Source organism: Amblyraja radiata, chromosome 28, assembly GCF_010909765.2.
Source record: "Amblyraja radiata isolate CabotCenter1 chromosome 28, sAmbRad1.1.pri, whole genome shotgun sequence".
In the NCBI taxonomy this organism is placed as follows: Eukaryota; Metazoa; Chordata; class Chondrichthyes; order Rajiformes; family Rajidae; genus Amblyraja; species Amblyraja radiata.
This window is the reverse complement of record NC_045983.1, coordinates 20,074,078-20,580,733: the sequence shown is the minus strand read 5'-3', so window position 1 is coordinate 20,580,733 and position 506,656 is coordinate 20,074,078. Positions and strand designations below refer to the sequence as shown.

General features: G+C 43.7%; 4 protein-coding genes and 1 long non-coding RNA gene across 15 annotated transcripts; 3 read left to right on the top strand and 2 right to left on the bottom strand.

Moving 5' to 3' along the window:
- Nucleotides 1–9,587: 9,587 nt before the first annotated feature.
- LOC116988958 (general transcription factor II-I repeat domain-containing protein 1) lies at nucleotides 9,588–133,655 on the top strand. The gene is given in 31 exon segments (XM_033046018.1): nucleotides 9,588–10,032; nucleotides 38,178–38,318; nucleotides 38,931–39,072; nucleotides 42,379–42,525; nucleotides 44,395–44,578; nucleotides 46,532–46,845; nucleotides 52,035–52,133; nucleotides 69,648–69,731; nucleotides 70,385–70,568; nucleotides 73,332–73,357; nucleotides 74,841–74,949; nucleotides 76,039–76,067; nucleotides 76,949–77,029; nucleotides 79,538–79,627; nucleotides 80,655–80,708; nucleotides 82,562–82,627; nucleotides 86,290–86,473; nucleotides 89,729–89,787; nucleotides 93,679–93,750; nucleotides 94,174–94,263; nucleotides 95,744–95,836; nucleotides 97,473–97,556; nucleotides 101,355–101,509; nucleotides 101,511–101,539; nucleotides 106,287–106,315; nucleotides 110,380–110,427; nucleotides 116,611–116,688; nucleotides 119,455–119,647; nucleotides 122,343–122,380; nucleotides 125,268–125,383; nucleotides 133,420–133,655. Coding segments are annotated over 30 exon segments (3,081 nt in total). The 5' UTR covers nucleotides 9,588–10,032; nucleotides 38,178–38,183; the 3' UTR covers nucleotides 133,489–133,655.
- A 69,259-nt stretch (nucleotides 133,656–202,914) lies between these two features.
- gtf2i (general transcription factor IIi) lies at nucleotides 202,915–329,913 on the top strand. 10 transcript variants are annotated; one of them, XM_033046007.1, is made up of 36 exons: nucleotides 202,915–203,020; nucleotides 205,312–205,372; nucleotides 229,059–229,162; nucleotides 232,378–232,516; nucleotides 236,025–236,162; nucleotides 238,303–238,486; nucleotides 241,631–241,659; nucleotides 245,278–245,326; nucleotides 249,399–249,442; nucleotides 253,056–253,127; nucleotides 263,134–263,199; nucleotides 265,239–265,301; nucleotides 265,658–265,711; nucleotides 266,844–266,942; nucleotides 267,640–267,705; nucleotides 269,967–270,150; nucleotides 272,602–272,660; nucleotides 289,723–289,794; nucleotides 290,582–290,765; nucleotides 292,988–293,046; nucleotides 294,714–294,785; nucleotides 294,884–295,067; nucleotides 295,234–295,292; nucleotides 302,379–302,453; nucleotides 303,753–303,830; nucleotides 304,837–304,959; nucleotides 309,298–309,363; nucleotides 312,602–312,785; nucleotides 319,782–319,831; nucleotides 321,821–321,889; nucleotides 326,428–326,499; nucleotides 327,062–327,145; nucleotides 327,265–327,448; nucleotides 327,890–327,918; nucleotides 328,066–328,197; nucleotides 329,433–329,913. In XM_033046007.1, exons 3-36 carry the CDS (start codon nucleotides 229,064–229,066, stop codon nucleotides 329,492–329,494), a joined length of 3,183 nt encoding a protein of 1,060 aa, XP_032901898.1. In that variant the 5' UTR covers nucleotides 202,915–203,020; nucleotides 205,312–205,372; nucleotides 229,059–229,063; the 3' UTR covers nucleotides 329,495–329,913. The 10 variants fall into 10 exon arrangements, with proteins under 10 accessions (XP_032901898.1, XP_032901897.1, XP_032901901.1 ...); XM_033046006.1 differs by having other exon boundaries at nucleotides 321,818–321,889; XM_033046005.1 differs by lacking the exon at nucleotides 202,915–203,020 and adding an exon at nucleotides 203,506–203,620 and having other exon boundaries at nucleotides 321,818–321,889; nucleotides 326,422–326,499.
- On the top strand, nucleotides 272,667–278,082 carry LOC116988957. The gene is made up of 2 exons (XR_004416094.1): nucleotides 272,667–274,299; nucleotides 275,219–278,082. It is a non-coding gene; the product is annotated as an uncharacterized LOC116988957 (long non-coding RNA).
- Nucleotides 329,914–331,521: 1,608 nt separating the features above from the next.
- On the bottom strand, nucleotides 331,522–343,462 carry LOC116988956 (DNA-directed RNA polymerase II subunit RPB11-a). 2 transcript variants are annotated; one of them, XM_033046017.1, is made up of 4 exons: nucleotides 343,330–343,462; nucleotides 334,899–334,988; nucleotides 333,529–333,703; nucleotides 331,522–331,648 (listed from the first exon to the last, which is right to left on the bottom strand). In XM_033046017.1, exons 1-4 carry the CDS (start codon nucleotides 343,380–343,382, stop codon nucleotides 331,613–331,615), a joined length of 354 nt encoding a protein of 117 aa, XP_032901908.1. In that variant the 5' UTR covers nucleotides 343,383–343,462; the 3' UTR covers nucleotides 331,522–331,612. The 2 variants fall into 2 exon arrangements, with proteins under 2 accessions (XP_032901908.1, XP_032901907.1); XM_033046016.1 differs by lacking the exon at nucleotides 331,522–331,648 and having other exon boundaries at nucleotides 332,783–333,703.
- A 14,186-nt stretch (nucleotides 343,463–357,648) lies between these two features.
- Nucleotides 357,649–482,146, bottom strand: LOC116988952 (ras GTPase-activating protein 4-like). The gene is made up of 21 exons (XM_033046004.1): nucleotides 481,679–482,146; nucleotides 467,588–467,644; nucleotides 456,598–456,711; nucleotides 456,427–456,488; nucleotides 442,437–442,566; nucleotides 403,132–403,213; nucleotides 396,732–396,866; nucleotides 396,285–396,376; nucleotides 381,313–381,427; nucleotides 377,535–377,688; nucleotides 376,182–376,246; nucleotides 375,659–375,771; nucleotides 373,881–374,073; nucleotides 371,428–371,565; nucleotides 369,884–370,028; nucleotides 365,702–365,871; nucleotides 365,049–365,186; nucleotides 362,897–363,032; nucleotides 360,486–360,606; nucleotides 359,193–359,254; nucleotides 357,649–357,945 (listed from the first exon to the last, which is right to left on the bottom strand). The coding sequence occupies exons 1-21, from the start codon at nucleotides 481,741–481,743 to the stop codon at nucleotides 357,818–357,820; spliced, it is 2,415 nt and encodes an 804-aa protein (XP_032901895.1). The 5' UTR covers nucleotides 481,744–482,146; the 3' UTR covers nucleotides 357,649–357,817.
- Between the last annotated feature and the right edge of the window lie 24,510 nt (nucleotides 482,147–506,656).

The window sequence follows — 506,656 nt, the reverse complement described above, 5'->3', positions numbered from 1 at the left end:
TGTGTGTGTGTGTGTGTGAGTATATATATGTATGTATATATGTGTGTGTATATGTGTGTCTGTATATATGTGTGTGTGTTTATGTATACACATATACATGTTCACTTATACATATTCATTCTTAAGCAGATTTGTGGTGGTCTTCCTGTAGTCATATTATGCTGAAGGTTTCATCATTAATGAAGGAATTATGACTTTGCTCCAGTTCGGGATGGTGTGGGGTGTGACTTGCGCAAGGGAACCAGAAGTGATATTGTTGTCATCGTTATTTAATCTGGTGGTGGGTGGAGCGTGAGGGCAGTGGTGATTCAGGTTTGCTGCACTGTTCAATATATTCATACTGTCATGTGAGGTTCATTCCAGGATCATTGCTTCATCTCCAACTTTTGCACAGACGATTGGCATGCTTGGTATAAAAACCTCACCCAGAGAATCGAGTTCTACTGGTTCAATCCAGAATCAACAAGCGATTGTAAGCAAAATATGACAGCACCACCTTCACAACCTGAAGATTCATATCTTTACTTTCATTAACAGGTTCCAAAACAAAACTGACAAGAAATATACTGGTGGTGAGAAGATACTACAGCAGTTGTAAATGGTGAGACCCTCCTTGTAGCTCAGAGGGCCCGTCTCCTCCACCCACCTCATCTTCCTACGGACATGCTGGTTGTAGGTCGATTGGCTGCCTTAAATGCCCACAAGTTGGAGGGATTGTTTAGTTTAGGTTAGTCCAGTTTATTGGTACATGTACCAAGGTACAGTGAAAAGCCTTTGTTCCGTGCTAACCAGTCGGTGGAAAGACAATACATGATTACAATCGAGCCATTCACAGTGTACAGATACATGGTAAAGAGAATGACGTGAACAAGGTTTAGTGCAAGATAAAGTCAGTAAAGTCCGATCAAAGATAGTCCAAGGGTCTCCTAATGTCTCCAGTGCCAGCTAATGTAGCTAGTAGCTGGCACTGAGGCCTGGAAACCTGCTAAAACGTGCACCGATATGCATCTGCCTGTTTGAGCTTTTGATTACTAGTGGCCACTGCATCTTCCCCAGCACTGGGAGTGGTGACAGAAATAGATTTGACCACAATAATACGAAGAGAAGATACTGGAAACACTCGGCAGGTCAGGCTGCATCTGTGGGAAGAGAAGCAGAGTTGGTGTCAGGTCCAATACACCTTCTCAGAATAGATTCTACAGGTTCTCGAACCAACTGGACAATTTCAGAAAATGCTTAAATGGTCAGATCTCTGGCAGAAAATCATTGACCAGAAACACTCACCCCCACTACATTCTCCCCACAAATACTCCTGCTGGACATTTCCAGCATTTGGGAGAAATTCACACTTCCCCACTTTACCCCACCTGTTAGAGTCATAGAGTCATAGAGTGATACAATGTGGAAGCAGGCCCTTCAGCCCAACTTACCCACACCGGCCAACATGCCCCAGCTACACTAGTCCCACCTGCCTTTTGGTCCATATCCCTCCAAATTTGTCCTATCCATGTACTTGTTAATCAACCTCTCCTCACCGGATCCACCTGTTGCTTGCCAGCTTTTGCCTCATGCTAAACCCCCCCCCCCTCATTATACTGCCTCTCACCACTCTAATCTTACAGTCGAGATGAAGGATCTAGACCCAAAATCCCAAATGTCCATTGCACTCCACAGAAAGTGTGATGAAGTCATGGATCTGTATAACACGGAAACATGTGTAGGAAAGAACTGCAGTTGACCTGGGGAGGGGGTGGAATACAACATATAATCCTCCAACATTTTCGCCACCTCCAACGGGATCCCACTACTGGCCACTTCTTCCCATCTCCACCCCTTTCAGCTTTCAGAGACCGTTCCCTCCGAAACTCCCTGGTTAACTCATCCCTTCCCACCCAAACCACCCCCTCACCAGGTACTTTCCCCCTGCGACTGCTGGAGATGCAACACCTGTCCCTTTACCTCCCCCCTCGACTCCATCCAAGGACCCAAACAGTCTTTCCAGGTGAAGCAGAGGGTTCACTTGCACCTCCACCAACCTCATCTACTGTATCCGCTGTTCCAGGTGTCAACTTCTCTACATCGGCGAAACCATGTGCAGTCTCGGCGATCGCTGAACACCTCCGCTCAGCCCCCCTACCTGATCTCCCGGTGGCTCAGCACTTTAACTCCCCCTCCCATTCCCAATCTGACCTTTGTCCTGGGCCTCCTCCATTGTCAGAGTGAAGCCCAGTGAAAATTGGAGGAACAGCACCTCATATTTCACTTGGGTAGTTTACACCCCAGCAGTATGAACATTGACTTCTCTAACTTCAGGTAGCTCTTGCTTTCAATATACTGAGTCTGATGTAACCCGAAACGTCACCTATTCTTTTTCTCCAGAGGTGCTGCCTGACTTGCTCCAGCATTTTGTGTCTATCTTTGATATACTGGGCTAGTCCCATTTGCCTGAATTTGACCCATAACCCTCTCAACCTTTCCTATCCATTTACTGTCTATCAAAATGTATTTTAAACTCATAACTATATCTCTTTGATTAGCTGCCTGACCCTGCTAGTTCGTCTAGCAGTTTGTTTGGGTTTTTTTAAAATTTTTAAAATTAATTATTATTTATTTATTTATTAGAAGTACAATAAGTTACAGTAATACACACCACATATATCTTATTACATTTGTTGTACCCCTTCATTTTTTGAGCTTTAAGAAAGATAGAAATAAAGGAAGTAAGGAAAGTGAGAGAGAGTCGTGACAGTGCAGGAAAGTGTTGGGAAAAGAGAGCCCATTAGAAAGAGAGTTAGAGAAGAAAGTTAAGAAATAGACCCTAGAAAAGAGAGAAAGAAAGAGAAACAATCGCTCTATTATAAAAATAACTACGCAACAAGGGATATACCAACCATGTTTTTCATCCCCCGTTACCAGATCCTTGCACCATTTATTTTTTAAATTACTGCTGCACCTTATACTGCTGCACCTTATACTTATACTTCCAGGGCACCTGTGGCTACAGATGTAGCTTACCACCACCGAGTGTGACTGAGGAGTGAATGAATAATGCGATGTAAAGCGCCTTGAGTATTAGAAAGGCGCTATATAAATCCCATCCATTATTATTCCATTATAGTAAGCCCATAAATGCAGACCACGTCTTTTGGAAGTAGCAGTTTGTTTTCTGTGTGAGAAATCCACCCTCATTTGCGTATAGTTTACATGTAATGTGGCAATGGCTGCACACTGTCCTGTATGTCTAAAATTTGATTCCACTGAAGACAATGCAACACAACTCTAACATAGCGTACACAACATAACAGCTGCCATCATGCACAGTGGTTACCGAGGGTGAATTTATGCCCATTTTCTGATCTTGTTCCAGGCATTCAGGATATGCACTGTTTTATTTTTTGCTTGCATACAGCAGCCCACTCCAGTGACCTGAATCCAGGTACATTAGCAGGTTCGCTGACTGCTTCGGAGCCAGAATAGGGAACACTTGATTTTATTGTGAACTTTTAACAACCTCACGATCTCCTCGTGGTCAAATGAAAACTTTCGGAAACTCGACAGTGTTGTAAAGCAGATGATGAACTACCTTGGTTCAGTCAGAGCCTCGTAAAAATAATCCAGACAAACAGGCAACAAAAGTACTAATCCAGCATTTCTCAATTGTATGTGCTCAGAACTTGGATTGCTCCTAAACAGAAGTGCTAAACCTGTATTGTGTAGATAACCTGCATGGATTCATGTTGGTGCAGGCTGTACATACCATTCCATCGCAGAACAATGTGTGTTGATGTAAAGGCACATTGCTGCATTGATCTTGTTGACACTGACGAGTGGTTCATATCAGGTAGAGGTCAGCCCGGTTGATGGCAGGCCTCCAGCTCATGAAGGGCGTGCTCCACAAAGCCACAGCCTGGCAGGAGGTGTGCGTGCTGCTGCTCTGTGGTGACGATGGCTGCATGAGAGGCTCCTTAGATATTTCAGTGATGCCTGTCTGCCAAGCACACAAGCATTCCCCTCCCTTCACACCCACCTCAGGGGGCACACAGCTGCCAGGACAGAACTCTGATGTTAACTCTCCCCTTTGTTTTGCACCTTGAAGTGGCCTGGAGAGAATGATTATCCCAATCCATCAGTGAGAATTGTTTTGGTTTCTCTAATTCCACAGATCCCCAGTTTAATATTTATGGAGAGTTTATTATTGTCATGTGTACCAAGGTACAGTGAAAAGTTTTTTTGTTGCATGCTATCCAGTTAACGAAAAGACTGTACATATTACAATCAAACCATCCACAGTGTACAGATAGCATGCAACAACAGCTCAGTACACCTGACAATAAACTAAACTAAACAGAAAAAAACAGATACAGGATAAAGGGTGTACTGTATTATTTAGTGTGAGATAAAGTCTGATAAAGTTCAATTAAAGATAGTTCAAAGGTCTCCAATGAGTTAGGTGGGTCTGGACCACACTCTAGATAATGAGTGATCGGTTCAGTTGCCTGATAAAAAGTTGTGAAGAAACTGTCCCTGTATGCATTTTGGATATATGCATTTCAAATGGAAGTTGCTAAGGAATAATATGTAGGTGAACAGTTAATAAGGTTGCAAAGGTCATACGTTTTCTTTGGCATTAAGAGGTCCGAAATTTACAGTAATCAGTGTACAGTATTTTGTTCAAATCATTTCAGCTTAACCACTTCAATAAAATGCCAAAAGAAGCCTTTTGAAAGATGGGGCAATAGATAGCGTGATCATCTTTGTCTGAGAAACTTTTATCCTTCTTTTATTGAATGTGTATAAAAACAGACCGTCTTCCAACAAGGAGGCAAAACTGTTGCCGATGTGGGCAATGTAATCAGTATCTGGGAGCTTCAATGTGGGCAGTTGTTGACCATCTTTTTTAACTCAGTCTCTGTAATGCCTTTCCGCTTTGACAGAATCCGTAATGTCATGTTAAGCTTTATTGGAAATTCAGATGAAAAATAATGTGCTGCAATTCAAGAAATAAATATGCTCTAAAGGCTAAATAATTAACCATTAAGTGGCATGCAGAGTCCAAACTATTTAAAGAGTCAGGTTGTGGTGTCCCTTGCCCTATGTTAAACACACACATAAAGACTTTCTTCCCAGTTATCAAGCTACAGTTCGTTCTAGTTACATGGGAGAAATCACTCCAACTAATTGACATGTTTCAATGGAATGGGCAGATGTCTTTGTTGATTTCATCTTTATACCTTTCGCATTTGACGATGTAAATTCTGTCAAATTCCCCACATAGTCAATCTCTTATTTGGAAAGTAGACTGCAAGGGTGTAGAAGGTGCGCGGTGCTTGGAGTCTTCATTATCCTCATTACTGGAGGTCAAGGCAATGACCACCTGTGCACATCCCACTCACTCCACGCTGCAGCTCCTGATGTCTGCCACATTTCACTCTGGTTCGGCTGATCACCCAAATCTACACTCAACAGGAGGAGACCACACTTGCTTTTCCTTCAGCCCACAGAAAGGTGGTACTATTGTACACACTAGGGACAATTTACAGCAGCCAATTAACCTAACAACCTGCACGTCTTTAGAATGTGTGTGGAAACCGAAACGCCTGGAGAAAACCCACGCCATCACAGGGAGAACATGCAAACTCCATGTATACAGACATCTGCCGCTGTAAGACAGCTACTAAATCGCTGTGCCACCGTGCCGTTGTGAAATGCAGAGCAGGAAGTTTGGCCCATTAGGCCAGGCTGTTCATGTCCGCCACGACAGAGAAACAGTAGAACAGCGGCAGAGTTGCTACCTTACAGCGCCAGAGACCAGGGTTCAATCCAGACTACAGGTGCTGTCTGTATAGAGTTTGTACGTTCTCCCCGTGGGATTTCTCCAGGTGCATGGGATTTCTCCAGGTGCTCCGGTTTCCTCCCACACTCCAGAGACAGACAGGTTTGTAGGTTAATTGGCTTTGGTAAAATTGTCAATTGACTCGAGTGTATGCAGGATAGTGTATGTGTATGGGGGTTGCTGGTGGGCGTGGTCTCAGTGGGCCCAAGGGACTATTTTAGCGATGTATCTCTGAACTAAACTAAAAATCAAATCAGCTGAAGTTGTAGAATTCAGGCTGCAATGTGCCCAGAGAGAAGATGAAGTGTTGTTCTTTAAGCCTGCATTTGGGCCACACTGTAACAGTGTAGTAGGCCTCAGACCAGTAGGTCAAAGTCGGAGTGGGATGGAGGATTAAAGTGGCAGACAACAGGAAACTTGGGGTCGGTCCTAGGGAATAAATCTGAGGCTCTGCAAATCACAGCATGGGCTTCTGTGCCACAAATGGTCACGTTCAAACCACAGTCATTTCCAATATCAAAGCATCATGCCAAGCCTTGAATCTTCGTCACTCCCTCCTTTGTGTCACACAAATGAAATCAAGTGACACACTGCCTTTCTGTCACAATATCTTGCCATCGTGTTCAGCAAAGACATTGTGGGCCAAAGAGCCTTTTCCTGTGCTGCATTGTACTACACTCTATGTTCTAATAGAAGCCCTCTGGAGTGAATTGTACAGAGTTCTAAGTTCTTCCTGTGAGTGCATGGGTTTCCTCTGGATATTCTGCTTTCTTTCCACATCACACAGATATGTTGATTGGTAAGTTAATTAATTGGCCATTGTAAATTGTGCTTGGTTTGTAGTGAATGGTAAAATCTGAGGGGGAGCTATTGGAATGTACGATTAGGGCATTAGGGTGCTTGCTGGTTGGCACAGACTCGGCGAGCAGAATGGATTGTTTCTATGCTCTGACTTTGTAAAAATATTGGAATCAATGAACCAAAACAGGACTGCAGGTATCATGCACTCTGCCCATTTAGTCTTGTTGCATGTAAATTATTTTCCCAAATGAAAGTCGTGAGAATGCTTCAAAATTACATAATTGTTAAGTGTTTTACATGAGGTTTCACTTGTGGCTATGTTTGTTTGTTACATTTATTTTATACTGCTGAGTGTGTAGGAAGTATGGAAATAAGATTAGGCTGATTATTTAATATCCATGACTTTTAGTTGGCTGAGATAATACCTGGTTTCTTAGTCAGGAATTTGGTCCAATCTTTATTGTCTGATCACTCTACTAAGCTATTTGTTGTAATGTAAAACTGATTTAAGCAGTGATTGACACGTTACCATAAAAAAAAAAAGCTATCAGAACCATTTATGAGACAGTTTGCAGTCATGGTTCTTTGAATCACAAAATAATGACATTGAAGTGGGAGGCCATTCAGTCCATTGAATACCCGAATCGTCACCTATTCCATTTCTTCAGAGATGCTGCCTGACCCTCTGAGATACTCCAGCATTTTGTGTCTAACTTCAGTGTAAACCAGCATCTGCAGTTCCTTCCTACAGGACACAGCAGTTGTTTATCCAAGCTGATCTAAATTCATAAGTGATAGGAGCAGAATTGGGCTATTCGGCCCATCAAGTCTACTCTGCCATCCAATTATGGCTGATCTATCTCTCCCTCCTAACCCCATTCTTCTGCCTTCTTCCCTTAACCTCTGATACCCATACTAATCTCCACCACTAAGAAAGACAAGGACATTACCAAGGACACCACCGCCAGCGGACTTCCCTCCAAGAGGTATAGCACGTTGGTGAGACCCCATTTAGATTATTGTGTTCAGTTCTGGGCACCATGTTATAGGAAAGATATTGTCAAGCTTGAAAGGGTTCAGAAAAGATGTATGATGATGTTGCCAAGACCAGACACTGAGCTATAAGGAGAGGTTGACAGTGTGAGCTATAGGGAGAGGTTGAGTAGGCTGGGTCTCTATTCCTTGGAGACCAGGAGGATGAGGGGTGATCTTATAGGTGTACAAAAAAATGAGAAGAATAGATCGGATGGGTGCACTGTCTTTTGCCCAGAGTAGGGGAATCGAGGACCAGAGGACATAGGTTCAAGGTGAAAGGGAAAAGATTTAATAGGAATCGGAGGGGTAACTTTTTCATGCAAAGGGTGGTGGGTGTATGGAATGAGCTGCCAGATGAGGTAGTTGAGGCTGGGACTATCGCAACATTTAAGAAACAGTTAGACAAGTTAATGAATAGGACAACTTTGGAGGGATATGAACCAAGCGCAGGCAGGTGGGACTAGTGTAGCTGGGACATGTTGGCCGGTGTGGGCAAGTTGGGCCGAAGGGCTTGCTTCCACACTGTATCACTCTATGACTCTCAAATTCAACATTCAGACTTTGAACTATATCACCATTCCTCCAACAGTGTTACTTGTGTCCACATTCTGGAAATCCCTCTCTGCAGCTGGTGGGAGATCCCTCGCCAAAGGGATCAGCAGCGGTTCAAGAAGGCGGCTTACCACCACCTTCTCAAGGGCAATTAAGGATAGGCAATAAACACTGGCCTTGCCAGAGACGCCCACATACCAGAAATGAATAAATAAATTCTTTACTCAGAGGGAAGAGAATCTTTGGAATTTTCTACTGCAGGGGATGGGGGTGGTTGGGTTTTGTCCAGCAAAGTCGTTCAAAATTTAGATTAATAGATTTTACTGTGTTAAAGGATCAACGGCTAGCAGGGTCGGATTGTAAATTGATGTCATTGAATTGTACACCGAAGGAACACCAATGGTTTTATTGAATGGTGGAACAGATTAGAGAAAAGGTATGTTTGAATCTACTCTTTGTCTTGTCGCAAGCATTCTTGTAAATGTGTGTGTGAAAAAAAAACCCTGTGGGATTAAATGAAAAAGTCTCCCAAAACGCATCGTGGTCTTAATCAGTGGCCCGGTGCAGCATTCAGAGAGTTAACAGAATGGCTACCGGCTGAAGAAAAGAGGTGAGTTCAATTTACTTGTCAGTTGTCCGCTGAACTGTGCCGCCTCTGCGCTGCAAAAGTTAACTCCGGGATTTGTTTGCAAGGCGCATTATTTATTATTTGCGACCGACCGCTCAGTCCACTGACGATTCGGGACTTCCGCTGAATGTGCACATTGTGTGTTAGCGCAGGTTTGTTTCCTTCCCTCCTCATTCGGTCTCATCGGGATGGCGAACTGCGGACTCAGGGTCGGCCATTTGATGAGAGCGCGTCGCTTGCTATCGGCCCCGTGGGAATGATCACATGGTCTCTCCCTCGCCGTAATCTACACCCTGAAAAGAAGGGCAGAGAGAGAGAGAAAAAAAACCTGCAGCGCATTTACATTCTGCAGATTAAACAACGTGGTTATTTGATACACGCTTTTGGCAGAACAAAACAAAACAGTTCTTTATTAGAATAAGAAACTAATCGCCAAAAATATATATATTTAAAGCCCTTGATTAAGAACTAGTGTGCTCTCCCTCCTTGTGTGTATATATATATATATATATATTTCAATACGTTAATAACAATGTTATCTTTGTAGGGTTTTAATGGAAGAAAAATGATGCGCGCGTTTTCACGCGCTCTTTCTTGTCAATTCCACTTCTTCCGCGCCCCCGATTTCTCTCTCTTCTTGTCAATTTCACCTCTTTCCCCCCGCCCCCTGTTTCCCTCTCCTTGTCAATTTCACCTTCCCCCGCCCCCTGTTTCTCTCCCCTTGTCAATTTCAAGGTGCCGTAATTTGGCGAAAAGAATGGGACATGTGTGTGCCTTAATCCGTATGTAAATTACAGCCAATGAAGGAGTGTGTAGGATTGGAGCTGGGATTAGCAGGGGCGAATGAGTTTCTGCTTTACTGGGATTAGAGAACAAAGGCTAGTCTGAGCAGAGCCAGCAACAAAAAAAAAATCTGCCAAACCGTGCCTAGCCTGCAATCAGGACAAAAAGATACCCCTTCAGAAAAAAAAGACCTCGGATTGTACTTCTCCAAAAAAAAATCAAACAAGGCAACAACAAAAAATCCGGATTGGTCTAAAGGAGAAATCTAGGACGTTGGGAAGTTATTTTTATTTTTTATTTTTTTTCAAATAGAAGGAACTCCTGTGTGTTTGTATGTGTTTTTTTTTCCTTTTGGGAAAGAAGAGATCAGCGCTGTGGTGGGTCGTCTAAATTTAAAGGTGTAAGTAGCAATAACAGTAACAAACCAGAACAAGTTGTCACAATGTTTCATATTTTAAAGATACATATTGTATCCTGCGGTGACACGTGACTGGCTGGGGTACAACACGTTACCTGGAGTCATTCAGTCAGAATTTTCAGTCGACTTTTAAGGGGGGCATTTTATGGACGCCGCTGGTTTAATTAATCTGACATGTTATGCACGGCACCCCTTCCCCCACTGGCGGTTCCTGGTACTTCAAACTCCGATGTGTGTGTGTGCAGCGGTCTGCTGTGTGCCTCAGAGAGAGTGAGGGAGGGATAAAGTGGCCGCAGGCCGGGACGCAGCGTTGTATCTGGTCACTCACCGGTCTCCGTCAGCTTTCAAACGCAATCGCGGTCGGTTTCCTCAGTTTGTGAGCAATTCCGAGTGATAAACAAAATAATCGCTCCCACCCCCACCGCCTCCAAGAAGTACTTCGGTGTTTATCCCCCTTTTCCTCTTAACATCTCCTCTGCAGAAGTGACCGATTATTCGAATTTATTGATTACCTTATCGCCTAAAATGTGCTTTTATTGGTATTTTTTCCACGCTTTTAATTTTATTTACAACGATCCTCTCCTTTTGACTGGCCTTAATCTCGTGTTGAATTGTATTTTAGATTTGTCGTCGCTACAATTTAAAACAAAATCTAAAGGGGTTTCTTAAGGTCATGAGATCTTCCGCGTCTTATTTGGTTAAATTGAATGTCATTTGTGTCGAATAAAGTAACAGTTTTTGCAGTTTTCACTTGGGCGACTGATGCTACCAGCCTTCAGGGAAGGGAGGTGCGAGTGCATCTGGTGTCAGTGTGGGCCCTGCCCAGGAGGGGGGAGGGGAGGGTGCTTCCAGGTATAGAATATTTGAGGAACAACCCGTATTCTCAATGGTCCTTCAAGTGGTGCTAATGTTGGGATAAGAATGTGTATTGTCAATATTTTGACTTGGTTCCCCAAAGAGAAGAGCTGGGATCACTGGCCTGCCGTTTGATCACCTGTGATGCAGTCATTTAGAACAACCCCACTGTATACAAAAATCTTTCCACGTTCAGGTGGGACTCAGAGATGTGGGAATAGAGTGAAACTTGCTGCCTTTCTCCATTTCGGCTCATCCCAAAATGCTTTGCCCGTGAAGCCTGTCAATTGTTGTGATGTGGGAAGTGCAGCGTTAGAATTACAGAGCAAGCTCCCACAAAACAGTAACCCGATCAGATAATCTGTGTTTAATGATGTCGGTCGAGTGATCAATCAGGGAACTGTGGAGTGCTCCCTACTTAGACCTTGCAGTATGACGTTATCTTCTCACCGAAAGGTGCCACCTTGGGACAGGTGGTGCTGTGGTGAGGAATGAGCGCTGATATCTGTGCTCGGGTCCTTGGAGCCCAGGCCTTCTGACAGAGGAGTACCACAGAGGAGTACATGCAACTGATACCCAATGTGTAAAATGATGCAGCGTTATTGCTACATCTTGTCAAAGCTTGCAGTGCAGATTGCTGCACGTGTTTCAGAGCGAGTTGTGAGTTCATGTTCCTATCTGGGGACTTGGGCAACAAATATCTGCGCCAAGGGAGTGCAACACGATGGGAGGTTAAACATGTAAAGAGAGCTGTGGTTTGCACTCTCGTGTAGGAGTAAAAGCTATTTTGAAAATGTTGTTCGTAGAAACAAAATGCAGATGCGGTTTTCCAAATACGTCCCACAGTGCTGGTGTAACTCAACCAGTCAGGCAACATCTCTGGAGAACATGGACAAATTATATTTCTGGTTAGGGCACAAACTGAAAAGTTGCCTATATATGTTCCCCAGAGATGCTTCCCCAGAGTTACTCCAACAATTTGTGTCCATATTTGAAAAAGTTGTTCTTCTCTTGCTCTGGTTAGTTTGATGCCTCAATCAATATCACCTAAATAAATAAATATATATATATGTTTTGTTTATCTTCATTTCCAGGATGCGGGCATCACCGACTACTACACCAGCACTTATTGCCCATTCATAATTGCTCTTGAGAAGGTGATGGTGAGCTGCCTTATTGAACTGCTGCAGTCTGTGTACTGATCATACTCCACAGTGTTGTTGGGTAAGGAGTTTCAGAATCTTCACCCAGTCTGGCCATTATCTTGTTGCTGTTGTTTAAACTTGTCCAAGAATAAACTGCACTGTTTTCTACATGATAAAAGTAGCTGCACTTCTTATGTAGTCTTATTGATTGTGTAGTGTGCTTTGGGACTCCTGAGTTGTGAAAGGTATTATTTGAATGTATGTGTGCATTTCCTTCAGTTATTTGTAATGAGAAAGTGGTTGAGGAAGTCAGGAATCTATTTGGCATCATGCCCTTGCATTCCTTGATGCTGTGTATGAAGTAAATTAGACATACAATTACAGTGCCTTTTTAAAAAAAAGTCACAGACTGCATTACTACAGCACGGCAATCTTCTTTTAGCCCTTCATTTCCTTATGAAGCATATTTTGGCATTATTGTCTTTGAGGAAGAGACAAAAGTCATCATGCTTATTAAACCAACAACTTTTATTTGTATGTCACTTTCAATAAGCAAAATGGCCTGAAAAGCTTCACTGGGGCAAAATTTGACTAACTTGCATATTAAGACAGGTCGCCAAAAGCTTGGTTAAAGTAACATTTTTAGAATGTACTAAAAAAAGAAAATAGAGACAGAGAGGTTTAAGGAAGGAACACGTCTAATGACCTACACCTGAAAGTAGATACATTTGTGGAGGCTGAAGGTAGGAGATTCATAGATGTCTCACAAGGTTATAGAGCTGGAGAGGGGGAATGAAACCATGGATGTGGACATTTATTAAATATGATCCAAGGGAGCGTGTATGCACAAAGATGATGAATGAACAGGAATTGGTTGGAGAAAAAGCAGTAGAGGCTTGGATGTTCTCAACGGGATGAACATTGAAGGCCAGTCTGCAATGCACTGGAACAGTCTAGTTTAAAGGTGCAACAGAAATGTGAGTTTCATCTGTGTATGATCCATGCCGTGGGGAACTGAAGCAATGTGATAGCAGAAGTAGCCAGCCTCAGTCATGGTGGATGTTAGACGGCAGTTCTTCATTAGGTCATCAAGGCCACAGACTGCTTTGTCCAGTTTCCAATAGTTGCCAGGAAGATAATTATAGAAAATATGGTGAATATAGAAAATAGATAAGTACATGATCTGACAACAAATGGCTTTGGGGCATCTAATGTTTTGTTGAAACAAAGAGATTATCATAAGTGATAGGTGCGGAATTAGGCCATTCGACCCATTAAGTCTACTCTGCCATGGCTGATAACAATGTTGATATGGAAGAGTACCCAGAGTAGCCAGTCCTCTGGCTAAGATTAGATGTATGATGGAAGCAATAAGGTCCTGCCTAGCAGGACAGCAGTGGAGAGATCGTGGAGAGGAACGGTGGCGACTGAAGACCACAGATAGGATGTGATGGGGAGATGTTACTTTGTCACATTCACTCGGGATATGATTTGTTATTGATAACAGTCCTTTTGAAACTGGGACATGAATAGAAAGCTGATTGGGGGGAAGATGGTTGGAGTTGATGGGCATGTTATAGAACTTTAGAGAGGAAATTAGGATTGGAAATTAAATGGAGGTTTGAGGAAGGAGGTAATTATTAAAGATGTAGACAAGCAGCTGAGAGACCTGTCAATGTCATTTAAGATGGAAACTTGCAAGGGATGTTGAGTGGTCAATAATTTAGTGGGAGCAGCTGCTAGTTGGGACAAGGAAAGGACCTAGATGAAGGTGTGATTAGGGCTAAGGGGAATCTCGGGAAGTTTGGTCCAAATGGTTTGTGAAATGAGGAAACTGTTGGAGGCAGCTGATAGGATGGTTATTTGTGAAGAAGACCTTGACCCTCTAGCACCCATTGGTGGTGAAGATACAGTGGAGGTTTGATGAGAATGATTGCAGTACAAAGGAGAGGATTACATTCCAGCATGTGGTACAATGCTCTTCATTTCATCATCATTAATATTTCGGTGCAATTGCTGCATAAATTGTCATTGTGCAGCTAGATCCTTTAGTTTGCTTTTTGCTGAAATAAAAATTCACCATTCAGAATGTTTTGCTTCTCATCATTTTACGGTGGTCTTCACTGCCCACAGTCCCCATCAACACACAACATTCTCTGTCAGAATTCATTCAGCTGAGTTAGTTGCTACCAAGCATTAGATGAAGAGCCCATTAAACCAGAATGATATCTTGCAATTCTGGGAACTGGAATACTGGGATCAGTATTTGTAGGAAGGAACTGCAGTTGCTGGTTTACACTGAAGATGGACACAAAATGCTGGAGTAACTCAGCGGGACAGGCAGCATCTCTGAGTCTGAGGTCTCGACCCGAAATGCCACCCATTCCTTCCATCCAGAGATGTTGCCTCTCCTGCTGTGTGACTTCAGCATTTTGTGTCTATCTTGCATGGGATCAATGTGGTTCCCCACTTAACTGACTGAATGTGTCTGGAGCCTTGAAGCAGGGGATCTTGGCCCGAGGAGGATTCTGAGCTAGATTATCCTGTCAGTTGATTTGGACTTTGCTGCAGGATCGCTCCAGTGTTCTTGATGTCCCCTTTGTCTCAGAAACAGACAGGAAGGAATGGGGATGTTGCTGCCTGGTAAACCATGAGATTTGTCCCAGGTTTTGATCTTCAAACGCTGTTTTTTCAAATGGCCAAAGGCTGTGCTGGCACATTGAAGGCAATGGTGAATTTCATCACTAATAACTGTCTTCACTGAGGAGTGGCGCTAGTCTTGAGTCATGTTTATTTCCATATGCACGAGTATGGTCCAGTACAGGTCCAATGAAAATCTTGCCTGCGGATCTATTACCGGCACTTAGACTTAAGGGCCTGTCCCACTGTACGAGGTAATTCAAGAGTTCTCCCGTGTTTCCCCTGATTTGAACTCGGATAATTACGGTAATAGCCGCTCGTAGGTACATTTTTCAACGTTGAAATAACTTCACGATCTTACTGCGTTTCCCCGAGTACCTGCTGTTAGCATTACGAGCCACTAAGAGACGTCCCGAGCTCCGACATACCCACTACATACATTCTACGTACTTACCACGAGTTTGATTTTTTTAAACTCGGGAGAGCTCTTGGGTAAACTCGTAGAGTGGGACGGGCCCTTTGGGCAACACACAAAAGCTAAATTATACATAAATTACTTACATTCTACCAGACAGAGAAAATAAGAAGACATTAGTGCAAAAATCCTCACTTAGTAAACAAGTCCAAGATAGCCCAGCGGTGGTACGTGGTGTTCCATTGTCCAGGTACAATTACTGTTGCGCAGGTCAGTTTGAGAACCTGATTGTTGTAGGGAAGTAGCTGTCCCTGAACCTGGTGGAGTGTGACTCAAGGTGTCTATACCACCTCTCCGATGGTTGCAATGAATAGAGGGCATGACCTGGATAGTGGGAATCCTTGGTGATAGATGCTGCCATCTTCAGGCAACCAACACCTTATGTTGATGGTGGGGAAGGCTGTGCCCAAGATGCACTGGGCTGGCTCCTGTGATATCATGGGTGGACCACTTTTTCCAAGGACTTATTGTGGATCTTTAATTTTAGAAGTTAGAGTTGGTTGGTAGATCTCGTGAGGCCTATTTTCTCTTGTGTACTTGAGTCATAGAGTTGACGATGGCCTGGAGCTCAGTCTGATTCTTTGCAGAAGCGAGCTTCACCTACATATCCCAGCTCGCTGACTGAAGTTGGAGTGATCTTGGTGAGGAATGTAGTTTGAACAGTCTGCTGTTAGTCCTGTGGGAGTGGACCTAAGCCACAGGATGTTTATTGGAGGTGAGATGGACTGTTGCAGGATGGATGATGGAGCAAGTTTTTGGAGTGGTGACAGCCCTTGCTTGAAACCAGTCTGCTCTGGGATTGGTTTGAGGTGGGCTTGGTTGGGATGAAGCCTTGCACGCTGCAATGTATAAATCTGATCAATTTCTGTGGACACCCAAATTTGAGAAGAATGCTCCACAGTCCCTCTCGAAGGATGGAATCAAAGGCATGTGTGAGGCTACAAGAGCCCGCGTGCAATGATTTGTGCTGCTTCCTGGTATATACCCTATGAGGGCATTTGGAATTAAGCTACCAGTCTCTCTTTCACATGATCTTTGGCAGCATGTCCTAACCTTAATACAATTGAATTTTTTTTTCCTGACCTCTGATAAGCTTGCTGGCCGTGATTCCAGATACGATAGCATTAAATTGCTGGGGAGATGTGGGGAAGGTTGTTTAATGGCCCACAAGAACTCCTCACTGCAGAAGGCTGTGGAGGCCAAGTCAATGGATATTTGTACTGCAAAGATTGATAGGTTCTTAATTAGTACGGGTGTCAGGGGTAATGGGGAGAAGGCAGGAGAATAGGGTTGAGAGGGAAAAATAGATCAGCCATGATTGAACGGTGGAGTAAACCTCATGGGCTGAATGGCCCAATTCTGCTCCTATTACTTATGAACTTGGCTGGTAGAACAGCTGGTCTTTTCCAGTCTGATGTTTCTACACACTTGGAGAACATCATGATAGTTTCCTGGTAAACTTGTGACTTCACTATATTTACAGGTGGCGGGTTTCCCTGTGGTTGGCAGACACTTTGTTTATTTATATTTGTTTATGAATCAACAACCAGTTTGCCTTTTGCTGTTCCGGGAGGTGTAACGATGAAATAAAATGTGTGCAGATAAAAAAAAAAAAAGATCAGACTCTGAGAGATGAAACGCCACAGTTACATTGTTCAAATACCACAAGATTAGTTTCCTAGGAGATGGATCCCAGTCGCCATGGACACAAGGGTCTTGGAATTAGGATTGTGAATTTTCTATCCTAGTCACACAGATGGAGCAGGACCTGAAGTGCTGAGTTCAAAGGATCCAGTCGGCAGCCTTCACTGCATCTCAGGCCCACTGTGCACCCCATGGCACAGCAGTGAGAAGAGCAGCAACTCCTGGCTGGAGTTGCAGTCCCTTCCCCCCCCCCCCCCCCTCCACGATATCTCTCCTGTATGCCTTTTCAACACAAAGAACATGCACAGTGGAAACAGCAGCAGCTCCTCCTTGGGCCTGCCTCTGTTTATTGATTTCTTGTGCAAGCAACCTCCAAGGGCCTTTGTTGCAAACGATCTTCTGTGCTTCTTTCATCCCAACGTGGGTCCTTTTGAAAGCTTTTTTAAATTTTTAAAGCACTTTGTTCCTTTTCTTGAGGTACCGGGACTATAGGAATAGTCAGCGTTTGCCACTAAATGAAGATCGACACAAGATGCTGGAGTAACTCAGCGGGACAGGCAGCATCTCTGGAGAGAAGGAATGGATGACGTTTCTAGTCGAGACCCTCCTTCAGACTAAAGAATGGTCTCGACCCGAAAAGTCACCTATTCCTTCTCGCCAGAGATGCTGCTTGTCCCGCTGAGTTACTCCAGCATTTTGTATCGATCTTTGGCGTAAACCAGCATCTGCAGTTGCTTCCTGCAGCATTTGCCGCTCATATCTAAATGCCTCCACCCTGCTGGAGGGCTCGGATTGCCGGGTTAGACTTGCCTGTGATTCTCCTTAACGTTGAAAAGCCAGCGGATGCTCACACTTGGTCTTGCTGAATTAGTAACATTTGAGAGCAATAATGAAGGAGGTTTGGGATCCGTGAAGCTGTGGATCCAGTGCAAGGTTGAAACATTCCAGGCAGTGGTATAGAACCCAGGAGAAAAGTGGTTTGGGAATGGAAAGTATTACTCTGATTAATGCCATGATTAATGATAATCTGATTTTCATCTCAAATCCTAATTCTATAACATAAAGGATCTTTAGATGGATGTCATGTAATGCTGCTGGTTAGAATGGGTTGCGTAAGTTCAAAGGCACTCCTCCAGTTTACTTTGCAATTGTTTTTGTTATTTAACTTACCAGTAGCTCCTGTTTGTTAGGCACGTGCTTGTTTTACCTTGCTCTGCAGATGTAGTTAGGATAATTTCCCTCGCTTCTCTACATTCCTTCCACCAGATCAATTGGCATTCACTCATGTCCTGGTGTGACCTTAGCCCAAAACTCTTTGCTTTCTTTTTGTGTCTGATTGCTCAGATTTTTTTATAGTTTATAGTTTAGAGGTACAGCGCAGAAACAGGCCCGCACACTTAACGCGTACAGCGCAGAAACAGGCCCGCACACTTAACGCTATCCTACACACACTAGGGACAATTTACATTTACACCAAGCCAAATAACCTACAGACCTGTACGTCTTTGGAGTGAGGGACGAAACTGAAGATCTCGGAGAAAACCCACGCGGTCATGGGGAGAGCGTACAAGCTCCATACAGGCAGCACTCGTAGTCGGGATGTAACCGGGATCTCTGGCGCTGCAAGCGCTGTAAAGCAGCAACTCTACCGCTGCGCCATCGTGCTGCCCAGTCATTTCACATTTCGCCACTTTCCTTTGTGGAGCAGAAAGTTATGTTTCTTTCATATCTTAAAGCAGTTAGTTAAATATTGCTAAATATAAGTTTACAATGGATGTGCATGGTGGAATGTGACCCTTGCCATCAACAACTAGGGTTTTGTTTTATCTAGACACAGGTGGTGAGGGGTGGTTATAGACATATTTCAGGAGTTTTATGGGATTCCAAGCAAGAGTTTTTAATGTAATGGATTCAAGTGTTAGCGTGGCTATTATCTGAACATGATATTCCGAGCTACCTAGAAAGAAAAATATGTTTCCCAATTATATAACCAGACAGGGGCTGCAAAGTATGAGATAATAATGGGCATATGTTCTAAATTAAATGCATTATGTGTTACCAAGGCATAATATTCCTATTAGACAATACAGAAGGGTGTAGCTGGATAATATTGTCCCTTGATACTTTATAACAGTTTCTATCAATCAACGTTATAAAAGTGCAAATGATAGCTACATTTTCACTTCGAGTCTTTTAGTGCCTAGCTGGTATTGATCATTCATTTAACATAAATGCAACCATTAGCAATTTAATAATATGGGTTGCTGTAATATGAACAGACTGCCAAGTGCCCATTTTGAATATCTGGTTCCATTTTAACTCATGAAGCTGTTTGTCTCGCAAAGTGTCTTCTGTTGAATCGTTGCAGCTGTGAGACCTGTAATCCATTCCAGCATATTTCTCCGGGTTGCATTGTATTTTTGATTAAATTAAATTGTCTTTCTTCAAAATGAATGAAGGGGTTAAAAGACGGTCTCCCAGGCAGTGTTGCAGTCCCTGTTACTTCTGCTATGGGAATTGATTCTTTTGATTGATCCAACACGCTGCCTGAGGGTGCTTTATTTGAAGGAATATGTTATGCCAATATTGAAAGTGATACAAGAAGACGAATATAATGACTTCACTCTTATACAAAAGGGCTATTGTGTGCCTTCAAAAATAGTTCTATGAACCATAATTGATGTGTTTCTATGTATTGTTTCATGCAATGCTAAATGTGTGCCAAACTCTACGATTGATGTCTTGTGCTGTAAATACATTCCACGCTTCACTACAAAGTAGAAAGGGAGTTGGTCCATTGAGTCAATGCTGGTTCAGAGAGCAGTTCCATTTCCAGAACTGATTTTCCCTCAAACCCATTCTCCCCACATTCTTACTATCCATGAACTCGAGGGGCAATTTAGTGGTCAGTTAGCCCACCAATGCACACGTCTTTGGAATGTGGGAGGAAACGCGAGGACCTTGTGGAGACCCTCGCAGTCATAGAGATGTGCAAGCCCCCCACAAGCAGCATCGAGTTCAGGATCAAATCCAGGTCTCGGGAGCTGTCTGGCAACAGCTAGATGCAGGAAAAAATTTCCCAATGTTGGGCGAGTCCAGAACCAGGGGCCACACAGTCTTAGATTAAAGGGGAGGTCCTTTAAGACTGAGGTGAGAAAAAACTTTTTCACCCAGAGAGTTGTGAATTTATGGAATTCCCTGCCGCAGAGGGCAGTGGAGGCCAATTCACTGGATGGATTTAAGAGAGAGCTACTGTAGATAGAGCTTTAGGGGCTAGTGGAGTCAAGGGATATGGGGAGAAGGCAGGCACGGATTATTGATAGGGGAAGATCAGCCATGATCACAATGAATGGCGGTGCTGGCTCGAAGGACCGAATGGCCTCCTCCTGCACCTATTTTCTATGTTTCTATGTTAGCTCTACCTGCTGTGCCAATGTACCTCCCTCCATAGATTTATTTATTTTAGAAAATCTAATCAGGGTTTGATAAATGCCCCTCATAATTCTAGAAGGCAGTTTACTGGGAAGGCAGAACTTCAAGACTTGCGTCCTGATAATAATAATATAATAATAATTTGTTTATAGGGACAGTGCATATTAATGAACAGTTGCATGTAAATATGCGAGATTGTAGCGAATCAGTAGCTAATTTCCGTCTCTAGTCCCAGGCAAAGGTAGGTGAAGTGTCTTGCCCAAGGACACAACGACAATACACACTCCAAGCAGGATTCAAACCGGCCACCTTCAGGTTGCCAGCCGAACACTTAGCCCATTGTGCTATCTGATGGCATGAACGTTGAATTCTCCCAGTTTTGCTAGCCCTTGCTGTCTCCTCCACTTCCTTAACCCTCGAGCTGTCTCCTCCCATCCCCCGCCCTCGGGCTCCTCCTCCTCCCTTTTTCCTTCCTTCTCCCACCCACACCCCATCAGTCTGAAGAAGGGTTTCGGCCCGAAACGTCGCCTATTTCCTTCGCTCCATAGGTGCTGCTGCACCCGCTGAGTTTCTCCAGCATTTTTGTGTAACTTCAAGACTTGCAGGAGAAATGATACACAGAGAAAGCAATTTTCAAGCATGATACCGAATAGTGGCTCTCTAAATTATTAGACATTTTAATAATGTTTCAATCCCGAAGGCCTTGTTATTTAAAAAAGTTGTCTTATGGACTTTTATGGATGTTGGAAGACTGTTTTTTGAATTGGAGGCCTGTGTTGAGTGCTGTGCCTCGGGGATTATTGATGCTGGGCCCATTGTAGTCCGTCATTTGTTTAAACAATTTGAATGAGAATGTACAAAGCATGGTTCCTGAATTCACCGATGATAATAAAACAAGTGATGATGTATTTGCGAAAACGTTGTCAAGCAGCAGGATCTCGATCATTGAACGATCATAGATTTATAGGGAGAGATTGGGCAGGCTGGGTCTTTATTCCTTGAAGCATAGGAGATTGAGGGATGAGTTTATAGAGGTGGCTAAGGGTGAATGCACAGATTTTTTTTCCCCTACCAGGGTCAAGAACTAAAGGTTCTCATTAGGGGTGAGAGGGGTAAAATTTAATAGGTGCCTGAGGGGCAACATTTTCACACAGAGGATGGTATGTATATGGAACAAGCTGCCAGAGGAAATAGTTGAAGTGGGTAGATTTGGATGGGTGCATAGCTGGAAAAGCAAGAGAGGGATATTAGTCAAATGTGGGAAATTGGGGCTAGAAAGGCATCTTGGTCAGCATGGATGAGTTGGGCTGAAGGGCCTGATTCCATGGGGCTGTGTGATTCCATTACTCCATTTTAGCTTGCTTTTCCTACTCCCTTCTTGCCAATGATGCTTTGCCAGAGATTTCCATCTTTCCTGACCCTGGAAGGGACTTGTCTTCATCTGGGATGCAGCCATATATTTTTTTCAAAGTTGGACTACAATTCCCCATCGCTCACACCCATAGCTTCAAGGATTAGTGTATGGTTACCGATGACTATACCTTGCTGGTTCCATGTTAAATGAAGCGTTGGGGTGAGGAGATGTTCACTTTTCCTTCAGTGGGAGTCAATGAGACACCAGTCTTGCCTTTTTTTTGTCAAATATATTTTGTATGTGAAGAAAACTGAAAGGTAGCTGGTGTTATTTTTGTGTTGATGCAGAAGCAGAACTTAGAAATTGGTGACTTGAAAGATTGTCAAACGGCAAGTAAATCTGTACTATGCACCTGCAATCAGCTGAATTGGTGTGTGAGCCAGGGAATAGAGTGGTGCAGTGGGTAGAGCTGCTGCCTCGCAGCGTCAGAGACACTGGTTCGATCCTGACCTTGGGTGCTGTCTGTGTGGGGTTTGCATGTCCTCCCTGTGACTGTGTGGGTTTCCGGCGGGTGCACAGGAGTCCCAGTAAATGAGATTTGTTGCAATGTGAGAAATCGGTGGTGTGGATTTGGTTGAACTCTGGTTTGTGTGGAGTGTGAGCAAACTGTGTTTGTGTGTAGTTCTAGATGTAGAATGAAATAATAGAAAAGGATTCGGGTTAGCAAAGCAAAACTTACAGCAATGAATGTGATTGAATTGAAAGGGAACCTGAGAAGTGCTGTAATGAAATCTAATGAAATTAAAACTAATTCTTAACTCTACCTGCCGATTGTGTAAGCTTTGAAGCAAATAGATAAAAAAATATTCGATAGGGATTCCTGTTTAAAAGTATTTGTTTATAAAGGAGGAATTGGGTGAATTAAGTGGTTTAGAATGGGCGAAGAAATATAGAATAAATAATAATGATATCTGGAGTACCAGTTTTATTCTTGTCCATTCGAAAGCGAATTGGATAAGCCTGAATAATGTGGATTGATGTTTGTTTTTCTTTTGATGATCGTCAAGGGGTAACTTGAGAAAGATTTATTTTGGTGGATGCATTTCAGGAGGGAGAGTGCAGGATTATAGTTGCCGGTTGTGTTGGATGGAACTGGACTCCAACCAATTGAGCCTTGTCTTTTGTCCATGATGCTGGCTGCCCTGATCAACTTTCCAATTATCTATTTATATCTAGATATGATAATACATTGAATATTGTAGAATGAGATGTGGGGAAATATCTCTCCATTTCCCAGGCCTCTGTATCTCCCCTCAGTGTATCTAACGTTGAGATTGGTTTACATTTCCCACTTTACCAGTCTATGCTTTCTCTGACTGTTTTTAGCTGGCATGGACTAGTTGGCCACAAGGAACTAGACTGGCATCAAATTGGTCTTGCATTCAAGCTAAAATGCAAGTTGAACTAGATATGAATGATTGGATGTACACACAATTCATTGTTTGCCATCCTGACAGTTGCCTGTACCTCTGAGTTGTTATCTAATAATTTTGTCGATCACTGTTAATTGGCCTCTAACACGTTTAGATATGATGTCGGGCAAAATCAAATGATGAAATTTGGAAACCCCTCAAGTATGCTGGCTGCAGTGTCTGATTGGATCTGACTTTGGTGGCTTTATTTTTGGCATATCTGTACCCTGTGACATATTGAGGCAGTCATTCAAAAACAGCAGCATACATGAGTCTGGGTCTGAAGAAGGACCTCAACCCGAAACGTTCCAGAGATGCTGCCTGTCCCGCTGAGTTACTCCAGCTTGTTGTAAAAAAAACAAGACCCTAACCCTAACCCTAACCCTAACCCTCACTATCATATGTGAGTCAGTGGTCTTAATTCTGATGCACAACCGTTCTCTCATCCCTTGTTTTATGCACCTTTTGATAACAACATTTTTTGACCAAGTATTATGGAACAGAACTTGGGCTGGCTGATACTTTTATGTTGACTGCTTAAACCACAATCTGGATCGCCATGTGCAGAGCATCATCGACATGAGATGTACAAATTGTATGATGGAGAAAAATGGTGTCAAATGGCCCAGAGATTGTGAAGTGGATGGGCTGTAAATGGCCGGAAGAGGGATAGTGAGTTGCCGTGCGGGTAGGAAGAGCGTCCATCCCCCAGAGGCAGTTATTCCCACAGAGAGTGGTGAATCTCTGGAACTCTCTGCCACAGAAGGTAGTTGAAGCCAGTTCATTGGCTATATTTAAGAAGGAGTTAGATGTGGCCCTTGTGGCTAAAGGTATCAGGGGGTATGGAGAGAAGGCAGGTACAGGATACTGAGTTGGATGATCAGCCATGATCATATTGAATGGTGGTGCAGGCTCGAAGGGCCGAATAGCCTACTCCTGCACCTATTTTCTATGTTTCTGTTTCTATGTTATTATTTTAGGTTCTGGTGTTAACCCTGGGACCTGAATTAAATTTGTACCCATTGTTCTGAGTAAGTTTCCCAGTGGGCCAGTTCCATTCACCTTTCATTCCACCCTCATCTGCTTTCACCTGTCAACCATGAGTCTCTGCTTCTACTGTCCTTTCTCCCACTTCACTCCACTTCTCTATTTTTTCTTATGTTTCCACCCCCCTCTCCCCCCCCTCCCCCCCTCTTCCCCCCCCCCCCCCCCCCCCTCCCCCCCCTCCCCCCTCTCCCCCCTCTCTCTCTGTAGTTGAAAGATGAATTTCTATTGAAGATGCTTTGAGCTGTCTGAAGAAGGGTTTCGGCCCGAAATGTTGCATATTTCCTTCACTCCATAGATGCTGCTGCACCCGCTGAGTTTCTCTAGCATTTTTGTGTACCTTTGGAAATCCTTGGATCTTCTCTGCACCGCCTCAAATGAGAAAGCTTGCTGAAGCTGTCCTAGTGGCTTCTTCACTGATGGAAGCCATTTTGGCTCAGTGACCTTGACAAACTCAGCCAGGATTGCTATAGCTTTGTGGTTCTGGGTCAGAGCTGGTGCCAACCAGTGCCATCTGCAATTTAAGGAAAGGCTCTGTGTGTGTGTGTGTGGCCAACAGTTACCAATTTGAGCACAATTTCTGCAGCACTTGGTGTTACTGGAGGGGTTTTGTTCAAACTGCAAAAACCACAACAGATTGGATCTTGTTTCACAGCGATACCATTCAGTTATAAATTTCTGTCTGTTGTGAAACACTCTACTACTTTTAGCTGAGGGGAGGAAATTAAGATATTTAGTTCTGTTTTGTGGTTATTTGGCCAGTGAATTCGGTAAAACTGCAAAACCTCTACAAAAAGAATTCCCTACGTTGAAATTCAATCTCTTCATGGGAATGCCGAAAACCTTCATCCTAGTCTTTGCATCAATTAGAGTACAGAGGTCAGGTCACCATCTGTGGGGAAATAAAGGAGCTATCATTTCAGTGTTTTGACCTCTCACCTTTTTAAATTTGTGTTTCAGTGTAGTCTTGAGCCCCATTTATCTGGGAGAGCAGGAATCCAGCGATAATATTGGGCATGGGAATTGCATTTTATCTAGTCCATTCAGAGTTTTAAGACCAGTGACAATCATTTGCAGCTTGTTCTTGCATTGCTGGTTTTTGTTTTGTTTACATTCCACGCTACGACTAATAGTCAAGAACCTTGTGTCACGGTGTCAGGACAACAGCCTAACCCTCAACGCCAGCAAGACAAAAGAGTTGTTGACCCAAAGAAGTTGGGGTGAATACAATCCTGTACGTTTTTTTTGTTTAGTTTAGAGATACAGCGTGGAAACAGGCCCTTCAGCCGCACCGTGTATGTACTGACCAGTGATCCCCGCACACTGACACTATCCTACACACACTGGGGACAATTTACACTTGTACCAAGCCAATTAACCTACAAACCTGTACGTCTTTGGAGTGTGGGAGGAAACTGAAGATCTCGGAGAAAACCCACGCAGGTCACGGGGAGAACGTACAAACTCCGTACAGACAGCACCCGTGGTCGGGATCGAACCCGGGTCTCCGGCGCTGCAAGCGCTGTAAGGCAGCAACTTCACCGCTTAGCAGCAGAGCTGCTATTGAGATAGTTGACAGCTTCCTGGGCATCTGTGTCACCATAACCCCAACTTGCAGAGAGTGGTGAACACAGCCCAGTCCATCACAGGCTCGTTGCTTCCTTCCTTCCTTCCTTCCTTCCTTCCTTCCATCCAGGCCATTTTCTGGTGTGTTGCAACAGGAAGGCTGGAAGTATCATCAAGGATGCTAAACCACATTGGCTATTCACTGGCCATTCACTCTTCCTTCTGGGAGAAAATACAAGAGCTTAAAAGGTCCAACATCCAGACTTAAAGGACCTGTTCCACTTGGGCGACATTTTCGGCGACATCCTACAAAGAGGTTGACGCGAGGTGATGCATGTAATGCCGTGCGGTGTCTCCTTGCCGCCGCTGGATTTTGGAATGTTCAAAATCTTTCCGCGACACCTGCGTGGCTTATGTCGTGCGCCCTGTCGCACGTTGACGTGGGCTGTCCTGTAGGTGACGCATGGTGATGCAAAGTCATGACCTCGGCTGATTCATTTTGCGACAGCCTACGTCATCATACGTCAACCTGTTGTCCTCAGATGTCGTAGACAGTGACGCAGCCTGTCGTATATTACCGTATCGTGTGGACCGCGGGCGGACGCATGTTTACTTCGGCTGTCGCTGTTTGGCGTCTGTGCGGTTGCAGGATGTCGTAGGCGCTGTCGTATGCTGCCGGTGTTGAGGTCCTGGAAATTGTGACGTTGGCTGACGCCGATTGTCGCAGCTTGACGTCAACTGTGTCGTGGCCTGTTGTAGATTGTCGTACAACTTGACGGTTTTTCGGCGACTGCGGGCGTCAATGACCCCATACAGTGGGCGCTGAAAAAAATCGCAATGTGGGACCGGCCCTTAAGAACTTTTTTCCCCACTGCTATTCAACTCCTGAACCAGTCACCTCCTTCACACTCCATTCCCAAAGGTATTCTTCCTTTGAACTCTACCTCATTCCATTATTTTGTTATTATAATTTAATATTCATACACATTTCTTCACCGTTACACTGCCATCTTGAACAATTCTGCTGTTTTGCACCAATTGTTATATTTATTGCTGTATTTATCATTCCTGTATCTATGCTGTTAATTCTATGAGCTTCATGCGAACAAGGAATTTCAGTGTACCCTGGTGTCTAAGATGACAAATTAATCGTAATATGGAAAAAGCAGGTACAGGAAGAGAGTGGTCCCAGGAGAGAATAGTTTCTGATGATAATGCAACATTTAAGATGCAAAGAAGGATGGTAAAGGATGTCGTTTGGAGGAAAGCAAGTCGACTTCCACCTCAAGTCCAGGGGAAGAGTTGTAAGGAGCAACATGGTACTCAGGGAGGCCGAAGGGCCTGTTTCCACGCTGTATCACTCTGACTTCATGACTGTGTTGGAATAACCCGGCAGGTCGCGCAACATCCCCAGAGATTGCTGCCTGATGTGAAGAATTACTCCAGCACTTTGTGTCTTTTTGTATATTAACCAGCATCTGCAGTTCCTTGTTTGCTCGTTTTAATTTTATCCATCTTCCCTCTGCCAAGATAGCTGTTTTGTGTTGACTTTGCTGCGATATATCGGGTTTGCACAACAGAGTGGTTGTGATTCCGAGCTGCCTCTCTTTTTGGCCCCGCCGATCCTCCATATGGTGGTGGCCCGGAAAGAGTGCCTCACATGTCCTGAAAATTCATCCAGCCCGGATCAGCTGGACTGGGAGGGAACTATAAACAGCAACATTACCCGCACTGTCTTCTGATGCCGTGACTTTGCAAGGTTAAATATTCACCTAACATGGAATCTGACAACTGTATGCTCCCACCTGGTTTGTTGCATTTTATTATTTTCTAGGTTCAATCAAAAGTTAAAAAAAAATTCCTGCATTCCTGGGTCGGTCAAAGCAATGTGTCTAGCTGGAGAGGTAAATCTGGCTGATTCCCAGTCTGACAAACTAAATCTATTCCAGCCAGACCCAGTCAGCTGAAGTTGGTTTATTTTTAGTCTAGATTAGCATGTTCCTAGACTCCGTCACAAGGGACTTGAAGGGAATGGGGTCATGTCATTCAAATAATATTCCTCTCAGTAAGACCTGTGACCTTCCTAATACGTGGTGCCCAGAATTGGCCTGAATACGCCAACTGAGGTGCAATACATTGAACAAGGTTTGACATAAATTCCAGAATTTGCTCTGTAAGTCTAATAAATAGGACAGGAGAGGTAACATTTCAAAGAAGCAGAGAGTTTTAGGGAGAGTATTCCTGAAGTTTGGGATCATGTTAGAATGATTTGCCTAAAGAATGGATCGACTGGGCTTAATAAATTCATTGTAATTTAGAAGGATGAGAAGGGATCCTTTAGAAATTTATAAAGTTCTTAAGAGATTTGACAGGCTAGATGCGGGAAAAATGTTCCCGATGTTGGGGGAGTCCAGAACAAGGAGGTTACAGTTTAAGAATAAGAGGTAGGCCATTTAGGACTGAGATGAGGAAAAACGTTTTCACCCAGAGAGTTGTGAATTTGTGGAATTCTCTGCCACAGAAGGCAGTGGAGGCCAATTCACTCGATGTTTTCAAGAGAGAGTTAGATTTAGCTCTTAGGGTTAATGGAATCAACAGATATGGGGAGAAAGCAGGAACGTGGTACTGATTTTAGATGAACAGCCATGATCATATTGAATGGCAGTGCTGGCTTGAAGGACCGAATGGCCTACTCCTGCACCTATTTTCTATATTTGGATGAATAAAGGATTTAAATGCATTGTTGTGTTATTGCGTGTTTATGGATTTTAGACTTTTGTTAAATTGACGTTTTAAGTATTGTGTCACCAAAAAACACCGGCCTGGTTCCTATACAGAGCTTGTGATTAATTGGTTTCCTGTTGCCCCCAATCCTGTGGCCAGGAAGTGGTGATACTTAAGAGAGAACAGTCTTCACATTAAAGCTAACAAAAATGTGCTGACTGGAATGCAAACTGGCAGTTATTTAACCAGGAGTTTAACGTACACCTTTGGGGTTTGATTGACCTCGTGTTCACGGCAACTTGTGTTCCTTGCACTCTCTGATTCCGTTGGTCTTTAGTAAAATAAGGAGATTGAATGTTTGCAGGAATAACTTTAGACATTTTGAAACGAGGGAGAACTTGTTGTCTTCGACAGTCCCAGTCGATATTGGGGAAAGTTTAAAATTCCCTTCCATAACAACTTTCTTTCTCTTGCACCTGCCTGCAATCTCCTGGCATATTTGCACTTCTAATTCTCATAGACTATTTGGGAGCCTGTAGTACATTCCCAACAAGATGATCGTCACTTTTTTTCACAGCCGCACCCATGTCATTTCGCTGGACAAACCATCAGTAATATTATCTCTGACTACTGCTGTAACATAATGCAGCAGCTCTTACCATTTTACTCCCACCTCTATTGCGCCTGTACCCTGGCACAGATGCTGCCAGCTCTGTCCCTCTCTCTCACATTTCCGTACTGGCTATAATGTCCTGGTCGCACATTCCTATCCACACCCTGAGTTTACCTGTCTTGCCTGTCTCGCTCCCTGCCATGCTCCTGCTTCAGTCTGTCCACTGAACTTTCTTTCATCACCTTCCAGCTTCTAACCTGCCTTAGATCCTATTTCCCCCCCCCCCATGGCTGCCAACCTGATAAGCTTTCATCTTCTTGCCACTTTCATTTCACTGCACATCTCGTATGTGTATGTGACGAATAAACTTGACTTGACTTGACTACTTGAACTACATAGACTGTTGCAATATTATTGTTTGTATTTTTGCGTGTACTAATGTGCATATATGTGTGTGTGTGTGTGTATATATATGTATATGTGTATATATGTATGTATATGTGTATATATATATATATGTGTATATGTATATATATGTGTATATATACATATATATATATATATATATACACATATACATATACATATATATATATATATACACACACACACACACACACACACACATATATATGCACATTAATACATTTATATATATGTGTGTGTGTGTATATAATATATATGTGTGTGTGTGTGTACACACCCTGAACTTTTTTTCTCTCTTGTTTATTATATTGTTTACAGTGTACTATGTTTACATATTCTGTTGCGCTGCTGCAAGCAAGAATTTCATTGTTCTATCTGGGACATATGACAAAACACATTCTCACTCTCTTTGTAATTTAACCAAAAATAATTTTAATCAACTATTTACAAAAATTATATAAAAATTATATATTAAGAGTCAATTCAATATACAATACAAACAAACCCACCACCATAATACAAAGTAAAACAAATATTCTTAAATTCTAAATATTAAATAACTATTTCCCCATCTTTATTGAGGATAAAGGAAGAATTTATTTGGGAGCAGCTCAGTTCTTTTAACGGCCTAATGTCATCTCCTAAAACCTGCTGGAATGCACACAGTTGATAGATGTCCAACAAGTGAAATTTCAGTTTATTTAAACATTCTAGTCAATGTCCAATGTGTTCCAAGATCTATTTGTCTGCAACTCAGTTAATCCAATCCTGAAAGATTCAAGGTAGAAACCGGTGACTTTCAGAATAGTTTAGCATTGAAATCGCAGATTGGTACATCAATCACATCTTATATTATCCAATTAATCAAGACTTTGTTCGTAAGTGTAGCAGTCTGTAAATCATGTGTTTGAGTTTTATGTGATATTCCTTTCAAGTATCGTACTGACAGAAAGATACACTGTAGTGCCTCAGTGAAACAGTGGGAAAGAAATGCCATTCAGACGTGCTAAGCACATATCCAACTGTGATCCTGAGACCTAGAGGAATGTGTGATTAGTCAGAGACTATCTGCTACAAAAATCAGCAATGGCTGTTTTGAACTTTTTCATCTTTGCAGAAATCCGGATCCAACCAATCTAAATGCAAGTTGATGACTGGATTATTTGACATTTTTAGATTGCACTGTTCAGACTGCAATGTGCATTGTTAAGGTTGTCAACTGGCTTTGATTTATCTGTTTCACAGTTGGAGCAGATTTCTCGGTGAATGCAGCCAAATCACCAAACACTGGAGATTGCCAAACCTTCTTTTAACCTTGGTTGAAATGAGGGGAGAGATTTTTCTACACAGAAGGGAGCCCTTCTATTAAACTCCTCTTTACCATGGAGATTTTGAAGCACATGACAAGATGCCTAAGTTGCAAACTGCTTGTCCGAAAAAGGGACCACATCACCCCGATCCTGGCCTCTCTCCACTGGCTCCCTGTGCGGTTCCGAATATATTTCAAGATCCTCCTTTATGTCTACAAAGCCCAAAATGGGCTTGCCCCCACCTACATTAAAATGTCTGCTTACCCACCACACCACCTCCAGGTCCCTCAGATCGGCCAACTTGGGGTTGCTGAACATCCCGCTGTCTAGGCATAAGCTCAGGGGCGACTGCGCCTTTGCGGTTGCAGCTCCTAGACTGTGGAACGGAATCCCTCTTCCCATCAGAACTGCCCCCTCCATCGACTCCTTTAAGTCAAGACTAAAAACTCATCTCTAATCCCAAGCCTTTCTTGACGTCCTGTGAGTGAGGGCTTATATGTATGTAGTGATGTTTGTATTTAATCTACGAACCACTGTTGTTCGTCTATACTATTCTTATACCAATATAAAGCACTTTGGTCAACGAGAGTTGGTTTTTAAATGTGCTATATAAATAAAAGTGACTTGAATTGTCATATTTATGTTAACATCTCCATCGTTAAAAGGGATCATGTGAAATTCAGACAGTAATGTGCTCAATTCCTCAAAGATGTTCAAGATCTTAACTGGAAGTAGAAACAAACTTCATAACCTATCAGGTATGAATTGGGTTCTTGATAGCTACTGATGCATCCTTCATATAACTTAAACAATAACCAATACTTTATGTGGCAGACTGCCATAAATTATTCTTATTTTCTTCACTCATCCTCCTCAAAGGGTTGATTCATGGGTCCTCAACACAACCAGGTTTGGGGCCTAATCCTACTTTGCCTGCCACCAATAATTCTAGTAATGGGACTCAACAATTAGTCGAAGGTTCAGATTCAAGGACAGTTTCTTCCCAGGCAACTGAGCCATCTTGCCACAACTAGAAAGCAGTCCTGAGCTACTATCTGCCTCATTGGAGACCGTCAGACTATCTTTGATCGGCCTTTACTACCTTTATCTTGTACTAAATGTTATTCCTTATCATGTATCTGTTCACTGTGGGTGGCTCGATTGTAATCATGTATTGTCTTTCAACTGACTGGTTAGCACGCAACAAAAGCTTTTCATTGTACCACAGTACACATGACAATGAACTAAACCCAAACTCGGGTTAACTGATTTGCAGTGTACATGATTATAATTTGGGGGTTAAGATTGCCTGGCACCTTCAACTGCAATAGCAATGCTGATAATAACTTGCTGTTATTGAGAAGGGGAGAGAGTCGAGCAGAATGGTTGTATTTGTTGGTCCTGGAGAAAGAGAGGTATCTTTAGGAGCTGTTTGGAAGATATGATAACTTTATGTGTAGGAAGGAACTGCAGATAATGGTTTAAACTGAAGATAGACACAAAAAGCTGGAGTAACTCAGCGGGACAGGCAGCTTCTCCGGAGAGAAGGAATGGGTGACGTTTCGGTTCGAGACCCTTCTTTTGATAAGTTTATCTTGATTCTGCATTGAACATTTTTGCAAGTTAGGAAGAACCGTTACTTTCCCTATTTGCATGGATTCAACCATGTTTTGCATGATTTTAAATTCCTTCCATGTACACCACTTCATTGTCGAGATTATCACTGAACACACGTTGCGTACATTGTCATGTGTGGTGCAGGAACAATGAAGATCTTGCTCGCAGCAGCATCACAGACGCACAAACACAGATCATCAATTTATACACAAATTACTCAAAACAGTGAAAAGAAAAAAAAAAGACATTATTTCAAAAACACCATTAGAAAGCAAGCCCACGATAGTGCAAGAATAGGTCCGTCGTGTTCCATTGCTGAGGTAGGATTAGCCTTATGCAGGAATGGCACATAATGCTGGAGTAACTCTTCAGGCCCTGATTCAGGCGCCTTGGCCCTAAAAGTCAGCTATCCATATTCTCCAGCGATGCTGCCTGACCGGCTGAGTTACTCCAGCACTTTCCATGGTAAATCAGCATCTGTAGTTCCGTGTTTAGGCTTGCACAGGTCAGATCAAGAACATGATGGTTGTTGGAAAGTGGGTGTTCCTAAAGCTGTAGTACGGAAAGTATTTTGGCAACACTTCTTGCACTTTCAAACCTACAGAGGCATGCCCATGTTCTTACAGCGCATTGCGTTCACTACCTGGTGTGTGCCATATAAACCATCAAACGCACTGAAGGTTGCCTTTGGAGGTGACCAATGCTTTGGTCAGTGTCTTGGTCACCTGAGTAACAAGAACTCACTCTGACAATGTCTCACTTCTAACTACTTTCAAAAGGTAACTCACAGAGTGTAGTTTTGTAGGTAGGCTGGAGGTGACTTGGGGGGGTGGGGGGGCTCCACTGAGAACGAAGGGGGGGACCATAACTTTGTCGGCATCAAAACGTGGCAACACTTGTGTGCTACCTCGATAAGGGCGTCTGCGTGATTTTACTAGGTTGCCTGCAAAACAAAGCATTTCACTGTACCTAGAGTGTGATCTTCCTTGTTGTATTATGTGGGTATAAAATATATTCTTGGTAAGAAAGGAAGTTAAAGATTACTCTGAAAAACCAGAATAACTGAGTTGTGGTTACCATCTGATCAACAAATGGGGAAGCAAGCTTCACGGCTTTGTTGTCCTGCCCCTACTTCTGTAGTTTGTCCTGTTGTATTTATGCTCTTCTGTAGCCTGGGCTGTAGCAGCAACATCACTAGTGGGAGGCTTTCATAAGTAGTTTTAGTTCTATATGAGGGCATTGGAATTTGGAATTGAAAACTTAAATAAGAAACGTAGGAAAAAATAGGTGCAGGAGTAGGCCATTCGGCCCTTCGAGCCATTCAGTATGATCATGGCTGATTATCTAAAATCAGTACCCCATTCCTGCTTTTTCCTCATATCCCTTGATTATTTTAGCCTTAAGAGCTAAATCTAACTCTCTCTTGAAAACCTGCAGTGAATTGGCCTCCACTGCCTTCTGTGGCAGAAGTGACTTTGAAAAGATCGCCAATTCTTAGCTGAATTATCAACTGATTTCATTTTGCTCATCTAGGCTACGCATCTTCCAGTATAACGCCATGGGACATCAACATAAATAACTCTTGCAATTCTGCTTACCAGAAACCTTCAGAAGTTTCAGGAGTTTGAATTCAGGAGTGAAAACTGCAGCACCACCATTGTGAAAAGTGCACAATTACAGCGTGACAAGTTTACATGGGCTGTTTCATTGTTTATATTTATAATGGAGGGGGGGGGGAGCTGAAAGGAAGTACAGAGGAACAGTTTAACTCCCTCTGCCCACTACACGTATCAAAAAAAATTTTTTTAAAGCAACGCCACAATTCTTTTTCTGCACCAATTCTTTCTACATTCAACACATACTGACACTGAGGTCAACATGCCAATGCCATTTGCTCCTCGTTGACTTCAGAGTATGGATAATCGTAGCATTGCGGCCTTAAAGGAGCAGACGGGTTATATGCAGTTCAAACTTAATGATCATTAGAGTGTGTAATGTTCCTGCCTTTATGTGAAGCTATATGTCGTCAAACTTGCCACGAGTGAGACTAGGGAGCCAGACTTTTGGAAAAGTAAGCATTACTTTAATTTGCTCACCATTATTACTGCAATGAATGATTTTGTTCAAGAAAAGAACTTAAGAATTTGACTTAATGACATTTGGACCCAACCATTAACTTGGCAATCTTTATTTTGGTCCCTGCAGCTTAAGGAAACAAGGGACAGAGGGAAAATGTTCCAGTTCAAACTACTTTTATTCACTCCAGTCTATGTTGTGTTAAATCTGTGGTAATGTTCCAACATAACTACATTGTTTAAAAGACAATTTATGTCTCACTATTTTGTGTTTGAGGGGGGGAGGGGGGCGGAATAGGGTTTGTGGTGAGAGAACATTTATTTGGTTTTGTGTCTGATTTGCAAATTTAAGTGATGTTTCCTTGGGGGTGGTTTTCATACCTGAAAAAATTCACCACCCTCCCTCAGTTAATGGTTAAGTTCCCTACCTTTGCCTAATTCCAAACCCTTTCCCCAAAACACTTTCCAAGAGCAAGTTTGGATTGAGCTGGGATTCCTCTGAATTCCACTGCAATTATTCACTCGGGCCACCATGGCAGCATCTCTCACATATGTGGACTCCATCACCACCAGGTTAAAGACAATAGACATGTGGACACATCAGGTCCCCAACCAAATCGCACACCATTCTGACTTGGAAACGTATGACAGGCCTTTCTTTGTCACTGGGTCTAAATCCTGAAAACCCTAAAGAAAACACACAGAATGAGAATGCAATGTTGCACTGATATACTTTCCCTTTAATCACAACTCAGTGGGCAGGTATCTCAGCTGATCAATTTGAGGGGGCTGGTCAAAAAAAAAAAGCTAGAATCCCAAGGTGGTTTGGGTTTTGCAAACATCCAAAAAAGAGGCAGCAAGTATTTGGAAGCCTAGCCACCCTGGCTTTGAAGGGGTTAACTTAGTGCCATGGGCCTTCTCTCTTGACATTCTTGTCTAGGGAAAGAGCAAGGGGCCCCATATATTAAGAAGTGCTGGGAAATTGATACTTGTAATGTATTAAACCATGTACAGTTGTGACATCCGCACTTGTGCCTTTCTTTGGTATAATGCTTATTCTGTGGGGAGAGGTTGGACAGACTTTAATTGTTTCCCCTGGAACGTCGGTGGTTGCAGGGCAACCTGATAGAATTACCAGAGGCATAGATGGGGTAGACATTCAGAACTTTTTTTTCCCAGGGTGGAAAAAAAAAAATACTAGAGGGAATAGCTTTTGAGATGAGAGGGGTAAAGTTTAAAGGGGATGTGCGGAGACATGTTTTGACACCGAGGGTGGTGAGTGCCACGAGGTGGTTGAAGCAGATATATTTGTGGCATATAAAGGACTTTTGGATAGGCATATGGATGTGCAGGGAATGGATTATACGTTATGTGCAGGCAGAAAAGTAATGTTCATGGCATCATGTTTGGCACAGATATTGTGGATCGCATGCCTCTTCTATGTTTTTATGTATACCTTCCATGAAGAGATGGGAACTCCCATAGTGATGCCTTCCAGTAAACAGTGTGCAAAGTAATTGCTTCCCATTATGATTTCCTATTATCATCCCTGGGTTATTCTCAGGATATTAAAGGCAAGCAAAGCTGCACGAGGGATTGTCAAGAATGTACCGAATTGGCTGATTGCTAAACTTAAAGAAAATGCAGATCAAGGCTTGTGGCACACTGCCACTAGTTATGGTTAGTGTCAAGCATCACACATACTGCATCACCATAGCATGCGACCAATGGGTCCCCTGTGTTTATGCCGGCTCTTTGATAGATTAGTGAAGTAATCCCATTTCCCGCTCCTTCCCTTCGATTATTTATCCTGCTTCTTTCTGAACATTATTATTGAATTGCCTTCCATCGTTTCACGTGCTGCATTCCATACTGCAAATAGCATCGGCAGTGACTAGGCATTCATTCTCATATTTCTGATTTCTTGGACTACAGTTGCCCAATCTTAAAATATCCAATGACGTATGATTTGGGTGCACTAAACATTGATGTTGTTGATTCTACAAACACTGGTTTCAAAAGCTTCTACTAATCTTCCTAGTTAATACATTCTTTGCATTTTCGGTTGGCTTATTCCTTAAGATCCTTATAATGCGCTCTTGTTTTTCTGTATTTCGTTTTTTCCCCCCTATAAAGTCTGATGCTGGAAGGCTATAAGTGCTCTGTCACAGGGCCATTTGTTTATGTTCTATGTGCTTGAGGCGAATAGTAAATGAGTGGACATTTTCATCCTTGTTTTCGAGTCTCATTTTGGTTTGCGTTACAACCTCCTCCATTGAAACATTCTACCAACGCATCTCCTTTTCCACTCTCCAGATTATCCCAGAAAAGCGCAGTCTCCCCATCCCCAAAGGAGACTGAACCTTCAGGTTCCAGGACTAACTGCCCTATTCCTGTTACTTTACGATGCCCTTTTAAAACAAATCTATATTTGGTCACCTCCAAATATTGCTCCGTGGGAGATTCATTTGACGACATCCTTCCTGCTTGGCACTTGGGATTGTTGTTACATTAAATGCACTGTGTAAAATGAACCTGTTGCTTTGACTGTAGATCAAGGGTTCCCAACCTGGGGGAAATTTACCCACGGGGGTGGGGGGGGGGGGGTAAATTTGTTGATTCTGGATTTGTACATATTTTTTCTCATTGACTGACTCTTTGTTTCTGGTATACCGGTATCTGTACGTCATTAGTCGTTCACAAATAAGTGAAATAACATTGTTATGCGCTATTAAAGTTGCCTGGGGTAAACGGGACGAAAAAGGTTGGGAACCTCTGCTGTAGATAGTGTGATAATCAATCGTGGTTGACTTTATAATTGAGAGTGGAATTCCAGGTCCACCTATTGAAATTAATACTGGTGGAGTAGTGACTTTCAGGCATTGAGAGAGTTATGATGCAAGGAGACTTTAATATCTCGCCTTCAGTTTCAAACCACACGTGACCGGATTCAAGAACAATTTTTTCCTCACTGTTATCAGACTTTTGAATGGACCTCATGTACTGGGATGAATTTCCTGATCTTCCAATCTACCCCGCTACTTCCTTTGTACTTTTTAAATAATCTACATTGTTGCGGTTTTATACTTGCACTTTCTCTGTAGCTTTAACTCTATAGTCTGCTCTCTGTTTTTTTGTTTGCACTGCCTGTTGTACTCATTGATTGTTCAGTCCTGTATCTAGATGCACGTGTCAGCTGTATGACTCTATTTAAAAACAAACAAAAAAAACAATACCATTACCTTCCCATGGACTGTCCTGGACCTTTGTGGCCTGAATCAGAATCACTGCTGATCCAGTGTCTCAGCCAGAACACATCTCTGAATCTTGAGAAATGGAACTCCTGCTCGCTCCTCAGCGCCTTCAATGAAAAAGCGAATGAATGGGGGATGATGGGACCATGTTCACCTGTGATTCTTGCCTGGATCATTAACAAATGTGGAACATTTCTTTTGGAAAACCTGATCAGGGACTGTTCGAATTGTGCTCGACAGCAAGTCAATTCCTTGGGAAAGGGAGGTTCAAGTTGGCAGGAATTTGATGATTGTGTTTAAATAAGTATTTGTATGTCTTGGCTGCAGTTAAATGACTTAACTTTTCAATCTGCACCCAATTAATTAATCACTGTGATCCACATATACATGTATTAAACACTGTGTACAACAGACCAATGATAAACAGGAAAAGCCCCGAGTTTCTGTCAGATATACCATTTGTTGATCTTTGCTTCCACAGGTAAGCATGGCACAGAGTGGGAGCCTGGAAGAAGGAGCCAGGAGTAATAATTGTCATGAACAGTTGCTGATGTGTGGAGTTCAGAGCCTTTCGGACAAGAAGGATATTATTACCAGCTTGGTCTCTGCGTTGGATTCAATGGTCAGTGCAATCTGTTCTGCTGTGGCAGCCATGCTCGATTAACACGGGCGTCAATTCACGCCTCGTCCTCGTAAATCCCTTTAACACCACTTTCCCCATTCATCTTATGGAAATGATGATTGCTCCCCTCTCTCCCACACCCTTCGGGGAAACACGCACATGTGCACACACATGTCAAAGAGACATGCACTGTGGAAACCAAACTTCTCGTGATGAGTGTTATTTTCACGGTAATTTTTATTGTGATAGTGAAATGCAGCTAGTTTACAGGGTAGGATGATTCATTGTTTGAGCCTGTTCTATCATTCACTAAAGTGTGGCATAGATATCTCATCTCTGTATCTTAATTCCATCTATTGGCACTGGTTCCAAAGCCATTCAAGCCCTTCCCTAACAATAACCTATACATTGCAAGTTTGAAATATGATCCCCGCACTCTATGTTTTTTGAGGAGAGAGTTGCAAGGGTTGGGTACCAGGAGTTCCCTCGTGTGAATTATCTCGCTCATTGGACAACACCAGTGAATTGCCTTTCACTGTCTGGGGTTAATGTTGTGGTTCTGTCCAGCCCTGCCCCGCGACTAATATCTTTGTGATTCTTTGCTGTCTACAGTGCACTGCTCTCTCAAAGTTAAACGCTGAAGTTGCCTGCATTGCCGTTCATGACGAAAGCACATTCGTCTTGGGGACCGAGAAGGGGAAAGTGTTCCTGAATGCGAGGAGAGAATTACAGAAAGAATTTGTCAAATATTGCGGTAAGTTGCGCAACTCTGCTGTTAATGCAAACGAAAACTGATGTTTGAGCTGCCAGCACTGGAGCACAAAAGCTGAGTTATGCATGTTCTTCCAGCATGTCTTACTCTAGGTCAGAACATAATCGTGGCTGACCTGTCAGTGTGGAGCTGAGGCAGTCTGTATTGTTAGCAAGGGAGAGGAGAAGGGGGGTTTCGACCCAAAATGTCACCCATTCCTTCTCTCCAGAGATGCTGCCTGTCCCGCTGAGTTACTCCAGCATTTTGTGTCTATCTTGCATTGTTTGAAATGTATAGTTCGAGTACTGTTTTTTAAATTTGCACAAAGGCCCATTGCGCCCCCCCCCGGCACAAATTTGGACATAAAGATGGTTACGTAGGAATCCATCTTTGGTTGAAGTACTAACTGGGACAGTTTCTTCCCAGCTGTCATCAGGCAACTGAACAGTCCTCTCATCAGCAAGAATGTGATCCTGACCTCCCATCTACCTCATTAGAGACTTTTATGTCTATGTCTTAGAGAACTATCCTTAATCAAACTTTATCTTGCTCTAAATGTTGTACATTTTATCCTTTATCTGTGGACAGCTTGATTGTAATCGTGTATAATCTTTTCTTTGACTGGATAGCATTTAAAAACAAAGGCTTTTCACTGTGCCTCTGTCCATGTGACAATGACCACGTGATTACGCTGGCACCCTTTCCCTTCGTCATTGCCCTCGATTATGCCACGAGGCACAAGGAACATGAGGGCCTCGGCTTCACAATCACCCCAAGGCGTTCGAGAAGAATTGGGCCTGTCAACTTGTCAGGCCTCGACTTCGCTGATGACATCATCCCGCTGTCAGACCAGATTAGAGAGGCACAGGAGCTGCTCGGCAGGGTTGAGACGGAGTGCGACAAAGTGGGCCCCCACCTCAATGCCAAGAAGACGGATTACATGGCGTTCAACGTTGGTGACCATGCGCCTCACAAGACCAGTGGCGGTGCATCTCTCAAAGTGGAGGACTTCAAGTACTTGGGAGCGAGGATGCAGACGCCTCGGATGTCTAAGGGTCTCAAACTGAGATTCTTCCATGCAACTGTAGAGACCATATTATTGTACGGGTGTGAGGCATGGACTCTCACTCGAGCACTGTCCAGGTCCCTCGATGATACCTACACCCGAATGCTCAGAAAAGTTCAAAATGTCAGTTGGAGGGACCACATCGCCAACGCCCTGCTCTATGGGGAGATTCCACCTCTGACTGAGAAAATCAGGCGGAGAAGGATGAGGCTCGCTGGTCACTGCCACCGCCACCCAGAAATGGCAGCAAACAAGGTGGTGCTGTGGGAACCCACCCATGGAAGACGTGATCCGGGACGGCCAATCAAGACTATGCTGAAGACGTTGATCGAAGACGCACATGCAGAGACAAATAGAGGAGCTTGGAGGACAGAGATGTGTGGTGCGTCCGTCACCGTGCCTGTCGGAAACCAGCAACACTGCGTCGCTAATGTTTTCAATGATTTAATAATAAAAATAATACTATTATGCTTTGCCATTGACTTTGTGGCAAGTTGACAATTTGTTCAGCAATGGCAAAGAGGACTTTCCAGGCAAATTTGCTACTGTTTAAAGAAGAGCTGAGGTGATTGTGTTATTCTAACCAACATTTGTCCCTTATCAAAATCATCACAAGCAGATGAGCTGGTCTTGCAGTATCTCTTCTACTCGTGGGATTTTGAACTGTATACATTCGCAGCCCCCTGTGTCCATGTAACAAATGCGACTGCATTTCAAAAACACTTCAAGATCTCTGCTGAGTTTTGGATGTCCTGGAGTGGCCTTTCTGGACACAGTCTTTGTAAAGAACACGTACAAACCTCTAAATTAACTGCGCTCTGTCAAAGGCTGAAGGAGATGACTTAATGTGTCATTAAATCAATGTGAAGGGATTTGAATAACCCCTCGTTTTGTTAATGGCCCCAGGCGTACGCAATATCTCTAAATTGTTGCAGAGGTCTTTGATGGGATGAACCAAGTACTGATCAGCAAAAAAAGCTCAATAGATGCCCAGTGCCACTGGTGGTCCCTCAGGGTGAAAGGACAAAGTAGAGTCTATCCATGTACCCTTCCGAGTGTCTTCTAAATATTGTACCTGCCACAACTACCTCCTCTGGCAACTTGATCCATATACCCACCACCCTCTGGAAAACGCTGTCCCTCTGGTTCTAATTAAATTATTCCCCCCCCCCCCCCCCCCCCCCCCCCCCCCCCCACCCCCCTAAATCTACACCTTCTGGTTCTTGATTCCCCTAGCCTGGGTAAAAGATTGTGTGCATTCACACTATCAATTCCCCTCATTATTTTTATACACCTCTATAAGATCACCTCTTAACCTCCAGCGCTCCAAGAAATAAAGTCTTAGCTTGCCTAATCTCTCCTTATAGCTCAGGGCCTCGAGTCCCGGCAACACGCGGCTACTTTCAGTTTTTTATTCCTTATTCCAATAATGCCGGAGGGGGAAATTGCTGAGGCACTTGTAGTGCAAGATGATCGTCTGTAATTCATCACAGGCCTATTTTTGTGCTTGAGAGTAATGGCAGCAGAGGCCTGGATAGAGGTCCATTTCCTCTTGCAATGGTGTAGAGAGCAAGCATGTGTATGCATTGTGTTTAGCTAGCTGCGTTTGCTCAGTTTGCTCAGATAGTCAATACGACCGGCCGTTAGTCGCCAATCTTGAAGTACTGTTGTAAAACTTCTGGCCCTTAATTTGTCAAACACTTCATCTTTACACAGCTCAGTACTACTATAACCTCAAGTAACCCTTGATTTTCCTCTCTCCATCCTAGTTCTCCCACTGGTTTATTTTCCTCCTGATTAAATTTTACTTTGTATGCCTTGTTGTCTCCTTCACTTAGCTCACTATGATCTATTCCACATCTTCCTTGATCTCCGTCCCCTTTGATCTCCCATTTTCACCTCACCCTTCCATATCTGTATGCCTCCCTCTCCCCTGACTCTCAGTCTGAAGAAGGGTCTTGACCGAAACATCATCCATTCCTTCTATCCAGAGATGCTGCCTGTCTCTGAGATCCCCCAGCATTTTGTGTCTATCTTTAATATTTTAGCTTCCAGCTCTGTTGGGAGTGTTGGAAATGTGTGCTGGAAGTGTGTTTTTTAAGTACTTAAATTTTGTGGACAGGCCAACGAGTTCATGGTAATTAATAAGTAAGCGGGAGAAGCTGAATGAATACTCTGCGTTGTGACTTGGGGGCTGTCAGTATTCCTTGGCTGTGAACTAAATCTCCATCTTTATTCTACAGCAAGCTGGAACGCACAACTGCGGGGAATGGAGATGTTAAAAATGGTGGCGGAGAATGGGCGGAATGTACAGAGGGACACGCTGGATCCCATTAGTGACGTTTACGTGCTGCGTAAAATGGTGGAAGAAGTGTTTGCCGTGTTGTACAGTGAGTGTTTACTGCAGAAGAAGCTCTGGACTTTGGTGGAGAGGTTCACTGGCGGTTTTGATGCTGCGTTCCACTGGTGCTGACTCTCACTGTTGGGGGAGTAAAACCCACGGCTGCTGGTCCTGTCGGGCACCAAAACAGCAGCATCTCTGCCACTGTCTTGACATCTATTAGCGTACAATGGCAGACGTGCTGCTCCTTTGTTAGGGGGTAGGGGATCTAGCTGCACATGTGCTGCCTGTTCTGCTGGGGCTTCTATGGGAGCCATCTATTCTACTAAGGGCACAGCAATACAAGTACTGGCCATTCTGCTGGGCCATTGATTTTCTGACCAATTCTGCTGGTGCCATCTATTCTAGGAGTACATTTGCACAGTTACTGCCATTCAGTTGTGGTATGTCCGACTGAGTCCAGATTCTGTCAGGACACACAATAGTGCAGTGGTAGAGTTGTTGCCTTACAGTGCCAGAGACCCGGGTTCGATCCTGACGATGGGCGCTGTCTGTACGGAGTTTGTACATTCTCCCTGTGATTTTTCTCCAAGATCTTCGGTTTCCTCCCACATTCCAAAGACATTCAGGTTTGTAGGTTGATTGGTTTGGTATAAATGTAAATTGTCCCTAGTTATGTGTAGTGTTAAAGATTAGATTATTAGATTATACCTTTAATAATCCTTTTCAGGAAATTACAGTGCCACGACAGCTTCAAGACAGACATAACACCACACATTTCCTCAAATGGCTTCCATACTTAACAAGTTAAAATACAAGTTAAAATACAAGTTAAAATACAATTAATTTAAAAAAAAAAAAAAAAAAAAAAAAGTGCAGTTATTTATGCGCAGAGATCACTGGTCAGTGCGGACTCGATGGGCCGAAGGGCCTGTTTCTGCACTGTAGCTCTAAATTAAACTAAGACACATCTCTACAGCCACATGCTGATTTTTGCCAGGACCCAGCTGCACTGAAGCTCCATAGCTCTACTGGATAGTAAATTCCACAACAAAACATAGAACATTGGTGCAGGAGTAGGCCATTTGGCCATTCAAGATGATCATGGCTAATCATCCAAAATTAGTACCCCTTTCCTGCTTTCTCCTCTTATCCCTTGATTCCGTTGGCCCTGAGAGCTATATCTTACTCTCTCTTATCCCAATGGGAATCTGCTCATCTCTCTATGCTGGGGATGTGTTTTCTTTTGAATTTACAAAATCTAGTTGAATGTAAGTTATCAATGGTGTGCGATGAGGGGAATTTGCAGGCGGAGAGTTTGGATATTTTATGTCATTGATTCACTTAAAAAGCAGAAACTATTGCTTTATAATTTTAGTTTAGTTTGGAGATGCAGCGTGGAAACAGGCCCTTCGGCCCACTCGGTCTGTGCCGACCAGCGTTCCCCGCTTATCCTATCCTACACACACAAGGGACAATTTACAATTTTATCAAACCAATTTACCTACAAACCTGTACGTCTTTGGAGTGTGGGAGGAAACCAGAGCACCCAGAGAAAACCCACGCAGGTCATGGGGAGAACGTACAAACTCCATACAGACAATTACCCTTAGTCAGACCGAATCCGGGTTCCTGGTGCTGTAAGGCAGCAACTCAGCCACTGCACCAATGTGACCCTGCAGGAGGGAATTCTGTGCAACACTCATACCTTGTCTATGGCTTTAAGTAGACAGTCACAGACACAAACTAAAATGGCTCATTGATCAATGTTGAGTCCAAATTTCCGACAACAATCATATTACCGCAAGATCGTTGGAGTTCTATCTGCATGAAGTAATGTGAGAATATTTTTTGAAATTTGCAGATATATTGTTTGGGGTTTAAATATGTCTAACGATCACACATCACTTGGTTTCAGGCGAGGCTCTGGAAAAGTCCACAGTTGTTCCTGTGCCTTATGAGAAGATCCTGAAGGAGCCACCTTCTATAGTTGTGCATGGTTTGCCCGATGGCGTTTGCTTCAAGCGACCTTCAGATTACGAAGCTCACACGCTGAAAAGGATCTTGGAGCGAAGTAACAGAATCCAATTTACTGTGAAAAGGTATTCACATACAAGAGGGAATTGGGGATGGTGGCAGTTGGAGGGCTGACATATTAACCAGTCCAGCATCCAGACAGGCAACATCAAATCATTGTTTTGATGAAATGAAAGAAAGAAACTTGTACCTGTGTTGTAAAGGACTTCCCAGCTACTGATGCACTTTTGAACTCTGGTCATAGTCGTACAGCGTGGAAACAGGCCCTTCGACCCAACTCTGACCAACATGTCCCATCTACACTAGTCCCACCTGCCTGCATTCATCCCATATCCCTCCAAACCTATCCTATCCATGTACCTGTCTAAATGCTGCTTAAACATTGCAATAGTACCTGCCTCAACTATCTTCTCCAGCAGCTTGTTCCATACATAGAAACATAGAAATTAGGTGCAGGAGTAGGCCATTCGGCCCTTCGAGCCTGCACCGCCATTCAATATGATCATGGCTGATCATCCAACTCAGTATCCCGTACCTGCCTTCTCTCCATACCCTCTGATCCCCTTAGCCACAAGGGCCACATCTAACTCCCTCTTAAATATAGCCAATGAACTGGCCTCGACTACCCTCTGTGGCAGAGAGTTCCAGAGATTCACCACTCTATGTGTGAAGAAAGTTCTTCTCATCTCGGTTTTAAAGGATTTCCCCCTTATCCTTAAGCTGTGACCCCTTGTCCTGGACTTTCCCAACATCGGGAGCAATCTTCCTGCATCTAGCCTGTCCAACCCCTTAAGAATTTTATAAGTTTCTATAAGATCCCCTCTCAATCTCCTAAATTCTAGAGAGTATAAACCAAGTCTATCCAGTCTTTCTCCAGATTTGGAGACCAAAACTGTACGCAATACTCCAGGTGTGGTCTCACCAAGACCCTGTACAACTGCAGTAGAACCTCCCTGCTCCTATACTCAAATCCTTTTGCTATGAAAGCTAACATACCATTCGCTTTCTTCACTGCCTGCTGCACCTGCATGCCTACTTTCAATGACTGGTGTACCATGACACCCAGGTCTCGCTGCATCTCCCCTTTTCCTAGTCGGCCACCATTTAAATCATACACCTATCACCCTTTGTGTAACCCTTATGTTACCCCTCAAGTTCCCATTAAATTGTTCCCCCCTCACTTTAAACCCATGCCCTCTTGTTCCAGATTCTGGGCAAAAGACTCCCAGTGCGTTTACCCGATCTATTCCTCTCGTGTACTGTTATACTCTGCAAAGTACAGCATTAGTCCATGCACAATAGACTCCCTTGAACAACAATCCGATTATGACCAGATCATGCCCATTTTGAGTACTGGCTGTTAGATTGATATTGGCCAATGTTAGTGGAATAGTGCTGGGCCGTTTTTTGTTGCTTGAGAAGGTAAATGAAAACTTGATTTAATGATTGAATGTACCTCCAACTGTACAATACTTCCTCCTCTGGATTATTGTGTATTTAAAAGGAACATGACTGGCATTTTTGTGGAGTTCGGTCTACCGTCCCTCGAACTGTGAGGCTACTGCACCTGATATTCCCAGCCAGCCTCCCATCCGAGCACTGACCCAGCCTGGGCCTGCTTAGCTGGGTATGATGGGAGGCTGCTACAATGCTGTCCCATTTTGTTTAAATCTCTGGAGTGGGTCTTGAACTCTCAACTCTGCAAGGGAAAGAGACCAATCTTAAATCATGCCGTAGATGTTCAATCGTAATTGTTTGCGTTTGACATTGTTGTTCATGGGAGTTTATTGAGGAAATTGAGAACTGGAACATTGCAATATGTAGAAATAATGAAGTTATCTTTCAATACCCACAGCTTTCCCATAATACCCACTGCAAGTACTTATTTGTCACATGTCGAAATCTCAGTGGGGATGTTTGTAAAATACATTTTTTACAATGTAAAGCAGATCAAACCAGAACTTGCGATCAATAATGTTCCCATTTATTTATTTTGCTCCCCGGTCGCGCGCTTCCAGATCATTGGATGAGGACATCCAAGAGCTGAGGCCCTGTGTTGAGCAGAATCAGGAAATCCAGCCTGGAAAAAGCGTCTGTGAATTTAATCAGGAGAGTCCAATGGCTAATCTTTCCAATCAAGACACCGGCAGTGTGCGGACCCCTCCACAATTCCTTTATGAACTCCCGGGATCCAGGATCCCATTGGATTTAAACCAGGAGCATCTGACTGCAAGGCCCACTACGAACTTTAACCACGAGGTTTCGCCCACTGGAACCTTAATGATGGACATGAAGAAGTTGCCTCCTGCACGGGACTGCGCAGATGATACTGGTAAAGGCGTTTTCTATTTATGGGTGGGGGGGGAGTAAGCATGTAGCATTTTGCCACAAGCAAAGGCAGTAAGCATCTGGTGGTTTCCAGTTGACAGGTTCGGGCTAGAAGATAAGAAAGCGCAGATTGTTTCAAAGTAGGCCTGTAACATTCTGTGGAGACAAAGAACTGCAGATGCTGGAATCTTGCATAGGACACAAAGTACTGGAGTGACTCAGCGGGTCAGGCAGCATCTCTGGAGGACATTGGATAGGTGACGTTTCGGGTCGGCACCCTTCTTCAGACTGATTGTAGTGGGGGAGAGAAAGCTGGAATAGAGGTGGGCTCGGGCTAAAGCCTGGCAAGGTGATAGTTGGGGTCTCGACCCAAAACGTCACCCATTCTTTCTCTCCAGAGATGCTGCCTCTCCCACTGAATTACTCCAGCATTTTGTGTCTACCTTCAATTTAAACCAGCATCTGCAGTTCTTTCTACACAGTGATAGTTGGATACAGGTGAGAGTATTTTTGATCAGCAGAAGCATGAACAAAGGCTGGAAATGTATAAAGATGAGAGTGTGACAAAAGAGGACTGAACGAAACAAAAAGGAGACAAAGTGGTGTTGATGAGAGAAGTGCTTTGAACGGGCAGTGAAATGTAAAGGCAGAGGTTGAAATATGGGTGGAATGGAATAGGGGGATTGGTGGGAGTGGCAGGAGGGATAGTGGGAGAATGGATGCACACTGGACTCTGGGAAAGGGAGGGGGGGAGAATGGGGTGGGATGTTACCCCAAAATTAGATTTCTCCCCATTCTTTTTCTTCTTTCCACCCATTTAAATTTGCCTTCCTGCATTCCAGTCAATAGCTCGTGTGAATGGGGCTGAGTCTTCAGATTTGCGTCATGCATTGGGGTGATCGGGTGCAGCAAGTGGGCCACAGGCTCCTGAATACAGTTCAGTGAGGGCTTCATCAGCGAGTAGAAGTGTGGCAAACTGTACATTACCCTTCACGTTTCCTTTAAAATTCCCCTCCAGCAGCGAAAATAGACCAAGTTTATCGTGCAGAGAAGGAGCTCAGTAAGTCGTGAAAGAAGCACTTTCAAGAGAGAGCTAGATAGGGCTCTTAAAGATAGCGGAGTCGGGGGATATGGGGAGAAGGCAGGAACGGGGTACTGATTGGGGATAATCAACCATGATCACATTGAATGGCGGTGCCGGCTCGAAGGGCCGAATGTTCTACTCCTGCGTCTATTGTCTATAATGGCATCTTATTGAAATTGCATCCTTTATTTCCTTGGGGATATTCCAAAGTGGTTTATGCTCTTGAAAGTGCACTGGGCTACCATTATGTAGATGAACATGGCTGAATTTGTGTCATTTTATTTGTGCTAACTATTGGTTGATGAATGGATGCTGGCCAGGATACCGCATCTTCTTTGCAAGCTACTGTGGTTTCCTTAATATCCCTGTGACCAAGCACATCATTAGACAACATGGCATAACCACAGTGCTGCAGTGAAAGTTGGGGCAGGAATCTGCCCCAGGCTTCTTCTGCTCTGCTGCTGCAATTTGTGGAAGTGCCGCAGATGCCTCTTTTAAGCATTTGGATGAACTTTCTGTTAATCTGGCGAAATTTGCGGGAAGGGCAGGGAAAGCCGATGGAAAATTCCACGATTTGTAACTGATCCAATTGCATTAGCAGCCGAGCCAAACTGACTGAAGCTTTGGTCAGACCGCTTGTCATGTTGCTTGTTGCAAAACATCTGTATGACAAGGCAATGCTGCTGCCAGAGACCACTTTAAGATGCAAAACAGCCTCTGTGACCATTTAAACGGACAGAGTATTGTTAGCAGCAAAGTCCTCACTCACCAGTTTGGCAGGTTCTTCAACTCTTCCTTTCAAAAAAACACATATGTGTACTTAATGTTCTTTATTGTGGAGCGTGCGACATGTATAATCCCTATGAATCAAGATAATGGTGTGTTTACAGTAACAGACAGTCAATAGAAGTCTGAGTTTTAATCTATATCTCTTCAACGGCAACGTTGAACCAGTTCATTATCATGAGAGATGCTTGTTGTCTTGAAAGGAATCTTCAGACACTTTAATAACCTGCCACTAAAGACGCAGGGCACTCCTTGCAATTAGAGGGAAAAAAAACACAGTTGAAACTCCTGCTGGACATTTTAAATCCGTGCCCCAAGGCTTTTCAAAGGATGAGGCCTGTTGGATATTTCCAGGAATAATTTTCAAATCTCTCTGACCTCCAATAATTGTCATTTTCACATGCAACTCGCTTCAATTTTCATGTTTTGGTAAATGAAACCAGTTGGTCTGGCCGCTGAAGATTCTCGTGCTGGAGGAAGGACTGGCAGCTGTTGGCTTAATCGGGAACCGTTTTGCTCACCCATGCACGAGGTGTTCTTTGTCTCTTAGCCACGGTAAAGTGGGTTGGGGGGGGGGGGGAGTGGAAAATGGAGAGGAGAGGGTTGGAGCTGAACTTATTGAGTCCGTTTCATTGAAATGAGTGAGTCTGTTTTAATTTTACTCAGTGAGATAAAAAACAGCCTGGCCTTGAAATTTCACTGAACCTTGTCCCTCACCCCGCCCCGAATAAAACAGCTATGCAATTGAGAATTCGAGTAAACCAATGTCGTGCTTATTTATGGCTGTCTTCGCGCCCATTGGGAAATTCAATTCCTATTTTTTTTCAGCAATTTTTCTCTTTGTCCAAGTACCTTCGTTCCCAGTTGAACAATATCTCTCAAATCAATGTCAACAGCAGTACCACATGCAACATTTCTGGCGGTGAGTTTTTAAACCAAAGTGGTTTAAAAGCACATGTAATTAATTCCAAGGGCAACCAGCTTTTACAAATTCCATGTTGCTGGTTATATACAGGGCCAAAGGTGTTTGCCTGTACTGAGTTGTGTGACCTACTACAGCTGCCCAGATCTACCTGGATTGCTCCAGTCATGGAGGTTAGAGGGGAATAGATACGGTAAATGCACAGTCTTTGTGCATTTTGTACCGTCTTTGTACCATAAGAGGGGGGAGGGGAGGGGGAGGGGGGGGGGGGGCAAAGCCCGGCAAGTGTATATGAGGTTTAATTGGCAGATGGGTGGAGTAAGCGACAAAGGCACGAGGTGAAAAGCAAACACACCCTATTGTATTGTAAGCTATTTGAGCAGAATATGAGGTACTGTTCCTCCAGTTTGCATGTGGCCTCACTCTAGCAATGGAAGATGCTAAGGACAGAAAGGTCAGTATGGGAGGAGAAGCCTGTGGTTGGTGACATAAAAGAGGCCACATCAGGAGCATCAAATGTAGTAGACAAGATTTGAAGAGGTCTCACCTGGAAGGGCAGCTGAGGTCCCAGGATGGAAGTTTGAAAAGAGGTATAGGGACATGAGTTGCATCTTCTGCAGTTGCAGGGGAAAGTGGGTTGAGTGGGGAAGGGATGAGTGAATGGAGTTGCATTTTGTGCGGTCTCCACAGAAAGGGGTGGAGAAGGGTGGAGAAGATGTGACTGCTTCAAGCCTCGTCTACTGCATTCTGTGTTCCCAATGTGGCCTTGTTTACAAGTCGAGTCAAGGGAGCGACCATTTTGAAGTACACTTGCGCTCTGTCAGCAAAGGCCTGCTGGAGCTTCTGAATGCTACACATTGTAACTCACCTTCCCCTTACCTTACCGACCAGCACTGATGTTGGTTTGATAATCTTCCAGTGGATTTGAAAGATTTTGCAGAGACCCATTATTGGCGTTATTTCCCCCTTGCCTTGAGTGTTATCTGTGAGTAGTCTCCCAAGTATATCTGAGGGCAAGGATCAATGCAGCTTGGCCGACGGTGTGAGATCTTGATCTTCAAATGTCCTCTTCCACAGGTGGCCAAAAGCTGTGCACTGAGATGTAACTCGTGCGATATGAAGTTTAGAAGGATGAGGGGGGGGGACCTCATTGAAACTTGCTGGATAGTGAAAGGCCTGGATAGAGTGGATGGGGAGAGGATGTTTCCACTCGTGGGAGAGTCTAGGACTAGAGGCCATTGCCTCTGAATTAAAAGACGTTCTCTTAGAAAGCAGATGAAGAGGAATTTCTTTCGGAGCGTGGTGAATCTGAGGAATTCATTGCCACAGGCTTTGGAGGGTTTTAAGGCAGAGATAGGTAGATTCTTGATTAGTACAGGTATCAGGGGTCATGGGGAGAAGGCGGGAGAGTGGGATTGAGAGGGAGAGATAGATGAGCCATAATTGAATGGCGGAATAGACTTGATGGATTGAATGGCCTAATTCTGCTCCAATCACGTATGGATTGGGCTCCATGTTGCCTAGGAAATCTTTATTGTCCGGCATTGTAAGAACATCCTCTTGGTGAATGTGTCGCTGTTGACGTGGAGCTTGGTCTTCCACCATGTGCAACGGCAACACTGTAACTTTTATTCCAGCTACAATTGCAATGGCGTTCTCCAGTCCTCTCTGTCTTGTTGTTCCTGATCAAATAATCGTTGTTTGGTTAGGGATTAGTCCCTGAATGGTGATTTTTTTTTTTTTTTTTGAGGGAGTGGGGTTCAAGGGTTTAGTTTACTTACAATAATGCAAGTAATTAAGTCGTAAATGAAGGAGAGGAGAATCTGATTTCCCACCAAAATAATGCAAGCGACCAATTTTATTTTGTGGCACATGGCATTGTATCTCAAACAGTGCTTTCCGAACCTCGTAAGGATGATGGAGCCAGTTATAAATTAATTTATAAAGCTCCAGGTTGGAGAGTCATTTCAAGCTCTGGGTTCAAACTGAGCGGAAAGATTCAAGAGTATCTATTACGCATTGATGATCAATGCGATGTTCAAATTTAGCGGACACTGACATTTCACTATATTATTGACCCAGCATCACGGTATTATTTCTGCCGATTTATTCATCGGGCTAAATTAAGACAGTCCCTCCCTTTTCCTCTTCCCCACGCCTGCGTGTTGGGTGTAAATGCTCTGTTGCAGCTGATGTTGAGCCTGCTGAGCCAGCCAGGGCCGGTTAATCAACGTCAGGACTGGCCAGTTAATGGAGGGAATTAAACCCTTCATGAGGTTAGTTGTCCACCACAACCTGCCGGTGAAGTGGGACAATCAGCGAGATGGCCGCTCCCTACTCTCAGGACAGTGTACTCTGACTGTCTCCATCTCCATGCTAATTGTGTTCTCCTCATTTCCAGGTAAAAACACAACAGGGTTTATTGGTGAAGTCAGCAACATCTCTCAACATTCACACGTTTCAAAGCGGCTTCTTTTTTCTATAGTACACGATAAAGCAGGTAACACGTTTTGCATGTTCTCTCGGGAGCATAGACGGGAAGAGGCTATGGCACAGAGCTCAGATCAGCAAGGGTCTGTGTAGGACCTCTATACTCCTTTCCATGAAGGATTGTCTAGAAGGTCTACCCCATCTTCTGATAATGATGCCTTGGGTTCAATGACCTCTCAAAGACAAACTACCCTGATCATAACTGTAAATACCTTAGTCTCACACAGGTTGAAGCACAAGCATCTTTATTGTCTAGTTCATCATCACATACGTTCAGTCTACTGCAGCTACTGGCTGGCAGCAGGCGAGTTCTTACACTATAAACATATAATTAGGCAGAGTTATAATTACTAAGCATTCTGATTGGCTAACATGCAATAGCCAATCTACATCTCTTCTTCTATAAATGAAAAAGCAACCAAGGCATTTCAAACTATAAACCGGGTAAATAATAATAAGGTTCAACATAATCGCCATATCTAATAGGTGGCTTGCTAACCCGCCCGGTCCTCGTACGGTATGGGGCTGCCTCATCAACCTTGTCCTCCGAAAAGTTGGGGCTGTGTTGGGTAAATCCGCGGGTCTGTGGGGAGAGGCCGCAGGGGAACCTGGGGTGGACCGTCGCGGGGATCCCGAGGTGCCGGTTACAACAGGGGACGCAGGGACAGACCGACGCGGGGAGTGGGCGGACCCGGTAGTGGTAGGTGCTGGAGCGGCTGCAACAGGCGTTGGTTTAAACTTGAGCGGCGGGGCATCAGGGCCCTGGGATGCCGGACACCGTTCCTTCACAGTAAGGAGTTGTTGACGGTTGCATCTATAGAGGACACCATCGACTTCGACCAGGTAGGAGCGTGGTTCTTTGGAGGGGCCGTGAATGTGTCCCAGTTTAGTATGTCCTTTATCTGTTTGCAGTCGTACCACTTGGCCTTGTATAAGTGGCTTAAGTGGTTTGCTGGTCTTATCATAACAGCATTTCTGCGAGTCTCGATTGAACTGTACATGCTTCTGTATTACAGCAGGAGGGCAGACTTTTGGTTGTAGCTGTTGCTGGGTGACAGGCAGTGGAGGGACGTGTCTGGCGGGACATCAGCCGCTGGGCTGGAGAGCCGAGAATATTGTCTCTTGCAATGTTCCGCAGGTTCAGCAGGTCCAGGTAGACGTTAGATTTAGCTAGATAGAAACGCTCCATGAGTTGTTTTGCGCTCGGAACAGCACGCTCGGCAAGTCCATTGGACTGTGGGTATTCCGGGATGCTGGTGACGTGTTGGAAGTTCCACCGTTTTACAAAGTCTTTAAACTTTTGGCTGGTGAATTGAGTTCCGTTGTCAGTCTGGAAGCGAACAGGTACCCCATGCACAGAAAGATGTATCTTCAGCTTTTGGATCACGCTTTCTGAAGTGATTGTTGGCAGAAAGTCAATTTCAAACCAGTTAGAGTACGAGTACACTAACACAAGGTAGTGTTTCCCGTGCCATTCCTTGATATCGGCAGCCACGGATGACCATGGTAGAGAGGGAGCTGGCTGGGATAGGAGGGGCTGCTTCTGCTGATGGGGTGATTGACTGTTGCCGATCGCGCATGATTTTGTTTTCTCACCTATATACTTGGTCATCCCGGGCCACTAGATCATTTCCTTGGCTCGTTTTAGGGTGGCTTCCGCGCCAGGGGTGGCCTCCGTGGATTTCCTCATAGTACTCGTTTCGCAAGATTGGGAGAATGACCGCCTTGTGACACTTGACAATTATTCTGTCCTGTAACACCAGTTAGTCACGGACCAGGAAGTAGGGTCGTATTGCCAACGGGGTGCATGACTGCTTGTTTGGCCACCCGCCTCTTATGACGGAGGTCAGCAGCTGCGAGGTTTTGTCTGCAGCTGTGTGCTTGGCAAGGTGGCGCACGCGATCAATGGGCACGACCGAGACCTTTAGGACAGAGAATGCGTCCTGTTCAAACGTGTGTCGTTCGCTGGTGGTGCGCGGGGCTTTGGATAGCGTGTCTGCGATGTGCATGTCTTTACCTTTTTTGTAAACAATGCGGAAGTCAAACCGTTGTAACTGCATCATCATTAGCTGCAGTTGAGCTGGGACAGCACGGATAGGCTTGCTCAAGATGGCGACTAGTGGCTGATGGTCGGTTTCGACCGTGAAGGTTTTGCCAAAGATAAAGTCTTTAAATTTTGAACAGGCAAAAACCACAGCGAGCAATTCCTTCTCTATCTGAGCATACCGTTGTTCAGTTTCAGTCGGGGTGCGTGATGCATAAGAAATTGGCATCACATCACTGTCGAAGGATGTTTGTAGGCATGCTGCGCCTAGCCCATACTGGGATGCATCGCAGGTGATGGTGACCGGCAGATTGAGATTGAAGTATGCCAGCGTAGGCGCGCTAGCTAGCTGTAGTTTTAAAGTCTCGAAAGCTCTTTGGTGTTGCGGGTACCAAGACCATGCATTGTCCTTGTGGGTCAGTTGTCGTAGGGGAGCAGAAAGTTCACTGAGGTTGGGAATAAACTTGCCCAAATAGTTGACCATGCTGAGAAATCGTTGTAAGCTGGTGACGTCGGTTGGGACCGGCAACTCGTTGATGGCTGCAGTCTTTAGTGGATCAGGTTTTAATCCGTTGCTGGTGAACACATGACCGACGTATGTAACTTTGGAGAACTCTGAACTTGCATTTCAGAGGGTTGAGTTTCAGGTTAATCTCTCTGGCACGGTTCAATATTTTTTTTCAGGTTGGCATCATGCTCGGTCACATCGCGTCTGTATACTAGGATGTCGTCAACAATGATGGCACATGGATATTCTTCGCATAGTTGTTCCATTTACGTGCTGAAAGACTTCGCTAGCAGAGTTGATACCAAAGGGCATTCTTAAAAACCTGTAGCATCCAAATGGTGTGGCAAAAGTTGTTAGGGCAGACGATGCTTGGTCCAACGGGATTTGCCAGAAAGAGCTTTTAGCATCGAGGTCTGAGAATACTGTTGCGTTATCAATTTGTGCCGCTACATACTCAGTGGTTCTCATCGGATAGTGTTGCCGTTTGATAGCTGTGTTTAAATCTTTGGGGTTGATGCAGGTGCGTAATTCTTTATCTTTTCTTGTGTTGACGACCATAGTGGAGACCCAGTCCGAGGGTTCACTGACCTCTGCAATGACTCCGATGGAGATCATACAATTGAGTTTGGTGTGTATTCTCTCCCACATGCCATGGGGGATGCGGTGAGGTGCACGAACTATTCGGGTGACAGTATGATCTACAGTGATCTTGTATATCATAGGCAATTTTCCAAGTTTGTCGTCAAATAAGTTTTTATAGTTGGATAACATCTGTTGTGTTGGTTCCTCTGTCAAACAGAGTTTGTGGACAGCATGCCCGAAGTAAACCAGACCCAGATCGTGCATGCATTAATACCAAGCAAGGTTTCTGAGTTCGGTTGGACAATGTAGAAGATTAGGGTTTTTGCCTGCTCATTGACAGTGCACTTTAAATCAGCTTCACCCAATGGGTGGAGAACTTCCACCCCGTAAGCATGTAGGGTGTAGGAGTCTTTTTCAAGTGGTTCTTATCTTGTTGAACTCTTTGAGTGACATTACGTTCACTCTGGCGCCAGTGTCGACTTTGGCTTTCAAAGCCTTGTTATTGATTATAATGGTCACCGCAGGATCCATCAGTTTGCCTGGGGAGTGCAGGTTTAGGGAGAGTACCGTAGAGTCAGTGTATGTGTTATCAGAATTGTTCCCGTGGGAAGCATCGTCTTGTTCTTGGGAATCAGAATCAGACAGCTCTTGTTGAATCAGGTGCAGATTTGTCTTTGAAACAGTGCTCCCACGCGACTGACAACAATTAGCAAAGTGGTTGAGTTTCTTGCACTTATGACAGACTTTCCCATGGGCAAACCTGAATTGGCACCCCCAGAGTGGAAATAGTTGCAGTTTGGGCACCTTGTGGCAAGCATATTTGGACCTTTGCATGACGCATTTAAAAAATTTCTGCGGAGAGTAGTTAGCTAGATTTACATTATGTTGCTGTTGAGGACAGGTGGCGTCAAAATCAGCTAGTGGGGCTACAGTTTCTGCCATTCGACGTGCATAAATGGCTTGCTCTAAAGTCAGTTCAGCGTTCTGCAGCAATTCAGCTCTTAGCTTGTGGTCGCTCATTCCTCCCACAATTTTATCCCGCACGAGCTCATTTGTCAACTCACTGAAGCGGCACCGTGAGCTGATGTGTCTTGGGTCGCTGATAAATCGTTCCACAGGCTCGTCAGCCTGTTGCTGTTGGGCAAAAAATCTTGTTCTCTCAAGTATTCGATGGCAGGTCACACAGTTCTCTAAGCTTTCACAGCAGAACCACTGGGTTGTCGATAGACTCAGCTGGCACCACTACCAAACCGTTCGCGTCGAGGTGTGCTGGTGCGAATTCAAAAGAGTCAGCGCGGATCATAGCTTCCGGACCCGCTAGATTCAACAGCGATGCCTTTAGGTCATCGGGGTCCTTTCGGTGAACAAGGCGGATATAATGAGCGTAGTCTCGCTCAAACATTCGCCAGCGCTCGGCTATATCAGAATCAAACACGAGCGGGCTTGGCTTTCGACAAGAGTTAGCCATGTCGTCAAAGTCACTCACAAATAAAGACTGGTAAACAAAATAAATCGCGGTAAACAGAGCGGCTTAGACCCAATTTTCTGACACCATGTAAATACCTTAGTCTCACACAGGTTGAAGCACAAGCATCTTTATTGTCTAGTTCATCATCACATATGCAGTACATCACATGTTCCGTCTATTGCAGCTACTGCCAGGCAGCAGGCGAGTTCTTACACTATAGATCATATAATTAGGCCGAGTTATAATTACTAAGCATTCTGACTTGCAATAGCCAATCTACAATAACAAACATTTTATGCAATTTGAAATACTCTGGATACAGTGCTCTAAAACTAATGCTTTAAAGGTGAAACCTCATTCTGTTTACACCATTGTATCCCCATCTCCTGACCATTATTACAGGTCCTACCCAAGTCTTTCTCAGTCAATAAAACATTCTGCAAGCTCCTGTATCCCAGTGGAACCACCATTTAGCAGCTACTATATATAGAATGGTGGAGTAACTCAGTGGGAGAAGCAAAAACTCTGGAGAGAAGGAATGTGTATCATTTCAGGTTGAGACCCAAAACGTCATCCATTCCTTCTCTCCAGAGATGCTGTCTGTCCCGCTGAGTTACTCCAGCATTTTATGTCTATCTTCAGTTTAAAACTGCATCTGCAGTTCCTTCCTGCATATTTAGCAGCTACTATTGGGCTTCCAGAATGGCGCTGTGCTACATTGACATGCGGTTCCCAGAGCTGAAAGTCGCTGCTTTCTGGAGATTGCTGAAATGGAATCCAGTGCAACTAATTGCAGCTGCCTTCAGATTGCTGATACAAGAGTCCTGTTCCTGAGGCCCATCTCAGCGATGGGGAATTTCCTCCCATCTACCCACTAGAGGAATTCTCAAAAGGCCACTTCAGTTCTGCTCTTCCTTTTTCCTATAGACTCTCGTCCTACGTAAAACTGAAGGGCACGCCTTCTGTGATCTTTAGCTTTCTGCGCTTGAAAATGCTATACCGGTGTTTCTGGAAGTTGCAAAGAGACAGAGTATCGTGCCAGTTAACTCACCATCAACAACAACTTTAATTGATGTATCTTTTAATATCCACAATATCTGGAAGTGTTTCAAGGGAGTTTTATCGAACAGAGATGGACATTGAGCACCAAAAGGAGTAAAAAAACACAGAATCAAAAGCTAAGCTGAAACCGTAGGATTAAAGATGGAATGAGAAGTGGAAAGTTGGAGATTTGAGGAGGTTTCCAGAATTTGATGGGCTTGATGGTTGAGGTTATGACAAGTGGTGGAGGAGTTAAATTTGAGGGTGATTTAAATGCTGGAATTTGAAAAACACTGTTACAATTTTAGAATTGAGGCATTTGTTAATTGGCGCTGGATGTAGATCAGTGAGGTGGCGGGAGAAAGGAAGAGTTCAAGTTGGGACATGAGTTTGAAAGCATTGCCAATGCCAAGCTCTTCCTTCACCTTGTATAACTTCAACACTCCTCTGGGCGTACTCACACATCTACCCTGTGCAACTGAAGTTGTCTGCTCAACTCTCGTGGTTTCTTGCCAATTTATTAATTTGCTTACAATGCCTACTGGCGGTGCCAAGTTGGGGAAGTTCAGCTCAGTTTTAATATTCACCTTAACTCACCTTAAATATTTTCCTGTTGATGTAAATTTAGATTGAGGTTGTTGTGTAACTATGTGGTGATTATACAGATCCGTTTCAAAACCATTGTTTCTTTACTGAGAGTAATTATGTGTGAAATCCTTGCAGTGAAAAGTGACATATAAGCATTGCTTATTAAAACTATTCATATAATTATACATTTGTTACTGATGTTAGTTAAAAAGCTTCTAAACCTTTCATCAGGTTGCTGATGTAAATCCAAGATAGGTAGACAGTATTAGTGACCTATTTATAATGGATATTAATGGAGTCTGAAGAATGGTCTCGATGTCACCCATTCCTTCTCTCCAGAGATGCTGCCTATCCCGCTGAGTTACTCCAGCATGTTGTGTCTATCTTTTTAATTGATTTTGGGTTATAGTGGACGGAGCATCCCTACGATAATCAGACGCCACTGTCTTTTTAGGCTGTTAGTTACATTGTGGATCTGTACCGCCAGGTTGGGCCAGCAACGCCACCCCAGCCCACTCTGCCACCCTAGCTGCTTCCAGACCGGGCTGCAGTTGCCACCCCCAGGCCCACATCAGCAATCTGGGTCAGTCAAGTCGCCTGGATTCCAGGCCCTGTTCCAGACCACGAGTCTTGATCCGTAAAGTCACCTATCCACGTTCTCCAGAGAAGCTGCTTGACCTGCTGAGTTACTCCAGTACTTTGTGTCCTTCTATGTACTAACCAGCATCTGCAGCTCTTTGTTTCTACTGCTTGTGCAATGATCCTCTAATACCTGGCATTCCCTTACTCTGTTATAGTGAACAATTGGCAATAAAGGACACCATTCCCCCACTATGGTCCGTCATAACAAGGGTTTATTGTATTCACCTCCCGGTGGCTCAGCACTTCAACTTCCCCTCCCACTCCGAATCCGACCTCTCTGTCCTGGGTCTCCTCCATGACCAGAGTGAGCAACACAGGAAATTGGAGGAACAGCATCTTATATTCCGCTTGGGGAGTCTGCATCCTGGGGGCATGAACATTGAATTCTCCAATTTTGTTAGCCCTTGCTGTCTCCTCCCCTTCCTTAGCCCTCGGGCTGTCTCCTCCCATCCCCCAGCCCTCGGGATCCTCCTCCTCCTTTTTCCTTCCTTCTCCCCGCCACCCCCTTTCAGTCTGAAGAAGGGTTTCAGCCCGAAGTGTTGCCTATTTCCTTCGCTCCATAGATGCTTCTGCACCCGCTGAGTTTCTCCAGCTTTTTTGTGTACCTTCGATTTTCCAGCATCTGCAGTTCCTTCTTGAACAATTTATTGTATTCATATTATGCGCAAGGTTCTACAAAGTCAGAGGCATAAAACTGTAGAAACAGGCTCTTCAGCCCATCGCATGGGCTGACCACCATGCCTGATCCCATTTGCCTACATTAATTCCATATCACTCGATGCCTTGCTCATTAAAGTTCCTGCCCAGATGCCTCTTAAACATAGTTCCTGCCTCCACCGCCTCCTCTGGCAGCTCATTTCAGATACCAACTACTCTGTGTGAACAATTTAGTCCTGAGAATCTTATTGAAACCTACTTCTTTTTGCCTTAAACCTTCCAGTTTTCGACACGACCGTCAATGTAAATTCATCCAATTCAGAATAAAATCCAACTCAATCCTTGGGGCATGAGTTTCCCGTGCACAAAGCCATGCTGACTATCTCAAAATCAATCCTTGCCATCGACAAATGTCATTTTCTAGGCTTATGTTTAGATCTGTTATTGTCACATGTATCAATGTGCAGTGAAAACCTTTGTTTTGCATGTGATCCAAACAGACCATACATAGCTACAATGAGATCAAACTCAAGTAGAATAGATATGGCAAAGGGGGAATATACAGAGTGCAAAATATAGTTCTCAGCAATGTAGCGCATTATAATACATCAATTTCTCAGACAAAGTCCAGTGTCCTCAATGAGGTAGAGATGAATCGAACAGTTCCTCAGCTTATGGAAGAACTGTTCAGAAGCCTGGTAATGGAGGGGTAGAAACTGTTCCTGCGTCTCGTGGTGTGTGCTTTCAAGCTTCGTAATCTTCTATTAGAAAGGCACAGGGAGAAGGAGGAATGACTGGGGAGGTACAAGTCTTTGCTTATGTCGGCTGCTTTTCTGAGGCAGCATGAAGTGTAGATTGAGTCAATGGTAGGAAGTCTGGTCTGCATGATGGACTGGGCAATTATCTACAACTCTTTGCAATTTCTTGTGGTCTTGGGCAGACCTGTTCTTAAACCAAGCTGTGATGCAACCCGACAGCATGGTTTCTGTGGTGCATCTGTAAATATGCTCTTCTAAGCTTCCCCCCCCCCCAGTCTAGTTCAGTCAAAAAAGCACTGAGTCAAGCACTAGAACAACTAATCTTTACTAGACTAAGTGGGACCCGTTGGGTCCCATGTTCACACAGGAGGGCTGGTCGCCCAACGCAATATTCCACCTTTCCACCAATTCCAATATTGGTGGGTGGGGGGGGCACTTTCTGGCGCGCTAGTATGGGTGTTGTGGGCCAAAGGGACTGGTTTCCAGAGGGACATTGGGCCGAATGGATTCTTGGGCTGGCAGCTCAGTCACTCGGGCCTGGTGGGCTGGCAGCTCAGTCACTCAGGGCTGGTGGGCTGGCAGCTCAGTCACTCAGGGCTGGTAGCTCAGTTACTCAGGGCTGATGGGCTGGCAGATCAGTCACTCAGGGCTGGTGGACTGGCACTTCACTTGCGGCTATTCCTTGAAATTCCATTTCAAGCAGAGTGCAGGCCACCACATTCAATTTTACAGCATTTCAAGCGGAGTGCAGGCCACCACATTCAATTTCACAGCATTTCAAGCCGAGTGCAGGCCACCAAATTGCCAAACAACTCATTGCATTGTCATTAAGGGCTAACAAATCATTTATTGCAGGTACGTTGCAGACTCGCAGTTCAGTTGATTCACAGCTTAGAATCACAGTTGTGGACTCTCCCTCATGATCTTCCAGAGTGACTGACTCACGTCCAGGCATCCAGGGTTTTATAGTCCTGCCCCTTCCACCCTTCACATGTCAACTATTCCTTCTCTCCAGAGATGCTGCCTGACCCGCTGAGTTACTCCACAATTTGTGTCTAACTTAAACCTCACTTAGGGCAACAAAGACAGCTTACAACTGGCAGGAATCCTCGCGAGAATCCTCATGTTTGTTTGTTTGAAATAGTTCAATACAGGTGGAGGTACAATTCTCACAAGGATGGCTGGTCTTATCCCGTTTGTAGCTCAGAAGATGGCAAAATGAAGCAGGAGCATCCAGAGCAATATGAACCTCTTCTAATTTCACTGTGGATGCAGTAGAAATGTTGGGGGAAATTAATTGGCACAGCAGCGCTTTGTTAAACCTACACACACAGATGTTGCACATGAGCCAAGTTGTCTATGTCCAGGCAGATTTGAGACTTTTATTGTGTGTTTATGAATACTTGCATCTTTTATTGGTTTGGAATTGAGCTGTGTGTGCAGTTTGTAATGGGACCCTTTTTTTGCCCTTCCTCCTTTGAGCCCATCCACATTGAATTTTGGATCCTGAGCGGTGATGACTTTGGCCGATTGCCCTTTCACCCTCCTCAAAGTCAAGAGCAGAGAACTCCACGATTGCAAGAGTTATTACGTCCGTCAATGTCTCATTTCAATGTACCTTTTAAGAAGGAAAATCTCTCCAGTTGCATCAAAACCTAGTCTGATAAAGCTTGATGCCACGCCATGATCAAAGTGTCTATAATCTTGGCCAAAGAGAGAAGGAGTTGGTGAGGGGAAGGGATGAGGAGGCATTTTAATGAAGAGGTCTCGGGGTCTGAAGGCACGACGGTGAACATGGAACGCATGTGTAAGCCCTGTGGTTAGGAAAAATCATTACATCATGGCACAGTATTTCATATTTACATGTTAAAATAACCCTAGATAGTTAATTTAATGAGAATATTTAATTGCATGCTGTGCTATGGAACTGTCTTCAAATGAGATTCTCAAGTGAAAGGAAGAATCTACGATGTTCCAGGCAACTGGATCAGATTGGAGTCTTGGCCGTGTAATCTTGCACCAGTGCTCTTGCCTTTACCAATGCCGCAGGAGATAATGGGGGGATGATGGTGGCACAGTGGCAGAGCAGTAGAGTTGCTGCCCTGCAGTGCCGGAGACCCGGGTCCGATCTTCACTACGGGTGCTGTCTGTACAGAGATTGTACATTCTCCCTGTGATCTGCGTGGGTTTTCTCCAGGGTCTGTGGTTTCCTCCCACACTCCAAACTCGCACAAGTTGCAGGTTAATTGGCCCGGTATAACTAAATTGTCCCTAGTGTGTGTAGGATAATGTAAGTGTACGAGATGATTGGTGGTCGGCTCGAGCTCAGTGGGCCGAAGGGCCTGGTTGAACTCTATCTCCAAGCTAAACTAAACTAAATTGTGGCATTTTTGATAGAATTTGTTCCCTTACTTGCAAGATTAATTTGCTTCCTTATCTGCTTTCCCACACACTGGGTTAACACAAGTCTGCTTTAATCTTGTAAATAAAGTGCAATCATCTGCTCTTTAAACTGAAGTTCTATATTTCCATGCTCATTATGAGGGGACCTTGTGGTGGATGGCAGCTGACTCCCAAATGCACATTCAAATCTGTTCCTCTCAGTGCAGGCTTTACAAGCCAAGGGTTTCTGTAAGGAGTTTTGCAGCACTTTCTGGGACAGGCTGCAAGGGTATGAGCCTCCGTTTAATTAAACAACCTAGCATCTGGGAGAAATTAAGATTGAAAGTACAGTAATGAATACAATACAATACAATACAATTCAATTTATTGTCATTTGGACCCCTTGAGGTCCAAACGAAATGTCGTTTTCCCACACATTGGGGGGGGGGGGACACATGAGATTGCAGATGCTGAATACGTGAATTGAAAACAAACTGCTGGAGGAACTCAGTGGGTCAGGTAGCATTTGTGAAGGGAAATAGACAATCAGCATTTTGGGTCGGGCACCTTCCTCAGTCCAGAGAGAGGAACTGGACCTGAAGCATCGACTGACCATTTCCCTGCACAGATGCTGCCCTACCGAGACTATGATAGTTAGACACAAGATGCTGGAGTAACTCAGTGGGACAGGCAGCATCTCTGGAGAGAAGGAATGGGTGAAGTGAGGTTAGTTACTGTACTTGGAAACAGCTTGGATCCAAACTTATCTTTCCAATCATCGTGGGTTCAGTTGTAGTAAACAAGAGCGGTGAGGAGTAGAAGAGGAAAGAGCTTGGCCTGTCCCAGTAACAAATCACCAAAAGGAACCTTATAATGCCGTGCGCAGCAAATCTTTTGCTTTTGTACGAATTTTTTTTCAGTGTTTGCAATGTTCATGTTTCCTGGATGAGATGTCACTACAGCAAAATTGCTCTTCACACCATGCATGCTCTTTATTTGCTGACCTGCTCATCAAGTTGTGAGATCCCACAGTTTTGAGAAGTGTGGTTTCTACAAATGCGAGCACAGAAGTGGAAGCCATTCAAAAGACAGCGGGCATTATGTCAAAAGCCATTTTGCTGATGCTGTCTGTCCTGCTGAGTTACTCCAGCATTTTGTGTCTATCTTCGATTTAAACCAGCATCTGCAGTTCCTTCATACACTTTTTGATCAGAGGTGGAAGTGGACTGAAGATTAGAATCTACAATACCCCAGTGTTGAACTGGCCCCAGAGAGGAAGGGGAAAAACAACAATACTGGAGATTAGATGGTGGGAGGGCAATGCCCTCTCCAGAGGTGGGAACAATACCAAGAGCTGAAGAGACGTTCAGCGTAGTGGTTCATTAACTGAATTAATAATTCGGTGGCAGACCCTACACTGATGGGCAAAAACTGTTTGACTCTCTGTGGAGCATCAAACATTTTATGAATTAGCCAACCTAAATGCATTGACATTAATGCAAAATAGCAGGTGCAAAAGAAAGATATCTATCAGAAGACCAAACTATTGGTAATGACAGCAAGATTGATGGAGGTTGTACGTTTAATCCATTGCACTTGTAAATGTTAAATTGTTTAATGAGATGTATCTTTTGATTGATACAACTCTTTAGGTTTAAGTTTATTATTATTTTTGTGCGCATATTTGTGGAGATCAAGCTTTCAATGAGTGTTATACTGCAGATGCACTACTGAATAAAAAACACATAGACAGACACAAAAAGCTGGAGTAACTCAGCGGGTCAGACAGCAACCCTGGAGAAAAGGAAATGGTGACGTTTTGGGTCGAGACTCTTCAGTATTGACCCGAAACGTCACCTATTCCTTTTCTCTAGAGATACTCCCTGACCTGCTGAGTTACTCCAGCCTTTTGTATCTGTCTTCGATTTAAACCAGCAGCTGCAGTTCCTCCCTACACAATAAAAAAAACACATAATGTGTACAGAAGCTTTTCACTGCACTGTGACATCTTATCTTTCTAGCAGAAAAGTTATAATCTCTCCAATAAAAACGATAGGGCAAAATATTTACTGTGTAAATGATTACAAGGTTCAATTGAATTATTTCTACTGAAGACATGGGAAGGAAACGGGTTCTTTACCCTTCTCCCATGCAGCCTCCTTGTAGGGCGAATCCAGTCAGATACCACCAGCATAATGGTATCCATGATTTCCTGGAAATGATGCAGAGAGATCATTCCTCCATCAGCACATTGTGTTGCTGGAGAAGACTCTCCCTCTTTCTCTCTACATGGCCTTGGGTTTGAAGAAGAAACGTAGATGATAAGGACTTGTTAATTTCAAATGGCATGGAGGAGTCATCAACATTCATAAGTTCATCAGTTCTAGGAGCAGAATTAGGCCATTCGGCCCATCTATCTTTCCCTCTCATTCTTTTAAACTCCAGTGAGTACGGTCCCAGTGCTGTCAGAACCAGGGGTCACAGTCTTAGAATAAAGGGGACGTCATTTAAGACTGAGAGGAGAAAAAAAGTTTTCACCAAGAAAGTTGTGAATTTATGGAATTCCCTGCCACAGAAGGCAGTGGAGGCCAAATCACTGGATGGATTTAAGAGAGAGTTAGATAGAGCTCTAGGGGCCAGTGGAGTCAAGGGATATGGGGAGAAGGCAGACATGGGTTATTGATAGGGAACGATCAGCCATGATCACAATGAATGGCGGTGCTGGCTCGAAGGGCCGAATGGCCTCCTCCTGCACCTATTTTCTATGTTTCTAAAAGCTCACCATAGGCTAACCCAATCATTCTTGTAAACCTCCCCTGGGCCCTCTCCAACATGCGATCAAGTTGCAGGATGGCACCTTTATGTTTAATATTGATAAGAACATTTTCATTTAGCTGGCCTTCAGAGACTGTGACTGTTGATGCCTTTGACCTACCATGCTGTAAAATGATATTCTCCTTCACTGAGACAGCACAATTTACTTTGGTGGTATTATTACCTTGCAATTAAACTTCACAACACAGCACATTAGACTATCCTTTTTCTTCTTGTGGTCTTTGCCAGCTATAAAACTTATTTTTTGGTAAATCTCAGTGGAAAGAAAAAGATGCTGGGGCAAGTTCATGAACAAGGAAAGAGGACCATGGGAAGCGCAGGAAAAGTTGACCAATGCTCTTTGAGCTCCACTAAATTGATTGATTCTCGTACTTTGCTTTGGGATCAATTTCCATACCTGTGGGATATTTGGTCAGTGCCGCACTCTGCCACTGAGCATTTGGCCATCTCGATACTACCTACTGTAGGGACCAGACACTAACAGAGTATTCTGAACCACGCTGTCAGAGCACGTAAGGTCCAAAATTAGACTCCCTTCATTCTGTCGGGAGGTGAAATTTCAAGCAGTAATGAGAAACCTTGCAGAAGTTGAAGAAGCATCCACAGGGCAGAGGGTTCTGCAAGAGTTTTATTATTGCGCTACACAGCAATGTTGGTTATCTATGATGTAGCTTCCCGGGCAATTACCTGGTTCATTCTTTCTGCATACGTGACGTGATATCCTGCTATGCAAGTGAGTTGATCATGAGCATTTTACAGCTTTGTCACTTGTGTGGAAGCAAATTTTGAACCTAGGTTAGACTAATCAGCTGTCTAGTGTTGCACACTGCAATATTGTAGCCCTTATTCACAAGCTCACAAGTTATAGGGGTAGAATTAGGCCATTTGGCCCATCGAGTCTACTCTGCCTATTTGGTAATAGGGAGTGGGCCACACCAAACAATGCACACATTTTTGCTATTTTTACTATTTACAGCAGTAATAAGTCTCCAGGATATAAGCATAATGTCTCTTGGAGCTGGGTCTATTGAAACAGAAATGATGACTGCGAGCTATACCAGGAGACAGTGCACAACATATGGGTCTGAATTATTCTTCACTGTATCAACCAAAGAGCTAGCTTGTTTTAAATTAGTTTAAAGCTTGCTCAGCAGCCAATTAGCGAGGGTGTGGGAGTGAAAAAGTCCAGGATGATGCAATCTGCTTTCCTTCACAGATTATATAAGATTGAATGTTAAATAAATCTCAGTCCATCGCAGTTCTGGAGCCCAAGTTTCAACCTGCTCCAGCTAAACATTCCCATTTAGAGCAATCAAATGGTGAAAGTATTCACACAGGGATTTAGCGGAGTGGGTTTTATACCAGAGGCCAATCCTGTTTGGGGAAGATGGACACAAGGTGCTGGAGTAACTCGACGGGTCAGGCAGCATCTGGGGAGAAAATGGATGGATGGTGTTTCGACTGAAGAAGTGTCCCGACCTGAATCGTCACCTATCCATTTTCTCCTGTAATGCTGCCTGCCTGTTGAATTAGTCCAGCATTTTGTGTCTGTCTTTGGAGAATACATTTATCTGCTACCTGAATACATTTGTCAGTTCCTCCACTTGATGAGTGCTTCTTTTTGAAGGGTTGATAACCATTGCTCACAGGATTTAAAAAAAACAAAAGTCCTGGAGGAACTCAACAGGTCAGACAGCATCAGTGTAGAAATATAGACAGTGGACGTTTAGGATCAAGCCCCTCACTCAGATTCTGCAGATAGATGCTACCTGACCCACTGAGTTCCTCCAGCATTTTGTTTTTTTTGCCTAAGATTCCAGCATCTGCAGTCTCTTGTTGCTTCAATGTATTGCTCACAGGATTTTCGAAATAACAGCGGAACTCCTCAAGAGGGACTTCCACCGGATTTTCCAGACCAGGGAGATCCAAATACAAAATGTGCATAAGAAATATGGATCAATTTCAAATGAAACTTGGCACTTTACTGTTATGATGATGGTTTATGCAGAATGAGCAGAGGACAGTGAGTAATGGTGAAATGGAACCGACACACCATTAAACCCCACCGAGGGACTCGATACTCGTTCTAGACTGATACTCCAGTGGGACCACTGCATCAGTGGGCGTTGAACCAATTTTCTTTTCTGCTCTCTCTCAGGCCACAGCTAAAGATTCAACACCACTCTTTTGAAACGCAGATGTGTTCTCCTAATTCCCTGGCCAACAGTAAAACAGATTAATTGGTTACATTATGATACGATAGAACTTTATTTATCCTTGGAGGGAAATTGATTTGCCAACAGTCATAAAAACACAAAATACATGGGGGTGGGGGTTCAGTCTCAGTCTACCCCACGACAGAAGAGGGAGGAGTTGTAAAAGTTGATAGCCACAGGGAAGAAGGATCTCCTGTGGCGTTTTGTCCAGCATCTTGGTGGAACCAGTCTGTTGCTGAAGGTGCTCCTCAGGTTGACCAGTGTGAGCTGTATTGCCCAGGGTGCTCTGCAGTTTGAAGAGCATCCTCCCCTCCCCGACACCTCCCATGAATCCAACTCTGCCCCCAGGGTGGAGCCAACCTTCCTGATGAGTTTGTTATTATCAAGTTATGGAACCTTGCAGTGTATAACCCACCGTACTGTGGTTCTTATATTACATAATCATTCACCAAAATTAAATGACTTAATTTTAAAGCTCAGTGCCCTTGGGATGAGAGGGGTGATATGCGGAATTATATTCAGCTTATGTAGACTATTGGCCTTGGAATAAAAAACTGTGTCTAGCAGTTTTGGACAACAAAAACACAGGATGTTCATCGATTGCAGCTCAGTGTTCAACACCATCTTCCGCTCTACACTTATCAAACTCAGGGAACTGGGTCCCTACTTGTTCCTATGAATACAATAAGTTGCTGTCAATGTACATTTATGTCTTGCTGTCATAAGAGATAAGAGTAGAATTAGGCCATTCAGCCCATCAAGTCCACTCCACTCCACATGGCTGATCTATCTCTCCCTCCAAACCCCATTCTGCTGCCTTCTCCCCATATCCTCTGACACATGTACTAATCAAAAATCTATCTCTCACTGCCTTAATAATATCCACAGCCTTCTGTGGCAAAGAATTCCACAGATTCACCACCCTCTGACCAAAGAAACTTCTCATCATCACCTTCCTAAAAAAACATCTGTTAATTCTGAGGCTATGACCTCTAGTCCTAGATTCTCCCACTAGTGGAAACATCCTATCCACATGCACTCTATCCAAGTCTTTCACTATTCTGTACGTTTCAATGAGGTCCCCCTTCATTCTTCTAAACTCCAGTGAGTACAGGCCCAGTGCCGACAAAAGCTCATCATAGGTTAACCTGTGTAAATCAATGCAATTCACTGGCTTGTTGTCCAGTGACATTATACCAAAGAGAACCTTAAAAGATTTGCTTGGAGAACTGCTGTAATGTCCGTCAGCATTAAGCAACGGGATGCAAGATCGCTGCAGCTAATCTGTGGGTTTTTACTTCCCTACTTCAACCTTATGACCAGGAGTAATTGACCAGTGGACAACTGGCTGAATCCACTGTAGCGTAGGGAATAGAAAACCTTTTGGGACGGCCATTCCATTGAAGCATTTGTTTCTTCAATTCCAATAGGAGCCTGTTCACTTGCGGTGGACATTATATAATGGCCTTCAGTTTGAATGTATTGGCGGTAAAATGAGCTGCGTCGAGTCTAAGCTCCCTGGAACATCGGGAGACATGGGTGGCCCACAGGTGGAGTTGAGAGACACGAGACAAATTAATTCTGCCAAGCACCACAAGTGAAATGGGTTGGGATTCAGAAAGTATCCCACCTTCCACTACAATCGTGCATCACTGCTGCAAGGTGACAATGATGCAGCGACCAGCTACATGGAGGTTGGACTCATTATTGAGGGAAAGGGATGCCCAGGTGTACGTGAAACATTTCCCAAAGGCCTTCCAAAGTGGGAAAGTATCTTAGAATATCTCTGATCCTATTTTGCAGCAAAATGGAACTTGTACATAAAAGAAACAGAAGACATCAATATTCTGAGGGAGTGTGTGCAGATCCTCTTCAACAGCAGATACGGTGAGTCACTGCATCCAGCTACTGTCGTGGTTAGTCTGAACTTTTAGGGCTTGCAACCCAAGCAAACTGAAAGCATTGGCACAGAAATTGGTGCCATTTTCGTTGGAAGTTGGGCATCCTGTGTTCAAGATGGCTTCTTAAAGGGCCTGAGACCTCCAGTCACTTTGGGCCCTTCTGTCCATGTGATATTACTGCAGTTTGAAACAGTTTTTCCATGTCAGCTCCAATAACACTTGTACTGCAGCTGGACTGATCCTAAGTTAGTTTATCTTTTGGATAAGCCATGCGCTGCATGTTAAAAACTGAACCGGATAGATGAAGTTGAATAATGATGTGGTCTGAAAATGAAAAGCGAGAGGATTTATGCAAAGTGACCACTAAACAATCAACGGAGAAATTCAGAAGAGATTTTTTTATCAAGGGAGTGGTGAGAATGTGGAACATGTGTCCACACAAAGTGGATATGTAGAAGAGGATAAGCATATAGGGGAGAAGGGTTATTTTCTGAGAATTAAATAAGGAAGGATGGGACATCATGAATGGTGAATAAACTTGATTCTTTGCTGTCGTTTAACGTAAAGCTGCTATGTGCCCCACAGATAACTGGGAATGTTAATGTGTTTTAAACTACTGTTGTCTGTGTTCTTTTGTAGCTGAGGCCTTAGGCTTGGATCATATGGTTCCTGTTCCATACAGGAAGATTGCATGCGACCCAGATGCAGTGGAAATAATTGGGATTCCAGAAGGAATTCCCTTCAAACGACCTTGTACCTATGGAGTTCCCAAATTGAAACGGATCCTGGAATCAAGACATAAAGTTTGCTTTGTTATTAAGAGGTAAGGTGTTGTAGGAGTCAACATCTCTTTGGGATTTGAATTTCTTCTGTGGATGGGCCTTCACAACTCTATTCCCAATTCATTTACAATTCTTGCTATAAATTTGGTTTTCAATAATAGGTTCATTTGTTTGTTTAATAACAAAATTTAAAATGAACTTATTATTTAAAAGCAAATGTATAGAAAGAATTGTAAATGAATTGGGAATAGAGTTGTGAAGGCCTATCCACCGATGGAGGTTGTTTTAGTTTGATATCAAACCATTGATGTCAACAGCATGATAATAGATAATGGCCATCCTTCCTGGATTATTCCATACAACGAGTGCCTGCAGGCTGTTCAGTTGCAGATGGCATTGGAGCCAGGTTTAAGCCAATGTCACATGTTGTCTGGAGATCACAATGCTGCCAATTCTATGCTGTAAGTGCCCTTGAGATGCCACACCAGCAGATCCTGATGCATTGCTTAATTTTAATTGTCACACTGCTGAAATACAAAGTTCTGCTTTTTGTACCCAAGTAGGTACAGCTAAAGATGGGGATTCAGTCGTATGAAATTCTGGGTCCTTTTATCCTTTTTCATGTGCAACTTCTTGTGCTGGTAACAAACTAATCTGAGTTCACACAGTTCCCATCAAATGTGTCAATTTGGCTCATTGGACTCTGAATAGACAAAGGTTTGTTATGGATGTGGATGTTTGAAATGTTAACCTCTGTTCATTTTCATGCAGTAGGCGATGCTTCTCACAGAATACAAATCATGCTAAAGACATTTGAAGTACTATCATATTTTTTTTGTCACTTTTATCATTTAGGCTGTGGTAGTTAGACCATTATCATCATTTCCCCCTGATGTGCTTCCACATCATAGAACATAGAGCAGTGCCAGCCGTACACAATGTCTGTGCCGAACATGATGCCAAGATAAACTAATCTTCGCTGCCTGCAGGCGATCCACATCCTTTCATTCCCAATTTATCTCTGTGCCTATTTAAAAGCCTCTTAAAAGTCACCACCATCCCAGAGAGTGTGCCCAGACACCCACCACTCTCTGTGTATAACAAAAACATATCCCACCTGCTTTGAATTTCTCTCTTTGACCTGAATGCGATGCCCTGTAAGAGGTCAACACTAGGATAATTCACAGCGATTCAATACAATGGACCAAGAATGGTTCAGAACTTTTTTGTTAATCTACTTGCGTTACTATGTGTTAATGAGACAAATATCAAACCATAGCTAGATCAGAGAACAGCAGCAGAAGGGAGTTATTGTAATATTTGAGCATGATTTTCCAAACATGGATTTTAGGAAGGAATGAGAGAGCAACATAGTAGCAGATGACTACTCTAAGTGACTTTAGATTTCACTGTTGCATATCCAATAAAGAAACAGGGCACATTGGAGGATATTGCACAGTTACTTTCTTGGGGCCCTCACAGCCCCCATGTCACTGTGATCTCAGTCATGGAGGTCATTGTCAGAAGATCTTCATGAGGGTGAACTTGAAAAGTGCCTGATATTGATGGAGTACCTGGTGACTCCTTATAACCTGCATGGGCCAACTGAAGATTGTGCAGACATCTTCAACCTTAAATTATTGCGGTCCGATGTCCCCACCTGCATGAAAAGGACGTCCATAATACCAGAGCCCAAGAAGAGCAAGGTGACAAGTCTCAATCCACTTCCATTGCGATTAAATGCTATGGGAGGTTGGTTATGATGCATATCAACTCCTGCACTAATAACGTCCTGGGCCCACAACAATTCACCTACTGCCACAAAGATCAACAACGGATATAACCTTTCTGCCACTCCACTCTGCACAGGACTACTTGGACAACAAAAATACTGGCTGTTCATCGATTACAGCTCAGTGTTCAACACTATCTTTCCCTCCACTCTTATACTCGGGGAACTGGGTCTCTGATCATTCCTATGCAATTGGGTCCTCGACTTGCTCATTGGCACGAATTGGCAACAACCCATCTGACTCGATTACCATCAGCACAGGAGCACCTCAACTCTGTGTGTTCGGTCCCCTGCTCTACCCTCTTTCCAACCTCAACTGAGTAGCCAGACACAACTCCAATGCCATCTTTAAATCTGTAGTAACCCCACAGTTGTTGAACAAATAACATGGTAGCGCAGTGGGTGGAGTTGGTGCCTTACAGCGCCAGAGACCCGGGTTTGATCCTGACTAACGGTGCTGTCTGTAGGGAGTTTGTACGTTCTCCCTGTGACCGTGTGGGTTTTCTATGGGAGCTCCGGTTTCCTCCCACACTCCAAAGACGTACAGGTTTGTAAGTTGATTACCTTTGGTAAATGATCCCTACTGTGTAGGATAGTGCTAGTGTACAGGATGATCGCTGGTCGGCACAGACTCGATGGGCTGAAGGGCCGGAAGGACGCTTTATCTCTAAACTAAACTAAACTAAAAAAAACAGTTAACGGTGAGTGAGAGTACGAAAGGAGTTTGATAATCTGATTGAATATTGCCAGAAAGAAAATCTTGTTCTCAACATTAGCAAGCTGATTGATGACCGCAGGAGGGGAAAGCTGAGGATCCATGAAGCTGACACCAAAGCCTCGGACAGTGGCCAGTTCTCCCTCGCCCTCTCCTTTCCACCTTGTGTTTTGTGGCTGATGAGTTATCAGCAGACATCAGTACTGTTTTATTCACTGCAGCTGAAGATTTGTGTGGTTGAAATGCTTGCATCTTTCACACAAACTCACTTTGTCTTTTGTTTCCATTTACGTGCAGGATGTTTGATGAACGAGTTCTGACAGGTAAGCTGGAGAGTTATAATGAATTATAATGAACAACATTGTCACCTACAACTAAAAGCCGGCAGAACCTGGTGGGGACTGAGGAGTCCGTTCAGATCCCGAAACGTGGTGTTTAAATCCACTCGGTCAGTGAGTCCCCGTAGCAATGCATTAATCCCTCTCTCAGCAGTCACTATAGCTCGCTAAATTTGATGAGACTACCATGTTAGAGTTAATGTTGCCAGTTAAGTTTCTGCTAAATAATTGCAGGTGTGTTCTTGAAGTTAAGCAGTCAAGTGACCTTTTGGTTAAGCTAAATGGCAATACAGTTCTTTTGAAGGTCAGACGTCTCCAAAACCCAAACACGTTCTTGACTTGTGGCCTACTGCAGAACCGACCCTTGTACATCCTATGTGGCTGAACAGCCAAGGTGCTTGCATGCTTGAGTCTGTAGCAGTGTGGTTCTGTCTAGAGGAACTGCAACAAACAACAAGATATAATAAAAATGCAATTTGTACTTGAATTTCACTCTCATTTCATGTACAGGCGGATTTCGGAAGGAAAATGTGGCAGCAAGCTACCTGGAACATTGTAGTTTTAATAGCATGCAAATGCATAAATCTTTCAAAAATAGCAATAAAGGTTAACAAGGCCAGAAAAGAAGCTAATAAGGCTAGAATGAAAAGTTGACAATCTCTGTTTATCTTATTAGTTTATAAACAGTGTCTGTTTACCTTATTAGAACAAAGATTAGGGGGTATTGCAGAAGCAAGAGGGTACAATCTCCACGAAGGAGACTTCATTCGTCTTCTTTATAAAATTTAAAGTTGTGTTAAAATAAAGAAGGGGTCTTTAATTTGTAGAAGAATCCCAAACAAGTGACTTTAAATACAGAAACTAATAGATAAAAAATTGAATTCCATTAAATCTCCGCCCTCCTGTTTCTGACAATGCACAGGTTCATGCGATTATAAGACAAGCAGAACTCTCTTGTATGACTTATTTTTTTAGAAAGGATTATAACAAGCAGATCCAAACAGCCCACACGTGTAAATGTTGATTCTTCAGATGAAGATCAAAGATTTGGACTCTATTGTGGGCTTGCGTAATAATTCCCTGCACAGTGATTGAGGTAGCGGTCGCAGGTAGACACTGAGGACAAAAAGCTGTGTTTCATCCGTGGGCTTTCACTACAGTTTGCAAAGTAACCGAAATACCCCTCAGCATTTTACCAGATTTATAACGAGAGAGGCATTCTGATGGGGAATATGTGGCTAAGTAAAACATTTGCAGCTCTCCGGTCCATTGGGAAGGAGGTGGGATTATGTGTCAGAGAGAGTGAGAGAGAAATAAATGTACCTTTTTAATGTTCATTTTGCTTGCTTCCAGTTATCACCCTGCACTCCTGTTTACATTTTTTGATTCTCTTGAGCAATTGTCAGCCTCAATTTCAAGCACCTCTTAGGAAGGAAGCCAATGTGAATAACCCTTATTTTTGTCGTAGGGACAAAATACATACGGGAAGGTTCCAAGCAGGATGGCCACTCCCCTTTGGATGAAGATTCCCAAAGATCCATGGCATTAGACATGAACTCCAATAACCACATCTGCCGGTAGGAAATAGCTTCATCAGCCATTAATGTCAGCAACAATTAAAAGGAAAGGTTTGCATTTATATGTTATATAGCTGTCACCAGTGCTACATTTCAAAGCAAGCATAGAAAGCATTGAAGATAGACACAAAAAGCTGGAGTAACTCCACGGGACAGGCAGCATATTTGGAGAGAAGGAAAGGGTGATGCTTCAAGTCAAGACCCTTCTTCAGAATTCAGTCCGAAACGTCACCCATTCCTTATCTCCAGAGATGCTGCCTGTCCCGCTGAGTTACTCCAGTGTTTTGTGTCTATCTTCGGTTTAAACCAGCATCTGCAGTTCCTTCCTACACATAGAAAGCATTGAGCTTGTCTTAGAGTGATGCATTGCTGTCACCAGAGCGAAATGCAAAGCTATCTTTTAAAATCTGTTCCAACCTTCATCAGGATCTTATAAATCATTTAAATTATTGCGATGAACCTCCCATTCCTTAAAATTCACCAAACTTCTGGGTTATAAACTAATCTTATGATATCTCTCCTTCAAGATCAAGTTGGGTTCCCTGTATTTGAAATCTTTACAAGGTTCTTTATAAAATTGTGCAAGCAGTCCAATCTGGGCAATTACAATAACTGAACAGGAAACTGAAATCATCAGCCTTTGTGCAGGCAGATCCATTCCATATCTTGGGCTTCGAGGACAGCTTGTTCTCTTCTGGAGCCAGGTCCATTGCAAAAGGAAAGGTCAGAGTTTCCAGTCGATGTCTTCCACCTAATTATAATTAACACATGAATAAACCATTAGAAGTAACTTGCAGTGCAGCAAGCCAATAACAAAGCAAAAGTATTACTAACATTTCAAAGATAGTGCTCAATTTATGCATGGTCCTAATCAGATTACTCTCTGGGTTAGTGCCCTGGCCTAGTTCAGATACTGTAAATGGCAGAAGCACATGAGGAAATGTAAAATACTTTGCAAGAATTATTACAAAAATGGTGGGGAAAAAATACCATTAGGTCCGTGAAGAGGAAATAAGAAGTAGACTTAAATCTTTGTTCTACTTGACACTTTAAAATACTACATTTTGAAATGTGCTCTTCTCTTATCAGGTCTATGATGATGAAAGAAAGCGAAACAGGTGAGGCACTGATTGATTTCTGAATTACTTTGAGTTACTTTGAAGGGGGGTGGGAGGGGAGTCAGTCTCAGTCTACCCCACGACAGAAGGGGGAGGAGTTGTAAAGTTTGATAGCCACAGGGAAGAAGGATCTCCTGTGGCATTCTGTCCTGCACCTTGTAATGCTAGGCTTACATCCAACAAAATTCTCCCAGTTTCCCCACAGATAATTCCCTTGCTCAACGTTACCTGGGGGTGTCCTTGTGTAAGCAGTTGAAGAGAACACTCACCAAACCCTATTTCATTAAATCTATTTAAACAGAAGATTGTGCAAACACTTTTTTTAAAATTGTTTTAAGCTCTCTTAATAAATAATGCTTCTAGTGATTTCAGCCACTGTTACAGTTGGTATGTATTTCTGCAAATGGCTAACTTGTAACTTCAGGTGCATTATCCTCTTTGTTAACAGTGAACAGAGAGAATCGGATACAGTAACGTCACTGACATTTTTTATGATAGGCTAGTTGGGCCGAAGGGCCTGTTTCTGTGACTCAGAGAAATGACATTCCAGATTATATTTAAAGGGTCCACAATGATAATCCATTGCGACTCCGGGTAAATAGCAGACATTTAAGAAGTAGGCTATTAAATCCTCAAACTCCTTCTTCTCCCCCTCTTGGTTTATTGTCTCCCTCCCAGGCAGCTGGGGTCAAACAATGAGAGGGACGTCTAACCCTGTGATACCTCACGGTAGAGGATAGTGTTGTGTACTGCCCAATGGTCTGGCTCTTTAACATGAAGCCTGTTCCCAGTCTGTGAGACCAAGCCACAGAGACTGTGTAGAGTGCCAATTCATCTCAAAAGACTTCTCCCTCTGTCCATTTCTCTCTCTACGTTTGCAGGCACTTCCCTTGATCTGTCGATTTCGAAAAAGGTGAAAACTGAGCCAGAGGATCCAGAAATTATTCAAATTACTGTTCAAGGTAAAAAAAAAATGTTGGGTTCATTGGATATGAATTAATGTGTAGTTTGCAGATGGTGAATTAACAAAACTGATTTTTGTACTTGCACCAGAATAATTTTTGAGATCATTATGTAAAACGACGGAGCACATTCTAACTTCAACAGTGCTCTCATTAAACATAGTAGTTTCTGTACCTAGCGCCTTTAACGATTGCCATCAGCACCTTGTCTAGTCTTGTTTCTTGTCCTCCCTTCTCTCTCCCCTACTCTCAAATCCATTGACTAGTGAGAGACCCACAAAAGTCCAAAGGTGCTCCGAAATGGACAAGCCAAACGCACCCCCCAAATGTGGAAAAGTGGAAAGTTAAGGATCAGCTAATTACAGTTGCATTTAGAATGTCATGCCCAGATGTTGTACACGATGTCAAGGTGATGGAAAGTGTCTGAAAATGTTGGCATCATTTCTCTTGAGTGATGTGGTGGATGAATTAATGGCAGACGTGTTAACGGCGGGTTAGAAAAGCACGTGAGAAAAAGGGAAAGGACAATTTACTGAGGCCAATTAATCACAAACCCACATGATCACAGGGAGAACGTGCAAACTCCACACTGACAACACCCGAGGTCACGATTGAACCCGGTTCTCTGGTGCTGCGAGGCAGCGGCTCTACCATCTGCATCATAACGCCGCTCAATGTCGGAAACATGGCAACCGATTTACACACAGCAAGATCCCACAAACTGAAGAGATAATGGCCAGATAATCTATTCTTCTGGTGCTGATTGGAGGTTAACTTTTGACCAAGACATGAAGGATAATTCTGTTGCTTTTCTTCAAAGTTGTCCCACGAGTTCCATCTTGGTGGTGCTCCATCATCGGCAGTGTTAGCCTAGGTTTTTATGCTAGGGTGACTGGACTGGAATTTCAGTGCGTGACCTGTGATACACTAAAGGGCCTGTCCCACCAGCGTGCGATTGTATGCGTCTAGCGCGACCAAACGTGGTGGCTTGAGGCATACGGCCTCGCGGGGCTGGTCCCACTTCCAACCGCGGAGCCGTCTGGAGTTGTGCGGGGCTGGTCCCGACATCATACTCGCCAACCAGCTGGGCAAGAGGCGGGCCGACTGAATTTGGACGTCGAACGGCGTTGGGCAGTTACGTCATCATGTAACGGCACGCCGGGCGGTGACGTCATCGTGCAATGCCACGCGCTAGGCATACGGCGTCAAGACGCTGCTTACGACGTCAAGACGCTGCATACGGCCTCAAAGCGGCTGCGGGCCGACAGGCCGTTGTCGCGCGGAAGTTTTGAACAGTGTCAGTTTTTCAGAGCCCCGCGCGATGTCGGGACCCACCCCGCACAGCTCCATACGCCTCCGGCGATCGAAGTGGGACCGGCCCCACGAGGCCGTACGGCTCAAGCGACCACGTTAGTTCGCGCTAGACGCATGCAGTCGCACGCTGGTGGGACGGCCCTTAACCGAGCCATGACTGTCACCAGAGGTCCAAGTGCAAAGAGGGAAAGCTCTCCTGTGAAAGATTGTTGGTTCTGAAAAAAAGTGGGAGATCAAGCAGCCCTGTCTATTTCCAGCAGTCAACCGAGATTCCAGTTTAAGTTGAACAAGATTTATCTTCTTTCAGGAAAGTTTTGGGTGCATGGAGCAGTCAATCAGAATTGATTGTAGAAAAGACTTTCGACTAGTTGTTTGAAACCATTCTGCAAACTCGCCTTCATCACCCTTGGAAAGCACCTTAAAGTACCATGATTGATTAGCTCAGGAAACCGTCTATGACTACCTCCGCGCACAGAAGCTACTGGAACTAGGGAGGCCACTGGAAGTGACAGAGCATAGACATAAGGGCTGCTGGCACTAAAGACAAATCTCCATGTGTATCCAGAAACACAAGAGGTAGTGCCTTGTGATAGTGGGGAAATAACAGCATTGGGCACTCTTTTAAAAAGGAGGTGAGGAGGGACCTCTTTAGTCAGAGGGTAGTTAATCTGTGGAACTCATTGCCACTGAGGATTGTGGAGGCCAAGTCAGTGGATATTTTTAAGGCAGTGATAGACAAGTTCTTGATTAGAATGGGTGTCAAGAGTTGTAGGAGAAGGCAGGAAAATGAGACTAGGTGACAGAGATCAGCCATGATTAAATGGTGGAGTAGACTCGATGGGCTGAATGGCCTAATTCTACTCCAAAATAACCTGTGAATGTGGATTGGGTCCAACTTTGCTGAAATGTTGAACTTCTTTGCCTGTCGGCTGAGAAAGCGTTAGAAGGTGGCCGAGTGTTTGCCAGTGTCCCCTGGATCAGGGCTAGTGGAACAGCCACTGAGTGGATGTGAAACTTAGTTTGTGCCCAGGACCGTTTACTGTACTGTATGAAGTACCAGGAGCGAACATTGCTCGGGTTGGTCGTTTCTGTTCTTGTGTCTTACCAAAGGTGAAAGATTGTTCAAACATTTAGCTCACTCTTCGGGAAGGGTATTTATTATTCACTAAGTAACCCATTTTCTCCTTCTGACAGATCCAAATACATCTTTGGATGATCTCAGTGAGAACCTATCTGATAGATCAAGCTGCGATGAGCCTGACCTCCTGGCGGAATCACCCTCTGGTACCCAGCCTTTTTAAAATAAATATGCAGCAGAATTCTTCATAATTTATGATCTGCAACCCCAATCCAATTCTGTTCCTTCCTGGTTACTGGTGACCAGCCTTGGCACCTATGGGCTTGACACCACAGTGAGGTCTCCAGGCTGTGGAAACCCACACATGCTTCTTCTTCTTCTTGCGTATGGCGTGCACAGCCTAAAGTTGTTGGACAACTTGTTCTATTTGATCTTATTTGATCGTCGAAACAGGGCGGACCACGTGAAGGTTGCAATCTCCCACCCCCCACACACGCTGACTGAGGGAGATAACACACCAGCTTCCATCATATGAAGCAGGAGGTGATGGGGAGACCATAGTGTCCACACAGGGAGCGGATGCTGCCGTTCCCAGCAGTGGTCCACGCTCACCGTGTATACAGGCCGCACCCACGAGCGCTATCCCCCTCTGCCCACCCCAACCCCGCCCCCCCAGGCAGCTTCCGCACACTGAGACGAGTGGTGTTTCAATGCTACGGGAGCCTCGGCAGAGGATTGGGTTTGCACCACTCTCCTGGCTCAGCCATGTATAACAGTGGGGAAGACTGGTGTTCACACCAGTTTCCCAGCACAGACTGCACAGCCCATGCAGTTGTCTCTTTAAAAGTAGAGATGGGGAAACCTATGACCCATGTGCTCTGTATGTAGCCAGAACAGCAAAGAGCACTACAGTGAATGAGCACTCTGCGAGGTGCTGCAAAGTGGGGTAGAAATATATTTGGCCACTGGCTTGTTTTATCGCTGGACATATCAGGCAGTTGTGCTTTTTCGGAGAAACAGGAAGCCAAAGAGGAAGTCTGAGTGAGTAGATATCAGTTCCCCACACACATCACCCCACTGCTACCACATTCCATGTGTGAGTCCTGTGCACTTGTACATGACATAGATCATGTCAGTGTGAATGGTTACTGCTTTGCTATAGAATGGTCTTAATATATGCAGCAAACTACTACAAACTAAGTAAAATAGTGTATTCAATTCCCTCCTCCCTAGATGCCATGCAAGACAATGTTTCTAACCACAACGAACAACATATGGTGGTGGAAGGTCAGTGGTTTATCATCAATGATACAAAAATAATTGCACAAGAATAGTAACCATGTGTTTCTATTTGGAAAGTTCGGCACAGAGCGTATAATAAAATATAGACACAAAATGCTGGAGTAACTCAGCGGAACAGGCAGCATCTCCGGAGAGAAGGAATGGGTGACATTTCGGGTCGAGACCCTTCTTCAGACTCGACAGAAAGCATCACCCATTCCTTCTATCCAGAGATGCTGCCTGTTCATCTGAGTTACTACAGCATTTTGTGTCTATCTTTGGTGTAAACTAGCATCTGCAGTTCCATCCTAAGCATAATAAAAGCATTGGATGACTAACCTATTGAAAGACTTTGGGACAAGAGAGTATTGGAAGGTTTTGGGGAATCGAATATACCAAGTGATGTCAGTAATGAAGTGAAAGTGTTGTGGGTCAACTTTTCTGTGGGGGATTATTCCACTGACCCCGATTGTGGGAAGGGATCAGCTGATAGATGCGAGGAAGGATTGTTGATAGGGATTAGGGGATGGAATCTATCAAAAGTATTAAATGAGCAACATCAGAAAGAAGATCTAATAGGTGTGGAGGAAGGATGTTCAAAGTGGAGGTCTGGGCCCAGTGATGTTGTTTGAGATAAATAAACAATTTGGATGTAAGTGTAGATGGGTTGGTTATTGAGTTTACAGATGACACCAAAATTGGTAGAGTTGCCGACATGTGAGAAAAAGCTATCAAATAATATAAATCAGTTACATATACAGGCGGAGAAATAGCAGATGAAGTTTAATCTGAGCAACAATGAGGTGTTGCACTTTGAGAAGTGAAATGTAAGGGGAAAATTTACTATTGATGTCAAGACTCTTAACAGCATTGATGTACAGAAGGATCTTGGGGTCCATGTACATAGTTCCCTGAAAGTGGCAACATGTAGATAGAGTGGATTTGCTGGGGTGGACACAAAATGCAGGAGTAACTCAGCGGTTCAGGCAGCATCTCTGGAGAAAAGGAATAGGTGATGTTTTGGGACGAAAAATGGGGGGAAACTGGCATTGAGGACAAAAAGCAGGGAATGGAGGGATATGGAGCATGTGCACGCAGAAAGGATTAGTTTAACTTGGTATCATGTTTGGCACGTGTATTGTGGGCAGGGTACCGTTCCTGTGGTGTACTCTTCCATGTTCTTGAAAGAAAAAGATATTTGGTTTTTTTAAATATTGTGTCTTTCATGATCTCAAAACGACCAAAGTGTTTAAAGCTAATGCATTCTAAGTCATGAGCTTGAAATATATTTATAGCAAGATCCACAAACACTAATGAGGCACTGTTCATTGTTTATCACTTGGGCAGCTTACAGCCCAGTGGTATGGAATATGGATTTCTCTAACTGCAGATAGCCCCGGCATTCCCTCTCTCTCTCTCTGACCCTTCCCCACCTAAGTCGCACCAGCTTCTCATTCTCACCCAACAAACAGCTAACAATGGCCTGTTTCCTTTATCATTGTTACTTGTTTGCATATCTTTCATTCATTGTTCCTTGTCCCTCTACATAATCGCCTATATCTCTCGTTTCCCTTATCCCTAACCAGTCTGAAGAAGGGTCTCGACCCGAAACGTCACCCATTCCTTCTCTCCAGAGATGCTGCCTTTCACGCTGAGTTACTCCAGATTTTTGTGTCTATCTACTGATTATTGATGTTGTTTGAGTTGAAATATCTGTTTGGTTAATTGGAAGCTCTTTTCATTTTCAAAATAATTCATTGGGATCCTTGATATTGACCGAGGGGTAATACAGTAGGGATCTTTCTATATTGTCCTATCAATCATAACATGATTCAATTTCTGGTACGGTTTCCTCCTAGACGATTGGAATCAAAACGTTGTACGACTGAGAAAACAGGTGGAGAACCTCTTCAACAGAAAATACGGTGAGTTAATAATTGTTAATTGGCTAGAATATATTCGTCACACAGACAGACCTGTTTTGGAAGTTTGAGACCCCACTATCACACATCGCATGGCAACAACCATCTCGCCCCAACCTGTCTCATTGTGCTTCTGTTCGACTGAAATCTGAAATCAAGTTGACTGGTAATATCAATACCACAGGAATGAAATATGAGGACATAATTGTAACCTTCTATTAAGTCACTGGGCGTAAAGATACTGATGTTGCAATGAAACATTTTGATGTCACGAGCTGGTGGATCTGTAAAGAAGCATTCTGAATGTTCCTCGAAGATAATTTCATCACTGTAATGAAATGCAGTAATGAGATGGTGCTCGTTTGACACTAAATCGAGTTGTGATTGGAATTCATGTGGCGGGAGGGGAGGACACCAGAGAGAGAGAGAGACGTTTGTTCCGTGTTCTGCAACTTCCCACAATGTCTTCAACCTCCTTTATTTATCCAAGGTCTGTGAACGTGTCATCAACCTACAGATCTATTTTCTGCTCTGTTCTACAGTACGTATGAAACCTGTAATCTGGTTTCTAACCCTGCAACCAGGAGCGGAAATCACTATCAAAACATAGGAGGGACACAATTTAGGGGGAGGGCACAATTTCTTGGTGGCCACGCGAGAGGCTTTGGAGGCTTTGGCCGTGGGCCATGTGGACGGTAACATTGGGAGCTGACCTGGTTGGTGATCAACTCCGAACCCCAGCAACAGCAGCTTCATTCGCCCCGAATGTGGGGCTTGAATCGGCCCATTTGAGGCACCTTTCATCGCCCGGCGTGGCTTAAAATTGGCCGGTGGGGTCTTCAACATTGGGAGCATCCATTGCCTTGATGCAGCAGTTTGATTTTAAGCCGCGCCAGGCGATGAAAGACCATGTGAACGGGCTGATTCAGCCCTTAGAAAGCGTCTGATACCCACTTGAATCTTTCAAAAGCTACAATATGATAAATAACACTTAAACAAATAAAACTGAAGCAAATAAAGGCAAACAGAAGAACCAACCTTGGAGTGGGGAGAGAGAGATGGGGAAAAAATACTAAATAATGTGAGTGGCCATGAATGAGGGACTTACCTGCAAGCCAGCCAGGAAACCTGTTCGACTGGAGCCCTCAATGGCCTGACCCATTTAAATCCGATACCCGTTTAAATCTTTCCCATCCACCAATACATCCAATTAGTTCAAATGGTAATTGTACCCACATCAGACGGCTTTCAGTAATTCTCCATGAATACCTTCAATAATACTTGAAGGTCAAAATACAATTGGTGACACATTGTGTTAATACGATGTTAATAGAGACATTTAACAAGCGTTTAACAGTGACACCCCACTGTCTCGTGGAAAGCAGAGTTTTAATAGATTTTCTTCACCGAATTTCAAAATCCGGATTACAAATGATGGGGGGATTGTCCCCCACCTCTCAAAAAATGGGAGGGACGCATATCCTCTGTCCCCCCCGGAATTTCCGCCCATGTCTGCAACAACACTAAAATGATCTTTACCAGACTCACAAATGACTATATCCTAGACTGAGGTTTATTATCTCTCCCTGCTTGAGTTGTTGGCAGCCTTTGAATCAATAATCATGTCAACCTCCATGTTGTTTCTGTTCTTACTTATCAAATGTTAGCCAGAGAACTGCAGTAAAACGCTGAAATTCCACTATCCAACCACTGATAAATCTCTCAAAATTTACTGGAGCTCGTGTTCCTGCACTTTAGTTTAATTTTAGTTTAGAAACAGTGTGGAAACGGGCCCTTACCCCCACTGAGTCCACGCCGAACAGTGATCCCTGCATATTAACACTACCCTACACACACTAACTACAATATTGGCATTTACACCAAGCCAATTAACCTACAAATCTGTATGTCTTTGGAGTGTGGGAGAAACCGAACATCTCGGAGAAAAATCCAAGCAGGTCATGGGGAGGACATAAAAACTACGTACAGACAAGCACCTGTAGTCAGGATCAAACCCGGGTCTCTGGCGCTGTAAGGTGGAAGGTCTACCACTACGCCATCGTAGCTCTACTGATACGCCATGTCTTTGAAACTCATCAACGCCTCTGTTCTTCCAATCCCTTTTCGTTCACCAGGGCCCACTGGAAAACATATTATAGTAATGTGTAACTGAATAAAAATGAATTAAAAATGTGTCACGGTATTAATGAGAATTACATACAACAGTCCAGATAATTGGCCAGTCTGCACCACCAAAGTCCCAAGCCTGCTGGATTAGGAGAGTTTTACTGTACTTGCTATGGGTTCTCTTGCCATTCCTCCCTCTGGTGTCTCCAGTGGTTCCATCCTTTGGGGGGGCCTTAAATTCCGAGCATCGACCCATAAATACACGGAGAGTTCTCAGCCCTGCATCCCACAACTGTCCTGTTGTTTGACTGGCTCTTCAGCCAACATCCAGTGTAGGGTAGGGCTGAAACCTCCTACAACTATAGGGCAGACTGAAGTTGTTTCTGGTTCCCAGCACAAGACACATGGTCATATTTCTCATCCCAGGATTTGGTCCACAAGTCTACTTCATTATACAATGCACCCCTTTCGACCACCATCGCCTTTATACGACTATGTCACAAATCACTGGTTGGTGGAACCATGTCATGAAATCTCGAAACAATTATATCAGTCCATCTTGGTTGCCTCCAAGCATCCCACATCCCTGTATAAACTTGTGCTCTATCAAATATCTACTACCCTGAATTGACTGTGCCAAGTCTTTCACTCCTTGTGCTCATTTTCAAATCCCTCCATGGTTTCCTGTCACTTGCCGTGGCCCTGTGTCGAATGGGGTCATTTATTTTGTTTGATGATGGCTTTTAGAGAATTGTGAAACATTTTCTTTCCATTAGAGGTACAACACCATTCTAAGTTGTTTCTTGCTGGCTGCAGGAGGGTGGGATGTAGCAGGGTGATTATTGGGGAGTGTTAAATAATGAGAAGCCTTCTACTTTCCAACCTAAATTCAATGTTCATACCACTGGGTTATAAGCTACCCAAGCGGAATGAGGTCATAAGGAATAAGAGTAGAATTAGGCATTGGGCCCACCAAGTCACCTCCGTCATTCAAACATGGCTGATCTATCTCTCCCTCCTATCTCTCCCCATTCTCCTGCCTTCTCCCCATAACCATTGACACCTGCACTAACCAAGAATCTATCTATCTCTGCCTTAAAAATATCCACTGACGGCCTCCACAGCCTTCTGTGGCAAAGAATTCCACAGATTCACCACCCTCTGACTAAAGAAATTTCTCCTCATCTCCTTCCTAAAAGAACGTCCTTTAATTCTGAAGCTATGACCTTTAGTCCTAGACTCACCCACTAGAGGAAACATCCCTCCACATCCACTCTATCCAAGCCTTTTACTATTCTGTATTTTTCAATGAGGTCCCCCCCTCATTCTTCTAAACTCAGATGGAATACTCCTAATATGGAACACGCAGCCAATAACAGATAGATAAAGACCTTTGAGTGTATTCAACATGTTCCTGATAAAGAAACCCTCATGAACAACATAAACCCTGTGAGCCCCACCCGCGACACACGCTAGTGTTTCCTCAGATCTCTCAGCATTTATTGTTACCTTTCTCCTCAAACTGTTATCTGTTTCAGGTGAAGCAATGGGATTCTCCGACCCAGTCAAAGTTCCCTATTTGAAATTCCGCTCCCATCCCCAAGACCTGTTTGTGGACGGGATGCCAGACGGTATCCCACTCCGAACCCCCAATTGGTTTGGACTTTCAAAACTCCAGAAGATTTTGGAAGCGAGTGAGAACATTCAGTTTATCATTAAAAGGTAAGGAATCTTCGACTTAACTAATGTTAAAGGCCTACAACAACAATTCCAGCCCCAATCCACGTCATCTAACCAATTCACTCACTCCAGGGAGTGCCTGAGTGATGCACAAAAATACTAGAGGGAAGCAATTAAAATGCGAGAAGCAAACATTGATACATGTTATAAGGTCATAAGGAATAGAATTCAGCCTATCAAGTCTACTCCGCCATTCAATCATGGCTGATCTATCTCTCCCTCCTAACCCTATTCTCCTGCCTTCTCTCCATCTCATACACCTGTACTAATCAAGAATCTATCTATCTCTGCCTTAAAAATATCCACTGACTATGCCACTGCAGCCTTCTGTGACAAAGAATTCCACAGATTCACCACCCTCTGACTAAATACATTTCTCCTCATCTCCTTCCTATAAGAACTTCCTTTAATGCTAAGGCTATGGCCTCTGGTTCTAGATTCTCCCACTGTCCAGGAGAGATGTGGAGGATAATCAATGTTTCAAGACATTTTCCTTCAATGGAACGAGACAATGACTTGTACGAGCCCATTGTGATGTGCAGGTCGAGGCAAAGATGGAGGGGGTTCATAAAGAAATCCAAACATTGGCTGTGCATGTGATAGGAGATGGGATGAGTAAAACTGGAAAATCAAAGCACACAGAATGCAGGGAGGATGCGAGCAGTGGGAATGGGAGATAGAGAGGAAGCTGGAGACTTTGGCAAGGCCGGAATCTCCATCAGGCCACGAGTCCGGTGGAAAGGGAAGGCATGAGCAGAACCAGGTCAGATCCCATCGGACACCACAAGCTGACAGGCAACCCCCAGTGATTGCCCCAGCCAGCATCCTCCCCTTCCCTGGTTGCCCAGTTGTGCTCACCCTACAAGTCAGCACTCCCACGAGAGAGAGAATGGGAGTGTGGTGAAAGTGTTGAATTAAATATTGAAACCTGGCTGCGGCAATGTGTTGTCGAGGAAAGCGCCTGGTGGGTCTATGGCCAAAAGTGTTTATCTGCGGATATTCATACTACAAAGGACCAGCAATGTGGCAAAGTTCAAACAAGTCCACTTTGAGCTCACCAGTCTGTGTCTTTAACTCCACCTAATGCATACAATTCATGGTTACACTCGCCAACGTGAAGGTGTCAACAATTAGGGGTAGGCCATTTGGAACGGAGATGAGGAAATACTTTTTCACCCAGAGAGTTGTGAATCTGTGGAATTCTCTGCCTCAGAAGGCAGTGGAGGCCAATTCTCTGGATGCTTTCAAGAGAGAATAAGATGGAGCTCTTAAGGATAGCGGAGTCAGGGGATATGGCGAGAAGGCAGGAACGGGGAACTGATTGTGGATGATTAGCCGTGATCATATTGAATGGCGGTACTGGCTCGATGGGCCGAATGGCCTACTCCTGCACCTATTGTCTATCATTTGCTTACAATATGCTTGATAATTTCAGACTTGGTGTTATTTGTAACTTTAGCACATATTTGAGATCACTCTCAACCCTGGTGCCCCACAAGAATGTATTCTTAGCCCCTTACTGTACTCCTTATACATTCACGACAGCGACCAAATTCGGTTCTAACTCCATTTACAAGTTTGCAGATGACTCCATCTCGAATGATGATGGAAAGTGGTACAGGAAGGAGATAGAGAGCTTAGTAACATGGTGTCAAGATGATAATCTCTGTCTCAGTGTCAGCAAGATGAAAGACCCAGTTATCGACTTCAGGAATCAAAGTACATGCTCCAAGCAGTACTAATGGTGATAACATGGTGATGGTCAAAATCTTCAAGTTCCTAGGCATAAATAAGACCAACAACTTGTACTGAACCGAACACACTGGAGCTACGGCCAAGAAAACACACCACTGCTTCTATTTCCAGAAAAGACTTAAGCCCCTGTCCCACTTAGACCTAAACAGCAACCTCTGGTGACCTTTCCCGCCACCCAAGGTTTCCATAAGGTCACCAGAGGTTTTGGGTCACTCTCCCTAATGGTCGAAAGTGGTTTCCGCGTGGTCGAGGCTTCATCTAGGTTTCTGCTATTTTTTCATCATGATTAAAACCGACCTAAAATAGGTGGGCGTTTTAAAAATCTATATTTTTTTAGTCGCCGGTCTAGTCGAAGCCGGTTTTCTTCATAGTCGAGGAAGGTTTTCAACATATGCGTGGGAGGTGGTAGGAGGTTGCAGGTCAACTCGACCTTGATTTTTTTTTGGGTGGCGGGCAAGGTCACCAGAGGTTGCTGTTTAGGTCTCCTAAATGGGACAGGGGTTTAAGGACGTTCATCATGTCTCCAAAATCTCTTAGCATGGTCTACAGATGAACTGTAGAAAGCATCCTGTTCAGATACATCACATCTTGGTTTGGAACCAGGTCGGCCCGCCCAAGACCATAAGAAATTGCAGAGTTGTCAATGTAGCCCAATACGTCCCACAAATCAGCCTTGGCACCATCGATTCCACCTCATGAAAGCAGCCAACATAATCAAGGACCTTTTATAATGTGGTCATTCCCTTTTCTCTAGATTCAGGAATACCTTCTTCCCCACTGTTATGAGTCTACCGAATGATCGTTCCATAAACTAATGTGTAGTTGCGATCTTCCACCCTACTTCATTATGGACCTTGCACTTTTTTCTAATTAACTGTAATACTCTAAGCTATAATACTCTAACACTATATTCTGCACTCTGGTATTTCTGTCTTTGCATTACCTGTTGGCCATGTGTATGGTTTGATTGCACTCATGTACAGTATGATTTGACTAGATACCAAGTAAACACAGCTCTTCACTGTACCCCAGTACACATGATAACATGAATATTGATTTCTCTAACTTCAAGTAAACCCGGCATTCCTTCTGCTCTACCCCAATCCCACTCAAGACGCACCAGCTTCTCATTTTCACCCAACAAACAGCTAACGATGGCCTGTTTCCTTTATCATCAGTACTTTTTTGCATATCGTTCATTCATTGTTCTTTATCTCTCTATATCATCTTCTATTTATCTCGTTTCCCTTTCCTGGTGACTTTCAGTCTGAAGAAGGGTCTCGACCCGAAACGTTACCCATTCCTTCTCTCCAGAGATGCTGCCTGTCCCGCTGAGTTACTCCAGCATTTTGTGTCTATCTTCATAATAATAAGCCAATACCTATACTGTTTGGGTTTATTTTGCATTAAAAAAAGGCAGAACATTGGCTTTATTTGATCAAAGTTAAATTCCTGATTAACACTTTAATCTTACACTCTCAGGCCAGAACTCCTACTGGAAGACATGCAAGAAACGTGCAAGGAAAGAACCAATGCAGGAGGTAAGGACGTTATAATGTAGAGCCTATCGCACAGCACATGTTCCTACAAAGAGTGCTGAGTGGATATCCTAATAATCTGACCTATAAAAATTTGAGGAACCACACTAGCTGGAAATCTGGAAGCAGAAAATGCCGGAAGTACTCAGGAGATCAGGCATTTGGAGAGAAAAATAGTTAACAGTTTGGGTTTAGTTTCGTTTTTTAGTTTAGAGATACAGTGTGGAAACAGGCCCTACGGCCCACCGAGTCTGCACCGACCAATGATCACTGCACATTGACACAAGCCTACACACACTAGGGACAATTTACACTTAAACCAAGTATACAAACCCAGGCCAATTAACCTACAAACCTGTAGGTCTTTGAAGTGTGGGAGGAAACCGAAGATCTTGGAGAAAAGTCACGCGGAGAACGTACAAGCTGTGCGGATAGCACCCGTAGACGGGATCAAATCCGGGTCTCAAGCGCTGTAAGGCAGCAACTCTACCACTGCGCCATCGTGCCACCCAACAGGGTTTTAGAAATGAGGGAAAGAGAGGGAGAGCATGCGTTTGACTAGGTAGTATTGAAGGTTAAGGTAGAGCAAAGGGAATATCTCTCTTAGGCTGAGACCAGGTGACAAATAGCAGTTAAGATCAGACCAAGCCTTTCTGTGTACACAAAATTGCTGGGGAAACTCAGCGGGTGCAGCAGCATCTATGGAGCGAAGGAAATAGGCGACGTTTCGGGCCGAAACCCTTCTTCAGACTCCTTTCTGTGTGCTGTTTAATGAGCAGTACTTTGCACAAAGGAGGTGTTGGTTGACATTGAATGATAAATGTGCAGGAATAGAGATAGGGTCATCAAGAGATACAGCACAGAAATAGTCCTGTCGCCCTTCCAAGTGCACACTGGCCATCAAGTACCTGTACCCACTTTCACACATTCAACAGCAATTTGTCCTCCTCGTATTCCCAGCAATCCCCCCACCCCCCTCCACGATTCTACCACTCGCCTTCACACAAGGGACACTTTTATAGTGATAAATTAGCCTACAAACCCGTATGTTTTTGATATGTGGGAGGAAACCGGAGCAACCGGGAGAAATCAATGCAGCCACAGGGAGAACATGCAAACTCCACCCAGACAGCACCAAAGGACAGAATTGATGCTCAGTCTCGGGGAATATGAGGCAGCAGCTCCACTCTCTGCGGCACTGTGCCAACCTACAGCTGTGTGGGACAGTAGATGGAGTGTGAGGTTTCCAATATGGATTTTTGCAACAATAAAAGAGAGATGAAATGGAGCAGACTCAAACTTCAGCTCTGTGGAGTTATTCCTGTGATTGGCAGATTACACTGGCAAATGTACATTGGGAGATCTATGTCTCTCTGTGCACGTCTTGCTCTGTCTCTCTATCTCTCTGTCTGTCTCGGTCTGTCTCTCTCTCTCTATCTCTGTGCCTCTCTCTGTCTGTCTCTATGTCTGTCTGTCTCTCTCTCAGTGTCTCTCTCAGTGTCTCTCTCTCTCTCTGTATCTCTCTATGTCTCTCTCTCTGACTCTTTCTGTCTGTCAGTCTCCCTCTCTCTCTGTCTATCTCTCTGTCTGTCTCTCTTTCTCTATCTCTCTCTGTCTGTTCTGCTTGGACACACAGAGGATATCACTCAGTCACTCTTAGAAGATGTAATTAATTGTTTTGCTTCCAGCTAAATAGAACAATGAGTCTTACAAAATCTGACCCCCCGGTTAAAACAATGTAACAGTGGGGACAAGGTAAATGCAGTGGAACGATCTTGATGCATTGCTTTAGAATATTGTAGAGCAAAAGTACAGGAGCAGGCAAGTTCCTTCCTTCCTATTCTGTGGTTCTGCAATAACAAGTCAATTCCTAAAATACAAAGACTGAGAATTCACAACTGGGAAAAGGTTATTTGATAAATAAAGAGGACTTCCTTATATTGTGGCATGTGACAGAGCGAGGTTTATCAAAGGTCAAATTTGCATGCACTAATCACTTTGTTGTATTGTTTCTACAAACGCTCTGGGATGGCCAGATTGACCGGTGAGGAAACTTAGCTGACTAAATTATGAAGAGCATAGATAGGGTAGACAATAGTAAACGTCTCCCCGTAACAAAAATGTCTGTAACCTGAGTGCAGAGGTTTAAGGTAAGGTGCAAGAGGTTTAGAGGGGATATAAAGGAGAAATGTTTTGCCCAGAAGCTGTTTGGAATGTGCTGCCTGAGAGGGGGGTGGAGAGGGAGACTGTCACAACATTGTGTCTAGAAGAGCACTTCAATCAACAAGGCTTAGATACCTACAGAGCAGGAGCAGGTAAATGGGAATAGTATAGATGGATACGATGGTCGGCATGGGCAAGATGGGCCAAAGGGCCTGTTGCTGTGTTGTATGACTACTATTCTATTATTTGTAAGGTTACCAAAGATTCATTTATGAAATACAAGTTCACAAGTTATAGTAGAATTAGGCCATTCCGCCCATCGAGTCTACTCCGCCATTCAATCATGGCTGATCTCTGCCCCCTAATCACACTTTCCTGCCTTCTCCCCATAACCCTTGACACCCATTCTAGTCAGGATTACTTGCATGCCCAACATATTTGAATCCTTGTGTATGAAGCTGTTGCTGTTCTTGTAGCCACCACTCAGTGGTGCTGTGGCCTCAGACAAAACCAACAAGCCTGATTTGAAGGGCACGTCATCAGAGGAATGGAAATTGTTTACCATAGGAGCTAACATGGAGGCTAGCCAGGGGCGCTGCCATATGGTCAGCTATATGATGGAGGGAACAGGAAGTGGGTTTCATGAACAAGATGATGTCAGGGATTAGAGAGAAACTGGAAAAGGCTGGAAATTCAGGAAAAGGATGGAAAGCAGCAAAGGAAGGTCAGATAGTCAAAAAATGCTGGAGTAATTCAGCAGGACAGGCAGCATCTCTGGAGAGAAGGAATGGGTGACGTCTTGGGTCAAGACCCTTCTTCAGAATGAGGAAGGTCAAAGGGTGGTTGCATCTTCATGACCAAGAACTCATTAACTTGCGGCTGAAGCTGTGAACGCAGGAGACGGTGCGGGGGGTTTAGGGGAATTGGAGAAGAGAAGCCGGGGGTTAATCTTTCATGTTATGTGGATGCATGAATAATGAGCAGGTTTGCTCCAGCAGCTCGTCATACAGTCTCGTGACTCTATGCCATTTCTAGTGGTAGACGGTCAAATCACCAAGCCCTGTAGCAGAGGCGAGGGCCATGGCAGGGGAGGAGAGCAGGGTGAAAGGTAGTTGGAGGGGCTAAGAAAGGGTCACTTGCCCAATGCCCAAAGAAACGGGCAGTTCACCGAGTAAAAATCAAGTAAATGAATATGGTCAGCATTACTGAGTGGTTAATACAAGTCGTCAATAAGGATGAGCAATTTGCGCACCCAGCCACTGATTTCTGAATCATTACATTTTACTGTTTTGTATCATTACATTTACTGCCCTATACAGGATGTCCCGGGGGAATTAATAAGTAAAATGGAATGGTTGAGCTTTTCATTGCCATGCTGGGTTGCAGTGACTAGTCAGGTGCAGTCTTTTTCCAAACTGTGAAGCGGCCTTCATTTTCCGTCAGACTGTGTGAGGGATTGGGGTGATTCGAGTTTCACTGTGTACCTTAATTGGTACAAGTGGACAATAAACAGACCTTTGAACCTTTACTGCATCAAGAATCGAGCTATCAGTTTGAGTGGTGCAAGGTAGATCAAGGTAGGTTCCCAATCAATCTGCCTTGGAGATGTGAGGCAGGCAGAGACACTTGTTTACCTTGCACTGCTGTCATGCAAAACGAACAAGTCGGACAATGGAAGCAAACACGGAGAAGGATTTCCCATCGATTTTATCACCTTTGTGCTTATTCCAGCATCAACCCAGGAACCCCGTGCGGACCCTGTGAAAGATGAAGCAACGCAACTGAAGAGGCAGATGCAAGCAGGTTAGTGCAATACAAGTTTATAACTAGTTAGGCACAGTGGCGCAGCGGTAGAGTTGCTGCCTTACAGCGCTTTCAGCGCCGGAGACCTGGGTTTGATCCCGACTACAGGTGCTGTCTGTACGGAGTTTGTTTGTTCTCCCCGTGACCTGCGTGGGTTTTCTCCGAGATTTTTGGTTTCCTCCCACACTCCGAAGATGTACAGGTCCGTAGGTAAATTGGCTTGGTAAATGTAAAAATCGTCCCTAGTGTGTGTAGGATAGTGTTAATATGCGGGGATCGCTGGTTGGCGCGGATCCGAAGGGCGACGAAGGGCCTGTTTCTGCGCTGTATCTCTAAACCTAAAACTAAAACCAGATAAAAGAAGTTTATCCTCTTGTCCGTTCATCATATTTAACTTCTCCTCCTCCTCCTCCTCCTCCTCAGGCAGTCCCTTGGGATCGAGGATGGCCTGCTTCCACTCCAGCTCGGAGATGCCTGATGAGGCCAATGTGGGACTTGCAGACTCTGCCACAGGTGAGGCAGGGAGTGCCTGACAGTGCCGTGGAGCGGGTATTTTGGAGACATCATGAGCTTTTTCTGTTGATTACACTGAGCTCCCAGTGTCTCATTGCCATCCCGTATACGGCTGCCTCTCCATTTTGAGAGACCCCGGGCCCGAGATTCCAATAAGTTGGTGAATATGCTGCACTCTTTCAAGGGAATTCTGAGAACGTCCTTGAATATGTTTTCTCTGCCTCCATAGAAATTTCTTGGCCTGACAGAGCTCAGAATAGAGTCTCTGTTTCAGGATCACATGCCCGAGCCCCGTCTTTATATATAAACCGTCTGAGCCTTTTGACTGGATTCCAAACTTAAATTCACTCCCAACCATTTGTTACTCCTCTCACAAGCTTTCGGAAAATGTAGATCTAGGTTAGATGAAAACTGAGGTTAGATTTCATCCTGTAATCACCCCGACTGTCCATGACTGTTAAATAATCCATGATAGTGCAGCTGGTAACCAATACTGTAAAACCATCACTAAATGGTGGCCATTTTTTCTGGGTGAAGCCACATTGAAAAATCTCTTGCTGCTCTTCCCGGAGTAGTTCAAATGAACACAGTAGCCCTGTCCCTGCAGGAAACCCCTTGCACACAGCTGTAGGGAAGAGCAGGATTTCACCAGCAATCAGTTAACAGGCTGTCGGGCTCCCTGCAGCATTCAGTGGGTGAAACCACTTCCTGAGCAGCAAACAGACCAAACCACTCCATGGCAGGGAGCACCGACAACTCATAGACAACAGTGAAAGATTTGTACATAGGGCCACGAGAAAAGACTTGGTTTTCAACAGACTGAGTGTTATATAGGAAGCCGCCTAATTAAGTTATATAATTGTGATGTGCGTATCATGCTCCAGTCTATGGAGAGGCTTTAAGAATGTTTGGCAAGTCTCCTTGGTGACAAACAGGCTGTCTTTGCCTGAATTTCACAAACCTCACTGAGAACCATTGTAGGTGCTGTGTTTTGCCATTTTAACTCTGTAGGATCAGCATCTGTGACCTGGCTCCCAGCAGTCATACTGCTGACACCTCACGAGATCCGGCAGGCAGATGACGTTGGCGTTATCAAGCCTTTTAAGGCGGAGAATATATAGCGCAGGAGTAGAAATGCAGCTCACTGGTCAAAGCCTGCCTTTGTGCTTGGTCGAGTCTCCTCCCATTCCTCTCGTCTGACCCAGTTTCCATTCGTCACAACCCTCCTCCCCCCCCCCTCCTCCCCCACATACGTCATTTGACTTCTCCTTGAAATCAGAGAGTCAAGAGTGTTTTATTGTCATGTGTCCCAGACAGAACAATGAAATTCTTACTTGCAGCAGCACAAGACAATATGCAAGCATGGTACTCTGTAAACACACACACACACACACACACACGCAGGCGGGTGCTGGAGTGGGAGGATTACCAATTCTTCAGCTGCACCTTCATTCTAATGTCACTTTGTTTCTTGTATTAGAAATACCAGACAAAGCAACAGTGAAGCACGTGACAAACTCAGATGGAAATAAATCAAACAATTCCCTTAATATCATTGAAGTGACGATCCCAGGTAAGAAAAAAGAATTCACCTTGTGCCTTGGTGAGCTGCTGGGTGCTTATTGCTGATGGTTAGCGGTGTAACATAATCACAGGGAATCAACACAGCTGCAGTACTGCCGCAGAGAATATAAAGCACTATCCATTATCAAGGGGCGTGGACTTTAAGTGGAAGACGGTCTCATTTCCAGGATACTGGTGGATTGCCTTCACTCCAGCACTTATTCTGGGAGCAGAAAGCAGCAACAGCACTCTCTGACCTAGAAATACATTTGTGCTATTCCAACAAAAATACACTGTGTGTTCCAACTCGAATTAACCCAGAGAAGCATGATTTCGGCAAATTTCTACGTGTATAAGATCCTGTCAGCGAAAAAATAATTTTGAGGGGATTTTTTATTTCTCTTGACCTTACCTCTGGAGAAGACTCGTCCAAGCAATGACGGTTCTGAAGCAATAATTCATTCAATCTGCCCGATTCCCCTTTGCAGCCCCTTTGTATTTTGATCACGGCTCACATTCTCACATAGTTTTACTGTATCAGCACATTTGGGACTCGGCCACCAATCCACACAGTATCCCACTAGTCACAGACAGCCAACCTGAGGGGGACCTAGTTCATTCTACATTTTATTTTCTATCTGTGAGCCAACTCTCAATTCATGTTATAACGAATGAAAGCAAAACGTGCCGTAAAATGCACAGCAGATCCGGGCAGTGTCCGCAGAAAGAGAAACAGAGTAATCGTCTCATCAATCAGAACTTGGAAAGAGAAATATTCAGTTAGAAGTAAATTACAAGGAGAATGAGAGTGAGAGATGTACAAAATGTATTGAAAGCCTTCTTAGATCAGTGGAACACATTGTGCTGAAACTGATACAGCGAAACCAAATAACAGTGTGTTATGAATCCAGTGACTGAATTTTAGACTTTAGAGATACAGCTCAGAAACAGGCTCTTTGCCAACCAGCGATCACCTCGTGCACTAACACTATCTTACACACAAGGGCCAACTTATAATTTTACCGAAGCCAATTAGCCTACTTAGGAATGTCTTAGGAATGTGGGAGGAAACCGGAGCATCTGGAGAAATCCCATGCGGTTATAGAGAGAATGTACAAACTCCGCGCAGACAGCAGCTGAAGTCAGGATCAAATCTGGATCTCTGACACTGTAAGGCCACCTCTACAACTGTGCCACCTTGAAAATCCCTTTAAAATGAGAAGAGCTCATTCTAGTCTGATGTTTGAAGATAAGGTTGCCTACAATGGCAACAAATTATTAAAGGGCCCCTAGGGTCACTATCCTGTGCATTCAGACCAACTGCAAATGCTCACACCAACACCCATGGAGTGAGCAACACCCATGGAGTCTGAAGAAGGGTTTCGGCCCGAAACGTCGCCTATTTCCTTCGCTCCATAGATGCTGCTGCACCCGCTGAGTTTCCCCAGCAATTTTGTGTACCTTCGATATTCCAGCATCTGCAGTTCCTTTTTGAACACAACACCCATGGAATGTTCCCTGTGAAGATCTTGGGATCTTGCCATGTGATATCTGTAAAGGCAAACAAAAATGGTTGCCATCTCTCATGGCCACAATAATGTGAAATCTGAAGCCCAGCTCAATTTTTGTGATTTTGTTATTTGCAGAAAATTATGATGCAAAGCTGACCAGGGTAGACATTGCCAACAATCTACGTGAACAAGTACAGGACCTGTTCAACCGGAAATATGGTAATTTCAATTGCTCTACTGTGCAGCATTTAGAATGTAATCAGAGCAAGGATGAAAGAATGGGTCGACTGGGTTTGCATTCACTGGAGTTTAGAAGGATGAGAGGATATCATGTAGAAAGATATCAAATTCTTAAATGATTGGACAGGCTAGACGCAGGAAAATGTTTCCCCATGTTGGGGGAGTCCAGAACCAGAGGTCACAATTTAAGAATAAGGGGTGGGCCAGTTAGGACTGAGATGAGGAAAAACATTTTCACCCAGAGAGTTGTGAATCTGTGGAATTCTCTGCCACTGAAGGTAGTGGAGGCCAATTCACTGGATGTTTTCAAGAGAGAGTTAGATATAGCTCTTAGGGCTGATGGAATCAAGGGATATGGGAAGAAAGCAGGAATGGGGTACTGATTTTGGATGATCAGCCATGATCATATTGAATGGCTCAAAGGGCCGAATGGCCTACTCCCGCACCTATTTTCTATGTTGCCATTGTGTATTGGTGCAAACCTGTGTGAGTCGGCTGCCTGCCACCATGTTCCATGGGAAACTTGTCTCTTTCTCCGCTGAAAATGAATAGCAAAGACTGGAAATCTGTAGAGTCAGTTCAGACCCATCTGGGGAAAGCACCAGGGCTTTTGTATTGTGTTGGGCAGGTGGTTGGGTGCATGGGGAATTTAATTTTCTGTTTTACCTAAGAAGTCTTTGACGTCAAGCAAACCAGCCCATGGCCATTGCAACAGCTTTAGGCTTCTCTAGACAAGAAAACTATAATATACCCCAATTGGACTGGAATATGTCTCCCACTTAAGAACGTAAACACGGGGAGGGTTAGCTGGAGAACATGAGAGGAAACCCAGGGCAGTACAGCAAGGATAGCTATCTGTCCACTGCCCCTTATGGCAAGTGGCAACATCAATCCTCCATCACTGGTTTACAAGGCAGCTCGATCTGTGTGGTCAGAAGCCATGTACTGTATCCCAGTTTTACTTGCTATTCTGTTCATGAACGGCTTTATATTGTTTGAGATGCGTAAGTTGTGGGATTTGGTGAGGGTCTTGGTCACCATAATCACTTCATTGATAGATCATTCTTGAATGAGACGATCAGTTGGGACCACAGTTCCAAAACTTCAACCCTTCGCCTGTTCAGGGTGTAACAGAATAGGGCAGAGGTGTGGGCAATGTCAGGTGGGAAGTATCAATTTGGACAACTGCTGCACCTATTGTCTATTGTGAACCAGTAGCTCTATCAGCTGTACCACTGTGCCGCCCGAACAGTGTTCAATGGTCATGTAATGCCTGTTTACTGTGAGGAATTCTTGCACTGTTTCCTATACTATCAGCCTAGGTATGAGCAGTAACTACAGACCCAGGAACCCAGGCCAGCACCGCACAGTGTCGCAATTGCTAAACACTGACTTGATTTACGTAATTGCATTTTTATCTGAATTAGAGGGTCAAGAGTTCAAGTTCACTCAGGGATCTGAGCACATAATCTTGGCTGCAGTATATAGTAGCCTTGTACAATGAGATTCTATTTTTAAAATAAAGGCATAAAAGATGTCATAGGACTGAGTGATGAATCAACATCTAATTCTCATGTTGAGTGGAATTATTTGTCTTGTGGTCAATTGAACATTAAGTGCCTGCACATCGAGATTAACTTATTGCCTTTATTGCAGTTATTTCCGATTTCACTAATTCCAAAGCAGACTCTTGTCAGGGATCTATAATCAGACCAGGTCTGTTATCCACAAAGCTTAGCACCTGTTTTATGCAGTTACCAGAGTGTACTCTGATCAAATGTTTCCCTTTCCAAAAGTTGTCCTTTATGATAATTCCGGTATTTATATCCCTTTAACATCTGCCAACCCCTACTGTGCAGTGTCTACCATTCAGTGGTGGCCAGTGCTCTGTTTTTTGCTGTGGCCTGTTGGGGAGATGGCGCCCGCATAGCGGACAAAAACAGACTGGACAAGCTAATCAGGAAGGCCGGCTCAGTGGTCGGGGCTGAGCAACGAACGGTCCAGCAGGTGGCAGAGGCCAGAACTCTGAACAAACTGGGTTCAATAATGACCAACCCCACTCACCCACTCCATGCCCTGAAGGTGATCAAGAGCAGCATCTTCAGTCAGAGGCTGATTGCACCAATGTGCAAAACTGAGAGACATAGGAAGTCCTGTTTACCAGCTGCTATAAGGTTATATAATGCGCATAAATAACTGCACTTTTTTTTAATTAATTGTATTTTAACTTGTATTTTAACTTGTATTTTAACTTGTTAAGTATGGAAGCCATTTGAGGAAATGTGTGGTGTTATGTCTGTCTTGAAGCTGTCGTGGCACTGTAATTTCCTGTAAAGGATTATTAAAGGTATAATCAATCAATAGTCCGTTCAGTGAAAACACCGACGAGAATACTTTAAATATTTTTTCTTTCACCTAGGTGACCTTGCTTCTCTGTCCTGTTCTGGGAAGCTCTCCCAGCACAATCACAGAGAAACATGTGCTCAAACAAAGGAGTTAGCATATATATATATATGATTAATACAGTGGGAGGTAACTCACAAAGGGGGATAATTCAAGACCAATTCTAGACAGTATCACATGGGATAATCTTTCCACCCATGACAATCATACACAGCATAATACATCTTAGCCAATCACAATAGCATCAAACATCACATGTTTTACAAGAATGATGATGTCACAGTAAGAAAAGTGAAATTTAACTCCAAACAGAATACTTAAACCTTAGTCCTAGAGTATCCCCAATTCTACATATTCTCATTTGGAGAATCAATTTCGTACTTGAAAGTTGACACAGTGAAGTACAAATATTGGGCCAATATCTCAGAGACAGATGATTACCATGGCATCTTCTGCACGAGCACCATTGCAATCATTTCCTAGCCTAACAATATTTCCAGCAGTATTTAGATCACATTTCTTTGATTTAAATCTTTTCTACCAATTCTAAGTTCTGTGTCTGTGCACAGATTATTTTGAGGATACATCAGTCATAGAGTTTTCGAGAGATACAACATGGAAACACACCCTTTGGTCCGCAGAGTCTGCACTGGCTATCAATCAATGACCTATTTATTTTAATCCTATATTGGCTCCAGTTTTATTCTCCCCACATTCACATCAACTTCCCCAACTCGCCTACCTCTCTCCAACACATAGGGGAAATCTAGAGTGCCCAATTAACCAGCAGCCTCCCACGTCTTTGGGGTGTGGGAGGAAACCAGAGCAGCCGGAAGAAACCCACCCAGTTATCGGGAGGACGTTCAAACTTCACACAAAACAGGACACAAGGTCGAAACCGAACCCAGGTCTCTGGAGCAGTGAGGGAGCAGCTTCACAAACTGTCGTGCTTTGTTTTGTAGTGAATGAGAATTATCATAAGGTCATGTTATAGGAGCAGAATTAGGCCATTCGGCCCATTAAGACTACTCCGCTCATGGCTGATCTATCTCTCTCTCCTAACCCCATTCTCCTGCCTTCTCCCGATAACCCTCCCCCCCCGACACCCTTACTAATCAAGAATCAATCTATATCTGCCTTGAAAATATCCATTGACGTGGCCTCCACAGCCTTCTGTGGCAAAGAACTCTACAGATTCACCACCCTCTGACGAAATGATCTGTGGAGAATTGCTTTGCTGCTACTCCTGACTTTGGTTACTCTCCATTTGGGAAAATTATGCTCTTGTAGTTTCTGACAATCCTGTTGACTCATGCGCTCGATGAAGCAGAAACACAAACTGGAGTTAAGGTTGCACTTATCGTTTTTACACAGGTGAAGCTTTGGGTATAAAGTACCCTGTTCAAGTTCCATATAAGAGAATCAAAAGCAACCCAGGCTCAGTTATAATCGAGGGGCTTCCACCTGGCATTCCGTTCCGAAAACCCTGTACGTTTGGATCCCAGAACTTGGAGAGAATCTTGGCCGTAGGCTGACAAAATCAAGTTCACTATAACCAGGTAATACCAACTGCTACCTATGACATTGTGAGTAACCAAGCCGTAGCAACATAAAGCTATAAGTAATCACATGATGGCAACTGGGAACTGTAAGTAGATATATTACCGCGTGATATTAATGAACCAGTTGATAAAATGGGAGTTGTAATTAGGTAATGCGTCTGCTGGTTAATAATGAAATAGCCATAATGAAAAGAACAAAGAAGTGTAGATAGACACAAAAAGCTGGAATTACTCAGTGGGACAAGCAGCATCTCTGGAGAGAAGGAATGGGTGAAAGAAGATAAGTGTAATAGGTTGGTGGAAGTGAGAAGCTCCAAACACTACTTACTGGCAGCATGGGAGCAGTAAGTAAACAGGTTTTAAAAAAAACCCACTGATTAATCCGTTTATGGATCCAGCAGATCTAATTAACCAGATAACAGCAATTGAAGGTTGTGAGTAATTAGTGAACAGGATTGGTGTCTGTGAATAATCAAGTGTCTATATCAGATCAGGTTTGAGTGCATGTGTATATGTTCCATATGTTGCCAGATGGCTGGGAGAATGGTAAGGATAGCAGCCATGTTGTGGTGAAAACAAAAGCCTGATTCATGGAAGGGCAAGGCTGGGTGTTGAGTACGTGTGTGGAACGTCACCCATTCCTTCTCTCCAGAGATGCTGCCTGTTCCGCTGAGTTACTCCAGCTTTTTGTGTCCATCTTCAGTTAAAACAGATTCTCTGGTGTTTTGAGCGATGGAGCTTGTGTGCGTTACGCAGGCAACCAGACGGTATTACTGTGTTTAAACAAGTAATAAAACATGCTTCTTGTTGTCAAGGGGGGGGAGTGGGAGGAGATAAAATTGTTTGTTGTCATGCAAACTTGTCATTGGCCCGCCAGGGAATTTGTGTCTCCCCCCCCACCCCCCATGTTTTATAAGCGATTTACTATGGCTGCCAATGCCCCAAGCCGTCTGTCCCCGCGGCCAGTGTGGGGGGGGGGGGTGAATCACTCGGTGTGGGTGTCAGGGGGGTGAATCATCCTGTGTGTGGATCGGGGTCTGGGGGTCAGGGGGGTGAATCACCCTGGTGTGGGGGTTTGAGGTCCGATGGTGGTGCATCGCAGTCGGGGACTCTGGGTGGGCGGAGGGACCAGCCTGTCCCACACCTCAGTTCCACCCGGCCCCGTGTGTGTGTGCGCGGGGGCTGCCAACGCACAGCCTGTAACAGTGCGGCCACACGGGGGAGACGAAGCGGAGGGCGGCCGTGGCCGTGGGAGAGTGGGGGCTGTCCCGAGGGATGCGCTTCTTTGGCCGCTTACAACTTTCTGCTCAGGTTCAGAGTGCCCTGTCATCTATGGATTGTGTGGGGAAATGACCCTCACCCTCCCGTCTCCATCAGCCAATGATGTGATGGACAAGGGGGTCTGGACCAATCGCTGACAAGTCCCGGCAACGTCATGTCCGTTATTTGACTTTTCGGCAGAGCGGCCTTTCGTTGAGTTGGCTTGTAGGTGACGCAGCCTTTCGGTGAGTTGCCGTTTCAGCATAGCGGCCTATCGGCAAGTTTGCTTTTAGGCGTCCAACCCTTTCGGTTAGTTGGCATTTCGGCTTTGTTTCCGTTCAGTTATTTGGCTTCCACTTCTTTTCTTCGGCTTCTAGTTCTTCGAGGCCACATCAGGGTACCGTTGAGTATTCTTGGTGCAAGGTGTTCAGCAAAGGTGCTGGGCGGTAGGGAGTCATCACTGCTACAGAGAGAATATCCTTGAGATGTCCTCTCCCCACCGAAAAATGCACATGGTGATAATTGGAGTTCTAGGTGGTGGCCATACACCAGAATCACCGTTGGCACCCACCATTGCATCAGTCCGGGACATCACAAAGGATGCAATTGAATTTTCGGGTATTGATAAGCTAAAGATAAGAGGAAAATAGGATTGACTAGAAGGATCGTTTACATAAGAGGGAATCTTCTGAAGGCAAATAGGTATGGAATGTGAAGAAAGATGGGACAAATGAAGGTGAAATTAAACCTGCTCGTAGAGATGGGGGCTGTGACTGGAATGCTAAACTTGCATTGGTCTTTGGTGTGGAAAAGGATGGTATCAGAATCTCAGCAGAAAGGAAGGTGGTAATGATGCTGGATGAGGTGAACGTCATCGAGGAACTACCACGAGCTTAAAGTAACGTGGCACAGCTGGTACAGCAGCTTCCTCACAGCGCCAGAGAACCGGGTTCATTCCTGATCTTGGGTGCTGTCTTTGTGGAGTTTGCACTTTCTCCCTGTGACCTTGTGGGTTTTTTCCCACATCCCAAAGACGTGGGCATTTGTAGTTTAATTGGTCTCTGTAAATTGCCCCTGGTGTGCAGGGAGTGGATGAGAAAGTGGGAAAACAGAACTAGTGTGAAAGGGTGATCGATGGTGGGTGTGGACTTAATGGGTCAAAAGGCCTGTTTCCATGCTGTATCTCTGTAAACTAAACTAAACAAGTCACAGTGCTAAAATGACATGTTCGTGGATGCTGGGAGAAGCATTGGTAGAGATCGGAGAAAGGTTTGTGTAATCTTCCAGTCATAGTACATAGGAGTTGCCAAAGATCTGGAAAATGTAACATTCTGTTCAAATAAGAGTTAATGGGTATGCCAGGCAACTGTAGACCATGCAGTTTAATCTCAGTGGCGTTGAAGCTTGAAAAACCATAACCCCAGGAGAAAAGAGATGAATGGGCACCTGGTGAAGTTTGGGTTAATAAAGGAGGGCCTGCACAGATTTTTCAAGACAAATCATGTCTGACCATTCTGATTGAATATTTTTCACGAGGCCGCAGTGAAAGATGACAAAGGGAGGCAGCAGATGTTCTATATCTACATTTTCAGAAGACTAATGTGAGAAAGAAAAACTAGACCCATAGCCAGTAAACAACATGGATAGGAAATTGGCCTTGAGACAAAAACAGTCATGGGAAATGGTTGCTTTTTTATACTGGAGTATGGTTGACTTGGTGACCCCACTGCTTTTGACACATTTTGGTGGCTTGGATATGGGTATACTGGGTAGAAATTTGAAATTTGCATAGCACGCAAAACTTGGTGTGATTTAAAAAAGAATGAGAGGACAATAATACAGAATTCAAGAGAACCCAGATGGGGGAACAAAGCAGACCAATGGCAGATTAAATTTGATGCAATGAAGCATGAAGATTTTTTTAGTTTGGCGGTATAGCATGGAAACAGGCCATTCAGCCCACCGAGTCCAGGCTGATCTTTGATCACACATTCACACTGGTTGTATATTATCTGACCTTCTCATCCACATCCAACACAGTTGAGCCAATTATACAGAGGCCAATTAACCTACAAATCCACTGGTCTTTGGGATTTGGGTGGAAACCCACACAGTCACAGGTTGAACATGCAATCTCCACACAAGCAGTACCCAAGGTCAAAGACAAATCCGGGTCTCTGCCGTTGTGAGGCAGCAGCTCTACCAGCTGCACCACCACTGTGTTACTCCAAAGTGATACATGGGCAGAGAACATGGAAATACTACATAGATAAATCGTACAGTGCCGAAGGGTGTGCAAGAACAGAAGTGGCTGAGCCAATACATATTTAAACGTGGCAGGGCCTATTGAGGGAGCCGTTAGTAAAGCAAGCAAGGTCAAGGAATACTTGAAGAATAAGCATAGAGAGCAGGAACAAGAAGATGTTGGTGAGCTTTACTAAATACTGGTTAGTTCATAACAGTAGTATTATGTTTAGATTTGACCCCCATACCTGGGGAATGCTATGAAGATCCTGGAGAGGGTGCAGATAAAGATTGAATCGAATAGTTCCAGGGATGGGGATTGTAGGCTGGCGTGACAGGGGTTGTCGTTTGGAACAAAAATAATTCAACTGAGATTTGACAGGGGATCATATCAGGCTTAAAGTATGAGGGAAGATGTTCCCATTAGTGAGCAGCTCAAGTACCGTACAGATTCAGATTGATGGGCAAAAGATACAGCAAGGTTATGAGGGAAAGCAGATCTCTGAATGGTGATGACAGCAAAGTCAATCAGAGGTGTCACACGAGAACTGGAAGTGGACGTGAAAAAAAAGAGCTACAGGAAAAATGATGGGTCCTCATTAGATAATTCGATGAATCTAGTCCCCCGTACCATGAAGGTTCTATATTTCATTCTTTATAAGATCATGTGATAGGAGTTGGATTAGGCCATTCGGCCCATCAGGTCTACTCTGCCATTCAATCATGGCTGATCTATCTCTCCCTCCTAACCCCATTCTCCTGCCTTTGCCACATAACCCCTGGCATCTGTACTAATCAAGAATTTATCTATGTCTGCCTTAAATATATCCACTGACTTTGCTTCCACAGCCTTCTGTGGCAAAGAATTCCACATTCACCACCCTCTGATTAAAGAAATTCCTCCTCATCTCCCTCCTAAAAGAACGTCCTTTAATTCTGAGGCTCTGAATGACCTCTAGTACTCGACTCTCCCACTAGTGGAAACATCCTCTCCACATCCTTTTGCTGGTACCTGGGTTCAAACCCAATGTTAATAATAACGTCTTATCCACTGTTGTGTATCCCCACCGACATATGAATTGTAAGTAATGCCAAAGCAAGTGTACAGAGATATTACATGTGCTATATTCATAATTGGTTTGTTTTCTGAGTTTTGCTCCTTTAAATTGATTTGAATGATATTTTATTCTGAAGCATAGTTCTGTGGGTTTCTTGAACTTGTGCTTTTGTCATTTTACAGGCCTTTCCAAGGACTCATCCCCAAACCTGGTAAGGATATCGTCAATGCTCCAAAATCATTATTTACGCACTCTCTTCCTTCCGTTTAAAATCTGGAGGGTGGTGGTGAATTAATCCCATCCCCCGCACCAATCTCTTGGGTCTTGTGATGGAAGGACTTCCTTGGTGTTCAGGGATAGGAACACGCCAGGATTTAACATGGTGCCTACTTGCCCTCTTTCTTCGATACAGACTCTTTCCAGCTGCAAGCAGGGAAACATTGGGGGAATACTGCAGTTTCAGAATTCCCAAAGACCCAGAATGTATTCCTGGCACTTGAAGCTTCCCCTTTTGCAACCCAAATAACATTCACCATGTATCTTTCTCAAACAGAAAGGAAGAGGGAGCAGGCAGCCCATCTGCTCTTTCGATTATCTTACGGTATAACCCTAGATGTGGACTGACCCTGCACTCTCCATTCTTTGAGCGAGAAAAATTTTCAACTGTGCCTAAGTCATAAGTGATAGGAGTAGTATTAGACCAATCGGCCCATCATGTCTACTCCACCATTCAATTTTGGCTGATCTATCTCTCCCTCCTAACCCCATTCTCCTGCCTTCTCCCCATAACCTCTGACATCCATACTAGTGAAGAATCTATGTGTCTCTTCCTTAAAAATATCCACTGACTTGGCCTCCACAGCCTTCTGTGGCAAAGAATTCCATAGATTCATCACCCTCTATCTAAAGAAAAATTTCCTAATCTCCTTCCTAAAATAATGTCCTTTAATTCTGACTTTAGTCCTAGACTTTCCCACTAGTGGGAACATCCTCTCCACATCCACTCTATCCAAGCCTTTCACTATTCTGTATGTTTGAACGAGGTCCCCACATGTGCAAAAAGGACAAACGTTGGAGAAAACCAACATTGGCCAAGAGAGGTGAAGGTGGGGCAAAGCCTGGTGGGTGATAGGTGGATACAGGTGAGGGGAGGCGATTAGCAGGTGGGTGGAGTAAGTGACAAAGGCTAGGAGTGGAAAGGAGAATAATGGGTGCAAGGTGAGGAGAGCAGAGGGTGGATGAAATGTAAAGCAGGAGGGAGGGAGGGATGTGGTTGGAAGGGGACAGAGAGGAGGGGAAATAGGGTGCATAAAGGAGAAATGTGGGACTCTGGAATGGGAGATATGCGTCTGAGGAGGGGGAAAAGAGCAGTGACTAGGGTGGTGGGAGAAATGTGTGTGTTGGGTTGGAGGGGGCAAGGGAAGGAGAATTGCGATGGGGGTAGAACATGAAATTAGGGAATTAAGTAAAATAATTCCTGCCTCAACATGTGCGACATCTCTGGCCATTGGGATTTGGCCTGGCATGCAATGGTACTGCACCTTTCTGCCCCAAAGTGGTGAGACGCCTCAGATCTCTTTCCCACTGAGGAGAACTATTCAATGTAGAATGTGGTTAAGGAAACAAATAAGTTGCAGGATCTATCCTCGCAGAAGCGCACAACAAACTAAATGTGTGCATACACATATACGCAGGCACGCGCACGCATAGCTGACATATACAGCTGTAATTCAAACAGTGGTTTGTTTACTGAAAGCTGCTGCTGCATTTATGCACTGGTCACAAAACGTCCATTCATGTGACCAGGCTTTATGGTGCAAGCTAGTATTTTGGCTCGTGCCTTAAAGCAACTATTGTTAGCAACTTGTAAGCACAAGGAACTGCCAATGCTTGTTTACAATTTAAAAAAACCCCACTATGTGCTAGAGTCAGGCAGCATCTCTGAAAGACATGGATAGGCAATGCTTCGGGGCTGGATCCTTCTTGAGACTAATTGTAGAAAGGAGTGGGGGAAGCTGAGAAAAGAGATGTTCGGAGCCGGCAGTGTGGACATCCCTGGCATGGAAGTGGGCCTGGAACCCAGCTCAGTAGACAAGCCTGGCCTGCTGGAGTCAGTGGCCCCAGACTGCAAGCGGCTGGTGACCAGGTAAGCATCTTCAAAGTCAATGGTCCCAGCCTATCTCAGCTTTCTCAGGTTATCTCGATAGTTACTGTCACATCTATTAGAGGTACAACACCATTCTAAAGGGCCTGTCCCACTTTCACAACCTAATTCACGACCTCTGCCGAGTTTGCCCTTGACTCATACTCGCAGCATGGTCATCACGAGGTCGTAGGTAGGTCGTAGCAGGCCGTGATGCTAGTCGTAGGTACTCCTGGCATCAAGTAGGTCGGGGCGTTTTCCTAGCATGATGAAAAATGCCCACGAGTAAAAAAGGTTGTGAATTAGGTCGTGAAAGTGGGACTGGCCCTTTAACAATCTTATATGTTTCAATAAGATCCCCTCTTATCCTTCTAAACTCCAGAGTATACAAGCCCAGCCGCTCCACTCTCTCAGCATATGACAGTCCCGCGATCCCAGGAATTAACCTAGCAAGAATGTCCTTCCTCAAATTAGGGGACCAAAACTGCACACTCAGTCATAGAACAAAACACGCACGATTTCTATGCCGAAAATTATGTCAGGGTATATTAATCCTTTATACCTGCACATGCATGACATCCCTCCATTCCCTACATATCAATGTGCCTATTTAAACCCTCTTAAATGCCACTATTGCATCTGCCTCCACCATCATCCCTGGCAGTGTGTTCCAGTCACCTACCTAAAAATCTCACCCCACACATTTCCTTTAAACTTTCCCCCTTCTGACTTTAACTTTGTATTTCTTATTTCCACCCTCTCTATCCTATCTATGCCACTCATGATTGTATATACTTCTATTCGGTCTCCCCTCGATCTCCAGTGTTCCAGAGAAAAAAATCAAAATTTCTCCTTGTAGCTAATACTCTGTAATCCAGGCAGCATCCTGGTCAATCTTGGCTGCACCCTCTCCAAAGCCTCCACATTTGTCCGATAATGGAATGACCAGAACTGCACACAGCTCCAAGTGTGGCCTGACCAACGTTTTATAAAGCTGCAACATGATATCCTGACTCTTAAATTCAATGTCCTGACCAATGAAGGCAAGCACACCATAGACCTTCTTTTCCAGTCTATCCACTTCTACTGCTACTTTCAGGGAGCTATGGACTTAGACCCCAAGATCCTACAGTATATCATTGTTTTGTCACTCAGGTAATCAAATCCCAAAGACTACTCCAGTTCTTGAACCTTTTGGTACCAGGAATGAGTTCTCAACTCTGAAGTGTACTGTTGTATGTAATTATGTTTCACCCTAGTCCAGTCCGTTCTCTGGAGTGGGGTTTGTCCACATGATATTATTTCCACTTTGACCCATGTTTTACCTCAGCCCATATCACTCTCTTGTCCCAGATATAGTGATTACATTCTGAGGCAACTGACATCGAAGACTGTGTAGAACATGTAGAAGTGTTGCTTCTACATCAACCAGACTGGGAGATTTCTTGTGTCACTGAAAGCTCGTAACTTAAATTATTCAAATTGCTTGCCTTAGTTGAGTGTTCTTACAGGGAGCATTGCTCCTGAAGGTAGAAGGTCGTACCTACGATACGATATGGTAGAACTTCATTTATCCCAGGAGAGAAATTGATCTGCCAATAGTCATAAAAACACAAAATATATGAAACAGCACAAAATACAGTACCTCAGGGAAGGTGAATTAAAAAAATCAACTCAACTTTATCAGGTGATAATAACTTGGATAGACCAATGGACCATCCAAACAGCGCCACTTTAAAAATGATTGACAATTTCCAGGAAGGTAATATTCAGATGAGACAGATGCTCTTAATGTATATTTACATGAAAGTTTAATAAATGGATAGGCTCCTGATAACCAAAATAATGTAGCGCATAATAAAGATCACTTTTTTTAAAGAAAAGCAGTGCTGGAGGAACTCAGCAGGTCAGGCAACATCTGTGGAGGAAATGAACAGGACAATGATCAGTCTGAAGAAGGGTCCTGGCCTGAAACGTCATCTGTCCATTTCCTCCACAGATGTCGCCTGAACTCTTCATTCGGCACGTGGCGTTTTGCTCAATATTCCAACATCTGCAGTTCCTTGTGTCTCCAAAGTTCATTGTTTTATTTTTTTATAGCTGATTTTCTCTCTGTTCTCTCTTCATCCCAGCACCCAGGCGAATAACATCACTGGAAAAAGCATATGCTGCTTTACAGGGTAAGCTTTCTAGTCCATACACTGTGCCCTCAACAATTGCTAGTGGATTTGTACAAGTTACATTTAAATTAATAAACTTTATTTCGGACTCAAGGTCCAGACAAGGGACAACATTACATAAAAATACATTGCATATTAAAAACATCATAAAATACATATAAAATCTTAGAATATCACATAAAAGCATCATAAATTATATATTTAAAAAAAAACACAATGCATGAATTAAAATCCAGAATAAAAAAGAATGATCAATGTCCTGCAACAAGACAGCGATACCAGTGTCTCCACAACTGTAATTCGTAGCGTGTAGTGCTAAACCTTATGTTTGACATGGCCACAATAATTACATTTTTAGAGTCATTTATCCTGCAAATGAATTTATACATGTGATTTCTTAGGATAGCTTCTAAAGTACTGACTCCTGCAGCCACAAACATATTACTAGCACTACACCATCTAGGTTGCCTTAGCAGTGTTCTCATGGCATCGTTATATGCCACCTTTAGTCTCTGTAAACTTGTCTTTCCGTAGTTAGACCACAGGTGCGCAGTGTAGAGTGGTGTGCAGTATGCTCTAAATAGCGACATCTTCACCACATCTGTACACGCACCAAACTTACGCAAGAGAATGTTGGTCTGAACATGCAGCATACGTCGTTGCCTATAAATATCCTCATCATCTGTCATTTGTTCTGTAATAAAATGCCCAAAATATTATACCTTATTACAGACACCAGATTATTGTCAGACAATTTAAAATCAGGACATTTTAGACATTTATCATCTTTGGTTCCACAGATCATAACAGTACTCTTACAAGCATTATATTAAATATCATGTTCCACACCATACACAGAACATATAGTAAGGAGCTGCTGAAGACCAGTGCTAGATGGACTAAAGACCACAAGATCATCTGCATACATAATATGGTTCACTAAAATATTACCAATCATGCACCCAGTATTACAGGCTTTCAATTGTTTGGACAGATCATCAATATAAAGATTAAAAAGGACTGGGGACAAAATTCCCCCTTGTCTAACACCATTGCTAACCCCAAATGGGGCTGAGACCCTATTGCCCCATTTTATTTGCATAGTCTGGTGGGCATACCAGTTGGCCAGAATTCTAACAATGTATTCAGGCACCCCTCTTTGACTCATTTTACCAACTCATAAACAGCTCTCTGTGATTAACACGGTCAAAGGCTTTGGAAGCATCAATAAAGCACATAAGGATTGAGGAGTTTTTGCCTCCACATTTGTTTACAATCTCCTTTAGGGCAAATATGCACGTCAGTGCCATGTTTAGCTTTAAAACCAAGCTGGTTATCTGTGGAGTTAACAAACTTATTTACTCTCTCACGCAGAACTCTTTCTAAGACTTTTGACAATATGCTGGCTAAAGCTATGGGCCTGTAATTATTTAGGCTGCCTACTTTACCAGCTTTGTCCTTAATGACCGGCACTAACAGAACAGACAAGATTGAGTCTGGTAACAAGCCATGAATCATAAAGCCAGTAAAACAAATAGCAAGGAGAGGAACTATCCTCATACTCCCATACTTAAGAGGTTCAGCAGAGATATGATCCAAGCCACTTGCTTTGTTATTAGACAGCTTGTTCATGGCATGATACACCTCATGTGACATCATCACCATTGAGTCATTAGTCTCAATATTGTCCACCCTATACAAATCACTGGACACAGTTGAATAAAGTACTATAATGTTGTCGCCATAACCAGGGCTGCCAACATTGGGTGAGAGTTGGGAGTGAGAAATTGCGAGAGACCAAGCCCGAGGGAGTCTAGCGACTGGGGGGGGGGAGGAGAGGAGAGTGTCCCCCTCCCATTGGTACGGAACATTTTCATTTTTCAGCTTGAAATTGTGCAATATGGAGCATACTGTAACGAGTCTTTTAACTTACACTTGAATGCAATATATATGCTTTAAATTGGATTGGAGCATTTTTGAAAGGGGGAGGCAGTGCGAACACTGATCACTGGCCTTGGGGGTACCCTGTGAGGGAGTGGAGCAACCGAGTGGGGAGAGGGTGTGGAAGAAGGGTGTCCCCCCCTCCCTCCCAGGGTAGGAACTTTTTGAAATTTGATGTTTTAAAATCATGTTTTAGTGCACTGTAGAAGTATGATTTCAATGTTTTTTGTATGAAGTATTTTTAAGAGGTAACTTTTTAAGGGGTAATTTTATCCACACAAAGGGTGATGGGTGTATGGAACAAGCTGCCAGAGGAGGTAGTTGAGGCAGGGACCATCCCAACATTTAAGAAAAAGTTAGACTGATACATGGATAGGACAGGTTTGGAGGTATGGACCAAAAGCAGGTGGCGTAGCTGGGACATGTTGGCGGGTGTGGGCAAGTTGCTCCGAAGGGCCTGTTTTCACACTGTATCACTCTATGACTACATTATACCTCCACCATGCATGAATGCTTCAAAATCAAGTGATCGAGTTTTATTGCCATATACTCAAGCATAGAAACATAGAAAATAGGTGCAGGAATAGGCCATTCGGCCCTTCGAGCCAGCACTGCCATTCAATATGATCATGGCTATTCATCTAAAATCAGTACCTCTTTCCTGTTTTTTCCCCATATCCCTTGATATCGTTAGCCCCAAGAACGAAATGTAACTCTCTCTTGAAAACATCCAGTGAATTGGCCTGCACTGCCTTCTGTGGCAGAGAATTCCACAGATTCACAACTCTCTGCGTGAGGAAAGTTTGTTCTCATCTCAGTCCTAACTGGCCCCCCCTTTATTCTTAAACTGTGGCCCATGGTTCTGAACGCCCCCAACATCGGGAACATTTTTCCTGCAGTTACAGTAAGTGAAAATCTAGCAGGCAAGCAGGATGCTTTCACCAACCACCCCCATTTGAAGTCCACTATCTTCCACCGTATCTACCCAGTGCTTGGTACTTACTTCCAGCAGCCACTGGTTGTCTCTCTCCCCTGTCCTCCTCTCTCCCCTGTCTCACCCCTCTCACTCTCTCCACTTCCCTCTCTCTTCTCTCCCCCTCTCTCTCTCCCCTCTCTCTCCCCCCCTCTCTCTCCCCTCTTTCTCCCCCCCTCTCTCTCCCTCTCTCTCTCTTCCCCCTCTCTCCCTCCCACCTCACTCTCTCCCTCTCTCGTCCCCTCTCTCCTCTCTCTCCCCCCTCTCCCCTCTTTCCCCTAACTCTCTCCCCTCTCTTTCCCCTCTCTCTCTCACCCCCTCTCTCTCCCCCCCTCTCCCCTCTCTCGCTTCCCTCTCTCGCTTCCCTCTCTCTCTTCCCCCTCTCTCTTCCCCCTCTCTCCCTACCACCTCACTCTCACCCTCTCCCCTCTCTCTCCCCTCTCTCCCTCTCTCTCCCTTCTCTTTCCCCTAACTCTCTCTCCCCTCTCTTTCCCCTAACTCTCCCCCCACCTCTCTCTCTCCCCCTCTCTTTCTTCTCTCTCCCCCTCTTCTCTCTCTCTCTCTTTCTCCGTCCCTCTCTATCTCTCCCTCCCTCTCTATCTCTCCCTCCCTCTCTACACACTCTCCCCTCTCTCTCTGTCTTTCCTCTCACCTCTCTCTCTTCCCCCCCTCTCTCTCTCTCATCTCTCTCTCTCTCCCCCATTTCTTCCTCCCACCTCACTCTCCCCCTGGCTCTCGCTCCCCTCTCTCTTTCTCCTCTGTCTCTATCTCCTCTTTCTCTTTGCCCCCCATCTCTCTCTCTTTCCCCCTCTCTCCCTCTCTTTTACCACCCCTCTCTCTTCCCCCTCTCTCTCCCATTCTCTCCTACCCTCTCCTCCCTCTCCACCCCCTCTCTCTTCCCCCCCTCTCCCACCTCTCTCTCCCCCCTCTCTCTCCCCCCTCTCCCTCTTCTCTCTCTCCATTCACGCCCCCCCTCTCTCTCCCCCCCACTGTCTCCCTGTCTCCTTCCCCTCTCTCTCCACCTCCCTTTGAGAGTCTGTCCCTTCGGCACAGAGACTCTCGCGGCAGCGCACAACGCTTCCGACAGCTCCGCGGCCCGGGACACTCGCACTGTCCGGAGCTGCTCCATGGCCAGAGCTGCAGCGAGCGACTCGCAGCGCCGCAAAAACTCGCAAGTCCCGGCTCCCCGCATCTGTTCCCGCCGCTGGTTCTGCTCCCATCCCTCCCGCAGCCCCGGCTCTCCAACACCCGCGGACCATGCAGTTTATCCGAGTTTGGAAATTTTCGTTGAACACAACATTTCTCACCACTGAGCGTGAGAAATTTCTGATGAGCGTGAGGGCGTGAGAGTTTGCTTGAGGGCGTGAGTCTCACTCTCAAAGCGTGAGAGTTGGCAGCCCTGCCATAACTCCGCGATATTAGCTGTTCCGGAGATTCCAACTACAGTGCATGGTAGAGATGTTTTGCAACTGTTAAGAGCTCTCACTTCTTTCCAAAAATCAGTAGCATTGTTCCTTAGCAGCTTCTTAGCCATGGAATCAGCCCTCATAGCTTACTCATTTTTACAGATGAAGCGAACAGCATACTTATATCTTGTATTAGTGAGCTTCTTGTACTCAAACACAGGCCCCTGTCTGGGTCTACCTGCCATAGCCCATGATTTAATGGCTTCACTCGCTTCAGTATGATACTCAGCTACATACTTATTCCAGCCAGGCCTGATGTTATGTGTCTTATTTTTATGCTTGCAGTAGGGCCTACTGCCTACATATAAAGTACTTACTATATCAATATACGTGGAGCAGATATCTCTCCTGTACTTCATATCCTTACAATTAACATTACTACACATTATTGCATCTTTAGGTAGATAAATATTGCTTAAGGATTTATCTGTATGGGCATAATAGGCTAAGATGTCTTCCTTTGTGAGGGTTGACCAGTCAAGTTTTTTCTGTATTAAAGCTGTTTCTATCTATGGATACCACAGGTAGGTGTTCAACATTTATTGTCATAGCAACAGGTATATGATCAGTCATTGCTGCCCCGTACAGAATGCTCATACACCCCAATGAGGCATATGCATCAGCTGTACTAATACAGTGGTCCAGCCATGATGTGGTGTGCCAGGCCTCACTAATATAAGTATAACTATCTGTAGGTAAAAGCACTTTGCTTGACAATATTAAATTATAATCTGGACAGAACTGAGCCATATGATTGGCAAATAATGAGTTCCTATCTGATATATCTGCATTCATATCCCCAATGACATATACACTACAATAATTATTGCTTTGAATAAAGGAATAGATGATGAAACCAAGCCTATTTAAATATTCACCCTCATTCTGATGGCATTCATAGGGTGTATACACATTCAGAATAACAAATTAGTTGTTATTTTCCTACTAAAGGGGTCAGGGGTTATGGGGAGAAAACAGGAGAATGGGGTTAGGAGGGAGAGATAAATCAGCCATGATTGAATGGTGGATTAGAATTTATGGGCCGAATGGTCTAATTCTGCTCCTGTCACTTATGAACTTATAATCGTGTCTATTTAGAGTGTATGTATCTCTCATCAGAGGTGTCTTAATTGTTCCACGCTGCCGTGAGCCAGCTGTCCACAATTCATCTGACAAAGAGTCATTCAAGTGTGCAGAAAAGAGCTGCAGGTGCCGGTTTATGGAAACGGGCCCTTTGGCCCAACTCATCCATGCCGACCATGATGCCCATTTGCCTGCATGTGACCCATATTCCTCTCACCATATCCAGATCTGTATCATGTATAGTTGAACATCCCTCAAAAGTTACAACATGCTCCTTGAGAACTGAACAGGTATTTGTACTTTAAAGAAATGGTTTACACGTGTGAACGGACCTTGTATAAAAAAAAAACCCCTGCTTAGTTAGAATTCTGACTGAATCTTCCAGATATTATAGTGTTTTACTTTGACTATTGGCCAGGCCCTGTCATTGTTTTCCTGTGGATTTACTGCTATGTAAACTCTGTCACGGGCTGGAGTGAAAATGTAACCGGTAACTGTTGGTGTACAATAACAAAAACCGTTAGTGGTGTGTTAATCCCACAAAGGGTTAACTGTTATACAAATAAACCGAGTCATCGGTGGTGACAAGTGTTGGGGGTTGTGACTGGTTAGAAATACTATTCTGCCCTGGCTTTTTTTCCCAGTTCACTCGATTTCTTTGCTTCTGATGTATCTTTTACTTGATTATCATTATATTTTTTGTCAATTTTGACAATTTAGAGGACGAAGAGGCAAACCGACTTGGAGAGAAAGTAATCCTCAGGGAGCAGGTCAAGGAATTATTCAATGAAAAATACGGTACATTTAAATTATTTCAATATTGAGCCGATCTTTGTTCACAGTCATTTTTGTTTGCAGATTTTTGTTACATTATTTATAATTTTATGATCTTCAAAAGTGATTCATTTTGTTTTACAATTCTACACTCTTGTAATATGGTTAATCTTGCCATCTTCGTGATCTCCTTCCTCCACATGCTGTGAATCAGGAACTTCAACGGCAATGTAGCTATGTAGAAACAAGGAACTGCAGATGCTCGTTAAATCACAAGGACAAAAAGTGCTGAAGTAACTCAGCAGGTCAGGTAGCATAGGTGACGTTTTGAGCCGAGACCCGAAACATCGCCCATCCATGTTCTCCAGAGATGCTGCCTGACCTACTGAGTTACTCCGGCAAATTGTCACATCCAAAAGCACTTTTGTTACCTTGCTCAATTCCAATCAACATTAAGTAAGAAAGGATATTAATATTTTCTTCCACAGTTAAGCGGGTAGAGCTGCTGCCTCACAACGCCAGAGACTCGTGTTTGATCCTGACCTTGGGTGCTGTCTGTCTGGAGTTTGCATGTTCTCCCTGTGATTGTATGCGTTTCCTCCAGGTGTTCCAGTTTCCTCCCATATCCCAATGATGGAGTGTTTGTATCTTAATTGGCCTCTGTAAATTGCCCCTGGTGTGTAGGGAGTGGATGTGAAAGTGGGATGACATAGAACTAGTGTGAAGGGGTGATCGATGGTCGGCGTGGACCTGGTAGTCCAAAGGGCCTGTTTCCATGCTTTATCTGCAAACCAAAAAGTAATGTCATAAGGAATAGGAGTAGAATTAGGCCATATCGGCCCATCGAGCCTACTCCACCATTCAGTCATGGCTGATCTCTTCCTCTTAACCCCATTTTCCTGCCTTCTCCCCATAACCTCTGACAGCCGTACTAATCATGAATCTATTAGAAATCAAGAATGCCTTAGAAATATCCACTGATTGATGTAACGTTTGTGAATCTATTGGATTATCATAAAAACCCAACTTGATTCATTAAGGTCATTATGGAAGGAATCTTGCTCCACTCATCTGACCTGGTCTGTATGTAACTCCACATTACATACCTTAGTACTATGTGGTTAACCCTTAACTAACTTCCTAAATAGTCTAGCAAACATTAAACTACCTCCAAAGCTCACGACCAGTATAATGTGACAAGGCTTGCTGCTGCAGTTTAACCAGCTCAAACCCTGCAGTTACTCGAAGGAACTAACTGCTACGATTATCTTACTCTTTGGGGATGATCTGAGAGGAATCCTGACCCCAGATTAGGTCAATCCCAGTAATCGGCCTCCCTGACAAGTTAGCTTATTTAGTTGGGACATCTGAAGAAGGGTCCTGACCCGAAATATTACCTATCCATCTCTACCACAGATGTGACACACACACAGAATCAATCCCCCTACTCCTTACCTTCCACCCCATCAGCCGTCGCATACAACACATAATCCTCCGAGATTTCCGCCACCTCCAACGGGATCCCACCACTAGACACATTTTCCCATCTCCACTCCTTTCCGCCTTCCGCAGAGACCGTTCCCTCCGCAACTCCCTGGTTGATAATGCTTTCATTAAGAACCTTCAATCATTTCAGTGCAATGAAGACATAAATGCCAGCTAATGTTGATCAATAGCAGCACAATGGCACAGTTAGTAGATTTCCTGCTTCACAGTGCCAGGGAACAGGTTTGATCCTGACCATGGGTGCTGTCTGTGTGGAGCTTGCATGTTCTCCTTGTGACCACATTGGTTTCCTCCGGGTGCTCCGGTTTCTCCCACATCCCCAAAACGTGTGGCTTTGAGGTTTAATGGGTCTCTTCACGTGCAGGGAGTGGATGCAAAAGTGGGATAACATAGAATTAGTGTGAACAGATGGTCGGTGTGGACTCAGTGTCATAGAGTTGCAGAGAGATACAGTGTGGAAACAGGTCCTTCGACCCAACTTGCCCAACATGTCCCACTACACTGGTCCCACCTGCCTGCATTTGAGCCATTTCCCTCCAAACCTGTCGTATCCATATACCTCTCTAACTGTTTCTTAAATGTTGGGATAGTCCCAGCCTCAACTACCTCCTCTGGCAGCTTGTTCCATACACCCACCACCCTTTGTGTGAAAAAGTTATCCCTCAGATTCCTGTTAAATCTTTTCCCCTTCACCTTAAACCTATATCCAGAGGATATACCTATGTCCTCGATTCACCTACTCTGGGCAAGAGACAATGCATCTACCCAATCTATTCCTATCATGATTTTATATACTATAAGATCACCCCTTTTTCTCCTGCGCTCCAGGGAATATAGTCCCAGAGTACTTAACCTCTCCCTATTGCTCAGACCCTCCAGCCCTGGCACGATCCTTATAAATGTTCTCTGAACCCTTTCCAGCTTGGCAACATCTTTCCTATAACATGGTGCCCAGAAATGAACACAATTCTCTAAATGCAGTCTCACCAAAGTCTTATACAACTGCAACATGACTTGCCAACTTGCCAACTTCTATACTTAGTGGGCCGAAGGACCTGTTTCCATGCTGTATCTTTCAATCAATTTAATCATCAAATTAGCCATGAGGGTTGATTGGATTTCAAGCTTTCATCAGTGCATGTCAACTTAAACCCAACTCCTCCCGTTTGAACTGTTAAGAGTACCATGCATTCATAGTGGTTATATCAAAACCTAGATAATAATCAGTGGTGGTGCTCACTTTGTGCTCTTTGAAGTTCATACCTGTGATGTTTTACCTTCCAGGAGAAGCTCTGGGACTGAATCGACCAGTCTTGGTGCCATACAAATTGATCCGAGATAATCCAGAGGCTGTTGAAGTGACTGGACTACCAGATGACATCCTCTTCAGGAACCCAACCACCTACGATCTTAACCGGCTAGAAAAGATTCTGAAAGTCAAAGATCGAATTAGGATGATTATTAAAAGTCAGTTACAGTAAGTGTAAACATCTATTACTATCAATCCAATTCATTAGATAGATGCAAAGTGCTGGAGTAACTCAGCGGGACAGGCAGCATCTCTGGAGAGAAGAAAACGATGACGTTTCGGGCCGAGACCCTTCTTCAGACTCGACCCAAAATGTCACCCATTCCTTCTCACCAAACATGCTGCCTGTCGCGCTGAGTTATTCCAGCATTTTGTGTCTATCTTTGGTGTAAACCAGCATCTGCAGTTCCTTCCTACACAATCCAATTCATTAGTTCTACCTGTGTTGAAATGGAATTGAATTGAGTCACTAATGTGGAGTTTGCCAGTTTAGCATTCACTATCAATGAATAGAGAGAAATCACCCGCTTATAGAATTCAGCAGGTCAAACTGTGGATCTGTGGATGCCAAGGTAATAGTTTTGGGTGAAGCCCCTGATACAGAGTCTCATACTGAAGTGTCAACTATTTCTTTGCCTCCACAAATATTATTTGAATATTATTAGTTCACCCCCCATCAGTCTGAAGAAGGGTTTCGGCCAGAAACGTTGCCTATTTTCTTCGCTCCATAGATGCTGCTGCACCTGCTGAGCTTCTCCAGCATTTTTGTGTACCTTCGATTTTCCCGCATCTGCAGTTCCTTCTTAAACAATATTATTTGACCTGCTAGTGTTCTTCCAGGAGTTTATTGTTGGCCTGTACTTGCTCAGGTTAGAAAATCATTGGCAGGAGAAATAGTTCTCGTACTATTCTGCAAAAAATAGTTTGCACCTTTTTGATTTTCAGTTTGCTAGTGGGAGCTCTGTTAAAAGAGGCATTGATTTTGTGAAGTGAAGTGAGGCAGAGAGATTCTAAATGGAAAACATAGTTGTATTTAAATAGGAGCCAGGTCCACATTTTCTTGTGAGATCTTGTAATAATGCAAATGCATCTCCTAAACATGCAATTTCATCACCATTTTACGTTGGGAGGGTGAAGGTAAAGGAGCAATGGGTTTTGTTGAAGAAACAGGCATACAGGGAATAATCATGCCATTTTTCTTGAATTAAGACATTGAACTAAAGTTATGTTCACATATCCAATGCATCAATACAATCGTTACAGATAAATATTTTAAAAATGTGTCTTGCTCATTACTAAATAATCAAAGGTATTTTATTGGTCACATTCACATACACCTAGGTGTAGTGAAGTGAAATGCTTCTTGCCATTTTGCAGCACATAAAGGCGGATGCTTTAGCTTGGCTGCCATTTTCCCCTGATCTCCCCTCTCTCACTCAGCACTTTCATGAAGGTGGAAGCCTATTGTCAAGTAGAAGCTAAAAAGTCACAAAACAACAGCTTCTGTTTAGATTTTAACATTATCAACATTAAAGGGTAACGAAACAGGGAACCGAGACTAGAGGTAGAAGAACAGCTGAACAAATGTGTGGTCCGAGAGGCAGGTTTAAAGGAACATCTGAAAGAAGGAGAGAGGCAGATGGTTGGGGAGGAAATGCCAGAGTTCAGGCACTGGATGGCTGGAAGCCAGTGGCGAGGTGAAGATGGCAGTGGGCCAGTTCCGCTCGAGGGACCTGCAGCAGCTCTTCCATTCCTTCAGGCCCACATGGAAACAGCAATACGGTTAAACTATCAAATTCTCTGAGAATTGTCTGCTTCTACAAGCCAGCAGTGAAAGGAAGTGCATGTTTGAAGTTAAAACATGCTGCAGGCGGATTTGGAGCTCCATTTAATAACATAACCTGATTTCCATTGGAGGTGACATTCTTCATAGATTGCTGCCTTATGAGGTCAAACTTTTTTTTTTCCCCCCAACAGAGTGCCTGTTTCATCTGTTCAAATTATAATACAGAATTTAGGCTATTACTGAAAATCATGAAAGTAACTAGACAGTAATTCACATGGTGCTCAAAGAAAAATTACTCTGCAATATTGGGCCGAGTCATGGTGGCTGTTGTAAGGCGTTTCTGCACACATGAGTCCCATACTCAGAGCTGTGGTGAGCCCAGGACCTGCTGTGTGACAGACGCCACGAATGTACTCACTCCACCCTACTGATGGAGGCTGGCAGTGAAATCCACCCTTATTGCCATTCTTAAGTCCTAGGAGCAGAATTAGGCCACTCGGCCCATCATGTTTACTCTGCCATTCCATCATGGCTGATTTATCTTTCCCTCTCAACCCCATTCTCCTGCATTCTCCCCATAACCCCTGGCACACATTCTTCAGTAGCTCCTAAAAAGGTCATCCACCTTCCCAATCCTATGCCAGGTCAGGCTTTGTGTATGATTGATAAATTTCAATGGGATTTTGTCAACCTAGAATTCGTTCATTTAAAAAAAAAATATATCGCCATATAAAGGTGTTATGTTGTTGTTTTGCTAATTTGAAATTTATTTTAAAAGCTTTATTATTGAAAGCCAATAAAGAATGCTTTAACTAAGGTTGAGTGCTTGTGATGCTGCTGAGGCCTCATTCTATCCCATTGCCCAACTCTCTGGTGCAGAGGGTCCACAAGGTGACCCTTCTCCTCGAGCCCAGGTATGTGTGGGCCAGAACTGAAGCAGTCAGACTGGTTCAGGATGATTCAGCCCAGTGAGGATTAGAGTGGAGAATGTTCTAGATTCGATAGATATGGCTGTCAAGTGTGAAGGCCGGGCTTTACTCAATGGTAACTAACACGTTTTTTTTTAATCCTTTGCAGGCCTTTTGCAGAAATTTGTAATGAAGCATCTAAATCAGGTGAGGTATCATATGTTTCTGTCGCTCCACATAAGAGAGTACTGTGCAAGAACATCTCAATAATGTATCAGTGGGTCAGCCAGCATCCTTGGAGAACATGGAGTGGTGACGTTTCTGTCTGAAGAATGGTTCCGACCCAAAACTCACCTATCCCTATTCTCCAGGTATGTTGCCTGGCCCGCTGAGTTACTCCAGCACCTTGGTAAACCATCATCTGCAGTTCCTTGTTTCGACTCAACAATCTACCCATCAGCTGCTTCCCTTCCAGTTAGATTGAACCAAACGGACAGTGGGTGCAGCTGCAGTGTCGGTGAGAGGGGAAGATGGATTGAGAAACTGAGCGGCTGCTCCTGATCATTGTTTGATGATTCCCGGAGATGCCTTGGGTCTGTGTAGCAAGCATATGGAGTGAGCAAGTCGTATCAGTGGCCGCTGTGTGTCTTGCAAAGCTCGACCATTGTGTGGGTGAATAAAACCAAGCTGAGAGTTCTCAGGATAACAGATCCTCATTTTAGTTTAGTTTAGAGGTACAGCACGAAACAGGCCCTTCGGCCCACCGAGTCTGCGCCGATCAGCAATTCCCCATACATTAGCACTATTCTACGCACCAGGAACAAATTACAATTTTTACCAAAGCCGATTAACAAACAAACCTGTAGGAAACTGGAGCACCCAGAAAAAACCCACGCAATCACAGAAAAAACTTAACAAACTCTGTAGAGACAGCACCAGTGGTCAGGATCGAACGCGGGTCTCTGGCGTTATAAGGCAACAACTCTACTACTGCACCAACATGCTGCCGATTTGAATCGAGAGGGCAGGAGGCAAGATCAGGAAATATCACCGGGGGACTCCACTTCCTGACTGGTGTTTTAGCTGAATCTCAGGGTAAAGAAAGACCCGTTTCCACTCTAGTTATGAAGTTGCTGACCCAGCATGGGACCTGCAGATGCAGGTGGGGTTGGAACTGTGCATGGAGTCTTGGAGGGGACGTGCTCTCTTCACAGTTTAAGCTGGGCTTCTGCTCGCCCCCAGCAATGAGTTAGATGCCCCTCCTCCATCCTGGGTCAGGGACTTGTCAATGTTTGAAGGAAAGCTGCACTTTTTTGGAGACAGCATTGAGAATGTCCTTGTATTGTTGCCTGTGTTAAACTGATAATCTCTTGCAGTGGGGGCTCAGGGTCGTGCCTTTTGCAGGATCTGGTGACAGCCGCGTGAACAATATGACCTGCCCATTGAAGGGAACTATAATTAGAGCCCCTAAGCTGGGGCTTTAGCCTTCCTTATCTTAGACTTGGAGTATGTTCTCGAGAGAGAGCCCAGAGTCAAGAGTGTTTTGTTGTCTTATGTCCTGAAGCTGAACAATTAAATTCTTACTTGAAGCAGCACAACAGGTATGCAAACATAGAACTCAGTAGGTACCATGTAAGTTAGTTTAGTTTAGAGATACTGCGTGGAAACAGGCCCTTCGGCCCACCGAGTCCTGCACCGACCATCGATCCCTGTACATTAACACCACTCTACACACACTAGGGACAATTTACATTTATACCAAGCCAATTAACCTACAAACCTGGATGTCTTTGGAGTGTGGGAGGAAAACCCACAGGGAGAACGTACAAACTCCGTACAGACAACACCCGTAGTCGGGATCAAACCTGGGTCACTGGTGCTGTAAGCACTGTGAGGAAGCAACTCTACTGCTGCATGACCGTGCCGCCCAAAACAACAAAACAGTTCATTAAACAACAACAAAAAGTTCATTATAAAAAAAACATCCTTGGTTGTACCACGCCAGTCCTGCCAGGAGCCTGCTGTAGCTAATACTTATGTAAAGCACACAGCAGGGCAGACACCACAAATCTAGTAAACCACAAACTTTGTCCTGGAGTTGACTTTTTAATAGCTTTCCTTGGGTGGATGTTCAGAGAGTGCCCTGGCACAGTGAAGCCAGTAGTACATGTTGTCATCAATGTCTGCCTCAGCTGAGAGATGGCTGCACAGATGCAGGAGATGATTCACATTTTCAGGTCTATATCAGAGAGTATTGTTGTCCAGCATAGAAGTTGGCTTGGATAAAATGCTGAGTTGATGTTGTTAGTGAGTTACTCCAGCATTTTGTGTCCATCTTCGGTTTAAACTGCAGTTCCTTCCTACACATTCCAATTCATTAGTTCTGCCTGTGTTGAAATGGAATTGAATTGAGTCACTAATGTGGAATTTGCTGCAGTAACTCTGCGCCACAGGCAGCATCTCTGGAGAGAAGGAATGGGTGACGTTTCGGGTCTGAAGAAGGGTCTCAACCCCAAACATCACCCATCCCTTCTCTTCAGAGATGCTACCTGTCCAGCTGAGTTACTCCAACTTTTTGGGTCCATCTTCGATTTAAACCAACATCTGCAGTTTCGTTCTACACAGAATTTGGCTCGCTAGTCAGTTAAGAAGGAATTACACCAGTATGGGATGAGAGAGTACCAATCCTCTGATCAATACCATCAGGTTTCCTTTCTTAATGAGGGTTGGTTTGCCTGTCAGTCGGCACAATAGTCTGTTTCTAGATTTATTTTAACTGGACGTAAATTCTTCATGGTTTAAATATCCAATCAGGTGGCAATGACTAGTCCAGTAACAAATACACCCGATGTTTATGTATGAGAGGAACCTCTCCTCAAGACTACAAAACACCCGTCAACCTCCCTAGAGTTCTACTCATGAAAGGAGCCATCCTCTCGGGAGTGAGGAGGGGGCACAAAAAGCCATAACGTTCAATAGGATGGGTACAAGAGCCAGAACGTTGAATAGGAAAGGTTTGGGGTTGGCTGGAGTTTAACTGTAAACTACCTTCTGACCACTGGTAACACTGTGTACTTTGTCTTATCTTTTCAAGCATCCAAATCAGAAATAATGCACAAACGAAAGAGAAGAAGAGTATCGGAAGGCAACGTCGTACCATCATCTTCTAACATGGAAGCAGGTGTATCGCCAAACCCCGTCTCCCTTGTGGTAATGATTTATTTTAGATTTTACATGGTGTTGATTCTGGTGTTTTTCATTCCCCGTCAGTGAGTGGCATGGCAGGACCGTGGTTACGTGTTCTTATCCATCGCACGGTTGATGAATCTGAACAGAGGCTGTATTCCTGCCATGACGGTGTTGAATGACGTGCAGAAGCATGTTTCCCATGGCCGCTAAATGTAGATCTGTGCCGGCACCTGTTACTAGACCAATAGATCTAGGCCAATAGATTCCCTTTCCCCTGACTCTCAGTTTGAAGAAGGGTCTCAACCCGAAATGTCACCTATTCCTTTTCTCCAGAGATGCTGCCTGACCCACTGAATTACCCCAACTCTTTGTGCCTGACCTCCGCTGGATTTCCCGGTGAGTACCAGGGTGCTAGTCAGGCTTTACCACCCCTTATCAGATGGGAGAGTGAGTCCCTTAGTGTTGAACTTCCATCCAGTCTCTGGGAGGGGAAACCAGGGAATGCTGGTGATAGGATGGAGCTTGGCTCTAAAATTACCATAGATTGGCCAGAGATCATATGAATGACAACATCCAGCAACTGATAATCCTGAACCAACTGAGGGAGAGACAAAACACAATACATTTTTCCTCCAAAATAAGCAATAAACAGCAGAAATTAAGGGGAGAATTTCTATGTTAAAAATTCATAGAAATTGAATTTAATTTCTATGAATTTTTAACATAGAAATTCTATGATAACATTGTGACATTCCGAAAGATTTCTCGAAAAGTGGCTAGAAATCGTGGGGTAGTCTAGAAGAATTCTAGATTTTCTCACCACTGGATGACTCTTTGTTGAGTACAATGCTTGATCCATTCATTGTTGTGGCATATTCTCCTTTAATGCCAAAAACAGCTATCAGCTTCACTTAGCTTCAATTACTACTTCAAGGCACCATCTGCTATTTGTTCCACACCACAAGGAACTGGATGTTTTTCAAATTATACAATGTACAATTGATGGTTTTCCTGTGGATGTCACTAGTTGTACATTGTATAGTTTGAACATTTGAAATGTTTCCTAGAGATATCACCTCTCTCATCCGCAGTGACATCGCCTCCACTGAGTTTCCCGGTCATAGATTCTGGGTGACCATTGATATAGTTCCAAGGAACCCCTGTAAATGATACTTATGAAGAATTCTTATAACTAGATCCAGATTCAAATTAGATTATTGCCATGTACACAATGACAATAATCAGAGTGCAATGAAGCTCACATATGGATACATATACTTGTGATAAATACAATACAATGAGTGTAAAACAGAAGATTGGTGCAAGATTGTAGTGTCATCTGAATAGTGCAAAAGAATACCAATGTACAATAACGACATAACCAAATGAGGTAGAGCTATGAGTAAGAATACATAGCAGCACTTCTGGGAATGAGGTATGAATGTGGTGATAGGTTCAGGACTCGGATAGCAGTAGGGAAGGAACTGTTCTTAAGTCTGGACCTCCGAGCTTTCAAGCCCCTCTATTTAGTTCAGTTTAGTTTAAATTAGTTTGTTGTCACATGGTACAATGAAAAGCCTTTTTGGTACGCGCTATCCAGCCAGCAGAAGACTGCTCATGATTCACAAGAAGCCACCCACAGTGTACAGGTCGAGACCCTCTGTGGAGTTTGCAGGTTTGCCCTATGACGATGTGGGTTTCCTCCCTCATCTGAAGGATTTGTAGGTTGGTAGGTTAATCAACCACTTTAAATGACCCCCAGTGGATGGGACAGTGATAGGATCGGGGAGAAATGGATGAGAACGTGTGGAGAACAAAAAGTAGTCTTGGTGGAAATGGGGGGTTGATGTTCATTGCAAACTCAGTAAGTCAATTTCTGTGCTGAATTTCTTTTTAAAATCGGTAATATCGCAGGTGGAGAATCTTTCATCAGAACTAACCAGTACTTCAACAAACTGGAAAGGCTAGTGATCTGAAATTGTTGAATTCAATGCACTGAGGATTGCAACACCCTCCCCACCCAAAAAAACCCAGTTATCTATTCCTTTCTCTAGAGATGCTGCCTGACCTGCTGAGTTACTCCAGCTTTTTTGTGTCTGCCTTTAGTTTTAACCACCATCTGCAGTTCCTCCCAACACACGTAGTCAGTATGTGCCTTAAATCTAACGGGCTTTCTTGGTACGGCAAGAGACAAGAGGGGAATGGGAGCAGCATGTTGTGATGTGCCAATGTCAACACATCAGCGAGGTCTGCACCAGTTGTTTACAGTCCAAGGTGATTTACATTTTCAAGTGCAATCATTGACACATTATTTGACTGTCATGACTATGTTTGGACAAGCTGGTAATTAATGACCTGGGGCACTTCACAATGCCATGCATAATTTTGAGTCATAGAATCCCTGGTGATGTCCCTCAACATCACCCCCTCCCCGGGCACTTTCCGTTGCAACCGCAAGAAATTCAACACCTGTCCCTTTGCCTCCCCCCTCAACTCCATTCAAGGACCCAAGCAGTCGTTCCAGGTGCGACAAAGGTTCACCTGTATCTCCTCCAACCTCATCTACTGCATCCACTGCTCTAGATGCCAGCTGATTTATATCGGTGAGACTAAGCGGAGGTTGGGCGATCGTTTCGCCGAACACCTCCGTTCAGTCCGCAAGAACCTACCTGAACTCCCGGTGGCTCAGCACTTCAACTCCCCCTCCCATTCCCAATCCGACCTCTCTGTCCTGGGTCTCCTCCATTGCCAGAGTGAGCAACACCGGAAATTGGAGGAACAGCACCTCGTATTCCGCCTGGGTAGGCTGCGGCCGGCGGGCATGAACATTGAATTCTCCCAATTTTGCTAGCCCTTGCTGTCTCCTCCCCTTCCTTAACCCTCGAGCTGTCTCCTCCCACCCTCCCGCCCTCGGGCTCCTCCTCCTCCCCTTTTTCATTCCTTCTCCCCCCCCACCCCCTATCAGTCTGAAGAAGGGTTTCGGCCCGAAACGTCACCTATTTCCTTCGCTCCATAGATGCTGCTGCACCCGCTGAGTTTCTCCAGCATTTTTGTGTACCTTCCCTGAAACTTATCCCAGCTGCCGCCATTCTCACTCTCCCCACTGGTCCATTCACACATCTACTTGTTCTCAGTCAGATAATATATTTAACATGTTCCCATATCATGTTCCTGGCTGTGGGTTTTAATTTGTCTCCAATGTGCACTCCTCATACCCAATCTCTGTGATCTATCCCAGCTTGTCTCCTTTGCACTTGGTCAGGTATCCCAAGCACATGTGAAGATCAAGCTTTCCCCTATTCTGATTCTACCAGTGTTTATTATGGGGCAGAGAATTCCACAAACTCACAAGTGTGTGTGAAAAGGTGTTTCCTCGTCTCTGTTCTCAATGGCTTACCCCTTATTCTTAAACTGTGGCCCCTGGTTCTGGACTCCCCCAACATCAGGAACATGTTTCCTACCTCTAGCGTGTTCAAACCCTTAATAATCTTATATGTTTCAATAAGATACCCTCTCATCCTTCTAAACTCCAGAGTACACAAGCCCAGCCGCTCCATTCTCTCAGCATATGACAGTCCCGCCATCCCGGTAATTAACCTTGTAAACTTACGCTGCACTCCCTCAATAGCAAGAATGTCCTTCCTCAAATTAGGGGACCAAAATTGCACACAATACTCGAGGTGTGGCTTCTCTACGGCCCAATACAACTGCAGAAGGACCTCTTTGCTCCTATACTCAACTCCTCTTGTTATGAAGGCCAACATGCCATTCGCTTTCTTCACTGCCTGCTGTACCTGCATGCATACTTTTATTGACTGATGAACAAGGACCCCCAGATCCCGTTGTACTTGGGACGACAGATGGCACAATGGGCTAAGTGTTCGGCTGGCAACCGGAAGGTAGCCGGTTCGAATCCCGCTTGGAGTGCATACTGTCGTTGTGTCCTTGGGCAAGACACTTCACCCACCTTTGCCTGTGTGTGAATGTGTGTAAATGTGTGTGAGTGATTGGTGGTGGTCGGAGGGGCCGTAGGCGCAGATTGGCAGCCACGCTTCCGTCAGCTGTGGCTACAGAAGTAGCTTACCACCACCGAGTGTGACTGAGGAGTGAATGAATAATGCGATGTAAAGCGCCTTGAGTATTAGAAAGGCGCTATATAAATCCCATCCATTATTATTATTATTATTATTACTTCCCCTTTTCCTAACTTGACACCATTTAGGTAATAATCTGCCTTTCTGTTTTCGCTACCAAAGTGGATAACTTCACATTTATCCACATTATACTGTATCTGCCCACTCACCCAACCTGTCCAAGTCACTCTGCATTCTTATAGCATCCTCCTCAGAGTTCGCACTGCCACCCAGCTTTGGGTCATCTGCAAATTTGTATTCATATTCGAGAAGAGGTTGGTGCATTCTCATCGTGTTCCCAGTCCTCACTGTCCCCAAAAGAATAGAAGAAATTGACAACGTAAAGCTCCAAATGACACAAGCAGTGTATTCACAAGTTCACACATTATAGGAGTAGAATTAGGCCATTCAGCCCACTCCATCATTCAATCATGGCTGATCTCTGCCTTCCTAATTCCATTTTCCTGTCTTCTCTCCGATGTTGTGTGTGGAAACCAAATGCAAATTAGGTGACTTCTTTACTTTGACAATAAACCATAAAAAATAAACTATGAAAAATACAATAACAAAGAACAGTGCATGGCTTTTTACATTTGCTGTAACTGCCTCCTGGATCAGGCTGACCAAATAACGAACTATTTCCTTGATAAATCAATAGTCCTTTATTGTCACGTGTATCGAGGTACAGTGAAATTTGATTTACCGTACAGTCATACCAAAAAAGCAACAAGATACAAAACTACATAAAGATTAAACATAAACCTAACTCCAGTGTAATATCCTAGCAAAAATTCAAGGTGCCGACTTTTAATGCAGTGTGATTGCTGGAACGCTTTCAGATCTCCACCAACTCCCACATCTTCCAGCTGGAACTCACCACCTTCCCAGCCATGGGTATACAGAGTCAGAGGCTCAGGGGCTAGTTATCAACCGCAGGAAGCAGGGTGGAATACATGCCCCAGTCTGCATCAATGATGCTGACTAGTTCATGAGGTGGCAGGTCTGTAGAGGGATCGAGTAGGCCAAACCATGTTTCTCTTAGAATTGAGTCTCTGAGGTGACCTTTATTGGGTCATGCAAAACACTGAGGAGATTACAGGATAGAGAGGAGGAGAGGGATGGTTGAGGAGTCAAGATGAAGAGTTCCACCTCCAGTTTAAATTCCATTTGGAATATTTTGGAGGACTAAGAAACCAAGAACCAAGCACATTTTCAGAGTACGTATCAATAAACAATGCTCATTATTTTTAAGATTGTTCAAGGTGTGGACTCTTGTACATCAGCGAGATCAAGCGCAGATTGAGCGATCGTTTCGGGGAACACCTTCGCTCATCACGCCTGAACCTGCCTGATCTCCCGGTTGCTGGACTCTTTAATTCTCCGTCCCATTCCTCCACAGACCTTTCTGTCCTAGGTCTCCTCCATTGTCAGAGTGAGACTAAACACAAATTGGAGGAACAGGATCTCATATTTCGCTTGGGCAGCTTGCAGCCCAGTGGTATGAATTTTGATTTCTCTCACTTCAGGTAGCCCCGGCATTCCCTCCCTCTCTCTCTCTCTCTATTCTTCCCCCATCCAAGTCGCACATGCTTCTCATTTTCACCCAACAAACAGCTACCAATGGCCTTTTTATCATCGTTACTTTTTTGCATATCTTTCATTCATTGTTCTTTATCTCTCCACATCACCATCTATATCTCTCGTTTCCCTTATCCTTAACGAGTCTGAAGAAGGGTCTCGACCCGAAACGTCACCCATTCCTTCTCTCTAGAGATGTTGCTTGTCCCGCTGAGTTACTCCAGCTTTTTGTGTTTATTCTCACTATTTTTAAGCTTTATTTGCATTATTGACAGATATCACATTCCCTAATGAACTTAAATTAACCAAGTTACTCACCACTCTTGATATATTATACATTTTTTGTCATTATAATCAACTCTTATGGTGCTACTTCCCACTGTGAACTATCCAACACTTGTTCTATGATGCAGCTTATTTCATCTTTAATTCTTCTGTACATGAGCGTTCATCCCCCTGTTTAATTCCCCTGTTTAATTCCTCTCAATCAAACCTTGGTTTTTATATTACCTTCATATCTGGTTGGTTTTATCTACTTTAAGCTAGTCTACATTATTATTATTTATCTTTAACTATAATATACTTGCCTACAATAAAGACTAGACAAAATGTAAATACTGAAGACAATGAGCGGCACGGTGGCGCAGAGTTGCTGCCTTTCAGCGCTTGCAGCGCCAGAGACCTGGGTTCAATCCCAACTACGGCTGCTGTCTGTACGGAGTCCGTGACTGTGTGGATTTTCTCAGAGATCTTAAGTTTCCTCCCACACTCCAAAGACATACAGGTTTGTAGGTTAATTGGCTTGGTATAAGTGTAAATTGTCCCCAGTATGCATTGGGTAATATTAATGGGCGGGGATCGCTGATCAGTGCGGACTCGGTGGGCCCAAAGTCCTGTTTCTGCCCCGTATCTCTAAACTAAGCAGAAATTATTGGAATTTAAATACCCTGTATAAATGGATAAGACTTGCTTCATGGACATCGCATGAAAAAAATATTGGATGCAAAATAATACCAGTCTACAATCTAGCACTGATCACATTTCCGAGTTTTCTGTACAACTACCTTGTCAGTAAAACCTGTTTACTTATATAAACATAAAACCCAATTTCCACAACTACAGATGTAGCCTGCCAATTAATCAGGTAATTACTTACAAGTGCCACAGGTTGTCAGCTTGTTCACTATTGATTAAAACAAGTGCCGGCAAGTCTTTTAAGGCATCAAAGTAGACCTGAGTTGGGAGAGAGATGTTTAAAGTTTGAGGAGGAGGAAGATTTTTTCTGCAAAATCACCATTTCTTTGGTGTGACTATCTCTGGTTGTGCAGGTCCAGGCGCAGGTTCAGAGCGACCACAGATTTGAACTCGGGTGTATCCTGTATGATGCAACTCTTAATGCAGATCTCAGTTTATTTGTTTAAGAAAGAACTGCAGATGCTGGAAAAATCGGTAGACAAAAAATGCTGGAGAAACTCAGCGGGTGAGGCAGCATCTATAGAGAGAAGGAATAGGCGATGTTTCGGGTCGAGACCCTTCTTCAGACTGATGTCGGGGGGGGGGGGGGGGGAAGGAAAGGAAGAGACGGAGACAGTAGGCTTTGTGGGAGAGCTAGGAAGGGGAGCTGAAGTGCTGAGCAACCAGGAGATCAGGTTAGTTAATATGAACTGAGCGGAGGTGTTGGGCGAAGTGATCGCCGAGTCTGCACTTGGTCTCGCCAATGTAGAGAAGCTGGCACCTGCAACAGCGGATGCAGTAGATGAGGTTGGAGGAGATGAAGGTGAACCTCTGCCTCACATGGAAAGACTGATTGGGTCCTTCGATGGAGTCGAGGGGGGCGGTAAAGCGACCAGTGTAGCATTTCCTGCGGTTGCAGGGGGGAGTACCCAGTGAGGGGGAGGTTTAGGTAGGAAGGGACGAATTGACCAGGGAATTGCAGAGGGAACAGTCTCTGCGGAAAGCGGAAAAGAGAGGAGATGGGTAGATGTGGCCAGTGGTGGGATCCCGTTGGAGATGGCGAAAATGTCGGAGGATTATATGTTGTATGCGATGGCTGATGGGGTGGAAGGTGAGGGAGGACAAGGGGGACTCTGTCCTTGTTACGAGTCGGGGGATGGGGTGTAAGAGCGGAGCTGCTGGATATAGACTCAGGTGAGAGCCTCATCTATAATAGAAATGGGGATCCTCTGTTCCCTAAAGAATGAGGACATCCCCGATGCCTTATTTGTTGTTCAGCATTAAATAAATTAATTCCTGCAACTGGGAGGATTTGCATTTGGGATGGTTCTGAGGACAGTAACCTGCCCATTATGTGCACTAACATTTTCATGTCTTTCTCTCTCTCCACAGCAGTGGCCGATGTACCTGGTAGACTACGGCGCAGTCAACATGCAGATTCAACGGCCTGTAAATTTTTAAGCAGCACTGTTCTCAAAACCAAGCATGACTTTGAAAATAAAAACATGTAATTATGTACCATAATTGTACAGTATGAACTGTAATATTTCCTTCTAGAATGCATCCTGATTTTTACACTGTCTCCATGTGATCAAGGGCTTTAAATAAATGTGTTGCCTTGCAATCAAGCAAAGTGCCAATTGTGTTTGTGATAGAGTCGAGCTCACAGAGGTTTGGTTAGCAGTGAAATTTTGCTGATAAAGCAGCTGCTTCACACTCCAGCTCACTAGTTTCAATTCTAACCTCAGGTGCTGTCCTTATGGAGTCTGCACATAGAAACATAGAAAATAGGTGCAGGAGTAGGCCATTCGGCCCTTCGAGCTAGCACTGTCATTCAATGTGATCATGGCTGATCATCCAACTCAGTATTCCGTACCTGCCTTCTCTCCATACCCCCTGATCCATTTACACATCTAACTCCCTCTTAAATATAGCCAATGAACTCTCTGTGAGAAAAAAGTTTTTCTCATCTCGCTCCTAAAGGATTTCCCCTCTATCCTTAAGCTGTGACCCCTTGTTCTGGACTTCCCCAACATCGGAAACAATCTTCCTGCATCTAGCCTGTCCAACCCCTTAAGAATTTTGTAAGTTTCTATAAGATCCCCCCTCAATCTAAATTCTAGCGAGTACAAGCTGAGTCTATCCAGTCTTTCTTCATATGAAAGTCCTGACATCCCAGGAATCAGTCTGGTAAACCTTATCTGCACTCCCTCTATGGCAGTAATGTCCTTCCTCAGATTTGGAGACCAAAACTGTACGCAATACTGTAAATCGTCCCTGTTGTGTAGGTGAGGGAGGATATGAATCAGGAGTGTAGACAATAGACAAATAATTTTTGTGGTCTCCTGTCCGTTGGCAAAATTCAGCAGAAAATTTGTTGTTATGCCCAAGAGGCGGAATGTTGCAGGGTTTTTCCTGGGCCCCACTTCATCCATTTGCAACAGAAGAAACAAACGCCCTGTGCAAGCACAGGATCCTGGAGAGATGATAGGGATGGAGGTAGGAACATGAATGTTGTCATGTTATAGGCAAGGAGTATCCATGAGCGAGTTATGAACATGAAACGGAATCAAACTCCAGCAGTAGAATGAAGACTCAGGAGCCGGCAAAAGCTGTAATCTTGAGCAAAAATTTAACTGATGGAGGACCAGAGACCCGGGTTCAATTCCGACTACAGGCGCTGTCTGTACGGAGTTTGTACTTTCTCCCTGTGACCACGTGGGTTTTCTCCGAGATCGGTTTCCTCCCACACTCCAAAGATGTACAGGTTTGAAGGTTAATTGGCTTTGGTTTGTGTACTTGGTATAAGTGTAAATTGTCCCTAGTGTGCGTAGGCTTGTGTTGATGTGCAGGGATTGCTGGTCGGTGTGGACTCGGTGGGATGAAGGGCCTGTTTCAGCGCTGTATCTCTAAACTAAACTCAGTGGATTAGGCATCTGTGGAAGGAAATTATGAAATGAATGGACATAGGGCATTCTGGGTCTGAAGATCTACTGTATCCAGTGTTCTGGATGTGGTCTCCTGTCCATCAGCAAGACCAAGCGAGTCACTTAAATTCACATCCCACTCCCACTAGCCTCTCTGCCTGTGGCCTGCTGCATTAATAGAACAAAGCCCAATGCAAGCTTTAGCAATGGTTTCATTTTCCTGTAGGACTCGATGTTAAATTTTCCAATCCTTGTACAACTTGCTCTGGCCATTTTGCTTGCCACTATTTGGAGTCATAGTCATACAACGTGGACTCTGGCCCTTCGGCCCAACTCATTCATATCGACCAAGATGCTCTATCTAACCTAGTCCATTTGGCCTATGTCCTTCTAAACCTTTTCTATCCATGTATCTGTCTTTTAAATGCTCATATAGTTCCTGCTTCAACTAGCAGCTCGTTCCATACACCCATCGGCCTCACCAGAGTGTAAAAGTTGCCCCTTGGGTCCCATTAAAATTTGCTCCTCTCACCTTAACCTACATCCTCTGGTTTTTGACTCCTCGACCCTGGGTAAAAGTCTCTGCGTTCACCCTATCGATTATCCTCCTCAATGGGATCGCCCCTCAGCTTCCTGCACTCCAAGGAATAAAATCCAAACCTGCCAAACCTCACATTACAAGTCAAAGAAGCTTAATCTGATGTTAACTGTCCTATTATGTCACCCTAACAAAGAAAATCAGCTTGTTCCGCCCATACGACACGATAGAACTTTATTTATGCCAGCAGGGAATTTGGTCTGTCGACAGTCGTAAAACACAACATGATACATGGAACATGAAATTAAAGTGGCGAGTGGAAATTCCAGGATTAGGGTTGTGCAAAGATGAATAATAATAATAATAATAATAATAATAATATCTTTTATTGTCATTGCACGTCAGTGCAACGAGATTTAGTGTGCAGCTCCACTGATGTACAAGAAAGGTAAATAAATACAATACATAAATAAGCAAGCTGAATTGATTGACGTGACCATCTGAGGGAGACTGTCCAAAGGGGGTGGGTGGGGGGGCACTCATTAGGGCCGTTTGGGGTGAGGCAGGGGGGGAAGGGGAGTCAGTCTACCCCACGACAGAGGTGGAGGAGGGGGTGAAGGGGAGTTAGTCTACCCCATGACAGGGGGGGGGGGGGGGGGGGGGGGTCGGTATACCCCACGACCGAAGGGATGGAGCTGTGCAGTTTAATAGCCACAGGGGAAAAGGATCTCCTGTGGCGTTCTGTGCTGCATCTTGGTGGAACCAGTCTCCACCTCCCCCATCTTCTCTGCCCCCCCCCAAGGTTAACTTGTTTCCCTCTTTCAGTTCTGTTGAAGAGTCCCAGGCCTGAAACATTCCTCGTTTCTCTTTGCATTCATGCACTCTGACCTTCTGAGTGTAACCAGCATTTCCTGTCTTTCTTTACAAAAGCCTTGCTTTTAAAGTCATTCCACCACCCTCTCCAGCAGTGGGTTTTGCATTAGGTATTATCTCAGTTTAGCAGGGACTCAAAACTCTCCTCGGCAAGGCTACAAGACAAAATATAAATAGCTCTACCTATTTACTTGTACAGGAAAGATAAACATATAGATTTACCCGTGAGAAAAGAGAATTCTCCAACGCTATTTTGCATGATAACAGCTCAATCTGTAATGGTTTGTTGACAGTCTGCAGATGCTGTCTGCTGGCTGGTTTTGCAGGCATTTTAATTCCAGGGTTTCAGCTGCACAGCAGTTGCAGTGAAGTTGAGATAAGGGATCCTTTCACACAAAATGGATTCCTTAACTTGTTCCCAATCCTAATCTCCAACATGGAGGGTGCGCTGCAGGAGTGTATCAAGGTCGACACTATCCAGAGCCACAGAGAGATCAGAAAATAAGGGGAGATGAGTTGCGGCAATCCGATTAGTGCTGTAGGAAGGAGGGATTTAAGAAAGCAGACATAATAAATGGGAGCAGAAGCAGGACATAGAACCCTCTGCCATTCGTCAAGCTGATCTCCAGTTACCTCTCCAATGTACAGACTCTTGGATTGCGAAAACCTCTTTGACTCCGCCGTGAAAAAGCCTCATGACTGAACTTCACCACACTCTGCGGGAGAGGATTCCGAAGGCTGACAGTCCTCGGAGTAAATTAATTCCTCCTGACCCCTCATGATATTATGGGCCCTGGTTCTAAACTGTCCATTGCAAATTCTAGAAGCTTGAAGCAAAAACTGAAAATGCTAGAATAAGCCAGGCAGCAACTGTGGAAATGGTTAATGTTTTCGGTCAGCATCCCTGGACCGGTGAAGGGAATCGGACCTGGAACGGTGACTGATCCTCTTTTCACAGCTGCTGTCTGACCCTTTGAGTTTATCCAGCATTTCCTGTCTTAAGGAAGTGTTAAACCACAGCCCAGGGCCACATTTTTAAATGTAACCTTCCCTGCTTTTCCCCATCTCTGGTTGGAAACAATTTCCCATCTGGTGCTTTTGGACAATGTCCCGCTCCTTACTAAATGTACTTCCTCGGTCTCTCTATTTCTCTATTCGGCCCATTTGGTAGCAGATTGACTTCAGAAACGTAGAGTTTAGGTTCAGATATTCTTGGTCTTCTTGTATAAAGAGAAGGCTGCACCATCAGCCTGTTCCTCAGGACAGACTTTAAACAGGGGCACAGTCTGTATCTGCACTGCCCATAAGAATAATTTTAGTTTTTGGTTTTAGGGATACAGTGCGGAAACAGGCCCTTTGGCCCACCGTCTCCACGCCAACGAGCGATCCCCACACACACACACTATCCTACACGGACTAGGGGCAATTTTACATTCAAATTACGACAATTAACCTACAAACCTGTGCGTCTTTGGAGTGTGGAAGGAAACCGAAGATCTCGGAGAAAACCCGCGCGGGTTACGGGGAGAACGTAGAAACTCCGTACAGACAGGACCCGTAGTCAAGATCGAACCCGGGTCTCTGGTGCTGTCAGGCAGCAACTCTAATGCTGCGCCACCGTGCCGCCCTTGAAGCAGAGCTAAGATCTGGTTATCCTTGCCGTATTCCACCAAAGGCAGATTAACTGGTCCTCTTAACTATTATTCAAAACATCATTCACTGGTTGTAATTTACTCTGGCATATACTGAAATTGTTTATCTAGATCTCAGATTAATAGTTTTATTTAAAATTAGGTAAAAAATGGGTTTGAGCAAACTATTTTCAAAATGCATAAGCTGAAACATTAACAAGTACATAAACTCAAAAATGTTTAAATTAATAAGGGAACAAAAGTTCCAGTGAATGTGTGATCATTATTCTGACAGTGTTCTTCTCCGCACACACACACACACACACACACACACACTCCTACACACACACACACACACACACACACACACACACACACACACACACACACTCCTACACACACACACACACACACACACACACACTCCTACACACACACACACACACATACTCCTACACACACACACACACACATACTCCTACACACACACACACACACATACTCCTACACACACACACACACACACACACACACACTCCTTCCTTTTAAAAACACATTTATTTTATGTCCTTTCTGAGTCGAGCTTTTATCATTTATCTTCTTCCATTCTTTATAAAAAACATTAACTGGATAGACATAACTTTGGGGAGTGAAGGCCAACAACTGTTCCGGGATGGAGGTTGTGGGCTCACTTGATCTGCAGTCTCTGCCTCCGGTGAACACCCAGAGCTCAGTTCAAATACTTTAGGTTCACATTTAGACTTTCAAAAAGAGCCCAAGGACATCAGGATAAATATATTAATGAAACAACTCGGACTCAAAAGGAAATTTTACAACTAAATTTAATCACGTACATGTGAAATACCTAATTGTTATCTATCTATCTATACATTAATAAAACTAATATCTTGTTTGTTTGCCTGGATTGTATTTGTACAAAAACCATACACGATAGCAGTACAATTTTAGCATCATCTTACTTACCATTGTCCTGTGAAGTAAATGCAACAGGTTTCATTCAAATTGATGATATATTTTGTTATTAATGTTTAAAACTTAAATTAACTTAAAACAGCGCCCCCACCCATGCATGAGCAATCAGGGGAAGGTTCCCGTCTTTACTGGCATCACAAAGGGCACCCAACTGCCTGCGCAGTTGGGGCCTTTGGAAGTTCATGGCCTAGGGTGAGAGGCTGGGTGTGATGGGTCCATTAGCTCAGCGTCAATGCCTCAGCGAGCCTGATGCCAGAGGCCAGCGCCGCCCTGCTCCATCCCAGCCCTGCTGCCCACCCGCCAGCCAGCCAGCCAGCCGCTCTCCCGGGCTTTGCTGTCCAGATGGTCCGCAGCCCACCCGCCGACTCCACTACTTCCCCCTCCCCCGCCTCAATCCCTTCCCTCCCCCAGTTCCAGGTCACCCCCACCCCCCCCGACAGCCCCCGCCTCAAGTACAACTTCATCGCCGCCTTGCTAGAGAATACGGGGCCTTGCATCGAGATCCTGGGGAGGTGAGGAGGGAGAGTGGGGAGGAAGGGGCATAGAGAGAGAGGAGGGGTGTAGAGAGGGGAGAGGGGTTATGGAGGGAGGGAGTGGCTGAGGGTAGGGGAAAGGAGAGGAAGGGAAAGGTGAGGGAGGGAGTGGAGGAGGGGCGAAGGACATATGATAAAAGAGGGAGGGTGAAGAGGAGGGGGAGGGTTCGCTGAGGGTTGAGGGGGAATGGAGGAGGATAGGGGTAGGAAGAGGGATTGCAAAGTGCAGTTGGGGAGGTTTGCCGTGACTCACGTCACAATGGGAACCCATCAGCCGCGCCTGCTAGGTTGGGGGCTATGGGTGAGTGGTGGAATATTGCATTGGGGAGCAGACCCAACGGGTCTGCACTTAGTCTAGTTATATTTTAAAATTGCATAAATATTTTATTGGCAGCAGAAATTTCAAATGCCGAGACACAAAACAAAGAACAAAAATATTTTTGAGATCAGTTCATTGTAAGTTAAGTGATACTCGGTTTGTTTGGAAATTTTGATTTTATGAATGGCTTTTGGGCATAGCTGGTGAGGCCTGTATTTAATGCCAGGTCTAACCACCTTGGGAAGATAGTTGTGAGCTGTCTACTTGAACAGCTGCCAACATGAGATATGTAGAATGGAACTGCTGATGCTGGTTTAATCTGAAAATAGACCGAAGATCACTAATTAGATCATCCTCACAGGCGGGAGATAGGAAGGTCCAGGATTGTGTCCCAGCGATGATGAAAGAACAGCATTATGTGTCCAAGTTGGTGAGTTGACCTGACCTCCGTAGTTTTTTCAAAATCCTTAATAATTTCTTAAGATAATTTTATCGTTTCATTCTTCTTGTCGTTCTTAAAAATCAGCAAGGCAAGTCCAGTGAACAATGGTAAAAGGAGTGAAATATTTAACAAATACAATCACAATAACACTTTATTAGCCAAGTATGTTTTGCAACATATGAGGAAATTCATTTGCCAAGTCAGTCATACAAATAAAAAGCAACGGAACACACAAAATACATTTTAACATAAACATCCACCACAGTGACTCCTCCACATTCCTCACTGTGATGGAAGGCGAAAAAAAAGGTCAAATCTCTTCCCTACCATGCTCTCCCACGGTCGGGGGCCTCGAGGCCTTCATTGACGGGACGATCTTGACTCCCGTAGCCGGCAGCGTTTGCACCCTCCACATCGGGGCGATCAGCTCCTGCATCAGAGGGATGTCAGCTCCCCCACGCCGGCAATCGGACCACGGGTCAGGGCTTGTCGAGCCTCTGCGCCGTTGGAGCTCCCGACTTGCCTCTCCCAAGACTGCGAGCTCCCTATGTAGTCCATAGGCCGCGGTTGCAGCGATCCCAGGCAAGGGAGTGACTCCGATGTTAGGTCCACGCCCTGCAGCGGGGCTCAAGTCAGTCCGAGGAGGCCTCCAGCTCCATCGATGGTAGGCCGCAGAGTGACCGGAGATGCGATCGGAAAATAATCGCATCTCTGGCAAAGTAAGAAACTAAACAATAGTTTCCCACGACCGGCTCCCCCTCCCCACAACCCCCTCCCCCTCCCCCTTCCCCCCACATAAAACAAACCAGACAACATTTACACAGACTTTTAACGCACACTAACAATTAAAAAACAGACAGGCTATTGGCGGGGCTGCCAATCGTTCGGCGCTCCTGGTGGTATTGGGAGGAATAATAGACAAATGACCAAAAGACTGACTTCAAAGAACAACTTAAAGGGAGAAAATAAGCAAGAGAGGTTTTGGAGCGGAAATCTACAATTGGTAAGGCAGTCGTTATAATTGGGACCATCTGTACATTGGATACTGGGTTAAAACTGTACAATTTATTCCAGTTTATTCCACTTGACATAAAAGGATGCTATTACAATGACTAAATGTAATCATGCCCTGGTAGATTGAACTGAAGGAGTTAAGGTATCTCAGGGAGCGATAGAATTGGAAAACTGGAACAGAGGCTTTCTGGCTGTTTTTTGACTGCCAGAGGTTATGGTGATGTCATTTAAGAGGCTTTCGGTTAGGTACATGGAAATGTAGGGGGCAGAGGGATATGGATCATGTGCAGGCAGAAGATGTCAGTTTGACTTGGCATCATGTTCAGTGGGATGAAGGGCCTCTTCATGTGCTGTGTTATCTTTGCCCCATTCAACATTGAATGACACAATGACATTAGTGCTCCCATTATAGGTTAATTAAGGATAAATGTATTAATGCCCCCATTGAAGGTTAATGAAGGACAAAGGTTTAGTTTAGAGATACAGCGCTGAAACAGGTGATTATTTTCTTGGACCAATTATGTCAGGCAGCAGCAGTCAGTGTAAACACAGTGCAGCTGCCTTCCAAAATGATCCTAGCCTTTGTTAACTCAACGCACCTGTTGCTGGATCTTGTTTGTAACATCAATAGGTGACTGAGCACTCTGTACTATTAGTATTGGATGCAATAGAAATAGGTTGAAGGTTGGTGCTTGGTTATGAACTATTAATGGTATGGTACTTTATTTGTCACATGTACCGAGGTGCAGTGAAATTCATTTTTGTATCCAGTTCAGTACATATCAGTATACATAATTTGCAGATGACACAAAGCTGGGTGGCAGTGTGAACTGTGAGGAGGATGCTATGAGGATGCAGTGTGACTTGGACAGGTTGGGTGAGTAGGCAGATGCATGGCAGATGCAATTTAATGTGGATAAATGTGAGGTTATCCATTTTGGTGGCAAAAACGGGAAGCAGATTATTATCTACAAGGTGTCAAGTTGGGAAAAGGGAAGTACAACAGGATCTTGGTGTCCTTGTTCATCAGTCACTGAAAGTAAGCATGCAGGTGCAGCAGGCAGTGAAGAAAGCGAATGGCATGTTAGCCTTCATAACAAGAGGAGTTGAGTATAGGAGCAAAGACGTCCTTCTGCAGTTGAACAGGCGAGATCACACCTGGAGTATTTTGCGCAGTTTTCTAATCCAAATTTGAGGAAGGACATTCTTGCTTTTGAGGGAGTGCAGCGTATGTTTACAAGGTTAAATACCCGGGATGGCGGGACTGTCATATGTTGATAGAATGGAGCGGCTGGGCTTATATACTCTGGGATTTAGAAGGATGAGGGGATCTTATGGAAACATTATAAGATTATTAAGGGTTTGGACATGTTAGAGACAGGAAACATGTTCCCGATGTTGCGGAAGTCTAGAACATGGGGCCACAGTTTAAGAATAAGGGGTAAGCCATTTAGAACGGAGAGGATGAAACACTTTATCACACAGAGTTGTGGGTCTGTGGAATTCTCTGCCTCAGAGGGCTTTCAAGAGAGAGTTAGATAGGGCTCTTAAGGATAGCGGAGTCAGGGGATATGGGGAGAAGACAGGAATGGGGTACTGATTGTGGATGATCAGCCATGATCATATTGAATGGTGGTGCTGGCTTGAAGGACCAAATGGCCTACTCCTGCACCTATTGTCTATAAGCACTGAGGTACATGTAAGATAAGCATCTCAGATACAGTACAAGTGTATAGCAGTCGTACACTGAGACAGTGTACAGATTCGCCAGTTTGGCACCATTTTCAAGTCCCAGTTGTTGTAAGTGCAGGGACCTTGACCTGACCATGAAGGTCCATTGTCCTTGTGGCGTTGCAGGGTTGACCTGGCCAAGCGTAGCTGTGGTGTCCCCCGCCGCGACTCCCCTGCTGTCGGTCGCGTGCGGCCCATGTGCTTGGTCTTTCGGGGCGGTGCCCGAATCAGCCGAGCCCCAGGCTGCTGCAGGGCCCACTCCACTGTGGAGGCACCGCGCTCCCTCCCGCAGACACTCTCATTACCGGCCGTCCACTGTCCCTAAAATACCTCTATTGTCCCCTACACATGAATGTGCTGTTATATCTTTTACACTTTATGCATCTAATACTCATCATTCATGGAATACTTGTGAAAGAAAATCATGTCCTGTTGATAATGTAAATCCTGTAACCAAATGGGACAATCGGCAGCACGGATGGAGAGACAGTATATTATGTATTTGCATATTTCCTGACACCACCAAGCCTTGTTTCCATATCCAAGGCATGTCGGGAGTGAGGGAACACTGTTGGCTGTTGGAACATTGTGTGCAGGTCCAACAACACTCAAGAGCTCAAGGACATGTTGATCGATGTGGGCACGTTGGGCTGTATGACTATGATTGTATGACCCTATGACTCTACAGCATCCAGGGCAAAGCAGGGCAATGGAATTTGTCCCATTAGAATTTGTCATAAAGCTCAACCATGTTAAAAGAAGTCCGAGCCATCTGATGTAAACACTCACAAACTGTCTCTGAGGTGTAGGCAAAGTCTGGTGAATAATACCTATCCGAAAGATACTAAAAATACCTCACAAATTATACTGCAATTATTGCTGCTGGTCATATTATGTTACACATCGAACACTAATGACAAGAAATTTTCCAAGCTGGGCTTCTATTCTTCATGGTAATCTTCATTTCAGTGACTAGTAAAAAGATGCCCTTGCTAAAAAGCTGCAAGATCCAATTGTGTTTTGTGCTGGGAACCATGAGCTGGTGTCCTTGTGCATGTATTGCTGTCCTGGCTCTTGCTATATGCAGCAATGCCAGCAAATCAAAATGACAAACAACCCCATTGTTTTAAACAGGGCTTTCACTCAACAACACTAGTGAAACACTCCCTGCGCAAGACAAGGACAGTCTTTCTGCACATCCTTGTGAGCAAACCCTCCAGGTTCACTAAGGGATGTAAGAAGAACATCTGCACAGCCTCAAAACCAATTAAATATTTTTGGGGTGAAACATAGAAAATAGGAGTAGGCCATTCAGCCCTCCATCTCAATATATATTCCTGCTCTCTCTTCATACCCCTTAATGCCTTTGGAGTCTAAAAGTCTAATTTCTTATTGGTCACCACAACTATTGTGATGGAGAGTTTTATCAGTTCATCATGCTCTGAAAGAAGAACTATCTCTTCATCTCAGTCCTAAGTGTCTTATTATGTATCCTGAGATTGTGAGCCCCTGCGCTAGATCTCCCAGCCAGGGAAAACATCCACTCCACTTGCAGTCTGTCTACTTTTCCATCAGGATTTGCATGTTACAAGCATGATCCCCACTCATTCGTCTAAACTCTAGTTGAAGATGGTCTAGGCAATCCAATCTCCCTTCATACAATGATGCTGCCATCCCAGGAACGAGTCTGGTGAACATTTGCTCCGCTCCCTCTACGGCAAGGATAACGCATCTTTCAATATAATATTCCTTTACATCAATGTTTTGGATATACCATAGATATTACCATGTCCGCGCCCCCCCCCCCCCCCACCCAAAGGGATGTGTTTTTATTCCAGGGTCACAGGCGGGCAGCGATATTCCCTGCAGATTGTTTGTGAAGTTCCCCCGCGAACCGCAGATTTGAAGATGGAGCTTTAGTTTCTGGGAAATCTGTTCTACAAATTGTGAATGTTCAATGTGCTTTTATTGTTAAATATGCAAAGTGCAAACGCAGAGTGATTTTTGTTTCTTACAAGTGGTCAAGTAGAGTATTGTCATACCTAACCACATCCCCGATTAGCAAATTGTACAGAAATAATCTACTGATCCCGCATGCAAGAGGTTGTTGTGGGAAAGATCAAAGTAATTTGCAGGGAGAGAATGTGGACTGACATTGGAAAATCTATTCAAACAGGTTGCATATGTATCGCACCACATGAGAGAAAGAGGGGTTCCAAACTTAGGTAAATGTTAGTTTGACATAATGTGTGTGGCCTATAACAAGAATGTCAAAATTATACCTCAAGTTGCCTTGCTTCCTATTGAACTGCCCACAATAATCACCTCCAACCCCGATGCATGCATGCTTCAGGTATAGTCCCACAAGGCCTTAATAAGTGTTGCAAGATTAGAGTCACGACTGTAATGATGGAAACATAGCAGACACTATGAACTCAGCAAATGCCCATAAAGCAATCTGTTTTTTGTTAAGTTGCTTAAGAGACCAAAATCGGTTAAGATACCGGGGATAACTCCCCTGCTCTTTAAAATTGTGCCATGGAATCCTCGCGAGAACTGACAGGGCTTCATTTTAACATCTCGTGGAAAGACAACACTACCAGCAGTGCAACATTCCCTGAATACTGCACTGGGTGTCAACTCGGCATTTTTGTCGTACAAGAACCCACAGTCTTCTTCCCCTGAGGCAGAGCCACACCTAGCACATAGCATTCTGCAGGTCACATCACTGGGAGTAATGAACCTTCTGAGAGCAACTGCAAAAACAGAAGGAGTTGATGTAGTCAGTTGAACAGAGTGAGCAGCCTGTGCTAACCTGATAAGAGAGCAGCACTAACTAGAATGAAGAGATAGTACTAGTTAAGTGGAAGAATGAGCAATAAATGGTCTGGCAAACTAGTGCTGGTTGGCAAACTTGTCAGAGAGTCCGGCATTAACCAGGTGAAGTCATCAACATGAAGAGGGAACACTATGATGAACCAGAATCAATTAGAATGAGAAGCTAACACTAAGCAGAGATGGCAACATTAATTGGATTAAGGTAACACCTAAGGTGGAGGAGCAAGCACATATTAAATTAAGCCATTCTTCTGCCTGCAATGAATACTCTTACACTGAACTGTCCACAGAAATCACCTAAGGAATCACCTACAATTCCACTGCTTCCAGTAGCTTCAAGACTGTTCTCTGTAGTTAATCAGCACAACAATGCCTCAAGCTGATTCCATTCTAATCACATTAACATTATCCCAGGATTGCTGGCTTTCACTGAATTCCCTCCCTTTGTCTCTTCAATGATAGCACTGCATCAGCCAGTGAGGTGGAGACAGGACAGCATTCATCTGGGCTCACAGCATTCAGTCAACACCAAAGATTATAGAGCAGAGCAAGATAGACCACTCCTCCAAAATCCAATGGACTGACGTGTAGTACGTCACGGAACGTCACGGCCGCCATTTGTTGATGCCAAACGTGACATCTTTGGTAGCAGGGACGGACTCCACAGTTATACAATCTGCTCTTACATCAGGTCGTAGGGAAAAGCAAAGATACTAGAGGCTCCTCTAGTATCTTTGGGGGAAGAGGACGTTTCCTCCACTCCTGAGTTGATCCAGGACTGATTCTTGGTCCCCCCGATACCAGATGAAGGCGGCCGGTGGGAGAGCCTCAAGCGTCTGCCCACGTTCGACGCTCCCAAGGCAGCGGGCAATGCTCCTCTAGTATCTTTGGTGTAATCCGTTCCAAAGATTGATCGGCTCTATCATCTTTGGTGTAATCAGTGTTGTAGGGAACAGTGTTTTATACAGCATCTATCACTTCACATATTTAGTTAATATTATTGAAATTTTATTAATATTATTGTAAATTGCAGCTCAATAAAATGGCGTCATGTCATACCCATGTCATACTACGCTTTTTTCGCAGAGTGGCGCATCTTGCCCTGCTCTATAATCTTTGGTCAACACTGCAACAAACAAAGTCAGTCTTAGAAGTCTGAAGAAGGGTCTCAAGCTGAAACGTCACCCATTCCTTCTCTCCAGAGATGCTGCCTGTCCTGCTGAGTTACTCCAGCGTTTTGTGTCTATCCTTAGTTTAAACCAGCATCAGCAGTTCCTTCATACACATACAATCTAATCTGCAAGGCAATTTGTTTGGAGAATACTGCACAGCATGGAGATGTCGCTGGTAGAGCAGCCCCTGCCACTCGGGTTCAATCCTGACCTTGATTGCTGTCTGTGTAGTTTGCATATTCTCCTTGTCACCGTGTGGGTTTCCTCAAAGATCCCAAAGACGAGTGGGTTAGTAGGTTTACTGACCACAATAAAACCCTATCTACTGCACAAATGAATGGTAAATTAAGGGAAAGTAATATCAAAATTACATAGAAAAATACAGCACAGGAACAGGCTCTTCACAATGTCTGCACTGAACATGATATCAAGCTAAACGAATCATCTGCCAACACATGATCCATATCCCTCCATTCCCTGCATACCCACATGCGTATCTAAAAGCCTCTTAACCGCCTCTGCTGTATCTGCCTCCACCACTAACCCTGGCAAAGAATTCCAGGCACCCAGTTGGAGAAGGGTCCCAACCCGAAACGTCATTCATCCATTTAGAACTTTGTATCTATATCTGGAGTGACTTAATATCAGTTAACACTGCAACATTTGAAGATTAGAGACCATACTTACAAATTCACATTGAGAAGTTAGGAGGTGAAGTCAATGCCATCACATTGACGCTCTTTCTCTCCCCACAGATGCCGCCTGACCTGCTGAGCATTTCCAATATTTTTTACGTGTCCTCCAGACATCTTTTATTTCACTCTTCATCCCAAGCCCAACCTTTTTGCCTCAGGATATGCTCCCATTCATAAGTACTACAATGTTAGCCATGGGAATGGCCAGAGTCACTGAATTTGAAATGTTCACAAACAGATGCAGGAAGTTAAAGTATAAGTATCCTTTATTGTCATTCAGACCTTTCGGTCTGAACGAATTTACGTGCCTTGCAGTCATAACATAGAATAAAATAACAAAAACACACAATAAACACAGATTTAACATCCACCACAGTGAGTCCACTAGGCACCTCCTCACTGTGATGGAAGGCAAAAGTCTTAAAATCCTTGTCTCTTCCCTCCTTGCTCTCCTTCTGCGCTGAGGCGATCCAGGCTTCCAATGTTGTGACCCCACCGGGTGATGGTAAGTAAGTCAGTCCCGCGGCTGAATCCAAGCTCCGCGAACGGGCCGGTTCAAACTCCGCGGCCCGGGGCGGTCGAAGCTGCCGAAGCTGCCGCCCTCCAGTCCAGCGGACGAAGCTGTTGTTGTGGGAGCTCCGGAAAAACAGGTCACCAACCTGTGACCTGCGAGCTCTCGACGATGTCGTCCACTGGGCCCGCGGCCAAACCTCCGAGGCTCCGAAGTCGGGTCGCCGCCGCCTGAACGCCGCCACAGCCCCAAAGTCGGGCCGCCGAAGAAGAGGCGAAGACAACTAGCCTGCAAAGGTGGACAGATTGGTTCAAAAGGGGGACAAGAAGTTGGCAGATGGAGCATGATGAGTGATGATGAGTTTAGCCACTTTGAGAGAGGAATGGTAAGGTCAAGTATTATTTGGATGGAGTACCATGAACAGTTGTGCAGCAAAGGAATCAGTGGGTACTAATGAATGAAAAGAAAAAGTAAATGTGTCAACACATCCGGTAACTAGGAATGCAACATTGGGCTTTATTGCAAAAAGAATGAAGTTTTTTTACATTTTGTGAACTTTTGATGCAACTTTTACAGGAGTGTTGAGACATTACTCTGTATTACGTTAGTTAGGATCGAACCTGTGTCTCTGACGATGTAATGCATCAGCTCTACCTCAAAGCCACTGTGCTGCCCTCTTGCCCTAGAATTTATATTTTGGCACAGAACATAAAGGAGTCCTTTCTTTCCATACAGTGATATATTTGGCATCTGAGACAATTATTCTGACCCTGAGTCTGTCCCTGCACAACTGATCTTGTCCCTTCCAAGGTCTTTTGTTGTCTCTGTCATTATGCACTTTTCCCCATATGCAAGTCATTTTGTTTTCTGTTCCTTTTCATGTTGCTGTCCACAATATCTGTAACCGCCATGGCCCTTGCTGTATATTTGCTCTTATTTTGCCTTTTGTCTCATACATCACCATATCTACTTCCATCCAGCATTTAAGCCTGGTTTGGAGAGATCTACAACTATGCATGTCTGTACTTTTCTGGAGTTAACTTTCTTTCATATACTGACTATTCCTGAAGGCTACTCTCCCTGATTCTACAAATAATCTGATCTTTGAGGAATGCGATTTTCAAAGATGTAACACTATTTTAATCCACTGAAAATTTCAGCTAAGTTTACAAAGTAGCAAAGGATTCCCCTTACTCCTTCCTGTTCATGTATAAGGAATAATAATGGTTGACTATTTGATTTCTGGGCAGGTTGCTATCCCCTTGCAATATATTTAATACATTCTGCAGAGTCTTTTTGTTGGGCTTTATGGTATGGTACAGGTCCTGCCTCCAATTGCCTGTGAGATAAAATCAAATCCCTCATTTAGTTTTCTTTGTTTTTTTCTGCTGGTCACAACAATGAAAAGTGTAAACTCTTCCCATCAATATTTAGGCTGTAAATCCAAAGACTTGGTCATCTTTATTCCACCATGCATGAGTCCGTTTGAGTCATGCAACCTTGCTGTCAACAGTTCAATACCTGTACATGTTATGTTGAGAGGGTCTTTTAAATATTGGGGGGATGAAAACTAATATCAATTCCTGTTACAGACTTCATTTCCTGGCCTTCACCTAGGTATAGTCAGGAGCTCGAACAATCTGTACGTCTCCTTGATGATGTACGATGTCAAGATAAGCTTCCCAACAGGTATTTTCACCATTATTGGTTCCAATCTATTATGTTTACACCCATCGGTATCCCTTCCTCAGCTGATCTGCTGCTGAAACCTTTATCCATTGTTGGGCTTGAGTAGCAACTTCCCCTCTGGAGCAGAAGAATCTGTGTTCAAGTCATTGAAACAAAACAGTGTAGTAAGGGATCATTGCATTCATGACCACCCTTCTTATTCTACTCTCTATTTAAAAAAAGAGCTCATGTAAAAAGGTGGCATGCACTCAGTGCTCGCTGACATTTAAGATCAGATTAAAATGGGTTATTCTACTCTTACAAAGAGGATTACATGTCACTAATTTGAATAAAAGCAGGGAAGTTCTCCCTGGTGTCTGGACCAATACTTATCTCCTAGTCTCAAACAAAAGGCTTCCTTTTCATTACCACATCAGTAACAACGATTGAAAAATATTTAATTGTCTGTAAAAGCATTATTGGATGTCCTAAGAGGTAAGTGAATGGCTGCCTTTGCTCCTTCACTCCCTCTGCCTCTTGTATTCTTGATCGTTTAAAACTGTTCCTTGTATCCTAATGTCTTCATTATTGTACGAGATAAAATAGGCCGAAGTCAGCATGGTTTTGTGAAGGGAATAACTTGCTTGACAAATCCATTGGAGTTCTTTGCGGAGGTAAATAGCAGGATACACAAGGGAGAGTCAGTGGATGTTGTTTACCTGGATTTTCAGAAGCCATTTAATATGGTGCCACACGTGAGGCTGCTAAAGAAGATGAGACCTTGTGGTATTAGATGGAAGATACTGGCATGGATAAAAGGTTGACTGAATGGCAGAAGGCAAAGAGTGGGAATAAAGGGCACTTTTTCTGGTTGGCTGCCAGTGACTAGTGGTGTTCTGCAGGGGTCGGTGCTGGGGCCGCAGTTTTTCACATTGTATATCAATGATTTAGATGAGGGAATTGAAGGCTTTTTGGCCAGGTTTGCTGATGATATGAAGATAGGCGGAGGGGCATGTAATGTAGAGAAAGCAGGGACTCTGCAGAAGGACTTGGACAGGTTAGGAGAAGGGACAAATAAATGGCAGGTGGAATACAGCATAGGAAAGTATGCAGTCACCCATTTTTGGTAGAAGGAATAAAGCCATAGACTATTTTCTAAATCGGGAGAGGATTCAGAAATCATAGGCGCAAAGAGACTTGGGTGCAGGATCCCCAAAAGGTTAATTTGCAAGGTGAATCGGTGGTAAGGAAGGCAAATGCAATGTTAGCATTTATTTCGAGAGAACTAGTATATAAAAACAGGGATATAATGCGGAGGCTTTATATGGCACTGTTCAGCCCACATTTGGAGTATTGTGAGCAGTTTTGGTCCACATATCTGAGGAAGGATGTGCTGGCATTGGAGATGGTCCAGAGGAGGTTTCGAGAATGATTGGGTTGACATATGATGAGCATTTGGCGGCACTGGGCCTGTACTCGCTGGAGTTTAGAAGGGGGAGGTGGGAGCTCATTGAAACCTACAGAATAGTGATAGGCCTGGTTAGAATGGATGCGGAGAGGATATTTTCACTAGTGCGAAATACTAGAACCAGAGGGCACAGCCTCAGAATAAAAGGCTTTCAAACCTTTTAGAAAGGAGATGAGGAGGGGGGTGAATTTGTGGAATTCATTGCCACAGATGCCAGTGGAGGCCAAATCATTTGGGTATTTTTAAGGTGGATATTGGCAGAATCCTGATTAGTAAGGGTGTCAAGGGTTATGGGGAGAAGGCAGGAGAATGGGGTTGAGACGGAAAGATAGATCAGCCATGATTGAATGGCAGAGTAGACTCAATGGGCCGAATGGCCAAATTCTGCTCCTATGACTTGTGTTTACCTTCAAATTGGCCCACTACCTTTCCTAACCTTATTTCCACATCCCTTTGCCACCTATCACTATAAATCTTATTTCACTCTGTCAACTTCTGAGATCTCCCTATTCCTTTAATTCTGGCCTCTTAATTATTCCTGATTTTGATTTCTCCATAACTGACAGCTGTGCCTTTATCTGCCAAATTCTGAATTCCTCAAATAGTCCTCTCCCCCTCGTGATGTTCCTCAAAGTCTATTTCTGTCCAAGTTTCTTCATAGATATCTTCATTACTGAAAAATCTAGTTTATTGTTCTATGGATTTGTTTTGTATGTTTGAAGTCACAGGGATATACAAGCTTTTGCACTGACGTGTTTGTCTAATAAATTTAGTCATATTATTACAGTTTAATATTTGTTTTTTAAGCATTATTTATTGATGTCTATATTTTACTAAACATTACTTGAAGCAATGGAATTATGAAACATAAATACATTTATTTTCATTATGAAATAAAAATTCATAGAGGAAACCAGTAATTGGTAACTTATTACAAATGCAAACCATTTTGCACAAAGCCAAATTTGCACAAAGCCAACTTACACCATTGTCCATAGCTGTAGTAGGTATTTAATTTTTTTTTAAACTGTTTCACTAGTGATAACTAATCAAACAATACATCTGTAATCTACTTCAATTCAGTACAAAATCAATAATGGAAAACATGAGCAGTTTCCGCTAAAGAAAATATCAGCTAATAACTGGGAAAATCATTAACCTCCCCCTAACTTTCATACATTCACACCGGCTTTCCAAATTTGAAAAATAAATTCCAACAACCTCCAACCTTTGTGAAACTAGAAAACCTGGAGAAGGCATAACCTAGTTCTTTGTTGCTATAATGTCAAATTTTGCCATGGAATTTTAAAGTTCTTTCACTTTTTCCTAAACCTCTTGTAAAGCTTATGTCCGATTCGGGTTTATTTATAAGGTTCTTTTCCAATAGTTGTCTACTGTGAACGGACTGCTATTAACTCATTGTCCTTCTGCACAAAACCTTTTTTTACATTCTCATAGGCAAGCACAACTTCTAACGACCTCTGACCTGCCTAAACATAGGATTGTACCCAGTTCTAGATACTCTTTCTCCAGTGGGAATTTTCTGTAACAATACCTTAATGAAGGTTCTCTTTGAACAATGAGTAACATAGCACAACGGGCTTCCTCTGCCGGTAACTGTTTACTCTTTACCAGACTATCTGCTTATTATTTCTCAAACAGTTCTTAATCATGGCAAGACCTAGTTAAGTCCTTTCATCAAAACCATATCTTAATTTCCTCCTTCACATAAATCCTACACCAACATGTTTTTTCCACACAAAATATAAGTTACACACACTAGTAAATGCCACGCTCCTTTAAATCAGTTTTTTAGCTTTCACCAAATCTCCCATGTGGAAATTAATTTTGCATGCAGCTCACCTGACGACCATCACTGTTTTTGTGATTAGCTTTGGTTAAAGAGTTACATGTACCATTTGTTGCTCACACTACTGGAGTTGAAACATGGATGTTGTTACAACCAGGAGTTGGTTTCTTGACCTAATGGACTAACATAGTTATTTTTCTGCCTAAGGCACTCAATCTCCACAACATTAGATTATTGCTCCTTTGTGGTCACTCCCACGAGGTGTTCTTTAGTTTAGTTTAGTTTATTGTCACAGGTTCCAAAGTACAGTAAAATGCTTTTGTTGCATGCTAACCAGTCAGTGAAATATACAATAGACCATATAACCATATAACAATTACAGCACGGAAACAGGCCATCTCGGCCCTACAAGTCCGTGCCGAACAACTTTTTTCCCTTAGTCCCACCTGCCTGCACTCATACCATAACCCTCCATTCCCTTCTCATCCATATGCCTATCCAATTTATTTTTAAATGATACCAACGAACCTGCCGCCACCACTTCCACTGGAAGCTCATTCCACACCGCTACCACTCTCTGAGTAAAGAAGTTCCCCCTCATGTTGCCCCTAAACTTCTGTCCCTTAATTCTGAAGTCATGTCCTCTTGTTTGAATCTTCCCTATTCTCAAAGGGAAAAGCTTGATCACATCAACTCTGTCTATCCCTATCATCATTTTAAAGACCTCTATCAAGTCTCCCCTTAACCTTCTGCGCTCCAGAGAATAAAGACCTAACTTATTCAACCTATCTCTGTAACTTAGTTGTTGAAACCCAGGCAACATTCTAGTAAATCTCCTCTGTACTCTCTCTATTTTGTTGACATCTTTCCTATAATTGGGCGACGATTACAATTGAGTCATTCACAGTGTTCGGATACATAAGGGAATAATGTTTAGTGCACGATAAAACCAGTAAAGTCCGATCAAACATAGTCCGAGGGTCACCGATGAGGTAGATAGTAGTTCAGGGCTGCTCTCTAGTTGTAGTGGGATGGTTCAGTTGCCTGATAGCCTCTTTGCTTCAAGACCAAATTTTTGTATGCAACTAATCTATGTTGGACTCGATTAAGTTATGACATATTCAGAGGTAGGAATTCATCACCGGTCACCCACACTAAGCAGGCATAAGGGTACCACCTCCATGCTGTACATCCCTCTTGATGATCCATTCCATTGCCATCAATAAAACAGAATATTGAGAAGGAATCAACAGGCAACAAATTCTACAGTGACTGCACTAAAGATACATTTTAAACCTCCCCATCCCCACTGGCATAACCAATAGTCATGCCAATAAGGGTCCCTGGGTTACGGAAGACCTGACTTGCAAGGATCAGATTTTATGCACATTTTCCCAGACTCCGCTCTTTAATACAGTATTGGAATCTCTTCACCAGCAAACAATGTAGATATCACCCTTAGAACAGTGCCACCTCTAAACTCTTCTTAAGATAAGGTCAAACATTATGAAGCCCAAGTCATCTCTCTTTAGCATACACTTTCTGTTATTAAACTGCCGATAGTTTTGCTCGCTGATAGCTCCCCATCATTCCAAGACTGCATTCAGGCAATCACATGTTGCGGTTCACTTGTTGGCCACAACTCTTATCACCTACACTGATTTCTCCAGTCTTCTCCTTGCGCAGCAGTCCCAAGGGCTGTGGAGGCTAAAGATTTCACATGCTTACTTCTGACTCGCAGAAAATTCAATTTACAGACTGATCTCTGGAACAAAACTCTTCAGTAATCCAGGGACCCGCTGCTATAGTCTGGGTAGAAAATAGGCAACCCCAGGTTAGCCTGGGTAAAAAATATAATCTGCACCGATACGTTGATTCTTGTATCTCTTTTGAATCATGAAGGAAAGAATAAGATCTTCTATAGACATGTCCAGAAAGAACCAAATGAACCAGAGGAAGTGCAGTACTTCAAGAAGGTAAATCATAGCACCTGCTCAAGGGCAGTGGATAGGTGATAAATGCTACACATCCAGTTCTGAAAAATGATTTTGCTTTGCTATAGACTACCCTGCCTGTCGGCAGAGCCATTAGACCCCTCATTCAGAATTATTTCCAAACAAAATCCTTTCCTTACCAAAATCATCCATATCTGAAAGGATTCAGAGAAGGAGCAACTTAAGTTTTTTTTAAAAATATTTCTGGCTGCAAAACATGTCTACAATCTGTTTACAAAAAGGGCGGAGGCTGAGCTAAACCCAAATCCTTTAAGGATATACATGAATAAAATATGTTGCCTTCTGTGGTTGCAAGTGTTATTTTCTATGCTGTTGTCTGCTGGGGTAAAAGCATTAGTGCAAAAAACACCAAGAAGCTGGACAAACTGGTAAAACGAGCTAGCTCAGTGCTGGAGGGGAGAGTGGACTCTGGGATGGATGTGCTTGAGAGGTGTATGAGGCGCAAGGTGCAGGTCATCCTGAAAAACCCCAGGCATCCCCTCCATGTAATTCTGGAGAGTCTAAAGAGCACTCAGAGCAACAACCGGCTCCTCTCCCTGCCCTGTAGAACGGAGCGGTTCAGGAGATCCTTCACTCCTGCAGCCATTAGATTTTATAATTCGGACCGCTAGGCTGTAGGGGGATGCATCTTTGCATTTTTTTAAATTTTAATTGTTAATTATTGGTCTTTTTAAGTATTTATTGCTCTCAGGTAGTGTCCACATTGTATTTTAGGGGGTTTTTTCTGCGTTCGTTTTGAATGTGTGGGTTTGTTGGTTGGGAGCTTCTGGACATCTGAATTTCCCTGAGGGGATCAATTATTTATTATTATTTATTATTCTGTTACGTTCTTGTATTGTTCATCTTTTATTTACTGCTTGTTGATCAGTTATTTTCAACAATGGCGTATCTTCAGTTTAGTTCAGTTTATTGTCATGTGTACCAAGGTACAGTGAAAAGATTGTAGCTACGTGCTAACCAGTCAGCAGAAAAACAATACGTGATTACAATCGAGCCATTTACAGTGTATAGATACATGATAAGGGAATAACATTTAGTGCAAGGTAAATCCAGTAGTCCGAACAAAGATAGTCCGAGGGTCACCAATGAGGTAGATAGTAGTTCAGGACTGCTCTCTATTCTTCCCTTTAGTTCTAAAGTTTCTCACGTTTCAGCCATTGCTCCTAGGCAATGTGTCAGTTTCCATGAATGCTGGTCAAAACTCCCACTATAGTGTTATCAGGGATTGCTGGCCTGCAGGATTGTGCAGACGGAATGGATGGATTGGGGGGGGGTGGGGGCGGGGAGGGAGGGTGGAGATTGTGGTCCCCGATGATCATGCAATAAAATGCATAACTTGAGATGGATGCATATGCATACATTCATAAGCATTAAGAATGCTTGCAATTATCTTTTCCAAGACGGCACAACCTAAGTTCCTGCACACACCCCAACTTTTCAAATATTGAAACATGGATGAACTACAATTTCCACCGAGTAAGCATCAAGAAGACTTAAGCTCTCATTTACAAAATAGTGCATGTATGTATGCTTGAAGAATGCTGTCAAGCCCTGCTCTTTCAGTTGATAGAATATCCGGGTATACGTCAGGACCGTTGATCCAAGAATGATTTTGTTTAAACAAAAGTATAGAAGGTAGTCTTCCATCCGTTCCAGTTAAACATAAATTTGAACATAAACATAAGTCTGAAGAAGGGTTTCGGCCCGAAACGTTGTCTATTTCCTTCGCTCCATAGATGCTGCTGCACCCGCTGAGTTTCTCAAGCATTTTTGTGTGTCTCCAAACTTTCCTGGTCCGAGAACACTAATGCAATCATCAAAAAAGCACATCAGCGCCTCTACTTCCTGAGAAGATTACGGAGAGTCGGATTGTCAAGGAAGACTCTCTCTAACTTCTACAGGTGCACAGTCGAGAGCAGGCTGACCGGTTGCATCGTGGCTTGGTTCGGCAATTTGAGCGCCCTGGAAAGGAAAAGACTACAAAAAGTAGTAAACACTGCCCAGTCCATCATCGGCTCTGACCTTCCTTCCATCGAGGGGATCTATCGCAGTCGCTGCCTCAAAAAGGCTGGCAGTATCATGAAAGACCCACACCATCCTGGCCACACACTCATCTCCCTGCTACCTTCAGGTAGAAGGTACAGGAGCCTGAAGACTGCAACAACCAGGTTCAGGAATAGTTACTTCCCCTCAGCCATCAGGCTATTAAACCTGGCTCGGACAAAACTCTGATTATTACCAACCACTTTCTGTTATTTGCACTATCAGTTTATTTATTCATGTGTGTATATATTTATATCATGGTATATGGACACATTTATCTGTTTTGTAGTAAATGCCTACTATTTTCTGTGTGCTTAAGCAAAGCAAGAATTTCATTGTCCTATACAGGGACACATGACAATAAACTAACTTGAACTTGAACTTGAACTTAAATTGAACTGTCATTTATGACATTCATAACAATGCCACATATGAGACTGATAATTGCTATCCATGCCAATAGAAGCCTTTATCAACAAAGTCTACACTGGAAATGTCTTGAGTGCTGCAGGCAAGCTAAACTATTTACTGCCCATTGTGTTTGTTTATGCAGTCTTGCAATATCTACTCATCTGAATAACAAATGTAAGCACCTCTCCTCTGGCAAGTCCGAAGAATATTGACTTTAATAATTGTGATTGTGAACTCAGTGCCAGTTTTGTGCCAGCAGCTAGCTACCCTATAGGAAATCAAAAATCCTGCAGTTGCTGGAAAACTGAAATAAAAAGAGAAAACACTGGAAATTCTCGGCAGGTCAGGAAGCAAACATGAAAAGAGAAATATCAAAAAAACAATGCTGAAGGAACTCAGCAGATTAGGCAGCACGTGTGGATGGGGAAAAAACAGATGATGTGTCAGGTCAGACTGATGGAAATGAAGGGGAAAAGCTGGTAAAGAGGGTTAAACAATAGACAATAGGTACAGGAATAGGCCATTCGGCCCTTCGAGCCAGCAAGGTGAGGGGACAAGTGGAGCAAGAACCGGCAAGTGATATGTGTATTCAAGTGAGCAGGGATAATTGGCGGGTGGGAGGAGTTGGTAACACAGGCTGGAGGTGAAGTGGAATGGAGAGGGTAAAGAAAGGCACACAAGCAAAGGGGGAATAGGATTGATGAGAAGAAAGGGAGTACCTGAAATTGAACAATTCAATGTTGATGCCATTAGGTTATAAGCTACTCATTCATACTGCTGGAATATTGAATATTGACCTCTGACTTCAAGTAACCCTTGCTTTCCCTCCCTCTCCACCCCTCCCCCTTCCCAGTTCTCCGACCAATCTGACTGTCCCTGATTACATTTTATCTCTGTTTGCTTTGTTATTACCTTCTCCTAGGTAACAATGATCTATTCTACATTTTCCTTGATCTCCACCCCCTTTGGTCTCGTTCTCACACCTTATACTTCCTTATCTTTGAGGTTGAGAAGGAGTTTCTTCCCAGAGGCCTTTAGGACTGTAAACTCCTATCTCACCAGGGACTAACTTTTACTGTACCACGCTACTGCTTTTTAAAAAATTGCTGGGTTTTTTTCCTTTTTCCTTCTGCCCACAATATTTAATATGTAAAAGAATATGTGATTCTGTTCCATTCTGTTTGTAGTTTGTTTGGTTGTTTGTTTGTTTGTCTTTTTGCACAAAGTTCGCGAGCATTGCCACTTTTCATTTCACTGCACATCTCGTATGTGTATGTGACGAATAAACTTGACTTGACTTGATCTCTGTATTTTCCCCTCTCCCTCCCCCGACTCTCAGTCTGAAGAAGGGTCTCGACCCGAAACATCACGCATTCCTTCTCTCCAGAGATGCTGCCTGTCCCGCTGAGTTACTCCAGCATTTAGTGTCTATCTTCGGTTTAAACCAGCATCTGCAGTTGCTTCCTTCACATCTCTCTGCAACTCCTTGGTTTGCTTATCCTTCCCCAGGCGCTTTCCCCTGTCCCTATACTTCGCCTCAATTCAGGTACCTCAACAGGATTTCCAGACATGTGCTATCTAAAAGCTCCTTAAACAGCACTATTGACCTGCTTCCACCGCCACCTCTGGCAGAGCATTCCAGGCACTCTCCCACACTGTGTTAAAAACAGTGGAGGAGCGGCGCCCATGTCGGGGCTGCCGCGCCCGAGGGAGGAGCGGCGCCCATGTCGGGGCGGCCTGGCGCGAGGCTGAGACGGTAATGGTACTCACGTGAGGGCGATCCGGCTCGGGGCTGGAACGGTGCTCCGGTGGCTGGGATGGCGTTCTGGCGGCGGTGACCTGAGTCCGGGGTTCGGCCGCGGGCCAGCGGCTGCGTCAGCAGGACTGGTGGGCGGCAGCTTCGACCACCCCGGGCCGCGGTGTTTGAGCCGCGGGACAGTTGTAACATCGCCCGGGGGGTATCGCCTCAGCGCAGAGGGAGAAGAGGAGGGAAGAGACTGGAGACCTAAGACTTTTGCCTCCATCACAGTGAGGAGATGTTGGGTGGACTCACTGTGGTGGATGTTAATATGTGTTTATTATTGTTTTTTATTGTATTGTATTGTATGTATGACTGCTTCAATTTCGTTCAGACTTCGGTCTGAATGACAATAAAGGCTATCTAATCTAAACAACCTTCCCTGCATAACTCCTTTAAATGTTCTCCCTCTGACAAAGCTATGCTGCCTTATCTTCGACATTTCCACTCTGGAGAAAAGGCTCTGACTGCCTCGCCATTTTATATTAACTCGGATTAATTCAGATTTTCTCTCCACAGGCACTGCCTGATCTAATGAGGCATTTACAATATTTTCCTTTTGGTTTCTGTTCTCTATAATAGGAGAGCGGTGACTTATATTTTACAGCTTTAACGTGTCCCTTTGTTTCTGTACTCGCTCTGCCATTGTTAATCTATCTCCCAGACGGTGTAGCCAACAGTGCATCTCCATGGCAACCCTGGCCTCACTCTATCAGAGAGATTCCCTTTGTCCTATCCAACCCTCCCCCACCCCATGAAACTTAAAAATAACTTGTTTTTTTTTTCTCTTTTCCAGTTCAGATGGAAGGTCATTGAAATGAAACATTAGCTCTGTTTCTATTTTCGCAGATGCTTTCTGACCCTGCTGAGTCTTCGCTGCTTTTTTTTTCCTGTTTTTACTGTTCCTAATGAGAAACCCTGGCTCACAGCTCAAACATAATGGATGTGTTTAAGATAGTTAGCTCGGTACAAGATAAATATAATTTCACCTATGATTACTTAATCGGGATCAAAATACTTGTCACCTAGGTGAGCTGGGGAGGAGGGAGTAGAAATGAGTGAATGGAAATGTAGTGGGACATGAAACAACGTCACATCTGAGCAATGGCTGGAGGAGTTATGTTTTTGCAATCGGTGGGTGTAAGAAGATCATTCTTGTTTTGCATTCCTGGCCGTCCTCCCCAGAGATTTCCAATGTAATACATCAGTAACGTTGATGGCCTGACTAAACACTTAATGGGAGCCATCCCTGCGACTAGTGAAATCTCTGGGAAAAGTCTGCTCTGCGGAGATTGAGACCCTTTCTTACGGGGAGTGAGAAAGGAGAAATTGTTTCCATTAGCGGGAAGGTCAGTAATGAAAAAAAACAAAGATCTAAGATAACTGGAAAGAGAAACAAGAAAGACAAATGAGGGGATTATTACGGTGAGCTGTGACCTGGAATGCATGGCCTGTTGGAAGTAGTTTGTTGTAGCTTTGTAAAGGAAGTTGGATATGTATGTAATAAGGTAACTATGGGAAGAGCAAGGAAAGGGTCTCATTTCATAGCTCTTTTAAAGTGCCTAATCGCATACATTGGGTCAAATCGCCTCCTTTCAACATTCTATGAACATATTTTTGAAGCTTGCTGTGGTTGCCTGTGCAGCATCCTCCCATAATTTAATTTTTTCTCTCAGCGATATATGGTGTACTGCATCTGTCTGTAGCTTGACCACCGATGACTAGCAATTACTTGACCCAAGACCTTCACTGTCAGCAGAAACAAAAATATCAGCACCATAATCCCATTGTTACACGGAACTATTTTATTTATTTTCGTGCCATTGTTTCTCTGTGGAGCTTGCTGCTTCCTTTCTTTCCTGGAGGCATCAATTTCATTTTGGCAGCATTTTCAGAACCACCAGCCACTCCCTCCCTTCAAGCATTAGCTAATGTCATTGTGCTTATTCACCTTCAGAAGGGCACCTGGTTCATGTTTTAGACACCTACAACATGGAAACAGGCCCTTCAGCCCATTGAGTCCGTGTCACCATTTCAGCATCAATCCCTACCTATCCTATTTTATTCTCCCCGCATTCTTATCAACTCTCTCTAAATTCTACCTCATCTGCACACTAGGGGCAATTTACAGTGACCAATTAACATACCACCCTGCACATCTTTGTGATGTGGAAGGAAGCCAATCTAGGGGAAAGTCCCACAATTACAGGGAGAATGAGCAAACTCCATACCTAAGGTCAGGATTGAAGCTGTGTCTCTGAAGTTAGGCAGTAACTCTACCAGCTGCACCACTGTGCCACCACCCAGAAATGCATAATGTTAATCCCTTGCCACACAGGTTTTTTCAACATGTGTTAACATGAATGGGGATCTGGGAGTAGGAATTGTGCTGATTTTTGCTCACCCTAATTAATTACTACTAAGGCCCAGTGTAGCATAAGCACCACCGTCAGGGCTGAAATTAGACAACTCATTGAGGATAGACACAAAATGCCCGAGTAACTCAGCGGGACAATCAGCATCTCTGGAGAGAAGGAATGGGTGATGTTTCTGGTCGAGACCCTTCTTCAGACCCGAAATGTCAGCCATTCCTTCTCTCCAGAGATGCTGCCTGTCCCGCTGAGTTACTCCAGCATTTAGTGTCTATCTTTGGTTCAAACCAGCATCTGCAGTTCCTTCCTACACATTTAGAAAACTCATCAGTGCACTAAGGTATCATTGCATGCACTGCTGGCGTCAAATTAAATCCCCCAAAGTGTTGCAAAATTAGCCTCAAGTGTGTAACTGCGACAGCGGTGCTATCACTCAAAGAGCTACGTTAAATCACGACCTGCCTATGGCTCAGTGGGTGCACAACCAATTCATCACAGTTGCTGGCACTTTGCGGAGTGGCAATCAGAGAAAGGCACACTCCACATGGCTGCCAGTCAATCGTAACTCATGGTTACCATGTAGAAGCAAAGGGTTGGCAAAGGCATGGAGAGAGGAGCAAGGCTGTCTGGGAGTGACGCTGGAGTACTGGTAATTTAATACATGGCTGGTGGGGTAACTCCTAAGCAATTACATCATATGTGAAGGTCACTTCTACAGCACTATAAATACCGCCCTTTGAAGCTCACACTCATATTCTTATGAACACGCACATACAGATCAGCACACCTGAACATTCCTCCCACCACTACAAACATGCCTACGCAAGTCAAACCCCTCCCACAATCCTCCCAATAGACAGTTACTCCCCAAACGCCCCACAGACAGATTATGTTTACAAATGTATAAGAAGAAATGAGTTAATTCGCTTCAGAAATTGCCAGGAGAATGTTAATGTGTTTTTGTGATGGGTACATTTTGTTTAACCAGTCTATTGCAGTTCTTTTAAGTAGTAACAAGTGTTGTGGATAAAGGGAAACAGGTAGACATAATATACTTAGAATACTGCAAAACATTTGATAAGGTGCCATGTCAAAGTATATTGCAGAAAGTGAAATGTGTGGTGTGGGATGTAACATATTGGCATGGAAAGACATTCAACTGTCAAACTAGTCACTCACGTGACTCCGAAATAGTAAGACTGGTGGGCGGCAGCTTCGACCACCCCGGGCCGCGGTGTTTGAGCCGCGGGACAGTTGTAACATCGCCCGGGGGGTATCGCCTCAGCGCAGAGGGAGAAGAGGAGGGAAGAGACTGGAGACCTAAGACTTTTGCCTCCATCACAGTGAGGAGATGTTGGGTGGACTCACTGTGGTGGATGTTAATATGTGTTTATTGTTGTTTTTTATTGTATTGTATTGTATGTATGACTGCTTCAATTTCGTTCAGACTTCGGTCTGAATGACAATAAAGGCTATCTAATCTAATCTAATTAAAGGAGAATTTACCAGTTTGAATTTTGATCTTTATTTTATGAGTTACGTCGAGGGAATACGTGCCCTCCACGCCCACCCTCTATTATAAAGGTCAACTGGTATCCTAGTTCATCTTATCTTACTATGTTTATTTCACTTACTATTACTGTGATTTCACACCGCTGCTTTGAAGTATGTCGCGCGTGCGTGCTGGCAAGGTCTTCACGTATTCCTCATAAAATAAAGTAACTCCTCATAAAATAAAGATCAAACTTCAAACTGGTAAGTTCTCGTTTAATCTTACTATTATCACTGTCCAACCCATATCAGTCAGCATAGGTGAGGTCAATGATGTGAACAAGCGTATTTCTGTTCCTCATTCACTCACCCTAACCATCAGAATTTATTCTTAAAGATCAATCATCATCAGGTGTAGCATTGATTAAAAAAGAAAATATGAAGATCTGACTTCCAGTGGATAGAATGAGGATGACCTTTTCCCCTCCATTTTGTTGGGGCTCGCAGTAGCTGAGGTGGAGTCAGCAGGTCCCACCTCCTGTGATGAATCCTGCAAACTCTACCTCAGAGTGGGGTTATGGATACTTGATGGAACAGCTGAAAATGTGGGTCTCATTTAATGATGTGCTCAACCCACCATTTTTACTGGGCTTCTATGTGCTCCTTATCAATGCACTTGAGTGTTTCAATGCCATTCCAAATTGTCTTCTTTATTTTAGATGGTCCTGGGCCAGGGATTCCCAAGGTTCAGTGAGAATTGTGGTTTCATCTCACACTTCAAACCTTGCCCTTGATGAGATTATTTGGCTCAGACAGTGCAATACCAGGGGGAGAATTACAAAAGCCAGAAAGTATTGTCATCTCATTTTGTTTCTGTTTCTTTTATTGATTTTAAATTGTAAATGTAGCCGAGAGGAGTCACACATGCATCCTATCTTTCAAATCTTATTTAACTGCTTATCATTTGTTGGTAAAGAAAAATAACCCTCATTGGAACAAAATTCGAGATTATTTTTGTGATTGCTTCAAACAATTTTTAATCACAATTTTTAGAAACACTTCTCCATATTTAGAAGCAATATATTAATCCACTTCCTATTTTTCATTAATAAACGTTTTTATTTCTGGATTTCCCAGGACTCATTTCTTCCTCTGCCGTTGCTGTGTTATCTCCTGCTGCTGCGTTTTGTTTGTGCCCTAGCTTTGTCCTTCGAGCCAAACCTTCCCGATCCGTAGGCCTCAAACAGTTCAGCAACACAGATCTGTGCAAATCACTGCTGTCTGTTGTTAGATAAAGGCAGCTGCTGTTACTCCCACTACCACAGAAGATCATACTGCACAAACCTTACTTTTGATTTTAGTATTTAACCAGATTTCAAAAGGTTGACATTTAAATGGAATCTGTCTTTCCTGTGATAAGATGAGTATTAAAAACAAATTTCTTTGTATAAAAATAAAGGAATACAAGCATGCAATAAGCCATGAATATATTACAGCAAAGATCAGCATTTTGTAGATAACCTAAGAATGAAAAGCAGTTTCTCTATAGCCTTACTGTGCACAGTGGTGCAGCTGGCAAAGCTGCTGCCTCTCAGCTGCAGCAAACTGGGTTCAAATTTGTTCCCCGGTGCTATTTGTGTGGGGTTTGCACGTTCTCCCTGAGACTGTATGTGTTTATTCTGGGTGCTCTGGTTTCCAGTTATATTCCAAAGAAAGGCAGATTGGTAGGTTAATTGGCCACTGTAAATTATCCCGAGCAAGGGGTGGAAACTGGAGGGAGTTGATAGGAATGTGGAAAAATAAAATGGGATTAGTGTAGGATTAATGTAAATAGGCATTTGATGAGTGGTGCAGACTTTCTGAGTTGAAGGGCCTGATCCCATACTCCCCACCTCCATGACATTAAATTCAGTGCATTCCATTCTTCTTTAGTTTATATTTCCTAATGCAGTTGCACACCTAATTAAAAAAGCTAGACATTTGACATTAGATTTAAAATAAATTCAAAAAATTGACAGCAGATCTACCTTAACTTGGTACTGTTGGACAATCATTGATGCAGATTTCTGCCATAACACCTGATTTTTCGCCCAGCTTTACAATATGGTAACGGTGAGAATAGGCAATAGTACCGCAATAGGTGTAATGTGGCTAGACTTTCAACAGGCCTTCAGTAAGATGTTCCATATTTGATTCAAGAACATGGTCAGAGAATATGGATTGCTAAACTTACATTGACTCTCAGTTAGACAACGTTTGAGTACCACACATAGTTCTGGTTGTCATATTATAAGGAGGCACTGGAGGGAATGCAGGGAATAGTTGCAAGGTATTGTGAGATATTTGCAAGGTACCAGTAATGTGAGGATGTATATATCTGCAGAGGATGGGTCTTTTTTTGTCTCTAGAGAAAAGATTTTTGAGTGATTTAATAGAAATCTTTAAAGTCATGCATAGTTTTGCTGACGTGGTTTTAATAGACGGTGGAGTGAATAAACTTTCCCAAGTTACTCTATTAATGGCCTTCACTTTTCTTCATAAATACATTATTTATATTTACCTTGCCTAACACAGCCCCTTGTTTATGTTCAAAGCATACCCCCTTAGAACCACTCCCTTTCTTGCCATATTAATGTTGTTTATCCTGTGAACCGAAATCCCAGCTTTGCACAAAACTAAGGACAGCAGAGTTATACAGTCGGTGAAGCTCCTGTCTTACATGTCAAGAGACCAAGTTTCCAACATGACCTCTGGTGCTGTCTGCGTGGAGTTTGCACAATCCCCTTCTGATCGCATGGATTTCCCCCAGCTGCTCAGATTTCCTCCCATATCTCAAAGCCGTGTAGATAGGTGGGCTGCTGTAAATTACCTCTAGTGTGTAGGAGAGTGGCAGAATCTGGGGAGATTTGACGAAACAGCGGGGAAAATAAAAATGGGATTAATGTAGGATTAGACTAAATGGATAATTGATACTTGCCACAGACTATGTTTCCATGTTAAAATTTATGATTTGACAAATGGATTCAAGTTTTTAATTTGTTAAAGCTACACCAATTTGCTGTTGGCTCAGATAATATTCCAGGCCTTATTACCTTCACAAACTCATAGATTCATAACGTCATGAAATAGGCCCTTCAGCCCAACTTGCACACGTAAACCAATATGCCCCATCTACACTATTCCCACCTGCCTGTGTTTAGCCCATATCCTTCTCAACTTATCCTTTCCATGTACCTGTCAAAATCTTTTTTTTAAGTTGTGATAGTACCTGCCTCAACTATGTCCCCTGGCAGCTCGTTCCATACACCCACCACTCTTTGTTTAAAAGAGATGCCCCTCAGGTTTCCATTCAATTTTACACCCCTCACTTAAACATATCTCCTCTGGTTCTTGTTTCCCCTACTCTGGATAAAAGACTGTGCATTTACACTATCTAATCCCATCACCTCTATTCGATCACCCCACATCCTCCTCAGATCCAAGGAATAAAGTCCTAGCCGGGTCTACCTCTCCCTTTATCTCAGGCACTCGAGTGCTGGCAATATCCTTGTAAATCTCTGTGCCCTTTCCAGCTTAACAACATATTTCCTATAACAGGATGACCAAAACTGAACATGTCGCCGCGGGCTCAGTGGACGACATCGTCGGGAGCTCGCAGGTCCCAGGTTGGTGACCTGTTTATCCGGAGCTCCCGCAACAACAACTTCGTCCGCTGGACTGGAGGGTGGCAGCTTCGGCAGCATTGACCGCCCCGGGCCGTGGAGTTTGAACCGGCCCATTCGCAGAGCTCGGATTCAGCCGCGGGACTTACTTACCATCACCCGGCGGGGTCACAACATCGAAAGCCTGGATCGCCTCAAATCAAAGGGGGAACAAGGAGGGAAGAGACAAGGACTTTAAGACTTTTGCCTTCCATCACAGTGAGGAGGGCCTGGTGGACTCACTGTGGTGGGTGTTAAATCTGTGTTTATTGTGTGTTTTGTTATTTTATTCTATGTTATGACTGCAAGGCACGAAATTTCGTTCAGACTGAAAAGTCTGAATGACAATAAAGAATACTTGATACTTTACTTGATACTTGATGCTTTAGCATCCACTGTTTCTTAAGTAAGGTCTCCAAGGTTCACTATACGAAGAGTTGATTACACCTATTTCTCAATTACTTGCAGATGGAGCATGCATGTGCCTTTACGATTGCAAGCCTTGTCATAAGGTGTGGTGCCACCACCTAACTCCACCAGCTCTGTAATTGAGACAGAGCCACCTCATGTGTGTTGCTCCTCAGTGAGATTCTGGTTTGAGAATTGCCCCCTCAGCTTCCTGGGTCTCCAATACGATCCCATTCCCCTTTCTAACAGCTTGATCTGCTCTGAATACACTCTGCTCATTCATCCAAGAATTCCAAGGAGAATACCTACTGATACATTCACATCTGGAAGCAATGGAACAATTTGTACAGCAGCCTTGAAGTCAACAAAAATATAATTTCACCACCTGTCACAATACTCATTGAAGTACATTGCAACATAAAACATCTATAAACAGCATCCAACACTTGAAGAATAATAGCCAGAAGAAATTAATCATTAACTGGCCATAATTCCAGATGATCTTTTTAGAACATTTTGCTGATGGACACTGTTTGATTTTAGTTAGTTTGTGTACACTTGCATTTTAGCTGCAACTCCAGACACAAGCTCACCACTTCAATGTCAATTTACCCTGCTTTTTATTTTCTTTACACCTGCCAGACTCTCCTATTGGCTTGAGGCCTCTTTTTGTTTCATAATTCTCAAATATTATGTCCTTTCAAATCCCTTCCTAGTTACTCCATGTCTTTCCCATTTCCTTACTCTTATCTCAAGCTAGATTTCATCTTAGGTAAATCTACAACATTTATCAGTACCTTTCCTGTCACCCGTCACAAGACCCCTAGAGGTACTTGTTGAAGCCTACTTATAAGCAGCAACCCTAAATAGCCCATAACTCTCTCTATCATCTTACCCACCAATCAGGCACTCACAGTGACAAGTTCCAGTCTCGAACCTATGCACATTGCGAAATCAACATTGATCGCCTCTGCATCTCTTTCCAAAGTACCTGCTTTCCGAAGAAAAAGATCCTTGACATCCAGAATCTTATTGAAAATTGAGTTAAAAAAACAGGTAGGTTATGTTAAACTTTTATTAAACTGGCAGGGGAATTAAGTCAATTTCTGGTCACCATAGTTTAGGAAGGATGTGGAGAAGCTATGTAAAAAAACATGTGGTAAAAAATACTAGACTGAATCCAGGGATAAGGTATTTCACTTGATTATATTGGAGAAATTGGGTTGTTCTTCTTGGAAGAAAGAAGGTTAAAAGTAAATTTAATAGAGGTATGTAAAATTGGAATCCCTTTCTAATATATTTCTGTAATGCTCCTTCCTCTAACATGCTCCTTAAAATCTCTGTTGTTGATGATATCTTCTCCATCTTTCCTTTTACTTCAGTTGATTATGTTCCTGTGCAACCCCTTCGAGCATTTTTGCGATGCTAAACATGCTGTCTGAATGGATGTTGTGGTTGTTTTTGAACATGTCTTTAGCATCTCAAGATTAAAAGCTAGAATAATGGTCAAGATTTACAGCTGCTTTTAGTTGGTGAAACATGCTCCAGAATGGTAGCACCGGCTGCCAGAATGACATTAAGGATGTTCTTGTCCTGTTTTCTTCCACTAGCCCTACATGGCAGGCACAAGGGACTGCAGACGCTCTAACGAGCAAAAAACAAATTGCTCGAGGACATCAGTGGGTCAGGCAGCATCTGTGGAGGGATATACGATAGGCAATGATGTTTTATGCAGAACCCTTCTTCAGTCATTCAAGGGATACAAGTGCATAACCTCATCAATATCTTGTCTAATAGCTTTCACTCCATAAATATAGGCATATGATGCAGGTGCCATTTTGAAACTCCAAGCGCATTCAAATAATATTTCCAATTCTTACTCAGTGAATCATTTATCAAATTGCAGAGAAGAAAAAATCTGCTTGAGTAGTATCACATCTGAGTGGATGAGTGGATGAAGCTTTATTTGCCCAATTCGGGCAAAGTCGTGCACGATAAAATCGTCATTGGATTTCTGGAAAAGGATACAACAGGAAAGGTACAGGGAATGGTTTTACCCTCAGATGAGTATATCAAGTAATATTAAAAGCAGAAAGGAGATATGAGAACAAGTACTAACAAAGGATTTTGGAAACATGGAGATTCCTCACAAAAATCTAAATTCTGAAGATACTGGGGGTTTCAGAGCAGAGGACGTAGATTTTACTCAAAGCACCAAGAGATTTTTCTGCCATGGATAAGTTAAGTTCAAGTACATATAGCCATGAGCAAACTAAATTCTGCATTCCTATGTTATGATAACTAGTCTAAGAGAAGATCTTCTGTGATTCTACCATGATTAAATCTGGAATTAATAAACTCACTGCAGCTTGATAACTTTACATGCTGTGAATCAACAGATTCCCCTTTGGGTACGTCAGGGAACTCCATTGTAAATTGTGATTGGAGTTGTGATGCTTTCAATAATGAATTGATTTCATGGGTCCACTGAAGATTATTTACATATAGCCATCAATAAAACTGCCATCAACCAGTGCAATCATTCAAAATTTTAAAATGTGCTTTTCAAAATGATTTTTGAAAATATTTTTTCTCTGCACTTAATTTGGTAAATTTAATTAGAATGGTTGGAATAGTAAAACAATAAACATTCTGCGTCCTCTTGTCAATCAAATATGTGTTGTAATCCAGTTTTAATTACTTTTATTATTTATTCATTAATCGATGTGAAAGAATGGGTTGACTGGGCCTATATTCATTGGAATTTAGAAGGATAAGAGGATATCTTTATAGAAACATATAAAATTCTTAAGGGATTGGACAGGCTAGATGCAGGAAAATTGTTCCCGATGTTGGGGGAGTCCAGAACCAGAGATCATAGTTTAAGAATAAGGGGTGAATCTGTGGAATTCTCTGCACAGAAGGCAGTGGAGGCCAATTCACTGGATGTTTTCAAGAGAGAGTCGGATTTAGCTCTTAGGGGTAACGGAATCAAGGGATATGGGGAAAAACCAGAACGGGTACTGATTTTGGATGATCAGCCATGATCATATTGAATGGCAGTGCTGGCTCGAAGGGCCGAATAGCCTACTCCTGCACTTATTTACTATGTTTCTATGTTTCTTATTTGCCACCCTGATAAGATCAATATTTGTTAGCCATTGCTAATTGCCCCCTGGACCTTGACGTGGCTTGCTAACACATGTCAGAGCAATTAAATTTCAACTCCATTGGTGGTTTTGGAGTCATATAGAGGCCAGATTGGGGATGGAAGGTTTTAGAATTAAAATGTATTTTTAAAGTATGAACACAAAGTATCTAGTTAGTTTGGGGCCAAGTAGTCAGACCCAAATATACTTTTTAATAAACTGCAATCAATCTATTATAAATTATATTTGTTGAAATAATTACATTTATATGTGCTACCACATTTTTCAAACATCTAGAAGATGTATCTTTCACACTATTATAAATTATACTTGTTGAAATAATTACATTTATATCTGCTACCACATTTTTCAAACTTCATTTAAGGTTGCAAAGGTGCAAACTGACAGACTGTACACAGTGTAAACGCATAATGGTAATTAATATTCGCCCTTGGGGCTTAGACAGATTTATTAGTCTGGCTTGGTTCCAGCGCAATTCAAAATAGGGCAAATGATCAGGAAATGTGAAGTTGCATTGAATCCAACTGTCACAAAGTTTGGTTACCTTTTCTCAATGTATACATTTCATGACACGGAAGGAGACATTTCAGCCCATTACAACTCTGAATAAGGGTCTCGATCCGAAACGTCATCCATTCCTTCTCTCCAGAAATGCTGCCTGTCCTGCTGACTTACTCCAGTTTTTTGTGTCTATCTTTGGTTTAAACCAGCATCTGCAGTTCCTTGCTACACAACTCTATTGATCCTATTTCCCAAGTTATTTCTCTCTCCCACGCCCTCCTACACTAGGTGAAAGAGTTAATCGCTATTAATTAGAGTAACCTTGAATGATGGGATACTTGACCAGTTTCTGTATTCTTGCTTATGTAGCTTTGAAACTGCTATTAGAGGAAAAATACTAGTGGCTCATATGGGTGTTGTTGTTGTTGTTCGTCCTTCGTAGTCGAAGAAGACCATGACTTCAGTGTTTTTGTTTGTGGGTCCGGAGGTGACTGGTAAGACCGACCCGTGTCCGGAAGGCTCGCCCGCATATGGGACACAGTTGGGCGGGTGCTGCAGTAGAAGTTGAAGAGGCTCGAACCTTGCGCGCGGCGCGTTTCCTCTGAGCTTCTGCAGTGCGCTTCTTCTCAGCTACACGCGCTCCTGTGGTGATCTTGCTTCGCCCAGTTGGGCGGTACGGGTCCTGAAGTCATGACTTGCGCGTTGACTTGGATTAAAGTGAGGGAGAGTTGCGCAATTCATCAGCCTCACTCTCTCGTCCCGGCCTATCTGGATCCAGTGACAAGACATAGTCAAGACGGCTGGCGATAGGTCAGGATGTAGTGGATGGCCACCAGTGTTCTACGTGAACATTGTGCCCTAATTGTGCTCCACGATGCTTTGCTGGGTCCACTTTGCTTCCCGTTGGACCGCCAAATGGTGGCCTCCTCTGCGTATTCCACCTGATCAAGTCTTCACCTTTCCTGAATAAGGTAATAACCACAAGGCAGTGGAGGTTTGCATTTGGTGTTTTCTTTCACCCTTCAGGGTGCTATATGGAGGATGCCTGTGCGTGACTTTGTTTAACGTGGGGAGACTGGTGCACAGGCAGCCACCCCACGGTCTTTGACAGATCCAGGTCAGGATCCAGTGGCATGGAATCCAAGACGACCGGAGACCTTTTTCTGCTGCAGCCTTCATCCGCCTTCCCAGCCGTTGTGATGCTTGACTAAGATCAGCCATCGTCCTCCGCCTGTTCCACCGTTGAGGTCTTAGTTGGATTGCTCTTTGTCAGAGACCTCCCCCTCGACCTTACCGCCATGGGTGGCCCTACCAGGAGCATAGCTCCAGACGGCTTCGCTCTAATGATCTCAGGTTCTCCACCACGACAAGGTAACAATCCACGGAGAATCATATGGGTGTAACTGAGAACTGAAACTTGCAATCCTTGGATAAATTACAAACCATAACATGCCTGGGATTAGCTCCACAGAAAGGACAGTTGACCGAACTGACGTACAGAGATCGCTGCTCCACAGAAGATAAGAGAAGAGTCACTGGAACAGATGTCAGCAGTTGCTTCCTGGAAGTGCTTTTATTTATTTATTTATCTATTTATTTATTTATTTATTTATTTACTTATTTTTTCCCCAAAACATTTATTCAATTATTAAAAAATAATATTTACACTACAATAAAACAAGCCAGAACCCACCACCATAATACAATACAAACATATATTCAAAACAAACTATTATACAATTATGATACAATCCTTATTGAGGATACATTCTGCACCCTGCGGAGCCCAGCGGTCCTGGAACTCCCTCAGGGTGCCCGTGGACAGGGCGTATTCCCTTTCTAACCGCACCCGGGCACGGACGTATATCCCCGGTAAAGGGGCAGGCAGCCAGCTCGGGTAAAGCCCTCCACTGTCTGGTGCCGTGACTCGCGGATGGCCAGCTTGGTCAGGCCCAGGAGCAACCCAACCAGGACATCTTCAGCCCTACTCTATCCCCTACGCACAGGGTGTCCAAAGATGAGGATGGTGGGTGAAAAATGCAGCCAGAAGGCAAGGAGCAGCCCCTTTAGGTATTCAAACAGTGGCTGCAGCCTCACGCACTCCATGTACACGTGGTACACAGACTCTTCCGTGGAAGTGCTTCTTGGCAGTTGTTTCTTGGGAAAAATTACTAAGGCAATTACTTGACTTAAACAGTATATAAGAAATTGTAAAACTCTGTATCTTTGTGTGGTAGCTCGGTGAGTAGCAAGTGCCTTGGAATACTTGCTGCACTGGTCCCCGCCACCCGTGTCATGACGAATTAAGTAAAGCTTGGTTTGGTTTACCTTAACCCATTGTGTTGTTGTCTGTTTTGAGTAGCCGACTTTATCACAGGGATGATTTTTAGTCTACCCAGAAACATATCTTTGGGATGTGGGAGGAAACTAGTGCACCCGGAGTAAAGCGACGGGGGTGGGGGCATGCGAAGTATATAGAGACGTTGTCGAGTATGAAAAGAAATTCATTCTGAAAAAACCCGAATCTTATCTCATTTTGTCTGTTCCAAGTGCTGACCTCCAAATAAAGATTGTCGCTCACAACGTACTGTACTCAATAACTTTGAAACTTAATGTCAACTCTCCTCTCCCAAAAACAAACTTTTGAAGATAAATGCAGAGCAGCAAGTTTTTCACAGCTTTGAAAATTCGTGTTCACCCCATTCTTAAAATACCCCTGTGGTTGTTCCGAGTTAAGATATTAAATGTAGCATTTAAATTTAAAGTTAGATTTTTTTCTTCTTTTACAATCTGTTGTAATTGTAAGAAGACATCATTTAATTATTTAATGTGAAGCAGGCAGATTTCTCTATCCACTTACAATGTCTGGTATGAAAATACATCCCACATTTAAAAAAATGTCATTACGCTTCTGACCTTCTAACCAGCTTGGAAGGGATAATGGTATTAAACGCCGAGCTGTAGTCTATAAACAACTGCCTGATGTAGGTGTTTTTATTGTCCAAGTGGTCCTGTGGGGAGTGGAGAGTCAGTGAAATTGCAACTACCGTTGTCAGCGCGATTCAGCACGGAGATAGAAAAATGGGCAAGGGAGAGGCAGTGGGTGTAGTGTACTTGGACTTTGAGAAAGCCTTTGATAAGGTCCCACATAGGAGATTAGTGGGCAAAATTAGAGCACATGGTTGGGGGGTAGGGTATTGGCATGGTTGGTAGACAGAAAACAAAGAGTAGGGATGAATGGATCCCTTTCAGAATGGCAGGCAGTGACTAGTGGGGTACCGCAAAGATCGGTGTTAGGACTGCAGCTATTTACAATATACATTAATGATTTAGATTACGGGATTAAAAGTGACATTTGCAAATTTGCAGATGACACAAAGCTGGGTGAATTGTGAGGAGGATGCTATGAGAATGCAGGGTGACTTGGACAGGTTGGGTGAGTGGGCAGATGCATGGCAGAAGCAATTTAATACAATACAATACAATACAATACCATTTTATTTGTCATTTGAACCTCATAGAGGTTCAAATGAAATGTTGTTCCTGCAGTCATACACACAAGAAAAAGACCCAAGACACAACACAATTTACGCAGACATCCATCACAGCGCATCTCTTCCTCGCTGTGATGGAAGGCAAAAACAAATCTCTCCCCTGCAATGTGGATAAATGTGAGGTTATCCACTTTGGTGGCAAAAACAGGAAGGCAGATTATTATCTGAATGGTGTCAAGTTGGGAAAAGGGGAAGTACAATGAGATTTGGGGGTCCTTGTTCATCAGTCACTGAGAGTAAGCATGCAGGTGCAGCAGGCAGTGAAGAAAGTGAATGGCATTGTTGGCCTTCATAACAAGAGTTGAGTGTATGAGCAAAGAGGTCCTTCTGCAGTTATACAGGACCCTAGTGAGACCACACGTGGAGTATTGTGTGCAAGTTTGGTCTCCAAATTTAAGGAAGGACATTCTCGCTATTGAGGGAGTGCAGTGTAGGTTCATGAGATTAATTCCTGGGATGACAGGACTGTCATATGTTGATAGAATGGAGCGGCTGGGCTTGTATACTCTGGAATTTAGAAGGATGAGAGGGCATCATATTGAAAAATATAAGATCATTAAGGGTTTGGACACGCTAGAGCAGGGGTTGGCAACTTACCGTCCCCGGGCCGAATGCGGCCCGTAACCCAAAATCATCCAGCCCGCAGACAGATTTATTTTGCTGTAATCATCCGGCACGCCGAGAGCGGCCAAGCACCGAGCTCGAGATGTACCGCATCCTGCGCAAAGCCGCTGGCACAGCCGTGCACCTTCTGTGAATAAAGAACTGCAGATGCTGGAAAAATCAAAGGCAGACAAAAATGCTGGAGAAACTCAGTGGATGAGACATGCAAGGATTGCATGAGGCTGCCTCACCCGCTGAGTTTCTCCAGTATTTTTGTCTAGCTTCTGTGAACACGTGATTTGCTGCCTGCCATCCGGGGCGGGTTGGGGATCCACGTTTACACGTGATAGATGTGTCCCACCATCCACTCACAGACACGCGTCCTGGCCCCTATGCAGAACTAGGTTACCGGCCCCTGCGCTAGAGGCAGGAAACATATTCCCGATGTTGGGGGAGTCCAGAACCAGGGGCCACAGTATAAGAATAAGGGGTAAGCCATTTAGAACGGGGATGAGGAAAAACCTTTTCACACGGAGGGTTGTGAATCTATGGAATTCTCTGCCTCAGAAGGCAGTGGAGGCCAATTCTCTGGATGCTTTCAAGAGAGAGTTAGATAGACCTCTTAAAGATAGCGGAGTCAGGAGATATGGCGAGAAGGCAGGAAAGGGGTACTGATTGTGGATGATCAGCCATGATCATATTGGATAGGGCAAATGGCCTACTCCTGCACCTTTTGTCTATTGTCTATTAAGACAACGATCCCTATGACAACCATTGGAACTATCAACTCTGCATCTACAGAGTAGGTATGTTGCAAAGCCTACCTGAAGCGTCGTTGAAGATCTGCTGCTGAGGGTGTGCGCGATTTTGGCGCCGTTTAGAGGGGGCGGGTTTAAAACGCGATTTTCTCTAAGCTGTTCCAATCGAAAATGTTCAGCCTAGTTAATTATTAACGAAAAATCGCTGGAAGACCCCGTCGCAAAAGCTATTATTAGGTTTAAAGGCCTTGAATAATAGTTATAGTAGTTTAAAAATCAATCTCTAAACCCGCGACCGTCAGCAACCGCAGGGTCTCATAAAGCAAATAGCAGAAGTTAGGTTGTATATTTTTACATTAAAAAGGGCTTCTAAAGATCCCTTTATACTAAGTTTAATATTGCGAGTAGCTCAATTTGGGCCCATTATTTCGCGCAGTATTTTTCTCGGCATTTGGGGCACAAATCTACCGCAATGTGAACGTTCTAAACCAGCGCGTTCCACAGGGACCCACTGGAAAGCTGATTTAAATGGGCATTTATTTACAGCAATTAAACACGAAATTCCTTCCATTTGGCCTATAAATTAATATAAATGAGATTTAAAATTCATGTTTTATTGTGAATTATTTGTGAATATTATTTGGACATTTAGGCTATTTAAAAATGTTAATCATTTATTAAGAAATGGATAGATGTTTAGATCTAGTAATTGAAGTCTGAAATTAGCTACAATTAGGTAACTAACTAATTATATGCTTTAATTTCAGGTCATCCAAGTAAGATTATTTTATATTTGTTTCAGAATGCTTCAATCTATGATAACTGAAAATTTCATTCAGTTCTCTTAATTTTTAAGAAAGTTATGGGCTTTTGACTGTTCACGATCACAGCTTTTTTGTTATGTCCATAGAAAATCAATAGGGAACAAGATGCTCATTTCCCAGTATGAAAATGGCCATAACTTTTTAAATACTTGAGATATGAAAGTGAATTAGGTGTCAAATTAAACTTATTTTTATGCTTTATCTGATGGGATAAATTACAGACTTGATTTTTAAAATCTCAAAATTTTGTAACATTGCTATACAGAGCCCCAAAATAATGTCATAATTTTACGTGTGATAACCTCTTATTCTACTAAATAACTACTCGGTATAATGTCTCATCTTACAACAAACTCACCATTCCAGGAATCCCCCAGCTGCACCTCTGCAGCATTGTAAGTATTTTATTCCTTAGGTAGGCAGAGCAGATCTGTCTACAGTATTTCTCATCTGATCTCATCAGGAGGCTATAAAATTGAAACAAGATACCTCCATTTCTTTCACTCAAATACTCTTCCGATAAAGGTCAACGTACGTTTTGCCTTCTCAGTAGCTTGCTGAACCTGGATATTGATTTTCAGGATAGGCAGGTGGTTCGGAAAGTCCAGAGATGAAAAGACAGGGGTTGTAAGACAAAAGAATTGAAGAATTACAAATTGTGAAGCAAGGGGAAGGAATGTAGGTTGAAAGGGAGGGGGGGGGGGGGGGGGAGAATAGGTGAGAGTCCAGATGGGGAAGAGGAGAGAATGGGAGTAAAAGAAAGGGGGAGGATGAAGGGGAGTTAGTAGTGACTTCCTAAAATTGGAGAATTCAATGTTCATACTGTTAGTTTGTACGCTACCCAAGGGAGTATGACGGGCTGTTCCTCCAGTTTGCAAGTGACCTCGCTCTGGCAATGGAGCAGGTCCAGGACAGAAAGGTCAGAATGGGAAAGGAAATTTAAATGGTTAGCAACAGGGAGATCCAGTAGGTCTTGGCAGACCGAGTGTTCGGAGAAACAGTCGCTGTGTCTATGCTTGGCTCGCTGATGTATAGTAGGCAACTATGGGACAGTGGTTGCTGTAGATGAGTTTAGAAGAGGTGCATGTGAACATCACCTGGAAAGACTGATAACATCAACATAGATTGAATGAATGCATGAATCTTTTCCCTAGGTTTGGACAATCAAAGGGCATAGATTTAAATTTCGTAAGAGGAGTAGTTTTCTCACGCAGCGGGTTGTGTATATATTGAATGTGGAGCCAGAGGAAATAGTTGCGGCATGCCCAATACTAACATTTTAAAGATATTGGACAGATACATGGGTAGGAAAGCTTAAGTCAAACTATCTTCAATTGTCATGTTAGAAACATAGAAACATAGAAATTAGGTGCAGGAGTAGGCCATTCGGCCCTTCAAGCCTGCACCGCCATTCAATATGATCATGGCTGATCATCCAACTGGTCATGGTCATGTTGATGGTCATGGATGCGTTGACGGGGCTGTTCTGTGCTGAATGACTATAAATCTAAACTATTCAAACTATCAAAAATTGGTTACATTCTTCGCTATTGGTGGATCATGTAATTGGTCCGTTGGATATCCACAGAGAGTAAACTTCCTTTCCTTGCAGCTAATCATAATGCTGTTGAGATCTGATAATCAGGAGACACTGTAATTTGAACCAGAGACACTCTGTTCTGGTCTGTCTGTCGCATTAGGTCAACGGATCATCAACCAAACAAATGTCAATGTCTGATCTCAATCAATAAATGGTGCATGTACATGTATAGTGAGATGCATAGTTTCCATCTTCCTGACGTGAGGACTTGGACATCGGACTGACGGCAGTGGCGAACTGCGGAGGGCTCAAAGGCCCCGACCACCACGGTGAACAAAGGAGGAAGATGACAGAACTTTATTGCCTCACATCACAGTGAGGAATGTTGATTCCACTGTGGTGGATGTTTATGTTACATTTTATTTTATGTGGCTGTGTGTATCATTGCTTTTCACTTAGTATGGCTGTATGGTAATTCAAATTTCACTGTACCTTAATTGGTTAACTGACTATAAACTTGAACTTGAAAGAACCAGACACGAAGAGTGAAAGTAAATCTAATCAACAAACGTTGATCCAGTACCAAGGATAAAGGAAAACCTGGTCTAAATTTTTGTTTTGTTCATGTTTCCTGAGCTATTTTTGTCATGCTAAAATCTGTACTTTTTCTCAGCTGCCAGTTGTACTTGGAACCAAACTGATTATAACAAAGAATTGAAATGCTGGTTAGTTGAAACAAAGATGATTTTATACAATGCCAGCAATTCAAGACTATTGGGGAGAATGCCTCCGAGTGTTCATTTGTAAACAGAAAATTAATTAAAGTAGATTTATTTATGTGATACCTCAGCACAGTAACTAGACTGTGATACCCAATACCACTCTCCCAACCTTCCACTATACTTCTGAGACAGACTAAACATATGATTGTTGATTAGTACAGATGTCATGGGGAGAAGGCAGGAGAATGGGGTTAGGGGGGAAGCGATAGATCAGCCATAGCAGAGTAGACTTGATGGGCCGAATGGCCTAATTCTGCTCCTATCACTTATGACCTTATATGTAGCACCCAAGTAAAGTTGCATGTCTGTCATCCTGTCTGCATTTTTCAAGCTGCACGAATGTTATATATCGGAAAATGCTTCGAATGGGAAAAGCGCCTTTAAACCCAGAGAGCTAGTAAGTTGTGCCTTTAGCATTTTGTATATCTGAGGAACATAGAGAAATCTATTGTCCTCACCGTGAATACAGAATATTGTTCAGTTGTATCTGGTCTGGAGTTCAGAAAAAAGACAACTTTGTGTTCATGTTTTGTACAAGGCTATTTCAATCCCACCAGTCATTCCCCACCATCACAAACACTGTCTGAATCTCACCAAATCTATCTGTCTATCTTTCTGTGCATTTAAATATTCAGCTTCCAATTAATCCCTTTTTATTGAACAAAGACTGTGAGATAGCAAGTTCCAGATTACTACCTTCCCTTTTGGAAGGGAAACACATAACACTGTTTCTCTTTCCACAAATGCTGCACGATTTGCTGAGCATTTCCTACATTTTCCAGTTTTATTTCAGATTTCTAACGTCTACGGTTTTTTGATCTTCCAAATTGTAATCCTTCTCTGAGCAAAGAATTTTCTCCCGGTGTTTTTTATTGAATTTAATAATGATTATCTTTTAGATATACACTCTGTGAAAGTGAAGGAATCTTCCTTTTGCCTAGCTTTCAAATTTGGGCGCACAAATGTCCATTGCTCTTTCATGTAGGCATCAGGGGACATGTTCACGTTGTCTTTACAGCAATTATAAATTCAAGGTTGAGGAAACACTGAAATATCCTATTTATTAAATTATTAACAAGAAAATAAAATATAAATAAAATGCAGTGTATGTGAAATATAGGCAGCAATCACAACTATATATGTTTTCAGTTATTTTATGCATTAATATACAGCATTTGGATTTCTCTAAATCTCACATGGCCCGGGGAGCCGTTGGTGAGAGGAGGAGTTGCCTGGAGCTGTAAGTATAAAAACAGCGCGGGGCTTGCGTTTACAGAGGCCCGGGGAGCCGTTGGTCAGAGGAGGAGTTGCCTGGAGCTGTAAGTATAAAAACAGCGCGGGGCTTGCGTTTACAGAGGCCCGGGGAGCCGTTGGTGAGAGGAGTTGCCTGGAGCTGTAAGTATAAAAACAACGCGGGGCTTGCGTTTACAGAGGCCCGGGGAGCCGTTGGTGAGAGGAGGAGTTGCCTGGAGCTGTAAGTGTACCCAAATCTGTAACGTTCCATCTCACTTCCAGAGAAGGATTCTGGTGGAAGCCTCTGATTGGTGGAAGAGGATCAGAGGAAGCAGCTGATTGGCTTGTATCCCGGGTAAGGCTTTATTGTATTCGGATAAAGGGGAGAATGAAGGCCAGGGCAGTTTACTGTTCTGGATGTCAGATGTGGGAGGTCATGGAGTCTGAGTGCTCTCCAGACGTCCACATCTGCGCCAGGTGCGTCGAGATGGGGCTCCTAAGGGACCGCGTTAGGAACCTGGAGCAGCAACTCGATGACCTCTGTCTGCTCAGGGAGAGCGAGGAGGTCATAGAAAGGAGTTACAGGGAGGTGGTTACTCCAAGACCACGGGAGACAGAAAACTGGGTCACAGTTAGGAAGGGCAATGGGCAGAGGCAGGGACTGGTGAGTACCCCGGTGGCTGTAGACCTTGAAAATAAGTACTCGTGTTTGAGTAAGGGTGGGGGAGACAGCCTACCTGGGGGCAGCGACAGCGGCCGGGCCTCTGGCACAGAGACCGGTCCTGTTGCTCAGAAGGGTAAGGAAAAGAAGAGGAGGGCAATTGTAATAGGGGACTCTATAGTCAGGGGGTCGGATAGGCGATTCTGTGGACGCAGACAGGAGTCCCGGATGGTAGTTTGCCTCCCTGGTGCCAGGGTCAGGGATGTGTCTGAACGTGTCCAAGAAATCCTGAAATGGGAGGGAGAGGAGCCTGAGGTTGTGGTGCATATAGGTACCAACGACATAGGTAAAAAAAGAGAAGAGGTCCTGAAAGAAGAATTTAGGGAGTTAGGTAGAGAGTTAAGGAGAAGGACTGGAAAGGTAACAATCTCAGGATTACTGCCTGTGCCACGCGACAGTGAGAGTAGGAATGGAGCGAGGTGGAGGATAAATGCGTGGATGAGAGACTGGTGCAGTGGGTATGGATTCAAGTTTCTGGATCATTGGGACCTCTTTTGGGGAAGGTGCGACCTGTACAGAAAGGACGGGTTGCACTTGAACTCAAGGGGGACCAATATCCTGGCGGGGAGATTTGCAAAGGCTACTGGGGAGACTTTAAACTAGTATGGTTGGGGGGAGGGACTCAAATTGGGAAAGCTAGCAGTCAGTGTGTGAAGCAGGGGGCAGAGAATGGTAGCACTCTGACCCAAAATGTAGGGGAGAGAGAAGAAAAAGAAAATAATCAGAGAATAAGAGAGGGTGGGTTTCTTAAATGTGTATATTTTAATGCTAGGAGCATTGTAAGAAAAGTGGATGAACTTAGAGCCTGGATTGACACCTGGAAGTATGATGTTGTGGCGATCAGTGAAACATGGTTGCAGGAGGGCTGTGATTGGAAACTAAATATTCCAGGATTTCATTGCTTCAGGTGTGATAGAATTGGAGGGGCAAGAGGTGGAGGTGTTGCATTGCTTATCAGGGAAGATATTACAGCAGTGCTTTGGCAGGATAGATTAGAGGGCTCGTCTAGGGAGGCTATTTGGGTGGAACTGAGAAATGGGAAAGGGGTAGCAACACTTATAGGGGTGTATTATAGACCGCCAAATGGGGAGCGAGAATTGGAAGAGCAAATATGTAAGGAGATTGCAGATATTAGTAGTAAGCACAAGATAGTGATTGTGGGAGATTTCAATTTTCCACACATAGACTGGGAAACACATTCTGTAAATGGGCTGGATTGGTTGGAGTTTGTAAAATGTGTGCAGGATAGTTTTTTGCAACAATACATAGAAGTACCTACTAGAGAAGGGGCGGTACTGGACCTCCTGTTAGGAAATGAGATGGGTCAGGTGGCAGAGGTATGCGTTGGGGAACAGTTCGGGACCAGTGATCACAATACCATTAGTTTCAATATAATTATGGAGAGGGACAAAACTGGACCTAGGGTTGAGATTTTTGATTGGAGAAAGGCTAACTTTGAGGAGATGCGAAAGGATTTAAAAGGAGTAAATTGGGACAGTTTGTTTTATGGGAAAGATGTGGAAGAGAAATGGAGGACATTTAAAGGTGAAATTTTAAGAGTACAGAATCTTTATGTCCCTGTTCGGTTGAAAGGAAATCGTAAAAATTGTAAAGAGCCATGGTTTTCAAGGGAAATTGGACACTTGGTTCGGAAAAAGAGGGAGATCTACAATAGTTATAGGCAGCATGGAGTAAATGAGGTGCTTGAGGAGTATAAAGAATGTAAAAAGAATCTTAAGAAAGAAATTAGAAAAGCTAAAAGAAGATATGAGGTTGCTTTGGCAAGTAAGGTAAAAGTAAATCCGAAGGGTTTCTACCGCTATATTAATAGCAAAAGGATAACGAGGGATAAAATTGGTCCATTAGAGAGTCAGAGTGGCCAACTATCTGCAGAGCCAAAAGAGATGGGGGAGATATTGAACAGTTTATTTTCTTCGGTATTCAACAAGGAGAAGGATATTGAATTATGTGAGGTAAGGGAAACAAGTAGAGTAGCTATGGAAACTATGAGGATCAAAGAAGAGGAAGTACTGACACTTTTGAGAAATATAAAAGTGGATAAGTCTCCAGGTCCGGACAGGATATTCCCTAGGACATTGAGGGAAGTTAGTGTAGAAATAGCAGGGGCTATGGCAGAAATATTTCAAATGTCATTAGAAACGGGAATAGTGCCGGAGGATTGGCGTACTGCGCATGTTGTTCCATTGTTTAAAAAGGGGTCTAAGAGTAAACCTAGCAATTATAGACCTGTTAGTTTGACGTCAGTGGTGGGCAAATTAATGGAAAGAATACTTAGAGATAATATATATAAGCATCTGGATAAACAGGGTCTGATTAGGAACAGTCAACATGGATTTGTGCCTGGAAGGTCATGTTTAACTAATCTTCTTGAATTTTTTGAAGATGTTACTCGGGAAATTGATGAGGGTAAAGCAGTGGATGTTGTGTATATGGACTTCAGTAAGGCCTTTGACAATGTTCCTCATGGAAGGTTGGTTAAGAAGGTTCAATGGTTGGGTATTAATGGTGGAGTAGCAAGATGGATTCAACAGTGGCTGAATGGGAGATGCCAGAGAGTAATGGTGGATGGTTGTTTGTCAGGTTGGAGGCCAGTGACGAGTGGGGTGCCACAGGGATCTGTGTTGGGTCCACTGTTGTTTGTCATGTACATCAATGATCTGGACGATGGCGTGGTAAATTGGATTAGTAAGTATGCAGATGATACTAAGATAGGTGGGGTTGCGGGTAATGAAGTAGAGTTTCAAAGTCTACAGAGAGATTTATGCCAGTTGGAAGAGTGGGCTGAAAGATGGCAGATGGAGTTTAATGCTGATAAGTGTGAGGTGCTACATCTTGGCAGGACAAATCAAAATAGGACGTACATGGTAAATGGTAGGGAATTGAAGAATGTAGGTGAACAGAGGGATCTGGGAATAACTGTGCACAGTTCCCTGAAAGTGGAATCTCATGTAGATAGGGTGGTAAAGAAAGCTTTTGGTGTGCTGGCCTTTATAAATCAGAGCATTGAGTATAGAAGTTGGGATGTAATGTTAAAATTGTACAAGGCATTGGTGAGGCCAATTCTGGAGTATGGTGTACAATTTTGGTCGCCTAATTATAGGAAGGATGTCAACAAAATAGAGAGAGTACAGAGGAGATTTACTAGAATGTTGCCTGGGTTTCAGCAACTAAGTTACAGAGAAAGGTTGAACAAGTTATTGTTCAAGAGAGCAGGCTATTTTAGACTGGGTATTGAGTAATGAGGAAGGGTTAGTTAGCAGTCTTGTTGTACGTGCCCCCTTGGGCAAGAGTGACCATAATATGGTTGAGTTCTTCATTAGGATGGAGAGTGACATTGTTAATTCAGAAACAATGGTTCTGAACTTAAAGAAAGGTAACTTTGAGGGTATGAGACGTGAATTGGCCAAGATTGACTGGCAATTAATTCTAAAAGGGTTGATGGTGGATATGCAATGGAAGACATTTAAAGACTGCATGGATGAACTACAAAAATTGTTCATCCCAGTTTGGCAAAAGAATAAATCAGGGAAGGTAGTGCATCCGTGGATAACAAGGGAAATCAGGGATAGTATCAAAGCGAAGGATGATGCGTACAAATTAGCCAGAAAAAGCAGCATACCGGAGGACTGGGAGAAATTCAGAGACCAGCAGAGGAGGACAAAGGGCTTAATTAGGAAAGGAAAAATAGATTATGAAAGAAAACTGGCAGGGAACATAAAAACTGACTGCAAAAGTTTTTATAGATATGTGAAAAGAAAGAGATTAGTTAAAACAAATGTAGGTCCCTTGCAGTCAGAAACAGGTGAGTTGATCATGGGGAACAAGGATATGGCGGACCAATTGAATAACTACTTTGGTTCCGTCTTCACTAAGGAAGACATAAATAATCTGCCGGAAATAGCAGGGGACCGCGGGTCAAAGGAGTTGGAGGAATTGAGTGAAATCCAGGTTAGCCGGGAAGTGGTGTTGGGTAAATTAAATGGATTAAAGGCCGATAAATCCCCAGGGCCAGATAGGCTGCATCCCAGAGTACTTAAGGAAGTAGCTCCAGAAATAGTGGATGCATTAGTAATAATCTTTCAAAACTCTTTAGATTCTGGAGTAGTTCCTGAGGATTAGCGGGTAGCAAACGTAACCCCACTTTTTAAGAAGGGAGGGAGAGAGAAAACGGGTAATTACAGACCAGTTAGTCTAACATCGGTAGTGGGGAAACTGCTAGAGTCAGTTATTAAAGATGGGATAGCAGCACATTTGGAAAGTGGTGAAATCATTGGACAAAGTCAGCATGGATTTACAAAAGGTAAATCATGTCTGACGAATCTTATAGAATTCTTCGAGGATGTAACTAGTAGCGTGGATAGGGGAGAACCAGTGGATGTGGTGTATCTGGACTTCCAGAAGGCTTTCGACAAGGTCCCACATAAGAGATTAGTTTACAAACTTAAAGCACACGGCATTGGGGGTTCAGTATTGATGTGGATAGAGAACTGGCTGGCAAACAGGAAGCAAAGAGTAGGAGTAAACGGGTCCTTTTCACAATGGCAGGCAGTGACTAGTGGGGTACCGCAAGGCTCAGTGCTGGGACCCCAGCTATTTACAATATATATTAATGATCTGGATGAGGGAATTGAAGGCAATATCTCCAAGTTTGCGGATGACACTAAGCTGGGGGGCAGTGTTAGCTGTGAGGAGGATGCTAGGAGACTGCAAGGTGACTTGGATAGGCTGGGTGAGTGGGCAAATGTTTGGCAGATGCAGTATAATGTGGATAAATGTGAGGTTATCCATTTTGGTGGCAAAAACAGGAAAGCAGACTATTATCTAAATGGTGGCCGACTAGGAAAAGGGGAGATGCAGCGAGACCTGGGTGTCATGGTACACCAGTCATTGAAAGTGGGCATGCAGGTGCAGCAGGCAGTGAAGAAAGCGAATGGTATGTTAGCTTTCATAGCAAAAGGATTTGAGTATAGGAGCAGGGAGGTTCTACTGCAGTTGTACAGGGTCTTGGTGAGACCACACCTGGAGTATTGCGTACAGTTTTGGTCTCCAAATCTGAGGAAGGACATTATTGCCATAGAGGGAGTGCAGAGAAGGTTCACCAGACTGATTCCTGGGATGTCAGGACTGTCTTATGAAGAAAGACTGGATAGACTTGGTTTATACTCTCTAGAATTTAGGAGATTGATAGGGGATCTTATAGAAACTTACAAAATTCTTAAGGGGTTGGACAGGCTAGATGCAGGAACATTGCTCCCGATGTTGGGGAAGTCCAGGACAAGGGGTCACAGCTTAAGGATAAGGGGGAAATCCTTTAAAACCGAGATGAGGAGAACTTATTTCACACAGAGAGTGGTGAATCTCTGGAACTCCCTGCCACAGAGGGTAGTCGAGGCCAGTTCATTGGCTATATTTAAGAGGGAGTTAGATGTGGCCCTTGTGGCTAAGGGGATCAGAGGGTATGGAGAGAAGGCAGGTACGGGATACTGAGTTGGATGATCAGCCATGATCATATTGAATGGCGGTGCAGGCTCGAAGGGCCGAATGGCCTACTCCTGCACCTAATTTCTATGTTTCTATGTTTCTAAGTTAGGGCTTTATTCTTTGGAGCGCAGAAGGTTAAGGGGGGACTTGATAGAGGTTTTTTAAATGATGAGAGGGATAGACAGAGTTGACGTGGAAAAGCTTTTCCCACTGAGAGTAGGGAAGATTCAAACAAGGGGACATGACTTGAGAATTAAGGGACTGAAGTTTAGGGGTAACATGAGGGGGAACTTCTTTACTCAGAGAGTGGTAGCTGTGTGGAATGAGCTTCCAGTGAAGGTGGTGGAGGCAGGTTCGTTTTTATCATTTAAAAATAAATTGGATAGTTATATGGATGGGAAAGGAATGAAAGGAGGGTTATGGTCTGAGCGCAGGTATATGGGACTAGGGGAGATTATGTGTTCGGCACGGACTAGAAGGGTCGAGATGGCCTGTTTCCGTGCTGTAATTGTTATATGGTTATATGGTTATATCTTGGTTGGCATGGGTGACTTGGGCTAACAGATTTATTCCTATGCTATATAACTCTATGACATTATGATTGAATTTTTAGGATTACTTTTACTTATGAACAGCTTGTGAATTTGTATTATAGCTAAAAAAGCAAGTGGATAAAACTGAACCTAGAATGCTTTAGGATGTCACGTGTCAGTTTAGTTGAATAAATTCAGAACTTTAACTAAAAGTGGTGTCTGTATCATTTTTGCCTATTGTCCTATTTTCCAATCATATTTTGAAATAGAAAAATATACAGTTGTGATTGCTGCCTATATTTCACATAGTCATATTTTGAAATAGGAGAGCCATGGCAGCTTTAATGTAGGAAGTGAGATAGTGTTCAAAGTGATTTGTTATATCCTAAAAAGTAAATACATTTGAGTTCCTCCAGCACTTTGTTGTTTGCTCCTACACAGAGTCTGAAGAAGGGTCTCGACCCGAAACGTCGCATATTCCTTCGCTCCATAGATGCTGCCTCACCCACTGAATTTCTCCAGCATTTCTGTCTACCTTACATTTGTACCCAGATATTTTAAGGAAATCATTTGTTTCTAATATGTGCAGCTTCACATAACATGTTAAAAACAATTAGCTAAACCTTAACTCTCAATATGCTGAGATCATGTCAGAGGTAAAAGGGTGAAGAAAATCCAAAGCAACAATCCCAAGAACTGATCCCACTTTAAACATACCAATTTCTACCAGTCAAGACAGGGACAATAATGGGTCAAATCAAAGATAGAATATTGGAAATGCCCATCAGCTCAAGTAGTATTTGTGATGAAAGAAAAACTGCACCTCTCAATCACAAAATGCCTAATGTCCTAATCCCATACCAATCTTTCTATTCTTGACCTCCTCCACTGCCAGAGTGAGCCTACTCACAAAGTGGGAAATACTGCACCTCACATTTTGTTTGGGCAACAACCCAATATTATGAACATTAAATTCTTAGATTTCAAGTAATACCCCCCATCCCCTCTCTTTACCTTGCCCCCTCCCATCCCAGTGTGCATGAATATGCTCCACCATCACCCACTGGTTCCTTTCCCCTCTTTCTTCCATTCATATCCTTCGCCTCGCTACTCCGTTATCCCATTTCCCTTTTATCTCCTCCTCTTTCCTCTCACCTATATCACGTCTTCTTTCCTTATTTGATAGCCTTTCACCTCTAGCCTTTGTCACTCTCCACCTTTCTACCAATTACCAACCCTGCCCCCCTTCTCAACAGTATCCACCTATCACTTACCAGGCTTTTGTCCTATGCCCACCTCTCTTTTCCAGGTTTCTCTTCCCTATTCCACCAGATTGAAGAAGGATCCCAATCCAAAACGTTACCTCTCTATTTCCCTCCAGATACTGCCTGATCCATTGAGTTCCTCCAGCACCTTGTTGTTTGCTCCTACACAAAGTATATGGACAGCAGGGGACTGCGAAACTCAGGAGGTAGGTAGCAAACAGAGTGTATGAGATGCATTTTTAAAGAAATTTAAGCAAAATGCACTGATATACTACTGTCATATTAGTAAATAAATGTAAGCTTGGTTGACATTAAAAAGGATGAAAATGATTTTTAAAATCAATTTAGTCTATACATAATAAAAAGGGTAATGGTTCGTTTACGACAGAATACTTATTCCATACACATATTGAGTCTTCATGCACCTGCTATAGGCTGCTTTGTTCAGTCGGTGTCATTGTTATATTCTTGCTAGCAGGCATGTCACGTGACTCTCCTGTCCAACTCAATCACAATAAGGACCAAAAAAAAAATGCCGATGCTGAAATTCCAAACCAAACCGGAGAATGCTGAAAGCACTTAGTGGGATTTGTGGAGAGAGAAACAGAATCAATGTTTGAGGTCAATGATCCTTCGGCAGAACTGGAAAAGTGAGAACACAAACCTGGTCTAAGTTGCAGTGAGGGGGATGGTTGGAGAGAACAGAAGGAATGTCTGTGATAGGGTGCAAACCAAGGTTGTCAAGGCAACCATTACGCTGAATACTGGTAGTGAGAAATAGAAGAGAAGAAACAAAGCAACAAATTGTAAAGGAATTGTCCAGCAACGTTTGTGGAGGGCGTCAAAAGTACAGACATGAGGCAGGCGAAAGGGGTTGAAAGGGAAAGATCTATCAGCCACGATCGAATGCCAGAGTAGATTCGATGGGCAGAATGGCCTAATTCTGTTCTTATGCCTTACGGTCTCATTTAGTTTAGTTTAGAGATACAGCGCGGAGACAGGCTCACCGAGTCCGCACCGACCAGCGATCCCCGCACACCAACACTATCCAACGGGACCATTTACATATATACAAAGCAAATTAACCTACAAACCGGTACGTCTTTGGAGTGTGGGAGGAATCCGAAGATCTCATAGAAAACCCACGCGTTCACAGGGAGAATGTACAGGTTGTTAGTAAAATGCAGGTTTTAATTGGTTGTCTGGGAGGGATTTCCTCATAAGACAAGCTTATGAGGAAATTTTGTTCGGTCATTCCGTTCGCGATTTTGTTTTGAAAAGGTTGCTGGTCTATTGAATCGCTGGATGAAAGTCGGACCCAACTTCAACACCTTCAAAATCACGGATCGCAAGTTCAGGGCAAAACAAAAGGTATGTACCGTAGGACATTTATTTAACATCTTATGTAGTTTTTGGTGTAATTTCATTTTAATCCGAAATATGTTATTTAGGCCCCGATATCGGCCGTGTCTTGCCTGCCGGCTGTGAGTGTAAGCAAAATCATGGTGGCAGCCACAATCCGATCTCTGTATCATAATCCACAAACATCCACTCTCAAGATAACCAAATTCATTATGTTTTGCACAATCATGTCATAAGAACATCTAAATTATCTATATTTTGTGTAATTGTCTATCCAGGATCAATATTTTCATACTAAATATCTGACTAAAAACTTCCACCGTACATAGTTTTTAGATATTTAGTATGAAAATATTGATCCTCAGAATGTGTACATCCCCGTTAGAGTGAAAGGAAAAGCAGGCAAACGTAAGGAAGCTTGGCTGATGAGAGAAACTGAGACGTTCGTCAAAAACAAGAAGGATGCATGGGACAGGTATAGGCAGCTGGGATCAAGTGCATCCCTGGAGGAGTTTCAGGACTAAGGAGTAAACGAAAAAAGGAAATCAGAAGGGCAAAAAGGGGCCAGGAGATTGTTCTGGCGGGTAGCATTAAGGACAATCCCAAAAGATTTCATAAGTACATGAGGGGGAATAGGGTAACTAGAGAGAGAGTGGGACCTCTCAGGAATCAAAGCGGTCACCTCTGTGTGGAGCCACAGGAGATGGGCAGGATCCTAAATGAGTATTTCTCCTCTGTATTTACCGAGGAGAAAGACAGTAGGACGGAGGAAATTGGAGCAGTCACTGGAAGTGTCTTGAAAGCAGTTATGGTTATCGTCGAAGAAGTACTGAAATTACTGTTGTGTTTGAAGGTAGACAAATCTCCAGGGCCTGATCAGAAATATCCAAGGACTTTGCGGGAAACTAGAAAGGAAATTGCGGGAGCCCTGGTTGAAATTTACGAGTCGTTCTTAATTACAAGAGAGGTGCCAGAAGACCTCTTCTGGCACCTGATCAGCCACGATCACAACATAATCATGAGCAGACCTGATCATATTGAATAGCGGTGCAGGCTCGAAGGGCCTACTCCTGCACCTATTTTCTATGTTTCTAAGACTGGAGGGTGGCAAATGTTGTGCCTCCTTTCAAGAAGGGCTGCAGGGAAAATGCTGGGAACTGTAGGCCGGTGAGCTTAACATCTGTAGTTGGTAAGTTACTGGAGAGTATTCTGAGGGATAGGTTATACTGGCATTTGAATAGGCAAGGGATGATTAGGAATAGTCAGCATGGTTTTGTGCGTGGGTGGTGGTGTCTCGCAAATCTGATTGATTTTTTTGAAAACATGAGCACAAAGATTGATTAGATATAATTTAATTGCCACACAACCAAGGTCGGTGGAATTTGGGTTGCCAGCAGCGGTACAGTAATAAAGAACACAACCACAATAAAAATTTTACACAAACATCCACCACAGCATTCATCACTGTGGTGGAAGGCACAGAGCTTGGCCAGTCCTCCTCCATTTTCCCCCGTGGTCGGGACCACCACCCTCCACAGCCGTTGCTGCGGGCGTCCAGATGGTAAGGGACAAGGTCAAAGTCAAGGTGAGTCCAGGATCGGCTCTTCCCAACCAGAGACCGCGGCTTCAGGCTGGTGTAGGCCGCAGGCCGGCGGTGAAAGTTTTAAAGTACCTGCCGTGCCGCAGCAGGCAGGGCCGGCGGTCGAAGCTCCCCTCCAGGGGAGATGGTAAGTCCATGCCGCACCCGCGGTAGAAGACGGCCGCGGGCCGGCGGTGGAAGCTTCTTCTTCCCCCCGGGTCCTCCACGAGGGATCCCGGGCTGTAGACGCCGCACCAGCTGGAGTTCTGCAGACTGCGGCTTCAGGCTGCCGGCTGCCGGGCCAGCGTAACGGAGCGCTCCCCTCCAGCGAGGTCTCACCCGCTCCGCGCCGAGAGTCCACGCTGCGCCCGCCGCTGAAGCTCCGTGCACGTCTCTGGGAAAGTCCGCGCCGATCCTTGCTGTTAGGCCACGGGGGAGGCGACCTGAAAAAATCGCCTCTCCATGGAAGAGGCGGCCGAAACGGTTTCCCCCTCACCCCCCCACACCACCCCCCACACAAAACACACAAAGAAACATTAAAAACAGACTTTTAAACATACTAAAAAAATTTAAAAAGTTGAAAAAAAACGGACACGCTGCCGACAGGCTGCTGCCAGTGCAGCGCCCCCTACCCCCTAGGGCAGAGCTGTAGATGTTGTGTACATGGACTTCAGTAAGGCGTTCAACAAGCTTCCGCATGGTAGGCTGCTCTAGAAGGTTAGATTGCATGAGATCCAAGAAGAAATAGCTGAATGGATAGCAAATTGGCTCCATGGAAGGAAGCAGAGGGTGATGGTGGAAGGCTGCTTCTCGGACTGGAGGCCTGCTATTAGTGGTGTGCCTTGGGGTTCGGCGCTGGGGCCATTACTGTTTGTCATCTACATCAATGATTAGCAAGTTTGCTGATGATACAAAAGTTAGTGGTTTTGAAGATAGTGAAGATGGTTGTGAACGATTGCAGCTGGATCTGGATCGATTGGCCAGGTGGGTGGAGGAATGGTTGATGAAATGTAATACAGAAAAGTGTGAGGTGTTGCATTTTGGGACATCGAACAAGGGAAGAACCTACATAGTGAATGGTAGGGTCTACAGACCGGGATCCCTCGTGGGGGACCTGGGGGGGAAGAAGAAGCCATCACTGCCGGCCCGCGGCCAACTTCTACCGCGAGTCCGGCATGGACTTACCATCACCCCTGGAGGGGAGCTTCGACCGCCGGCCCTGCGGTCTGCGGTGCTTCTGGCTGCGGCGCGGCGGGAACCTTAAATCTTCGGCCGCCGGCCTGCGGCCTACACCAACCTGAAGCCGCGGTCTCCGGTGGGGAAGAGCCGATCCTGGACTTACCTTGCCTTTGACTTTGTCCCTTACCATCTGGACGCCCGCAGCAACGGCTGCGGAGGGTGGAGGTCCCGACCACGGGGGAAAATGGAGGAGGTCTGGCCAAGTTCTGTGCCTTCCACCACAGTGATGAATGCTGTGGTGGATGTTTGTGTTACATTTTTATTGTGGTTGTGTGTTCTTTATTATTGTACCGCTGCTGACAACCCAAAATTCCACCGACCCTGGTTGTGTGGCAATAAATTCTATCAATCAAAATCAATCTTAGTAGTGTTTTAGAGCAGTGGGATCTAGGAGTACAGGTTCCTTGAAAGTCGAGTCGCAGGTAGATAAGGTGGTCAAAAAGGCTTTTGGCCCTTTGACCTTCATCGGTCAGAGTATTGAGTATAGCAGTTGGGAGATCATGTTGCAGTTGTATAAGACGTTGGTGAGACTAGATTTGGAATATTGTGTTCAGTTCTGGGCACCATGTTATAGGAAAGATATTGTAAAGCTTAAAAGGGTTCAGAAAAGATTTACGAGGATGTTGCAAGGACTGGAGGGTGTGAGCTATAGGGAGAGGTTGAGTTGGCTGGGTCTCTATTCAATGGAGTGCAGGAAGATGAGGGGAGACCTTATAGAGGTATACAAAATCATGAGAGAAATAGATCAGGTAGATGCACAGAGTCTTTTGCCCAGAGTAGGGGAATCGAGGACCAGAGGACATAGGTTCTAGGTGAGGGGAAAAAGATTTAATAGGAATCTGAGGGGATACATTTTTCACACAAAGGGTGGAAGGTGTATGGAACAAGCTGCCGGACGAGGTAGTTGAGGCTGGGACAATCCCAACATTTAAGAAACAGTTAGACAGGTACATGGATAGGAAAGGTTTGGAGGGATATGGATCAAACTAGTGGTGGGACTAGTGTAGCTGGGACATTTTGGTCGGTGTGGGAGTTGGGCGGAAGGGGCTGTTTCCACACTGTATCACTCTATGACTCTATAGATGTTGCTGGTATGTCAGTTTCAATTCGCTACTTTTCTGCTCTCTCCTTATCAGCCAGCAATGGTTATCTTGACAACTTTGGTCTACATCCTATCAGATATTCCCCATGTTCTCTTTACCTCTCTCCCGTAATGCAATTTGAAACACTTATTTTCTCACTTTTCCAGTTCTGCAGGATCATTGACTGTGAAACGTTGGTTCTGTTTCTCACTCCATGGATTAGGAATGTCACAAAATTTTGAGATTTAAAAAATCAAGCCTGTGATTTATCCCATCAGATAAAGCATAAAAAGAACTTTAATTTGATACCTACACTTTCATATCTTCAGCATAAAAAAAGTTATGGTCATTTTCATACTCGGAAATTAGCATCTTGTCCCCTATTGCTTTCCCATTACTTAATACAAAAGCTGTGATCGAGGACAGTCAATTGACATAAAAGCCCAAAACTTTCTTAAAAAATAAGAGAACTGAATGAACTGTTCAGTTATTGGAGATTGAAGCATTCTGAAACAAATATGATACATCTTACTTGGATGACCTGAAATTAAAGCATATAATTAGTTAGTCACCTAATTGTAGATAATTACACAATTGACTATTGTGACGGAAATAGTAATAAACACCCAGACTGCCTTGAAAATTCAAAAATGTGATATTCTCAAGATTAGAACTTTAATATTATTGTAACGTTAAAATAAATAGTAAATACCCAACAAAAAAATCATATTCATCAGGGTCATCAAATCAATTAAATTCATCTATCCCATTCTTAAGAAAAGGCTAAAAATATTTTTTTAAATAGCCAAAGTATCCAAATAACAAACTGATCCCATTCACACAAGAATTCACAATATAGCATTTTAAAAACTCACTTTGTCATGAATTTCTATGCCAATGGAAGGAATTGAATGTTTAATTCCCATAAATTTTACTCTATTGGTTTATAACACTGCTGCGGGCTGAAAGATCTAATAGTCAAATCTAATAGTCAAATCTAAAATGGAGTCGTTCTTCAACAAAAGCATGGACTAGTAGAACAAAAGAATGGCTCGGCGCCAAGTCTGAATGACTTTATAAATTATATGAAACACAATATGGAGGACAGGTTGTCTTTTCAATAAAGACATTAAGATGGCAGCCTGCAGTAATAACATGTGCTTCTTCAAGGCCATAAAGAAGCCAAGATTAAAAGAAATAGCTGACGCTCCTGAGATAATAATAACTTGTCATTGGATGAGCTCGATTGGACCCAGCTTTCCTATATTGTGAAAGGCTACAGAATCTTTCAGTCATGCCATATTCAGACTTGGTAGGAGTGTTTTACTGATAAGAAAAATGTATAATTGTGCTAACTCGCCTTTGTTCTGTAAGTGGGAGCCTGAGAAGCACTGAGCAATGTTTGTGCTCATTGTAGATCGCCACTCCCATCTGACGAATCAATTAAAGATTGCCATGGGCTACCTTCAACGTTTGTTGCTATCTGCTTTTTAAGAAACGAACTTTAACACAGACATTTATTCAAAATCCACAAACATCCACTCTCAAGATCATCAAAATCAATATTTTTTGCACAATCATGTCATAAGAACATCTAAATTATCTTTATTTTGTGTTATTGTCTATCCATGATCAATATTTTCATACTAAACCTGACTAAAAACTAAAAACTATGTACTGTGGAACTTTTCAATTAGATATGTAGTATGAAAATATTGATCATGGATAGATAACACAAAATATAGATGTTCTTATGACATGATTGTGCAAAAAAATAATGAATTTGATTATCTTGAAAGTGGATTGTGATAGATCGGAATGTGGCCGTTGCCATGATTTAAGCCCCGCGATATCGGCAGGCAAGACACGGCGATATCGAGGCCTAAATAACATAGTTCAACCATAAACAATTTCAGCTGGGCTCAGTCTAGATTTCACTGCAGGCGTAACTCGCATTTGAAATAAAGCTATGGGGAGTAATTTAATCCAACCAATTCCGGTCTCCAATTTAGCTTATTTAGTTTTCAGGGTCTGATTTTCCCTTTCTACAAGTCCAGCAGCCTGTAGTCAATAAGCACAGTGTAATTCCTGCTGGATGCCCAGCTGTTCATAAAACCCTTTATTAACTTGCCCAATAAAATGTGGACCATTGTCTGAACTAAGTCGAATAGGGATGCCAAATCTAGGGACAATTTATTTCATTAACACCTTGACAATATTAGCCACTTTGTTATCAAGGATTGGATAAGCTTCGATCTACCTGCTGAATACATCGACTATGACAAATACATATCTGTATCCCTGGCACCTTTCTAACTTGATGTAAACCATTTGCAAAGTCTCAAAAGGAACCATGGACAATGGTATCTTTCTATCTCCACAACCTACTCCTTTTCCATAATTGTATTTCTGGCAAAACAGGAAACTACCACTTACTTTTTGAGCTAATGTTTGTAACCTTGGATGCCACCAAGTAGCCAAACGCATGTCTCCAACTGCTCTTGCACCGCAATGAGTTGCATAGTGCATGCACTCTACAACCCACACTACCAGCGGATCTGTCATGCAAGTTTGCCTTGCTGGAGTGGTCCATAATCCTGTCATACAATCTAGTGTACACCAAAGTTGCTTCCATCATTCTTTATCCTTTTCAGTAGCCTCCTCCTGCAACTGAACAATCTCTTGGATGGTTGGCATCGGCGTCTCCGAGGGGACCTGTTACTTAAACATTTAGTCTGCCACATCATCTTTGGTACCACCATCTTACATTTCCGGGATACTTCCTTTGCTGCCTGATCAGCACTACGATTACCAATGTCTGTTGGGGTTTGTCCTCTTGTGTGTGCATTGCATTTCACGACTGAAATTTGTCTGGGTAGCATCAGGGCCTTTAATAAATCCATCACCAATTGTTTGTTTGATATTTGAGTCCTCGCCGAGGTAAGAATTCCTCTATTTCTCCATAATAGTCCGAAATCATGTACTACTCCAAATGCATATCTAGAATCTGTATATATGTTTACCCATAAAATTTTCCCCATAATGCAAGCCCTAATTAAAGCAAATAATTTAGCCTGTTGTGCTGAATAAGGTGACTCAAAGGCAGCTGCTTGTACATTTTCTCCATCTTGAATGATAATTGCATACCCAGACAATTTCTCACCCCAGGGTCCAATGGATGCACTCCCATCTACATACAATGTCATGTCAGGGTCCTCTATAGGTGTCTCTTAAGTCCTCCCTCACAGATGTCTCCTGCTCGATTATAAACAAATAGTCATGTCCTGCCTCTGGCTGCTCCTCTGGGGGTGAAACAAGAAAAGATGCCGGATTGATTGTTGTACAATGCTTAAACTGAAGCTTTGGGTTATTTAATAAGTAATTTACATATTTGTTCTGACGAGCCATTGTTAGGTGCTGAGTCTGGCGTTGCCCCAACATGGCTGCCACTGAATGCGTACTATATACTACTATCTCCTGCTGTAGTCAAATTTGCAGCAGGCTGTAAACTGTTATAAATGGCGGTCAGAATTTGGGTGCCTAATGGGTGTCCCCATTCTACTAGGTCGAGTTTGGATGAATAATAGGCTGTTCTTATGGAGAGGTAATATGTGGAGCAACCTCTGCAGTTTGTTTTCATGAATTCACAGGTACTTCAGCATATACTGCAGTGCCCTCCTTTCCTTCCACTAGTACCAACATTCTTATTTCCACTTTGTTCCCTCACATCAATAGCAGTTACTTTGTTTCCCTTCTTAGTTTATCTGTAGCTTCCCCTTGGCTCTTGCTCCATTCTCTCCTTCTCTGTCTTCGTGAAGGGCATTCCCTGCTCCAATGACCTAGCTGGTTACAATTGAAGCAAGCCCCTGATGCTATTATTTTTTCCACTTTAAAATATTTATTCGGGTAAATATGGGGCTGTCTATCATCCTTCCTTGATTCCTTGACTCGGGATTATCTTTCATTAATGTCTTTCTCGTACAATTTTCAGTGTTTATCCTAATGGTATGCCTAATTTCTTTATCTTGATAAATTATTTTGATGGGTCCAGGGATAGGGGTCAGGTTATATTGTCCATTAATTTTGGACTGGCTCGCTAATCAGGACTGCGAAAATGGAATGGTCTGAGACAAAGGTGTCTGTGTTCTTGGCCACTGATCTCCTGGCCAGCTTACTCTCTCTGATCTCTGAAGTCTCCAAGATCTCGAGAATTCCTGTAATCTCTAGGATCTTGAGAATTCCTGTAGCCTCTAGGATCTCGAGAATCCCTTTGATCCTGAGAGTCTGTTCTCTGGCCCCCTCCTTCACTTCGTCCCCGAGTTGGGCATGCTCTACTCCAATGTCCTGTTCCACCATAAGTATAACACTGATCTGATCCCAATATTCTATTACTTCTTCTCCAATTTGGTCTCGGGGAAATTGGCTCTAAGGCATGCATACCATCATAAAAGTGATCTGTATATTCTGGAACCCTAATTTCTTTTATTTCATACTTCACTAATGTTTTAGCATTCCACGGTCCTGTCAGATTTTGGCGCCTACTTCTTAATTACATATTCTGTTTTTGTTTTTACTGCAGGCTGACTTTCCTGCTTTTTAATATCCTACCAGTGATACCTCACTGCCTGAGCCATTTGACTAGAACTGTTTTCCGTCCAGTCCATGTTGTTTGTTTTAATTTCTCCGGCCAGATTAGTTGGAAGGCAGTTCAATAATATTGTGTAGTTATTATGGAGAATTTGCCCCATTCTGAAAATTCAGATCTCCTGACTGATCCATGTATAACTCCGAGAATCTTTCTAAAAATTCATCTGGTCCCTCTCCTTTCTTTGATCTCACATACAGAATCCTAGCAATATCTATCGGCTTCTGAAGAATATTTGCAAGGGCAGGAATATACTTGCTGCCAGGAATATTAAAAAAAGGGATTGCAACATTGCAGGACTGAGTGTCCCGGGATTGCAAAATTGTAGCTGATAGGGTTCCAATCCCATTGTGAAGTCAAAGCTGCAGAGGGAAGATTCTTTCTCAAATTTGGATTTTTTTAAATAACAAAAATGGGAAATAACTTGTGAAATATAACATTAATCTGAACGAAACTTGACACAAACCACCACAGGACATTTGTGAGTAAGGTGGTGCAAACATTTTAGCACCATGTACCATTTTTGGATAATTCCGGGATCACATACATACGCACGCATAGATAGATAGAAACAAGATGAGAATTTTAGTAATATACTAGATCAAGTGGTACCCGTTGCATCCCTGTCACATGGGAGGCCTGGTCCCCCAAGGCAAACTGTTCCCCCAACGCATTATTCCACTACTCACCCATAGTCCCCAACTGCGCAGGGGTTGCTCATTTCGCATTCACCCTCCCTCATTTTGAACTTTAAAAAAAAATCAGTATATTGTGAATTTAAAATATTTTTTAAAATGCAGCCTCCATCATTGCTGCCAGGAATATTAAAAAAAAAAAAGGGATTGCAGGACTGAGTGTTCCGGGATTGCAACACTGTCGCTGGTAGGGTTACAATCCCATTGTGAAATCATAGCTGCAGAGGGAAGATTTTATCTCAAATTTTGTTTTTTTTAATTATAAAATGTGAAACATGTAAAATATAACATCAATCTGAATGAAACTTGTTAAAAACACACCACGGGACAATTGTGCGTAAGGTGGTGCAAACATTTTGGAGCTATCGTGTACCGTTTTGGCGTAATTTCAGGAACTCACTCACACGCAGACATCCAAACAAGATGAAAATTTTAGTAATATATTAGACCCAGTGGGACCCGTTGGGCCCCTGTCACACGGGAGGCCTGGTGCCCCAACGCAACCCGTTCCCCCAATGCAATATTTGACCAGTCACCCATAGCCCCCATGAGAGGCCTGGTCCCCCAACGCAACCCATTTCCCAACGCAATATTCCACCACTCACCCGTTCCCCCAACGCAATATTTGACCAGTCACCCATAGCCCCCACGGGAGGCCTGGTCCCCCAACGCAACCCGTTCTCCAACGCAATATTCCACCACTCACCCGTTCCCCCAATGCAATATTCAACCACTCACCCATAGCTCCCACGGGAGGCCTGGTCCCCCAATGCAATATTCGACCACTCACCCATAGCCCCCACAGGAGGCCTGGTTCCCCAATGCACTATTCCACCATTCACCCGTTCACTCATATTCCAGCACTCACCCATAGCCCTCAACTGCGCAGGGCCGTATCCCCCAGCACTGCCTCCCCTCCTTTTGCTTCGAGGACTTTAAAAAATAATGCAATTGCCCCTCCCCTTCCTGTTCAGCTAAAAACTTGCTGGAAGGACTGAGTGTTCCACGATCGCAACTTTGTTGTAAGGTGGGTCAGCAAGGATTTGGATCCCAATAGCTACTAAATGTTTCTTAAACTTGAATTTGTAAATTTTTAAATGTCAATAACTTGTGAACTATAACATCAATCTGAACAAAACTTGACACAAACGACCACAGGACAACGGTGAGTAAGGTGGCGCAAAAAAAATTACCGCTGTCGTGTACCGTTTTGGTGTAGTTCCGGGAACACAATTACAGACAGACAAACACGCACACATACATAGAAACAAACAAGATTAGTTTAGTAATATATACTAGACCAAATGAGACCCATTGGGTCCTGGTCACACGGAAGGCCTGGTACCCCAATGCAATATTCCACCACTAACTCATAGCCCCCACGGGAGGCATGGTCCCCAACTCAACCCATTCCCCAAAGTAAGATTCCACCACTCCCCTGCCTCCCCCAGCACAGGACTTAAAAAAAATTCCAATTGCACTTCCCCTGCCTGCCGCAGCACTTCCAATTGCAATACCAATTCACCGTCCCCCTCCTGTTCAAGCGCTTGCAGCCAGGAGCTGGAGTAACATTGTTGCAAATGTCGGGTGGAGGACTGTGAGATCCCATTGTGACGTTATAGCTCCTGTCCAGGTGAAAACTTGGTGGAAGCACAGAGTGTTCCTGGATTGCAACTTTGTACGGAAGTTTGTTGCAAGCTGGGCCAGCAAGGATTTAGCAGTAAAAATCTTTAAAAACTTGAAAATCATGAATAACTTGTGAAATATAACATCAAATCTGAAGGAAACTTGACAGGAACGACCACGGGACAAAGGCGCTACCATGTACTGTGGCGCTACACGGTGTATTCATGTAGATAGTGTAAAGGAGTGATAGCTGACACACTGTAACCTTTATTAGGAGTTTATTATAGCACATGGCACACACGTCCCAGCACTGACTGCATCCAGCCTTCAGGCGTACCGGGACCTAGTGGGAGGCACAAAGGGAGGATACCACAGTTATACTAATATGATGGGGCGTGGTTAGTGGTGATGAGGTAGCTACATTATAGGTTGCATGCATAAACCATCTACATCCTTCCCCTTACAAATTAAACAAGTTACGGCAATGGCAGGTTGGTTATACAGTACCTGCAAAGCTAAGCGAACTCTCCGTATCGAGCCGGAGGCTTTACAATCCGACCCGAGCAAGTGCGCACAGCACCCTCACCCTCCCCACCCGAAAGAATAGGAGGGACAGGAACAGAAACAGGAGGGAGAGAGAAGGTGGGTGGAGACCCAAGCTTGGAAGGGGAACCGAGAGGCACAGGTGAAACAGAAGGGGTAGAATGAGCAGAAGTCGCAGAGAGAAGACCTGACAGGGGACGACAGGGCCGGAGGAGCGAACCCTGGAAGAGCAGGGGGAGGAGACCGAGGCAAACGGACCGACCGGGGCATGCAGGGAGCAGAGGGTAAGTTAGTTGAGGAAGGCTCGACACGCGATGGAGGGGTATACGGAATCGCAGGAGGTGGTTTGGGCTCGTTGACCGCCAACAGGTGCTGGCCGCTGCGCCGGTATATAGTCTACTCAAATCCCACTTCTGACACCATGTAAAGGTTACATAGCTGACACACTGTAACCTTTACTAGGAGTTTATTATAGCACATGGCACACACGTCCCAGCACTGACTGCATCCAGCCTTCAGGCGTACCGGGACCTAGTGAGAGGAACAAAGGGAGGATACCACAGTTATACTAATATGATGGGGCGTGGTTAGTGGTGATGAGGTAGCTACATTATAGGTTGCATGCATAAACCATCTACAGATAGAAACAAGACAAGTGTTTTAATAGACAGAGATGGATAGATAGATATGATTACATTGGCTTGCCTGAGGCAGCATGTAGAGGTTTGAGTCATTACAAATTTCCTCAGCGCTCTCAGAACGTAGAGGTAACGGAGGTGCTATTTTGATCATAGTGTCAATATTGTTTGGACCAGGGCAAATTATTGGTGATGTTTACACCCAGGAACACTTGGACATCTTCATCTTAGCATTGGTGATAAAGTCAGGAGCTTTGTGTAATCTTGCTTAACTTCCCTATCCAACATGTTTACAATACGTTCACATATGTACATTATCAGAGCAGACTATTTCTATGCAACAAATATACTGTGAAATTCTGGAGCTCTTGGGATTTTAATAGTTCTGGACCAGCAGATTTATGTATGTAATCCCTATTAATACCAGCACACTTTGATTTAACAATTTTTATATTATGTGGGTAATAAACACTCTTGGCGAACCTGGTGAATTTAAAGGGAGTGAAAAATATTACGTTCTCCAGACTTCCACTTGCCAAAAGTTACCATGTTGCTGACCCTGTTGTTGCATTCTGCCAGTAAACAACATTAAAGAAGGATCTCGACCCGAAACGTCGCCTATTCCTTCTCTCCATAGATGCTGCCTCACCCGATGAGTTCCTCCTGCATTTTTGTCAACCTTAAAATAAGGTTGATAGCGATGACAGGAGAAAGTGAAATCATTATATTACGAACTTTCACCTAGTTTGAAGATACCTTAACAAAGGCAGTATCATTATTATCGAAAGTAATGTTGTAATGCAGATAAACTTGTATATTTAAATAGCTGCTCAGTAATAATACTCCTTCACTCTCCATTTAGCAATAAGAGCTGCCATTTTTAATCCTGAGCACCATGCTGCACAAACTGAGCAAAGACCTTTCTTATCTCCCCCCCCCTCCTCCCAATCAAGCACTCTGTATTATTAACTGCCCACAATGTTAACCGTGTGACATTCTGGGGATTGTAGTTTGAGGGAGCTCGTTGGATGAAGGCGCTAAACGGGCCAAAACCCCCCATAGGACGACATTGCCCGGCATGCACTGGTGGCAGCACGCATGCGTTCCAACTTCGCACAGGCTGAAGGGAACAATAGGAACAAGGCTCCGTCAGCTGAGCGGTAGTTCGACTGGTGTGCGGGATTTTGGCTTTTTATGTGGGTGATTATTTTAAAGCACGAATATTATCTCGAGTTGAGGTAACTGAGAGCCGTGCAATGACATTGTGACTGATAATTGGATCCGCGTCCCCCCCCCCTCCCCTCTTATTATTTCTTCCCTTTCTAGAATTTTCCATCGGCGGCTGATGGGAAATTTTCGGTGTGTGCATGCGCGCGCGTAGCCACTTTTTCTGCGACTGGTTCTCTGCGTTTTCTTCACAAACCCGTCAGCTCGAGTCAAGTACCAAGCATCACTCCGCCTGTTATTTTTTCCTCTCCGCTGCATGTGTGTACGGTACAACATTGTTTGGGGTTAAGGCGAAGCGTTCGGGGACGACGGCCTGTTTGTATTTACCTGCCGGCGCGGCTGATTGAGCGAGTGTACGCGCGGCACCGCACTGTGGCTGTGCCGCTCGCGGCGGGTTGTACTGCAGCGGGCGGAGGGATACACCGCCACCCACCTCCCCGCTCTGCCGCCGCCGCCGCCGCATCCTCGCCACGGAAAATAACTTGCAGCCAGGGCTCCCCTGGTTAAAATTGCGCTTGGTTGAAAATTTAGGTGGATTTCATGCAGTCTTACAACATTTTCTTTCCAGTGTAGGTTTGATACCGATGTACATCGCGACCGTTTGGCGGCAGGATACACGAACCAATAGGCTTTTTTTTCGCAATAACTATTAACAACGTAACTTTAATATTTTTTTAAAATCGCGTTTGCAATATTCAATGCTGAGTTGTTTGTGACCTTTATGGCTTCGCGCGAGGTTGGTAAAACCTGCAATGCAGCGACCGTAAGGTGGCGGTTTTCGTGTAAACCTAACTTGTCGAGTTGTCCTGCGATTGACGGGCCAATGGATAATCCAGTGGCTCGGTCGGAGCACCGGTGCAGCCATTCAGCTCATGGGAGGCGGGACGTCAATTAGTAAGTTAGGCTGAGGGAAAAACAGTCTTACAGAAGGGAGTGTAAAGTCGCTGGCTGATAAAAAAAAATGGAAGAATCGTGGTAATGTGCATGACATTTTACCTCTCTCTTCGCATGAAGTTTCAATGATTATAACTATCAATTGTGCTATAAACACTTGATACTTTTTGTAGAGTTCTTGAACATATTCCATTAATTTTGAATTTTATCAAAAATTCCATTTTTGAATCGCTTGATGATATTTATAAACTAACAAATATTTCAAGAATCTGGTTACAATTTAAATCTATTGGTAAATTTAAAAGATTTTGTGATGCACATGATTAAGGTGAAGTCACAAGGGACTGCAGATGCTGTAATCTGGAGCAAAACTGCTAGAGGAACTAAATGGGTCGAGCAGCATCTGTGTAGACAAAATAATAATTAATGTTTTGTCCTGAAATTATGATTATATGATAACTGAATTTATTTAAACTCGAAACCTGTCAATTCTTCTGTCGACATTAAGTTTTGGAACGTCCACCAAGAATGCCATTTGAATTGCAGACTTAGCAATAAAAATATTCCTCAGTATCACCATATTCCATATGACTGTTCCATATGAGCTTTTGTATTGAAGAATTTTACATAAATGGGAATGCACCTTTTTGACAACAATGGCAAATTCGCCTGCTATAGATATCAAATAATCTCAAATGTGATGAATGCAGGATTGTAATTATTTTCTCCATAGAAATCTTTATTTAGGAACTTTGAGAATGGGGAAAGAAGTGACATATTTAATGAAGCAAAGGAACATCAAGAAACCAAAAAACATGAATGAATATTAGACATAAGTTGTGCTTGACCAATCTCAACAAATCTTTTGAGGGTCTTAAGAGAAAATGGACGAGTGTTTTTTATTTGTCCCTAAAATAAAATGTTATTGAGGGATAAGTGATTTATAGCAAAATTCCTGCAGAAATGTTCATTACCAAATTGGCAATCAAGAATGCTTGGCTCATGATTTGAAGATGAATTCAAATTCCATTATGGTTAGTGTCAAGAATGGTGACGATTGCCACTATTTCTTAAGGAATATTCTTATCCATTCTGGCCTGGATGTGACCTCAGACTGCCTTTGTGTTTGAAATGGCCCACAGTGTCAATTCAAAGCGAATAGACATAAATAAATCTGGGCATTGCCTAAGACACCTTTACCTTGTAAGTGAATTAAAGAAAAATACAATTTAAAGGTAAAAGTTGCGCTCTTGATCATTTCCATATATGATTAGCATTTTTTTTAACAACACAAGTCTGTTAGCTTGGTGTTTCCATTGTTTTGTGAACCTTGTAGGTCACGGTTATGCCTGTTTGACATTCATAGATCGGAAAAGGAGAGGAACTCTTATTACTGAGGACTCAAAAGATTAGGAGGAAGAAAAATAGTAAGTTTTAACGTAACTTTGGATGTGAGTATGTAAATAGCATTGCTTGTGATTTTTTTTTTTAGTTACTATTGTTTGAAAGTGCCCAAACAAACACCTGTGGAATATATTGGCCATTGTGGGGTATGTGTTTTTCTTTCACTTTGCAGAGGTATGTCTGGATGGATGTTGATAAAAAGCATTATCTTTGACTTTGATGAATGGTCCCAGTTGCTAATGTGATATTTTATACAGTATATTCTGTGTAAAAATGCATTGCATTTTTGGATATGGAGACTTAATCTGCCCTTTTTCTTTAGTTATCATATGGGAGCTAGTTTGAATGTTGAACAGCTATAAATTACTTTGCATTAATACATGTGCAGATTAGATTTCTGTAGGTGTAAAATCCAAATTATCTATAGATAATTGTGCCGTATCCCATGCTTTTATAACCTTGATTATGTATAAGGTGATTGATGAATTGGGGGACAATCTTTGTGTTATGCTCGTATGTTTTAAAATGTGAACGAGAGAATCTCTGATGGGTTAGTTTAGAATTTAGTTGACAAGCAAAAAAGGTCATCTGGGGGGACGGGAGGGGGGAAAGAAAATCTTGCGGGTGAGAAAAAAAACATGCTTGACGTAACCCCGCAGCAATGAGGTGCTATTGTCTCTTAAGAACCCAGGCTCCCAACAGCAGGCCAATGGAAATTACCAAGCAATTAATTATTTTGATACGTGCAATGATATTCTATTAAACCATGTTTATTCACCTTAAGTATATATAGATTGCGCAAATAAAATAAGCCTACAGCTATTAAAAACACCTTTATTCCTGTATTGAAATCTTGTGGGGAAAACTTATTTTATTATTGTAAGTCTGAAACACTAGCCGCCGGAAGTGGCGGCGCTGGGAACGGCTGCGGCTCGCCTGCAGTCCGTTTGTTTTTACTTTTTTGTGTTGTTTCTTTTCGTTTTGTCTAGTTGTGTTTTTGGTTTTTAGGTTGTGTTTATGGGGGGGGGGTTGAAACGGGGTTCGCTGTCTCCCTTGGGAGGAATGCGACTTTTTCGTCGTATCCCCCCTCTCTGCCTCCGTCTGCGCTGAGGCCTAATGGCGGAGCTGGCGACCTCGGGACTCCGGAGGCAGCCTGTCAGGACTCGCCCTGGGTTCGCTCCCGTGAGGGCGGCCCAGCTCGGGGCTGGAACTGCGCTCCTGTGAGGACGGCCTGGCGAGGGGCCGAGACTCTCCCGTGAGGGGCTGTGGCACTCCCGTCGGAGTGGTCCAGCCCGAGGGTGGAACGGCACTCCTGTCGGAGTGGCCCAGCCCGAGGGTGGAACGGCACTCCCGTCGGAGTGGCCCAGCCCGAGGGTGGAACGGCACTCCCGTCGGAATGGCCCAGCCCGAGGGTGGAACAGCACTCCCGTCGGAGTGGCCCAGCCCGAGGGAGGAACGGCACTCCCGTCGGAGTGGCCCAGCCCGAGGGTGGAACGGCATTCCCGTCGGAGTGACCCAGCTGAGGGAGGAACGGCACTCCCGTGAGGGCGATCCGGCTCGGGGCTGGAACGGTGCTCCGGTGGCTGGGACGGCGTTCTGGCGGCGGTGACCTGAGTCCTGGGTTCAGCCGCGGGCCAGTGGCTGCGTACGCTGGACTGGAGGGCGGCAGCTTCGACCACCCCGGGCCGCGGTGTTTGAGCCGGCCCGTTGCGGGGTTCGGTGAGCCGCGGGACTGTTTGTACCATCGCCCGGTGGGGAATCGCCTCAGCGCAGAGGGAGAAGAGGAGGGAAGAGACTGCAGCCCTAAGATTTTTGCCTCCACCACAGTGAGGTGCTTGGAGGACTCACTGTGGTGGTGTTAATTTGTGTTTATTGTTGTTATTATTGTATGATTGTATGTATGACTGCAGGCACGAAATATCGTTCAGACCGTAAGGTCTGAATGACAATAAAGGCATTCAATTCAATTCAATACTCACTGTTTTCCCATTGATGCATTTGTCTTTATTAAACCATCTTTCTGCAGAACAACCTATATTTTGTAAATATGATAAATATGTAGTGAATAGAATGGTTTCCCGTGCTTGTTTAATTTATTTCTCTAAACGTTAGCTTGCAAACCCAATCAGCTTCTTACACACATCCTTAGTTTGAAAGATGTTTTGTTCAGAGCAATATTTAAAGTTTAAATCCGTTCAATAAACCTTTAGTTCTACCAATTTTGCCTTTCTGTTAATATTGTAATGAGCATTCATTGATAATTAGATAAGTTACAGTATTTGAATAGCATATTAAGAAATTGATATTGACTGATAGTCATAATGCATTATTGTACTTGCATGTATCTTAAAGGCTGTCAATTTTATATTGGGCACTTAAGTTATTCCATTTTGATACGCTCACATTGCTGTCAGGAACATGAAGAACTGAAATCCTTCCGGTCAAGGTACTTCCAGAATAGTGTACAGTCTTAGAATTTAGTAACAATGATAATGAAGAACGGATTATAGATTGCCAAGCCCGGGTGGTGTATGACTAGGAGGGAATACTTTAGTTTATTACTGTTGTGTATTGAGGTACAGTGAAAAACTTTTGTTTGCTTGTTATCCATTCAAAGAAAAGACTATGGATGATTACAATTAAACCATCCACAGTGTACAGATAATGGGTGTAACATTTAATGCACAGTAAAGTCTGATTAAAGATAGTTCAAAGGTGTCCAATAAGGTAGATGTGAGGTCAGGACCATACTCCAGCTGATGAGAGGACTGTTCAGTTGCCTGATAACAGCTGGGAAGAAACTCGCTGAATCTGGAGGTATGCGTTTTCAGACCTCTGGACCTCTCGTTTGGTGGGAGAGGGGAGAAGAGAGAGTGACTGGGTTATTACTGGTTCTTGATTATGCTGCTGGCCTTGCGGCAGCTTGATATGTGAATGGAGTTGATGGAAGGGAGGTTGCTTTGTGTGATGGTCTAGGCTGCATCCACAACTGCAATTTCTTGTGATCTCAGATGGAGCTGTTCCCAAACCATGCCGTGATCATCCCGGTAAAATGCTTTCTGCGGCACATCTGTGGAAGTTGGTGAGGATTGTTGGGAACTTCCTAAGCCTTCTAAGAAAGTGAAGGCGTTGGTGTGCTTTCTAGGCCATGGCTTGGCTATAGGGGTGGTGATGTTGCAATATGCCTGGTGTTCTTGTCTTATGGTGGTAGATATCATGGATTAGGTCGGCAACCTATGGCCCTCCGGGCCGAATGCAGCCCGTAACCCGAATTGATCCGGCCCACAGGCGTATTTTTTTCTCCATAATTATCCAGCCCACAGACTTCCGTCATCTCCGGTACCTCCCGAGGCTGTGGCGCCTTGGCATGGTGACGCAAGGAGGCCTGCGCTGGCGGTCACAATGGCAGAGCCGATGAGCGCAGCTGAGTGCCGAGCTCTGGCTGTAGCGCTTCCAGCGCAAAGCCGCCGGCACGGCCGCGCACCTTCTGTGTCTGGGCTTCACTGTCGGGGTTGTTAATAGGCCGGGATGAGTGAGTGTGAGTATTTGAGCCCTCACCTTCAGGATGGAGCCATGGCAATGGTCCGTAGGTACGCCATGTTCGTGAGCGCCCGTAACTAGGCCAGTGCATCCTCGAAGGGGCAGGATCTATGTGAACACGTGAATTGATGCCTGCCATCCGGGGCGAGATGGGGGCGGGATCCATGTGTACACGTGATAGATGTGGCCCGTCATCCGCTCACAGGCATGCATCATGGCCCCTATGCAGAACAAGATTGCCGACCCCTGGATTAGGGGATTAAGTTGTAGTAACCCGAGTAAATAACTGCTATGAATTTGTAGATGAAAAACACTGTAGCTGTGCTGTGTCAGTGATGGTAGGGCTACAAATCAAGTAGGTTGCTTTATTGAGGTTGGTACCGAGCTGCTCAAATTTTGTTGGAGCTATGTTTATCCAAGCAAGTGCGAAGTATTCTATTATGTTTCTGGTTTTACCTTTTTAGAAGGTAGTAAGGTTTAGGGGTGTCAAAGGATGGGTCACTGCCTACACAATAACCAGAATTTAATCTTCTCTGAAGCTACTGTAGCTTGCGGCAGATCCAAATACATTTCTCCTCCAGTGGGAACATGTCATGATATTGATTATAATAGAAATGAATGGTAATGCCATTGAATGTCAAAGGCAGATTGTTTGTGTCTTTGAGGTGATGATCATTGCTTTGGTTAAGCTACATTGTTACAACCTTGCATCTTTTTTTTCTCTTGGGTGGAATAAAGCTAAACTAAGCAAGATGAACAGCAAAGAAAGAAAACGTTAATAAATAAGTTAAGCGACCCCATAAGCAGTGAATTGGATCAAATTTCTTCACTCTTGTCACAAATAGTCATGGCAGTGGATAATTGATCAACTTAATTTGTTAAGGAGTTGTGAATGGAATTGAATGTTGTGCAAATATCCTCTAAGATTCTGCTCTTGACCTTTATAATGGAAGGTCAAGATGGGCCAAGGAAACTCCCCTGAGGGACTGTGCAGTGCTGACCTGGACTAGAGATTATTGACTTCCAACAAATACAATAATTTTTCTTTGTACAATAATCCAATGCACAATTTTCTCATTGATGCTATTCAACTTCAATTTTACCAAGGTTCCTTGCTCTCAATGAAGCCAACTCTTCTTGATTTTTTTTGAAATTCAACAGACAGATTGAGAGTGCAGGGATTTAAGAATAATAGGATTGCACTGTAGAAAATTGTAGAAGTTAGCCCTTCTTGGGTTGGCAAGCTGTGTATAGAGGGTCACTGCAGGGATTGGAGCTTAGGCCTCAACTGTCATCGATTTGAGTGGGGGCACCAAATGTAATGTTTCCATGGATGTCATGACATGAAACGGTGGAAATATGTCTAGTGAAGAGGATTGTTAAAAAGTTTCAAGCAGAAAGACAAATAATAAGTGTACAATAATGTAGGGGACCCCCATGTTACAGGGTTTGATTGCATTCCGAGAAAATGGCCCATAGCGACTTTATAATATGAAGCATAGCCCTCTGTGCACGCAAGTTTTAAAAAAAAAGAACTTTTTTTTTTTTTTTAACTTTGTCCCACAAATTTTGTGAGTGAATTTCATTCCACTCACAAATTTTTGTGGAGTGATTTATGCATTCTGGAAGGGCATATTGCTGTTTCCAGGATGGCTATAATGTTAGGTAGATGCAACAATATATGGAAAAATGTGAGATTATAGACTTTAGTTGAAAAACTGAAACACTGAGCTTTTAAATGAAATATTCATGTTCAAACAAACTTTCTTTTTTATAGTGTTATGTGGAGAGAGAGCATGTATCTAAGATTCAACCCTGATCATCAAGCACTCTTTTAGCCATTCTTAATCCAACCCTAAATCATTTTTATTCTCCCCATCCCCATCAACGCCTCCTACATTCTACTGCTTACCTACACACTGGTAGCAATTTACAGCAGCTGATTAACTTAGCATTTTTCTGGGATGTGGGAGGAAACGTCATCAGGGAAAACCCATATAGCTACAGCTGAGGATGTGCAAATTTAACATGGCACCAGAAGTCAGGATTGAATCTATGTCACTGGAGCTTTGAGGCAGTAACTCTACCAGCTGCACCACAGTGTGGCCCACTGATTTGGAAATGCTTATTCAGAAGTTACTGAAATTAGACACAAAAAGCTGGAGCAGCATCTCTGGAGAGAAGGAATGGGTGATGTTTTGGGTCGAGACTCTTCAGACTGGTTGGGGTCAGCTACTGAAGTTAAATGTGTAGGTGAACTAAGGCAGTAAGGAAGCCAAATGGCATATTGGCCTTTATAGAAACATAGAAACATATAAAATAGGTGCAGGAGTAGGCCATTCGGCCCTTCGAGCCTGCACCGCCATTCAATATGATCATGGCTGATCATCCAACTCGGTATCCTGTACCTACCTTCTCTCCATACCCCCTGATCTCTTTAGCCACAAGGGCCACATCTAACTCCCTCTTAAATATAGCCAATGAACTGGCCTCAACTACCTTCTGTGGCAGAGAATTCCAGAGATTCACCACTCTCTGTGAAAAATGTTTTTCTCATCTCGGTCCTAAAAGATTTCCCCCTTATCCTTAAACTGTGACCCCTTGTTCTGGACTTCCCCAACATCGGGAACAATCTTCCTGCATCTAGCCTGTCCAACCCCTTAAGAATTTTGTACGTTTCTATAAGATCCCCCCTCAATGTTCTAAATTCTAGCGAGCACAAACCGAGTCTTTCCAGTCATTCTTCATATGAAAGTCCTGACATCCCAGGAATCAGTCCGGGGAACCTTCTCTGTACTCCCTCTGTTTCTATGTTTCTATACACACATGAATAAATAAGCTGATAAAGTACAAATAACAGATAATGGGTTATTAATGTTCAGAGTTTTGTCCGAGCCAAGTTTAATAACCTGATGGCTGTGGGGAAGTAGCTATTCCTGAACCTGGTCGTTGCAGTCTTCAGGCTCCTGTACCTTCTACCTGAAGGTAGCGGGGAGATGAGTGTGTGCCCAGGATGATGTGGGTCCTTGATGATGCTGCCAGCCTTTTTGAGGAAGCGACTGCGATAGATCCCCTCAATGGAAGGGAGGTCAGAGTCGATAATGGACTGGGCAGTGTTTACTACTTTTTGTAGTCTTTTCCTCTCCAGGGCGCGCAAGTTGCTGAACCAAGCCACGATGCAACCGGTCAGCATGCTCTCTACTGTGCACCTGTAGAAGTTAGAGAGAGTCCTCCTTGACAAACCGACTCTCCGTAATCTTCTCAGGAAATAGAGGCACTGATATTTCTTAATATTAGCATCAGTGTTCTCGGACCAGGAAAGATCTTCAGAGATGTGCATGCCCAGGAATTTGAAGCTCTTGACCCTTTCAACCATCGATCCATTGATATAAACGGGACTGTGGGTCCCCATCCTACTCCTTCCAAAGTCCACGATCAGTTCCTTGGTTTTGCTGGTGTTGAGGGCCAGGTTATTGTGCTGGCACCATATGGACAGTCGCTCGATCTCTCTTCTATACTCTGACTCATCCCCATCAGATATACGTCCCACAACAGTGGTGTCGTCAGCGAACTTGATGAAAGGAGTTCGCACTATGACCGGCTAAGCAGTCATGAGTATAGAGTGAGTACAGCAGGGGACTGAGCATGTAGCCTTCAGGTGCTCCTGTGCTGATTGTTTTCGAGGCTGACACATTTCCACTAATACGAACAGACTGTGGTCTGTGAATGAGGAAGTCGAGGATCCAATTGCAGAGGGATGCGCAGAGACCCAGTTCTATGTTCTACTACAATTATATAATGATGTAGATGTTCTACTACAATAGTAGATGTTCTACTACAATTATATAAGAAATTAATCAGACATACAGAGTGCTGTGTATACTTTTGGTCTCTTTGCCAATAAAATAATGTATTATTATAAAGACAGTTCAGTGAAGATTCACCAGATTAGTTCTGGAGATGGTGGGTCAGATATATGAAGCGAGATTAAGTGGTACTGGCAATTTCAGATTGAACAAATTTTGTAAAGGGCAGTGAATGCTTGGAATTCTGTGTCCTGGAGGGAAGGTCACGACACTGTCACTCATTGTATTCAAAGCTGGTTGAAAGACTGAAGTTAGATGAATCGAGGGGTAAGGCAGATGAAAGCTACGGTGATACAGGTTTCAGTCCTCGAGATTTGTCATATCCAGTGCTCAAAACTGTTTCTTAATATTGTGGAATTAATTGAGTTGCCCTATGGAAGTGACCATGTGTGATGGTGGAAAGAAAACCAAGATGGTACTTCTGACTGAATGCTTCAGCCTTGCGCTCTGGGATATGTTGTAAAGAAATGCAGATGTTCTTCAGTCCTGCCTTCAGTTGTTTACTGATTGTCACTGTTCACCATGGATGTGGAAAACTTGCAGAGGTCAATCAGAACTGTTAATAATGGGAATACCGTTTTGTTAAATATATCCTACTTTGCTTTCTACTGCTATTTCTAGCAATGTTACAAAATTTTGAGATTTTAAAAATCAAGTCTGTAATTTATCCCATCAGATAAAGCATAAAAATAAGTTTAATTTGACATCTAATTCACTTTCATATCTCAAGTATTTAAAAAGTTATGGCCATTTTCATACTCGGAAATGAGCATCTTGTTCCCTATTGATTTTCTATGGACATAACAAAAAAGTTGTGATCGTGAACAGTCAAAAGCCCATAACTTTCTTAAAAATTAAGAGAACTGAATGAAATTTTCAGTTATCATAGATTGAAGCATTCTGAAACAAATATAAAATAATCTTACTTGGATGACCTGAAATTAAAGCATATAATTAGTTAGTTACCTAATTGTAGCTAATTTCAGACTTCAATTACTAGATCTAAACATCTATCCATTTCTTAATAAATGATTAACATTTTTAAATAGCCTAAATGTCCAAATAATATTCACAAATAATTCACAATAAAACATGATTTTAAAATCTCATTTACATTAATTTATAGGCCAAATGGAAGGAATTCAGTGTTCAATTGCTGTAAATAAATGCCCAGTTAAATCAGCTTTCCAGTGGGTCCCTGTGGAACGCGCTGGTTTAGAACGTTCACATTGTGGTAGATTTGTGCCTCAAATGCCGAGAAAAATACTGCGCGATATAATGGGCCCAAATTGAGCTACTCGCAATATTAAATTTTGTATAAAAGGATCTTTAGAAGCCCTTTTTAATGTAAAAATATACAACCTACCTTCTGCTATTTTCTTTATGAGACCCTGCGGTTGCTGACGGTCGCGGGTTTAAAGATTGATTTTTAAACTACTATAACTATTATTCAAGGCCTTTAAACCTAATAATAGCTTTTGCGACGGGGTCTATCAGCGATTTTTCGTTAATAATTAACTGGGCTGAACATTTTCGATTGGAACAGCTTAGAGAAAATCGCGTTTTAAACCCGCCCCCTCTAAACGGCGCCAAAATCGCGCACAACCTCAGCGGCAGATATTCAGCGACGCTTCAGGTAGGCTTTGCAACATACCTACTATTTCTCATTCAAAAAAATGTTGGCTTTGGCATAGATCAATATTTAAATTGAACTAAGCCATTAAAAAAAACTGCTTTTAATTTTGGTCCCGTGTTTTGCGAGACTGTAAATGAATGCTTAATGGACTCAGCTTAATGAACCAGATTTGGTCTTGCAATGTCATATGTAACTTTACTTTTATAGTCGGCTCACTATACAATAAGCAAAGTACCAATAGCTTTCTTCATTACTTGTTGAACCTATACATTAGTGTTTTGTGCATGATTCAGCAGGACATCCAGATCCTTCTGCTATCCCTTGTCATACAGCTATTACGCTGTTTTTTAATTTTTTCAGCCAGAATTAACAGTTTTGAACTTACCCACATTGGACTCCCATTTTCCATATTTTTTTCCCATTCAATCTTATTTGGATCCTACTGTAGGCTCTTGTGCCCTCTGTGCAACTTGCATCTCTACCTTTATTTAAGTCATCAAATTTAGCATCCATATATTTTTGGTGCATTCATTTAATTCTGAATTTTTTTTAAAGTTCAGACCTTACCACTGATCCCTGTGCCATATGTATGACAATGTATAAAGAAGCATTTTTAATGAATGACCTATGAGTTAAAGATCCCCTTGAGAGTACTGATCATAACATTATAGAATTTTGCATTCAGTTTAAGAGTGTGCATCTTGGGTCAGAAACAACTGTTTTAATGTAAGAAAAGAGAATTATCATGGGATGAGGATACTTGCTAAAAATGCATTGGAAAGGTGGTTAGAAAGGAGACATTTACTAAGGTCGTTCACAGCATTTTGCAAAAGGGAGTGGGTGAACTTAGGAAGTTGAGGGGGGGGGGTTGGTTTGTGGTGGTACAGTTTGGTGCTGTGATGAAAGAAAAATTGTGTAAGGAAGTGAATTTTAGTTGTGGAACTCAAGATGGCTAAGTTCAGGATCTTAGGAAGAACAAGAAGCATAACAGAGGGAGAGTAAACTCATATTTGACTTTGTATATAAAAAGAAAGAAAGGTCGAACTGAGCATTGCCCCCTACAGAATGGGGAAGTAATAATGCAGAAACAAGGTAGTGGCTGAGGAATTAAACGGGTTTTGCAGCAGACTGCAAGTTTGAATATATTGCAAATATCACATTAAAAATGAATAATGCTGGGGAGGAATTAAATGCCATCGCTAACACTTGGTAATTAGTATTGAGTAAACTAACGGGGGTGAAGACTGATGGTTCAGATGCTTTGCATCCTATGATCCGCAAAAGGTGGCTATATTAGTATTGATGGTAAATTCTCTCTCTGGTCATGACAGGGAATTGGAAATTTAGCATTATGACACTTGTCAAATAAAGTAGTGAGGTGAGGGGTCACATAGGCTCATTTAGAATAAATCTATTTTTGGATTAATTAATTAAGGAAGTAATAGCAGCAAACTTGGAAAATCATAGTCTAATCAAGCAGTCAGCTCTATTTCATGAGAGCAATTGTGTCTTACAAATATGGGTTTTGCTTTGAGGAAATGTTGACCAGGGTGGATAACATGGAACCAGGAATATTTTGTATTTGGACCTCCCAGAGGTGTTCGATGGGTGCTTCTCTAAAATATTAAGTTAGGATGGAAACCTCCATAATGTTGGAGGTAACATATTGGCATGGATAGAAAATTGGCAAATGGCTAACAGGCTGGAAGCAGTGAGCAGGGGGGAATAGACTGTGGGCCAAGCATCGAAAATGTGTCTAGAGTTTGACTTTTGTGATCCATCTCTGGGATCTACTTGAAATTTGGCACAGATTTAGATAAAATACAATAATTGAGAAGGAAGTCATTACTCGTCAGTGCCAAAAGTTGCACATTAATTAAATAAGCTAATTAGAAAATGGGATCAAAAAGTAAGTGCCATCTAGTGTTCAATGCTCGTATTACTCCATGGGAGCCTAATTGCTGTGCTGCTGTCTATTTAAAACATTATTATACCATATATATATTATATTACTTGTGAATATGACTGGAGTTGTATGTAATTATCTATATTACTAAAAGTCTGATCTTGACCGCTTTTGGCCGACTGTGCTGCGATTTCCGAGAGAACGCCGCCACCTACGGCCGTCATTTTTGGCCACCTCGCTCAGAGCACCCCTCCGCCTTCCTGGACCAGAGGATTTCCCCCATCAATTAATAATCAGAGAGATATTAATGTTTAAAAAAAATTAGCCATTCTCTCTGCTGCCCCTGCTGGAGGGAGGGGGAGGGACCATAAAACCAGGAAGTGGTGTGCCTCACTCAGTCTCTGCAAGATGGAGGAAGCAAGAGGGTCATGCCTCTCTGAGCTCTGAATAACACTGAACACATGTCTACTCAACTGAGTGCCCTTAATGTGGTTTGAAAATGAAAATATGGTTGGTTCGAAGTAAAAAAGGACTGCAAATGGTTGTTTGGGTTGAAGTAAAAATGCACTGCAAATGGTTGTTTAGGTTGAAGTAATTGGTGGAGAGGTGGAATATTGCGTCGGGGGACCTGCCCTCCCGTGTGTAACACTTAGTCTAGTATTATTTAGAAATAATATAATTGTGAGTATGTATTTTGAATGAGACGACCGCAGAGGTCCAGCTCCTGAACCCGCCTAATTAATGGTTGAGGGCAGATCCTGTGCGTTCCCCCGTTTACTGAACCCCACTGACTGCCAGTGTGCAGAGTGGAGGTCACGCAGTAGTAGGACTGGGGCAGTGCCAGGTAGGAAAGCCCAAGGAATCTTCCACTGAGAGGAAAATGCCTAACCCTAACTCACACCCCCTTCCAAAGCTGCCCGCGGCTGGAGCTGCCGCCACTTTGGGACCGGCTACGGGCTCCGTAAGTGTGGCCACTCAGTGAGTCCACCTCTGCCAGCATGCCCTTCTGGATCATCATGGTGACGATGGTGGGGAGTGGTCACCCATATAGCAGTCAGTCTGCTCAGTCAGTCTGCCTGCTTGCTTGTTGCAACACAGCCCGACCACCCTGATGATGCATTCTAGATTCTAACTGCTTGCTATGTAAATAAAATAAAATGCGACATGCCACTTTACCAGTCATCTTCATTATGTTTTGGGGTCCTTGATCCCTCGTAAGGAATAGTAGAATACCATTCGGCCCATCGTCTACTCCGCCATTCAATCATGGCTGATATATCTCTCCCTCCTAACACCATTCTCCTACCTTTTCCCCATAACCTGACACCTGTATTAATCAAGAATTTATCTACTAATCAAGAATTTATCTATCTGCCTTAAAAATATCAACAGACTTGGCCTCCCTAGCCTTCTGTGGCAAAGAATTCCACAGATTCACCACCCTCTGACTAAATAAATGTTTCCTTCCTATGAGAACGTCCTTTAATTCTGAGGCTATGACCTCTAGTCCTAAACTCTTCCACTAGTGGAAACATCCTCTCCACACCCACTCTATCCAAACCTTTCACTATTCTGTATGCTTCAATGATGTTCCCCCTCGTTCTTCTAAACTCCACTGAGTACAGACCCAGTGCTGACAAACACTTCTCATAGGTTAACCTGCTCATTCCTGGGATCATTCTTGTAAAACTCCTCTGGACCCTCTCCAGACCCAGCACAATGCTCAAAATTGCTCACAATATTCCAAATGCGGCCTCACCAGCGCCTTATAGAGCCTCAACATTACATCCCTGTTTGTGTATACATGCCCTCTTGAAATAAATGCTGGCTATTGAGTTAGCTTTCTTTACTACCGATTCGACTTGCAGATTAACTTTTTGGGAATCCTGCACCAACACTCGCAAGTCCCCCTGCACCTCTGCTTTCTGGATTCTCACCCCATTTAGAAAATAGTCTACGCCTTTATTCCTACTCCCAAAATGCATTGCTCCATACTTTGCTGCACTATATTCCATCTGCCATTTCTCTGCCCACTCTCCCAACCTGTCCAAGTCCTTCAGCAGAGTCCCTGCTTTCTCTACACTACCTGCCACTCCCCCTATTTTTGAATCTGCAAACGTTGCCACAAAGCCTTCAATCCCCTCGTCCAAATCATTGATAAACAATGTGAAGAGTAGCGGCCCCAGCACCGATCCTTGCGGAACTCCACTAGTCACTGGCAGACAACAAGAAAAAGTCCCCTTTGTTGCCACTCTTGGTCTGCTGCCATCCAGCCAACCTGCAATATTGTGGGCTCTCATCTTCCGAAACAGCCTAACCTGTGGCACCTTATCAAAAGCTTACTGAAAATCTAAGTAAACAACATCTACTGACTCTGCTTTATCTGTCCTGCTAATTACTTCAAATAATTCCAGCATCCAATATCCCTGTGCATTAAATGGGGGAAAAAAAAGTAAATGCTGGAAATCTAAAGTAAAACTAAAAATTGCTGATAATAGTGTGTCATGTGTCCAGACCCTTTAGAGCTGGGAAAGAAAAAGCAAGGTTTGGGTTGAGAAGGTGGAGGAATGAGTGAAAAAAGTTAATATTTTTGTTATTAGATGCTGCCGAATATACTGAGTATTTGCAGGGGTTTTTTAATCTTGACTTCCCCTCCCTGCCAATGGGGAGCAGATTATGATGTGTCTACCATTTTTATTATTCCTTATTAGATCAATTTGGCTCTACATATTTTCCAAGAAGACTAGCTTTCCAGTCTGTCTCTATAACTTGAGTCGCTAGACTCTGAATAATGTTTTTTTTTAAGTCCCCTATACCTTTTGCATTTGAATCTTTCCTAAAGTGCCCAGAATTAGATGTAATTCTGTTTGTATTTAGTTTAATCTTGCAGTTTTAATCACCTTATCAACCTGTTGTGCCACTTCCAAGTTTACTCTTTATAGTGGAAACATGTCCTATTTAGTTAGTCTTGTCTGGCAATCTTTGATTCCAACTTCCCAATAACAACTCTCTTAGTAAATCATAATTAATCCTTCAGCAATTGAATTTTGAGAAAAAACTATCGAAAAGGATATCAATTTCTCCAATAGCTTGGAGAAATTAATATCCTTTTTGATAGGTTTTTCTGAACTGTATTATGCAGGAAAGGTTTTGAGGAATATTACCCAACGTGGGCAATTGGGACAAAGCTTAGATAGGCATTTTGGTTGGCATGGAGGAATTAGGCCGATGGGTCTGTTTTCATGCTGTATTGCTCTATGACACTAAATCCCAAAAATATGATCTGTGTGCTATTTCTATATGCCTTTGGGCAACCAGTGCAACATTAGTTTTTACACTGTGCAGCAGGGGTCGGCAACCTTGTTCTGCATTGGGGCCGGGTGGCATGTCTGTGAGCGGATGGCGGGCCATATCTATCACGTGTTCACATAGATCCCTCCCCGGATGGCAGGCATCAAATCTTGTGTTCACATGGGTCCCGCCCCTTTGAGGATGCCACCCAGAGCACTGGCCCCTAGTTACTGGCGGTCACAAACAAGGTGTACCTATGGTCCATTGCCTTGGCTCTGTCCTGAAGGCGGTGGCTCATACTCGTACTCACTCGTCCCCATCCTATTGACAACCCCGGTCCCGACTGAAGCCCAAACACAGAGGGTGCGTGGCTGTGCCAGCGTCTTTGCGTTGGATGCGGTACAGCCAGCGCTCGGCGGCTCTGCCATTGTGACCGCCAGCGGGTAATTACGGGGAGAAAAATACGCCTGTGTGCTGGATCATTTCGGGTTAAGGGCTGTATTCGGCCTGGAGGGCCGTAGGTTGCCGACCTAATCCATGATATCTACCACCATGACAAGAACAGCAGGCATACTGCAACATCACCAGCCCTGGTGTTTGTTATTGAACCATATGGGGGGGGGGGGGGGGGAATGGTGTCCGTCGTTGCCAGTTCACTGCAACTGAGTAAGGTGTCATTGTATGTAGTTGAAACACAGTTAATGATAACACAGTATGTAGTTAGTATGCAGAAGAGCATAAAGTGCTGGAGTAATTCAGCCGGCCAGATGGCATTTCTGGTAAGTTACTCAAGCTCTTTGTTGTCTTTCACCTTAAAATTGGGTGCCATTGCAGCTCGTCTGCACCAGTGAGCCCTTATTTACCAGCTACAATTGATGCAGCTATTGTTACGGCGCTCGTAGCCCATGGCCAGCAAAGCTTTCTTTAGGTTGTTGCCTCTCAAAAGACGTACACAGTCACCGTGGGGCTCCCTCCCCTCTCACCAGCTGCTGCTGCTTTCCTGTCGGTTGTCGCTTTGCTTCTCGCTCCATTGCTACCTCTTCCTCCTCCCCCACAGTCGCTGACATCTTCCAAGGTGGAATATGTCGGCGACTACATGGGTGGAGGAGGCCGAGTCAACATAGCGAAGGGACAAGGAGGAGGGGGGGTGGGGGTAAGAGGCTGAATGGACAAAGCAGTGGGTGGAGGAGGAGAGGCAGAAGGGAAGTGGACAAAGTGGCCGGCAGGAAGAAACGACTGCCGGTGAGATGGGAGGGAGCCCCCACAGTGGCTGAATGTGTCCTTTAAATGGCGGCAGCCTGAAAGAAGTGACTCTTGAGATGTAGGAAGTTGTCCAGGGTGTCATAGTGAACCCCTATTGTTGGAGGGCTGTTTGTACTCGGGGCAGGTTGTTTGGGGACCATTTATTTTGAAAATATTGAGTTAACAGCTCGCTCTGTTGTTTGCATCAAAACACACTTTACCGATGGCTGGCAGCTTGCGTTGTCCATGTAGCGGCAGATTTTTATATCGTTCAAGAGATTACTCCCTCTAGCCGCTAAATGGACTACATGGTTAAGGGGAATGTCTTTATATGCATGCGAGCTCACCGTCAGAGACCTTCAGAGCTTCTTCATAGACAAATCTTCTAAAACAGTCTTTTGATGAAAAAATTATTTATTGTTAATGGAAAAACAACAAGATACATCTAAACTTCTTCCGACTCGTTATTATAATCTTCATCGAACTCCAGCTTATCGCTTTAAACGTTAGAAAACTCCTTGTATCTCCGTTACACTTCGCATGGTCAAAGGGTAAACCTTCTCCATGCTGGTCTGAAACTAAACTAAAAACTAAGCTTCTGCACAAGAAACTCAGCTCCAAAGAAGTCCTAAAATATGCCATAAATCCCACCCACAATATAACGGGAAGTCTAAAATTTAAAGACACGTGCCATCATCAATGACACACAAAACATGCCAAATGGCCACTACAGTCCACATTCTACAACATGCTGCTGAAATTTGGATTCTGAAATATTGACTAATAACAGATCAGTTCACCAGTCATTGGTAGCTGTCATGGCACATGTGTTGCTGACAGCTTAGTTATTTATCCCTCATTTGGCCTATGATATAACCTAATGTGTTTGGGTTGGGAATCTTAACATTGTGTTCTGTGCGATTGTCATGATGAGACTGTTTCAAAAATTAAGTTGGGAGAAGGATCTTGAGTGGGTATTAAAGTTCATGCATAAATGGGCACAGATGAGTGCAACCTGGTTGACTCACACCCAGACATGTGAGTATTTACAGTGTGCACACATCCTGGCCTACTTGGGGAACTCGAAAACAAAATATCTATGATGGCCATGAAAGTCTTAAAAGATCACAAGGTTGCTAGAATCGTAATGTTGTCAGAAGTAATAAACCCAAAGATTAAAAAGATCCTAAATAGTAGCTCTATGCATGACCAAATATATATATTAACATAATTAGACGATTGAATAAATCAACTCAAAATAATAAAGAAAGAGAGCGGTAAAATTAAAAGTGATCGCCATAGGCAATGATGGGAAAAGTTATAATGGAGGTGGGGAGGAATAAGGCCAAGGCACTTACTATGAATTGTTGCTGCAGATAACCCAAATGTTAAGATAGTGGGATGAATTGAGAACTTTGTAATTAAAGTGCTGGAGAAATTAAATAGTTATATGACATGACAGATCATCTGCATTCTGCTATATCTGAAGCCTGGGATGCAGGTTGTGTAATGGTGATCTCTGAAGTTTCTATATAATGGGGCAGGTGCAGCATTGAAAAGTTGAAAAATTACCATTGCTGTTAAAATAGGGGAATTTAAACAAATAGGTCAGTCACAGTGCCCTCCATAATGTTTGGGACAAAGACACATCATTTATTTATTTGCCTCTGTACTCCACAATTTGAGATTTGTAATAGAAAAAAATCACATGGTTAAAGTGCACATTGTCAGATTTTATTAAAGGCCATTTTTATACATTTAGATTTTACCATGTAGAAATTACAGCAGTGTTTATACATGGTCCCTCCATTTCAGGGCACCATAATCAGAGATGCCAAGTAGTACGGATTTTCTGTATTTTGTACGGAAATGCGATAAGAATACTGATGTATGATTTTGCGTTGTTAAATACGGATTTTTTAAAAATTGGCCTGACTTCCTGTTTCATTAACATACCACTCGTCAATAGAAAAGTAATGACCCGGTGAAATTGACAAGATCTTGCTGCTTAAATGCAAGGATATAAAAAGTCATACTGTACCTCTAAAAAATTATATCAGATTAAATCTATTGGTATTTTAAATTTTAAGATCTGGATGATTATTTTTGTAAGCTTTGATCTGCCTGTCCCGCTCCAGGTTTAAACAGAGCGCTGTCAGTTTAACGTGTGGGAACTTAAATGAAGAGCTGTCAGCTGCACGCTATAGGTTCTAATTATAATGCTACCGGCTGGAGCGCTATGGGCTTTTAACATGACGCTATGGGCTTTACACATAGCGCTAAGGCCACAGTGCTATGTGTCACAGACTGTTCAGGAAAATTCTCGTATAACAATGAGTCTTTGGAATTCTCTTTCTCAGTGGAAGTTGAGCCTTTGCTTATTTTTCAGGCAGTGGTAGAATTCCGGATAAGCCAAGTGGTGAAAGGTTATCAGTGGGATTGCAGTTACATTGGGATTGGCCTTGATTTTACAGAATGGTGGTGAGGAAGGGAGAGGCTTCCAAAATGGCTTCTACATCATCATCTGGTGCTAAAAGCAGGAAACAGCCGTTCAAACAGCAGTATACAAAGAGATGGCAATGAATGCACTGTCAAGTAAGATGCGTAGAAAACATGTCAAAGTTATGCATTCTTGTACTCTTACATGGGGATGACTGCACATAAAAAAAAAAAAATTTTCAGCAAAATGGCACCGTGTAAAATTACTGTTTTCCTCAGCAAAATATTGATTTTCAGGTACTAGAATACTGAAATGCTCTGACAAAACTTGGCAGCTCTGCATAACGTTTGGGACACATGGCTTCACAGGTGTTTGTAATTGCTCAGGTGTGTTTAATTGCCTCTTTAATACAGGTTAAGAGGGCTCTCAGCACCTAGTCATTTCTCCAGTCTTTCCGTCACCTTTGGAAACTTTTATTGCTGTTTATCAATACGAGGCCCAAAGTTGTGCCAATGAAAGTCAACAAAGCCATTATGAGAATCAAGAATACAATTAATAGAGACATCAGCCAAACCTTAGGCTTACCAAAATCAACAGTTTGGAACATTAAGAAGAAAGAGAGCACTGGTGAGTTTACTAATTGCAAAGGGACTGGCAGTCCAAGGAAGACCTCCACAGCTGATGACAAGAATTCTCTATAATAAAGAAAAATCCCCAAACACGTGTCCGACAGATCAGAAACACTTCAGGAGTTGGGTGTGGATTTGTCAATGACCACTGAAGACTTCATGAACAGAAATACAGAGGTTACACTGCAAGATGCAAACCACTGGTTAGCTGCAAAAATAGTGTGGCCAGGTTACTGTTTGCCAAGAAGTACTTAAAAGAGCAACCAATTAGAAGGTTGAGAGGGGATCTTATAGATACATCCATTTTTTTTTAAAGGATTGGACAGGCTAGATGCAGGAAAAATGGTCGCCATGTTGAGAGAGTACAGAACCAGGGGTCACAGTTTAAGAATAAGGGGTAGGCCATTTAGGACTGAGATGAGGAAAAACATTTTCACCCAGAGTATTGTGAATCTGTGGAATTCTCTGCCACAAAAAGCAGCGGCGACCAATTCACTGGATGTTTTCAAGAGAAAGTTAGATTTAGCCCTTGGGGCTAAAGGATTTAAGGGATATCGGGGAAAAAGCAGGAACGGGTTACTGATTTTAGATGATGAGATGATCATATTGAATGGCAGTGCTGGCTCAAAGGGCCGAATGGCCTACTCCTGCATCTATTTTTCTCTGTTTCTAATTGGAAAGAATGTGTCAATTGATTGATTGATTGATATAATTTAATTGCCACACAACCAAGGTCGGTGGAATTTGGGTTGCCAGCAGCGGTACAGTAATAAAGAACACAACCACAATAAAAATTTTACACAAACATCCACCACAGCATTCATCACTGTGGTGGAAGGCACAGAGCTTGGCCAGTCCTCCTCCATTTTCCCCCGTGGTCGGGACCACCACCCTCCACAGCCGTTGCTGCGGGCGTCCAGATGGTAAGGGACAAAGTCAAAGTCAAGGTGAGTCCAGGATCGGCTCTTCCCAACCAGAGACCGCGGCTTCAGGCTGGTGTAGGCCGCAGGCCGGCGGTCAAAGCTTTAAAGTACCTGCCGTGCCGCAGCCGGAAGCACCGCAGACTGCAGGGCCGGCGGTCGAAGCTCCCCTCCAGGGGAGATGGTAAGTCCATGCCGCACCCGCGGTAGAAGACGGCCGCGGGCCGGCGGTGGAAGCTTCTTCTTCCCCCCCGGGTCCTCCACGAGGGATCCCGGGCTGTAGACGCCGCACCAGCTGGAGTTCTGCAGACTGCTGCTTCCGGCTGCCGCGGGCCAGCGTAACGGAGCGCTCCCCTCCAGCGAGGTCTCACCCGCTCCGCGCCGAGAGTCCACGCTGCGCCCACCGCTGAAGCTCCGGGCGCGTCTCCGGGAAAGTCCGCGCCGATCCTTGCTGTTAGGCCACGGGGGAGGCGACCTGAAAAAATCGCCTCTCCATGGAAGAGGCGGCCGAAACGGTTTCCCCCTTACCCCCCCCCCCACACCACCCCCCACACATAACACACAAAGAAACATTAAAAACAGACTTTTAAACATACTAAAAAAATAAAAAAAGTTGGGGAAAAACGGACACGCTGCCGACAGGCTGCTGCCAGTGCAGCGCCCCATTGGTAATAGATTAAATATATCATGGGAAAAACTTGTACATAGTGGGATTTTAAATGAATGGGGAGATAATCTAGATCTGGGGGCTGAATCTAAGGATTGGGATTGGCCATATTGGATTGAGAAGTAACCTTGTGCAGGGAGTTTTAAATCTATGGAATTCTTTAACGCAAAGTTTGGCTATTTCAAAGCTGAGGTAGGATACCAGATGTCAAGGCATCAGAAGATTCTGGGACTGGGTGGAAAGTTGAACTTGAGACATAAGATCAGCCATTATTGTATTAAAGATGGAGTGGCTTCAGGGAACATTAGCCTATTCATGCTATAACTCATGTTCTTGTACAAACCTATTTTCATTGTATGACAGATTTGACAATTTGAGAACTACAATCCGTCCTTTACTGCTTCCTCTTCTTTCTTGTGGCGTGCATAGCCTAAAGTTGTTGGACAACTTGTTCTATTTGATCTTCCGTTTGTGCACGTCGAGTTGATTGCATTAGTTGAAACAGGGCGGACCACATGAAGGTTGCAATCTTCCACCCCATCCTTTACTGCTGTAGATATAGTGAGTTTTTTAATCAATATATCAATACATTTTTTATTTATTTCCCTTTGGTCATTCTGGTACCAAAGCTTTTACTATCTTTATTGGAGATTAGAAATTTAAATATGCCATTACAATTGACTGCCTGGAGTGTTATTTAATTTTCAATATTTCCACTAATTGACATTCCTATTTCCAGATTCAATCAACTATGAATTGCGTTCACATTTAAATCGGATCATCTTGCCCTGAAGCAGTTTATGTATAATGCATCTCCCCAAAGTGATATTCATTGGATATCTTGCAGTCTGGGAGGGAAGATGATCAAGATTGATCTTGATTTAAATAAGGTAGACCTTATTTCATGTCACCTTTCTCTACAGAAATCATGATCTGTGACAGTCGCTGCTAGCTTCACTTTTGGTGTAGCTGTAGACTCACTATGAAGCCCAATGGGGTAGGATGAAATTCTGCAGGCATTCTTACGCTGAAAAATCGTACCTGTTGAATTTTTGTTGCCAGATGAAACTCGTGTGTACGGGATTCCCATTGGGGGAAATAACCCAGCTTCTCAATTAGTAAAAAAAATTGATTAATTGTGTTAAGGTGTATTTAGGTGTGTTTATGCCTGAGAATTTGCAGTATTTGGCTGACATGGGCCTGTCCCTTTTAGGCGACTGCAGGATACTTTGCGGTCGCCACATGTTCGCGGGTGGTTGCCGGGTAGTCGCCTGCATGGTCGTGAGGATTTCCTGCAATCCGGGAACTAGTCACGGCCTCATTACGTTATCGGGTGGTGCTGTGTGCTGCAGCCTCGCCAGCAGCTGTCTGTACTTTCATCCTTTTTGTTATTTTTAGTCTGTCTAATAGTATGTTTCTGGAGGTCTGTTAGTCTTTTTATGGGGGGGGGGGGGGGAGGGGGAAACCGTTTTCTCAGTCACTTCCTGGTCGAGGATGCGTCTTTTCTCCGAATCGTATCTTTGTCTCTCTTGACCCCCCCCCCCCCCCCCCCCCCCCTCGCGGCCTACCGACTGGATTGGCGCGGCCTTTCCTGCCGGAGACTGGCCAGAGGTTCAGCAGCGGCACAACACTGGAATCCATCGTGGAGCGGGCGATGCCTTACCGGAGATCGCCGTGTGGAGCTCCGGAGTGTTGGGACGGCTGTTTAACACCGTGGAGCTGTGGTTTGTGGAGCTTCCAGCCGCGGCCGGCTCTGACTTTAACATCGTAGAGTCCTCGGACCTCTCGTAGGGGGTCGCCAGCGTTGAATCTCCTCCCAGCTCGGCCTGTGGACTTTGGGAGCCGCAGTCTCCGGTATGAAGTGGCTGAGAGTGTTCTCCGTTCCGACGCCGGAGCTCCGATCATCCCGGCGAGAGGGCCTGAAGGCCCCGACCATGGGTGGACAAAGAGGAAGAGGACTGAACTTTATTGCCTTCCTTCACAGTGGGAAATGTTGATTCTGCTGTGTGGGGATGTTCATGTTAAATTCTATCGTGTTCTTTTTATTCGGATGGCTGTATGGTAATTCAAATCTCACTGTACCAATTGGTGCATGTGATAATAAATGTCTCTTGAACTCTCGAACTCTTGACTCTTGACCAGAATGAAGTCGCCATGGAGAGTAGCGAGAATTCTGGTGCCGTAGGTGCAGTGGTAGTGGGTTGCCAGGAGGTCGAAGGTTGTCGTAGGTTTTTGTAGGTTGTAGCTGGTGCTGACTGGTGAATTTCATTGACTCATTGGGGGAAAAACGTAAGCAGTAGTTTTCAGAACCAATGATAACCGACCGGTAATGTTAATGTCCGCCGAGCTTCACAGCTGTGTATCTCTGGCTTCTTAAGTTTTCTCCCCTCTCTTCCCCCCCCCCCCCCTCTTTTAAAGGACTTGCATGACCCTTCCCGTACACTTTGCTTTCACCGTCTTAATTACAGCGCCAACCTTCCTGTTCATTGTGGTGTGTGTCTGTATCACATTGGCTTTGCACTGTGTGAATTTCATTCGGACAGCGCTCCCCCCACTTGCCCTGTCCCCGCCTGCATAACTGGCTGGTGAAGGAAGCGATGTGTGTGTATGTTCCACTGACAGTCGCCGTTTTTTCAGGCGACTGCCGGCGACGCCTGAATAATCGCCTAAGTGGGAAAGGCCCATTACAATATTTGAAATTTGTTTTGAATGATCGATGGGTATTATTGTTTGTGAATGGGGAAATCAAACGTTAAGTTTCATTGGTAGAAACAAAATGCTGGAGTAACTCAGCTGGACAGGCAGCATCTCTGGAGAGAAGGAATGGGTGACGTTTCGGGTTGGGACCCTTCTCCAGACATGCTGCCTGTCCCGCTGAGTTACTCCATCATTTTGTGTCTACCTTCGATTTAAACGAGCATCTGCAGTTCTTTCCGACACTAAGTTTCATTGACTGGTTTAACAAGTGCTAAGCCCAGAGGCAATAGTTCACTTGCTTACAAAAGCTATTGAGTGTTGTCAACAATTTGCACTGAGATCTGTACTGCCTGACATCAATGTACTGGGAGCAAGCCTCTGAACAGAAGGTAGTACCCAGAACCATGATGCAACAAATGCTGGTTGACGATCATTGAGTAGAGGAAATGATTCTTTATTGGCCAAATTTGCAATTGTTTGCAAGGCAATTCTGTCTCATGCAGCATGGTATTTGCCACGATGGGTTTCGAAAGTGACATTCCTGAACTCGTTCATGTTAGAGGAGAATTGGTCCATTGCTTGAGCACATTTAGCACGTTTTAGTACAATTTGGGATTGAAGAAATTAATGACATTTTTCATGGTTTAATAGAATTATCTGGTTGGATGCACGTTTAAAAATGCTAAACCCAGGGGTGATGGAATGTGGCTTAGGATTTAAGGCTAGTTTTTAAAAAACCATAAGAAGTTAATGAATTTTATAATTGAACAATTTGAATTATTCTGAAGTTCTCGTTGAATTTTGAACTTCAGTGCAAAGATTTTATGCAATTGTTATAATTTTCCTGTTTGCTCCCTGTTTTGTTTTACCTTCAGGAAACATGGCACAAGTTGGAACTACACCAGTTACACAAGATGAACCCTCTAGTGCTGAAAATCTTCTTGCAGTAAAATTCCTAATGTCAGCACTGGAGTCAATGGTAAGTTATTAATTTATTAGACAAAGACTTGAACTACTTGATAATGTAATAAGCATTGCTAAATGTGATCAGGCTGGCTGCTCAATGCAGTTAGAATACATAGAACATGAAACAGTACAGCACGGGAAAAGTGACTCTGGCCCATAATGTGTATGTTGAACATGATGCCAAGTTAAATTAATATCTTCTGCCTGCATGTGATCCATATCCCTCCATTCCCTGCATGTTCATGTGTTCAGCTAAAAGACACACAAATGCCACTGTCATCACTGCTTTCACCACCACTCTTGGCAGTAAGTTCCTGGCATCTGCCACCCTCTTTTGTTTCAAAAAGACACCTGCTCCACACATATCCTATAAACTTTTGCCCTATGAAAGAAATAATTGCCCTCTGGTATTTGACAATTTCACAGAATAAAATTTTGTCTGTCTACTGTGTCTGTCTACCTAATATTTGTCTCTCGTAGCAGTATTGTTTCAATCTAGATTTCTCTGTCAGAGGAAATAGTATCCCTGTATTTATTAAATTTCAAAATTGCGTAATCTTAATCATACTTTATTAACCAAGCATGTTTTGCAACATAGGAGGAAGTTGATTTGCCATAGTCATACCAATAAAACACATTTTAACAAACATCCACCACAGTGACTCTACCATATTCCTCACTCCTCCACATTCCTCACTGTGATCATTCAGTTGACGGGACGATCTTGGCTCCTGTAGCTGGCGGTCAGGCCCTCCTCGTCTGGGTAATCAAGCTCCCGCTTCGGGGGGGGGGGGGGGTGGGGGGTCACAGTTCTCCTGCGCCGGGCGATCGGACCCTGGGTCGGGGCTAGTCGAACCTCCTGCGACTTTGGAGCTTCCCCAAATCAGTCTCTTCCTGAGACTGCGAGCTCCTCGATGGTGAAATCCACAGGCTGCGTAGAGCATCGATCCCTGACAAGGGTTTGCTGACTCCGATGGTAAGTCCACAGCCCCGCGGTGGGGCTCAAAGTCGGTTTCGGGCAAGGCCGCCAGCTCCATGATGTTAGGCCGCAGAGTGACTGGAGATACGATCCGGAAAACATCGCCGGCAAGGCAAGAGATTGAGAAAAGCTTCCACCGACCCCCTTCCCCCATCCCCCCACTTAAAACAAACCAGAGAACATTAATACAAACTTTTTTTAAATCACACTGAAAATAACAAAAAAGATGAAAAGACAGACATCATTGGCGAGGTTGCCATTGCTGATGGTGCCACCAGGTTTCAATCTCGGGTTCATTGTGACTTGGAGTTAGATTGTCTGTACTTCCCAGGCCAGTACATATTTTGTGTATTGCCCATGTCTTTCCCACTTTGGGATATTTCCATTTATTGTCCACTTTGAGAAATTTCTCAAACTGATTAACATGGTCAATTACTACTGGTTCCTGTCATTCGATTTTTAGTGATATGTACATATCCAAACTACTCCTCCATACCATCCATTCTCTCATCTTCAAAAGAGAGTATTCTGAATTGCCTGTCTTGCATTCGAAGTGGACAATTTTATCTTTTTGCCAATTGTCAGAGTTCAAGTTGTACTTGCTGACACTGCACCAATTTTGTGTTTTCAAATGTTTACTATTAAATGGAAATGGTTCCCCAAATTCCTTAATACAGTGTAATTAAAAAGTAACAATCACATAAACTAAAGTCTAAATGTTAGGTCTGAAATTAAAACCAGAAAATGATAAAAGTATTCAGCAGTTTGGGCAGTCTGAGGAACTAAATGTTATAGATGGACACACGGGAGACGGCAGATGCTGGAATAATTTCCCTGCATAGATGCTGCCTGACCCACTGATTTCCTCCAGCAGTTTGTTTTTTGCATATGTTTTGTTGGAACTGGAAATCAATAGATCAGGCGAAGGAAAAGCAGTTGAAAAAACACGGGGAAGATATGTAAAAGGGTAGAAAACAAGAGAGATTAAATGACAAAAAGAATGAGGCTCATGACAAGAGGGAATAGTGAAAGGATTAGAAAAAACAATGTGGGTCTGTAAATGAGAATGGCAAATCATCTGAAATTATTCAACTTGGTGACCACTAAAAAGTATAAAATACATATTAGAGAAATGACTGGTTGTTCATTAAGTTAGTGTGAACATCTTTGGAGAGAGGGTAGAATGGGAATGAAATGGAAAATTTCAAGTGACCAATTCACTCTTCCAGATTGAACAAAGTTATTCCACTGCTATAGAAGTTTCCATATGCGTTTTTAAGAACCTAACCCCATTTTAACCAGGGAAGAGTTGTATATGTGTTGACCCCTCTGGCTTGAATGGGGTTCTGGACATGTCACTTTAATGCCATATCCTGTAACCGCTCTTCTACCTTTTTAGCCTCCTAAATTGTTTTGATGATACTCTATCCAAGCCCAGAATCAATACCTTAGTCCTCTGGAATATGGCATTCAATTTAATTTTTCTGTAAGAGTTTTAGACTTTCCAGTTATATTTTGTCTTAACCCACCTGAGTTTAATTATTTATTCAATTGATCTTGAACCATTATTCTTTATATCATAGAACAGTATAGCATAGGAGCAGGCCTTTGGGGCTACAATCTCTGTGTCAAACACAACGACAAGACTTTTATCAGCCTGCACATAATCCATATCCCTTCATTGCTTGCATATCCATGTGCCCAGACAAAAGACTTAAATACCACGATAGAACATAGATGTCACTATTATAGAACATGTCATTTTAATCTCTTCTACTTACTGTCTCCCTCCAAATTGCAAACCATCTTCACTTTGAAATAATTTGGTGTTCCTTCATGGCTTCCCTCATTTACCCTCACCCTCATTCATCATGGTCGATTTTGGATGGCGAATGTGTCGACTGTGCCAGTGGTGCCCACATTTGGGGGAAAAAACATATCCTTTCTCCACCTCCACTTTCCCAGGCCTTGCATTTAAATGTTATAATTCATTTTTTGCAATAAAATGATTGAATTTTAGATTTTGCCTGATCTATGATATTTTTGACATTTTATTAAATGTTATGCATATCTTTTGATGCTGCTCAGCTGTAACTGATTAAGACTATTGATTGTCAGTTGATTTTAATTTATTTTTAGTGTGATTTCTGATGTGCAGAAAGTTTAACAAAAGTTGTTTTCTTTAGTGTGTTTTTTGTACATTTTCAGTTTAAATCAAAAAAAGTTGGTTTGACTTGTTTCCTTTTCAGTGCCAGGAAATTGCAAAGTCCAAAGCTGAAGTGGCGTGTATTGCCGTGTATGAGAAAGATATATTTGTGGTGGGGACTGAACGAGGAAGATCTTTCATTGGAAACCGAAAGGATTTTCAAACTGACTTTGTGAAATACTGTAAGTTGAAATAATCAATTAAGTTGCAGAAAAAACTTTGTTTGACTTTATCAATTATTTAAGAGTCTCAATTTCTTTGGCACTGTCTGGAATTAATTTTTCTTTCCCAACTTCTATGGTTCTGGCCGGTGGATTACATTCCATCTGAACTATTGTAAGGTGTTAATGATTAGAATGTTACAAATTACATTCAAATCTGACCTCTAGTTTCAGATTTGAAAATATCACAATTTTCTCCTGGCTTTAACTCTTAATTATAAATTATGGCATTAAAAAAACACTTTTGATTCTACATGTCATTAACGGTCCACAATTTCCTGCAAACTATTCTTTAACTTTAAATATCACTGTTTTGATATTGTACAACTAATTAAATTGGAAAACTTGGCTTGCTACATGCCAAAGTTTGTCTTGAACCTTTTTTCCCTTTAATCCAAAAATCACATGTGCGGCAATTTTATTGATGTAGCTTTCTGTTTTGATTGTACCATGTACACTTAGCCTGCCTTAAGACTGAGCACTATTCATGCAGGTAGAATGTTTGATGTTTAACCAGCAATTGGTAGATCTGCTGCCTCTCAGCACTAGTGACCAGGGTTCAATCCTGACCTCGGCTGCTATCTGTGGTGATTACGTGTTCTCACTGTGAACGTATGGATTTCCTCTGGGTGTGTAGTTTGCTCCCACGTACCAAAAACATGCGGGTTTGTAGGTTTATTGGCCCCAGTAAGTGGCCCCTCTTGCCAGGAATGGTTAAGAAATGAATTGCAGAACTAGTGTGCTTAATGGTCAGCATTGGACCAGATGGGCCGAAAGGCCTGTTTCCATTTTGCATCTCTAAACTACAGTCCAACAAAGATGACGTGATGGGGGAAAGGATTGAGCTCATCTATATTCTTGAATGTTATTAATATTTTTAGTTACAGTGCCCTCCATAACTTTTGGGACATAGACCCATTATTTATTTGCCTCTGTACTCCACAATTTGACATTTGTAATAGAAAAAATCACATGTGGCTAAAAAAATGCACATAGCTTTAATAAAGGCTATTTTTATACATTTTTGTTTCTCCATGTAGAAATTACAGGCGATTATATGTCGTTGTCGCTCCCCCCCCCCCCGCTTCAAGGCACCATAATGTTTGTGGGACAGCAATGTCTTGTAAATGAAAGTAGCCATGTTTAGTATTTTGTTGCATATCCTTTGCATGCAATGACTGCTCGAAGTCTGCGATTCATGGACAGCACCAGTTGCTGGGTGTCTTCTCTGATGATGCTCTGCCAGGCCTGTATTGCAGCCATCTTTAGCATATGCTTGTTTTGGGGGCAAGTCCTCTTCAGTTTTCTCTTCAACATATAAAAGGAATACTCAATGGGTCAGATCGGGTGATTGACTTGGCCACTCAAGAATTGACAATTTTTTAGCTTTGAAAAACTCCTTTGTTGCTTTAGCAGTATGTTTGCGATCTTTATCTTGCTGTAAAATGATGGCCAATGAGTTTTGAGGCATTTGTTTGAACTTGAGCAGATAGGACGTGTCTATACCCTTCAGAATTCATTGTGCTACTACCATCAGTAGTTGTATCATCAATGAAGATAAGTGAGCCAGTACCTTCAGCTGTCATACATGCCCAGGCCATAACACCCCCACCACCATGTTTCAAATATGAGGTGCTATGCTTTGCATCTTGGGTAGTTCCTTCTCTCCTCCATACTTTGCTCTTGCCATCACTGATACAGGTTAATCTTCTCATCTGTCCACAAGACCTTTTACCAGAACTGTTTTTGCTCCTTTAACTTAGCAAACTATAACCTGACCGTCCTATTTTTGCGGCTAACCAATGGTTTGCATCTTGCAGTGTAGCCTTCGTGTTTCTGTTCATTAAGTCTTCTGCGGACAGTGGTCATTGACAAATCCACATCTAACTCCTGAAGAATGTTTCTGATCTGCCGGACAGGTGTTTGGGGATTTCACTTTATTATAGAGAGAATTCTTCTGTCATCAGCTGTGGAGATCTTCCTTGGCCTGCCAGTCCCTTTGCGATTAGTAGGCTCACCAGTGCTCTCTTCCTTCTTAATGATGTTGCAAACTGTTGATTTTGGTAAACCAAAGGTTTGGCTGATGTCTCTAACAGTTTTATTCTTGTTTCCCAGTCTCATAATGGCTTCTTTGACTTTCATTGGCACAGCTTTGGGCCTCGTGTTGATAAACAGCAATAAAAGTTTTCAAAGGTGATGGAAAGACTTGAGGACAGGCTAGGTGCTGAGAGCTCTCTTATACCTGCATGAATGAGGCAATTAAACACACCTGAGCAATTATAAACACCTGTGAAGCCATGTGTCCCAAACATTATGGTGCCCTGAAATGGGGGGGGGGGGGGGGGGGGACGATGTAATTTCTACATGGTGATAAAATGTATAAAAATACCAAAATGTATAAAAATGGCCTTTATTAAAATCTGACAATGTGCACTTTAACCACATTTGATTTTTGTCCATTACAAATCTCAAATTGAGCAGTACAGAGGCAAATAAATAAAAGACGGGTCTTTGTCCCAAACATTATGGAGGGCACTGTATGTTTACCATTTTGAAAAATGTGGAAGGGATGTTTAGGTCCCTGGATAGAAGTGAGGGAGGAGGTTTAGGATCATGTGTTACATCTCTTCCAACCATGTATCTTCTAATAGATGTATTTTGCAATTGGTACTCTCTGTGGCGTCTCCTACATAGGTGAGACCAAGCGCAGATTATGCAGATGGTTTACTGTGCATGGGTGCTCACATGGGCCCCATTTACAATAATGCACAATACTTTTCATTTAACTTTAAATACATCAGTCAGAAATGTATTTTGTTCCCATCCAATATCCCTGTGTTTCCCATCTCTGGGCTGGGCTTGTGCACTCTGGCGGTTAGAAGGTTGAGAGGGGAACTTATTGAAACATATAAGACGATTAAGGTTTTTGACACGCTAGAGGCAGGAAGTCCATGTTGGGGGAGTCCAGAACCAGGGGCCACGGTTTAAGAATAAGGGGTAAGCCATTTAGAACGGAGACGAGGAAACGCTTTTTCGCACAGAATTGTGAGTGTGGAATTCTCTGCCTCAGAGGGCGGTGGAGGCTGGTTCTCTGGATACTTTAAAGAGAGAGCTATATAAGGCTCTTAAAGATAGCGGTCAGGAGATCTGGGGACAAGGCAGGAACGGGGTACTGATTGGGGATGATCAGCCATGAATGGCAGTGCTGGCTCGAAGGGCCGAATTGACTATTGTCTATCTCGTGAATAATTTCTTTCTGGATGATAAAACAAAGTTTGAACTTTATTATTTCCATTATAGTGAAAATTTTACATGCATTTTGTTGACAAATCTATAACATGAGTAATTGTTTAATGGTATAGACTTCTGGATTTGTTTGCTTATTTAATGCATTGCACGTCATTAGTTTGTTTCGTGAACCTGCTGTGGTTTCCAAACAAGTCTCCTAACGGTTCTAATTTGACTTTAGGTGTGGCTGAAGAGCAAAAGGCAGCACTAAAGCGAGGAAGTAAAGCTGCACCTAGTGTAACTCCAACTGCTTTGGATAACCAGGCTGACATTGAAAAAAACAAAAAATCAGTTGAGGATTTATTCTGCTTCGTTTATGGTACTATTACAATTCAGTGTTTCTTGTACAAACAATCAGTGTTATGTTGTGTTTATTCGCTAATATTTATGCAATTGGGTTAAATAAAAAATAAAAAATAGAATTGTCATTAAATTTAAAGTTTTAGTAACAAACGAGAATGAATCATTAGGCAAAATATGAATTCTAATGATGTTCTTTATGTATCTAGCTGCTGCATAAGAGCATGGAAATTAGGAATGCAATGTTACTGAGGAGGTAGGAGGGGAAATAGCTCAATTGAAAACAGGGAAAATCCAGTAAGTTAATTTGAGCTAAACTCATGGCTTTTTACTGCCAAGTTCAGTAGATCTCTCGTTAATTTGAAATTATGGTGCAAGTACTTGTTGCGAAGTTGGTTCAGATTGTAGGTGAGTTGTATGTTAGGTCTTCACCACTCCAATAACTTCTAATTCTAATCTCTTGTGCCGTTAACACCACCATTCTTTTCAAGAAGGCCTGGGGTTCAATTTTAATTTTCAACTTAATGAACAACAATTTTCCAGTTCATTAATCAGTTCTTAACAGGCGCTCTACCCCACCTGACTAAACTCGCCCAAACTAATTCTCTTATGATTTCTCTCACTTCATGTCAAAAATGTACTGATGGCACAGGCATATGTCCCAGTTTTGCCTGTCTTTTTCTTGGTTATGTTGGAATACTCCTTGTTCCAAATGCACCCTGGCACTATTCTACAACATTTTTTCCCCGCTGAATTGGTGCTGCCTTCTGCACCTGTGCGGAACTCGTTGATTTCATCCACTTTATTACTATCTTCCACCTTGCCCTCAAATTCACTTGGACTATCTCCGACATCTGTCCCCTTTTGTGATCTCTTTATGTTTATCACAGGGAACTGATTGACATCTACAACAAACCCATTGACTTTCACAGCCATTTGACTACACCACCTCCCTTCCTACCTCTTGCAAGGACACCATGGTTTACTCTTAATTTTTCCATCTCTTCAGACCCTCCCACTCTAGGACATAAGAGATATTCTCTTCAATAAATATTTCTCCACCATCCTACCCCTGCTGCGGTGCATGGAGACCACATCCGTGCCTCAGTCGAACGCAGTTCTGCTCTCCTCGCTCTCATTCTCTTCCCACCATCCACCACATCCAACGTGTCATTCTCCAACATACTTATATTGCCTCCTTCAACATAATCCCACCACAGTCACATCTTAACCTCTCCACCCTTTTCTGCTTTCTGTAGAGATTACTCTCTCCTCAACTCCTTAGTTCACTCATCCCCTCCCACCCCCACTTGAGGAATTTTCCCCAGCAACTACAGGCGATATAACATTTGTCACTACACCTCTTGCGTCCATTCAGGGATCCCATCAGGTCTTCCATGGGTACACTCTTCCAACCTCATACCAACGAACACCTGTCCACCATCTTTCAAACCATCACTGATCTTATCGCTTCTATCGATTTAATCACTTTATATTCTTTACATATGGGGGGCATTTAGAGCATGCAACTTTGTAGTTCCCCAACCCTGTACTGCTCATTTTTATCTCCTTCCCAAAATCTAGAAGTAGGGCTGCTTTGTGGAGTATTTGCATTTAGTCCACAGGGGCAACCCTGAACAACCAGTTGCATGCTACTCTAATGGTTTATTCAATTATAGAACTTAATTCAACTTCCAGTCTGATCTTTGTTTTGTGGCTTCCTGCATTGTTGTAATAACGCATAGTACAAGCTTGAGAGACCATTCTTCTTCTATCTAGGCACATTGCATTTTTAGACTTTAGATTTCCAGCTTCTTATAAGATGCTTTCTCTGTCTATCTGCACTGCTCATTAAAGATTCATCTGTGCTATTTGCATTGTATTTTCCTCCTCAATCAGCGCATCCTGCCTGCTATGTGCAATAGGGCACGCTTCTTTGTTGTCCTCTTAGTGCAATCTCCCCAATTACATTGCTGTCAAACATCGCTAAATGTATTCAAGTGACTTTTGTTGCTTGAATTGTTTATCTTGGATCCCTTTCAATCTGGGATAAGTGTTCAGAGCACCGTGAATTACAATGTTGTTCTAATCTGACCATGTTGGTAAAATATTTTCTGTTTTACCATATTAACTTGAGTATTTATTTCTCTCAATTTTAGGTAAAGCTCTTGGAAAACTCACTCCAATTCCTGTACCTTATGAAAAGATCTTTAAGGACCCTGCTGCTATAGCAATACAAGGATTACCTGATGGTGTGTGTTTTAAACATCCATCAAAATATGACACTACTTCATTAAAAAAGATTTTGGAGCAAAAGTCAAAAATTATATTTGCAATAAAGAGGTAACCATTCTTCTGAATTTTTTAAGCAATATTTTTTGTGAAATACTAAAATACCTAGCTATTTTTGCAATTCAACATCATTAGCTTAGCTGCCAAGTAGTTCTTGCCATGTAGGCTGTGGGCCGAGCATTGAAAATGAGTCTAGAATTTAACTTTTGTGACCCAAGTCTAGGATCTACTTGAAATTTTGCCCAGATTTAGAGAAAATATATAATTGAGAAGGAAGTCATTACTCGTCAGTGCCAAAAGTTGCACATTAATTAATTAAGCTAATTAGGAAATGAGATCGAAAAAGTAAGCGCCATCTAGTGCTCGTATTACTCCATGGGGAGCCTAATTCTGTGCTGCTGTCTATTTGAACCATATATTATACCATCTAGACTTTTGAAAATGACTAATTATATTATTATATAAAAATAATATAATTGTAAGTGTGTATTTTGAATGAGACTGCCGCAAAGGTCCGGCTCCTGAATCAGCCTAATTAATGGGTGAGGGCAGTTCCTGTGGGTTCCCCTGTCTACTGAACCCCACTGACTGCCAGTGTGCAGAGTGGGGGTCACGGCCATAGTGGGACTGGGGCAGTGCCAGGCTGGGGGATGGCAAAGGCATCTTACAGGAAAATACCTAACCCTAACTCGCCCCCTGCCCCTTCCAGAGCTGCCCACGGCTGGAGCTAGAGCCGCTTTGGGAAAGGCTACGGGCTCCGTACGTGTGGCTGCTCAGCGCGTTCACCTCGGCCAGCATGCCCTTCTGGATCATCGTGGTGATGATGGTGGGGAACAGCACTGCCCTGCACGCCGCCCGGGCCGCCTTCAGCACCCGCCATAGCGCCGGCTCTGTCAGTCCGCCCGCTTGCTCGCTGCAATACCGGCTGTCCGACAGCCAGCCCGACCGACCACTCGCAGCACCCACCGGCGGCCCGACAGCCCGACCGACCCTTCGCAGCATCCACCGGCCTACCGACAGCCTGACCGATCCTTCATAGCACTCACGGCCTACTGACAGCCCGACCGATCCTTCACCGCACTCACCAGCCTACTAACAGCCCGACCTATCCTTCACAGCATCCACCGGCCTACCAACGGACTGATTGACGGGCCGACCGACATCCTAACCCAAGCTTATGTTATTTATCTTTTTTATTTAACAGTTCACATCATAACTTTACAAAGATAAATCAATTGTAAAACAAAATTATCAGCAAGGTTAGCATTACCTTTATTCCTTCGAAACCGTACTATTATTTTGATGTAATTAGGAGGCAGCCATGATCCCCGAGTGCTCGTTGCCTAGCTACCATGTTGCCGTCCGACACAATGTCAAACGTGCATTGATTTGTCAATTACTACTTGGAAAATTTGAGTTTTTCCTCATATTTAAAAATATGTGCAGGTTTTGTTGACGAGTTCAGGTATGATTTCTATAATGTTTTTACACTACATTAAAAAATTCAGGTAGTTGCGTGATTTGGGTCACAAACTTAAATGAAAAGCACCTCGGCCCACAGCCTAATGCTGAATGGGTTTTTTGTCTTCCTTCCATGTGAAGCTATTACATCATGAAGGTTGACTTCTACACTGTTTATTTCAAATTTCCAATAGTTATTTAAGATCAGAAGGCTTCTTCACCTACAACGTTATTTAATGCTTCTGTTTAATTTGTGCATTATTTTTGTTCTTGTCAGGGTCTAGATATGACTTGGGTAATATAGTAGTAGTTTCTGCAGTCTACTAAATTGGACACTTGAGGGTTGTGAATAAAGTGGAGTAAATGTGTGTAAGGAAATGCTTCACAGGTATTTTATAAAACAATATTTTGTGATTGTTAGTGCTTTTGTGATTAGAATAATTTCCAATATTTTCTTTATCGATGTAGGCCCTTGTGGTGTAATGAAGCTGTAATTGCAAAATTGAATGTATTTATTAGATTACTTCTGGAATTGCTTTTAATCTTGCAATTCCAAAAAATAGTGGTGTTAGTAGACAATGTGTATATTTCCTCATTTTCTGCATTTGAAGTGAGAACTATTGAAAGCTACCCTTAAGCCCCTGTCCCACTTATGAAACCTGAACGGAAACATATGGAGGCCTTGCGGACCACCCAAGGTTTCCGTGAGGTTCCCGGAGGTTTTGGTCACTCTCCCTAATGGTGGAAAGTTGTTTCCGCGTAGTCGAGGCTTCTTCTATGTTCCTGCGATTATTATTTTTTAAAACCCCAAAAAAACGGCCTCGACTAAAAATAGGTTGCCATTTGGTCGAAGCCAGTAGAGTGGGGTTGCTATTTACTTACAGGCAGTTGAAGGCAATCTTCGCTGACCTGCCATTTTGATTGGCTCATTGGAGTTTTCAGCAAAGATCCTGTAGGATCTTTGGTTTTCAGGACTTAGAAGATCCGCCGTACGGTAAAATGCCCGCTAACTTTATTAAACTTCTTAAAACTCTCTCTGTCCTTCTCTCTGTCCTTCTCTCTGTCCTTCTCTCTGCCCCTCCTCTCTGCCCCTCCTCTCTGCCCCTCCTCTCTGCCCCTCCTCTCTGCCCCTCCTCTCTGCCCCCCCTGTCTGCCCCCTGCGCTCTCTAAAGGACTTACCGTGCTCTGTGGCAGCCATTTACCTTCCTCTTCATTGCGCAGACAGCGCTCCTCCACTGTCCCTGGCCCCCACCTTCGCGATGTGTTTGTGTGTGTGTGTGTGCGGTCGGTAGCAAAGATCCTATAGGATCTTTGGTCAGTAGATGCAGCTCGCGCTTCGGTCGAGGCTTTCCAGGCAAGTGACCAAAACCTCTGGCAACTCATGGAAACCTTGGGTGGGGCGCAAGGTCACCAGAGGTTTCCGTTCAGGTTTCCTAAGTGGGACAGGGGCATTACTATATCAGAAGCCAATGGCTTAATGATTTAATTTTCAAATCATTTTATTTTGTAGGAATAATTCCATGTTTCCAAAATAATTATTTTCAAGATTCATTTAATCTGTGTAATTTGATGTATGTTCTACTACGGACAGCCTGACAGTTGAAATTGAGGTGTTCTACGAAGCACACTCATTAGCCTTAATATCTTCATATTCATTCAAACTTGAGAGTAGGAGGTTGTATTCTGTGAAATTTCTACCTGGTTATCATTACTGTGCAACCACTTTCTTTTTAGGCCATTTTTGGATACTGCCAATCAACAAGGTAAGTACCACATAGTATATAATTCCACCCGAATTATTTTAGAATAATATTTGGTGCCATCCTAATGAGTATATAGTTTAATTAAATTTATTATTTCCACATTTACTAAGGTGCAGTGAAAAGTATTTGTGTTGCATGCTATTCAGTCAATGAAAATACTATACATGTTTACAATCAAACCATCCACTGTAAACAGGATAAAATGTATGATATTTAGTGCAAGATAAAGTCTGATTTAAAGATAATTCAAACGTCTCCAATTAGGGAGATGGGAGGTCAGGACCGCGCACTAGCTGGTGAGGGGACGGTTCAGTAGTCTTGATAAGGGCTGGGAAGAAACTGTCCCTGAATCTGTTTTGTTGTTCAAATATGATTTTGAATGGTTCTGTGATGTATCCTAATGATCCATTTTGCAACATGATGCACAAAAATGTGAAATGTTGAACAATGATTTGCTTTTCTCACAATTTTCATAGTATTTTGAGGAGGGTTCTGAAATGATTGAAAAGTCCAAGGCAGTAATGAGGAATTAAGAAAAAATAAAATTGATGCATTTGACACACGAACAGATTTCTGTTCCGCTTCAGTTATTTTAAACTTTGTTTTAATTGTGTAAGAGGTCAAAGAAAAAGTGCTGAACAAGTAGAGAAATGAAAAGGAGCTTGTCATAATGAGGGAAATGTATAATCATGATCCTGGGTGTCAGTTTTAATGCTTATTGCTCAGGTAGGAAAGATCAAGAGTATTACTTTGCTCAGTGAGTTGACTTAAAATACAGCCTTTCCTTTTCAGTTATTCTGCTGTTAACTGTTTGAAGCAGGGACTATTCAATGCCATCCACCTTTTTGAAATATATATCATATGAGGATCAGTGACCGCTTACAACCTTGCTCCATCTTCCCTGGGGATGTTAAAAAATAATTTACCTATAAATGGATTTTGGACACGGGGTGCATTTAAAGTCTAGGATTCATACAAAGCACTTACCCAGTCATTTAAATCACAACAGTGACCTAATCATTTGGTCACTAATCCTTGTGACCAAAACATTCTTTCCACTGCTACCTATCCTCCACAAAGATGGCTAGGATCAGCCCTTCTTAAGAATGTTATGTTAGAAGGGTTCAAGGCAATTAGTTTGGAGTTCAAAGCAATCTCTGTCACAAAACTGAAACTTTGGAAAGAAAGCAGAGACTACCATAGTTGTAAGCATTTGTACCCTCTTAAAAATAATACCATTAATATCCAAGTTTCCAGGCGTGATTGTACGTCATTTAGTAGTTTCTGTAGGTAAAGCATTCTGTGATTTTGGTCATTACATAAAATAAATGAAAATTGCCCATTTGAAAGTAGATTGATCTGTTGGCAAAGTAGTGCAGATTGCAAGTTAAAATTGGTTTCTTTAAATACTTTCACGTGCAAACACTTTCCTGACTTTGTCTATTTTGACAGATTTAGGATTTAACAAAAATATTAAAACATGCGGCTTGAGTGTGTGTGGCTACTAACGTGACCTCATTTTATAAAACTGTTGTAATAGTACTAAACTTGTCCCATAATTTACACTCATCCTCTAAAGTTGAGGTACATTAGTACAGGTGCACAACCTTTTATCCGAAGATCCAAATAACGAAAACCTCCGAATAGCGGACATTTTTTCGGTCCTTGAAGAAAGGTCCTTGAAAACGTTCACCGAGGGCGGCCCGCAGAGGTGACAGCAGAACCTCTGGTCAGTCCTCCAACAAAGGGGAACTAAATCCCCATTCATAAAAGAGAAGGTGAGAGTATATTGGGTGAGTGTATATTGCGCGGGAGGGTAGGAATCATTGTAAATCATTGCTTAAATGTTAGTCAGTTAGTTTGGTGGGCTTTTGGGGGGAACTTTAATTCTTAGTCCCCTACCTGGTCGGAGAAGCGGGGAGCGGGCAATGCCTTACCGGGTCGCCGTGCAGTAAGCTCCGGACCGCTGTGCCGCGGCTCCCAACATCGTGGAGCTGGGGCTGTGGCCGGCTGCGCTGGATTTGGATTTGTAGCGCCACGCAGCCAGGGGTAGAGTTCGCCGTGGTCGGAGTTACAACCGGCGCCGCCCGTGGCCGGACCACCGCAGCCCCAGCTCCACGATGTTGGGAGCCGCGGCCCACAGCGGTCCGGGCTGCGGTGGTCCAGCCACGGGCGGCGCCGGTTGTAGCTCCGACCACGGCGAACTCTACCCCTGGCTGCGCGGCGCTACAAATCCAAATCCAGCGCAGCCGGCCACAGCCCCAGCTCCACGATGGTGGGAGCCGCGGCACAGTACTGTACGGCGACCCGGAAAGGCATTGCCCGCTCCCCGCCTCTCTGACCAGGTAGGGGACTAAGAATTAAAGTTCCCCCCTTCACCCCCACCACATAAAATCCCTCCAAACTTACTGACTAACATTTAAGCAATGATTCCCCGGTCTCCAGGGAGGAGGCAGCCGCTCCAGACTTTCCAAGCCGCCAGCGCTACCTACCTAATCTACGCTAAAAATCTTCCATTCCGAAACCCGAAAATGTCCGATATCCGAAATGTGTCTGGTCCCAAGGCTTTCGGATAAAAGGTTGTGCACCTGTACTTAATATATGTCTTTGATAGTTAGAGAACTACTATTTGCAATATGGAACTATAGTTTAAAATATTCTAACAGCAATTGTCGTTATTCATGTACCAGTGGTTCAACCAACGAACTTGGAGGTGCATGGTTAAACCTATCCTAAATGATTTCACCATTGGCATAAAGTTGATTTTATACATGATAGGTGTAAACTAAAGTTAATGGTGAAAATTACCTGTTTATAGAATGTCTGCTGACTACCTGCCAATGAATTGGAAATGGGGCATGGTGTATGCACATATAAACACTTGTGTAGTAAAAAGAAAAAAAGGTGTCTTTAAAGAATGGGGTAAATTAAGTATCCTTTATGAGGGGTACTCTATACTGACAATGCTATTCCAAGTCAGAGTAGAGATAATTGTGTTAAAACACATGCAAATCAAGCCTGGTGACTGCAGTGCTGTACATTAGTTGCATTCTTTGCATTAAATTGATCTGTCCTTCACTGCAAATATCTAGATAGGTCATCTTGCTTTCACTCTAATTTCCTTCACAATTTGCTTCCACTTTAAAAAATACTTGTTTTTTACATTCCCATAATAAGACATGGCCCACTTACCAGTTACTGTCAGGTACAGTGTTGTCAATTGACTGTAAACTAACAACGCGATGTGACGAGTTTTAGTAAGGCCTACAAACCGCTAGCATTGCAGCACTCAATACCCTGTTTACAGTATTATTATTTCAGATATTAAATGTTGAAGATAAATATTTCCCATGTCTGTTTCATTGCCTTTTTTGTCCATCTTTAAATTCTAACGATTTCATCTAAAGTAAACTTACCATGTTTAAATAATGGTTTTAAAAATTGTTTTAATACACTAATCCACTATGAAATAAAAGGCATGAAGTTTTTGAACATTGTCTTTTAGAGATGTGTGATATAAAGCAAAGGCTGTACAGTTCTTTTCACAAGAATATTAAGGATTGATATTCAAGCAAGCCATCCATTTACAGATTTAAATTTTTGATTTTTCCATATTAGAAGCAAAACAACCAATTGAAAAGGAGAATACAAAGATGCCACCTGGCGGGTAGGTTTTTCCATCCTTATAATTATTAAATGATTTATTTTTCATATTTCAACATAATTGCATGTTCCTAGTTTATACTCACTTGCCTTATTTGAAGGTTAAAGGTGGTTTATATATTTTCACTGACGTTGGGCTTGTGTTTTTGAAAATTTACGTGGTTTTTCCATACCTTTGGAAAGTTATATAAAAAATAGTAGAGTTTTCTTTGCATTCCTTTAGTAAAGTCCTCTTGTCAAGTGATCATTTGTTATCCTGAGCTCCGTCTGTCTTGCCCATTTGTTCAATCTTGGTTTCCTTCTCGCCAATAATAGCGTCATTTTGATTGTCTACTTTCCTGATTTGTTTGCCTCCAGTTCCCATTCCCAGTTTTCCTTCCTCTACCAATATTTTTCTTGTCATTCACATACTTTGCTTGCTTGATATTATAATTATTATGGCACAGAAGGCCATTCCAGTGAATGCCAGTTTCTAGCAGAACAACCCCGTCAGTCCTACTCATCTCTTCCCAGTTCTTATTTCTGTATTTATTCGCTCTCAGCAACTTCCCTTCGTTTCTTTAGCTAATTACCTGCACTGCTTGTAACTTTGGTATGAAAAGAAACTAGAGCACATGATAGAAGTCAAGTGAAGTCAATTTTATTTCTATAGCACATTTAAAAACAACTTCTGTTGACCAAAGTGCTTTACATTAGTGCAGGTACTAACTTGCTGCAAACTTGCTACCGCTTGCTATAGTGGTACATAGATCAACAATACATACATAAATACATACAGCCCTCCCTCAGAGGCCCTCAAGAAAGGCTTGAGAGTAGAAATAAGTTTTAAGTATAAGCTTAAAAGAGTTGATGGAGGGTGCAGTTCTGATGGGAAGAGGGATGCTGTTCCACAGTCTAGGTGCGCAACCGCAAAAGCGCGGTCTCCCCTGAGCTTATGCGTAGACCGCGGGATGGTCAGTAACCCCCAAGTCGGCTGATTTGAGGGACTTGGAGGAGGTACGGTGGGAAAGCAGATTTTTGATGTAGGTGGGGGCTTTGTAAACAAAAAGGAGCTTGAAATTGATTCGGAACCGCACTGGGAGCCAGTGGAGAGAGGCCAGAATCGGGGTGATGTGGTCCCTTTTTCGGGTGCCCGTCAGGAGTCTCACTGGCGTTTTGGACCAATTGCAGGCGGGTCAGGGATGATTGGCTGATGCCAGGGTAAAGGGAGTTGCAGTAATTAAGACGGGAGGACATAAATGAGTGGATGATCTTTTCGAGGTCGACAAATCGGAGGAAAGGTTTTATTTTTGCTATCGTTCGAAGCTGGAAGAAGCTAGCTTTGACTTGTTTGTCAAATTTCAACGCGGAGTTAAATATCACGCCAAGGTTTTTGACGTGAGATTTGAGTAATGGGGTAAGGCTGCCAACTATCGTTTTGATGGATTCCGAGGGGCCGAGTAGAATGACCTCAGATTTACTCTCGTTTAGTTGGAGGAAGTTCTGGGCCATCCAACACTTTATATCCTCGAGGCAGTGGGTAAGGCTGAGAAGATTTGATTGTTTGTTGGGTTTGAGGGGAAGATAGAGTTGTGTATCGCCTGCAAAGCAGTGGAAGGAAATGCTGTGCCTTTGGATGACTTGGCCTAAGGGTAGCATGTACAGGGAGAAAAGAATGGGGCCTAAGATGGAGCCTTGTGGAACCCCGCAGCAAAGGCTAGCTGGGGAGGAGAAAGCGTTACCTATGTTAGTATAGAAACTCCTATCTTTGAGATGGGAGACGAACCAGCTCAGGGCAGTGCCATCAATACCAACCCCGTATCGGAGACGGTCAATTAGGATGGTATGGTCGACTATCGAATGCAGCGCTGAGGTCGAGAAGGAACAGGATTGCACAGTCGCCAGAGTCAATGGTGAGAAGTAGGTCGTTATGTACCTTCAACAAGGCAGACTGTGCTGTGGTGGGCCCTGAAACCTGATTGGAAAGTTTCCAGGATGGAATTTTGGTGAAGATAAGGCATAAGTTGATTTAAAATTACCGTTTCAAGGACTTTTGAAAGGAAAGGCAGTTTGGAAATAGGTCTGTAGTTGCTAGGCAAGGTGGGGTCTAGGTTAGGTTTTTTCAGGAGAGGCTGGACCACTGCATGCTTGAAGCAGGTAGGAACAGTGCCAGTGGCCAGAGAACTGTTGATGATGGCGAGGATGCTGGGACCGGTTATAGCAATGACATCCTTCAGAAGGACAGAGGGGAAACCCATATAATCACAGGTAACTGTAAACTCTATTCGAACAATACCCCAGGGTGGGATTAAACTTGCTGTCTCACTCCAGCAATGTCATTTACTCTTGTACTTTTGTGCTGCCCATTACATTCCTTTTCCTCTTCATTTGTTCTCTTATTTTACGTCTGTCTTCCAATCTAATGAATTCACATTGCCAAGAGCATTACCTACTCGCTTAGTTTTGGATATATCTTGATGATCCTTGTAGATTTGTAATAGGTGAGGTATCCACAATGGGCGCCCTTGATCTGATTTCTATCATCCGGCAGTCTAACATCAATACAAAAATATTGCCCCCTACCCTTGAACCTGTAATTTATGAAACAACCTTTCTTGCAGCATCTTGGAGGTGTTGCAGAATGTTGAGAGTTTAGGAAAATTATTAATGGTAGATCATAATCTACTATAGATCTTAATCTATGCAGCAACCTCTTGTTCAGATCCCTATGATATAGGGCATCCAAGTCCATGGGATTCAGTCCTGTTATTTTTCCCAGTACTATTTTATTGATATTAATCACTTTAACACTCTCTGGAGTTGTGAATTTGTGGAATTGCCATAATGGGGCTTCTGCTTTGAACCAGTTACATTTTGGTAGTTTTTCTTCAGTACAAATAGAGAAGGTACAATATAGAAGAAATAAAAGGACTAAATGTTCTTGCATGTGGGTAATGATGGATCAGAGTACAGGAGGGAGATAGATAATCTTATTGAATGGTGCCAGAGAAACTGCATTGCTCTTAACGTTAGCAAAACCAAGTTGGCTAGTTCCCTTCAGGAAGGGGAAGCAGAGGATCCGTGAACATGTCTTGTCGAATGGACGGCAATGGCAAGAGTCAACAGTTTAATATTCCTTGGCATGAATATCACTGAAGATTTGTCCTGGACCCAACACTTTGATGTTATCACAAAGAAAGCTCATCTGTGCCTCTACTTCCTCAGAGGCTTGAGGCGATTCAGCATGCTGCAGAATACTCTATTGAACAACGTCAAATATATGGTGGACCCACGACGAAAGAGGCTGTAGAAGGTTGTGGATATTGCCCAGTCAATAACCAGTATTGACCTCCCCACAATCTTAAGAAATCTGCAGGAAGTGCTGTCTCAATGACCCATGCCACCTTGGCCACACTCTCATCTCACTTATCACTGAGAAGAGGGTTCAGGAGCCTAAGAACTGTGGTCTCCAGGTTCAAGAACAGCTTCTTCCCATCAACGATCTTTAACCACACTGCGCAACCTTACCTCAACCACGATCCACTACATATTTCAGTTTGCACTATTATGGTCTGATTACTAATGTTATTGATGATTTATTGTATTTGTGATTATTGTATATTTATTTATTATGATTATGTGATTGTAAAGCTGCAACAAGAATTTCATTATGTTCCTTGTGCAAATGACAATTAAACACACGGCTCTTGATATGGTCAAAAGGCAGTATAGACAGATGAATTATTTTTGCAGAGAAAATTCCTGTCTGGAATGAATTACTTAACAAATAGCTAATTCATTAATAACATTCCAAGGATAGATTAATTGGAACAGTATGAGAGTTGGAGGCAAAATTGGGCTAACTATATAGCTGTTTCAAAGACCCAATGCTGGCTGTATGCCCTCCTGTGCTATAATATTTTTATATATCTATTCCATACGTAATTCATTTAGAATTATAACGTGGTATCTAAACTTCAACCTGACATTACCTCGGGTAAAGGAGTGGAAAAGAGCATCCATTTTCTGCCATTGAAGAAAAAGTGAACCATAAACCAGAGCAAAAGTGAATACATTTCCATATTTTTATCTTACAGCTTCATTCAAGTGAAAACTGAGCCTTGCGATGATAACCAGCCCAGTAAGTTGCTTTTTAAATTTGCGTACGCTTTTAATTAAAGGCAAAATAGTCGATGTTGTTATGTTGTCTGTAATTCTTAATTGCAACATTTATGAAAGTTTGTGTTTTGAGCTTGCATTAACTTTACAAGGAATTTTATGAAGTTGTGATAGTTTTAGTATTCAGGATTAAATAATTTTCCGTAAAGGTATTGCAAATTGATTCAATTGCACAAGATTGTATGATAGTTTCAGACCAGCAATAACCATAATTTGATTGATCTGCTCTGAAATTAGTCAAAATCTAGGGTCTTCATTTAATGTTATCCTTCCTGAAGTCTTAAGATGCTGGAAATCTGAAATTTGACATTTGTTGGAAATGCTCAGAAGATCAGGCTACATCTTCGCCATAGGTATGGTATTTGGCCAGGTGATGAGCGGTGCCTGGTTTCCTCCAGACGTGATGCTTGGCATTCAGGCCAAAGAGTTCAATCTTGGTTTCATCAGACCAGAGAATCTTGTTTCTCATGGTCTGAGAGTCCTTTAAGTGCCTTTTGGCAAACTTCAAGCGGCAGTCGTGTGCCTTTTATTGAGGAGTGGCTTCCGTCTGGCCAGCCTAGCAAGCGTCACGTCTGGAGGAAACCAGGCACCGTTCATCACCTGGCCAATGCCACACCTATGGTGCAGCATGGTGGTGGCAGCGTCATGCTGTGGAGATGTTTTACAGCGGCAGGAACTGGGTGACTAGTCGGGATCGAGGGAAAGATGAACGGAGCAAAGTACAGAGAGATCCCTGATGTAAACCTGCACCAGAGCCTTCTGGACCTCAGACTGGGGCGGAGGTTCTCCTTCCAACAGGATAATGACACTAAGCACATAGCCAAGACAGCGCAGGAGTGGATTCGTGACAAGTCTGTGACTCCTTGAGTGGCCCAGCTAGAGACCGGACTTGATCCCGATCGAACATCTTTGGAGAGACCTGAAAATGGCTGTGCATCGATGCTCCCCATCCAACCAGACAGAGCTCGAGAGGATCTGCAAACAAGAATGGGAGAAATGACCCAAATACGGGTGTGCCAAGCTAGTAGCGTCATACCTAAGAAGACTTGAGGCTGTAATCGCTGCCAAAGGTGCCTCAACAAAGTACTGTAAAGGGTCTGAATACTTATTCTAGTGGGTGGCGTGATCGCAGCGGCCCCTGCAGCCGGGGGGGGAAGAAGAGGGACTTTTAAATCTCTTCCCTGCATGGGAGACCCGACCTTTTTCCTGTCGGGTCTCCGTTGTCGTTGGGGCCTAGTTCCGTGGAACGTCCTTCACACGGAACGACTTGGGGGCTCCAGTCACGGAGCCTGCGGACTCGCCATCGTGGGGATGGCCGGCTTCGGAGCGTGGCGAGAGGCTGCAACCCGACTCCGGAGCTCGGAGGCTCCAGCCGCAGGTCCAGTGGATGGTCACATCGGGAGCTCGCGGGTCCCTGGTGTGAGACCGCTTTTCGGAGCTCCCGCAACGCAACTTCTCCCGCCCGTGTCGCGGGGTTGGAACGCCCCGGAGCGGGGCCTTACATCGCCCCGCGCGGCTTTAACGGCCGCGGGACATGCCAACACCCGCCGGGGGCTCCCACATTGAGACATTAAGACCTGGAGCGGGGCCGTACATCGCCCAATGCGGCCTTAACGGCCGTGGGACTTACCATCGCCCGCCTGGGGCTTTAACATCGGGAGAAGAATGGAACACGGGAGAGAAAAGACTTTGCCTTCCATCACAGTGAGGAGGAGGCTCACTGTGATGGATGTTTGTGTGAATTAAATTGTTTGTGTGTCTTGTAGAGATTGTTTCTTTTCGTCTGGCTGTAGAAACAGTTTCGTTTGAGCCTCATTTGAGGTTCAAATGACTGAATAAAAAATATTGCATATTGTATATATTGTAAATGTGAAATGTTAAGTTATTTCTTTTTAATTACTTCGCTTTTTTATTGTGTAGTATTGTGTGTAGATTGATGATAAACAAAAATGAAATCAATCCATTTTTGCATAAGGCTGTAACGTAACAAAATGTGGAAAAGGTGAAGGGGCCTGAATACTTTCTGAATGCACTATGTATAAACAGCTGTAATTTCTACGTGGTAAAACAAAAATGCACTAATAAAATCTGACAATGTGCACTTTAACTACATGTGATTTTTTTCCTTTTTTTTTTCTATTACAAATCTCAAATTGTGGAGTACAGAGGCAAATAAATAAATGACACGTCTTTGTCCCAAACATTATAGAGGGCACTGTACATGCATCGTGAGACCACATCTGGACAGTTACGTTCTCTGAATTTAATGTTAATGCAAGTAATTCAGAGTCTCACTTGAGTGAGATATCACCCAATTTAATTATCTTGATTTAATTTGAGTGAGATTTAAGATCCTGAGGGGTAGTACTGTTGAAGGAACGGTTTAACTTGATGGGTAATCTAGAACTGAGTTTGTGCGTAAAAAATGAACATGAATCATGAAAGTTCATCTTTGGAAATTTTCCCCAAAAGGGTTGTCGAAACAGATCTGAATATATTCAAGACAAAGGCAAATATCTTCTAGATAGTGTTGAAAAGATAATGCAGAAAAATAGGAGCCATGGAGTTGAGGTTTCTGTCTGATCAGTCATTACCTTTCTGAATGGTGGAGAAGTCTTGGGGTTGAAAGGACTGTGTATTACTACTTATTCAAATGTAGCATCTGTAACACTCAAATTACATTCTGTACATTCCCTTCATTAGGATGTTGATATATATTTTATCAAACTTCTTTGAAAGGAGTGTTGATTCGGAGATTTGATGAGTATTGAAATTGAGGGACAGTGAATGAATCGGTAATTAGAAGGCAGAAATTAAAGGTCCTCATCAATGAAATAAAGAAAAAGCTAGTCTATTAGAAGTGAAGACCAAGTGGGACCCGTTGGGCCCCGTCCCCCAACTCTCCCTCCTCACCTCTCCCAATTCTCCCTCCCTACCCCCTCCTCTCCCTCAATCCCCCCCCCCCCCCTCCACTCTCCCTCACCTTCCCAGGATCTCGATGTAAGCCACCGCCGGCGCCGTTTTCTCCACATCAGCGATGAAGTTGTACTTGAAGCAGGGGCTGGGGGGGGGGGGGAAGGGATAAAGATTAATGAATGCATCACTAATTTGTGTATACTTCAAACTGGTTGATTTAGGAGGGAAATAGATGTTGAATCCTTGTTTAATTTGGTTGTTTGCTTGTCGAGATTGAAGTTATGTGGAAAGCTAATATCCCTGTGATATTGTAAATTGGACATTCGATTCAAAATAGCTGACAAAACTTCCATAAATGGTTCCAGTGTAACCGATCATTTTCTTCAACTGTAAGGGAAAGTATTGCAATTTGATTGCTGATAAAGAAGACTACTGGAATTGGCTATGATTAAATAATCCATCGTATTTGTTGCTAACAAAACTTATCAGATTGATTAATATTTGGGTTCCTGCCCCTACTTTTGTCCTATTATCTGAAGTAGTTTCCTAAGTGTTGATGTCTACCGAAGGATGACTTTTTAAAAACTACCTGCAGTCTCTGTTTGTATTCTGAAACTTGCCTAATTCTGCATGGACTTTCATTTTTCGACATTTTTCAGGTACATCAGTTGATCCAATTCCAATCAAAGCTGAAGCAGAAGATCCAGATTATTATCGATATACTAGTCAAGGTAATGTGGAAATCTTGCTCTAAAAAATGTTATTCTAAACTTCTATTGTGGCATGAGACAAATATTCAACATGATTTGATTAAATCAATTTCATTAAAACATGGTGAACATATCAATCATTTTGACTTTTATCATTTGTTTTCTACTTATGGGTCTTTACAAACTACATTGTAAAGTAGTGTTCAAAAGTATAAACAGTCCAGTTACAGGCATTGCCTCTTTATTGCATAATTCATAGTATTCCAAATTCGCAAGAGGGTGGATGAGTAGGGGTAAAGCATGTAGAAAAAGGGAATTACAAAAGTAGAAAAAAATTGTGATGGTGCAGAATATTTTTGCATTATGGAAAAGAGATACACAAGCTGGTTCTCAACAGGTGCAAAAGATTACAGTAGATGCAGGTGATGAGCATAACGTTTGAGAGGAAACAAATTGCCATCGAGTAGACGATAAAAGATTTACAGCCTGCTGGCTGAAGAAATTTCTTATTGTCTGATTTGCTTTGAGACTGATCCTTGCTTCTAAGCAACTCAGCCAGGGAAAGTATCTTCTCTGTGTCTACTCTGCAAACCCTTTAAGAAGTTACATTTTAATGAGACCATCTTTTATTCTAAACTCTAGTTTGGGCTAGTCTGCTTAATCTCGTATCAGACAAACTCATTGTTTTCCTAACAATCAGAATCTTGCAAGTACAGCAAATCTGATCATCTGGTGTACTCAGAACTTGGGGGTGCTGGACTATCAATTTTTCTAGATAATTGGATGTACCAAACGAGATCTTCTTCTTATCGAGTCCACACACAAGATTAGAAGTTGTTCAGCCAGAGCTGAACACACTTCTCGACATCTGCACAATGGTGTCTGTCTTGCGCTTCTTGTGCGTGGTGGTGGAAAGATTGGTTGAAACAGGGCCGCGACGTGAACGCTCTTTCCTTGACCCCCCAAACGAGATGAAAGATGTTGATGCTCTGGTAACAAATCTACTCGCATTCCTGACTCTTGGTTCACACCCTGCCCTTAGTTTAGACTTGGCATACACTTTGACTCCTGGTGTCAGCTTCAGGTTAATAAACAAGCCAGATGTAGATTTATAGGGATTTCTGAAATATTGGATACAGTATTGGAGTTTTACTCTATACCTTTCTTTGCTAAAGATGGCGAGATCTGTCCACAGTATTCCAGTGTTCGTCTCATCAGAGCCATGCATAATGTTGGTAGTACATCTTTACCTCTGGATGTAAACCCTTTTGTAATAAAGGCAAACAAACTGTTTGGGCTCCTGGTTGTTGCCTGTACTTGCATGTTAAGTGTTTTGTGTATGAAGATACCCAGTTCTTCTGAACATCAGCCTCTGTCAATCTCTCTCCACATAAGGTTATCTGCTTTTGTTTTCTCTTCTCTCCACCATTTGTCCACTGATTTCACATTTGTCCACATGATTGTTCATCTATCTCGTCCATTCACTTAGCTTGCATATACCACCTAACGTATGTCTATCTTCCTTGAAACTGGCATTGAGCTTTGACATCTCTGCAAACTTGTTCTGCTTACCTTTGGGCGTCTAATTCAAATCACTGATATAGATTGAACATCTGGGGCCTCAAGTTATAAACCTGCAGCCACCAGAAATCTGAAAGCTCCACAAATGAAAAAATAATAATAATTTTCTGTCAGTAACCAGCGTTAATTCCCCAATCCCATATGCAAAATTTTGTTTGATGTGGCACTTTTTTGAGTTTAAATACACTTTCTCCCAATATCTATTCTGGTCTTTACAACTTCAAAAACCAAAGTCCAACATATTTGTCGCAAATTATTCCTCTGGTAGGATCATGGTGACGCTGCCGAATTTTATTAATTTCTAAATACTCTTAATAATGTTTCTTTAAACCAGTCTAGCCTTTTCCCTACATGACATAAAGCCAATTTGTCTGTACTTGTGAATTTTCTCTCTTGGTGGAGTTGCATTTGTTATTTTATAATCTGAGAATTTATTTAGAAATAGTGGAGTTCTGGAAGAAGGCTCTCAATGCATTTACTATCTCTAGCCACCTCTCAAAACCCATTAATGGGCTTCCTGTCCCATTAATTTCTCCTTTTTTTTAAACTGCTGACTCAAGATTTAATGTGCTCAATGTATCTGGGATGTTTTTGTGTTCTTTATGATGACATTTGTCATGAAATATGGAGTGGGTGAAAGAAGGGTATTCCTTGGTAGTTTCAAGATAACATATTTTGCTTGTTTCACAACTTTGTCTGCTTGACTTGCATTGAAGTCTTTTTGTTGCATCATTGAGGTTAATGTTACCAATATTCTTAGTAATTCATGAGGGTTTTTTTGGGGGGATGCTTTTTAGGCCTTTCCCCTCGTAAAAGAGAAATAATAAAAATCAAGGATTTCAAAATAACTCGATTCAACTCAACTGTAAGGGATGTACTGTTAAGTTTTGTACCATGACTACTGCACTGCATGAAAATTGCACCATGACTACTTTTGAACAAGATTAATAGGGCCAACCAACTATTTATTTTTGTTTGTGTGAGGTGGTTATGCACATTATATATTTTTTTAAATGCTCATTCATTGCCTATTGCAATTAGGCATTGGAGGTCCTACAATAGTGCTTTTCATGTCGGCCTGGTATGGCTACTTTGTATGTCATGGGTACTACCAGAGGTTCCCAATCAAAGTCTTAAAAAGGTATTTGTTTCCGCCCCCCCCCCCCCCCCCCCCAAGATATTTTCTCATTGATTGTGCACAGTTTTCATTACTTATTTGATTGCATAGACTTCCCATCCAAAAGAATAGCAATATTTTATTGTCATAGAAAATTACCCATCTGTGTGGGAAGGAGGGGAGAAATTGAATTGGTTTCATTACATCATTATATTCTGCTTTAAGCAATGCTTAATGATCTTCGTTCTCTAGTAAGATGAGGGGTTAATTGCTTTCCCTTTTAATGCATCAACAGAAGTTTTGTTCTTGCAGTCGACATTTAATTCAGCATTTCAATTAGCTTTGACATTGTATCAATACATTTGATGAGAGATGTTATCCCTGTCGATTTGTATTTAATCCCAATGCCTCTGATTTTAAATGAATCTCTTTTGTTGAAATCCCTGCATGGCTGCACTATCTCTGTAACCTCTGCAAATCCACTACCAGATCACATTATCCACTGCTCCAGTGCTAGTTTTGCATCCATCAACCATTTTTATGTACCTCCTCCCTTATACATTTATTTTTGTTGTAACATGTGCAGAGCAACTATTTAGTAACTACGTGGAATTGTCATTTTCAATTATTTAAAATATGCTGTGCATGTGCTCCATATGCCATTACAATTGAGCATATAAGATTTGTTATATTTTGAAATTTATGGCTTGCTTCATCACTGCTCATTTTATTAATAATGTGGTATAGCAAAAAAGGCAGATGTTTTATGGTTGCCGGCAACTATGTTCTTTTTAATATAAATGAATTAGTCTTGCAGAAGCACCAAGAAAGTTCATCTAGTAGTGTGGTTTATAACCAGTGATATTAGAAGCAGAATATAGAACAGTGCAGCAGAGGAACAGGCCCTTCAGTGCACCACGATGACACAATTCAATCTGTCTGCACGTGGTCTATGGTTTAAATGCTGCTTAAACATTGCCGCGGCTCGAGAGACTCGAGAGACTAACAGAGACTAACAGAGGCAAAGAGGTTTGCCACGCACTGCAAGGGAGCAGTGGACCAGACAGGAAAGCGGAAGGAATTTAACTAGACAGCCAAACCAGTAGGTAATTTACGGCTGGGGTGAGTACTTTCCCATTTATAGGAGGTAGGATTATATAAATAAGGGGTGTATCAATACAGTAGGGGATTCTTAAATAGGACCAGTTAATTACTTATATAAGATGGGCGGTCAGGAGATGTGCCAATACTGCGAGATGTGGGAATTTGTCGACACCATTGATGTAGAAGATCCCTACAGCTGCAGTAAGTGTTTGAGGCTAGAGGAACTCCAGCTCCGCATTGATGAGCTGGAGACCCAACTTCATACGCTGCGGTACATCAGGGAGGGGGAGTATTACCTGGATGTTTTGTGCCAGGGGATGGTCACACCGACCAGTTTAACTAATTCAGTAGGCAGTGAGCAAGGAAAGGAAGGTGTGGCCATAAGCGAGGCAGGTAGGGGGAACCAGGAGGAGATGCGGCAGGAGCCACAGCCCTTGTCCCTGACGAGCATGACCGAGGCTCTTACTCAATGTGAGGACGGGATCAGGGGCTGTGGGAGGGATGAGCAACCTGGCTGCAGCACCGTGGATCAGGAGGCCATTCAAGAGGGGGGAGTTAGAAGAAATGCCGTAGTGATAGGGGATAGTATTATTCGGGGGGTAGATAAGGTTCTCTGCGGCCAGCAGAACATGTCCCGAAGGCTGTGTTGCCTACCCGGTGCTAGGGTTAAGGATATCTCTGCGATGCTGGAGAGAAATTTGCAGTGGGAGGGGGAGGATCCAGTGGTCGTGGTCCATGTGGGGACCAATGACATAGGAAGGACGAGGAAGGAGGATCTGCTGAAGGAGTTTGAGCAGTTAGGGAATAAATTAAAAAGCAGAACCTCGAGGGTACTGATCTCCGGATTGCTACCTGAGCCACGGGCCAAATCGGCGAGGGTACGTAAAATTAAAAAGCTAAATGCGTGGCTCAAAGACTGGTGTGGGAATAATGGGTTTGGTTTCTTGGGCCACTGGCACCAGTACTGGGACAGGGGGGATCTGTTCTGTAAGGACGGACTTCACCTGAACGGTGCTGGGACTGGGGTCCTGGCAAATCATATAACTAGGGCAGTAGAGAGGTCTTTAAACTAAGTAGCGGGGGGGAGGTATCAAGGGGGGTAATAACGGCAGGGGTAGAGGAAATAGAGCAGGGTATCAGTGGGGAAGCGGAAAGTCAAAATGAGACAGGAGACAGAATGTGTGAAGATAAAGCTCTAGATGTAAAAGGGGCAAAAACGGAAAGGAAGGGTAGTAAAAATCATCTGAAAGTGCTTTATCTAAATGCACGGAGTATTCGTAATAAGATAAATGAATTAACGGTGCAATTAAGTATATATAGTTATGATATCGTGGCCATTACGGAGACATGGCTGCAAGGGGATCAGGACTGGGAGTTAAATATAGAGGGGTACTCGACAATTAGGAAAGATAGACAGGAAAGAAAGGGAGGAGGGGTGGCCCTTTTAATAAGGGAGGGAATAACGGCAATAGAGAGGAAGGATATTGCGTTGAAGGATCAGGATAGTGAAACAGCTTGGGTACAGATAGAGAATAATAAGGGGAAAAAAACACTAGTGGGTGTAATTTATAGACCTCCAAATAGCTGTGACGCTGTTAGTCAGAACATAAATCTGCAAATAGTTGACGCATGTAAAAAGGGAACTGCTGTAATCATGGGGGACTTCAATTTTCATATTAATTGGGCAAACCAAACTGGGCAGGGTAGACTAGAGGAAGAGTTTATAGAATGTATTAGAGACGGGTTCCTAGAACAGTATGTCACAGAACCGACAAGGGGGGAGGCAATCTTGGATCTGGTCCTGTGTAATGAAGCAGGATTAATTAAAAATGTCATAGTTAGGGACTCGTTGGGAACAAGTGACCACAATATGGTCGAATTCCATATTCAAATAGAAGGGGAGCAGGTTGAAACTCAGGCTAGGGTGCTTAGTCTAAATAAGGGGGATTATGAAGGTATGAGGACTGAGCTGATCAAAGTTGACTGGGATAGCAGACTCAAGAATAAGACGGTACATGAGCAGTGGTGTACGTTTAAGGGTATACTGTATAGCCTTCAAGAAAAATTTATTCCTATGAAGAAAAAAAGGGGTAAGGGTAAGAACAGTCAGCCATGGCTCAGTAAAACTATAAAGGATAGTATTCGGCTGAAGGCAAGGGCATATAAGGTAGCCAGAGATAGTGGGAGGGTAGAGGATTGGGAAGCATTTAAAGGTCAGCAAAAAATAACTAAGAGATTAATTAAGACGGGGAAAATAGACTATGAAAGGAATTTAGCGAACAACATAAAAACTAATAGTAAGAGTTTTTATAGCTATATAAAAAGAAAAAGGGTGGCTAAGGTGAACGTTGGTCCATTGGAGGGTGAGACTGGAGAGTTGTTGGTGGGGAACATGGAAATGGCAAAGGCATTAAACGAGTATTTTGTATCAGTCTTCACCATAGAAGACACAAAAAATATTCCAACGCTGGATAAACAGGGGGCGGTAGGAATGGAGGAGCTAAATACTATTAAGATCACCAAGGAGGTGGTATTAGGGAAATTAATGAGACTGAAGGAGGATAAATCCCCTGGGCCTGATGGATTACATCCAAGGGTCTTGAGGGAGATAGCGGTGGGGATTGTGGATGCATTGGTGATAATTTTCCAAAACTCCCTGGAGGCAGGAACGGTCCCAGTGGATTGGAAAATGGCCAATGTAACACCTATATTTAAAAAAGGAAGTAAACAGAAGGCGGCTAACTATAGACCGGTTAGTCTAACATCGGTGGTGGGTAAAATGTTAGAGACAATTATTAAAGAAACACTAACGGGGCACTTGGATAAACATGACTTCATCGGACAGAACCAGCATGGTTTTGTGAAGGGGAAGTCCTGTTTAACGAATCTGCTCGAATTCTTTGAGGAAGTAACAACCCGGGTGGATAAAGGGGAACCGGTGGATGTGGTATACTTGGACTTCCAAAAGGCTTTTGACAAGGTGCCACATAAGAGACTATTGCTAAAAATAAAAAATTATGGGATTGGGGGTAATATATTAGCATGGGTAGAGGATTGGCTAACAAATAGGAAGCAGAGAGTGGGGATAAATGGTTCATACTCGGGATGGCAACCGGTAACTAGCGGGGTTCCGCAAGGGTCGGTGCTGGGACCCCAGTTGTTCACAATTTATATAAATGATTTGGAGGAGGGAACCAAGTGTAATATATCAAAATTTGCGGACGATACAAAAATGGGAGGAAAAGTAGGGGATGAGGAGGATAGGAAGAGTCTGCAAAAGGATATAGATAAGCTAGGTGAGTGGGCAACAACTTGGCAGATGAAATTTAATACTAATAAATGTGAAGTCATTCACTTTGGGAAAAAAAATGATAGGGCAAGTTATTTTCTAAATGAGGAGGAGCTGCGTTGTAATGCAACGCAAAGGGATCTAGGGGTATTAGTACATGAATCACTAAAAGTTAGTATGCAGGTGCAGCAAGCAATCAGGAAGGCCAATGGAGTTTTGGCCTTTATTGCTAGGGGGATTGAGTATAAAAACACGGAGGTCTTGCTGCAGCTGTACACAGTATTAGTGAGACCACATTTGGAATACTGTGTACAGTTCTGGGGTCCATACTTAAGAAAGGATGTACTAGCCCTGGAGGCAGTGCAGCGAAGGTTTACAAGATTAATTCCTGCAATGAGGGGATTGACATATGAGGAAAGGTTAAGTAGGCTGGAACTCTACTCTTTGGAGTTTAGAAGAATGAGAGGCGATCTCATTGAAACATATAAGATCGTGAGGGGCCTTGATCGGGTGGATGCACCGAGGATGTTCCCAATGATCGGGGAAACTAGAACTAGGGGACATAGTTGCAGAATAAGGGGGGGCTCTTTTAAAACTGAGATGAGGAAGAACTTCTTCACCCAGAGGGTGGTTAATTTATGGAATTCACTGCCCCAGGGAGCAGTGGAAGCAGAAACTTTAAATATATTTAAGACTAAAATAGATGGTTTTTTAGCTGCCAAGGGGATAAGGGGCTACGGGGAGAGGGCAGGGATATGGACCTAGGTATGGTTAGTATAGTAAGACCTGAGTGATCTCCTGGACAAGTGTCGATCGCCTGGATTGGGGTCGGAGAGGAATTTCCCGGATTTTTTTCCCGAATTGGACCTGGGTTTTTATCCGGTTTTTTGCCTCCCCCAGGAGATCACGAGGTTCTTGGGGTGGAGAGGGGTGATAGCGGTATAAAGGGGAGGGTAGTGTCTTGTGTTCTGTGTCTTGTGTCTACTGTTTGTGGGTAAGTGTGTCTGTTTAGTGTTCAGCCATGAGCGAATGGCGGTGCGGGCTCGACGGACCTGGTGGTCTACTCTCGCACCTACTTTCTATGTTTCTATGTTTTACATCTCCCTCTATCATCTCCCCTGGCAGATTGATCCAGGCACCAGCCACTCTGTGTTAAACATACACAAACTTTCCTTGTAAATTTCCTTTACTCTCCCCACCATCAAGTTATGACCACTAATATTTGATTATTCTATCCTAGTGGAAAGACTCTCTGTATTCTATCTATCCCTCTCAAATTTTACATGCTTCCCTCTGGTTGCTCCTCAACTTTTGGCACAGAAAAAAAATCCATGTTTGTCCAAGCCCAATATTCCCAATACCCTCTAATTAAGGTAACATGTGTTTTAAAAGGTCATCAATAATGCTTGTGCCCAAAGAGTAAGGCAACATGTCTTATGACTTAGTAAGGATGTGGACCCATTACATTTCACCTACCACGATAGATCAATGGGGAAGTGATCTTGCTGGCTCTCCACGCTGCACTGAACTACTTAGACAATAAGAACATGTACGTCAGGCTGTTGTTTATCTACCACAGTTCGGCATTCAACACCACCACCACCTCCAAACATGTCATCAAACTCTGAGAAATGGGTTAACCGCATCTGATTTTCTTTCTGGGTGGGAATTTCTCTGAAAATCTGTCGTGGATGCAGCACATTGACAATTGTAATCACAAGCAAAGCTCATCAATTCTTGTACTAAGATTGAGGAGATCTGGTATGTCGACCAATAATATTGAACTTATACAATTGAACTTTTATAACGTACAAGCTGGAGAGCATCTGACTGGTTGCATGTGTGCCCAGGAGTAATGTATGCCCAGTGCATCAGACGCAGACTTCCCTGCCATCAAAGGGATCTATAGTTAGCGCTGCCTCAAAAACGCCAACAATTTCATCATATCCACACTACCTGGCCACACTGTCATTTCGTTCCTACCTTTGGAACAAAGGTACAGAAGCTTGAAAACTCTGACCATTGGGTTCAAGAATAGCTTCTTCCTGACAACCATTAGGCTCTTGAACACTGCACTGCACCTCAGCAAGTATGAATATCTGGGGACTGTCTGGTTGCACTGTGTTTATTGGCACTAGTATGGTTATTAATTTAAAATGTTAAAATATATTTGTTCCATATCATTGCTGAAGGTAAGAATTTAATTGTTCTTTTGGCGGTACCTACATGTAACTCTTGACTTGATTCATGAGAAATTAAATTGTGTTTGCGGTGTAAAATGTGCAAAGGTATTGAGTGGCAGTAGACATGAGAAAGGAATGGCAACATTTGTTCCTGTTATGTCCTGCTGTATCTGCTGTGGTTATGCTGTGGTATTGATTTTTTATTGTATTGTGCAGCATTTCCCTGTTTCTATTACTGAGTCACCAGATGATGCTGTGGTTCCTGCAGTGGAATTATTGAGCTGTTCCACTAATGTTTGCTTTATTTCACCTTTGTCTCCAATGTAAAACCAAATAAATTAAGAGTGAAGGTTGTTGACCAACAAACGCTTGGATCAAATTTTGGGATACACGAAGGGAAAGCTAACTAATGATTAAAGGAATCACAAAGAAATTTGCAATGCAGGACGATGCAAGTAACTTGATTCAATGCTGGTGGACACATGAAGGAGTGATGCCTAAAATGTTATCTTTCTTCCAATTTAGTTTTCTTCACTTATTCAAAGATGCAACTGGAAGCCACATGATGTAAAAGATGTAGGCTCGTACTGATCTTTTTAACACTAAAATTATATAACACCAATTTGTAGATGATTGAGAAAAAATCTTTATGTGGGGCATAATCCACAATACCTCGGTGGAACTACATATCTATTTTAAATGATGTTGTATATTAAGGAGTATAAATATATTCAAAAGATCATTTTCCAACAGGAGAAGAGATGCAGAATGAAGACAATGTATCAAGTGATGAGACTGATGAGGAATATACACCAGATGGTAAGAAGTGGAGTAACTTTCCTTTTTAATTGTAAGGCCCGACAAAATGAAATTAGTCTGAGGTCTCAGCAGTAACAAAATATTAATGCAGAAGCTTTTGAAATAACGGTTTTCATTTTTTAATATTAGACGTGGTATAAATTCCTAACACAATATAATAAATTGTTCAGCAAATTGCTGGTCTACCAATTGGTAAACTGCAAATGATTGTAATTAGATATATGAAAAATAGAAAATTTAGTTTTGTGGGCCACTTGGTTTCATTCATTGATTTTCAACCATTGCAAATTATTTTTCTGCTGGTATCTTGATAAGATGGCCTGGGTAAGATTGATGTTTTGTGCATGTGCAGCTAGAGTGAAATGTTGTTAAGAATATTTGAGAAATCTAAGATTTCTGGGCAAACATGGTTGTAACTGCTTCTGTTTTTAGCACTTGCATGTTTTGTGCTACTCCAGAGGTCCTTTGACATCATATAATTTGCTGTGATAAGATTAAAGCTCTTTCTCAGATTATTTGTATTGTCATTTCTCGGCTACTTTCCCTTTTGAGAGAACAAGTCAAGCAACAACAACAAATAAACTATTAGCATTTCAGGTCTGGGGCCCTTCAGAACTCAAAGGGTCCCAAGCCTGTAATGTTAACTGGTTTTCTTTCCACAGGTGCTGCCTGACCTAATGAGCTTTTCAATACTTATCCGATATGTAGCATCTGCAGTTTTCAAATTTTAATTTATTTCTTCTGTATAAAAATGTTGGGATTACTTTCATTTCCTTTGTACATAATGGCATTGAGCCCTCTACAAATGTCAAATTGCGGGACCTGCCTTTGCATGTCCTAAAGCAGTTAATATGTTATGATATATTCAACACGTACCACTCATTGAAACACAGCTATTTTAAAACATGGAGTAGATGTGTGTGGTTGCTTTGCAATTCAACTCAAACTTAAAATGGGGATAGTCAGTTGACATCTTTAAATTATTTTATGAACAATTTGAGATCAAATAATTTTTCATAATTGATATTTTTGGCCATAGAAAATCATGACAGTTATTTACTGATGAAGTGACATTTTTGTAGGATACTTCAGTCTATGGATAAATCACACACATCAGTCTTTCCAAGCTTCTTTCAACATTAGTTTTGTTGAATTTTAAGTTTAGTTTTTCATAGTTAATTGAAGAGAAGAAAGAGAAGTCCTAATTATTTTTTCCCTTCAGAATCCTGGCTATACTAATTTCCAGAGCAGCCATGAAGTACACAAATTTGGGATGTTAGCAACAGTTGTTAAAACATGTCACCTGGTGGAACCAGTTTCCTTTTTAACAGGATCAACATTGCTTGAAATTTATAATTTGGGAGAAAAAAAAGCAGAAATTTTACAGTTTGATAAACTCAATTTTTTTTCATGCTATTTACTTTTGCTCAAGTTTGAAAAGATTGAACCCCAACTCCACTCCGTTTCTAGTTTTAACAAGGTCAAACAGTATGGTGACGGCATGTGGGGATCATCCCAGTTTTGAGCAGGCTTGTTTATTTGAATACAGTAAAGCTATGTATATTTAAATCATTTCTGAGTTTCAGACATCAAGTAACCTTGCATTTATAGCAAGTTGAGCACTGCTTATCGAGTAAAAAAATTGGCTGCATCACTTGTGACCTGCAACATAAGATTTAAGAAGTATAAGATTGGGAGAGTTTAACAGAGCTGTGCCAGTGCTGCAGAGAGCTATGATCACCGAGTACTTTAATTGCCTCTTCAAAATGTAAAATTGTGTTTTCCATGAGACCAAATATATTTGTATTCTGATGCGTAACATTGCAAAATTTGCAATTAACACAATGAATTGCAGCAGCCCTATTAATGGCGACTTTATTTGAGAAGCAAGCTTTACTCGATTATGACATCCTGTGGTCAAATAAGGCACAATGCATTACATGATAGTTACGTGTTAATTTGTAAAGCTTTTTCTTGTGTTGCTTTATTCAATTTTAATTTTTCCTTAAATAGTAAGCATTTTGTTTTGTATTCCTTAGATGTGTCTCACCAAGATCATTCTGAAACTAGTGAAGACCCAGAAGTAGAAGTAACTATTGAAGGTAAGCATTGGGTCTTTAACTGATTCGGTAGTTGGCACAGAAATTACCATATAGTAGTTGAATCTGAATAAATTGGTGTTCGGTTCTGTTCTCCTATTACATTCCACAACAATTGTGAGCCTCTCTGAGGGAGGGAATGGTCAGGTGGGTGGTGAATTTGAATTTCAGTCATAGATGCAGCTGGTTGTGCTTTTCCTTTTTTTGTTCCCACATTCCGGATCTGCTCCTCTTTACCCTCAAATTTAGGCAAATTGCATTGAGAGTGTAAAATTATTTTATTTCATAATTCAAAGTCTTTAATTTAAGATACTTTATTCTTCTGGCTGATCAGCTTTGATTTCACCTGATGTCTGTAGAGCAGTACTTGATGAAAAAGAAAATGTCTGGGAGCCGGCATGAAAGATGTGCAGGTGGAAGCTTTTAAACTATACTAGACCAGTCTGACTTGTGGCAAGATATCAGTTTTCATTAAAATAAAATGGAATATTTCAATGCGTCTATGTTCTTGTAACAAACAGAAGAGCATAATGGAGAATGAAGAAACCGGTTGGTTATTGTAAAATAATTTATCTTGATAGATTGAGAAAAATGTGGGTGCAGTTTCTATGAAATCCTCGTTTGTTATTCATAATGGGGTATTGGTATAGACATTGGAGGGATACGTTAGCAAAGAATAGTATTTTGGAGGGAACAGAATATAGAAGGACAATATTAATACCGAAAGAGAACGATATCAGATGGAAGAGGGAGAGTACAAGAAAATATGGGAGGGGAAAAAGTAGCATGGTAATCAAACAGCAAATATTGTAGCAAAGTTACCAAGTTTAATTTGGATAGTTTCTAGTACCGTACAAGATCTGATTCCCAAATAATAGCCACTTAAGCACTTTTTGTCATATAATCATTGTTGTAAACCTTGTGAATTGACAATCACCATTTAGCAAGGCCCATGAGCAGCAATGTTGTAATGATCTGTTTTGCTTTGTTTTGAAGTAAAGTTATACAATCAAAGCAAAGTTAGCTGCAAAAGTAAATCAACAAAGCTTAATGAGATACAATTTGGATGGGAGGTTCCTCCTGAATCATCCTTGAAAATGGAAAGAAAATGCTTAACTGCATCTTACCTGAACCATAATTAATGCTGGAGGCCTTGCCAGGATGGTACAGCTATTCATAATGCACCCGACATCCTTGCTGTGGTGTGTTCCTTTGCTGAAAATGTTTCCAGCATTTTTTTATTATTATTCTTACATTACCAGCAGTTTTGTTTATTTTTCATTTATGTAAACACTGCCTAGTTGAGTGCACATGCTAGATTCTATATATCCCACGATTCTGCTTACTTTTATTTAAGTCCTCATTCAGTGTGGCCATTTGGGTACTTGGGATTCCAAATTTTTGTCATGAATGCATCAACAAGATTACAGTGAAATCAAAAGGCACTGTAGATCAGGTTATTTGGATAAGTATGAGAGGCCATTTATGGTTCACAGTTTTATGAAAAGCATGGAAAAGTTATGAAACTGCATTTTCTATTTTTAGATGATGAATATTTGCCACCAAATAAGCGACAAAAGTATACAGTACAGCTGACGGATGCTGGGGCCACCGCGAAGCGGAAAAGTAGGGAATTCAATTTTGGTGAGTTAAAGTACTATTTCAATTTCTTGAAGATTTGTTTCCATTGCTAGATAAACTGGACCAATCATCAGACTTGCTAGATGCTATGTATTCTATGATTATGCAGAAATCACAATGGATATTTTAATAAGTGTAATTGTAATTTTTGATTTTTCATTCTTAATGGTCTTTAATTAAACAATACAAAATGCTTTTTGGAAGTTTAGTTTGTTTTATATCATTCATTTTCTGTGTTGTACATTATGTTAAATTTGTTTTACCATAATGATTAGATTTTTCAATCCAGTAGGTGTGCAAGGAAAATTCATTTGTGAGATGGTTCATAAGTAACTTTTGTTCAGAACATTCAATTTGGCTGATTCAACAAAATAAAGTACAGAACTTTGCTTTAACATCTCAACTGCAAATACTGCATAATTTAGACTTCTAATTATTAAACATTTGTGCTTGAATCAGACATTTGATTTATTTTGTCAGCGTCTTGAAATTCGTCTTGCATGTATTCTATGTTTACAGTAGGCAATATTTGATACACTCTGGTTTAAAGGTTTCTGCATTCATCACTACTTGGAGTCATTGCTGTGCACAAATTAATCAACGGGATTCACTGTATCTGGGTATTGGTTACCACAATTTTTCTCTAGTTATACTGATCTTGAGCTTTTTTAATTAATTCGCAAACTTTTCATAAATGCAGAACAATGGAATGCAAGAATTACCGATTTAAGAAAGCAAGTGGAAGAACTCTTTGATAGCAAATATGGTAATTATTACGGTAACATATTGTGTAACGTATCAGATTGTTTTACTCCTTTCAAAATAAGGATAAGTTGGTCCTAATTATGGTTAATGTGAAGGCCAGCAAGTCGATTAGGGATGTGGGCAGAGGTGAGCGTGATTATGATACTGAGGGGGACAGTCATTAGAAAATGTAGGTGGCTATTAGTAACCCAAGCTGATTGCATGAGATGGGCTGTACATTATTGCAATGGTAAAGAGTATTCAATCTTGACTGATAATGGATTACATTTATTGAACTGGTAATTGATGGTTGGAAATTTGTTGTATTTAATTCTACAATGTATTCAGTTACTCGGATTAGTTCTTAACTAGTTCCATTGAAGCCAAATGCTTCCATGAAGAATGGCACAATATAGTTTTGATCAAAAGGTCCTCAGTGTGACATGTTAACGATGTTGCCTGACTTGAGTGTTTCTGGTGCATTTTATTTCAATGGGACATTATAGCCTTGGGTTTAATGCTGTTGAATTATTACATTCAGTTGGCGGTTTCAGTCTATGCAGTTTACATTTCTAGCATGCATTTGTTTTTGCACCTTGCTGCTAACTTCAAATGTATTTGGCTGATTTACCAGACCCACTATTGTTAACCCAGTGTTTATCACACTCGAATCCAGCTCCATCATCCTTGCTGTCATTTTTTTAAATCCATCTCTTCCTCCACTTTCTTGAATAACATTTTGGGGGCCTTTTCCTCCTTCCCTGCCTATTCTTTCCCCAATATTGCATCTTAAAATGGGCTTTGCCCCAGAGTATTTCACAGTTTTGATAAAGGTCACCAATCTGAAATGGTAATTTTGATTGTCTCCACTGAAACACCCTGATGACCTTCTGCATTTCTGACGTTTTCTGTTTTAGACTTCGGCATCTACAGTATTTTCCTGTTCTTAGAACCTAGCAGTTACAATCTGAAGAGTCTGATGGAGTGGGCTGATTAACTTTAGAACAAGAGAGGTTATGGGAAGATTGACGAGCTGTTCAAATTATGAACTTATCATAAAGTATGTTAGGAGAACCTTTTCACTGACAAGAGGATTAATAATTTGAGGACAAGGATTTAAGATTATTGATAGAAGAACTAAAGGAGGTAAATTTACTTTTCAAATGGATACCAGAAACAATTCAGCAGTAACTTTCAAAGAAGAATGGATAATGGGAATTGCAGGAGAAAAGGAGTAATGAAATGGTTCTAAGATGAGCTGTTACCAGAGTGGGCCAAATATGGTTAAAAAAAATTACAGTTTTGGTGTCCTAATTTGAGGAAGAACATTCTTGCTATTGAGGGAGTGCAGAGCAGGCTCACCAGGTTTATTCCTGAGATGGCGAGACTGACATATGAAAGAATGGATTGACTGGGCTTGTATTCACTGGAATTTAGAAGGATAAGAGGGGGTCTTATTAAAAACCTATAAAATTCTTAAAGGATTGGGCAGGCTAGATGCAGGAAAAATGTTCCCCATGTTGGGGAAGTCCAGACCATTTTAAGAATAAGGGGTTGGCCATTTCGGATTGCGATGAGGAAAACCATTTTCTACCAGAGAGTTGTGAATGTGCGGAGTTCCCTGCCACAGAAGGCAGTGGAGGCGAATATATGGGATATGTTCAAGAGATAGTCAGATATAGCTCTTGGGGCTAATGGAATCAAGGGATATGGGGCGAAAGCAGGAACAGGGTAGTGATTCTGGATGATTAGCCATGATCGTATTGAATGGTGGTGCTGGCGAAGGGCTGAATAGCCTACATCTGCATCTATTTTCTATGTTTCTAATAGCCCTTTGTGCTGTAAAATTTCTAATGATATCTGGACCTGTAATTTTATTTATTATCCCGATTCCTATTTTTCCTACCTCTAAATATCAGTCTAATGTCTTTTGCGGGGTTATTAAAGAAAAATATACGTAAATTTCTTGGTTTTGGGGCATCTTTGTTTTAGTTTGGTGATAATGCATTGTCTTATTAAATTAGTGAATTAAGCCGGCTTGCTTAGTCTGCAGAACTAGACTTCAGGGTTTGGCAAGGATATCTCATGATGCTTAAAAATCTCCCCTCCCATATTTTTCATTGCTCTATATTGAGAAATGTCATTCAGCAACTTGGTAATGTTCCTATTCAACCCTTTGCATTTAAGTATGTTCACTGCAAAGTGGAGTGTAAGTAATTTAGAATAGGTATTGTATGAAGCTACTATAATAGATCTAAATCTTAACATTGTGTAAAATTTTAGCTCGAGCCACTCTTGCTACCGGACCAGTTGCGATCCCATATCCACTCTTCCAGTCGAATTCCGAAGATCTTTGTGTTGATGGTTTACCTGAAGGAATTCCATTCAGGAGGCCATCCACCTATGGAATTCCAAGATTAGAAAGGATCCTTCTAGCAAAAGACAGGATAAAATTTGTTATAAAAAGGTATGGATTTAGTAAGAATTTGATTTATTAGCGAGAGAACTAGTGTGTTGGATTTTATTGGCTATTGTTAAGTACCCCGTAAGTAGTTATTTGCTGTAAAGAGCTTTGAAATACTTGAAGATTCTGAGCACTTGTATAAATGTAGGGCATTTACATTTTACCCTTTCTATTGTGTATCAAGAATCAGTCTTCTACTTTTGGCCATCATTGGTTTACTGGTGGGAGTGGGAATGGGACAAAGGTATGGTGAATATGTAAATGTAGCAATTTTTTTTGTTCTTGAAGATATGTTATTGAATTATTGCTCATAATTTCTAAAATTTCACGTATTTTATTGTATTTCAGTGTACATAATCCGTTAATTTACACTTCAGTCAATTCCTGCTAATTCGGCACCGTTTGACACTAATTTGTGTGTAATAGATCTTAATAAAGCATAAACATGCTCTTTAATTTGATTGGGTTTTGCAGCATTTATACCCCAGAACATTGCATTGCCAATTCTGTACCTCCCTTGACCATGTTTTTGTTCGAGCTAGAATTTCCCAATCCCATGTTCACATTGCAACATGTCTTCCAAAACCAATCATTAATTTTGCATTATATTTAAATCATTTAACTGACAATCCACAAAGCAAACATTTCAAGATAAGTACAGACTCTCAGCCAATGATATAACATCTATGGTTATCCTACCCATTCTCATCTAATCAGAAATCCAATTGTAAAAGTTCATATTGTGAATAAAAACCTCCTTTATCAACCATTATCCGGTTTGTTTGATAAATTAAACAAAAATTACAACATGATGCACAGAGAAAGACCATGTATACTTTAATTCCTGCTGATTATTGATGGGATCTATTGTACGATACCATCAAAGTGATCACCCTCTTCTTGCTTTTCAGTTCTGCCCATGTAACATCACTGGATGACTCCCCCAGGAATGTCCTCACTCAGTACTGGCGTAATGTTCTTCCTAACCAAAAAAGCCACTGTTCCTCTCCCATCTCTATCACTATAACCCGTGCAGCATTTGTACCTCAGAACATTGTGCTGCCAATTCTGTACCTCCCTTAACTATGTTTCTGCTATAGCTAGAATTTCCCAATCTCATATCCTGGGTTAATTTTCCTTGCCCGTCAGGCCTCTTTCATTGAAATAAATGCAGTTTAATCCATCATTCTTCCCTTGCTCCCTGCCACACTCCTGCCTGCCCTTTCGTCTGCATTTGCTCTCTAATTTATTTGTCACTACTTTCTCATCCACACTACTGCTTTGGACCCACCCCTCTGCCAGACTGGTTTAAAGCCACAATCTAGCAAAAACTATATCTAGTAAATCGCTCCAACAGGATTTTGGTTTGGTGCCGTTCAGGTGCACCCTCTCTTACTGCCATAGAAGAGATGCCAATGGTCCAAAAACCTGAAACGCTACTGCCCGCACCTGTTCCTCAGCATGCCATCTTCAGCCCTATCCTCCTATTCCCATATTTAAGGGGAATGCCTTGTTTGCACAATGTCTGTGCTAATGCCTTATTTTCACAATCCTATATCAGTGTACAGTTACACCATCTTTTTATCTTTATTATTTATGCATTTGGTACTTTCCTCTATTTTGTGCAGCAAATGAATCATACCTTCAAATACAATTGTATAGGCTCTCTGATGCAGAAGTACGGTATTCAGCCCAAGCGGTATATACCAATGTTTATGCTCTTCCCATCTCAATATATCTGTATATTTGCTTGCCTAAGTATTGGATTGATATGCATGCAGACCACTTTCATAATCTTGTACTTCATTACATGTACCCTTTTGCTTTCTGTGCAAAAGAATTATTAATGAACCTGTGTAGGGAAAAGCAGTAAATTATGTGACGGACCATATCTTAATAGCAGAAGTTGCACAAATAGAATCAACATTTCTTGATAGGAAATTGAAATCCTGCTCTGTCTTCTGTTTTGCATGAGGACTCTAGATCAGTTTAATGTCTCTTCACCTATTCCACCAAATCATTTCTCATATGTGCACGTTTGTTTCTTAATGTAATTAAAGCAAACAATCATTTCTAAAAATATTTAAGAAGGAACTGCAGATGCTGGAAAATCGAAGGTAGACAAAAATGCTGGAGAAACCCAGCGGGTGAGGCAGCATCTATGAAGGGTTTCGGCCCGAAACATTCCCTATTTCCTTCGCTCCATAGATGCTGCCTCACCCGGTGAGTTTCTCCAGCATTTTTGTCTAACTTCTAAAAATATAACTTATTTCAATGAAACGCGTATCAAATAATTTGTACAGGTTTTTATTTATTTTTTAGTTGTAATGTAAAATGGTGGTTATTAGGCTGAATGTTTTTCCACTGTATAACAAAATATCCAGTCTGCAGTTATTTTGCATGAAGGTGCAATTAAAGGTGAGTTAGAAAAAAAAACTTTTTTTTGTTCTCCAGACCAGAACTATTAACTAGTGAGCAAGAAGAAACAATTCCTGATAAAACGGTCCCAGGAGGTAAGTGTGCAGACTTTGAAAGGGTGTGTGGTGGTCTATTTCTTGCTGTTTAATACGGAGGCTGATCGTCGATATTCTGATTACATTGGAACTTCATTTGATCAATACTCTAATGCAGCGTTTCTCAATCTTTTTACCCTTGCGGAAACCTTGAAAGAATTTTTATGTCTCCGGGAACCCCTGAGCTGGGGGTTGCCGGGCCCGTCGGCGTTTTGAGATTGCCATTTTGACTCGCGTCATAATGGTGATCTCTGGCGTCAACGGGGACCCGTCGGCCGTGCCTGCGCAGTTGGGGGAGGATTGCCAGGCCGGGATTGCCATTTTAACATCCAGCGTTATGTATAAGTGATTGCTACTGGGGGAATATTGTGTTGGGGAGGGGGACCCAACGGGTCCACGCTTGGTCTAGTTCAGGGCCGTGAAACTAATTTTAGGTCACGGACCAGATAGGGCAAAGTTCGACTTCACGCGGGCTGGATCAGAGCGCACGTGCTCCCACAGCTTTTGTTGCTTTCATTTTTTCAACCTGCTCTCATGTGTCTCAGTCTCTGTTATAACTACAAAGTGTTTCACTTTACGAATTTTGTTTCTTTTGAAGAAGATTGCCTAGCAAGCATTACTTTTATAATTGGTATTAACTTGCAGTTGTAGGCTACAAGAAATTTGTGATGAGAGAGAGAAAAAACAATGCTATTTTGGCTAATAATTTGAAATCGAACATTAGCAGACACAAATGTAGACCTAACGAAACAACTAGGTCTATTTCTCCGCCACCATTTTAGCGCTGTTATCCAAGAGAGACTCCGAGGTTGTGGCCTCTCCCAGTCAGTGCGGGTTTCTGGAACGATCGGGAGACTGGGAAGGGCCTTGAACAGAGACGCTTTGCGGTCGGCTGAGCTCTCTCCTCCGCCATGAGAGAAAAGTACCCACAGTGCAATGTTGGGGGTTTTTCCTGACGGCATTCGAACCCAGCACCCAGCCGCTCCGTACTGCGCAACCTAACCCCGCTCAGCACCCACCCCTGCCTTGTCATTGGCACAGCTGACTACCCAGAGGGTAGTCCCTTCTATTGGGCCAGCCTGGTGGCAGTCACGTGGGATGACGCCCAGCCCGTTTGTTCTGAATCTCGCCGCGTTCAGACCTGCCCCCCAAGTAGCATTTGCGGTTTGATTGGTCGGGTTGGGTGTCAGTCAAGGAGTCGTCACAATGCTGGCAGCGCGCAGCCGCGGCTTCTCACACCATATAAGGAGCGGGCGGCTGACTAAGGAGGTGGGTCACGCGCACGAGCAGCGGCTCAGGAGAAGCCCAGATGCCCCGGAACTGGGGACATCTGCAGCCCGATCTGGTAGCGGGCCAGATTGTAGCGTTGTTACAAATTCCTGCCATCAGTGACACTCCAGTTCTGCCCTCTGCCTGTGCATACGACTCGAGGGGGGGTGATTAAAATGCAGAGTTTTATTGTTTGTCAGAGAGTGATTTCCACGTACGACAAGCTTATTGAAGAAATGTTCTGTCATCCCGTTCGCGATTTTAAAAAAAACAAAAAAAAACGTTGCATGACTATTGAATCGCTGGATGAAAATCGGGCCCAACCTCAACGCCTTCAAAATCACGGATCGCAAGACAGGACAAATCAAAGGTATGTGCTGTAGGATATTTAATTAATATCTTATCTAGTTTTTGGTATAATTTCATTTTAATCTGATGCTATATATGTTATTTAGGCACTTATATCGGCTGTGTCTTGCCTGCCGACTGAGTGAGCAAAATCCGATCTCTGTATCATAATCCACAAACATCCACTCAAGAAAATCAAATTCTTTATTTTTTTGCACAATCGTGTCACAAGAACATCTAAATTATCTATTTTTGTGTTATTGTCTATACATGATCAATATTTTCTTACTAAATATCTGACTAAAAACTTCCACAGTACATCGTTTTTAGTTGGATATTTAGTATGAAAATATTGATCATGGATAGACAATTACACAAAAAATGTGTTATAGAAATAAAATTGGCTTGACTTGACAAAATAAAGATAATTTAGATGTAATGACACAATCGTGCAAAAAATAATGATTTTTATTATCTTGACAGGGGATGTTTGTGGATTTTGAGCACATGTCTGTGTAAAACGGCCCTTGCCTGCAGCCGTGTTATAAACCAACAGAAAATTTTATGGGAATTAAACATTCAATTCCTTCCATTTGGCATAGAAATTCATGGAGATTTAAAAATCATGTTATATTGTGAATTTTAGTGTGAATGGGATCAGTTTGTTATCTAGATACTTTGGCTATTTAAAACAAATATTTTAGCCTTTTCTTAAGAATGGGATAGATGTTTAGATCTAGTAATTGAATTGAGATGAATGATTGATTTGATGACACTGATGAATATGAATATTTTGTTGGGCATTTACTATTTGTTTTAACGTTTAACTTGTGTTAGGCATTTTGTTGAACAAAATCATTTCAACTTTTTTTCTAAAACTGCAAATAAAAACTTGTTTCTACTTAATGTTGTTCAGTGGTTTTTTTCTTTACATTTTTCAGATGCCTTCGAAGAAGAAACACAAAATTGTCAGTCCAAATGCCCAGCTTGGCATAGCTAGAGCTCACCTTGAAGTGAATTTCTGTCATGCCCGAGTCTAAGAGGGATCTTAAAAATGGACACATCTTGTACTTGTATACCTCGTTTGGAAAAAGTCGGTCTGAAACAGTCGGCTGAGTTCACATTGTTCTTTGTCGGATGCAGAAGGCTATTCAGTTGTTACTCAAGGGTGAGGACTCTCGTTAACCGGACTTTGCTCAAGTTTAAAAAGCTCAACAATCCCAAGAAAATTTACGGAAATTTGTGATGAAACTTTTAAACTTCTAGAAGGCAGTCATCACATTTCTTTGGATGATATTCCACTGCCTGATGCTCACGATCCTGAATCCTTGACGTCTGCCGAAAGCCAAGTGCCCATATTTCAAGACACTGAGGACATTGGCGATGACAGTTATCGTCTGCATCCTCCACTGAATCTAGCAACGCCAACGACAGCTGCTGCCTCTCCTGAACCAATGCCATTGACATCTAGTGTTTCTCACAAGATGTAGCAGAGAACTTGTAAGTCTTTCACCAAGGAAACATAAAAAATGAAGACAAGACTAAACTTTCTGTCCATCTCCAAGATCGCTCTTGCACTAAAGTATCGCACAAAGATCAGTGAACTTAGGGCACAGTTGAAAACTCCCAAACATGTAGTTAATCAGACCTTAAAGAGAAAACAAAACCAAATAGATTTGATGGACAGAAAGATTCAGGAACAAAACCAAATTACGTGGGAATACTTTGGCATGAGAGCTTGCTGAAACCAAGGCAGAGTTTTTGAACACAGACAATTGGGAAGAGGATGTAAGACGCCTCAAATTTGACAATCTTGGCCTCAAAGAAACAATCGAAACTCTGGAGGCTGCCAGTATTGTCAAGTCAAAGGTGGACCAGAAGACTTATTCCTCAATGACAAGGATGCATGTGTTTGACTGTATTGTAAACAAAACTCCCACAGCAAACATTTCAATCCTGATACGCCAGTTGCACAAGTGGTGTGGACTTGATCTGGATAGTGTTCCTCAACGCAGTGCAGTTGAAGTTATGGCCCGAGAATTGGGAGCTGTTGCTGAGTTATACAGCAGAGATGATCTTAGCAACAAATGATTTGACTTGGTTTTGATGTAACCGTCCAAGAAGAGACCCATATTAACAGTGTACACTTCACCACCACAAATTAATGTCTTTCTGCAGCAGTCGATGAATTGGCTGGTGGGACTGCTGAGGGCCATGCGCAACATATTTGCGATACTGTTGACAATTTGTGTGAAATTTACACTTATTTCAATGAGCAGCGGATTTCCAAGACACCAGGCAAACGATGATAGACAACATTACAAATACACTGAGTGATGGGTGTGCAGCTAATCATGCTGGTATTAGGATTGTTAACAGTGAGTGGGGTAAATCTTTGAATGAGCTCTACTGCCATTTGCATCCACTTGACTCCATCGTAGCGCCAGTTCGCTCAGCCCTCAAAAAGCACAAACAATCCAGAGGCAAAGTCTTGTTTGGGAAGGACTGTCTAGCAGGAAATGTCATACTGCAGATGAAATGTCATGATGCAGATGGAAAAGGTGACCCAAAAGGATTTGTTGTATTTTTGGATGAAGGGAACATCCCCTGCGGTGTCCTCCCACGGTACCGTGGCAACAGATTACATATACTTTCCATATTAGTGGCAAGCTCATAGAACATTATGATGACTTTGTTGCCTTGCTGAATAGCGGAAGCTCCTGTGGGGGGGGGTTGAGAAGCGCCATCCTCACCCAGGCTGCAGCAAAAGTAGAACTTCAGATATTGGGCTTACTTGGCAAATATCTGACTGGTCTTTGGATGAAGCCCTTCTACACTTCAAGCCAGAATCAGATCAACCATGTTGATGGCATCAAAGTGGTTAAAGGGGTGATTGCTGCTCTAAAGAAAGCCACACAAAATCCAGAGAACTTGATATTGGCAAGGGAAGATTTCTTCGGGGAGGAGGTGCATCTTGATGCCATGTTGACAAAACTTCAGGAGCTACCAGTACATCTACAGTTCAGTTTAATGATGAGCAGCTGTCTTCAAGCTGTCATCACTGTTGGAAAGGCAATATAGTAAATACTTTGAACTTGATGTAACTGAGAAACTGAAGGAGGAGACTGCATCAGCAAGATCACACAACATTGATGTGGAGGAGATAATGGGGTTGTTTAGCTCATCGAAACTGAAATGTCCCAATGCCCGCATGTGCTATTTGTCATGTAGGATGCGGGCCTGCAAGAATAGAACAATCAACTTCCTTGATAATCTCGAGGAGCAACGTAGGGAGGAGGTGCTCTGTAAGGCAGTGAAATGGGGGAGAGTGCAGAGGAACAGATGGAAGAAAAAACGGAAGGAATTGAGAGCAGAAATCATCAAGAGACAGAAAGACAAGGAGCATGCTCGGGACACGAAAGAGGAAAAGAATAGGGGGGAAAAGAGACGTGATTTATACAGCATTAGCAGAGATTATCTGAATTTGGACTACTACAAATGTGAGGATCTCCAGGACATTCTTAATGGGAAAGTAGTGAGCAGAAAAACATGTCATGCATGGTTTGAAGAGCAAAAACTTGTAGTTTACAATGCCAAAATTGAAGTTGAGGAAAAACAAGGTGTACAGAGTTGCTTATTATTTGCAGTCTGAGGATTATGATAATGCTACTGATTATGATATGCCAATGTACCTGCTAGCAGCTGATGTTCTCCATGAAGACTTGGCCTTTTGCTAGAAATTGTAATTTCTTTACCTGTCTGTTACGGATTTACAGCATATAATACAATAATATTAAAGTTCTGATCTTGAGAATATCACATTTTTGAATTTTCAAGGCAGTCTGGGTGTTTATTATTTCCGTCACAACAGTTAATTTTGTAATCAGCTATTTAATTAGGTAATTAACTAATTATATACTTTAATTTCAGGTCATCCAAGTAAGATGTATCATATTTGTTTCAGAATGCTTCAATCTATAATAACTGAAACATTTATTCAGTTCTCTTAATTTTTAAGAAAGTTATCGGCTTTTAATTCAATTGATTGTCATCGATCACAGCTTTTGTGTTGGGGTTAATGGAAAAGCAATAGGGAACAAGATGCTAATTTCTGAGTGTGAAAATGACCATAACGTTTTTAATACTGAAGATATAAAAATGAATTAGGTATCAAATTAAAGTTCTTTTTATGCTTTATCTGATGGGAGAAATTACAGGCATGATTTTTTTTAAATCTCAAAATTTTGCAACATCCCTACAGATTCGGTTCCTTCCGTCCGGCCTGTGGGCTGGTAGTTTGACACCCCTGGTCTAATTTATTTATCACTATTTCTCTCGGAACCCGAGCGTTCCCGCGGAACCGCGGTTGAGAAACCTTAGTGCCTTAGTGCAATACTGCTGTACAGCAAAGTTAATCTAACTGGGATCACCTCCACTGTCCTGGATGGAATCCCAGGGCAGGTCCCTACTCCCGTAGCTGCAGTTGTGCATAGTTTCTCATTACAGTTTTCATGCCCTTTAACTCTTCAGCCACTCTTCAGCTTAGTAATTGCAGTTTTTGATTTGTATTGGATTAATTGCATCTTGCCATGCACCTGGTCGTTTCTCTAGTCTATTTATGCCCACTTGATATCTGTACTGGGATTCGTTTATTAGTCTCATGGGTACCAAGATACAGCAAAAAGCTTTGTTTTGCGATTCATCCAGACAATTCATACCATATGCAGAGCTGCCAAGTAGTACGGATTTTCCGTATTTTGTACGGAAATGCGATAAGAATACTGATGTACGATTTTGCGTTAAATACGGATTTAAAAAAAATCGGTATTTAACAACGCAAAATTGACCATAGATAATTGTAACAATGAGTCACCGGTGTACCAGTCGAGGTGCAGCGGGCAGGTGGGAACATCCGAGATCGGCCCGACTTCCTATTTCATTAACATACCACTCACCAATGGAAATGTAATAAACCCGGTGAATTTGACTTGAGATCTTGCTGCTTAAAAAATGCAAGGATATAAAAAGTCATACTGTACCTCTAAAAATGATAGCAAATTAAATCTATTAGTATTTTAAATTTCAAGATCTGGATGATTGTTTTTGTAAGCGTTTATCTACTTGGGGTTAAGAGGCTCTCACTCTCTCTCTTTTTTTGTGTCTATCTTCAATTTCAGAGTTAAATAAAAACAGAGTGCTGGAGGAACTCAGCGGGCTAGGCGGCATCTGTGGAGTGAATGGATTAGGAGTTGTTTCAGACCAGGGTTCTTCTTCAATAGGAAGGAACTGCAAATCAGGCGTGATATTCTTCCTATTTAAATCTGAATTCTGATTTTTTTGTTTTCCTATTTGTCTTTTTTTTTTGCCCAATTATTTGGCGGCCAATCAACTGTTGTCTGTAAGGGGGTTGCGTCCAATTACCGACCAGCTACCCTTGCTGAAGCAGAAGATGGCTGCAGCCAACACTTTTTCTCTGCTGTTTGCACACTGTGCTAGGCAAAGGGACATTTCAGGTAACATTTTTTTTGTAACGATTTTTCTAGCTGTATGAAGTCATTTATTTCATGAAATATTAATCTTTTGGGGGTTATTTACTGGTTATGTGTTAGAAAAATTCTAAGCTTCTGTTATGTAAACTAGCAGAAAGCTTGGGAATCACTTTCAATTTATTGAAAATGCAGGAGCCCCCTGAACCCCCACTGGGGGGGGGGGGGGGGGGCCTAACCGGCCTCCTGGACCCCTGGCCAATACTTCCTACTATTTTTCTGGAGGTGAATATCATGCATGTAGGAGTTGTTCCGGGCCAGGGTTCTTCTTCAATAGGAAGGAACTGCAGATGCAGTTGTCTTTGCAAAACGCCAAATGATTCCGGGAATGTTGAGGTGAGAGGGTGAGAGAGAGAGAGAAAGATCTATAGAACGAGACATAGAGAGAGCGAGAAAGAACGAGATATAGAGAGATTCCAGCCTCTTTACGTTTCCCCAGACCATGGGGAAACGTTGGTACCAAATGACTTTCAATGATAAACTTCTGGACAAATGCAAGAAAGCAGCTATGACATATGATACACAATAAACTGTATTAGAAATACACAGTAAACAAGTTATGCATTCTTGTACTCTTACATGGGTATGACCCAGGCACGTGCCGTGAGTAATTAGTTAGGGTAGGCAGTCAGTATCTTTGGTCAGTCGGCATTTTTTTAAAATCTTGAAAACCGCGCATGCGCAGATTGTTCTCTCGACTTTAACAAAGTAATTTGTCAGTCGACTTATAAAGTAATTTGTCTTCTAAAGTAATTAAACATAGCTCAAAGAAATTTACTTACCACATTCTATTTGTTGAAATACAACCGTATAGCCACTCTTTCCTGTGGTACCAAGCTGTTTTAAATGTTCTAATTATTTTTGTTTCTTTGTGCTGTTGAAGTTCTTTAAGTTCTGGCGTTGGTCTGCCATTTTTAATTATTTTGATCTTTTCCTCATAAGTTTGCTTAGGGAAACTCTTAAGATTACTATCCATCTTTGAAAAACCCGCATAGAAACTTGCGCAGCACATGCACGCACCGTGGCAATTAACACTTGCCACGGTGTGAAGGCAGAATTTCAGCTGCCTTTATAGACCGTTGCCACTGATGGCTTGAAGCAGCATGGACGGCAAGTGAGTAGCACATACTTCCGCATGTTAAATGTACTGCGGATGAAAGGCACAGGAGAATTATGCCTACCTAAGAGACCGATCTCTTAGGTAAGCATAATTTTCCGGTGCCTTTACTATTTATATTTAATAATTACCATTTTATAATTTTATTCAGGGTAGGCACTGCCTACCTTGCCTACCCCAGAGCTGCCAAGTAGTACAGATTTTCCGTATTCATACGGAAATGCGATAAGAATAAGGATGTACGGATTTGCTTTGTAAAATATGGATTTTTTAAAAATCGTCCCGACTTCTTGTTTCATCTTGTTGCTTAAAATGCAAGGATATAAAAAGTCATGCTGTAACTCTAAAAATTATAGCAGATTAAATCTATTAGTATTTTAAATTTCAAGATCTGGATGATTATTTTTGTAAGCTTTGATCTGCTACAGGTTTAAACAGCGCTTTAGCGTGTGGGAATTTAAACGAACAGCGCTATGGGTTCTAATTATAGCGCTACCAGCTGCAGCGCTATTGCCTTGACACATAGCGCTATGGGTCGCAGACTGTTCGGGGAGGGAGAGGGAGAAAAAAAAGGAGAAGGAGGGAGAGAGGGAGAAAAAAAAGGAGACAGAGGAAGGAGGGAGGCGTTGAAAATGGCTTCTACATCATCTGGTGCTAAAAGCAGGAAGCAGCCGTTCAAACAGAAGTATACAAAGCGATGGCAATGAATGCACTGTCAAGTAAGGTACATAGAAGCCATGCCAATTGGTAGCAAAGTTATGCATTCTTGTACTCTTACATGGGTATGTCCGCACATAAAAAAACATTTTTTCCAGCAAAATGGCACAGCGTAAAAATACTGATATCCTCAGCAAAATACTGATTTTCAGGTACTAGAATACTGAAATGCTCTGACAAAACTCGGCAGCTCTGCTACCCCGACGGCGCAAGTCTGGTATGACCGAGCATAAAATAATAAAAATTTTAAAATCTGCAAAATCGGATTGCGTATAAATGCTGATTTCCTCAGCAAATTTCAGGATACAGAGTGTCTTGTGGGGCAGACTGAGCTTCAAGTATCAAGTTGGCCTCGGGTGATTCTAAACCTTCAATATATTGCCACTGTTTGTCTTGAGTTTGTTGTGAAACAGAGATCTGGGAGTACAAGTGCATGTTCCCTAAACGTGGCAAGTCAGGTTCGACATTGTGCCTTCATGGGGAAGAGTATTGTGTATGATATAGCGCATAATGCAACTGCACAAGTTCTTGGTCGGAACCGAATTGGAGTATTCTGGTTCTCATTGTACAGTGATAGGAAGTTGGTCATTATGTTGGAAGGGGTGCAGAAGAGATTTACCGGGGTTTGTGGGTTTGAGTTATGGGGCTGTCCCACTGTACAAGCTAATTCAAGAGTTCTCCCGAGTTTCCCCTGATTCGAACTCGGAGAATTACGGTAATATCCACTCGTAGGTACTCGGGGCTCTCGTGGACATTTTTCAACATGTTGAAAAATCTTCACGAGCTTACCGTGTTTCCCAAGTACCTACCGTTAGCGTTACGGGCCGCTAAGAGACGTCCCGAGCTCCGACGTAGCCGCTACGTACATTCTACGTGTTTACCACGAGTTTGATGGGGTTTTTTTAACTCGGAAGAGCTCTTGAATTAGCTCGTACAGTGGGACAGCCCCATAATCAGGAGAGTTTGGATAGGATGCAAATGTTTTCTTTGGCCTGCAGGAGGCTGAGGTGTTACTATCATAGGGCATAGATGCACTTTTTCCCAATCTGGATAGTCTTATCTAGAATGGTCCTACAATTTGCTGGAGGAAGCTGTAGAAGTGGGTACAATTACAACTTAAAAAATATGTTTGTACAGATATGGCTAGGAGTTAATAGTACTTGGGGCCACATGCAGGACTAGTGCTTTATGCTAACTTGGACAAGGTGTATAGTTCTGTGACTCTAAATCTCTATTGGAAACTTTTCAAATAGAGTTGAATTAAAAAGAAAACTTATTAAAATTACAATCTGAATACTACCAAATACTGAAAATAAAGGAACCTTGATTATGACTCCCTCGTTCTTGATTCTTCCATAAGAGAAATCAACTTCCCAACCTCTATCATTTCATGGTCTTTTATGGTCCAATTATCCTTCTGGCTCTTCTATACTTCAGAACTACTGTATTATCTTGTGTTTAAGAAGGAACTGCAGATGCTGGAAAATCGAAGGTACACAAAAAAGCTGGAGAAACTCAGCGGGTGCAGCAGCAACTATGGTGCGAAGGAACGTTGCCTATTTCCTTCGCTCCATAGATGCTGCTGTACCCGCTGAGTTTCTCCAGCTTATTTGTGTACCTACTGTTTTATCTTTCTGTGTAAGGAAATCAAACCATTCAAATTATCCTGTCAGTGAGCCTTTGTGGAACTGCTTTCAATAAACTTGACATATATCATTTAATAAGAGTACCACTAAACAGTACTCCAGATGTGGTCAGACCTTTCCCAAACACAACTAAAGAAACACAACAGTTTTGTTTCAATTCTCTATGAAATGGGCACTAACATTTCATTAACTTTCCCAAATACTTGTGATACCTATAATACTAGCCTTGAGCAAATCATGAACTAGACCACATGGGGACGTGTATCTCATCAGTTGATCTCCACTAGGGGCGCCGCATTGATTGTAGCCTCTGCCTACAGTCTGTGTTTTTCAATCTTTTATTTTGAGTGTTTTAAAAGTGATTTGGAGGATTCTTTCGTTTTTCTATGTGGGGGAGGGGGGTAGGGTAAGGGGGAAACGTTTCCCAGTCACTTCCTGGCGAGAATGCGACTATTCTCCGAGTTGCGTCCATGCCCCCCCCCCCTCCTCACGGCCTACCAACCGGATTGGCATGGCCTTTCCTGCCAGGGACCGGACCAAGCTTCAGCGGCGGTGGATTCACCGTGGAGCGGGCGGATGCCTTCCTGGATCGCCATTTGAAGCTCGGGAGTGCTGGGCCTGCTGCTTCAACATCTCGGAGCTGGAGGAGTCCTGGGACACTTTGCCAAGGGCCGCCAGCGTTGAATCTCCGCCCAGCGAGGCCTGTGGATTTTGGGTGCCGCGGACTCTGGTAGGAAGTGGCCGATTCGGATGTCCAAGCCGTTGAGGTGGTTCTTCTGTTCCGACGTCGGAGTTCCATCATCCCGGCGTGAGGGCCTGAACATCGGGCTGCCCGTGACGGCAACTGCGAGGGGTTCGGGAGCCCCCCGACCACGGGTGAACAACGGAGGAGGATGACTGAAATCTAGAGCTTTCCCACACAGTGGGAAATTTTGATTCCGCTGTGTGGGGATGTCTGTTAAAGTCCATCGTGTTCTGTGCTCTTTATTATTCGTATGGCTGTATGGTGACAACACATTTCACTGTACCAATTGGTACATGTGACAAATGTATCCTGTATCTTGATTTTATCCACAAGATCAGTGGGCTTATTGAAATGAATAGGATCATCATTACTACACTAGGCATTTCTAGTGTAGGGCAGCCAGCCTTTCTCTGCAGTATGTGGTACATTGCTGCTGAGCTCGGTGGTGGCTGAATGGGAGGCTAGGTGGCAATTATCATTTAGTTCAGTTTAGCAAATACAGGTACACCGCCGATTTTCCGGCAACTGATGGTCCGGCACCTCTTTTAATACGGACAAATTATGAGAGTGCACTTGAAATTCCTGCGACCGCCAGACTGGTTCACTGGGCAGCCACAGATGGCATTGCATGTGACGGGCGCTCTTTTGGGACGTCTGCCTCCATCCCGAAAAAGTTAATTGTTTACCTCTGCAATTGTTGGTGGTGATCCCTCGGTGCTGTGTGATTCTTACCTTATTTTGCTTACATTTAACCCTAGCTATGGCTTCTAAGCGAGGTCCAATTGACAGTTGTGATGTCAAGTGTAAGCACGTTAATATTGATACAAAACAAGAAAGAACTGTTGAACAAACTCGACCATGGTGTTTTCGTGCGGAAACTCTGATGCGTATAATATTGGTTCGTCAACTATTTACGATGTAAAGAAGCACACAGACAAAATAATTACATTCTTTGTTGACAGTGATTCCAAGAAGCAGATGAGTAGTAGAAAAACTATGAAAGAAGTTAAGAGTACTGAGCATGATCAAGTGATGATTGGAATGGTTTTGACATCGTCGGAGTGAAGGAGTGGACTTGTTGGTAGCACATTAATAAAGCAAGTTAAATTGTTCCATAAAGAACTTAAATTAGAAAATGAGTGCGACTATAGTGAAGGATGGCTTCAAAGGTTTAAGAAGCGTTATGGAATTTCCATGCGTAAAGTGTGTGGTGAAAAACTTTCTGTAGACCACGAAGGAGCTACAGAGTATGTACAGTAATCAATAAACCCTTTTTGTAGGGGGCACTGCTGAGCAACCTATTGAGTAGGATGTGAGGTTAGTCTCCTGCAGATTTCGATTAAAACTGTTATTCATCGGCTCTTTTTTGATAATAATTTTGAGGAAAGATACTCCAGTGGATTTTGTGCTGGCTTCTTGATGTTTTGGACGAGTTATTATGGCTACTAAAAGCACCAGAGCTCGTGGTACGGCTCAACAACAGAGGCCTAATTCGCAGGAAGAGACCACGTCTACAGGTACCTCGACCCCGCCCCATGGCTCTACCCCGCTGAAGGCAGGACCGCAAGTTGTCGACATGGAGGCCCTGAAGCTAGAATTACTGACATCTTTGAGACAGGACGTTGCAGATATTTTTAAAACCGAACTACGAGCAGCATTGGGGGGTGATTTGTCCACAATCGGAGTCGACCTTCAAGCAGTGAAAACACAACTCGCGAACGATAAGGTTGCTACGGACACTGAGTTGGCCATACTCCAAGGTACTGTGGGGATAATGGAGGAGTCACTTGCTGCCTGTACGGACGAGATTGCTGAGCTGAAGATTCAGATCAAGCGTCTAACTGCTGAGTTTTTTAACTTGGACAAAAAATGTGAGGACCTCGAATCCAGATCGCGCCGCAACAACATAAGAATAGTGGGGGTTCCTGAGGAGACGGTCGTCAATTCACTTGCTATCGCCACCCTGCTTAAGGACGCGTTCAAGCTGGACAAAGAGCCACTACTGGACCGGGCGCATAGATCCACACAGCCGAAACCGCGACCCGGTGAGCGACCACGACCCATCAATGACTGTAAATGTTTTACGCCGGTTCGACAGATTGATACCAGTGATATGACGATCTCCATTTTCAATGACCACACTGCTAAGGTGGCCCGGGCAGCCTTCAACGAGGTCAGAAAACAGCTGCGTGGCGTGAAGGAGGTTCGCTATGGTCTTTTCTACCTGGCCCAACTCCGGATCAGCTACCAAGGTGTGGAGAAAGACTTTGACTTGGCGGAGGATGCCAAGGCGTGCGTCAACAAGATGAATATTGGGTGATGTTGTACAATATGTTGCAATAATGTCATGCATCCATGCCTTTAGTTTATATTTAAATATTTGTTCACATTTGATGTTTGTTTACATTTAGACACTTGTTTACTCCTGTTCGACTTGCATTAGTTCATCTTCACTGCAATTTTCCTTTTAGACGCAGGGGGAATTTAACTTGTTTAAATTGTTGTGTGATAATACTTTATTTTGCACTAATATTAGGCCCCCAAAATATATTATGGTATATTGACCGATATGGGATATTCTTATTATTAGTTGTGCCTTTTATTACACATTTAGGAGTCTGTGGGAGTTATTTCTTAGGGTTGGCTTAGTTTATTCTCTGAGTTGCCACAGTTATGAGGCAACAATTGTTTTCTCGTTTCTTACTTTTGGAGACTTTTTTGGTGTGTGTGCGCGTGTGTATGGGGGTTTGTGTATGCGGGGGCGGGGGGTGGGGCAGCCATCCTGGCTTTCTTTGGATCCATTTGCTTTCTTCATTTACACATGAATGTGTTCTGCTAATTTGAATCCCAGCATTCTTGGTTCTGGCACACCTATTCGTTTTCTCACTTGGAACATACATGGTATGGGCAATCCTATTAAAAGATCCAGGGTTTTCAGTCACCTGAAACGGCTTAACTCTTGACATAGTATTTTTGCAGGAGACTCACCTTAGACTTAAAGATCATCATCGGCTGCAGTCCTCTTGGATAGGTCAGGTCTACCACTCCAATTTTAATTCTAAAGCTAGAGGGGTTGCTATTTTAATTAATAAAATAATTCCGTTATTGCTGATAAAAATGGTCAACATCTTATAGTTGCAGGTACATTAATGCAAACAAATGCAAGTACAAAGTGAATTTACAGAAAACTCTGCTTTAAGTGTCGAATAGGTCAGGAGGACACATAATTGGCAACAATGCTGAATACAAGATTCAACTGTCAGCTCCTTATGCCAGTTTATCCACTAAACAAAAATCAGATTCATTAGTAAATGTCTATGCACCTAACTTTGACGCTGAATTTGATGAAACATTTTTTTTGACTCCTTAGACAAAATGATTAGCTCTTTTATTTGGGGTGCGAAGCCCCCGAGGATCTGTAAATCATTACTCCAACGATGTAAGTTCAGTGGTGGTCTCGCTTTACCGAACTTTCAATTCTACTGGGCTACTCGCATTCATAAAATACGTTGTTGGGTTGATTTTCCTTTTTCCAGAACCAGGGGCCACAGTCTTAGAATAAAGGGGAGGTCATTTAAGACTGAGGTGAGAAGAAACTTTTTCATCCAGAGAGTTGTGAATTTATGGAATTCCCTGCCACAGAGGGCAGTGGAGGCCAAGTCACTGGATGGATTTAAGAGAGAGTTAGATAGAGCTCTGGGGTTAGTGGAGTTAAGGGATATGGGGAGAAGGCAGGCACGGGTTATTGATAGGGGACGATCAGCCATGATCACATGAATGGCGGTGCTGGCTCGAAGGGCCGAATGGCCTCCTCCTGCATCTATTTTCTATGTTTCTATTTAGCTTCGTGCGAACTGGAAGCCTGCTCTTGCCCTCCTTCATCCTCTATATCTGCTCTTATATATTCCTCTCTTCCAACCAAGATTTAATTGTTTATCAAAAATCCTGTTGTGCTTAATACTTTAAAGATTTGGTATCAATTCAGGAAACATTTCAAATTTGTAGCTGCATCTCCTTTAGGTCCATTATGTAACAATCACCTGTTTCCTCCCTCACATTTGGATTCTGTTTTTTCAGTATGGCATAACAGGTATACAATGTTTGCTTGATCTGTTTTCAGATGGTATTTTTAACAGCTTTACCAATTTATATCATCATTGTATGGATTGCCAGCTAATCATTTTTTTAGGTACTTCCAAGTTAGACACTTTGTTTCTAAATGTTTTTCTACTATTCCCTCTTCACCTCCACGACAAATATGGGATAGTTTGATTACTTTCAAGACACAACAAAGAGGGATTGTTTCAGAGATGTATAACCGCATTCTGGATCTTTGCGATCAGTCCAACTCTAAACTAAGGGCTGCTTGGGAGGAAGAGCTGGGACTTCAACTTACTGAGGAGTGGTGGGATAATGTTGTGGGTGGGCCATGTACTGTTACGTCTTGCACTCATTCAGTTTAAGGTTATACATGGGGTCCATTTTTCTAAATCAAGACTGTCTGGGATTTATCCAGAGGTGGAGGATAAATGTGATAGATGTTCGGGCCCACACTGTCATCTGAGCCATATGTTTTTCCTTTGTCCACGATTATATAAAGTTTGGTCCGGCTACTTTAATATAATGTCTACCGTAATGGGAATACCTCTACAGCCATGTCCATTGATTGCCATTTTTGGGGCCCCGGATGAGTCGGGTCGATTAAACTGTGCAAAAATAAATTATTAATTTTACATCTTTAATAGCCAGACACTGCCTACTCCTACAGTGGAAATCCCCTAACCCACCCTCTGTGTCACAGTGGCTCAAAGTTCTAATGTTTTTTCTTAAACTTGAGCAAATTAAATATACATTGAGGGGATGTACTGATTTCTTTTTCCCCCCACAAATGGCAACCTTTTTTATCGTACTTTACAGACTTGCAGCTTCTGCCAGACTAAGGGCTGGTTTGTTATGTGTAGGTGCACTCTTCACTGTTAATTAGCCAGGGTGGGTGGGGTGTGTGACTGATGGTATGGTTGCATTATATATACGTTTTATTTTATTTTTTTAAATACTTTTATAAAAATTATTTCTATTTATTTTATGTTTCTGATATTTATTTTTCTTTTGTGTATTATTTGAGTGTTTCTTATTAACGTCTTTTTTTCATTTTTGTGTTGATTTATTTTAAATGAAAAATAAAAATAAAAAATAATTAAAAAAAACCTTTTTGTTATACTAATAAAACTGCGTCATTTATACCTGTATTAATGTATTCATCCATCATTTAAATCACATTTATTATTTGTTTTAAGTTTCTAGAAGTCCATGGTGCGTGCGTGACATTGGAGGGGTAAAATTAATGGATCAGAGGTGTATTGTTGAATTATTATGATGTGACCTCTGTTGGTCTGGTAAAAGCCAAAATCTGGCAAGGCTCTGGACCAAGGGTGCCTGAAAATCGGTGGTGTATCTGTATTTCTGTTACAAAGAAAGGAATATTGCAAGGAATATTTTTTTATTATGTTGCCAATCTATTAATGAAAAAATGGAAAGGCTTAGTTTTGATTTAATGTGGTGAATATTTCACCAAAAACTATGTAGGAAGTGATGTACATTTTTTCCCCTTGTGCATGTTACTTATTGTTCAATTATTTAAGGGAATTATAATGAATCACACTTTATTTTCCAGCAAAGGAAGAGTGGAACACTAGGATCACTAAACTAAGGAGGATGGTTGAGGAACTCTTCAGCAAGAAATATGGTACGTATTCTTAACACTTACGTTTTTTTTAGTTGAATTTTCTTCTCTTTGATCTACTATCATAAAATTGAATGATATTCATTCTTGAATGAGAATCATGAACTTCTACAAACATTTTATTGATCTCATACAAACACAAATTCAAGCCATTCATACTGGGGCAAGTTGGAATAAAAGCAATCTGGTATTCTCTCCTCATCTATGTTGTTAACAATGCCTGGATGTCGATTCTTCATTGCAGCCAGAGATAATGTAAATATCCCTCCTCATATTTGTTGAACCCCTGACTAAATGTAAACAAAGCTCAAAACTTTGAGTGCCGAACACAAAGTTCTTAGTGTCAACAGGGAGATGAACAGAGTTGGTATTTTAGGTCAAAGACCTTTCTTCAAAACTGGAAAAGTGCGAACACCAGTTCTGGGGTTGGTGTATCTAGAGAATGGATGAGTGTCTGTGATAGCGTTCAGGTGATACTCACCAAAGTAACAATTCATTTAAAAAAAAAAATAACAGTTGAAAAAATATGCTGCAGAGATGAATTGAAACAAAGGTAGTCAGCTGTTGGGGGTAGGAAGTGGAAAGGGTTTTACATGAACTTATTAGACTTGAAGTCCTGCGGTTGTAAACTGAAACAATACTCGTGTTTGTAAATACGGTCTTCAGTAATGTTGCAAGAAGTGAAACTTCAGCAAATAATCTTGACATTTTGCATGCATGACTGGCATGCCAATCATAATAGATTTTACACCAACAAATGTATGTATTTCAATTCTGATGTTGATTTCAGCTGAAGCCATGGGACAGACACAAGCAATGGTTGTTCCCTATCGGAGATTTGAATCCCACCCTAAAGACCTCTATGTGGAAGGTTTACCTGACAACATTCCATTTAGAAGTCCATCTTGGTATGGAATTCCAAGGCTAGAGAAGATCCTGCAAGCAAGTAATCACGTTAAGTTTATTATTAAAAGGTTGGTTTGTTGTTTTACTTTTTGTTGGTGCATTTTTAACGTACAACTTTGAAAGCCTACACTGCGGTTGCTGGAAATATGAGAAAAGCTGAAAATGCATAATTTGCTGAGAAACAAGTCAATGGTTCTGTTTGCTAATCTTTCAGTTGAAAAAGAATTGTTTTAAAAAAAATTCTAGCAAGTAGTGCAGATCAAATCAGACCTACTCAAATGTAATGCAAGGTAGGAATTTTTTCATGTTAACGGGCAGTGATGGCAATCAGTGGAGTAGTATGCTCCTCTTGTATGATGTGGGAGGTCAGGGACATGTCTAGTGCCCCAGCAGCTCTCGGATTGCAAGGATTGGTGGAGGATGCAGGAGGCAGAGGGTGTTTGAGATGGTGTGGTCACACTGTGGGTGCAGACTGATAGATGGGCGATAGCCAGTACGGGAAGATAGGTAGTGCAAGATTTCCCTGTCAATAAGTATACTGCCTAGGCCGTTATAAAGCCTAGGCCTTATTTATTTATCTCCATTATTTCTTTCTAGGCCTGGTGATTTATAGTTTTAGGCAACTTAAAGTATCCTTGTTTATCATTTCTCAGACTTCACATTTTTCCTCAATGTCAATATCTTCATCAAGCCCCCTTTTCTATGAAAACGGATGCAAAGCATTAGTTCAAAATTCCTTTGGTCCCACTTCCTCTGCCAGAGTAGGTAAAACCTTCACAATCACTATCAAATGTCCCCGTCAAGATATTGGTTCTCCCCCCCCCCCCCCCCCCCCCAAGTTCAGGTGCAACTCTTCACTCTTGTACATGTCACATCTGACCCAGAAGCGATCCTCCCGCTTGAAAATCTCAAATACTACCATCCTGCACCATTAGTGTGGAGACTAAAGATGCTGTTATGATTAGAGACTCCATAGTTAGAGGGGTTGATAGGGTTCAGTGACCGGGAAGAAGACTCCAGGGTGGCATGTTGATTTCCCCGTGCTAGGGTCAAGGTATCTGGAAAATTGTAGAAATCTTTCAAGGGAACATTAAATTCACAAGTACAAATGTTTGTTTCAAAGTTCACCCCCTGGTGTCAAGAAAACTAATTGGATTGTTAGCAGTGTTGGCTAGATACTTCCTTTTGCTTAAGAAGGAACTACAGATGCTGGAAAATCGAAGGTAGACAAAAATGTTGGAGAAACTCAGCGGGTGAGGCAGCATCTAGGAGCGAAGGAAATAGGCGATGTTTCGGGTCAAGACCCTTCAGACTGATGTGGGGTGGGGGGGGCGGGAAGAAGAAAGGAAGAGGAGGAAACTGGGCTGTGGGAGAGCTGGGAAGGAGTGGGGAAAGAAGGAGAAAGCAGGGACCACCTGAAATTGGAGAAGCCAATGCTCATACCCCTGGGGTGTAAACTACCCAAGCAAAATATGAGGTGTTGCTCCTCCAATTTACGGTGGGCCTCACTCTGGCCATGGAGGAGGCCCAGGACAGAAATGTCGGAATCGGAATGGGAGTAGAAGTGCTGAGCCACCGGGAGATCAGGTTGGTTATTGCGAACCGAGCGGAAGTGTTGGGCGAAGCGATCGACAAGCCCAAGCCTGGTCTCACCGATGTAGAGCAGCTGACACCTAGTGCAGCGAATGCAATAGATGAGGTTGGCGGCGGTGCAGGTGAACCTCTGCCGTACCTGGAAAGACTGCTTGGGTCCTTGGATGGAGTCAAGGGGGGAGGTAAAGCGACAAGTTTAGCATTTCCTACAGTTGAAAGGGAAAGTGCCAGGAGAGGGGGAGGTTTCCTTCTTTCCCCTCCTCTTTCCAGCTCTCCCACAGCCCACTGTCTCTGCCGCCTCCTTCTTCCCACCCCCACACCCACATCAGTCTGAAGAAGGGTCTCGATTCCGAAACGTTGCCTATTTCCTTCGCTCCATAGATGCTGCCTCACCCGCTGAGCCTTCCTTCCTTTTGCTGTTAACTTGATTAGTTAGAAATGTCTTTACATTGTTGATGATTGCATCAAGTCTTTATGAATACAAAAGTTGTTTTTGAGGAGCTTTCAAGTGACAGATTAACATAGAAAACCTTTGCAACAGTTGATGCAAATTGAAGTTTTTAGTTGATTGTGAATTTTCGATAATAATTTTAAGCAAAAAAATTATATGTGAAAGTTTCCTTTCTTCACAAAACATAACCAAACTATCATTTTTTTAAACTCAAAGCCACCTGATGTAATCAATTCTTATTTCTAGATCAGACCTACTGGTGAATGAATCGAATGAGGCCAATATACAGAGATCAAGCACAACTGGTAAGACAAACTGTCTGGTTATAAATGTGGTACAGATATTTGTTGGGTGATTAATCAGCAATTTGTAAGTTACATGCATAACAATATTTGTGATGATATTAAAATCCTCTTTATGGATTATTGGGACCAGCAAGGGAAAAATGGACAAAAGCTTAGATGCAAGGCAGATAGTCACATCATAATGTAATAAGTATGAACAGGAAAGATATAGGACCTGTTCATCTGGTCAGCCTGTGATAATGAGCCAGTAGCAGACAGATTCTCATAAAGAGAAAGAGCGACTTACAGGGTTCAGTATTGTCTGAAAAGATGCAATATGCCAAGACAGAAAAGGCATAGTTCCTCAAACTTGCATTTAGCCCTGTAACAGTACACGAGTCTGCAGGTATAAAGGTCAGAATTTGCTTCATGGTGGGAAGCAAAGGTGGCAGCAGATTTTTTTCGGACTGGAGACCTGTATCTTGGGGATCGTTACTGGGCGCAATGTTGTTTGTTATCTATGTCAGGGGTCTCCAAACTATGGCCCGCGGGGCACATCCGGGCCGCCACAAGATTTTATCCGGTCTGCAGCAAGATCAGCGCAGGACGGAGCGTGTGTCAGTTAGGCGTTGTAATGTCTGCTGTAAGACCCTGTTGAGTCTAGCACAATGAATGCACGTCCGACATCTTGTAAGAACAGTTTATTTCAACAACCAACAGAAACTTCTAGAAGGTCACTTGTCAACAGTCACTAGGCCCAGGCAAACCTGGCAGCTTCTACTCCTGGCCTCAAGAGGGCACTGGCATTTACACATTGATGACGAGTACAAATGTTGCAAAGTGGCACTAGCATTTACATCACAGGCATTGAGCTGATTCGAGTCGGGGAGCACGTTGGCCTGGAGCTGCTCTTAGTGTAGAGCCAAGACATCACAGGGCCGCCGTGAAGAAGGGTGCAATGGGGGGGGGGCGGCAGTGTTCGGCGGAGCGGTATAAAATGCGATCGTTCTTCGCCTCTTCCTCCAGCCCCGACTCCAGGTATCGGCAGTCGGACATACCTGACACGTTATTGATGGAGATTTCATAAAAGTGTGTTTGAGTTCATTAAATTTATGAAACTGACATTTCTTTATTTTTTCCTACGACTCGCAAAAATGTGCCAAATATATAATGTGGCCCTCGTGCTGAAAAGTTTGGAGGCCCCTGATATATGTCAATGCTTTGGATGAGAATGTACAATGTGGTATGCAGATATACAAAAGTAGATGGTATCATAGCCAATGAAGCTAGTTATCAAGAATTGCAGCAGGATCTTGATCAACTGGGCAAGTGTGCTCAGGAACTGCTTATGGAGTTTAATTTAGATAAGTGTAAGGTGTTGCATTTGGGAAGCCAATCCTGGGCAGGACCTTCACAGTAAATGGTAGGGCCTTGGAATGTTGTAGAGCAGATATATTTGCAAGTTTATAGTTCCCTGAAAGTGGGTAGGGTGGTGAAGATGGCTTTTGACATGTTGTTCTTCATCTGTCAGGGAACTGAATATAGAAGTTGGGATAGACACAAAAAGCTGGAGTAACTGCGGGACAGGCAGCATCTCTGGAGAGAAGGAACGGGGGACGTTTCGGGGCGAGACGTGCAATCTAATGGGGAATCAAAAGTACCTAAGTTGTAATTTTTAATTGTTTCAGGAAAAGAAGATTGGAATATTAGAATTACAAAACTCAGAAAACAGGTTGAGGAGATTTTCAATACAAAATTTGGTAAGTTTTTTAATTTTAAAGCAAACATAAAATAAATATTGGAACACTTCAATTTGTTATGAGAATGTACCTAACTCTAATACTACTGTTGCATGCAGCTGAAGCTCTGAATCTTCCACAACCAGTGAAGGTGCCATATCCATTATTTGAGTCCAATCCACAGCACCTCTATGTTGAAGGATTACCAGATGGAATTCCTTTCAGAAGCCCTACATGGTTTGGAATACCTAGACTGGAAAGAATTATTCGAGGCAGTGCAAAGGTTAAATTTATTGTGAAGAAGTAAGTTCTGAATTTAAAATTTTAGTCCTTGTGTTTCTTTTAAATTGGCATTAGCTTTTGTCCAATTAAAGTTCTAAAATATGGCATGAGGCATTGAATGCAATTACTTGTTGTAAAGTGTTCTTCACAGCTATTACTCACACTTATTTCAATGGTTTTCCGCCAGGCCAGACCTAGTAGAGCCGTACATTCCCGATGGGTTGAAACAAGGGAATAGCACTGATGGTAAGGATCTGAATGTTTTCAACCCATGTTCAAAATGGTGACGTTGTGTAAATGTTAAAAGCTATATTTGTTAGTGAGGAATTTGTATTTGAATTTTCAACCTGAAATTTGGATCAACACTCTGCGACATTGCTCATTGTTTATGCGATCTCTGCCACATTTCGCCCTTGCCATAGTTGGCCATTCTAGTTCTTGTCTGCGACAGCAAACTGAGAATTTGTTATTATAAGGGAAAGTGTCAATTATCAAGGAAAGATATGATGATCTCATCGTTAGAGAACTGAAGAAATTCTGGCACATTTTGTTGGATATCACTCGGGGCTGTGGAGTCGATACCGAAAACACCCGACTCAGACTCCTTGATTTCTTATGTATCCGACTGACTGATTTCTTGTGTATCTGACTCTGACTCTAACCTTGACCCCTGGGTATAATAATACTAAATCTGCAATGATGGCATTACACAAGATGGCATTTCATAAGAACTACATGAATCATTAGGCTACCTTTTAAACCCACGTCCTTAAAGTTTTGAGTCTAATGGTTGTAGCTATGTTCTTGTGTCTTTTTCATTGTTTATTCTTGAAAAAAACCATAATTCATTATGATAAAAGAAGAAAAAAAATACATATTGGACTATGACAAAATTAAAATTCCATTGAATTAAATAAAAATTATAAAACGCATTACCCCAAATATTTATTAAACCAAGGCCACAGGTATGAGCTAAATGGCTAAATTATGACCAAAAAATTCTTAAGTGCAATAGAAATTAAAACTAAATGCATACGTAGTTAAGTTTGATACTAAAGTACATACCTAAAATTTATTAATAACGTCCTTGGGAACAGAATTGCTTGTGCTAGATCCTCTTTCATTGAATTGAAGTCCTTAATTCAATTAAGGACTATTTTCAGTGCGGAGAACAATCTCTCCACGCTGACCTGAGTGGGTGGTATGGTTGTTAAAAATCATAGCTGCAAATTTTACTATTTCTGGATAAACAGGGATGACTTCTTGTACTGTAAGTTTAGATGAGCGATCATATTTCTCTACTACTTTTAAATCACCAAGAAAATCTTGCTTAAATTCCATTCATTTCACATCAAAAGGCTGCCTTCGCACGTTTAAACGGGAACACTTTGCTCTCGACTGTTCAATTTTATCTAAATACTAGACCAAGTGCGGATCCGTTGGGCCAGATTCCGTCAAGGCAAAATTCCACCAACCTGCGCCGGCCACTGCATTGGGAAGTAGATTAAAATGGTGATGTGAAAATCGGCAAAGGCGACTCTAAATAGCCCAGGCTGGTTTTTGAAATACTTTTCATTTTGATTGGAATTGTAGCTAAAAAAGCCGTTTTTTTAATCTCCAATGGTTTGCAATAAAGTTTGATTAAACCAGACTTAGCATTATTTTAAACTTTTTTGTTCCAATTATGTGTTTACAAAGGCATTTCAGTTATGTGCTCCTGAACACTAAATTCTGACTTCATTACAAAGTTATGTTTGTGTCTTAGATTGCTAATTGTGACTGTTAACTTCTGTAAAATGTGGAAAATAAAACTGGACATTCTGTATTGGAATTCACTTTTTTAAATCTAATTAAAGTAGAAAAACTCTTATCTAATGCATATTCCTTCATCTTCTGTGCCATATTCCTTCATACCAGGCCCACTGCGCACGAGCGGGGAGACATTCACGTGCTGGGAGACGCTCAGTTATTCAATTATCGGGCCACTGCGCACGCGCGGGGTTCAAATTCTGCACGCGCGGATACTGGGCCCACTGCGGACGCACGGGGTTCAAAATCCACACTTGCGGATATCGGGCCCACTGCGCACGTGTGGGGAGACAACGTCACTGCTCGCAATGCAATTGGATTTTTAAAAAAGTTTAAATTGAGGGAGGGTGAATCAGGCAAAATGAGCAGCCCCTGTGCAGTTGGGGGCTATGGGTGAGTGGTGGAATATTGCGTTGGGGGAATGGGTTGCGTTGGGGAAAAGGGGTGAGTGGTGGAATATTGCCTTGGGGAACGGGTTGTGTTGGGGGAACCAGACCTCCCATGGGGCTATGGGTGAGTGGTGGAATATTGTGTTGAGGAACGGGTTGCGTTGGGGGACCAGGCCTACTGTCTGACAGGGACCCAACGGGTCCCACTTGGTCTAGCATCTTCTTTCTATAACTAAAACCCTCATCGTTTGTTTGTACCTATATTTGCGCAAAAATGGTTCACGATAGCGCTGCAATATTTACCTCACCTTACTCACCATTGTCCTGTGCTGTAAATGAAACAAGTTTTGTTCAGATCGATGGTATAGTTTAAAGGTTTTTAACGTTAAAAAAAATAACTTAAAACAGCGGCCACACACGCAGTTGGAGGAGAGTTCCCGTGCGCTTCTTTACTGGCATCGCAAAGGGCACCCAACGCCTGCGCAGTTGGGGCCTTTCCAGAATTATTATTGCCTTTTTTTTTTTTTCACAATGGCGGAACAACAGCGGCATTTTACTGCTACTCCAGGCCCGCAGGGATCCGTCGCCTAGGTGCTGGGGCTTGTGTATCTTTCCAGTCAACTTTGGCCAGCTCCTCCCTCATGGCCCCATAGTTCCCTTTATTCAACTGTAACACTGACACCTCCGATCTACCCTTCTCCCTCTCCAATTGTAGATTAAACCTGACCATATTATGGCCACTACCTCCTAATGGCTCATTAATCTCAAGTTCCTTTATCAAATCCGGTTCATTACATAACACTAAATCCAGAATTGGCATCTACCTGGTAGGCTCCAATACAATAATTGCTCTAAGAATCCATCATGAAGGCACACTACAAAGTCCCTTTCTTGGGATCCAGTACCAACCTGATTTTCCCAGTCTACCTGCATGTTGAAATCTCCCATAACAAACACAGCATTACCTTTGCTACTTGCTCCTGATTCAACTTGCACCCTATGTCCAGGCTACTGTTTGGGGGCCAGTAGATAAGTCTCATTAGGGACTTTTACCCGTACAATTCCTTAGTTCTATCCATACTGACTCCACATCTCCTGTTTCAATGTCACCCCTTGCAAGGGACTGAATTTCATTCCTCACCAACAGAGCTACCCCACCCCCTCTGCCCACCTGCCTGTCGTTTTGATAGGAGGTATACCCTTGAATATTCAGTTCCCAGCCCTGGCCCTCTTGCAGCCATGTCTCTGTAATTCCGACAACATCATACTTGCCAATTTCTAACTGAGCCACAAGCTAACTGAGCCACAAGCTCGTCCACTTTATTTCTTATACTTCGCGCATTCATATACAACACTTTGACCTCCGTATTTGACATCCCCCCTTGCACCGCTTGCAATTGGCCCTGACCGTACTCTCTTATCCCTTCTAGAACTTTCCTTCCCACAGGGGGAAAACAGTTTAAAACTCAGGAATTTGATTTGTAAATTGGTAAATTAGGCAATTTATCAGTCAATATAAACGAGGCTGCTCTAAGGGAGCGGCAGTGAGGAGGCGGCCTTGTGAGAAGAGTGAGTCTTTGGCTCGAGCGTCTTCGGCGAGGATGCTGAGGAGAGGAGGCTACGCAAAAAGCTGGAGAGGACGGGACACGGTGAACACATGACGGGTAAGATGAGGCAGTGTGATGCTTGCAGGATGTGGGAGGCCAGGGACACGGATGGAGCCTCTGGCTGCTACAACTGTGGCAAGTGCGTCCAGCTTCAGCTCCTGAAGGACCGTGTTGGGGGCACTGAAGAAGCAGCTAGATGACCTCAGGAAAACGAGAGTTTCCTGAACAGGACCAACAGTGAGGTTGTCACGCCGAGGATACGGGAAGAACGAAGGTGTGTCACTGAGAGAAAGGGTGGTAACCGTGGAGTGCAAGAGACCCAGGTGGCTGTGCCTAATGAAAACAGATAATCCTCTTGGGAACTGTCAAGGGAGACGATGTTTCCATTCCGAGCGGCAGGCACGTCGGTGGCTCCAATCCTAGAGACGGGACTCGACCGGTGAGACCAACGTCGGGCAGAGCCATAGTGGTGGGTGACTCCATTGTCCGAGGAGCAGACAGGAGATTCTGTGGCGGCAGACGAGACGCGAGGATGGTCTGTTGCCTCCCTGGTGCCAGGGTTCAGAATGTCACCAGCCAAATTCGGAACATCCTCAAGAGAGAAAATGAACAGCCGGCAGTAGTTGGGCACGTAGGCACAAACGACATCGGGACGAAGAGGAAGGAGGTTCTCCAACATAAGTGCAGAGAGTTTGGAAGAAGACTGAAAGGCAGGACTTCTAGGGTGGTTACCTCTGGATTGCTTTCAGTACCTCGATCTAGTGAGGACAGGAACAGGGAAATACCCACGGGTTTCAGCCAATTAGCACTTCAATTAGCAATTAGAGCTGGTATCTTACGTTCGGGAACGGCTCGAGTTGGAGGACCACACCTCCCTTGGGGGCTACGGGTAGGGAACAGGTGAGTTGGAAAGCTGCGGGAGCAACGGGTGTGCACTTGGTCTAGTATATACTAAAACTCATCTTGTACGTCAAGTCGTCAACTTTATTTGTCACATATGTACAGTGAAATGAAAGTGAATTAACTGTGTATATGTGGGGGGCGGTGGGGAGGGGGAAACTTAAAATCTCTTCCCTGCCCGGGAGACCCGACCTTTTCCCTGTCGGGTCTCCATTGTCGTTGGGGCCTAGCACCGTAGAGCGGCCTCCAACCAGAACGACCTGGGGGCTCCAGTCGCAGAGCCTGCGGAACTGCGGATTTACCATCGTGGGGCTGGCCAGCCTCGGAGCGTGGGGAGCGGTGGTGGCTCGCTGCTGCGGCCAGACTCCGGAACTCGGAGGCTCCAGGTGCAGGCCTGTGGACTGTGATATCGGGAGCTCGCGAGTCCTGGTGGGAGACCGCTTTTCGGAGCTCCCGCAATGCAACTTCTCCAGCCCTTGTCGCGGGGTTGGAACGACCCGGGAGCAGGGCCGTACATCGCCCGGCGCTGCTTTAATGGCTGCGGGACATTCCAACGCCTGCCGGGGGCTCCAACTTTGAGACATTTAGACTGGAGCGGGGCCATACATCGCCCGGCGCGGCCTAAAATGGCCGTGGGACTTACAATCGCCCGCCTGGGGTTTCAACATCGGGAGAAAAATGGTGCAGGGAAGAGAAAAGACTGCCTTCCATTACAGTGAGGAGGAGATTCACTGTGATGGATGTTTGTGTGAATTGGATTGTTTGTGTGTTGTAGGAATAGTTTTGTTTGTATGGCTGTAGAAACAGAGTTTCGTTTGAGCCTCACTGAGGTTCAAATGGCATGGAATAAATAATTGAATTGAATGGAATTGAAGTGGCAATGCCTGTGGGATTGTGCAAAACAACAGAACAGAACCAGTATTTACATTAAAAAAAAAAAACACAACAGTAAAGTAATCCCTGGTGAGATTAGAGTTTACAGTCCTGATGGCCTGTGGGAAGAAAACTCCGTCTCATCCTCTGATTTCCCAGCGTGACAGCGGAGCCGTTTGGCTGACCGCCGCAGTTGGTCTAGTACATAACTAAAACTCTGATCTTGTGCTCTTCCGGTTTGCGTGGTTTTTCTACTTGCGCAAAAATGGTACACGATAGCGCTATGATTTTTTGCCACCTTACCATTCTCCTGTGCTGCAAGTGCAACAAGTTTTGTTCCGATCAATAATATATTTTAAAAGTTCTTAAGGTTTAAAAATCTTAACAATCGCGTATGTGCAGATTGGTCTCATCTCTTCTGTCAGTCAGAGACACGCAGATTGATCTCCTCTGCTGTCAGTCAACGCCACGCCCTTCCTGCACCGCGGCCTCACCCGCCTCACTCACAAGTTCCTCTCTCCACTCCTCACAGTAACTTGTCTACTGTCTCCCCCACCACTGGCGGCGGCCGTGGGGTCGAGAGAGTTCAGTGTAGGCCCTGGACCTGTCTCTCCCTCACTCACCCCTCTCCCTCGCCCGCCCTCTGCGACAATGGCGGTCCTGTCTACCCGTCCCTCTGGGTGAAAGGCTGCGACAGTCCGTCTCCGCCACCGCTGCGGTAACACCCTCACGGCCCACCAGCTTGTCGAAACTCGTGGAACCCACTGAGGAGCACCGACTCCATCTCCCCACCCGGCCCGGCGGCAGCAACGAGCAGGCAGGCAAGCAAGTAGGCAGGGCGGGGACGGGCCGAGCTGCAACAGCGGGCAGTCCGACAGGACGGGGATGGACCGAGCAGCGGCTGAGCCGGTGTGGGCAGAGGGAGGAAGAGTCGGGTTGCAGGGTAGCCGAGCAGTTTGCGCGGAGTTTTAGTCACACACACTCACTCACGCGCACACACGTCAAGTCAACGGGATCTAAACCACAGCTAGCAATGAATGACCTGTGGAGGAAGGAACTGCAGATGCTGCTTTTCATGGAGGGAGGGAGTGGCTGAGGGGCGGGAGATGGGAAAGATCCTGGGGAGGTGAGGGGGGAGTGTGGAATAGAGGGAGAGGAGGGCAGTAGGGGAGGTCAGGAGGGATAGTGGGGGGGGGATAAGGGAGGTAAGGAGTGGGGGTTAGGGAGGGGAGAGGAGTTATGGAGGTACGGAGGGAGTGACTGATATGGGAAAGGAGAGGGAAGGGAGGAGGAGAGGGGAACAAAGTGGGAGGGTGAAGAGGATGGGAGGGAGTGCTGGGGGATGAGGGAATGAGCTGCACCTACGCAGTTGGGTGTGTGGTGGGATATTGCGTTGGGGGAAATGGGTGAGGGGTGCAATATTGCGATGGGGGAGCAGATCCAATGGGTCTGTACTTGGTCTATTTCGTCTAAAATATCCATTCCCCCTTTCTGTATCTGAAAAAGTATGGAACTCTTCTCAGTTCTGATGAAAGTTTGTCAGTCTGAAACGTTAATTGTTTCTTTGTTGACGGATGTTTTCTGTATGTCTGGCTTTTTCAATGTCTATTTCAGATTTCCAGCGTTTTGCAGTATTTTGGTCGTGTATTAATAGTAGTCTGGAGCATTGCAATGAATGTGAAATTTTGAAATCATGTGATGTGGACTCATTTTATTCAAATTAGATTTAGACTGTCCAAACTCATTTAACTTAGGGACCCCACCCACCAACAGAGGGAGGAGACGTGTATCCAGTACATCTGAGCCAAATTTGACCCGACCTGTCAAAGGTGAAAGGATCGTGTTCCTAAAATACTTTATTCAATCTGTACTTGAAATAGTTTCATGTAGTGTTCTTTTTCTTTTGATTAGATCATTAGTAAATTGTCCTCGGTGCATCCCTGATGTTTTATTCCACCCCTTTTTTTTCACTGTGCGCATTCTATTTGTAATGCACTTAATGCATGTAAAATAATTATGAATTATACTGCATTTAGAGATAAAAAGAGACTATTGCAGTAGTAAACATCGTATTTCCCGGCAATGAAGACGCACCTGCGTCGAAGAAGCACCCCCATTTTGAGTTGCTAAATTTTGAAAAAAGGCTGGCGGGACAGGATCAAGGGTTTGGTTTAGTCCTGGGATCGGCAAACGTTTTTGCATAGGGGCCAGGACCCATGTTTGTGAGCGGATGACGGGCCACATCTATCACCATAGTTAATAAATGGAGGTAATAATACATACTGAGGTAATTAGTAATAATACATACTAATAATACATAAATTAGTAATAATCCACACTAACTTCACGTTTTTCAATTAGTTTTTTGCTGTTTCCAGATCGCCTGCATGTCCCGGGACTGTCTGCAGTTCCCAGATACCTCGTGTCCCCGGGATTGGCTGCAGTTCCCAGATCCCTCGCATCCCTGGGAGTAGCTGTAGTTCCCAGATCGCCTGCGAGCCCCGGTACTGGCTGTAGCGCCCAGGTTGCCTGCGAGGCCCGGGACTAGTTGCAGTTCCCAGGTTTCCTGCCTCGGGACTGGCTGCAGTTCCCAGGTCACATGCGAGCCCTGGGACTAGATGCAGTTCCCAGGTCGTCTACGAGCCCCAGGACTAGCTGCATTTCCCAGGTTGCCTGTGAGCCCCGGGACTAGCTGCAGTTCCCAAGTCGCCTGCGAGATCCGGGACTAGCTGCAATTCCCAGGTCACTGGGGCGCCCCGGGTCTAGCTGCAGTTATGCTGTCTGGTCCTGGAGGCCGCTCGCAGCCACCCGAGCTACTGAGTGAGTTGCTGGCATGATCCCCGACCCCCCTCAACGCCCCTGCCCTCCCCGTAACTTTACCCCCTGGCGGCCCAGACGTGCTGACCCGGCCCCCCCCCCAGCGGTGCTGTCCTTTTACAGCCGCTGTGCTGAGGGATAGCCAAATCTTCGCTTACTTGGCTAGCAATCTAACCTTCGGCCTCCAAGACGCAGGTAAATGTTCAGGCCTTATTTTAGGGTTTAAAAAAAATAGCGTCTTCATTGCCGGGAAATTCGGTACTTGCAAATATATTCTGGAGTTTTCTAATACACTGGTTTGCATTTATTAGACTCAATTGGTTCTCTACCTGAGAAGACAGCACAAGCATTGACTCCAAGCAGCCCAGAGATAGAAGTTACAATAGAAGGTACTTTTCCGTTTGTATGGTATGGAACTTTCTGTCTGGTTCCATCAAGCATCAATGATCAGTCATGGGAAAGTACAAACGTTGATTAAAAAATAATTCCGTTGCATAGTGTGGTCTTTGGGGGGAAAAAATAGGTTAATTGCAATAAAGATTGTCCCTTTACACCAGCTTGTCCTGCAGTATGATGGTCTGCATACAATTTTCTAGAATCCCTATTTATAAGCTCCTTGATATACAATTAATTATTTGTATGGTACAATGTATTGATATTCTTGTATTAGCCAATTTGTTCTGTATAATAGTTTTAAAATGCACCTGGCATTGCTAGCGAAGGCCTCAAAAAAAGTATTAATTTTTGGAACATCTGACTGACAGAAATCAGCCACGCTCTTGCATCCAAGGCTTCTGCTGTACAAAAGTCCGTAATTGCCCCTCTAATTTTACAGTTAAATGCAGTAGCCATCTGTTAAGATTGTGTGCCTTCTGCGACTGAAGATTTTACGGTTCTTTTACACACGCGTATAGTGTTTGCTATTCTCCATAAGGTATGCCTGATGCCTCTAATTTGTGCTTATCTTCCTTGGGATGTACTATGTAGAGGTCTCTATAGTTGAGGTCTGTGCAAGATAACATGTACTTTCTATGGAGATCGGAAGAGTTAACTTGGAAATTAACCAAGAGTACACTTGGAAATTCAGTGTCTGAGTAATGAATCAATTGTGGGTCCTTTTAGTTTGGAATTTTTAAGGGTCAGTTTCTAGCATTGATTGGCTTTTTTCCCCATTCTGGTATGAGTCTTAGTTGGTTAACTGCATGATTAGGTTCTAGCAATAGTCTTGTGCATAGGTTTTGCAATACTAGATACTTGTCCAATGGTAGGGTATCCGATACGTTTGTTTTAAAATAGCACATGTGTAAAGTGTGATTTACTGTTCTGTAAAATTCTAAGAATTATTTGTTTGAAACATGCAAATTGAAATTCAAAATCGTGCAATTTTAACTGCAGCTTCTGATGAAACTCCGCCAGTCAAGTCAGTTGGAAATAATACTCAAGCAAATGGTTCAAATGTTGCCTCAAATGCTGCCTCAAATGCCATGTTTAAACCAAGAGGCAGGGAGTTTTCATTTGGTAAGAAAATTATGATTGAATACATTAGAATATGTAATAACACAAACTAATAAGAACCTTCTAAAAATGTTTAATCGTGGGTTTGATTTTGGTGAAATAGTTCTTAAAACAATCTAACACAATGGCTTAGACATTGTACATGATCTGCCTGGTCTGCCTTAAGGTATTGACAGGAGATTTGTGTTATTTGAACTACTGCAGTGTGAGTAGTTCCTTCTCCGTAGAAGTGACATGTCACAAAATGTAAAAATATGCAACTATGTCCTTTAAATTGTTACATCTGTAATGTTCATTGGTAGAAACAAATCCTAACTATCCATTCATTACTGTGTATGTGCTTCCACCACTAAACTGCAAGTGTTATTATTATTATCAGACGTCTTGATAATGTTGGCCTTTATCACATCTTTTTCTGCTTGTTCTGTTTCCCCACATAATCATTTTCATTTATTTTATACTTTGTGTTACAAAATGGTACATTTAAAATTGTTGATTTATGATAGTTTCCAATTATTCTAAAAGATTTGCTTTTGTAATAATGAATACATAACTTTTAATTGAGCTATTTTGTTTAAAGAAACACAATTGCTTGCTGATTTCTGGAATGGCCCTGAAAAATGTTTTTTTTAGAGGCCATTTAAACAGGTCTGAGTTTACTAGCTGAATGCAAGTACAAGAAAAACTCATGGTTATGGTTTAACTCGTGGTTAGGCTCAAGTGTCTTTGCATGGTGACCTTGTAAACAAAATACCAAGTTGCATTTGGTGAACCATGGTTCTGTGGTTGGACTGCCGGTCGAATCAATTTAATTTGATTTGATTCACTGATAGATACCAAATATGAAACCAGCTGAACATGTGGTGAAACAGGAAACATTTCTATTAATTGTTTGAAAATAATCCATCTTTAAGGGAATGGACTTGCCTTACATTATGACTTATGTTGTGGCTTTAAAACTTAGAATGCCCAGTGAGTGTTGCAGATGAGGCATCTTGATGGTGCAAAGCGGATGCCATCACCCCCTGCTCAACTAACCTGGAAATAGTCATTGTTATATTTTACTCATTGAGATACCTTGGCATTATTCTTGACTGCACCTTATCTTGCAACACCTCTCAAATATCAGGGTTAAGGTAAGAGTTAATCTCAGCAAATTGGCAGATATCCGCCTGGTACAGCATACAATGTACTGCATGTTGCTGGAACTCGCTTGTATGGAATATATATCTGAGAAACCATGAGAATAGTCTCCAGAGCATTAAGCCCGAACAAGGCTCAAGTAGCTTTGTGGGCTAACCCACATTGAACCACCGGGTAACATCCACAAATACATCACAGTAACTGTCAATGAAGCACCCGGAAATAGTAAATTATTTTAACATCTGAAATTCTGCATTTCTGCTTGTTTGTACCAATTCCGATAATTGCCAATCAATCATCTGCCACAAATTGATGGAAGTTGTCATTAACAGCGATGTCAAATGCACCAATGGAACAAAAAAAACCACACAGAATCTGGAAATTTGAAATGAAGAACAGAAAATATTGGAAACACCAAGTCAGTCTGTATCTGTGGAAACACTGACCAAAGAGTTGCATTCCAGAGTTGACGTGACTGCCTTTAACAAGACACCCTAGTCAAAGGGCATCGTACATTCCAGTGGTTGAAATGGAACCTCACAAAGGAAAATGGTTGTGTTGGAGGTCAATCATCACAGCCCCAGGTTGTTTCTGCAGGAATTCCTCAGGACTGTGTCCTCGTCCAACCATGTTCCACTACTTCATAAGGTCAAAAGTGGGAATAATCTCTTACTGCACAATGATGAATTCCAGCTGCAGCCCCATAGCAGACGAAATAGCTCATATGTGTACATAGTACATGTGGACGACAGATGGCACAATGGGCTAAGTGTTCGGCTGGCAACCGGAAGGTAGCTGGTTCGAATCCCGCTTGGAGTGCATACTGTCGTTGTGTCCTTGGGCAAGACACTTCACCCACCTTTGCCTGTGTGTGTGAATGTAATTATGTGAAGCACTTTGGGGTCAATGCAAGTTGACTAAAAATGTGCTATATAAATAAAGACATTTTAATAATAGTGAGAAATAGGCAAGATTTTGGCATAGAATTATGCAACAGATATTGACCATCTCCAACAAGATAGCATTTAACCACCGGTCCTTGGCATTCTAAGTATTAACTTGTTGAGTCTTACCCCATCATCAATGTACTGGAGAAGGGTCACCATTGACCAGTCATCCAGATGGACCAGTCGAAAGCAAAGCAGCCTGTCATGGCATTCCATCAGCCACCCTGAACATTCATTCCACAGTGGTTACAGTATGTACAGTCTACAACATGTACTTCAGTTAATTGCCTAAGCTAGTGACAGCACTTCTCAAAGTTGTGGTCTGACCAAGAATGCAAAGGCAGCAGGTACATATATAGGTTCCTACCTCTAATTTGCTTGTCATCCTGACTTGGAAATATGTCACTGGTTTCTCATCATTGCCTGATCTAAATTATGAAACTCTATCCAGTGGTATTGTTCACCAGAAGAATTGTAGTGGTTCAAGAATGTGCTAGACTGCTGCTTCCTGACAGACAGGAAACAGCATGTGAGGCTGGGAAAGCACATCTGGGACCCGCAAACCCTCAGCATAGGAGCACCGCAAGGCTGCGTACTCTCCCCTCTCCTCTACTCTCTCTACACCAATGACTGCACCTCCATTGACTCCTGTCAAGCTTCCCAAGTTTGTGGACGACACAACACTAATTGGACTGATCCAGGACGGGGAGGAATCTGCCTACAGCCAAGAAGTGACACACCTGACGTCCTGGTGCCATCGCAACAATTTGGAGCTCAATGCTCTTAAGACAGTGGAATTGATTGTGGACTTTAGGAGAGCTCCCCCTCCCCTCACCCCATTCACCATCAGCAACACCACAGTCACATCTGGGGAGTCTTTTAAATTTTAAACAGAGAATGTACTTCCTTCGGCGGCTGAGGAAGCACAATCTTCCACAGGCAATGATGGTCCAATTCTATACGGCCATCGTAGATTCTGTCCTCACCTTCGCCATCATGGTCTAGTTTGGCTCAGCCACCAAGCACGACATCCGGAGGCTGCAGCAACATAAAATGCTCGAGTAACTCAGCAGGACAGGCAGCATCTCCGGAGAGAAGGAATGGGTGATGTTTCAGGTCAAGACCCTTCAGATCATATGAGATATGTCTGTGCCTGGATTCTTTCCTCCTTACTTCCAACTGGAGTTTTGATTTTCCCAGCTGGAGGTTTTTTTTTTTTTTGCAGTTATTGTGTTTTCTCGTCTTGGTCAAATTACAAATTACTTTATGCTGCCACATACAGCGGTCTCTTTTTGGAAAAGGTTAGGCTCCAAAATGAAAGGGTGCTATAGAGAAGCCAATTATTATAGGGAAAACGCTCCTGATCACCGGAAGAACCGAGTTTCTTCTGGCACTGGGCCAATCCTGGCTTCCTTGTCTATCCTGTTACTAGTCCTATTTTTAAGGCCAATACATTTAGGATTATAGCAAGCAATTATCCCATCTAATACATTTACCACATTGTACTTCAAAGATGAATAGTGCCATGTAGTCTATTAGGATGCTTCTTAAATTATTATAGGCAATAAAACCCTCATTACGTTGCAAATTAAATTACCAAACAGATAAAAAAGTCTCATTTCGAGCACCTGGGCTAACTGCGATCTATTGAATAAACGACACCACTATCTGAAATCGGTGGTGTAAAACTAAAACCTGAAACTTTCCTGAAACTAATATCTACGAAATTTTGAAGTTTTAATATCTTCACTTAAATCATAACTGCGATCTATTGAATAAACGACACCACTATCTGAAATCGGTGGTGTAAAACTAAAACCTGAAACTTTCCTGAAACTAATATCTACGAAATTTTGAAGTTTTAATATCTTCACTTAAATCATAATCTATTGAGTGTGTTTGGGGGGGATGGGCAGGGTTTGCAACTGTCTAGAGAGGTAACAGTGACAAATTTTGTATTGTTTAAAAGATAACTTGTACTGGGATATCTTTTGTCTCAAATCCCTGACAGTGGAGGGGACAATCCAACCCCGAAACAAAGACTGAATAAAACCAGCACATGCATTAATAATTACATATTAGCTATATAGGAACTGGCTAGAGGGCAGTGTACAGAGCTAATTCAATGATGGGCATTGAAAGACACCTACCATCAAAGTTGTATGTGGAATTCAGAGTTCCTATTTATTCATTGAAATTCTGTGGAAATGTGAATGTGAAGGTCTAATGTTTATGTTGTTTTCATTTATAGAACAGTGGAATGCCAAAATTACTGAGCTGAAACAACAAGTGGAGACGCTTTTCAATGTAAAATGTAGTAAGTAATCATTTTACTGGATGGAAACCTCAAACTTTAGAAAATAAAGACATAATTCAGGCATGATATTCTTCCGATTTAAATCGGAATTCCGATATTTTTCTTTTCCTAATAATGAATCAGATTTTTCCAATTGGGTTTTGTGCCCGATTTTGACACAGTTTAGTTGGCAAGATTGTAAAGTAAAAGGGTGAGGGAAGGAGAGTCAGTGGAAGGTACACAAAATTGCTGGAGGAACTCAGCGGGTGCAGCAGCATCTATGGAGCGAAGGAAATAGGCGACGTTTCCCTTTTGCAGTTTTGCAGTTCCCTTTTGAACACCGAGAGTCAGTGGAGGTCTGGCGGTGGGCAAGCTTGTGATTCATGATGGAAGTCAGCAAGGTCAGCCAATAGCAGGAGGGGGGGGGGGGGGGAACACAACAACGCTCTTTGGCTGCTGCTGAGATCAGCCCAGCAGCGCAGTGCGAGCTGTGACGGTGCCCGTTTGCCAGAGGGAACCAGAGCGCGAGCGAGTGAGACGTGGGGCCGCGAACGGGAGCGTGGGCTCGGGGTGACCGGGACGCCCGGACAACTGAGATGGGAGTGATGGCTGCGGGGCATTGATCCCATCCCCCTCCTCTCTTGTGGGGAAAATAAATAAATTAACACAACAGTGTTTTGTGTTTCCCATATGGAGCTGCAACAGGAAAGGGAATGGTAAACTACCAGCAGAAAGCTTAGGAATTACTTTCAATTAATTGAAAATGCAGGAGCCCCCTGAACCCCCTAGCCGGCCTCCAGGAACCCTGGCCAATACTTCCTACTTTTTTCTGGAGGTGCCTGCATAATTACAGCAATTAAAGTTGCAATAATATTTAAACATTTAACCTTTATGAAAATAAGCGAGTTCTGCATTCCGACAACGTATGCCCAGCACATAGGGCAATCGCGATACGCCGCTATGCTGCTGCATGGGTACAGGCCTGCGTTTCGTCCCTGGTCAGGGTCGAGCCCGGGTCTCCGGCGCTGCAGGTGCTGTTGAGCTGCTGCTGGGCCATCCCCGTTCCCTGGCGGGCCAGGGCCGTCAGCTGCGCTTCTCGCCTTGTCCAGTGGATGTTGGTTGGCCCCCTCGGTGCCGGCGGGGGCTGAGCGCCGGTCAACAGTGGGGATGCACAAGGGGTGCTGCGGTAGCTCGGCGGGTCAGGCAACATCTCTGGAGAAAGGTCTCAACCCGAAATGTCACCCATTCCTTTTTTCCGATTATGCTGCCTGTCCAGCTGAGTTGCTGCAGCGTTTTCAGGGTGTCCCTGTTGATGGCTGGTGCTCGGGTTTCGCCGGTGCAGGAGTAGTTAGCCTGCGGCCGCTGGGTGGGGTGGGAGGTGCGGCTTGCGGTCCCCGGCCCGCCGAAAAATCGGACCCCCGGGAGCCAGAGCAGTTGGAGCGGGTAGGGCTGGAGTTCCCGCTTCTTCTCCACGCTGGCCGCGGTGGGTGGGGGGGTAGGGGGTCCAGTGGCGGTTCGGGAACGCTTGCGGCACAGGGACCCGGGTTTGATCCCGTCTGCGGTCTATGTACGCTCAGCAGCACAGCTGGACCAGTTTCTCCCCATCTCCCACTCACATCTGCCCCGCTCTCCTACTACCTGGCACCCCTGTTACTCAGATTAAATGTATTTTTACACATAAATTATGAATAAAGGTAAGAATTTATACACAGTTTAGACAGCGAGCGCTTTGTTCACTTTTTCTTAATCGCGATTGACCTTTGACATATCCCTTGATTGCTTGCGTCTTTCGGAATACCGAACTCACTTATTGTACCACTGCCATGATCAGGAAGCTTTAAAGGATTTTGTTTTTTTTCATAGCTAGACTAAATTGTTAAGATTTTTGTGACTGCTTGCATATAGAATGCAGTGACAATGAGATACATTTTTCAACAAGATACATTTGTCTTTATAGTATCCTTTCAACCTTCAGTAAGGTAGTTTCCCTCAGAGACACTGGTTCATTTTTAAATTTCCGCCAACACTGCTTCTGACAGGACCTCTTATTGCAATAGCAGGAGATGCATGTTTCTCCTCTAATTTCCAAGCTTCTTGTAGCCCTCAGCCCGAAACAACCTCTCCTAGGCAAAGCGGGACTTTGTGATTCTTGTAAATTGTGTGATGACCTGTAGCACATTGGCAAAACTAAACTGAATCCAGATTAGAACATTGATTCTTGAGCCTATTCCATTTAAATTGCAAACTTCCAGTCATGCTACCAGTCTCCATGTAACCTGTCACTCCTTGATCTCTGACACTGCTCCAATGAAAGTCAATATATATGCGAAACTGGAATATGTCTTTCATTCACACAGGTTACGTCCTTTCTGGATTTGACAGAAGGTCATCAATTTGTTATCACTGTCCTAGTATATTCAATTGATCCCAAAAATTCTAATTTTCTATACAATTTCCGAAAATTAATTTGCTTCAATCACTTATTAGAGTTTCCAACACTGTATTCCAACAATAAGAGAGTTTGTGGGCAGGGTTACAACAAATGCCTGTGTATAATAGAAAATCCCAGAAGAAGCACAAACCAAACCAAACCATTTGTGACAGTGTACTGTTGATTAAAATAAAGTTGGATGTGTGAAAGAGAAAAAAAGCATATAACAGAAAATGGAGCTGCAGTCCATTCGGAGACAGTGAGATCTAGAAACGGTAGGGAGATGTCAGAGATGGTCCAAGTGAATTTGAGTGCAGGATGCAAATTAAATCGGAGCTGGATTTAGGCCCTTAGCCGGAGACTTCAACCAGATACGACGAGGATTGCCACGTGTCTGCACTCAGGCCTAGGACCTATGTACCCCATGCACTCATATGCAATCCATGCTTCTAACTGTAGGGTATGATAATAGATGGTTCTATTAAGGCTGGTCTAGAGATTACTGAACCCATCGCAGGGCAGCAAATTTATATTTAATCTCACATGCCTTCCTCAAATGTTCCAACCCCTCCACAGCAACTGACCTGATCTTTGACAATCTGTTACACCTTAATACCCATTTATCTCGTAGAGCAAAAAAAAAGACACCCAAGTGCTGGAATAAATCAGCAGGTCAGGCAGCATCTCATGGGAACATGGATGGGTGATGTTTTGGTTCAGGAGTCTTCTTCAGACTCTTTCTTCAGATTACCTGCATGATATTTAAAAACCATTATCTGAAATTTTGCTTCTGTAGTGTTATTTTACTAACTTGCTCTTTCAATGCAGGTGAAGCATTGGGTGTTTCAGAACCAGTGAAAGTACCCTATGCGCTGTTTGAATCGCATCCAGATGATTTCTATATTGAAGGCTTGCCAGATGGTGTGCCTTTTAGGAGACCATCAACCTTTGGAATTCCGAGATTGGAAAAAATTCTCCGAGCAAAATCTAAAATCAAATTTATAATTAAGAAGTAAGTTTTTTTACGTTGAATTGATATAAAATCTCTTTTAGTTATGATCTTCAAGTCTCTGGTATAATATAAGTGCAGTGCTATAACTGGCAGTGTGTGTTTTATTCTACAGTACAATTTAAAATCGGTTTAAAAGCATATAGTTTTTAGTTTTTAACAGATCTCTGCCACAAAAAATTGCTTCTAAGGGGTTGGTTGTCTGCATGAAGTTCGCTGCTAGTTTAACAACTTAAATATTGATAGTGCTGAAATATTGATTACAGCATTGTTGCAACATTCTGCTTGAACAACTGAGATTTGTTAAACCCATCAGAATGTGTGCTTGCATCCCCACATTGGTGGAAGCAATCCTCACAATTATAGGAAATAATTGTTGCTTAATCTCTTAAGTAACAAGGTGAGTAATACACCCTATTTATATGGTCCTTGGAGTAAGAATGCTATTAAAATAGATGAAACGTTGTTACAATTTTAGTCGACTGATTTTCGCATTGGTTATATCAATAGCAAAAGTTGTCAACCCATTTCTTCCAATAATATTGATGTTATGCTGAAATGATCAATGCACCTCCATCTCGATTTGCAACAATAGTAATTCTATCCTTCCCCTCAACATTCATATTTTATGAATGACAGATCCATAGACGAGTTCCTTGTTGAACTCGGGAAAACTCTAGATTCCTTAATTGCTCTTTTCAGAGATGTTATAGCTATTGGACCTGTTGCAATGATCTTGACCTACAGAGCTACTTTTGTAGACTTGGTTTTCTGATCACAGGGGTTTCTCCCAGGTACTCGTGCTTCCTCCCACATCCCACAGACTTGCTGGTAACCACTATAAATTTCCCCTGGTGTAGGTGGATGACAGGAGGTTTGGGATGGGTGGGAGGGAGTAGGCATGAGGAACAATAGGTAACAAGGAAAACAAATGGGAAAATGAGACTGCTCCGAGAGTGGCAAAGGCTCAATGGGCTAAATGACCTTCTCTGTTGTAAGTAAAATTATAGATAAATGTGCTGCTAATGCATCCAACATGGCAGGAATTTTTTTTCACTTTGCAAAGTTGTGACCACATACACTAGATAATAGACAATAGGTGCAAGAATAGGCCATTCGGCTCTTCAAGCCAGCACCGCCATTTAATGTGATCATGGCTGAACATCAACAATCAGTACCCCGTTCCTGCCTTCTCATCATATTCCCTGACTCTGCTATCTTTAAGAGCTCTAACTCTCTTGAAAGAATCCAGAGAATTGGCCTCCACTGCCTTCCGAGGCAGAGAATTCCACAGATTCACAACTCTCTGGGTGGAAAAGTTTTCCCTCATCTCTGTTCTGAATGGCCTACCCCTTATTCTTAAACTGTGGCCCCTGGTTCTGGACTCCCCAAACATCGGTAACATATTTCCTGCCTCTAGTGTGTACAGACCCTTAACTCTACCTCCGCTACAATGACGACTGCATTAGTGCTACCTCCTACACCCATGCAGAACTCGCTGACTTCATCAACTCACCACTAATTTGCATCCTGCACTCAAATTCACTTGGACCATCTCGGACATCTCCCTACCGTTTCTAGATCTCACTGTCTCCATCATAGGAAACAAACTATTGACTGACATCTACTATAAACCTACTGACTTAGACAACTATCTTGAGTACACTTCTTCCCACTACTCCCAATTCCTCCGGCTACGCCGCATCTGCGCCCAGGATGAGGTTTTCCATACCAGGGCATTGGAGATGTCCTCATTCTTTAGGGAACGGAGGGTTCCCTTCTTCCATTATAGATGAGGCTCTCACTAGGTCTCCTCGATTTCCCGCATCTCCGCAGTTACTCCCCCTTGTCTTCACCTTCCACCCCTTCAGCCGTCGCATACAGCATATAATCCTCCAACATTTTCGCCACCTCCAAAGCGATCCCATTACTGGCCATATCTTCCCATCACCACCCCTCTCTGCTTTCCGCAGAGTGTTCCCTCCGTAACTCCTTGGTCAACTCGTACCTTCCCACCTATACCGCCCACTCCCCTGGTACTTTCCCTTGCAACCACAGGAGATGCAACACCTGTCCTTTTACCTACCCCTCGACTACATCCAATGATACAAACAGTCCTTCCAGGTGAGGCAGAGGTTCACTTGCACCTCCTCCAACCTCTTCAACTCCATCCGCTGTTCCAGGTGTCAACTTCTCTACATCGGTGAGACGATCGTTTCGCTGAATACCTCCGCTCAGTCCGTCTTAACCAAGCTGATCTCCCTGTGGCCCAGCACTTCAACTCTTGCTAACCAGGTAGCCTTTCTCTCTCTTCCCCTCCCCCTTCCCAGTCCTCCCACTGTCTCCACCTACTTTCTTTCTTTGTCCTACCCCCTCCCCTGACATCAGTCTGAAGAAGGGTCTCGACCCGAAACATCTGCAATTCCTTCTCTCTATAGATGCTGCCTCATCCGCTGAGTTTCTCCAGCATTTTGTAATCACCCTTAATCTTATTTTTCAATAAGATCCTCTCTCATCCTAAATTCCAGAGTATACAAGCCCTGCCGCTCCATTCTATCAACATATGACAGTCCCGCCATCCCTGGACTTAACCATGTGAACCTACCCTGCACTTGTGAACCTACCCTCAATAACAAGAATGTCCTTACTCAAATTTGGAGACCAAAACTGCACACAATACTTAGCAATGTTACAAAATTTTGAGATTTTAAAAATCAAGTCTGTAATTTATCCCATCAGATAAAGCATAAAAATAAGTTTAATTTGACATCTAATTCACTTTCATATCTCAAGTATTTAAAAAGTTATGGCCATTTTCATACTCGGAAATGAGCATCTTGTTCCCTATTGATTTTCTATGGACATAACAAAAAAGTTGTGATCGTGAACAGTCAAAAGCCCATAACTTTCTTAAAAATTAAGAGAACTGAATGAAATTTTCAGTTATCATAGATTGACGCATTCTGAAACAAATATAAAATAATCTTACTTGGATAACCTGAAATTAAAGCATATAATTAGTTAGTTACCTAATTGTAGCTAATTTCAGACTTCAATTACTAGATCTAAACATCTATCCATTTCTTAATAAATGATTAACATTTTTAAATAGCCTAAATGTCCAAATAATATTCACAAATAATTCACAATAAAACATGATTTTTAAATCTCATTTACATTAATTTATAGGCCAAATGGAAGGAATTCAGTGTTCAATTGCTGTAAATAAATGCCCATTTAAATCAGCTTTCCAGTGGGTCCCTGTGGAACGCGCTGGTTTAGAACGTTCACATTGCGGTAGATTTGTGCCTCAAATGCCGAGAAAAATACTGCGCGATATAATGGGCCCAAAATGAGCTGCTCGCAATATTAAATTTTGTATAAAAGGATCTTTAGAAGCCCTTTTGAATGTAAAAATATACAACCTAACTTCTGCTATTTTCTTTATGAGACCCTGCGGTTGCTGGCGCTCGCGGGTTTAAAGATTGATTTTTAAACTACTATAACTATTATTCAAGGCCTTTAAACCTAATAATAGCTTTTGCGACGGGGTCTTCCAGCGATTTTTCGTTAATAATTAACTAGGCTGAACATCTTCGATTTGAACAGCCTAGAGAAAATCGCGTTTTAAACCCGCCCCCTCTAAACGGTGCCAAAATCGCGCACACCCACAGCGGCAGATTTTCAAAGACGCTTCAGGTAGGCTTTGCAACATACCTACAATACTCCAGGTCTCACTAGGGTCATGTACAACTGCAGAAGGACCTCTTTACTCCTATGCTCAACTCCTCTTGTTATGAAGGCCAACATGCAATTAGCTTTCTTCACTGCCTACTGTACCTGCATGCTTACTTTCAGTGACTGATGAACAAGGACCCCCCCAGATCTCGTTGTACTTCCCCTTTTCCCAACTTGACACCATTCAGATGATGATCTGCCTTCCTGTTTTTGCCATCAAAGTGGATAACCTCACATTTATCCACATTAAACTGCATCTGCCCACTCACCCAACCTGTCCAAGTCACGCTGCATCCTCAAAGCATCCTCACAGTTCACACTGCCACCCAGTTTTGTGCCTTCTGCAAATTTGCTAATGTGGAATCCTATGTGGGACCTCATCAAATGCTTTCTGAAAGTCCAGGTACACTATATCCACTGGCTCTCCCTTGTCCATTTTTCTAGTTACATCCTCAAAAAATTCCAGAAGATTAGTCAAGCATGATTTCCCCTTCGTAAATCCATGTTAACTCGGACCGATCCTGTTACTGCTATCCAAATTTAGAAGAAAGGAATTGAGGATTATAAAGCTGGCTTGAGAGAGTTTGGGCAGAGAACTAATTTGTCCATGAACTGTAAGACCGTGTGAGAAAAGCAGGATGTCTGGTCTTTTATTACTCGGTTTTCTAGACTTTGCAAGGTTATGCAGTCTCAGGAACTTATTTTAATTGAGTCATAGAGTGTCATAGTCAGTGAATCGAATATAGGAGCAAAGAGGTCCTTCTGCAGTTGTATAGAGCCCTAGTGAGACCACACCTGGAGTATTGTGTGCAGTTTTGGTCCCCTAATTTGAGGAAGGACATTCTTGCTATTCAGCTGTCTATACGTGTCCCATGTATCCTTCTTGTTTTTGACCAACGCCTCAATTTCCCTCGTCAGCCAAGCTTCCTTACGTTTGCCTGCTTTGCCCTTCACTCTAACGGGGACGTACATATCCTGAGCTTTCGTCAGCACGCTTTTAAAAACATCCCACTTGGCTGATGTTCCATTCCCCTCAAATAACCTGCTCCAGTCAACTTGAGCGAGACCTTCTTTCAGCCCCTCAAAGTTGGCCTTACCCCAGTTGAGCATTTTAACACATGGACCCTCTCTGTCCCTATCCATAACTATCTTAAACCTAATCGAACTGTGGTCATTGTTCCCAAAAAGCTCCTCAACACACACTTCATTAACTTGCCTTTCCCAATACTGGATCCAGCATTGCCCTTTCATGTTGGGGCCTCCACATATTGCTTAAGAAAACTCTCCTGAACACATTTGAGGAATTGCACCCCATTTAAACACTTCGCAGTATGATTCTCCTAGTCTATATTGGGAAAGTTAAAATCCACTACTACAACAACCTACTTTGACCTGCAGCTGTCTGTAATCTCCTAGCACATTTGTTCTTTTCATTCCCATTGACTATTCAGGGGTCTGCAGTACACCCCCAACAAGGTGACCATCCCTTTTTGTTCCTCAGCTCCACCCATATAGCCTCACTAGACGAACCGTCCGTAATGTCACCTCTGATCACAGCCATGACTTCCTCCTTAGCCAACCATGCAACCCCCCACCCTCCCCCCTCCTCTTTCCCTCACCCCTGTCTCCTGATGTTCCTGTACCTGCCTTTCACCTGCCTACTCTTTCTACTAACCTTTCCCACACCACCCTCCATAGCAACTTCTAGCCTCTCACGTGCCTCTGTCCTGTACAAGATCCCCCCCCCCCCCCTGCCAATCTAGTTTAAACCCTCTCTTGAGGCATTTGCAAACCTGCCCGCTGTGATGTTGGTCCCACTCCAGTTTAGGTGCAACCCATCCCTTTTGTACAGGCTCCCCCGCCCCAAAAGAGATCCCAATGATCCAGAAATCTGAATCTGTTCCCTGCACCAACTCCTCAGTCACACATTAATTTCCCCTATTTTCCTATTCTTACCTTCACTAGCAAGACGTACTGGAAGCAATCCTGCGATCACTACCCTGCAGGTCCTGCTTTTCAGTCTTCTATCCAGTTCCGTAAACTCCTGTCGCAGAACCTCCTTCCTCTTCCTACCTATATAGTTTGTGCCGACATGCACAACAATCTCCGACTGCTCCCCCTCACTCTTGAGGATGTTGTGCAGCCACTACGCGACGTCCTGGACCCTGGCACCAGGGAGGCAACACACCATCCTGGAATCTCGCAGAATCTCCCATCCGCATTTCTGGCTATCGATTCCCCCACCACTATGGCTCTTCCTGACGTCACTCTTCCCCGTTGAGCCTCATCACCAGGGTTGGAATCACAGCCCTGGCTGCCACTCAATCTTGTCGTGTCGTCGGTTCCGACAATTCCCTAGAGGGTGTACCTGTTTTCAACAGGTACAGCCACCGGGGGCTCCTGCACTCCATGTTTACTTCCCCTACTCGTTGTCTCCCACCTTCGCTCTTCCTGCAGCCTCGGTGTGACAACCTCACTTTGTCTTGTCCAGGAAACTCTCATTATCCCGGATGGTCCTGAGGTCATCCAGCTGCTGCTCTAGTTCCCTAACACGTTTATTCAGGAGCTGCACCTGGACACAATTTACGCAGGTGTAGTTGTCAGAAGCACCAGCAGTGTCGCTGACGTCCCACATCCTGCGGGAGACACTGTAACAACTTGCCTGTCATTACTCCAGTGGACAAAATTACGAATTTCGAATGAGACCCACTTAGAGTTGAGTGAAACCTATTCCCTTTTCTGCTGTTGATAGCCTCCTTCTGCACTGCAATATGTCACAAGTTTAAAATATCAGACACATACAGAACCGATTCGAGTGTAGCCTCCTTGCCTCAGCCTCCTCGGCAAAGACTCTTGAGCCAAAGACTCGCACTGTACCACACCAAGGTACTCTTGAGCCAAAGACGCGCACTTTCCAAAGCACTTCCCCTCAACAAGCCCGCTCCCCTAGACCCAAACTTAGTTTTATCTAATCAACTCAACTAATTAGGACGTCTCAGCCAATCCACTCACTCGTGGTCTGGCTGCAGCACCTCTGCCACCTTCAAGGTAATTGCCCCGGGCTGACCCTGGGTGTTCTTGTTAAACCTCCCGTACGTTACTCACTGAGGAGAAAGCCTTCCTTCAGCCAATCCACTCACTCGCTGGTCTGGCTGCAGCTCCTCTGAGATAATAGTTGACAATTCTTAGGGAAAATTCTGGTATAAATCAGATCTTTATTTTTACCGTTAAAAGCTAATTTACAATTTGTTTTCTTCACAGACCTGATATATTTCATACTGCATTACAGGAAGCTGCCAAACGACCTATTAGTAAGTAAAGTATTAATCAATTAATATATTTTAGTGCTCGCGGTGGATAGGTGAAGTGACCACAGTAACTTAATTATCCTGTGACCAGTGTATGGCGGCATCGTGTTGTAGCGGTAGAGCTGCTGCCTTACATCAGCAGAGACCCAGGTTCGACAACGACTACGGGTGCTATTTTTACGGAGTACGTATGTTCTCCATGTGACTGCGTGGGTTTTCTCCAGGTGCTCTGGTTTCCTCCCACACTCCAAAGACATACAGGCTTGAAAGTTAATTGACTTTGGTAAAATTGTAAATTGTCCCCAGTGTGTAGGATAGTGCTAATGCACGGAGTGATCGCTGGTCGGCACAGACTTGTAGGGCTAAGGTAAAGTAGTCTAAATCGTTCTGAAAGTGCCTAAATTGTTTCTTTTTGTATTAATCTATTGGTTTGGGGTGGTAATTTAAAAATGAGAGAATGCACCATTGTATAAAGCAAACCTCCATTTATCAGGCAGGTTTGGACTGTAGTACAGGACTAGCAGATTTTCCAGACTTATCAGATGTTATTCTATCAATATTCCGATCACACATTTAATTTGCTCTTTGTGTGTGTCGTGGTAGTTATGAAATTTACTACAAGTGCGTGGAACGATAGTGCGGGGGATACAGAACACAAAAAACATCACCTGGAGAATCTTGAGTAATAATGATGTTCATTAAGCACCAATTTGGGAAGCTAGATGCCTCATTGCTTTCTTTACCAGAGCCAGATAGTGGCGCATTGGGAATTGAGACGATGAGCCAGATGCTGAACCCTCGGGATTTCCAAATAGTTGGGCAGTGGATTATCAGAGTTTTGAGGAATGCACCAATCCCCGAATTGTTCTAACAGGTGTCCAAACAATTTTAGAAATACAGTGCCCTCCATAATGTTTGGGAGGAAGACCCATCAATCAATTATTTATTTGCCTCTACTACACAATTTGAGATTTGTAATAGAAAAAAATCACATGTGATTGAAGTGCACTTAGTCAGATTTTAATTAAGGCCATTTTTATACGTTTTGGTTTCACCATGTAGATATTACAGCAGTTTTCATACATAGTCCCCCCCATTTCAGGGCACCATAATGTTTGGGACCCAGCAATGTCATGTAAATGAAGGTAGTCATGTTTAGTATTTTGTTAATCTTTGTCTCATCTGTCCACAACACCTTTTTCCAGAACTGTGGTTGCTCTTTTAAGTACTTCTTGGAAAACTGTAACCCGGCCATCCTATTTTTGCGGCTAACCAGTGGTTTGCATCTTGCAGTGTAGCCTCTATTTCTGTTCATGAAGTCTTCTGCGGACAGTGGTCATTGACAGATCCACACCCGACTCCTGAAGAGTGTTTCTGTCTGTCAGGTGTTTGGGGTTTTTTTTAATTATAGAGAGAATTCTTCTGTCATCAGCTGTGGAGGTCTTCCTTGGCCTGCCAGTCCCTTTGTAATTATTAAGCTCACCAGCGCTCTCTTTCTTCTCAATGATGTTCTAAACAGTTGATTTTTGCAAGCTTAAAGATGTGCATCTTCCCTATCAAGCTTTGAGAATTTTGTAAAGTATTTGGTCCTTCCCATTATTAGGACAACATGATATTGAGTCTATTTTGGCTTGGCATGCATGTTTTCGAATGCTCGTCTCGGGTATAGACACCACTGGGAGGATTTCCAGTACATGTGAAGAATGCTGTTGCTTGTGTCAAATGATTAATGTTGTGTTGTCTTGAGGCCTCTGGTTTGTTGAAGAGCACTGGACTTCTAATCTTTACAATGGTTTCAGAGGTTTTAGTTACCACTATTGTTTGAGCATTAAAGTTATTCATATCGTCTCGGCAAGAATAGATCTTTAGTTTTTGATTGGCAAAGATTGGATTTGTTAAGAGTTTGGTTTAGTTTAGGGCCACTGAGGCATAATTAGTACAAATGCAGTTGGTTGCAACTTTTTTGTCAGTTGTGTTTTCTTCTCAAAGCAGCACGGTCGCAAACAACCGACGAGAAAATCCCTGAAGTGAAGACTACTACTATTACTCCGACTGTTGCAGGTAAACAGAAGGATCTGTCCCCTAACTCCATCTTATGTGAAGTCCATTTCACCTGAAATTTTTGTTCTCGTCATTTACAGTGCCCTCTATAATGTTTGGACAAAGACCCATCAGTTATTTATTTGCCTCTATACTCCACAATTTGAGATTTGTAATAGAAAAAAAATCACATGTGGTTGAAGTACACATTGTCAGATATTAATTAAGGCCATTGTTATACATTTTGGTTTCACCATGTAGAAATTACAGCAGTGTTTATACATAGTGGGGACCATAATGTTTGGGACACAGCAATGTCATGTGACTGAAAGTAGTTGTGTTTAGTATTTTGTTGCATTTCCTTTGCATGCAATGACTGAAGTCTGCGATTCATGGACATCACCAGTTGCTGGGTGTCTTCTCTGGTGATGCTCTGCTAAGCCTGCAGCTTATGCATCTTTAGCTTATGCTTGTTTTGGGGGCTAGTCCCCTTCAGTTTTTTCTTCAGCATGCTCAATTGGGTTCAAATCGGGTAATTGACTTGGCCACTCAAGAATTGACCATTTATTAGCTTTGAAAAACTCCTTTGTTGCTTTTGTAGTATATTTGGGATCATTGTCTTGCTGTGGAATGAACTGTCGGCCAATGTGTTTTGAGGCATTTGTTTAAACTTGAGCAGATAGAATGTGTCTATACACTTCAGAATTCATTATGTTAGTACCATCAACAGTATTTTTGCAGCTAACCTGTTTTGCATCTTGCAGTGTAGCCTCTGTATTTCTGTTCATGATGTCATCTGCGGACAGTGGTCATTGACAAATCCACGCCTGACTCCTGAGGAGTGTTTCTGATCTGTCAGATAGGTGTTTGAGGATTTTTCTTTATTATAGAGTGAATTCTGTCATCAGCTGTCATCAGAGGTCTTCCTTGGCCTGCCAGTCCCTTTGCGATGAGTAAGCTCACCAGTGCTCTCTTTCTTCCTAATGGTGTTGATTTTGGTAAGCCTAAGGTTTTGCTGATGTCTCTAACAGTTTTATTCTTGTTTCTCAGTCTCATTATGGCTTATTTGATTTTCATTGGCACAACTTTGATCCTCATGTTGATAAACAGCAATAAAAGTTTCCAAAAGTGATGGAAAGACTGGAGGAAAGACTAGGTGCTGAGAGCTCTCTTATACCTGCATTAAGGCGGCAATTAAACACACCTGGGCGATTACAAACACCTATGAAGCATTGTGTCCCAAACATGGTGCCCTGAAATGGGGGAGAGTATGCATAAACACTGCTGCAATTTCTACATGGTGAAACCAAAATGTATAAAAATTGCTTTTATTAAAATCAGAATGTGCACTTTAACCACATGTGGTTTTTATCTATTACAAATCTCAAATTGTGGAGTACAGAGGCAAATAAATAAATGATGGGTCTTTGTCCCAAACATTATGGAGGGCACTGTAGTTCTTTACAGGTCCTCCCCACCTTACAAGCACCCCTACTTGTGTGAAGTCTGTACATATAATTGTGCGCTTAAGAGACTTTAAGGAAAATCATCCAAACTGAGTTTCTCAGTCATAAAAAGGTTCCTACACAGAAAAATTCCACAGTATCTGTGCTGCCTTGCTACCCCTTACCTGTTGCTTGCAATTTTTCTTCTAAACAGTATATTTATTTAGTTCCTTTCTGAAGGTTGCAACTGAACCTGTCTCCACAATGCCTGCTGGAAATGCATTTCAGATTCTAACCACACTGCAATTTTTAAAAAAGATTTTGTGTTGAACCCGATTCATTCTCTTCCCCTTTTATTTTATATCTCTGGTTCTTGATCCCCCTCCAGTGGGAACAGTGGCATATTATTCACTTTATCCAGATCCCTCACCAAATTACATAGCTCTACAGGATCTTCTCTTGGCCTTCTCCAAAGAAAACATTTCCAGCGGCTCCAATTTATCCATGTAAAAGGGCTCTCAACTGAGGAACCATTCTTTTAAATCTCTTGTGGCCCTCTCAACCGCATCCACATCATAAGATGACTAGAATTGAGCACAATATTCAAACTGAATTCAGAGCTTTACAAAGGCTTAGTTTTGTTTAGTTTAGAGATACAGCACGGAACAGGTCCTTCAGCCCACCGAGTTTATGCCGACAAGCGATCCCCGCACATTAACACTATCCATACACATACTAGGGACAATTTACACTTATACCAAGAATACAAACCCAAGCCAATTAACCTACACCTACACTTTGGAATGTGGGAGGAAACCAAAGATCTCGGAGAAACCAACATGGTCACGGGGAGCACCTACTAGAGAACTTCGTACAGACAGCACCCGTAGTCTGGATCGAACCCACGTCTCTAGCGCTGTAAGGCAGCAACTCTCATTGTGCCGCCCAAGATTCACAATGACTTTCCTCCTTTCATAGTTTAAGCCTCTCTTGATAAAACATTGAATTATGGATGCCTTATTTAGCGTATTAACTAACTTTCTCAAACTGTCTTCCACTTTTGATGACCTGTGCAGCAATATCACAGGTTCTACTATAATTGCGCTCCTTTTTAGAACAGTATTCCTTATTCTAGAGCTATGCTCATTCATCCTCTATTCTAAATTCCACCTCACATTTCTCTGAATTCAACTTATGCTTTTTCCATGCTTTTTAAACCATGCTTTTCCCAGCCTCTGTCCTGCTGTAATTTATCACAATTCCCTTTGCATTTCAATGCAGCTAAATTATATCTGAAAATGTAGAGGTTGTGGCTTGCAACAAGTCTAAGTTACTAATAAAGATTAAAATAAATGTCTGGAGAATGTCACAGTTTGCCTCCTACAAGAACAGAGTCCCCCTTGTCCTCACCTTCCACCTTACCAGCCATCACATACAACAGATAATCCTCCGACATTTTCACCACCTCCAACGGGATCCCACCACTGGCCACATATTCACATCTCCCCTTTCGGCTTTCCGCAGAGACCTCTCCCTCCGTAACTCCCTGGTCAATTCGTCCCTTCCCACCCTTCCCACCCCCTCCCCGGTACTTTCCCTTGCAACTGCAGAAAATGCTACACTTGTCGCTTTACCTTCCCCCCCCCCCCTCGACTCCATCCAAGGACCCAAGCATTCTTTCCATGAGAGGTAGAGGTTCACCTGCACCTCCTCCTCATCTATTGCATCCGCTGCTCTAAGTGTCAACTGCTCTACATCGATGAGACCCAAGCGCATGCTTGGCAACACCTCCACACAATTTGCATTAACCAACCTGATCTCTCGGTGGCTCAGCACTTCAACTCGCCCTCCCATTCCGAATCCGACCTTTCTGTCCTGGGCCTCCTCCATGGCCAAAGTGAGTCCCACTGCAAATTGGAGGTGCAGCACCTCATATTTCGCTTGGGTAATTTATACCCCAGCGGTATGAACATTGACCTCAAGAACAAGAACAATTTCAGGTAATCCTTGTTTTCTCCCTCCTTCCCCTTCCCAGCTCTCCCACAGCCCACTGGCTCCGCCCCTTCCTTTCTTCTTCCCACCCCACATCAGTCTGAAGAAGAGTCTCGACCCGAAACGTTACCTATTCCTTCGCTCCATAAATACTGCCTCACCCGCTGAGTTTCTCTAGCATTTTTGTCTACATTTGATTTTTCCAGCATCTGCAGTTCTTTCTTAAACGTTTGCCTCCTTCCCGTCTTTAGGGGGGGGAAAGCCATTCACCATGGCATTTTTGTCTTGGCCAAATTTGTTTTTGTGCTATATATCACTGTCCTTTTTATCCATATTCCTCATCCTTGGTAAGCCAGTTATAAAGCATTTATCAGAAACCCTCTTGAAGTCTGTATATATCACATTGACTGCATTGGCCTTTTCCACTCTCTTCATTACCTCCTCAAAACAAAACGATTAAATGGATTGATTGTTATGTGCTATCACAAATGTGTGCTGGCTTGCTTGAATCGGATTCCATCCATGTGCCTAATAACCTATCCTGGATCAATCCTCTTTTGAATGAGAGAGCAACATGTGTTGCTTTTCTGTCCCCTAGATGCATAGGGCACTGAAAGATTATGGTTATCTAACCTGGTAACTTCCAGTTCAGCCATCTTTTCCGATACACATCACGCTGTCAGTTTTTAACCTATCCATTGTAATCGCCACCTTTGATCTACTTTGGAACTACTCAAAAGCTCAATGAATATTCAGACTACGTTTTGAGATTTAAAAAATGTATATATGCTGAATTCCTGACTATGAATGTGCTTAATTTTTAAGCAGAAGAATGATATTTGTGTTCTAAGTAAAACACAATATAAAATGAATAAATTGAAGGGAAATAATTACACTGGATACTTGAAAATAATTAAAGAATAGCAATTTAGCGATATAATAGATTTGATTGCCTAAAGTAAAGCAGCAAATATTTATATTAGTTATTTGTAAGATCAGATCACAAAACATGTATTTTCTATTATTAAGGATTACTTTTTAAAGGTTTAATTCTTTGTATCTACTTTTTTCTGTTTAAATGGGAGAAATGGTCTCTTAAAATTTTTTGTATGTCAGGTTTGGGAAATCGAGCAGGTGGGTTACCGACCGCAACAGGTGTTGACGACCTTAACATTATTCAAGTTACGGTCCCAGGTAGGATGCACATGTTTATATGTCTATACAGTGGGGTGATGGATTTTCTGCCCAACTACATTCAGTGCATTATTATAAATATCTAGCTTTCATTTCTGTTTGTTTTCTCAATCATAATATTAGTGTTGAACTCAGTTAATACATTTTAATTGTTTCTATATATGTGGATCCGACATTGACATTAACCTTAATGAGATTTTAAAAAACTAAATGCAATATTGCCACAGTAAATATTCATATACAGACTTTGATAAGATTTACTGTTATTTTTAAATGAAATGCTGAGAACTTTGATTTATATGCCCCAGGTAGAAAAAGATGCCAATGTTTTATTTGTAGCTGGCTTGGTGTAGTGGTTTTTACAACATGGGTAAGGAGGACTGCTGTTTTCATTATAGAGTATTCCATTGGAAATATATTCTTTGAAATGGTAGGCAATATCTTACTGGAAGTAGAGGATGTACTTAAGATGAAAAATAAGGGGGTCAGGAATTTGGTTATTCTGCCTTTGTATTTGAAAATTGAAAATCTTATACGAGTGACAATGTTTATTCTCTTTCAGAAGGAGAAAATGAAAAAGTGTCCAAGGTGGAAAAAGCTAGACAACTGAGAGAACAAGTAAATGACCTGTTCAGCAAGAAATTTGGTAATGTTTTGATATAAATGTTTAAAAGTTAGTATCATTGCTTACACCATAATTGGATTAGATGCTGCTTTGTTTCAAAAGACGTGAAAGCAGACAGTTAGAAATTATCTTTATTGCAGGTGAAGCCATCGGAATGAATTTCCCCGTAAAGGTTCCTTACAGAAAGATAACCACAAACCCAGGTTGTGTAATAGTTGATGGTATGCCTCCAGGAGTTCCATTTAAAGCACCCAGTTACCTTGAAATAAGTGCCATGAAAAAGATCCTGGAGTCTGCAAACTTTATCAAATTTACAGTTATACGGTAAGATGGCTTGAGGCCTTTCACTGGCACATCTAGAAGGTGTCAGATGTTAAATGTTTGTCATGCTTGCAGCCAGTGAATAGCAAAGGGAATAATGTTGGTAGTTACCATCACAATGCGGGAATGAGCAGCGCGATGATGACCTAAACTATATTGATTCAGTCTACCACTGAAGAATAGGATGCAAATTCTGCTTTCCAACTGTGTTAAGCTAGTGATTTTGAATAAGATACAGAATATTCGCCCAAATGTTCTCTGTAGCCACTGCCTCACTTCTCTAAGCATGGAAGGCTACACTGTGTAGCTTTAACAATAATATGAGAATAGGATGAGAATTTACTTGGGGCTTTAATTTACAGAATATGTTAAATCTTAAAGTCATGAGATACATAAACTATTTTGCATGCAACTAAAAATGTGTATATTTTCCCCCTCCTACAGACCTTTTCCAGGCCTCCTGATTAATAACCGTAAGTGGAAAAAAATCATGTGAGATTGCTTTGTATAGTTGATGTATATCTTATGTTTGAATGAAAGTGAGAATAGATTTTGTCTGAAAATTTAATACCTGAATGACAAGTGCTGAACTAACTAATTATATTTGCCTTATTTTGTAGAGCTAGCTGAACAAAGTGCAGCAGAAGGTCCAGTAGTGACATCTGTAGCATCTGCATCCATATTACCAACTGCCTCATTGGTCCCATCTCCTGTGATGTCTACTGCACCGCTGGTACCACCTACAGCACAAGGTGAATATACCATTCAGCTCAATCATTTGAATTAATGATTACTTTGCGGACCACTTCATTTGGTTTCTTTCGCATCAACTGCAGGGTGTCAGTGTCCAGGTAAAATAAAACAAGTTGTATTAAAGATCCCAAGAGTTTGTTTCACGCTCAGTAAAGATCTTTGATATTGTAAAACTGAGATTGTGTGCAGAGAAGTGAAAGGTGGTATGATTAGAAGCAGCTTTTGATAACTGTCGAGGAATGTGAATGAGTATCTTAAGCTGTGTAGCTGCCCTTATTGTGTACTTTTGGAACGTGAAGACCAGGTTATTTGTTCCAGTTTGAAAATCAACCACATAATTCATATTTATTTTAGACATGCAGCGAGGAAACAGGTCTTTCAACCCACTGAGTCCATGCTGACCAACGATCACCCGTTCACTGGCTCTATATTATCCCAGTTTCGGATCCTACACATTAGGGGCAATTTACAGAAGTCAATTAAGCTTCAAACCTGCACGTCTTTGAGTTGTGGGAGAAAACCGGAGCACCCGGAGAAAACCAATGTGATCTCAGGGAGAATGTGCAAACTCCGTACAGACACCACCCGTAGTCAAGATCGAATCCGGGTCTCTGGCGCTGTAAAGCAGCAACTCCACTGCTGCCCCACTGTGCTGCCCATTAATGTTCTTTTGACTTTCAGAATTGCGCATTTGTTTTCCGAAGTAACTTCAGAGGTATCTTCAGATTTGACTTTTGTAAGAAAATGGGAATGGTGACTTTTTTCATGAGGAAATCTTTTTTTTTAATAACTTAAACTGAAATCATGGTTAGAAATTGGATAAATTTTATTTTGGAGGCCCCATGTAACTGAAATTAGATATTTGATTTATTTAAATAAGGACCTAATTTGAAGAAGAAAATGTTTCCAAAGTTTCAGATTGCTATCTCGAATGATGTGATTGGGGATTTTAAATTTAAGCTAACTTCCTTCACAATGGTATGTATAGTTTTGTGTGAAAGGGAATGCACTGCTTTGATGAACGCAGGAGATGGTACTTATTTCCTGTCCACTGATGATTTATTTCTATGGTTCCCTTCTGCTTCAACTATTTTGCTGCTCTTGGACATTTTTAATGCTTTGGAATGTTATATTTTGTCTGTACTTCCACGTACATAAACATTGATATAAGCCTTACTGATGTAGAAGATTTCCTTGTACATAGCATTGATATTTTTTTCCGTCAAACTTACAGGACATGATGTCAGTCTGCGTGAGAAATCTCAGCCTCCAGAATCATCCAATGTGGAGGTGTGAGCTCCAGAAAGCTTGGGCATCATTGTATTATAACTGTACAACATAGGAAAAATGTTTGCTTATATCCTGACCTTTTTGTACCATTGGAAAGATTTTTTTTCTTTTTTATCAGCACAAGATTATTGCTTCTGTGAAATTCACTGAATTGTCTCCATTGGTTGAGGGTGTGTTCTGTACATCTGACTTGTCAACCCGAATACTTTTATTAAAGTGAAGAAAAAATACTTTTGTCTGTACTGGTGGCACCATTTGTGTTGAATGTTTGTATTTGGCACTAATTGGTTTGTGAGCTGTCTCATGTTAGAGGCATTATTTTTTATTATTGTAACTAATTATGCTGAAATTGTGCCTCCCACCACCCTTGTCCCCAAAAGTTACATAAAATGTATCAACAAACAATGAAAATGAAAAATTCAATCCAAATTATGGATAGTTTGAATATTTTCTCAATTTCAGGATGCTGTGATTGTGTAATCCTTTGGTCGTAAGGAAGGTTTTACCAACATCTAGAGTTTTTGTTAGTCCCGTTATGTTCAGTGAGTGAAAAAGAAAAACATTTCCTTTAAGTCAGTTGAGTTAAATTGAAGGATTAGTTTTTTGTTTCCAACAAAAAATGTTGAAGTAGGAGGAAATATGATTGATGGAAAGCAGTCCACAAGATGCAAAAAAGGACTGAAGTCAAGAAAATAAATTTTAGAGCAACCATAGATTCATTACATGCATTCCATTTGAAATGTTGAATGCAGTGAGGATGATCAGTAATTTATTTCTGAAGTATCGTCAAATTATTTGTTTCCATTTAGTTTTGGTAGGTTCAGGTAGGGATAGAACAGTGAATTAAAATGGCAACCAAATGTGAGATTAGGTTGTTTTTGGAACGGAATGGGAGGCGAGAGGAACTGTTTGTAGAGAAAGGTGTACTATTTGGAGGAATAAATAGAATCCATGTTCATTCAATGCAACTGCAAGCGAGAAATTACACTTGCACTTAAAAGTGTACATTCTAAACTTGTGCAGCAGCTTTGACATCCTTTTCTCAAAGTACAAAAGCATATTGATGGGTTGAACATTTAGTATTTGATATTTAAATTATTAACTTCAAAATGAGCTGGTGTATACATTGGGAAACTTAGTTCAGATGCTAGTTAGAGGTGAAATTATCCCATTGGAAAACTATTCGATATGTATTTCATTTGGTAACAAAGCATTTGACTAGACTTAAAAATTTGTTTTCTGCTTCTAGACATATGAAAATTCCATGGCATTACCCAACTCTCCACCACCAGTTCTACACAATCCTAACTGGCTTAGTTGCTTTGCAACCCGTTGAACAAAATCTATTTTCCTGTTGTCTGAGGCCATTCATCCCATTGAGATCATGCCAGTTTGCAGCAGAGCAAACCTTTCAGTTTCATTCATCGTATTTCCTAGTACCCTAAAAACAACTCCCTCCTCGGGATGATTGGCAATCGATTATTTTTCCAAATGGCTAAAATACCAAGGAATATTTTACAGTAGCCAACCTGCATATCTTTAGAATGTGGAATAAAAATATTACCTTATGGAAACACTCCAGGGGGGAGAATATGCAACTTCATATAGACTGCACCTTGGGTCAGGATTGAATTGGTTTCTCTGGAGAAGGCAGTAGTACTAACTGACCTTAATAAATGTTTTGTGGTTGCCTTGTTAAGAGTTTAAATTGGTTGTACGTGCTTTCTTGTGCGGTTGCTCCCTAGGCTGCAGCTATTATTTTGTTCAGAAACCCTCCTGTCCATTTAACAGCTAGGTCCTGTTATAAAATCTGAACATAATTTGGGGAAAGATGTCCATTAAAATAGATGGCCTGTACTGAAGATCATTCCCAATATGTTGGTTTGGACATTGGAATATGGATGATATTGCTGTTGTATTGCCCTATTATTTAATCTATTTTACAGTTTATACATCAACATTGTGAAAGATATTACAAGTTTTTTACAATGAGAAAAAACCCGTATGGCCACATTGAGAACAGCGTACAAATGTTTTGTAATAACTTAATTTTAATTTGTAATCAAGATAGTCAAACAATATTTTACAAAATGAATTGTAAATCAGATGCATTCTGATGTCTTTTTATTCAATCCCTTCTTGTTTATCTTTAATGGCAACCTGGAATAGAAGATTTTTTTTCATTAGTCACTTTGATCAACCAAATATGATTGTGATGTCAGCACAGGACAGCTTTGTGAGAAGCCTGAGGGAAACCCTCAACACAAGTGAGTTTGGAGAAGGCAGAATGAGAAACTAGAACAAAGGCTGAGAAAGTTTGTAAGGACATTTGACTATAGGGACAGCTAACATAAGGTCTAATCACATCTATGAATATGGAACCACCCAACACAAGTATAAGATTTTGAATGTGGATTGGCAACTGGTCGAGGGGTCGAAATTAAAAGGAATACATGTAGTTCTGCTATCCCACAATGCAAATTAGATATAACAGGAGCGATGAATTAGGGAGTATTTGTATCTTGTGGACTTAATATCACATAATTTCAAAAGGAACCGTGGAATCACTTAAAAGTTACAATGGAAAGTGGCAAGCTCAATAACTGCCCTGGGAGAAAAAAATTCTATGTAGCCTAGCTGCAGTAATCATACCATTATCTCTGGGGAAAAACACAGCTCAATTGAAATTACTACGCTATTGACATTTATGCAATGATACGCTATTAAACAACATAGTATACAGGGTTTAGTACTTTTAGCCTGCAGTAACAAAAATGTAGTTATTAGTTTAGTTTATAGAGACAGCTTAGGAACAGGCCCTTCAGCACACGCAAACCCGTACACTCGTTATCTTACACATTAGGGTACATTTTTTTTTAACCAGAAGCTAATTAACCTACACATCTTTGGGATGTGAGAGGAAACTGGAGCACAGGAGAAAACCCACGCCATCACGGAGAATGTACAAGCCCAAGGTCAGGATCAAACCCAGATCGAGGCAGAAACTACAGCTATGCCATTGTGCTGCCCTTAAAAAGACGCATTTTTGAAAATACTGTTGGAGAAATCATTTGGTTCTTCTTGCGTATGGTGTGCACAGCCTAAATTTGTGGGTCAACTTGTTCTATTTGATCTATTTGTTTGTGCATGTCGGGTTGATTGCATTAGTCGAAACAGGGTGGACCACGTGAAGGTTGCAATCTCCCACCCCATTTGGTTATAGTGAGTCTGAAACTAACCCCCTTTTCCCCCATTGACATTGTTTTCATAACACCATTTTCTATAACGCAATGTTTATTAGGATTGCAAATATTGTGTTATAGCAGAACTACCTACATAATTTGCAGGAAATAAGAATGTTACTAGGTTGGGATCATAAGCTTTGCATTATATAAAATGCAAATGACATTGATGCACAGCAAATTTTGTTTCAGAAACATTAACAAAGCTGATGGTTTTTGTCAAATATGGAAATAGTTCTGAGTGGAGATTGTATTGTGGAGGAGCAAAAACTGTTGAAATTATTATCCTGCGACTATTTGGGCACAAAAAGAAACATTCAAGAAAGTCCGCCGAGGGTTTTATTTCAAAAGGGTTAGAATGTAAAGGTTTGCAATGATGAGACGTGCTAGAGAACAATGATCAGACTCAATGTTGTTTGGTTTCAATTTACCATAATACAGAAGTGGGTTTATGGAGAGGGGATGCCAAAGGATACAAGTAATCAGTGGGCAAAGCCAGTGTAAATTGCAAGGAACATAAAGGCATTGATTGTTCAGGTACTCAAACTAATGATGTATTAAATTGAATTGTCCTGACAATAAGAAATATCCTTAAACTTAAAGCCTCTTCATTTATTAATGTTGCCTTATGGTCTCCCATGTGAAACTCACTAGCAATGCTAGTGAGCAAAGACTCAAGCTAATGGGATGCTCAAACTGGACAAAATATTTCTACACCGAAACATATCTAAAATATATTTTAACGTCCACCACAATCAGGTCTGCCGGCCATGTCTCAATCGCCATACTGAAACTTACCCGGAACCGCTCCTCTAGAAGAGATAACTCACTGATCAGATCAGTGATGGCATTTGTAAATGCCTCTTGTGGACTGTAGTCTGGAGTTGTCTGCACACGGATAACAATCTTATGTTCGAGCGGATGAGGTACTTTGTAACCTGCGAATAACACCTGGGGGTCTTTCAACAACTGCCTGTAAAGCAAAACATCAGATTTATGTCAAAGGTGACTTTAATCCCAAATTCCTTATTTCCTCACAGACTGTTACACCACATTGATCGCAAATGTACTTCTGCGATTTGATATGAATGCTAAGACGATACATCAAAAAAATTAAATTGTTGAGTACGACTTGTTAACACTGGAAGGCAGCCACAGAAGGATTTTATTGGGGATGATATAATTTCCTTATATTCCGGAGAGAATTTGGGGTTGATTCCTTCTTCATGTTGTCAGAGTCAGAGCACACAGGCCCTTCTGCTCACTGTATCCATAATCACCCATTCACTAACAATTATATAGCTATAAAGATGCATCTAGTCTTCATTGCAACTGACCCCTCAAACAAGATCTGCCTGAATGGCATGAACATTAAGCTCATTCTGAACGGTGCAGGTCAAAAGACAGACTTCAAGCATTACAGGTGAGTGTCAGCTATCATAATAATCACAATTAAACGTAAGAAAATCCTTGACCATCTGAGTTACACCCTTTGGTATCATAGATCTACAAGTAAATGTAATCCGTATTAGAACATTCATTAGCAAATACCTGTGAACTAAACACCAATAATTGGTGACTAAACTGCCCACACCAGATTTATTCTCCTTAGAAGCAACCTTGCAATAGAGCATTCAGTTGCTTTGTGCAATTTCTTGGGTAATGGTCTCTTAGGATTCATGAACCAGTGTGTTCTGAATTGATAGAAACAGCTGACCAAGGCAGTCCTGCAATAGGGAGGTGGTAGGTCAGGGAGCTCATGGTTGAATGAATGGGGTTTACTTCAAGGTTGCTTTCTGGATATTGTGATGGTGGAAGAAAAATAAAAATGAGCTCAAATCCGTGGCATGCTTCGGTCTACATTTGGCCCTAATACATCTGCAAATCCATAAACACTTGTCTGAGTTTAAAGGGAATTACTTATTCTGTACTAACCGAAGTGATTTGTAGAAGCAAAGTGAAAGTTGGCATTGATGTAACAGTAAATTAATCAAATGTGGAAATCAACCTGTGGAACCATAGGCAATAACACTCTCCTTGATGGGAGTGAACAGAAATTTAGGGATGGTAGTTGGAGGATTCTAAAAGTTCACAACAAAAACACCTTCAGCACCCCAACATTATTAAATATGTTAAAATAGATTCACTGAGTGAAGTTTTTTACTTACGATCGGATGGTATTACCCAGGGTATGGTCCTCCTTGTTAATGGTGAATAGGCATGCATTTGGCACTTTTGTGTCTTTTGTTATTGTTATTCTAAAGAGAAAGAAAAATGGTAATAGTACAAAACAAACAAATTAATCAGTCAGAAAATACCTGCACACCAAACACACAATATGAACTGGATCAACATCAACTTGACAAGTATTCAATAGAGGAATACAATTAAGAGGGAACATTTCACAGGTAGTAACTTACCTGTCAAACGCCCTGAAACATAATTCTTGGGAAACTGCAATTTAACCAAAACTATGGTTGGCAAAGTTGTTACCATTTGCCATGAATATAACTTGGACACAGGTTTTTGATATGTTTTGTCAGAAATTCCTTGAAAAGGGAAACTTTCCCAAATAGCCTCCTGCTGGATTGGCCATCCACAGGTAGGCGGAGAGTGATTTAAGTTGCCTTTGCACAGATCTCAATGGCCCATTCATTAGCAATATATGGACTGGTCATTCTGAAGACATCCAGCATAAGCATGTTGACAAACGTGATCAGTACAGAGACACCAAAGAATCAGTCAGGCACTTGGACAGCCTCTGCCTTGGTCAGAGAGAGCTCATATATTGTGAAGCCCAACTGAAATGGTCTAGAATGCTCTTGTTCTTTTATTTTTGTTATAGTATGCAAACAGAAGTTATACTGACTGTACTGAGTGTGTTTCATCACACTCAACATTCTGTATGTTTTGCCTACTGTGGAATAAAGCAATTTATAAACTCAACTAAGTTGTGTCTTGCCTACTGCAAACTTGCTCTGCCTTACAAGAAACCAATGGACTTTCACTGTTATAATCTTCATTACTTAAACAGGTTCATTATGTTAATAGCGCCTAACTACATGGTAGAGTCAACATTAAAATGAATAGTAAACTTACTATGGTCAAATCATACAAACCAAACGGAATGCTTGCAGGAGGCTTGAAGGCGATCGATGAGGTTATGGCAGTGGGCATTGTCTACAGGGATTTTAATAACCCCATGGTGGGCTGATCCAGGAAATTAAGATGCACTGAATTAACTGACTTCGCTGTATGGATCCCAGAACTGGCTTACTGATACAAGACAGAGGGTTGTGGTGGAAGGACAATATTCAGGCTGGAGATCTCTGACCAGTAGAGTTCCGTAGGGATCTGTGCTGGGACCTCGCTGTTTGAGATACATAAAATGCCATGGACGTAAACATAGATGGGTTGCTCAGTACAATTGTTACATAAAATCCCAACTTCTATACCCAATATCCAGACTGATAACGGGCAATGTTTCAAAAGCCTTCTTTACCACCCTATTTACCTGTGACACCATTTTCAGCAAACTGTACCCCTAGATTTACTCAGCACTACAACGTTCCCAAGAACCCTACCATTCACTGCGAAGATGCTACCCTGGTTTGACTTCCCAAATTGCAACATTTCACGTGTATCTCTATTAAACTCCATTGGACCTTCCTCAGACATTTGCCCAGCTGATCGAGATTCTGCTGTAATCTTTTATAACCATCTTCACTGTCCACAAAATCACCTACTTTAGCTTAACCTGCAAATTCACTAATCCACATTTTCATCCAAATCATTTAAATGTACCATAAACAGCAATAGGTTCAGGACTGAGGTGCACTACAAGCTTCCAGTCCGAAAAAAACACCCTTCAACTATCCATGGGTGATGGATGGGTTACCAATCAAGAGATTTGCTATAAGCATTGTTGGAGTTGCACTCGGACAGAGTATATTTCATAACATTTAACTTTTGCCGAATGGTGGAAAGGTTTTGTGGTATTGGGTGGTGAGGCACACTATGCGGGACATCCAGCTTATTTGCTCTTGCAGTCACTTGAGCAGCCACATTTCTAGTCAATGATAACCCTTCAATCTGCTAATAGTGGTGGACATGGTGATGTTAATACCATTGAATATCATGGGTTGGAGCCCATTTTCTCCTTGAAGATGATGACCATTGCCTGGTAATTTGTGGCACAAACATTATTCACCACTTACCATCCCCATCCCGTGCCTGAATGTTGTCTAGGTCTTGCTGCAGCCCGACATAAACTGCTGCATTTGCTGAGAAGTTGCGAATGGAATCTTGGTACTGGGATGATTGATATTCAACAACCATATCATCTTCCTTTGTGCAAATATGACCCGAATTATTAGAGCGTTTGCTCCCATTCCATATTACCAGGGCTCTTTGATACGTCATTCATAAGACGGAGTGCATCAAATTGGCTTCTATGATTGTAGGAGGAAGCTGAATACATCATTCACATGACGCTACTAAATGAATGCATTTGGGGGGCCATGCTTGAGTCATTTTTTTCCCACTCAAATGCTGGACATGAGGATGTGCATGTTCTTTAAGATTTCCTCTCTCATCAAGTGTTTACTTATCCTCACCGTTCACAGCTGGTCTGATAAGAGTGGTGAGCAATAACTGGTCTGTTAAATGTGGATTACTTAGCCCTGTACATTCAGGGTAAACAACCAATCATCAAGCATTATATTCAGTGTTGCAGCTTCACTAGTTGAGAAATGCACTAAAAGATATTCCAAGTGCTACTGTTTATATGGCGTTATTTAACCAGTTGATTCTCTACTTGGTTGTAATGGTAGAGCGAGGCATATGCTGAGCTAATAAGGTTACAAATGAAATGGTGAACATTTCTGCTACCGGTGATCCACAGCACCTCATGAATGCCTGTTCTAAGCTGTCACATCTGATCCTGGTCCATTCCGTTTAGCACAATGGTACAGCCACCTAACACAGCCTTGAATGTCCACCATGTGAAAATTGGGCTTTGCTTCCTACCCTCACATGCATCAGCAACAGATAAAATGGTGTAGATAAGGCAAATCTCTGGGGTCAGCCACTTGGGAAAATTCTAATTTATTAGTTGTAAGCTTTCCAAATTTCAACTTATTAGTTGTAAGCGTTCCAAATTCTCTACCCTAAAAAGCTGATTGATCTTTACCTGGAATAAATTTAGAAGATTAAAAGTCTTGTATATGAATGCGCGAAGTATAAGAAGTAAGGTGGATGAGCTTGAGGCTCAGTTAGAGGTTGGGAGATATGACACTGGGGATTACTGAGACGTGGCTGCAGGAGGATCGGGCCTGGGAACTTAATATTCAGGGTTATACATCCTATAGAAAGGACAGGCAGGTGGGCAGAGGAGGGGGGGGGGGGGGGTAGCTCTGCTGGTGAGGGATGGAATTCAGTCCCTTGCGAGGGATGACATAAGGACTGACGAGGTAGAGTCACTGTGGATTGAGTTGAGGAATTGTAAAGGCAAGAAGACACTAATTGGTGTTATCTACAGACCCCCTAATAGTAGCCCGGATGTAGGGTGTAAGTTGCAGCAGGAGTTAAAACTGGCATGTAACAAAGGTAATGCCACTGTGGTGATGGGGGTTTTCAATATGCAAGTAGACTGGGAAAATCAGGTTGTTTCAGGACCCCAAAAAAGAGAGTTTGTAGAATAATAATAATGGATGGGATTTATGTAGCGCCTTTCTAATACTCAAGGCGCTTTACATCGCATTATTCATTCACTCCTGAGTCACACTCGGTGGTGGTAAGCTACTTCTGTAGCCACAGCTGCCGTGGGGCAGACTGACGGAAGCGTGGCTGCCAATCTGCGCCTACGGCCCCTCCGACCACCACCAATCACTCACACACATTCACACACAGGCAAAGGTGGGTGAAGTGTCTTGCCCAAGGACACAACGACAGTATGCACTCCAAGCGGGATTCGAACCGGCTACCTTCCGGTTGTCAGCCGAACACTTAGCCCATTGTGCCATCTGTCGTCCGAGCCTCCGAGATGGCTTCTTAGAGCTGCTTGTAATGGAGCCGACCAGAAAGGCAATTCTGGATTTAGTGTTGTCCAATGAACTAGATATGATAAGAGAACTCGAGGTAAAGGAACTGCTTGGAGGTAGTGATTATAATATGATTAGTTTTAATCTGCAATTTGAGAAGAAGGTTAAATCGGAAATGTCAGTGATGCAGTTGAACAAAGGGGACCATGAAGGCATGAGAGAGGAGCTGGCCAAGGTAGACTGGAAAGGGATCCTAGCAGGAATGACGGTGGAACAGCAATGGTAGGAATTTCTGGGCATAATCCGGAAGATGCAGGATAATTTCATTCCAAAAGGAAGAAAGATTCCAAGGGGAGTAGCAGGCAACCGTGGCTGACAAGAGAAGTTAGGGATAGAATAAAACTAAAAGAAAAGATGTATAACACAGCAAAGAGTAGCCGGAAGCCAGAGGATTGGGAAACTTTCATAGGACAACAGAAGGAAACAAAACGGGCAATACGGGCTGAAAAGGTGAAGTACAAAGGGAAGCGGGCCAGGAATATAAAGAAGAACATTAAAAGCTTCTTTAGATATGTTAAGGGAAAAAGAGTAGCAAAGTCAAATGTGGGTCCCTTGAAGGCAGACACGGGTGATATTATTATGGGTAACAAAGAAATGGCAGAAGAGTTGAACAGGTACTTTGGATCTGTCTTCACTAAGGATGACACAAACAATCTCCCAGATGTACTGGAGGACAGAGGATCTAAGGGGGTAGAGGAACTGAAATAAATTTTCATTAGGTGAGAAATAGTATTAGGTAGGCTAATGGGACTGAAGGATGATAAATCCCCTGGGCATGATGGTCTGCATCCCAGGGTCCTCAGGGAGGTGCTCTAGAAATAATGGATGCATTGGTGATTATTTTCCAATGTTCAATCGATTCTGTTCCTATGGATTGGAGGGTAGCTAACGTTATCCCACTTTTCAAGAAAGGAGCGAGAGAGAAAACGGGGAATTACAGACCAGTTAGCCTGACTTCGGTGGTGGGAAAGATGCTGAAGTCAATTATTAAAGAAGTAATAATGGGGCATTTGGAAAGCAGTAAAAGGATTAGTTCAAGTCAACATGGATTTATGAAAGGGAAATCATGCTTGACTAATCTTCTGGAATTTTTTGAGGATGTGACAAGTAAAATGGACGAAGGGGTGCCAGTGGATGTAGTGTATCTAGACTTTCAGAAAGCCTTTGATAAGGTCCCGCACGGGAGACTGGTGACTAAATTTAGAGCACATGGTATTGGGGGTAGGGTGTTGACATGGATAGAAAATTGGTTGGCAGACAGGAAGCAAAGAGTAGGAGTGAACGGGTCCTTTTCAGAATGGCAGGCAGTGGCGAGTGGAGTGCCACAAGGCTCGGTGTTGGGGCCGCAACTGTTTACCATATATATTAATGATTTGGAAGAGGGAATTAGGAGCAACACTAGCAAGTTTGCGGATGACACAAAGCTGGGTGGCAGTGTGAACTGTGAAGCGGATGTTAGGAGGTTGTAGGGTGACCTGGACAGGTTGAATGAGTGGGCAGATGCGTGGCAGATGCAGTATAATATAGATAAATGTGAGGTTATCCACTTTGGCGGCAAAAATAAGGGGGCAGATTATTATCTCAATGGGGTTAGGTTAGGCAAGGGGGGGGGGGGTTTGCAGCGAGACCTGGGTGTCCTTGTACACCGGTCACTGAAAGTTGGCGTGGAGGTACAGCAGGCAGTGAAGAAAGATAATGGAATGTTGGCCTTCATAACAAGAGGATTTCAGTATAGGAGTAAAGAGGTTCTTCTGCACTTGTATAGGGCTCTGGTGAGACCACATCTGGAGTATTGTGTTTAGTTTTGGTCTCCGAATTTGAGGAAGGTCATCCTTGTGATTGAGGCAGTGCAGCGTAGGTTCACGAGATTTATCCCTGGGATGGCGGGAGTGTCATATGAGGAAAGATTGAAAAGACTAGGCTTGTATTCACTTGAGTTTTGAAGGATGAGGGGGATCTTATAGAAACATATAAAATTATAAAAGGACTGGACAAGCTAGATGCAGGAAAATTGTTCCCAACGTTGGGCGAGTCCAGAACCAGGGGCCACAGTCTTAGAATAAAGGGGAAGCCATTTAAGACTGAGGTGAGAAAAAACTTTATCACCCAGAGAGTTGTGAATTTGTGAATTCCCTGCCAGAGGCCGGTGGAGGCCAAGTCACTGGATGGATTTAAGAGAGAGTTAGATAACGCTCTAGGGGCTAGTGGAATCAAGGGATATGGGGAGAAGGCAGGCACAGGTTATTGATAGGGAACGATCAGTCATGATCACAATGAATGGCGGTGCTGGCTCGAAGGGCCGAATGGCTTCCTCCTGCACCTATTTTCTATGTTTCTAAGATTTGAACAAATCATGGAACATCAGATATGGATATCAGTCTGAAGAAGGGTCTTGACCAAAACGTCACCCATTCCTTCTCTCCAGAGATGCTGCCTGTCCTGCTGAGTTGCTTCAGCATTTTGTGTCTACCTGAGACATGAATAGGACAGGTTTGGAGGGATATGGACCAAGCACAGGCAGGTAGGACTCGTGTAGCTGGGACATGTTGGCCGGTATGGGCAAGTTGGGTTGAAGGGCCTGTTTCCACACTACGGTTTCCACACCACTCTATGACTCTATGATGAGACGCAGGAAACAATGCGGATGAGAGAGAACCCATTATGTCCAAGTCCACTGGTGCAGTCACATGCCGGGGCCATCACTTGCTTCACTATATATTCCAGAAGCAAACATTGGAAGAGCTAAATTTACAATGTATTTAGAAACATAGAAACATAGAAATTAGGTGCAGGAGTAGGCCATTCGGCCCTTCGAGCCTGCACCGCCATTCAATATGATCATGGCTGATCATCCAACTCAGTATCCCGTACCTGCCTTCTCTCCATACCCCCTGATCCCCTTAGCCACAAGGGCCACATCTAACTCCCTCTTAAATATAGCTAATGAACTGGCCTCGACTACCCTCTGTGCAGAGAGTTCCAGAGATTCACCACTCTCTGTGTGAAAAAAGTTCTTCTCATCTCGGTTTTAAAGGATTATCCCTTATCCTTAAGCTGTGACCCCTTGTCCTGGACTTCCCCAACATCGGGAGCAATCTTCCTGCATCTAGCTTGTCCAACCCCTTAAGAATTTTGTAAGTTTCTATAAGATCCCCTCTCAATCTCCTAAATTCTAGAGAGTATAAACCAAGTCTACCCAGTCTTTCTTCATAAGACAGTCCTGACATCCCAGGAATCAGTCTGGTGAACCTTCTCTGCACTCCCTCTATGGCAATAATGTCCTTCCTCAGATTTGGAGACCAAAACTGTACGCAATACTCCAGGTGTGGTCTCACCAAGACCCTGTACAACTGCAGTAGAACCTCCCTGCTCCTATACTCAAATCCTTTTGCTATGAAAGCTAACATACCATTCGCTTTCTTCACTGCCTGCTGCACCTGCATGCCTACTTTCAATGACTGGTGTACCATGACACCCAGGTCTCGCTGCATCTGCCCTTTTCCTAGTCGGCCACCATTTAGATAATAGTCTGCTTTCCTGTTTTTGCCACCAAAATGGATAACCTCACATTTATCCACATTATACTGCATCTGCCAAACATTTGCCCACTCACCCAGCCTATCCAAGTCACCTTGCAGTCTCCTAGCATCCTCCTCACAGCTAACACTGCCCTCCAGCTTAGTGTCATCCGCAAACTTAGAGATATTGCCTTCAATTCCCTCATCCAGATCATTAATATACATTGTAAATAGCTGGGGTCCCAGCACTGAGCCTTGCGGTACCCCACTAGTCACTGCCTGCCATTGTGAAAAGGACCCGTTTACTCCTACTCTTTGCTTCCTGTTTGCCAGCCAGTTCTCTATCCACATCAATACTGAACCCCCAATGCCGTGTGCTTTAAGTTTGTATACTAATTTTGTAAATCCATGCTGACTTTGTCCAATGATTTCACCACTTTCCAAATGTGCTGCTATCCCATCTTTAATAACTGACTAGCAGTTTCCTAGCACTACCGATGTTAGACTAACTGGTCTGTAATAGATATTTCACAGGCACCTTTCTGGTCAATGACTCGACGCATATAATGTAATGACTCGATGCATACAATTCACCCCTCGCACTCACTCTAGCTTCTTGGGCAAAAGCTCTGCCTGTCCCAAAGTCCATTCCCAGTGGAAACGGGCTGAAGGCAGATTAGATACATGTCGGCAAGTGGAAAGGATGGAGGGAAAGGGGATGGAGGGAGAGACAGAAGAGAGGGGGGGGCGAAAGAGGGGAGGGGGAAGAAAGGAGAGGAGGGAGGGGGAGCGAGGGGAGGAAGAGATAGGGGAGGAGGAGGGGATGGGGGGAAGAGGAGAGGGAAGAAGAGGGGGAGGAGGGGCATGGGGATGAAATGGGAGGGGATTTGAGAGGCGCGGTCCCGCGGTTCACTCTCCCCTTCCACCCTCGTCTCCACCCTTGTCCCCTCCCTCCCTCCTTCCTTCTCTTCTCCACTCACTTCTTTTCTCCCTCGAACAGCAGGAAGCTCTCGAAGGCCGGCGGCGCGTTCATGTCGCCGAGTGAACAACGAGGCAGCCGCGGGGACAAGAGATGCCGCCCGACGCTGGGCCTCGCCACCCGCCCACAGCGCCGCCGCCTGGACACTCCGGGATCTGCAGCTCCACCCACCCACAGCGCCGCCGCCTGGACACTCCGTGATCTGCAGCTCCACCCACCCACAGCGTCGCCGCCTGGACACTCCGGGAACTGCAGCTCCACCCACCCACAGCGCCGCCGCCTGGAAACTCCGGCAACTGCAGCTCCACCCGCCCACGGCGCCGCCGCCTGGACACACCGGGAACTGCAGCTCCACCCACCCACAGCGCCGCCGCCTGGACACTCCGGGAACTGCAGCTCCACCCACCCACAGCGCCGCTGCCTGGACACTCCGGGAACTGCAGCTCCACCTACCCACAGCGCCGCCGCCTGGACACTCCGGGAACTGCAGCTCCACCCACCCACAGCGCCGCCGCCTGGACACTCCGGGAACTGCAGCTCCACCCGCCCACAGCACCGCCGCCTGGACACTCCGGGAACTGCAGCTCCACTGCGGGATCGCGGGGCAGCGCCGCCGCTTGGACACTCTGGGAACTGCAGCTCCACTGCGGGACTGCTGGACAGCGCCGCCGCCTGGTCACTGGTGAGAACATCTATCTATCCAAGGACACGGCAGGATTAGCGTCACCTCCTGATCAACCCGCGAATAACGTGAAAAACATCAGCTGCAGTTGATGTTCAGTTTAGTTCAGTTTATTGTCACGTGTACTAAAGTATCGTGAAAAGTTTTTATTGCATGTTACCGCTGCACCACAGAGAGCATATTAACGTATGGCATCTCTGTGTGGTATCTCAGCTGCACGGAGGCGGAGAGGAGAGCTCTTCAGCGCGTCGTCCACAGTGCGCAGAGGATTATCGGGACACAGCTACCAGCCTTGGAGGGTATCTACCACACACGGTGCCTCAGGAAGGCCGTCAGCATCCATAAAGACTCCTCACACCCTTGTAACGGACTGTTCGAACTACTTCCCTCCGGCAGACGTTACAAGGCCTTCTACGCCCGAACCTCCAGACTCAGAAACAGCTTTATTCCCAGAGCTATACCGGCTCTGAACCGGCCCTGCTGAGTGCCCCCCCCCCCCCCCCCCCCCCCCGGACTGTCTCCCTCGGATGGTCACGTCACACAGCTTATTTATTTATTTTACTTTTCTTTTACATCGGTTGGAAGCTGCATACTAAATCTCGTTGCACTGATGTACAATGACAATAAAATATATTATTAACCTGAAAATCTGAAATAAAACCGCAGAATGATGGAAATATGGGAGATGTCAACCTGCATTTGTAGAAAGAGAAACAGAGACAATGTTTCAGGTTGATAACCCTTCATTGGCTATGTTTCCCTCTCCACAGCTGCTATGTGACCAGTTGAGTATTTCCAGCAATTAAACTGCATAAAAGAAATTGTAGAGCAAAAAGTGTTGGAGTAACTCAGTGGATCAGGCATGTGGAGAGGACATGAATAGGCGATGTTTTGGGTCAGGAGATTTCTTGAGAGTTACCACTTACAAATAGGTAACAGCACCAAAATAAAATGCTGCAAATGCTTTAAATCTGAATCCAAAGAAAACCATGAAATCTGATAAATCAATCCAGGGAATCTATGCTGAATTTTTATTCCCAGTGGGGTGTCAGTAATGCCTTGTAGACTGCAGTAAGACAACAGTATCCATGTACTTCAATTCCCTTATGATGTCAATATACCACTTACTTCACCCACTGCATTCCACCCCTCCCAATCTGATTCCCTCTGCCCTTCATCTCTCCCTTATTGGTTCCCATTCAAAACTTTCTTGTTTATTAGATCCCTTTGCCTTCCTGCTTTTCACCCTCCAGCTTTTGTCTCAACCATCATCCAGGCCCTCTCCCCACCTGGCTCCATCTGACAATATTTTCCATGTGTCATTTACCTGCTGCCTTGATCCACCTACTGACTCCTGTCTCACCCCTCCCCATCTCCTCGTTATACTGACACCTCTCTCTCCACGCTCAGTCGTGATGTGGGGTCACAATGTGAAATATTGATGATTCCCTTGGCCTCCAGCGATCACCCCGTACACTAGCACTATCCTACACATAAGGGTCAATTTACAATTTTTACCAAAGCCAACTAATCTACAAACCTGTACGTCATTGAACCCGGGTTTCTAGCGCTGTAAGGCAGCAACTCTACCGCTGCACCATGTGCCTCCCTGTTGAAAACTTCATATTCCTAAACACCGCCTCCTTCATTCCCCTTGTTCCTTCCTCTCTTTCCCACCATTATCAGGCATTGCCAGTGCATCGTTATGGGGATGAGTCAATGTTACAGAAAGTGACTGATTGGAGCTGGAATCAGGTGACATTATTATAATAATTATTATTTTATACGTTGTGAACGAAAAGAAGGAATACCTGAAGTGCCGTGGTCCCAAGGATAAGAACGAGAGTGAGGGAGAGTCGAGTGGGTATCAATGGCAGGCAAGTGGCATTGATGGTTCAAGTGACAGTATGAGAGCTTGTGATGTGGTTAGGAATGTGTGATGTGAGAGAGAATGAACAAGAAGGCTAGAAACCTATCCTGTGACCCTCACAATCCCATCCTATCTGGAAAAGGATCAGAGGATGCTCGCAGAAGCAGATGTAATCATTCTGGGGGAAAAAGCACCCTGCAGCCATCCAGATCTTTAGTTTTGAATTTCACTGGGTGAGACCCTCTGTGGTTAAAGTTCATGCCCAGAACGGGCATGCATTCAGAACAGGGACACAATCAAATTAAGATTCACTCCAAATAACACATCAACAAATGACTTTATTGTTTTAAACAGACTGTAAAAGAGAAATTATCGTGCACCTGGAACCATATTTCACAAGTGATAGTTTTGTTCAACAAAAGGGAATCGTTCATTCCCAAACTGTGGTCGTTCGAGCACATATGGCACCTGAGCGACGGAGCAGTGCCAGTGAGAACGACGAGTTAAAGATCGTGTAGAAGCATTGACTAAATTAATTAAAATAGATTCCTGGCACAACTCCAGGTCTGGAAGAATCCCGGGGCAATTCCACTGCAAATCCACTTACACTGCAACATCTCACTTAACCATTTATCTTCTTCAACACGGCAGCCTCTCCACTTTCACAATCTATCGGGGCGTTTGTGCATCTGGTGAGCTGGTTTGCAACAGCTGTGAAAGCAAAAATGTTCATTCTTTTTCTAAGCAGAATGCCGGGTCTAAATATTGCTGGGAGTTTGGGCGTTTGAAAGTTCCTCTGCGCACAGCCAAAAAATGTTAGGTATTCCCGTATGTGAGAAACATCATAAATATCACAGACTGGGTGATGGATGAACAGCTCAGTGAAACTAAAACTGGGGAGCGAGGCATACAAACAAACCTCCGCACACTCTCTCTCTCTCTCCACCGATGCTGCCTGACTGGTTGAGTGTTTCCAGATCTTTCCGTTTTTAATTTTACAAATTTCCAGCATCATTGGTATTTTGTATTAGTTCTGTCACACGGTGAAAGCTAGAATCGCTGGCCAGAGGTGATATACGACAGCAGGCCTGCCTGGAACTGGGAACCCGGCCGGGGAGGGAAGCAGCCGAGCCCGGCCCCTGCTCACTCCGTGGACTGGAGAGGAGGAGGGAGTCGGAGTGGGCAGAGGGCCGGGTAAGCAGACCGGCTGCGGGAGGTAGTAACGGTAGCGGGCCGTGGGCTGCTGGAGACCCTGCAGTAGCCTGGGGCTCGGCTCGACAGGGCACCGCTCCAAGATGCCACCCATGTGGACCAGACGTGGCCGGCAACAGCGGTGGAGGACACCGATGGCTACACATGGCCAGGCCGACCCTGCAACGCCGCCAGGACAATGGGCCTCCATGGCCAGGTTAGGATCTCTACACTTGTAACAATTGGGACTTGAAAACAGTGCCAAACCTGACAACTCTGTATACTCTCTCAGTGTACCACTACTATATACTTGTACTGTATCTGAGATCCGTATCCAATATGTATCTAAATGCTTATGTATAGTGATACTTGTACTGAACTGTATACAACAATGAATTTCACTGTACATGGGTACATGTGACAAAGTCACATTAAGAAACAGGTACCCAGGCCTTTAGGCTTCCCATTCCAGCTGTAAGTCTACAGGAAATTGGACTGTGCTTTTTTAGATGGGTATTTGCAATGTGGGTGATGTGTGTATTGTAAGTTAATGCACCTTCTTGAACCAATGCAGAGTTCTGGTGAAGATACTCCAGTGGTGCCGGTGGAGAGCAAGTCGCAGGGTTCAGACCCCACGCTGATGAAGAACTGGCGGTGTGCTTCTGAGTCAAGATTGTTCGCGGGTTGGGAGGGGAACCTGCAGGTGGTGGCTGGTGATCTTCTTCAGAGAACAAAACCAGTCAGCCTCACCAGTCAGTGCCAGGATAAGGCCACGTGTGCAGGGAAAAGCACCAACATCAAAGAACAGCCAGTGAAACATCTCCAAAAGGCAGAAGACCTTGAAGGTTGTCCGACCATCTGACATTCAACATTCAGATTTTCCAAAAAGCTAAGCACAACGAATGTTGGAAATTTGAAATAAAAACAGAAAGAGAAAATACTGGAAACACTCATCAGGTTAGGCTGCATCTGTGGAGAGAGAACCTGAGAAATTTCAGGTCTGCGACCCTTCACCAGAATGTTATCAAGGTCCTGAGTGAAGACTTTTCTTTGACCTGAAATATTAACTCTTTCTCTGTGCGTAGATGCTGCCTGACCTGCTCAGGATTACATTCGTGTAATACTGGATATCAAAAGGACATGAACACCATTGGCAATGGTTTATTATTGTCACATGTACCAAGATACAGTGAAATGCTTTGGTTTGTGTGCTGTCCAATGAAATAAGAAAATACAATACATGAATACAATGTAGTTAATCATTCCAAGGTGCCTCACCAAAGCAATCATCATATCAATTCTGATACCAAACCACACAAGGTCAGAAAATCAAAAGCTTGGTCTGATAGAAGGATGTGATTAAATGTTCCAAAGGGGGAGAAAAAAAAAGACAGTAAGCGGTGGAGTAACTCAGCGGGTCAGGCAGCATCACTGGAGAACATGGCTCTGTAAGTTATTTGGGCAAATCCTCCAAAATTATGGAAGAAATTGAATAAGCACATGGATATCTTAAAAGACAAATTTGCTGGCTGCAACGGAAAAAACCCCCTCCAATACACATCAAGAATCAAACCCGTCTGGCCTGTGGACTTGGACATCACACAACGGTGTGAACAGGGAAGGCTGAGACGGAGATAACGAGATTCTCTTGGATACACAAAGGGAGGAACCAAGCCTCAGCAGACGGTGGTAAACAGGCCAGCACAAGCACAATCACCATCGGGGATGATAACGATCAGGCTGAGGGATCATGACATCAGCAAACCCCTTATCATCGGAAGCCTATTGTTCATGCCAGATCGAAACTGGGAAACATCAAAAGAACCCCTTTTATCCAGAGGACCACCTGGGGGTTTCAAAGGAAGCTCAGGTATAAAAGTCGAAGTCAAGCCAGAACTCTCTCTCTCTTCCTGCTCTTCCTGCTCTGCTGGACAGCTCGTGGGCCTGCATCGACTTCGCTGTGAGTATCCTGGTGACCTGGTGAATTTCCCGAAATAGGAGGTTGAGGGGAGAAAGGTCAAGGGGGAGTATGCTTGCAAGTAACTTGTGTTAAAGTAAGTTTTACGACGTGCCCGATAGTTTTCGTCCATAGTTTTAGTTTAAAGCATAAGTTTAGCCACGCATTGTGTAGTGTTGGTGAGATTCGATTTCTCATTGTTTAATAAAGCCTGTAAATTTTAGACTTGCTTTGAGTCCATCTTGGTTTCTGTTTTCTCTCATCGGCACACTCTGGTCAATTCAACCTTTTATCATATCCCACCATAATTCCGAGGTCTAGAACCTAGGGGAATCCTTTTGTGGAGTAAAGGGAAAAACAAAACCCCTACAGAATGGCGACCATGGCAGGACCTCGGTGGTTTGGGATATGTGATTTGTCAGAGGGGGTGAGAGAACGTAGCAAGATGGAGGAGAGAATCTCCTCTTATCTGTTTAAAAAGATCAATCTCACCAAACAATGGGTGATAGCACTGTTGAGAGCTGAGCAGCCCGCAGAAGCTGCAGCTCAATGGACGGAAAGCAAACTGTATAATAAAGGGCAGGAAAAGGCAGTTTGGCTAGCGTGCCTATCACAGCAGGTAGCCAATATGCAGAGACAGATAGATAGACTGGAAGAGCAACAGAGAGAAGCTAGGGCCAGCGCTGAAGAAAGCGCTAGAGAAGGGGAAGGGCTATCTGAGGAATGCAGTAAAGCCAGGCAGTGTATCTTGCAGGCGAGGGAGTCCCACAGAAATGCCCAGGAATTCCTCCAATGCCAGGTGGTAGAGGCAAAGGAGAGGGAAAGGAACGCCCAGGAACTCCTGGCTCAGAGTACACAGAAGTGCAGGGAGCTGGAGGGAAAGTTCCAGGATATACAAGCAGCATACAGGGTGGCCCGTAGCGAGCTAGGCAATAGTGATCACGGGCCTTGCCAGGCGAGGATAGCGCAGCTGGAGGAGACTCTGTCCAAGACTAGGGGACGGGTTCACCTGGTAGGACCAGGGGGGTCCCCCGGGGGCAGAGGGCTTCCCTCAGCAGATGATTCCCCAGTGGCAAAGGGGAATAGACCGCCTCCTGAGGCGCCGGGGATAGGTCCGGGTCGGCAGGTGGGGTTCGGGTTGTCCGGGGAGGGACAGGCCCAAGGAGGGGCGGGAGAGCACCCTCAGTTAGCGGCTTCCGCGCCATGTGTAGCACACCACGAGGTGGTGGGGTTACCGATCATGGTGGGAGAGCCAGGGGTAAAGGGGCAACAGCCCAGAGTAGGGCAGATGTGCCCGGCACGGCAAAGGAAATATGGTCCCCCGGTAGGGCAGGCAGATAGGGGGCCCATAGAGAGTGATATCATCATTCCCCATGGGGCACATGTGCTGAGGGGGATGGTGGCTCAGGTTCCCAAGTTAACCAGGGCAGGAGACCCGTCATTGCATTTTATGGAGGTGCAGCAGGCAGCCGAAATAAACGATTGCGATGAGGTAGAACGGGTAAAGCTGCTACTGATGACCCTAGATTCATACCTATGCAAGGCAGTGACCTCCAGGGAAGGGGGAAGACCTGAAACATGGGTAGCGGCACAGACAGCGGTTCTGGAGGCCATGGGGTTGAATCAGGGTAGTCCTTTCACCAGGGTGGGGGAGACGGAGCAGCAGGTAGCTGAGTCCCCGGACATGTTCGCAGACAGGCTGTGGGCAGTGTATGAGGGAGCGTGTGGGATGCCTTTAGATAGGCAGAATTTAGATGGGAGAACAGCTCACTGGCTGAAGTCTCTGGTGGCGAATTGCCTCCCGCGAGTTAGGGCAAAGGCCGAGCACTGGTTCGACCCAGCTGACCCAAACCTTAACGAGGCGGAGGTGATCAGGAAGCTCACCCTTGCGTATCGCAATGGGGTGAGAAGTGAGGAGGAGCCCGTTAAGGGCAAGGTGCACGAAATAGTACCGGCACCCCCCAAAAGGAGGCAGTGGAAACAGGAAGGCAGCCAGACCTCTTCCGAGATGAGGCCGGTGTGCTACGGGTGTGGGAAGCCCGGGCACTACAAGAGGGAGTGCAGAAACCTAAGTAGAGCAGTGGGGGATAGGACCCCGGTAACAATAGATGTAAGAGATCTAATTACCTATTTGCAGTCAAAGGCGGGAGGGTCCGGACAGGTAGCCATGGCAACAGGCCAGGGCGCGCCCGTATCCGCACCCCCGGCACCTTTATGACTGCCAGCGAAACAGCCCACATTCCAACGCCCGTTAGAGTGTGGCCCATGTGGGAGACCCTGGGTCAAGATGGAGGTCCAGGATGTGGTCGGGAGTTGTCTGCTGGACATTGGTGCTTCCAGTAGCATTGTCCACATGAACAACCCCCGTACATCCCCTCCATCTAGTAGGGCACCCTATAGTCCACGATGCGAGGGAAATCAGAGGGCGGATTGCTTGGCCAGGGAAGGAGCCAGGAGTGGGAAAGCATTAGATCCCCATGAGGAAGGACAGGTAGCTGCAGCCAGGGAGCAGCCTCGAGAAAAGGAGAGTGCGGGAGTGGTTTTGGCTCCGGACCTGACCATGGTCCAGGCACAAAACCCCATTTTAAAGGCTGCCTCAGCAGCCATTTGCAGGCAGGAGAAGATAGAGGGACCGTATGGGGGTAAAGATCAAGAACAGACCCGGGTTGATGTGGAAACCGTAGGGGAGCCAGGCGAGTCCACAGGTAGTCAGCCTGAAGTAGCCGGCTGTGTTCCAGGGCGAGGACTGGAAGCAGCGGAGAAGGAAGCTGACTCCAGCCCTCTGCAGGCAGGTACCGTAGACTGCCTAAGAGAGGCAGAACTAGCAGAAGCAGAGGAGATGGAGGTATTACCTCTGGTGTGGGAACCCCCGGTCAGACGTAGGAGGGACAGGGTCACTAAACCCCCAGTAAGGTGGTCCCCATCCCTAATTAAACCTAGGGCTAGGGCCGGCCACAGGAGGGCCGGGAAGGAGAGTGGCCGAAACAGGGCACTACGGAGTGCGGCTGGAGGGAGCCCAGTCTCCACAGGGAACGTAGGGGTAACTCAAAACCCCGTAGTGCAAAGGGAGGTGAGGGGCAGTCAGGCCCCTCGACAGGAGGAGTTCTGGCCTGCACGGGAGGGCCCACCAGAGGGGTGGCCCCAGCATGACGGGGACCAGTTATGAGTTGGCCACCCGGAGACGGGTGGCGTTGTATATAGCATTGGTTTGTGTGTAAGTAGATGTAGTGTTTGGTAATTAGATATAAGGTTTTGTATAGCTACAGGGGAGTACAGGGACAGACAGTACGGGATCGAAGGGATGTGCTGTGGAAAAGTGGACCATAACAGACAAAACAAAACCCCAAATGCCATTTTAGGCGGATAGCTCTGTGGAGGCAAGGAGGTGTTTTGCTTTGTTTTCCAGATAAGTAGCCCCGCCGTATGGATGATGGCAACGATGTGCCTCCGGATGTGCGTGGCGCGTCGCGGGGACACGGAGGAGTACCCACATGGTGCCCCCGCGAGACGGAATTATTATATCAGGCCCTGTTAAAAGACATGTTCCAGAAATTCCACAACCTGGATTTTGGGGACATAGACATAGAAGAGATGTACCGCGGAGTAGGGGATTTCACTTTGGGGTCCGGTAGGCAAAGACGAGGGGTGGTTAATGACGGGTTTACAGCATTTAACACGGGGACGTCTATTATTAATAGCATGGACAACGTAGAACTGGCCTTGCAGATCAATCAGTTGAAGGGCCAGTTAAGAAAGGTTCTGGGGGAGGAAAATGCGGTGGTAGGATCGGGACTGCACGAAGAGGTGGCAATGACTCTACATCTAAAAGAAATCATAGCACAATTGGAGACACATGCAAAAACGATAAACGCTTTGATTAAAGAGGACCGGAATGCGTCCGATCAGGCTGCACAGAATGAGGTGTGTGGGCTGTATGGTGCGTGGTTGTTGGGGGAGGGGAGGAGCAACCTGGAAGACCTGAGGCAAGGTCGGGTCCCCTCCTGGATAAGCAACCAGCACCTAGCAGCGCTACACCCTTATAACAGCACTTTGAGTCCTTGTCAGCTTCGTGTGGCCTCCGAGGCCTACCCGGTACCGGTGGATTGCGGAAAATCCAATCACACCATAATGGGAGTGGTCGTACGAATCCCGGTAATGGGAACCTCGGCACGACCAGCTCCTCTGTACCGAGTGGAGAACGTGGGAGTTGTTCGTGGGGGGGTGCATATTCGCTACGGGAAGGTCCCGCCCTATGTCATAGTGAGGGAGCAAGCTGTGACAGGCATTGACCTTTTGGGTTGTCGGAGCCGGGGAGCACAGGTAATCCTGTGTCCCCAGCACATGGGCGCTGAGGCTAGGCCTCAGTGTGGGTTCAGGACTGTTGGGGCACAGCCTATAAACTGCACCATGGAGGCGATGGCGGCAGACCATGTCCCTCCACAGGTGGCGTATATAGGCAGTGGGACGTACTGTGTCACCACAAGTGCCCAGCGGTATCAGCACGGATCACAGCTGTGGTGCCCGATACCGCACAGCAGCTTCTGCTTTAAACCCAGGGCAGAAGTCCATGTGGCACAGCAGCGAATATTACCCATCCCGGAACCTTCTTCGGTTCACCTCTCGGTACGAGAAAATGTAACTGACTTATTTGACTATGTTGCCCATTTTGGGTATGATATTCCCCCAGTGAATGAAAAATTAAAAGAGTTGCTGGTGGCGGTCGAGTTGTCGCACAAACACTTCTTCTCCCTGGAACAAAAGACTCTGGATATCGCCAGGGAGATCGAAGAGATCAAGTCTCCAAGTTGGTGGGACCTGGAGTCCTGGATCATAGTACCAGCATGGGTCCGCATCGTGTCCCATGTTCTGATCATCTGCCAGATGATAATTGTGGTGTATTTGCTATGCATTAATTGCAAATTTAAAAGGCGGAGGAGGATGGCCAAATTACAACAGCTGGTAAATCGAGCCGCCCGACGTCACCATAACGACACCCCATCACTGTAAAATGTCTGTACTCTAGTGCAATAGTTTTTGTACATAAGTTGTAATCCCTGCATTTTCAGGGAATGGTCGTGAGGGTACTGTATGGTTTGTGGGATTGATGTAAAGTAAAATGTGTATAGTGTAAGTTAATGTGCTTCGAGGGCCTAGTTTAGCGATTAAGGGGGCTTTCGGGGTACATAATTTCACCTTCTCACCAGGAGTGTTTACAGCTCTTGAGGCTGGAGGATTGCCCACTAACTTTGTCAATCGACACGGTCCGTGCGAGCCTGGACGTGTCGTAGGGGCATGTAAGTTATTTGGGCAAATCCTCCAAAATTATGGAAGAAATTGAATAAGCACATGGATATCTTAAAAGACAAATTTGCTGGCTGCAACGGAAAAAACCCCCTCCAATACACATCAAGAATCAAACCCGTCTGGCCTGTGGACTTGGACATCACACAACGGTGTGAACAGGGAAGGCTGAGACGGAGATAACGAGATTCTCTTGGATACACAAAGGGAGGAACCAAGCCTCAGCAGACGGTGGTAAACAGGCCAGCACAAGCACAATCACCATCGGGGATGATAACGATCAGGCTGAGGGATCATGACATCAGCAAACCCCTTATCATCGGAAGCCTATTGTTCATGCCAGATCGAAACTGGGAAACATCAAAAGAACCCCTTTTATCCAGAGGACCACCTGGGGGTTTCAAAGGAAGCTCAGGTATAAAAGTCGAAGTCAAGCCAGAACTCTCTCTCTCTTCCTGCTCTTCCTGCTCTGCTGGACAGCTCGTGGGCCTGCATCGACTTCGCTGTGAGTATCCTGGTGACCTGGTGAATTTCCCGAAATAGGAGGTTGAGGGGAGAAAGGTCAAGGGGGAGTATGCTTGCAAGTAACTTGTGTTAAAGTAAGTTTTACGACGTGCCCGATAGTTTTCGTCCATAGTTTTAGTTTAAAGCATAAGTTTAGCCACGCATTGTGTAGTGTTGGTGAGATTCGATTTCTCATTGTTTAATAAAGCCTGTAAATTTTAGACTTGCTTTGAGTCCATCTTGGTTTCTGTTTTCTCTCATCGGCACACTCTGGTCAATTCAACCTTTTATCATATCCCACCATAATTCCGAGGTCTAGAACCTAGGGGAATCCTTTTGTGGAGTAAAGGGAAAAACAAAACCCCTACAGCTCCAGAGCATAGGTTGGGCGAGATTTTGGGTTGAGACCCTTCTTCAGACTAGGCAATGTTTCATGGTGGGACCCTTCTTCAGATTCTCTTATCGGTGTTTTCCAGGCATGCTGCATGACCCGCTGAGTTACTCCAGCATTTTGTGTCTTTTTTTGTAAACCAGCACTTGCAGGTCCTTGTTTTTCTCTTCTAAAGGTGGGACGTGGCTCCAGGACGTTCTCTGCGTGAGAGCTTCGGTCCCAGGCAGTGGTGCAGATGTCAGTGAGTGGTACATCAGCATCAGCAATGCAGGAGGGACGGCAATTGGAGTCCTCCAGTCACCTCAGACGATAAAAGCAATTGAGGTTATAGAGAGATGGGAAAGGCAACGAGGGTGAATAAAACATGAATGGGAAATAAGAAGAAAAATATGTAAAGACATAAAGAGGGAGGAGTGCAGAAGAATTTCATCAAAATGATTTTTCCAGCATCTGCCATTCTTTCTGAAGGACTGCATTAGGTGGATAGACTGGAGAAAATGGGACCGTACTCCTTGGAACAGAGGAGGTAGTAAGGTGACACAAGAGACTGCAGATGTTGAAATATTGAGCAAAGAACTAGCCACAAAAAGCTGGAGTAATTCAGCGGGACAGGCAGCATCTCTGGAGAGAAGGAATGGGTGACGTTTCGGGTCGAGAATAAGGATCTCGAGCCAAAACGTCACCCATTCCTTCTCTCCAGAGATGCTGCCTGTCCTGCTGAGTCTCCAGGTTTTTATGTCTATCTTCGGTTTAAACCAGCATCTGCAGTTCCTTCCTATACAAAGTGTAGGAGGAGGTCAGCTGGTCAGGCAGCATCTGTGGAGGTAAATGGACAGACAGACAGCTGGGTCTGCTAGATTCCGAAGAATATTATAAGATATCAGGGCACTGAAGATAATGATTGCCATTCCTTCGGATGCTGCACACTAAGATGTGTTTAATACAACACGGAAGGATTAGGCAAGGTATTCTAAGTCATGGTAGCCATTCCAGATTATACCAATGTATATCTGAAACAAAGTGTGATTTGTGTGAATGCATAAACTGTGCTTATTATAGGTGACTGTTATATAGTTGAAATATTATTAGTAACTATTTTACAACATATTGTGCCTGTGTGTACTATTTTTCATAGCATAGACATTCCCATATAATGTTGCCTGATTGTCTGAGCTGACTATAATACAGTGGTTTGATGTGTGTAGAAAGCAATGTTAGAGGGCTGTGATTTCACAATGTATACTGCATAATGTGAGGCTGGATATTGAAGGAAGCATGGACTATTATAATCCAGATACTATGGTACTGATGGCAGTGTCTATATCCCACATCATATACTGACAACATACAATGTCTGCATAATGAACTAATATAATCCGTTACCTGCATCCAAACACCATTTCTTGATTACTTACTTTGATATAAAGTTTACCTAAATAGGCAATCTTCATCTATATTCTGCCAGAGGTTGGTGGTGCCAATTCCCACTGTGTCCAGAAACCTGGAAGAGGAACCATGGCTCTTTGCCACCCCCTTTCTCAACCCAGACGTGGGGGTGGGGCAGCGGTAGAGTCAGCAGCCAGTGTCAACAGGTCCACATCTACAGGCATGTCGGACAAAATAAAGTTTGAGGCAGCATTGTAATTTCCACCTGCAGCATTGTAATTTCCATCCAAAATGTCCAGGAAAATGAATGAGGAAATGCATTTGAGGACCAAATGAGGAGTCCAAATCTACACCAATGACAATGGGACTTAAACAGTTAAATGTTAAATTGGAAGCACATCTCCAAATACACTGGGATCAGAAGACTGGGAGGCATTCTACCAGGGAGTAGGGGATCACCTAGTCTATGGGAGCTGAAGATCCAGGATCCAAGATTTCAGGAGCAGAAACTCCACTTTTCCGTTAAGAGAAATTCCTTCAATCTATGTAAGTGGAGTTTCATGGATCTCATGTATGGGATGCACTTTTGTCTGCACTTGTTGTATCGAAATGTTTGTTCTTTTGTCAAGAAAATAAGGGCCATCCAAATTGAAGGCTAGTCTGGGATATCTGATGCTCCCAATCAGACGATGTCTCACTCCAATACGAGCAGCCGTAGTTCGCCTGGAATGAGGAATCTGGTATTGGCCGGACGTATGTTGAATGGCCCTGAAGGTCTTGTTGCCTACGACACGGAGTACAGCGGCCACATTGGCAACATGGTGACCACGTGACTCTTCAATTGGAAGCCACTAGTCTCTGCGTAGACTGCAGCCAGATGGAAGCACAACCAATGGTGAGGGCACCAGACATAATGTTTGCTTAAGCAGGCACCAGTCAGTTCTGCAGTGTAAGGAACTCCGTCAATGTGCAATGGGACACAAATACATTTACAAAACAATTCAATTAGATTAATTACAGAAAGTACACATTTACAGATTTTTTTTTGCCAAGGACTATGTTTTGCATAATTCAAAACAGATAAGAATGTCTGAGCCAAATATTAATGCAAGGAGATATAAATACTGCTGCAATATAGTAATAAAAATATTTTATGAAATTGGAACATTCATCCGATCAAGCTCAAGTACTTCCTCTTCTGGTAAAATTATGTCAGCAGTTCGACAGACATGTTCTTGTTCAGTGACGTCTCCCAATGTTCAAAATTCCGGTGAGCCTGCTCCAGGTCCTGGATGATCTGGAAGACTTTGTTTGGGATCTCCACCGTATTGGACCCTGCAAAGAAGAGGCTTCTTTAGCAAGGAGCACTTGCTATCTGGGTCCCACAGCAAGGGATCAATGCGCGACCTTCCGCTCTCCCCAAAGGAATCTTTACGCACCCATGGTCTGCTCGCCAACACCTGGAGAGGTTCAACATGCACCTTAGACAACTCCTCAAGGTGTTTGAGAGATGGAGGCCTGGCAAATTTGGCAGCGAAGGTTTGAAACAGGCCATTCAATTGCCATCAATACTGTTTGCCACACATGGTCTCAACCGCTACCAACGCCGGGGCAAGACCACCCGGTGAGAACGGCCAGGGACATCGGGCCTCCGTAGAGGCAATTGCGGTGGCCTCAATAGGCCTGACTTTGGGGTGAACATGGGGTGGGGACTGGACATTGTGCCTTCCCCCACAGTGCTATCCACTGTGGGGGGATGATTTTTTTTTGTCTAATTGTAGTCCTGTAGGTCTGTGTCCAAGATGGCTGCCGTGAAGAGAGAGTGGACGCTGGCGCGCTTTGGCTGCCGCTGCTCTCTCTTCACACTGTGTTTTTGATTTTCTGTTTTTGGATTGAATTCTGTTTTTAATTTGTGTCTCTGTGATGTCTTTATTACTTGTTATATTCCGATTATATGTTATTCCGATTACTATGTAAGGTGTCCTTGAGATGTCTGAAAGGCGCCCATTAAATAAAATTTATTATTATTATTATTATCAATACTGTTTGCCACACATGGTCTCAACCACTACCAATGTTCTCCCTGTCCCATTCAATCCCAGAAAATCCTCATCCTGTTCCACTCTCCGTCCGCACACTCGACATGCTTCGCCATGATGGACAACCCCAGTTTTGAGTTGGGAGACTCACTACTTCAATGGCTAGTCCGGACTTGGATGGGAGTCAGGAACTAGAGGGCATTGTGACGTTTTAATACAGGAAAACGTCCCAAGGTATTTTACACAATAAGCAAAGGAGAAAATGGTAAGGTGATTAAAACTGGGACTAAGGAGTGGCTTTTCAGAAAGATCCCCAAACCTGGTAGAGATATGGGGAAATGAAGAAAGAGGGAATTCTAGAGAACTGAAGTTATTCCTGCCAATGATTAGAGATGTGTAAATAGCCCTAAAAATTCCTAGAAAATAAGCATTGAACTAAGGTACGTATAAAACACCTTACATGCATAACAACAATATTCTCCTGGTGTAGTCCACCCATTACTGCCACATTGGGTGAATGGGGACTCTCAATTTAACAGTTACCTTCATTAGAACTGATCGGGACTGTAGTGTCTCTTCTCCCTTTGCATTCCAAGTATTTTTGTCTACAAACAAATGAGAAAACTGTTACATTATATAACAAAGTTACATGATAAAGTATGAGTGCCACATTGAAGGACAAATTGTTGCCGCCAATAAACAAAAATGTTACATGAAACAACAAGCCAACTATGACAATAAATATTGCACATTACAAATCAATCCCAGGCATGTTAGTTGACTTAACAAATAATCCATAATAACAGTAATCCTAATCATTAATAAGAATGGTGATGCAAATTCAAAACTTGAGAGTTTGGATGAAGTGTAACAATCCCTGAGGTCAGTAATAGTCACTGTAATGGTTAATGTTGTAAAAGCCCAATTGATCTCCATGAGAACGGAAGCTGGCCTTTGGACAACGTTACTGTTTGGGGACACAAGGTGCCAGTTTACAGAGAAATACACTAGTGGGAGAATCTAGGACCAGAGGCCATAGCCTCAGAATAAAAGGACATACCTTTAGAAAGATGAGGAGGAATATCTTTATTCAGAGGGTGGTGAATCTGTGGAATTTATTGCCGCAGAAGGCGGTAGAGGCCAAGACAATGGATATTTTTAAGGCAGTGATTGACAGATTCTTGATCAGTACAGGTGTCAGGGGTTATGGGGATAAATCAGGATAATTTGGTTGAGAGGGAAATATAGACCAGCCATGATTGAATGGCAGAGTAGACTTGATGGGGCAGATGGCCTACTTCTGCTCCTATCACTTATGAGTGGCACGGTGGTGTAGTGGTAGAGCTACTGCCTTACAGTGTCAGAGTCCCTGGTTCAATCCTGACTAAGGGTGCAGTCTGTACGGAGTTTGTACATTCTCCCAGTGACCTGCGTGGGTTTTCTCCAAGATCTTTGGTTTCGTCCCACACTCCAAAGACATAAAGGTTTGTAGATTAATTGTCTTGGAATAAATGTAAATTGCCCCTAGTGTCAGTTAGATAGTGTTAGTGTGCGGGGATCGCTTGTCGGTGCGGACTCGGTGGACCGAAGGGCCTGTTTTCCTCTCTAATCTCTAAACAAAACTAAACTCATGGCAAATTTTCTACGCTAATCTCTCCCAGTGGGATAACTTTGCCAGCCCTGCAGCCAATGCAGGCTTCCTGGGATAACCTGGGAATGGGGTCAGAAAGATCTGTCCAAACATTCTCTTTTTCATTGGCATGGGAAATACTCAACAGGAAGGCATTGGGTAAAGAATGAGTATGTAGAAAGGTCAACCTATGATCAACTACTCACGTCAACACGCCCCTGATTGCAAGCAGTTGCCTGAATATCAGATGAGATTCTAAATCAGGATTAAGAGGATCATTCCACTCCTGGAGTGTCACACCAAAATGGGTTTTGTCGCACCCTGGAGCTGCCAAACGGTAAACACACACACATGAAATCACATTGAGTATTGTTTATTGAGTTTAGTTTATTGTCACGTACACCGAGGTACAGTGAAAAGCTTTTGTTGCGTGCAAACTAGTCAGCGGAAAGACAATACATGATTACAATCGAGCCACCCACTGTGAACAGATACATTATTAACTGAATAACGTGAATGAAGTTTTGCTCAGCAACCTTCTTGAACTGAATCCAAATCATTCCACTCTGGGCAATTCAGAGATCTTTTTCCTCCGGTGCAATGTCATGGATTGTGATGATGATGGAGCATGTTTATTCCTATAGTTATGGTCTTGCCAATATCAATCAAATTTACATGTCCTTATGATGAGTCAGTGTAATCACCAAGGGTAGTTCACAGCTAAAATAAACTTATTACCACAGGGAGATGCCATGCTGAGGTTTCCAGTCTGGAGATGAATACTTGAGCTCTTTATAAGCAAATTCATGGAAAATAGATTTAGTTAGTCTACGAATAGTTTGGAGAATGAGTCAGGAAACGAAAGCGAGTGAGTAAGTGAGTGAGTGAGAGTGAGAGTGAGTGAGTGTGAGTGAGTGTGAGTGTGAGTGTAAGTGAGTGTGAGTGAGTGTGAGTGTGAGTGAGTGTGAGTGAAACAGTGAGTGAGAAAGTGAGTGAATGAGTGTGTGAGAGAGAGTGAGTGAGTGAGTGAGTGAGTGAGTGAGTGAGTGAGTGAGTGAGTGAGTGAGTGAGTGAGTGAGTGAGTAAGTGAGTGAGTGAGTGAGTGAGTGAGTGAGTGAGTGAGTGAGTGAGTGAGTGAGTGAGTGAGTGAGTGAGTGAGTGAGTGAGTGAGTGAGTGAGCAAGCAAGCAAGTGTAAAGAAGTGGGGGGTTGATTGTAAGGGAGTGGAAGGAAGGAGCATGCCAATGAATGAGATATGCAAGGGTTGGTACTGGAGAGGCAATGAACAAAAAGAAGAAAATTAGCAGAGAGAGGATTTGAACCATGGTGCAAGGAAGGAAACGGCATGTTTGCTCTGCTTCAGTAACAGCGTCTCTGCAGCGTAAGCCCACAGTGAGCAGCGATGCCACACACATTCAGTGTCAACAGCGAGCCAGTCAGTCACCAGGCTGCTCTGAGTCACTATGTTCTGGATTCAAACCACACTCCAGAGATCTCAGCAGAGAAACCCGGGCTGGCTTTCCAGCGCAGTGCTGAGGAAGCAGTGGCCCCCAGTTCAGCTCTACCGAGGGAGCGCAGCACGTAGGTACTTTAACCTGTCCAAACACAGGCAATACATTGAGAAAACCTTCCACGTGGAGCTTTCGGATGAATTAAAGCAGCCTGAATATGTTTAAGAAGGAACTGCAGATGCTGGAAAAATAGGTAGACAAAAATACTGGAGAAACTCAGCGGGTGAGGCAGCATCTATGGAGCGAAGGAATAGGTGACGTGTCGGGTGTAGACCCTTCTTCAGACATCACCTATTCCTTCGCTCCATAGATGCTGCCTCACCCACCGAGTTTCTCCAGCATTTTTGTCTACCTTTGATTTTTCCAGCATCTGCAGTTCCTTCTTAAACACGTTCAAGCTTGAACATGTGATATGTGTCATATATCAAGCTCAGCTTCTTGAATTTTTATTTTTGTTTCTGCTCAGAGGTACTTGAGCACTTGTTGTGGGCAAATTCAAGTATTTTGGGTTATAAAAAGTTGGTTATGATGACAAATAAAACTGCAAAATTGTACTAATTGATGCCAGTGCTTTGTTATTGTGGATTAGCCCCCCCCCCCCCCCCCCCCCTCCCCCCCCCCTCCTTCCCACTGAGTGACTCAGAGGCCTCTCTGACCAGTGGCATCTCCACAAACCAGTACCACAGTCAGTGCACAATAGCAGCATTTTGGAAGACCCAGTCTTGAAGCTAAATCTTTATTTAACTTTACAAGCTCAGACGCAAGTCTTTGAGGAACATCTCAGATTCCTATTTCCATATTACCAAAAAGAATCAAAAGGACACAAAGCGCTGGAGTAACTCGGTGGAGGATGTTTGGGGTTGAGACCCTTCTTCAGGCCAAAAGGAATGTAATGGACATTAGTTATTTGAACGGTATAAATCCTGCACATTATTCAGAGACTACGAACATTGAAACAAGATAATTTAATTAATTTACACCATTAAGTAAAGTTATGTCGTATTTAGATCTATCATATGGGTATTCACTTAGTTTCTTCGGTTTGGAAGCTCTTACTAGAATGGATGAGGACACCAGCAAAGCCCAAACAGCAAAGGACTGTAATACCTGTTTTCTCCTTTTGGTGGCAGCAGCTCCACTTCTCCCCTTTGGACACGCCAGGATGATAAGAGTTCAGCATTTGTTTGTTGCTGACACAGTATTTCCGTAAAGACGATAGCCATTGATTCAATTCATTCACGTTCTGAGAAGAAAATAATACCATCCTTCAAAATTTGTTTTACCTTTCAAGAGAAGGTGAACAGGTTAATAAGATGCACTGCCCACATTAGTTTGCATCAAATAAGACTTTTATTGTGCAGGCTGAGAGAGAAAAGCAATTATAGTTATAAAGTCATAGTGATACAGTGTGGATACAGGCTCAACTTGCCCACAACATGTCCCAGCTACACTAGTCCCACCTGTCCACATTTGGTCCATATCCCTCCAAACCTGTCCTATCCATGTACATGTCTAACTGTATCTTAAATGCTGGGATAGTCCCTGCCTCAACAACCCCCTCTGGCAGCTTGTTCCATACACCCACCACCCTTTGTGTGAAAAAGTTAACCCTCAGATTCCTATTAAATCTTTTCCCCTTTACCTTAAACCTATGTCCTCTGGTCCTTGGTTCACCTACTCTGGGCAAGAGACTCTGTGCATCTACCCAATCTATTCCTCTCATGGTTTTATACACCTCAATAAGATCACCCCTCATCCTCCTGCACTCCAGCCTACTTAACCTCTCCCTGTAGCTCAGACCCTCGAGCCCTGGCAACATCCTTGTAAATCTGCTCTGTACCCTTTCCAGCTTGTTATTATTCCACTGGCCCAGATTTTATATTAAGGTTGTTGCTGCTCCCCCTGCCAGTGTAAATCCTTCAATCAACTGAATTTGAAAGAGACGTTTGATCATAATCACACCATTGTTTGTGCATCTTGCTGTGTGCAGAGTAGCTGCTTGTGTTTCTACAGCATAGCAGTGACTACACTTCACTGTATTGCTAATGTGCTAATAGTGGCATCATTACAAAGCACGGTTGCTGACCAAACTTCTGCAGGTTTCTAAATAGCTCCGTTGTGGAGCTAACGACAGAGACTGATTTTCACTTTACCTTTCCGCTTTTTCATTTGACATTTTAGCTTTTCACTAACCCTCGATACAGGTGACACTAAACTAAGCTGAATAAAGTATTCCATCCATCCATCCTTGAACCATGACTACTCCAGAGAGTTTCAGGGTGAATCAGATGGTCCTTGGCCTTTTTTTTCCCTCCAAATCTATTTCCTCAGATCATTTTAGACAGGTGTGAGTGCTGGTGCTGGTCAGGGCCAACACCGAGTGAGCGGGGGCAGTGTTCTGCAACTGTTGTGAGTGTAAAAGGCAAGTGCGTAAAGGAAAACGTTGATTGATCAGCAAACAGCTGACTTGAGTATTTGCGACAGGGAACAGCATTTTGCACCGCTACTAACTGCTGTGATTGGCACGGTGGTGCAGCGGTAGAGTTGCTGCCTTACAACACTTACTGCACCATAGACCCCGTGTTCCATCCTGACTACGGGGTGCTGCCCCGTACAGAGTTCGTACGCTCTCCCCGTGACCGCCTGGGTTTTCTCCGAGATCTTCGGTTTCCTCCCACACTCCAAAGACGTACAGGTTGTAGGTTAATTGGCTTGGTATAAATTTAACAATTGTCCCTAGTGTGTGTAGGGTAGTGTTAGTGTGTGGGGGTCGCTGGGCGGTGTGGACCCAGTAGACCGAAGTGCCTGTTTCCGCGCTGTATCTCTAAACTAAACTAAACTACAGTGGACAGACACATTATCTGGTCATTCTTCACACTTTAGCTGCCATTGGTTTCCATGCTCACACTTCCTCCTTTAGCTTGGTGTTGACATGTTTTGTCTCATCGTGCTCCTGTGAATGATCACGCTAATGCTGAACGCTCTTTCCATAGAAGAGTGACCCTATGTCCCTGTCTAGTCATTTTGATTTGGTCAGTTCGTTTTTTACTGCTGGGACACTGTGCTGTGAAGTTCTCAGCCATTATGGGATGTCCACAGATATTGGCGGTGTGATCAACACACAGTTCTAATGCCATGTAAAATGTGATTTCTTTACCTAGATGATCAATAGAAGACAAGTTTCGAACGTTCATATGTGACTTTGAGGAGCAGGCGATGGAAGCAGTGTTCAGTAAGGGGTTGGAGGGATGGGACGTACCTTGCACTGCAAGTACATGATCTCAAATTGTCTTCTGCCGTCCGTTGAAATGATCTGCATGACATACGGGCTGCCAAAACACTTCTCGTCCACCTTCTCTATGGCTATGATCTTGGAGAGTGGAATAAATGCGCTGTTCTGTAAAACAGGTGGAACAACGCAAACAGGTCAGTCAGCGTGGGCCATGAGGCTGAGGTTTGCCAACATCCAAAAATTTTAAATGGTAAACATGTATCAAATGATTAAAAGAAAATAAGTTTAATATCCCTGTTTCTCCTTGATCTACTGTCCAATGGGGTTTCTAATCCCACGTCAGCTCCAACCTGGCAGTGGGAATGTGGCCAACACTGGGCCTGGCCCTGGGAGCTGCTGATAGACTCCGTTATTCTAGGGATGCGGATGCTGGTGACAAGGCCAAGACTTACCTCCTGTTTGTTCATGAACACCGTCACTACCGGCAGATGCCGTGTGGTGAATGTTCTCCCGCTCGTGCTGTTCAACGGGAATGTTGACCCAATGCCAACAAGTCCACATGGGCCTGTGTCCCGGGAGAGATCCTGTGACTTGGAAGGGAACTGGGAGCTGATGGTATTCCAACGGGGCCGGGAGACTCTGTTGGGCGGGTTATCCTGTGGTACCACAAGTTGACCTACCTTTGCGTTTGGCATTTTGGCATAACACAATGCTTCACAGTTCAAGCAAAAATAATGCTTTTTGAAGTGAGATGACATGAGGATGCCTCTCTCCTTGGCTCGGTGCATCAGCAGGTATCCTTCTTTGATGGTGGACGTTTGCAGTGCCACTCGCTTTTGACAATCCAGCTCTGAAAAGAAAGTGGATTTTGATTCATGATCTGTGGAGAGGCAGGTGAAGCTACCTCACTTGCCCAGTCACACATCCCCCTGGATGGAGAGACCAGGCAGATCTATTCCCAGCGTAAGCCAATGCTAACCCTGGGGACCGAGAGGGATTGTGGAAGCCTCGCCACAAAGGCCCTGGGAATAGCTGCATCTAAATCTGTGAAGGGGGTGCAGTGGAGATCCTGTGAAATAGGTCATCGTTCCCTCCTTTCCCCTTGCACTGTGCATCAATCGTGTTTGCTGTTGACAAATGGAGGATCTATTTACTCAAACTTGACCCATTAGTCCTGAATAAACTGGGACTGATAGGGGATGATACAAGCAAACATATTCCATATACCAGCAATAGATAGACACAAAAAGCTGGAGTAACTCAGCGGGACAGGCTGCATCCCTGGAGAGAAGGAATGGGTGATGTTTCTTCAGACATACCAGCAGTTCAAGATGGTTCAATACACCAGCAGTTCAGTCTGGTGAAAGTAGTAAGGCTATTACCAGCCAGGGACCAGTCTATGCCAACAGGGGTCAAAGTCCCCTGCAGGCAAAAGAGCAGGGAAGATGTCAGTGAATCGAACAGAAGCCAGAGAGTCTCTGCAGGTGGAGTAACTTTATACTTGTTCAGTCCACTGTTCCATTCAACTAACACAATAAGTTACATTTATATATCGTCTTACAATTAATTAAGTGCTCCAAGGCACTCTGTAAGAGTGTTATCAAATAGGATTTGACATGTACAGAGTGCAGCTGGTAGATCTGCTGCCTCACAGCGCCAGAGACCTGGGTTCAATCCTGACCTTGGGTGCTGTCTGTGTGGCATTTGCATGTTCGCCCTGTGACTGTGGATTTCTTCCAGGTGCTCTGGTTTCCACCCAAGTCCCAATGACGGCAACTTTGTGGGTTAATTGCCCTCTTCAAATTGTCCCTTGTCTTTGGCGATTGGGTAAGAAAATACGGTAACATTTAGACAAGTGTGAAAGCGCGATCGAATGCTTGTGTGGAAACTAGTGTAGTCTGAAGAAGGGTTTCGGTCCGAAGCGTTGCCTATTTCCTTCGCTCCATAGATGCTGCTGCACCCGCTGAGTTTCTCCAGCATTTTTGTGTACCTTCGATTTTCCAGCATCTGCAGTTCCTTCTTAAACGCTAGTGTGGACTCGTTGGGCCGAAGGGCCTGTTTCCGGGCTGTATCTTACCAACTAATAAACAACATTAAAAAAGCCTCATAAGGAGATATAAGAGAATAAGCGACCAAAGGCTTGGCTAGAGGGGCAGGTTTAAAGGACAGCCATAAGGAAGGAATAAAGAGGTGGAGGAGAGATGAGGGTTGGGGTGGGAATTTCATGGCTCGGGATGTGATGAAAGTCAGGTACACACGGGAGGTCAGACAGGGAGGAGCACAGACATGTATGGCTGGAGGAGGAAATTCCAAGGAGACTATGGAGAGGCTTGAATGTTGGGGAAATAATTGAGCATTTTTCATATTGCTGGAATAGAAACCTACCTACGTGCGTCAGTCCTCACTTTTTATCCCAAAGGGAGAAAAAATGCTGGAGTAACTCAGCAGGTCAGGCAGCATCCCTGGAGAACATGGACAGGATCAGGACCCTTCTTCAGACTGTCCAGTCCCGACCCGAAACGTCACCTAACATCCTTCTCCAGAGATGCTATCTGGCCCGCTGAGTGACTCAAATACTTTAGTTTCATTTTGTGTAAAGCAGCACCTGCAGGGTCTTGTTTCTGCTCTTTCCATTTGCTTTTGATTAATATTACAAACCGTGTTCAATCTCTCATCTAATGCAGCTTTGTCCACAACTACCAGTGTTCTTTGCAGTGCCAAATGTGAATATTACATTCTGTGTCAAAGACTGAAAGGTTAACCAGTAACCACTGGCTGATTAGATCCTATGGGTTGTTTGTGGAAGGAGAGGAGTCATATATGTGTACTCATTCAAAAAGGTGTGATGAACAAGGAGAATAGACTGGACTGAGATGAACAGGGAGAATAGGCAACAGGTCTTCTGCTCTGCACTTCCAATGAGGCAGGGATATGGCATCTGATTCCTGGTTTGCACAGGAATTCTGATTCCTGGTTTGCACATGAATTAATTGCTTGCCTTAAGATGTAGGTCTCGATACTCATCAATGCTAGTCTGAGAAAGTTTTCAATTTGCAAAAGTGAAATTCACATGAATGCAGTGTTAACCAAAGCTGCACATATTTCCAGCTCTCTTAATGACAGTCATTAACACTGTCTGCTCATTTTCCTGTGAGATTTTCTAGCAATTGTTTTCCAGAGTCTAAATAAGACAGAGTCAGGTAATGCCCAAAATGCATCTCCAGTAAGACTTGCAACAGTGATCTGACTACTGACTGGTGTTGTTAAGCTGCAGAAGAACTTACTTTTACTCGTGGCGATGGGTGGAAAGGATCATTTCTGAAAGGGGCAATCAGACTAACGCTGCATTTGCCCACACAGCTGAATGCACTCCGCCACACCGAGGACTGATCCCTCCTTCTTCAGACTGCCTCCAAATACCCAACCGCCTCGACCTAACGCCCCCTCCTCATGGATGAGGTGGGGATGTAAATGCACCCATCAGGGACCATGTGACCTGGTCAACCCCACTCTCATTTCCATTCCTCAGGACCATCCCTGTTATCTGCGCATCTCACAGTTCACTCATCGCAGTTGCATCTCCGGGCTGATTAGAAACATAGAAACATAGAAAATAGTTGCTTTAGGAGGCCATTTGGCCCTTTGAGCAAGCACCGCCATTCAATATGATCATGGCTGATCATCCAAAATAGTAAGATTAAACGAGAACTTACCAGTTTGAAGTTTGATCTGTATTTTATGAGGAGTTACGATGAGGGATTACGTGCCCTCCGCTCCCACCCTCAATAATGTGGGTCAAACTGATAACTGAGGTCTCCTTTTCTTTACTATGTTTATTTCAATAACTGTGTCTATCTGTGATTCCACACTGCTGCTTTGAAGTATGCCGCGCGTGCGTGCTGAGCGGGCTCTTCACGTAGTCACTCACGTGACTCCGAAGTAAAATCAGTACCCCGTTCCTGCTTTTTCCCCATATCCCTTGATTCCTTTAGCCCCAAGAGCTAAATCCAACTCTCCCTTGAGTGAATCGGTGACGTCTATCATCAAGAATATTTGCCATCCGAGCCATATCCTCTTCTCACTGCTACCAATGGCCAGGAGGTACAGAAGCCTGAAGTCCCACACCACCAGCTTCAGGAACAGCTACATTCCTACAACCATCAGGTTCTTGCACCAACCCACACAAGCCTAATTCTACTTCAGCAACAGAACACAACAACCCACCTTTTGCACTACCAAGGACTATTTTTCTGGTTGCGTTTTTTGCACTGATTTATTTTCTTTTTCATAGTCTTTTTCTTTTCACTTTCTTGAATAAGATACGCATCGCTTATGTATGAATTGTTGTGATTGTATGCGGCCTGAGTCAATGTGCCTGTGATGCTGCTGCAAGCAAGATTTCCATTGTGCCTGTACTCCACCGCACTTGTGCAGATGACAATAAGTACTTGATTTGACTTCAACTGTCGTGCAATGCCAGTTTAAAAACCGGAGCAACGTTTGTGTAGGTTAGCAGGCGTGTTGTTGAAGTGGGTGAGTGGGTGGTTGGGAGGCAGAAAGGAAACAGTGATTTTTGTTCTGTTGTCGCAGTAGGCAGGTAGATTGTGAATGGCACAACTGTTACACTGTTTAATTGCTTACGTGATGATCAGTGATTCTTTCTCTGAATGGAAAATTAATCAGACACATTTCTCATTTAAGCAGCAGCCAGAAAAATGAGAAGAATGGACCCAAAGACCTGTCTTAATTTAATGCCTCTAGTCTATAAATACAGGAGTGAAAACATTATGTGGTTGACTAGCCAACCCCATTCAAGGTGGCTTCAGTGAAATTCTGCATGATGGTATTTTGACTGCATTTACCTTGATCCTCCTCAATGTCGATTAGCTTGATGATGAATTCTTTAAATAATGTGACCCCTTGTTGAATATTGTTCTGCAATGGTGCCATCCAAATTTCCTTTCCACGAGCTTCATTGGCATCCATGTTTCCAATACTCTGGATCACCTGCAACAAAGAAGGTTGCCTTATTCCTCCATTCCTTATGATGACGTGTAGAGGGCGGCACAGTGGTGCAAAGGGTAGAGCTATTGCCTCGCAGATCCACTGATCCGAGTGCTGTCTGTGTGGTGTTTGCACATTAGCCCTGTGACGGTGTGGATTTCCACAGAATGCTTCTGTACCCATCCCACTGCCCAATGACCTGCGGGTCGCTAGATTAAATGGTCACTATAATAGGGGCGGCACAGTAGCACAGATGTAGAGTTGCTGCCTTACAGCGCCAGAGACCCGGGTTCGATCCTGACTAGAGGAGCTGTCTATACGGAGTTTGTACGTTCTCCCCGTGACCGCGTTGGCTTTCCCCAGGTACTCTGGTTTCATCCCACATTCCAAAGATGTATATGTTTGTAGGTTAAATTGGCTTCGGAAAAAATTGTAAATTGTCACCAGTGTGTCAGATAGTACGGGGATTGCTGGTCGGCATGGACTCAGTGGGCCAAAGGGTTTGGTTCCGTACTGTATTTTTAAACTGAACTAAACTATATATTCCCAAGTGTAGGAAGGAACTGCAGATGTTGGCCTAAACCGAAGAGATACACAAAAAGCTAGAGTAACCCAGTGGGTCAGCTAGCATCTCTGGAGAAAAGGAAAGGGTGACGTTTCGGGTTGAGACCCTTCTTCAGACTCTCAAGCGTATAACGTGCCTGTACTCCACCACACTTGTGCAGATGACGGGTGGGGTTGATGGCAATGTAGGGACAATAGATTACAGGGAAACATAGTAGAGGAATGTGAGCTGACATTGAGTCTATGGGTCGAGTGGCCTCTTTTTGAAATAAGTACGAAATAAGGAGAAAGGTGAACAAAGATTTTATTGAACCTTTTACAACCTCTGTACATCTCTGTACATGCTCTGCACCCAGTGAATTGTACACACACATTGAGGGTATTCGGGCGGATGGGGAAGATGGGTGAGGGCATGTTAATAAGGCAATAAGCGACAGGAGCAGAATTAGGCCATTCGGCCCATAGTCCACTCCTCCATTCAATCATGGCTGATCTATCTCTCCCTCATAACCCCATTCTCCTGCCTCCCCCCCATAACCCCTGACACCCATACCAATCAAGAATCTATCTATCTCCACCTTAAAGATATCCATTGATGGCCTGCACAGCATTCTGCGGCAAAGAATTCCACAGATTCACCAATAACTGGAGTTAAAGCTAGGGATAAGGCAGGAGAATGGGGTTAGGAGGGAGGGATAGATCAACCATGATTGAATGGCGGAATAGACTAAATGGGCCGAATGGCCTAATTCCGCTCCTTTCATTTATAACCTTATGACCTTAAAGAAGAGTGAATCGATGGTAGACATGGCCTTGCCACTTCCCCAGGATGACATACCTTAGCCAGAAGCAGCAACGTCCTGCTGGTCCGTGCGTCTGGGTGCTTGGGGCGAAGATAGAACAGTTTGGGAGACATGATGGCTGGTGAGAAGAACCGTAGGCACAGAAAGCTGGTGACTGCCACATACTTGATGTCCTGCGTGGAAAGCAATAGGAACATCAGTGAACTCCTCTGGGCCCAGCGGCTGTTGAAATATCTGCTTCCATAATTCAGGAAGTAGAGAAAACGGTGGGGACTCACTGAATCATTTGAATCAAAGACAGAACAAACCATAACGTCTCACCACAAATTTGTTGAAAATAAGATTAAGAAGCTGAATTCACCACCATTTAGCTATAATCTTTCCATTCAGTCAATATTTACTTGGAAGTTCTAATATGGGTGCAAGTGGGGAAAGGAGAAGGGGTGACATAACCTCATCTATTTTTTGAATTCCACTCAAAGAATTCCACTGCTCAGAATTGATCTTTCCTTGTGGAAGGGATGTATGTGCCCAGCCCAAACACACCACTGTGGAAGACAGACTTCAGAGATGGAATTTATAATGGAATAACCTGCATTGGTCCTCCTAACATAGAGCACCTTCGATGTTAATTTGCGGCCTATTTGTATTTTCTAAATGAAAACATTTTCAGCACTGCTGGTTGTGGGCTACAGAGAAATGGTATATATATATATAAATGGTATATATATATATATCTCAGAGGGGGGGGGGCGGGTATAATACGTGCATATATATATATATATGTGTGTGTGTGTGTGTGTATATATATATATATATACATATATAATAACCCATCTTGTGTCTGCAGACTACTGTCAGAGAAAGTCCAGAGTAATTTTCTCCTCTGTGGTTGTGGTCTATCAATGCCAACAAGCTGTAATATCCACTGGATGTTGGGCACGTCAAGTGAGTAGGTGAATCAGTTGACTGGAATTCATTTAAACACATGGAAAGATACATGAAAAATGAACAGAAAAGGATACAAATGGACAGGGGTGGAAAACCCGGGGGGCCCGGAGGGGACGCGTCCCCCCCCCCATGTTTTGAGAGGTGGGGGACATCCCCCCCAGGTTTTTGTGATCCCGATTTTAAAATCTCCGCTTTTAGCGCTGGATTGAGCCTCCGAAGCCTTGCGCGTACGTGTGTGTGAGTGTGCGCATGCGCGCGTGGCCGCCAAAAAATTGTGTCCCCCGTCCCCTCCATGATTTGATAGCGAGTTCCGCTCTTGCAAATGGACATTTGGTCTACGCAGCGCAAAGTAGTCCATGCTGAACTGAAGCATCCCAGGTTGGATTAGAAAAAGAATAGTACAGCGCAGGAACAAGCCCTTCGGCCCACGATATCTGTGTCGAACATTGTGCCAAATTAAACTACATCCTGCTGTCTGCACTTGGTCCATATCCCTCCATTCCCCACGTATTCATCTGCCTATCTGAAACACACTTAAATCATGGTATCGACTTCCATCACCACCCCTGGCTGCACTTTCCAGGGACCTATCATTCTCTGTACAAGATACTTTCCCCATACATCTTCGTTAAACTTTACCTCCTGTGAAGTTGAAGCTTTATCCAGTATGTGACATTTCCACCCTGGGAAAAAGGTTCCATCTGTCTATCTTACCTGTGTCTCTCATCATTTTACAGACTTCTATCAGGTCCGCCCTCAGCCTTCACTGCTCCAGAGTAAACAATCCAAGCTGACCCAACCTGTCCTTTCATGCTAATATCCTCAAATCCAGGAAGCATACTGGTAAAATGCTCCTTCACCCCTCCAAAGCCTCCACATCCTTCCTGCAATGGGGTGACCCATCCAAATGCATCCTACCAAAGGTTTTATGAAACTGCAGCATAACTCCCTGACTCTTAGACTCAATGCCCCGGCAGATGAAGGCACTTTTGCACTTTATCTATTTGTGTTTTTATTTTTAGAGAGCTATCAACGTGGACCCCAAGATCACTCTGTTCATCAGCGCTCTTAAGACTGTGGAGAGGATTTTCGAATTGTGAAAAAAATCGAGAGTAATGAGTCAGGTCGAGATAAGATGAAACATTTTCTTCAACGGTTGTGAGTCTCTGGAACTCTCTTCCTCAATGCGTGGTGGAAGCAGGGGCTTTGAACATTCTTAAGGCATAGTTTGATAAATGCTAGATAAATAGAGGTTAGAAAGATTACGAGGGAAGGCGGGAATGTGGTGATGCGTTTACAAGAAGCCCAGGCCCAATCTCACTGAATGGGTGTGTAGGTTCAGGAGGTCAAATAACTCTACATTCATGTGGTCATACACATATACATTCATATGCTCTGCTCATTCAAGTGATGATGGTAGTCTGAGCAATGTCATCAATGTTGTTGTATCGGGTGTTGGAGCACGGGACTACGTGGGACTGTGACCTTGCGAGATAGAAGGATCTTGCAAAGGAGGAGAAGCTGCTCCAGCACACACCTGGTAGCGATCCTGTGGGAATCTTGCCCCCACACTTCTGAAGAGATCTCTGAAGGTGGCCCGGATCACCGAGGGGCACTGTTCCACTGAGCTCACAATGGCTTCAATCAGTTCCGTCAGGTAGGACTGGAGACACTGCGCACTCTGCTGGATTATGTCTGCCTCAGTCTGGCACCGATGGAGACCTGAACAACTGAAAGGAGAGCCTCAATTAAATTAAATTCACAATTGGAATAAATCACTATTCAATTAAGGCTGACTCGTGATCGTAAAAATGGACTCTAGAGGTTTCAATCGTAGGATAAAAGCCTCAAGCTTAGCACTGACTGATTTGCCAGTCAAAACACTCAAAGCAGGATGATGAATGAAGATCTTCAATGATCTTCCTTCCAATTTAAGTTCAGAAGTGCATGTTCAATGTTTACTGAAAAATGTGTCATTCTGTTTGCTACTCCTCAACAAATGGACTGATCCATCCAACAATGAGGAATGGGATGATTAGTGGCAGGTTACATTTGCACCATAATATTAATAATAATAATAATATCTTTTATTGTCATTGCACATAAGAGCAACGAGATTTGGTATGCAGCTTCCATCCGATGTCATAACTTAAATAACTAATAGAAGTGCCAACCACTGACCATCTGCAACAGGAGTGCTTCACATTCCATGGCATCACCATCCCTATCCCCCACCATGGACATCTCAAGGGAGCACCATAACCATGTCAATAAAACCAGTCATAGAAAGAGAGAGTCCACGAGGAGCTAACAGGGTGGCCCTGGTCCATTGGTGATACCACTGCTGATACCAATCTCTGGCATCTTATCGTCTTTACACCATTGATAAAATATTCTCCCACTTGCATGGACGAGTGCAGCTCCAGCCGCTCACAAGAAGTTTAAGACCATCTTGGAGAAGGAAGTCCACTTGACTGGGTACCCTCTAAATGTTTATTGTCTCCACCCCTGGCACACAGTGGCCGCACAGTGTGTACCATCTACAAAATGCTCTGCAGTTATTTGCCCAGGCTACTCTTACAACACTTCCCAAACCTGTGGCCTTCTCATCATGGAGGACAAGGGTAGCTGGTGCCTAGTAATACCTCCACCTGCAGGTTGAGTCCCCTCCAAGTTGCACGCCATTCTGACCTGGAAGTATATCACCAGTCTTTCATTGTTGCGGGTCTAAATCATGAAATACCCCCCTGATCAGTGGCGGACTGGCCAGGGTGTCAGCTTGCCCGATGGCAAGTGGGCCCCTGATGAAGTGGGCCCCCTTTGTCTCCTGGCAACCAATATTTTTAGACCCAGGCCGCCACTGCTCCTGATCGGGGAAGTAGGGAACTTCCTCCACAAGGACTACTGTGGTTCAAGAAGACAACTCACCACCATCTTCTCAATGTCAATTAAGGATGGGCAATAAAACCTGGCCTCACTAGCAATGCCCAGATCTTAAAAAGACAAATAACATAAGCAAATGACACAATCACCCAGATGCCTGAACATCCAGGCATTGTTATACATTTCTGTACTTAAAAAATTGGGGTTGTTTGCATTTGTCTACCCAAGGTGACATCAAGTGAAGTGTTAAATACAGCACACTGCTAGGACAGAATTAGCACATCAAAGTGCAGGGCAGGGTTTTGAAACCATTGGCAGCTCTTATGGAACCCTGTGGCAAACTCAAGCAGCAATCGCCCATTGTGGCCATGTCGCATTGGCATGGCTTCCGTATCCATGGCAGACTGGGCAGGTTAGCCGGGTGTGTGTTACCCTGCTTCCTTGAACTCCAGTTTGTTGGGATCCAGCTCCACGTACTTTCTCTCTTCAAACACCCGGTGTATGGTTGGTCCAAGGATATTGTGCAAATATTGCATCCCCGCCACCTGCAACAGTGTAACACACCAATGGTTGTACAGCAGAGACAGATAAATACCAGTGACAATAATCATTTCATTCTTCAGTTTCTGAGCATTCACCTCCTGGTCACAGAATCACCCAGTGTGGAAGGTGCAAGTACTTTCCCTTTCAACTACATCCCGTCCCCTTCCCCCTGTGTCTATGTGAATTTTCAACTTCAAACACTTACCCAATTTCCTGTTGAGTGTAACTGATGAATCTGCCTGCAATACTTTTTAAGCTGTGCATTCATACAGTAAGTTCATGAGTGTTAGCCGCAGAATTAGGCCATTCGGCCCATCACGTCTACTCCGCCATTCAATCATGGTTTATCTACCTTCCCTTCTTAACCCCATTCTCCTGCCCTCTCCCCATAATCCCTGACACCCCCGCTTACCTTTAAAAAACATTCCATGGATTTGGAAGCTAAAGAATTGTTTCGGAACAATGTATTTGGTTCGGCTGAAAAAAACATGGAAAAAATAGAAGCACAACTTCAGAAGAGATGAAACATTCTGGACTTCCTTAGCCTGTATTTTAAACTGTTCCAAATGTTGACAAAATATAGACTTCCCGATTTATTACATTTCAATAGCTTTTGTGACGTAGCCTATTGGTCAGACATAAAAAGCAGCACCTCAAAATAACAAGGATGAGCCTGAGAATTGCTGGGGTTTGCTATTAAGGTTACTGGGGTGCTATTTGTGAATTGCACAATAAGTAAGACCTTACAAACTAGAACAAGACAGAGAGAATAAAATCCTGAATCCTGAAACTATGAGAATAAGATTGGGAATGGCTAATTATCTGAAACTTGAATTAATTACTGAGTCCATGACGAGGTGTTGTTCCTCTGTCATTGAACAGTGCAGGAGGATAAAGCTGAAGAGATTTGAGTGGGAGGGAAGAATTAAAACAGATATCCTCCCTCTCTCTCTCTCTCTCTCTCTCTCTCTCTCTCTCCCTCTCTCTCTCTCTCTCCCCCTCTCCCTCTCTCTCTCCCTCCCTCTCTCTCTCTCTCTCTCTCTCTCTCTCTCTCTCTCTCTCTTTCTAATAATAATAATAATGGATGGGATTTATATAGCGCCTTTCTAATACTCAAGGCGCTTTACATCACATTATTCATTCACTCCTCAGTCACACTCGGTGGTGGTAAGCTACTTCTGTAGCCACAGCTGCCCTGGGGCAGGCTGACGGAAGCGTGGCTGCCAATCTGCGCCTACGGCCCCTCCGACCCCCACCAATCACTCACACACATTCACACACAGGCAAAGGTGGGTGAAGTGTCTTGCCCAAGGACACAACGACAGTATGCACTCCAAGCGGGATTCGAACCGGCTACCTTCCGGTTGCCAGCCGAACACTTAGCCCATTGCACCATCTGTCGTCCCAAATATTCTCTCTCTCTCTCTCCTCTTTCTCTCTCTCTTTCCAACTTTCATTTTATATTTTTTTGTAATATTCTCTTTCTCCCTCCTCATGACCTCATGAGTGTCACCAACACTTCCTATGCTTTATTTCCAATTACCAGCATCTGCAGTTTCTTGTTTATACGGACACTGTAAGCCATTTTATCAGATCAGACAAAATACATATATAATGCGATAAATATAGATATTTGATCAACTGTAATTATTAAACGTATTAGTCCACAACGCTGTGGGAACAGAACCGATCATGCAACACTTTCTAACTAATCACAACTTCCAAATGTTTTATTTTGTATGGAGTAAGTCGCTCAATTTCTTACTTGTTCTATCCAGTTCCAACTTAATGACAAAGTTTAAGAAGTGTTTTGCCAGCCCTTGTCCCAGGAAGAGTTTAACCAGATTGGTTGCGACCTCCTGCCTGTTTTCAGTGGTGGTGAGCTCATCGATCATTGCCAGCAAGTTCCCTTCTTCACCCTGTGGGGAAAGAGTATACAACCGTTACACATGGGAGCTCGCAGCGTGCAGAGTCCCTATTGTTTACTTCCGTTTAGTTTATTGTCACGTTAATGAGGGGAAATGCTCATTCAGAATTGCCTGTCGTCTGGCAGGGTGGAGGGGAGATTTACAGCTGCTGAGACAGACTCCATTCACCAGTGAGAGCGATACCAACAGGCTTGCACATTGTAAAGGGACTTTGCTTATACACATTACCATTTAGTAGGCATGCTTAGTAGGCTCCCATCAAAGAGTAAAGGAAAATCAGGCAGGAATCAATGACTTCAACAACAGCTGACTGTCCTGCTGCACATGCTGTTATTACGAACTTAAATACTGCCGCTAACAACTCTTCAAACAAGCAGGAAGATATTTGTAGGAAGCAACTGCAGTTACTCAGTGGGACAGGCAGCATCTCTGGAGAGAAGGAGTGAGTGATGTTTCAGGACAAGGCCCTTCTTCAGACTGAGAGTCAGGGGAGAGAGAAAATTCGAGATATGGAAGGGTAAGGTGTGAAAAACAAGAGATCAAAGTGGACGAGGTTCAAGGACAATGTAGATTAGATTATTGTTAGCTAGGGGAAGGTGACAACGAGGCATACAATGTCATTTTTATTCAGGAGGACAGTCAGACTGGTCGAAGAACTAGGATGGAGGATGGATGGAAAGAGAGGGAAAGCAAGGGTTACTTGAAGTTAGAGAAGTCAATATTCATGCTGTTGGGTTGAAAGCTGCCCAAGTGAAATATTTATGGTGATCTCTTGACATCTGCCTTCACCGACTGAGGGTAGCTCATCACTTCCATGACACCATATATTCCTCACAACATAGGAGGCCATTCAGTCCGTCATGTCAATGCTACGTCTCAAAGTAACCCCAATTAAGCCATCCCCCAGCCCACCCTGCATATTTCCCTGTGATCTTTTGTCACTCCGTGCCATCAACTCCTCCACTGATACTCCTACCTCCCACCTACTCTAGAGCACATACTCTGCAAGTTGTACCACACATAATAGAAACAGAAACATAGAAAATAGGTGCAGGAGTAGGCCATTCGGCCCATTCAATATGATCATGGCTGATCATTCATCTCAGTATCCTGTATCTGCCTTCTCTCCATACCCCCTGACCCCTTTAGCCACAAGGGCCACATCTAACTCCCTCTTAAATATAGCCAATGAACTGACCTCAACTACCTTCTGTGGCAGAGAATTCCACAGATTCACCACTCTCTGTGTAAAAAATGATTTTCTCATCTCAGTCCTAAAAGACTTCCCCCTTATCCTTAAACTGTGACCCCTAGTTCTGGACTTCCCCAACATCGGGAATAATTACTAGCCTCCTGTGAAAGCATAGGCTGTGGAGGAAATCTAAGTCAATGATGATCATTTATATCATAATTCAAGTTTATCATACATCTGTTTAGAAAATCTGTCAATTGCGATCCATCGTACAGTTTGGTCTCCACTGTCCAGAGACATTTCTGATTCTGAGAAGGCATGTTTAGTCTCTTACCTCTAGAATCAGTAACTGCTACTCTGAGGGTACAGACAAAGTCAATTTGGTATTGAGATGAAAAGAAATTTCTTAATGCAGAGGGTTTTAAATCTTTGAACTTCCCTGAATCAGAGTTGTGAATACTCAGTTAGGGTGTGTACTAGTTGCTACTGGTGAATTGTTGGACACTAAGTAAATCAGAGGGTTTGGAGATTATAGGCAAATGTGGACAAGGTAAATTATATTATAACAGAGCAGGCTTGAGGGAGCACATAACATGCTCCTGTTGCTATTGCTACATTTCCATGTTAAGTGAAAACTGTTTGTCAGCTGTTTCCTTCATTTTGGACAAATCATCTGATATAATTTACCAAGTTAATTACAGCAGTGAAATATATATGTTTGCAAGTTGTCTAAATTCAGGACCAGGAAAGGAATGGCCCAGCGTCTATGAATGGGCGCTCACTGACAAGAGTAAGCTGAGCTAAGGAAGCCAAGAAATTTCCAGAGTAAAAATCGAAACCCACGCAATCCTGGAAAGAACGTGCAAACTCCACACAGATAGCACCCGAGGTCAGGATCAAACCCGGGTCACTGGCACTGTGAGGCAGAAGCTCTTCCTGCTGTGCCACCGTGCCAGCCATTGTCATTGTTATAAATTAATGATGAGAATTTTGATGGTTAAATCAGGTGGGCTGAAGTGCTTTTGGAGTGAAGCTAATGTTTGTCCTTCACCAAAGCACAATCATATTCATGACAGGGCCACAACTTGCCACCTAGATGTGGGCTACCTCAAGTGGCCACCCCCAAAATGACTCTCCGGCCATTGAGACTGGTTGTGGGATGGCGACTGAGGTCCTCCTCACCATGATCTGATCTCCCCACACCAGTAACATCTGAATTGGACCAAGATGCAGCAGTTGAGCAGTGGTTCCACCACCAAGACATGTCCTGGCCAATCAATCTTTGCAATGACTTGGTGATAATTAGGACAGACAACGGAAAAATAGCAATGTGACATGAATTTTGAAAGACTTCTGACAAAGCAGGATCTCCCTAGCGACAAGGTTATCCATTCTAATAATAATAATAATAATAATAATAATAATAATAATAATAATAATAATAATAATAATAATAATAATAATAATAATAAATACTTTATTGATCCCCTCAGGGAAATTCAGAATAATAATAATAATAATAATAATAATAATAAATTTTATTTATGGGCGTCTTTCAAGAGTCTCAAGGACACCTTACAAAAATTGAGCATATAGAGGAAAAACATGTAAGGGGAATGAAATAAATAGTAGAGACATGACTAGTACACAAAGTAAAGACAGAATTCAATACAAAACACAGTATGAGGCAATTAATGCACAGATGAAAAGGGACGGGGACGTGGGGTTAAGGATAGGCAGAGGTGAAGAGATGGGTCTTGAGGCGGGACTGGAAGATGGTGAGGGACACGGAATTGCGGATCAGTTGGGGGAGGGAGTTCCAGAGCCTGGGAGCTGCCCTGGAGAAGGCTCCGTCCCCAAAACTGCGGAGGTTGGACTTGTGGATGGAGAGGAGACCGGCTGATGTGGATCTGAGGGACCGTGAGGGTTGGTAGGGGGAGAGGAGGTCAGTGAGATATGGGGGGGGCCAGATGGTGGAGGGCTTTGTAGGTGAGGACCAGGATTTTGTAGGTGACCCGGTGGGAGATGGGAAGCCAGTGAAGTTTTTTGAGGACTGGAGTGATGTGATGCCAGGATTCTATCCGAGCCTCCGCATGTATACCAGGGGCTTGCTGATCTACCCTAGCATGAATGAGGAGGTAGAGAGTGTTTCCAGATGAGCATGAAAGGTGAGACACTGTAATGACCTCAGTGCCTGGGTTGCTGCTGGATTGGGGCAGGGTGTGAAAGACCCCGCATGGTGGGGGTTGACTGAAGTGGAGGAAGCAGAGGTATCCTCGATACAATGGGAAAACAAGTCACCAGACTGGCTCCAGCACACACGGCCGCTGGCCAACACTTGTGAGTAGTTGGTCCTGGCCAGGAGGAACCCCGAGTGGAATGATGGATGAGGAGAAGAGTAGACAACAAATGAAGACACTCACATTGTTGGTTGTCGTGGACTGGAGTAGTAGCTCTGTGAGGGGCTGGTAGTAACTGGAAGGAAGAACGCTCTCATCCCGCAGTCGCAGCTGTAGACGCAGCGAACCCAGGGCTCCCCTGAAAAACACATGTGTTAGATCGCATACCAGGCCTGTGTACTTCAGAACTGTGTGCATGGGATTGGCCGTACAGCAGTCGTACCCGACATAGGCTGCAAGCATGTAAAGGCTGCAGCAATGCACTGTTGCTGATGTCAGGTGTCAGAGGTTATGGGGAGAAGGCAGGAGAATGGGGCTAGATGGGAGAGATATATCAGCCTTGTTTGAATGGCGGAGTAGGCTTGATGGGCCGAATGGCCTAATTCTACTACTATTCCTTATGACCTTATGATCCCTGGGCATTGATGGACCAGTATTTATGAAGCAAAGCGTTAATAAGTCGGCACCCTCAGCACTTTGGATGGTGCCAGAGCAGCAGATTTCTCCAGATGTTGGATGTTACTTCTACGCATGACTTTTAATGACTTTTTGACACTTGCTTGGCAGTGCAATAAATGACACACTGGCCAACCTGAGGAGCACCTTCAGCAACAGACCGGTTCCACCAAGATGCAGCACAGAACACCACAGGAGATCCTTTTTCCCCGTGGCTATCAAACTCTACAACTCATCTCCCTTCTGTCATGGGGCAGACTGACTCCCCCACCCCCACCCCCCTCCCACTCCCCCCCTCACCCCCAGCCCCTCCCCCAATCTTTGCACATCCGCACTCCTGGACTTTCCACTTGTCACTTTAATGTTTCATGCATCTTGTGTTTTATAACAGCTGGTAGAACAATTTCCCTCCTGGGATAAATAAAGTTCTATTGTATCGCAGTTGTCCAGTAAACCTGATGCGCTTAAAGAGAACAGGAAATAAACAAGCACACAGTCACAGACTCGCTTGCACTCTGGGCCTCCGGGCTCCCATTCTGGTCTCATGGTATTGGGAGTGGTTTATTATTGTCATGTAGCGAGATGAAGCGATTACCATCCTATGCACGCTATCCAGTCACATACTGTACGTGGGTATAATCAAGAGTCTGGTGTTAGACGAGGATGGAATAAAAGCATGATAGGGTAAGGGTGGACGAGATTGGAGCAGGAGTTGAGGGCAGATCAGGATTTAGCTTAGTTTGGTTTAGAGAAACAGCGTGGAAACGGGCCCTTTGGCCCACCGGGTCCGCGCTGACCAGCGATCCCCGCACATTAACACTATCCTACACCCACAAGGGACAATTTTTACATTTACCAAGCCAATTAACCTACAAACCTGTACGTCTTTGGAGTGTGGGAGGAAACCGAAGATCTCGGAGAAAACCCACGCAGGTCACGGGGGGAACGTACAAACTCCGTACAGACAGAACCCGTAGTCGGGATCGAACCCGGGTCTCCGGCGCTGCATTCGCTGTAAGGCAGCAACTCTACGGCTGCGCCACCGTGACCGCCCTGAGACTGGATGAATTCGAGGGAAAGCGTAGGTCAAAGCGGGATGAGTCGCCGCAGAACGTAATCTGTGGAAAGTGAAGGGTCTTGAAGCAGTTTCAAGCTGGGCTGCAATTCCCCGATGTGAAAGCAGTGCTTAAGAAACCACCTAACCTGATGGATCCAATCCTTTGTTCCACCCTCTTCCTGCAAGGTTTACTTAACTCCAGCAAATACAGTGCATTTTGAAAAATCTGCTCCTTTTCTCATTATGTTATGAGTGACTGGCGGACAGCAGGCCAGCAACAAGCCTTGGAACCTATTCCCCTTCAAATCTGAACAGGCTTCAGTTTTCCGATATGTTAACCTCCTTGCACCCACTATGCAACCTGTGTTTCAGGACTCAGTTAGGCAAGGTCAAATTACAGCCATCTCATTGAATTTGTGTTGAGGAAACTGAGCATGCCCGGTGTTATGATGCCATTCTGTGAAGTTGTTTTATTTCTTGCTGATTATTGGTGCACAATTAGTTATCCCATTGTTCCCTCTCTTTCCTGTGTCCTCCCCCTCACCCCACCCCAGTGCAAATCCATCCTTCCACACTCTCATCCTCTGCCCCTTCCACCTACATCCCTCCCTCTGGTTCCACATTTCACTTTTCTTTGATTCCTCTTATCCTCATCTGACACCCTTTTGTCTCCTTCTCATTTCTAGCCTTTGTCCACTACATTGGCAATCACCCCCCCCCCCCCCCCCCCCCACCTGTATCCATCTATCACTTATGCACCTATCGGACTATCCCACCATTTAAGAAGCAGTTAGACAGGTACATGGATCGGAATGGTTTTTTTTTTTTTTTTTTTTTTTAAATCAAAAATATTTATTCAAATATTAAAATAGTATTGACAATACAATAAAACAAAACACCACCATAATACAAGACGAGCTAAACAATTATATTGCAATCCTTGTCAAGGATACATTCAACCCCCCTCGGTGCCCAGCGGTCCCGGAACTCCCTCAGGGTGCCCGTAGACAGGGCGTATTCCCTTTCTAATCCCACCCGGGCACGGACGTACCCCCGGAATAGGGGCAGGCAGCCGGTTCGGGTAGAGCCCTCCACCGTCTGGCGCCGTGACTCGCGGAATTGCCAGCTTGGCCAGGCCCAGGAGCAACCCAACCAGGACATCTTCAGCCCTACTCTCTCCCCTACGCACAGGGTGTCCAAAGATGAGGATGGTGGGTGAAAAATGCAGCCAGAAGGCAAGGAGCAGCCCCTTTAGGTATTCAAACAGTGGCTGCAGCCTCACGCACTCCATGTACACGTGGTACACAGACTCTTCCAGCCCGCAAAAGTGGCAGGCGGCTGGCGAGTCTGTGAACCGCGAGAGAAACAGGTTGCAGGGAACACCTCGGTGCAATACCCTCCACCCCAGGTCCCCAATGTAGAGGGGGAGAATCCCTGCGTAGAAGGACCCCCACCGGGGGCCCCCCTCGCGACCGGAAGGGAACACCGACCGCCGCTTGGTGTCCGGACGGTGGACCAGGGCGAGGAAGTGCAGGGTGTGGAGGAGGAGCCTGTACAGGACACGCCTCCCTGCGTCTCGGAGGGAGACGAAGGGTGTCGAGGAAAGGCGGCTCAAATTGTGTGGGACCGGCTCCCGGGATGGATTACGGCGCCTTGGTCCGATGAGTACTTCCGGCTGAGCGGGGGCTTGCTCAACCACCAGTACTCCACACGTTTGAGCCCCCCGGTCACCCGATGGGGCGGGACAGGGACCGGCTGCTCTCAAGCCCGGGCCGTCACCCTCCGCCGGTGGAGGTGGGGCCTGGTCAACGGATCGGAATGATTTGGAGGGACTTGGACCAAATGCTGGCAGGTGGGACTAGTGTAGCTGGGACATGTTGGCCGGTGTGGGCAAGCTGGGCTGAAGGGCCTGTATCCACACTGTATCACTCTATGACTTGCCAGGCTTTTTCCTAGTCCCACCTCTTTATCAGCTTCCTGACCCCCCTACTATAATCAGTCTGAAAAAAGGGTCCCGACTCAAAACATCTCCTCCATGTCCTCCACAGATGATGCCAACCCGCTGAGTTACTCCAGCACTTTGTACTCTCCACAAGATTCCAGCATCTGCAGTTCAATTTGAATCTCTTCTTAGTTTAGGTATATTGTCACCTGCACCCATGTACTTTGTCTGCATGTTATCTAACTGATCGGGTAATACTCTATATAAATACAATCAAACTTAAGTACAACAGGTAGAGCAAAGAGGAAGATACAGTGTGCAGAATATAGTTCTTAGCAATGTAGTGCATGTTCCTTAGCCAAAGTCCAATGTCCACAATGGGGTAGAGGTGAATTGAACAGTAGCCTAGCTTATGGAAGGATCGTTCAGAAGCCTGATAACTGAGGGGAAGAAGCTGTTCCTGAATTCCTGAAGAAAGCGGTTTCTTGATCGGCTCTGTGCTATGTTGTTAGTTGCAAATGGTCCAATTCATGCAACTGTGAGATAGAATTGCTAAATGCTACCAGCGATCTTGTGGCCAAAGGGAGGAGGAGTGAAACGGTTTGGATGAGAGGAGCTTGCAAATCTGTAGCCACCTGCCTTGAAGGATATGAGTGGGCATTTACACGTCCAGGTGCACAAACTCCATCTGCTATTGGAAGGTGATCAACTCGATGAAAGACCCATAGGGCAGCGGTAAGGTTGTTGCCTTACAGCGCCAGACACCCGGGTTCGATCCTGACCACAGGTACTGTCTGTATGGAGTTTGTACGTTCTGGCCGAGACCTGCGTGGCTTTTCTCCGGGAACTTCGGTTTCCTCCCACACCCCAAAGATGTACAGATTTGTAGGGTAATTGGCTGCGGTAAAAAAAAAGGTAAATTGTCCCTAGTGTGTGTAGGATAGCGTGTGCGGGTATCGCTGGTCCCGGTGTGGACTCGCCGCGCCCTAGGACCTGTTTCCACGCTGTATCTCTAAACTAAACTAAACGCACTTTGGTTTGCTTGAATCGTGCTGCCGTTTCTGGCAGAGGAGATGTAGCAGATTAGAACATGCCCTAGATAGCCGAGGGACACCCTCCACTTAGTGCATAAGATTCTGGGGAAAGGCCACTATATAGTGTCACTCTGAGAACTGCAACCTGTGTTAAAACACCCCTTATACTTAGCACTGATGCAATCATGTGCATGAGATATTGGTGCCATGCTGGTAAATGTCACATGCTCACACGCTGTGGGAAACCAGGGTGTGAAGGAGGTGAGTCATTCGCCTCCGGACTGTAGGTGGCGGAGGAGTCGAGGGAGGTGTTGGTGCAGTCGGCCTGGGTATCGTGATCACATGCAAGGGATCTGGCCCGTCTCCTGATAACAATGCCAGGAGTGAAAGCCAAGAGTGTTCATTTGTCATATGTACTGGCGACAAATACAAATCAACATCGATCAAAAATACCAGGTTCCCCTCTTCACCAGCGGAGCTTTGCTTAGTTTCTGCAATGCAGCTGTGAACAGCAAAGTGCTAAATGAGGCACAACTTATCAGAAGCAGCTGGCCAGGATCCTGAGGCAACGTGTTTGAGGAATGAGGATGTCACCTATCCACTGTGCTGGCAGTACAGCCAATTCTGTCTGTGGCCTGTTGGAAGCTTGTCCAGTTTGTGAATGTCTGTAGTTGTGTGTGTGTGTGTTGTGTGTTCCTGGTTATATGTGTTTGTGTGTGTGTGTGTGTGTGTGTGTGTGTGTGTGTGTGTGTGTGTGTGTGTGTGTGTGTGTGTGTGTGTGTGTGTGTGTGTGTGTGTGTGTGTGTGTCTGTGTGTCTGTGTGTGTGTGTGTCTGTGTGTGTGTGTGTGTGTGTGTGTGTGTGTGTGTGTGTGTGTGTGTCTGTCTGTCTGTGTGTGTGTGTGTGTGTGTGTGTGTGTGTCTGTGTGTGTGTGTGTCTGTGTGTGTGTCTGTGTGTGTGTGTGTGTGTGTGTGTGTGTGTGTCTGTGTGTGTGTGTCTGTGAAGTGTTCCTGTTTACACGTGTTTGTGTGTGTGTGCCGCATGCTCACACGTATGTGTAAGTTTTCACATGTGTATGCTCATGTGTATGTTCTAGTTCACAGGTGCATGCCAAGAGCCAAGAGTGTTCTATTGTCATATGTCGCAAATAGAACAATGAAATTCTTACTTGCAACAGCACCACAGAATAAGTAAACATAGTACACTGTAAAAAATATAAAAAACGAGAACAAAAGTTCAGTGTGCGTATATATACACGTATATGTGTATATATGTGTGCGTGTGTGGGTCACATTGGGGACAGTAATTTGGGGAAGTGTGGAGTTAGCTGGATTCCTGCAAAAGAATTGCTATAAACAAGTGAACTCACCAACCCTTGAGTGCACCAATCTATCTCCTCTCAGCAGGAGTCTGTAGGTGTTATGAGATTATCAGAGCAGAATATTTGTTTTAGTTAATCCTCTTACATTTAACCGGGTAGAGCCAGCAATGGCTGCCTCGCCCAGTCTGTCTGTCGCTTCCTTCTCTGTTGTTTCTTTATTATGTCTTAAAAGTATGTTCTCAGTGTTCTTTAGCTTGTTTTATGCGGGGGGGGGGGAGGTAAACAAAAAGTAGTAAACACTGCCCAGTCCATCATCGGCTCTGACCTTCCTTCCATCGAGGGGATTTATCGCAGTCGCTGCCTCAAAAAGGCTGGCAGTATCATCAAGGACCCACACCATCCTGGCCACACACTCATCTCCCTGCTACCTTCAGGTAGAAGGTACAGGAGCCTGAAGACTGCAACAACCAGGTTCAGGAATAGCTACTTCCCCTCAGCCATCAGGCTATTAAACCTGGCTCGGACAAAACTCTGACTATTAGCAACCACTTTCTGTTATTTGCACTACCAGTTTATTTATTCATGTGTGTATATATTTATATCATGGTATATGGACACATTTATCTGTTTTGTAGTAAATGCCTACTATTTTCTGTGTGCTTAAGCAAAGCAAGAATTTCATTGTCCTATACAGGGACACATGACAATAAACTCACTTGAACTTGAACTTGAGGGGTGGTGAGTTGGGGAATATTTTTTTAATCTCTTACCTCGATGGAGATGCTATTTTTTTCCGTATCTCATCTCCGTCCGCACTGCGGCCTGACATCGAGGAATTGGAGGCCTTTGACAATAGACAATATGCAATAGGTGCAGGAGTAGGCCATTCGGCCCTTCGAGTCTCACTGTGATCATGGCTGATCATCCACAATCAGTACGCTATTCCTGCCTTCTCCCCACATCCCTTGACTCTGCTATCTTTAAGAGCTCTAACTAACTCTCTCTTGAAAGCATCCAAATAATTGGCCTCCACTGCCTTCTGAGGCAGAGAATTCCACAGATTCACAACTCTCTGGGTGAAAAAGTGTTTTTCTCATCTCTGTTCTAAATGGCCTACCCCTTATTCTTAAACTGTGGCACCTGGTTCTGGACTCCCCCGTCATTGGGAACAAGTTTCCTGCCTCTAGCGTGTCCAATCCATTAATAATCTTATATGTTTCAATAGATGCCCTCTCATCCTTCTAAATTCCAGTGTATACAAGCCCAGTGGCTCCATTCTCTTAACATATGGCAGTCCCGCCATCCCGGGAATTAACCTCGTGAATTTACGCTGCACTCCCTCAATAGCAAGAATGTCCTTCCTCAAATTTGGAGACCAAATTTGGAGTATAGTCCAATACTCCAGGTGTGGTCTCACCAGGACCCTGTACTACTGCAGAAGGACCTCTTTGCTCCTATACTCAACTCCTCTTGTTATGAAGGCCAACATGCCATGATTAGCTTTCTTCACTGCCTGCTGTACCTGCACACTTACTTTCAGTGACCGATGAACAAGTTCCCCCAGATCCCGTTGTACTTCCCCTTTTCCCAACTTGACACCATTCAGAGAATAATCTGCCTTCCTGTTTTTGCCACCAAAGTGGATAACCTCACATTTATCCACATTAAACTGCAATGCACCTGCCCACTCACCCAACCTGTCCAAGTCACCCTGCATCCTCATAGAATCCTCCTCACAGTTCGCACTGCCACCCAGCTTTGTGTCATCTGCAAATTTGCTAGTTACTTTTAATCCCTTCATCTAAATCATTAATGTATGTAAATAGCTGCGGTCCCAGTACCGAGCCTGGCGGTACTCCACGAGTCACTGCCTGCCATTCTGAAAGTGACCCGTTAATCCCTACTATTTGTTTCCTGTCTGCCAACCAATTTTTCTATTCATGTCAGCACCCTACCCCCAATACCATGTACTCTAATTTTGCCCACTAATCTCCTATGTGGATCCTTATCAAAGGCTTTCTGAAAGTCCAGGTACATTACATCTATTGGCTCTCCCTTGTCTATTTTCCGAGTTACACCGTCAAAAAATTCCAGAAGATTAGTCAAGCATGATTTCCCCTTCGTAAATCCATGCTGACTCCGACCAATCCAGTTACTGCCATCCAAATGTGCCGCTATTTCACCTTTTATAATTGACTCCAGCATCTTCCCCACCGCCGACTTCGGGAGCTCCAACCACGGGAGCCTGCGGACTTTAACATCGTAGACCTCGCGGTCTCTGGTTAGAGACCGACTTCGACAGCTCCAAACGCAGGAGCTTCGATCGCCCCAACGCGGGAGCTTCGATCACCCTGTGTAACTGGTACATGGGACAATAAAAGACCTTTGAAACCGTTGAGACTAACCCTACAAGGACCCCTGACTTCCAATATTCTGTTGGGTTGGTTACGTGTTACTCCCCATCTGTCAGAGAGATTTTATTTTAAGAATGACTGTCTGCATGGGACTAAAGAAGCAATGAAGGATGCTGATGCCCATTGCAACTCTGAGCGCGACTAACCTATTGAACCGTTTCTCACTGAATTACGTTGTTACCTAGAACCGTAGAACTGCAGATACCGGTTTGTACTAAAGATAGACAATGTGCTGGAGTAACTCAGTGGGTCAGGCAGCTCTCTGGAGAAAAAGTATGGGTGACGTTTCGGGTTGGGACCCTTCACCTTTTGTATTCATTATCCCAGCCTTGCCTGTTTTTTGGTATTAGATTTACTTGGCTTAACCTCTATCTCCTCAATCACTTAATCTGCTAACCCACTGTCTTGGTTCCCACCCCCTCTGCTGCACTAGTTTAAACCTTCCCAAACAGGACCAGCAAGACTCACTGCAAAGATGGTGGTGCCCTTCATTTTAGGTGCATCCTGTTCTTTTCACACAGGTCCCACCTGCCCTGGAAAAGAGCCTAATAATCCAATGATCTCCCACCTACACCAGATTTTTAGCCATGCATTAAACTGTAATATCTTCCTATTTTCTGTCTCACTAGCCCGTGGCACAGGGAGTAAGATTATAATCCCACTTTTTAACTTTCCACTTAACACCTTATATTCTCTATTGCTGCCTATACCATGAGATGTTTGTTGTATCCAGAGATAACTATCCTTCTTAATATCTCAATGGCAACCTCATCTCAACAACAATCGGAGTGCAAATTCTAATTCAGTCTGTCCATTCTGGCAATGGGCAACAGGAAATGAGTTTCATTTATATCAGATTATATTCACAGCCTTGCAATGCCCCGAATCAGTCCTGAGCCAATGAAGTATTTTTTTATATAGCAGCCAAATCTGTAAAGAAATGCTATGTGGCAGCATCCCATAAATAAAATGGTTCGACTGAAAATTACAGATGGGGTTTTATTAGTCAATGGTATGATATATTTGAATGTCAGAGCAAGCTTGAGGGATTCAGTAACCTACATCTGTTCTAATTAAAACTGCACCTTTGGCCCAGATGTAGTCGTGTAAATACCAAGAGCTTGGCACCCATTCCTGGGTCTCAGGGTAACTGAACCATGCAGGTGGCAACTGATAAATGTCATCAACTCCAGTGAGGCAGAATACTGGTTTCTGTTTCTCCGAGGAAACCATAGAATCATGGAAAGGATACGGCACAGGAGAAGGCCAATCAGCCCATCACAACTGTGCTAGCTCTCCATCAGAGCAACTCATTAGTTTCACCCACTAGTTCTTTCTTGATAGCCTTGGACATGTTTCTCCACCAATTACTTATCCAGTTCCCTCTTGTTTCCTTGGCCTGTCTCCATTACATCTGCAGGCTGGGCATCATACGTATATCCAAAGGGCATTGAAAGATCATAGTCAATGTCCGTGATATTGTACCTCCTGTATTTCCCTTAATATCCCAGGTGGCATCCCATCCAATCCTGGTTCATTCGGTTAATATTCTAATATCTCCCTGCTATCAATTTTTTATGTTTTCAGTGTTCCTACAAAATCCCTCTTCCCTACTAACTTGGCAGAATCTTCTTTGCTATTGAAGGCAGGGGCAATGTAATCATTTAATACCTTAACGGCACCCTCAGCATCCATGCGCAAGCTACTTAATTTTGTCCTGAATGAGGCCAACTCTTTTTATATTAGCATTTAATTATTTACTGACATATGGGGTTTTTTGGATTCCCATTCATGTTGGCAACTAATCTTTTCTAATACATTCTCTTTTCCTCTCCTCTTTTAATTAATCACTTCCTCCCTGATTCTTTTGCAAACACCCTGATTCTTGCTGTTACTCACAATCCTACTCTTGCCATTTACAGCATTTGTTTTGTTTCACCTTTCTCTGTATTTCTATCATCATCCAGACAACTTGGTTTGTTCTTCCACTGCATCTCTTGTGAAAAAAGCCTCAACCATACTGAAACAATCTCTTCCGTAAAGGCAGACCATTGAACGGCTACAACCTTGTCTATTAACGGTTGGCCACTTCCACTCTCATCCCATTGAATTAGTTTAGAGATACAGTATGGAAACAGGCCCTTTGGCCCACCGAGTCCGTACCGACCATCGATCCCCAAACACTATCCTGCACACTAGGGACAATTTACAATTTTTACCGGTCAAATTGGCCTACAAACCTGAACGTCATTGGAGAGTGGAGGTAACCAGAGCACACAGGGGAAATCCATGCAGTCATGGGGAGAACATACAAACTCCATACAGAGAGCACCCGTAGTCATCGTCGAACCTGGGCTCTCTGGCACTTTAAGGCAGCAATTCTTCCAATGCGTCACCTTCATTCCTTATAATTTTCTATAGTTAAGCAGAATCTTGCTCTTCTCTATATTCTCCCATATTGTTACACTTCTCGTTCCCCAGAACGAGATCTAGCAATGTTTCCTAACTCAATGGACCCAACGCATTCTGCTCTAGGAAACCATTCTGACAGCTGCTGGGATTTTTTGTACAAACACAGCAATAGGTTAGATTGTTAAATGGAATCCCCAAATGTAGGGCAGAAGCAAATGGAAATTGAGGAGGTTCATTTCAATCTATTACTAAAACCATTTTATGTGTTATGTGCAGGCACAGCTGGTGCTTTCAAAGCGACATGTGGTCCAAGATTAGACCGTCCCTACCTCTGAGCAGTTGATGCCAATCTGGCTTGTTATTTCAGCAGCAGACTGTTGAAAAGAAAAATTGCATTCAAATCTAAAAATAAATCTATTTGATCTTTAACCTTTAGAAATATGATGAAGCCAGGATCAACATAGATGAGTTGCCAACAGCAAGGTAGTTCCAATCAAACAATCCTAAAATGCCGGCTGATTTTATCTGCAATGCGTTCGTGTTTATCTGGAGCACATTAGACACTGTTGGAGATCCCACTTGAGTCTCAACCTAATGAAATTAGTGGGATGGAAACCGGATGGGTTGTAGACCGTGAGTGAGATGCTCAAACCTTTACTGTGGTACAGATAAGTTCATCTGATTATTGAAGTAAATATCCTCAGCTTTAGAAGTTGGGATCCCAGGACATTGCTTTGATGATTTTGAAAATTGAAAATAGGCAATGTTTAAGGAGGCAACTCTGAAAAAATACCAAATCAAAATATTAAATGTTGGTGAACTGGAAACTTGATTAGAAGGGCATTTGTTTGGAGATGGGAATTGTGTCAGCAGTCAAATTCAATCAGAAGGTTGTTGGCTCATGCCCCAGTTCAGAGCTCTGCCTGGACAATCCATGGCAGGATACAGAGATTGCGGGCGGCACGGTGGCCTAGCGGTAGAGCAACTGCCAAAGATCCGGGTTCGATCCTGACCACGGGTCCTTGTTCTGTACAGAGTTTGTACGTTCTCCCCGTGACCTGCGTGGGTTTTCTCCGAGATCTTCGGTTTCCTCTCACACTCCAACGACGCACAGGTTTGTAGGTTGATTGGCGTGGCAGAAATGTAAAATTGTCCCTAGTATGTGCAGGGTAGTGTTAATGTTCGGGGAACGCTGGTCAGTGCGGACTCGGTGGGCTAAAGGGCCTGTTTCAGCGCTGTATCTCTAAACTAAACCAAGTTAAATCTGAAGATAGACACAAAAAGCTGGAGTAACTCAGCGGGGCAGGCAGCATCTCTGGAGAGGTTTTGGAGAGAAGTGGTGACGTTTTGCGTCGAGACCTACTCTTCTGCTTGGCCTCCTGTGGGGTGACTGGCATATGGCTCATTGCAAAGTAGAGGGGTGGGCAGGGGATTTGCGATGCCAGGGGTGGGCATTGAGCCGAAAACAGTATTGACTGAAAGAGAATTAAAGGGAAAGAAAATGACAGTATATTAAACATTAAGAGCCTTTAAGAAAGCACCACGCAGGTATGACTAAGAGATTAAATGTTTTCATTTATGAATAGTGGGAATACCCCAGGAATGGCCCATCAGAGCTACACTTTCAAGTCTGTTTCTCTGGGAGCTGAAACAAGGTGACTCACCAATGATGACTGTGACTGAGGCTTTAAATAGTATGCATCATCTATGACCCACACAATAATCTAACACGTCAGTGCTGTGCGAAGGCTGAGCTGGGATTTGGTCAGAGCAAAAAAAAACAACAAAACATCTCGTTTATCGTGAAGCCGTCACTCATCGGACGTAGTTGCGCCATCGCTTTCTGAAATTCTGCTTCTTCCCCTCCCTTACTATTTTCCACAACCTTCCGTTTATCTGCTACCACTTCACTCGATTAAAATGCACAACATGTCCATGGCCAAGTGGGAATGTGACAGTGGGACTGCGAGAAAAATAGACACATTTCGAAGTTCACTGGCAGGTCCCGAGATTTTGTTCTCACTGGCTACATTTAAACGTATTCTAATATAATCTATTCAGCCAAGTCTTCCGTCTGATCTGCTTCTGCTAACCTACTCCTAAGCACCAGGAGAAAACATAAGGTCATAAGTGATAGGAGCAGAATTAGGCCATTTGGCCCATCAAGTCTACTCCGCCATTCAATCACGGCTTATCTATCCCTCCCTCCTAACCCCATTCTTCTGCCCTCTCCCCGTAACCCCTGACACCCGTACGAATTAAGAATCGATCTATCTCTGCCTTAAAAATATCCATTGACTTAGCCTCCACAGCGTTCTGTGGCAAAGAATTCCTCAGATGAATACTGTGAAAGCAGTGTAAATACACCAATGCAACAACAGGTTAAAGTTGTGAAGTGTCCCTTGAATTCCAAAGGTTAAGAGGTGGTCCAATAGAGGTGATTAAAAGATTTAATAGATTTTTGCTGGTGGAATTGATCAATATAGGTAAATAGATTTCAGTTATAGATCAGCCTGCATCGATTTGACTGTTCCTTTATATTGAGAATGTCCCTTTTAACCAATATTGGTATTGGAACCATTCCAAACATGTGTTGCTGAGGGTTATGTGTGATAAGAGTCTACTACTGACTTTTACAGTAACCTGATAACATTGAAGGTATTCATGCAAGCGGGCACACTAAAGGATGATCATTTGGCAAGTTTCCTGCACCAAGGTAATCAAACAGGTTCTAGACAATATAACATGTACAAGTACTAGACAAACGAGACTGCCCCAACTCAAACCTTCTTATAGAAAGTTAGGGTGGCACGGTGGCACAGCGGTAGAGTTGCTGCCTTACAGCGCCAGAGACCCTGGTTCAACGGAATCAGTGCTAACGGAATCAAGGGATATGGGGAGAAAGCAGGAACAAGGTACTGATTTTGGATGTACACAAAAAAGCTGGAGAAACTCAGCGGGCGCAGCAGCATCTATGGAGCAAAGGAAAAAGGCAACGTTTCGGGCCGAAACCCTTCCTCAGCTTTTTTGTGTACCTTCGATTTTCCAGCATCTGCAGTTCCTTCTTAAATACTGATTTTGGATGATCAGCCATGATCATATTGAATGGCGGTGATAGCTCGAAGTGCCGAATGGCTTAGTCCTGTACTTATTTTCGATGTTTCTAGGTTTCTAATCCTGAGTACGGGTGCTCTCTGTATGGAACTTGATTCCCGGCGACTGTGCGGGTTTTCTCCGGGTGCTCCGGTTGCCTCCCATATTCCAAAGACAATTGTAAATTGTCCCTAGTGTAGCATAGTGCTAGCGTACGGGGATTGTGGTCAGCGCGGACACGGTGGGCCGAAGGGCCTGTTTCCGCGCTGTATCTCTAGCCTAAACTAAATCTACATGGAATTTACAGTAGAGGAAGAAGCCATTCTGCCCGACTGATTTCTGCTGCACCTGAACTCCATCTCTCTTGTAAACTATTTTGTCCTGTTCGTGGTCAACTCTTTCTTGTGAGGGTGAGAATTCAGAAAGAATATTGCATCTCCTCTTCCTGGTATGAACGGAGCAGTAGCAGAATTTGCCGTACTATCCCAGTTCTGTTACCACCACTGTGGCAGAGTCTCCAGTGATGGGGCCTGAATCTGGTGGGAGGGAGCCTCCTTAATGTATAAAAGCCTGTAGAACCTGACAGGTAAATAGAACTCTCTACCAGAAACTGACCAAGTAAAAAGAAAGTACTGGAATTATCTGAGTGGGGTCATGAATAATAGGAATCTTCCTCCAGAACCCACAAAAAGAATTGAGGTCCCAGATGCCCTAAATACCCTGGTCCTAATCGCCTTTGCTCTGGTTAATTCCATGGACAGTTGAATGCATTGGGATGTTCATAAATTCATAAGTGAGTAGTATTAGGGCATTCGGCTGATCAAGTCTACTCCGCCATTCCATCATGGCTGATTTATCTTTCCCTCTTAACCCCATTCTCTTGCATTCTCCTCCAATATCCCCCAAACCCATAACCCCTAACTCCATTACCAATCAAAAATCTATCTATCTCTGCCATCTATCAATGGATAAAAAATATCCATTGACTTGGCCTCCACAGCCTTCTGTGCCAATGCGTTCCCCAGATTCACTGCCCTCGAACTAAATAAATTCTTCCTCATCTCCTTCCTAAAGGAACGTCATTTAATTCTGAGACTATGCCCTCTAGTCCTAGACTAGCGGAAACATCTTCTCCACATCCATTCTATCCAGGCCTTTCACTATTTGTCAAGACTTTGGTTCAAGAAGGCACAAAGGCAGGCATGAAATTAGGTTCATCCTCTCTTTTATTTCGCAATAAAGGAACCAAAAAACCATAGAGAACTTACTCAGTCTCATTCCTCTTTGCCTTATCAGGAAGCAACAGGAACCAGCTTTCCTTCTGCTGGATCATCTGGAGCTTGTTAACGTTGAATGCCACCTGGAGAGCAGACAGAACAAGACTATGAGAGTTAGATAGAGCTCTAGGGGCTAGCGGAGTGAAGGGATATGGGGAGAAGGGAGGCACAGGTTACTGATTGTGGATGATCAGCCATGATCACAATGAATGACGGTGCAGGCCCAAAGGGCCAAATGGCCTCCTCCTGCACCTATTTTCTATGTTTCTATGTTTCCATGACGCCCACAGTCACACCCACTGTCCACTAAACCACACCGTGCCCATTTAGATACGATAAGATACAATACGATACGATAGAACTTTATTTATCCCAGGAAGGAAATTGATCTGCCAACCTAACATTTTTAAGCCAGGTTTACTTGAAAGTGATACCTACCTTTCCCAGGAAGTCATTTTTACTGACCAGGTCCCAGTCCCACACCTCCACATATAACGTGTTCTCTGTCACAGAATCATCCAGAGCAAAATCAAAGACCTCGTTCCAACGCGGGTAACAGGACTTTTTCACAACCTACGAAAAGAAAACTTGGTGTCAGGAAATTTCCCTGGATTTGTGGAGTGTCCATGTATTCAATTGCCTATTGCTAATCAGAAGTGCTAAAACAGCTGCAATGTTGAAGAGCAGCTGAGGGAGGTTGATCTGAAACCTATCTCTCTGTCGATGCCGCTGGACCTGCTGAGTATGTTAGAAGATCCCTGGTTTTATTTAAGATTTCCAGCATCTGCAGGATTTTCTGTTTTGCAAGCGTTACATGGTCGGAAACACAATGTGAGAGGATGCCTATCAAGCAGGTAATTACCAATACACGACAGTGAACTACTTACTTTTTTTTCTATCTCGAGCTACAAACGAGTTGGGAATCAGAAGTGAGGCAAGACTTTCAACAAAGCGTAATTGTGCAATGTGCAAGTGCAAGAAGATAAATCATCTCGACAAAGCAGCTCCCCCTTTGGATAGTGCGTGGTGTAACAAGTTTGCTTGTGTTTTAATCAATGTGCAGATTCAATCAAAATCTCGAACAAACAAAATCTCACAGTTGATCTTGTGTGCGAAAAACGAGTTGACCATGGAGAAGTAATGATGGATAAGAATGCAGAGCATAAGAAATAGGTGGGTCAGTTTGTTGATCAAAATGTGGCTGATGCAGTTCTGGTCTCTACACAACTTTCCAGTTCTCCCTCCCTCCCAATACACTTTGATTCGCTTGTAGTTGAAATGCCTGTATATTTCCACCTGGAGTACATGCAATTGCCACCCACCACCTACTCCCTCCACCTTCCACATTTCTCTGGGTTAGAGAATTCCAGATTCATGACCTTGTGGTAGAATACACAACCCTTCATCCCTGTCTGAAATGGGTGACCACTTTTATTAACCACACAAAAAAACCCTTTAAGAGGAAACATCCTCTCAGTATCCTCCCTGTCAATCCCCCTTGGTCCCTCATGTTTCAATGAGATCTTCTTTCATCCTTCCATCCTTCAATGAGTATGGGTGCAACACGCTCACCCTCTCTTCATATGTCAACCCCTGCCACTCAGCCAGCAAGACAATGAACTGTCTCTGCACCACCTCCAATGCATACACATTTCTTCCAGTGCAAAACATAGAAAATAGGTGCAGAAGTAGGCCATTTGGCCCCCTTCGAGCCAGCACCACCATTCAATATGATCATGGCTGATCATCCAAAATCAGTTCCCTGTTCCTGCTTTCTCCCCATATCCCTTGATTCCGTTCGCCCTAAAAGCTATGCCTAATTCTCTCTTGAATACATGATGTTGGTTTACAGTTATGGAACAACTTCAGTGGTCAGAGTTCCAAAATAGAAACTGAAGTGCAAGGGTGAGGCTGGCATGAATTACTGTTACCAATGTAACATGAGCCATCCACTGTATTAATGTCAATTTAAAACAGTGAGATGTTTGAACTGGCAGGGATAGGGCACTAATGTGAAGCACACAAGTCTAATGCCAAAGCAGTGAATCAAAGCAGCTCTACACGTGTGATTTCCAACCAAAAGGGAAGTTGTTACAGCAAGAAGCCACAGGGAGGAAGTCGACATCATACTGAAACCAAATAAGGACAATTAAAGAACTGAGTCCATGTAGAACTAGCGTGACCAGTGGCAATGGTGGACAGCAGAGTGATTTCAAGAGTGATTTCATGGTCAGCTCATCCACATGAGCTTTGACTCAGCACCGGATTACTCAAGAATCCGTGACTAGGTTCAGCCGAGTACATCCAGAAACAGCAGAGTGGGCTTGAAAGCATATTCTGAAGATTCTAAGTCGGATGAAATATTTATTGAATTGCGTTAAGCATCAAGTAAACTCACCCATGTCTGTAACCGACTATACTAATCACCAAACATTGATGGGCAAATAGTTTTGAGTATTGCACTTGGACTGAAAAAAGTCAAGAGTCATGAATGTTTCATTGTCACATCCCCCGACCAACACAATGAAATTCTTACTTGCAGAGATGTTGAACATGGATGTTTTAAAAGCACCGGACATACTGCAGTATTGGGAAAATGGGCAGAGTTGTTCAAGGACACTTGCTGGAGTACTACTGATCATTGAGTGCATGTGTATCAAGCCAGACACAGTCACCAACCTACTGTAAGCATAAGAGTCTGAAGAAGGGTTTCGGCCCGAAACGTCGCCTATTTCCTTCGCTCCATAGATGCTGCTGCACCCGCTGAGTTTCCCCAGCAATTTTGTGTACCTACTGTAAGCATTAACCTGTCCCATATGTGTAGAACAACCAGAGGAAAAGCAGAGATTGGTAAATTAGAACAAAAGGATGTTGAAGACTGGTGAGTTTGCATAACGAGCATTTTCTGTAGCAGTGCTGAAAGTGGCCAAACTGGTCAACTCTGGTGAAGAAGGCAGTCGGCAGGAACCAAACTTTTTCCCAGGCCAGATCGATCATGTCGTGCATGTGTTCACTTAAATGCAAAGGAGAGTCAACAAAACTGGAAAAGCACAACTCCTGCACAGAAGTAGAAACAAGGAACTGCAGATGTTGGTTTACAAAACAAAAAGACGCAACGTGCTGGGGTAACTCAGCGGGCCAGGCAGCATCTCTGGAGAACATGAAGAGGTGACGTTTCAGGTCAGTCAGTAGAAGGGACCCGACACGAATCACTGCCTATCCATGTTCTCCAGATATGCTGCCTGACTCGCTGAGTTACTCCAGCACTTTGTGTCTTTTCCTGCACAGAAGTACCTGATAGTGTGGAGCTACAATGGGGAAGATATTATAAGTTATGGATCATTGTCAATGCAATCAAGATGATGCATTAATAGCTTTAAATACTGAAGAGAATATGTGAATATTATCAGGGGTAGGTGGAGCTCCACGAACACAGCGTAAACTTCAAAAAATGGGAAGGATGTATTCAGCCAAATTGAGGCAGTTACCTCAAGCTAAAACTAACTGTAAGTGGTTTGAAATAGTCAAATAAAAATGAATTCAAAAGCAGAAGTAATTGCAAAGATAAAAAGAATTCTGAAAATATTGAAGAACTTTGGTCATTCTTAAGAATAGGACAAAATGATACCTGATTTTTGCTGGACTTTGCAATACTATTGACTCCTTTACATCAGATATAGAAAAAAAAGATGAAAAATGCAATTAGGGCAAAGAACAGCTAATGCTAAACTATTTATAGAAGAAGAATCTGGGAATTCATGTTCATAAATGATAGGAGCAGAATTAGGCCATTCGGCCCATCAAGTCTACCTTGCCATTCAATCACGGCTGATCTATCTCTGTTAACCCCATCCTCCTTCCTTCTCCCTATAACCCCTGACACCTGTGCTGATCATACCGAGTTATTATTAGTTCACTCTGATACCACATAGACATTGAAACTTGCAGGTGCTGCTTCGCATTGTGGAGTAGCAGCTGTAATCAATGCAGGGAACAATGGTCAAGAAAATACAATTATGCTTGTGTCGTGTTCACTGACATAGGGTGAGAGAAATTGCGCTCAAGATGAGAGATTGGCATCATGGATTGGCTTTGGAGCTGAAAAGGATTCATTAGTTAATATAGGGCCGAAGCATTACTTCAGTCACAGACAACAAACTTTGTTTACATGGTGTAACCATTCCGTGACATTGTGAAGATAGTTTTTAGAGGAGATTCACGTATTAACATAGAACATTTACAGCACAAGAAGAAGTCTTTCATCCCATCAGGCAATAGGTGTAGACGTGTGAAAACGCACACCTCCAGATTCAGGGACAGTTTCTTCCCAGTTGTTATCGGGCGGCTGAATCATCCAACCAAATCCAGAGAGCAGTGCTGAACTACTATCTACCTTCTTGGTGACCCTTAGACTATCCTTGATCGGACTTTGCTGGCTTTACCTTGCACTGAACGTTATTCCCTTATCATGTATCCATACACTGTAAACGGCTCGTTTGTAATTAGGTATTGCCTTTCTGCTGACTGGTTAGCACGCAACAAAAGCTTTTCACGGTACCTTGGTACATGTGGCAATGAACTAAACTGTAAACCACTATGTCTGTGCCCACCATGATGCTAAGATAAACTACTTATCTGCCTGCACATGATCCACCTTTCTCCATTCCCTGTATATTCATATGCCTACCTAAATGTTTCTTAAATGCCACTATCTATTCTACCTCCACCAACACCCTTGGCAGCACATTCCAGGCTATGTAAAATAACTTGCCTGTCACATTTCCTTTAAAATTTACCCCTCTCACATGAAAGCCATGCCCTTTGGTGTTTGGCAGTTCCAGCCTAGGAAAGAGATTCTGACTGCCTATCCTATGTATGCCTGTCATAATTTTATATCCGTTAAGTCCCTCCTCAACCTCTCGCGTTCCAGAGAAAACAATTCAATTTGCCCAACCTCTCCTTGCAGTTTGTTTAAGAAGGAACTGCAGATGCTGGAAAATCGAAGGTACACAAAAAAAAAGCTGGAGAAACTCAGCGAGTGCAGCAGCATCTATGGAGCGAAGGAAATAGGCAACGTTTCGTGCCGAAACGTTGCCTATTTCCTTCGCTTCATAGATGCTGCTGCACCCGCTGAGTTTCTCCAGCTGTTTTTTTTGGTGTTTTTTTGGTGTACCCTCTCCTTGCAGTTAATGCCCTCTAATCCTAGCAGCGTTCTGGTAAACCTCCTCTGCACCCTGTCCAAAGCCCCCACACCCTTCCACTAATGGTGCGACCAAGACTGCAAGCAATTTTCCAAATGTGATCTCACCTTAGTCTTACAGAGCTGTGTCATGACTTCCAGTCCCTTACATTCAATTCCTTGACCAATGAAGGGGAGCATGCCGTACACCCTCTTTACTACTGTATCTGTGTTGCCACTTTCAGGGAGACATGGACCTGGAGCCCACGATCCCTCTGTACATCAATGCTGTTAAGGGTCTTGCTATTATCTGTGCACTTTCCCCTTTCAAGCTCCTAAAGTGCAAAAACCTCACACTTGCTGGGTGGGTATTATTGTTACAATAAAGGCAATGCCCAGAAGACTTATCTATTGGATGGGATTAGATAATGGATTTGAAGAGCAGGCAGTAAAGTGTGCTATTAATGAAGGTCGTAACTCAAGCCAATGTTACTTCCTCTCCATAGTTAGAATTGATCAATGAAGACTTCCCAAAGAATACACATTGATTTTTGTTGTAAGATTGAGGTGAAATACATAGGATCCTGTACTACAACAGAGCATATTGTTACAGAGGATCTCGACCTGAAAAGTTGACTGTCCATTTCCCTTCACAAATACTGTCTGACCCACTGAGTTCCTCCATTGTTTTGAGATTTTTTTTGATGCATGGTTGTCTGGAGTAAGAGAAAAGCCCTTAGTTGTTTCCATTTCTATGACAAGCGCATCCAGCATTAAATTGTGCAGCTGAGTATTGTCAATGAAAAGACAGGCATTTCGAGGGTGTCAAAGTTTAACAATGAAACATGAATCTGCAAACATTCCACACAAGGCTGACCTCTTGCTACATAGAAGGCACAGAACGTGATTGAACTTAATTCAGTCAAATCTTGAGGAGAGTGCAGCAGAGAGGCAGTTTTGACAGAAATAGCTTGTCATCTAGATAAATATTTTAAACAATCTGATGGTGACAGCACTCATATTTAAAGAATGTGCCATAAAATGTATCTTGTGTAAAAGTCTGAAGAGTGTAGGTAAAGCACTAAATTCTTGCAAAGTACAAAATAGAATATCAGAGTTATGTGGTTATGAGCAATTTTCCGTAAATTACATTTTTAATCTAATCCTTGGGATAAAGGATATGTCCTATTATGAACAGCTAAAGAAATTAGATCTACATTCTGTGGAGTTTAAAAGAATATGAAGCCTTCTCACTGAAAGGAACAAGGTTCTGAAGGAGCAAGCAGGGTAAATGTCAAGGTGTTTACACCTGTGGGAAAACCTCGAACAAGGGGAAATAATTACAAGATTAGGTAGCTACTGTTATTTAGTACTGAGGTGTGTCAGTACTAAATAACAGTGAATGTCTGAAATTCTTTACCCAGTGCGTTGTGGAAGCCGAATCGTTAAAAGTGTACGTTTTTGAAAGATCACGGAATTGAGGGTTATGGGGAACTGAGCCAGTGGAGATGGGATCTGGGGCAGATCAGACATTTTCATATTGAATGACAGGGCTCCAAGCCTGAATCCAAACTGAAGCACTTAAAAAGCACCAGCTATAGGAGCTGGTAAATACTGAACAGATCCTTAATCACCAATATTGGAACTGGCTAGACTCACAGAGCTTTCCTGGGTCTTCCCATTGTACTGTACTCTGACAAAGGGATCCGAGGCTCCATTCAAATCCTTCCGAGCCAGGTCTCTGAAAAGAAGGAAAGTAGACTTGTATTTATGCGGTGACTTTCACAAGCGCAGAACATTTCCAGAGAACTCATATTTCAATGACTTTCACCACTGCTGGACGTAACTGATAATAATAAATAAGAGGGAAACAAATACCAACAAATAAATAAACAAATAAAAACAATTCCATCAAAAATGGTTCAAAAATATAATTGGTTGAAAATCATCCAAATACACCGATTACTAAAAACATTCCTCTGCATGAGTCACAAAATGAAATACCTAGAATGTCTCTCATGACTTGGACCACACACTCAGGCCCACTGGGGACACCACGACAACCCCACATCCTTAGTTCCCACTGAGAGGATGAGGGGCTCAAAAGCAGTAATGCCCCTGTCCCACTTAGGAAACCTGAACGAAAACCTCTGGAGACTTTGCGCCCCACCCAAGGTTTCCGTGCGGTTCCCGGAGGTTCCCGGAGGTTTTTGTTAGTCCCACTACCTACTTCCACTACCTGCAACCTCCGGCAACCACCTGCAACCTCCGGGAACCGCACGGAAATCTTGGGTGGGGCGCGAAGTCTCCAGAGGTTTCCGTTCAGGTTTCCTAAGTGGGACAGGGGCATAAATGTGCATTTCTGCCATTACACTTCCTCCATACCTCTGGGTAGCTTCGGTTTGGTTCATTTATTTATTGTCATTCGATAAAAACATGCTTCCACATGAATCATGAACGAAATTTGTACTCGGGTCCGAGCAGCGTAATAGTGCAGTAAGACATCAATAAATTCTAACATAAATAAAAACCTTCCACAATAAAATCTAAATAATGATGAGCCTATGAATAAATAGTAAAAAGTAAAAAAGCAGCATGGTTGAAAGGCAACAGCATAATAATGTCCATAGCAGCAGCAGCAGCAGCAGCAGCAGACAGTTCACTGAGGTAGTGAGGGTTCAGTCAGTGAGGTGGGGAGTTTAAAAGTCTCACGGCCTCGGGAAAGAAACTGGCTTTAAGCCTTGTTGTCCTGGCCTTTATGCTGCGCAGCCTTCTCCCTGAGGGGAGGGGGGGGCAAAGAGTCCATTTACTGGGTGGGTGGGGTCCTTCATGATGTCTGAGGCTCTGCTCCTGCACCTGCTGATGTAAATGTCCTCAATGGCAGGGAGGCTGACTCATCATTGTGGGAGATTAATCCCACCACGGCCGTGTCATCGGCAAATTTCACAATATGATTGTCCGGATGTTTGGCCGAACAGTCATAAGTGAGAAGAGTGGACAGCAGGGGGCTCAGGACACAGCCCTGTGGGGAGCCGGTGTTGATTGTAATGCGGGGGGGGGATGAGACACCGTACATTTTAACAGACTGTGGCCTGTTCGTCAGGAAGTCTAGTACCCTGTTGCACATGGATGGTTTAAGTCCAAGCAGCAGCAGTTTGTTGACTAAAGTCTGTGGAATGATGGGATTGAAGGCAGAACTAAAGGCATGGTGGAGCGAAAGCAGTTTATTCAGAACACTGGACAAGTAATATCTAAATAATGCAAACTCTGCGTGTCATCCCCATTTAAAAATAACTCAATGCACTTTCATGTTGCAATAGCTGTGAAAGTTCCTCTGAGATATTTCCAAATGATTTGTGATTTATTTACTCATCACAACACCGCAAAAACACACCCGGCCGTTGGACCCATGCTGGCAGCCAGCGAAGCAATCCATCAGTCCCATTTCCCCCTCTGCTCACTTCCCTGTACTCCTGCTACTTATTCTCCATCACATGCCTATGAACTTCCCTTTTATTATGTTTGCCTCTTACTATGCTGTGAGGAGGCAGTGCCAACTGTTTTGGAGCCATTTTACAAATAACCAGTGCCTGATTCAAACTTGGAACAGATGGGCGGATGGAGAGTTATTTTTCTCTAATTACCAACTCGTTGCAACTCTGGCATCAGAGGGACCACTCTTGGGGTCAAGGAGCTCATGCTTTATATTTCAGAAGTACAGATTGCAAGCACTCACAGTAACCGATTTCAAAACAGCCAGACCTAAAAGTACTTTGTAGAGGCACGTAGAGGCACAGCAACCAGGAATGGGAATTCAGTGGTATATAATGCCCAAGGAATCAGCCACTCCCCAGAATCAGCCTTACACTGGGAAAGGCGCTCCCGGTACATTTGTAAAGAGCGTGCAGGTCCAGGGTTATGGCTGGGTACTTGGGATGGGAAAAGTCCTCCAGGGAGTGATGAGGGAGGGTTGAGGATTGAAACAGGTGAGCTACTGGAAAATCAGGCCAGATCATTTTTGGGTTGGGAGGCCAGAGATAGTGGAGTGCCTCAGGGATTGGTGATGTGGGCCAGGTTGTTTAACATCAATAGTCGTGAGTTGGATATTAATCTTGGTGGCAGTATGAGTAATGAGGAGGATGCTGAGCAGCTTCACGAGGACACAGACGCAGGACACAGGTTAAGAGAATGGGCGAGGACAGGACTGTAGAAATATCATGTGGAAACATGATTCATTCTGATAGAAAGCAGTATTATTTTTAGATGGTGAGAGATGAAAATTCTTGGTATTTAGAAGAACCTGGGTCCCTTGTACATGATTCGCTGAAAGTTAACATGTATATACAGCAAACAACTTGGGAGTGCAAATGGCATGTTGTCATTTATTGCAGCAGAATTTGGGCTTAAGAGTGAAGACATTTTCCTTTAATTGATGCGGGCCCCTGGTGAGACCACACCTGGAATCGTGACTTTCCACTTCAGGAAGGATGTTCTAGAGCATAGGCAATCTCATTTAAAAGTAAAAAATCTTACAGGGCAGGTTGCAGGAATGGTATTTCCTCAGGCTAGGATATCTAGATAGAGCTCTTAAAGAGAGTGGAGTCAGGGGATATGGGGAGAAGGCAGGAATGGTCATGAATATATTCTGTGGCTGAGCCTCCAAGCACTCTTTGGTAAAGAATTCTAAAGTTTTATCACCTCTGGCTGAATACATTTATTTTCCCCTCATTTGCAGATGGATGGTCCTCATTTCTGTGGTCCCATGTGTCAATAGACAATAGACAATGGGTGCAGGTGTAGGCCATTCAGCCCTTCAAGCCAGCACCGCCATTCACTGTGATCATGGCCTCAGTAAAATTGTAAATTGTCCGTGGTATGTAGGACAATTCTAGTGTACCGGTCGATCGCTGGCTGGCGTCCACTCGATATGCTGAAGCACTCTTGAAGATAGCAGAGTCAGGGGATATGGGGAGAAGGCAGGAACGGGATACTGATTGTGGATGATCAGCCATGATCACAGTGAATGGCGGTGCTGGCTTGAAGGGCTGAATGGCATACTCCTGCACCTATTGTCTAGAATACTTTACCAAAGAGTGCTTGGAGGCTCAGCCACTGAATATACTCATGACAGGGGCAGATCTCTAGATATTAAGAGAATCAAGGGGTGTGGTATTGGTGTAATAATGTAGAGCTGAGGAAAAAAGATCAGCCGTGATCTTATTGAATGGCAGAACAAGTATGAATGCCAAATGGTCAATGCCAGCTTACCTGTATATATCGTCTGTTCTCATAAAAGTAGCAAGTTTATTTAATCTAAAGATTATTTTTAAAATATAAAATTGGATCCGGTTTGATAATTGTTGATTCTTCACGTTAGAATAGTCCATTTGAAATACGGAAAAATCCAGCCAGTTTTTCCCGGATGTAATTTGCTAAAGTGAAGGTGTTTCATCACTCAGTTCCATGCAATCACTTGTATTTTCTCTGCCTCTTTTTAAGCAAACTTGTGGCACTCAGGATCTGCATCAAAGTGAGCGTCGCATTTCACCAGTTTGTCATTGGATGCAACAACTGCACCTGCGTACGTGCCCCACCGCATCCTAGTCACATGCATGCACATTTACATGCAATGAAATCCAGTATTTTAACACTGAGGATAATGAAAAATTGTCAGGCTGTATTGTGTAAATTAATTCCTCTCATTGAACCTCGCCACTTTCAATTAACTTTTTGACTGAGGTATTTACAGTTAAAGAAAATCTATTTTAAATAAATCATCTTGGTAATAATCTGCCTGAAGAATGTTAATCAGTTAATTTATAAATGTGAGGTGTTACACCTTGGCAGGACAAATCAAAATAGGACGTACATGATAAATGGTAGGGAATTGAAGAATACAGTTGAACAGAGGGATCTGGGAATAACTGTGCATAGTTCCTTGAAGGTGGAATCTCATATAGATAGGGTGGTAAAGAAAGCTTTTGGTATGCTAGCCTTTATAAATCAGAGCATTGAGTATAGAAGCTGGGATGTAATGTTAAAATTGTACAAGGCATTGGTGAGACCAAATCTGGAGTATGGTGTACAATTTTGGTCGCCCAATTATAGGAAGGATGTCAACAAAATAGAGAGAGTACAGAGGAGATTTACTAGAATGTTGCCTGGGTTTCAACAACTAAGTTACAGAGATAGGTTGAATAAGTTAGGTCTTTATTCTCTGGAGCGCAGAAGGTTAAGGGGGGACTTGATAGAGGTCTTTAAAATGATGAGAGGGATAGACAGAGTTGATGTGATCAAGCTTTTCCCTTTGAGAATAGGGAAGATTCAAACAAGAGGACATGACTTCAGAATTAAGGGACAGAAGTTTAGGGGTAACATGAGGGGGAACTTCTTTACTCAGAGAGTGGTAGCGGTGTGGAATGAGCTTCCAGTGGAAGTGGTGGCGGCAGGTTCGTTGGTATCATTTAATAATAAATTGGATAGGCATATGGATGAGAAGGGAATGGAGGGTTATGGTATGAGTGCAGGCAGGTGGGACTAAGGGAAAAAAATTGTTCGGCGCGGACTTGTAGGGCCGAGATGGCCTGTTTCCGTGCTGTAATTGTTATATGGTTATATGGTTATATAGTGCAGGACAAAATCCTTGATTGGATCCTCCTGGGTTTCTCCCAACTCTGACCACAACTGAATGGACCAGTGATCCCTTTCCTTTACAGAACCTCAAATCTGCCAGAGATCTCCTTCTTCTCGTCTGCTGAAGGGTTCCGACCGAAAACGTCATCTATCCATGTACCCCAGTGATGCTGCCTGACCCGCGGCGTTACTCCATCACTTTGTACCAAATTTGTAGATCGCCCGGCGTGGGGGGAACTGAGATTCCCCCCCCCGATGCAGGAGCTTGATCGCCCCGACGAGGAGGCCCGCCACCGGATACGTTTTTCCGCCTTCCATCACAGTGAGGAATGTGGAGTCACTGTGGTGGATGCTTATGTTAAAATGTATTTGTGTGCTCTGTTGCTTTTTATTGGTATGACTGTACGGTGAATCAAATTCCTCGTATGTTGCAAAACATACTTGGCTAATAATAATAATTATTATCATATTAATGTCTCTATCTTTATGGCATTTGTGGCATCTTTGGAGAGGTATTTGACCCTACGATCTCCTGACTTTGAGACAGGACTGTAGCTGATATCTAGGTGGGTTTCACAAAAACTGTACCTTTCCACAAGGGCCACCTAGAGCATTGTGTACAGTTAACATCAATAATATCATTGACGCTACTACAAAGAGAGAGGGACTCACCTTTGCTCATTAGTCTTCCTCATGGGAAAGGCTGCTTCCAGCCACTTCCTTGGAGACCTCATTACCTCACAAACTCCCACATAATCTGTCTCACTTCCTTCATTATAGCCTCAAGCCAAAACACATGGTCCAAGCTGCTTATAGCTGTGCTTGTTTAACCACCAGCGGACCCCCTTTGGTGTTCTTTGTCTCTCCTGCTGCCAGTTTATTCAATCAGACCCTCCATTCCTATTTTGTTTCCAGCAAGATTTTGTTATCAGCTTCCAATGATGTTATTCCCTCATCCTCAGCATCTCACATCCAGAGGAATTTTCTCCAGTGGTATTTTTGCATCTTTGAGCAGGCAAGGAACTGGAGTGTGACTTCCTAGTACACTTGCTACTGGGGACTTGCCTCTCAGCACTGCAGCCTCACGAGGGACACATTCCCAATATCGGATTTATCCTGGACGCTGCCAGGTTGATTATGTTTCCCGACTCCAGTGAATCTTCAGCCTCGAGGAATAGAGTACATCCAGCACGTGTCGTGAGGAATGTTCCTATACGCTGTGTCTGGTTGTTTAGTATTGCAAGGGCTGCTCCGTGCTCTGTCCCCACACTGCTCTGGATGAACTGCACTGGTGAACTGCATTGGTGTTCTACTCTGTGCGCTGGTGCTCGCACTGCTCTGGATGTACTGCACAGGTGAACTGCATTGGTGCTCTGCTCTGTGCGCTGGTGCTTCCACTGCTCTGGATAAAATGCTCCACTGTACAGCACTGGTGCTCACACTGCTCTGGTTGAACTGCACTGGTGAACTGCACTGGTGAACTGCACTGGTGTTCTACTCTGCACTCTGGTGCTCAGACTGCTTTGGATGAACTGCACTGGTGCCCAGGTACTCACACTGCCCCAGATGACCTGCTCCATAGCAGGGCAGCAATGCAAACACTCCAACCAGCTCATCAACATCATTAAGAGGAAAGTCCACCTTTGTCTGTTCTGTTCTGTGCTGCATGTGCCTCTGATCTAAACCACATGCTACGATGCTGAAACCTCTGTGGTTTAATGGGCCAGTGAGATGTGAAATAATTACTTCTGGTGACTCAACCGTCCTCTGGGCAACAATGACGGGGAGTTCTGCAACATCCTCTCACGCTGCTCCACATCACTGTCTACATCTCTCGTTTCCCTTTCCCCTGACTAGTCTGACGAAGGGTCTCGACCCGAAACGTCACCCATTCCTTCTCTCCAGAGATGCTGCCTGTCCCATTGAGTTACTCCTACATTTTGTATCTATCTTCGAGCAATACAAACAGCCTATCCCGCAGACAAGAAACCAACTCACTCATTGCTTCATGGTGCAAGATCCCTGCCTTTATGGAAAGACAAGGGACTACTTTGAACAGCGGGGTTCCTATGGATACACTCACCTTTTACACCAGCGTCAGAAACTAATTATGGAACTACCGACAGTAATTGTTGTAGATGGTTTCTCACACAGGGTGATTGTGCAAAAATGAGTTTTTATAGTGAAGTATATATTAATTCCCTTGTACCCTTGCAATTCAAAGCTGTTTGATTAATTGCATTCATGTTACCATGAAATCACTCCTATTATTTCCTCAGATTAATTCATGACTTTAATACCCAAAGGCAAATTGTCATTCAAACCCTTGTTTCTCTCACCCTCCTCCCCAATACCTCCAAGGTTTTCTTATTCTGAACAAACCCGATGCTATGTTGCTGACTAATCAATGTGTGTTTGGTCACATTGCCTGCGCTGTGGTGGGGAAAATCCTCATCGAAGGGCTGAAACCTAGCAGCAGCTGACCACCTCAGTTCATAATTGCATGAGGGAGGCCACCCAACTCCTCACTCAAGATGAGACCTCAGTTACTTTTCCTTCAGCCCAAGGGAGTTGATATTGCAGGCTTCCTCAAAGTGAAGTATTACCTTGTTGCAGAGTCTCCCCAGCAACCTACCTCCTGGCATGGTTGAGGCCTTCCCCCGCTGACAACAAGCCTCCTGGGAGCACAGTTCTTCTCCAGATAGGCCGATCTCTGCCCCCCACCCCTTAGAGGTGGGCCAAGGGTCCTGCTTCCACGCTGTGTCTCTAAACTACACTGTCCCTAGTGTGTTGGAAGGATAGTGTTCGTGTGCAGGAGTAACTGGTCAGCCCAGACTCGGTGGGCCGAAGGACCACTGTTTCCGCGCTGTATCTCTAAACTGTATCTCTAAACTAAACTAGAACACTCTCACATCCGCCTCCCTTCATTGCAACATCCATTCCTTCAGTTCCTCTGTAGCTCTCACTTTAAAGACTTGGCTAAATGCCATCAGCCGAAAGAACATGCAATACATCGAACACACTGAAACTGACAAGTCTGGCATCACGTAGGGACAACCAGCATTTTTTATCCTGTAAATCAATTGAAAAATAGTTCTATTCATACTGTTAAAAGATGGCAAGGCAATTTCTAGTCCGTGTACCTGAGATCCATCTGCCAGTGTGAAATACTTTCCAATGAGCCGACACACACTTGGTTCCAGATATCAAGAAGATCAATTTATCTGTCAAACTGAGAATCAGCGGCCATTCACTGTAGTGCCATAAACTGTTACCCAATTAACACAATCTCCAGCCCATCCACTCATAGGGCTAGGACAATGGGTACACAGATTGGTTGATGTTTATTTTATAGATACACCGATCCCAGCGCACTAACACTATCCTACACACACTAGGGACAATTTACACTTATACCAAGCTAATTAGCCTACAAACCTGTACATCTTTGGAGTGTGGGAGGAAACTGAAGATCTCGAAGAAAACCCACGCAGGTCATGGGGAGAATGTACAAACTCCGTACAGACAGCACCCGTTGTCGGATTCGAACCCGGGTCTCTGGCGCTGTGAGGCAATCGCTCTACCGCTGCGCCACCGTGCCACCGTTATCCATTTAACTCTCAAATTCATCCAGCCACAGCATTTATATAAATCCCACAGACATTGTTACTCACGGGTAAATACTAGATTAACTCATACATTATCAGTTATCTGGGTTATGTGTGTGCTATGTGGGATGTTCATAATTTGGTTTTGTTTTGTTTAGAACAATGGAACATGCCCTTCGCTCCACCAAGTCCACGCCGACCAACGATTACCCCGACGCCAGTTCTATGTTACCCCAGTTTCACGTCCTACACACTGGGGGCAACGTACAGAAGCCAATTAACATATAAATCTGCATGTCTTTGGAAAGTGGGAGGAAACCGGAGCACCCAGAGTAAACCTACGCAGTCACAGGGAGAATGTACAAAATCCATACAGACAGCGCCCATAGTCAGGATCGAACCTGGATCTCTGACTGTAAGGCAGCAACTCTACCGCTGTACCTTTGTGCCATCTAATCTACATATTTCCGTCAGGCTAAATACGTGAGGGTTCCTTTCTCTTTGGGGTAAATGATATATTCTCTGTCTCTGAGGTAAATTTGTGGTGCGTTTCTGACTGAATTTGCGATATCTCTCTTGGGTATATTTCTGTGTGCAAGGGATGAGGGGACTTCTCTCCAGCTCCTTGAGAAAAATGTGTGTGGGTTGCTCTCCAGTTGTGTGTGTGATGGATTTTCTCTCGTTGCCTTCTCTCTCTCTCTCTCTCTCTCTCTCTCTCTCTCTCTCGCTCTCACTCTCTCTCACTGTCTCTCTCTCTCTCTCTCTCTCCCTCTCACTCTCTCTCTGTGATAAATGTCTGAGCCATTTCCCCATGTGTTTAGTTTAGTTTAGTTTATTGTCACATTTACCGAGGTACAGTGAAAAGCGTTTTTGTCGCGTGGAAATACCGTACATGGTTAGACACGATGCATTTTGACATTTTCACTGTCTGTGGTGAGACAGGTTGGCTGGGTGGGTATGTATGTAAGCAATGAATGGACGTTACTGGGCTCTTCACGTGTAATACTGAGGAAAGAGACAAATAAATCTCTGTATACGATGTTGGGATTTGCGGACATCTCTGACAAATCGAGCTGTGAGTTGTGGCTGTGTCTAATCCATCCTTTCTTTGTGCAATGTGTCATGATTCCCTAGACTTATGTACCATCAGGTGTCCACAATTAACAGCCCAGACTCTGTCGGTGCATGTGTGTTGTGTTTGACAAGCTCAGCATCCAATTAATTCCCAACCAGATATTTCCTAAACTCAGCATGCAGCATGCAGCACTCTTTACATTTGCAATAAAAATATTTCTCATTTTGTGGGAGGGTGGTGTATAGAATTACCTCGGCTCGAGGTGGGCGGGGGATGAGGAGGAAGAAGTAAATGAATCAAAGCAAAGGATAAATGCTCTTTGAATTTCAAAGGGGAACCTGATAGCTGGCTTCACTGAGCAAAACGCAAATGACTTTTCTCGATTATGACAAATGGGTTCAGCAATTTTTTTTATCTACAAAAATGAAAATTGCACTTGCATTTCGGGGTTACACATCACTGCATTTGAAATTCCAATGAGCACATGGGAAGAATTGTACCGGCTCTCATGCAGCACTCTTTAGGACAGAACCAATTTAAGTCGGGGGGGTGGAGGTCCACAGTACAACCTTCTTTGGCTGATCAAAAACCAACCAGGCTTCCACACTACTGCTTGCTCTCGAGGGGAATAGATTGCGTAGAAGCACAGAGTCCTTTACTCAGAGTAGGGGAACCAAGAACGAGAGGGCATCGGTTTAAGGTGAGATGGGAAAGAATTTAATAGGAACCTGAGGAGCAACATTTTCACACAAAGGGTGGGTATATGGAGCCAGAGGCAGATACAATCACAACATTGAAAAGACATTCGGACAGGTACATGGGTAGGATTGGTTTAGAAGGATATGGGCAGGTGGGACAAGTGCAGATAGGGCATCTTGGCCGGCGTGGGCAAGTTAGGCCGAAGGACCTAATTCCATGCTGTATGTCTCTATGATGCCTGTTAAATGGCCTGACCTGGATAGAGTGAATGTCGAGAGGATGTTTTCCACTAGTGAGGGGGTCTAGGACCAGGGGCCATAGCCTCAGAATAAAAGGACACACATTTTGAAAGGAGATGAGGAGGAATTTCTTTAGTCAGAGTGTGTGGAATCTGTGGAATTCATTGCCACAAACAGCTGCGGATGCCATCAAAGGCAGAGATTGGCAGATTCATGATTAATTTGGGTGTCAGGGGTTATGGGGCAAAGACAGGAGAATGGGGTTGAGAGGGAGAGATTCAATGGCAGTGTAGAATTAATGGGCCGAATGGTCTAATTCTGCTCCTAGAACTTATGAATGGCCTCTCACACCAAAAGTTAAAACTGCTGCATTTTGCAACAGGTTTCACTGCAAGCAGTCTGCTCAATCTGGACATGGCTCCATGACCACAGCTGTGCCTGAGCTCGCAGCCATTTCAGTGTTATGTGGTGCTCCTGTGGTGGTCTGGTGGGTGCATGTTTTGAGTGGGAGCATCACCAATGCTATTGGCGAGATTGGGGACTGCAAGGCAAAAGGCATGGATGGAAGTCCACACCTTTGCAGAACCCATCCCTACATGGACCCGCACTCCTGTCTCAACCCTTCTCAGAGCAATGTCTCCAAGTGCCCCAGATTTCCCAGGCAATGCCTCTGGATCATGCCAAGTGATCCCATGAGAGGAATAGATAGGGTAAATGCACAGAGTCTTTTACCCAGAGTAGGGGAATCATGAACCAGAGGACATAAGTTTAAGGTAAGGGGGGAAAGATTTAATAGGAATCTGAGGGGCAACTTTTTTTTACACAGAGGGTGGTAAGGTATATGGAATGAGCTGCCGGAGGAGATAGTTGAGGCAAATGGTCTCAGCTCAGCTCTTTCCCAGATATTCCAGTCTAGACCCTGTCCCAGTCATCCTGGTGTAGACTGCCCAAGTCATCCCAGTTTGGGGTCTTTCCCAGCAACCAAAGACAACACTCTGTTCTGTCCAAACCAAAGATGAACACAAAATGCTGGAGTAACACAGCAGGACAGGCAGCATCTCTGAAGAGAGGAATGGGTGACATTTCAGGTCGCGACGTTTCGTCACCCATTCCTTGTCTCCGGATATGCTGCCTATCTCGCTGAGTTACGCCAGCATTTTGTGTCCATCTTCGGTTTAAACCAGCATCTGCAGTTGCTTCCGACATATTCTGTCCAAGCTATCCTGGTCTGAGCTCAGTCATCACAGTCCAGATTATTTTCCAGTCATCCTTGTCTACATTATGGACCAATGATTCTGATCTGGGCTCTGGTCATGCCATTCCAACCTGCATTGGGGCAATGATTACCAACTCATATAGCCTGTAAAATGCTTAGCTGTTGGGCAGGGAAGAAGCATTTATCCAATAGCCTGCGATGTGGACTCACCTCACAAATTTAAACTTCTTTCTACTCTTTGTTGATGCAGTTGATGAGACGGGATCCATGCCAACCAGTGACAAGAGAGGCATTCAATTTCCTTAAATCACGTTGCTACTTGGTTGGTATACTCCATCCAGTCTCATCAACCTCAATACATGCTAATGGAGTGACTTTAGGTCAGATTTACCACATTAAATATTTTTGTCCCCATCCGACCTCCACATTTATCCCCTTGAAAGTTAACAAAACTGCCCTTAGTTTTTTGCAGTCTGCACCAGCTGCTTTTTGGACAACTGCTACTTTAATCTGATCACAAATAGCCTCACAAATGGCTCCCTCCAACCATCTATTAATGCTCTTGGGAATAAATCTGTGCAATTCATTTATCACGGCAAGCCCCAGAAGCAGGCAATTTAGCTGAGCCTTGTTAAAACAAAATAACATTAATGCCCTTGAAAGTAAAACATTCACCATTTAACTACTCAGTGTTTTGTTCTGAGCTGCTCCGAGTACTTTGCTGATTGAATAGGATGAGTCATTCAGAGGCGTCGAGATTGGAGAGTATTCCAACACGGTTCGGATCTGCATTCATTTTGTTCTCTCACTGCAAAAAGCAATTTTTTTTTTTAAAGTAAAATGCTTGCAAATCACTGCCCTGAACATTGTTCTCATGTGACCTTGAACACAAGGAACTCAGGCAAACAACATTAGGAAGAGAACCCACTGTTGTCTTCATAAAAGACATCTCATTCTATTTAGAAACAAGGAGCTGCAGATGCTGGTTTACTAAGGAGAATGCTGCCTCTCCAATCTTATAGCTTTTTATCTCCCCACCCCTGCTGTCAGTCTGAAGAAGGGTCCTGACCCGAAACGTCACCTATCCATGTGCTCCAGAGATGTTGCTTACTCCAGCACTTTGTGTCTTCTCTTTTGATTTATCCTGGTCAGTTTTGCAGGGCAGGAATAATCCCACATCAGGCTCTGGCCAGGAAAAATAGACCGTAGTTCTTGGGCTGTTTCAATACCTCAGATACCCAGATGTTAATCACACACATTTATAAAGCATTCCTCGCACAGAATACATCTCAGAGTGCTTGACAATGATTGCAGGGGTTCCGCAGATGTGGTGCTGCTGTCTTTTACCATTGCAGCACTTCCCCCAGGTGGTAACATCTGGCGAGAGAGGCTAATTGATGGAGGAGTAGGCACTGAAGGTGAGGAGGAAGGTGTGAATGGGAATCGGGATTAGCTGAGGAAGAACTGTAGAGAATTATCCAGTGAAGATGAAAGGCAAATGTGGAATTGAAAATGAGCTTTAAGGTCATGAACGCAGTGCCGAGCTGGGATGTGGAACGGGGAGGGCTTAATGAGGAAAGGAAGGAACAAGGTCTGTGGATTTTGTGCATGAAAGCTGTAGGTCTCTCCATCCATTTCAACTGGAGCTGACCCTATAACTGTGAGGTAGACTGTGGGACAGAGTCAAATTCAGAGGGATCATCTCCATATCATCTGTCAGAGAAATGAACATAGGTGTTGGGACGTTATGTCACGGTTGTACAAGATGTTGGTGAGACTGCACTTGGGAGGATTGTGTTCAGCTTTGATCACTCTGCCATAAGAAAGATGCCATTTATAAACTGGAAAGGGTGTAGTGAAGATTTGAGGATGTTGCCAAGACTCGAGGGCCTGAGCTAGAGGGAGAGGTTAGACAGGCTAAGACTTTAATCGTTGTAGCGCAAGAGGCTGGGGGGGGGGGGGGGGGGGGGGGGTATATTATAGAGATGTATAAAATCACGAGGGGAATAAATAAGATTAATACATAGGGTCTTTTTTCTGGGTAGGTGAATCATAAACTAGAAGACATAGATTAAAGGTGAGAGGGAAAAGATTTAATAGGAACCTGACGGGCAAATTTTTCACACAGAGGGTGGTCGACATATCGAATGAGATGTTAGAGGAAGTAGTGGAGGCAGGTACAATTAAAACAATTAAAAGACATTTGAACGGGTACTTGGATAAAAATGTTTAGAGAGATATGGGCCAAATGCAGGTAAATGTGACCAGCTTAGATCAGGAAACTTGGTTGACACATGGATGAGTTTGGCCGCATTTTTCATGTTGTATGACTCTATGGGAAGAACATCTTGCCCTTTCACTCAAACGCAAGGTGGTGGGAAAAATACCAAAACTCAACCTGGACCTGCCAAGCTGGACTAAACAGATGAGAAATGGACTGGACACAGGACAGCAAACAGCACGAATGCCCATGACTGCAATCACGCTAGTTATTGTGGTTAGAGTGCCTTCTGCTAGATTGAAGATGTGGGGATTTTAAAACAGTGGTTTGGATGGAACAAGGGTAGACTGACTACTGCAAGTTTCGAAAGGCAGACGGTGCTAGTGTTTAAAAAAAGAGCAAAACATTGACATTTGATCTTCAGAGCAAGTAAGATGTAAGTAAGAGAGGTCATGCATTCTACTCAAGAAATAACCCTGAGCTTTAATTGAGAAAGTTAACGAAATGTGAGTGAATTAGAACAAAGATGGAATGTCAAAGAATTCCATTGCTTCCACTCTCTTTTACATTTATCTTTGCACTGTTAGGTACTATATAAGGATCCACAAGAAAGATGTTTATCATAAATCAATGCTGATAAATGTTACGAGAGTTAGTTTTGGACATTCCGACTAGCAGCATCTGCTGTAGTGAAGAAATTGCACAATAAGTATCCAGAGGCCTGGCATTAGAGACAGGTTATTTTTAGAGGGATTCCATTTGTGCTTCCTTTATTCAAAGTTTTCCCAATATGGAAAGATTTTGAGGGGACGTGTGAGCTGTGGCCAAGTTGAGCACGCCTGTCTGTGAGTCAACTTCCATTCCAGAGAATCAAACACAGCATCCAAGCTTACACCCATAACACAAAGCTAGAGCCACAAAGATGTTAACCTGTGGGTTCATCTGATGACAGTCAGTTATCAGGGTGATTTAAAGAACAGCAGAGAAGCTTTCCCTGGCACTTAACCCCAACTAACATCCAAGGCAGACGATCTGGAAACAATACACAACAAACACTTTGAAAAATAAATGATTCACAGGAGGGTGGGTGACACGCCAGCACCTTTTATATTATGTTAAGGCTCGATAATGTAAACAGAGGAAAACTATTTCTCTGTGGCATGGAGAGAAACTAGGAGCCAAAAAAAAAATGAGATGGTTGCAATAAATCTAATGGGAATTCAAGAGAAACCTGTTTATCTAGACAGCAGCGAGAATATGCAACTCACTGTCAGAGGTAACAGAGGTGGACAGTGAAGGAGATTGTTTGGGATCTGACACAAAGGATGTTAAAGGACGTCAACTAAAGGACTTCTTTTGGGAAGGAGGTGAGGAAACATTTATTTAGTCAGAGGGTGGTGAATCTGTGGAATTCTTTGCCGCAGGAGGCTGTGGAGGCCAAGTCTGGATATTTATAAGGCAGCGATAGATATATTCTTGATTAGTACAGGTGTCAGTGGTTATGGGAAGAAGGCATGAGAATGGGGTTAGGAGGGAGAGATAGATCAGCCATGATTGAATAGCGGAGTAGACTTGATGGGCCAAATGGCCTAATTCTACTCCTATCACTTATGACATTATGACCCACTACAGTTGCGTCGTCTACAAACTAGTAAATGTATTTGAAGCGGAATGTGGCTGTGTGGCAGAAACAAGAATGTTCCACCACATGGATGGCAGTAAAGAAGGGCATTGATGGCAGACTGGGAGAGAGAAGGGCATTGATGTATGAAATTTCTGCAAAAGACATACAAATGTCAAGTCACTAATTGCCTGCAATTACACCCACTCACTCAGTAAGTGGGGCATCAACACTTTTACCACCAAGAAAGGTCTTGACGAATGGAAATGCATTCAAGGGAATCTTGTAAATCAGAATATAGAAAGCATCACCAGAAAAGGGCTTGGAAAGTGTTAGTGTGGAGAGATTCCGCATGGTGAAGTGTGCCAGTGGCACAGCATCATGGAGGCTGCAATCAACATATTCTTACATCCAGGATAGTCAAGCCAGGAACAAACACAGAGCAAAAATCAAAGTAGAATAGTGAAGGGCATTTTACCAGGGTATCATGCATTTTCCAAGGTGGAATGCGAACAGTTTATTGTGGGGAAACTCTTCTGCAAACCAATGAAAGATAACCAGGGCAATTTTAAGCAGAAACAAAGAACAGCGCCAGAGACCCAGGTTCGATCCTGTCTACGGGTATTGTCTGTACGGAGTTTGTACGTTCTCCCCATGACCTGCATGTGTTTCTCTGAGATCTTCGGTTTCCTCCCACATTCCAAAGACGTACAGGTTTGTAGGTTAATTGGCTTGGTATAATTGTAAAATTGCGCCTAGTCTGTAGGATAGTGTTAGTGTATGGGGATCGCTGGTCGGCGTGGATTCGGTGGGCCGAAGGGCCTGTTTCTGTGCTGTATCTCTAACCTAAACTAAACTAAACTAAAAAGGCATTTTACCAGGCTGTCATATGCATTTTTCAAGGTGGAATGCGAACAGTTTATTGTGGGGAAACTTCTATTGTGGGCAAACCAGTGAAAGATAACCAGGGCAGTTTTATGTCGAAACAAAGACCTGCAGATGCTGGTTAAAACATAAAAGGGTTTCAACCCGAAACGTCACCTATCCATGTCCTCCAGGGATGCTGTGACCTGCTGAGTTAGTCCAGCACTTTGTGTTCTTCAGGGAAGTTTTATGTAGAGTTCTTATCAATTATGACAACCAAAAAATAACAAGGGCAACTTATTATCCACTACCCACAGAGATGAAGTGGAACATGCAGGGTCGTACATCAACATGACTCGGAGTGTAGGTCCAATTCCCAATGCGACAGGTGACAGAGGGCACAGAAGTGAAAACTGGAAAGTGTGAGGGGGTAAAGGCAATAAGGATGCGTGGGGGAAATATTGGCATTTGCAATCAATGTGTGTAAACCATTACACACCAGGGACAATATACAATTTTTTCCGAAGCCAAATTAACTTACAAACCTGCACGTCTTTGGAATGCGGGAGGAAACTGTAGCACCCGGGGAAAACCCATGCAGTCACAGGGAGAACGTACAAACGCCGTACGGACTCGGGATCGAACCCGGGTCTCTGGCGCTGTAAGGCAGCAACTCCACCGCTGCGCCACCATGCCGCCCTTCGAAGTGCGGGTTAATGAAGGAGAGACTGTACGATTAGTGCCAGATTCTGTTCAAATCACTTTTTTTAAGGCACTTGCCAGGAGAGCCAAAGTGGACAGAATCTTGAAAATAGTCCACATGGTGTTTGGATGAGTGTCTATCAAAGTGCCAGATGTCACTCAGCTAAGGAGAGGATAATCCCGTGGGATCAAGGGGAAGAGAGACGGTTTAATTGGATGCTGTTTCAATGAGAACAGAGGGCCGTGCTTGACGGCAGTTCTCAGTAATTTCAGTAATTTCAGTAATTTAATGCAAGGCTCCGCCAGTCAGCGATATTTGCTACAATTTTAATTATACTTCATTAGATTTGTTTTCGTTAAATATATATTACTGACTTTGTGAGTGATGCAAAGGATAGTGTATAGAGACTGCCAATGGTCTCTTCACTGCTCACAAAGGTTTTGCAAAGAAACTAATGGGATGAGGTAACAAAGCGACGTGCCACTGAAAGGGATGCAAGGAAGCCGAATCCTGGATAGGTGGATGTGGAGAGGATGTTTCCACCAGTGGGAGAGTCTAGGACCAGAGGTCATAGCCTCAGAATTAAAGGACGTATAATCATAGAGTCATAGAGTCTGTATGTCCACCCGATCTATTCCTCTCATGATTTTGTACACCTCTATAAGATCACCCCTCATCTCCCTGCGCTCCAAGGAACGGAGTCCCAGCCCACTCAACCTCTCCCTGTAGCTCAGACCCTCGGGTCCTGGCAACATCCTCATAAATCTTCTCTGTACCCTTTCCAGCTTGACAACATCTTTCCTATTACATGGTGTCCAGAACTGAACACAATACTCTAAATGCGCTCTGTAACGGCAACATGACCCCCCAACTTCTGTACTCTGAGGTGCTGAGGGTGATGAAATAGAGTTGCCTTCGGCTGAGACAATGCAAGGCTGGAGGAACGAAACAGAACAAGCACACTTGGCAGAACATTAGACAGTAGGATGTTAAATAAAGGTATCAGCAGGTAAAATGTCAAAAAAAAATGTAAAGCAGGAAAAATATGTTCCCAATGTTGGTGGAGTCCAGAACCAGGGACCACAATTTAAGAATGAGGGCTAGACCATTTAGGACTGAGATGAGGAAAAACCTTTTCACCCAGAAAGTTGCGAATCTGTGGAATTTTCTGCCACAGAAGACAGTGGAGGCCAATTCACTGGATGTGTTCAGGAGAGAGTTAGATTTAGCTCTTAGGGCCAAAGGAATCAATGGATATGGGGAGAAAGCAGGAACGGGGTACTGATTTTGGATGATCAGCCATGATCATATTGAATGGCGGTGCTGGCTCGAAGGGCCGAATGGCCTACTGCCCCTATTTTCTATGTTTCTATCTTGTCATACTTATTTCAATCCAGTGAGGAGGGATGGGCTGGAACACTGTGTGAAAGAGTGTTGGTGGCACAAGGTCTCTGTACACTTTGAAAAGGTTCCAGTGTGAGTAACTGGGAAGCTGTAAACCAACAGGCAACTTCTGGACTGATGTTCGCACAATTTGTTTTTGAAAATCATACACCACAGGGTTCTGCAAATTTCCACAAAAGAGTCCAAAATCTAAATGTTCCTGTTTTTTTAAATATAAATATCACCTGCGGTGTGATTTGTTCTTGAAATCTCCGTGGGATCCCCTAGTTCCTGGCTCGCTCGCTATTCTGGGATTTAACCTCTGCCTATGCTGTGTAAGTGTGGTTTTCCATCCAGGGGCTGCAGCTTTGGCACAATGTTCTGACATGCTTCAAATCAGGCAAACTAGTCATCTTCCGAATGCAACAAGAACATTGCTTCTTGAGTGTGGGAGCAGAAGAGATGAGAGAAAATTATCACAAAAACAATGATGTTAACCTGATCTCTTCTCTATGGGCTGCACTTTCCATAGTAATCACCTCCTTCAACAAGACAAAACAACCCTGTAGAATTGTTATTTTAATGGTATTTTTGATGCTTTTCTCCCTCTATAGCCACCCCCTCCCATGTCTGCTAGTTTCCTAGCCGAGTGGTTACTATGTAACGGGATATCACACACTGCCGATAACCAGCCTGAAGACCCAAAGTCCCAGAGAAGCAAATGGGACCAGCCTAGATGGAGCATGATGATGGTCGGCATGGACGAGTTGGGCCGAAGGGTTTGTTTCTGTGCTGTCAGACGCTTTGACTCTGGAAATGCCCTGCATCCCGTGCAATAATGATTTGTTCCAGCTACGTTTTAGACAAGGACATTCCATAATTAAAATCAAACAATCAGGCAGCTCGTGAAATCCTGCACAATATAGAAATCCGATAGTACACAAAAATGCTGGAGAAACTCAGCGGGTGCAGCAGCATCTATGGAGCGAAGGAAATAGGCGATGTTTCCTATTTCCTTCGCTCCATAGATGCTGCTGCACCCGCTGAGTTTCTCCAGCATTTTTGTGTACCTTCAATTTTCCAGCATCTGCAGTTCCTTCTTAAACACATAGAAATCCGATAGGTTAGCTCTTTAGCACTGCATGTGTGTGTGTGTGTGTGTGTGTGTGTGTGTGTGTGTGTGTGTGTGTGTGTGTGTGTGTGTGTGTGTGTGTGTGTGTGTATGTGTGTGATGTGTGTGCGTGCGTGTACATGTTATGTGTTCAGATCCCTGCACAGGAAAGGGAATTCATGATCTCCTGACTGTGGAGTACAGTGCCACTGCTGAGCAACAGCTACCAAGTGAGAAAGGGATAACAACAACAGAAGCAGGACTGTGCCACTAATGATGGATCTGGAGGTTTGCCTTGTTGCAGCCCATGTTTCTGCTGGTTAAGAATGGGGAGGAGGTTACGATGTCCTTACTTTGCCCGAGGACTGTGTTAGTCTACCAAATGTATATATATAAATGTCGCTATCTTAATGACCTCACATGGGAGAAAGAGCAAGGCTGGGTGGATCCACACTGATGCAGGTCTGTACAGACCAGCAACGCAGCTGGTAGAGCTGGTGATTAACTGTGAAACATCTCTGATTCCAGCGTTGTACAGAGGCAGTTGGCATCTTTTCCCTGTGGCCGTGAGTTTCCTTTGGGTGTTCAGGTTTCTCCCACATCCCAGGGACGTGTGGGTTGGGAGGTTAATGACTGACGCAACCAGCGAAACCAGCGGGTTTTAAGTGGAATTCTCCGAGTCCTCTTCCACCAATCTCCCACTATTAATATTTGAATGACAACGTGGTTTGCTTACAACCTGGGGACTGTGGAATAAAAATTAAACTCCATTTCCGAAAGTAACTTTGTTGGCTATAAATAGGATCCATCAGTGTTGAATCTTCCAGCAATACCACAACTACCCCCGGGTGTAACAATCTTAATGTATCGAACAAGCTCTCCTAACTGGGGGTATGACTAAGTAAACAGGGGATGATGGGTTTAATCAGTGTTTGTCTTCAAAACTGAAAATCCTATCCTCTATCCAGGAAGTAGCAGAATTAATCCAGCTTTGAATAAACCCAGGAGCTGCCAAGGCTGCATTATGCCAACAAAGCTGTTTGATTTCCTGATTCTTAACTTGGAAAAAATAAATTGCCAATCTTTCTTAGAATGAAGGAATCTGAGGGAGAATTAACATACACCGCAGTTCCTCCTACTCTGAAATAACCAGAGATTGAGAAATATTCATACGTTTTGAAATCCATTGTTAAATTCCCCCATTGTTACAATTGTTACAGTTTAGAGAATATTGCAGAAAGGAAAAGCTGAACGCTGGTCTGTCAGTCTAGGAACTGGGCTAGATGCTGTGCCTGGTGAATGGTTAGAAAAGGTGCCATCTTTCAGATTGAAGACGAAACCTAAATAATCCTGCCAGAATAATTTGAAGAAAGGGTATCCTGCCCTGTAATAATCTCTTCAACAGAATTACTGAGAGAGGTTATGAGATGGTCGTGGGAACTAGTTGTGCAAACATTTGTTATGTGCCTCAATGATGACTACACCTCAAAAGCTTTTTACTGGCTATAGACTGTTCTTGGTATCTCTTAAAATAAAAGTATTTCCTTCCAATTGAAAAGAGTCAGATGTGACGAATTGCGATGGAACATCTCTGGGCTAAAAGCATCAGCAAGGAATGGGTGTGATGTATCACGCAGAAGATCTGGACACAGTGCCTTGAGCTGGACACAGCAAGCCAGGTCAGTGGAGAACTTTCAATCACCAGTGTGGTCATGCTCCACAACAGCTGAGCTGTACACACTAGTCATGACCAATTCCTGGTCCACTCTCAGTGAAGGCTCCCATTTGAAGCACAGCTAAATAGGTTTAAGGCAAAGGGGAAAAGATTTAATAGGAATCTGAGTGGTGACTTTTTCAGACAAAGGGTGGTGGGTGTATGGAACAAGCTGCCAGAGGAGGTAATTGAGGCTGGGACCATCCCGATATTTATGAAACAGTTAGACAGGTACATGGATGGGTCAGATTTGGAGGGATATGGGCCAAATGCAAGCAAATGGGACTAGTGTAGCTGGGAGATGTTGGCCGGTGTGGGCAAGTTGGGCCGAAGGGCCTGTTTCCACGCTGTATTCTCTATGGAGAGGGGCAGGGGGAAGGGCAGGGAACTGGCCTGTGGTCAATCCTCTGAACTTGGCCTCTCTGCTGTAGTTGCCCTGGAATGAATAAAATAGGACTCCGTCAATGCATTGCCCAGTGTTGAGATCTTACACAGTGAGGTACGAGAGAGTGAGAGAAAGACCAGAGTGTTTGGAAATCTACCTTGTCAAGGAATCTAAGCTGCATGAAGGAAGGAATAACTGGTAAAGAAAGGGGTTCTTTGATTAAATTAATCGAGAAGCACATGTTTACAACACAAAATGACTAAACTTTCCATTTAGCCACAGTGCTTCGAATCATAGTGATGGGTGTGAGGACATTCTCTCTCCCTCTATAAAACCACCAGACAAAATAAAACTGTAATAATAAGAATACTGGTGGGACTTTATGATAAAGTTATCATAGCTGGATCTCGATGAGCATAAATATGTCTTGGCAATAGCCAACCTCCAGTTTATTCTGCAGCCTCTCCTTGCTGGTGACTTCAGCGTTAGCTGTGTTTTACCAGTAGCAGGCTTTGCCTCCCAGTCAGAAGGTAGTATCTTGATGACACACACCCAGACTTAAGCACAGAAATCTCCAGTGATACTCCACTAGCCACCCCCCCCTCCCCCCCCCCCTCCCCCCCCCCCTTCCCCTTCATTCAGCTCAGGCTCCTTGATGAGACAGCGTTCCAGGCACACTTGTCAGAGATCCCATCCTTTGGATGAGGTTCGGGAGAGGAACCCTCATCATTTTCACATTGCTGTTCCTGAGATCTTGCTGTGCACAGAATGGTCACTGTGCTAACATTACTAGTGTGACTATACGTCAGCTTTGAACCCGCATCTCTGGCGCAGTGAGGCAGCAACTCTCCCGCTGCGCCACGGTGCACCCCTTGAACCAGTTGGTGTCCAGTGTCAATGTCAGCCAAGGCAGACAACTTCCCCTTCAGAAATAGGAAGTTCCACAGATTGCAGTCCTGTTGGTATTTCTTGGGCCCAACTGATGAGCTGGGAACCTTCATCACCTGCTGATTCAGGGATCCTGCGTAAAATAACCAAGCACAGGGTCAACCTAAACCCTGATCAACACTGGTCCATTGGAGAGAACAGAGTTCAAATTAGGAATTGTTTTCAGATACTAAACGTTGGTTGGGTGTGATAAAGAAAACGTCAGCATAGTTCATCTGGCCATTCACTAGGGTTAAAGTACACCCTGTGAGGGGAGTATTAGGTGCTTGGCTCTGGGGCTGGTTGAGTTAGTCCAGGCCAAAGATGGTTAGCACCAGTGCTGAATTTACAGCTGCTTGCAGCTTTGGACAGAGTTGGGCCTTAAGTATTTCACGTGGCCCTTGCTCAGCACACCACAGTCAAGGAGACAAGGATGCAGGTGCAGAAAACCGACATCAATTGAAATAATAAAGGAGGTCCACATAAATTAACTTAAGTGAAAAATATTTATATGCCTTATAATTGGAAATGTGATTTATAGTTGGAAAATAAACCAATACATTATAATTGTATTAGTCATAGGTTTGATGATTAGATGACTCTGGCTCTATAACATTAGATCATCCATCAGATAGAGGGCTAGTTGTTTAAAAGGTTACCCTTCCTAAAGGATTCTTAGTCAGTCTGTAATGGAGAAGCTTTGCTAAGTGATTCATGACAAACAATTTTCACCCATGGGGAAAGATATTAAATAACTGTACAGTATTTCAAACATATGAGCGCCATAAATATCAGTACTCTATTTACTACTTATGATGCACCCGCTTACTCCCCCACTGCATGACTCATTGCTTCACAGTGTACTTTAATCAGGATGCTGTAATAAAAACATACATCAAGCATGGAGCGAGAAGAGGCTATTCAGCCCATCAAGTGTGTCCCTTCTACGTACCATGCGCAATTCAATTCATCACTGGCAGGTAAGAACCGAATCATTTGGTCTTCTGAGGAACTGCTGCAATCACTGTTACTCCATCATGTAAACTAGGAAACATCCACTCTATCCTATCTTCAATATCCTTGACCAAAGGAGCCCAAATTGATTTTCTTCACATTAGTGATGAGGTAGTAATTGACTCAATAACAAAATCCTTCAGTTGTGAAGTGCAGTGGGACATTCCAAATTGCTTCTCATAGGCACAATCACACAAACAAATGACAATGGCAATGAAAGAGATATCGGCACAAATCAACAAAGCTCCATTAAAGAGGTGTGTTTCAAGGTGAGTTTAGAACGTCAGAAAAAAGAGAAAGGGGTTTATCGAGCTGAACCCCTTCAATTCAAGTGGATCAATTCTTCAGCGAGTCTGGCATCCAGTATGGCCAAGAATGTCCCCAAGTCAATGAGTCTGAAGAAGGGTCTCGACCCGAAACGTCACCTATTCCTTTGCTCCATAGATGCTGCTTCACCCACTGGGTTTCTCCAGCATTTATGTCTACCTTCCAAGTCAATGAGGGGTAAGTCTACATGGCCTAATCTCACTAATCCAACTGCTGCAAAGATGTCGATCCATGGTGGCACTGGTAAAAATGACCACTGCACAATCCTTGTGGAGGCAGGGTGCAACCTCCACACGGTGCGCACATCGTGGTGCTGCCATTACACTAAGGCAGACTGACTGAGTAGAGATCTGGCATTTTAAAAATGAGCATTGATGAGGCGCTTGTAATCCGCACCACCACAATCCGTGGAAAGTTGGAGATGCGTGCGTGGTGCAAGTGTGCTGGGGGCTGGGTTGGTGGTGGAGGCAGATACAACAGTGAAGTTTACAAGGCTTTTGGACAGGAACACTGAAGTGCAGGGAGTGGAAGGATACGGATAAGGATGTACAGGCAGATGAGATCAGTTTAACATGTTCGGCACAAGGATTGTGGGCCAAAAGGGTCCGTCCTGTACTGTTCTATGTCCTATGTTCTAATCTGTAACCTCAGGGTTGCTTATTCAACTGTTATCCTCAAGCCAGGACATCATACATAATTATATGAGGAATTATTAGATCACCACAGACACATGTGCAAATGCAGTGCCACTGCAGGAAGCTCAACATATGCAGGCAAAACAGCAAAAACACCAAGCAATTAATAGATCTAGTCTATTAACAAGTAGATCAAAGCTTTTCAGGCCTTCCACATCCAGTCATTAATGGTTATGGACAATTCAACAGGAAATGTGAGGAGGCGGCTCCAGGGACCAGCCCATCCTGAATGACTGCAGAGCTCAGCAAAAGAGTGCGGAAGACACAAGGCCACAAGGAGCTACGACTACGGGTGCTGTCTGTACGGAGTTTTACGTTCCCTCCGTGACTGCGAGGGTTTTCTCCGAGATCTTCGGTTTCCTCCCACACTCCAAAGACGTACAGGTATGAAGGTAAATTGGCTTGGTGTATGTAAAAAAAATTGCCCCTAGTGTGTGTAGGATAGTGTTAATATGCGGGGATCGCTGGTTGGTGCAGACTCGGTGCCTGTTTCCAAGTTGTATCTCTAAACTAAACTAAACTAAACTAACCAACACATCCTTCAAACCCACCGCTCCATTCAATACAACCATGGCTGATCTATGCTGGCCTCAACTTTTTTTCTGTGCCTATTCCCCACTACCCTTAATTCTCCATCTTGCCATTTTATACCAAAGTATACTTAATGATCAGGCTTCCACCACCCTTGGGCAAAAAGTTCCAGAGATTCACCACCCACTGAGTCAAGAGGTTTCTATGCACCTCAGTTTTAAATCACTAGAGCATATCATTATAGCAACATCCCCTTGTTCTTGACTCTCCCACTAGTGAAAACATCTCAATGTCTACCCTGAAGACTTCTGTACCTCAATCTGAAAAGATAATCTTATATGTTTGAATAAGGCAGCCTCTTATTCTTTCTCAACTGATTCATGAACTAGAACACCAAGATCCCTTGAAACTTCACTCATTTGCAGTCACCCAGCCACCACATAAATAAAATCCACCTTTAGAAGCTTCTCTCCGAAGTGCACGATCTCACATTTCCTGACATTAAACTCTATTTGCCAGATTTTTGGCAAACATTCAATCCATCTATATCCTGTTGTGGAATCACAATGTCCTCATTACAACGTGCCTTTGCACCTATTTTCTTATCGTCAGCAAACTTGGAAACCTTACATTTTGTTTCTTCCTCCATTAATGTAAATAGAAAATAATTGGTGGCCAAGAACTGACCCTGGGGCACTACACTAGTTACACCCCTCTATACTGAAAAGGTCCTTTTTATACCAACGCCATGTTTTGTGTGTAACAGGCAATTTTCAATCCACTCTTCCTCCAGTATCTTCGGCTCTTAATTTAAACGTTTATGTGGCACCTTGTTAAATACCTTTTGGAGATCTAGATACACTACATCAACAAATTCCCTTCCATCAATGCTCCCGATGGTATCTTTGAAGAATTTGAGCAAATTTGCCAAACGTGCTTTATCTTTAACCAAACCATGTTGACTAGGTTTGATTGCATTCAGCTTTCTGAAAGTTATTTGCATTGTGATATTTGATTCCACAATTGTAACAATAGATGTTAAACTAACCCCCTGTAGTTCCCTGGCTTCTGACTTCCTCCCTTTTTAAACAAGGAAGTCTGTTGGCTGTTTTGCAGCATGCTGATAGCCTCCATGAATTTAGCAAATTTTGAAAAGGTTCAACCGATGGGTCTGCTCTCTTTAGGCCGAAGTCAGACTAACTGGCCTATAGTTCCCATTATCTTGCTTTGATTGCATTTGGAATATTTGCAGCATCCACTCCAGTGAAGGCAATGTAAAAAAAATGGATTCATGTATCGGCCACATCTCCCTTCTTATGAGGATTTTAGTCTTTTTCGCTGCTGAATTCTAAAAAATTCTCACTCCTCCAACCTAAAACCAGCTCATACTACTTTACATGCCCTGCTCATCTAGTTCACATTACCCTCAACCTTCTTTGTTAGCCACAGATTGTGCCTGAATTGAGAAACGTCTTTCTAATTGGGATACATTCCAAGACCAGATAATGGACTTTCAACATTCCCGTTTTCCTTACTCTGACTCAATTTACCTCTCCATAACTATCTTTGCATGCTCTGTTCTTTCTCTCCAAACTCTGGTCATTGTTACCCATGTTGCTACACTACATTATTGCCTTGAGGTTTCCTCTTAACTTTCTAAATCTCCCCACGGAACTCGGTTTAAGCCTTATCCACGGAAATAACTGGATCTGCTTCCATTTTTCCTATCGCCGCAACAGGTCAACCGCAGATGCTGTCTCACTGGCTCTCCATACCGCACGGGACCATCTGCATAATAACGCACACGTCAGGCTGCTGTTCAACAACTAAAGCTCGACATTCAACACAATCATCAGCTCCTAAATCAGCACCAGGCTCCAGATCCCCGGCCCAGCACATAGATGTAATCACCGGGAAGGTGCACCAGTGCTAGTATTTTCCTAAAAATGTAAAGAGATTCAATACGTCACCTAATACACAAAGAAACCTCTCCAGATACATTGTAGACAGCAGCATGGGATGGTATGTAATTACAATGCACGGGAATGGAAGAGGCTGCAGAGAGTGGTGGATACAACTCAGTCCATCACAGGCACTGCCTTTCCCACAAGGAAAAGCAGCATCTCTCATCAAGGACCCCCTCCATCCAGACCATGCTTGCTTCTCCCTACTATATTGAGCAGCAGGCAGCAGGAACAGGAGGCTGAAGTCCCCCAACACCTGCTTCAGGAACAGCCACCAGGTTCTTGAACTGACCTGCACAGTCCTCATCCTACATCAGCAACAGAACATTACAGACTATTTCTTGCACCACCATCGACTTACATTCTAATTCTGTTTCGCACTGTATAGCTTAGATTAGTTTAGAGATACAGCGTGGAAACAGGCCCTTTGGCCCACCGAGTCTGTACCGACCAGCGATCCTCGCACACAATAACACTATCCCTACACACACTAGGGACAATTTGCACATACACCAAGCCAATTAACCTACATACACCTGTACGGCTTTGGAGTGTGGGAGGAAACCGAAGATCTCGGAGCAAACCCAGGCGGTCACGGGGAGAACGTACAAACTCCGTACAGACAGCACCCGTAGTTGGGATCGAATTCGGGTCCCCAACGCTGCAAGCACCGTAAGGTAGCAAATCTACCACTGCGCCACTGATGTCTTGTTTTTGCCCAGTATTTTTCCTTTTCACTGTCTTGTATAAATTATGTATCTTGTTTTTTATCGGTGCCTGTCTGAATCTGTGTGCCTGTGATGAAAGATTTTAATTATATCTATACCTCACTGTATGGGCATACGACAATAAACTTCACTCAACATTGTTGAACATTTTGAAACATCCTGAGCTAAAAAACAGAATGAAAACGACACCTGCATTTGTTTCGTTCTACCTATTGTCTTACTGTAACTTATAAATGCCTACTATGTTCTGTGTGCTGAAGCAAAGCAAGAATTTCATTGTCCTATCAGGGACACATGACAATAAACTCACTTGAACTTGAACTAATTACTCCCCTTGATCTCTGGTCAATTGGTTACGAGATCCTGTTGCACCTTAAATATGAATTGAGCTGGCTAGGATTGTGATACAGATAATAATAAAATTAAGCCCCTCTCAGTTATGCGATTTCCCGTCTAATTTTGTATTTATTAGCAAACCTGTAAATACGGTAACTGGTTCCCTGAGCCAAATTGTTGCCTTTGCCTGTACACAGCTGGGGCCGGAGCTGGGACACAGATGTAGAAATGTCAGTGCTGTGCAGTTGGAAAATTGGTCAACATGAAGTAGAATTGCAGCCTCACAGTACCAAAGACCCGGTTTGATCCTGATCTCAGGTGCTTTCTGTGTGGAGATTGCACACTCCCATTGTGACCACATGGGTTTCTTCCCAAGGGCTCCGGTTTCCTTCCACATCCAAAAGACGTGGGGGGTTTGTAGTCTCTGTAAATTGCCACTAGTCCGTAGGGAGTGGATGCAAAAGTGGGATAACATAGAACTAATGTGAACAGGTCAGGCAGCATCTCTGGAGAAAGGGAATAAGTGACATTTCAGGTCCAGACCCTTTTTCTGATGAAGAATCTCGATGCAAAACGTCCCTTCTTCCTTTTCTCCAGAAATGCTGCCTGACCCACTGAGTTTTCAGTCTAGCCTGGTGACTTAGTTGCTTTAGTCATTTACTGGGCTGAAGAACTAATGTATTCAACCAGCAGTTCCTTCCTACACATTGCGTGAACAGGTGATCGATGGTCAGCGCAGAATTGATGGGCAGAAGGACCTGCTTCCAAGCTGTATTTTTCACTCAATCAATATCTGGGCGAATAGCACTGGTAGCAAAATTCATCTCCTCATTTAGCAACAGAAGCGTATGTTTTCCCAGTACTTTTTCTTGCAATAAAATAACTGCCAGTGGCATTAATGTTGGGCAATACTCAACATTCATCTGCAGTTTTCAATCTCACAGGGTTGGAAATTATTTTTCGTATTACATAAGAAACAATGTACTTTACAAAAAAAAACAACTTATAATATCCCCATTGCCACAAAGCGGAAACATTTAAAAGGCCGACATTCAAAGTGCATTCACAGAGTCGCAAGCAGAAAGCAATTCTACATCTAGGAATATTTAATGTATTTAAAAAAAATACCGTAATCATTAATCTTTTATATTTCAGTAATTGTACAAATAACATGTATACTGATGAATTAAACGGCATTTAGGGAAATGGGCTGTTGCAACTTTCCAACTTTGCAAATGAAGACACCTAAAATGTAGTTGGGTCGTGCCACATCAATCCAAATTATGTAATAAGTAAAAAGACAGACTGACATGACAGCTGATTTCTACACTAAATATATAATGATTCTTGGAGTTTCTTTCTAAAAACTTCAATGTTACTCAGCCGGTAAATGCTGGTCATTTTTAAACTTAAAGACAAATGTCACGTCAGCCAAAATTGGGAAGTCTTATATTAATTTGGCAGGGTGCCGCAGCGTTATAGTTGCTGCCTTACAGCGCCAGAGATCCGGTTCGATCCTGACTACGGGTGCTTGTCTGTACCGAGTTGTACGTTCTCCCCTCCGTGGGTTTTCTCCAGGATCTCTGGTTTCCTCCCACACTCCAAAGACGTACAGGTTTGTAGGTTAATTGGCTTGGTATAATTGTAAATTGTCCCTAGTGTGCGTAGGATAGTGTTAGTGTGTGGGGATCGCTGGTTGGCATGGACTCGGTGGGCTGAGGGGCCTGTTTCCACGCTGCATCTCTAAACTAAAATTTAGATTGTGCATTTATCGTATCGATATGTAAATACGTTCTATGTGTGGGAGATGTCTGGCAGGCTGAGGTGTCAATGAGTAGGAAGCAGTGAGGGAAGAGATCTTTGTTCCAATAATTTTTTTAAATGCACCGAGTTTTGTTAAAAATCAAATTAAAATATTAACATTACCTTTTAAATAAAAAAATATGGAAATATATTTTAAACTGAAAGAGACCAGGGGTTGTTGAATAGAAGTTTAAAAAAACCAAGTGATTGTCCACCAGCCTAACCCCACTTGGTTCTCATTCACAATAAGCAATGCTTTAAATACATTTTTTAAATCTGCATTTTTTTTGCATTATTGAAACAAAACTTTTTACTGAGTGCTTCCTCCTCATTGACATGACTGTCTGCCAGATGTCTCCCACACAGGGAATTATTTTACATATCTATAGGATATATTCATAATCTAAACAAACATCAAGGTTGGTTTGATTGGTGTGACCTTTGTTTATCGTTTGCAAATGATGCTGCATTTGCCAGCTGAACAAAGCTACTTGAATACATTTGAATGCTATCGGAAGAAAAACGTAGCAGCATCCTCCACTCCCTCCCACCACCCCCACCCTCATTTTCTTCATTCCGCAGAGACTACTCTCTTCAGCGGTCCACTCCCCAGCCTCGCCTCCCTGTCCCCGGCCCCTTCAACTGCAACCAAAGGAGGTGTAACATCTGTACCTCCTCCCATACCACCGTCCGGAGACCTAAACGCCTCTTCCAGGTGAGGCAGAGGTTCACTTGCACCTTTTCCAACATGGTTTATTGCATTCAGCCAGTGGTGGACTGGGTCTAAAAATATTGGTTGCCACGAGACAAAGGGGGCCCACCCACAACTACAATGCTATCATTTAACAGGGGCCCACTTGCCATCACTTGCTATCACTTTATCAGGGGCCCACTTGCCATCGGGCAAGCTGACACCCTGACCAGTCCGCCACTGCATTCAGCGCTTGCTCTGAGTGCCTCAACATTAATCTAACCAAAAAGCTGGAGTAACTCAGCTGGTCAGGCAGCATCTCGGGAGAGAAAAAATGGGTGACGTTTCAGGTCGAGACCCTTCTTTAGAAACGTCACCCATTCCTTCTCTCCAGAGATGCTGCCTGACCCGCTGAGTTACTCCAGCTTTTTGTGTCTATCTTTGGTATGGAAAATGAATATGTTAAATAACAGACACTAACTGGCAGCTTGGTTTAATGTATTAATTAATTGTACACCTTCAACAGCTTTCGGGACTTCTACACAGTGCCTGCCCGAAGGCTCGTCGGTAGGCCAGACCGGTAACCCGCCCGTAAACTCATCAGACAGACAGTGTAATCGGGGGGGAGCTGGAGATGTTGGGCACTAAGAGTGGGCTGGTAGGAGGGTAAACCGGGGTAATGCATCCAGCGCCTTCATGGTCGGCGGCAGTAGGCCACCCCAGGACACAAAAATGGCCAGACGAGGAGAGGAGAGGGCGGGACAAGTATCTATGGCGGATGGGTGTTCTATAACCCACTTAAGCTATTCAAGGCTTTGACCACTAATCTAATTAATAAGTTTTATTTTTATAAACTTTAGTTATCTTTTTGAAATTTGAAAACCTTGTTTTTAACTGGTTAGAGGTGGTGGAAGATTGCAACCTTCACGTGATCCGCCCTGTTTCGACTAATGCAATCAACTCGACGTGCACAAACAGAAGATCAAATAGAACAAAGTGTTTAAGAAGGAACTGCAGATGCTGGAAAATCGAAGGTACACAAAAAAGCTGGAGAAACTCAGCGGGTGCAGCCTTCTTCAGTCTGAAGAAGGGTTTCGGCCCGAAACGTTGCCTTTTTCCTTCGCTCCATAGATGCTGCTGCACCCGCTGAGTTTCTCCAGCTTTTTTGTGTACCATCAAATAGAACAAGTTGTCCAACAACTTTAGGCTGTGCATGCCACACAAAAGAAGAACTGTTAAGAGGTGCCCGGTTCACCACACTGGCAATACCAACACAAGAAAAAAGCACTGGTGGACATAATTTATTTCCCCTTTGGTTGTGTTGTGATTCCCACCACAGACTTGCCACAGGAGGAGAGCCTGGTGGTCTGAAGAAGGGTCTCGACCCGAAAGGTCACCCATTCCTTCTCTCCAGAGATGCTGCCTGTCCCGCTGAGTTACTCCAGCATTTTGTGTCTAGCCTGGTGACTTAGTTGCTTTAGTCATTTACTGGGCTGAAGAACTAATGTATTCAATGATGTATTCAAGAGAGAGCTCGATATAGCTCTAAGGGCTAACAGAATCAAGGGATATGGGGAGAAAGCAGGAACGGGGTACTGATTTTGGATGATCAGACATGATCATATTGAATGGCGGTGCTGGCTCGAAGAGCCCAATGGTGTACTCCTGCAACTATTTTCTATGTTTCTATGTTTTTTATGTCTAATCACAAGGCTGGATTAGAGAAAGGAGCCTTCTGAATATCCCAACAATTAGCTATTGGGGAAAACTCAATGACATTTGCACAAGTTGGAGCTGCTTACCTGCCATACAGAACTCTTAAATAACAGTCATGGTATGTTTATACAAACCTTAAAATTACATGTACATCTTCAATGGTGCGTATTGACATTTTGTTGAACTGTGTGGTGTAATCTATTATCAAACTGTCAACCAGATCTTAGCGTGAAGTTAGACTAGTAATCTTAAATCAACCAAAAGCTTTAGAATATTGCAAAGACTTGACATTGCAGAAACCACCAGTTGTTTCGAATGTTTGGCTGGACTGAACCTCAAAGACCCTCCAGAGAGGATAAAATGTTGATGTATTCATATAAACATCTCACAGCAACCTTAAGATCTCCAGTGAAACTAGTGTCATGAGCCAATTTCAACCATGTACCTGTAGAATCTAGGAACTGCAGATGCTGATTATTGCAGACCAGGACACAAGGCGCTGGAATCACTAAATAGGTCAGACAGCATCTCTGGAGAATATGGATAAGTGACGTTTCGTGCCGAAACCCTTCTTCAGACTGGAGAAGTGTCTCAACCGGAAACGTCACCTATCCATGTTCTCCTGTTGGGGGAGTCCAGAACCAGGGGCCACAGTTTACGAATAAGGGGTAAGCCATTTAGAACAGAGATGAGGAAAAACTTTTTCACGCAGAGGGTTATAAATCTGTGGAATTCTCTGCCTCAGAAGGCAGTGGAGGCCAATTCTCTGGATGCTTTCAAGAGAGAGTTAGATAGAGCTCTTAAAGATAGCGGAGTCAGGGGATATGGGGAGAAGGGAGGAACGGGGTACTGATTGAGAAAGATCAAGAGAGTCAAGAGTCAAGAGTGGTCAAGAGTGTTTTATTGTCATATGTCCCGGGCGGGACAATTAAATTCTTACTTGCTGCAGCACAACAGAATATGTGAATATGTTCTTGTGCTGCAGCAAGTAAGATTTTCATTGTCTCGTCAGGGCCATAGAAACATAGAAAATAGTTGCAGGAGTAGACCATTGGGCCCTTCGAGCCATGATCACAGTGAATGACAGTGCTGGTGCGAAGGGCCGAATGGCCTGCTCCTTCACCTATTGTCTATTGTCTATTGTCCAGAGATGTTGCCTGACCTGCTGAGTTACTCCAGCATTTTGTATGTCCTTTTCTGTTCCAATTATGCACCTATAAGATTGTCAAGCATGAAACTGCTAGTTAATAAAGGAAATGAATTACATCAATTGTTATTCAGAATTAAGAGAGAACCTATTGAATTTACTAAGTATGATGAGGTGGCAGAATCAAATATTTAAGAGTGTAACTTCAATGGGAAGCTGCGATATGCACATGAGAAGCTGCTGAGAGCATAAACGCTGTTGTGTTTAAGAAGGAACTGCAGATGCTGGAAAATCGAAGGTACACAAAAAAGCTGGAGAAACTCAGCGGGTGCAGCAGCATCTATAGAGCGAAGGAAATAGGCAACGTTTCGGGCCGAAACCCTTCTTCAGACAAGCTGCTGAGAGCATAAACGCTAATTGGTACTCATTGATATGCAATCATTGAACTATATTGTACTATAGGTCTCCAAATAGTCAATGGGAATGAGAGGAACAAATATGCCAAGAGATTAATAGTTACAGAACTAATAGAGTTGTCATAGTAGGAGATTTTACCTTTCCAAGTAAAGATTGGTGCCAACATAAGGCTTAGATTGAGGAAATTTGTCAAATATGTTCAGAAACTCTCCTGGACATTCCTCACAAATGCTGCCCCCTTCCAAGCCCCCGGCACTAAGGGAGCCCAAATAGTTATTGAGGAAGTTAAAATCATTCACTGTAATAACTCTGTCGATTGGCTTGGATAAAGTGGATGTGGAGAGGATGTTTCCACTAGTGGGACCAGGCCTCAGAATTAAAGGATGTTCTTTTAGGAAGGAGATGAGGAGGAATTTCTATCATCAGAGGGTGGTGAAACCCGTGGAATTCATTGCCATAGAAGGCTATGGAGGCCAAGTCAGTGGATATATTTAAGGCGGGGATGGATATATTCTTGATTTATACAGGTGTCACGGGTTATGTGGAGAAGGCAGGAGAATGGGGTTTGGAGGGAGAGATAGATCAGCCATGATTGAATGGCGGAGTAGATTTGATGGGCTGAATGGCCTAATTCTGCTCCTATCACTTATGATCTCATGATTTATGTATAAGGAGCACCTTTTCCACATAACATTGGAAATGGTGCCTGTTTGTTGTGTGGATGCATATTCGTTTCCTTTTGTACCCTCCGCTCTGTTGCTGCAAGAGAATTTGAGTTATCAAAGTCTTCCCTTGTTTTCATTTCCTTTCCAATTAATTTAAATTGCCTGTAGCCCGTGGCCTGCCAAACTGGAGGTGTATGAATTAACAACACTTATTAACATTTGAAATCCTGCACTGGCAATCTGCAAGCCTGTGGTCCTACCAGCTACAGTCTGTCCATTACAGGCTTTGTAATTAGCTCCAGACAGCCCACAATCTGTGACAGAGCAGAGAGGATTTCAGTAATGCATTCAGGAACGCGAGCTTCACGGAGTTTGCAGCCAATATTTACAATTTACCCATATCTCTCGAAACCTTTCCTTTCCTTGCACTTTCCCCATTTCTAAACTTCCAATACTGTTATGGTGTACGGTTCCATACCACCTTCTTGGATGAATGTTCATTCCCTCTCCCTAGGCATCAGTCATCTCCTTATGGATGATTAGACTAAAAGCCATCTGTAGTGATGGTAGTGGAGGAGAACCAGCAATAAAGACCTGGCCTTTTCTGTCTCAATCACTGCCGACTTGTCTGATGAGCAGTAAATTACTTTATGTGGAAGTGATTCACCCTTTTAACCTCTACAACCAGGTCATGTGAAGAACCACATAAGGCCACAATCAATGTTCATGACTGATGTGACTCTAATGCTCAGCGTCATTCTGGGAACTTCGTGTGTGACTCATATCAATATGATTAAATGAACTGACGGCAAGCTCAACAGTGGGGATCCACTTGTTTGAAAAGACTACAAGGCTGAACATTTTGACGCAGCTGTTAAGTAATGTTCCGTGGGATAAATTAATCGCCACTCGCCACACAGGGCTTGTTGCATTTTGAACAAGATAATTTCTTAACTTACAAAAACAGACAATTCTGCCACTACTCAAAGGGTGGTAGTTTAAAAGGCTTGCAAGAAACAAAACGCTCAATAAATTACAAAGGGTTCACCTTTCTCTAATAGAGTTAAGAACAAACACATTAGTATCTCTGCCACTACCATGACAACTGATGAGAACCACATCTGTTTTACCATCTGCCACCAGAAGAAGCTTTTCCTTATTGCATTGGTTCTCCCGACATTGCCTTGACAAACCTGATAATCCAGCTCTGGGGCACAAAGACAGCAGCAAATGCACACACACTCAGTAATGTCAGTGCACATTCACAGCCTTCAAGAGCGATATATATGTGTAGGAAGGAACTGCAGGTGCTGGTTTACACCGAAGATAGACACAAAATGCTGGAGTAACTCAGCAGGTCTGGCAGCATCTCTACAGAAAAGGAATAGATGACGCTTTTCGAGGGCAAGACCCTTCCTCAGACCGAGAGTCAGAGGGAAACTAGAGGCATGAAAAGGTTCAGAACAAATCAGAGCCGGCACCGATAATATTCTGAGACTTTCCAAAACTGCAACTGAACCTAGCCTATTTTAAAATGGTAAATGTACATTCATGTTACAGTATATTAGGAAAAAATGGAAAACCTTTGCCCAACATGTTCTTCCTCGATATGAGCAAATTAGACCAAGTTATTGTCAATCATTGATATTTTGGTCTCAATGTACTGGACAACTAACGTTAACCAGTACAGAATGCTCTTGGTTCAAACTCCTTCTTCTCATTGTCCCATCTAACTTCTGTCTCCCTCGTACCTCATCTTTCTCTTCCTCATACAGCATCTTTTAATCAGAATTATCTCACTTCAAATCGATCGGCCTTCCCCCCCCATCATCAATCTGAAGAGAGGTCATGACCCGAAACATCATTTATCCATGTCCTCCTGTGATGTTGCCTAACCTGCTGGACCAGGGCTAACCAGATATGGAAGATAAAGTCCATGAGATGTTAACACGACTGAATGGAAATTTTCAATCAAATGAATTATTGAATCAAGTGAATTTACATTCTGAGTATTCAAATTTCAAGAATTGCCTGGACACAACGATCCCATATCAATTATAGTCTGATTATAACAACTATTAATCTGATAGATATTTATTTTGAAATAGGTGATAACAATTGAATAATAAAAATCTAGTGGAATATACAATTATTCACATTACCCTAAAGCACCCCAGATAGAGTAGAGCAGGTATATACGTAAGGAAAAAAACCCTAATGGTTGAAAAAATCAGGACATACCGTATGTTTCAAAAGTCATCCTTTGCTTTTTAACTTGTGACACATGTCATGTCATGTGTAAAATACATATATATATAATTTTTGCAGGAATCTATGTAAATTGCAAGAATAATTCAAGGCTCTTTGCATCAAACATTTTCCAAGTGACTGAGTTTACTTTAGAGTTTAATTTAGTCACGACACAAAATGCTGGAGTAACTCAGCAGGACAGGCAGCGTCTCTGGAGAGAAGAAATAGGTGAAGTTACGGGTCGTGACCCATCTTTAGACTGGTTTAGTTTAGTTTAGAGATACAGCATGGAAACAGGTCCCTCAATCCACTAAGTCCACGCTGACTATTATTCTCCCTGCACACTAGTTCCAAGTTACACCATTTTCACTTCCAACACACTAGGGGCAACACACAGAAGCCAATTAACCTACAAACCTGCACGTCTTTGGAAAATGGGATGAAACTGGAACACCCGGAGAAATGTATGACCACGGCCACGAAGTGTAAGACAAACTCCGCAAAGACAGCACCCACAGTCAGGATCGAACCCGGGTCCCTGGTGCTGTGAGTAGCAGTGCTACTGCTGCGCCACCTGTTCCATAGACTGAATATTTTTTCACAGAGATATTCAATTTTGGAGATTCAATCTAAATCCAAATCCTTTCACGCGCCAGCAATTTTCTCTTTGGCTGCGGTGCTGGCCAAGATGAAGCCGATCGTCACGGTTTAATCCCTTTTTAGTTCTAAAAGATCAGCAATCACTAACTTCTGAACCTTCTCCTTTTCAATGTATACACACCAAGAAAAAGACACCTTCCTCATTAATCACTCTGCCTTTTTTCCAAATCCGTTCAATTGCGGCAGTATTATATGTAGAGTGTGAACGGTGCACAGCGTTGCAATATCCATCACTCCGATTTTTAAAAATGACAGAATATCTTATTATTCCAGTCCAGTGCTGACTTTTGATGCATCACCGTGTTTCCATTATTAAAAAAGTCGCTTCATGCTTTTCATATAGTCATGGTTAGACCCATTGGAGACTGAATGTATAGGAAGAAACTGCAGATGCTGGTTTATACCAAAGATAGACTCAAAATGCTGGAGTAACTCAGTGGGTCACGCAGCGTCTCTGGAGAGAAGGAATGGGTGACGTCACAGAGATGCTGCCTGTCCTTCTGAGTTACTCCAGCATTTTGAGTCTATCTCCCATTGGAGACCCTCAGACCTTCTTTAATCGGATGTTACTGGACTTTATCTCCAACTAAACGTTATTTCCATTATCATGTATTTGTACATTGTGGATGGCTTGATTGTAATCGTATTTATTGTCTTTCCGCTGACTGGCTAGCACGTAACAAGAGCTGTTCACTGTACCTCGGTACACGAGACAATAAACTAAACCAACCAACCAACCAAGGTCCAAGGGGAGATCCATCCATCACTGGTCCAGCAGCCAGATTCAATGCCTACTATGGGTGCTGAAAAGGTGGAGTTTGCACCCTCTGACTTCGGAGTTCTCACACTGACAATTGTGCTGTGAATACTTTGGGAATTTGGAGGGTTGATCCAATCCTATACAATGAAGCCAACGTCTAAATAAAAACACCTTCACATCCCATATTGCTGGAGCCGCAGAATGAAAGCTTCCAACCATTGGGTTTTTCATTCAGAAAACTCACACGAGAACGTACACATTTTCACAGTCCTATGAAGGGTCTCGTCCCAAAACATCACCTGTTCCTTCTCTCCAGAGATGCCTCCTGTCCCGCTGAGTTACTCCAGCACTCCGTGTCTATCTTCGGTGTCAACCAGTATCTTCAGTTCCTTCTCACACACTTTCACAGAGACACGGAAACAGTCACAGACACACAGAAACACACAACCGAACACATTCGCACTCACTTACATAAACACAACACATTTACACAGACAAACATGATGCTAAACTCACAACAAACACATTACGTACATCACCATACACACGGTAAACATAAAGATCGCAAACAAATGCAAACATATGCACATAGCCCACACACAATATCCAAAAACACATACAATAGGGAATACACACAGAATAGACGCTCCCACTTTAACTGAAAGCTGCCTTTGCTCTTTAACACACAGCTGCTGGCTCCCTCCTGCACTTTAAAGCTTTTATGCATCAGTACTTCAAATGGCCCTCGGGAAGCCCTGCTGACTGACACTGTCTCAGAGACGATGCAAATGTATTTTCCCACTGCATAAGAGATCATTGAGTTGTGCCACAGACATTTCCTTTATTTCTCCCTCCACCTACCTTGCTTCAAACACATGGCAGCGCAGCTTTGATGTTGACCCATTGCTGCAAATTTCGATCCGAAGATGGATCTCCCCTTGGACCTCCTCGTCTGGATCAATTTCACTCAAGGACATCCAACTGTCCACACCTAGACAGGAAAGAGAACTGCTTTAGAGGAAAGATAGTCACAAAAAGCTGGAGCAACTCGGCAGGTCAGACAGCATCTTTGGAGGAAAGGAATTGGTGCCGTTTCGGGTCGAGACCCATCTTTAGACTGAGAGTCAGGGGAAAGGGAAAAGATATGCAAGTAGGACACAATGATAAAGGAGACAGGCCATTGCTAGCTGTGGCCTGGGTGAAAATGAGTTACATAAAATTGCTCAACAAGACAACTTTGAAGTTGGTACAAAAACTTGGGTGGGAGAGGTACAGAGAGAGAGTGTGCTGGCATACCTTAGAAGGTCATAGGAAGGGGACACTGGGATGGAGGGAACAGGTGTGAAGTCCCCTTGCAACAGTTGCAACTTGTAAATCAGAAGAGTTTGTCAACTAAGGGGAAGGTGTTGTGTGTGAGAGGGCTATGTCTGCCTTCTGTACCAATGCTGTCCACAGGTTCTGTGGCTGCCACACCAATGAATGGCAACTCTTTCCGTTCCAAGTCTCGAGGTCAATATAAGCATGGGTCCACTCTTAGTTTTTCGAGACAGAGCGTGGAAACAGGCCCTTTGGCCTACCGTGTCCACGCCGACCAATGATCACCCGCACACTAGTTATGTTCTAGACACCAGGGGCAATTTACAGAAGTAAATTAACCTATAAATTTGCACATCTTTGGAGTGTGGGGGGAAACTGGAGCACCCGGAGAAAACCCACACGGTCACAGGGAGAACGTATGAACTCCGTATAGACAGCACCTTTAGTCGGGATCAAACCCGGGTCACTGGCACTGTAAGGCAACAGCTCTACCACTGCGCCACTGTGATGTCCTTGCTGGCGTTGGTAACGTATTGTCTTCAACAAAAGAAGGAGACTTGTTGCCGAGGGTGTTGCAGTAGTCGCGATGATTTGTTACCATGCATGAGGAAGTTGTGAAGTGCAGGCTTACGTATGAGACAGGGTGGGGGTGAGAGTGTGGGGGTGGGGGTGAGTAATGGGAGCGATGGGGTAAGTGGCTGATGGAGATTGCTGAGTGGTTATTGATCAGGCAGTGCTTCATGGAGCAGCATGGGAGGCTGGTGCTACCAACTCAGCAGATTAGATTTGATGACATTTTCGCTGACCTTGACTGTAACCATGACCAACTCTCTCTGTGTCATTGGATACACAATCTAGGGCCGACCCTGAATACAACCTCGTCCAAAAGCTGCCTGATAATGGAGCCACAATGCTTTCTGGCCCAATGCACAATGCACGTAGCCCCTTGTGACAATGCTTTCTTCAGAGTGCCCCACCAACAGAACACGCTCGGTTACCATGGGGCTCCCTCCCCTCTCACCTGCTGTCGCTTCCAAGGTGGAGTATATCGGTGACTCTGGGGCAGAAGGAGGAGGCAGTGGCTGGTAGTGTGGTGTGGTGAGGCGGGGAGTGGGGGTAGGAGGGGGTAAAGGGACCGGGGGAGGACGGGACATGGAAGGGGGGAGGAGGGGGAGGCGACCGGAAGGAAGCACTGTCACCACTGGCTACAACGTGAGCCACAACAACAACCGTGTGAACCGATGAAGAAGGACTCGCTGGTGCAGAGTAGCGGCATCGGGGCCTAGTGTTAAAGTGAAATGACACAAACTGCTGGAGTAACTCAGGCAACTGAATCAGTCCGAGGAAAGGTCCTGATCAGGGTCGGATTTACGTATAAGCTAGACAATCTTAAGCTTAGGGCCTCGAGATCTAGGGGGGCCTCTGCTCGCTGCACCAAGGTGTGTTAAACTTTTGAGATAGTGGCGTTGTTACAAACCCTACCATCCGTGGGGCTGTGTGATAGTGGCGTTGTTACAAAACCTACCATTGGTGGAGCTGTGCTTGCGATTCCGTGGGGGTGGGGGATTGGGAGAGGGGGGGGGCTCACAAGTGAAATAGCTTAGGGCCTCTCTTCATCTAAATCCAGCCCTGGTCCTGATGTTACCTACCCATGTTCTCCAGAGATCCTGACCTTCTGAATTACTCCAGCACTTTGTGTCCTTTCAGTGGGTGAAGAAGGGCTCGCTGGTGCACCTTGCGAGTCGGGAGTGGGGTTGGAAGCCGCGACTCTAAGCGGCCGTGGAGATGGTGCGTACCAGGGATGGGTCAGCAGGTCATTCCATTCACATTCAGTTTACATTTCATATTTGTTTTATTTAAGTTTCTGGCACTCTATGGTGCTTTAGAGACATGGGAGGGGTGGCATTAGTGGGCCAGAGATGTATTGTCATCTCATTATCATGTTGATCCAGAAAAAAAAGGATAATGTCGAAAGGCTCTGGAACCGAGGGTGCCGGTAAATCGGTGTTCAACCTGTACTACCTTCCACCGCCCATCTCTACACCAGGGATAATTTACTGTGACCAATTAACCTACCAAACCGCATGTCTTTGGGTTGTGGGAGGAAACTGAAGCACCTGGAGGAAACTCACACTCACCAAGAGAACATGTAAACTACCCACAGACAGCAACAGAGGTCAGGATTGACCTGGGTCTCAGGTGCCGTGAGACAATGGCACTGTAACTGTCTCAGACACTGCATCTTCCAAATGCCTACTCCATCATCCACCTTCAACTGTGATTGAATCAGGAGGTTGTGTATTCAAAACCCCACTCAAAACGTTTAAACACATTATCCACAGCCAACAATCCAGTGTCGAACTGATGAATGTAAAACATTTGGAAGTGGTCTTTCAAATGAGAAATTCAATCGGGGTCTTTCCTGGCCACTCAGGAACAGGTAAAAGATTCCATGACACAACTGCAAAAAGAGCAGTGGTAGCTCCCAAGTGTAAAGTTAATATTTTCCCATAGTCGGCATCACAGCATATTATCCAGAGGGCATAAAAAGCATAATTAAAAGCAGACATTTTCTTCCAACCTCTCGTAATTTAAATTGTCTCCATGGCCACTTTCATCGTGTTGGCCAATGGGAAATTGAACACAGAGAGAGTATACCTGCCTCCCACAAGCACACAACTTAATTATCCGGCATTACGATTATGAACTGCTAAACTTCAGAACTTCCCTTCTGGGTGTTTACCACAGAGATCCTCCCAAATGAAATACACATTGCGAAAAGATTGTGTAGGAATGGAACTGTATAGACGTTGGTTTAAACAAAAGATAGACACAAAACGCTGGAGTAACTCAGAGGGACAGGCAGCATCTCTGGAGAAAAAGGAATAGGTGACCTTTTGGGTGGGGACCCTTCATCAGAAATGATTGGTCAGCAACAATCTAGCCAAGAATCGGGAAACTGTGGAGGGGCAGGGGAGGTGAGGAGAGGTGCGTAAGAAGGAACTGCAGGTGCTGGTTTAAACCGAAGATAGACACAAAAAAGCTGGAGTAATTCAGCGGGACAGGCAGCATCTATGGAGAGAAGGAATGGGTGACGTTTCTGGTCGAGACTCTTCTTCAGGTGAGGAGGGAGATGGGCACAAAACAGAGAGCCTAGGAAGGATTCAGTAAGAGTTTGCACTTGTGTATTCAATAATTTGAAATCATCAAAGGGAATAATGGCAGTGATATAATGCTAAAGGAATATAATTGAATGTACAAGGGAATTAAGATAGTCCCAACCAGGATAACAACTGCTTGTTGGACAATCACCCTGTGAGGGAAACCAGTTATAACCTAAATGGTTACTGGCTGCAGTTCCATAACTGGTGCAGGTAACAGATGAGTGTATCCATAGTCCCTCGTCTCTTCATAAAGGCAGGGATCTTGCACCATGAGGCAATGAGCGAGCTGTTGTTTTTGTCCTCAGGGTTGGCTGCTTCAGTTGCTCCTTCTTTGTTGGCCTGAAGATGATTGCGTCTCCTGAAGTAATTGTTCCACATCCAACTAACACACTAAACTGTGTCACAGAGGTTTCAGAATCTGACCCCGTGGTGTAAATCAGAGCCACACGCAGCCCAGAGCAGGTAAAGCTGGACTTTCCTCTTCCAACATTGCTGAGCTAGTTGGGGCTGTGCATACCTGCCTTGCGATAAAGCAGCTCATCCAGTGAAGTGGGAGCACCAGAGCGTAGTCCTGGTAAACTTACTTGCTTGTCAAAAGTTTAATCTCAGGACACTGGACATTGTAAAGAGCAACGAAAAAATGCAGTTACCAGAAGCAGGTATGCAAGGAATTTCAACTCCAGTTCCTTGCCTGCTCAAATGTGCAAAGTAAATATACTGAGCTGCAGAGGATAGGGCCAAATTGATGGAAAAGAGCAGGATTGGGTTTGAAGCATCCGACTTGATGCATTGCCAATGTATGTCATCCAGGAATGCAAAGGGAAGGTTCGGAAGGTTAGGAAGGAATCTCCTGTCACTTTGTCCAAGTTGGTGCCGAAAGAATTGGGGGAGGGCACTTTTCGTTGGTAATCATAGCTCAACCATTATCACTGAAGAATGATAGACAAACCAGCCATTACAAAATGGCTGTCATGTTTCCGACATTAAAGCAATGATTACAGTTCCAATTAAGCAGCTTGTTGAAAATGCTTTGGGCCACCTTAAGACATAAATACATTTTCCTTTTAATTATAGGTACTCTGCAGTTGTTGCTGTGTTTGAAACATAAAACATAGAAACATGGAAAATAGGTGCAGGAGTAGACCATTCGGACCTTTGAGCCAGCATCGTCATTCAAGATGATAATGGCTGATCATCCAGAATCAGTACCTCGTTCCTGCTTTCTCCCCATATCCCTTGATTCCATTGGCCCTAAGAGCTATATCCAACTCTCTATTGAATACATCCAGTGAATTGGCCTCCACTGCCTTCTGAAGAGAATGCGGCAGAGTTTGGCCTGGAAAGTAATGCTATTGTTCCTGGCGTGATGGTGAAAAGGCAGAAGCTAATTTGTGCAACAAAAAAAAAGAAAGACATTTGTGCAAAAATGAAGAGATCATGCAGTTAATCACAAACATTGGTGACTGAAGAATCCTCTCCAGCTGAGTGGTTGATGCCATTCTTCATTCTGTGACAGAACTATGGGGACTCCATATAACCATATAACAATTACAGCACGGAAACAGGCCATCTCGGCCCTTCAAGTCTGTGCCGAACACTTATTTTCCCCTAGTCCCACTTACCTGCACTCAGACCATAACCCTCCATTCCTTTCCCGTCCATATACCCATCCAATTTATTTTTAAATGATAAAATCGAACCTGCCTCCACCACTTCCACTGGAAGCTCATTCCACACAGCTACCACTCTCTGAGTAAAGACGTTCCCCCTCATGTTACCCCTAAACTTCTGTCCCTTAATTCTCAAGTCATGTCCTCTTGTTTGAATCTTCCCTACTCTCAATGGGAAAAGCTTATCCACGTCAACTCTGTCTATCCTTCTCATCATTTATATCATTTACTCCTCTGTACTTTTAGAGTTTTAGTGTCTCAAGCAAAAGATGGCCACACGGACAGTGCGGCACTCCAATCAGTTTCAGTTCACTTTAGTTTATTGGCACGTGTACCAAGGTACAGTGAAAAGCTGTTGTTGCGTGCTAACCATTCAGTAGAAAGACAATACATGATTAAAATCGATCAATTTACAGTGTATAGATACATGATAAGGTAATAACATTTAGTGCAAGGTAAAGCCAGCAAAGTCCGATCAAGGTAGACAAAAATGCTGGAGAAACTCAGCGAGTGAAGCAGCATCTATGGAGCGAATTGGAGGAGCAGCACCTCATATTTCGCTTGGGCAGTCTGCACCCCAGCAGTATGAACATTGCAAGGCTGCCAACATTGGGTGAGAATTGGGAGTGAGAAATTGCGAGAGACCAAGCCCGTGGGATGCACCGAGCCGCAGCATGAAGGGCCTGTCCCACTTAGATGATCTTTTGGGCGACTACAAGCGAAAGTGGCAACAATTTTTGCTGTCGGAAGTTGTCGCTAGGTGTCGTAGATGAATGCTAGTAAAACTAGTCCATGACAGTTGCCTAAAGAGTCGCCTCAGTGGGACAGGCCCATAAGTGCGTGGGTATAGCGTAGATCAGGGGAGCCGCGACCAGCTGCGTCACTCGTTGTCCAGCCCACTCTCCAAGTCACTGATAGACACAAAAAGCCAGAGTAACAGCCAATTTCCTCTCTGTGTCTGTGGACCGACTCCAAGCACCAGGGGCCCATTGATCTGCGATTGATGGGAGAGGGGAGAACAGGGAGTAGCCAGTGTGCGACCTTGATTATGTTGCTGGCCTTGCTGAGGCAGCGTGAGGTATAAATGAAGTCAATGGAAGGGAGGTTGGTTTGTGTGATGGTCTGGGCTGCGTCCACAATTCGTTGCAATTTCTTGCGGTCATGGATGGGCATCTTCCCAAAACAAGCTGTGATGCATCCTGATAAAAAATGTTTTCTACGGTATATTGCACAGACAGTTCGGTGCTCAACTTCAAGGAGTTAAATTTGGACTTTCTAACAGAGAATAGCTGACACTAATATCAGGAAGTTATTTTGCAGTGGGTGTATCAAGCTGATTTCATGCAGTGGCATAAGCAAACTATGTGATGAGTTACTATCTGGTTGATATGCCAGAATGGAAACTGACTAAAACACAGCCTCAGAAATTTCTGGTTGGGAACCCAGAACGTCCTGATAGTAGCCAACCAGGCACTGTGTGGTAGTGTCAGAATACCTGGCAGTTCTGCCTAGATTAATAGACACAAAGTGTTGGTGTAACTCTGCGGGTCAGACAGCATTTCTGAAAAAAAAGAATGGGTGACGTTTCGGGTCAGGACCTTTCTTCAGACTCCAACATCACCCATCCTTTTTCTCCAGAGATGCTGTCTGACCCGCCGAATTACTCCAGCATCTTTGGTATAAGCCAGCATCTGCAGTACTTTGTTCCCACCTAGATTGATGTCAGAATGTGTACGGCTTTGTTTAAGTTAGCCAGACAATGTTAATGGAAACAGTAATGTACAACAGAAGTCATGTTTGATGAATAGCACTGGCGCTAACAGCAGCAGAACCACAAGGTGCCAGAATCAAACTGTGACCGGGGACCCACCAAGAGCCAGCATGACCTAGTTAATGAGTATAGATGCTCAATGGAGACTGGAGACCTGGACAAAATGATACTGTAGAAATCCAATGGCACCAGGGAGCTTACAAACCATCCTGAAGTTTTGATTGTTGCCACAGTTTTTCCTGTTTTTCTCCTTCACTAACAAGTCTCCGGTCATTACCACTCTCCCTGACATCCCCCTATCCTGCTACTGAAGCTCTGTGGGTCATATTTTCTAAAAAGGCTGTATCCGGCAATACTTCCTGATAGATTATATTTGGATTTAACTGCTGCTTAAGTTCTAATGCAATGTTAAAGTGGGGGATGCCATACACATTGTGCCCAGTTAGTGCCATGCTTGATGGTGATTAATTCCCCTGAGATCCTCCCATAGTCCAATGCCAAGTTTGTGTCACACAATTATGCCTTGTCAAAAATTGCAAAAGTGATTCATGTCCCAAAGGTTGCTCAGCACATTTCCCCAAACCTTCAGAAAAACCTGGTTTGTTTTCAAAAATAAGAGTTCACAATTGGGCACAATTTTCACAGATCTGCTTTGCAAGTATGAATATATAAGATTATCCATTTGAAACAGGGCAACTCACTCTGCGGGAGGGAGTAGGGAAAGCAAATTACTGTTGCAAAGGTAGATCTCCAATAATCATGAGGGTAAATGAACAGCTTCTAGGGCTGTAGGTTATGCAAATGGCATCATCCAAGCTAAATCAAACACAGAGAACTATAATAGGTTAGGAGAAGTGGGTGATAAGAAATCCAAAAATAGCCATGTTTTTGCAGTAACCTGCTGAATGTTATACCAGTGTGGGCTTTGCAATAAATTGAATTGAATACTTTGTTGTCACATGTGACAGGTCTTTGCTGAAATTCTTTGCTTGCTAACCGTGCCAAGGTATGCAAATAGTCGCCCATAAAGGGCGCTTACAGAGTTCAAGTATCCCCCCTCCCCCTCACCCCCCATGCCAGTTCCCCCTTGTTAATAAAACTGTAATGTTTTATTATTAATGTTTAAAGGTTTTATGTGTCATTCTTAATTGTTACACTATGTCTTGTTGTTACTTGCGTGTGGAGCACCGAGGCAAATTCCTTGGATGTGTACGTACTTGGCCAATAAACTTATTAATTCATAAACTTATTAATTAATTAATTCATTCATTCATTCATTCTCCCCCCCCCCCACGCACCCCTCCCCATGTTGGTCCCCCCCACTCCGGGTCCCCATTGTCCATCGTTCTACCCCCACCCTTCCCAACCTCACGGCAGTCCCCCCACACCGGGCCCCTGTTGCAATGAACAAAGTGACTTTGTCTATGGTGTAAGTGTTTGGAATCTGGGTATTGGGATGGTTTGGTGGACTGGGGCAGGGGTTTGAGTGGGGTCGATGGTTTGGAGTCTGGCGTTGGCCAAGAAGCAGCGGTGGATCCGCGCTGGGATAGGGGTTGTTTTCCAAAAGGTCGGCAGATATATGGGTCTGGAGTTCGAGAGGTGTTAGCAAGGAAACGGCCAGTGGGTAAACTGGGGTCAAAATAAAATGTTGGATTGACACATAGGATGAAGTGCAACTCTCGATTCAGTGCTGGGTCATGAAGGTTGGAGACGCGCACTACAAACTTTAGGAAGGGCAAGAGGAGTCCTGGTCAGATCAGGTAGGCATGAGGAGAGGGTTTACAGATTTTGGCCGAGGATTGAAAGCATTTGTTGCTCGTCTGGTAGGGGAAATATCAAGGGGCTATTAGCTAACGGGGTATGATGGTTTGTCTGTTCAGGAGCAGCTCTGGAGAGGAATAGAAACATAGAAAAATAGGTACAGGAGTAGGCCACTCGGCCCTTCGAGCCAGCATCGCCATTCAACATGATCATGGCTGATCATCTAAAATAGGTGACATTTTGGATCAAGACCCTTCATCAGCCTGACCCGCTGACCCGTACAGCATTTGTTGCCAGAAATATAATCAGGAATAGGGTCAGAGTCAGGGTTGCGTAGTAGAAGCAAGGTATCCTCAATTCTGAGCAATTGCCTGAGAGGAACAGGAGAAAGAACAATAGCCAGGATCACAATTCAATCATTGTTGAGTTAAAGGTTAGAATCAGAGCTAGAGTCAAGTTCAGGATAGGAAGGACATGATGAGGGCAGTCAAATTCAGGATTGGGATTTTGCAGGAAGAAAGAAAGTAAAACCAATTCGCTCCGCATGAATAGGAAAGGTTTAAAAGATTTGGAAGGATATGGGCCAAACTCAGGCAGGTGGAACAAGTGCGGATGGGGCATCTTGGTTGGTGGGGGAGTTGGGCCAAAACTGTATCTAGTTGTTTCCATGCTGTATGATTGTGTGTCTCTAAACACAAATTTGAGAATCACTCAAGCTATTCTGATGAGTTAAAATAGATAACTGTTCCTGCTGTGCAGAATACAAAATATTTTCTGCGCCCCTGATCGATAATTGTTATAAAACACAATTATTCTGAATAGTTTAGTAATACATTTTCTACCTCAATTGCCATGATATTGTGCGTAATTGCCATGGAAACTAAATCAGTAGCCTCAATTGCAATTAAATATTATATTTCACCATGCAGCAAATGTCACCTCTTATCTTTTCGAGACTCAAAATACAAAGGTAATTACTGGTGAAAATGGGAATTTGGGATATGAGCTGCCTGAACTGCCGGAAGCAATAGTGAAGAGTGAAGGGAAGACATCTACTAGTGAATCTGGAATTTGGAATTGCAATACCAGATCGGTAGATGGCCATTCAGCCCCAAAGGCTGTCCCGACATTCATTCTACTAAATCATTTCCCACTTATTTGTCACTCTCCCATCTGGTCTTCTGATGTTAAAGCCGATTTGAAAGTATATCATTATAGACCTTACCATTTTTCCATTCACCCAAGATGCACAGCCTTTTGGGGAGAATTCCAGATTTCCACAACTTTCCGTTTAAAATGATGCTACCCGATTTCACTCTTCAGTTATTTTGCTCCAGTTTTAAGGTAATTGCCTAGAATTGTACAGTGAGCTGGCCCATGGATCTTTGGCTCTAACAGAAGATAGACACAAAATGCTGGAGTAACTCAGCGGGACAGGCAGCATCACTGGATAGAAGGAATGGGTGGCGTTTTGGGTCACAACCCTACTCAAGCACAGGACAGGCCAAGCCAAACAGCTGATTGCATTTTCACTTAATTTCCATTGCCATTGCACTTTCAAGCACAGGGCAGGCTCAAACCATCTCCTATCACATATAACCTTATGTTCATTTTCTCATCCCATGATAAGTTCAGAAGTTCTAGGAGCACAATTAGGGCATTCAGCCCATCAAGTCTACTCCACCAATCGATCATGGCCGATCTATCTTTACCGCTCAACCCCATTCTCCTGCCTTCGTCCCACAACCCCTGACACTCTTACTAATCAAGAATCTGTCAAGCTCCGCCTTAAATATATCCATTGACTTGGTCTCCACAGCCGTCTGTGGCAATGAATTCCACTGATTCACCACTCTCTGGCTAAAGGATTGGCACCAGACCGTCATCAAACTATTCATGGTAAACTGGGTGTGTGAAGACACAACTGAGGCTACCCATCATGACCTTCCTTTCCCCCCCCCCCCCCCCCATAAATCAGAGTGTCCCATTTTCCACTTCCTATCTCCATGTTCTGCTCCAGAGGGAAAATGGTGGTACAAGATTCAATTTCCAAGCATTTAAGTTGGATGATGAGTGGAAGTGGGATGGCAATACATTGCTGAACTGCATGCAAAAGAAGAATTCCACTCTGCATTTGTACATGTGACAATAAAGCACCATTGATCATTGACCGTCGGATAGTCTAAGTGGAACGAGGGCCATAGTGTGGGTTGGAACCTCACCACAACATCAACTCAACAACCATCAACAACTACAACACAGGCAGCACCCGTGTTTCAGCATTGACAATTGTTATAGTCTGACATCACTGTGAGTAAATATAAATCATCATTAGTGAAGGATGCAACAAGTGTCATTGGAGACATGCAGAACAAAGACGTTTTAAATTCCTCCTTGGGATGTGGCTCGTCCTGACAAAGATGTTTTGTTTTTCCTAGTTTACAATTTTCCATGAAAAAAATGATGTAAAGAAGGAGTCTAATCTCACAATGTAAATAAAAGCAGCAGTTAAATCTGTTTAAGATTCCTCCTGGCCCTTCAGCCCAACTGGTCCATACCGACCAAGTTGCCGAACCAAGCTGCTCCCACTTGCCTGCATTTGGCCCATTCCCTCCATGTGTTATTTAACGTCGGAATTATACCCTCTTCGACCACTCCCTCTGGCAGTTCATTCCATTTAAGCAGCAACCTTTGTGAAAAAGTTGCCCCTCAGGTCCCTTTCAAATATTTCTTCTCCCACCTTTTTTAATTCATGCCCTCTAGTTTTGGACTCCCCTACCGTGAGGATAAGACTGGGGCTATTCACTTTATATACGCACCTCATGATTTTATATTCCGCTATAAGGTTACTCCTCAGCCTCCTGCACTCCAGGAGGAAAAAGTCCAAGCCTGTCCAGCCTCACTTAACAATTCAGGTCTTCCAGTCCTGGTAACATCCTCGAAAATCCTTCCGCTTCATCCATCCCTTTTCCCCACCTACTCTTTTCACTAAACAAACTTATTTATCTCTTTCCGGGTTCTGATGAAGAGTCGTAGAACTGAAACCCTAAAGGGCCTGACCCACGAGCATGCGACTCCATGCGGCACGCGCGACCTAAAGGGCTTGTCCCACGAGCATGCGACTGCATGCGGCAAGCGCGACCTAAAGGGCTTGTCCCACGAGCATGCGACTGCATGCGGCAAGCGCGACCAAACCAGAAGTGGGGGCCGAGTGAGGGACATGAAGTTCGAGTGAAGTCCGCTGGAAGTTCGCGCGTGATGTACGGCGTCGAGGCGGCTGTGGGCCGGCAGGCCGTTGCTGCGCGGAATTTTTGAACACGGTCAGTTTTTCGGAGCCCCGCGCGATGTCGGGACCAGCTCCGCACAACTCCATACGGCTCCGGCGATCGAAGTGGGACCGGCCCCACGAGGCCGTACGGCTCAAGCGACCACGTTAGGTCGCGCTTGCCGCATGGAGTCGCATGCTCGCGGGACAGGCCCTTTAGGTCGCGCTTACCGCATGGAGTCGCATGCTCGTGGGACAGGCCCTTTAGGGTTTCAGTTCTACGACTCTTCATCAGAACCCGGAAAGAGATAAGAGATAAGAGACAGGTACTGTTTCGCTTTCACAGACTGGTTCGCACACAACAAAAGCTTTCCACTGAATCTATAAAGCAAATTCCTGGCCAAGTCAATGTTATATTTCCGGTTAGTCCAGTGCTGTTGCAAAGTATGTGACAGAGAGTATTACAGAAGAACAGCACAAATTACTATTGACAATCCATCAGGAAGGAGAAGAAACTAAATCAAATACCAAAAATTTCAGGCAGAATCAGACAAAGCTCTTTTATTAGTAAAATAATCCAGCCAAGTTATGAGGGTGGAATGCGGGATGTTAAAATCTGTGAATGAGTATCATTCACCAAAAGGACTTGCATTCTGCCTTCCACTTTTTGAACAGAAAACATACTGCTGGAAACCCAGCGGGTTGAGCAGCATCTGTGGAGGATTTATGCAAGGTCTCCACCTGAGTGCTGAGAAGTCCTTTTCCTCCACAAATCCTACCGAGTTCCACCAGCAGTCCGATTTTGGTCCAGAATACAGCACTTAGAGTTTCTTGTGTCTCTACTTTGTTCTATTGTACCGTGTGCCCTGCGTAAATCTCACACCAGAACCCGGACCACAGAAGTTCCATAGTTATGTTAGTATATCCGAGGTGTTAGAGACATATCGTCCCTGCCCCCCCCCCCCCACCCCTGCCTAAACCCCACCTCTATAGGGGTATCTGGAGACCTCCCAGAATGATTAGATGCCACAGGAGCCAGAGTGCATCCAGGATGGATGGTCCTGTTCAATTTGAGAATTATGTGAAATATTCCAAAGAATGTGTTGTAAATATGTAAATAAATCTCTCTTTTGAAGAAAAACACCATCAAATTTCAAGTCACTCTACTGTGATAACACTGATTATCTGTCAGCGTCACCCTGCTTCTTGTCCTGATTGAAATGCTTGTTGACTAGGCTGCTCATTCCCAGCTTGAGATACATTAGCAACTTGTTCAAGCACTGAATAATAAGCATTTCACAATGACAATCTCAGTCACCGTGTATTAATGTTTCCCAGCCCCAGTATTAGCAAAAGGCTTATTAACCTGGCTCAGAACAGTTAAATACAGCTTCACTTTCCACAGTATCAGCTGATTGAGATGCTCTTCATTACACCAGTATCACTTTACCTCACCATTCACCATGACAAGAATGCTGATCTTGCCCCTCCAATGTTCCAGTCTCACTAACTGAGACTAAATCGCGTTCCTCTTATTTCCCTCACTGTCCTCATACAAAAATGACTGATCTCATATCCTGAGACCCATTTAAACTCTTGGAAGATCAGCGAATGTAGCAATATAATAACATATTTTCTCTCGTTTTATCCGCATCACATCGACTCCCGGAGGCCGTGGAAAGCCAAATCAAATCTTTAAAATGTGCCTCCACAGTGAGAAGTTAAATGAAAACAAAATGGTGACACAGAGGTAGGAACACATGCAAAAATTAAAGCACATATAGAGATATGGAGAGAAAGGGTAATACGATTGAAGTAATATTTACTAGTCAGAGAAAAATGCCTTTACATTTAAAGGGTGCAGTAGATCCCAGACAAGTGACTACATCTAAAGTGTGCTTACCTTTTGGGTTGGCAGTAAGAACGTCCTTGGCTATCAAAACTTTCCCAATAACGTCATCACGGCTAAATGCAAACAATAAAGATTAATAGTTAGCGAAAGCCCAGTGTTTTTTACACACAGGTCGTCACGGATTGCAAGCACGGACACCGAGGGAATTGCTGTTAAAATTACCTGATCGCATCCTCATCCATCACGTAAAAGGCAATGGAGTGGAAGGTGCTGGGCAGATGGACATTGTACTCCTCGCCCCAGAAGGGAGACAGGGTCTTCCATATTGTTGCAGTTCTGCAGAAAGAATTGTTTCATGAATTCTGTTCACAAAGTAGTGCAAATCATGTACACAACTTTGACCAAGATTATAAAGTTATAAGTAATAGTAGCAGAATTAGGCTCTTTAATTTTTCTGTGGCCTCCCCCCTGACATTATTAGCAGGAAAAACTGGCCCCCTTCATTGAACCTGTGGCCCCCTAAATCCCCAAATTTTTCTGTGGCCCCCCTGAAATTTGCCATGGCCCCCATAGGGCCCCAGGTTGGGAATCACTGGGTTAACCTACTCATTCCTGGGATCAGTCTTATAAACCTCCTCTGCGCCCTCTTCACAGCCAGCACATCCTTCCTCAGATATGGTGCCCAAAACTGCTCACAATATCCCAAATGCGGCTTTATCAGCACCTTATAGAGCCCACTCACTGTTGGGGGTCAGACATTTATTGCTCGTTTTATATCCTTACTGGAATACGGGAGCCCTATTTATGTGGTGTGTTGCTGACGTGCCGGTTTGTACCCTGCCTGTTGCCAGCTGAATGACTGAACTAAGCCCACCCACACCGGGCAGTGAACTGGAGGTGTTTCTGACCCTTGAGGCTCAGAATACATCTGGAACCAGCATCCAGGGAGAGAGATCTTCCTCCTCGGGTTTTAATGTTGATGGGCTCGAGGCCACATCAGTGGCAAGGTGTTGCAGTGTGAGTAAATGATGGGGTGAAGGGGCTAACAAAGTGAAGTTGTCCAGAGCTTTGCCATCTGGGAATAGAATAAGAAACTAATGGCCATGCATTGCTCAGAAGGGGCTCATCATTTTGTACTGGCTCCATTACTTAGACAGCAACAGGTTTAGACTTTAGCCTTTCATGACACAACGTGGAAACAGGCCCTTCGGCCCACCGAGTTCGTGTCGACCAGCGATCACCCTGTACACTAGCGCTATCCTAAGGACAACTTACAATTTTACCGAAGCCAATTAACCTATAAGCCTGTATGTCTTTGGAGTGTGGGAGGAAACTGAAACACCCGATGAAAACCCATGCAGGTCACGGGGAGAATGTACAAACCCCGTACAGACAGTACTCATATTCAGGATCGAACCCGGGTCTGTGGGCTGTAAGGCAGCAACTCTATCGCTGTGCCAGCGTGCCGCCCTGGTGCCAAATGATCTGAGTTTGGTGCCAAGAGATCCGAATTCAAAGCAGGGGAACATCCACTGGCTCTTCTCCTGGCCCTGGCCATAGCCCTGGTGGCCCTGGCCATAGCTGTGGTAGCCCTGGCCATAGCCCTGCCCCAGGCCCCGTCAGTCACAGTGACACTGCCACCGCGTGCAGTCTTTAAAGGCAGAGAAGAACTCTGAAGCTAAACCCCTACGTCACAGCGAAGGGCCACAAATTGCGATTTGAGGAATAAGGACTCCTCCATCTCAGAGGAAAAGGTTCGAGAGGGGATGCTGCCATGATGAGAGGAATGAGAAAGAGAGAGGAAGCCACAGGGAGCAATGCTGCCAGATGAAACAGAAGATTAGGTTAGGGGCAGCGCAGTGGCACAGTGGTAGTGTTGCTGCCCTACAGCGCCAGAGACCCGGGTTCGACCCTGACTATGGGTGCTGTCTGTATGGAGACTATACCGTGTGACCGTGTGCATTTTCTCCAAGCGCACCAGTTGCCTCCCACACTCCATAGACGTACAAGTTTGTAGGTTAATTGGCTTCGGCAAGAATTGTAAATCATCCCTAGAATGCACGATAGTGCTTGTGTACGGGGCTAACTCGGTGGGCCGAAGGGGCCTGTTTCCACACTGAATCTCTAAACTAAACTAAATTTAACTATAAGGTCACAAGACATAGAATAGCATTAGGGAGGCCCAAAACATGGAACAACTCTCTGCATGGGACTACATGGGTCAAACCAATCTTGCGGTGGCCTTTGCTGCTCTACCAGCCCAGCCTTCCTAACACCTTGTCAACTGGCCCTGCCAGCCAGTCTCCTTCGCTAGGCTCATGCTCCCGCGTGCTATTTTGGCCTGGATCAGTTCGCCTTGGAAACATCAGTCTGTGTTTCTCCTGTGCTCCCAGCCATAGCCCCACTTTGCAGTACCAGATATCTGACCATTGAATCCATGGGTGGTAGCCTCCTGACACCAACCCCACTGCACCAACCCATCCAAGACAACAATGGAGAATGTTTTTATTTTATTTAGTGAATGCAAAGTCCTTTAGCCAAGCAGTTGCCTCTTGATCTGCTGTATGGAGGGTGACAAGTCCTCCTTTGAGTCTTTGTTGAGGGCATGCTTCAATGATGTGTTGCATTGTTTGCTGCTCTCCACAAGCACACCGTGGGGTTGGGCTGCTGCCCCATTTGTGAAGGCTGGCCAAGCAGGGGCCATGTCCAGTCCTGAATCTATTCAGCGTCGTCCACTGCTTCCTTGGGAGATTGGTGCCAGGGACCGGTAGGGTGGGGTCTGACACCAGATGTTTATTTGGGACATCCTTGGACTCCCATTCCTTTTTCCAAGCTGATTGGATGGTGAAATCAGCTGGTGGTGGGTTCTTCCAAATTGGTCGTCTAGATGGAAGTCGAGCAGTGGGTGGGTTGAAGATGTCCATGTGAATTGGCAGGTGAGGGGAGTTTTTGGTCTTTTGGAGCATCCTTTGAGTGAGGACTACTCGCCGGATGTGTGGAGGGGCTATGTTGGATAGGACAGGGAGCCAGGGGAGTGGTGTGGAGCGGATTGTTCCTGTGATGATCCTCATTGTTGAGTTCAATTGGGTGTCCACATGGTGTGTGTGGGATGACCTGGACCAAACAGGGGCACAATATTCGGCTGAAGAAAATGCAAGGGCTAGTGCTGAAATGCGCAGTGTGGGGGCTGCTGCCCCCCACTTTGAGCCAGCAAGCTTACTGAGGAGATTGTTTCTGGACTTCACCTTAGCTGCTGTTCTTTTGAGATGTTCCTTGAAGGATAGGGTCCTGTCAAGGGTCACTCCGAGGTAGGTTGGAGTGGGGGCATACTTCAGTTTGGTCCTGCTCAGATAGATGTTTGGTTCTCTTGTGGCTTCTGCATTATGGAGGTGGAACACACTGGAGACCGTTTTTGCTGGGCTTGGTTTTAGGCGCCAGGTTTTGCAGTACTCGTCCAGTTTAGCAAGGTCTTCATTGAGCACCTGTTCCAATGTACCAAAATCTGGTGCTTGGAAGGCCAAACAGATGTCATCTGCATAGATGAATTTGCGGGATTTGGTGGTGGGTAGGTCATTTGTGTAAAGGTTGAACAAGGTTGGGGCTAAAACTGACCCTTGCGGGAGCCCATGGAGAATTAAATCGAGTGAAGACTGCTTCTTCACAGCCCAGATGATGTTCTGTTGTGAAAAAGCCAGCATGGCCCTGAGGGACCCACTTAAAATGTGCTTGTTGAAATGTAAATCGACAACATGAAGAGAGAAATACCAACTTGGGTCCAGAGCAATAACGTCCGGATAAATAAGAAGGACTGGGTGCTGACATTGGTTAAGGAAGATATGAAGTCTTTCGGATGAACGATAATTGGAATTCCCTCTTACTAATGTTACAATGTCATTGTCAGAACCTGAAGGTCTCTTTAAGGCCGGCCAGTTGCAGGAGATGACCACTCAATCCGCAACAGTGTGCAAGAGTCAAGTGTGTTTAATTGTCAAAGACACAGGGACCAGAACAATTACATTCTCGCTTGCTGGGGCTTTAGGAAAAGTTCGAAATTTCTGATGGGACTCTGATTCTCACTTCAACAAAATGTTTTCAGTTGGGCAGCTTCAAAACTAATTTGCAGCAGGGAATGTTTGAAAAGGTTGTACATATTGGAACCAGAAAGTTCTGAAGGAGTTTGATGTTCTGCCAGCACTTTGTGCTTGGCTTACCACCTCAAATGTTTGTACTGCATGAACCTCTGCTGCCAGGAAAGTATAAATATTTCTCAGCAGTGATCTGCTGAATAGAGTCGGGAGAGGGGGGGGGGGGGGACAGAAATGGGGTGTAGTAGACCTATGCTGTGTCGTGTTTCAAGGAGTGCACCATTCTCGAGTTAGGGCTTGTTGCACGTCCCAGAATTTAAATTTTCCTGAAGGGTGCTATTGTGTGTCTGGGGAATGTAAGTACTTTACCTCCATCAGGTTCTTGACCGGACCGACACAACCCTAATGCTTCCTCGGCAACGGAACTCTACAGACCACTTCTTGCACTGCCATGGACTTGTTTTCTAATTGTGTTTTGCACTAATGTTCTTTTTGCTCTGCCTTGCAGAACTTGTCCAATGTATGTATAATTTATGGATGATTTATATTTGTGTGTGTGTTGTGCGAATCTGTGACACTGTGATTTTCTTTGTACCTGTACATCACCATACTTGTGCATATATGACAACAAACTCAACTTGACTTGACGAATAATTCTTCAGGAGCATGCATTCTGGTTCTAGAGAGTGAATCTAAAAGATGCCGGTGTATATCTGGAGATTGTACACTTCTCCAGTATATGCAGGTATGTGTCTGAGGGGTGTAGCCTTTCTCGATTGTAGAGTGCAGGTATGTGTCAGGAACTATGACGATTCTTTGGTAGAGTGGGAATGAAATCCTTCTCCAGTTGAGGACTAGGTATGCTGTTGGGGAGCTGAATGATCCTCAGGTAGAATATTGTACTTAAGATTCTATAATTTCGCAAGAGTAATAATTCATAGAATCATTGAAATGTACAGCATAAGTGTGTCCATGACCTAAAACATCGCCTATCCATTCCCTCCACTGATGCTGCCTGGCCCGCTGTATTCCTAACAGTGCAACACATATTCTACAGAGCTATATAAGCTGATTCCATAGACTAGCTTTTAATCCAGAGCATTCTATATAAAGGCTCTTCAAGTTCCTATCCAGTGTTTGTTTAAAACAGGATGAGGGTTTCAGACTCCCAATAGTCTTCAGGCCAAAAGCTTTTTCCTCGACTCCCCTCTAATCTTTCTACCAATTCTAAATCTAAATTCCATGTCCCTGGAATGTAGTGTCTTCCTTTAGTAAACACCGCTCACCACACACTTGTGCTCCTTTGACAAACCCAATTTGAAGTGGGTGAGTAGCTATGTTAAAATATAGACCAGGGAGATAGACCAATGGCCCACCTAAAAATCAAAAGTAAACAAAACACTGTGCCTGCTGGAAATCTGCTTTAAAATCAAAAAAGTCTGGAAATACTCAGCATGTCAAGCAGCATCTGTGCAGAGAGAAACAAAATTAACATTTCAGGTTTACCTGACCTGACCTGCCGAGTCTTTTCAGCACTTTCCGTGTTGATTTCACCGGCTTAGTTAGTTTGCCACTTGGATCAACAAAAACATTCCGCCCATGTTAATCTTCATCTATCAACCCCACCTTACTATGGAGGTGAAATGTAACCCAACTGGGCAAATCAGTTAGTCGGGCCTGTGATGATTTTGCTTTCCACAGAATCTGGAGATCAAAATAGATTGGGTTTGCAAAGTACGTTGGCGCAGTGGTAGAGTTGCTGCTTCACGGCTACAGAGACCCGGGTTCGATCCTGATTACGGGCACTGTTTGTACGGAGTTCGTACGTTCTCCCCAGGAGCATGTGGGTTTTCTGCAGGAGCTCCAGTTTCCTCCCACACTCCAAAGACGTACAGGTTTGTAGGTTAATTGGCTTCGGTAAAAATTGTAAGTTGTCCCTAGCGTGTAGGATGCATGTAGTGTATGGAGATCGCTGATTGGCAAGGACTCGGTGGGCCGATGGGCCTGTTTCTGCGCTGTATCTCTTAACTAAAATAAAACTAAATGGAGAGGAGTAATAAAGCCTTCATCTGTATCATTTTAATGGCAAACCTTATGTGTGACTCCATTAAACTGTTACTAGACACGGGTACATAAGCTGCAAGTGCCACAACATGCTACGGTTCTATCTTTCCCTGGTATTGCAAAGGATAGGTCTGACTATGTGTAGGAAGGAACTGCAGTTGCTGGTTTAAACAGAAGATACGCACAAAAAGCTGGAGTAACTCAATGGTCTCAGCACACGGATGCAATCATAAAGAAAGCACATCAGCGCCTCTACTTTCTGAGAAGATTGCGGAGATTCGGTATATCAAAGAGGATTCTCTGGAACTTCTACAGGTGCACAGTAGAGAGCATGCTGACTGGTTACATCGTGGCCTGGTTCGGCAACTTGAACGTCCAGGAGCGGAAAGGACTGCAAAAGGTTGGAAACACTGCCCAGTCCATCACCGGCTCTGACCTCCCCACCATCGAAGGGATCTATCATAGTCGCTGCCTCAAAAAGGCAGCCAACATCATCAAAGACCCACACCATCCTGGCCACACACTCATCTCACCTCTGCCATCGGGAAGAAGGTACAGGAGCCTGAGAACGGTAACGTCCAGGTTCAGGAACAGCTTCTTCCCTACAGCCATCAGGCTATTAAACACTACAACCTCATAAGCTATGAACTACAATAGACTATTATTATTATTATTATTATTATAATTATTATTATTATTATTATTATTATTATTATTATTATTATTATCATTATTATTGCATTGTTATTGTTTGTTCTTTTTTTTCTGAGTTTTTGTTATATTATTTATTATGATTACATATTCGGTTGTGCTGCAGCAAGTAAGAATTTCATTGTTCTATCTGGGACACATGACAACAAAACACTCTTGACTCTTGACTTGACTCTTGGGTCAGACAGCATCGCTGGGGGAAAGGAATAGGTGACGTTTTGGGTCAAGACCCTTCTTCAGACTGAAACATCACTTATTCCTTTTCTCCAGAGATGATGTCTGACCCACTGAGTTACTCCAGCTTTTTGTGTCTATCATAGGTCTGAGCATGTTGCTTTTGTTTGGATTCGCACTGAACAAGTTATCCAGGAGAACACATTTGATGACATATCAATTAGGTAATGTGAAATGAAATTGGATGATCAAGGGGGAAGATTCCCCAGCAGATGGTCAAAGTCATTTGGCAGAAAGCCTCATCACCAGACAAGCAACATGGCCTGCTGCGCTGGTGTGAGAGTGGCAATCCCTCTTGTGTTGTTCAGGTATGGACAGACTCTCAGCCACATACCACACACTGGAAATTAGACCATTACCATTCAACTTTCAAAATCTACTTTCTTCCAGCAGTTTAGTTTAGTTTAGAGATACAGCGCAGAAACAAGCCCCTCGGCCCAGCGAGTACGTGCCGACCTGTGATCCCTGCACACTAACACTATCCTACACACACTAGGGACAATTTACAATTATGCCAAGCTAGTTAACCTGCAAACCTCCACATCTTTGGAGTGTGGGAGGAAACTGGAGATCCCGGAGAAAACCCACGCAGGTCACGGGGAGAACGTGTATACTCCGTACAGACAGCGCCCGTAGTTGGAATCAAACCCGGGTCTCTGGCGCTGTTAAGGCAGCAACTCTACTGCTGCGCCACCGAGCCTTAGGTGCGATTTATCCCATACAACTGCATAGCACAATGATGTTGTACATGGGCTGTTCCAAAGTTACACTCTGAAACAAACATCAAACGGTGTTGCAAAGCGAACAAGTTTGCAGAGCAACACCACTTTGTCTGCCTAGAGTCTCACTGGTCTGCATGGAATACCATTAGGGCCCTGATAGAGCACACCATCACTGGTGCTGGCCTCAGCCAGTGTTGCAATGCTATACGGTCCCACTGTGTGTAGAGGCACCGAGGCTAGGTGCCTCTACTGCAAATGTTTGGAGAGGAAGCAACACAGTTTTAAGCTCTCCTGACATTGAACACCAGGCAGTTGCAATTTATGTTAAAACCCCCCATGAACTATTTGCTCACATTGGGTTGTATACAAGTACCAACTGAGCAACGTGAAAGTATTGACTTGCATATGAATTGTTTATCAATAAAGTCTACCTTTGAGGAAAAGAAGGGTTTTAGTAACCTGCGGGTAGTGGAATGCCCCCTGCATCACACACGCCACAGTTACCAACTTAGATGTGCTTTCCTTAAATGTTACAGTTACCATTGTCCATTGTGTGCATCTACCCAACCTATTCCTCTAGTTCAGTTCAGTTTATTGTCACGTGTACCGAGGTACAGTGAAAAGCTTTTATCGCGTGCTATCCAGTCAGCTTTTCACTTATCCACGGCGTAAGCGCACATTCTACCACACACTCATTAAACCGCTAATAGACATACCAAGCGGAGCTGAATATTTGGAGGTAATCAGACAATAAAGATGAAAAAGTGTAACCTCTGGCCCACTGATAGCACCCTTGTCTCCCTGTCAGCAAATTGTAGATTCAAGTCCTACCTGAGGACGTAATGGACATTACCGAGGGAAGGATGTGACACCGTGTGGGAAGTTGCACTTCATTAAACTGAAGTTCCAAGTGGATTGTCAAGTGTATGCAATCATTTGAAGAGCTGGAAAGATTCAACTCAAGGAATAGATCACTAATCAGGAGCCATGACACAGTTCACTCATGGGAGTGTGCAGGATAGTGCCGTGTGATATTACACTGCAGAAATACATCATTAGGTGAGGTGCATTGGGGAGTCCACTCAGTTTGGGATGTCTCCGGACTATCCCTGGATGGAAGGCCAATGGGATCTCCACAGCAAGTGTGATAACCTGCTGAATGACCCATTCCATTCTTCTCGGGATGGCGATCTGCTCAGGATTAAAACTAAACCTTGGCAACATTTTCCACGCGGAAGGCAATGGATACATAGAACGAGCTGCCAGAGGAAGTGGCAGATGCAGGTACAGGTTTGTGTCCAACTTTTAATAAACATTGGAAAGGAAATGTTTGGGGGGAAATGGGTCAAATGCAGGCAAATGGGATTCACTTAAATAGGCATCCTGGTCAGCATGTGGAGTGAAGGCTTGTTTCTTTGAGGCTCTGAATACACATACCTGTACCTGCACTTTCAATCCAAGTCAGTAACCTATCCAAATGGATGGGGTTGTTCGATATATGTAGCAAAGGGTCAGTTGTGAAGTGTATCCACTCTTTCACTCTGCAGCAAGGTATCCCGGGACACAGTGCTGAGATGTGTCTAACCCAGAACACACTCCCTGTCTTCCCATGTTGCCTCACAGGGCCAGAGCCTCAGGAGCGTGTTCGATCTGTACACCGTGGCCAACTGGCAGGTCTTCATGGAACAATCACCGAGCTGTTTACACAATCTGGCCCATTCATTCTGGAGTCTTTCACAACAACCATTTAGAAGATTAAACACTGGAAAAGTTCACTGAATTTAATCATCTCTGAAGCTTAGCTTAGATCCATGAAATGGTTTCTTCAGCCGACAATATTGTTTATAACATTTAATTCCAGTACAATCTGTGTAAAATAAAAAGTTTGCAGGCACCTTTAGTTGTGTGCTCTCACAGTGTGAGCAATATCCGTCTGTAATTTAATCTGGATGTTGACAAGTCTCTTAGTGGTTTGGTAATTTCACATCTGAACTCTGTGGAACCTCTAGAACACGTACACCAAAGATATTTCACCAGCCTCCTTCACACAGCAGGTTTTCTCCAAAAGGTCACAGTAAAATGTTCCTAATAGTCTTAAGAACCAGATTTTAAATCAGCTGAAACTATGCAAAGAATGTTGTTAGGCATTTCTACATTTGTGCCAAGTTGCACTATTAGTGGACAGAAACCTGTACCTGACACAGGAGACTGTAGACGCTGGAATCTAGGGCATTGGACAATCTGCTGGGGGAGCTTAGTGGGTGCAGTAGCATCTGTGGTTGCGACAAAGGGACAGTTCTGATGCAGGCTCACAACCGGAAATATCACCTATCCTTTTGCCTCCACAGATGCTACTCGGCCACTGAGTTCCTCCTGCAGTTTTTTTTTTTTTGCTGTGCTGGTTTTTAGTGAGGTAATGGTGAGCTGTACCATGTTGACCCTGTTACCTATGCATCTTTTGGGTTGAGTATATGCAAGGCTTATTTATGCAATCTCATCAGAGCTTCTCCTGAATGCAGGGGCAGTTATCTGTGGAGTGATTCAAAGCCAGTCTCTGGCGGGGATCTAATACAAACCTGTAGCAACCCGACAGTAAACTTGATCTCCACACTCAGTGCACTGTGGACGGCCTCACTGCAGCCACAATGCACTGACTGTTAATCGAGTGGATGCCGTTTCAGTCAAGGAGATGCTCGAGTATTGTTGGAGCCAAATTTATCCAGGCAAATAGACAGTACTCCATCACTCTTCACACTTATGGAGAGAAATGGAAAGTCATTTACTTCGGGATAACCAGCCTCTGACTTGGTTTGTTTAGTTTTAGTTCAGAGATACAGCATGGCAATAGGCCCTACGGTCCACCCGAGCCCTTGCTGGCCAGTGATCACCCATTTACACTAGTTCCATCCTACACACCAGGGACAATTCACAGAAGCCAATTAACCTACAAACCTGCACGTCTTTCGAATGTGGGAGGAAACCGGAGCACCCAGAGAAAACCCACACGGACACTGGGGGAACGTACAAACTCCGTACAGACACTATCCATAATCAGGATCGAATCCGGGTCTCAGGCGCTGTAAGGCAGCAGCTCTACCACTGCACCACCGTGCCACCCTCATTTTGTTTGTTTATTTACCTACAACCGGTAGGCATTCACCCTATCTACTGCCATTCTCTGCTAAGGATAATAATGAATTCAGACATTTCAACCATCTGATCCAACAGCCAACTCATGGGTTAACACAGAACGGGTCTCCCACCCACAAAGTGCACCCAGGGCTAAATTGCTGGCAAGACAATAAAAGTAAGACTACCAGAACAAAGGGGGCAATAAGATAACAAGAATCCGACCATCTGTGTAACCATTCTGCCGATCATAAATAATTTCCTTACCTGATTATTGTCTCGTTGTCAATTCTTACAATGCAGTATGGATCACTGCTTCCTGTTCTGAAAACAAAAAGGGAAGAGAACTGAGTATTTCTTGCCTACAATGAACCTGCATCGACAGGGAGCCCGCTATTTAATATGGTGCCCACAGGTAAAGCATTCACAGTAATAAAAGATAAAAAAAGATAAAAGGTATTCATATAATAGCTGTCTAGCTCGGATTAAAACGGGAAATTTGCTTTGCTTTAGAGGGAACTGAAAATTCTCTCAAAAGTTGATAATTAATTTCTCTTGAAAAGTATTTGAAAAGAAATCGAGAAATTAAATCATACTGAGTGAACGTATGAATTAAGAGCAGGATTGGGTATTCAGCCCTTCAAGCATGCTCTGCAATTCAATAAGATGCTAAACTGATTGCACTCTCTCCCACTCTACAGCTACTACTTGGACAAATGCAAGAAGTGATTTGTTGGGAAAGCTGGGGTCAAATATATGGAAGCAACATCCCCTCTTCCTCAAGGTGTCACATTACTAAATCCTCATTCAGAAGACAGCGCATTGTGACCATGGAGCTGATCTTGTGTCTTTGCTGTATTTAATCAGAAGGCACTCTCACCTTTAGGCAAATTGGTTTTGGGTTCCCACCCACTCTCAGAATCTTGAGCACAAGACCCTGGCCTGATGCTTCAATCTAGCACAAAGTTGGTAGGAAGGAACTGCAGATGCTGGTTTAAACCAAAGAAAGACACAAAAGGCTGGAGTAACTCAGTGGGACAGACAGCATCTCTGGAGAGAAGGAATGGGTGATGTTTCGCATCTGAAGAAGGGTCTCAATACTGAAACGTCACCCATTCCTTCTCTCCAGAGATGCTGCCTGTCCCGTTGAGTTACTCCAGCTTTTGGTGTCTATCTTTAGCACAAAGTTGGACCGTGCAGCCTTTCAGATGTGATGTCAAAACTAGACTCTGTCTGCTCTCTGAGATAAACAATCCCACGGTGAGATTTTGTAAAACAGTGGAATTATAGCCAGCGTTCTGGCCAACCATTGTCAAGGAACATTATGAAAGCATGATGATTATTGGATCATTAAATACTTTTTGTTTATGAGCTTGCTGTATAAAATATGTCTCTGTTAATCCTCCGTTACAACAATGACTATACTTGGCAGTCAGCGAATAAATTGTAAGATGCTTTGAAATTTCCTGAGAGGTTCCAGATAAATGGAAGTCTCCTTCTCGGAGGTGAAACGTCTGCATAGCCAAGCTGAGAAGTCATAGCCATCTGTCAAATGAGACAGGAACAAATGCTGTGTTTCTTCAGAGATTATTTCTTGTGAGGCCCCAATTACCAGCCTGGGGTAGATTTTACAAACATGAATAAAAGCCATTCTGAAATACAAAACCCTTGCCAAGTGATTTTGCGACTCGAATCTTTCCTACATCCATCGTCGCGATGGCAGAGATATACATTGTGTTGAGGTTCTGCCCATTTCAAACCACTTAAAATTTCAATTTGATTTTTGTAAAATTTAATTCGGTTTCCTGATGGTAAATACTAGAGTTTTTACATTGTCGGCAGGAATCTGATAATTTATATAGGAACTATAAGGTCGCAGGTGTATAATGTAAACTATTGTGCTGGTAAAGGAAAAGTTGTGCCTGCCCTTTCTGCATGCAACAAAGCTAATTGACTGACGAAAACTGAGGTTGATTGCTTTTAGCAAAAGGAAGTCTTGAGATTAAGATTGGCATAAATATCTGGCCGCAGTCTATTTGTAAACTTTTCACCCGATAGTAAGTAATTATTAATCATCCTCAGCAAAGCCAAACAGACTTTTTTGTAAGATTAATTGTGATTTATTGGTGTTTTGTACAAAGCCTGTCATGGAGAGTGATGGATATCCTCAACACTAATGGGTACTTTTCAAACACAGATGCATCAAATAAGTGAAGTTGAAGACTGAGCCATAACACTCCAGCCACAACACTGTGCCCCATAATAGTTCCTAGCCAAGAATCTGTATTAGCACTGCATGATACAATTTCATCCATTAGGCTTAGAATCCATAGATCGTCAGTCTGTAACAACAATCAATGCACTTTGGTTTCTCTTCTTAATGCAGTCTTTTAGAGTGCAAAAACAACATACTGAATGTACGACCAATTTATTGACCCAAGCCGAAAACTGGTCGGGTGGGACTGGGCGAGTTGCTGCCTTACAGCGCCAGAGACTCGGGTTGGATCCCGACTACGGGTGCTTGTCAGTATGGAGTCTCCCCGTGGCCTGCGTGGGTTTTCTCCAGGTGCTCTGGTTTGCTCCCACACTCCAAAGACGCACAGGTTTGTAGTTAAGTGGCTTCGGTAAAGATTGAACATTGTCCCTCGTGTGTAGGATAGAGCTGGTGTACGGGGATCACAGATCAGCACAGACTCGGTGGGCCAAAGGACTTGCTTCCGTGCTTTATCTCTAAACTAAACTAAACTGGGAGTCAGAAACTTATTATTGTTTTTTTTTTACATAGTTATGTCAATGAAGCAAGAATGTAAATGTGGATAAGCCAGAAAGTGGGGCTAACTGGATTGCCAATCGAAATGGACTCAAGGGTCAAATGATTTTTGCTACATACTTCTACAGAATGTATCGATGAAGTCATCAAGGCAATTTACAGAGGGCAAAGGGGGGGGGGGGGGGGAGGGGGGGGGGGGGGGGGTGGGGAGAAACTAAAATAGATAAAAGTCAAAGAGCAAGGTGAAAAATTCCAAAGATGTGACCAAAAGTTTGTTACGACAGTGGGATTTGAGAAGAAATGTTATTAAGAGGGTAAATGGAGAGAAAGCAAAGACAAATATATTTTGGGAAAGAGGGTTAAATTTAAGTCAAACAAATTGAGCAGGAACATAGTGGAGAAAGCTGCTGGTTTACGTACTCTCTGCATTATGACAACCACTTCATAAAGTTCAGCTTTGTTAGTTAAAGGAGCACAAGTGAACTGATGATGTGTTTCCATTCCAGCAAACCCTGGCAATAACAGTCCCACATTGTGCATTATTTTTCAAAAGGGTGCTATTTTAAGACAAGAGTGAAGTGATCTTTATAAATGAAGAATTCAGAACATCACGGAGATCCAAATGAGTGTTTTGTTTACAAGTGACGCCTTGTAGTATAACGTGATCGTTCTGTTCACTTGGTCAATCAAGTGTCAAGATCGCAGCTGAGGTTATTAGGGTGGGAAGAAAACTCAGAGGCTTCCAGATGTAGCACAGGAGCTGTTGCCTTGGTTACTGGTGTTACTGCTCAGAGGTACCCTTGGTGAAGTAGTTTTATGCAAACCAAGTCTACGCCAAACAAAAAATAATTGGTCAAATATCTGAGAATCGGCTGTCTCTCATTGTGTTTTGGCCCTGTGGAGATCCCTCTAATGATAAATTCAAAAGTAAAAAATGTCAGATAAATAGTCAAGGCCCTGTCCCACTTTCCTGAGTTACTCACGAATTCTCCCGCATTTTCCCCTTGATTCAAACTCGTTGAATGTCCGTAGCGAGTCCCCATAGATATTTTGTAACGGCTCATAATGCCAGCCGTCGGTACTCGGGGCATCAGGTAAGTTTTTTCAGCATGTTGAAAAATGTCCACGAGTAAAACAAATAGCCCCGAGTACCTACGGCTGGCTATTACCATAATTCTCCGAGTTTGAATCAAGGGGAAAACTCGGGAGAATTCGTGAGTAACTCGGGAAAGTGGGAAAGGGCCTTAAGTCTCAGCTTATTCAAACATTTTAGATCCTAAGGGGGCTTGACAGGGCACATGTGGAGAAACGGGTCAGTCATTTATAAGGGAACTGTGTAAAAAATTATTCTCTCACGGTTGTGAACGTCTGGAAAATTCTCGGCTCTCAGGGTGGTGGAAGCCGTATTATTAAATATATTTAATGTCCGGTTAGGAAAATAGTTGTTATATCTAGGAACTCAAGGCCATGAGGAGAGTAATGTTCTTTTTAAATGGAGGGGAGACCTGGGACAGTCTACCTTCTTGTGCACTTGTGAAATTAAAAACATAAATATATTCCAAGCAGCAAATGAAGAACTCGTCTTCAAAGGACACAAAGGATAGAGAGAACAATATGCATTTCCGTAGCATCGTTCATAATCCCTGGTCATTTTCAGCCACTATTTGGAGTGTAGTCATTGATATAATGTAGATAGCTCAGTAACCAAGTTACACACGATGAGGTTCCACAGCAGCAAAGTGATTATGGGCAAATAACCCACTCGGGGCAATGTCCTAGTCCCAAGTATCTTCAGCTGCTTCACCTAGGATTTATCATTGGATGCCTCCACTGATGCCAATGAGATAAATGTAGACCAGCAACCATTTTGCAGAGCACCTGTACTTTGGTCACTCCTTCCTCACCTGGCTCCATCTGCCCATTGTTTTTGCTTCTTATTTGTTTCCAGCTATTCCCCACACCCTGTCTCTTAATTTCCTCCCTGCTTCCCAACCTAGATCCATCGGTCCGTCATCCCCCACCTCAGCTGTTGCAATCTATCACCCATCAGCCCCTATCTCGCCCTTCAAACCCTTCTCGTTATACCGGCTAACTTCTCCCTATACTCTCTGTCTTGATACAGAGTCACGACTCACAATGTCTTGCCCTTTGCCTCCTCAGATGTTGCTCGCTCGGTTGAGTTTCTCCAGCAGTTTGATTTATCCCCATCTCAGATACTGACACAGTCCATGCCAAAATACAACAAGATCTAGACCATGAATAGCTATGATCAGATATACACTACAAAAAAAATCATGCTGTGCATGTCCGAGGCGATTGATATTTTCAGTGTATTTTCAGTCAGGGAGAATCTAACTGAAAATCAAAATACTTTTCAGCCTGTCAGTTAGCAGGCGTGGAGAGAGAAATGGAGTGAAGGGGTGGCACAGTGGCACAGCTGGTAATGTTGCTGCCTTACAGCACCAGAGATCAGGCTTCGATCTTTGTGCCGGTTGCACGTTTTCCCTGCGACAGCGTGGGTTTCCTCCAGGTACTCCGGTTTCCTCCCATATCCCAAAGATGTGTTGGTCTATTGGTCTCCGTAAATTGCCCCAAGTGAGAAGGGTGTGGATGCAAAAGTAGGAAAATGTAAAACTGGTGTGAATGGGTGATGTATGGTCAAGTGGACTCGGTGGGATGAAGGGCCTGTTTCTATGCTGTTTCTCTAATCTAAACTATACCTTGCACCATTGACAAAACAAATACTTTTTGCTTGGATAAGTGGAGTTCCAACAACACTCAAGGAAGAACACCATCTAGGATACACCAGCCCATCTACTACCCTGAACTTTTGTTCCCTCTGTCAGTGGCACTCTCTAGCTTCAGGCTGTACCATCTTCAAAATGAACCCCAAAATGTCCCATAAAGATAACACCAGCACGTTCTTGGGAACATTATTACCTGATACCCAATATTATCCAAGGCTTGCAATATGTTCCAATTACTTCATCATAGAAACATAGAAATATAGAAAATAGGTGCATGAGTAGGCCATTTGGCCCTTCAAGCCTGCACCGCCATTCAATATGATCATGGCTGATCATCCAACTCAGTATCCTGTACCTGCCTTCTCTCCATACCCCCTGATCCCTTTGGACACAAGGGCCACATCTAACTCCCTCTTAAATATAGCCAATGAACTGGCCTCAACTACCTTCTGTGGCAGAGAGTTCCAGAGATTCACCACTCTCTGTGTGAAAAATGTTTTTCTCATCTCGGTCCTAAAGGATTTCCCCTCTATCCTCAAACTGTGACCCCTTGTCCTGAACTTCCCCAACATCGGGAACAATCTTCCTGCATCTAGCCTGTCCAACCCCTTAAGAATTTTGTAAGTTTCTATAAGATCCCGCCTCAATCTCCTAAATTCTAGCGAGTACAAGCCGAGTCTATCCAATCTTTCTTCATATGAAAGTCCTGACATCCCAGGAATCAGTCTGGTGAACCTTCTCGGTACTGCCTCTATGGCAAGAATGTCTTTCCTCAGGTTTGGAGACCAAAGCTGTATGCAATACTCCAGGTGTGGTCTCACCAAGACCCTGTACAACTGCATGGCAGAGCATGGCATGGCATGGCAGAGCCTAAATCCTGAAAGTCTAATGCATGGTTTTATGTTCACCATGAGGACTTCAGCGGTTCAAGAGGACAATTTAGGGCAAAGGGCAAAGGGCAATGGGCAAGGACAATTGCAAATGGGAAATAAATGCTGACCTTGCCCTCAAGAATGAGGAGAAAAGTTGGAAAATAACAACTTATTTTGTACGTGAGCACCAACGGAATATGTCTAACACCACAGACAACTCGTGGCTTGTGGAAAGAGCAAACCACAACTAGCAGAAGTGCAAGGTCCTGTCACAGCATTTACAGGAAAGGCTGACTTACAAAATCCACTCACTACCTGTTTTAAAATGCAACCATTTTCTGTTCCTCTCCTTTCAAGCATCCTTGTGAAGTATCACGGATTGAACGCACACACGCACATTAAAACAGTGAGAAAAAAACCGATCTTTTAGCCTCATTAAAGTTCAGTATCTTTGTCAGACATAACAAACTCACAGGTCACCTTTCCTCAGATGCTGATGTAACAAGCACAGAGGTTCAACAGAGGTACTGGAGAATTATTCCCTGAATCCATTAGCTTGAGAAGGCCATGGTTAGACACAATACATCACAGCATATCCTGAAACCGATTCATATTTTCTCCTTTATGTCCCAAGTATCCACGGATTGTATAGAATCAGATACATCATCCCAAATGCGATCACAGTATCTCTTGTACTCCAACAGTTCCAGTCACCAAACATAACTCCAAGGCTTTCTACTCCTCATCCGTCCATATATTCACCTACCTCAGTATGAAAGAATTAGTCGGTAGTACAGCTTTCAGCTGACCAAGCCCAATTCTCTGATATCAAGTAACAGTTTCAATGTTAAAGATGCTTTTCATCGTTGGACAGTCATTTTGCAACAAAACAAGCCCTTTGATCCACTATGTCAATGCCAGCTTCATGTAACTATCTATATTAATCCCATTTCAATTTCCTAATAGGATAAAGGAGACCATCAAGTCTATGATGGCTCTCAGACCAATCTCATTTCCCACTTACATACCAGTAACCAATTCTCCCACACTTGCACATTAACTTATCTCCTGATTGTCCCACCAGACACCTACAGTGGGGATTTAAAACAAGACACAAAATGGTAGAGTAACTCAGTGGGTACACAAAATTGCTGGGGAAACTCAGCGGGTGCAGCAGCATCTATGGAGCGAAGGAAATAGGCGACGTTTCGGGCCGAAACCCTTCTTCAGACTGATGGGGGGTGGGGGGGGGAAAGAAAGAAGGAAAAGGGGAGGAGGAGGAGGAGGAGGAGCCCGAGGGCGGGCGGGTAACTCAGTGGGTCAGGCAGCATCTCTGGAGAACATGAATAGGCGACGTTTCAGGTCGGGAGCCTTCTCTATAGACGCTGCCTGACCTGCTGAGTTACTCCAGCACTTTATTTCTTTTTTTGTTAACCAGCATCTGTGTTCCTATCTACACTAGGCTGACTCGCAGGAGCCAATTAAAGTAACAACCAGCACACCTTTGGGAAGTGTAGAACAAAACAAAGCATCTGGGAGAAAGCTCTGTGGTCACAGAGAGAAGATACAAACTGCACACAGACAGCATGAAAGGCAAGGACTGAACCCATAGCACTGGAGCAGTGAGGAAGCAGCAGCACCCATTGCACCATTGTCTAACTTGCCTCAAAGTCGTCTGCATTAATATTGAATTCTTATTAGAATCAGAAGTTTGCAATTTAAAAGGAGATAATTTGGTCATCGATGTCCAACAAGGAGCTGCTGCTGAAGAGCTGTCAGGGGTTATGTGGCAAAGGCAGGAGAGTGGGGTTGAGAGGGAAAAATAGATCAGCCATGATTGAATGGCGGAGTTGACTTCATGGGCTGAATGGCCTTATTCTGCTCTTAGATCTTACGAATTTATGAACCTCCTCTCATTTCTCAATTTTCCATCCACAACCTTGTTGGTTAGAGCACAGCCAATGCCGATATATTTTTCAACACAATGAATATTTCTGCGTCCATAACCCTTCAGGAAGCACGGGTCTAACCTCACCACCCAGAGGTGGATGACAAATATCCTTAAACCTCCGCCCTACCTGTTAAACTTCTAATAATTGCATTAATCTTTGCACGCCTCTCCAGCTACTGGTAGAAGGTAAAAAGAAGAAAAATCAATGCACCTTTCAAGGCTTCTCAGTTTTTTTTTAATACATAATCCCCACAACTCCATTTTTTTCTCCTAAAGTAAGGAACCCCAGACATTCCAACCCTTTCTCCATCCCAGGAATATGGGAATAAATACCTTCATGCCCGTCTTTCTTCCAGCACATCTTTCCTGCCACATGGGGATACAAAATATCTGCAGTACTCTAGATATTATTTTACAGTTCCAGCATGACCTTCCTATTCCTTTTGACGTTTTAACCACAGTGGATCCACTATCAATTCCCTTCAGAGACTTGACGTAGGTTGGGAAGCTAACTTTCACCCACTGATTCTGGTGAAATGATCTCACATAGATAACCTGCCCATCATTTTGCTGGAGACCTTGGTTTGCAGAAACCAATAACTAGATCACCCGCAATACAAGGCATCAGGTGATAAATGACCAGATTGGGTTTGTTCAGCGTTTTGTGAATAGGAACAAGCTGTCCAATATTCGTAGAGTCAGGTAGATGCCAGGGTTGTGAGTGTACTGGTTCAAGGTACAGCTACTTCTAGAGCACAGATCTTCAGCACAAGCTCAGCCTGGTATAAAATCAACAAGCTTGAAACTATCCAGGATATACCACAGAGTTGGTTCCCCCACTTACGGCTGTTGTGCGAGGAGCTCTAGTACTTTGATCCAGAGGTGAATAAAAGACATCATTCAAAGTCACAATGGTATGTAACCCAAGCAGCATACCTTTGCATTCCAGCATTGCTGTGGGTTTGCTACTCTTATCTCTTGGCATGGTAGAAATGACAAGTTGGATTAAAATGATTAATGGCAGTAGCAGGAGATGTGATTATTCGATGTGTGTTTAGAGGGAGGGAGTAAAAAGAACAATTACGCTAATAAATGGGACTTTGCACTTGTAAGCAAGTGTTGCTTGCTAACAGTATCGAAGACAATTTCAATCACTTGGGTGATTAAAAGCTGACTGAGAGAAAGCATTGTTGACAATGCTATCGAGAGGCACTTATTCAACAATAATCTGCTCACCTATATAGAGCTTGAGTTTCAATGGGGCCACGTTGCTCCAGATACCATTGCTGAATTCCAAAACTAAGGATGGCATAAAGGCAGGATTTAACTGATCGTGGCATTGAGGAGCACTAATAGAACTGAAATGAATGGAAATCAAGAGGAAGACACTCATCAATAGTTGAAGAGGCCAAACTTCCCACAAAGGAAGATGATTGTGATTACTGGAATTCAACTATTCCAGCTCTGGAACATCATTGCATGAGGACCCAGCATAATGTCCTAGCCTCAACCATCTTCAGCTGCTTCATCAATGACTTCCCTTCAAACACAGGATCAAAAATAGACATGTTCACTGATCATTGCACAGATTAATTTTATTTGCAACTTCTCAGCAAGTGAAGCAGTCTGTGTTTGCACACAATGTGACATAGACTTATAACTGGCGAGTGATGCTTGTGCAAAGGAACTGCCATGGTTAGAGGGTGTGTAACCATGTATCCTTGACAGTCAATTACATTCCCAATGTCACGTCCCCCACCATAAACATCCGGGGTATCAGCATCGACCAGAAACTCAGCTGGACAGACAGCTACATACTGTAAGTACTGTAACAATAAGTGGCAGCACAGTGGCGCAGCAGTAGAGTTGCTGACTTGTAGCGTCACAGACCCGGGTTCAATCCTCACTAATGGTGCTGACTGTACGGAGTTTGTATATTCTCCCCATGACCGCGCATGGTTTTCCCGGGTGCTCCGGTTTCCTCCCGAAGCCACTCCGAAGACTTCCTGGTTTGTAGGTTAATTGGCTTCGGTAAGGAATTGTAAATTGTCCGCAGTGTGCAAGGATAGTGCTAGCGTGTGGGGATCGCTCGTCAGCGCTGACACGGTGGGTTGAAGGGCCCGTTTTCACGCTGTATCTCTAAATTACACTAAACTATATCTTTCAGTGAGTGACTCACCTCCTGACACTTCCAAGTCTTTTCTACCAAGGCACCTGTCACAAGTGTTATGAACTATTCTCTGCTTTCTTAAATGAATGCAACTTTAGTGGCTTTAGATGACAACATCCAAGAGGAGGCTGCCATTGATCAGTGTGTCATCCACCACCCTAAACATTCATTCCTTGCACCACCAGCATGCAGTGACTGGACCATACACCCGCAACACAATACACTGCAGATAATCACCTGGGTTCTTAGTTTAGTTTTGAGATACAGCATAGAAACAGGCCCTTCAGCGCACCAAGTCCGTGCCAACCAGCAATCACCCATTCACAATAGTTCTATACCCTATATCCAAAGTCCTGGGGACAATTTACAGAAGCCAATTAACCTACAAACCTGCACGTCTTCGGAATGTGGAATGGAAACCGATCACCTGGAGAAAACCCACGCTGTCACAGGGAGAAGGTGCAAACTCCATACAGACAGCATCTGTAGTCAGGATCGATCCCGGGTCTCTGGCACCGTTAGGCAGCAACTCTAGCACTGTGCCCACCATGTTGCCCCTTCTGCCAGCATCTCCAAACCCACGATTTCTATCAGCAAGCTGGGAAATGCTATTGCATGGGAACACCACTCATCCTGACATGGAATGCATTGCCAAATCTTTGTCATCGTTGTCGAATATAAATGCAGGAGCTCCCTCCCAAACAGCCCTGTGAGACTGCCTCCACCAGCGAGACTGCAGTGTTTCAAGGAGGCCGTTTACCACCAAGGGCAATAAATGCAGGCATTGTCAGTGATGCCCAGATCCCAAAATATATATTATTAAATGAAAAAAAATAATTGCAGGAAGTGCAGCTGATGGAACCTACAGGGAATAGTAGCCAAAAGATGCACAAAGATGCACTTAGAAATCTGAAATAAAAACAGAACATGATGAAGATACTTATCAGGTCAGATAGTGTCTGTAGAGATGGAAACAAGAGTTAATGTTTCAGGTTGAGGTCCTTTCAATTTTTCAGCAAAGAGGTCCTTCTGCAGTTGTACAGGGCCCTAGTGAGACCACACCTCAAGATTCAAGATTCAAGAGAGTTTATTGTCACGTGTCCCTGATAGGACAATGAAATTCTTGCTTTGCTTCAGCACAACAGAACATAGTAGGCATGACTACAAAACAGATCAGAGTGTCCAAATAACATTATATAAATATATGCACACATGAATAAATAACCTGATAAAGTGCAAATAACAGATAATGGGTTATTAATGATCAGAGTTTTGTGTGCACCTGGAGTATTGTGTGCAGTTTTGGTCTCCAAATTTGAGGAAGGACATTCTTGCTATTGAGGGGGTGCAGCGTAGATTCACAAAAGTTAATTCCCAGGATGGCGGGACTGTCATATGCTGAGAGAATGGAGCGGCTGGGCTTGTATACTCTGGAATTTAGAAGGATGAGATGGGATCTTATTGAAACATATAAGATTATTAACGGTTTGGACATGCTAGAGGCAGGAAACATGTTCCCGATTTTGGGAGAGTCCAGAACCAGGGGCCACAGTTTAAGAATAAGGGGTAAGCCATTTAAAATGGAGATGAGGAAACACTTTTTCACACAGAGAGTTGTGAATCTGTGGAATTCTCTGCCTCAGAGGGCGGTGAATGCCGGTTCTCTGGATACCTTCAAGAGAGAGCAAGATAGGGCTGTTAAAGATAGCGGAGTCAGGGGATATGGGGAGAAGGCAGGAACGGGGTACTGATTGTGGATGATCAGCTGTGATCACATTGAATGGCGGTACTGGCTCGAAGGGCCGAATGGCCTACTCTTGCACCTATTGTCTATTGTCTATAACGTTTCAATGGGATTGGGAATTAAATAGAGTTGAAACCATTTAAAATCTGGAGCATTGCAGCTAGTTTTCCCAAAAGGGAGAAACAAGGAACGGCAAACGCTGGTTTAGACAAAAGGATAGGGTCTGAAGAAGGGTTCCTACCGGAAATATCACCAAAGATAGACACAAAATGCTGGAGTAACTCGGTGGGACAGGCGGCACCCCTGGATAGAAGGAATGGGTGATGTTTCCGGTCGAAGGGTCTCGACCCAAAACGTCACCCATTTCTTCTGTCCAAGAATGGTTCCTGTCCCGTTAAGTTGCTCCCGCATTTTGTGTCTTTCTTCGGTGTAAACCAGCATCTGCAGTTCCTTCCTACACGAAACATCACTATCCACGTTCTCCAGTGATGATGCCTGACTCGCTGAGTTACTCTAGCACTTTTTGTTGGCAAGATCTCAATACATGCATCTGGCCATTAGCTTGATGGAATCAAGCTCATCTTTTAGCTTGAACGGAACCTAATTATTGCATTTGATGCGTTCTCAGAGGCGCTCGTCTCCTTCGTCTTTGTTGACGGAGTTTGGGGGAACAGCTTCATAGCCGGAGAGAGAGATAGAGAGAGGGAGGGAGAGAGTGGAAAGGTACCCGGGAGGGAAGGAAGAGAGAAGACAGGAATGAGGGGGTGAGGAAGGGAAAGAGAGGCAGATAAGCGAGAAAAGAATAAAAAGGAGGGACAAAATAAAATGCCGAGAGGGAGCGAATATTTCCTTAAAACCAGAGGCAGAATCGTAATATAAGTTCTTGGATAAATATGAAAGGCCAGACTTTGAGCAGCGAGGGTGGGGACGGAAATATCCCGGGAACACAGAGCTGTGGATGCAGGTGGACATGTCCAGTGTCACTGCTCACACTCCCTGTACACCACCGGGGCCGCTCTGGAGCATCAACACTACACTACACTTTGCTGTCGAGGCTGGTGAATATGATTACTTATCCTTCGCCACCCAAACAAAATTGTATCGTGCGGACCCAAGGAAAGACCACGTAGTGCTGGAGTAACTCAGCGTGTCAGGCAGCATCTCTGGCGAACATGGATAGGGGATGTGTAGGAAAGAAATGCCATGCTGGTTTAAACCGAAGATAGGCAGTCTGAAGAACGTTATCCATTCCTTCTCTCCAGAGATGCCGCCTGTCCCGCTGAGTTACTCCAGCATTTTGTGTCTATCTTCGGGATCACATTGTTCCCGGTATTGAGGTGATCCGCGGACTGGTCTGGCACCGGGCGGCAACCTTAGCCCCGGCACCGGCTCCGGGCTCTCTCCGGGACTCTGCCTAGAGCGCGGATGGAGGGAGGGGGGAGAGAGGGAGCGCGGATGAAGGGGAGAGGAGAGAGGGAGCGCGGCTGAAGGGAGGGAGGAGAGAGGGAGCGCGGCCGAAGGGGGAGAGGAGAGAGGGAGCGCGGCCGAAAGGGGAGAGGAGAGAGGGAGCGCGGATGGAGGGGAGAGGAGAGAGGGAGCGCGGATGAAGGGAGGGAGGAGAGAGGGAGCGCGGATGGAGGGGAGAGGAGAGATGGAGCGCGGATGGAGGGGAGAGGAGAGAGGGAGCGCGGATGGAGGGGAGAGGAGAGAGGGAGCGCGGATGGAGGGGAGAGGAGAGAGGGAGCGCGGATGGAGGGGAGAGGAGAGAGGGAGCGCGGATGGAGGGAGGGAGGAGAGAGGGAGCGCGGATGGAGGGGAGAGGACTTGACAAATGAAACCACACTACGGCGATGCACTGGGATTAAAATCCTGGGCTAAATGTCAGTTCCTGTCTCCTAAACTTCACGTGTTCTCCTCCGCCCGCGTTACATACACCGCCCTCTCCGCGCACAAGCGGGGTGTGAAAGGGGAGACGGGCAACTTTCCCCCTCGCTGTGGGGAGGAGATGTCAGCGGCTGATGAGGAGCAGAGGGGATATGGGGGGTAGGGGCGGGGAAGGGAGCCGAGCAGAGCCGAGCCGCGGGCGACCCCCAACAATACTCACAGATCCTTGGCTGGTAATTTCTTCCCTTCGACTATCCGAAGAAACAACGAGCTGCGCTTGGCCATGGCTTGTCACTGACTGCCATAGGTCGGCACGGAAAGTTACCGGGCTGGGCTGGGACGCTCTGAGACGGGCTGGGATGAGCTGGGCTGGGCTGTGTCCCTTTGTCCTGTTTTCACACCTTACACTTCCTTATCTACGTATCTCCCTCTCCCCTGACATCAGTCTGAAGAAGGGTCTCGACCCGAAACGTCATGCGAATTCTTTCTCTCCAGAAATTCTGACTGTCCCGCTGAGTTACTCCAGCTTTGTGTGTCTTATCTTCGGTTTAAACCAGCACCTGGCTTCCTACCCTGTGCTAGACTGAAGCTGGGCTGGGCGGCACAAGGGCTGGAGCAGCCTCCGACTGTCTACCGGGGGCCGAGGTGTCCATGTGCAGTTTCCATCGCGGCCGGGGCGGTGCCAACCCGCTTGATTGGCCGCAGCCTGGAAACTCAAACAGGAACGAGTGACGGGTTTCTTGGAACAAAAAAAATATTGTCAACGCTGTCATGCAAATCTCTCCCAGTCTAGTCGTGCACTCTGCCGTCCAGGCTCTTGAATATGATTCTATATCATTTGCCACCTAAACAAAACTGCATCGTCCAGACGCAAGCAACTGCAGATGCTGGTTTACAAAGAAAGACACCAAGTGCTGGAGTAACTCAGCGGGCCAGGCAACATTCTCTGGAGAACATGGATAGGGGATGTGTAGGAAGGAAATGCAGATGCTGGTTTAAAACGAAGATAGACACAAAATGCTGGAGTAACTCAGCGGGACAGGCAGCATCTCTGGAGAGAAGGAATGGGTGGCGTTTCGGGTCGAGACCCTTCTTCGAATTAGCGGATTCCTCAAGATAGGGGATGTCTAGGGACGGGTCTGAAGAAGGGTCCCGACTAAAATGTTGGCAATCTGAAATACAGCCGAGCTTGCTGGAAACTCGACGCAGATCAGACAGCATCCGTGGAAAGACTTTATTGGCACATGTGACAAGTCACAGTGAAAACCTTTGCTTGCATATCCAAGGGATGCAAATAATCGCCACATAAGGACGCTGACAAAGTTACAAAGTATACACAGTATCCGCACCAGGTCCCCCCTTGTTCTCACCCTCCCATCCCCACCCCCCACCCACCCCCTTACCTCGGTCCCCCCAGTCAAGTCCTCCTTTGTTCCTTCCAGAAACAGTGACCATTTCAGGTCATAGATGCTACTGAAGCGTGACACAAAATGCTGGAGTAACCCAGCAGGGTCAGGAGAAAAGGAATAGGTGGAGGCCTTTCAGACTCTCTCTCACCTATTCCATGTTCTCCAGAGATGCTGCCTGACCTGCTGAGTTACTCCAGCACTTTGTGTCCTTTTCTGCATAGAGACTTACTTCATTCCCTCTCAGTGTCCACTGGCACTCTGCGCTGTGTGGCACTGGTTTACCCCATCTATATTCAGGCAATACAAAGGAAAATGAAACAGGGTGGAATTAAACTTGGACCCTGACTATTTTCCACACCCAGTTACACAAATTCACAGAAAGCTTTGTGTGCAGGAAGGAACTGCAGATGCTGGTTTTAATCGAAGATAGACACAAAATGCTGGAGTAACTCAGCGGGACAGGCGGCATATCTGGAGAGAAGGAATGGGTGACATTTCGGGTCGAGACCAATCACAGGTTCAGCTCGGCACCCTTCTTCACTCTCAGTCCAAAACATCACCTATCCATGTTCTCCAGAGATGCTGCCTGACCCGCTGAGTTACCACAGCACTTTGTGCCCTTTTGTGTGCTAACTGGCATCTGAAGTTCTTTGTATCTACAAGTCTTAATGCAGTCCGCATGTCGCAACGTGCAAGAGAACTTGCTGAGGGTTGCAGTGATGCTTGGTTGAAGCATGGCAACTGTGGGGAAAGACCAAAGATCAAGGTACTCCCACCACTTGACACCAAGAGGCTGAATCCTGTGCCACAGCCTCTCAAATGGGACATTATTTAAGGAGGAAACAGGAGAGGCATTTTTAAAGAATGCATTTGGTTTAATAGGAACCTAAGGGGTGTGTTTTTCACACAAATGGTGGTACGTATATGGCAGGAGCTGCCAGAGGAGGTAGTCGAGGCAAGTACTATCATGGAGTATGGAGAGAAGGCAGGTACAGGATAGTGAGTTGGATGATCAGCCATGATCATATTGAATGGCTGTGCAGGCTCGAAGGGCCGAATGGCCTACTCCTACACCTATTTTCTATGTTTCTATGATATTTTAAATAGCATTTGGATGTGTACATGGGTAGCATAGATTTAGAGGCATATAGGCCAAACACAAGCACGTGGGAATAGTGTAGGTGGGGCATGTTGGTCAGCATGGACAAGTTGGGTCAAATGGCCTGTTTCCATGTTGTATGACTCCATGACTCTATGATTCTAATTAATGGCACAATGAACTAGAGAAACTGTATTTACTGTCTGTCTAGTAATGAATACAGTATATTTGTGGGGGAAATGCTTGTTGCAATCCAGTGTGGCCACACGGCAGCATTTACTTCTGAGTTCCAAGATGATGGGTTCAATTATCGGCCCTGAACATTAAACCTAGGCTGACATTTCCGTGGAGACACAAGAGACACTGGCTGACATTTCAGTGCCATGCAGAGAGAGTGCTGGGCTGACGGCAATACAGTCACTCAGATCAGACAGTCAAAACAAACTCTGCCTGCCAGATGGTTGCAAATTGAGGAGATTCTTTAATAAAACGAACCTTTGGGTCAATAATATTAATTTAATTCAGTTTACTTGTGTGATAAACATATAATATGCATAAACCACTAAGTTTGTTTTATTTCAGATTTCCAGGATCTGCTGATCTTTTTGGTTTTCAAGTAGTTGTGTAATAAGTAGACTTAACTGACTAAGTGGTTGTTAGAATTTTAATACACTCAAGGTTGCTCCAGTTATTTACTTTTCCTTTCAGAAGAACTACAGGACTAAACATAAGGCACTGTGCAAGCTTAAACAAAAGGGTGCAGCATTAAATGGCCAACATCACTAAAAACAGGTTTCCTTATCACTGTGGCATTGTGGTTTGCAAAACTGATTTTAGTGTAAATTGGCTGCCTCATGCATAACAGTGGTTGCACTTGAAAGCTGGCTGTGAGGTGCTTCGAGACATTGAGGGGGTGAATGAGACTGCATGAATACAAAACCTTCTTGAGGTGCCTCCTCAGCAAGATGTAAGGTCAAGATGGAATAAGGTCTCTGTTCCATATCCCTTCACCCACCTCAACTGAACAATACACAGACTAATAATACAGGCACAATGATCTGCAGATGCTGGTTTACAAAAAAAGACACAAACTGCTGGAGTAACTCAGCGGGTCAGGCAGCTTCTCTGGACAACATGGATGGGCGATGTTTCGGGTCATTTAAGTCTGAAGAAGATTCCTAACCCCACATGTTGCATGTCCATGTTTTCCATAGGTACTTCCCGATCTGCTGAATTATTCCAGCACTTTGTGTCTTTTGTTACACAGAATAATAATTTAATAGGTATTTAAATCTAATAGATACTTAAAGTCTGGGTTCCTGTATGATAAATCCCTAATAGTGCATAAAAGGGGCTACATTTTCAGCTTGCTGTGCAGGGCAGAACTGGCTTTAGTTATTTATCTATCTATTACACTGAAACTTGCATCTTGTTTGTTTGTGTGTGTGTGCATGCGTGCCTGTCTGTGATCTCTGATTCGGTGATGTCGCCAAATTACACCAAAACAGTGAAGGATAGCGCTACAATCTTTGGCCCACTTTAATCACAATTGTCATGTGGTGGTTTGTATCAAGTTTCGTTCAGATTGATGTTATATTTCACAAGTTACTCACATTTTTAATTTACCAAACCCCAATTTGAGAAAAGAAATCTTCTCTCTGCACTGACACTTACAGCTGTAACGTCACAATGGGATTGTAGCTCTGCTTGCTACAATGTTACCATCCCAGGACACTGAGCCCTGCCAGCCCTAGCAAGCAAAGATCATAGATCTATGATCTTTGCTAGCAAGTGCAATTGCAAGCTACAATGTCGCAATCCCGTTTTTTAATATTCCTGGCTGCAAGGATTTTTTAAAAGTTTAATGAGGGAGGGTGAATAAGGGGAAATGAGCCGCCTCTGCGCAGTTGGAGGCTATGGGTGAATACTGGAATATTGCGTTGGGGGAATGGCTTGCGTTGGGGGAACGGGCAGAATATTGCGTGGGGGGACCAGGCCTCACATGTGACAGTAACCCAATGGGTTCCTCTTGGTCCAGTATATTACTAAAAATCTCATCTTGTTTGTTATTATGTCTGTGAATCTGTCTGTCTGTGTGTCTGTCTGCAAGTGTGATCCTGAAATTACGCCAAAATGGTACACGATAGCGCTACAATTTTTGGCCCACCTTACTCACCATTGTCCTGAGGTGTGGCATATCAAAGTTTTGTTCAGATTAATGGTATATATTTTACAAGTTATTGACATTTTAAACTTTACAAAATCCTGTTTGAGAAAGATCACTTGAACATGCACTGGCAGTTAGCAGCTATGATGTCACAATGGGATCTCATTTACATAAACTGCCCACCAGCAGTGTTCCACCCCACAATTACATCACAATGGGATCTAATTTACATTTAAAAAACTGCATATTCCACCTAACAATGATGTCAAGGGGGGTAAAAATAATAAAAATCACAGCAACAAGCTTCCTGTTTGAAATAAGTAGGTGCCATGACCTGGCGTTGTCAAATATGATTGAACATATTTCTGGAGCTTTTATCATTGGACCTCGTTAGTGTGAGCAATGGGCTCAGCTCCTACAACTGATCACTGGTCGGCATGGACTCGGTGGACCAAAGGGCCTGTTTCCGCACTGTATCTCCAAACTAAACATAGAACTAGTGTGTGAACGTGTGATCGATGGTTGGTGCGGACTCAGTGGGTTTCCACGCTGTATCTCTAAACTAAACTTTGTTACCACTCGGCTGGATTACTGCAATGCACTGTATGTTAGTGGGTCCTCCATCGCCCGTCTCCAGATGGTACAGAATGCAGCTGTACGTCTTTTAACTGGCACACGTAAACATGAGCACATTTCGCACATTTTAGCCTCACTCCACTGGTTGCCTATTCAGTTTAGGATCCATTTTAAAATTCTTTTATTTGCTTTTAAATCCATAAATGGTCTTGCCCCGCCCTACCTATCTGAGCTTCTACACCCTTATACACCCGCCCACTCTCTCAGGTCAGATAATCAGCTGCTCCTGAGTGGGCCTAAAACTAAGCGGAAGCTCAGAGGGGACCGTGCCTTTGCTGTGTCGGCACCCAAATTATGGAACGATCTGCCTCTCCACATTAAACAGGCCTCTTCTCTGTCTGTTTTTAAATCTCTTCTTAAAACCCATCTCTTCTCCGTGGCCTTTGATACCCAGTAAGATGTCGACTTTATTTGCTTGATTGGTTTCTTATTTTGATTGCTTATTGCATGGCTATTATTTTTACTCATGTTTTATGTCTTTTGATTTATTGTTGTATTTCATATGTGATTTATGCGCCTTATGTGAGCTGTTATGTTATGTTCTGTTATGTTGTCTGTTTATGATGTCTTGTTTTTTTCTTCTGTACAGCACTTTGGTCAACATTGGTTGTCTTAAAGTGCTTAACAAATAAAGTTGGATTGGATTGGATTGGATAAACTAAACTAAACTGCTGAGAAGTGAGCAGACCAGATGATTCATGGCTTCAGCCTTTCGATTTTCTCTAATTTCTTTTTCCTCATTAGCAATTAAAATGAGTAATGAACGGTTTTAAAAAGTTCAGAGTTTTTTTCATATCTTGGTAAACTTTCTCCAGGATTGCATGTAGCCATTGACCTATTCCTACCTCAGGTTCCCCACCTCCTCTACGCTCAGTCTGAAGAAGGGTTCCGACCTAAAACGTCTTCCATCCTTTTTTTTCACAGTGATGCTGCCTGACTCGCTGGGTTACTCCAGCATTTTGTGTCTACTGGTATCTGCAGCTCCTTCCTGCACATCATTGTTTGCTCCACTGCAGAATCTGTTCAAGGTATGCCTACTTTGAAGACATTCTTCCCCTCTCTCTGATGGGAGTTCTTCAACACCCTCTTTCTGGCGTTTTCCTACTTGGTCATTCGGAACGGTCGGATTCTCCACAATTTCCCTGTGTGCATCATTCTCAGGTTTGACCCTGAGCCTCCTAGTAATTCAAGAGGTAATACTGGGGTTACCTGCGCTGCATTGGGATGTTCTGCCCACAAGCAATACTTTCCCACAGGGCCAATTAAACCACCCAGCTTGCATTTGCCACCAACAGAACAGCCCCATGTTTAATTGCCACAAGTCCCCGAATTTACAAGAATTCAGCAGTAACGAGGAAAGTTCTGCGTTATTTGCCTTATATAGTCATTTTAGAAATACAACATCAAAAATAATTCTGATCATATAACCGTTTGGTCCCATAAAAGCTATGAAGGCAATAAACATCACATGAATGCCCCCTGTTTTATTTACGTTCAGAAACCTATGATAAAATTCAGTTTTGCGCCAATAAAATTCTGTTTATTGCTCAGCTCGTTGATATACCTAATTAGACTGGGGTGGTTACAGTTGTGAAGACAACTGTAACAATTGGTCAATCCCTGCAAATGTTTACTCTGAGTTAATAAACCTACTTAGAAATCAGAGAGGAATAAATCAGCCAACGATCTGAATGATGCATGGCAGGAGTTGTTGGCAAGCAGTGACTTCACGTTTACTGGCCATCAGTTTTAATAGCAAAACCCAAAGGGGCGACGCAGCCAGAATCAATGACACATCATTCTGGATGATCAGCCACGGTCATATTGAATGACGGTGCTGGCCCGAAGGGCCGAATGGCCTACTCCTGCTCCTACTTTCTATGTTTCTAGGTAAAATACGTCAGTGTGGTTGATGAGGATTGATGCCAAAGTCCAAAATGATTTGATGTTCAACATCTCAGGTGCTACTCACAGTCATGTACAATAGAAATCAAAGTGAAATAAGAATTGGCGCAAACCACAATTGTGGCAGCATGGAGCCACAGCTGCTGGAGCCTGTGTGTAAGCCTCATAACTCCAGAGACCTGAGTTCGATCCCGACCTTGGCTGCTGTCTGTGTGGAGTTTGTACAATCTCCCTGTGACTGCATGGTTTTCCTTCGAGTGCTCCGGTTTCCTCCCACATCCCAAAGACCTGTTGGTTTGTAGGTTAATTGGTCGCTGTAAATTGCCCTGGTGTGTAGGGAGTGGTTGCGGAAGTGGGATAATATAAAGCTAGGTAAACACAAAATGCTGGAGAAACTCAGCGGGTAATGCCCCTGTCCCACTTAGGAAACTTGAACGGAAACCTCTGGAGACTTTGTGCCCCACCCAAGGTTTCCCTGCGGTTCCCGGAGGTTGCAGGCAGTTGCCGGAGATTGCAGGCAGTGGAAGCAGGTAGGGAGACTGACAAAAACCTCCGGGAACCTCCGGGAACCGCACGGAAACCTTGGGTGGGGCGCAAAGTCTCCAGAGGTTTCCGTTCAGGTTTCCTAAGTGGGACAGGGGCATTTGGCAACATCTATGGAGAGAAGGGATTGGCGAGGTTTATGGTCGAGACCCTTCTTCAGATTAATGTCAGGGGAGGGGATAGGGCAAAGAAAGAATGTAGGTGGGGACAGTGGGAGAACTGGGAAGGGGGGGTGGAATGAAGATGGAGAGCAAGGGCTACCTGAAGTTAGAGAAGTCAATGTTCATGCCGCTGGGGTGTAAACTACCCAAGCAAAATATGAGGTGCTATTCTGCCAATTTGTGCTGGGCCTCACTCTGACAATGGTGGAGGCCCAGGACAGAAAGGTCAGATTGGGAATGGGAGGGGAGGGTTGAAGTGCTGGGCCACCGGGAGATCAGCTTGATTAAGAAGGACTGAGCGGAGGTGTTCAGCGAAATGATCGCCGAGCCTGCACTTGGTCTCGCCAACTTAGAGAAGTTGACACATGGAACAGCGGATGCAATAGATGAGGTTGGAGGAGGTGCAAGAGAACCTCTGCCTCACCTGGAAAGACTGTTTGGGTCCTTGGATGGAGTGGAGGGGGGAGATAAAGGGACAGGTGTTGCATCTCCTGCGGTTGCAGGGGAAAGTACCTGGGGAGTGGGTGGGAAGGGACGGGTTGACCAGGGAGTTACGGAGGGAACGGTCTCAGAGGAAAGCAGAAAGGGGTGGAGATTCCTTCTCTCCATAGATGATGCCTCACCCACTGAGTTTCTCCAGCATTTTGTGTTTACCTTCGATTTTACTAGCATCTGCAGTTCTTTCTTTAACATAAAGCTAGCATGAATGGGGTGATCAATGGTCGGTGTGGACAGTTTCTATATTGTATCTTTTAAACTAAAACTAAAATTAAAAATAAAACACAGGCTGTTTTGTTAGCAGATTATGAACAGACTTTAGTGGTCTTTATTTATTGTGACTCTCCTAACCACAGAACATTTTGGCAATTTTTGAAAATAAAATTACTAACCAGTGGAAACATTGTTGTCACTGGAGGTGGCGTTGTTTCTAGGATAGGTGGAATTTTATTTTTCAGTTATATGATGGCAGGCATCTAAACTCCTAAGCAGTTTTTGCAATCATCCTGATCTCCTTGGTCTTGTATCAACAGTTTATTTCTGGGTTTGAACTCAAATAAGGGTTTGTTTCTTTGTGAAACTTGGATTTGGTGCTTCACCTCTTGGCACCTGCCTTGAATCCAATTCATGAACAAATGTTCCAGCATTGACACTTAGTTCATCTCTACAGAGATCACCTGCTTCTGTCACCACTGTCATCCAATGTCACTTGTTGTCCGCTAGCCTCCATTATGGTTCCTACCTCTCAGCTATATGAGCTCAACTCACTGCAGCTGGGGTTACAGTAGAGTGTGAGATGAATGGCCAAGGAGACAAATGAGCCTAGATGTTGCTTTCCTTGTAACTCGTGTCACAGCTCTTGTTTTGATTCAACTGCTGCTGTCCAATGCTGGAAACAATATGTAGTTGAAGTAGGGTCGGTATGTTCTTAATCTTCTCTTCTTCAAGAGTTGTTCAGATGTATAACACATGGTAATGTGCAGAATAGTTTCATGCTTTCACATGAAACTTGTCTTGGACAGGTACATGGATAGGAAAGGTTTAGAGAGATATGGGCCAAATGCGGACAAATAGGACTAGCTCTTGGTCGGTGTGGACATGTTGGGTCGAAGAGAATGTGCTGTATGACTCAATGATGAAAAATTGTGCTGAGTCTAGAATATCCCTGCAATACCTTGTGAGCTTCCATAGCTATTCATACTGACCTGTCCTTTCGTCTAGTAATTAAACATTCAGGCACTTGCCAGAGACTCAGTATTGTGTTATATTTAAAACATGCTGACAAACCACATTGCTCTTCTGTCCAGCAGGGTCATGGTACAGGATATTCATAGATACACAGATGGATAGATACACCACAAAAGGCAAACAGGGTTGTCCAAGAAATCTTGTCTCCCAGTGATGCCTCACAAAATGAATTAAAAGAAGTTGATTTGTACATTTTGGCCATTGTGCATTAACTACCTTTTGATACCTATAAGGTGATGGATGGTATCTCTGAAAATTCATCCATTTCTGGATCATTGGAGAAAGGATAGTTAGCCCTCCTCCCTATTTCATGGGATCCCTATTTAAATATTTAGGAAGGAACTGCAGATGCTGGTTTAAACCAAAGATAAACACAAAAAGCTGGAGTAACTCAGTGGGTCAGACAGTATCTCTGGAGAAAAAGGAATGGGTGGCGTTTCAGTTCGAGACACTTCTTCTTCCTTTTCTCCAGAGATGCTGTCTGTCCCGCTGAGTTACTTCAGCTTTTTTGTGTCTATCTTCCTATTTAGATAGTTATGCTGATTGGTGTATCCTGGCGGTGAGTGTTCGTTCACCTTGTGTGAAGGGCATTGCATATTGCAAAGCAAAACCAGGAGTCCCTAAAGGTCTGGTTCCTGGGGCTTGTTATAAACAAAAATGTAATTGGACGAGTCACATAAATGCAAGAACAGGTCTGCAGCAAGTGATTCACTCCCCCCCCCTCCCCCCCCCAAGAAACTCAATAACTTCCATCCAGCATAAAGCAGTGTTAGTATTCTGTGCGTTTCCAGCATTATTTACATAGAAACATAGAAACATAGAAAATAGGTGCAGGAGTAGGCCATTCGGCCCTTCGAGCCTGCACCACCATTCAATATGATCATGGCTGATCATCCAACTCAGTACCCTGTACCTGCCTTCTCTCCATACCCCCTGATCCCTTTAGCCACAAGGGCCACATCTAACTCCCTCTTAAATATAGCCAATGAACTGGCCTCAACTACCTTCTGTGGCAGAGAATTCCAGAGATTTACAGGAACAATTGATTCTTTCCACTACAAACATTTTGCAACGATGAATGAGAAACAAACTGCTGGAGGAACACAGAGGGTCAGGCAGCAACTGTGGGAGCAAAGCCATGGGTAAACATTTCAGGTCGAGATCCCTGCATCAGAACAGAGAGTGTAGAGGGGAGACAGCCAGTAAAAAAGTGGGAGAAGAGGAAGAGGTGAGGCATTGGAGGGATGATGGATAGATGTAGCCTGTTTTGGCAGGGGTGAGGGAGGGGGGGTGGGGGGGGGGAATAGGAAACCCTGTGGGTTGTGTATGAATGATAGGCAGATGGAGCCTGAACAAAACAGGGGAGCGGGGGTTGTGCGAGTTGGAAAATTGTGTGAGGGAGGATGTAAGACGTTGGGTGGATTAGAAGGATAAAAGTAAGGAACACAAGGGGTACAGGATGGTGATAAAGCAGCACTGCGGTGCAGCGGTAGAGTTGCTGCCTTATAGCACCAGAGACCCAGGTTTAATCTTGACTGCGGGTGCTGTCTGTTCGGAGTTTGCACCTTCTCCCCGTGACCGCATGGGATTTCTCCGGGTGCTCCGGTTTCCCCCCACATTCCAAAGACGTCCAAGTTTGTAGGTTATTTGGCTTGTGCAAATTGTCCCTAGTGTGTAGAAGCACAACTACCATATCGGTGATCACTGTCAGTGCAGTCGATGGGCTGAAGAGCCAGTTTCCACTGGCTGTATCTCTAAATTAAACTAAACTAAACCAAGCTGCAAAAGGCTTTAAAAGTCCTTTCATTGCATCGGTAAGAGCTGAATACTAAGTGTTAGCCTTGCCAGTGATACCTAGCTCTAGAGAACGAAATTGAACTAAGGTACTTATGCCACAGATTTCCCAATCCTATTGCTTTTCCCGTACGTGCAGCGGGATGTATTAATGAGTGCCCAGGAGTGATTTATGGTCTGTGATATCATCATGAGATGGAGAACGTGATCCAATTCCTCTATGGCACCTACAGTATGGCCTTTTAATAACTTGCAGCGCCCTGCTGTTAGTGTAGTCAGTGTATAAACTGCCTCAGATCCCAGGCAATCTCTACTCCCCGCGGACCAGTTTATAAATCAGGCCTGATGATAGAAGTCCTCGGTGATGAGCCCGTCGCTATTAAGAGTGGATCTTCCAGAGTGGCATTTCCCTCGGCAGAAGAAGAAGAAAGAAAACGAACACGGCCTCGCATTAATCAGAAATACTGATAACAACTCAGAAATAGTGTGCAGGACTAGAATAAATAACCTTCACTAGGCATCGCTGACAGGGACAATAAAATCCAAACCATATTACCAGCAGTGTGCAAAACAGTCATTACCATACATTACTGTCAGTGGGACGTAGCCTACGTCAGCGCAATTGAAACCTTTTATTTTCACTTCAGCATTTGAAATTAAACTCTCCAAAACATTAGGCAGGAAGGAGAAATCATTATCCGATCCAATTATCCTGCAAAGTGGCAAAGTGCATCAGGATGGTTTCAAAAGCCCAGATTGTAGCCTCTGCCATCCCTCCCCTGCCTTTTTAACTCGTTATTTTACAGAAATAATCCCTTAATACCCATTGCAGAAACAGGAAAATCCAGACCTGCAGTGTTACCCAGGCTGAGAGTCGTTCAGTGAAATACAGTGTGAATGTAACTCGGGCTAATAATGGTGGAAGGAGAGAACGAGGGATCTAGGTATGATTGCCCCTAGAAGTGGGATAGGGGTTGCATTGTTTGATCAAACTGCACTCAGTGTGTTGACACCGATAGCATAGCAGCTTTGCACAGTCAATCCTAACAGCATTGTTTATTTTGGCTTTACAGAGGTCTTGATACTGTACTGTAATAATGAATGGTGAGGTACAGCTATTCTGCACCACCAAAAGCCAGAGGGAAAAGTTGAGGAATATGCAGCGGTAGTTCTTTGGAGCTCATATCTGCAGCCGTGCTCAGGGTAATTCATTTATGATCCACCAGTGTCCCTCTGCCAATGCCGTCCCTCAGCCAGTGACAGGTAATAACTTGCCTTTGGGACGGTGGTGCAGCCCAAGCCCTGAGTCAGGCCTTCTCTTAACATTGCTCGATGTTGTCTTCAATGTGAGGGAAGGAACTGCAGATGCTGGATCACACCGTAGATAGACACAAAATTCTGGAGTAACTCAGCGGGATAGGCAGCATCTCTGGAAAGAAGGAATGGGTGACGTTTCGGGTCAAGACCCTTATCCAGATGTCTTTTTCAGAGTCTGAAGAAGGGTCTTGACCCGAAACCTCTGAACTGTTGTGCTAGATTTTACTTTAGTATGATGGCCAAGTAGAAGTAGCAATGGTCAATGCTGGAAGAACACTTTAGAAACATAGAAAATAGGTGCAGGAGTAGGCCATTCAGCCCTTCGAGCCAGCATTGCCATTCAATGGCTAATCATCCTAAATCAGTACCCCATTCTCTGCTTCTCCCCATACCCCTTATTCTTACGTGCACTTTGATGCCGAACAGTTACTAATTTCACTGTTGATCGAGTTGGTTGCATGCTGCTTGCCCAAAAATTGTCTGTCTACACCGTTTCCTCCCTTCCTCAGTGCAAACATTTTACTGTAGATGTCATAAGGTCATCAACTTCTTCACTGGAATTTAGAAGGATGAGAGGATATCTTATAGAAACATATAAAATTATTAAGGGATTGGACAGGCTTGATGCAGGAAAAATGTTCCCCAAGTTGGGGGAGTCCAGAATCAGGGGTCACAGTTTAAGAATAAGGGGTAGGCCATTTAGGACTGAGATGAGGAAAAACGTTTTCACCCAGAGAGTTGTGAATCTGTGGAATTCTCTGCCACAGAAGGCAGTGGAGGCCAATTCACTGGATGTACTCAGGAGAGAGTTAGATATAGCTCTTAGGGCTAACGGAAACAAGGGATATGGGGGGGAAAGCGGAACAGGGTACTGATTCTGGATGATCAGCCATAATCATATTGAATGGTGGTGCTGGCTCAAAGAGCTGAATGGCCTATTCCTGCACTTACTTTTTTCTAACTTGACATATTAACTTTGTTTTGCTGCTTGGCTCCTCGTGAAAGCTGTCTGAATTGCTTTGTACCAGTTTTTTAATGCTTTTTCTTTTTCACTGTGAGTCTGTCTTTGAGCCACAGTGATCCATCTGAATCTGATTCAGTTTGACCTTAAATAAAAGTCATAGCCATGAGAAAAGCTGGTGAGGAACAGTGACAAATTGGCCCATTTCTGGACAATTACTGTCTTTGATTGCTTCCTGCTGACAGGCAAATAATAATTAGCAAAGGAAAATCTTTAGGTAATTGTTATTTGCCCATCAGTGCTTTTTAATGAGGAAAATAGAACACACACAAGGGAAATTATGAATGTTAGAACGTGAGGTTGCAGTGCAGTAAGCCATTGAACCTGTTGAGCAGGCCTGCCATTCAATTTGATCATGGATGATCTTCTCAACTCCAGCCATCTACATTGATCTCTAAACTTCAAGGCAAACCATCAACTCCTGAACCATCACCCGTCTCTTGTCTCCATAGATGCTGCCTGACAAGCTGAGTTACTCCAGCACTTTGTGTCAACCCTCGGGGCATGTCCAGTCTTTTGATGTAAAGCAATGATTGATATTTAGAATTGGCGACAATGGATGTTCACGCTTATTCCTTCAAAGTGTTAGGACTTCCCTGCCCAATAGTCCTTCGTACACAGATTGGAGCAAATAATGAAGAAGACCCATCACCAATTTCTCTGAGGCAACTGTGGCGCAGCGGTAGAGTTGCTGCCTTACAACGCTTGCAGCGCCGGAGAACCTGGTTCGATCCTGACTACGGGTGCTGTCTGTATGGAGTTTGTACATTCTCCCCGTGACTGCGTGGGTTTTCTACCGAGATCTTCAGTTTCCTCCCACACTCCAAAGATGTAGAGGTTTGCAGGTTAATTAGCTTGGTATAATTGTAAATTGTCCCTAGTGTGTGTAAGACAGTGTTAGCGTGCAGGGATCACTGGTCGGCACGTACTCGATGGGCCGAAGGGTCCGTTTCTTTGCTGTATCTACAAAACTAAAACTAAAAAACTGCTGGTGGACAAAACTATCTAATATATATGATGGTGCACCCCTATATTCATGATGATCTTTCTTCAGATTGCTCCATATTCACCCTCCAGAGCTCTCAGACTTAGAGACATGTGGTGATAATTGTTGGATTGTAGAGGAGATATCAGACGGGCCAGCTACAGTGAAAGTGTACACCACTGTTGTGGGACGTATCACTGATGGGGATGAGTCAGAGTACAGAAGAGAGATCGAGCAACTGTCCATATGGTGCCAGCACAATAACCTGGCCCTCAACACCAGCAAAACCAAGGAACTGATTGTGGACTTTGGAAGGAGTAGGAGGGGGACCCACAGCCCCATTTATATCAACGGGTCGATGGTTGAAAGGGTCAAGAACTTCAAATTCCTGGGCGTGCACATCTCTGAAGATCTTTCCTGGTCCGAGAACACTAACGCAATTATCAAAAAAGCTCATCAGCGCCTCTACTTCCTGAGAAGATTACGGAGAGTCGGATTGTCAAGGAAGACTCTCTCTAACTTCTACAGGTGCACAGTCGAGAGCATACTGACTGGTTGCATCGTGGCTTGGTTCGGCAATTTGAGCGCCCTGGAGAGGAAAAGACTACAAAAAGTAGTAAACACTGCCCAGTCCATCATCGGCTCTGACCTTCCTTCCATCGAGGGGATTTATCGCAGTCGCTGCTTCAAAAAGGCTGGCAGTATCATCAAAGACCCACACCATCCTGGCCACACACTCATCTCCCTGCTACCTTCAGGTAGAAGGTACAGGAGCCTGAAGACTGCAACAACCAGGTTCAGGAATAGCTACTTCCCCTCAGCCATCAGGCTATTAAACCTGGCTCGGACAAAACTCTGATTATTAGCAACCACTTTCTGTTATTTGCACTACCAGTTTATTTATTTATGTGTGTATATATTTATATCATGGTATATGGACACATTTATCTGTTTTGTAGTAAATGCCTACTATTTTCTGTGTGCTTAAGCAAAGCAAGAATTTCATTGTCCTATACAGGGACACATGACAATAAAGTCACTTGAACTTGAACTTGAACTTGAAGTGAATTATCTCAGCCAGACCATCCCTGCCCTGCACACAAAGCAGCCTCCCTTCCATTGACTCCATTTACACCTCACGTTGCCTCGGCAAGGCCAGCAGCATAATCAAAATTGAGTCACAGCCTGGCCACTCCCTCTTCTCCCTCTCCCATCGGGCAAAAGTTACAAAAGTGTGAAAACGCACACCTCCAGATTCAGGGACAGTTTCTTCCCAGCTGTTATCAGGCAACTGAACCATCCTACTGCAACTATAGAGCAGTCATGAGCAACTATTTACCTCATTGGAGACCCTTGGACTATTTTTGATCAGACTTTGCTGGACCTTATCTTACACTAAACGCTATTCACGTTATTCCCTTTATCATGTATCTGTACACTGTGGATGGCTCAATTGTAATCGTGTATTGTCTTTCCGCTGACTGGTTAGCTCACGACAAAAGCCTTTCACTGTACTTTGGTACACGTGACAATAAACTAAACTCAAACTCTAGTGAGGCACTAATACTTACCAAGACTGAGACCATCTAAGGGGGGGGGGGGTGGGGTAAGATGTGGCAGCCTGTGCACAGATCACCAACAGGGACTCTCAATACTGCTGCACTGGGGATGTTATTTAAGCCTGGAACTATTTCAGCTCTCTGTTCCAGCAATAGCATTTCAATAGCATCTCAATCTTGTCGACATCGCCAGCTCAGTAGAAGTAATAGGCGGGCAAATAGAGTCTACATATAGTGTTTACATCCTCGGTATAACCCAGCATCTGCAGTTCCTTCCTACACATAGAGCCTATCATGTGGCTGCCAACAGTAGGTTATCTTATCCCATGGATTTCTAATAACCTGCACCCATTGGTGAAAGTAGTGTATGGTTGGCAGCAGAGATGCATCATCGCAGATTTTTAGGCATTAGTATTATCAAGTAATTTGAAGGCGGAAGGAACACTGCCTCAGGAGGGGCTGGCTCTACGTAGAGTATCATGGTTTCAAGCTATTAATCAGACGCAACTTTACTTTCTGCAGCTATCGATGCACTCGCTTCAACCCAGCACATCCCATTTGTTTTGCGTGGATGTTGCAGACACACGGAGGCTGCCGTACGTGAGGCGTGACGTTGCTGCACCTCACAGCCGCTGCGCGCATGGAAGGTCGTACGGTCGCACGTGATAGGAGCAGAATTGGGGCCATTTGGCCCATCAAGTCTACTCCGCCATTCAATCACGGCTGATCGATCTCTCACTCCTAACCCCATTCTCCTGCCCTCCCCCCGTAACCTCTGACCCCCGTACTGATCAAGAATCGGGGGAAGAAAGATGCCAGCCTTCCTGACGATTAGCTGAGCAGCCGGAAGGAGCTGCAGTGGGGAGTCTCTCACACAGGCCTCTCCATCTCACAGGAAGACTCGGGGACTTCAGGTGTCCCTTCTCTGGGGATGGGTTGCGGGCGAGGGGGCGGGGGTTGGCATGGACCCACTGTCCTGCAGGGAAGTTCCTGCTCCGCACCTGCTTTCTAGTACCACCCCCACATATACAGTAAAGGGATAGGTTTATAAACCAAACAGGTTTTGAGGGGCACTCATTTAAAACGTGTTTCGTTTTTGCGGTACTCACATCCCCACTCACTTGTAACATCTCTCACTCCCACTCAATGCCTGCCCTCCCTCTCACCCTCCCTCCACTCAATGTCTCACCCCCCCCCCCCCCCCCCCCATTCACCCCCCCCCCCACTCACCGTCTCTACCCCATTCACCATCTCCCCCCCACTCACTGTCTCCCCCACACTCACCATATCCCCATTCACCATATCCTCCCCATTCACTGTCTCCCCCATTCACTGTCTCCCCCCACTCACTGTTTCCCCCCCATTCACTGTCTCCCCCACACTACCATATCCCTATTCACCATATCCTTCCCATTCACTCTCCCCCATTCACTGTCTCCCCTACACTCACCATATCCCCCATTCACCATATCCCCATTCACCATATCCCCCATTCACCATATCCCCATTCACCAATTCCCCCATTCACCATATCCCCCCACTCACCTTCTCTCCCCCACTCACCTTGCTTTCCCCCTACAGTTACTGTCATCACACCACCGCCGCCCACAGTCCCCTCCCCTCACCACCTCACACTGGACCCTCCCTGCTTCTGTCCACACTCACGCCCCCCCCCCCCCCCTCCCCCGCTTCCAGATAATAAAAGACCTGGCAATTAATTCCCTTCCTGCCTCTGGTTCTCACAGTGAAATGAAACTGGATGCGGTGGCAAATTAAAGCACTCAATCTCCGCCAACTTGTTTTTAAAAGACCTAGACATGAGCTGTGGAAAATCCCAGTGGTAAGAGGCTTCGGGAACCATGAAGTCAGGGTCCCCTGTTTCTCTTAATCGTGTCCCACTTATAATATTTTGTGCTGCACTTCACTTATATGCTGCCTCCCAAAATATAATTTTCGGAAAGAAATCTATTTAATTTGCATTTGAATGAAGCAATACCAACTGATTCCATTCTCTCCCTCAGGAGCCTGTTCCTTAGATTGAACACTTACTCACTGAAATAATTTTTCTGTGGATTTGTTTTTAATTTACACTCCTTCAAGCACAGGCAGTATTTCTTAACACTACTGACGATGGAAGATGGAATGGCTTGTTTTGGTTTCAATATTACTGAACACATCTCTTTGCAGCATTCTCTTCTCCCCCAAAAATGTCCCCAACATTCCTCAAAATGCTGATCCTCCATCTTTTACGAACCTAGAGGCCTCTTTAAGGCTGTCTGAGTGGTTGCTGGATGCTTTTTATTTTATAGCAATCAAAACTATTCACAGTGTTGCAAGTGAAGTTGAACTGGTTTAGTTTAGTTTAGAGATACAGTGTGGAAACAGGCCCACCTCATATTAACAGTATCCTACACACACACACTAGGGACAATTTTTACATTTACCAAGCCTACAGTGTGGGAGGAAACCGAAGATCCCGGAGAAAACCCACGCAGGTCACGGGGAGAATGGACAAACTCAGTACCAACAGCACCCGTAGTCAGGATCGAACCCTGATCTCCGGCACTGCATTCACTGTAAGGCAGCAACTTTATCGCTGCTCCACTGTGCTGCCCTTAAAGCAGTATTAATTCTCTACTGATCTATTCTCAGTATAGTGATTAATTGCCAATCAGGTTTCCTGGATCTCTCTGTTTACAGACCCAATTCCTAACGAGGTTGAAATCGTCCTTGGCAATCTACTTCAACCCTGCTTCCAACAAAATGTAACCAGGAGAAGCCTGCTTTTAATCAAGCACCAAAGTGTATTCATGATCCCCAGCTTGTTTTAATGCAGCTTGATGACGTTGTATTTCACTTTGACTCAAAATGGGCTGTTTAACTCTCACTGCATAGCTTGGGATGGGGGGGGATGATAGTTACAAGTGGCGTTATTGAGGTGATATACTGTTTGCAAAGCTTCTCTCTACATGGAAGACACGGTGTCTTCAGCTCGGATCCACAATCAGTCAGCGGAGTGATCTAGAGTGATCATCCGATATATGTTTAACCTGGCCTCGGGGCAGAGTTATTTGCAGCAGGAGCGAGCCCATGCTCTCTGCCATCTGGCCCGACTGTTCCCCTGTTCCTTTCCCCGTCACATCTGCCTACTTGAAGGTGCTGCGAATTTGGCTCGGAGGAGCTGGTTTGCATGGCAAGAATTAGCATGAGATGAGATCAGCATTGGGTTTTGGTGGTGGGCAAGAACCTGGTTATCATGTGCGAGGTGCACTCAGTGTTGCTGCACCTGGTGTGCGTGTGGCCCACTGTTTCATCTGGAGATCCAGGATGGATTGCACCTGTCGAGTCATGATGCACAAGTCTCCAGAGGGGAAAACGTACCCCATACAGTGTTCATCCTGGCTACCTTTGTGTATGGCTGCAGCAGGCTGTGCTCAGTACTGAAGTACACAACCGATGTCGGGAAGATCCAACCATGCAGAAGGTTCGACTAGCCCCGACCCTGGGTCGATCGCCCAGCGTGGGGTGCTGACATTCCCCCCCCCCCCCCCCCGATGCAGGAGCTTGATCGCCCCGACGCGGAGGGCCCGACCGCCGGCTACAGGAGCCAAGATCGTCCTGTCAATGGAAGGTTCGAGGCCCCCGACCGCAGGAGAACAGGGAAGAGACTGAACTTTTTTTCGCCTTCCATCACAGTGAGGAATGTGGAGGAGTTACTGTGGTGGATGTTTATGTTAAAATGTATTTTGTGTGTCTTGATGCTTTTTATTGGTATGACTGTACGGCAAATCAAATTCCTTGTACTGTATGTTGCAAAACATACTTGGCTAATAAAGTATGATTATGATTATGACGAATGTCACTTTGTGCTGAGGTTCTACCCATCCCTGGTGTTGGACTCATTGTTATGCAATGTTCCACTCAGATGGACATTGCCACACGGCCTGTCCTTCATTAAAATAACACTCTACAGCAAAACACCTTTGACCACGACCATCAGGCAGTGGTTGAGCAGGGACTATCTGGCAGGTCCTGTGGAAATAGGACACTGTGGATCCTGTCGGATTGTTCCCCAAGCAGACTACCAAAGTTATTTGGCAGAACACCTCAATCACCAGAACTCAGCAGCAAGCACCTGGACCTTTGCTTGCTTGGTGGTGAGAAGGGCCCTTTCTGTCAAACCCTCTGTGTCAGAACCGTTTCCACCAGGAGATTGCTGCGGTGTGGATGAAACCATGGTCCTTCTCCTCAAGGACCATGCACGTGCCGAGAAGGTTTGAACCAGGATGCAAAATCTTCTCAAGGTTTGGCCTGAGCATCTGCGTAACAGAGGACACTTTGATTTCACACAGAGAGTGGTAAATCTCTGGAATTCTCTGCCACAGAAGGTAGTTGAGGCCAGTTCATTGGCTATATTTAAGAGGGAGTTAGATGTGGCCCTTGTGGCTAAAGGGATCAGGGGGTATGGAGAGAAGGCAGGTACAGGATACTGAGTTGGATGATCAGCCATGATCATATTGAATGGCGGTGCAGGCTCGAAGGGCCGAATGGCCTACTCCTGCACCTATTTTCTATGTTTCTATGTTTCTACCGGCTGTCCCCAGGAATGCGCGTTAAGGCAAACATCAACCACTGCTGGACGCTCGTCAACTTGGTGAAAGACACACTTTGCTCTGCCCAATGCTTGTTTGTTTTCCAGTGTAAGGAGATATCCACGAGCGAATGTGCCAATTGGCATTGTTCCAGTTTGCCTCAACACAGGCTGAGGGACACACTGAAGCTCGGTGCAGCCAACACAAAGGCTTGGTGGGACAATAGGACACCTCTGCCACCTCTGATCACCGGGGGCCTAACTACAGAGCAACAGTGTTTCAAGTGGTGCATTGTTTATGGAGGAAACAGGATCAGTGTTGTGGATTCTACGACAATGTATTGAATTGATGTTATAATGAAAGTAGAGAAAGGCAAGTCTTAAATGTATTCACTATATATTTGGTGAATTAAGTTATATATTTGAAATAAAAATAACTCCCCAGTCTGTGCAATAGCCACACAAGTGCACTGGTTGGAATCATAAGCAATGTATCCCACTGATATTTGCTCTTTAGTACACCGTCTAAGTGAACTTTGTAGACAGTCTATACTTATCCCAAAGTCCTGCTTTAGCATTGTTTCCTTCAATGCCCATTCAAATGGTTGCCTAAATGCCTCTTAAATGTGATGATTGTATTTGATTCCACCACCTCCTCTGGCAATGCGTTCAGATACCTAAAATTGAGAATTTAGGCTACCTAAGTGGAGTACCCAAGTGCAAAGACTTGCTTCACTTACAATCCAACAACATAATCTGGTTTGTAGAAATACTCATAATTTAGTGTATACTTATCTGCTTTGTTGTTGTCCTCCAGCAACAGCTAAAATATCTTTAAACAACTAAGGAAAACAAAAACTCTGCAAAGATTAACAGTAATTTTTTTTTAAATTCTCAGTTCATAAAGTGAAACGAATAAGAAATGTGCATTAATTTCGAAATAGGAAAAGAAACTAAACTATTGGTCTGAAGAAAGGTCTCGACGAGTATTTTTCCTCGGTATTTACCAAGGAGAAAGACAGTATATTACAACAATAGTGCTGTGAAGAGCCTGGAGATGTTTTAGCATGAAATAGGTGGCATACAAACAGAAGTTGTTGCTGTCTAAATAGGTTGACACCATTGGTAAATTAACACAACAGGCTGGCATTTATAATCAAATACGATGTACCAATGAAGAGAAAAATACGAATTTGTGACTCTTGACATTTCATGGCATTTGCGGTTTAATTAGAAAAAACTAGCTGTCTTTCAATTGACTTTCCAGTGGTAATCTATCTCATGTGTTTTTTGTCTCTGAATGGAATGATTGTCAGTTCTGTCACAAGCAACGTTTCAGCCACTGTGGAAGGTATATCGCAGGAGGCATTGTGTAGGGTCATTTTCTTTCTATTGCCACTGATGTATTTCTGGTGTGAATTCATGCATAGAAAATATATGATATGACCTCTCCAGATAAATCACAAAATAGATAGTGATTTATTCACTAAAGCATGAACTATCTCTCTGCAATCTTCCAGGGTCCTTTGCAACAGGTGAAGAGGAAAGCAGTTTCACTTTATTCCCCCTCCCATTCCCACAATGAGCTTTCTGGTCTGCGCCACCTCCACTGTCAGAGTGTGGCCCAACGCAAATTGGAGGAACAGCACCTCATATTTTGCGGTATGAATTATGATTTCTCTAACTTCAAGTAACCCTTGCTTTCCCTCTCTCTCTGTCCCTCCCCCACCATAGTTCTCTGACTAGTTTCACTGTCCTGATTAAATTTACTGTTTGTTTGCCTCGTTGACACCTTCTCCTCAGCCAACAATGAACCATTGTACATTTTCTTGATCAACATCTGTTTTGATCTGTCCTTTTCACACCTTGCATGTTCTTTGTACCCTTCCATATCTCTAATTTCCCTCCCCCCTGACTCTCAGTCTGAAGAAGGGTCTCGGCCCGAAACGTCACCCGTTCCTTCTCTCCAGAGATGCTGCCTGTCCCGCAGAGTTGCTCCAGCATTTTGTGTCTATCTTCTGTGTAAACCAGCATCTGCAGCACCTTCCTACACATTCCTCATCAATATCTTCACCACAATTAAATTGACCCATTAATTTGTTTTCTTTTAGGTGATATTGAGATTGATGCAAACGTTCATCTCTGTTTAATTTAAAGTCACTCCACTTTTAAACCGGTGCAAATCAGTGCAAACACAACAGCATTGGAGATGAACACAGAAATACATTAATACACTGATTCTGAATACCTCATTGTTACACTGACTAATGTATGTTAGAAAACTATTTCCTTTATTAACTGAACTCCATTTGCTATTAATGACATGAGATGATTTATGTTTAATTTGCTCACTGACATTCCCTTGATTGCTCTGAGAGCAGAGGTGATAATTAACATATTTAAAAACTCACCAAGAGTGATCTCTAACCATGAACTAAATGAACCAGGTACCACTGATATCCTGGAGATACAATCACAGAGCCCATAACACCACGGTAATTCAATTGTCTAGACCATGATTGAAACAACACAATATTTCCACAGATTTTTAGGACATGTTTAAAGTATGTAATAGCATGGCAGTATTTTGCTTACTGCCTATATAAAGTGTGTATGTGTGTGTGTGCATGCGCACAAGAGATCTTGTGCTATGCTCTGTGCTAGTGATGATGAGAATGAGTGGGTGTGTGGATGTAAGTGAATGTATTGACTGTGAATTAGTGGCTGAGTTTATACCTTATCAAGCCACACTAATGTGGAGCTACATAATGAAAAGAATGATGGAGGTAGTCTTATCCTGTATGTTCTCATCCAGATCATTGACTGAGATGACAAACAGTAACGGGCCCAGCACCGAACCCTGAGGCACACCATTAGTCATAGGCCTCCAGTCCGAGAAGCAACCTTCCACCATCACCCTCTGCTTCCTTCCATGAAGCCAATTTTCTATTGAAATGAAGCCAGGGACAGGCTTAGAAGGATGTGGGTCAAATTCAGGCAGGTAGGACCAGTTTAATTGGGGCATGTTGGTTAACGGAGGTAAGTTGGGCTGAAGGGCCTGTTTCCACAACGTATGTCTCCATGGAGATATTGCAGCTTTTTCTTTTATTTGCAAATTCTCTAATCTGTTTTTTTTAATTTCTCATGCTTGGGCAGAACTCTCTTAGTTGAGAGGATGAGAAAGATGTCTGTTTACACACACTACCCAATGTTATTAGTTGGACAATTAAAGGCCAAAGAATTGGGTGTCAGTCCAATCCACATTTATCTTGTTTTTACAAGGATTTTATGTTTGTTTGGAATTGTCTTGAGGCAGCAAAAGATCATAGGCCGAGGCCAGCATTCCTCAAGTTGAACGCACCTCTATTGAGTTCACGTCAACTTCTATGCCAATAACAACTGATCGCAGCCGAGAAAGGAAGGAAAACTTCCTGAAAACTATCCTGGAGCCCAAACAAAACAAACAAGGCCGGGCTTCCAAAGTAAATGTGCTGCATTTTGAAAGAGACTGTAGATGCAACACAAATCAAACTGCTCGAGGAAGTCAGCAGATCAGGAAGCTGTGGTTAGGTCAATGTTTTTAGTCAAAACCTGCAGCCCCTGACCCACTGAGTTCTCCAGCAATGTGTGTTTGCAGTGTGATGCATTTTCAATCTGCTTGAGACCGTGTGTTGAGTCCCAGACAGTAGATTATACGTCAGACTGCAACAAATTGAGATTACATTGGACAGGTGAGGTCTTCTCCACTCCCTCCCTAGCGACAAATGTTGTTTCAACGGAAGATATCTAATAGTGAATTGGGCAAAAAGACAAATATACAACTTTAAGCGTAGACAAGTTGATAAAATATTTGTAACAATCAAGTCATCAATTGGATAATTCCTGGGTTTCTCTTGAATGGAAATAAACTGTTTGCATCTCACAGGGAAAATTGAGACACAAAAGCCTCGATATCTTTGTTCACGATACAGGTTGATGGACATAATCGTTGTTACATAAAGACACAAACAATACTTGATAAGAGGGAGGAAGGATGGCGTTGTAGTAAAGTACAAAGAATTTAGTCAGAGCTGGCTAGAAGTTGATGCATTATCCACTCTGCACAGAGCAAGCCAAACAGAAGTAGTGTGTAAGCCACCAAGAGGAAGCCAAGGAGTTCGTGGACCACTCTAAGAAACATAGTCATCATCACTTTGCCGGTTGCTTTTACCATGCTGACAAATCCAGAAAGCCTATCTCACCAGATGGAGCTGGAAGTGAAATTG

Bases quoted from the DNA above. Each gene is read 5' to 3' on its own strand.
- gtf2i (XM_033046005.1), top strand. From the start codon at position 229,064: ATGGCACAAGTTGGAACTACACCAGTTACACAAGATGAACCCTCTAGT. The intron at 289,795-290,581 runs GTACGTATTCTT...TGTTGATTTCAG, and splicing joins ACTCTTCAGCAAGAAATATG to CTGAAGCCATGGGACAGACA. The intron at 319,832-321,817 runs GTAAGTAAAGTA...TTCTTCTCAAAG, and splicing joins AGCTGCCAAACGACCTATTA to CAGCACGGTCGCAAACAACC.
- LOC116988956 (XM_033046016.1), bottom strand. From the start codon at position 343,382: ATGAACGCGCCGCCGGCCTTCGAGAGCTTCCTGCTGTTCGAGGGAGAA. The intron at 334,989-343,329 runs GTGAGTGGAGAA...CTTTCTCTTTAG, and splicing joins CTGTTCGAGGGAGAAAAGAA to AATAACAATAACAAAAGACA. The intron at 333,704-334,898 runs GTAAGTAAAAAA...TTTGCTTTACAG, and splicing joins CTGGGTAATACCATCCGATC to GCAGTTGTTGAAAGACCCCC.
- LOC116988952 (XM_033046004.1), bottom strand. From the start codon at position 481,743: ATGGCCAAGCGCAGCTCGTTGTTTCTTCGGATAGTCGAAGGGAAGAAA. The intron at 456,712-467,587 runs GTAAGGAAATTA...TTCTTTCTGCAG, and splicing joins GACAACGAGACAATAATCAG to AACTGCAACAATATGGAAGA. The intron at 371,566-373,880 runs GTGTGTGCTGGA...CTTTCCACGCAG, and splicing joins TCCCACAGGATCGCTACCAG to GACATCAAGTATGTGGCAGT.